Source organism: Gorilla gorilla, chromosome 18 (genome assembly GCF_029281585.2).
Source record: "Gorilla gorilla gorilla isolate KB3781 chromosome 18, NHGRI_mGorGor1-v2.1_pri, whole genome shotgun sequence".
NCBI lineage: Eukaryota > Metazoa > Chordata > Mammalia > Primates > Hominidae > Gorilla > Gorilla gorilla.
In genome coordinates, this window is record NC_073242.2 from 97,936,107 (window position 1) to 98,411,336 (window position 475,230).

The 475,230-nt window shown below is 45.1% G+C and overlaps 8 protein-coding genes, 2 non-coding genes and 3 pseudogenes across 26 annotated transcripts; 7 read left to right on the forward strand and 6 right to left on the reverse strand.

Annotated features, from left to right (window-relative positions):
- Positions 1-25,576: 25,576 nt before the first annotated feature.
- On the forward strand, positions 25,577-123,590 carry CDH1 (cadherin 1). The gene is made up of 16 exons (XM_004057872.5): positions 25,577-25,768; positions 26,615-26,729; positions 89,765-89,988; positions 96,472-96,615; positions 96,741-96,896; positions 98,288-98,432; positions 99,778-99,953; positions 100,229-100,357; positions 101,414-101,596; positions 103,612-103,856; positions 107,365-107,510; positions 110,080-110,304; positions 111,476-111,703; positions 116,247-116,377; positions 117,726-117,869; positions 121,344-123,590. The coding sequence occupies exons 1-16, from the start codon at positions 25,721-25,723 to the stop codon at positions 121,551-121,553; spliced, it is 2,649 nt and encodes an 882-aa protein (XP_004057920.2). The 5' UTR covers positions 25,577-25,720; the 3' UTR covers positions 121,554-123,590.
- Positions 110,311-111,350, forward strand: LOC109023554 (ferritin light chain-like). The gene has a single exon (XM_055366266.2). It carries the CDS (start codon positions 110,867-110,869, stop codon positions 111,221-111,223), a length of 357 nt encoding a protein of 118 aa, XP_055222241.2. The 5' UTR covers positions 110,311-110,866; the 3' UTR covers positions 111,224-111,350.
- Positions 123,591-131,924: 8,334 nt separating the features above from the next.
- On the forward strand, positions 131,925-373,346 carry TANGO6 (transport and golgi organization 6 homolog). Of its 2 annotated transcripts, XM_019011975.4 has the most exons (18): positions 131,925-132,124; positions 148,283-148,923; positions 151,343-151,459; positions 155,174-155,315; positions 163,311-163,447; positions 166,275-166,437; positions 168,724-168,806; positions 188,674-188,786; positions 190,571-190,747; positions 195,688-195,820; positions 197,445-197,636; positions 206,542-206,676; positions 215,029-215,544; positions 217,712-217,769; positions 262,050-262,190; positions 311,285-311,436; positions 328,785-328,898; positions 371,644-373,346. In XM_019011975.4, exons 1-18 carry the CDS (start codon positions 132,028-132,030, stop codon positions 371,818-371,820), a joined length of 3,288 nt encoding a protein of 1,095 aa, XP_018867520.3. In that variant the 5' UTR covers positions 131,925-132,027; the 3' UTR covers positions 371,821-373,346. The 2 variants fall into 2 exon arrangements, with proteins under 2 accessions (XP_018867520.3, XP_063555746.1); XM_063699676.1 differs by lacking the exons at positions 311,285-311,436; positions 328,785-328,898; positions 371,644-373,346 and adding an exon at positions 267,923-268,093 and having other exon boundaries at positions 131,957-132,124.
- LOC115931119 (U7 small nuclear RNA) lies at positions 214,351-214,414 on the reverse strand. Its single transcript, XR_004067673.1, has one exon. It is a non-coding gene; the product is annotated as a U7 small nuclear RNA (small nuclear RNA).
- Positions 237,597-238,025, forward strand: LOC109023669 (small ribosomal subunit protein eS26-like). The gene has a single exon (XM_055366282.2). The coding sequence runs from the start codon at positions 237,612-237,614 to the stop codon at positions 237,885-237,887; it is 276 nt and encodes a 91-aa protein (XP_055222257.1). The 5' UTR covers positions 237,597-237,611; the 3' UTR covers positions 237,888-238,025.
- Positions 295,151-295,250, reverse strand: LOC115931197 (uncharacterized; annotated as a pseudogene).
- On the reverse strand, positions 314,323-322,246 carry LOC134757442 (deoxyuridine 5'-triphosphate nucleotidohydrolase-like; annotated as a pseudogene).
- On the forward strand, positions 322,076-323,270 carry LOC129527688 (small ribosomal subunit protein uS5-like; annotated as a pseudogene).
- HAS3 (hyaluronan synthase 3) lies at positions 372,372-412,864 on the forward strand. Of its 11 annotated transcripts, none has more exons than XM_055366274.2 (6): positions 372,372-372,490; positions 373,617-373,706; positions 393,861-393,963; positions 397,565-398,200; positions 401,695-401,796; positions 402,597-405,916. In XM_055366274.2, the coding sequence occupies exons 4-6, from the start codon at positions 397,565-397,567 to the stop codon at positions 403,518-403,520; spliced, it is 1,662 nt and encodes a 553-aa protein (XP_055222249.1). In that variant the 5' UTR covers positions 372,372-372,490; positions 373,617-373,706; positions 393,861-393,963; the 3' UTR covers positions 403,521-405,916. The 11 variants fall into 11 exon arrangements, with proteins under 11 accessions (XP_055222249.1, XP_063555748.1, XP_063555747.1 ...); XM_063699678.1 differs by having other exon boundaries at positions 372,391-372,490; positions 373,617-373,882; XM_063699677.1 differs by lacking the exon at positions 373,617-373,706 and having other exon boundaries at positions 372,465-372,490.
- On the reverse strand, positions 406,266-408,680 carry DERPC (DERPC proline and glycine rich nuclear protein). 2 transcript variants are annotated; one of them, XM_031002622.2, is made up of 2 exons: positions 408,359-408,680; positions 406,266-406,777 (listed from the first exon to the last, which is right to left on the reverse strand). In XM_031002622.2, the coding sequence occupies exons 1-2, from the start codon at positions 408,678-408,680 to the stop codon at positions 406,701-406,703; spliced, it is 399 nt and encodes a 132-aa protein (XP_030858482.1). In that variant the 3' UTR covers positions 406,266-406,700. The 2 variants fall into 2 exon arrangements, with proteins under 2 accessions (XP_030858482.1, XP_055222255.1); XM_055366280.1 differs by having other exon boundaries at positions 406,266-408,680.
- CHTF8 (chromosome transmission fidelity factor 8) lies at positions 406,266-420,797 on the reverse strand. Of its 2 annotated transcripts, none has more exons than XM_031002624.3 (4): positions 420,697-420,797; positions 409,689-409,746; positions 409,305-409,422; positions 406,266-408,901 (listed from the first exon to the last, which is right to left on the reverse strand). In XM_031002624.3, the coding sequence occupies exons 2-4, from the start codon at positions 409,709-409,711 to the stop codon at positions 408,677-408,679; spliced, it is 366 nt and encodes a 121-aa protein (XP_030858484.1). In that variant the 5' UTR covers positions 409,712-409,746; positions 420,697-420,797; the 3' UTR covers positions 406,266-408,676. The 2 variants fall into 2 exon arrangements, with proteins under 2 accessions (XP_030858484.1, XP_018867524.1); XM_019011979.4 differs by lacking the exon at positions 420,697-420,797 and adding an exon at positions 420,301-420,368.
- UTP4 (UTP4 small subunit processome component) lies at positions 420,747-457,485 on the forward strand. Of its 4 annotated transcripts, none has more exons than XM_019011981.3 (17): positions 420,747-420,902; positions 421,669-421,829; positions 424,890-425,081; positions 425,996-426,080; positions 427,987-428,076; positions 431,354-431,565; positions 439,011-439,182; positions 439,288-439,379; positions 442,050-442,146; positions 442,862-442,926; positions 444,306-444,428; positions 445,521-445,677; positions 448,784-448,890; positions 451,496-451,591; positions 453,785-453,970; positions 455,519-455,629; positions 457,285-457,485. In XM_019011981.3, exons 2-17 carry the CDS (start codon positions 421,671-421,673, stop codon positions 457,399-457,401), a joined length of 2,061 nt encoding a protein of 686 aa, XP_018867526.1. In that variant the 5' UTR covers positions 420,747-420,902; positions 421,669-421,670; the 3' UTR covers positions 457,402-457,485. The 4 variants fall into 4 exon arrangements, with proteins under 4 accessions (XP_018867526.1, XP_055222247.1, XP_018867527.1 ...); XM_019011982.4 differs by having other exon boundaries at positions 420,800-420,902; positions 421,723-421,829; XM_055366272.2 differs by lacking the exon at positions 427,987-428,076 and having other exon boundaries at positions 420,785-420,902.
- A 6,537-nt stretch (positions 457,486-464,022) lies between these two features.
- Positions 464,023-464,129, reverse strand: LOC115931178 (U6 spliceosomal RNA). Its single transcript, XR_004067720.1, has one exon. It is a non-coding gene; the product is annotated as a U6 spliceosomal RNA (small nuclear RNA).
- Between the last annotated feature and the right edge of the window lie 11,101 nt (positions 464,130-475,230).

Sequence of the window (475,230 nt, forward strand, 5' to 3'; positions counted from 1 at the left end):
AGCAGAGAGGGAGAGAGAGAGAAAGAGAAAAAAAGAAAGAAAAAGAAAGAAAAGAAAAGAAAGAAGAAAGAAAGAGAAAGAGCAGGTGTGAGGAGGGCAGTGCAGAGTTCTGGGCATTTTGAACACTTGGAGGCGGCTGGGGGACCTGTGAGTGAGGAAGTTCGGGTGCAGCAGGGCTACCCAAGGTTACACAGGTGAGGAACTGCACGCAGGGCTGGCTGCGCCCATGCCAGGGACTGTATGGTGCCGGTTTCCCACAGCCTCTGTTCTGCTTCCCACTAGAGAGGGGACGGGGAAGTGGCCAGCAGCTGGAGAGGAAGGGGAAAGGGGAAGTGGTGGTCCCGTGGGAACTTACATCCTTTATTTCATCTTCTTTGCCTCCCGCCTGGGGTGGTTTCCCAGGAAGAGAAGTAAAAGCTGAGGGGTGAGGCCTGAGTAGGGGGCACGAGGGCGAGGGCATGGGCACTGACTCACAGAGAGGAGCAGAGGAACCCTGCTTGTGTCGCCTTTCAGTATCGGACAGTGGAGTGGGAGGATAAGAGGAACAAGGCAGCCCTGTCTACTCTGGGTGCAGCCCAGGGATGGAGGAGCAGCCAGTGCTCCCAGGACAGCCCTAAGATGGAAGTTTTGAGAGTGCACCCTCCACCCTGCATGATCCTAGGAAGCTAGGAGTCCAGAGATGTTCCTTGTGTTTTGTTTGTTTCTTGGGTTTTTTTGTTTTCTTTTTTTTTTTGAGACAGACTCTCACGATGTCACCCAGGCTGAAGTGCAGTGGCACAATCATAGCTCACTGCAGCCTCAACCCCCCAGGCTCGAGCAATCCTCCCATTCAGCCTCCCGAGTAGCTGGCACTACAGGTGCATGTGACTATGCCTGGCTAATTTTTGTACTTTTTATAGAGATGAGGTTTCTCCATGTTATCCAGGCTGGTTTCCAACTCCTGGGCTCAAGCAATCCTCCCACCTTGACCTCCTAAAATTCTGGGATTACAGGCGTGAACCATCACACCTGGCCCAGAGAGGTTTCAACAAGAGCAGCTGGAGCTGGGAGTAAACAGTGGCCAAGCAGAATTTCAAAAGAAAATAATAATAAAGCTACGATAATAGCAATAATAATAATAATGGTCATAATAATTATAATAACCTCCTTGTCTTAAAAGCATTCTAAGAGCGGGTAGTCTATGGGTACATTTTCTCTTATCTGGCTCCAATCAGGTGGCCAGAGTGATCTGATCTTTCTAAGATGAAAATCCAATACCATAACATTGTGCAGATGGTGAAGATGTTATAATCCCCATTTGACAGATACGGGAGAACGGTGGGAGAACTTGGCTGAGATTTGAACTCGGGACCTCTCAATTCCCAGGTTCCTTTTTTTTGAGATGGCGACTCCCTCTGTCACCCAGGCTGGAGTGCAGTGGCTCGATCTTGGCTCACTGCAACCTCCGCCTCCCGGGTTCAAGCAATTATCCTGCCTCAGCCTCCCAAGTAGCTGGGATTACAGGCATGTGCCACCATGCCCAGCTAATTTTTGTATTTTTAGTAGAGTTGGGGTTTCACCATGTTGGCCAGGTTGGTCTCGAACTCCTGACCTCAGGTGATCCACCCGCCTCAGCCTCTCAAAGTGCTGGGATTAAAGGCATGAGCTACCGTGCCTGGTCAATTCCAAGGTTCTTAAGCAGCCCCCTCGCAGCCAGTGCAGCATCCTCCCTTTCTCCCCTCCTCCTGTGTCTGTCTCCCCTCCTCCTGTGATCTCCCCGCCCTCTGTCCCTCCTCTCCCCACTCTCTATGTCTCTATGGAAATGAAGTCAAGATTGTTTTTGGTTGACTACTCTTTATGACCCTTGAAAAACATTTTAAATGTTGATCTATCTCATACATTGTTTCCGTCAAGGAAAAACAATAAAATTAAGTCGCTTCACTTTTATATGTCTCCCTCTGTCTCTTTTGCCCCACTAATAATTCAGTTGACCCTCAATAAAGGGGGAAAAAGTTCCCTAATCCTAATCAACAAGCATATCGGGTTGCTCTTCTTCCTGCTGGCTGAGGCGGGAGCAAGTTTATTTTTCCAGGGATTTTAGACATCCCGACCCTGGAGCTGCCAGGGAATAGTGTCAAGGTGTTGATTTCAAGTGTTTCAGAGTCTGCTTACAAACCCTCCACCCCTCCTCTCGGTGCCCACCTCCCCTGACCTAGGCCAGACCCCCAGATTTCTTGTTGAGATGATTGCAGGAGCCTCCCAGCTGTGCTCCCTGCTTCCCAAGGACTCCTCCTCCAGCTATGCCAGAGTGACCTTTCCGGAACACAGATCCCATCACATCCCTTCTCTGCTTAAACACTTCCGTTCTGTTCCCATGACCTACTGGACAAGGGCCAAGCAGCATGTCATCGGACGCCCTTCAAATCCCAGCCTAGGTTGACCTTATAGCCCTAGCTCCTGCCCACTGTCCCGCTCCCCAGGTACAGACCACACAGCCACACTGGGCAATGCACCCTTCCTGGAATATAGGCCTTCCTGCTGCTTTACCTTTGCTTGTGCTGTTTCCCCTACCTGGGGTGCCTTTTCTTCTCACCCCATCCCTGCCCAAATCTAATCAATTTTTATTCTATTTATTATTATTATTATTATTATTATTATTTTGGAGACAGAGTTTCGCTCTGTCACCCAGGCTGGAGTGCAGTGGCTCGATCTCAGCTCACTGCAACCTCCGCCCCCTGGGTTCAAGCAATCCTCCTGCCTCAGCCTCCCAAGTAGTTGGGATTACAGGTACACACTACCATGCCCAGCTAATTTTTATATTTTTAGTAGAGACGGGGTTTCATTATGTTGGCCAGGCTGGTCTCGAACTCCTGACGTCAGGTGATCTGCCCACCCTGGCCTCCCAAAGTGGTGGGATTATAGGCGTGAGCCACCGCACCCAGCCCCCCAGTTAGATCTTAAGCTCACTGAGCACCTTTGCCTAATTATCTTCAGCCTTTACCCTCACCCCAGCACCGAGCACAGGACCTGGGACCCAGGCAGGTGCTGAGAAATCGGAATTGAAATCCAGGACTGAAAACCTATGAATTCCATCACCACATTCCCAGAAAAGGGAGTTAATGGCTGGTCTCTAGTCTCTCAACGACTTTGCCTCTGCCTTAGCCTACAAGCAGCTTAGTTCCTGCCAAAATGTCATTTTTTTCCCCAGGAAGCCTTCTGGATTTAGTATTCCTCCCCTAGAGTTTTCTTAGCATCTGTATGAATACACCCAGCACACAGAATTGTAATTGTCTCTTTACCTGTCCATTTCCCCAACCAGTCTGAGGGACTGTGATCTCGCCCACCGAAGGTCCCTGGTGATAGGTAATAGCTGTAGAGGACTTTCAGCTACCAAATGTATTCCGAGCACTTTATGTGCACTACCTCATTTAAGTATCAAGACAAGGCCGGGTTCAGTGGTTTGTCTGTAATCCCAGCGCTTTGGGAAGTGGAGGCAGGAGGATTGCTTGAAGCCAGGACTAGCCTGGGCAACATAGCAAGACTTCATCATTACAAAAATTTAAAAATTAGCCAGGCATGGTGGCCCGTGTCTGTAGTCCCAGCCACTTGGGAGGCTGAGGCAGGATCACTTGATCCCAGGAGTTTGAGGCTGGCAGTGAGCTATGATTGGGCCACTGCACTCCAGCCTGGGCGATAGAACAAGACCGTGTCTCAAAAAAATAAAAAGTATGAAGACAACCTCACAAGAGAGGTACTATTAGCCCCATTTTACGGAGGGGCAAACCAAAGTCAGAGAAGTTCTAAACTTGCCCAATGCCACACACCCAGGAAGTAGCAGAAAGGGAATTTGAGGCCGGGCGCCATGACTCACGCCTGTAATCCCAACACTTTGGAAGGCTGAGGTGAGCAGATCACTCGAAGCCAGGAGTTCGAGACCAGCCGTGCCAACACAGCAAAACCCCATCTCTACTAAAAATACAAAAAATTAGCCAGGCATAGTGGTGCAGCCCTGTAGTCCCAGCTACTCGGGAGGCTGAGGCAGGATAACTACTTGAACCTGGGAGACGGAGGTTGCAGTGAGCCAAGATGATGTCACTGCACTCCAGCCTGGGCGACAGAGCACGACTCTCAAAAAAAAAAAAAAAAAGAAAGAAAGAAAGAGAGGATTTGAATCCAGCTCTTGCCCACTCCACAGTAGTATTAATTGCATAACTGAGTGAGAGGAACTGGGGCGATGTTCAAGTAGCCCGGGCACACCCTGGAGTCCTGCTCATCTTCTCCCAGAGACATAGCCCCACTCCAGCCTGCAGGGAGTTGCCCAATAGCAAGGCCAAGGTCTGTACTCATAAAGCGTTCTTGGTGCACAGCATTTTAATAAAGACATGTTGTTCTTTGCCCTGAGAAGCTGCCCCACTTCCTGCTACCCCACAGGGAGGTCCTGGGAATGGTTAACATTGCTTTGCTGATGAATAGCCTCTGGAGTAGCGTAAGAAACAAAAGACCTCACAGTACCAGGCCTGCTGCCAGATCCCTGGACCACCCCTCTCCTTGCTGGTGGGCACAACATATGGTTCAAAAACCTGAAACAAGCACATGACCTTTGACCCAGTAACTCCACTTGGAGAGTTCATCTTAAAGACCTGCCCATACAATTTCTCACAGGTGTACAGATTAAGGATTTCCTCGCAACATTGCTTGTAAGACTAAGCATTGGCCAGGCACTGTGGCTCATGTCTGTAATCCCAACACTTTGGGAGGCTGAGGTGGGTGGATCACCTGAAATCAGGAATTTGAGACCTGCTTGACCAACATGGTGAAACCCCATCTCTACTAAAAATACAAAATTAGCTGGGTGTGATGGTGCATGTCTGTAATCCCAGCTACTTGGGAGGCTGAGGCAGGAGAATCACTTGAACCCGGGAGGTGGAGGTTGCAGTGAGAGAAAAAAAAAAAAAAAGACTAAGCACTGGAAAAAACCCAGGTTCTTCAAAAAGGGAATTGATTCAACAAATTGTAGGCATTGAAATCGCGGAAAATCATACTGACATTAAAGTGCTATTGAGGCAGCCAGGCACAGTGGCTCACTCCTGTAATCCCAGTACTTTGGGAAGCCAAAGTGGGAAGATTGCTTGAGCCCAGGAGCTCGAGACCAGGCTGGGCAACATATCGAGACCCTCATCTCTACAAAAGATTGAAAATCAGCCATGTGTGGTGGTTCTTGCCTGTAGTCCCGGATACTCCAGAGGCTGAGGTGGGAAATTTACTTGAGCCCAGGAGTTTGAGGTTACAATGAGCTATGACCATGCCACTGCACTCCAGCCTGGGCAACAGAATGAGACTCCGGCTCAAAAAAAAAAAAAAAAAAAGAAAAGAAAAAAACTGATAACAGTAGTTGCCTCTGGGGAGGGAAGGAGGGTAGCACGGGATGGTACAGTAAGACTTACTGTTTTGGTTTCTTTGTTTTGTTGGAGACAGGATCTCACTCTGTCTCTCAGGCTGGAGTGCCTTGGCGTGACCATAGCTCACTGCAGCCTCAACCTCCCAGGCTCAAGTGATCCTCCCGCCTCAGCCTCCCAAGTAACTACAGGGACTACAGGCACAAGCCACCATGCCCAGATTTTTTTCTTTTTTTTTTTTTTTTTTTTTTTAGGTAGAGACGGGGTCTCACTATGTTGTCCAGGCTACTCTCAAATTCCTGAGCTCAAGTGATCCTCCCACTTTGGCCTTCCAAAGTGCTGGGATTATAGGCATGAGCCAACAGGCCTGGCCAATAAAATACAATTATATGTTTTTGTCTGAAGAGACAAAGTTTGGATATAACTCAAAATGTCAATTGTGATTATCTCTAGAGTGACAGATGATTTATATTTTTCTTATTTTTGCTTATCTGCATTTAAAATTTTTTTCTGTTGCAGATCTTTATTACTTGTATAATTTTTCAAAGGAAAATATACAGTGCTCAATATTCATGATTAGGTAAATTAAAACGACAATAAGATACCACTACCTACCTATTAGAATGGCTAAAATTGAAAAGACTGGCAACATACCAAAGGCTAACAAGGATGTGGAGCAACTAGAAGTCTCATGCATTGCTGACGGCATTATAAAATGGTATGGCCACGGCTGTGGCCTAGATGTGTTTGTCCCCAACCAAACTCATGTTGAAATTTAGTTGTCAGTGTAACAGTGTTAGGAAGCAGTGCCTTAAAGTTGTGATTAGGTCAGGCCGAGTGCGGTGGCTCACGCTTGTAATTCCAGCACTTTGGGAGGCTGAGGCGGGCAGATCACTTGAGGTCAGGAATTCGAGACCAGCCTGGCCAACATGGTGAAACCCTGTCTCTACTAAAAGTACAAAAATTAGCCGGGCGTGGTGGCAGGCACCTGTAATCCCAGCTACTCAGGAGGCTGAGGCAGGAGAATCGCTTGAACCCAGGAGTTAGACGTTGCAGTGAGTTGAGATCGCGCCATTGCACTCCAGCCTGGGGGATAAGAGCGAGACTTCCTCTAAAGAAAAAAAAAAAAAAGAAAGATGTGATTAGGTCATTAAGATAGATTTATATCTTTCTCAGAGACTGGGTTATTGTGCCTGCTTCCACCTCCACTTTTCCCCATGAGTTAAAGCAGCACCAGGCCTTCACTATATAAGCTGCCCAGTCTTCGACTTCCCAGACTCCAGAATCATGAGCTAAATAAACTTTTTCTTTTTCCTTTTCTTTTCTTCTTTTTGAGACAGAGTCTCATTCTGTTGCCCAGGCTGGAGTTGCCCAGACTGGAATGCAATGGCACAATCATGGCTCACTGCAATCTCTGCCCCCAGGTTCAAGTGATCCTCCTACCTCAGCCTCCTGGGTAGCTAGGACTACAGGCACGTGCCACCCTGGCTAATTTTTGTATTTTTTCTAGAGATAGGTTTTGCCATGTTGCCCAGGCTGATCTCAAACTTCTGAGCTCAAGTGATCCTCCCACCTCAGCCTCCCAAAGTGCTGGGATTACAGGTGTGAGCCACCGAACTGGCTAAACTTTTTTTGTGTGTTAAATTACCCAGTGTCAGGAATTCTGTTATAGCAACGTAAAACAGACTAAGACAGCCACTTTGAAAAACAGTTTGGCTGGCTGGGTATGGTGGCTCATGCCTATAATCCCAGCACTTTGGGAGGCTGAGGCGGGTGGATCATCTGAGGTCAGGAGTTCAAAACCAGCCTGGCCAAGATGTCGAAAACCCATCTCTACTAAAAATACAAAAAAATTAGCCGGGTGTGGTGGCACATGCCTGTAATCCCAGCTACTCGGGAGGCTGAGACAACAAAATCGCTTGAACCCGGGAGGTGGAGGTTGCAGTGAGCCGAGATTGCTCCACTGCACTCCATCCTGGGCAACAGAATGAGACTCTGTCTCAAAAAAAAAAAAAAAAAAAAAAAAAGGAAAACAGTTTGGCAATCTCTTAGAAAGCATAAACATATGCTAACCATATGATTTAGTAACTCTGCTCCTAGGTATTTACCCAAGAAGAATGAAAACATATGTCCACACAAAGACACATACATGTTCCTAGAAGCTTTATTTATAATAGCCCCAAAGAGGAAATAGCCCAAGTGCTCATTAACTGGTAAATGGATACAACAATTAATTGTGGTGTAGCTATACAATAATGGAAGACTATTAAGAAAAAAAACGGGGCCGGGCGCGGTGGCTCACTCACGCCTGTAATCCCAGCACTTTGGGAGGCCAAGGCAGGTGGATCACCTGAGGTCAGGAGTTCGAGACCAGCCTAGCCAACATGGTGAAACCCCGTCTCTACTAAAAATACAAAATTAGCCGGGTGTGGTGGTGCACACCTGTAATCCCAGCTACTCGGGAGGCTGAGACAGGGAGAATTGCTTGAACCCAGGAGGTGGAGGTTGCAGTGAGTGGAGATTGCGCCATTGCACTCCAGCCTGGGCAAAAAAAAGCGAGACTCTGTCTCAAAAAAAAAAAAAAAGATAAAAAACGAACTATGAACTACAGACATACACAACAATATGCTCAAAAGCATTTTGCTAAGTGAAAGAAACATATACAACAGGTCACATACTGTATGATTCCATTTATATGACAATCTAGAAAAAGCAAAACTCTGGGGACAGAAAAGGGCCCAGTGGTTGTCGGGGACCAGGAATGAGGGGTGTGGTCATCTACAAGGGCACAGGGGGATTTTTTGGCATGATGGAACTGTTCTTTTTTTTTTTTTGAGAGGGAGTCTCGCTCTGTCACCCAGGCTGGAGTGCAGTGGCGCCATCTTGGCTCACTGCAACCTCTGCCTCCCGGGTTCAAGCAAAATTCTCCTGCCTCAGCCTCCCAAGTAGCTGGGACCTCAGGCACACACCAGCTAATTTTTGTATTTTTATTAGAGACAGGGTTTCACCATATTGGCCAGGCTGATCTCAAACTCCTGACCTCATGATCCGCCCATCTTGGCCTCCCAAAGTGCTGGGATTGCAGGCGTGAGCCACCACACCCAGAGATGGAACTGTACTACATCTTGATTATAGTGGTGGATATACAACTGCTTGTGTCTGTCAAAACTCACAGAACTTAGCCAGATGCAGTGGCTCATTCATGTAATCCCAACACTTTGGGAGGCCGAGGAGGGAGGATCCCTTGAGCCTAGGAGTTCAAGACCAGCCTGGGCAACATAGTGAAACCTCTTCTCTACAAAAAATGAACAAAATTAGCCAGGCATGGTGGCATGCCCACCTGTGGTCCCAGCTACTTGGGAGGCTGAGGTGGGAGGATCTCTTGAGCCCAGGAAGTCGAGGCTACAGTAAGCCATGATCACACCACTGCATACCAGCTTGGGTGACAGAGTGAAACCCTGTCTCAAGAAAAAACTCCAAACCAAAACAAAACAAAAAACCTCACAGAACTGAATGCCAAAAAGTGTGAATTTTACCATATGCAAACTAATTTTTTTTAACATGAGGGGAGGCTAAAAAAAAAAAAGAGAAAGAGAGAGAGCTTGAGATCTGTGAAATTCTGGGTAGGAAGGGAATTCCCCATGCATACCCTGAATCAGATCTTTGCAGAACCTCTTAAAATCTAAAGTTTGTCAAGCCCAGCCTGACAGCTGTGTCCGGGACTTGCTGGTGACCTTGGGCAAGTACCTTTGCCTCCCAGAAACATAGTTTCTTAGCCCAGAAAGGGAAGAGAGAGCTCTAAACATCTCTAACAAGGCACAAACATCTATTGAGCACTGAGTCACTGCCAGGCTACCCATACATGTGTTTTTTTCACATCAGAAGGGTAGGGCAAGACAATAGTGTTTTAAATGTTCTTTATTAAGTCTTTTTTTTTTTTTTTTTTTTGAGACGGAGTCTCGCTCTGTTGCCCAGGCCGGAATGCAGTGGCACAATCTCAGTTCACTGCAACATCTGCCTCCCAGGCTCAAGCGATTCTCCTGCCTCAGCCTCCCAAGCCCGAGTAGCTGGGATTACAGGAGCCTGCCACCATGCCGACTAATTTTTGTATTATTAGTAGAGATGGGTTTTACCATGTTAGCCAGGCTGGTCTCGAACTCTTGACCTCAAGTGATCCACCCTTCTCGGCCTCCCAAAGTGCTGGGATTACAGGCATGAGCCACCATGCCAGGCCTTTACTGAGCATTTAGATGTATTAAGCACTTTGCAGGTATTAGTTCATTTCATCCTTATACCACTCCTAGATGGTAGGAACTAGCACTACCTCTATTTTACCAATTGACAAGAACCTAGGTGCGCAGAGGTTTTATAAATTGTCAAGGTCAACATAGCCCAGTATCCCCAGTATTTGATCCAGCCCTCATTTCAGGCACCATGCTCCTAATCATCATACTAAATCATGTGACATTCCTGGAGACAAGCTGTGTGACATCCTCTCAGCATCTCAGTGTTCCTGGACCTTACCCTTTATGCAGTTTAGTCTTTTTTTTTTTTTTTTTTTTGAGATGGAGTCTCGCTGTTGTCGGCCTGGGCTGGAGCGCAGTAGCACGATCTCGGCTCACTGCAACCTCTGCCTCCCAGTTTCCAGCAATTCTCCTGCCTCAGCCTCCCGAGTTGCTGAGATTACAGGTGTCTGCCACCAGGTCTGGCTAATTTTTGTATTTTTAGTAGAGACGGGGTTTCACCATATTGGCCAGGCTGGTCTCGAACTCCTAACCTCAGATGATCAACCCGCCTTGGCCTCCCAAAGTGCTGGGATTAAAGGCGTGAGCCACCGCGCCCGGCCACAGTTCAGTCTTTTAACTGCGGGTACTCAGCAGTTAAGGATTACAGGTGTGAGCCACTATGCCCAGCCCCTTCCCTGCTCTTGGGTCTAACCTCCTGCCTCTCCCTTCTTGGCTAGACTAAGCTCTTCTCCCTTCTGGGCCTTTGGCCAGGTGGTGACTTCTGCCAGAAACACTGGTTAACTCAGCTTAAATGTCACTTTGCTCCCCATCATATTTCTGAAACTCCGTCTCAAAACAAAATAATAATACATAATTGTTAAGATCATCCTTGTTGGCCAGGCGTGGTGGCTCACGCCTGTAATTCTAGCACTTTGGGAGGCTAAGGCGGGCAGATCACTTGACGTCAGGAGTTCGAGACCAGCCTGACCAACATGGTGAAACCCTATCTCTACTAAAAATACAAAAGTTAGCTGGGTGTGTGGCGGGTGCCTGTAACTCCAGCTACTCAGGAGACTGAGGCAGGAGAATTGCTTGAACCTGGGAGGCAGAAGTTGCAGTGAGCCGAGATGGCACTACTGCACTCCAACCTGGGTGATAAGCAAGACTACCAACAACAAAAACAACAACAAAAGGATTATCCTTGCTTATTGCTCTGGGTTGTAAATCCCTGGGTTGTAAATCCCTGGCTCCCTTGTCTGTTTATTCCATCAGATCAAAAGCTTCTTCAGGATAGGGAGGGGCCCCTGTCACCAGCCAAGCATTTGTGCATGCTAGGTGCCAGTGAGTGTTTATTGAATGAATGAATGAATGAATGAACGAGTGAGTGAGTGAGTTAATGTGGCCTGAAAAGTTGGACAGTTACTCTGGAGAATTATAGATGCCTCGTCCTGTATCTGGACTCTGGAATTTTCTAGGCCTCATTGGAACCCTTGTCCTTTGCCCAGGTTTTATTGCTCTGCAGGTCTCCACCCTGGCAGGAAGCTCTTGCCACTGGCTACAGTCTGGGTCCAGCCTGGCCAGTTCCACCCTTCCCACCTACAACACCTGGCAAGACCAAGACACAGCCCTTCCACAAATACATGAGTACATGAGCACGTGGGGTGGACAATCCATCCAATCAGTCCTCACTGACTCTGGTAAGGGAACGAACTTCTCCCAGTTTACCTGGGATTTTCATGGTTTTAGCACTGAAAGTCTTACACCCCCAGAGACCCAGGATCCCAGACAAATAGGGGCAGTTGGTAGCACCGGGTTTGTTGGGTCATCTTTGTGGACAGTGGAGGGAGTGGGACCTTCAACACAGATTTATTTATTTATTTATTTTTTGAGATGGGTTTCGCTCTTGTTGCTCAGGCTGGAGTGGAATGGAATGGCGTGATCTCGGCTCACTGCAATCTCTGCCTCCCAGGTTCCAGGGATTCTCCTGCCTCAGCTCCCTGAGTAGCTGGGATTACAGGCACCCACCACCAGGCCCGGCTAATTTTTGTATTTTTAGTAGAGACACGGTTTCACCACGTTGGCCCAGCTGGCTTTGAAATCCTGACCTCAGGTGATCCGCTGCCTCTATTACTTTTTTTTTTTATCTTTTAGAGATAATATTTGACATATAAAGAGAATAAATGTATCACATATATAAATTATAAAGTATAATAATATAGCGAATAATTATGAACTCACCACTCAGCCCAATTCTCCTTCTCCAGAGAAGTACTTGTTAGAAGATGAGGAATTTAATGTCCTTCTCAAGCTTCCTGGCTTCCCTCCCAAGCAATTCCCAATTTTTAATAGTTATATATTATTCATAACATTTACATTTTGTTCTATAGCTATAATTAAATCTTCTGTACTTTGTCTGGAGGTTGAGTCTAAATACTGAAAAGCAATAAACAGCATCATGATTCCGTAAACACCCCTTGCTTGAGAACTCCTGGCCCCCAAAAGGAAAAAATGGGATCCTGTGCAGTGCCAGTTTTCAATCTCAAGAAGCTCAATGTCATGGTTCTTAGAGGCAGAAGAGATCTCAAGCCTCCTTCTAGCTAACTGAGTCATTTTACAGAAGATAAATTGAGAGTTAGAGAAGGAAATAAATTTTGCTTCAAGTCATAAGACTCGTCAATTCCTTACACTATGTTCTGGCCTCCTCCTGGGATTTTGTAAATAAATGAGGCCAGACACGGTGGCTCACGCCTGTAATCTCAGCACTTTGGGAGGCCAAGGTGGGTGGATCACTTGAGTTTGAGACCAGCCTGGCCAACATAGCAAAACTCTGTCTCTACTGAAAATACAAAAATTAGCCGGGTGTGGTGGCGCACACCTGTAATCCCAGTTACTTGGGAGGCTGAGGCAGGAGAATTGCTTGAACCTAGGAGGTGGAGGTTGCAGTGAGCCAAGATTGCGCCACTGCACTCCAGCCTGGGTGACAGAGCAAGACTCTGTCTCAAAAAAGTAAATAAAAATAAATAAATGATGTTAGCTGCAAAGTCCCTTTTTTGAAGGGAATTTAGACTATATAGACTTTACATCAAGGATTCAAGGACCTACAGCTGGGCACATTGGCTCACACCTGTAATCCCACCAGTTTGGGAGGCCAAGGAAGGAGGATCACTTGAGACCAGGAGTTCAAGACCAGCCTGGGCAACATAGTGAGCACCTGACTGTACAGAAAATAAAAAATTAAAAATTTAGCCAGACATGGTGGCACATACCTGTTAGTCTCAGCTACTCGGGAGGCTGACACAGGAGGATCACCTGGGCCCAGGAGTTCAAGGTTGCAGTCAGCTATGATCCCACCACTGCATTCCAGCCTGAGCGACAGAGGCGAGACCCTATTATTTAAAAAAAAAAAATGGTCTCGAGACCTGTCAATTCCCCACACTACGTTGTCTGGCCACCTCCTGGGATGTGATAAATGAATAAATAAATGGTGTTAGCCACAAAGTCCCTTTTTTTGAAAGGGAATTAATCTATATGGATGTCACATCAAGGATTCACGGGCATACACTAAGAAAATGAAATATTTTAATGACAGCAGGTAAAATCAGAGAGCCCTTTGTCTCCAAACATCTTTTGTGTGGGGCTAGGCTGAACTTGGCAGGGAGTGGTTTCATTGGCTGCCAAGCCTGGAGAGGGTTGGTTGGGGAAGGGTTTATCTCTCCGTCCCAAGTAGACAGAGTTCTGGCACCTGATTCCCTTGCTCTGAGAAGAGGGTGGGGCCTTCTTTGCTTGGAAGTGGGGGACAGGAAGCAACAGGTCCCTGGGCCTCCACAGTTATGAACTGCAGCACCTTATCTATTGTTCTTGAGATGCCAGGTCCAAAGGTATCTGAGCAGTGGGAGGACACCCAGTCAGCCACAGGGCTCCATGACAGCAGCCCCACTTTCCAGAGGGCTTAACTCGCTCCACTTAAGTTGGAGGGGCCTGCTGCCCATGGACTTGGTTCAGGAAAAATCTTGTCCCCTGAGTAACGTGGAATATGGAAATAATAGTTCACGTTGATTTGCACTCCTGTCTGCCATGTTTGGTTAGGTTATTTCACCTAATTCTTTTTTTTTTTTTTTTTTTTTTTTTTTCGAGACAGAGTCTCACTCTGTCACCCAGGCTGGAGTGCAGTGGCCCAATCTCGGCTCACTGCAAGCTCTGCCTCCAGGGTTCACGCCATTCTCCTGCCTCAGTCTCCAGAGTAGCTGGGACTACAGGTGCCCGCCACCACGCCCGGCTAATTTTTTGTATTTTTAGTAGAGACGGGGTTTCACCATGTTAGCCAGGATGGTCTCGATCTCCTGACCTTGTGATCCACCCGCCTCGGCCTCCCAAAGTGCAGGGATTACAGGCGTGAGCCACCGCGCCTGGCCCTTCACCTAATTCTTGAAATCACTCAACAAAGTAGGTTCCATTATTATTCTCAGTTGTACAGATAAGGAAATTAGAAGTCCAAAGAGTCTGTGGCTCTGACTCAAAGGCTTATTACTAGCAGGTAGAAAAGTAGGATTCAGGCCAGCATGGTGGCTCACACCTGTAATCCCAGCACTTTGGGAGGCTGAGGTGGGTGGATTGCTTGAGCCCAGGAGCTGGAGACCAGCCAGGGAAACATGGTGAAATACTGTCTCTACAAAAAATACCTAAATTAGCTGGGCATGGTGGGACATGCCTGTAGTCCCAGCTACTCAAGAGGCTGAGGTGGAAGGATCGCTTGAGCCCAGGAGGCAGACGGAGGTTGCAGTGAGCTGAGATTGCACCACTGCACTCCAGCCTGACGTTGTCTCAAAAAAAAGAAAAGAAAAAGAAAAAAGAAGAAGGGCAGAATTCAGAAGCAGGCAGTCAGGCACTGAAGTCTATGCTGGGAACCACTGTGCCAGGATGGTCTTAAGCCAGAACACCAGCCTCCCTGCCTCTGCCATGAAACTGGTCGTTTATTTCTCTAAGCCTCAGTCACCTCCTCTGGGAAATGGGGATGATTGTGTCTGCTCTATAGGCTGGCCAGAGGACCAAATGCCCCTCCGGTTCCAGCCCTGGTCACCTGCTCCCCTGACCTGTGGCTGTCATGGGAGCTCTTGCTGGGCTGGACAACAGGGAGCTCAGGCCATCCTCTTGCCTTCCTTCTCTTGGCTGCCCCGGAGTCTGGAATTTCAGGTCCCCGCAAAAGACTATTTCTTGCTAAATTAAGCAAGGTTTGCCACTCAGTTCAGATGGCACCCAGAAACAAAAGCCCACCCTGATCTTAGTGGAATAGCACAGAGATTAAGAGACTGTGGAGGGCAGTGGCCCAGGGTTCAAATTCCAGCTCTGTCATTTTTTTGGTTTTTTTTTTTTTTTTTTTTGAGACAGTCTCGCTCTGTCACCCAGGCTGGAGTGCAGTAGTGTGATCTTGGCTCACTGCAACCTCCGCCTCCCGGGTTCACGCCATTCTCCTGCCTCAGCCTCCCGAGTAGCTGGGACTACAGGCGCCCACCACCATGCCTGGCTAATTTTTTGGTATTTTTAGTAGAGACGGGGTATCACCAGGTTAGCCAGGATGGTCTCGATCTCCTGACCTTGTGATCTGCCTGCCTTGGTCTCCCAAAGTGCTGGGATTACAGGCATGAGCCACCGCGCCCGCCCCAGCTGTGTCATTTTTATTGTGTGTGATGGTGACTTTTAGGTGTCAACTTGACTGGATTAAGGGATACCCAGATAGCTCATAAAGCATTATTTCTGTGTATGTCTGGGAGGACATTTCCTGAAGAGACTGCTATTTGAATCAGTGGACTGAGTGAGGAAGAGAAACCCACACCCACGTGGGTGGGCACCATTCAGTCTACTGAGGGCCAGGATAGAACAAAAAGGCAGGCAGGAAAGGTGAATTCACTCACTTTCTCTCTCTCTCTTCTTCTAGAGCTGGGACACCTGCCTTCTGCCCTTAAACATCAGAACTCCAGGGTCTCTCGCCTTTTGACTCTGGGATTTGTACCAGCAGCCCCCCAGCGTTCTCAGGCCTTCAGCCCGGGACTGAAAGTCTTGGATTGGGCAATGCTACCAGCTTCCTGGTTCTCCAGCTTGTAGATGGCTTATCCTAGGACTTCTCAGCCTCCATAATCCCATGAGTCAGTTTCCCTAATAAGTCCGCTCTCATCTCTCTCTGTATATATCCTATTTGTTCTGTTCTTGGGAGAACCCTGACTAATACACTGTGTAACATCAGGCAAATCCCTTTACTTCTCTGTGAGTCTCTGCTTCCAAATCTGTAAAATGGTCACGCCTGTAGTCCTAGCACTTTGGGAGGCCAAGACGAGTGGATCACTTGAGGCCAGGGGTTCACAACTAGCCTAGGCAACATAATGAGTCCTCATCTCCAATAAAAAACAAACAGGGCTCGGTGCGGTGGCTCATGCCTGTAATCCCAGCACTTTCAGAAGCCAAGGTGGGTAGATCACCTGAGGTCAGGAGTTCTAGACCAGCCTAGCCAATATGGTGAAACCCCGTCTGTACTAAAAATAAAAAAATTAGCCGGGTGTGGTAGTGCATGCTTGTAATCCCAGCTACTAAGGAGACTGAGGCAGGAGAATCGCTTGAAATCGGAAGGCAGAGTTTGCAATGAGCCAAGATCACACCAATGCACTCCAGCCTGGGAGAAAGAGCAAAACTCCATCTCCAAAAACAACAACAACAAAACCCCAAAATCTGTACAATGTATGTATGTATTATAGCAAAGGGCTGTATGAAGACTGGTGAGACAATGCGTACTATGGTGCACTCCAATAAGTAGTAGCTATCACTTTTATCATACATTATAATGCAATTATTGGCATCCAGCACAAAGCCTGATACATAATTGGCTTTCAATAAATAATAAATAAAACGATAAGTGTTTACTTGTCTCCATCCCACAGTACCTTATGAGGTTTTTTGTTTGTTTGTTTGTTTGTTTTTTGAGACGGAGTCTTGCTCTGTCACCCAGGCTGGAGCGCAGTGGCACGATCTTGGCTCACTGCAAGCTCCGCCTCCCGGGTTCCTGCCATTCTCCTGCCTCAGCCTCCGGAGCAGCTGGGACTGCAGGCGCCCGCCACCACGCCCAGCTAATTTTTTGTATTTTTAGTAGAGAAGGGGTTTCACCGTGTTAGCCAGGATGGTCTTGATCTCCTGACCTCGTGATCTGCCCGCCTCGGCCTCCCAAAGTGCTGGGATTACAGGCGTGAGCCACCACGCCTGGCCTTGTATTTTCAATAGAGATGGGGTTTCACCAAGTTGGCCAGGCTGATCTCGAACTCCTGACCTCAAGTGATCTGCCTGCCTCAGCCTCCCAAAGTGATGGGATGACAGGCTTGAGCCACCACGCCCAGCCCCTTATGAGCTTCTTAAAGGCAGGGACCGTATTTTGTTTATCTCTTTGTTCCTAGTGTTAAACAGAATGCTTGGCACATGGGAGTGGTTAATGAATGTTTGCTGTCTGAGCTAATGGATGGGAGCAGCCATCATCCACGGTGCTAAAACCACAAGGTGAAGGGGCTGATGGAGAATTTGATAATGGAGAGATCTGCTGACACCTACAGAACCTTAGCATCCTGAAAGTGAATCAGCAAGAGAGCTTCTTGCTTCCTGATACAATGCTATGGGAGCGCCCGGCAACACTTATAAAATATTTTTGCCTAAAATTTTGATCTGAATCAAGGCAAGCCTGTATATTTCAGTAGTAGTTCATGTTACATGTGGGATTGAGGAACGTGTTTAAGGACACCTCAAAGATGCATTCAACCAAAAACAAAATGCAGGGCTGGGCACAGTGGCTCACACCTGTAATCCCAGCACTTTGGGAGGCTGAGGCAGGCAGATCACTTGAGGTCAGGAGTTCGAGACCAGCCTGGCCAACATGATGAAACCCTGTCTCTACTAAAAATACAAAAATTAGCTGGTCATGGTGGTGCTGGCCTGTAGTCCCAGCTACTGGGGAGGCTGACGCAGGAGAATTGCTTGAACCCGGGAGGCGGAGGTTGCAGTGAGCTGAGACTGCGCCATTGCATTCCAGCCTGGGCGAAAAAGTGAGACTCCGTCTCAAAAAAATATATATATGCCGGACATCCTACAGAACAAATGACCCTGTGTTTTTTGTTTTGTTTTGTTTTGTTTTTTAAAGAAGTCTGTAAATCTGGAATTACATCAAAATAGAAACAAACAAAGGATACATTCACTATCATAGTTGTGGTTTCACAGTGTATACAAATACCAAAACTCATCAAATTGTATACTTTAAACATATGTAGTCCATTATACCTCAAAAAAGATGAACAAAAAGGGATGGGGAAGCTTATAGGTAAAAAGAGTCTTAAGGGGCATAACAGACAAAAGTAAAATGTGGCTCTTGCTTGGATCTTGATTCAAACACATTTTTTTATTTGTCTGAGACAGAGTCTCCTCTCTTGCCCAGGCTGGAGTGCAGTGGCGTGATCTCGGCTCACTGCAACCTCGACCTCCTGGGCTCAAGTGACTCTCTTACCTCAGCCTCCCTAGTAGCTGGGACCACAGGTGTGCGCCACCACACCAGGCTATTTTTTTTTTAATTTTTTGTACAGATGGGGTCTCCCTATGCTGCTCAGGCTGGTCTTGAACTCCTGAGCTCAAGCAGTCCTCCTGCCTCGACCTCCTAAAGTGCTGGGACTACAGGTGTGAGCCATCACGCCCAACCCAAACTATTAATAATTGTTTGCCAGGTGCAGTAGCTCATGCCTGTAATCCCATCACTTTGGGAGGCCGAGGTGGGTGGATCTTGAGGTCAGGAGTTCGAGACCAGCCTGACCAAGATGGTGAAACCCCGTCTCTACTAAAAATACAAAAATTAGCTGGGCTTGGTGGTACGCGCCTGTAATCCCAGCTACTGAGGAGGCTGAGGCAGGAGGAACGCTTGCACCTGGGAGGCGGAGGTTGCAGTGAGCTGAGATCGTGCCACTGCACTCCAGCCTGGGCAACAGAGAGAGACTCCATCTAAAAAAAAAAAAAAGCCGGGCGCGGTGGCTCACGCCTGTAATCCCAGCACTTTGGGAGGCTGAGGCAGGCGGATCACTTGAGGTCGGGAGTTGGAGACCCGCCTGACCAACATGCAGAAACCCCGTCTCTACTAAAACTACAAAATTAGCCGGGCTTGGTGGTACATGCCTGTAATCCTAGCTACTCAGGAGGCTGAAGCGGGAGAATTGCTTGAACCCAGGAGACGGAAGTTGTGTTGAGCCGAGGTCATGTCATTGCACCCAGCCTGGGCAACAAGACTGAAACTCTGTCTCAAAAACAAACACAAACAAACAAAAAAAATTGTTTAAAAGACATTTTTTAAAATGTGGCTTAGCCATTCAATGATATTGAGGAATTACTATGAATTTTATTAAGTGCTTTACTAAATGGCATGGGATCATGTTTAAAAGATGTCTTTCTCAGATATGCAGACCGAGATATTTACAGAAGAAATGTTATCTGGGATTTGCTTTAAAATATTATTTGGGCCGGGTGTGGTGGCTCACACCTGTAATCCCAGCACTTTGGGAGGCCAAGGTGGGCGGATCACCTGAGGTCGGGAGGTCGAGACCAACCTGACCAACATGGAGAAACCCCATCTCTACTAAAAATACAGAATTAGCCAGGCGTGGTGGCGCACACCTGTAGTCCCAGCTACTGAGGAGGCTGAGGCAGGAGAATGGCTTGAATCCAAGAGGCCGAGGTTGCAGTGAGCCAAGATTGTACCATTGCACTCCACCCTGGACAACAAGAGGGAAACTCTGTCTCAAAAAATATATATATATATAAAATTATAAAAATATATATAATTATAAAATACATATATAATTATAAAAAATAATTACATATATATATTAGGGCCAGAGTTCAAGACCAGGATGACCAACATGGTGAAACCCTGTCTCTACTAAAAATAGAATAATTAGCCAGGTGTGGTGGCGCATGCCTGTAATCCCAGCTACTTGGGAGGCTGAGGCAGGAGAATGGTTTGAACCCAGGAGGCAGAGGTTGCAGTGAGCCGAGATCACGCCATTGCACTCCAGCACTCCAGCCTGGGCAACAAGAGTGAAACTCCGTCTCAAAAAAAAAAAAAAAAAAAAAAAAAAATATATATATATATATATATATATATACACACACACACACACACACATATATACACATATATATATACACACACACATATATATATACAATTTGGGCATGGTGGCTCATGTTTGTAATCCCAGCACTTTGGGAGGCCGAGGCAGGTGGATTGTTTGAGCTCAGGAGTTTGAGACCAGTCTGGGCAACAAGATGAAACCCCGTCTCTACAAAAAATACAAAAAGTAACCTGGTGTGGTGGCTCATGCCTGCCTTCTCAGCTACTTGGGAGGCTGAGGTGGGAGGACTGGCTTGAGCCCAGGAGGTCGTGGCTGCAGTGAGCCGAGATTGGGCCACTGTACTCCAGCCGGGGTGACAGAGTTAGATCCCGTCTCGAAAACAAACAAACAAAAAATTCTGCAAAGACAAAAATAAAATGCAAAGGTAGAAAGATGAAAGAAGATTTGGTACAATTACAAAGTTTACAAAAACTTTAAAAATTGCAAAAAACTACTGTTGGGGCTGGGTGATGAAAACCTGTGGTTTTATTATACTATATGTAGTGTGTGTTACACTATTTTCTTTACTTTGTGTTTGAAATAAAACTGTTTTTTTTTTTTTTCAGACTGGAAGGGCGGCACCCCTATCAGTTAGCACCGTTTCAACTGGAGGCGGTATAGCCAGTTCCCGCCCCTCCATGCTGGCAGGCAGCCCAGCCCAGCAGAGGTGTCAGAAGCCTCTAGGAGCAGCAGGAAGGGAGCCTCCTCTACCCTACCTAGCCAGGAGCCTGATCAGGCTGTAATCCCTAGCAATTCCAGTTTCTCTGGGGATTCCTTCCCAGTGGGCTGGCGGTTGGACTCTTCTCAGCAGAGGTCTGGAGAGGGGCACCTCCCACCCCAGTCTGAACCCTATGACTGCACCCCTTGCCAGGAGATGAAAGGGACAAGACTGCCTGAAGGATTAATCTTTAGCCTCCAGGCAGGCCAGTGGCCAAAACACCCAGGAAGTGAAAGTCTGTCCTCTGCCATAAGGAAACCTGGAGTCTGTGATCCCATCATGTGGGGTCTTTTATCTGCCAGGTGGCAGGGTCTCTTATCTACCTGCGGTGATCTGAAGGGCAAGGCCTCTGGCCAAACATTTCTTTTCCCCAGTGATGCCTGAAATTCCACTGTTAGCGCTGGATCTCAGCAAGATCTCAGAGAAAGCTCAACTCCTGGAGTTTGGGTTTTCCCCAGTTGAGATGTTAGGAAAGCAATGGGCCTTATCACCTGCACGGACAGGTTTGTGTACAGTCTCAGGGGATTCGACCCCACCAGAGCCCATCCACAGACACCAGGTTAAAAGCCCTGGACAGCATTTACAACTCCTTTGAAAGAGAAAAGTCTTTCTCTAGAGCCCTCTTTAAAGTGCAAATGGCCCTGGGAGGTTCGAAATGACGAGCTGGCCAGCATGAAAGAATTTTTTCCAGTAGATGCAAGAGATAACCCGAGGAGCTTTAGTGGCGGGGGTTGGGGAAGGAGAGCCTGGGGGAGGGGAGGCTCCAGGCAGCTCACAATTTTGCCTAGAACTGGGAAGGGAATGTATTGGGCCAAGAGGGCTAATCACTCACCTTTGCACAGTGTTTACAAGAACCTTATGAATTAAGTGCTATCAACATTCCCATTTTACAGATGAGGAAACCAAGATGGTGGAGATAAAATGACTTATGCTTCTCAACCAATGGCAGAGCCAGAAGTGAATCCAGGCTGGAGTGAAGTGGCGTGGTCATGGTTCACTGAAGCCTCAACCTCCTGTGCTCAAATGATCCTCCTACCTCAGCCTCCAGAGTAGCTGGGACTACAGGCATGCACTGCATGCCCAGCTAATTCAAAATAATATCTGTGGGGGAGATGGGGTTTCACCATGTTGCCCAGACTGGTCTCAAACTCCTGGGCTCAAGTAATCTTCTTACCTCCCAACTAGCCTCCCAAAGTGCTGCAATTGCAGTTGTGAACCACCAGGCCTGCTGAGGTATCCCTGTTTGATACAAGAGAAAACAGAGGGCGGGCACAGTGGCTCACGCCTGTAATCCCAGCACTTTGGGAGGCTGAGGTAGGTGGATCACTTGAGGTCAGGAGTTTGAGACCAGCCTGGCCAACATGGCGAAATCCCGTCTCTACTAAAATACAAAAATTAGCCAGGCGTGGTGACGTGTGTCTGTAATCTCAGCTACTCAGGAGGCTGAGGCACAAAAATCTCTTGAACCTGGGAGGCAGAGACTGCAGTGAGCCGAGATCGCGCCATTGCACTCCAGCCGGGGCAACAGAGCAAGACCTTGTCACTAAATAAATAAATAGGAAACAGAGAAGCAATTCAGTGTGTTGCGAAAGTCACACAGCACCTGTCTTCCACAAGGAGCCCCTCTGTGTTCCCGCCTCACCCTGGACACCTGATCTATTCTCTTTGGAGCTTGGAGAAGGACTTGCCGAGAAGTCTGAAGAATGCATCAGGCCTGACCTGACTTTGCTGCCCCTAATTGTTTTCTAAAATCCTTTTTATTGAATTATCAGAGTGTAATGGAAGAGTCGATGAGAGTCGCTGCAGAGTTACGAGGCCAAGGCTTGCTGGGTAGAAGAAAGTAAAGCCCTAAAGGCTCCCTGGGCCCAGCGATGGTATAAAATATGTATTTTTACATAACTGAGAGGAAAAAAATAAGCAGACAGTGCAGCCCCATGGGGGAAACGCCTCTTTCTGTATTTCCATTATCTTGTTCAAGGCACGATCCTAGTGGGAAAGGAAATACCAGAGCCTTCTCCCTCTGAGCCTCCTGGTGGGTTAAGAGCAGAGGGAGCCAAAATACAGACATCCAAAAGACCTGATTGGAAACTCATTAAAATTGAGGGGACAGGTTGTGGGGGGGGGTGGTGGTGCTGGGCTGCCCAGAAATCGTCTGCAGTTGAGAAATTACCCTTGATGGACTCAGAGGCACCTTTAGCTCTGGGTGAAATATTCCAAACATGGCTTTCCCCAGGAGGAAGCGAAATAGGGGGTGGGCCTTTTGAAAGAGTAACCCCTACTCCAAATATTTATTGAGCAGTTGCTATGATGAGCCAAGAACTCTGCTTAGCGATTGTTTTTGTATTAGCTCATGCCAATTCACTTACACAAAGGAGAACACTGACTTCCCCAAGGTCACAGGGCTAGTGAGTGGCTGACTCCACTTAATGCTGTGTAGTTCTGACCATGCTTGCAGGATAAAGGGAAAGGAGGTGCCCTTGTCGGGGTAGACAAGCCACCCAGACGTGGCTGGCCACAGGGAGTCAGACAGGGAAGTTGTCTAACCTAACATTTGCCTGTCTATTCTGTTTTTGTCTTTTGATGGAGGACGGCGGGTGCTGGAGGGCCACTGGCCCAGGACCTGAGACCTTTGGCCCCTATCTATTCTATTTTTGATCCTAAAATTATTTCACTGGGGACAGAATTCTATGGAGAAGGTGGTGGTGGCCATGGTGTGGCTGTGGCATTAAAAGCCCCACTCTGGGGGTCAGAAGATCCTGGGTTTTGGTCTTTGGCTTTGACATTGACCTGCCTATGTGACATTGAACAAGTTATTTGCAAATCATAGGTTTGGGTGAACTCTAAAGGTCTCTTCCAGGTCAACGTCAAAAAACAGACTGAAAACTGCAGCTCCAGCTGGAAGACGGACCACATGAGATGAAGCTGATTGTTAGAAGAAAGGCCCTGGAATCAGAGAGGTTGGTTCCAGTCCTGCGCCACTTCTCATTGGCCTCAATCTCTCTAAGCTTCAGTTGCCCATCTATCATATGGGAATAATAATACAGCTCTTGGGTTGTTTTGAAATGAGCTTAAATGAGCTGGTCAGTGGCTGGGCACGGTGGCTCATGCCTGTAATCCCAGCACTTTGGGAGGCTGAGGCAGGTGCATCATCTGAGGACAGGAGTTCAAGACCAGCCTGGCCAACATGATGAAACCCTGTCTCTACTAAAAATACAAAAATTAGCTAGTCATGGTGGCGCATGCCTGTAATCCCAGCTACTCAGGAGGCTGATAGAGGAGAACCGCTTGAACCCAAGAGGCGAAGGTTGCAGTGAGCCAAGAACACACCATTGCACTCCAGCCTGGGCGACAGAGCAGGACTCCGTCTCAAAAAAAAAGAGCTGGTCAGTGTCAAATGCTTAGCACAGAGACTGGCACAGTAATCTTCAATGTCCAGCACCTATTGTTACTATTTTTTTTTTTTTTTTTTGAGACAGAGTCTTGCTCTGTTGCCCAGGCTGGAGTACAGTGGCCCGATCTCGGCTCACTGCAAGCTCCATCTCCCAGGTTCATGCCATTCTCCTGCCTCAGCCTCCCGAGTAGCTGGGACTACAGGCGCCCACCACCACGCCTGGCTAATTTTTTGTATTTTTAGTAGAGACGGGGTTTCACTGTGTTAGCCAGGATGGTCTCAATCTCCTGACCTCGTGATCTGCCTGCCTCGGCCTCCCAAAGTGCTGGGATTACAGGCGTGAGCCACCATGCCTGGCCCTATTGTTACTATTTTTACCCCTCACTTCTGTGCAGAGCATTTATGGCTCAAGAAACATTTGTCATTTTAATTGTTTGGGAGTCCCACAACAGCATAGGGAGACATTTCTGATCATTATTCCCATTAGGAGGGTGGAGAAACTGAGGCTTTGGGAGGTGGTCCTGACCTAGGGAATCAATTTGCTGACTCACTAACCCATGAAGCTCTACAGTTAAAAAAGACTAGATTAAAAAATGAGAACTCAATAAGGGGGCTGAGGCAGGAGGATCGTCTGAGGTCAGAAATTTGAGATCAGCCTTGGCAACATAGTGAGATCCCCTCTCTAGAAAAATTTTTTAAAAAATTAGGCCGCTCGAGGCAGAGTGCAGTGGCTCACGCCTGTAATCCCAACACTTCAGGAGGCTGAAGAGGGTGGATCACCTGAGGTCAGGAGTTCCAGACCAGCCTGGCCAACATGGTGAAACCCCGTCTGTACTAAAAATACAAAATTAGCCGGTGTGGTGGCACATGCCTGTAGTCGCAGCTACTCAATAGGCTGAGACAGGAGAGTCTCTTGAACCCGGCAGGCGGAGGTTGCAGTGAGCCGAGATCGTGCCACTGCACTCCAGCCTGGGCAAGACAGAGCGAGACTCCGTCTCAAAAAATACAAACAAAACAAACAAACAAAAAATTAGGCTGCTAGCTCAGTGGCTCATGGCTCACACCTGTAATCCTAGCACTTTGGGAGGCCAAGGCAGGAGGATCGCTTCAGCCCAGGAGTTCGAGACCAGGCTGGGCAATACAGGGAGACACAGCGCCCCCACTGCCCCTGTCTGCCCCGACTCGTCTCTCTACAAAAAGACAAAAGAAAAAAAAAATTAGCCTGGCGTGGTGGTGTGCACCTGTACTCCCAGCTACTAGAGAGGCTGGGGCCAGAGGACCGCTTGAGCCCAGGAGTTCGAGGCTGCAGTGAGCTGTGATCGCACCACTGCACTCCAGCTTGGGTGAAAGAGTGAGACCCCATCTCCAAAACGAACAAACAAACAAAAAACCCCAAAAAACAAAAGAACTCAGCCAAGTGTAAAAGCCCTTTCTGATCCCAGGTCTTAGTGAGCCACCGGCGGGGCTGGGATTCGAACCCAGTGGAATCAGAACCGTGCAGGTCCCATAACCCACCTAGACCCTAGCAACTCCAGGCTAGAGGGTCACCGCGTGTATGCGAGGCCGGGTGGGCGGGCCGTCAGCTCCGCCCTGGGGAGGGGTCCGCGCTGCTGATTGGCTGTGGCCGGCAGGTGAACCCTCAGCCAATCAGCGGTACGGGGGGCGGTGCCTCCGGGGCTCACCTGGCGGCAGCCGCGCACCGCCTCTCAGTGGCGTCGGAACTGCAAAGCACCTGTGAGCTTGCGGAAGTCAGTTCAGACTCCAGCCCGCTCCAGCCCGGCCCGACCCGACCGCACCCGGCGCCTGCCCTCGCTCGGCGTCCCCTGCCAGCCATGGGCCCTTGGAGCCGCAGCCTCTCGGTGCTGCTGCTGCTGCTGCAGGTACCTCGGATCCCCTGACTTGCGAGGGACGCATTCGGGCCGCAAGCTCCGCGCCCCAGCCCCGTGCCCCAGCCCTGCGCCCCTTCCTCTCCCGTCGTCACCGCTTCCCTTCTTCCAAGAAAGTTCGGGTCCTGAGGAGCGGAGCGGTCTGGAAGCCTCGCGCGCTCCGGACCCCCCAGTGATGGGAGTGGGGCGTGGGTGGTGAGGGGCGAGCGCGGCTTTCCTGCCCCCTCCAGCGCAGACCGAGGCGGGGGCGTCTGGCCGCGGAGTCCGCGGGGTGGGCTCGCGCGGGCGGTGGGGGCGTGAAGCGGGGTGTAGGGGGTGGGGTGTGGAGAAGGGGTGCCCTGGTGCAAGTCGAGGGGGAGCCAGGAGTCGTGGGGACGATCCTCGAGGGAAGGAGAGGGGCATCCGTAGAAATAAAGGCACCTGCCATGCGCAGAAAGGTCGTAAATAGGAGTGAGGGTCCCAGGGATAAGAAAGTGGGGTCGGAGGAGGTGGGAGCGCCCCTCGCTCTGAGGAGTGGTGCATTCCCGGTCTAAGGAAAGTGGGGTCCTGGAGAATAAAGACATCTCCAATAAAATGAGAAAGGAGACTGAAAGGGAACGGTGGGCTAGGTCTCGAGGGGGTGACTCGGCGGCCCCCTCCCGGGAGTTCCTGAGGGCTCGGCGGCCGTAGGTTTCGGGGTGGGGGAGGGTGACGTCGCTGCCCGCCCGTCCCGGGGCTGCGGGCTGGGGTCCTCCCCCAGTCCCGACGCCGGGAGCGAGGGAGGGGCGGCGCTGTTGGTTTCGGTGAGCAGGAGGGAACCCTCCGAGTCACCCGGTTCCATCTACCTTTCCCCCACCCCAGGTTTCCTCTTGGCTCTGCCAGGAGCCGGAGCCCTGCCACCCTGGCTTTGACGCCGAGAGCTACACGTTCACGGTGCCCCGGCGCCACTTGGAGAGAGGCCGCGTCCTGGGCAGAGGTGAGGGCGCGCTGCCGGTGTCCCTGGGCGGAGTAGGGAGGGGTTGGAAAGGGGCCGAGAAATTGCACTCCCACACCCCTGGGTTGCAATGGGCAAGCTCCCTCCTTGGCTCAAACGACACCTCTTGGAATTTACGCAGATTTGGGGATCCAAACGTTTACGACTGAACACTGTGGTGGGAGGGGGTAACCCTGCCTGGTTGTTGACTATGTTTTAAAGAAGAGGAGGTTGAGGACACTTACTAGAAGCCTTCGTATTTCTCTTATTGCCCTCAGCACTGTAGAGACAGTCTCTCATTTCAGACTGCAAAAACCTGGTGGGTGGGAAGGCCTGGCAGGAGTATTCCCGTTTTACAGTTGAGCAAACCGAGGCTAAGAGAGTGACGTCCACTTGCTCAGGGTCAGCAGAGCAGATATCTGAACTGGGATCTGACTCCCAGGCCCCATTAAGCACCATCTCTGGGATGACGGAAGAGCAGCCCTCTCTTCGTTACTGGGCTGTGGCTTTTGTTTATAGATATAAAAGCTTTTTTTTTTTTTTTTTTTTTTTTTTTTTTTAAAGACAGGGTCTTGCTCTGTTGCCCAAGCTGGAGTGCAGTGGCACAATCATAGCTTACTGCAGCCTCCATCCTCTGGGCTCAAGTGATCCTTCCCATCTCAGCCTCCCTAGTAGCTGGTTATCATGGGCATGTGCCACCACACCTGGATAATTTTAACTTTTTTTTAGGCTGGGCGCAGTGGCTAACGCCTGTAATCCCAGCACTTTGGGAGGCCGAGGTGGGCGGATCACAAGGTCAGGAGTTCGAGACCAGCCTGGCCAACATGGTGAAACCCCATCTCTACTAAATAAAAATATAAAAATTAGCCGGGCTTGGTGGCGTGTGCCTGTAATCCTAGCTACCCAGGAGGCTGAGGCAGAAGAATTGCTTAAACCCAGGAGGCGGAGGTTGCAGTGAGCTGAGATAGTGCCACCGCACTCCAACCTGGGTGACAGAGCAAGACTCCGTCTCAAAAAATAAATAAAAAATAAATTTTTTTAAGAGACAGGAGTCTCTCCATGTTGCCCATGCTGGTGTCGAACTCTTGGGCTCAAAGGATCCTTCTGTCTCAGCCTCTCAAAGTGCTGGGATTGCAGGCCTGAGAGACTGTGCCTGGACCAAAACATCTTGATACAGGTACTGTTTCCCCCAAGGAATAATGTTTTTTGTTTTTTTTTTGAGGTGGAGTTTTACTCTTGTTGCCCAGGCTGGAGTGTAATGGTGTGATCTCAGCTCACTGCCACCTCTGGCTCCCAGGTTCAAGTGATTCTCCTGCCTCAGCCTCCTGAGTAGCTGGGATTACAGGTGCCACCACCATGCCCAGCTAATTTTTTGTAGTTTTAGCAGAGAAGGGGTTTCACCATGTTGGCCAGGCTGGTCTGGAACTCCTGACCTCAGGTGACCCACCTGCCTCAATCTCCCAAAGTGCTGGGATTACAGGCATGAGCCAGCACGCCTGGCCAGGAATAATGATCTTTTTTTAAAAAAAGCATGGTAGTTCTGACTCAGGATGAAAATGCATACACCCAATGTACTTCTAGGCCTTATCGTTGTGATAATCTAGAGTTTGCTTTGTTCCACTTGACTGTTGTCCAGGGAGCAAGGGAAGGGGCTAGTTTCTCTTCTGGTTTCACTGAATCCCAAGTGCTTCCTTTATATCAAACCACTTTCTCCTCTCTCATGATTTTAGTTGATTGGGTATCACAATAAGAGGCATTTTTTTTTTTTTTTAAGAGAAATCACCCACAATTCCCCTGAGGGAACACCTCCACTGTGTCATTCTTCCAGTCTTTGACCACATGAATCTTTAGCAATCATGCTGTTGTCTTTACATTTTTTTTTTGAACTTTGGAAGTCGTTCGAAGTTTTTTACAGAGAAACTACAGCTCGACTGATGAAGTATATTTGCTCTGTGTGCTCTAGAGCTTTCTATTGGATCAGAAGTTATCTCTAACTCCTGGGCTCAAGTGATTCACCCGCCTTGGCCTCCCAGAGTGCTGGGGATTGGATATTTTGATGTCAGTGGGCATTGAGGAGTGGCTTCTCGGGGGAGGCAAACTTGATCCAGTCTTGGAGAGCAAGGCAGGGGCTAGAAACAAGCTTGTATCTGAGCATGCGTCTGGGGTGTCCCAGTGCTAAGGCTGGTGACTTTGTTTTCCTGCACCAAGATATTTGGTAGCACCAAGGGTGGGTTGGTCTGGTTTTTATTTCTCCCTTCTAAGCTCCTGTGTCTGACCAATAATATTATTACATATTAACACTAATATGTTAATAATTAATAGTGACACGTATTCACTTTTGCCTCAGACTCCGGGGCAAGTGCTTCACATATTTTACCTCATTTAGTCTTCACTAGAACATTAGGAGGGTGGGCACTGTTATTCTTCCTACTTTGCAAGTGAGGAAACTGAGGCATAAAGCAATTCTGTAATCTGAAGTATCCGCAGTTGGTCTTTTCTCTTCCTTTTTCTCCTTGTTTTTCACCTCAATAACCTGAAAAAACAAAAACAAAGAAAAAAGGTGTTTGGGGAATTAGTGTCCAACGTGAAGTAAGCTGAGAATGGAGGTGTTGATAGGGTGGGACCTCCGAGAGGGGGTGGTGATGATGGAGATGGGTCAGACCCAGGGGAGGTGGCGGGGGACCCTGGGGCTGGTGATTTAGTGGGAAGAGGCAGCCTTCACACAGAATCCGCAGGCCTCTGGTGTGGTTGGTTTCAGTTCCCTTTATGTTCACAGACCCCCACCCCCACACAACAGATTTCCTGACATTTAATATTTGTTTTGGCTTTTTTGGACTGTGGGGTCTCCTTGTACCAGTCCAATGTGGAATCGCCCCAGGATGGAAGTGCCCTTCTGGTAAAATCACACGTTCGATCTGAGGAACTGGTTTGTGATTTTAAAAGGCCGCTAGGACTTGGGATGTGGCCTGACTCTTTGGACAGTGCACGGAAGTGAAGGGATGGATGTAACATTGGCACCAGGTTTAGACATTGGCTTCATGGAGAATTTACTCCATGGGAATTTTGAAACTTGAAACCTGTCACTTTTTGTGCACAGGCAGCTGTAGGGTCTTAACTCAGGGGACTTTGGAGTGTTTGCTAGGGTCATTCCTCTGCCCCATGCTGTGGCTGACCCCATGATCTCAACCTTGTATTTATTCCATTGGTTTCTCTCCAGCTTCTAGAATGAAGACCTTTAAAAAAAAACAAACAAACAAACTTAACTGTAATAAACCAGTTTTTGTTTTGAGACGGAGTTTTGCTCTTGCCGCCCAGCCTGGAATGCAGAGGTGCGATCTCGGCTCACTGCAACCTCTGCCTCCGCAGTTCAAGCGATTCTCCTGTCTCAGCCTCCTGAGCAGCTGGGATTACAGGCACATGCCACCATGCCTTTGTATTTTTAGTAGAGACAGGATTTCATCATATTGGTCAGGCTGGTCTCGAACTCCTGACCTCAGGTGATCCGCCTGCCTCGGCCTCCCAAAGTGTTGGGATTACTTGTGTGAGCCACCATGCCTTGCTAATAAACCAGTCCTTTAGAGTTGCTGCTTATTTTCCTTCTTCATAGCACACACCGGTTTGAGAAACCCAGGCTATTAGACAGTTTGGGATCTCTGAAGTATTAGCCTAGTAACCACAGCTGTAAGTTGACTCAGGCGTGGAAAAAAGAAAAGCTGGCAGGCTTTCCCAGTGATTGTTTTCTTCCTTTGCTTGCTCTGCAATCTGGCCTTGGAAACACAGGGCCTATATTTCAGTGTTGAGGTTTGGCTGCTTGAGGGGTTTGACCTAGTTCACAGGCACCCAAACTTTGTGGATTAAATACACCCATTTCCCCTCCTTTTTTTTTTTGAGACGGAGTCTCGCTCCGTTGCCCAGACTGGAGTGCAGTGACGTGATCTCGGCTCACTGCAACCTCTGCCTCCCAGGTTCCAGTGATTCTCCTGCCTCAGCCTCCCGAGTAGCTGGGACTACAGGTGTGTGCCTCCATGCCTGGCTAATTTTTGTATTTTTAGTAGAGACAGGGTTTCACCATGTTGGTTAGGCTGGTCTACAATCTGGAGTTTTGCTCTTGTTGCCCAGGCTGGCAAACTCCTGGCCTCAGGTGATCCGCCCACCTTGGCCTCCCAAAGTGCTGGGATTACAGGCATGAGCCACTGTGCCCGGCCATTTCCCCTCCTTTCTGAAGGATGTGCTGAACGTTTCAGAAAACAGTATGCAGCCTCCCTAATACAATTAGACTTTTAAAAAGCAAACCCAGAAACCAGCTTTGGGATCACCTTACATCATCAGATCCCCACCCCCTACCCCTCAAACTCGTAAAAGTCACTTCCCCAATTACTCATGTCTGTGACAAAGGTTGATCTGAGCTTACTGGGAAAGAAGACCAGTGGGCCGCCCTCCTGGCCTTGCCTTTGTGTCTCTGGAGGTGCGGAGGTGGAAAGTCTTGGGCCCGGCAAGGCCATGTAAGGAAGGCAGGCTGCTGCTTCCTCCCAGTGGGGCCCTGCCTGCCCCTCTCTGCCAGGTGGTTATGGAAATCCCTGTTTGCTCTCCAGGGCTTTTTATTGGGTGAGGCTTTTCTTCCAAAATGCTCACCTTGTGTCTGTTACACATTCCCTTCCAAGGTAGCCCCAGATATGCCAGAGGCTGAAGCTCTCATATCTCCCAGAAGCTGCCCAAACCCTAAAATCCCTGAGAGGCACCTGTCCCAATCCAATCCGTGCTGGGTTTCTTTCTTTCTTTCTTTCTTTTGAGATGGAGTGTCACTCTGTCACTCAGGCTGGAGTGTAGAGAGGTAGGATCTCAGCTCACTGCAACCCCCGCCTCCCATGTTCAAGTGATTCTCCAGCCTCAGCCTCCTGAGTAGCTGGGATTATAGGCACGCAGAAGCACGCCCAGCTAATTTTTGTATTTTTAGTAGATTCGGGGTTTCACCATGATGTCAGGCTGGTCTTGAACTCCTGAGCTCAAAGTGGTCTACCTGCCTCAGCCTCCCTAAGTGCTGGGATTACAGGCGTGAGCCACCGAGCCGGGCCCCTTCCTGGGTTTCTATCCTGCCTCAGCTCTATCTCCTTTGAGGGCACAAGGCTTTCAAAAAGGAGAATGAAATCGTTCAGCAGTGGCTGTTTAGGATCCTTCAGCGAGGAAGTACAGGAAACTAGGTTTGAATTTTAGCCACTAGCTATTTGACTTTGAATAAGTCACTTTACTTCTATGAGCCTCAGTTTCCCCACCTGTAAAATGGGGCGGTAATACTTATTGATCTATTATAAGAATTAAGTATGTACATTCATTTAGTTCACAAAAGTGAGTGCCTGTTGTGTGTTAGCACCGGGCTAGACCCTGAGGTTACGGCAGATTGGACGGAACATACATGCCAATGGGCAGGAATGTAAAGAGATAAAGTAGAGAGAATATTTTCAACAGTAGTTGATATTTCTTAGGGACACAGTAAACTCTCAATGTTATTTTGAGCAAATGAATGAACACATGAATAAATCACTATCTTGGCCAATATTTTTCCCTCTCAAACTCTATATGGACTTGGTCCAGCCCTTAAGGTTGCTTGTAAATGGGCAGGGAAGAATTTGGTCGGTTAGAACCTTCCATTATGCTCTGTGTGTGCTGGGGATACTGTGTTCATAGCTTCCCTCTGAACAGCTGTGGAGGGCAGGCAGGGAGATCTCAAACCTGAGTCTGGAAATGGGAGGGCATATAGCCATTTTTAAGTGTTTTCCACCTTTGGTCAAATAAAAAGAAATCTGTGGTGCATGCTCACTCTTTCTCTCTCTATCCCCGTCTCTAGCCATCTCTCTCTCTTTCTCTCTTCCTCTTTGTTAATGTAAGTTTCCCTAGGCCAGGGATCTCAGTGTCCCAGCTTGTTCTTGTTACTCTTGGGGGACTGGGGTTTAGGCCTCCTCCCTTTCTGCACTTTTCATCTTCCTCCTTCCTTCCTCTTACCTGCCTCCAATCCTCCACTTCTGCCCAAGATTTGGGTGGCATCTTCCCCAAATTCAGAAGGTTCTTGAATCAGACTGCCTAGATTTCAATCCAGACAATGTCCCTTCCCAGCCTAGGGATGTCAGCCAAGGACTTAGTTTCCCTCTCTGTGAAATGAGCATAATAGCACGGAGACATCATAGGATGGTATGTCAAGCGTTCAGTGAATATGAAATATTAGAGCCCCAGGAGGACTTGGTGCTGTCTGTTTGAAAGTCTCCCATGTTTTACGTTTGGTTCAAAAGATCCCCTGCGCTCCCTCTCACCCAGCAAACCAGCCAAACCAGTTTCTTCACCCTGCCTGCTTCTGTGTTAAGCAAACAGTGCACTGCAAACAGTGACTAAGCCTAGTGCCTTGTTAGGAAGAAACTGGCGTTTTTTTGCTTGCCACTGTGCAGGGTGCTCAGGGTGGACTGGAACAGGTTTGTTGTGGCTTAGGAAAGGGGACCTGCTCGTGGAGGTTGTGTAGAACTGGGGTGGGAGGAGTGGGGCAAGGCGCAGCTAGGGCCGGGGGAGTCGGAATGATCTTGAACTTGTCAGCTTCTGCTTGGCTTTTTAAAGTTTTTCAGGCCAGATAGATGCTGTGGCTCACACCTGTAATCCCAGTGCTTTGGGAGGCCAAGGCCGCAGGATTACTTGAGCCCAGGAGTTTGAGACCAGCCTGGGCAACATGGCGAGACCCCCATCTCTACAAAGATTAAAAAAAAATTTAGCCAGGTATGGTGGCGTGCACCTGTGGTCCTAGCGTCAAAAAAATGCAAAAATTTGCTGGGCGTGGTGGCATGTGCATGTAGTCCCAACTACTCAGGAGGCTGAGGTGGGGGGATTGCGTGAAGCCCGGGAGGTCGAGGCTGCAGTAAGCCATGACTGCACCACGGCACTCCAGCTGATAGAGATCCTGTCTCAAAAAAAAAAAAAAATTATATATATGTATATATATATATATTTCATGATGCACATGCCTAAGAATACCTGTCTGTTCTCCTGCTGCCAAAAACACTCTGTCCCAGCCCCTGAGATCCTTGTGGCTAAAAATCAAATCACCTGGGGCACTTCATGCAGACTTGCCCTCTTGCAGATTCACTGAGAGCCAATCTCCGAGGGTGGAGATCTGAACTTGACATTTACTTACTTATTTATTTTTTGGGATGAAGTCTTGCTCTGTCACCCAGGCTGGAGCGCAATGACACGATCTCAGTTCACTGCAACTTCCGCCTCCTGGCTTCAAGCAATTCTCATGCCTCAGCCTCCCAAGTAGCTGGGATTACAGGCATGCACCACTACGCCTGGCAATTTTTTTTGTATTTTTGTAGAGACAGGGTTTCACCATGTTGGCCAGTCTGGTCTCAAGCTCCTGACCTCAGGTGATCTGCCTGCCTCAACCTCCCAAAGTGCTGGGATCCCACGCGTGAGCCACCACACCCAGCCTTGAATTTGATGTTTTTAAAAGCTCCTCAGGCCGGGTGCGGTGGCTTACGCCTGTAATCTGCACTTTGGGAGGCTGAGGCGGGCAGATCATGAGGTCAGGAGTTTGAGACTAGCTTGACCAACGTGGTGAAACCCCATCTCTACTAAAAATTCAAAAATTCAGCTGGGCGTGGTGGCATGCGCCTGTAATCCCTGCTACTTGGGAGGCTGAGGCAGAAGAATTGCTTGAACACGGGAGGTGGAGGATGCAGTGAGCCGAGATTGTGCCACTGCACCCTAGCCTGGGCAACAGAGCGAGACTCCATCTCTAAATAAATTAAATAAATAAGCAAGCTCCTCAGATATCTGCTGCCACTCAATGCATTTCCCTGGACAATCCCAGGGGCTAGATGTTCGATGAGTAAATACCCCAGCCAGGATGTGGGCACCTGGTTGTCCAGCCCAAGGCCAGGGATCCCAGGGCACACCCTTGATCAGGGAGGGATAGGCTGGTGCTTCTGCCATGCCAGGATTGAGAACTCTATGGATGCAAAGAGGGGTGGATGGGAGGCTGGGTGCAGTGGCTCATGCCTGTAATCCCAGCACTTTGGGAGGCTAAGGTGGGAGGATCACTTGAGGTCAGGAGTTTAAAACCATCCTGGCCAATATGGTGAAACCCCATTTCTGCTAAATATAAAAAAAGCTAGCCGGGCGTGGTGGTGCATGCCTGTAATCCCAGCTACTTGGGAGGCTGAGGCAGGAGAATCACTTGAATCTGGGAGGCGGAGGTTGCAATGAGCGGAGATTGTGCCATTGCACTCTAGCCTGGGCAACAGAGCGATACTCCATCTCAACAAACAAACAAACAAACAAACACACCAGAGTGGGGTGGATGGGTGTGGGAGTGGGGGACCCAGAGAAGTATCCAGTGCACCCAGGCCTAAGACTCACCCCCCACACTCAGGGAGATTCCAGAAAAGCTCCAAGAGAGACCTCTCAGCAGGTAATTCCAGTAGGCTCCAAGAATGCCACTGGAGTGAGAATGTGTTCAGGGGATGCCAGGAGTGGTCAGCTTCACCTGCTGGGCCTTGATGAGTAAGAGGGCGTCTTCCATGCAAGGAAAGGGAAAGGGCACTCCAGGAGGAGGAAGTGGGGTGCCCAAAGGTGTGGCAGGGTCATGGAGGCAGAAGACTGGAGCCGTGCCTTCCTGGACACAGAAGGAGGAGGGAGGAGAGGGTCCCAGGATGAGGCTGCAGAGGCAGCTGGGCCAGGGTACCTCTGGGCCTTGGGCCGTGGGTCATGGAGGGTTTTCTCTTTCTGGGCTTTTCATAGGCAAATTATTCACCCGGTTAAAAAATAAGTTTAAATATACATCTACATATATATATGAAAAAGCTTGTATATATGTCTGTATGGCAGACAGTGAAGTCTCCTTCCCACCCCAATCCACGCTTCACCCAGTTCTTCCCCGGGGCACAGGGAACCGTTTTCATTAGTCTCTTGTGTATCCTTTTCAGTGATCCTTATGGAAATACAAGCATAGTCTTCTTTCTTTATGCCAGTGTAAATTCCTAACATATGATCCTTTTACACAAAGCATAGCATATGATAGCACTGCTCTGTACCTTGTTTTTCTCCCAACAATGTATCTGTATCTGCTCTCTCTCTCTCTCCACACATATCTTCCTTAGACCGAATCTTGCTCTATTGTCCAGGCTGGAGTGCAGAGGCGCAGTCTCAGCTTGCTGCAGTCTCCGCCTCCCTGGTTCAAGTGATTCTCATACCTCAGTCTCCCGAGTAGCTGAGACTACAGACACATGCCAACACACCCGGCTAATTTTTGTATTTTTAGTAGAGACAGGGTTTCACCATGTTGGCCAGGCTGGTCTCAAACTCCTGGGCTCAAGCAATCCACCTGCCTCGGCCTCCCAAAGTGCTGGGATTACAGGCGTGAGCCACCGTGCCTGGCCCATTTTTATTTTTTTTAATTTTTAAAAAAATTTAAAAAAATTATTTACTTTTTTTTTTTTTTTTTTTTTTGAGACAGAGTTTCGCTCTCATTGCCCAGGCTGGAGTGCAATGGCATGATCTCGGCTCACCGCAACCTCCGCCTCCCAGGTTCAAGTGATTATCCTGCTTCAGCCTCCAGAGTAGCTAGGATTACAGGCATGCTACACCACACTTGGCTAACTTTGTTTCTTTGGTAGAGACAGGGTTTCTCCATGTTCATCAGGTTGATCTCCCGACCTCAGGTGATCTGCCCGCCTCAACCTCCCAAAGTGCTGGGATTAGAGGCGTGAGCCACCATGTCCGGCCGTTTTAAAAATGTTTAATTTTAATTTCTGTGGGTACAAAGTCGGTGTGTATATTTATGGGGTACGTTCTTTTATTTTCTTTTTATAGCTATGTGGTATGGATGCACCATAGGTTATTTAGCCAGTCCCTGATAGACAGACACTGGGTAGTGTCCTATCTTTTAGGAGACAGTATTTCAGACAGTAACCTGGGATATACATTTTTTTCCTACACATTCTGGTGTATCTGGAAGATGAATTTCCATGGGTGAGCCTGCTGGGTCCAGGTATGTGCATTTGTAATTTTGGCAGATATTGCCTTCCACAAAGACTATGATCCATTTGCACATCAGCGTTTAGAGACAGTCGGTTCCCACTGTCCTAGTGGAGGTTTTGAGCAAGAGGTTGGGAGAGGTGTTATGTGCCTGCCTGTCTGAAGATAAAACAGTTTGTTTTTGTTTTTGTTTTTGTTTTGAGACGGAGTCTCGCTCTTGTCGCCCAGGCTGGAGTGCAACGGTGCAATTTTGGCTCACTGCAACCTCTGCCTCCTGGGTTCAAGCGATTCTCCTGCCTCACCCTCCTGAGTAGCTGAGTACAGGTGCCTGCAACCATGACTGGCTAATTTTTGTGCTTTTAATAGAGACGGGATTTCATCAGTTGGCCAGGCTGGTCTTGAACTCCTGACCTCAGGTGATCCACCTGCCTTGGCCTCCCAGAGTGCTGGGATTACAGGCATGAGCCACCGTGCCCTACCAATAGACAGTTTTGATTTGGGGGAAGGTTACCAGCAACTAAGTGGTTCTAAACAAGAAGTAATGCCAGCAGCTTCCAGAATGTTCCTTTGGACCAACACTGGAAACAGAGGAGAAATAGGAACAATTCAGGGCAGGAAAATTAGTTTTTGGTGAGGAATATGTTGAGTTTGAGTGTCTGAAGGACCCAGAGGTAGAGTTTTCAAAGGGGTATTTGGGAATGTCAGCTCTGTGCTTGGAATAATGTGAAGTACCAGTTTAAAGAAGGATTTGTATAGGATAGTGGTCTTTTTTCCTTAATCTTGTGTCAATAGATACAGAGAGTTTTCAGAGACCTCACACGCTGGAGGATTAAATCATAGAAGGTGTTTGTTTGGAGAGTGTTTACTTGAAGGTGGCCAGCAGATGAAAGACAGCTATTTGTGTCCATTTGCACAGGGTTAGAGAGTGGGTCCTGCCAGTGACCTTGCACACTTGACAGTTAATCCTCCCTGTAGTCCAAGGTGGGAATTTTCATCATCCCCTACTGTGGAAGAGGAATCAGGCTCAGAGGTTGCACTGCTTGCCACCAAGTCACCCCGCCAGGTGATGGCAGTGCTGGGGCTGCAGGCCAGGCCTTTCTCCTTCCAAAACCAGGTCTCTCATCCTGTTCGCCCTACTACACTGTTGCCAAACTCAGCATCTCCAGTGGGACCTGATTCACCTTTCTAAAGGAAACACCAAACTCAGCATCTCCAGTGGGACTTGATTCACCTTTCTAAAGGAAACGAATTCCCTTCTTCCCTTCGGAGAAGCTGTCATTGTACCTTTTTCATCTCACTTATTTTATTTATTTTATGATTTTTTTTTTTTTTAAGGAACAGAGTCTTGCTCTGCTGCCCAGGCTAGAGTGCAGTGGTTTGAACTCCTGGGCTCAAGCAATCCTCCCATCTTGGCCTCTCGAAGTGCTGGGATTACAGGTGTGAGCCACCAGGCCTGGCCTGCCTCTCACTAATTTTGATTGTGATGCTAGAATTCAGCTTTTTTTTTTTTTTTTTTTTTTGCCTTTGGAAGGCCTCTTTTGTCTTTTGCTTATGGGCAGTTTCAGCCGGTTTCCCTCTTGACCTTCACTTCCAAATAAATGCTAGCTGAACAGCGCTTCTCTTCCTTTCGGTCTCTTTCAACTCTCTGGGTCGCAGAAATTCACTTATATTGGCCTTCAAGACTTGGGAGTGTAGGGACAGGGAAACCGCCTTAAAGAAACTCTTGTTCCAAATGAGACCTACTCAAGCTGCTTGGCCAGGCAGGCATCTGGGGCATGGCTCTTGCTGCTGAAAGAGGGAAAGTTACTACTGGGACCTAATGGGGCCTGCCTAGAAGGGTTGAACCTGTTCCACATGAGCAAGATCATAAACGGTGGCCAGCTCAGGACCCCGTGGGATAATTGGCCAAGTTCTAGATAATAATTAGCTGGCTTTGTAATTAGGAGAGCTTGTAACAAGCCAAAAGCCTTTCAAATTTATTTGACCTGGGCAAGTTCAAGAAGAAGAAGAGCACCTGATTCTGTGGTTTGGCATTCAGGCACGCCTGTACACCTTGTTTCTCCTTGGTTTTTTTTTTTTTTTTTTAAGACAGGGTCTCTCTCTGTAGCTCAGGCTGGAGTACAGTGAAGCCATCTTGGCTCACTTCAGCCTCGACCTCCTGGGCTCAAGCGATCCTCCCACCTCAGCCTCCCAAGTAGCTGGGATACAGACACAAGCCACCATGCCCGGCTAATTTTTAAAATTTTCTTTGGAAAAGGGATCTCGCTATATTGCCCAGATTGGTCTGGAACTCCTGGGCTCAAGGGATCTTCCCACCTTGGCCTCCCAAAGTGCTGGATTTACAGGCATGACGCCCAGCTGTTTCTCTATTCCCAAAAGAGAAGTTTCAGCATGTCTTCACCTTCATTGTCGCAGCAGCTTCCTTCCTGGTCTCCCCACTTATTCCTTCCCCTTCCTCCAAGCCAGTCTTTTCTCCATCCATCAGTCAGAGTTGATGGTTATTAAAATTAAGTTAGAAAATATCATGCCTGCTCCAAATTACCCATGGATCCCCATTTCAAACAAAATAAGCACCTAAGTCCTTTCTATGACTTCTGAGGCTTCACTGATCTGTCCTTTGACTCATGTACCTGGGGTCCTCATCTCTTCCCACTCTTCTGCATGCTCACTTTGCCCAACAACTTTGTTTGCTGGTTATAGTTAGAACACACTACACACTCTTCTACCTCAGGGCCTTTGCACTGGCTGTGACCATTCCCATAATATCTGCACAGCTCACTCTTTTCTGTCCTGAAAAGACTGCAAGCCTTTGCTTAAATGTCACTCTCGCCCTCAGGGAGGACTTTCTTGAACTCCTTATTTATTTATTTATTTATTTATTTATTTATTTAGAGACGGAGTCTTACTCTGTCATCCAGTCTGCAGTGCAGTGGCGCAATCTCGGCTCACTGCAACCTCTGCCTCCTGGGTTCAAGCAGTTCTCCTGCCTTAGCCTCCTGAGTAGCTGGGGTTAGAGGCATGGGCCACCACGCCCGGCTAATTTTTGTATTTTTAGTAGAGACAGGGTTTTACCATGTTGGCCAGACTGGTCTCAAACTCCTAACCTCAGGTGATCCACCTGCCTCGGCCTCCCAAAGTGCTGGGATTATAGGGATGAGCCACCGTGCCTGGCCCAATTTATTTATTTTTTGAGACAGAGTCTTGCTCTGTCACCCAGGCTGGAGTGCAGTGGTTTGACCTCGGCTCACTGCAACCTCAGCCTCCAGAGTAGCTGGGATTATAGGTGCCTGCCCTCACACCTGGCTAATTTTTGTATTTTTGTATTTTTTTTTTTTTTTTTTTTTTTGAGATGGAGTCTCAACTCTGTCACCCAGGCTGGAGTGCAGTGGCTTGATCTCGGCTTACTGCAACCTCCGCCTCCCGGGTTCAAGCAATTCTCCTGTCTCAGCCTCCCAAGTAGCTGGGATTACAGGCATGTACCACCACGCCTGGCTAATTTTTGTATCTTTAGTAAAGACTGGGTTTCACCATGTTGGCCAGGTTGGTCTTGAACTCCTGACCTCAGGTGATCCACCCGCCTTGGCCTCCCAAAGTGCTGTGATTACAGGCGTGAGCCACCACACCCAATCTGGACCCCCTATTTATGATAGTAAACCCTGCCCTCAGCCCTCCCCACCTCTTTTACTTAATTTTCTTCTAGTACTTTTCACTGTCTAACATGCTATGTATTTCACTTATTTCTCCTGTTCACTGCCTGTCTCCTCCCACTAGAACAGAAGCCTCAGGAGGCCAGGGATTTTTAATGTCGTTTGTTTTGTACTTGGGCTGAATTGCAGCTAGAATAGTGCTTGGTACATAATAAGGGCTCAGTAAGTATCCGAAGGAATGAATGAATGAGAGGTTTCAGAGTGTATTTAATACAGACAGGACTAAACAAACCTCTCTTTCTAGAGGATATTTCACTGTAGTTGTTTTTTTCTTTTTTTAAAGACAGGGCTTTATGTATTAGCCACAGAGAAGGGAGGAGGGGTGTTCTCAGGGCGTGTGCCTCTGGTTGGCACTCCCCAGTTTCTCTGAGCTCTGCACACCCCTGATGTAACCTTACCTAATTGTCTTGTCACAAAACAGCTTGCAGTCTGGAGTCTAAAGGTCAGATGAGCCATTTCTACCCCACACTTCTGAGTGTAAGGAAGCACCAGATCAAAATCTAGGCAGATATCTGAGCCCGCCAGAGCCATCTGTTTGGTTTCCTATTGTGTGGGTAACACCTTCCTTGAGCAAGGCTCTCAGATACACCCAACACCTGCCCCCTGGGTATCTCAGCATCCTTCAGACCCATGAATTGTTCAAGAACCGGTGTCTGTTCTTCCAGTTTTTGTCAGTGCAGAGGAGCCTGGAAAGAGCTTGATGAGAGATGCAAAAAGCTCAAAGACAAAAATGCAAGGCCGGCCAGGCGTGGTGGCTCACGCCTGTAATCCCAGCACTTTGGGAGGCCGAGGCACAAAAATCTCTTGAACCTGGGAGGTGGAGGTTCCAGTAAGCTGAGATCGCGCCACTGCACTCCAGCCTGGGCAACAAAGCGAGACTCAGTCTCAAAAAAAAGCAAGGCCTGCTTAATCAGATCTCGGCCAAGATAAAAATCTCGTGGCTTCAAAATCCATCTGATCAATAAATATTCATGAGAGAGTACTGTAGGGCAACATCTTGTAAATCTTTTTTTTTTCTTATTTTCTTGAGAGGGAGTCTCCCTCTGTCAGCCAGGCTGGAGTGCAGTGGTGCGATCTTGGCTCACTGCAACCTCTGCCTCCCAGGTTCAAGCGATTCTCCTGCCTCAGCCTCCTGAGTAGCTAATTTTTAGCCACCATGCCCGGCTAATTTTTGTATTTTTAGTAGACACGGGGTTTCACCGTGTTACCCAGGATGGTCTCAATATCCTGACCTCGTGATCTGCCCTCCTCGGCCTCCCAAAGTGCTGGGATTACAGGCGTGAGCCACCGTGCCCTGCACATCTTACAAATCTTTATGTAACCTAGACTGCCCTGCCTTCAGCAGGGTAATGGTTTAATGGGTAGTGTGGCTAGATTTAGCAAATAACAATACAGGACTATCAGTTACATTTGACTTTCAGATAAACGATGGCTAATATTTAGTATAAGTATGTCCCATGCAATATTTGAGACATACTTAAAAAAAATTATTTGGCAGGGGCAGGGCACGGTGGCTGACTGTAATCCCAGTACTTTGGGAGGCTGAGGCAGGCGGATCATGAGGTCAGCAGATCGAGACCATCCTGGCTAACATGGTGAAACCCCATCTCTACTAAAAATACAAAAAAAAATTAGCCAGGCGTAGTGGCAGGCGCCTATAGTCCCAGCTACTTGGGAGGCTGAGGCAGGAGAATGGCTTGAACCCGGGAAGTGGAGCTTGCAGTGAGCCAAGTGAGCCATTGTACTCCAGCCTGGGTGACAGAGCGAGATTCTGTCTCAAAAAAAAAAAAAAAAAATTATTCGGCAGGGCACAGTGGCTCATGCCTGTAATCCCAGCACTTTGGAATGTTGAGGTGGGAGGATCCCTTGAGACCAGCCTGGGCAACATAGGGAGACCCTGTCTCTACAAAGATGTTTAAAAATTAGCCAGGCCTGGTGGCATGAGCTGGCAGTCCCAGCTACCTGGGAGGCTAAGGTGGGAGGATCACCTGAGACCACAGAGGTCAAGGCTGCAGTGAGCTGTGATTGCCTCCCTGCACTCCAGCCTGGGCGACAGAGTGAGACACTGTCTCAAGAAAAAAGAAAAGTATTTGTTGTTGTACTCTGTATTGTGATCATAAGCAACAGTGTATTGAGCGGTGCTTTCTGTAGGTTGAACTCTTCCCGTATGCCATCTCCTGTAACCCTTATGCACACAGGTGTGTCATGCACACAGGAAGTGGGAGAGCCTGGCCGTATGTCTGGTGGCTGTTGGACTCCAAAGTCTGTGCTCTTTATAGCAGGAAAAGGCAACTCACAGAACAGTCTGTGAGCAGCCAGGTGAAAGGGATGGATCATTCCTTCTCTGAAGGTCTCAGGTGACAGAGGTATTTGCCTGTCCATTCACTTAATGAATTTGTGCTGAGCACCTGCCAAGCCCTCTGCTAGGCATTGGGGATGCAGCGGGGCCCAAACAGAGAAAAAGCCCTGTCCTCATGGAGTTTCTCTTCTAATTGGAGGGGACAGGTAGATGGTGATGTATGGAAGAAAGAATAAAACTCAGCAGGAAGGGTGATAAAAACTACGCATTGGGGTGGAGAAATTTAGGGGCAGTCATCACTAAGAAGGATGGCATTTGTGTAAAGAAGAAGAAGTGAGGTGCTCAACAGATGTTAGAACTGGACTGTGTCAGCTGGGTGTGATGGTTTATGACTATAATCCCAAGCCAAGGCAGGTAGATCTCTTGAGCCCAAAAGTTCAAGACCAGCCTGGGCATGATAGAACCCCGCCTCTACAAAAAATCCAAAAATTAGCCAGGTGTAGTGGCATATGCTTGTAGTCCCAGCTACTTGGGAGCTGGGGTGAGAGGATCACTTGAGCCTGGGAGGTTGAAGCTGCCTGGGAGGTTTAGCCATGATCGTACCACTGCACTCCAGCCTGGGTGACAGGGCAAGACTCTGTCTCAAAAAAAAAAAAAAAAAAATAGAATTGGACTGTATCTTGAGGGGACTGGACTTCTACATTCAAGTCTATATTCATGTCATTGAAAAAGACTGTTCTCTAGTCAGGCATTTTTCTTTTAATTTTTAAATTTTTTGTTAAAATAAAAAGAGAGGGTCTTGTTACATTGCCCAGGCTAGTCTCGAACTCCTGAGCTTAAGCAATACTCCCGCCTTGGCCTCCCAAAGTGCTAGGATTACAGGTCTGAGCCACCATGCCCGGCCAGGCCAGGCATTTTCTAGAGAAGGAATCCTGAGGGCTCATTTTCACATCTCCTTCATTTTTTATTTATTTTTCTCTTTTGACCTGCCACTTTAGGAACATCTCCTTTAAAGGGTATCAGATTCAAACCAGGAAGTAATGCTCATTCCAAGCCACTCCCCACCCCTCAGCATGTTGCCCAAGAGGAATATTGCTCCAGCAGAGTTTTCTAAATTTTTTTTTTTTTTTTTTTGAGACAGAGTTGCTCTTGTTGCCCAGGCTAGAGTGCAGTGGCCTGATCTCGGCTCATTGCAACCTCTGCCTCCCGGGTTCAAGCGATTCTCCCACCTCAGCCTCCGGTGTAGCTGGGATTACAGGCATGTGCCACCACACCTGGCTACTTTTTGTATTTTTAGTAGAGACGGGGTTTCACCATGTTGGCCAGGCTGGTCTCCAACTCCTGACCTTAGGTGATAAGCCCTCCTCGGCCTCCCAAAGTGCTGGGATTACAGGCATGAATGAGCCACTGTGCCTAGCCGAGTTTTCTAAAGATTCTTCCTGCAGAGGGATGAGATTTTCTAAACAGGCATCGTTTAGGGCAGATTTTTTTTTTTTTTTTTTTTTTTTTTGTGCATGTATACGAGTGTTCCTAGGACCTGGTACTTACTTTGGAATCTCACCTTCAGTACGAGGCTTCCTCCCCAACAAATTCTTCACCACAACTATGTGGGAGTGTTTGAAAAAGGGAACAAGATGACCAACTTGTTGGTGGGGAGAGTTGTGGCTTTCCTATTGGAAAACATCATCCCTTGAATAAGCAGTGAGGCAAACACCTGGGCACTTACTTTATGAACAGGTGGGGTGGGGCCCTGAGTCACCGACATTGAGAGGCCTCTCCTGGTAAGGTTTTTCAATATCAGGTTGAATCAGCGGTGACATCACCCTCTATAGTGACAGGTACTCTAGGTGCCGGCTCTTACTCATAAGTCCCAGGAGATACTAGCCCTAGATCTCGTCTCTGTTAGCTTCGTGCTAAGAGGTTTTGGAGAAATAACAGCTGCTTGGTGACGTTCATGTGGCTGGTTTCATTACCACCTAACTCCCAGGCTTGTAATCATGACTAAATTTTCTGGAGAAAATAGAATTTGTGGTTGTATTTCTTGTAACTTTTGCCTTCTTGTCTCAAGTCTGCATTTAAAAAGAGGCCGGGTGCGGTAGCTCATGCCTGTAATCCAGCACTTCGGGAGGCCAAAGTGGGAGGATTGCTGGAGCCCAGAAGTTGGAGACCAGATTGGGCAACAAAGTGAAACCCTGTCTCTACATACAAAAACAATTACCCAGGCATGGTGGCGTGTGCCTGTGATCCCAGCTTCATGGGAGGCTGAGGCAGGCAGATCCCTTGAGTCCAGGAGGTTAAGGCTGCAGTGAGCTGCGTTTTGCACCACTGCACTCCAGCTTGGGTGACAGAGCGAGACGCTCTCTCAAAAACAAAAAACAAAACAAAACAAAGCCCTCTTCTACTCCTTGAGGTTTTTGGATGTTTCAGAGCTGTATTTTGAGTCTCTGATTTTTGTTTTGTTTTGTTTTGAGACAGAGTCTTGCTCTGTCACCCAGGCTGGAGCGCAGTGTTGGAGTCTCAGCTCACTGCAACCTCCACCTCCCAGGTTCAAGCTATTCTCCTTCCTCAGCCTCCCGAGTAGCTGGGATTATAGGCCAGCGCCACCATGCCCAGCTAATTTTTGTATTTTTAGTAGAGACAGGGTTTCACCATGTTGGCCAGGCTGGTCCTGACCTCAAGTGATCCGCCCACCTTGGCCTCCCAAAGTGCTGGGATTACAGGTGTGAGCCATGGCACCCAGCTGAGTTTTTGATTTTGAAACTTCCTGTAAGTTGTACTTATTTTTCTTTGGGCTTTGTAATTTGGTTATGACTTTTCATTCTTCTTTCTGCTAATCCTCTCACTTCCACCATGGGAGTGTTTAAATACCTGGGAAGCTGTTGAACCTAGGAAACCACATTTTACTTGCCAGATGTGAGGTTTCATTTCTGGTTTCGACAGAGATTTGACTCTTCAGCATTTATTTCTCTTTTAGCCTATGAGCTTCTCTTAGAGAAGATGAACTGGGAGGGTGGAATGCAGCAGGATTGCCTGGATTCCAATCCCAACTGGACCCTTACTTTTCCTGTGATTTTGGGCAAGTTTCTTTCTCTTTCTTTCTTTCTCTCTCTTTCTTTCTCTCTCTCCTTCCTTCCTTCCTTTCTTTCTTTTTTTTGAGACAGGGCCTTGCTCTGTCACCCAGGCTGGAGTGGAGTGGTACAATTTTGGCTCACTGCAACCTCTGCCTCCTGGGCTCAAGTCATCCCCATCCTCCCACCTCAGCCTCCCAAGTAGCTGGGACTACAGGTGCATGCCACCACTCCAGGCTAATCATTTTTTTTTTTTTTTGTATTTTTTGTAGAGACGAGGTTTTGCCATGTTGCCCAGGCTGGTTTTGAACTCCTGAGCTCAAGCCATCTGCCCGCCTCAGCCTCCCGAAGTGCTGGGGTTACGGGTGTGAGTTGCTGCACTGGCCTGCAAGTTTCTTTCTTTTTTTTCAAAATTTTTTGCATCCCTCCCCTCTATCCCAACCCCACCCCATTTTGCCTAGGGCAGGCTTCTTTTTATTTCTTTTTTTTTTTTTTTTTTTTTTGAGAGAGAGAGAGAGAGAGAGAGACCCAAACCCAAATGGGAATTCCCTAGGGCCAGTTTCTTAATCTTTCTGTGCCTCAGTCCCCTCACCTGTACAAAGGGGATAAACATAGCCCCTACCACAAAGGATTGCAATGAGGATTCAATGAGTTAGCATGTGCGAAGTGCTTCCAGTGCCTGGTACCTAGCAACCACTCTTCATTTAGTTTTTATTGGCTGGGCTCCGTGGTACACATCTGTAGTCCTAGCTACTTGGGAGGTTGAGGCAGGAGGATCACTTGAGCCTGGGAGTTTCGAGGCTGCAGTGCATGCTGATTGTGCCCGTGAATAGTTACTGCTCTCCAACCTGGTCAATGTCTCAAGAATCGATCTCTAAAAAAACAAATTAGTTTTTCTCATTAGATGTTTCTGCTTTAGACTTGTGTCAAGGGAGTGAAAAAGCATGGGGTGGGGGGCGGGTAGTGTAAGTGTCAAAGGAGCCACAGAGGATTGAGTATGAGGAAGAGTGACACCCCTTTATCACTTTGCTCTTGACCTCCTAAAGGATAAGACGCTCCTTTGACCCAACATCCATTTGAGTGCAATTTTTTTTTTTTTTGAGACAGAGTCTTGCTCTGTTGCCCAGACTGGTGCCATCTCGGCTCACTGCAACTTCCGCCTCCCGGGTTCAAGCAATTCTCCTGCCTCAGCCTTCTGAGTAGCTGGGATTATAGGCGTCTGCCACCATGCCTGGCTAATTTTTTCTATTTTTAGAGAGATGGGGTTTCACCATGTTGGTCAGGCTGGTCTCAAACTCCTGACCTCAGATGATCTGCCCCTCTAGCCCTCTCAAAGTGTTGGGATTATAGGTGTGAGCCACCGTGCCCAGCTAATTACATTTAATTAATTTATTTTGAAAAATACAAGGTCTCACTGTGTTGCCCAGGTTGGTCTCAAACTCCTCGGCTCGGGCAATCCTCCTGCCTCAGCCTCCAACAAGTGGTGGGATTACAGGGGGCACAGTGGTTCATGCCTGTTATCCCAACACTTTGGGAGGCCAAGGCAGGAGAATCGCTTGAGCCCAAGAGTTCGAGACCAGCCTGGGCAACATAGCAAGACCCCCATCTCTACCAATAATAATAGTATTGTTATACAATGACCACAATAGTCATTGCATTCATTTATTGATTGAGTACTCAACTGTTCATGTGTGATCTTGTTTTTTTAATCCTTCCATCAACTTTAGAGTTAGGTACTATGGCAATTCCATTTTCTTTTTTTTTTTTTGGTTGAGATGGAATCTTGCTCTGTTGCCTGGGCTGGAGTGCAATGGTGCGATCTTGGCTCACTGCAACCTCCGCCTCCCGAGTTCAAGCAATTCTCCTGCCTCAGCCTCCCAAGTAGCTGGGATTACAGGCGCGTACCACCATGCCCAGATAATTTTTGTATTTTTTAGTGGAGACAGGGTTTCACCATTTTGGCCAGGCTGGTGTCAAACTCCTCACCTCAGGTGATCTGCCTTGGCCTCCCAAAGTGCTAGGATTATAGATTATAGGCGTGAGCCACCACGCCAGGCCTGACAATTCCATTTCCAAATCATAAACAGAAGCTTCTAGAGGCCGTTCACTTACCTAGAGTTCTACAGCTAGGGGAGCTGGGAAGGAAAAGTGTGTGTCCCGCCCTGGCTGGCTTTTATCCTTCCTGTGCTCAGTGGCTCTATTTCTAAGAATGTTTCCATTCTAGATCCATCACTTTGGCCTAGAAAGGAGCCTCATGCCAAGGTCCACCCATGCAGCCCCTAAAATCCCCTTTACCACCGTGCCCGGCTGGGTTTTTAAAATTCTAGTTTTCCACAGATGGAAATGTGAATTGTCTTGTAAAGTATTCCATATATATATATATTTTTTTTTTGAGATGAAGTCTTGCTCTTGTCCCCCAGGCTGGAGTGCAATGGTGCGCTCTCAGCTCACTGCAAGATCTGCCTCCCGGGTTCATGCCATTCTCCTGCCTCAGCCTCCTGAGTAGCTGGGACTATAGGTGCCCACCACCACGCCCAGCTAATTTTTTTTTTTTTTTTTTTTTTTGCATTTTTAGTAGAGACGGGGTTTCACCGTGTTAGCCAGGATGGTCTCAATCTCCTGACCCCATGATCCTCCCCCTCTCAGCGTCCCAAAGTGCTGGGATTACAGGCATGAGCCACCACACCCAGCCCTTGTAAAGTATTTTAAATTCTAGTTTTCCAAAGATGGGAATGTGAATTGTCTTGTAAAGTATAACCGTCTCCTGCCCCTCCTTTATAACAGGCCTTGGAGAATTTTGCCCCTCCTTTATAACAGGCCTTGGAGAATGTTTCTCCCCCATTCTTTCTCTTTAATCTGGGCAAGGTGTCTTTATTAATAATATCACAGACCACCACACACACCTTGAGGTTTAGTTCTCTTCCGCACAGTGTGTGAGTGCCTTCTGTGTGCTCTGTGTCAGTTACCAGCCTTGTTTCCAGGAGTTTGGAGCTGACCCAGGGGTGATAGAAAACACTGGGATGCCAAGTTGTCAGACAATGGGCTCATTTAGAATTCAGGTGGGGTGGGACTGTGTGGGCTGGGTCAGCTGGTGGAGCTTCCCCAGGGTGGGGAGGCCAGGGGGAGTCTGGGATGTGGGGTGGTATGTGAACAGGAATACGGGGAGACTCTCAGCCTCTGTTGTTGGCTGAGAGGGGGATGCCCCAAGCCTAGAGAGGTGGGGGCGGGACCTGCTGTGCAGAGACTGGGAGACAGGAATATGACAGATGGTATATTTGGATGGTGACTCAGATAGGTCAAGTGAAACTGAACTTCCGATCCTCGAGTCACACAGGAGGGTAGGGGCTGTGAGAAAACTCCCTCGTTGGTTCTTCCTACAGGGCCTTTGAGGCAGACAGGGCCCAACAGAGCCTGGCAGGACTGCAGAAGGACAATAGTGTGGCTGGTTGGGTGGGGCCCTTTTGGCCTGAAGGCTAGCAAGCTGGGAGAACTTGGAGAACCCGGGCAGCAGGTCCTCTGCCCTCTCGCTGCCTGGGGCAGCCCTTGGAGAGGCCTGAGTGGTCTAGGCTGATACATCAGGCTTGGGGCAGCCCTGCTGGGCTATCCCATACCCTCTCCCCTGCCCCCACATGTTTATCCCAAATCCCCTTCTCCTCAAGCTTGCTTCTAGGTGCCCATCTCACCCATCCTACCCATCCATGTGTCCATCCTCCATTCGTTTGTTCAGTAATGATGGAGGGGCTGTTATGTGCCAAGCACTGTTCTGAATGGCGGACACAGAGACCCAGACACATATGAATGTCCCCCATCATGGAATTTGTATTCTCAGGTATTGCAGGGAGCAGGCAATAAACATAATCAATGTGCAAAATATTTAGAGCGCTGAGTGGAGACAGGTGTGTAGGAAAGATGAATCGGAATGGAGCATTGCTGGGAAGTACTAGGGTGATCTGAGAAGGCCTCACTGAAGGTGGACATTTGAGCAAAGACCCAAGAGAGGTGAAGGATCAGGCCATGTGACTAGATAGGGAAGGGTGTTCTAGACAGAGGGGAGGGCGTTCTAGATGGAGGGAACAGCAAAGACACACCCCTGACACTGAGCAGAAGGGCAAGGTCAGTGATCAAGGGGCAGGGGCTGGCAGAAGGGCAGAGGGGGTGGCAGCATGTGGAGGGCCTTGTACCCATCACCAGGACTTTGTCTTTCACTTGGGACTCCTCTGGTCCTTTAGCCCAGATCCACCGGCTGCCTCCTCCTGCTAGTTCTGCCTCCCCTCTCCATTCTGGGCAGTGGAGCCTGGTGGTTAGTAGCATGGGCACTGGCCTGCCTGCTCAGGTTCTGAGCTGAGCACAGAGGTCTGGGCCTCCCCTGGGCTTCTGCTCCACTTGGCCCAGGGTGGGGCCATGGACTCCCATTTCCAATGGCGCTGCTGGCTCTGGCATATTCTGACCCCTCCACTGGGGACACCTCCCAGTGTTCCTTGCCTGGCTCATTTCTCTCTCAGGGCCATCTTCGTTGTTGCTACCTCTAGGAAGCCTTCTCTGATCCTCATCCCCAAGGCCTGTGTCAGGATACGTCCTACTCCTTCCCTTTGCCAGTTGGGATCCCCTGGGTTCCTTTATGCTCCCCCACCAGGCTGGGTACTTGGGAAGTATTCACAGCCCCCAGCGTTAAGCCTGGCATGTAGTTGCCACTCAGTGAGTAGTTTGATGAGGGGCTCTTTGCTGTGGGAGGATTAGGCTGCAGGGTTACCCCACAACCCCCAGTGGAGGTGACTTATGTCCATCTTTTGGGGACTTTTGCAGTGAGGGAGTGCATTATAATGGAGAGGAGGAAGCCAGATTCCTAAAACTTTCAATCACATTTTGCTCCTCTCAGAAACAAAAACAAAACAAAACAAAAACACAGGCCGGGCATGGTGGATCACGCCTGTATTCTCAGCACTTTGGGAGGCCAAGGCCAGAGGATCACCTGAGGTCAGGAGTTTGAGACCAGCCTGGCCGACATGGTGAAACCCAGTCTGTACTAAAAACATAAAAATTATCCGGGCGTGTTGGTGGGCGCCTATAATCCCAGCTACTTGGGAGGCTGAGGCAGGAGAATCGCTTGAACCCCTGGGAGGCAGAGGTTGGAGTGAGCCAAGAGTGAGCACCACTGCACTCCAGCCTCGGCAACACAGCAAGACTCCGTCTCAAAAAAAAAAAAAAAAGCCCCAAACCAGCTGAGCTTAGATGGATCTCTCTGGCCATCTTTTTAAACAGTAAGGGACCTTTAAAAAGTTTGATTCCTCTCTTCCCCTCAGCAAGGCTGTTTGCTTCCTGAAGATAAATCAATTGTAAAAAGTAGCTTAATTTAAAGCGTTCGGTTCCCCTGCTTTTTACATTGAGGAGAAATTATGGTGACAGCTATTCCTGTTTTGCGTGCTTAGTACCAGCCAGGCACTGAGTCCAAAACTCCAACTCACTCTTGGCTGTTGAACCAACCCTGTGCCAGAAGAAAATCCCCACTCCCTACAATGTGTGGAATTCACATTATAGTTGGAGACAGAAGGGGAGAAACAAACACAGCCTGCCAATCCTGGAGAATGCCTGGTGGGGGTGCTGGGGGAAGAAGTCCAATTTCAGCTGGGAAAATGGGACAGGAGCCTTGGGAGTGGGTTTACACCTCAAATTCCCTTATGGCCACAGTCCATTGGCCCCTAGCCTCCTCCCCACTTTACAGATGAAGAGACTGAGGTTTAGAGAGAGGAACAGCCGGCTTGGCAGAGGCAACTGCTGAGGCAGTTGAGGAAAGGTGAGGACCTCCCAGAGTGAGAGGGACAAGGGAACTGGAAGTCAACTGTGGAACCTGGAAGTAGGGGAGGGAAGAATAAATCTGCTGAGGGGTCTCCTTCCCTCGGCCCTCCTCCCCCACTTCTGGGAAAGTGGTTACCGTTATCAGCTCCATGATTTGAAATGCTGATTAGTTCATTAGCAGTTGTTTACAGGCCTTTGGCCTGTCTGACATTTTAACCCTGTGAAGTCCAAGGAAACAGTTCTCTGTCTTAAATATGCTTCAAAACCTCCTGCAAAACTAACTACAAGTGCAGACTGCACCCCTAGAGATTCTGATGTTTAAGTCTGGGGTGAGTCCAGGAATCTGCATTTTAAAATAAGCCCATCCTGTGCTGGAACTGGTGGTCCCTGGATCCCACTGCAAGGACAACCTGGGCGAGAGCAGGTTTCCAAACCTGGGTCAGAGCTGGTTGGGGGGATGGCGGACACATGGAAAGCTTTAAAGTGGAGACTTTAAGGGGCTTTCCCTCCCAGAGGTTTTGAGTCAAGAGATTTGAGATTTGATGTTTTTTTTTTTGTTTACTTGTTAAAAAAGATGATTATTGGTTGGGTTTGGTGGGGGATGGGCTATGAAGCTACCCGAAGTTGTAGACAAAGGGGTGTGTGTGTGTGTGTGTGTATGTGTGTGTGTGTGATCAGTTCACAGATGTGGATCATGTCCACATCTTTCATCAGATTTCTCTGAGGAGTCATCCCAGATGACATTTAGGGCTAACTCTGAGTGGAATTACCAGTCTAAAATGGGAGCTGGCCAGGCATGGTGGCTCACGCCTGTAATCCCAGCACTTTGGGAGGCCAAGGCGGGTGGATCACCTGAGGTCAGGAGTTTGAGACCAGCCTGGTCAACATGGCGAATCCCCATCTCTACTAAAAATACAAAAATTAGCCAGGTATGGTGCTGTGCACCTGTAGTCCAAGCTACTTGGGAGGCTGAGACAGGAGAATCGCTTGAACTGGGAGGCAGAGGCTGCAGCGAACTGAGATCACGCCACTGCACTCCAGCCTGGGCGATAGAGTGAGACTCCATCTCAAAATAAAATAAAATAACATAGAGCCAATCTCAGGGTCTATCAAGACAGGTGAAGGGAAATGAAGTTAAGGCCTGCAAACTCCCTGTGTGTTCTTGGAGAAGGAAAGCAAGCAAAATATGCAAGGTGTGTAACAAGCACCAGCAACTCAGTGGTGGAGGAGGGATTCCAGCGTATTTGGAGAGGAGACCTTAGGTGGCCAGGGGGCCCCTTCCTTCTGTCTGTCTGTTCATCTGTTCACCCATCATTCACTCTTCCATTCAGGTAGTCCTTGGCCACCTGCTGTATCCAAGATCTCTGGCTCCTAGTGCGGTGAGGGTAGACTGGATAATGCAGACTAGTGGATGATTTGACAAGTTAACTTACATGGTTTTGGAAAGAGGCATCACTTTTATGACTCTGCAAACCCAACTCCCTTATTTCTACTTGCCCAGCCCAATATTAAAATGCATCACCAAACCCTCCTGCTGTCTGCGGAGAAGCCAGCATGAAACTCAAGCTGAGCAGAAAACAGATCCAGCATGGAGATAAGGCAGCTGCAGTTTCACTTTTAGGTTGGGCCAACTGAGAATTTTGGGGACTTTCCTTGCTGTGAATGTGGAATTAAATTGCTTTTTTATTTTTATTTTTTATTTTTCGAGATGGAGTCTCGCTCTGTCGCCAGGTACAGTGGCGTGATCTTGGCTCACTGCAACCTCTGCCTCCTGGGTTCAAGCGATTTGCCTGCCTCAGCCTCCTGAGTAGCTGGGACTACAGGCAACTGCCACCACACCTGGCTAATTTTTGTATTTTTGGTAGAGACAGGGTTTCTCCATGTTGGCCAGGATGGTCTCGATCTCCTGACCTCATGATCCGTCTGCCTCGGCCTCCCAAAGTGCTGGGATTACAGGCGTGAGCCACTGCGCCTGGCTGCTTTTTAATTTTTTTGGAAAGGTGGGGGGGATTTGGTCTATGATTAATCCATCTGGAGTTTGGTAACGGATCCACCAGGTATGTAAGGCATTTTAGTTATTTGATTCTAAATGAAATCCCAAAATTGTAGGGCAATTAATCATGAACCTGAGGGCTCCTGAGTTGTCTTTGCTTGTTTGCCTCAAGACAGGTGACCTGTCTCCTTTTTTTTTTTTCTTTAAGTATTTCTAGACATGTCATGATTTTCAGATATTTAACACTTTTTAAAAGATTTGTTTTCCTCTCATGGGAAATTTCCCTGTCACAGTTGAATCTAGTTTCTCTTTCTATCTTGTGCCTGGTTTTTAGTTAATCTTCTCCTATGTGTCAAATAATCGAAGACCCTTCAGTTATTTATTGATTGAGAACCCTTCACTTACTGGTATGCATTTAGTTTTACATACGTGAGGTCGTTTAGTGTTTCACACCGACCCTACTATAATTTTATATTGGCCAGGCACGGTGGCTCATGTCTGTAATCCCAGCACTTTGGGAGGCCAAGGCAGGTGAATCATGAGGTCAGGAGTTTGAGACCAGCCTGGCCAACATGGTGAAACCCCTTCTCTACTAAAAATACAGAAAATTAGCCGGGTGTGGTGGTGCACGCCTGTAGTCCCAGCTACTTGGGAGGCTGAAGCAGGAGAATCGCTTAAACCTGGGAGGCAGAGGTTGCAGTGAGCTGAGATCACGCCACTGTGCTCCAGCCTGGGCGACAGAGTGAGATTCTGTTTACAAAAAAAAAAAAAAAAATTATATTATCCCATTTTATGGATGAAGACACTGTGGCTCTGAGACATCCCCTTGACTATTTCGTGGCAGGGCAAAGATTCACAACTTGTACCTAACTGCCGGATGCACCGCTTCCCTTCCTTGAGAAAACTGGCCCAGGCTCTCCCAAAATCCAGGGGACCAGTAGCAGGATTTCTTTCAAGGGCATCTTGTCTTCTGGTCAATGTTTTCCCTCTGTAAAATGGCATTAGTAGAACCTACTTCATAAGGTTTTGGGGGAGATTAAATGAGATGAACAATATAGAATGTCATGTGTGCACTCAGAATTACAATTAATTATTACTGATAATGGGTAAACATAATTGCTATTATTATTAACACTGACATAGCCTTACTATATGTGGGGCATTGCCCTGAGCATTTGTATAGTAACATATAATTCTCCCAGTTATTTTGTGGGAGTAGTAAGTTCTAGACCCCCCCTTTTTTTTTTGAAACAGTCTCACTCTGTTGCCCAGGCTGGAGTGCAGTGGTGTGATCTCGGCTCACTACAACTTCTGCCTCCTGGGTTCAAGCAATCCTCCTGCCTCAGCCTCCCGAGTAGCTGGAATTACAGGCGCCCACCATCACGCCCGGCTGATTTTGTATTTTTAGTAGAGAAGGTTTCACCACGTTGGCCAGGCTAATCTTGAACTCCTGACCTCAAGTGATCTGCCTGTCTCGGCCTCCCAAATTGCTGGGATTACAGGTGTGAGCCACTGCGCCCCGCCTAGACCCCATTTTTGGATGAGGAAGCTGAGACCCAGAGAAGTTCATTTAGCTGTGGTCTACTGTGACAGGGAGATCTGCCACTTAGAAAGTTTTAGGGTTGTTTTATTTTCATAATAGAACACGATGAACCAGACCATCCCTGCTCCATTTTAGACCATTAAGTTTCTTTTTTTTTTTTTCTGAGACAGAGTCTTGCTCTGTTGGCCAGGCTAGAGTGCAGTGGCACGATCTCAACTCACTGCAACCTCTACCTCCCGGGCTCAAGCAATTCTCCTGCCTCAGCCTCCCGAGTAGCTGGGATTACAGGGGTGTGCCACCATGCCCGGCTAATTTTTTTGTATTTTTAGTGAAGACGGGGTTTCACCATGTTGGCCAGGCTGGTCTTGAACTCCTGACCTCAGGTAATTCAGCCTCCTCAGCCTCCCAAAGTGCTGGGATTCATAGGCCTGAGCCACCGTGCCCGGCCTAGACCATTAAGTTTCAATAATGAGAAAGTTGGGATTCCCCAGAGATGGGGATTCTCTTTCTCATAGTAACAAGACTTCCCAAAACAACATTTCTTTTTCAAGACTTCATTAAGAATCTCTTGTCTGTATCTTGGTCTTTTGTTGTTATTGTTGTTTGTTTGTTTTTTTTATTTACTTTGTTCATTCCTACCTCTCCAACAAAGAATTTTGAGGTTTGGGGCACCCAGATGCATAATTGCATAATAGCTATATGTATTTCTCAGATAGGGTTAAGGAAATGGGCAAAGGAGAAATAAGAATAAAAGATAAGAGGAGAGCCGGGTGTGGTAGTGTGCACTTGTATTGCCAGTTACTTGGGAGGCTGAAGCAGGAGGATCACTTGAGCCTAAGTGTTCCAGACCAGCTGGGGCAACATAGAGAGACCCCCATCTCTAAAAATATGTTATAAAATATTTTAATTACTTTTTTTTTTTTTTTTGAGACGGAGCTTTGCTCTTGTTGCCCAGGCTGGAGTGCAATGGCACACTTTTGGCTCACTGCAACCTCCGCCTCCTGGGTTCAAGTGCCCCAGACTCCCAAGTAGCTGGGATTACAGGCATGCATCACCACACCGAGCTAATTTTGTATTTTTAGTAGAGACGAGGTTTCTCCACGTTGATCAGGCTGGTCTCGAACTCCTGACCTCAGGTGATCTGTCCGCCTTGGCCTCCCGAAGTGCTGGGATTACAGGCGTGAGCCACTGCGCCCGGCTTAATTACGATTTAAGAAAAAAGATGAGTATAGGAAGAAGGTTGGATAGTGATGTGTTTGCCACAGACCTAGATCCCTGCTAAAAGACCACAGATTTGACTCTGAGCAAAGAGGAAAACAAGATCAGTTGCATAATTAGGTTTCTATGAGTTAAGCATAAATCTGTGCCTTAGAGAGGATCCAGTTTCTCCACAGAGCTCTTACCTTCATGTGATTTTGGCAACAGCTCTTAATACCTTGGACTTTCTATTGATATTTGTCATTTTGCAGCTAATACATGTTAGTTGTGGGGAAAACTTTGGAAAATATAGATAGCTAAAAGAAAAAAGCTGGGTGCAGTGGTATGTGCCTATAGTCCCAGGTGTTCTGGAGGCTGAGGTGAGAGGATCAGTTGAGCCCAAGTGTTGAAGTCCAGCCTCCATAGGGAGATACCATCTCTTAATAAAAAGAACAAAAATATTTAAATTGTGTGTAAAGTCACTATCTAGATATCACCACCGAGGAACATTTTTGTATACATCCTCCTAGAAGTAAGGTCTCTATTATTATCTTATATGTTGTAATATAAATGCAAGTATAAGTAATGGCATTTTACTAAAGTAAATCGTTATCCAACACTCTCCTGCCTCAGGGCCATGGTGCCTGCTGTTCCGGGTGCCCAGAGCACCCTTCCCCCAGGCATCCTCATGCCACTCTTGCTTATCTCTTTCCAGTCTCTGCTCAAACTGCCCCAGTTCTCAGCAGAGTCTGTCTTGGATAATAGCTCACATCTATACCCTTGTCACTGTACCGCCTACCCTGCCTTTTTTCCATGGCACTGATTACTATTCAGTTTCATGATCTGCTTGTCTCCCTCTCTTTGAATATGAGCTCCTTGAGGGTGGGTCTGTTTTGTTCATTGCTGTACTTCTAGGGCTTGGGCTCAGAATTCTGCCCAGCATAGAGGAGGTCCTCAGATATTTGAATGACTCCACACAGCTATTTCTGTATTCATTACAAATACATCTATATCAATAACTACTGAAATATGCCTACAGAAATGTTTCATACAGTTAGATTTATGTGTATACGTTTTTTCAAAATCATGCTCTTGCTCTTCCTACTTCAATGTCTGTTGGCTGCTTTCTGATTCCTTTGAGGAAGCACATGGTAAGATGCCTCTAAATTGTACCATGGCCTATCAGGTGTTCATAGAAAACCTTCTGCAAATGGAATTTCTTTTTTTCTTTTTTTTTTTTCCTCTTTTTAATTGAGACAGGGTCTCACTATGTTGCCCAGGCTGGTCTTGAGCTCCTGGGATCAAGAGATCCTCCCGCTTCAGTCTCCCAAAGTGCGGGGATTATAAGCATGAGCCACTGTGCCCAACCTGCAAATGTAATTTCATAATTAAAATATTTTATCCATGGCTGGGAGTGGTGGTTCACACCTATAATCCCAGCACTTTGGGAGGCCAAGGTGGGAGTATCGCTGGAGTCCAGGAGTTCAAGACCAGCCCGGGCAACATAGGGAGACCCCATCTCTACAAAAGATAAAAACATTAGCTGGGGCCTGGCGCGGTGGCTCATGCTGGGGACTACAGGTGTATGCCATCATGCCTGGCTAATTTTTTTGTATTCTTAGTAGAGACGGGGTTTCACCATGTTAGCCAGGATGGTCTCAATCTCCTGACCTCATCATGATCTGCCCACCTTGGCCTCCCAAAGTGCTGGGATTACAGGTGTGAGCCACCGCAGCTGGCTTTTTTTTTTTTTTTTTTTTTTTTAAAGAAAATGGTAGCCTCTGATGGCTGCTGTCATGCCCCCGGTTGTTTTCAGGTCCAAGTCTATCTGGAGACCTTTCCTCCCTGTCAATTAGGGGTCCTTTCTTGGCTACTATTATGTTGCTTTCTTCACCTTTGCCTCAGAATCATAAAGTTGGAAGGGCTTTTGGGGCCACCTGGCCTAGCCCTCTCTGCCACCACCAGGTGTGTGCTCCGGGGAGCTCTGCCTCCTGTCCTAAAACTGTCACCTTCCTGACTGGGCCTGTCTTCCGCAAGACACCGCCTGGCTAGACCCCCTCTGACTACATCTTTTCCTGTGCCTGGAAGGACCTCAGAGGTAAGTATTTGGGTCTCTTGTGTCCCATCCCCACTCCCGGAGCCCAAAGCTCAGTCCCCAGCACATAGAGGGCCCTTAGGGGATGTTCATGGACAGATGAATGACTCCGCCTCTGCCTTCAGGTGGGTACCAGCCAGTTGACATCCAGATCCATTCAGAGCCTGCTGTGGGCCAGGCACCAGCCTTGCACCTTCAGGGAACGTGGCAATAAATAAGGATTTCAGAGGGCAGCACATTCTAGAAGGATGTAAAGCAGTGAAACGGGGTAGGGAGTGCCTGGGGTAGTGGTGCAGGGCCCCTTTAGCTGAGGAGTGGATCAGGCAGGAGGATGTTTGTGTGGTACCTAGTGGTAGAAAGGAGGACACCATGAAGAGAGCAGTAGGAAGAGAATTCCAAGCAGAGGAACAGCAAGGGCTGAGAGCCTGAGACAGGAAGGAGCGCAGTGTGTGGAGTGGGCAAGAGGCCCAGTGTGGCAGGGCCTGGTGGGTAGATGGGCTCACAGGCGGGAGATAAGCTGGGAGGGGAAGGCAGAGGCTAGAGCTGGTCTCTAGTTTTTTAGACCTTATCTTTTGAAGGACAGATAAGTGCCTCTGCCTCCATCAGCTTCCACCGAGACGAAGTGATGCAAACCAGACCGTGCAGCCAACTCCTGCGTCAGGTTCCATAGGAATCCTTTCCCCGCCAGCGGAGGAGGCTCTTCCGTCTTTTGGAAATGATGTGCAGGAGACAGAGCTGATTCTCATTTCTTCCATGGACATGGCTAAGCGCGGGCTGGTGTGTGAGAAAGGGTTCGGGGCGCGTGGTTGGTGGAAGTTAGCTCCTGGCTGTTCTGCCTTGCAGTCCCAGGCAACTCAGACCTTCCCTGGCTGCTACTCACACCTACGCTTTCCTACGCAGGCTCTGATCTTCTTTTTCAGCCCTAGAATCCCAGAATAGCAGCTAATGTGTATTGAGCCCTTTTTTCTTTTTCTTTTTAAGACAGGGTCTCACTTTGTCACCCAAGCTGGAGTGCAGTGCAGATCACAGCTCGCTGTAGTCTCGAACTCCTAGTCTCAAGCAATCCTCCCATCTGAGCCTCCTGAGTAGCTGGGACCATAGGCACGTGCCACCATACCTGGCTAATTTAAAAAATTTTTTTGTAGCCGGGCGCGGTGGCTCACGCCTGTAATCCCAGCACTTTGGGAGGTGGAGGCGGGTGGATCACAAGGTCAAGAGATCGAGACCATCCTGGCCAACATGGTGAAACCCCATCTCTATTAAAAATACAAAAATTAGCTGGGTGTGGTGGCGCATGCCTGTAGTCCCAGCTACTAGGGAGGCTGAGGCAGGAGAATCGCTTGAACCCAGGAGGCAGAGGTTGCAGTGAGCCGAGATCGCGCCACTGCACTCCAGCCTGGCGACAGAGCGAGACTCCCTCTCAAAAAAAGAAAATTTTTTTTTTGTAAAGAGATCTCACTATGTTGCCCAGGCTGGTCTCAAATACCTGGCCTCTTGCCTCTGCCTCCTAAAGTGCTGGGATTACAGGCGCGAGCCACCGTGCCTAGCCCATTGAGCTTTTATTCTGTGTCTGACAGTGCTAAAGGGCTTTACATGGATTAACTTGTTGAATCATCCCATCCCCTTAGGAAATAGAGACCATCACTATTTCTGTTTTGCATATGAGGAAATCGAGGCAGGCAGGAGAGGTGAAATCACATGCCCAAGGTGGCATAGTTGATAAGTGGATCTGGGGCTTGAACTTGGGTCATCTGACCTCTGACCTGGGGCTCTCAACCACTTAATGCTACACTGGGACCCTGACTTAAGGACTCAGGGTCTAGGCTCCTTATCTCAAAATTGGCCCCGTGTTGCCACACAACGGCCAATCGCATATGTCCTTGCCTTGCTTACCACCTAATCGGGCAGGCCTAGCAGACAGGGACACTGCCTTTCTTATCCTCTTCGTGCCATGCATGGAAGGGCGGGGCTCCGTTAGAACTTGGAAGCTTCCTCTCTAATTTATGGTTTGTCCCTCTCCAACATATGGGAGAGATAGATAAGTCTCTTTAATTAGTTCACTAAGATTAATAAGCCATAGACCCATCAAGGAAAATTCAATAAATGTTCACTGGGCATCTTTTATGCACCAGGCTCTGTCTACATTCAGAGCGAGAGAACAGTCACAGCTGACATCTATGGACCACTTACAACTGGCCTGGTTCTGGGCTAACCCCCACTGTATACAGATCTTATATATACTTCACTCCATACCCTGTGATGTAGGTCTTCCTAAAAATCACCACACTATGTCAAATCGCCCATTAAAAACACCAGACTTAGGCTGGGCACGGTGGCTCAAGCCTGTAATCCCAGTACTTTGGGAGGCCGAGGAAGGTGGATCGCTTGCGCCCAGGAGTTCAGGACCAGCCTGGGCAACAGAGTGAGACCCCATCCTAACAAAAAATACAAAAAGTACAAAAAAATTACCTGGTGGCCCCAGCTACCCAGAAGGCTGAGGTGGGAGGATCGCTTGAGCCTGGGAGGTCAATGCTGCAGTGAGCCATGATTGTGCCACTGGATTCCAGCCTGGGCAACAGAGTGACACCCAGTCTCAAAAAACAAAAACAAAAACCAAAACCACCAGGCTTATGGGAAAGTGGGTTTAGGAACTCAGCACTCAAGAACTTCATCGTAATACATTAGACAAAAAGAATTTTGCTTGTGGAAATGGGTCTCTAAAGGGTTGTGGCTTGTTATAAGTGGTGGAAGGAGAATTGTCTGAAATGAGATGGAAGTTGTAACACCAGGTGTGGATGGGTGAGGTTTGTAACATGTGAACTGAGGCAGCTGGAGAAGGTGGGTGTTTTGTGCATTCCCGTGCTTCAGCTGGATAGAGTCTTCTGCATTCACCTAGTGTTGGTTGGAGACAAAATTGCACATGTGAGCAACCTTGACATTGAGTTATACTCAAGTTATTTTCCTTTTTTTTTTTGTTGAGATGGAGTCTTGCTCTGTCACCCAGGCTGGAATGCAGTGGCACAATCTTGGCTCACTGCAACTTCTGCCTCCCAGGTTCAAGTGATTCTCCTGCCTCAGCCTCCCCAGTAGCTGGGATTACAGGTGTGCACCACCACTCCCAGCTAATTTTTTTGTATTTTTAGTACAGAGGGGGTTTCGCCATGTTGGCCAGGCTGGTCTCGAACTCCTGACCTCAGGTGATCTGCCCACCCTGGCCTCCCAAAGTGCTGGGATTACAGGCGTGAGCCAGTGCACCCAGCCTGCTCAAGTTATTTCCTAATACATCATTCACATTGAAACACATTTGCATTTTCAAAACAAGGATTATTGAAGAACTGACTGTATTATCTCCAATTTGCAGTAAAGTAAACTGAGGCTCTGAGAGGTAAAGTGACTAGTCCAGGGTCCCACAGATGGGAGGTGGCACAGCCAAGATTTAAACTCAGCTTGAGCACTTAACCTGTGTGCCACAGGGCTCTTCCTGTTCATATCCATGAGAAACAAGTTATGTGGACAAAGATGGCCAAGAGGAGAGATTGGTGGAGTATGGCCAGTAGTTAAGAATATGCAAGAATAATGTTTTATTTATTTATTTTTAAGACAGGGCCATGTTCTGTCACCTAGGCTAGAGTGCAGTGGTGCAGTTCACTGCAGCTCAACTTCCCAGCCTCAAGCGATCTTCCCACCTCAGCCTCCCAAGTAGCTGGCAGTACAGGCACATGCCACCACATCTGGCTAATTTTAAATTTTTTGTAGAGACAGGGTCTTGCTATGTTGCCCAGGCTGGTCTTGAATTCCTGGCCTCAAGCAATCCTCCTGCTTCAGCCTCCTAAAGTACTGGAATTACAGGCATGAGCCACCGTGAATGGCCATAAGCACAGTTTTAAAATGTTTGTTGATGGCTGGGTGCGGTCGCTCATGCCTGTAATCCTAGCACTTTGGGAGGCCGAGTCGGGCAGATTACTTGAGGTCAGGAGTTTGAGCCTGGCCAACATGGTGAAACCCCATCTCTACTAATAAGACAAAAATTAGCTGGGTGTGGCGATGGGCACCTTTAATCCCAGCTGCTCAGGAGGCCGAGATAGGATAATTGTTTGAACCCGGGAGGCAGAGCTTGCAGTGAGCCAAGATTGCACCACTGCATTCCAGCCTGGGCAACACAGCAAGACCCTGTCTCAAATAAATAAATAAGTTTGATGATGACCAGTACAGCCTGGACCCTTTGCATTCAACGTGGTGCACTCCATCCTGGGTGACAGAGCAATACCCTGTCATAATTAAAATAAGTAAAATTTGATGACCAGTACAGCCTGGACCCTTTGCAATGAAAGCGGATGCCTGGTGTTCAGTGCTCAAGCAGTGCTGGGGCCCTGGGCAGCAGCTGGAGGGTGGGCACTGGGGAGGACCCCAGGAGGCTCAGAGCAAAGGCTACTCACCAACTGATGGGACTTTTCAATATTTCAACCATTGGTGTGGTTGTTGTCAGTCCATACTGGGTGAATCTCAGTCCTGAATTTATCTGAAATAAATCCACGTGGTTAGTTTGGTTAGTTCTCATTATAGAAGCCCCTCCCCATCCCCAAAACTTCTAATTATGGAAACTTAAATACATAAAAGTTGAGAAATAGTACAATGAAGCCAAGCATGGTGGTGCGCACCTGTGGTCCCAGCTACTCAGAAGGCTGAGGTGGGAGGAATGCTTGAGCCTGGGAGGTCCAGGGTGCAATGAGCTATGATTGCACCATTGCACTCCAGCCTGGGTGATAGGGCAAGGCCCTGTCTCAAAAAAAAAAAAAAAAAAAAAAAAAGAACACCCTTATTTTACAATTAACATTGTCATATTTGCCTGCTCTCTGTGTGCCTCTTAAGTGTGTGTGTCCGAGCATGCACTTCATGAGCCATTTGAAAGTATGCTGCAGGCATGTTTCACCCCTAAATACTTTAGTCTGCATCTCCTGAACCACAATGCCATTATCACAACTAAGAAAACATATAATGTCATCTAACATCCAACTCTGATGGCAAATATCCCCAACCATCGCAAGAATGTCTTGTGTTTATTACAAACTCTCACATGCAAGTCATTTCAAACATCGCCTCCCGAGATCCTTGTGTACCCAGAAGGGAACATGAGAAGAGAAGGTGGTGTTCTTGCCTTTGGTTTGCCTAAGGCCCCCTTTTTGTTCTCCCACTTTGGATTCGGTTGGATTCTAGGAGCAGTTACACATTTCTGTTTTTGTGTTTAAAAGCATGTAGGTTTCATGTAAGCTATATGCATGCACACACTAGCCACACATGGGACTCAAGTTTGTAATTTAAAAAGACATTTCCTTCCCCTATAATAAAGCATAGCTGGCATTTCTACATCTGAAGCGTCTAAGATAAAGCTGATGGTATCAGCATGTTGCTCTCCAAAGAAACAAAAGGTTATGATTTGATAGACCCTGAAATTAGACATCAAGGTCAAGAAAGTGTAAACTTAGGTGTGATCGTTTTCCAAAGCTGTCACTCAGATGTTTAGCAAAATGTCCCCCTTTACATTTCCACTGTCTTCCACAGGTCTCCCCCATCCACCCAAAAGGAGGAAAGTTAGGAGGGAAGATTGTCAAAAGTCCTCAAATATGGCTATTTTAGGTTTCTTTCTTTCTTTTTTTCTTTAGGTGAGACAGTCTCACTTTATCACCCAGACTGGAGTGCAGTGGTGCAATCTTGGCTTACTGCAACCTCTACCTCCCACCCCAGGTTCAGGCTACTCTTGTGCCTCAGCCTCCCAAGTAGCTAGCTGGGACTGTAGGCACACACCACCATGCCTGACTTAAGTTTTGTATTTTTAGTAGAGATGGGGTTTCACCATCTTGACCAGGCTGGTCTCAAACTCCTGACTTCAAGTGATCCACCCACCTTGGCCTCCCAAAGTGTTGGGATTACGGGTGGGAGCCACCGCACCAGGCCTATTTTAGATTTCTTTTGATGTAGTAGCAGGTAACAAGCATAGTTCATATACTTTTACTATTTTTAATAATGACCAACGTTTCCTGAACATGAATAGTGGATTAAAGTGCTGAGTGGCACGCCTGGTGCACAGCAGGAGTCCAATATTAGCTATGGACAGTACCTGACATTCAGCGGATTTGAATCATTCAGACTTGAAACTGCACTATAATATTTTACTTAGTAAAATCTCATTAAAAATTTTTTTTTAAATAGTATGTTTTGTAGAGACAGGGGTCTCACTATATTGCCCAGGCTAGTCTTGAGTTCCTGGGCTCAAGCTATCCTCCTACCTTGGCTTTTTCAAAGTGCTGGGATTATAGGCATGAGTTCCTGCACCTGGCATAAAGTCCCATTTTATATTGCAGCTTTTAAAGAATGGGAGTGCATCACATCTACTTTTAAAGGAAAGCTGAGCATGTTTTGAGTTATGCACAGTTTTCAGCAAAACAGCCCATGCATGAAATCCAACAGGCTTGTCAGATTAGGCTGGTCACTTTACATTATATACTTTCTCATGTAGTTCTCACGACAGTCCTGTTATTTAGAGATTGCCATTCGGCCCATCTTATACAGAGGAAACTAAGGCTTAGAGAGGGTAAGTGACTTAACCTCAAGTGTGTCTGAGTGGTGGAGCTGAAACCTCAATCTTGGTGTGGCTGACTTTAGACTTGTTACTTGTAACCACCGTGCGGTCCCAAGCTTGTGTTTGTTGCTGTTCCAAATGCAACATTGGTGCCTCTAAGCCTCATATCATGAACTGGTTCAGAGAGAGAAAGCCACAGTCCCCCCAGGTTCATTTAGTGTGTGTTCAGGTGTGTTGGCATGGTGCTTCCTTCAGTCTTTCTCAAGCCTCATAGGCAGAAAACCCTTCATGAAAGCATAGTGGTCAAGAGCCACGGGCTCTGGGGCCAGACGGCCTGTGCTTGCTCGAATTCCAGGTTCACACCAGTAACTTGTAAGTTATGTGACCTTGGGCAAGTTACTCAACCCCCATATGCCTCAGTTTTCTCATCTGTCAAATGGAGACAATAATAGTACCTAATTCATACTATTATTATGAAAATAAATGACTAATATAAGCCTGGCATGCAGTGTGCTATAGAGCATTAGCTGCTAATATTATCTCTGCCACCAAAGGCTTTAGCCAAGACTGCCTTCAAAAGCAGTGTTTGTGGGGTGGTAGTGTTCTAGAAAAGGTAATGTTTCCTTTTTTTTTTTTTTTTTTTTTTTTGAGAAGAGGGTCTGATTCTGTCACCCAAGCTGGAGTGCAGTGGTGGTGCAACCACGGCTTATTGCAGCCTCGACCTCCCAGGCTCAAGCCATCCTCCCATCTCAGCCTCCTGAGTGGCTTGACTACAGGCATGTGCCACCACACCTGGCTAATTTTTGTATTTTTAAATTTTTTATTTTTATTATTATTTTTGAGATGGGGTCTCACTCTGTTGCCCAGGCTGGAGTGCAGTGGCACAATTTCAGCTCACTGCAACATTTGCCTCCCAGGTTCAAGCGATTCTCCTGCCTCAGCCTCCCAAGTAGCAGGGACTACAGGCACAACACCACCACGCCCAGCTAATTTTTGTATTTTTAGTAGAGATGGGGTTTTGCCATGTTGGCCAGACTGGTCTCAAACTCCTGACCTCAGGTGATCCACCTGCCTTGGCCTTCCAAAGTGCTAGGATTACAGGCATAAGCCACCATGCCTGGCCAGAAATTGGACACTTTATTTATTTATTTATTTATTTTTGAGACGGAGTCTCGCTCTGTTGCCCAGGCTGGAGTGCAGTGGTGCAATGTCAGCTCCCTGCAACCTCTACCTCCCGGGTTCAAGCAATTCTCCTGCCTTAGCTTCCCAAGTAGTTGGGGCTACAGGCACCTGCCGCCATGTCCAGCTAATTTTTGTATTTTTAGTACACACGGGGTTTCACCATATTGGCCAGGCTGGTCTCGAATTCCTGACCTTGTGATCCGCCTGCCTTGGCCTCCCAAAATGCTGGGATTACGGGTGTAAGCCACCGTGCCCAACCAATTGTACACTTTAAATTGGTGAATTTTGTGTTGTGTTAATGATATCTCAATGTTTTTTGAAATGCCAACAGGGAACAAATCATCATTAGTGAAACAGCTCTTGTTCAGATTAGTAAGTAGAGCTCCAGTCCTGAGCTTTTAGTAAACAATTGTGAGCCCCAGTGATTCCACGTGGTTCTGCCCTATGTGTAGAGCCTTGGTTTGCGACTTCCCAGAAACAGAAATGCTTCTGGGAAACCACAGCTCCCTACCTGCTGAAGGAAATGGACACCTGAGATAAGCTGGATATATTGTGTGTGTAATCAAAAGGCAGGCAGACAGGCAGGTTTTCCAGATGAGCCTAAGCTAATGGCTTAAAAGGGTGTTTAAAAGAAAAAGCAGTAGCCTGACTGGTCTGAACTCCTGCCCTGTCAGCAGAAACGGTGCAGTCACAATGAGAAGGGAAAGAGTATTTAACGCTGGTATGAACGGCAAGCCTCTGCTTCCTGATTTAGTTAATAAGCAGTTTTCCTATGGAATTGATTGAGGGGGAGAGAGGTTTTTCTCTTCCTGGCTCCCTTGGTGTGTGCCCTCTCATGTCAGAAGGCAGGAAGTTCTCTGGGAATTCACACCAGAGGTTTTGCCATTATTTAAGCAAATTAAGGCCTTTGGGAACAGCCAGGTGGCCTTTCAGGTTTTGCCAGGGCCAAACAGCCCTATCACCTGCCAAGGTGTTGAGTCAACTTATTTACAGCGCTCAGAGCCAGTTCCTGTGCTGCTGAAATCCCCGAAGGCCTGCTCTAAATGGGCCTGGTCAGACATCAACACCGCCTGCCTCATCAGCACTTTTAGCCTTCCACCTGCAGTGCGGGCTTGACTGAGATGCCCCAGTGGCTTGTCCCGGGAAAACTGCTCCCATCTGTAAGCCGCCACCCTCCTTTGGTGACTTTGCCTCTCTCTGCCTCTTTACTCCCTGCACAGAGGGGCAAAGAGGCACATCCTCCAGGGAGGCAGGGCTAGGTGGAAGTTAAGGTGATGGGCTTTGGGGTCCGGCAGGCCTGAGTTCAATTCCCAGCTCTGCTGTGTGCTGTTATAGCTACGTGGCCTTGGGCAAATCCCTTACCACTGTGAGTATTGCTTTATTCACCTGTGAAATGGGAGTAACACAGTACCTACCTTCTAGGCTGTTGTGAAGATTAACTGCAATTCTGCATGGTGCTTCTGATAGGGTCAATAACTGAGGGGTTGGCTGGGCGCGATGGCTCACACCTGTAATCCCAGCACTTTGGGAGGCCGAGGCAGGCAGGAGGATCACAAAGTCAAGAGATTGAGACCATCCTGGCCAACATGGCGAAACCTTGTCTCTACTAAAAATACAAAAATTAATTGGGCATGGTGGCGCATGCCTGTAGTCCCAGCTACTCGGGAGGCTGAGAAGAATTGCTTGAACCTGGGAGGTGGAGTTTGCAGTGAGCCAAGATCACACCACTGCACTCCAGCCTGGCAACAGATGAGTGCTGGGGGTGTCGGAGGGAGGCTGGAGAATGAAAGGGAGGCAACTGAGGCCACAGTGTCGGGCTGTTTCCAATCCCCCCATCCCCAACTCAAACCCTCTCATCTGCAGATAACTCCAAGACACTCCTTACTTCTCCCAGATTAAAAGCCCGGCTCTCTACAATGAGGCTCCAGCTATGTCTGACTTTGTCACTGACTACCCTTGTGTCACTTGCTCTACTCAGCCACCACCCTTTATTGGCTTCCAACCAAGTTGTGTTTGCTTTTCCCTCTGCCTGAAATGTCCTTCCAAAGGGGACCGTGTGGCTCCCTTCCTCCCTCCTTCCCTCCCTTCCAGCAAGTCTTAGGTCTCAGCTAAAACTGCCTTTGCTCTAAGTCACCTTCATTGCCTTTGACATGGCAAACCACTGTCTCCAGCACTCCCTCCTTATCTTTCCTCCCTGTTTATTTTATTTTATTCTTTTTTATTTATTTATTTTGAGACAGAGTCTCCCTTTGTCACCCAGGCTGGAGTGCAGTGGCATGATTTTGGCTCACTGCAACCTGCACCTCCTGGGTTCAAGTGATTCTCCTGCCTCAGCCTCCAAAGTAGCTGGGATTACAGGTGTGCACCACCACGCCTGGCTAATTTTTGTATTTTTAGTAGAGATAGGGTTTCGCCATGTTGGCCAGGCTGATTTCAAGTGATCTACCCATCTCGACCTTCCAAAGTGCTTGGGATTACAGGCATGAGCCACCATGCCCAGCACCTGTTTTATTGTTTTCTCTACAGCGTTTACTACCTTATTGTATGTTTTTGGCTAAAGGACCTTGGAGTCAACCCCAGGAGAACAGTGCTGATGAACCAGGAGTGGCGCTCCCATAACTTCATGTGTCTTCAAAGCTGGCTAGGACTGCACCTCATTCTTGTGATTTCATGCCCACAGTTACCTCCAGGGTGTTGGCTGAGCAGAGCAAGTGACATGAGGGTAGTTGGTGACAAAGTCAGAAGTAGCTGAGGCCTCACTGTAGAGAGCTGGGCTTTTATTCTGGGAGAAGTGAGTCTCTGGAGGGCTCTGCATAGAGCAGAGGCTTGTCATGGCCTGACCGAGGTTGTAGCAAGCTCAATGGGGCTACTGTGTAGAGAAGACACCGTAGCAACCTGGGCCAGAATTGGGAAGATTAAGGAGCTACTGCAATGGTCCAGGAGTCCAGAGATGAATTGGGTCTGTGGGGAAAAAAGTGTTGGCTGACAAGCCGTTCTGTCTCCATGTTCTCCTCTCAACTTTTGACCACCCTGTCCCCACTCCTCAGCTGTGCTTCGTATTTTGTAATTCGCAGCACTCAAAGCACTCACACAGGAGGCCTGACATTATTTATCTGCAGGTCAGAGGGTCTGAGTTGGGGGTGGGGGTATTGGAAACAATTAGGCATTGTGGCCTCAGTTGCCTCCGCTTCATTCTCCACCCTCCTCCGCACACCCACAGCACTCATTTTAACCCCTCAGTATGTCTTTTACTTTTTCCTTCCTTTTTAGAGTTAGGGTCTCACTCTGTCATCCAGGCCGGTGTGCAATGGTGTGATCACGGCTAGTTGCAGCCTTGACCTCCTGGGCTCAAGCAATTAACCCCACCTCAGCCTGCCCAGTAATTGGGACTACAGGAGCATGCCACTACACCTGGCTAATTTTTTCTTTTTTTAGAGATGGGGTCTTGCCACGTTGCCCAGGTTGGTGTCGAACTCCTGAACTCAAGCGATCCATCCCCCTTGGCCTCCCAAAGTACGGGGATAACAGGCATGCACCACCATGCCCAGCCAATTTTTTAATTTTTTGTAGAGAAGGGGTCTCACTATGTTGCCCAGGCTGATCTCAAACTCCTGGACTCAAGTGATCTTCCTGCCTTAGCCTCCCAAACTGCTGGGATTACAGGCCTGAGCAATCATGCCCGGCCCGCTCAGTATATCTTTAATCCCTTTGGGATCTGAGACCCTTTGAGAGACTGTTGAAGGCCACGGAGCCTCCCACAGGTGCCCATATCTTAACCCACAGTTCCAGGGGGCCCACGCCTTCCTTGATGCCCTTCACTAGCCCAAACCTTGGCTCAAGTCCCAGGCGCTCACTGTTAAGGCCTCAAGGAGGGGGTCAGAAAAACAGAACAGCAGCCCAGGAAACTCCTTTCATGGCCACAGAGATGTTTCCAGATGGCCTGAGAAGGGAGTGGTTGGTATGGGCAGCTGCTGTTCCCCATGGTACCAACTCTTTGATCAAGAGGGGTGGAGAAGGATTGACTTTCTCAAGTTCAGGGCTTCCTTCTGGCTCCACAGGCACCCCCCACAGGCAAGGGACCACCACACCCAAAGGCAGGAGTGGCCAATCCTGAGGGCGTGGACGGGGGCCACAGGGAGGCAGTCCACACCCTCAGGATTTGACCCTACAGGGAAGGCCCTGGGGATGTTGCCCTGTCCCAGGAACCTGCACACCCACCTTGGGGGCACTGCCTCTCCTTAGGGTGACCTCAGAGGCAGTTGCAGAAGTTTCCAGTTCTGCAAAAGCCATCTGTGGCAGAACAGGAGCGGCAGCTTACCACATACAAACTCTTCAAATGTTCCCACCAACTGTGACAGGTGGGGGCTACTCTGTAGTTGAAGGGGAAACTAAGACTCAAGCGTTTAACTTTCCTGAAGTTAACACAGCTAGTCAGAGGCACAGTTTGCATTCAAGTCCACATCTATCTAGACTCCAGGCCTAAGCGCTGACCGTTAGTGCTCTATGAGGCAGCATCTGGTAAAGCCACTTGTGCTTTGAGGGGGCGTTCAGGAGGCTACAGCCTAGTTCTGTGTAGGGTCAGATTATCTTGTTCTTTCTTCTCTCCGCTGGCCCACATCTTACCCTCTGGTGCCATTGTGACCGATCCTTCGCAAAGGAGTCAGCCCTAGAATTGTTGACAATGAGCCCGTTTCCTGCCCCTCACCCCACACAGGGTTCCTTCCCATCCTTGCCCCTCCGCCCCTGGACCAGCTCCATGGGTCAGTGTTCCTCTTAGAGCATGACTCTTGGAAAAAACAGCACTTATCATTGAGGTCATTAGATTGCAACCCTGAGAATGTACTTATCAAACCACAAATAGAATCAGAGAAGGACTATATAGTCTCCCATATCCTGAGTGTCTCATTTCTGAAAACGCAACTGAAATCTGGTTTTGGAAGCCACATCACATGTTGCCTATTGAGATTAAGGTCAACTGAACACCCATCCCTCCTTTGGTTCAACCCTCTCATTAAAGAAAAGAAAAAGGGCCGGGAGTGGTGGCTCACTCCTGTAATCCTGGCACTTTGGGAGGCCAAGGCAGGCAGATATCCTGAGCTCAGGAGTTCGAGACCAGCCTGAGTAACATGGCGAAACCCCGTCTCTACTAAAAATACAAAAATTAGCCAGGCATGGTGGCTCACGCCTGTAATCGCAGCTACTCAGGAGGCTGAGGCATGAGAATCGCTTGAACCCAGGAGGTGGAGGTTGCAGTGAGCTGAGATCACGCCTCTGCACTACAGCCTAGGCGACAGAGTATCTCAAAAAAAAAAAAAAAGAAAAAAAAAAAAGTTTGTTTATGTGAACATAGGAAAACAAACACAAGCCAATTTAAATGGTGCCTAAGAGCCTAAAAGTGTCTGCCTGTCAGCAGTTCATCTGAGACAAGCAGTGTTACTGATTTCTTGTTTCCTTCTGAAGATACTCTAAGCCTATTCCCTATCCCATTTAGCTGTGTGCTCTTTAAAGACAGATTCTTCCCATATTATTACATATACACTTACTTGATTCTTTTTTAAACAGCTCCCTCATTCTTTTTATTTTATTTACTTTTTTTGAGATAGAGTCTCGCTCTGTCACCCAGGCTGGAGTGTAGTGGCATGATCTGGACTCACTGCAAACCCCACCTCCCGGGTTCAAGCAATTCTCAAGCCTCAGCCTCCCTTGTAGCTGGGACTACAGGCACCTACCACCACACCTGGCTAATTTTTGTATTTTTAGTAGAGATGGGGTTTCACCATGTTGGCCAGGCTGGTCCTGAACTCCTGACCTCAAGCAATCTACCCACCTCGGCCTCCCAAAGTGCTGGGATTTAGGCATGAGCCACCGTGCCCAGCCCTCCATGATTTTTAATTTTTGCGTCATTTTCCATTGAGTGGATGCCTATCATTGATTTATCCAGCCCTCTGTCAATGATGTCTATCTTTTGCCACCATAAACAAGCTTGTAGTGGCCCTCCGTATATCTGTCTTCATGCAATGTGTGAGTCCCTCTGTGAGATGAAGTCCTAAAAGTGGGCTTTGCTGAAAGAAAGGATTTATGCATGTAAAATCTATAAACATGATCAGAATGTTCTCTTAAAAAGCCATACTGGTTCCTGCTTGCCATGATGTCCAAGGCCTTTGAGCCCCACATCTTTGCTGGTACAGTTCTGCCTCTGTGCATTACAGATGATGAAACGAACCCAGAAAAAATGCAGGGGGCTTGCCTGACACTCTCCAGAGAGAATCTGGTCATCTGACTCTGGTCAACTGACATCCAGCATTTTTTTTTTGCTAGACCAGCTGACCAGCATCCGCTGGCAGCACCCCCTTCCCTCTCCCATCATGTGTGGGTCATCATCCTTTCCACCGCCCACATGGACCCCTCCCTCTGGTCTCCTGCATCCTGCATGGTGTTGGTTACGTGAACAAGTTCTTTAGTGGTGATTTCTGAGATTTTGGTGCACCCATGATTGGAGTAGTGTACACTGTACCTGTGTACACTGTATAGTCTTTTATCCCTCACCCCCTTCCCACCCTTTCCCCCAAAGTCCATTGTATCTTTTTATGCCTTTGGATCCTCATAGCTTAGCTCCCACTTATGAGTGAGAACATACAATATTTGGTTTTCCATTCCTGAGTTACTTCACTTAGAATACTAATCTCCAGTTCCATTCTTTTTTTTTTTTTTAACAGCTTATAAGTTCCTAGGTCCAGTGTTTCCTGTCTCTAATCCCAGTTTCTCAGGAGGGTGAGGCGGGAGCAGGCCCCTCCTACCCTCCTGTTCGGTCATTTTAGCAGATGACTTTCACCCTCATGCCTTGTGCACTGTGATTGCAAGAAGGGATTATTTTTAACCTTATGAATAGGTCATATGTTCACATGGACACCATTGAAAAAAAATCAAATAATCTAAAAAGTATACAATGAAAAGTTCTACTCCCACCCTGTCTCCCTTTGTTCTAATAAGGTGCCTCCCCCATACCTAAAATCTCACTTGTTAGTGTCTTTTAAAGTTCTGTATGTAACTATAAACAAATATGAACATATATTCTTTGAGACAGAGTCTTGTTCTTTTTTTCTTTGAGATGGAGTCTTGCCCTGTTGCCCAGGCTGGAGTACAGTGGCGCGATCTCGGCTCACTGCAACTTCTGCCTCCCAGAATCAAGCGATTCTCCTGCCTCAGCCTCCCAAGAAGCTGAGACTACAGGCACGCACTACCATGCCCGGCTAAGTTTTGTATTTTTAGTAGAGACGCGGTTTTACCATGTTGGCCAGGCTGGTCACCAACTCCTGACCTCAAGCGATCCACCCACCTCAGCTTCCCAAAGTGCTAGGATTATAGGCGTGAGCCACTATGCCTGACCAAGACAGAGTCTTGTTCTGTGGCCCAGGCTGGAGTGCTGTTGTGCAGTCATGGCTCACTGCAGACTCAAACTCCTGGGTTTAAGTGATCCTCCTGCCTCAGCCTCCCAAAATGCTGGGATTACAGGGATAAACTTATTTCTTATCCCCTTCTTTTTAGTTACACAAAAGATAGCACTGCTTTGCACTTGCTTTTATCAGCAAACAATAATGTGTCTTGACGATCATTCCCCTGCAGAGCATAAAGAGCTTTTTTTTTTTTTATAGGTTCATAGTATTTCATTGTAAGGAAATTCCATAATTGATTTAACTAATCCTCTATTGATGGCTATTTGGGCTGTTGCCCATGTTTTGCTAGCACAAACAATGCCTTAGTGAATAACCTTTTACATACGTCATTTTTGTGTGCAAGCTTTCCAGTTTCACATTGGAAAATGGGAACAGTCCAGGTAAATGGCCCATGGAGCATTTCTGCAAGAGCACCAACCAGGAAAATAAAAGGCTGGAGAACCACTGCTGGAACAGGTGCCCCATCTCCTTGTGGTGGTAGCAACAGTACCACAGCATCTTGTGAGTGACCTGTGGCTGTTCTCCAGTGTATGCCAGAGTCAGATTCTGGCACCTGTGGGTCACTCTTCTTCATGCTCTTTTCTTTTCTTATTATTTTTGCCTACTTGGAATTCTTTTTTTTTTCTTCAAATTTGAGACAGAGTCTTGCTCTGTCGCCCAGGCCGGAGTGCAGTGATGCGATATTGGCTCACTGCAACCTCTGCATCCTGGGTTCAAGCGATTCTCCTGCCTCAGCCTCCCAAGTAGCTGGGATTACAGGTGCCCGCCACCATGCCCGGCTTGTTTTTGTATTTTTAGTAGAGACAGGGTTTCATCATGATGGTCAGGCTGGTCTCGAACCCCTGACCTTTGGCGATCCACATGCCTTGGCCTCCCAAAGTGCGGGGGTTACAGGGTTGAGCCTGCACCTGACCCTACTTGGAATTCTTGAAGTGAGCCCCCCAGTCTGAGATATTTCTGCTTTCTTTTTTTTTTTTTTTTTGGTATTCAGGAGGATGCAGCATGGGTTGTAGGCTTCATTTCTCAGGAGCCTGAGCCAAGGCACACATATAGTCTGAGCAGTTACCTTTCCAGGCAGCCAGAGTAGATTCAGCAAATGCTCTTGGAAGCAGCTGCCTTTCCCATCAATGCTTATTTGTTCTTGATAATGAAAAATGATGCTAGCATCCATTAAAAGAGAAAAGGCATCCTCTTGTGAGCTCTGTTGGACAAGTGAGCACTTGTTGTACAGTCATCTGCAAGTGCATGTGACCTGGAGACTGTGGGAAATGCCTCACTTCGCAGTGTTGGCTCCCAGCTGTTCTCTTGGGCTGTTTGAGTTTTGTTCCAAAGGTCAGAGGCAGAGGGTCCAAGCTTTTCCAGCACAGCCCACATTTGAAAGTAGTGCAAGCCTCACATTCATTCTTTGTAGAAGGTTTCCAGATCTTGTTCTTGAGTTATTGAATGATTCAAAGGTTCTGAATTCCACAACGGCTTTCCTGTGTTTTCGCAGCTAGATTCAGCACATTTTGGTGTCAGCCAGTGCTTGGAAAATGTGGCCCTAGATTGATGCGTGTTTATATCTGGGTTGTGTTTTTTATAGAGAATAAATCTGTGGTTACTTTTACCCATCCCACATTGCTGTTAACTGCCCCTGGAATTTCTCTCCCTCCGCAAGCCTAGTGCTGAAGAACAGAAGCTTTGGTGCTGGCTGGTTCTGGGGCGAATGTTCCTTCAGAGGCTGACCTGCTCTGTGACCTTGACAAGGCCCTGACCTTGAGCAAATGACTTAAGCGTTTCGCCTCAGTTGCTCATCAGCATTAAGGGGGTTAAAAACCCCTACCTGCCTCACAGCAACATAGGAGTCAATGTAAAGTTCACAGTGCCCACATGTAATGACTGTCATAGTGAATATTTACTCTCAAAAAGATTTTTTGTTTTCAGTTTTTAGTTGTTGATTTTTTTTTTTTTTTAAATAGAGATGGGATCCTACTATGTTGCCCAGGCTGGTCTCAATCTCCTGGCCTCAAGCGATCCTCCCACCTGAGCCTCCCAAAGTGCTGGGATTACAGGTGTGAACCACCATGCCCAGCCTATAACTATTGTTTTGTTTTGTTTTGTTTTGTTTTGTTTTGTTTTTTGGAGATAGAGTCTTGCTTTATCATCCAGGCTGGAGTGCAATGGTGCAATCTCAGCTCACTGCAACCTCTGCCTCCCAGGTTCAAGCAGTTCTCCCACTTCAGCCTCCCAAGTAGCTGGGATTATAGACACCCACCACCACTCCTGGCTACTTTTTTTTTTTTTTTTTGTGACAGTTTCGCTCTTGTTGCCCAGGCTGGAGTACAATGGCGTGATCTTAGCTCACCGCAACCTCTGCCTCCTGGGTTCAAGCAATTCTCCTGCCTCAGCCTCCTGAATAGCTGGGATTATAGGCATTTGCCACCACGCCTGGCTAATTTTTGTATTTTTAGTAGAGACGAGGTTTCACCATGTTGGCCAGGCCTGTCTTAAACTCCTGACCTCAAGTGATTTGCCCTCCTTGGCCTCCCAAAGTGCTGGGATTACAGGTGTGAGCCACTGCACCCAGCCTACTGTTAATTAAGAATTGTTTATGGCTTCTCTTCTCTGCACTTTTTCATAACCTTGGCATTTTTGGGTGCCTGGATTCTTTCATTTTTGAACCATAGGACTTTGACTCATGGGGTATTCCTCAAGAGACCCTAATAGCTATATATTTCTTACTGGTTCATTGAGATTTAATTTACATACCACACAATTTACCCACTGTAAGTGTACAGTTAGATAATTTTTATAAATGTACACAGCTGTTCAGCTGTCATCACAATCCAGTTTTAGAATACTTCCACCACCTCCCAAGTTCCCTTGGGCCTATTGGTAGTCAAGCCTAACTCAGCTCCAGACAACCCTTGATCTGCTTTTTGTCTCTAGTTTTCTAGATTTTTCATATGAACTGTGCACTTTGGTGAACAGCTTCTTTCACTCGGTGTAATGCTTTTAAGGTTCATCTATGCTACTGCATTTTGTGATGTTTGATCCTTTTTATTGCTGAGTAGCTATACCATATTTTACCCATCCTAATTACTTTATGGGTTGACTATATATAAGCCACATTTACACATTTTTTTAAATGGGTAAATTTGAAATAAGAAGAAAGTTGGGGCTGGGCATGGTGGCTCACGCCTGTAATCTCAACACTTTTGGAGGCCGAGACGGGTGGATCACAAGATCAGGAGTTCAAGACCAGCCTGACCAACATGGAGAAACCCCATCTCTACTAAAAAAAAAAAAAAAAACAAAACAAAATTAGCCGGGTATGGTGGCGGGCACCTGTAATCCCAGCTGCTTGGGAGGCTGAGGCAGGAGAGTCACTTGAATGCAGGAGGCGGAGGTTGCGGTGAGCTGAGGTCATGCCACTGCACTCCAGCCTGGGTGACAGAGCAAGACTCTGTCTCAAAAAATGAATGAATGAATAAAAGAAAGTTGGACAGGAAGATCCGTTCTCACTGTGTCACCCAAGCTGGAGTGCAGTGGCCCAAACATGATTCTCTGCAGCCTCGACGTCCCCAGCTCAAGTGATCCTCCTACCTCAGCCCTCCCAAGTAATGGGGACTACAGGTGCATGCCACCATGCCCAGCTAATTTTTTTTTGTATTTTTTGTAGAGACGGGCTCTCCCCGTGTTGCCCAGGCTGGTCTTGACAGGACTTGGACTCAAGTGACCCGCCCACTTCAGCCTCCCCAAAGTGCTGGGATTATAGGTGTGAGCCACTGCACCTGGCCAGGTGTTTAAAAATAGAATAATGTCCAGAACCTAATTTTGGAGAACAGGATGTAAAGGGATGCAGGACAAGGGAGTAAATGAATTAGGAAAGGGATATAGACCAGGATCTGAAGGACACATATCAGGTGTTAGCAGTGGTCTCTCTGCAAGGATGGGCTTGTGAATACTTTGTGCGATTGGCTCATCTTTTTTTTTTTTGTAACAGCTTTATTGAAACATAATCCACATAGCATATATTACACCATTTAAAGTGTAGAATTTAACAGTTTCCCTTATAGTCACAGACTTAAGCAAGCGTCACCACAATCAATTTCATAACATTTTCATCACCCCCAGAAGAAATCCCTCACTCCTTAGTTGCTACTGCCCCAGCCCTGGACATCTGGATTCAGTTAGTCTGAGGCAGGGGCCCTGGCTGAGTATTTTTAAAAAGTGCCCCAGGAGGCTGGGCCCGGTGGCTCATGCCTGTAATCCCAGCACTTTGGGAGGCTGAGGCGGGCGGATCACATGATGTTGGGAGTTCGAGACCTGCCCGACCAACATGGAAAAACCCCATCTCTACAAATACAAAATTAGCCAGGCATGGTGGTGTATGCCTGTAATCCCATCTACTTGGGAGCCTGAGGCAGGAGAATCACTTGAACCCGGGAGGCAGAGGTTGCCGTGAGCCAAGATCACACCATTGCACTCCAGCCTGGGCAACAAGAGCAAAACTCCATCTCAAAAAAAAAAAAAAAAAACCCAGGAAAGTCTCTGTGCAGCACGTTAGACCCTGGATGGAAATGATGTTAGAAGGCATTTTGATGCATGCTTTATTTCACCAGTGGGAATGTAAACCTTACCAATGCCTATGAGGGCCCAGGACTTGTTCTCCCACATCTCAGGCCTGTCAGCTGCCCTTTCCTGCACGGGGCATCGGGGGAGAGGGGAGGAGGGATTTAGTAGCTTTGGAATTCAGTACATGGGGTCTCCCTAACCTCGGGGAATCCAACAGAAAGAAAAAGGAGGAAGAAAATGTGATGATTTTCTTTTTAATCAGTAAGCAAATATTTCCTAGAGTTGCCCAACCTGACCACAGGAATGTTTCCTGGGTTGCAGTCCATGAAAATGACCAGTTACGTCCTCTGTTTCGGCAGACAGGCTGTGTTGTTACGCATGCAGCCACAGCTGGGACAAGAAAGCCCCTCCAATTTGCTGTGGAACCCAAAGGGCCTCCCCATTCTCCTTACTCTTTTTGAGAAAATCAAACGCATTTCCCTCCCTAAGACAGGTGGGGAAGCAGTCCCCCTCCAGCCTCTGCCTCTGCAGGAGGCCTAATGTCGCTGCCAACTCCTTGCTAGAATGGAGATGAGTTGTTTTTCTCCCCTCTTCTTTAAAACAAATTGAGATGAGATTCCTTGCCAGTTGGTGTTGACTCTGGAAAATTGAAACCAAGCAGTTGGTTTTGACTTGAACAGAGAAGCAACCCAAGCTTCTCCAGTCAAGGCAGCAGATACCAATCCAGGCAGGAATATTGAGATGAAACTGAGTGAGGCTGTTAATCAATGGGCACACTGGCTGTTTCTGTCCTCTCTGGGAGAGGCCTGGAAAGAAAAATGATTTAAAACTAAGTTCCCTTCTGGCCTTGTTGTCAAGAAGGGTATGGGGTATGGGGAGGCAATGAGGCAATCTGGCCCGCAGGAGCAAGAGCTAACCTTTCTCATAGGCCTGTGCTAAAATCACGTTAATTCCACTTGAATGTTGGCCCCCGGGTGGGCAGGAGTGGTTATCTGTTGTGACTGTGGCTGGATCTTCAGTACTAGAACAGGCTGCCCCCCATGCAGGAGGTATGCACACAGTAGGTGTGCAGGCTTTGAATAGACCTTGGAACTGTTCCCCCGCACTGCCGCCTGCTCTCTCCCTTACTTCAGCACACAGCTCCAAGCTGGGGCAGTCTCTTTCACTTCCCTTTATTCCCTAATATGCCCTAATATTCCCTAATGTCCTTTATTTAGTGAGTTGTCCTGCCTGTCACATAAAGCCCTTGGAAATTCCTTACCTGCTTATATTTCTCTATTACACTTTTCATTCCTGATACTTTTTTTCGTTTTCTTTCTTTTCTTTTTTTTTTTTTTGGAGATAGCATCTCAATCGGTCGCCCAGGCTGGAGTCCAGTGGCACAGTTACAGCTCACTGCAGCCTCGACCTCCTGTGCTCAGGTGATCCTCCTGCCTCAGCCTCCTAAATAGCTGGGACTATAGACACGCGCACCACACCCAGCTAATTTTTAATTTTTTGTAGAGTTGGGGTCTTGCCATGTTGCTCAGGCTAGTCTTGAATTCCTGGGCCCAAGTGATCCTCTCACCTCGGCCTCCCAAAGTGCTGGGATTACAGGCATGAGCCACCATGATTACTTATTGATTTACTTGTTAATTATCTCTTTGACATTGAAATGAAAGCCCCATGAGGTCAGAGACTTTGCTTTGTCCATTGCTGTATTTCTCAGGCCTTAGGATGATGCTTGACAAAGAGAGTAAGGGCTCACTAAAGATTTACTGGAGGAAGAATCCTTGAAGCAATCCCTCAAAGGAGGTGGGGACGTCTGCCTATGTATTTTGTTTGTTTATTTTTTTGAGATGGAGTCTCTCTCTCTTGCCTAGGCTGGAGTGCAGTGGCGTGATCTCAGCTCACTGCAACCTCCACCTCCCAGGTTCAAGCAATTCTCCTGCCTCAGTCTCCCAAGTGGCTGAGATTACAGGCGCCCACCACCATGCCCAGCTTAAGTTTTGAATTTTTGTAGAGATTGGGTTTCACCATGTTGGTCAGGCTGGTCTCAAACTCCTGACCTCAGGTGATCCATCTGCCTCAGCCCCCCAAAGTGCTGTGATTACAGGCATGAGCCACCACACCCGGCCTAAACACTGACTTTTTTTTTTTTTTTTTTTTTTTGAGATGGAGTCTTGCTCTGTCGCCCAGGCTGGAGGGCAGTGGCGCAATCTCGACTCACTGCAACCTCCACCTCCCAGGTTCAAGCAATTCTGCCTCAGCCTCCCGAGTAGCTGAGATTACAGTCATGCCCCACCACGCCTGGCTAATTTTTGTATTTTTGGTAGAGACAGAGTTTCACCATGTGGACCAGGCTGGGCTTGAACTCCTGACCTCAAGTGTTCCACCCACCTCAGCCTCCCAAAGTGCTGGGATTATAGGCGTGAGCCAGCACGCCCTGCGACACTGACTTTTAATCAATTCCAGAAGCGCCATTCATGACCCTTCCCCCCGGGCTGGTTCTGATCAACACCCATGGCGTTTGCCGTCAGAGAAGGAAACAGCATTTGTCCAAGCAGAACCATGGTTGGGAAAGCAAAAAGACAACCTTTGCCAGTGTGACCAAGTCGCTTGAGTAATCTTAAACAAAGGGAAAAAGTCAAGGGCGATGGCTTACACCTTTAGCCTTGTTTCTCCCACTTCAGAAAGTAAAGGGTAAAGGGTCCTGGGCTAATTTTTCCTTAATCTTCAATGTCACTGTTTTCTCTCTCCACCCCCGTCTGCTTTGATGGGGACAGAAGCCAAGGGGACTTTGCTCCCTGCTTCCCATCCAGGCAGCGTTCATTGTTGACATCTGTTTTCAGGGTGTAGCTCAGTGAAGACAGAGACGATACATAATTTGTTCTGGGCACATATGTTTGGGGGACGTTAGAAGGAACTTGATAAGCTTCATGCAAATAAACTTCCAGTCCCTGGGAACCCATGGGGGTCGCCTGTCAACAGGGGTGCAGGAGCCGCAGCTGCCGCCCTGGGAGCACATTGCATGGATGTTGTGGGCACGTTAAGAGTCATGCTTGTGCAACGTGATACTCCAACCTGCTTATCTTCCCTGGAAAAATGTTGCGGTTGACGCTGGCAGTTTAGAGGAACTTTGACTTATTTCAGCTTATGCAAAGTGGTAACATACAGCGAGACTTTTTTGAAACTGGAGTATAGCACTTCCTCCTCTGTGTGGCTGTTGGAATATCCTTAGGTTTCTCTGAGGCCTGGAACTGGATTTCCAAGGCTCAATTTTCATCCAAGAAGAGAGGGAATGTGTATAATGATGCTTTTGCCGTTATTCTCATTCAAGTTACTCTCCAACTGTCCTATTCTTTTGTGAGAACTAACTTCTCAGATCCATTCAGCTAGCAGGCTTGTGAATGGCTCATCAGTACTAACAGACAGGCTGCCTGGTGAGTCCTGGCGGCTAAGTAGCATCAGACTACAGCTTCCATCACTTCATAGCTATGGAACTTGGTTAAGTTCCTTCTCTGTTTCCCCATTTATAGGAAAGGGATGCTGGCCAGGCGCAGTGGCTCATACCTGTAATCCCAGCACTTGGGGAGGCCAAGGCGGATGGATCACCTGAGGCCAGGAGTTTAGGACCAGCCTGACCAAGAGGTGAAACCTCGTCTCTAGTGAAAAAATACAAAATTAGCTGGGCATGGTGGCGCATGCCTGTAATCCCAGCTACTTGGGAGGCTGAGGCAGCAGAATCCCTTGAACCCGGGAGGCAGAAGTTGCAGTGAACTGAGATTGCACCATTGCACTCGTGTGGGCAACAGAGCAAGACTCTGTCCCAAAAAAAAAAAAAAAAAAAAAAAAAAAGAGGGGGAGGGTGCTAAAATCCCTACCACACAGGACTGCTTTATCTAATAAGGACATAGACTGTTGTTGTTGTCCATAGTTTTGTTTTTGTTTTTGTTTTTTGATACAAGGTCTCACTCTGTTGCCCAGGCTGACTGCAGTGGTGCCATCACAGCTCACCGCAGCCTCGACCTCCTGGGCTCAAGCAAACCTCTTGTCTCAGCCTCCTGAGTAGCTGGGACTACAGGCACACACCACTGCTCCCGGCAATTTTTGACTTTTTGAGTTTTTTATAGAGACACGGTCTTGCTATATTGCCTAGGGTGGTCTCAAACTCCTGGACACAAGCAGTCCTCTTGCCTCTGCCTCCCAAAGTGTTGGGTTACAGGCATGAGCCACCATACCCGGCCGTGTCCATTAGCTCTTAGTAGCAAATGGACACACAACATTAGAGACTTATCATCAAGTGAGAGTCAGTGTTCCTGGTGGAACTTGAATGTCCTTTTCAACATGCCCTAAGTGTGGACAAACTGGAGGCCTAATTGTTCTTTCCTTTGCATTTTTATTTTTAAAAATTTGTTATTTTAATTTTTATTACTATAATTTTAGAGATGGGGTCTTGCTTTGTTACCTAGGGTGGAGTGTGGTGGTACAGTCGTAGCACACTGCAGCCTCCAACTCCTGGGCTCAAGTGACCCTTCTGCCTCAGCCTCCCTAATATCTAGGACTACAGGTGCACCAACATGCCGGGCTAACTTTTTTTTTTTTTTTTTTTTTGAGATGGAGTCTCGCTCAGTCGCCCAGGCTGGAGTGCAGTGGCACGATCTTGGCTCACTGCAAGCTCCGCCTCCCAGGTTCACACCATTCTCCTGCCTCAGCCTCCCGAGTAGCTGGGACTACAGGCGCCCACCACCATGCCCAGCTATTTTTTTTTGTATTTTTAGTAGAGACGGGGTTTCACCATGTTAGCCAGGATGGTCTCGATCTCCTGACCTTGTGATCCACCTGTCTCGGCCTCCCATAGTGCTGGGATTACAGGCATGAGCCACTGCACCCGGCCAACCGGGCTAACTTTTTAGATTTTCTTTTTCTGGTAGAAAGTGAGGTTTCACTATGTTGCTCAGGCTAGTCTTGCATTTGTAAACATAAAATTACATTTTCTGCTGAGTATGAATGCTCAATAAACCTGTAATGTTACTGATTTCATGAATACTCATTAAAAGAACACATGCCAGAATCCCCAGTGTCATCTAAGAAAATAGCCTGGAAGGAGATCTTATAGGCAGCAGTATCTGTGGAGATGGAATTAGAAACACTGTCCCTAACCAGCAAAAAGAAAAATGCCTAACTAGCTGAATGAGGCTGTCTCCCCAGGATTCCTTTCATCCATCAAGTTAGATTTCTTTTTTTTTTTTTATTTTAAGAGATGGGGTCTTACTATGTTGCCCAGGCTAGTCTCAAACTCCTGGGCTTAAATGATCCTCCTGCTTTGGCTTCGCAAAATGGTGAGATTACAGGTATGAGCCACCATGCCCAGCCAGTTCTCTGATCTTGTCCTCCAGTTTTTATGCGTAACTGAGGCTGAGCTCTCAAGTTCAAATGGTCTTTGAATAAAGCTAAATGCAGGCCAGGTGCGGTGGCTTATGCCTCTAATCCCAGCACTTTGGGCGGCCAAGGCAGGCGGATCACAAGGTCAGGAGTTCGAGGTTATCCTGGCCAACATAGTGAAACCCCGTCTCTACTAAAAATACAAAAGATTAGCCAGGTGTGGTGGCAGGCACCTGTAATCCCAGCTACTCGAGAGGCTGGGGCAGGAGAATGGCTTGAACCCGGGAGGTGGAGGTTGCAGTGAGTTGAGATCCTGCCATTGCACTCCAGCCCAGGTGACAGTGCGAGACTCTGTCTTTAAAAAAAAAAAAAAAAAGAATTGCTAAATGCAGTATTCTTTGGTGTTCGCTGTGGGAAATGTGTTCTGATGAGAGGGAGGCAATCCATAATGTGCCCCTTTGTGTGCAGGATGGGCAAAACACTGCTTCCAACTAGTTACGTCTAAGACACTAGGTTATCCCACTGGTTACCAAACAACTCAACTATGGTTTGCTGCCTTCAATAGCTGGCCCCATCCTTAAATCCCAACATCTTCTGAAAATAATATAGAAGCTTTTGAGACTGTCTTGTTTCTACCCACTCACATTCCAGTTATGGGACCAGGCGGGCGTGGGAGAAGAAACGGGATCGTCAAAGTGGGACTGTTCCGTGTGGCATGATGGCAATTTCAAGCAAGGAATGTTGCTGAATGCTCAGAGCCTGCCCTGGGACCACAAGCTTTTCATGAACTTGGGTTTCATTTGTATTTGAACATCAGTCATCTCTCTTGCAGTCCTCTCTTGAAAGCTACTTTTGCTCAATAGGCTAGAAAGTGGGGCACTGTAGGTTTAATAGCAGCATGCAGGGATGACAGAGTGTTAAAAACACTTTTTAAAAGTCATTCTTACTAGTTTTTGTCATAAAAAAAAAAAAGAATTCATTCTAATTGTAACAGGCAAAGTAATACAAGGATATATAAGGAAAATATGTTGTTGTTGTTTTCAGACTGCCTCCTGGCCAGGCACAATACTTGTATCTGTAATCCCAGCACTTTGGGAGGCTGAGATTGGTGGATCGCTTGAGGCCAGGAGTTCAAGACCAGCCTGGGCAACATGGCAAAACCCCATCTAGTCCTGTAAACATAAAATTACATTTTTTGCTGAAATACAAAAAATACAAAAATTAGCTGGGTGTGGCAGCACATGCTTAAAATAGAGCATGGCACATTAATATTCTACACGTTTAAAATACTAATAAAATAGGCCAAGCATGGTGGCTCATGCCTGTAATCCCAGAACTTTGGGAGGCTGAGGCAGGTGGATCACCTGAGGTCAGAAGTTCATGACCAGGCTTGGCATCATAGCGAGACCCTGTCCCTACAAACAATAATTAAAAATTAGCTGCGGTGGAGTATACCTGTAGTCTCAGCTACTCTGGAGGATGAGATGGGAGGATGGTTTGAGCCCAGGAAGCTGAGGCTGTGGTGAGCCAGCGTTTGTGCCACTGCACTTTAGCCTGGGTGACAGAGTAAAACCCTTTCTCAAAAAATTAAAATGAGGCTGGGCGCAGTGATTCACTTCTGTAATCCCAGCACTTTGGGAGGCCAAAGCGGGAAGATTGCTTGAGCCCAGGAGTTTGAGACCAGCCTGGGCAACGTAGTCAGACCCCATCTCTACAAAAAATAAAATTAGCCAGGCATGGTGGCATGTACCTGTAGCCCCAGCTACTCAGGAGGCTGAAGCAGGAGGATTGCTTGAGCCCCCAAAAGCCAAGGCTGCAGTGAGCAGTGTTTGCACCACTGCATTCCACCCTAGGTGACAGAGACCTGTCTCAAAAAGCACACAAATAAAATTAAATAAAATCTGAATAAAATAGTTCACAAAAGCTAGCTGAAGCTTAGTTGAGGCTGCAGTTTCTGATGATGGTGATGATATTGTAGTGAAAAGACTTTCCCAGCTGGGCACAGTGGCTCCCACCTATAATCCCAGCAGTTTGGGAGGCAGAGGCGGGCAGATCACTTGAGATCAGGAGTTCGAGACCAGCCTGGCCAACATGGTGAAACCTTGCCTCTACTAAAAATACAAAAATTAGCTGGGCGTAGTGGTGTGCACCTGTAATCCTGGCTATTCAGGAGGCTGAAGCAGGAGAATTGCTTGAATCTGGGAGGCAGAGGTTGCAGTGAGCCCAGATTGCACCATTGCACTCCAGCCTGGGTGACAGAGTGACACTCTGTCTCAAAAAAAAAAAAAAAAAAAAGGCTTTCCCACATAGAGATGGCCAGTAGTGGGGAGTAGGGTCTTAGCTTCTTTTGTTGGGATTTGGTTTTTACACCAAGTCACCAAATAAGTTTATGAAAGGTGGGCATGCTGGGTTAAAGAACACTTAGACCCTTGTTAGCTTTATTTTTGTTAGCTTTTTTTATGGGCATGTCGAAATATACCCAGTCCCCGTATTCTGATCCTCTAGTTTCAACATTTTGCCATTCTTCTTTCCTCCCACTTGCTGGGCTCAGAGACAACCCAGCCCTTGCCAGCGTGACGATGAGCTTCCCAGAGCCTTCCTGGAGCTGGAGAACCTTTCAATCTTTCCTACAATTTCCTGTAATCAGCCCAGGGGATCAGGTTGCATGGGGAGATAATGAGTCTTATGAGCACCTGGAATTCAGGTTGGGGCTCCTCGTCATACTGTCACTTCTCAAAGGGTAGGGCTTAACCACCATTAAGATGAGGTGCCCCAAAGCAGGTTAAGTGCCTTGGATCAAGTTATTTGCAAAACCATTTTCATTTTTTCAGGCCACCACCCTTGGCAAGTCCAATCATGCTTGTCTCAACTTTCACTGCCTAAATTTGGGAAGGCTGGAGACAGGAATTCAGTGCAGCCTTCATTCCCTGTTTACATGACAAGCCCCTAAAGATGACCTAGTTGCCCCATTACTTCTGCTGGGGGTGGGGGAGGACTCTTTGAAGAGCATCTGGTTTTGCTAGTTTGAAAAGAAATTCTTATTTTAGACTTAAAAGGGTGGTATCTGCCCATCCTTTAAGGACTTGGCATTTCTTCTTGATTCTTTCATCATCTTATGGCTCAGCTGTTCAGTTAACAAACACTTGTGTACCCAAATACACAGAAATAATAGTCATCTCTTCTACTTTCATTGCTTTTTAACTTAGAAAACGTCATCCCATTCACTGTCTTGGTCTTCACAAAACCCTAAAGAGGTAGACTCAAACAGTGGTGATAACCTTTATGTTATAGTAGAGAAGGCCAAGGCCCATAGAGGTTTAGCAATTTGCTAAGGCCACCCAGCAAGAACATGGCAGAATCTGGGTTTATAATCCAGTCGCAGACCCTGGGTCCAGCCCCTTTTCCTTGTCTCTGTCTTCCCATCATTTATTACGGCTCCCCCTGCTCACCCCATCCTTTCCTTCAAGTTGCGGAAGTGAGTTGTAGACCCAGTCTAAGGGCTGAGAAGGTAAGGGTGGGGACATGGTGGTGATTTTTTTTTTTTTTTTTTTTTTAACAAACTGGGAGGGAGGGTCAGGTGGGCAACTCTTTGAATGACACAGCTCCCTTCCTATGAACGAGCTCTTCCTGGTTTCGTTGCTCAGTTTATTTGCCAGGTAGCAGACTCCTAGCTATTGCATGGGGTAGCCTCTGATCTCAGTCTTAGAGATCAAGACTGGAGCTGGAGAACCTTTCAATCTTTCCTATAATTTCCTATAATCAGCCCAGGGGATCAGGTTGCGTGAGGAGATAATGAGTCTTTTTTTTTTTTTTTTTTTGAGACGGAGTCTCGCTCTGTCGCCCAGGCTGGAGTGCAGTGGCGCGATCTCGGCTCACTGCAAGCTCCGCCTCCCGGGTTCACGCCATTCTCCTGCCTCAGCCTCCCGCGTAGCTGGGACTACAGGCGCCCGCCACCACGCCCGGCTAATTTTTTGTATTTTTTAGTAGCGACGGGGTTTCACTGTGTTAGCCAGGATGGTCTCGATCTCCTGACCTCGTGATCCGCCCGCCTCAGCCTCCCAAAGTGCTGGGATTACAGGCGTGAGCCACCGCGCCCGGCCCGATAATGAGTCTTATGAGCACCTGGAATTCAGGTTGGGGCTCCCTCTCATACTGTCACTTCTCAAAGGGTAGGGCTTTGAATAGATAGATTATAGATATAATCTATCTATAAACTAATATAATCTTCCTTTTAAAAATAACCAAGGTTGGGGCCGGGTGTGGTGGCTCATTCATGTAATCCCAGCACTTTGGGAGGCGAGGTGGGCGGATCACCTGAGGTCAGGAGTTTGAGACCAGCCTGGACAACATGGTGAAACCCTGTCTCTACTAAAATTACATAAATTATTCAGGTGTGGTGGCACATGCCCGTAATCCCAGCTACTCGGGAGGCTGAGGCAGAATTGCTTGAACCCAGGAGGCGGAGGTTTCAGTGAGCTGAGATCGTGCCACTGCACTCCAGCCTGGGCAACAGAGCGAGACTCTGTCTCAAAAAAAATTAATAATAATAATAATTAAAAAAAAAACCAAAAACCAAGGTTGGCTGGGCACACTGGCTCACGCCTGTCATCCTAGCACTTTGGGAGGCCGAGGCAGGAAGACTGGTTGAGTCCAGGAGTTCAAGACCAGCCTGGGCAACATAACAAGATCCCATCTCTATGAAAAATATTATTTAAAAAAAAAAAAGAAAACCAAGGCCTTAATAGGGTCTCTCCAGAGAGAGGAAGAGCCAACCATGAGACTAACCCATGTCAAAGGGCTGTCTCAGCTCTGCCATTTAATAGTTACAGGATGTCAGGTAAATTTCTTAACCTCTGTGAGCCTCAGTTTCATCTTCAAAATGGAGAAAATCTGGTACTTCCCCTCTCACCCCCAAATGTGGTCTTATTTTTCTCTGGCAAGGGCAGGGCTGTTGGCTTCAGAAATGTTTGCAAGGGTGGCCCCTGATGGAAGAAATGAAAACTGCTGCCTAGGCGCCAGGGATGGCTTCAAGGGCTTTCTGGCAGAAACCTGATCCTCATGTCTAGCCTTGTAAGATAGGACGGCAGGAATTTTTATAAAACAGCACTTGGATGAAATAGAAATTCCATCGGACAATTATTTGAAAGGGAGGAAAACAGGCGAAGCTGAGAGTTTCCTCGAATGAATGGTCTTATCGACTGTTCCCCTCTGCCTGGAAGCTTCTTTGAGCCAGGCTTCTGCAAGGCTGGCTCCTTCAGGTCCCAGCTCAGATGGGCCTACCTCAGAAAGGCCTGCCCTCACCATGCAATAGATGTTACGTCTTCAGCAAACTCCCTTCTCCTCTGCCACTCTTATATCACCCTCTTTTATTTTAATTTTTCTACCTATTACTTACCACTGCCTGAAATTTTAAGTTTCTGTCTTTGTCCATCTCTTCCTCAGTAGTGTAAACTCAATGAGAGCAGAAACCTTAAGTATCTCCGTCACGATTTTGTCCTCACAGTCCAACACAGTGTCTGGCATATAGCTTGATGGTTACCTATTTGAATGAGTCCTTTGAGATTCTAATGTATTGTGTAGATGCTTCAACCACAGCTTCTCCAGTTTTAGAGTATTAATACTTTTTAAAGTTTTAGTTACTTTTATTTATTTATTTTTTGAGATGGAGTCTCGCTCTGTTGCCCAGGCTGGAGTGCAGTGGCGCAATCTCAGCTCACTGCAACCTCCACCTTACAGGTTCAAGAGATTCTCCTGCCTCAGCCTCCCAAGTGGCTGGAATTACAGGCGCCTGCCACTAAACCTGGCTAATTTTTTTTGTATTTTTAGTAGAGACAGGGTTTCGTCATGTTGGCCAGGCTGGTCTCAAACTCCTGACCTCAAGTGATCTGCCCACCTTGGCCTCCCAGAATGCTGGGGTTACAGGCATGAGCCACTGTGCCCAGTCGAGAAGTTACTTTCTAGACAAGATAATATTTTCAATTGACAAGAAGATGAGAAAGAAATCAGAGCACAAGGAAGTCATCCTGTAATTGTGAAGAACATTATGGTGATAGCTTTGTTGTTCTGTCACCAGATTATGGTTTGTTTTGGTTGTGTTTGGTTTTGTGGGAGTCTTCCCACAAGTTCGCTCTTTGGAGAAGGAATGCTCTTTTCTTTAATCTGTCCAATTTCCTAATCTCTGTGATTTCTGCCCTGCAGTGAATTTTGAAGATTGCACCGGTCGACAAAGGACAGCCTATTTTTCCCTCGACACCCGATTCAAAGTGGGCACAGATGGTGTGATTACAGTCAAGAGGCCTCTACGGTTTCATAACCCACAGATCCATTTCTTGGTCTATGCCTGGGACTCCACCTACAGAAAGTTTTCCACCAAAGTCACGCTGAATACAGTGGGGCACCACCACCGCCCCCCGCCCCATCAGGTATGTTGGCATTTTTCTGAGAAGTTCGCTGTTGTTTTAGTGCGCTGTCTAATCCAGGTTTCTCAGCCTTGGTACCATTGACATTTTGGGCTGGATGATTTTGTGTTGTAGGGGTTGTCCTGTGCACTATGTAGGATGTTTAGCAAGCATCCCTGGCCTTAACTGGTTAGACACCAGTAGCACTTCCACCAGTTATGACAACCCAAAGTATCTCCACATGTTGCCCATGGCCCCTGGGGGGACAAATCAGCCCGAGTGGAGGGCTCTTGGCCTAACTGAATAATTCTTGCAGGAGTTTTTGGGGTGTGGGGATCGGGTGGTGTAGAAGAGTGGTAAAGGCCTGAACACTGTCTGGGACTGAATCTCAGCCGTGCTATTTACTACTTGGGTAAAATTGGAGGAATTACGTCACCTGTCTATGCTTGAGCTTCCTTATCTGTAAAATGGAGATAATAGTGAGGATGGAATTAATTAATACATGTGAAATGCTAAAAATACGCAAGGCATACTTAGTCATTGTTAGCTGTCTTTACCACTCCCCTCCTGGGGGAAGAAGAATGAATGAGAGCTGGATTCTTCTCTCTCTCTCTCTCTTTTTTTTAAGACATAGTCTCACTCTGTGGCCCAGGCTGGAGTGCAGTGGTGTGACTCACAGCAACCTCCACCTCCCCAGTTCAAGTGATTCTCCTGCCTCGACCTCCTGAGTAGCTGGGATTACAGGCGCCCGCCACCATACCCGGCTAATTTTTGTATTTTTAGTAGAGGCAGGGTTTCACCGTGTTGGCCAGGCTGGTCTCGAATTCCTGACCTCAAATGATCTGCCTGCCTCAGCCTCCCAAAGTGCTGGAATTACAGGAGTGAGCTACTGTGCCTGGCCAAGAACTGGATTCTCTGATCATTTTGCTTTTTGTGCTTCCAGTAAGAAGAGCCTTGGCGAAGAAGGAGAAGAACCAGTGGGCAGCTCTTACTACATTAGACTATAACCTCCACAAGACCCTTTCCCATTGTATTTGCAGTGCCTGGCCTTAGGTCTGGCCCATACCAGGAACAGACAAACAGATGAATTGGCCATGAATGGAAGGATGGATGGATGTCTGCCTAGGTTCTTGGCAGGAATGTTTCTAGGGGTTGTTATTTGAAGCCAGTTTCTCAAGTGCTCCCGTGGTGCTTCCTACCAAAATGTCTCTCTGGGGGATATTCTGGTTGTGTCCTGCTTACTGCTTTGGACGTGTGGAATGTGTTGTAAATGCCAGGGCCAGTAAGATTGGCATCTTCTTTTCTCCCTGAAGACTCTTGATATTCTTGGAACTTAATGGTCCTCCCGATCTGATTTTTCTCCCTGGTGTAATTAGACCAGAAAAATGAGGAATCTAATACTATAGGACCATATTAACTTAGCTCCTTGACTCAAAGTCTCCAAGGGACCCCATCATTCATGTGAAAAAAACTCAGCACAGTGAGTCCTTGCCAGGCAGCTGTGTGTGGAAGCCTCTTATGATCCAGAGACAGTTTTATTTTTTTAGAGACAGATTCTTGCTCTGTCTCCCAGGCTGGAGGGCAGTGGTGCAATTTCGGCTCACGGCAACTTCTGCCTCCTGGGTTCAAACAATTCTTCTGCCTCCGCCTCTCAAGTAGCTGGGAATACAGGAGCCCATCACCATGCCTGGCTGATTTTTGGATTTTAGTAGAGATGGGTTTCATCATGTTGGCCAGGCTGGTCTCGAACTCCTGACCTCAAGTGATCTGCCCACCTCAGCCTCCCAAAGTGCTGGGATTATAGGTTTGAGCCACTGAGCCCGGCTGCAGGGACAGTTTTGAGCTTGGGTCTTCAACTTTTCTTCCACATCTCTTGAACTTTGTTTCTGCCTCCATGTCTGCTGTATCATGATTGGGTTCAAGTGCATGTTATATAAATCTCCAATTTTCGTGGTTTATGTCGTGGTTTATTCCTCAAGTTAAGGAAGCCCTAGGGTAAGCTGTGCCCAGTATGGAGACTTGACAGTCATCAAGAGCCCAGGTTCCCCCTTTCCTTTTTGCTCCGCCATCCTCAGCACATGACCTCATCCTCAAGGAGACCTCATGATCGCAGATGGCGGCTGGAGCTCCAGTCATCATGTCTTTTTTTATTTTTTTAATCATGTCTTTATTCTAAGCAATAAGAAGGAGAAAGGAGAAGCATAAAAATTCATTACTTAGTTATCTGTCTGCCTTTTTTTTTTTTTTGAGACGGAGTCTTGCTCTGTCACCCAGGCTGGAGTGCAGTGGCGCGATCTCAGCTCACTGCAAGCTCCACCTCCCGGGTTCACGCCATTCTCCTGCCTCAGCCTCCTGAGTAGCTGGGACTACAGGCGCCCGCCACCACACCTGGCTTATTTTTTGTATTTTTAGTGGAGACGGGGTTTCGCCATGTTAGCCAGGTTGGTATCGATCTCCTGACCTTGTGATCCGCCTGCCTCGGCCTCCTAAAGTGCTGGGATTACAGGTGTGAGCCACCGCACCCGGCCCTGTCTGCCTTTTAAGAAACCTTTGTGGAATTCTCCACAAGCAACACTTGAGAAACACTGGCCAAAATTTAGCCTCATGACCACATCTAGCTGCACATGCAGTGGAGGGAATGTAGTCTTTCATATGAATACATTTCTGGAATGTATATTCCAGAATTACAAACTTGAGATATATATTGGAGAGATAGGTTTTTATTTTGTTTTTAATCAGAAACAAAGAGTGGATATTGGGTGGTAGGTAGCAGATTATGCCTCAGCTGGTTTGAGATTCACCTTGGTTTGTCTCTATAGTTCAAAGGATCCTTCTGGAACCAGGTGGTACTGTAATTAGATGGCAGTCTTACCTCGCTTTCATTATATATTTATTAATTTTTAACTTTTTTAAAAAACAACATATCCAGGTAACAAAATCTTTTTTTTTTTTTTTTTTTGGAGGCAGAGTCTTGCTCTGTCACCCAGGCTGGAGTGCAGTGGCGGGAACACAGCTCACTGCAGCCTTGACCTCCCGGGCTCAAGCAATCCTCCTGCCTCTATCTTCCATGTAGCTGGGACCACAGGGTGCACCACCATGCCCAGCTAATTTTTTTTTTTTTTTTTTTTTTTTTTGTAGAGATAGGGTCTCACTTTGTTGCGCAGGCTCAAAATCTCTAAATTTGTGTAAGAATAGATCTTAGTCTCTAGTCCTTTCATCTTATTTGGGTGAGTTTTCTCAGTCTGGCATCCTTCCTTTCTTTTCTTTTTACTTTTCTTTTCTTCTTCTTCCATTTCCCTTCCTTTTGTGTTTTTAGTACAGATGGGGTTTTACCATGTTGGCCAGGCTGGTCTTGAACTCCTGACCTCAAGCAATCCACCTGCCTTGGCCTCCCAAAGTGCTGGGATTATAGGCGTGAGCCACTGCGCCCCACCTGGTATCCTATTTTTCTGAGGGATCAGTTCCACATGCAGTGTTTTCAGGCATGACTCCCTTTCATTTAACGCATGAAAATGTTAGTGTGATGTTTTGCCAGCACAGTGTTCATCATTATTCATTCTCTGAAAATATTCTACAGTTCTGGTGTCAGCAAGGCATGCATGTTCCTTTCCTTTCAATGTGATAACTGGGTTTGCATTCATCCATCAGTGCCCATGTGCTCACCATGGCTGTGCAAGGTGGCCAGTTTTTGTTGTTTTGTTTGTTTTTGTTTTTTTTTTTTTGAGACGGAGTTTCACTCTTGTCACCCAGGCTAGAGTGCAATGGCACAATCTCAGCTCACTGCAACCTCCATCTCCTGGGTTCAAGCAATTCTTCTGCCTCAGCCTCCCGAGTAGCTGGGATTACAGGTGTGCACCACCACACCCAGCTAATTTTTGTATTATTAGTAGAGACAGGATTTCACCACGTTGGCCAGGCTGGTCTCGAGCTCACCTCAGGTGATCCACCCGCATCGGCCTCCCAAAGGAAAAAGCCTGCTGGGATTACAGGCATGAGCCACCAGGCCTGGCCAAGGTGGCTGTTTTAAGGCTTAGGATACCGTGGTTTTTCTGGGATTGGTTTTTGTTTTTGTTTTTGAGACAGAGTCTCGCTCTGTTTCCCAGGTTGGAGTGCAGTGACACAATCTCGGCTCACTACAACTTCCACCTCCCAGATTCAAGCTATTTTCTTGCCTCAACCTCCTGAGTAGCTTGAATTACAGGCACATGCCACCATGCCTGGCTAATTTTTGTGTATTTATTTATTTATTTTTGAGACAGAATCTCTCTCTGTCATCCAGGCTGGAGTGCAGTGGCATGATCTCAGCTCACTGCAACCTCTGCCTCCCAGGTTCAAGCAATTCTCACGCCTCAGCCTCCCAAGTAGTTGGGACCCCGTGTGTGCCACCATGCCCGGCTAATTTTTGTATTTTTAGGAGAGGCGGGGTTTTGGCACATTGGCCAAGCTGATCCCAAACTCCTGACCTCAAGTGATCTGCCTGCCTTAGCCTCCCAAAGTACTGGGATTACAGGTGTGAGCCACCACGCCTGGCCCAGGATACAGTGATGATGGTCAGTTTTTTATTTTGTTCATGTGCTGGGGTCAAATCTCAATAAAACCATAACTCAGTGTTTTCCAGCCAGTCCAACCATCATCTCCATCATTACCTTTATTGAGCACTTACTATGTTTCAGGCACTATTCACAGTGCTTTAAATGTGCAATACCAGCATCTCATTTAATCCTTCCAAGAATTATATGAGATAGGTTCTAATATTATCCCCATTTCAGACATTAGGAAGCTGTAATACAGAGAAATTAAGTAATATCTGCCTGGGGCAAGGAGGTACCGTCATGAGGATTCAAAGCCAGGCAGTCTAGCTCCAGAGCCTGCCCTTGGCGCAGGCTGGGCTGCCTCTCTAGGAGACAAACACAGGATGTAGAGGGCAGAGAGCACAGGTGTATGCGCATATGTGCACGTGTGGCCAGTGTGCAGCATTGGGGAAGGGCTCTGGACCAGATATGATACCTGGTCATATCTCACATGTATCTGATGCATCTTCAATCTTAAAGCCAGAAAATAGAGCTGAACTCAAACTTCACAAGCAGTGATCAGTGACTGTGAGTTTTTATGTGGAGGGTGAGAGATGGAATTTTCCCCTGGAAACTTTACTGTGTTACCAGTAATCACCTTAAAACACTTAAACAATTTGGCAAATATTTTCCTTCCATTTTCAACTCTCTTATTTTCCTGCATGTGCATAAAGTTATCTTTATTGCATATGAAAACTGTTCAATACAAGTCTCAAAGGGTGTTTTTGGCTTCCATCCCAACAGCTTCTGTTAGAACAAATGGAAACCATATAGATATAATGATACAGTGAGATGAAGAGATTTATATTGATCACAAAGTAGTTCTTAGTACAAGTTCTCAAAATCTATTTGTTTTGGGATAACTCCACTTTGAGGACCTATGTCCCCAAGAAAAACACAAAAGAAGCTGGGTGCGGTGACTCACACCTGTAATCCCAGCAAATTGGGAAGCCAAAGCAGGAGAATCGCTTGAGCCCGGGAGTTCGAGACCAGTCTGGGCAAGATGGCAAGACCCTGCCTCTACAAAAATTAAAAAAATTTAAAAATTAGGTGCACGTGGTGGTGCATGGTGGTGCATGCCTGTAGTTCCAGCTACTTGGTAGGCTGAGGTCAGAGGCTCGCCTGAGCTCAGGAGTTCAAGGCTGCAGTGAGCTTTGATCACTTCACTGCACTCCAGCCTGGGTGACAGAGCAAGACCCTGTCTCTATTTAAAAAAAGAAAAGAAAAGAAATCGAAAACCCAAATATTCAGTTGTTGAGTAAGCTCTGATATTAAATCATCAGAGTATAATGTTGCTGTTAAAAATTATATTATGGGCTGGGTGTGGTGGCTCATGCCTGTAATCCCAGCATTTTGGGAGGCCACATTGCTTAAGCTTACAAGTTTGAGACCAGCCTGGGTAACATGGCAAAACCCTATGTCTACTAAAAATACAAAAATTAGCCATGGTGGTGCACACCTGTAGTCCCAGCTACTCAGGAGGCTGAGATGGGAGGGATGGCTTGAGCCTGGGAGGCAGAGGTTCCAGTGAGACAAGATCTTGCCGCTGTACCCCAGCCTCAGTGATAGAGCCAGATCTTGTCTCAAAAAAATAAAAATGAGATTATGTAGGCTTGAAACAGCTTGTAAATTATAATATCAAACCCTGAATCCAATACTTGTGTATGCATGATGATTATTTGAGCTCTGGACACTAAGAAGGATAAAAAGAGAATGCAGTCTTTACGATATAGCAAAGGGGCTCATTGGTTTTTGTTTTGATTGGTCATTTTGGTGGATATATATAATTTGTCATTGATAAGAGAATGTGTCATTAAATTCAAACTGTACACTGCCCGCAGAAGGCTGGGGACGCTGTCTGGCTAGGTTGGACTGTTAGACCTGAAGTATCCGTCTTGAATTGTCTTATCTTGTTCCTCATCTTCTTTCCTTTTAGGCCTCTGTTTCTGGAATCCAAGCAGAATTGCTCACATTTCCCAACTCCTCTCCTGGCCTCAGAAGACAGAAGAGAGACTGGGTTATTCCTCCCATCAGCTGCCCAGAAAATGAAAAAGGCCCATTTCCTAAAAACCTCGTTCAGGTAGAGAAAGAAGTTCTCTGTTTCTCTGGGAGGGATTTGGCAGAGAAGTACCAAGGAGAGAAAGGGAAAAGACCCAATGTTGGGATCCTTCTTTACTAATTCTTTTTCTTTCATTTTGTCTTCAGATCAAATCCAACAAAGACAAAGAAGGCAAGGTTTTCTACAGCATCACTGGCCAAGGAGCTGACACACCCCCTGTTGGTGTCTTTATTATTGAAAGAGAAACAGGATGGCTGAAGGTGACAGAGCCTCTGGATAGAGAACGCATTGCCACATACACTGTAAGTATCTCTTAGAAGCTTGTTGACACTGGGGTAACATCCACCCAGGATTTTTTGGTCAACCCATGCTGGATCCGCAGATCAGAGGCTCTGAACACATGAGGAGCTTAACTTGACACCTCTTGACCTGTTGCTAAGGAGAAATGATGGGAGAACGTGGGACAGTTTGGGGTTGTTAATTTTTCTCCTTGTCAGGAAGAAAGGAAGGAGAATCCCCATGCATCCTCATACAACCAGGACAAATTTAGACCCAAGATGTCAACCTGTTCTTGGGGCTGGAAGTCCCTGACCTAAAGGAACAGGACAGTGATGATATAAGGGAGCAAAACCCATTTCTTGGGCTTGGCAGCAGCAAGAGCTTAGGAAAACCAAGAGGTCTTTTTTTTTTTTTTTTTTTTTTTTTGAGATAGGGTTTCACTCTGTCACCCAGGCTGGAATGCAATGATGTGATCTCAGCTTACCACAACCTCCACTTCCCGGGTTCAAGTGATTCTCCTGCTTCAACCTCCCGAGTAGCTGGATTATAGGCAGCTGCAATCACGCCCAGCTAATTTTTTGTGTTTGTATTAGAGATGAGGTTTTACCATGTTGGCCAGAGTGGTCTCAAACTCCTGAACTCAGGCGATTCACCCTACTTGGCCTCCCAAAGTGCTGGGATTACAGGAGTGAGCCACTGCGCCCGGCCTCCAAGAGGTCATTTTTTTTTTGTTTTGGTTTTGGTTTTGGATTTTTGTTTTTTTGAGACGGGGTCTACCTATGTCACTCAGGCTGGAGTGCGGTGGTACAATCATAGCTCACTGCAGCCTGGACCTTCTGGGCCCAAGCGACACTCCCACCTCATCTTCCTGAGTAGCTGAGACTAAGGCGCAGGCCACCACACCCAGTTAATTTTTGTATTTTTTGTAGAAACAAGATCTTGCTATGTTGCCCAGGCTGGTCTTGAAATCTTGAGCTCAAGCAATCTGCCCACCTCGGCCTCCCAAAGTGCTGAGATTACATGAACCACTATGCCTGGCCAGGAAGTCATTTATTGATGCCAAATTCAGAAATATCTGGGGGAAATGCTAGACTAAAAGGACCAGAGCAAGTTTCACCCGGCATGGAATAAGAGTTTTTCAGGCCCCCATCTTTATCTCTAGGCCTGATGCCCTGGTCCTCGTGTGGGAAATGGGAGGTCTGAGCCGTGGGGGTGTTCTCCAGCCCATGGCTCTTACCTTGTTATGATCTCACTGAAGCAGCAGCAGCACATGTGTGAGAAAAGTCACCCACTGGGGGTCTCAGAGTGTGGGAAGGTGTGGCAGCCAGGGGGGCGCACTCTGCTCTGGCTGGGCCCCTTCTCCCATGTTTTCTTCCTCATCAGAGCTCAAGTCACCCTCACTTGGTTCTTTCAGCTCTTCTCTCATGCTGTGTCATCCAACGGGAATGCGGTTGAGGATCCAATGGAGATTTTGATCACGGTGACCGATCAGAATGACAACAAGCCCGAATTCACCCAGGAGGTCTTTAAGGGGTCTGTCATGGAAGGTGCTCTTCCAGGTATATCCACTAATGAGAATCTGAATACCCAGAAAGACTCTTAGGTTCTTTGGACCCCAAAGTGTTGTCCAACCCCAAAGGTTGTGTAACTAAAGCTGATCCTTCCTACGGACAGAACTTCTTGGCAAGCCATTGTTGTGTTATATGCATGTGTATAACAGTCTACCTGTGGAAACATATAAAATAGGGAGAGTTTAAGAACAATCTTCCCTTTTTTTATTAAATTTTTTTTTTTTAGGCTGGGCATGGTGGCTCCTGCCTATAATCCTAGCACTTTGGGAGGCCAAGGTGGGTGGGTCACCTGTGGTCAGGAGTTCAAGACCAGCCTGACCAACATGGTGAAACCTCGTCTCTATTAAAAATACAAAAAAATTAGCCAGGTGTGGTGGCGGGTGCCTGTAATCCCAGCTACTTGGGAGGCTGAGGCAGGAGAATTGCTTGAACCCGGGAGGCGGAGGTTGCAGTGAGCTGAGATCACGCCACTGCACTACAGCCTGGGTGACAGATCCAGACTCCGTCTCAAAAAAAAAAAAAAAAATTTTTTTTAGAGACAGGGTCTTGCTTTGTTGTCCAGGCTACTTTCAAACTCCTGGGCCCAAGCAATCCTCCCACCTCAGCCCCACAAGCTGCTAAGATTATAGGCATGAGCTACTGTACCTGGCTAAGGGCAACCTTCCTAATTAAGGAACAGATCTTTACCAGTACCTTAAAGCCCTAAACAATCCCCCTTGGTCACATTCTTTTCTCTCCTCCATAAAGATAACCACACCCTAGGCTGGGTGTGGTGGTTCACACCTATAACCCCAGCACTTTGGGAGGCCAAGGTGGGCAAATCACTTGAGGTCAGGAGTTTGAGACCAGCCTGACCAACATGGAGAAACCCTGTCTCTACTAAAAATAGAAAATTAGCTGGGCGTGGCGACGCATGCCTATAATTCCAGATACTTGGAAGGCTGAGGCAGGAGAATCACTTGAACCCAGGAGGCAGAGATTGCGGTGAGCCGAGTTCGCACCATTGCATTCCAGCCTGGGCAACAGGAGCAAAACTCCGTCTCAAAAAAAAAAAAAAAAAAAAAAAAGATAACCACACCCTGACTTTTGTGGTAATCATTGCCTTTCTTTTCTTTATTACCATTTGTGTATTTATACCTGGATAATAAGTTGATAGTTTGAGCTTTCTTCCTCCCCTAGCACTTTGGTAAGAATTCTAGGAATTAGGGAACTCTGACATGGTACCACCCCCATGTCCCCTCCTTTATCCCTCAGGGCAGAATTGGATTAAGCAGTATTGACCCAGTCCCAAAGTGCAGCTTGTCTAAACCTTCCTCTCCTTGAACTCTTCCAGGAACCTCTGTGATGGAGGTCACAGCCACAGACGCGGACGATGATGTGAACACCTACAATGCCGCCATCGCTTACACCATCCTCAGCCAAGATCCTGAGCTGCCTGACAAAAATATGTTCACCATTAACAGGAACACAGGAGTCATCAGTGTGGTCACCACTGGGCTGGACCGAGAGGTCAGGGGTCAGGAGGATCCAGAGGGTGTGGAGGACAAATGTGTATTAGCTCAATCCCGTGGACAAAGCAAAATCCTGCTAGGCCATCTGTCAGTTAATACAGTGATGGTCTGAGCTTTGCATCTAAGCTTCTGCCCAGAGGGTCCATGCCTAGAAGACAGGCAGGCTGGCATGAAGCACATGGTTAAATATTCTGGTTCCATGTGTTGGGCTGGGCTAGGCCAAATGTGGCTAGTGTTCCTGGTCCTGACTTGGTTGTGTCGATCTCTCTGCAGAGTTTCCCTACGTATACCCTGGTGGTTCAAGCTGCTGACCTTCAAGGTGAGGGGTTAAGCACAACAGCAACAGCTGTGATCACAGTCACTGACACCAACGATAACCCTCCGATCTTCAATCCCACCACGGTAATTCTATAACTCCTTAGAGGGTTTCCAAAGAAAGGTCTTTTGTTGTTCGTGAACTAAGTGTCACCACTGCTCATGGACGAAGTCTTTGAAAACTCTCTCCAGACTAGAGAATGTTAACTTTAAACTTAAAAGCAAGCATCTTGAGATGGCAGTTGTCTTTTAGTATCTTTTTTCCACCCTTGGCCTGGGGCCAATTGGTGCAAGATTGTGAAGTTGCAAAAAGCACCTACTGATTTCATAGTCTCATATGGTACATTTTTATAGCAAATATTACCTGGTTTCATTTCTTTATTGAACAGATATTTCCTAAGTTTATATTAGGCGCTGTGTTAGACACTGGAGAGACCATCACACACAAAGACAAAGATTCCATTCTCATGGTGTTTCTGGTATAGCTAGGAAGACATCTTATGAGAATTATTGTATGCCAAGGATATTACATGCATTCAAGGAGAAGGTATTGAGAACCAAGTAGGGTAAGTTTAAATCATCCTGTATAATGGCCAGGCGTGGTGGCTCACACCTGTAATCTAGCAAGTTGGGAGGCCAAGGCTGGTGGATCCCTTGAGGATGGAGTTTGAGACCAGCCTGGCCAATGTGGCGAAACCCCATCTCCACTAAAAATACAAAAATTAGCCAGGCATGGTGGTGCATGCTTGTAATCCCAGCTACTCGGGATCTGAGGCATGAGAGTTGCTTGAACCCAGGAGGCGGAGGCTGCAGTGAGCCGAGATTGTACCATTGCACCCCAGTGCGCCCATTGCCTGGCCTCTCCTTGTCACATCTTCTCCTTGAAGCTTGCTTTCAGTTAGCCAGGTGTGGTGGTGCATGCCTGTGGTCCCAGCTACTCTGGAGGCTGAGGTGGGAGGATTGCTTGAGCCCAGGAGGTTGAGGCTACAGTGAGCCATGATCGCTCAAATACACTCCAGCCTGGTGACAGTGAGATCCTGTCTCAAAAAAACAACAAAAAAAGAGGAATCCTTTAGCCCCCTGAGACTCAGCTCTGCTAGCAGTCTTGGTACTTTGTAAATGACACATCTCTTTGCTCTGCAGTACAAGGGTCAGGTGCCTGAGAACGAGGCTAACGTCGTAATCACCACACTGAAAGTGACTGATGCTGATGCCCCCAATACCCCAGCGTGGGAGGCTGTATACACCATATTGAATGATGATGGTGGACAATTTGTCGTCACCACAAATCCAGTGAACAACGATGGCATTTTGAAAACAGCAAAGGTTTGTATGGTACCTGGCAAGATGCAGAAACTGGCATCCTCACAGCTGTTCATGCACTTGTCCCCTGGTATCTTCTTAGAAGTAGATTCGCTTTGGCAGGGGGACAGGGTGACTTTCCCAGATTCTAGTGGACCATGTGGGGTTTGCAGTGGCTCTTCCTGCTCATGTAAGAAATCAAGAAACTGGGCTGCGTGTGGTGGCTCACGCCTATAATCCCAGCACTTAGGGACGCTGAGGCAGGCAGATCACGAGGTCAGGAGTTTGAGTCTCTGCTAAAAATACAAAAATTAGCCAGGCATGGTGGCACGTGCCTGTAATCTCAGCTACTAGGGAGGCTGAGACAGGAGAATTGCTTGAACCTGGGAGGTGGAGGTTGCAGTGAGCCAAGATCGTGCCATTGCACTCCAGCTCTGGGTGACAGAGCAAGACTCAGTCTCCAGGGGTGGGCAGGGAAAAGGAGGCCGGGCGTGGTGGCTCACGCCTGTAATCATAGCACTTTGGGAGGCCAAGGCGGGCAGATCACAAGGTCAAGAGATCGAGATCATCCTGACCAACATGGTGAAACCCCATCTCTACTAAAAATACAAAAATTAGCTGGGCATGGTGGTGTGCACCTATAGTCCCAGCTACTAGGGAGGCTGAGGCAGGAGAATCGCTTGAACCTGGGAGAGGGAGGTTGCAGTGAGCCAGGATCGTGCCACTGCACTCCAGCCCAGCAACAGAGTGAGACTTCGTCTCAAAAAGAAGAAATCAAGAAGCTAAGGCTTCTTGGTGGCTCATGGTGGCTCATGCCTGCAATCCCAGCACTTTGGGAGGCCGAGGCGGGCAGATCACCTGAGGTCAGGAGTTTGGGACCAGCCTGGCCAACATGGTGAAAACGTGTCTCTACCAAAAATACAAAAATTAACTGGGCGTGATGGTGCACACTTGTAATCCCGGCTGCTTGGGAGGCTGAAGCAGGAGAATCGCTTGAGCCTGCAAGACAGAGGTTGTAGTGAGCCAAGATCGTGCTACTGCACCCTGGCCTGGGCAACAGAGTGAGACTCTGTCTGAAAAAAAAAAGAAATCAAGCTCTTACACAGGATCCTGAAATTGAAAAAGAAGTACTATCTGCTTTAATAGGCTCTTTCCCAGAAACATTCTCCTTCCCTTAGCTCTTTCCATTTTGCAGTGACAGGGAAAGTGATTTACTGGTCTCTGCTTTTGTGCTGGTTTATTTTAGAAGTGGGGCAGATATGGTTGTTTTTGAAAAATGTCCTAGAAACTTGAAAACTAGCCAAGCGCAGTAGTGTATGGCGGTGGGCCCAACTACTTGGGAGGCTGAGGTGGGAGAATCACTTGAGCCCAGGGGGTTGAAGCTGCACTCAGCTATGATCATGCCACTGTACTCCAACCTGGGCAATAGAATGAGACTCCATCTCTTAAAAAAAAAAAAAAAAGGTGGCCGGGTGCAGTTGCTCATGTCTGTAATCCCAACACTTTGGGAGGCCAAGGCGGGTGGATCACCTGAGGTCAGGAGTTCGAGACCAGCCTGGCCAACATGGTGAAACGTCGTCTCTACTAAAAATACAAAAAATTAGCCAGGTGTGGTGGCGGGCTCCTGTAATCCCAGCTACTAGGGAGGCTGAGGCAGGAGAATTGCTTGAACCCAGGAGGCGGAGGTTGCAGTGAGCCATTGCATTCCAGCCTGGGTGACAAGAGCAAAAATTCCGTCTCAGAAAAAAATAAAATAAGGAAAGAAACTTGAAAACTAAGAATTTGAGTGAATTGCTTGTTGAAGTGACTGGATCCCTAGAATAGCCCCAGACCTTTGACTTCCTCTTGAGTAGGTGAGCAGATTTGAGAAGCCATGGTAAGTAATTGTGGTTTCTGCCATTGAAAGTCATGGCAGAAACCACAGTTACTTTTGCACCAACCTAATATATTACCAAAAGCAACAGTTAAGGATTTAATTTTATTTTTACTAACACAAAATGTTTCATTTTGTTTTTAACTTCATTGTTTCTGCTCCCTAGGGCTTGGATTTTGAGGCCAAGCAGCAGTACATTCTACACGTAGCAGTGACGAATGTGGTGCCTTTTGAGGTCTCTCTCACCACCTCCACAGCCACCGTCACCGTGGATGTGCTGGATGTGAATGAAGCCCCCATCTTTGTGCCTCCTGAAAAGAGAGTGGAAGTGTCCGAGGACTTTGGCGTGGGCCAGGAAATCACATCCTACACTGCCCAGGAGCCAGACACATTTATGGAACAGAAAATAACGTAAGTATGAGGATTTTTCAACTGACTTGCAGCAACTGGTTAATTTATATCATTTTGTATATAAATCAATAATATGTACTTCATGGCATTTTGTCATTTGTCTGTACAAGACCATTCTCTTAATTTATTTTTTATTCCCTTTATCTGTGCTCCTTTCTCCTGTTCCCTTCCCTTTACAGACAGCCATTCTTGGTCTGATGTGCTGCCTCTCTTTGAGCTCTTGTAGTATGGTAGAAATGCAGTTTTACTTTGCATACATACTATTGTGTTTTTTTGAGTTTGGAGTCTCACTTTGTCGCCCAGGCTAGCGTGCAGTGGCATGATCTCTGCCTACTGCAGCCTCTGTCTCTTGGGTTCAAGCAATTTTCATGCCTCAGCCTTCCATGTAGCCAGGATTACAGGTGCCTGCCACCACGCCTGGCTAATTTTTGTATTTTTAGTAGAGACAAGGCTTCACCACATTGGCCAGGCTGGTCTCGAACTTCTGACCTCAAGTGATCTGCCTGCCTCCTAAAGTGCTGAGATTACAGGCGTGAGCCCCCACACCCAGCCCATAGTATTGTGTTCTAAGTAGCTTACTATCAGTATTTCTCCTTTCAAACTTGAAGGTACCTCTATAATGTAAATCCACACAGATGCTGAGAACTGAGAACCCACATGCCAACCAACCAACTACAACACTTGCTTTAAAATACTCTCATTTTGGGCTGGGCACAGCAGCTTATGCCTGTAATCCCAAAACTTTGGGAGGCCTAGGCAGGTGGATCACTTTGAGGCCAGGTGTTGAAGACCAGTCTGGCCAACATGGTGAAACGCCTGCCTCCACTAAAAACACAAGAAATTAGCCGGGCATGGTGGTACACACCTGTAATCCCAGCTACTCGGGAGGCTGAGGCACGAGAATCACTTGAACCCAAAAAGCTGAGGTTGCAGTGAGCTGAGATCGAGTCACTGCACTCCAGCCTGGGTGACAGAGCGAGACTCCATCTCAAGAAAAAAAAAAAAACTCTCATTTTCTATATGTAGCCAATGGACTCCTCAAAATGTAGCGATATTTCTACATGCTCCAAACTGTAAGGCCTGGCAAGATGGGTTTTAATCGAAGTTTAAAAGAATGGTGAAAAGTCAAAGACAATAATGTAGGATTTGGTTCAGTGATGAAACTCTGGATTGTACAGTTTCCAGGCTGGGTTGAAAGCTTGCAGTAGTGAAATAGATAGTTCAAAGCATCTCCTGGGGCAGATTCAGGGACCAGGTCTTTAGTGTCTGTTTCCAGAGGCCCTTACGCCTGGAACAATGACCACTTGATGTAATTCATTGCTTTGCACTTCCAAAGAAGTGAGGCCAAGCCCACAGGTTCTTAGAGCCCTTTCCTCCTTTGATTTCTTAGTTTCCCTTTCAGAGCCTTTCCATGACCCTAGTAAATAACTGAGCAGTAGATCTCTGTTAGCCTCCCTGTGCCTCCCATTAAATGTCAATAGTGCAGTCCACCCACAGGTCAACAGGGCAACCTGCATCTCCAGATGTTCATGACAGGAGAGGAGGTGGCATGTTGCCACCATTTAGGAACTACTGTATTGTTTGGGGGAGCTGGTCTGCAGGAGTCTGCTTTTAAAAATAAATAAGGATTATAGTAATCATTGCTTCAGCAAGAATCATCCATAGATGCCAAATCCATCGGGTGAAAATTAGTTGCTGAACAAGATATTCTCAAATTATCTACCTGCAGATTATAGGTTAATCATGCAGTGAAAAAAGGCACCTTTGCTGTGAAGAAATCTGGTGGCCTTTCCCTTATCCAAGTGATCAAAGTTATCAATAGAAGCACAGACAGACATCATGTTCCTCCCAGTGTCCTGCACAAGGGAGGCCACAGCATCACCTCTGTCCTGTTCTTGTCCCCACCACCGACCCCTGAAATGGATTACCTGAATCTAAATTTTGAGGAATAATCAGACAAACCCAAGTTAAGGGGCATTCTACAAAACAACTGGCCAGCACATTTCAAAAATGTCAGTGACAGAAAAGAAAGACCTAAGGAAGAGCCATGCCAACAAAAGGCCATATTGGATCCTGAATCCAGAAGGGTGCAAGGTTGCTATAAAGGACATTTTTGGAAAATCTGACAATTCGAATATGCACCATATATTCGACAATAGTATTCTATCAAAGTTTTGTTTCCTAAAATTGAAAATCAAGACTGGGCGTGGTGGCTCACACCTGTAATCCCAATGCTTTGGGAGGCTGAGATGGGTGGATCATCTGAGGTCAGGAGATCAAGACCATCCTGGCTAACATGGTGAAACCTCGTCTCTACTAAAAATACAAAAAATTAGCCGGGCGTGGTGGCGGGTGCCTGTAGACCCAGCTATTCAGGAGGCTGAGGCAGGAGAATGGCATGAACCTGGGAGGCGGAGCTTGCAGTGAGCTGAGATCACGCCACTGTACTCCAGCCTGGGCGACAGAGCGAGACTCTGTCTCAAAAAAAAAAAAAAAAGAAAAAAAAAATCAAATTGGGGTTATATAACAGAATGCCTTTGTTCTTAGGAGATAACACATTGACATATTTATAAGTAAAGGAACATGACTTCTGCAATTTATTTGCAGATGGTTCAGCACAACAAGAAATTATGTAGGCGCGTGTCAATATAGACAGAGCCGATGTGGCAAAGTATTAACAATGAGTAAACTCAGGTGAAGAGTCCATGGATGGTCATCATACTATTATAGTAACTTGTCTGTTGTATTGTTGGTTTTCTTGGTTTTCTTTCTTTTTTTTTTTTAAAGACGGAGTTTCGGCCGGGCGCGGTGGCTCACGCCTGTAATCCCAGCACTTTGGGAGGCCGAGACGAGCGGATCACGAGGTCAGGAGATCGAGACCATCCTGGCTAAAATGGTGTAAACCTCGTCTCAACTAACAATACAAAAAAATTAGCCGGGCGTGATGGCGGGCGCCTCTAGTCCCAGCTACTCCGGAGGCTGAGGCAGAAGAATGGTGTGAACCCAGGAGGTGGAGCTTGCAGTGAGCCGACGTCGCGCCACTGCACTCCAGCTTGGGCTACAGAGCAAGACTCCGTCTCAAAAAAAAAAAAAAAAAAAAAAAGAAAGGGTTTCACTTTTGTTGCCCAGGCTGGAGTGCAATGGTGCAATCTCGGCTCACTGCAACCTCCACCTCCCAGGTTCAAACGATTCTCCTGCCTCACCCTCCCCAGTAGCTGGGATTACAGGCGTGTGCCACCACACCCAGCTAATTTTTGTATTTTTAATAGAGACAGGGTTTCACCATGTTGACCAGGCTGGTCTCAAACTCCTGACCTCAGGTGATCTGCCTGCCTCGGCCTCCCAAAGTGTTGGGATTACAGGCATGAGCCACCGCGACCGGCCTATTGTTGGTTTTCAAAATAAAAACATTGGAAGTAACCATATAACTGAAGAAGCGCTTAAGCCGTTTTCAGCTACATGTTGTTTGCTGGTCCTACTCTAAAAGCCAGAGCTTGTCCCCGTTCAGATATCGGATTTGGAGAGACACTGCCAACTGGCTGGAGATTAATCCGGACACTGGTGCCATTTCCACTCGGGCTGAGCTGGACAGGGAGGATTTTGAGCACGTGAAGAACAGCACGTACACAGCCCTAATCATAGCTACAGACAATGGTAAGGGGGCCTCATCTGGGCCTTTGCTGCCTCGACCTCCTAGCTAGTTCACTTCCTTGCCCCTCCCTTCTTTTGGAGGGAAGAGTTCATTCTTTTTCTTTTATCCTTTTTGTTTGTTGGATTGATTTGTATAGATGTATGGAGTACAAGGGTAATTTTGTTACATGCATAGATGTGTAGTGGTAAAGTCAGGGCTTTTAGGGTATCCATCACCCAAATAACATGCATTGTACCCATTAAGTAATTGTTCATCATCTACCCCCTCCCACCCCTTGGACCCTTCCCAGCTGCCATTGTCTATCATTCCACAATCTACATCCATGTGTACACATTATCGAACTCCGACTTCTAAGTGAGAACATGCAGTATTTCTCCTTATATGTCTGATTCGTTTCACTTGAGACAATGGCCTCCAGTTTCATCCATGTTGCTGCAAAAGATTTCTCTTTTATTCTTAAACAAAGGCATTCTTATTATCAAAAATTCAAGTGGGCTGGGCACGGTGACTCACACCTGTAATCCCAGCACTTTGAGAGGCTGAGGTGGGAGGATCACTTGAGCCCAGGAGTTCGAGACCAGCCTGGGTAACATGGCAAAACCCTGTCTCTACAAAAAGTACATAAATTAGCTGGGTGTGTTGGTGAGCACCTGTAGTCCCAGCTACTCAGAAGGCTGAAGTGGTAGGATTGCTTGAGTCTGAGAGGTGGAGGCTGCAGTGAGCCAAGATTGCGCCACTGCTCTCCATCCTGGGCAACAGAGCAAGACTCCGTCTCCAAAAAAAGAAATTTTTTTTCAAGTAATTTTGGTCAAACAGAACTTACTTTTCACTACTCTTTATTCCTTCCCTAAGGGAACCAGGTAATGATGGTTTACAATCCATTTCCAAAGCTTAATACTTGTGTGACCTTGGATTTGCTGTTTAATTTTTTTTTTTTTTTTTTTTGAGACAGAGTCTTGCTCTGTCACCCAGGCTGGAGTGCAGTGGTGCAGTCTTGGCTCACTGCAACTTCTGCCTCCCAGGTTCAAGCAATTCTCCTGCCTCAGCCTCCCAAGTAGCTGGGATTACAGGTGTGCACCACCACGCCCAGCTAATTTTTTGTATTTTTAGTAGAGACGGGGTTTCACCATATTGGCCAACCAAGCTGGTCTTGAACTCCTGACCTTGTGATCTGCCCGCCTTGGCCTCCCAAAGTGCTGGGATTACAGGTGTGAGCCACCGTGCCTGGCCTGCTGTTTAATTTTTATGTCCCTCAATTCCTTTACCTGAAAAATGTTAATACCCATGTGGGTGAAATTAGGTGTTAAATCAGTTAGGTGTGGGTCCTTCCAGACTGCTTCTGTGTACTTAAATACATTTATAGGCTGGGTGCTAGGCTCACACCTGTAATCCCAACACTTTGGGGGTCTGAGGTGGGAGATGGCTTGAGGCCAGGAGTTCAAGACTAGCCTGGGCAACATACTGCCCATAATCTCAAAATGCTGGGATTATAGGCATGAGTTACCATGCTTGGCCTCCTTGAGTTAATTTTAAATGACGTGTGCTCATTGTTAAAAAATAAAATTTACATGAGAAAAAAGTTTTAAAAATTTACAGTCATGCCATCTAGACATATCTATTTATAGGTTTAAGATGGATTCTTCTGTTGTTTTGTATCCGTATCGTATACTAATATTGATGATAGTTCCCTGGGTACCAATTTTTCCTACTACCATATGCTCGGTGTTGTGTCAAGATGTAAAAGAAATGCAAACAGAAGTGTGGATGGGCTGGGCGCAGTGGCTCACGCCTATAATCCCAACACTTTCAGAGGCTAAGATGCGAGGATCACTTGAGCTCAAGAGTTCAAGACCAGCCTGGGCAACATGATAAGACCCCCTCTCTACAAAAAAAATTTAAAAACTAGCCAAGCATGGTGGCATGCGCCTGTAGTCTCAGCTACTAGGGAGGCAGAGGTGGGAGATTAAGCCCAGGAGGTAGAGGCTGCAGTGAACTGTGTTCATGCCACTGCATTCCAGCCTGGGTGACAGAGTGAGACTCTGCCTCAAAAAAAAAAGTGTATGTGAACTCCCCAATCTATTTTGAAAACCAATTTGCAGAGACTTCAAAAGACCCAACTCATCCCCTTTGATTTTAAGCTTTTAGTCAGGCTTAAAATTAAAATAAATAAAAAGACTCAATGCTTTGTTAATGACCTCAAATGGCAGGAAAGTGCAGAAAAAGGAGAACTAGGGAAACAACAGGCAGGCAATAGGACTTCTTGGAGTAGTTAAAATTCAGTGAATGAATAACGATATGTGAAGAAGGAGGAGTGTGTTCTTGGTGTGAGGAATAACTTGAATAATTGTTATCAAGGTGGGAATAAGTTGTCTGTGTAAAACAGCCAGAGACCTGCTCACCTGGGAGTGGAGGTCCTTTGGGATTGGTGGGACAGGAGGTTCTGCGGGTGGAGTGGGGCCTGGTGAGGGACCACTGAAGAGCCAGGACAAGATCTAGACTTGGTCTGGTGGAAGGCAATGGGGATTCATTACTGTTGCCAAGCTGCCACATTTCCTGTGTATTTTCTCTTAGGTTCTCCAGTTGCTACTGGAACAGGGACACTTTTGCTGATCCTGTCTGATGTGAATGACAACGCCCCCATACCAGAACCTCGAACTATATTCTTCTGTGAGAGGAATCCAAAGCCTCAGGTCATAAACATCATTGATGCAGACCTTCCTCCCAATACATCTCCCTTCACAGCAGAACTAACACACGGGGCGAGTGCCAACTGGACCATTCAGTACAACGACCCAAGTGGGTACCTGAGTTTTATTTTGGCAACTTTGCTCCAACTGCCATGCTTCCCTTCCCCCAGATCCCCACCTTTCAATTTCCCTTCTCAACTTCTAGATGTCACCCCTTCCATTGATACTTGCTTCCTTGTCCCTTCTGTCTTTGAGGCCTTGCTCCAAAGGTCTTTTTCCTTTCCTGGTATCTAACTTTGTAGCATGCTACCCAGTAATCTAAAACCCAAGCAGGGCTCCCTCTCCCAGCCTCTAGCCACCCTCCACTCCCCTCTCCACTTGCAACCAGGACCATCTTCTCTGCTACCTCCTGCTCCTGGGACCAAACAACACCATTTTTGTGGTTAGCTCCTTCTTGCCAACCAATCGTGAGCTCCCAGATTCATCAGAACTATTCTACCGAGGTGGAGGCAGCTGTCAACTGCCTGGTCAATTTGCATATATGGGCTTCCTACACCTAATTCTCTCTGGGCTTCTATTTCCACCATGACGATGTGGATCTGGAAGGTGTGCACCACTTCTTCCACAAATTGGCCAAGGAGAAGCACAAGGGCGCTGAGTGTCCCTTGAAAATGCAAAACCAGTGTGGCGGCCGCACTGTCTTCCTGGACATCCAGAAGCCATGTAAAGATGAATGGGGTAAAACCCTGGGTGCGATGGAAGTCACTCTGGCCCTGGAGAAGAACCTGAACTGGGCCCTTTTGGATCTTCATGCCTTGGGTTCCACCTGCACAGACCCCCATATCTGTGACTTCCTGGAGAGCCACTTCCTAGATGAAAAAGTAAAACTCATCAAGAAGATAGGTGACCACCTGACCAACCTTCACAGGCCGGCCGGCCTCCAGGCCGGGCTGGGCAAAAAGGTTCACCCTCAGGCACACAGGAGCCTACCGAACCCAGTGACATCTGAAGAGCCCCGCTCTGCCTAAGCCTCTCCCTCCAGCCACTAGGCAGCTTTTTTAAACCAACTCTAGAGCCCTCTCCCAAGCCTTAGACCAAATGGAAATAAAGCTTTTTACAGCAAAAAAAAAAAAAAAAGTACATACCTAAATAAAACCCAAGCAGCTCTGCTCTCTTCACTCGGCTTGCGGGTGTCTTTAGTTCACTAGCAATTTTATTCTGGAATGAGCTTTTTATTTTCCTCCCCTGGTCTCATCATTTCTTTTTATTGCTTTCTCCAGCCCAAGAATCTATCATTTTGAAGCCAAAGATGGCCTTAGAGGTGGGTGACTACAAAATCAATCTCAAGCTCATGGATAACCAGAATAAAGACCAAGTGACCACCTTAGAGGTCAGCGTGTGTGACTGTGAAGGGGCCGCCGGCGTCTGTAGGAAGGCACAGCCTGTCGAAGCAGGATTGCAAATTCCTGCCATTCTGGGGATTCTTGGAGGAATTCTTGCTTTGCTAAGTAAGTCCAGCTGGCAAGTGACTCAGCCTTTGACTTAAAAAAATGGAGGAGGTTTATTTCCTGGAAATGATTTTTGTTCTTATATTAATAAGGATATAGGTTAGCTGATGTAGGAAAGAGACTCCCAAGTTATGCTAGCTTCCATAAAATAGAAGTTTGTCTCTTACTGAACATTTCAGAGGTAAATGGTCTAAGATGGGAAGGCCATGAAGTCAACAGGGGACCCAGGTTTCTTCTACCTTGTCTCTTTTCATTCTTCAAGACAGTGCATCCCAAGCTTGAGAGCATACAAATCATCTGGGCCTCTTTTTGAACTGGGAAATCTGATCCAGGAGGTCTGGCATAGGGCCACAGATTCTGCATTTCTTTTTTTTTTTTTTTTTTTTTTGAGACGGAGTTTCGCTCTTGTTGCCGAGGCTGGAGTGCAATGGTGTGATCTCAGCTCACTGCACCCTCCGCTTAACAGGTTCAAGCGATTCTCCCGCCTCAGCCTCCTGAGTAGCTGGGACTATGGGCATGTGCCACCACGCCCAGCTAATTTTGTATTTTCAGTAGAGACGGTGTTTCTCCATTTTGGTTAGGCTGGTCTCAGACTCCCGACCTCAGGTGATCCACCCGCCTCAGCCTCCCAAAGTGCTAGGATTACAGGCTTGAGCCACCGCACCCGGCCAGATTCTACATTTCTAACCAGCTCCCAGGGGGTACTGATGTTGCAGTTCCTTAGACCATAGGCAGAGTAGCAAGACCTTGGGGGCTGCCCTCATCAGCGTGGTCTAAGCTAGCCAGCTCACCACCACCACCTCTACATTCCATCCTAGATTGGGGAAGGGGATAACAGAGGAAGTGGAGGCCAAACGACTGGAAGTTGCATATATCACCTCCACTTATATACCATTGGCCCAAACACAGCCACATCTAGCTGCAAGGGAACCTGGAAGCTTCTACTTACAATTGAAAATTGACATGGAGTAGGGGTGGAGTGTAGGGTGAGCAGTGAGTGTCAATGACTAAAAGGATAAAGGAGAAAAAGGATGCTGAGGAAAATTGGCAGTTTCTGCCATAGTCCTTAAACCTGTTTCCATTGGAGCCCACCTGGAGTGAGCCCTAGGGGTAACACAGGAGCTGTTATGGTCAAGGTAAATACTTTTATCATTTACACACAGGGAGAAAGTACTGAATCTATTAAAGGAATAAATTAGCGATGAAAACAGACTATGTGCATCAAAAGACAAAGTATCCATATGGAGGAGTGCACTGCATCAGAACTCTGGTAGGGCTTTAAACATGTGAATGATGGAAGAGCAAGCAAATGATTATCAAAGCAAATGAGAGCAAGTCAATTAGAAACCTTTGACCTGGTATGGTGGCTCACTCTTTGGGAGACCAGGGTGGGAGGATTGCTTGAAGCCAGGAGTTTGACACCAGCCTGGGCAACAAAGCAAGACTGTCTCTACAAAATAAAAATAAAAAATGCATTTTTTTATTAAAAAAATTTTTTTTAAAGAAATGTTTAAAGATCATATATAATTAGTGACTGCAAGGGGTGGTCCAACTCATGAATGCCTTTGTAGTCAGGGTAGTCAGAAAAGGCTGTTAATTGAGTCTCAAGGACAGTTTTGTGGAAGATGTAAGTGGTTAGGCCACAGGGGCTGGTAGAATTCCAACAGGCAGATGGGTATTTAGGAAGGTTCCCCTCCTAGCAAAGCACAGCAGAGGCTTGAGGAGACTCCTAGAAGGGCAGAGACCAGGCCAAGCTGGTGGGAATGGAAAAAGAATTTTGGAGGGAGCAGTGGGACCAAATCTAGGGTTTTCGATTTAGATTGAGCATGGGTGCCATTGATCCTGCTGCTGCTGTCTCAGTGGACTCCAGGAGAGGGTGCCTTTCAACCTTCCAGAAATGTCTGCTGGGCATCCCATTTGCTTCTGCCCCCTCCTGGTGTCCTCCCAAAGTTGAAGAAAAGGATAGTGCTGTTGAGAATTGAGCAAGCCTTCTGGACTTTCATCCTGCCAGGCTTTACATGGCTTTATTGTGCCATGAGATTAGGTTAATTCATCATTGCCTTGGGCAGGGTAACACAGGCCCTGCCTGCCCACTTCCTAGTCAAATTCCATTTCAGTGGCCTGGTCTGCTTTTGGTATAGTGGTTACTGACTAGTACATTCATTCTAAAGGGAATCTTTTTTTTTTTTTTTTTTTTTTTTTAAGGCAAGTTCTCATTCTGTGGGCCCGGCTGGAGTGCAGTGGAGTGATCTCAGATCTCAGGTCACTGCAGCCTTGACTTCCGGGGCTCGGGCAATCCTCCCACCTCAGACCCCTGGGAGGCTGGGACCACAGGCATGAGCCACCACACCCAGCTAATTTTTTAATATTTTTTTGTAGAAACAGTGTTTCCTTATGTTGCCCAGGCTGGTCTCAAACTCCTGGTCTCAACCAGTCCTCCCGCCTTGGCCTTCCAAAGTGTTGGGATTATAGGCATGAGCCACTGTGCCCAGCCAAGGAATCTTAAAGATTGTAGTTATACTTGAAATATTTTTTTTTTAAATAGGATTACCTAAATTTGCTATGGGTATGTATTTTTTTAGACACTGGGGGTGGGGATTCCCATGTAGAGCAACATTTAAAACAGAGGCAATGCCAGAGTTCAGATGTTCAATTTCTTGTATTTTTAACTTCTATGATTATTTTTTCTTTGTTTATTAGAGATGGGTTCTCACTATGTTACTCACATTGGTCTCAAACTCTTGAGCTCAAGTGATCCTCCCACCTTGGCCTCCCAAAGTGCTGGGATTACAGGTGTGAGCCACTCCTCTGGCCAATTTCTTGTTTCTTAAGGGCACAAATGTGCTAGAGGCTGGGCGCAGTGGCTCACGTCTATAATCTCAACACTTTGGGAGGCGGAGGTGGCAGGATTGCTTGAACCTAGGTTTCAAGATCAGCCTAGGCAACATAGCAAGACCCCATCTCTATTAAAAAAAAAATTACTAGAGAGACACCAGGAGATCTGAAGCTTTTCATGTTTTCCGCCAATGTTTGATTGCTTACTCTGTGCCAGGCTTTTTCTCAGAGCCTGCGGATACTGGGCTTCTGGCACAGCTGATAAGAGGGGTCATTTTGGAAACGGTAAACTGCCTCTTGCTTTACATGGATGGGGACTGTGTAGCTCCTATAGTCTTGTTCAGTGCTGTCTCCCTGTGCAGCCAATTCAGTGTTCTTGTTGATGAATCATGGACAAGGGAGTTATGCTGTTTATCTGGATAAGGTTTCTGGCATTTTTCTGATTTTAGAAATAGGTAGTTGAGGTACATCTGAGAAATCTTTTCCTCAAGTTTATGCAACCTCCTGTTTAAAGATTATGCTTCGGCCGGGCGTGGTGGCTCACGCCTGTAATCTCAGCACTTTGGGAGGCCCAGGTGGGTGGATCACTTGAGGTCAGGAGTTTGAGACCAGCCTGGGCAACATAGTGAAACCCTGTCTCTACTAAAAATACAAAAATTAGCTGGGCATGATGGCAGGCGCTTGTAGTCCTACCTACTTGGGAGGCTGAGGCAGGAGAATCACTTGAACCCAGGAGGTGTTGGTTGCAGTGAGCTGAGATTGCGCCACTACACTCCAGCCTGGGCAACAGAGTGAGACTCTGTCTCAAAATAATAATAATAATAAATAAATAAAGATTATGCTTCATAGGGTACAGTATATAGGTACTTGGGCACCCATGGATAGAAAACACATGGAATCTTTTTTTTTCATTCACAGTGAATAATATATATATATATATTTTAAGTTAAGTGGTTTCTTTCTGGCTGCTTTAGAGAATTTTTTTTAAAGTTAAATGTTAATTGTGTATATCCTAGAAATAATCCCAAGATCAAATGTAACCCTTGTGTTAAGCCTTGGAAGTTAAATAGATTTTAAAGCTTGCTTACATGATTATATCCTAAGAGAAAATAAGAACATACCAGGCAATTTTATAGTCTCTGTCCCACTCCCCATAGCTGGTTATGTATCAATCACATTTGGGCTAACCTAGGAGCCCTGCTCACAAACCTTCAATGGCTCCAACTCAGAATCAAAGCCAAAGTCCTCACAGTGGCCCATATGTCCCTCCTGCGCTGCTTGCCCCTCTGAGCTCTTCTCCATGTCTCTTCCCCTCATGCACCCTGCTACAGCCATGCTGGCCTCCTCACCTTCCCTCCATCACACCAAACATGCTCCTCCTGCCTCAGGACCTCTGTCCTTACTGTTTCCTCTGCCTGGAACACTTTCCCCCAGATTTGGGAAAATGACAGTGATTGAGTTTAAAACCCATCTGAAAGTTAAGGACCATGCTTGAATTCACATATCACTGTCTACTATGTTGTACTGTACATACCAACTTCAGGGATGTGAGTATCACGTGGATTGACATCTTCAAGTGTATTGAAGGCAGCTAGTGGCTGTCTAACTGCCCCCTGTCTGGTATGAGGGGTGCTCTGTGATAGCTGCTGCTTCTGGCCTTCTTTATCTTTGGCTCTCAACACTTGCTCTCTCTCCCCCACCATCCCAGTTCTGATTCTGCTGCTCTTGCTGTTTCTTCGGAGGAGAGCGGTGGTCAAAGAGCCCTTACTGCCCCCAGAGGATGACACCCGGGACAACGTTTATTACTATGATGAAGAAGGAGGCGGAGAAGAGGACCAGGTGGGTTTTTAAAACCTTGGTAGCTCAGTGGTGATCTCTTTATTCAGAAGAAGCAATGATTAGTAAGAGGTAGACATTTGAAACAGCTCTGAATCACTTTGGATATTATCTTTTTAAGGCCTTACCCAAGAAAGTGGACATTGTCATTGACCATCATCATCATCACATCATCACCAACACAGCTAACATTTATTGATCGCATACTGTTCTGCACCTCAGTGAGCGAGCTGAGGCACAGAGAAGCTCAGTAACTTTGCTAAGGTCACACAGCTAGGAAGCGACAGGGCCAAATGGTCTGTCTCAGAGCCTGCCTTCCTCATTGCCATTCTCTGGACATGAACTTCAGCCAGATACTCTTTGACATAGAACAACTGGTCTGCTTTGTTTCTCTTGAGTTTTTAGCTAGACCAAACTCCTTTTTGTCATTGTTATACCTTTAGTCCCTCTGTATTTCCTGATTTTGGAGATGATCTTAACATCTTACCCTGGAGTTGTCCAGGGAACTGTTCAGTGTCTTGGAGAGTCTACTTATTATAGAAAGGGATCCATGGGGGTCTATTACAGAGTCCTGCTTTTGACTGAGGCCACAGAGTGAGGCACAATTTACTGAGCTCCATACAACATAGGGAGGTGGGTGTACAGAGAAAAATATTGTTCTAGATTTCAGGGACTTGTAAGTCTAGTTTGGGGATACCACGTATATTGTATCAGTGAGCAATAGAACAACCAATCCCGGAATCTCAGCGGCACACAACATGCGTGTCTTTCTCATGTACTGTGGGGTAGCTGGGGCAACTGCTGGTCTCATCTAAGCTCATGAGAATCTGTAGGATGGCTGGGGCTCAGCAGATTTAGGCAGAGTTTAGCTGAATGACTCTAACCTGTGAATTGTGTCCAGGTCTGTTCCATGCAAGTCTCATCTTTGTACCAGAAGCTGGTGCCTTTCAGACCTTTGCCTGTGTCATATGTTACTGTCCCATTGGCTAAGCAAGTCACACAACAAAGCCCCAGATCGATGGATGTATACTTTTCTCACAAGCTGGGGTTGGGAGGGAGTGAATATTTGCCAAACAGTGATCTAATCATCATGTCCTATGAAAATTAGTAAGGCACACAGCCTATATCTGGATCCACACATGCTACTCACAATCCTTTGGGCTATGTTTTTTTCCAGTGCTATTTGGGAGACTTTTAGCTTGAAAACTGTCATTTTGCATTAAACTGGTAAAGATCATACAGTTGGCAATGAAGGCATCATCCAGCCATAATCTATAAACTGAACATAGCCCTGTGTGTATGACTATTTCTTTCCTACTCTTCATTGTACTTCAACCTTTTTTCTCCAAAGGACTTTGACTTGAGCCAGTTGCACAGGGGGCTGGACGCTCGGCCTGAAGTGACTCGTAACGACGTTGCGCCAACCCTCATGAGTGTCCCCCGATACCTTCCCCGCCCTGCCAATCCCGATGAAATTGGAAATTTTATTGATGAAGTAAGTAATCCACGTGGAAAGCCAAAGCATGGCTCGTCTCTAAGCTCAGGAGGAGTTGTGTCAAAAATGAGAAAAAGAGTCTTTAGATTCTTTCCTTTACTATGTTTTCAGCTTGCCTGAGCCCTGGAGCCCTGTTTTCCTTTTTCTTTCTTTTTCTTTTGAGACGAAGTTTCACTCTTGTTGCCCAGGCTGGAGTGCAATGGCGCAATCTTTGCTCACCACAACCTCTGCCTGGGTTCAAGCGATTCTCCTGCCTCAGCCTCCCAAGTAGCTGGGATTACAGGCATGTGCCACCACACTCGGCTAATTTTGTATTTTTAATAGAGGCAGGGTTTCTCCATGTTGGTCAGGCTGGTCTCTAACTCCTGACTCAGGTGATCCACCTGCCTCGGCCTCCCAAAGTGCTGGGATTACAGGTGTGAGCCACCGCACCTGGCAGCCTGTTTTTCTTAATCTGTGTCTCATCTGAATTTTGGATCTAATCGTGCTTCAAATTGCAAAGTCCATGTGGCAAAACCAACAATTGCCTGAAAGGATTTAGTAGATCTAGAAATGAAACTAGGAAGATTCTAAGTAAATTTCATTTTAGTTTCACTAATGGAATTTACTTCCCTTGCCTCCCACTGCTGGTTGGGATATAATGATAAATGTACATGACAAGCCTACCTGAGGATTAGAAAACTAGAATCTGTATTGTATATGTCAGAAATGCATTCAGCTCTAAATACAAGATGCTGAAACAGATGGGAGTAGATTTACCTTATACAAATAGAAAGTTGGGGTGAGCAATCTAGGCCAGTGCATCAGGCTGTTCCATGTTTCTGCTCCATCATCTTAGCACGTAGACCCTTCTTCTCAGGCTTGTTGTCTCATGATCACAAGATGGCTGCCACACTTCCAGATCTTAAGTCTGTATTCCAGTCAGGAAAAAGTATGAAGAACAAAGCAGAGGGCAAAAGTCTTTCTTCTAGCAAGCTGTCTTCTTATTCAACAAGGGAGTTGTCCAACCAGTTATTGGCCAGAACTATCAGAAGGTTGTGCCTTTCTGCAAGGGAGAATAACAAGGCGTTAAATTAATTAGCTTAGGATAAGATGAGAAAGAACCCAATAAAGAAACGGTCCAGCAGGATCTGTTTCCTTAAGTTATGTTCTCTAGTAACTTGCTTGGTTACTGGAATGATTTTCTGGGCTTGTCTGATGGTCCAGTGGCCCTCGGTGAGTCTTCATGGTGAGGTCTGTGTTTGCTTTAGCTTTCTTTTTTTTTTTTTTTTTTTTTTGAGACAGAGTCTTGCTCTGTGGCCCCGGCTGGAGTGCAGTGGTGCAATCTCAGCTCACTGCAAGCTCCACCTCCCAGGTTCACACCATTCTCCTGCCTCAGCCTCCCGAGTAGCTGTGACTACAGGCACCTGCCATCAAGCCTGGCTATTTTTTTTTTTTTAATTTTATTTTTAGTAGAGACAGGGTTTCACCATGTTAACCAGATGGTCTTGATCTCCTGACCTCAGGTGATCTGCCTGCTTTGGCCTCCCGAAGTGCTGGGATTATAGGCGTGAGCCACCGCGCCCGGACTGCTTTAGCTTTCTATGGGAGCTGTCACTGAGGACTGTGAGGCACTGCAGTGTTAGAAGTGACCAAGCCACATTCATTTTAGCCACTGGAAAAAACAAGAAACAGAAAGAAACCAGTTTAACCATGCCTTTTATTTATTTTTTTATTTTTATTTTTATTTTCATTTTTTGAGGCAGTTTCACTCTTGTCACCCAGGCTGGAGTGCAGTGGCGTGATCTTGGCTCACTGCAACCTCTGCCTCCTAGATTCAAGCGATTCTCCTGCCTCAGCCTCCCAAGTAGCTGGGATTACAGGCGCCGCTACCACGCCCAGCTACTTTTTGTATTTTTAGTACAGATGGGGTTTCATCATATTGGCCAGTCTGGTCTCAAACTCCTGACCTCAGGTGATCTCCCTGCCTCGGCCTCCCAAAGTACTGGGATTATGGGTGTGAGCCACCGCTCCTGGCTACAGACCCCTTTTAGATACATCTGGATTCAGGCTTTTCCTCCATTCATACTCATTTGCAAGTCATCACTTGTATTTGCAGTTTTTATTTAAACTATAAAAATAGTATGCTAAAACAGAACAAGATCATGTCTTTTGAGGGAGCAAGATCATGGGTGGAGCTGGAGGCCATTATCCTTAGCAAACTAATGCAGGAACAGAAAACCAAATACCACGTGTTCTCACTTATATGTGGGAGCTGAATGATGAGAACTCATGGACACAAAGAAGAGAACAACAGACACTGGGGTTCGCTTGAGGGAGGAGGAAGGGAGGAGGGAGAGGAGCAGAAAAGATAACTACTGGGTACTGGGCATAATACCTGGGTGATGAAATAATCTGTACAACAAATCCCCATGACATGAGTTTACAATCTGTTACCTATATAACAAACCTTCACATGTACTCCCAAACCTAAAAGTGTTTTTTTTTAAGTATGCTTGCTATTTTAAAAATATAAATTATGGTGTGGGGGTACACACCTGTAATCCCAGCTACTCGGGAGGCTGAGGCCGGAGAATCGCTTGAACCCAGGAGGCGGAGGATGCAGTGAGCCGAGATCATGCCATTGCACTCTAGCCTTGGTGACAGAGCAAGACTCTGAGACTCCATCTCAAAATAAATAAATATACTTTATTTATTTCATAAAATGAAAATATATAAAGAAAAGGCCGGGTGCAGTGGCTCACGCCTGTAATCCCAGCACTTTGGGAGGCCGAGGCGGGTGGATCACCTGAGATCAGGAGTTGGAGACCAGCCTGGCCAACATGGTGAAACCCCGTTTTTACTAAAAATATAAAAATTAGCCGGGCATGGTGGCGCATGCCTGTAGACCCAGCTACTTGGGAGGCTGAGGCAGGAGAATCGCTTGAACCTGGGAGGCAGATGTTTCAGTGAGCCAAAATCACACCATTGCACTCCAGCCTGGGTGACAAGAGTGAAACCCTGTCTCCAAAAAAAAGAAAAAGAAAAAAAATACAAGTCCTTCCTTAGTTCCCACACCCCCACTCCCCAGATTTAACTGTTAAGCATTTGGCATTCATCCTTCCAGGCCTTTCTGGGTGGAAAGGCAGCCTTCATGCACCAGTATGCAAAGTTTCTAGCTCTGCCCATCCCAGCTGGTGGTGTGGCAGCCCCACTCTGATCTATGGGGACTCCATCCTGACTGGTTGGTGCTTGCATCTCTCCTGCCTACATATAACTCACCATTTCACTTTCTCTTTCCATCAACAACATATCCTGTGCTTCTGCATCTTTCCATGACAGTGCGTATAAATGTACGTTGTTGGTGTTCACTGCTCCGTGGTATGCCACAGTCTGGGTGCATGGTCATACCTTACATATTGCTAGACTTCTTGCCCCAGATGACAGGTGTGCCCTTCTTTTCACTAAAAGATGCTTTTGTCCCTTCTTCTTTAGAATCTGAAAGCGGCTGATACTGACCCCACAGCCCCGCCTTATGATTCTCTTCTCGTGTTTGACTATGAAGGAAGCGGTTCCGAAGCTGCTAGTCTGAGCTCCCTGAACTCCTCAGAGTCAGACAAAGACCAGGACTATGACTACTTGAACGAATGGGGCAATCGCTTCAAGAAGCTGGCCGACATGTACGGAGGCGGCGAGGACGACTAGGGGACTCGAGAGAGGCGGGCCCTAGACCCGTGTGCTGGGAAATGCAGAAATCATGTTGCTGGTGGTTTTTCAGCTCCCTTCCCTTGAGATGAGTTTCTGGGGAAAAAAAGAGACTGGTTAGTGATGCAGTTAGTATAGCTTCATACGCTCTCCACTTTATAGCTCTAATAAGTGTGTGTTAGAAAAGTTTTGACTTATTTCTTGAAGCTTTTTTTTTTTTCCCATCACTCTTTACATGGTGGTGATGTCCAAAAGATACCCAAATTTTAATATTCCAGAAGAACAACTTTAGCATCAGAAGGTTCACCCAGCACCTTGCAGATTTTCTTAAGGAATTTTGTCTCACTTTTAAAAAGAAGGGGAGAAGTCAGCTACTCTAGTTCTATTGTTTTGTGTATATAATTTTTTTCAAAAAATTTGTGTGCTCCTGCTCATTGCTACACTGGTGTGTCCCTCTGCCTTTTTTTTTTTTTTTTTTTTTTTAAGACAGGGTCTCATTCTATCGACCAGGCTGGAGTGCAGTGGTGCAATCACAGCTCACTGCAACCTTGTCCTCCCAGGCTCAAGCTATTCTTGCACCTCAGCCTCCCAAGTAGCTGGGACCACAGGCATGCACCACTACGCACGACTAATTTTTTAAATATTTGAGACAGGGTCTCCCTGTGTTACCCAGGCTGGTCTCAAACTCCTGGGCTCAAGTGATCCTCCCATCTTGGCCTCCCAGAGTATTGGGATTACAGACATGAGCCACTGCACCTGCCCAGCTCCCCAACTCCCTGCCATTTTTTAAGAGACAGTTTTGCTCCATTGCCCAGGCCTGGGATGCAGTGATGTGATCATAGCTCACTGTAACCTCAAACTCTGGGGCTCAAGCAATTCTCCCATGAGCCTCCTTTTTATTTTTTTGTACAGATGGGGTCTTGCTATGTTGCCCATGCTGGTCTTAAACTCCTGTCCTCAAGCAATCCTCCTGCCTTGGCCCCCCAAAGTGCTGGGATTGCGGGCATGAGCTGCTGTGCCCAGCCTCCGTGTTTTAATATCAACTCTCACTCCTGAATTCAGTTGCTTTGCCCAAGATAGGAGTTCTCCGATGCAGAAATTATTGGGCTCTTTTAGGGTAAGAAGCTCGTGTCTTCGTCTGGCCACATCTTGACTAGGTATTGTCTACTCTGAAGACCTTTAATGGCTTCCCTCTTTCATCTCCTGAGTATGTAACTTGCAATGGGCATCTATCCAGTGACTTGTTCTGAGTAAGTGTGTTCGTTAATGTTTATTTAGCTCTGAAGCAAGAGTGATATACTCCAGGACTTAGAATAGTGCCTAAAGTGCTGCAGCCAAAGACAGAGCGGAACTATGAAAAGTGGGCAGGAGAGCTTGTCATTGAGCCTGGCAATTTAGCAAACTGATGCTGAGGATGATTGAGGTGGGTCTACCTCATCTCTGAAAATTCTGGAAGGAATGGAGGAGTCTCAACATGTGTTTCTGACACAAGATCCGTGGTTTGTACTCAAAGCCCAGAATCCCCAAGTGCCTGCTTTTGATGATGTCTACAGAAAATGCTGGCTGAGCTGAACACATTTGCCCAATTCCAGATGTGCATAGAAAACCGAGAATATTCAAAATTCCAAATTTTTTTCTTAGGAGCAAGAAGAAAATGTGGCCCTAAAGGGGGTTAGTTGAGGGGTAGGGGGTAGTGAGGATCTTGATTTGGATCTCTTTTTATTTAAATGTGAATTTCAACTTTTGACAATCAAAGAAAAGACTTATGTTGAAATAGCTTTACTGTTTCTCAAGTGTTTTGGAGAAAAAAATCAACCCTGCAATCACTTTTTGGAATTGTCTTGATTTTTCGGCAGTTCAAGCTATATCGAATATAGTTCTGTGTAGAGAATGTCACTGTAGTTTTGAGTGTATACATGTGTGGGTGCTGATAATGTGTATTTTCTTTGGGGGTGGAAAAGGAAAACAATTCAAGCTGAGAAAAGTATTCTTAAAGATGCATTTTTATAAATTTTATTAAAGAATTTTGTTAAACCATTGTCGATTTTGTTTTATTTGATTCCACCACATTTCCAGTCAAGAGAAAAGATGCATGGAGATGGCCTCAGTCAAAACGTGGAGAAAGAGGCCGGGCGCGGTGGCTCATGCCTGTAATCTCAGCACTTCGGGAGGCCGAGGCAGGTAGATCACTTGAGCTCAGGAGTTTGAGACCAGCCTGGGCAACGTAGTGAAACCCTGTCTCCACAAAAACACAAAAATTAGCTGGGCGTGGTGGCGTGCGCCTGTAGTCCCAGCTACTCGAGAGGCTGAGACATGAGACTCACTTGAACTCAGGAGGCAGAGGTTGCAGTGAGCTGAGGTTGCGCCACTGCACTTCAGCCTAGGTGACAGAGGAGACTCCATCTCAAAAAAATAAAAAAAATTTTAAAAAACTTCATGCTGAAGTGACTTCTCCAGAAGTTTCTATCATTCTACTGGACACGACATGGGAGAAACTACATTCACACGGTAACTTTATTTGAACAGTATCCATCCATGTGGCATGTGATGAAACCAATAAAATTCCCATGTCCACGGGAGACTGTGTGGGCCGAGCTGAAGGATGGGACAGAGCAAAGTTTCAAACGACGTTCTCGGGGTCAGCAAGTGAGTACAGGCCAGTGGTTCTCTGCTGGGGAAGAATGTAGCCCCCTCCTCCATGTGACATTTTGCAATTTCTGGAGTACCTGGGGAGGTGGTCCTGTCATCACATCAAGGCCAGGGATGCTGCTAAACATCCCTGCACAGGACAGTTCCTCACAACAAAGAATTATCCATCACAAAATGTCAGCCACTGTTAAGAAACCCTGGTGTAAACCTAAAACTTTTCTCTGTTGAAAGGGTATGACTTTTTTCTTTGGGTAATTTTTTATTGTGGTAAAATACAACATAAAATTTATGATTTTAGCCCTTTTGTTAAATTTTGAGACAAGGTCTCACTCTGTCACCCAGGCTGGAGTGCAGTGGCACAATCACGGCTCACTGCAGCCTCAATCTCCCAGTCACAAATGATCCTCCTCTCTCAGCCTCCCTAGTAGCTGGGACTACAGGTGTTGCACCACTACACCCAGCTAATTTTTAAAATTGTTTTGTAGAGACAGGGATCTTGCTATGATGCACAGGCTGGTCTTGAACTCCTGGGCTCAAGTGATCTGCCCTCCTTGGCCTCCCAAAGTACTGGGATTACAGGAGTGAGCCACCACGTTGGCCTCATTGTAGCCATTTTTAAGTATACAGTTCAATGACATTAAGTATATTCAAATTGTGTTGCAACCATCACCACTATCTTCAGAAATTTTTCATCATCCCAGACAAACTGTACCCATTTATTTTCAACTGTTTTTAAGTGTACAATTCAGTGGTATTAAGTACATTCAAAATATTGTATAACCATCAGCTCTGGTGTTAGAACTTTTTCATCATTCCAAATAAATTTTGTATCTAGTGGGCAATAACTCTCCATTCCTGCCTCTACCCATCCCCTCCTAATCTCTATTCTACTTTCCATGTATGTAGACTCCTTTAATCATCCTTTTTTGCATCTGGCTTTTTTTTTTTTTTTTTTTTTTTGAGACGGAGTCTTGCTCTGTCGCCCAGGCTGGAATGCAGTGGCGCGATCTCCGCTCCCTGCAAGCTCCGCCTCCTGGGTTCACGCCATTTTCCTGCCTCAGCCTCCCGAGTAGCTGGGACTATAGGCGCCCGCCACCACGCCCGGCTTATTTGTTTGTTTGTTTGCTTATTTATTTATTTATGGTATTTTTAGTAGAGACGGGTTTCACCGTGTTAGCCAGGATGGTCTCCATCTCCTGACCTCGTGAGCCGCCTGCCTCGGCCTCCCAAAGTGCTGGGATTGCAGGCGTGATCCACCGCACCCGGCCTTATTTTTTATTTTATTTTATTTTTTGAGACAAGTTTCTGCTCTGTTACCCAGGCTAAAGTGCAGTGGCACAATCTTGGCTCACTGCAACCTCCACTTACCAGGTTCAAGCAATTCTCCTGCCTCAGCCTCCCGAGTAGCTGGGATTACAGGTGCTCACCGCTATGCCCGGCAAATTTTTGTATTTTTAGTACAGACAGGGTTTCACCATGTTGCCCAGGCTGGTCTCTAACTCCTGACCTCAAGTGATCCACCCACCTTGGCCTCCCAAATTGCTGGGATTACAAGCATGAGCTGCCGCGCCTGGCCTGCAGTGAAAAAAAGATATTTTGGGGCCGGGCTTGGTGGCTCACGCCTGTAATCCAGCACTTTGGGAGGCCGAGGCGGGTGGGTCACGAGGTCAGGAGATGGAGACCATCCTGGCTAACACGGTGAAACCCCGTCTCTACTAAAATACAAAAAATTAGCGGAGCGTGGTGGCGGGTGCCTGTAGTCCCAGCAACTCAGGAGGCTGAGGCAGGAGAATGGCGTGAACCCGGAAGGCAGAGCTTGCAGTGAGCAGAGATTGTGCCACTGCACTCAAGCCTGGGCAACAGAGCGAGACTCTGTCTCAAAAATAAATATATATAATATAAAATATATAAATATATAAAAATATGTATTTTATACACATATATGGATCCTTTTATCCGTTTTTGAATTGGGTTGTTTGCTGTTGAGTTTTAAAAATATATATTCTGGAAATTAATCCCTTATCAGATACCTGATTTCTTCACATCCTCCCCAGCACTTGTTCACTTGTTTTGTTTTTTTCTATGTATTTTATAATATTTTTAATTTTTTTAATTTATTTTGAGATGGGGTCTTGCTCTGTCGCCCAAGCTGGAATGCAGTGGTGCCACCTCGGCTTACTGCAACCTCCGCCTCCCGGATTCAAGTGATTCTCCTGCCTCAGCCTCCCAGGTAGCTGGGATTACAGGTATGCGCCACCATGCCCAGCTAATTTTTTTGAATTTTTGTAGAGATGGGGTTTCACCATGTTGCCCAGGCTGGTCTCGAACTTCTGACCTCAAGTGATCCACCCTCCTTGGCCTCCCAAAGTGCTGGAATTACAGAACGTGAGGCGGGCACCTGTAATCCTAGCTACTCAGGAGGCTGAGGGGGGAGAATCGCTTGAACCCTGGAGGCTGAGGTTGCAGTGAGCAGAGATCACGCCACTGCACTCCAGCCTGGTTACAGAGTGAGACTCCATCTCCAAAATAAAACAAAACAAAAATTAAATGGTTTACAGAGCACTTACTATGTGCGAGGGTCTGTACCAGCAAGGAAATTTTGGTTTTTTTGGAACACGGTCTCCCTCTGTCACCCAAGCTGGACTGCAGCCTCGACCTCACGGGTTCAAGCAGCCCTCCCACCCTGCCTCCCAAGAAGCTGGGACAACAGGCATGTGCCACCATGTCCAGCTAAGTTTTATATTTTTTACGGAGATGGAGTTTCACCATGTTGCCCAGGCTGGAAATTTTAACCTCTGAAAAAGTCCATGGTGAAGGCAGTTGCCCCCAGCAAGGGTCTGGAAGCACAGGAGAACTGGGGAACAGCTCCTCTGTTCTTTTGCTGGTTCATTAGATGCCAAGACACTAGAGTTGTGCTGTCTGAGTTCAAATCCTGATTCTGTCCTTTCCAGCTATGAGCTTAGATAAGTGACCTGACCTTTCTATGCCTCAGTGTCTTCATCTCTAAAATGAGGGTAATTGGGCCAGGTGCGGTGGCTCACACCTGTAATCCCAGCACTTTGGGAGGCCGAGGTGGGCAGATCACCTGAGGTCAGGAGTTCGAGACCAGCCTGGCTGACTTAGTGAAACCTTATCTATACTAAAAATACAAAAATTAGCTGGGCGTGTTGGCGCGGCCTGTAGTCCCGGCTACTTGGGAGGCTGAAGCAGGAGAATCGCTTGAACCTGGGAGGCGGAGGTTGCAGTGAGCCAAGATCGCATCACTGCACTCCAGCCTGGGCGACAGAGAGAGACTCTGTCTCAAAAAAAAAGAGGGTAATTGTATTTGCTTTATAGTGTTTTGAGCACTAAATGAGTTGATATGTACAAAGCATTTAGAGTGCAGTGGCACGATCTCAGTTCACTGCAACCTCCGCCTCCTGGGGTCACGCAATTCTCCTGCCTCAGCCTCCTGAGTAGCTGGAATTACAGGTGTGCCCCACCACACCAGGCTAATTTTTATATTTTTAGTAGAGACAAGATTTAACCTTGTAAGTTATGCTGGTCTTGAACTCCTGACCTCAGGTGATCTGCCCACCTAAGCCTTCCAAAGTGCTGGGATAACAGGTGTGAGCCACCACGCCCAGCTGTACTTCTGTGTTTTAACAAAGCTGCCAAGAGCAAACCAAGGAAGGGGCTACCAGAATTCAAGTCCTATAAACTAAAATTCCATAAGCTTAAATACAAAATTCTACAGAAACAGGGTACTTAAAGCACATCTGAATAATTTGAGGCTGGGAGAAGCCTGAGCGTATTTCTTCTTCTTTAGACAAGGGCCAATTTACGCTACAGCCTCGTGGACCCAGGCACTCCTCCAACATCCTATCACACATATTAAAATACACCCAGTGTTCCACATGGGATATATTACTTTGCTGCAAGAATTTTTATGGGATCTTATGACATTGCTTTTGAAATTATGCATGACAATTTGTGTTGGCTCAGCCCACAGAGCCTAAGAGATAAAAACAGAAGAGATGTCTAGGTCTTGTAATACTTTGGGATAAAGGATTCTCAGCTCTGAATATCCTGTAATAATCTTTTGTAAATCCCACACCAGTACTGCCCTTAGACTTAGGCCTGGTAGTCTCCTGGCCCTGGGCTCATGCTTGAGAAGCTCCATCTGGCCACCTCCACCATGCCCCCAACCCTGGGCAAGAAATCTGCCAGCCTGGGGGACTTGCCCATCCAAATCTCCAAATCCTCACCCTCCTCCAAGACCACACCCCATGTTCTTTTTTTGTTTGTTTTTTGAGACAGAGTCTCGCTCTGTCGCCCAGGCTGGAGTGCTGTGGCGCAATCTTGGCTCACTCCTGGGTTCAAGCGATTCTCCTGCCTCAGCCTCCTGAGCAGCTAGGATTACAGGTGTGCACCACCATGCCTGGCTAATTTTTGTATCTTTAGTAGAGATGGGGTTTCACCATGTTGGTCAGGCTGGTCTCGAACTCCTGACCTGGCTAATTTTTGTATTTATTTTATAGAGACAGGATCTCCCTATGTTGCCCAGCCTGGTGTCAAACTCCTGGGCAAAAGAAATCCTCCCACCTCAGTCTCCCAAAGTGCTGGGATGACAGGCATAAACCACCACACCCGGCCCACACTCTGGATTCTGAGGCCCTGGAATTCCCTGCCCAACCATCCCAGGCCTTCTTCTAGGGCTTTGCAGGACTCTTCCCTGGGTCTGCCCTCTGGATGGTGCACTGTGCTCCCCGTCTGAAGTTTTGTTTTGTTTTTTATTTTTTTGAGACAAAGTCTCCCTTTGTCACCAGGCTGGAGTGTAGTGACGTGACCTCGGTTCACTGCAACCTCCGCCTCCCAGGTTCAAGAGATTCTCCTGCCTCAGCCTCCCGAGTAGCTGGGACTATAGGCATACCCCACTATGCCCAGTGAATTTTTGTATTTTTAGTACAGATGGGGTTTCACCATGTCGGCCAGGATGGTCTCAATCTCTTGACCTTGTGATCTACCCACCTCGGCCTCCCAAAGTGCTGGGATTATAGGTGTGAGCCACCGCGCCCGGCCCCCATCTGCAGTTCTAGACCCAGAGGGGCCAAATGGTAGCTGCTCTGTGGAAGGGATGGGGTGTGGGGCGTGGACAGAACCTGAATGTGCAGGGCTGTGGGTGCCCACACGTCTAAGTGCCCAGCCTTCATGGTGCAGGATGGAGATGCTGGTGAGAAGAAAAATGGGTCAGACCAGAGGTCTCCATTGTGGAGCTCTGAGACAGTCTGAGAATTTTGAATTCAAACTTGATAGAATTTTCAAGGTAGGAGGATAGAAAATATTTTATTTAACAGTCTCTTTGCTTGATTTCTAACACTGAAATATTTAGACTGACGGCGTGAGGGCCTCTACTTGTATTTTTTTTTTTTTTTTTTTTTTTGAGATGGAGTCTTGCTTTGTCGCCCAGGCTGGAGTGCAGTGGCGCGATCTCGGCTCACTGCAAGCTCCACCTCCCGGGTTCACGCCATTCTCCTGCCTCAGCCTCCCGAGTAGCTGGGACTACAGGCGCCCACTACCACGCCCGGCTAATTTTTTGTATTTTTAGTAGAGACGGGGTTTCACCGTGTTAGCCAGGATGGTCTCGATCTCCTGACCTCGTGATCCGCCCGCCTCGGCCTCCCAAAGTGCTGGGATTACAGGCGTGAGCCACCGCGCCCGGCCCTCTACTTGTATTTTTGCACCAAACCCCTCAAGCCTTTCCCACACAATGCTTTACCCCCGTCTCACTAAATGTTTAACATCTCAAAATACTCTTAAAATTTTTTATTTCCCAAATGAACCTGTGCCCATACACAATGGAGAAAACATTGTCTAATGACAAAACCTGGAAAGGAATACACAAAATAAGAAGAGCACGGTGACAATTTTGTAGGTCATTTATTTCCCATTCAAAAATATTTTTAAGGCCAGACTCAGTGGCTCACGCCTGTAATTTCAGTATTTTGGAAGGTCGAAGTGGGCAAACTGCTTGAGCCCAGGAGTTTGAGACCAGCCTGGGTGACGTGGTGAAACGCCACCTCTACAAAAATTAGCCGGGTGTGGTGGCAAGCATCTGTAGTCCCAGCTACTTGGGAGGCTGAGGCGGGAGGATCACTTGAGCAGGGGAGGCAGAAGTTGGAGTGAGCCAAGATCACACCACTGCACTTCAGCCCGGGTGACAGTGAGATTCTGTCTCACACACACACGCACAAGATTTTATTCGGAAGGCTGAGGCAGGAGGATCATTTGAGGCCAGGAGTTTGAGACAAGTCTGGGCAACATAGAGACTCCATCTCTAAAAAAAATTTTTAGCATTTTTCCCTCTCAGGTTCTGCATTCCAAAATGACAAAGAAAAGAAGAAACAAGAGTCATGCCAAAAAGGGTAATAGCTATGCGCAGCTTATTCTCGCCCAAGGACCGGACCATTAACAAGTTTGTCCTTTGGGCCGGGCACGGTGGCTCACGCCTGTAATCCCAGCACTTTGGGAGGCCCAGGTGGGCAGGTCACTTGAGGTGAGGAGCTCAAGACCAGCCTAGCCAAGAGGGCGAAACCTTGTCTCCACAAAAAATACAAAAATTAGCCGGGCATGCTGGGGCACTCCAGTAATCCCAGCCACTCCGGGGGCTGAGGCCAGATAATTGTTTGAGCCTGGGAGGCAGAGGTTGCAGTGAGCCGAGATCACGCCACTGAACTCCAGCCTAGGCGACAGAGCGAGACCCCATCTCAAAAAATAAAATAAAAATAAAGGTCCTGCCCTCAAAAACATTGTCCTGTGTCTGCAGCATGACTTTCAGACAACATGGTTTTTCAACGTCCCACCAGGATTTATGTAGGTGAAAACCTGTTTTTCGATTATCTGAATCTCAAATCCATTCTGTTTTACATATAAAAACAGTTTGGCGGAGGGCATGGTTTTGATAGACACTGAATTTTCAAGGAATGCATCAACCATGAAAACGGAACAAAGATCGAACTTTTACTGGGAACTTTACTAAGTTCACTAAAAAAAAAAAAAAAAAAAAATCATATTACCCATAGCAACATTTGTAGCTTTACATTCACGATGGATATATATGCGTGTGTACGTCTGTACTTAGGTTTTGTTTGTTTGTTTGTTTTGAGATGGAGTCTCGCTCTGTCGCCCAGGCTGGAGTGCAGTGGTGTGATCTCGGCTCACTGCAACCTCCGTCTCCCAGCTTCGAGCGATTCTCCTGCCTCAGCCTCCCGGGTAGCTGGGACTACAGGCGCCCGCCACCACGCCTGGCTAATTTTTGTATGTTTAGTAGAGACGGGGTTTCACCATATCGGACAGGTTGGTCTCAAACTCCTGACCTTGTGATCTGCCCGCCTCGGCCTCCCAAGGTGCTGGGATTACAGGTGTGAGCCACCGCGCCCAGCCTGAATATTGTTTTTCTTATCCATACTTCACTGTAAGCAGATGGAAGCATCTGTCTGCTTCATTATATCTGCCAGTGTTGAGTACCTGAGTATTTTCATATTGAAATATAGATTTAATGATACATTACTTCTCTCTTCCTTCTTTACATAGCGGTTAATCATATTGAGCTTCTGAAATTGTGCGCGTGGGCAGATTAGCCATTTTTGGGTTCCCTCTTACCCCCCGGACTAAGCCAGGACGGAAAAAAATGGGAAGGGGGCGTTCCCGACCGATTTGGCCCCGCCCCACCCTGCAGGCCCCTCCCCATAGTGTGCCCAGCGCCTTCTGCCACACTTAACATGGCGGCGGCGGCGCCCTGCCGAGGCGCCTGAGCGGGTCGCGAGCGTGGTGTTACACTCCAGTCATGGCGGCCCCAGGACAGGCCGTGGGCAGCGGGGCTCAGGAGACATGCGGTCTGGATCGGATTTTGGAGGCATTGAAGCTGCTGCTGAGCCCGGGAGGTGAGAGGACGCATCTCGGCGCCGGGCTGGACCCGGGACTCTCAGGGCCGCCCGGCTTCCGGGGCTGCCCTGCCTTCCGCAGCGTGCACCCCTTAGGCCCGCCTCGGGACCCTCCGCCCGCTGCTAGGGGCTTTGAGCATTGTCTATGCCCGTCCTCATTACGTTCTTGAGGAAACTGAGGCTCAAGGAGGGCGCGGGATCTGTTGACTGCTGATATTAGCCAACATCTCTTGAGCATTTGCCTTGTGCTGGGCTCTGTCAGGCGGGGCCGTTATTTCATTCAGTGCTTACTGCAGCGCTCTTGGGAAGGGGATATGGACCCAGCTCCAGAGAGGGTAGGGCGCCCGCGACGTAGAAATGTGAGGTCCTAGCCGCGTGAGGGCGCAGGGACCAGCATGGACCCTTGAGATTTGTACGAAATGCCAAGAAGTCCAGACATCGGAAGCAGTGACGTTTGAAATGGGTTTGGGGAGAGTATTTAGGGGTTTCCAGGCGCTTTTAATCTTTGTGGTGCGTGGACAGTTTCTTCCCAATCTAAAATCTGAAGGGACATTGGGAGTGGTTGAAGCTGCTACTCCTTTTGCGACTGAGGACACCCAAGGCTCACTGAAGAAATTAAGTAACCCGTCCAAGATCACGTGGTCAAATTAGGGGCAGAACACGGACCTAGGCCCGAGATCTACTGAACCCCCTTCTCAGAATCAGACAAATTATTCAGTATAGGGGCTCTGATGTTATCTGGAGCTTTTGGAAAGGACGTAGAAGATAGAGCTCTACTTATCACTGGGGTGTGTATTTGGGGGAAGGGATGGGAAGGGATCTGTAGAATTAGCAAGGGCACATGAAAGGCCAAAGGGGATCACCTCCCAGTCTCAGATTTTATACTCAAAACTGCAAAAACTTCTGCAAACATTACACCACACCAGCGGGAAGTGGACACAAGTTACTAATATTAGTAAATGAGTGCCTACTAAGTATCAGTCCCCATAGTAGGCTGTTTACATACACATCATTTAATCCTCATTACGATCCCCTGGGATCGGTACTACTTGTATTCAATTTTTTACGGATGAAGGACCAAGATTCAGGTACATTGGAAATTGCCCAATGTCAGACTAGCAAGTGGCAGAATTTGAATTTAGGTTATTTCCACTAAAAGTATGGTAAATATGCTACATTGTCTCAATTAAGAGTCAGACTGCAAAATAGAATTCTAAGTTGCTAATCGAGAGGTCACTTGTCTTGTAACGGCAACTCTTTTTTTTTTTTTTTTTTTTTGAGATGAGGTCTCACTCTGTTGCGCAGGCTGGAGTGCAGTGGCACAATCTCGGCTCACTGCAACCTCTGCCTCCCAGGTTCAAGCGATTCTCCTGCTTCAGCCTACCGAGTAGCTGGGATTACAGGTGCGCACCACCATGCCCAGCTAATTTTTGTCTTTTTAGTAGAGACGGAGTTTTGCCATGTTGGCCAGGCTGGTCTTGAACTCCTGACCTCAAGTGATCTGCCTGCCTTGGCCTCCCAAAGTGCTGGAATTACAGGCCTGAGCCACTACACCTGGCCTGCAACTCTCTATTGTATGACTGAGAACACGTTTAAATAAGCAAAAATCCTGAAAGTAATCATCTGTTATGAAACATGTATATTATGCTTCATTTATAGAAGACTCTCTAATCTCTATGAGTATGTGGTGGAGTACACATATATGTACTCATTTAATTTACAGAAATTCAAGCATTCCTATTTGAAGAGGAATTAGTTCGTGAAATTATATTATTTTGTACATGTAGTCTGTTATATATTATATGAATCTGTCTACTATTTTATCATATTAGCTGCTTAGGGAATTTAAAAATATTTGTAGTGGCTGGGCGAGGTGGGCCATATGGTAATCCCAGCACTTTGGGAGGCTGAGGCAGGATCCCAGGAGTTTGAGACCAGACTGGGCAACATAGTGATACTCTGTGTCTACAAAAAATTAAAAAATTGGCCAGGCATGATACTACACACCTGTGGTCCCAGCTACTGGGGAGGCTGAGATGGGAGGATTGCTTGAGCCTGAGAGGTCCAAGTCTAGGCTGTGGTGAACCATGATTACACTAGTGCGCTCCAGCCTTGGGTGACAGAGTAAGACCCTATTTTTTTTGTTGTTTTTTGTTTTTTTTTTTTGAGACAGAGTTTCACTCCATCACCCGGGCTGGAGTGCAGTGGCATGATCTTGACTCACTGGAACCCCCACCTACCGGGTTCGAGCAATTCTCATGCCTCAGCCTCCCTTGTAGCTGGGACTACAGGCACCCACCACCATGCCTGGCTAATTTTTGTACTTTTATTATTTTTTGAGATGGAATTTCGCTCTTGTTGCCCAGGCTGGAGTGCAGTGGTGCAATCTCAGCTCACTGCAACCTCCACCTCCCAGGTTCAAGTGATTCTCCTACCTCAGCCTCCCGAGTAGCTGGGATTACAGGCATGCGCCACCATGCCCGGCTAATTTTTTGCACTTTTAATAGAGATGGCGTTTCACCATGTTGGCCAGGCTGGTCTCGAACTCCTGACCTCAGGTGATCTGCCTGCCTTGACCTCCCAGAGTACTAGGATTAGGATTACAGGCGTGAGCCACCATGCCCAACCTCAAGAAGTCAGCTGGATTTTCATATCTGCTTCTCCAGTCTGTCATGATAGGTTGTTTTGACTGAAGTACATGAAGAAAACCTAGACTCACATAGATATGTAACTGGAAAAGGGAAGAGAGTTCAATCACCTTTTCAAATAATTATGTATGTTCTTTTATACAATTCTTTCTTTTTTTTTTTTAGACGGAGTCTTGCTCTGTCGCCCAAGCTGGAGTGCAGTGGTGCGATCTCGGCTCACTGCAACCTCCGCCTCCTGGGTTCAAGCAATTCTCCTGCCTCAGCCTCCTGAGTAATTGGGACAACAGGCACATGCCACTGTGCCTGGCTAATTTTCTTTTTTTTTTTTTTAGTAGAGACAGATTTTCACCATATTGTCCAGGCTGGTCTGGAACTCATGACTTCGTAATCCTCCCGCCTCGGCCTAACAAAGTGCTGGGATTACAGATGTGAGCCACCACGTCCGGCCTTCTTTTATACAATTCTAAAGCTCAACAAGATAATCTCTGCATGAATTGTGTGGGGAAAAAAGTAGCGAGAAACTCAACAAGAGGTAATACCTTTTTTTTTTTTTTGTGGCGGAGTTTCGCTCTTGTTGCCCAGGATGGAATGCAGTGGCATGATCTCGGCTCATTGCCACCTCCGCCTCCCGGATTCAAGCGATTCTCCTGCCTCAGCCTCCCAAGTAGCTGGGATAACAGACATGCGCCACCACGCCCTGCTAATTTTGTATTTTTAGTAGAGATGGGGTTTCTCTATGTTGGTCAGGCTGGTCTCGAACTCCTGATTTCAAGTGATCTGCCCACCTCAGCCTCCCAAAGTGCTGGGATTACAGGCGTGAGCCACCGCGCCCGGCCAAAGAGGTAATATCTTAAAGATTTGTTGCAATATGAAATCAGAACTCATATCAATAAGCTTTTCATAGTACATTCTTGAGAATATAAAAGGCACATCATGACCTAGTATTATTATGAAATGGTTTTGACCTTGCAGACCCCCTGAGAGGGTCTTGGGAACCCCCGGCAAGCCAGGTCCCCATAGCATACTAGGAACTGCTACTTTATGGAAATGCCTCCAATTTATTTCCAAGTAGATGTTATTTTCATCACCAGTAGAGGGCAGAGAAGACTACTTCATTAAAGGGGCTCTGGAAAAACTTCAGTAAGAGCTTTTGTTTTAAATCACTTTCTTTGTGTTCCATGTTTGGGTTCGAAGATCTTATGTCACAGGAAGTCATTTAGAGGTTGGTTAGTGATCTTAATGGTTAGTGGCAACAAGAGGAAATAACACTCATTTCCATTTGAGGTATACATTAGCCAAAGGAACCAGATATTCATGCCAGTGGGTCAGAACACTTGCCCTGGAAAGTCCTAGAAGAATATTGCAGGCTGAGCGCGGTAGCTCACACCTGTAATCCTAGCACTTTGGGAGGCCGTGGCGGGTGGATCTCCTGAGGTCAGGAGTTCGAGACCAGCCTGGCCAACATGGCGAAACCCCGTCTCTACTAAAAATACAAAAATCAGCTGGGCGTAGTGGCATGCGCCGGTAGTCCCAGCTACTCGGGAGGCTGAGGCAGGAGAATCGCTTGAACCCAGGAGGCAGAGGTTGCAGTAAGCTGAGATCGTACCACTACACTCCAGCGTGGGTGACAGAGTGAGACTCCATCACAAAAAAAAAAACAAACAAAAAAAACTATTGCAAATTTCTTACACTTCTGTTCTCATTATTTTTGAAGGATGTTATTGTTTCTCTCTCTCTCTGTTTCTCTCTCTCTCTTTTAAATAGAGACAGGGTCTCCCTGTGTTGCCCAGCCTGGAGTACAGTGACTATTCACAGATGTGATCATAGTACACTGCAGCCTCAAACTTCTGGGCTCGGGTGATGCTTCTACCTCAGCCTCCCAGCTAGCTGGGACTACAGGGATGTCACTGTGACAGCTTTCCTTTTATTCCTTTTTAAAAATAGAAGTAATGTTTTTACTTCTATAAAAAATATTATAGCAAAGATTTTTTAAATATAGAGAAACCAAAAAGAAGAAAATTAAAATTACCTTAATCTCACTACCCAGAGGGTACCACTATTAGCAATTCAGAGAATATTATTTTTCCTTTGTACAAAAATGATCTCATATGCCACATACTGTTTTATAACCCTAAAATAACTTCTAGTGCAGAGACAATACATATTTATTGTAAAAAAAAATTAAAACTATAATTAGGTAAGAAGAAAAATCCTACCTCTAACCCTATCACCCAGAGATCACCACTATTAAAACCTCAAGGTATTAAAACTTTGAGACCCTTTTCTGTGCGTATAAACATGAATATATTTTAATATAGTTAGAATCATTCTGTTCCTTTATTGACCAATTTTCAGAATAATAAATTAGTGTCTTAGCAACCTCCAAAGGTAACCAGTGAAGTGATCTTTTTTGTTGTTTTATGAATCATAGATTTTATGTATTTGATGTTTCAATTATTGTATTCCTTGTTCTTAATCAAATTTCCCATTTTTGGCCTCTGGGAACCATTTACGATTGGCTCTTGGGATTTTTCACATGACCATGATAGTCTTTGATCGACTCCTTGCTCTCAAGCAGAAGATATCCCAGGCTCATCTGAGGTATTTCCTGCCCCATTTTTGAAAACAGCTCTCTCTAAGGAGAAGTGGTATTTAGCAACCGCAATGTGGACACAGGATATTCATTGCTATTGAAATTATGGGCCGAGTGCAGTGGCTAACGCCTATAATCCCAGCACTTTGGGAGGCCGAGGTGGGTGGATTACTTGAGATCAGGAGTTCGAGACCAGCTCGACCAACATGGCGAAACCCTGTCTCTACTAAAAATACAAAAATTAGCCGAGTGCTATGGTGGGCTCCTGTAATCCTAGCTACTTGGAGGCTGAGGCAGGAGAACTGCTTGAGGTGGCAGTGAGCCGAGACTGTGCAACTACACTCCAACCTGGGCGACAAAGTGAGACCCTGTCTCAAAAAAAAAGAAATTATCATTGGCTGGATGTGGTGGCTCATACCTGTAATTGCAGCATTTTGGGAGGCTGAAGTGGGCAGATTGCTTGAGCCCAGGAGTTCAAGACCACCCTGGGCTACATAGTAAAACACTGTCTCTACAAAAAATACAGAAATTAAAAAAAACAAAATACAGAAATTAGCTGGGCATGATGGCAGATGCCTGTGGTCCCCGCTGCTTTGGAGGCTAAGATAGGAGGATCAGCTGAGCCCAGGAGTTTGAGGGTGCAATGGACTATGATTATACCACTGCACTCCAGCCTGGGTGACAGAGTGAGACCCTGTCTCAAAAAAAAGAAAAATGAAAAGGAAAAAGAAATTATCATTGCTTTCAGACTTTTTGAAGGCTTAGAGCTAGGAAATATGTGGGTTTTTAGAAAATGAAAATAAATCTTGAGTTCTTACCAGTATTTCCAATTGAAATGAAATAGAATGGATTTTTTTATTTTATAAATTTTTTCTAACATTTCATTATGAAAATTTGAAATTATGAAGCTGACAGAAAAGTTGAAGAACTTTTACAGTGAAGATACCATGACCTTCATTCTATAGTTACAGTTTTACTGTAGTTGCTTGATTACATATTTGTCTTTCTAGCGGTTCTTTTTTTTTTTTTTTTTTTTTGAGACGGAATCTTGCTCTATTGTCCAGGCTGGAGTGCAGTGGCTCAATCTCCGCTCACCACAGCCTCCGCCTCCCAGGTTCAATCGATTATCCTGCCTCAGCCTCCCAAGTAGCTGGGACTACAGGCATGTGTCACCAAGCCCAGCTAATTTTTGTATTTTTGGTAGAGATGGGGTTTCACTATGTTGACCAGTCTGGTCTTGAACTCCTGACCTCGTGATCCGCCCACGTCAGCCTCCCAAAGTGCTGGGATTACAGGTGTGAGCCACTGCGTCCGGCCTCTAGCTGTTCTTTTATCCTATATTTTATATTTTTATATTTGTATTTCTTTTATCTGAGAATATTGGTTCCTAATGAAATTAATGTATTTTATATATATATATATGTGCATGTATACATACCCATACATATATAAATATATAATCACACATTATATAAAATGTGTAATCACACAATACATACTCATCCAGGTCTATAATCTTTTCAAAGAACAAATCCAACATTACCACTACAAACCCACTGTTTAAGGGGTTTTTGTTTGGTTTTTGTTCTCAGGATATACAAAATTCTTTATTTCAAGTCTCTTAAAATAATTTTCTGTGTGGTTATGCTGCTAACTTAATATAGAGTAGGAGTTAGTAAACTTTTTCTCTGAAGGACCAGATAGTAAATATTTTGAGCTTTGCAGCCCATATGGTCTCTGTTGTAACTACTCAACTCTGTCACTGTATCTCAAAAGCAGCCATAGACTATATGTAAATGGGCATAACTGTGTTCCAGTAAAACCTTATTCATGAAAACAGTTGGTGGGCCAGATTTGGACTGCAGATCATAGTTTGGTGACCTTTGACATAGAGCACAGAATTTGGTTCATTGGTTCATTTGTTTGTTTTTCATTTTTAGGAATTGTTTTGCATTTTCTTTTTGATTTAATTTTTTTAACTATGAAAAACATCTGTTGTGCTCTAAAACTAATAAAATTAGATACAGTTATCCATGTTTCCTCCTCTGCTCTCTCCCTCTTTCTGTAGATGACTTATTTTAATTAGCTTTAAATTTATTCTTAAATTGCTTCTTTTTTGAAAAGACATGCAAATAATCTATGATTTCTTATTCATTCCCATTTTTACACAAAAGGTAGCATACTATATATATTTTTTTCTGCGTCTTTTAATTTTAATTTTATTTTTATTTTTGAGATGGAGTCTCGCTCTGTCGCCCAGGCTGGAGTGCAGTGGCGCAATCTCGGCTCACTGCAACCTCCGTCTCCCAGGTTCAAGCGATTCTCCTGCCTCAGCCTCCTGAGTAACTGGGATTACAGGTGCCTGCCACCACACCTGACTAATTTTTTTATTTTTAGTAGAGACAGGGTTTCACCGTGTTGGTCAGGCTGGCCTCGAACTCCTGACCTTGTTATCCGCCCACCTCAGCCTCCCAAAGTGCTGGGATTACAGGCATGAGCCACCACGCCTGGCCTGCATCTTACTTTTTAAACTTAGTGTCTTAGCGATCGCTACATGATGGTACATATAAATCTTCCATTTTCTGTTTTACAGCTGCATAGTTTATTCAACCAGTTCTCTACTAGTGGACATTTGGGTTGTTTTCAAGTCTTTTGCTAATTTAAGAAGTACTGCAATGAATAGTCTTGTAAATACGTAATTTTGCATTGTTTGCCTGTGTATCTATAGGATAGATTCCTAAAAGTGGGATTGCTGGGCCAAAGGGAAATGCCTATGTAATTTTGCTAGATATTGCCAAATTTCTGTCCTTGGGGATGTACCATTTTAGTTCCTACCAACAATGTATGAGAGTGTGTGTTTCCTCACAGACTTGCTACAGAATGTGTTATAAAACTTTTGGATTTTAGCCAGTTCGATAGATGGAAAGTGATATTTCAGTATCACTTTAATTTACTTTTCTCTTATTATGAGCAAGATTGATCATATGTTCATGTTTAAGGGCTATTTGCATTTCTTTTCCTATAAACTGTCTGTATCTTTTGCTCATGTAATGTTTTATACTCTTTGTTCACATTCGAATATATTATGAACATATCATTAAATAATGTTCAGCATTTAATGGCTACAAAATATTCCATTGTTTATTCATTCAGCAACAATTTATTAAACAGCTTTTACTTGTCAGGCTTTGTTCCAGGCAAAGAGAATACAGCAGTGAACAAAACAAATCAATACCCTTGTTTTCTAGGTGCTTTGATTCTAGTTGGTAGAAAGACAATAAACAATAAACAAAATAAGTACTTTACATACATATAGTATGTTAGATAGAATTAGACCATAATTTATTCAACAAACACCTGTTATGGGACATGCATTTCTAATTTTACACTATTATAAATCATGCAGTATTGGACATAGTTATTATCAATTACATTTTGATTCCTTCTAATTTGTTTCTTAGAAGGTATATTAGCTTTAGTTTTGAGGTCTGTTGCTTGTATTTATATTTTCAAAAAAAAAAATTTAGTTTATTTGACCTGGCTGATGTCCATATATATTTTCAAAATTTTGTTACGGTTTTCTAAACAAATAGAAAAGCTCGTGGCCAGGTGCAGTAGCTCATGCCTGTAATCCCAACACTTTGGGGAGGCTGAGGCGGGAGGATTGCTTGAGCCCAGGAGGTCAAGACCAGCCTGGGCAACATAGTGAGACCCCCACATCTCTACAAAAGATGAAAAAATTAGTCAAGTGGGGTGGTATGCAGCTGTGGTCCCAGCTACTGGAGAGGCTGAGATGGGAGGACTGCTTGAGCCCAAGAATCAAAGGTATAGTGAATTGTGATTGCATCACTGCACCCCAGCCTGGGTGACAGAGCGAGACCCCCGTCTCAAAAAGAAAAAGAAAAAAAGAAAAGTTGAAAGAATTATATGGCGAACACCCTTATACATATCATTTAGATTCCACAATTCACATTTTATTATATTTGCTTGATCACATTTCTATCCATTTATCCATACATCAACTCATGTTTTCTCTTTTTTTGATGCATTCAAAGTAAGTTGCAGATATCAGTATATTTTAGCCATAAACACTTCAGCATTATAACATTAACTAGAGTTTAATATTTATTTGGGTTTTTTGTAGTTCATTTGTTTTAGGTAAAATTTATATACAATGAAATGCACAAATAATACATACATCATTCAGTGAGTTTTAAAAATGCATGTACTTGGCTGAGGCATGAGAATCACTTGAACCCAGGAGACAGGGTTTGCAGTGATCTGAGATCGCACCACTGCACTCCAGCCTGGGTGACAGAGTGAGACTCTGTCTAAAAAAAAAAAAAAGCATATACTTTTGTCATTGAAACCCCTGTCAAGATACACATTGTTACTTCCAGGTGAGAAAAGGAAAAAAAAAAGAAACCTAAAGAAAAAACAGATATGCATCATTACTGTTATCCCAGAAAGTTCCCTTCTGCCCTTTCACAATCATTTCCCACTCCTGCTCCCCTAGAGATAACTGGTTCTAGGTTTTTTAACCCGTAGATTAGTTTTGCCTATTCTAGAATTTAATATAAACAAGTAACATCTTGTTGGCTATATGGGCTGTTTCCAGTTTTGGGGTATTATGAATAGTGCTGCTATGAACATTCTTGTACAAGTCTTTGTTATGAAAATGTATATTGTGTATTAATTTTTCTTGGACAAGTATGTTAGAGTGGAATTGCTGGATTATAGGGTAGGTATATGTTTGGTTTTCTAAGAAACTGCCAGACCAACTGAGCTTTGATCATGTCATACTTCTGCCAACAATGTATGAGAGTTCCAGTTGCTTCACGACATTTGGTAGTGTCAATCTTTGTAAATTTTAACCATTCCAGTGTATGTAGTGGTATCTCATTGTGGTTTTAATTTTCATTTCTCTAATAATTAATGATATTGAGCATCTTTTCATATGCAGTTGGTCATTTGAATAACTTCTTTTCTGAAGTATCTGAATAATTGTCCATTTTTTTTTAAATAGTTTGTTTTATTGAGCTGTAAAGCATTCTTCATATATTCAGGATCAATGCGTTTGTCATATATATGTACTGCAAACATTTTCTCCCTATCTGTGGCTTGCCTTTTCATTTTTAGAACTGTATATTTTGAAAATAAGTTTTAAATTTTGATGAAGTCCAGTTTTTTTCCTTTTGGCTCATGCTTTTTATGTTTTAAGAATTCTGTCTGGGCACAGTGGCTCACACCTATAATCCCAGCACTTTAAGAGGCAGAGGCGGGAGGATTGCTTAAGCATAGGAGTTCAAGACCAGCCTGGGCAACATAGTGAGACCTCATCTCTATAAATAATTGGTCAAGCATGGTGGCACACAATTGTAATCCTAGCTACTAGGGAGCTGAGACAGGAGGATCACTTGAACCTGGGAGATTAAGGCTGCAGTGAGCTGGAATCAGGCCACTGCACTCCAGCCTGGGTGACAGAGCAAGACCCTGTTGCAAAAAAAGAAAAGAAACAAACCAAAATAAAACAAAAAACAAGAAATTGTTGTCTACTCTAGGATCATAAAAGACTTTCTTCCGTGTTTTCTTCCAGAAGTTTTATAGTTTAGATTTTGTATTTATGATCTATTTTGGGTTAATTTTGGTGTGTGGTGTGAATTAAAGGTCAAAGTTTTTTTTTTTTTTCCCCCATGTGGATATCCAGTTGTTCCAACCTCATTTGGTAAAGGAATTTTCTTTCCCTGTTGTATTGATTTCATATCTTTGTTGAAGATCAAATAGCCATATAAGTGTGGGACTGTTTCTGGGTTCCCAATTCTGTTTTATCAATCTACCTAACAGTCCTTATGCCAGTACCACATTGTCTTTAATTTCTGTAGTTCTATAGTAAGCTGGGTACTATAAGTTCTCTAACATTGTTCTTGACTGTTCTGGGTCTTATAGGTTTCTATATAAATTTTTTAATCAGTTTGTCAATTTCTGCAAAAAGGTCTGATGAGATTCTTATTGTAATTGCGTTGACTTTATAGATCAATTTGTGGACAATTGACATCTTTTTTCTTTTTTTTTTTCCAAGACAGAGTCTTGCTCTGTCACCCAGGTTGGAGTCCAATGGCGTGATCTCAGCTTACTGCAGCTACCCAGCTACCCGGGAGGCTGAGGCAGGAGAATCGCTTGAACCTGGGAAGTGGAGGTTGCAGTGAGCTGAGATCCGCCATTGCGCTCCAGCCTGGGTGACAAGAATGAAGCTCTGTCTCAAAAAAAAATAAAACATAAAAAATTTCTCAGCAAGTTTTCAGTGTAGAGAGTTTGTATATTTTGTGCTAAATTTATCCTAAATTAAAGTTTTAGGCCAGGCGTGGTGGCTCACACCTGTAATGCCAGCACTTTGGGAGGCCAAGGCAGACAGATCACCTGAGCTCAGGAGTTTGAGACCAGCCTGGGCAACATGCTGAAACCCCATCTCTACTAAAATACAAGAGATCACCCGGGTGTGGTGGCATGCGCCTGTAGTCCCAGCTACTGGGGAGGCTGAGGCACAAGAATTGCTTGAACCCAGGAGGCAAAGGTTGCAGTGAGCCAAGATTGCACCACTGCACTCCAGCCTGGGAGACAAAACAAAACTGTCTCAAAAAAAAAAAAAGTTTTAAATTTCAGCCGGGCGTGGTGGTGAATGCCTGTAATCCCAGCACTTTGGGAGGCTGAGGCAGGTGGATCACCTGAGGTCAGGAGTTTGAGACCAGCCTGGCCAACATGGCGGAACCCGATCTCTACTAAAAATACAAAAAAATTAGCCACGCGTGATTGCGGGTGCCTGTAATCCCAGCTATTCAGGAGGCTGAGGCAGGAGAATCTCTTGAACCTGGGAGGTGGAGGTTGCAGTGAGTCGAGATTGTGCCACCGCACTCCAGCCTTGACAGAGCAAGACTCAGTCTCAAAAAAAAAAAAAATTAAATTTCATTTTCTCATTTTTGCTGCAAATATAAAATGTCTTTTTTTGTTTTTTAATTTTTGTTTTATTGCTTGTATTCTGTGAACTTGCTAAATTAATTTATTAGTTCTAGTAGTTGTTTTATAGAGTCCTTAGGGCTTTTTACATAAACAATGATTCCATCTGTGAATATAAACAATTTTGCTTCTTCCTTTCTGCTCTTGTATGTCTTTTATTGCTGCTTTTGACCTATTTCAGTGACAAAGATTTTCAGTAATATGTTGAATAGAAGTGAGAATAGACATCCTGTGTTTATTTTACTTCACCACTAAGTATGATGGTAACTGTAGGTTTGTCCATGGATACCCTTTATCAGATCGTAGAAGTTCCCTTTTATTCTTAATTTGTGTCATGAACGGGTGTTGAATTTTGTCAAATGCTTTTTCTGCATTTGTTGAAATGATCACGTGGGTTTTCTCCTTATACTGTTAATAAGATGAATCACACTGATTGAGTGTCAAGTGTTAAGCCAACTATGTATTCCTGGCATAAACCACACTTGGTAATGAAGTATTATTCTTTTCTATATCACTGCGTTTGATTTGCTAATATTTAAGCATTTTTAAAAGTTATTAATAGATTCCGTTTTTTAGAACAGCTTTTGGTTTATAGAAAATTTGAGCAGAAAGTGCAGAGTTCCCATATACTCCCTTCCCTACCCTAAACCTAGTTTCCCCATTAACATCTTGCATTAGTGTAGTACATTTGTTACAACTGATAAACCAATGTTGATACATTGTTATTAACTGAAGTCATAGTTTATATTAGGGTTCACTGTTTGTGTTATATAATGTTATGAGTTTTGACAAATGCATAATATCATATATCCATCATTATAGTCTCGTACAGTATAGTTTCACCTCCCTAAAATACCATGCTTCCTTGGCCAGGCGCGGTGGCTCATGCCTGTAATCCCAGCACTTTGGGAGGCTGAGGTGGGCGGATCACGAGGTCAGGAGATCGAGACTGTCCTGGCTAACACGGTGAAACCCCATCTCTACTAAAAATACAAAAAATTAGCCGGGCACAGTGGCGTGCCCCTGTAGTCCCAGCTACTCGGGAGGCTGAGGCCAGAGAATGGCCTGAACCCAGGAGGCGGAGCTTGCAGTGAGCCAAGATCGCGCCGCTGCACTCCAGCCTGGGCGACAGAGCGAGACTGTCTCAAATAAAAAACAAAAACAAAAACCATGCTCCACATATTCTTTCCTGCCCCATCCCTGATCTCTTGGCTACTCCTGATCTTTTTACTGTCTCTATAGTTTTGCCTCCTCCAGAATGTCATGTAGTTGGAATTATACAGAATACAGCTCTTCAGACTGGCTTCTTTCACTTAGAATTATGCATTTAAGGGTCCTCCATGTCTTTTGTGGCTTGATAGCTTATTTCTTTTTATCACTGATTAATATTCCATTGTCTGAGTGTAGCACAGTTTATCCATTCTTTTTTTTTTTCTTTCTAAGAAAAAATCCTTTTACCCTTTGAAGATCATCTTGGTTGCTCCCAGTTTTTTGGTAATTATAAATAAAGCTACTGTAAACATACATATGCAGTTTTTTTGTGTGTGGACATAAGTTTTCAACTCATTTGGATAAATACCCAGGAGCACAATTGCTGGATCCTATGTTTAACTTTGTAAGAAACTGCCGAACTGTCTTCCAAAGTGGCTGTACTATTTTGCATTCCCACCAGCAATGAATGAGAGTTCCTGTTGCTCCACATCCTTGTCAGCATTTAATGTTGTCAGTGTCCTGGATTTTGGCCATTCTAATAGGTATATAATGGTATCTGGCTGTTGTTTTAATTTGCATTTCCCTAATGACATATATATTGGGCATCTTTTCATATGCTTGTTTGCCATGTGTACTATTTTATAAGTTTAGGTTTTTAAGTAAGGATTATTAAGTTTAGGGATATTGATCAGTAATTTTCTTTTTTGTGATTTTATCAGGGTCAGGTTTTGGGATGAGTGTTCTAATGACCTCTCAAAATAAATTGAACAATATTCCTTCTTTATTTTCTGAAAGAGTTTGGGTAACCTTGATGTTATTTCTTCCTTAAATGATTCATCAGTGAAACCATCTAGGCCTGAAATTTTATCTCTCGGAAGATTTTTTTTTTTTTTGAAACAGAGTCTCACTCTGTCACCCAGGCTGGAGTGCAGTGGCACGATCTTTGCTCACTGCAACCTCTGCCTCCTGGGTTCAAGCAATTCTCCTGCCTCAGCCTCCTGAGTAGCTGGAATTACAGGCACCTGCCACCATGCCCGATTAATTTTTGTATTTTTGGTAGAGATGGGGTTTCACCATGTTGGCCAGGCTGGTCTCCACCTCCTGACCTCAAGTGATCCTCCCACCTCAGCCTCCCAAAGTGCTGGGATTATAGGCGTGAGCCACCGCGCCCAGCGGAAGATTTTTAGGTAACAAATTTAACTATCTAATACATATAGGGTTATTTAGGGTTTTTATTTTGTCTTGTGACAGTTTTGATAAGTTGTACTTTTCAAGGAATATTTTCATTTCATGTATATTGTTTGGTTTTTGGCATAATGTTCATTAATTTCTCAGTTATGCTTTAAACCTTCTTTCTTTTCTTTCACTGCAGCCTCTATGTCCCAGGCTTAAGCAGTCCCTCTACCTCAGCCCCCTGAGTAGCTGGGACTACAGGTGTGCACCACCACACTTGGCTAATTTTTTTTTAATGTTTTTAGAGACGGGGTCTCCCTGCGTTGCCCAGGCTGATCTCAAACTCCTGGGCTCAAGCGATCCTCCTGCCTTGGCCTCCCAAAGTACTGAGACTACAGATGTGAGCCACTGTGCCTGGTCCTTTTTACTTTTCTGATATAAGCTTTACAGCTATAAATGTCTCTATAAGCATTACTTTAGTTATATCCAACAAGTATTGATGTTTTTCGTTAGCATTCAGTTGGAAATCTTGTAATTTCTTTTTTGACCGTAGATTATTTTAGAAGTACATTGTTTAGCTTCCAAACATTTAAGGCTTTTTGGATGTTTTGTTGTTAATACTTTCTGTCTTAATGCCATTGTAGTCAGAGAACATACTTGATATGAAATAGATATCTGTTGAAAATACATATTCTGGGGGGAAACGATGTGGTTAAATTAATGTTTGAGCCCTGTGTCCATATTTTGTGATCTTCCTCACTAGAATGTAAGTTCCATGAGGAAGAGCCTTTGTTCTGTTTTTTTGTTGTTATTGTTTTTTGTTTTTGAGACTGGGTCTTGCTCTGTCACCCAAGCTAGAGTGCGGTGGTGCAGTCTCATCTCACTGCAGCCTTGACTTCCTGGGCTCCAGCGATCCTCCCACCTCAGCCTCCTGAGTAGCTGGGACTACAGGCACGCACCACCATAGCCAGCTGATTCTTTTAGTTGTTTTAGAAATGGGGTCTCACTGTGTCGCCCAGGCTGGTCTTGAACTCCTAGGCTCATGCAACCATCCCACTTTGGCCTCCCAAAGTGCTAGGATTACAGGCATGAGCTGCTGCACCTGGCCAGAGCCTTTGTTCTGTTCAGTGCTTTATCCCCAGCACCTAGAACAGCTGGACTGAGTGCATGTTCTATGGTAAATGTTCAGCTTTTAAATTTCTGTTCTGGCTACAATTTAAGCCCAGTAAGATGATTAAGACCTGGTCTCTGCCCTAAAAACATGTGGGGAATAGAAACAAACTAGATGAACTGTAACGTTAGGACACTACTCCAATTACATGCAAAGTGCTGTGGGAAGGCAGAAAATGTGGTCTTAAATTCTTCATAGGCTGGGTTGGTACCCCTGGGGGAGGCTTTCCAAAGCCAGTGACAGTGGTGCCTGGCCTGCGAGGATGAACTGGAGTAGGCAGGGCATTCCACAGGGGGAAGTGCAGTTTGTTTTCTATGTGTATAATCTCTCCTTTTTTTCTTCTTCAAAAGGCTCGGGCTCAAGTTCACTACAGGTCACAAAACATGATGTCTTGTTGGCTACTTTAAAATCTAACCTGTCTGCTTTGGAGGACAAGTTTCTGAAGGATCCTCAGTGGAAGAATCTGAAACTCCTAAGAGATGAAATTGCTGATAAGGCAGAATGGCCACAAAACTCTGTGGATGTCACTTGGAGTTTTACCTCTCAAACCTTGTTGTTGCTTTTGTGCTTGAAGGAAACCATGATCCGCCTTGCAGCTAATTTCAATCCAGGTAAACCCAACCCTAGGACTCCGGAGGTTGCTCCTGCCCTGAGCCCCGATGCACTTAGTATCTCACAACAGAAGACTGTCCAGTTCGTTTTGCAGTTTGTAGTTACCTTGGGTATCTGCCCCTATCTCATGCCTGGTGTTGGAGTCCCTTTGAGATATAGAACTGAGTTTGGTGCCGTTGTTCAAGACGTGGTGTGTTTTGATGCTGCCCCCGATGCAACTCGAAGACTGTACACCAGCTGCAAGGCCCTTCTGAATGTTGCTCAGCACACATCTCTGGGGAGCTTGATCTTCTGCCACCACTTTGGGGATATCGCAGCAGGTCTGTGCCAACTGGGATTCTGCCCAACCAAAAGAAAACTGCTAACACCTGCAGAAGAGGTAAATATACATTGAGAAAGAGAGAGGGAGAGATTGTGTGTGTATGAATGTGTGTATATATTTGTGGATAGTTGTTATAAAAGGCAACTCTTAGTTCTTCAGAACTGGATATGCCAAAGCATATCCAATGGATAAATGAATCTTTTGGGGGTGGGCGCAGGTTTCATTTATTGGGTGCTCGTCCTTTGCACACCTGTAGAGTCCATTTCACCTGTCCCTTGTCATTTTGGGAAACAGCTATAGCAGGCTGTTTTTCTTTGAGCCTCTGTTTCTTCTTCTATAAAATGTGTATCATAATACCTGCCTCGGAAGTTGCTCGTGAGGATTAAGGATAATGTGTGTCAAGTATCTGGCCCAATCTCTAGTAGTGATAATTCCTACTGATATTAGTATCATGGCTCCCTCATTAAATGCTTGGGAGGGTTAAATGAAATAACACATATAGAGCACCTGGTACACTGCAGAACTCTGTCAATGTTCATTTTTATTATTAGGTGTTAGGGGTATATGCCCATTTTTGCTGTCACTCAGTCCAGTAAGCAGTTGAGCATCCAGACTACAGAAGTTGCTGTGGAGATCATAGACACATAAGACATGGTTCTTTTCTTCAAATAACTCACATGCTGACTGGGGAGATAAGACTTACAGGGACGACGCAGCAGGAAGCACTACCCCCGCCATGAGAGGACCACTGGCATCAGCATAGGCACCGGCCAGCAGAAGCCGTTAAGATGTAAATATCTCAAGGGTCAGTGTGGCCCCCAGGCGCAGTGATTCCCCAGCCTCCACAGCCAGGTTTCACAGTGTTCTCGTTTCTCTGTCACCTGCCTGTGTCATCCTTGTCCTTGTTCCTTTTCTCTTCTCTCTCCTGCCTACATTCATAAACATTTGCCTAAAAGCCACTATCATCCAAGTGTTGGCATGAAATTCTGAGCTCCCTGGGGCCTTTATGTGATAGGAGCAGAGTGCGTCCTCCTTCCGGCAGGGTTATGCATATTGACACTTCTAGCAGTACCTCCTGCCTGCACTTCCCTGAGGTAGTGTGACCCAGGTTGACAGGTCTTATTACTGTTACTGAGGCTAAACTGTGCCCAGGGATCTCAGGCAGGAGAGAGAAATGAAAAGGGAAACACAGAGAAAGAATTAAGTAGGACGGCAAGAGAAGGAGTTGACAGAGGGGAAACATGCTGGGTGTACATTATGAAGCTGGACAAAGTCCCACCAATAGCTGTGTTCTAAGTAGCACCCATACCTCAGTATGTGAAACGGTAATGGGCAGGACCCTGACTGTTTGACCCTGAGCAGTAATCACGAAGGAGAACTGTACTGTTATGGCTCAAGGGTACCCCAAAATTGTACCCCCTCTTTGCTGCCCAAGTTCCAAATGAATTAAAAGAGAGTTAAGAAGAGTAAGAGAGATAAACAATGTTACCTCTGTTGCTCATAAAGGCAAAGTTGGAGGATATAGCTTATAGATGGAGACATCTATTTTTTTTATTTTTTATTTATTTTTATTATTATTATTTTTTGAGATGGAGCCTTGCTCTGTCACCTAGGCTGGAGTTCAGTGGCACAATCTTGGCTCACTGCAACCTCCGCCTCCTGGGTTCAAAAGATTCTCCTGCCTCAGCCTCCCGAGTAGCTGGGATTACAGGCATGTGCCACCACATCCAGGTTGCTTACTTACTTATGTATTTATTATTTTTGAGATGGAGGCTTGCTCTGTTGCCCAGGCTGGAGTGCAGTGGTGCAATCTTGACTCACTGTAACCTCCGCCTCCCGGGTTCAGCTTCCTTAGTAGCTGGGATTACAGGCACACACCACCACGCCTGACTAATTTTTGTATTTTTAGTAGAGGCGGGGTTTTGCCATGTTGGCCAGGCTGGTCTCGAACTCCTGACCTCAGGTGATCCGCCCCCCTCGGCCTCCCAAAGTGCTGGGATTACAGGCGTGAGCCACCACGCCTGGCAGGAGACAAAACAGTGCTCTTCAGAATTAGGCGCTACTCACTACTCACCCATTTTAAGGCGCACTGGAAAACTGCAGCACCTTCTGCAGGGGATATGCCTCTGAAAAATACCCAGCAAGAAAGAGCAGAAGAAAATGTGCAGTCACTGTCAAAAGACAGAAGAGGAATGAGCTGAGAGATGCTTGCCAAAACCAGCCAGTAAGTGAGTTTACTCCACCCTCAGCCATAAGATCAGTCTCATAACCTGCCCAGAAGTGGAGTGAGCGAGATGGAGAGAGGACCAGGAATGTTTTAGTAGTACAGCTTCCCCCATGTGGAAGGAAATCAAGAGAGGATAGAAGCCTTCCTTCCGCTCGTCTCACAAGTATCTCTGTACAGTGTTGTAAAACTTTACCTTCTATTGTCTGCCTGGTTTGAATTCCACTAAAGCCAAGTGCATATTTCTTTTAGGTTCTAACTGAAGAGGAGAGAACCCTATCCAGGGGGGCCTTGAGAGACATGCTGGATCAAGTCTATCAGCCCTTAGCAGTCCGGGAACTGCTTATCCTCCAGGGAGGACCACCCCAGGTACTCAGGGCTAGGGACTCTTGGGGGTGACTCATTAATGATAATGTGTGGTTTGCTGTCTTCTTCTGGAAAATTAAATAACTTTAGTTCCCTGTTTAATGATCTAGTTGAGCCTTTTTTCATCTTTTAGATCATAAAATGATATTTATAAAACTAGATGATGCTGACCCTTAGGATAATTTAAAAGACCTTTTCTCTAATGAAATGATGGACACTTTTCCCAAGAATATTATGATCACTTTTTTTAAGACTTATGGCAATTTTGGCTAGGCACGGTGGCTCACGCCTGTAATCCCAGCACTTTGGGAGGCCGAGGTGGGCGGATCACCTGAGGTCGTGAGTTCGAGACCAGCCTCAACATGGAGAAACCCTGTCTCTACTAAAAATACAAAAAAAAAATTAGCTGGGTGTGGTGGTGCATGCCTGCAATCCCAGCTACTTGGGAGGCTGAGGCAGGAGAATTGCTTGAACCTGGGAGGTGGAGGTTGCGGTGAGCCGAGATCGTGCCATTGCACTCCAGTCTGGGCAACAAGAGTGAAACTCAGTCTCAAAAAAAGACTTATGGCAATTTTATGTGAGATATATTTTATTCATTCTGAAACTAGATCTTCTCTTTTTTTAACTAAAATTTGCTGTTTGACAAAACATTCTTTTAGCACAACTATCTGGACACTAATTGTTTGAATGGATAATGTATTTGAAGTCAAGAAATTAAAACTAGATATATTATTGGTTCTATTCTTAGTTCCTTTGTTTCAAACATGTAGTAGTATATATTCTGCTAGGGATAAGATAGTTTCTTTGTTTTCTTAAAAATAATGTTTATCTGAGGCCGGGCATGGTGGCTCACGCCTGTAATCCCAGCACTTTGGGAGGCCAAGGTGGGTGGATCACCTGAGGCCGGGAGTTCGAGACCAGCTTGACCAACATGGAGAAACCCTGTCTCTACGAAAAATACAAAATTAGCCGGGCATGGTGACGCATGCCTGTAATCCCAGCTACTGGGGAGGCTGAGGCGGGAGAATCGCTTGAACACAAGAGGCAGAGGTTGCAGCGAGCTGAGATCGCGCCATTGCACTCCAGCCTGGGCAACAAGAGCAAAACTCCGTCTCAAAAAAAAAAAAAAAGTTTATCTGAAATGATTTAATTTGATGATATAGATGGAATTGTCTGTTTGCTTTTAGTACCTACATTTTCGTTATGAATCTAGGTGTGTAAAGAGTGAGGAGCCAGCCAGGCACTGTGGCTCACACTTGTAAACCCAGCACTTTGGCAGGCTGAGGCAGGAGGATCACTTGAGGTCAGGAGTTTGAGGCCAACGTGGGCAACATAGCAAGACCCCTGTCTCTACAAAAGATAAAAAATAAAAAACTAGCCAAGTGTGGTAGCATGCACCTGTAGTTCCAGCTACTCTGGAAGCTGAGGTGGGAGGATTCCTCAGGCCCAGAAAGTTGAGACTGCAGTGAGCTGTGATCGGGCCACTGCACTTTAGCCTGGGCAACAGAGTGAGATCTTGTCTTTAAAAAAAAAAAAAAAAAAGAAAAAGAGTGAGAAGCCAAAGGAATTAGCTGTAGGTCAGGAGCAAGTACCAGCTGAAGCTGGCTACAGAGATATCTCCTAATTGAGTAATTTTCATCTCATCCTTAGAATCTTACTGTAAGCCTTCCAGCAGGCCTCTCTGGCATTCAACCCCCGTGTGCAGGTGTTTGAATTTGTAAACCTTTCCATTCTTCAGATTTCTTACCCATAAGATAGGGATAATTACAATGCCTTCCTTGTAAGTCCCTTTTGAGATTATATGGGAGTTACTTATGATGTGCCTGGCACACCATAATCCCTCAGTAAATGGTAATAATTCAGTAAAAGAGAGAGGACAGGAGAGTTAGGATGAAATATTTCTGTTACTAATTTTGAGGCTTACATACTTAAGTGCAGTGGTGCCGGGCGCGGTGGCTCACGCCTGTAATCCCAGCACTTTGGGAGGCCGAGGCGGGTGGATCACGAGGTCAGGAGTTCAAGACCAGCCTGGCCAAGATGGTGAAACCCTGTCTCTACTAAAAATACAAAAAATTAGCCGGGCTTGGTGGCGTGAGCCTGTAATCCCAGCTACTCTGGAGGTTGAGGCAGATAATTGCTTGAACCTGGGAGGCGGAGGTTGCAGTGAGCCCAGGTCATGCCACTGCACTCCAGCCTGGGCTACTGAGCGAGACTCCGTCTCAAAAAAAAAAAAAAATGCAGTGGTTGACAGCAACATGATCAATGTTCTAGCCCAAAATAAGGGCTAGAACATTCAAACTGCAGCACCTTCTGCAGGGGATAGGCCTCTGAAAAGTACGCAACAAGAAAAAGCAGAACAAAATATGCACTCACTCTCAAAAGATAGAAGAGGAACTGAGATAGAAGAGCTGAGAGGTGTATGCCAAAACCAGCTAATAAGTGAGTTTACTCCACCCTCAGCCATAAGGGACACCAAGTCTGTTTATTCAAGTGGCTCCACAGAACTCCCAGAAAGGAGCCCTTGAAGAAATCCACCTCTTTCTTGCAGATCATACTGGGGCAGGAAAGAAATACAAAAGAAATCCGGCCGGGCGCGGTGGCGCACTTTGGGAGGCTGAGGTGGGCGGATCACAAGGTCAGGAGATCGAGACCATCCTGGCTAACACAGTGAAACTCCGTCTCTACTAAAAATACAAAAAAAAAAAAATTAGCCGGGCATGGTGGCAGGTGCCTGTAGTCCCAGCTACTCAGGAGGCTGAGGCAGGAGAATGGCGTGAACCCAGGAGGCGGAGGTTGCAGCGAGCCGAGATCATGCCACTGCACTCCAGCCTGGGCAACAGAGCGAGACTCCGTCTCAAAAAAAAAAAAAGAAATCCAACTCTTTCTTTGAACTGTGTCACAGGAATCAGAGTTGCTAATGCCACAGAGGCAAGGGCTGGAATGCTCCCTCCCTGTTGTGAACTACCCTCTTAGTGGCAAATAACGTTCATAAGAATCTTCCTTGGAAGCTGGATTTGATTGTCAGAGCTACATTCAGAGATTGTTTGCATTAACTTTGTGTTCCGAAGATCTACATTTTAATTGCTGATGCGTTTGTCTGTTTCTGAGTTTGAAATTTCATTGATTTTTCACTTTCACTGTTTTTTACTTTCTTAAAAGTAATGCAGAAGAAGGTTTTGTAAAGTTTTTTTTTTTTAAGGAAAAAATGTTGCTCTTTTGAAGTCTGTATAGCATACTGTTAATTGTCAGTATGACTCAGGACTTTTAAAAAATAATGTCTAGCTGGGCACGGTGGCTCACGCCTGTAATCCCAGAACTTTGGGACGCTGAGGTGGGTGGATCACCTGAGGTCCAGGAGTTCGAGACCAGCCTGGCTAACATGGTGAAACCCCATCTCTACTAAAAATACAAAAATACATCTCTACTAAAAATACCCAGGCATAGTGGCGCGTGCCTGTAATTTCAGTGACTCAGGAGGCTGAAGCAGGAGAATCACTTGAACCCGGGAGGTGGAGGTTGCAGTGAGCCGAGATTTTGCCACTGCACTCCAGCCTGGGTGAAGAGTGAAACTCCATCTCTAAATAAATAAATAAGTCTGCATATCATAGCTATTTCTCCTTTTTTTTTTTTTTTTTTTTTAACAGGCATGAGCCACTGCGCCCGGCCATCATATCTATTTCAGTGACATTCAGAATTCACACTTCTTCTTTTTCTCAGTCCTGCACAGATGTGAAGACACAGATGAGGTGTCGGGCCCCAGCTTGGCTTCGGCGTCTATGTGGACAGCTGCTCTCTGAAAGGTTAATGAGACCTAATGGTGTTCAGGCAGTAGTCCGGGGCATTTTGGAAGGAGCAGGTGGTAAGAAATAAAATGTTTCTGTGACTTTGGTATCTGTTTTCCTTTGGGTCAGAGTCTGAGGTGAATTATTGGTCTTTAGTATTTACCTTTAAAACCTGACTGAAACTAAACTCCGTCCTTGCAGGGATTGAACAGGTTAAACTTAGAGGCCCTTAATGAGCTTCTTTTCCAAAGAAACTAATTCTCTTGCTCTTTTCCTAAAACACTTGTGATACACTGCCTATTTTATTGAACAATATTGTAAGCCATTTCAAATAATTTATACTATATGGGGAAAACATTACACAGAAAGTTGAAGTAAAAACCCTAAAGTAAATGTTAAATAAAGCTAGGTGTGGGCCGGGCACGGTGGCTCACGCCTGTAATCCCAACACTTTGGGAGGCCAAAGTGGGTGGATCACTTGAAGTCAGGAGTTCAAACCAGCCTGGCCAACATGGTGAATCCCCGTCTCTACTAAAATACAAAAATTAACCTGGCATGGCAGTGGGCACCTAACCCCAGCTACTTGGGAGGCTGAGGCAGGAGAATCACTTGAACTTTGGAGGTGGAGGTTGCAGTGAGCCAAGATTGTGCCACTGCACCCCAGCCTAGGTGACAGAATGAGACTTTGTCTCAGTAATAATAATAATAATAAAGCCAGGTGAGGTGGCTCACACCTGTAATCCCAGCAGTTTGGGAGGCTGAGGCAGAAGGACTGTCTGAGGCCAGGAGTTCAAGACCAGCCTGGGCCACATAGCAAGACTCTGTTTCTACAAAAAATAAAAAAAAATAGCCAGGTATGGTGGTGCCCGCCTATGGTCCCAGCTACTTGGGAGGCTAAGGCAGGAGGATCACTTGAGCCCAGGAGTTCGAGGCTATAGTGAGCCATGATCATGGCACTGCATTCCAGCCTGGACAAAAAAAGCAAGACCTTGTCTCAAAAAAAAAAAAAAAAAGTTAAATGTAAAATAATTTTCTTGTCCAGAAATACCTTTGAGATGCAAACTTTGGGATGAAGTTTTAGAGTCATTTCCCTAATTATATTATCTAAGTTCTCATTAATAGGAAAAAAGTTAATGCTAAGCATGGTAGTAGTTTTTAATTTATGTTTTTTATTTTTTAGAGAAAATTAGACATCTACATCATTTAAAGTCAAATAGTTCTATGAGACTTATAGTGAAAAATAGCAGTCCTCGGCACCATTCCAATCCATTTACCATTTCTAGAAGCAACCACTTTGAACTCTTTCAGTGAGTTTTTTCTGGTATTTACCTCTATATTTCTTTTTTTTTTTTTTTTTTTTTTTTGAGACAGAGTCTCGCTCTTTCACCCAGGCTAGAGCGCAGTGGCGTGATCTTGGCTCACTGCAACCTCCACCTCCCGGGTTCACTCATTCTTCTGCCTCAGCCTCCTGAGTAGCTGGGACTAAAGGCGCCTGCCACCACGCCCAGCTAGTTTTTTGTATTTTTAGTACAGACGGGGTTTCACTGTGTTAGTCAGGATGGTCTCGATATTCTGACCTTGTGATCCACCCACCTCGGCCTCCCAAAGTGATGGGATTACAGGCATGATCCTGGCCATTTACCTCTATATTTCTAACTAATATATGGGAATTCATAATTTTTTCAGTTTCAGGCATCATGTATCTACCTCTCACCATGTGTGGAAGAGGATCTTGTTCTCTTTCATAACACTGCCATCATTCCCCCAAGTACATTTTTATTTTCACATCTCCGTAATATATTTATATCTCAGTTTTGGTTAGATCAATATTCAGTGTTTATATTAGTGTAACTCTGTAATTATTATTTACAGCTGATCTATATTGTATATTATGATTACTTTCTTTTTTTACATAATCTTTTGTACTTCCTGGAGTTAATCTTTTTTTTGTACATCTGATTAGTTTTCTATGTGCTTATCACTAATCTGTTCTCAAGCTGTCCCTCTTTTGTTTAAATCTCCTTTTAATACATTCAAAAACATCAAATAGGCTGGGCATGGTGGCTCATGCCTATAATCCCAACACTTTGGGAGGCCAAGGCAGGTGGATTGTTTGAGCTCAGGAGACCAGCCTGGGCAACATGGGGAAACCCCATCTCTACCAAAAATACAATTAGCTGGGTGTGGTGGTGTGCACCTATGGTCCCAGCTACTCAGGTGGCTGAGGCAGGAGGATTGCTGGAGCCCTGGAATTTGTGGCTTTAGTGAGCCATGATCACACCACTGCACTCCAGCCTGGGTGGGAGAGCGATATCCTTTCTCAAACAAACAAACAAACAAAAACCCACCAGATATTCTATCAGTTTTATCTTCTTGGAAACATCTTTCTCTGGGTCTTCTGACTTGCTTTACTCAATCCTGGTTACCTTCTACTCAGCTGCCATCCAAGGATCCCCTTCACTTTTATCCTGGTGAACACTTTGCCTTTTTTGTGTGTTCAGTCTCTTATCTCCCTTATCCCGTGCCTGTTAGTTTCCTATTGTTACTGCAACAACTTACCACAAACTTAGTGGCTTTTTTTATGGAAATGGCATTTAAACTGAGCCCTGAAGGCTGAGTTGTAATTAACTAGCTGAAGAGAGAGGGAAGATAGTTATAGGCAGAGAGAGTAGCATGTATGAGGAACTGAAGTAGAAATGAGCATAGTGCTTCTGAGGAAATCTCCACGTGGGTAGAGTAGTGAGGGCAGAGTGCAGGTAGAGTGGTGCGCAGTGAGCGGGGATGGTGGCTGGGGGCCACCTCAGGGAGGCCTGATAGGCTGAGTTCAGGATGTTGAACTTTATTCTGAGGGAAATGCGAAACGATTAACAGTTTTAAGAAAGAGAGAACATGATCAAATCTGCAGTTTAGAAATATCTGTCTGGAAGTATTGTGAAGAATGGATTGGGTAAGAGCAGAAGCAGGGAGATCAGTTAAAAGGCAGACATCTGAGGAATCACGGAGGCTTGGATTAATGCAGTGGCCATGGAAATGGAGAGAAATGAATGGGTTTGAGAGATATTTAAGGAGGAGAGTTGCCAAAACTTAATGAAGGGCTGGATATGTGGGGAAGAAGGAAGAGAGCTAGAAGAATAAATCTTGACTTCATTTCTGGCATAATGTACCTTGGTCCCATCAGACAGAAGTGAGGTCAGTGTGGTTGGCAGACGTTGGTAGATTTGGTCTAGAGTGGCTATAATATTGCCTCCCCTCAGTTCTCCCCACAGTGGCTTCTAGGGCCAATGAAATAACAAATGATCAGTTACCCATAAGAAGTTGTCCCCTACAAACAGGTCTTTGCATCTTCCTTTTCCAAGAAGGGTTAGACCTCACTTAAGGGCATGCAGATTTGAGAGCTACTATAAGAAAATCAGAACCCTCTTTTTCCTATGAGTTCCCCCAACTTGTGCATGTATGTATTTGTTGTTATCTATTCATACCTTGTTTCTTTCCCAAAATGGTTTGAGGCAGGTTTATATTGACCTGCATATTTGCCATTTCTGGTGGTCTTTATTTCTTTATGTAGATCAAAATTTCAGTGCAAATTTCCTTCTGCCTGAACTTTAGTTACCATTTCTTTTAGTGTAGGTCTACTGGCAATGAATTTTTTTTTTTTTTTTTTTTTTTTGAGACAGAATTTCGCTCTTGTTGCCCACGATCTCGGCTCACTGCAACCTCTGCCTCCTGGGTTCAAGCGATTATCCTGCTGTAGCCTCCCAAGTAGCTGGGATTACAGGTGCCAGCCACCACGCCCGGCTAATTTTTTTTATTGTTTTTATTTTTAGTAGAGACAGGGTTTCACTGCGTTGGCCAGGCTGGTCTTGAACTCCTGACCTCAGGTGATCCACCTGCCTCGGCCTCCCAAAGTGCTGGGATTACAGGTGTGAGCCACTGCACCCGGCCTGGCAATTAATTTTCTAGCTTTTGTTTGTCTGAAGAAGTCTACTTCATCTTCCTTTTTGAAAGATATTTTTTATTGGGCATAGAATTCTAGGTTGACATTTATTTTTTCTTTTAGTACTTTAAAGATATTCTGTTGTCTTCTGGCTTGTGTCATTTCTGATGAGAAGTCTGCTATCATTCTTATCTTTGTTCCTCTATAAATGATATACCATTTTTCCCTCTGGCTGCTTTTAAGATTTTTCTCTTATGGCTGGTTTTTAGAAATTTGATTATGATGTACCTTGGTGTGGTGTTGGTTTCTTTATGGTTTTTTTTCTGCTTTTTGGAGCTGTGGGTTTATAGTGTTTGCCATATTTGGAAATTGCTCAGACATTATCTTCAAATATTTTTTTCTGTACTCCCCTCAGATCTCTCTTTCTGAGATTTGAATGACACCAAATATGTTTAATGTTGTCCTGCCAATTACTAGTGCTCTTTTTGTGTGTGTGTCTTTTTTTCTCTATGTCTTTTTTATTTTTCTCTGTCTTTAAAATTTTTTTTTCCCCAGAGACAGGGTCTTGCTCTGTCTCCCAGGCTGGAGTGCAGTGGCATGATCTTGGTTCACTGCAACTTCCGCCTCCCAGGTTGAAGCAATTCTGGTGCCTCAGCCTTCTGAGCAGCTGGGATTACAGGCATGCGCCACCACACCCAGCTAATTTTTGTATTTTTAGTAGGGACAGGGTTTCGACATATTGCCCAGGCAGGTCTTGGACTCCTGGTCTCAAGTGATCCACCCACCTTGGCCTCCCAAAGTGCTGAGTTTACAGGCGTGAACCACTGTGCCTGGCCAAGAGCAAATTTTTAATAGTTGTCTTAATGGGCCAGGCGCAGTGGCTCAAGCCTGAAATTCCAGCACTTTAGGAGGCCAACGTGGGCAGATCACGAGGTCAGGAGTTTGAGACCAGCCTGGCCAACATGGTGAAACCCTGCCTCTGCTAAAAATACAAAAAATTAGTGGTGCATGCCTGTAGTCCCAGCTACTCAGGAGGCAGAGGCAGAAGAATCGCTTGAACCTGGGAGGTGGAGGTTTCAGTGAGCCGAGATCTCGCCACTGCACTCCAGCCTGGGCGACAGGGTGAGACTCTTGTCTCAAAAAAAAAAAGAAGTTGTCTTAATGGTCTTGTCTTCTAATTCCGTTATCTCTGTTTTTTGGGGTCTGTTCTACTGATTTTTTTTTTTTTTTTTTTTTTGAGACAGAGTCTTGCTCTGTCACCCAGGCTGGAGTGCAATGGCACGATCTTTGCTCACTGCAACCTCTGCCTCCCAGGTTCAACAGATTCTCCTGCCTCAGCCTCCCAAGTAGCTGGGACTACAGGTGTGCATCCTCATGCCCAGCTAATTTTTGTATTTTTAGTAGAGACAGGGTTTCACCATGTTGGCCAGGCTGGTCTTGAACTCCTGACCTCAGGTGATCTGCCCGCCTTGGACTCCCAAAGTGCTGGGATTACAGACATGAGCCACCGCCCACAGCCTGTTCTGTTGATTTTTTTATTCTAATTATAAGCCATATTGTTGTTTTCCTTCTTTGCATGCCTGGTAATTTTTTTTTTTTTTAGATGTTATTCACATACCATAGAAATCACTTTTTTTTTTTTTTTTTTTTTTTTGAGATGGAGTCTCACTCTGTCGCCCAAGCTCGAGTGCAGTGGCGCGATCTCAGCTCACTGCAACCTCCCAGGCTGGAATGCAGTGGCGCGATCTCGGCTCATTACAACTTGCGCCTCCCATGTTCAAGAGATTCTCTTGCCTCAGCTTCCCGAGTAGCTGGGACTACAGGTTCGTGCCACCACACCCAGCTAATATATTTTTTTTAATTTTTAGTAGAGATGGGGTTTCACCATGTTGGCCCGGCCGGTCTCAAACTCCTGACCTCAGGTGATCCACCTGCCTCGGCCTCCCAAAGTGCTGGGATTACAGGAGTAAGCCACCGCACCTGGCCAGAAGTCACTTTTTTTTTTTAAAGAGTACAGTTTGGTGGTGTTTAGTATATTCACAGAGCTGTGCAATCATCACCAATATCTATTTCCAGAATATTTTCCTCAACCCTCCCCCCGTGTCCCCCCAAAGAAGCCCTCATACTCACTAGCAATCACCACTCCTCATTCTCCCCTCCTCTCAGATTCTGGTAAGTACTACTTCACCTCCTGGTCTCTTTGGATTTACCTGTATTGGCATTTCATACAATACATGGTCTTTGTGTCTGGCTTCCTTTACTTGGCATAATGTTTTTGAGATTTATTCATGTTTTTTGTTTGTTTGTTTGTTTTTGAGACAGAGTTTTGCTCTTGTCACCCAGGCTGGAGTGCAATGGCATGATCTCAGCTTACTGCAACCTCCTTCTGCCAGGTTCAAGCGATTGTCCTGCCTCAACCTCCCAAGTAGCTGGGATTACAGGCGCCCACTACCACACCTGGCTAATTTTTGTATTTTTAGTAGAGACGGGGTTTCACCATGTAGGCCAGGCTGGTCTCAAATGCCTGACCTCAGGTGATCCACCTGCCTTGGCTTCCCAAAGTGCTGGGATTACAGGTGTGAGCCACCGTGCCCAGCCGAGGTTTAGTCATATTATAACATGAATGAATCAATCCTCCATAAAAATTATTCCTTTTTATGACTGAATAATAATTCCTCATGTGGATATGCCTGGTAATTTTTGACTGGATGCTGAACATTTTTATTCTACATTGCTGAGTGCCAGATTTTTATATTCCTTAGTTGGACTTTGTTCTGGAATGCAGTTAAGTTACTTGGAATTAGTTTAGTCCCTTTGATCCTGGCTTTTCAGCTCTGTTAGTGTGGTTCTACAGCAACCTTTAAGGTAATTTAACCCCTTATTGTATTATACTAAGTGTATTGTACTAAATGTAACAATACAGATTGTACTAAGATAATACACTTCTGAGAATTCTAGTTGTTGCCCTGTGTATTAGGAGATCCTCCCAGGCTGGCTAGTGGGAACACAACTCTTCCCAGCCTTTATGAACCATGGGGGTTGTTCCCCCCTACTCCTTTCTGGTGTTTATTGCCCCAGGCTTTGGTATTTTCCTCAAACATACGTGTATCATACTCTACCAAAGACCTGAGAGAGGACCCTTCTGCAGATCTTTGGAACTCTCTCTACGTGTAACTTCCTCTCTTCTGGTATTTTGCCCTGAAAATTCCAGCTGCTTTGGCCTCCCTGAACTCTGAACTATGTTTCTTCCACTGAACAAGATGCCAGGCTTCATTTGGGCTGCTATTGTTATCGCCTGAAAACTCTCTCCAGTCAGTGAACGAGGGCAGTCGTCAAGCTCAGTTTGTTTGCTTCCCTTCTCTCAGGGATCAGTGTCCTGGGCTGCCTGTTGTCCATTGTGTGGAAACCATTGTTTATATATTTTGTCCAATTTTATAATTGCTTAAGACGGTAAAATAATTCTGGTCCCTGTCACTCTACGGCTGTGGCTTAAGACAGTTTAAATGAAATGATACATACAAGGAGACAGAATAATAATAGTAATAAACATGGTGAAGCTAGTATTCCAGTTATATGAATAATATCATTATAGTGACTAAGTGCTAGTTTTTCTCTGAATTTCCCAGAAACTAGCATCAAAAGGAACGTATAGGCCAGGCGCGGTGGCTCATGCCTGTAATCACAGCACTTTGGAGGCTGAGGCGGGCAGATCACCTGAGGTCAGAAGTTCGCGACCAGCCTGGCCAACATGGCAAAACCCTGTCTCTACTAAAAATAGAAAGGAATTACCTGGGCATGGTGGTGTATTCCTGTAATCCCAGCTACTCGGGAGGTTGAGGCAAGAGAATCGCTTGAACCTGGGAGGAGGAGGTTGCAGTGAGCTGAGATCATGCCACTACATTCCACCCTGGGTGACAGAACAAGACTCCGTCTCAAAAAATAATAATAATAAATAAATAAGAAATAAAAAACATAAAAAGGAAAGTATAGAAGGGTAGATTATCTTATAGAAAAAAATAAACTATTTTCAATAGAAAAGATAAATGCATTTTACCTTAAATTTTAACACAAATTTGTTACATGGGACCTTCTGTGGGGAATTGCTGTGAGCTGCTGACATCTCTCTCCATTGTGCCAGCGGGAGCAGCTGGTGGAAGTGATGCTGAGGTGGCGGCTGCTGACTGGAAGAAGTGTGACCTGATCGCAAAGATTTTGGCCTCTTGTCCCCAGCAGTCTCTTTCACCAGAGAATTACTACAGGGACATCTGCCCCCAGGTAAATCTTTTTGTTTCTGTTGATCATTTGAGGATTATCTGCTTATTTACAGAAAGAGGACTTTTAATGTTCCTCTAGTATTGAGATAAAAGCAGTATAATATTTAAGTTTATTGTTTAGTGAGGAGCCTTCTTAATAAATGAATAAAAACTGGTGGAAGAGACTGACCTAATTGTTCAGTTTAAGAATGGCGAGGCCAGGCGCAGTGGCTCACGCCTGTAATCCCAGCACTTTGGGAGGCCGAGGCAGGCAGATCACCTGAGGTTGGGAGTTCGAGATTAGCCTGACCAACGTGGAGAAACCCCGTCTCCACTAAAAAAAATACAAAATTAGCTGGGTGTGGTGGCGCATGCCTGTAATCCCAGCTACTTGGGAGGCTGAGGCAGGAGAACGGATTGAACCCGGGAGGCGGAGGTTGCCGTGAGCCGAGATTGAGCCATTACACTCCAGCCTGGGCAGCAAGAGTGAAACTCCGTCTCAAAAAAAAAAAAAAAGAATGCCTCACCACTACTGAATGATTTGCCCAGCTTGCTCTCAGAGCTAGAATACGAAACTCAAGTTTCATCTTGTTCATTATCTTTTCTCTCCATATGTTTTTAATTAGTTTTTAAAGGCAGATATTAAATAAACAAGGTAAATTAACATGGCAAACAATTTAAAAAGCATAAAAGAGTAAACCGAAAACTAAGTCTCCCTCCCATTCCTGTTCTCCAGTCCCTCAGAGGTAGTCACTGCTATGAATTTCTTTCCAGAGATATTCTGTGTATTATGCATATACCATCATATGTGCATATGTTAATGTATGTGTATATTAACATGTATGTGCATACACACATACATTAACATATACACATGATGGTAAAATTAATGCTAATTTTTTTTTTTTTGAGACAGAGTTTCGCTCTTGTTGCCCAGGCTGGAGTACAATGGTGCGATCTTGGCTCACCACAACCTCCACCTCCCGGGTTCAAGCGATTCTCCTGCCTCAGCCTCCCGAGTAGCTGGGATTACAGGCATGCGCCACCACACCCGGCTAATTTTGTATTTTTGGTAGAGACAGGGTTTCTCCACGTTGGTCAGGCTGGTCTCGAACTCCTGACCTCAGGTGATCCGCCTGCCTCGGCCTCCCAAAGTGCTGAGATTATAGACGTGAGCCACCACGCCAGGCCAGTGCTAATTTTTATCTAAATGATAGCATGCAGCATGCCCTCTTTCATTTTGCTTTTTTTCATTGATAGTGTACTTTGGCCAGGCACAGTGGCTCACTCCTGTAATCCCAGCAGTTTGGGAGGCTGAGGTGGGCAGATTACTTGGGGTCAGGAGTTCGAGACCAGCCTGGCCAACATGGAGAAACCCCAACTCTACTGAAAATACAAAATTGGCCAGGCGTGGTGGTGCACACCTGTAGTCCTAGCTACTCAGGAAGCTGAGGATAGAGACTCTCTTGAACCTGGGAGGCAGACGTTGCAGTGAGCTGAGTTTGCACCAGTGCACTCCAGCCCGGGTGACAGAGTGAGACTCTATCTGAAAAAAAAAAAAAAAAAAAAAAAAACAGTGTACCTTGGAGATCATTTCATTCATTTTCATGGGTACATGGTATTTCATCATATTAATGTACTGTAATTTATTTAACCAGCCTGCTGTTGATGCACCTTTGAGTTGTTTCCATTCTTTTTCTATTACAAATTACGCTACTGTTAATATCCATAAGTCTTTGTACATAACTACCAGTATTACCATAGGAAAAATTCCTAGAATTGAAATTATTGGTTCAAAGGTTTTATGCATTTAAATTTTTGATCGATATGCTTTATGTACCTATTTTCCCACATTTTTACCCACACAATGTGTTACAAAGTTTTTTGATCTTTGCAAATCTGATACATGAAAAATGTGGGGCTGGGCACGGTGGCTCACGCCTGTAATCCCAGCACTTTGGGAGGCTGAGGCGGGCGGATCACGAGGTCAAGAGTTTGAGACCAGCCTGATTAACATAGTGAAACCCCGTCTCTACTAAAAATGCAAAAATTAGCTGGGAGTAGTGGCGCATGCCTGTGATCCCAGCTACTTGGGAGGCTGGGGCAGGAGAATTGCTTGAACCCGGGAGGCGGAGGTTGCAGTGAGCCGAGATTGCACCACCGTATTCCAGCCTGGGTGGCAGGGCGAGACTCCATCTCAAAAAAAAAAAAAAAAAGAAAAAAGAAAAATATGGAGGGAGTTTTCTTAATATTCCCTATGCATATGCCTAAAATGAGCCTGTATTTTATAAATTTGATAAAATTATTTAATAAAAACACTGCAAGTATGAGAGGTGGGCAAAAAAAAATTTTTTTTTTGAGATGGAGTCTCGCTCTGTTGCCCAGGCTGGAGTGCAGTGGCGCGATCTCCACTCACTGCAAGCTCTGCTTCCCAGGTTCACACCATTCTCCTGCCTCAGCCTCCTGAGTAGCTGGGACTACAGGCGCCCGCCACCACACTCGGCTAAGATTTTTGTATTTTTAGTAGAGACAGGGTTTCACTGTGTTAGCCAGGATGGTCTCGATCTCCTGACCTCGTGATCCTCCCGACTCGGCCTCCCAAAGTGTTGGGATTCAGGCATGAGCCACCACACCCGGCCAAAAAAATTTTTTAATTAAAAATAAAAACACTGCCTGTTCAGCTCTCTTACCCTTTGATACTGGGTATGTTAAATTAAAAGAATTCTGTTGAATCAGTGTTATTGAGGTGAATTTATTTTTTGTCTTAAAGAAATTCATGCTTTTTGTTTTTAGTTACTGTCATATTCCTTGCAAAAAACTGGTATTTACTTCTTGTAGTTTTTTTGTAGGTTCTGGATTTATTTCACTTTCAAGATAAATTGACAGCACGACAATTTCAGAGAGTTGCCACCACTACCTTTATAACTTTGTCAAGAGAACGCCCACATTTGGCAGCAAAGTATTTGCTCCAGCCAGTGTTAGCTCCTCTTCATCGATGTTTGAATACAGCAGGTAAAGGAGGAAGTGTGGTGGCTGGGTGTGCCTCTAAAGGACCTTCTTCAGTATTTCACGTTTAAATGATTTAAATCAGTGTTATATCAGTGTCTGTAGTTTTCCTTCCCCTCCCCCCAACTTTTTATTTTGACAAATTCACTTACAAGTTTCAAGAAGAGTATATTGAACTACCCATATACAGATCACCTAGACTGAATAACTTTACATTTTGGCCACATTTATTTTATCTTTCTCTCTTTCTATACATGTAAACATGTCTTTTCTGAAGCATTTGAGACTTAGTTGCAGACATCACAACACTTCACCCCTAAATACTTCAGTATGCATCCCCAAAGGAAAATGTCAGTCTCCTACATAACCACAAGGCGATTACCACACTCAGGAAATTTAACATTTATACAATATGCTTTGATATAATATACAAATTCCATTCAAACTTCTCTAATTGTTTCAATAATTTGTTTTACAGCTATTTTTTTTAAAATCCAGAATTCAATCAAGAATCATGGCTGGGCGTGGTGGCTCATGCTTGTAATCTCAGCACTTTGGGAAGCTTAGGCGGGCAGATTGCTTGAGCCCAGGAGTTCGAGACCACAGGGGCAACATGGCAAAACCCCGTCTTAACCAAAAAACAATATAAAAATTAGCCAGGCATGGTGGCAAGCACCTGTAGCCCCAGCTAGTTGGGAGGCTGATGTGGGAGGATCGCTTGAGCCTGGGAGGTTGAGGCTGCAGTGAGCCATAATCACACCTCTGCACTTTAGCCTGGGCAACAGAGTGCGACCCTTGCTCAAAATAATAATAATAATATATGATAAAACTATGTCTAAATAAATAGAAAGACTTATTATAAAACTTTAAAAACTTTTTTTTTAATTTTTATTTTTTATAGAGATGGGGTCTTCCTATATTGTCCAGGCTGGTCTGGAACTCCTGGGTTCAAGCGATCTTCCTGCTTCAGCATCCCAAAGTGCTGGGATTGGTGAGGCGGGAGGATCGCTTGAGCCCAGGAGTTTGCAACCAGGCTGGGTAACATAATGAGACCCTGTCTTTAGAAAAAATTTTAAAAATTAGCTGGGCGTGGTGGTGCATGCCTGTGTTCCCAGCTGCTCGGGAAGCTGAGGTGGGAGCATTACTTGAGCCCAGGAGGTTGAGGTTGCAGTGAGCCATGATCACACAGTTCCACACCAGAGCCTGGGTTACAGAGCAAGACCCTGTCTCAAATAAATAAAAATAAAATATAACTATTTTAAAACTTTTTGGAGGGAATTTTTTAAACACATATTATAGAGATTATATAATGAACTCCTATGTACCTGTCACCTAGATACAACTATTAACTCTGCCATTTTCTTTCTTTTTTTTTTTTGAGACAGAGTCTCACTCTGTCACCCAGGCTGGAGTGCAGTGGCATGATCTCAGCTCACTGCAAGCTCTGCCTCCCAGGTTCATGCCATTCTCCTGCCTCAGCCTCCTGAGTAGCTGGGATTACAGGTGCCCGTCACCACGCCCAGCTAATTTTTTGTATTTTTAGTAGAGACGGGGTTTTACTGTGTTAGCCAGGATGGTTTCAATCTCCTGACCTTGTGATCCGCCTGCCTCGGCCTCCTAAAGTGCTGGGATTACAGGCATGAGCCACCGCACCTGGCCAACTCTGCCATTTTCATTTCATCCAATCCCCAATTTTTATTCAATTAAGTTTAAAGTGAAATTTTTTTTTTTTTTGAGACAGAGTCTCACTCTGTTGCCCAGGCTTGAGTGCAGTGGCACAATCTCGGCTCACTGCAACCTCCACCTCCCGGGTTCAAGCGATTCTCCTGCCTCAGCCTCCTGAGTAGCTGGGACTACAGGCCTGCCCCACCACACCCGGCTAACTTCTTATATTTTTAGTAGAGACGGGGTTTCACCATATTGGCCAGGTTGATTTCAAACTCGTGACTTTGTGATCCGCCTGCCTTGGCCTCCCAAAATACTGGGATTACAGGCGTGAGCCACCACGCCTGGCCTAAAATGAAAATTCTAAGTGATAATGTGCTATAGGTTAATTGGCAACGTTGGTGTTTTTTCTTAGTGATACATAAAATAACAATGCATGTTTATAATCAGTGGCATTATATATTCCATGAAATGTGTATGAATGGTATATTGTTCAATGATAACCATTTTCTGATCTTAGGTGTTGCTTACTGAGCCATCTTTCTAGTAAAACTTCCTTCCTTAGCTTTAGTATGTCCTATTCAGTGAGGCACTAAATATGGGTAATTTTGTGTGTTTATTTTCTAGAGCTGTCAGAGAGTGACATGGTACCAGGAACTATTTTGGTGACAGAAGAAGAACTTAGTAGATGCATTGAGGATGTGTTTAAGGTTGGTAATCTGAGTCACTAATGTTTTTATTTACTTCTTATTTAAAATTTTTTTTTATTTTTTCTTTTTTTGTAGAGATGGTGGGGTCTCACCACGTTGCCCAGTCTGGTCTTGAACTCCTGGCCTCAAGCGATCCTCCTTCCTTAGCCTCCCAAAGTGCTGGGATTACAGGTGTGAGCTGCTGCTCCCAGCCTTTTAAAATAATTTTACCTTTTAATTAGCACTTGAACCGTTGGAATGACTAATCTAAAGCTCCAAGCTGTCAGAATCTTTTCACTTTGAAAACCAGAAACTGTAAGCTGACGTTTTTTGTCTTTTGTTGTTGTTGCTTTTCCTTTTTGTGGAGAATGAGGTCTCACTATATTGCCCAGGCAGGTCTCGAACTCCTGGGCTCAAGCTATCCTCTTGCCTCTGCCTCCCTAAGAGCTGGGATTACAGGCACGAGCCACTGCGCCTGGCAAGCTGACCTTTTTAAGTGAAAAAACTGATATATTTTTGAAACCATGTTAATTACATCATTTATTCTAAATGTTGAAATAGTTTAGTTTCTCTAACTGGCAAATGCCACTGATGAAAGCATGTCTATTGAAGAAGTTGACATGGAGCCGGGCATGGTGGCTCACGCCTGTCATCCCAGCACTTTGAGAGGCCGAGGAGAGCGGATCACCTGAGGCCCGGAGTTCAAGACCAGCCTGGCCAATATGGCGAAACCCTATCTCTACTAAAAATACAAAAATTAGCCGGGCGTGGTGGCACACACCTGTAATCCCAGCTACTTAGGAGGCTGAGACAGGAGAATTGCTTGAACCCAGGAGGTGGAGGTTGCAGTGTGCCGATATCATGCCACTGCACTCCAGCCTGGGGGATAGAGCGAGACTCTGTCTCCAAACAAACAAACAAAAAAAGAAATTGACAGGGGCATTTTCAATACTATAGTCTTCCTAAAAGTGTATGATAATTGAATCTACTTTATAACTTTTGATAGTAATTACTGTCATAACAAATTAAGTCTGAATAAATGATTCCTGCAAATGACTACATAAATATATACCAAGAATGAAAACTTGCTTTTCTATTCATAGAAAAAAAGTGAATGAAAACTAAGAATCTAAATGTTATGTTCTTTATTATCACAGTCTTATAAATATATGTGGTATATGCTTTTGGAAAGCAAATGAAATTCATTGTGTTATGGCTAGATGGAAGTAGGATAAATATTCTTTAAAGTTTATTTTAGGCCCAGTGTGGTGGCTTATGCCTATAATTCCAGCACTTTGGGAGGCCAAGGCAGGAGGATTACTTGAGGCCAGGAGTTCAAGACCAACCTGGTGAATATAGTGAGACCCGAGCTCTATAAAAAATAAAAATAATAAGTAAAGTTTATTTTAATAAATTTATAATAATTTACTGCTCAACACTTTTACATTAGAAAACAGCTTTCAAAACTGTATTTCATATAAAAAGGTACAGCTGCTTTGGAAAATAGTTTGACATTTCCTCAAAAAGTTAAACCTGGAGTTATCATATGGGCCCAGCAATTCCACTACTAGGTATATACCCAAGAGAAATGAAAACTTGTTCATATACGCCGGGCACAGTGGCTCACACCTGTAATCCCAGCACTATGGGAGGCCGAGGCGGGCAGATCACGAGGTCAGGAGATTGAGACCATCCTGGCTAACATGGTGAAACCCCGTCTCTACTAAAAATATAAAAAAATTAGCCGGGCATGGTGGCAGGCACCTGTAGTCCCAGCTACTCGTGAGGCTGAAACAGGAGAATGGTGTGAACCTGGAAGGCAGAGCTTGCAGTGAGCCGAGATTGCACCACTGCACTCCAGCCCGGGTGACAGAGCGAGACTCCGTCTCAAAAAAAAAAAAAAGAAAACGTGTTCATAGAAAAACCTGTATGTGAATTTAGTAGGTAGGACAGGGAGCAATTACAAATGGCACAAGGGATCTTTTGATGAAGGAAAGGTTCTAAAATTGTATTGTAATGGTTTTGCAAATCTGTAAATTTACTAAAATTCACTGAAGTGTATATTTTAAATAAATGATTTTATGGTTTTTAAGGTATACTTCAATAAACCAGTTTTATTAAAAAAAAAATACTTGGCACCATGGCTCATGCCTGTAATCCCAACACTTTGGGAAGCCAAGGTGGGCGGATCATGAGGTCAGTAGATCAAGACCATCCTGACTAACATGGTGAAACCCTGTCTCTACTAAAAATACAAAAAATTAGCCGGACGTTGTGGTACGCACATGTAGTCTGAGCTACTCAGGAGGCTGAGGCAGGAGAATCACTTGAACCCGGGAGGCGGAGGTTGCAGTGAGCCAAGATTGTGCCACTGTACTCCAGCTTGGAAAACAGAGCGAGACTCTGTCTCAAAATAAATAAATAAATAAAAATACAAAGATTAGCTGGATGTGGTGGCATGTGCCTGTAATCCCAGTTACTCTGGATGCTGAGGCAGAAGTATCACTTGAACCTGGGAGATGGAGGCTGCAGTGAGCTGAGATCACACCACTGCATTCCAGCCTGGGCAACAGAGCAAGACTCTGCCTCAAAAAAAGAAAAGATAAAAAATAAAAATAAAGTGTACAGGCACGCCTGTCATCCCAGCACTTTGGGAGGCCAAGATGAGTGGATTACCTGAGGTAAGGAGTTCAAGACCAGCCTGGCCAACATGGCAAAACCGTATCTCTACTAAGAATACAAAAATTTCTCTCTCTCAAGATTTGCCTATTGTGTACCTTTCATATAAATGGAATTGTACAATATGTGTTTTTTTTGTGATTGGCTTTTTTCACTTTGCATGATATTATAACATGGAGCCATACTTCATTTCTTTTCATTGCCAAATGGTATTCTGTTGTATTAACATGCCTCATTTTGTTTATCTATTCATCAGTAAATGGACATTTAGGTTGTTTCCACAATAGCCATAATAACATTTTGGCTGTTATTAATAATGCTGCTATGGACATTCATGTAAACATTATTGTGTATATTTATGTTTTCATTTCTCTTTGGTATATTCCTAGGAATAGAATTGCTGGATCATGTAGTAACTCTATGTTTTACTGTTTGAGGCACTTCTGGACTGTTGTCCAAGGTGACCGCACCATTTTACATTCCCATCGGCAGTATATGAGGGTATAAAGTGAATCACATTCTTTCAGATAAGAAGGCAGATGCTTTTGTTTTGCTTTAAGCTTTCTGCATGATACTAGTAGATTCATAGATAGAAAATGCAAACTCATTCTCCATAGCATTCACTTTATTTCTTTTTTTTTTTTTTTTTTGAGACGGAGTCTCCCTCTGTTACCCAGGGTGGAGTGCAGTGAGATGACCTTGGCTGACTGCAACTTACACCTCCCAGGTTCAAGCTATTCTCCTGCTTCAGCCTCCCCAGTAGCTGAAATTACAGGCACCCACCACCACGCTGAGCTAATTTTTGTATTTTTTGTAGAGACAGGGTTTCACCATGTTTGCCAAGCTGGTCTCAAACTCCTGACCTCAAGCAATCCCCCTGCCTTGTCTTTCCAAAGTGCTGGGATTACAGGCATAAGCCACCGTGCCCGGCCTCACTCACTTTATTTGTAAAGTGAAATGTTTACTAGCCTTTTATTTAATTTCACTATTTTTGAAAATGGAGTCTACCCTTTGAGGATTGACCTGGCACACAAATATGGAATCAGATTGCTCAGAGATTGAAAGATGACATGGTGACTATGTGAATATAATGCTGTTTTTATTTTTTAATGTCTCATGGATAGACTTCTGAAAAGAGGGGTCTTCTATCCTGTTCTGAATATTAGTAGACTTTTCAGATTATGGAGAGATAAGAAATTATTAGAGCAGTCTAGAAAGCAGATGTTCTAAATTAGAGAACAGTGGCCTACTAACTTTCAGAAAGACCATGTCCCATCTAAGAAATAGCATGATGAAAAACTGCCAAGTGGTTGGGTTTGGAATGTTGGAAAGACTTGAAAGTACTGTCAGGATAGGGGTAAGACTAATTGTGACTAAATTTTGGTGCAAACCCTTTATGGTATGCCTTGGAAGTCAGTAAACTTGGAGAAAAAAAAAGCAAATAGATAATTTCTTTCTAGCAAGGGAGTTATCCTCTAAAAAACAGAGAGAGATCTGGAAATAATGAATCCTGCCATTTCTCCTATTCTTGGTCCCCAAAAAAGAGGGAGGAAACCTTTATAGTTTGGTCAACAGTTTGGCGAATTTAAAGCCCCCTGGAGAGGCAAGCAAACCATTAGTTTTCTGTAGACACTTGATTATGCACCAAGGATTGGCACTGTTGTGAAACTAAGAGGGGTGGAAGGATAATTATTCTCTCTGCAAGGTTTTGGCAGCCAGCTGCAGTGGGAAAACAGGAAATGTGTATGTTGGAGGAAAATGGTAAACACCGGGTAAAATTTAACAACAAAGGATGTGTTGTGTCTATTAACTTTCTGCTAATACTAAATTATAGAGTACAGCTCAAAGGCAGGAAATAAGGAAAATATCGGGGATGGGTAAATTGATCCAGCTGCTCACTAGGTAACATGGAGGATAACAAAAGAGTGTTTAATTTTAGAAAAGCATTTGGGAACATTTCCAGCTCTTTTTTTCTCTCTCTCTTTTTATTCTTGTTAACAGATTTATTAAGACAAAAATTCACGTAACATACAGTCCACTCATTTCAAGTGTACAGCTCAGTGTTTTTTAGTATGTTCATAGGGTTTTGCAACCATCGTCAGTCTAATTTTAGAATATTTTTGTTCCCCTTAAAAGATACCCGTATCCATTAGCTGTCATTCTCCATTCTCCCCACTCTGCTCATAGCCTTAGGCAACCACTTTTCTATTTTCTGTCTCTATAGATTTGCCTATTCTGGACATTTCATATCAATGGAATCATAGAATTTATGGTCTTTTGTGATGGGCTTCTTTCAAGTCTAGTCAAGTGAAGCAGTTGGAGCGGAAAGGGGTCAAAGAAATCTGTAACTGGTTGTGATTAATTAGTTGTAAACACCACTGCACTGGAGCATGATGTTTTTAAGGTTCATTTGTATTGCAGCATGAAGCAGTACTTCAGTCCTTCTTATTGCCAAAAAGTATGCCATTATATGGATATACCACATTTTACTTATCTTTTCATCTGTTGATGGATATTTGGGTCGTTTTCACCATTTGGCTCTTATGAATAATGCTGCTATAAACATTGGTGTATGCTATTAGTTTTTGTGTGAACCTATGTTATCGTTTCTTTTGCCTGTATTCCTTGGAGTGGAATGCTGGATCATATTGTAACTGTATGTTTAACTTTTTGAGGACCTGCCAAACTTTTCCGAAGCAGCTACACCATTTTACGTTCCCACCAGCAATATATGAGGGCTCTAATTTCTCTACATCTGGCCAAAATTTTTTACCTGTCTTGCCTTTTTTATTATAGTCCTCCTAGTGGGAGTAAAGTAGTATCTCATTGTCATTTTGATTTATGTTTCCTAATGGCTAATGATATTGAACAGCTTTTCATGTGCTTATTGGCCATTTTCATGTCTTCTTTGGAGAAATGTCTATTAAGGCCCTTTGTCCATTTTTTTTTTTCTGAGACAGAGTCTTGCTCTGTCTCCCAGGCTGGAGTGCAGTGGCATAATCTCAGCTCGCTGCAACAACCTCTGCCTCCCAGGTTCAAGCAATCCTACTACCTCAGCCTCCCATGTAGCTCGGATTACAGGCATGCACCACCACACCTGGCTAATTTTTTGTCCATTTTTAAATTGGGTTATTGCCTTTTCATTATTGATGAGTTGAGGGATGGGCTCCTGGCTTAACAAACAGCTCACTCCAGAGAAATCCTCCTCACTGATCTCATCTCAGTCTCTCCATACTTTTTTTTTTGAGACAGAGTTTTGCTCTTGTTGCCCAGGCTGGAGTGCAATGGCATGATCTCAGCTCACTGCAACCCCCGCCTCTTGGGTTCAAGCAATTCTCCTGCCTCAGCCTCCCCAGTAGCTGGGATTACAGGTGCCTGGCACCACGCCCAGTTAATTTTTTGTATATTTTAGTAGAGATGGGGTTTCACCATGTTGACCAGGCTGGTCTTGAACTCCTGACCTCAGGTGATCCACCTGCCTCAGCCTCCCAAAGTGCTGGGATTACAGGCATGAGCCATTGCACCTGGCCCATACTTTTTTTTTTTGAGATTGAGTCTCGCTCTGTCACGCAGGCTGGAGTGCAGTTGTGCGATCTCAGCTTACTGCAACCTCTGCCTCCCAGGTTCAAGCGATTCTCTTGCCTCAGCCTCCCAAGAAGCTGGGATTACAGGCGCCAGCCACCACACCCAGCTAATTTTTGTATTTTTAGTATAGATGGGGTTTTACTATGTTATCTAGGCTGGTCTCAAACTCCTGACCTCAGGTGATCCACCTGCCTCAGCCTCCCATAGTGCTGGGATTACAGGCATGAGCCACCATGCTCGGCCCTTCCATACTTTTGATCCTTCTCTCCCCTCTTTCTGGAAGAGCAGTTTTTATAATCCCCAACCTGTTCCCATCTTAGTCTGCTGTCTTTCTTTGGAGTGTGGGTCTATTTTATCTTGGTGCCTCACTTGGCATTTCCACCTTGACATCCCCTGTCATGTGCACCATTGCCACCACCCACCCAGTGGCCACCCCAGAGGCTGTGCACTAGCTGCAGAGCAGCCCGTGTCACCTTTATACACTATCCTGATCAGACTGCAGGTTATCTGGTTTTTCAGACCATAGGAGAATTCAAAGTTAAAAAATAGAAGTTAGACTAAATAAGGCACAATGACAAGAGAATGCCAGCAGAGAGGAACAAGAAAGAACACCAAAAAACTACTCAAAAAGGGCATAAGAATTTGAAAAGCAAAGTTTGTTGGGGCTGGTATGTCCAATATACTTTGTTTAAAAAGGGAAGGATTGCATATTAGAAATATTTCCTTCTAGGGCGAGGCACAGTGGCTCATGCCTATAATCCCAGCGCTTTGGGAGGCCAAGGCGGGCAAATCACTTGAGGTCAGGAGGTCGAGACCAGCCTGGCCAGCATGGTGAAACCCTGTTTCTACTAAAAATACAAAAAAATTAGCCGGGCGTGGTGGCTCGTGCCTGTAATCCTACCTACTTGGGAGGCTGAGGCAGGAGAATCGCTTGAACCCGGGAGGCAGAGGTTGCAGTGAGCCGAGATCATGCCACTGCACTCCAGCCTGGGCAACAGAGAGAGACTCTGTCTAAAAAACAGCAACAACAACAACAACAAAAAAAGAGTAAACCCTCAATGCTCTGAATGAAAATTTTATGATGGGAAAAATTGTAGGGGAAGGGCTTTTTACTCTTGCGTCCTTCACTCCAGCAGGGAGTAGAGCAGGTGGTTCTGATGGCTCTGGGGGGCCAGGAGGAAAGTTCTCCACATGTAGGTGCATTCATAGGTGCTAGGTGAATTGAATTGAAAACCTAGCATAGCCACGTGTACTTTATCTGCATAAATGATTCTCACTTCTATGTATGTACCTTCTATCTGGTAAAATTACCTGAGACATAAAGGGGATACACAGCTCAAAACACTTTTAGTCCAGTGGTTCTCCATTCTCTCCTTCTGCTCTGAATGCCTGGGGCCCAATCCCTAGAATGCTTAAATTCTTTGCCCTCCCTGGTATGAGAAGGATTAATAGTGTATTCTTTGCCTAGAGAGGTGAAGGGAGGCCTAGGTTGCACAGAGATTGGTTCTGGGTAGGACAATGTAAGAGAGTTATAATTCCTTTTTATTTGGACATTTTTTGCTCGTAAGAGGATTGGCTAGATTCTGAAATGGGGAAAACGTTTCCTTTTAGTATACTTCACAGTACTTGCCTGACACTCTTCCTAAAAGCAGAAGAAATGTTAGGGTAGGAAAAACTAGGAGGCATTTAAGTAGTTTGTTTCCTCCATTCTCATTTCCATTTTATCTCTCTGTTTCCAGATTCAGGGAATCTTGCCTTTATCCAAGTCTTTTCTCCATCTAATCTTAATGAATTTCTAATTACAGCTGTTCTGTCAGATTGGATATTTGACTCCTCTTTCTGAATTTTTAATTAGATTTGCAGAGTAAATTAGAATAATAGAATCTTAGAACTGGAAGGAACTTCAGAAATAATTTAGTGTAACCTCTCACTTTTTAAATAGACTTTATTTATTATTATTATTTTTTGAGCTGGAGTTTCGCTCTGTCGCCCAGGCTGGAGTGCAGTGGTGCAATCTCAGCTTATTGCAGCCTCCGCCTCCTAGGTTCAAGTGGTTCTCCTGCCTCAACCTCCAAGTAGCTGGGATTACACCTGGGATTACAGGCATGTGCCACCATGCCCGGCTAATTTTTGTATTTTTAGCAGAAGTAGGTCTTCGCTATGTTGGTTGGGTTTTTCTCGAACTCCTGACCTCAAGTGATCCACCCACCTCAGCCTCCCAAAGTGCTGGGATTATAGGCGTGAGCCACCACACCCACCAATAGACTTTATTTTTTAAGAGCAGTTTTAGGTTCACAGAAAAATTAAGTGGAAAGTACAGGGAGTTCCCATATATCTATCTCCAGACAGCCTGGTATATTTGTTACAATTGATGAGCCCACCTTAATGCCTCAGTATCATCCAAAGTCCATAGTTTACATTGGGGTTCACTGTTGGAGTTGTATAGTCTATGAGTTTTGACAGATTAACCACTCATTTTGTAGTAAAGAAAATAAAATCCAAAAGATTTTGTGAAGTGACTTGTTCCAAATCATACAGCTGGGGAGTGGCAGAGCAAGTCCAGGAACCAATCTTTCCTTCCCTTTCACTCTCCCTTTCTGTGTTTAGAAAAGATCATATTTGCACATGGTACAAATTTAAGGACAAAAAACTTTATAGTGAAAAGTTAAGTCTCTTTCTAACCTTGGTTCCCTGCACTGGCAATAATTCTTTCTGGAAACATCCATGTGTAATTGAACTGTGACCTTGAATTACAAGCAAAAGACCGAAAGAAGTATCTTCAAGGCTGTGGGAATTGCAAATGTTAGCTTTTCTAAATGCTTTGGTTCAGACTCTCTGGTATGGTGTAGCACCTTTGAGCCAGACAGACCTAGGTTGGAATCTGGCTCCAAAGTTGACTGTCCATGCAACTTTAGGTAACTTATTTAACACTTGATTTGTGAGGAAGAAATAAGGTAACTTGGTGGGTTCGTGGCATATTGTAGCACATAAGTGCTCAAAAAACTGTCAGTTCTCTTTTGGTTCAGGGAAACTTGTTTTTTAAAAAGACGATCTTATGCAATATGTTCTGAAAGCATGCACAGTGCAAAATACTTGCTATATTAGGTAACTTGCCTTGTTCTTTTTTCCTCTCACAAGTCTTAATTACACTCAGCAAGTGCATTAGAAGTTCTGGAACACTACTATCAGAAAGATCACTGTAATGTTTTAGAAGGCTGTATTTGACTAGTTTAATCTTTAGGAGGTGTAAAATCAAGTTCCAGCCTGTACTGAATTTCAGTGTTAGGATTCAGTCAGCTTGATTCCGAATAGGCCCCTCATGTTTGTATTCCCACACATGTACATCCCTGTAAAAGAGAAGCCCATAAATTAAGAAAATATTTCCATTCACAATAGCATCAAACATATAAAACATTTAGGAAGAAATCTAACATTTGTATGGGGTATATATTTCACAAAATCTTTTAACATGAATTATCTTAATTGGTCCTTATGCCAAAAGCTTGATGCCTACATTATAAATGAGAAAATGGAGACTGAGAGCGACTTAAATGTCTTATCCATGTTCACTCATTTAACGTGTAATTTGGGGCAGTCACAAAGGTGACAGAAACAAAATTCATATCCAAGTTTCCTGACTACTGACTTCCCTGTGCTCTTTCAGCTACTCTGCAGTAGTCTCTAAGGGACATGCTTAGCAATGTCATGGAAGTCTATGAAATGAGAAATGGGGCACGTGGCCGGGTGTGGTGTCTCACGCCTATAATCCCAGCACTCTTTGGGAGGCCAAGGTGGGCGGATCGCTTGAGGTCAGGAGTTCAAGACCAGCCTGGCCAATATGGTGAAACCCTGTCTTTACTAAAAATGCAAAAATTAGGCCAGGCATGGTGGCTCATGTCTATAATCCCAGCACTTTGGGAGGCCAAGGCAGTTGGATCACCTGAGGTCAGGAGTTCAAAAACAGCCTGGCCAACATGGCGAAACCCCATCTCTACTACCAAAAAAATAAAAAATTAGCTGGATGTGGTGGTGGGTGCCTCTAATCCCAGCTATTCAGGAGGCTGAGGCAGGAGAATTCCTTGAACCTGGGAGGCAGAGGTTGCAGGGAGCCAAGATTGCACCAGTGCACTCCAACCAGGGCAACAGAGCGAGACTCCATCTCAGAAAAAAAAGACTTTGGGAGGCCGAGGTGGGTGGATCGCTTGAGGTCAGGAGTTCAAGATCAGCCTGGCCAACATGGTGAAACCCCATCTCTACTAAAAATACAAAAATTAGCCGGGTGTGGTGGCTCATACCTATAATCCCACCTACTCAGGAGGCTGAGGCAGAAGAATTGCTTGTGCCTGGGAGGTGGAGGTTGCAGTAGGCCGATATCGCACCATTGCACTCCAGCCTAGGTGACAAGAGCAAAACTCCATCTTAAAAAAAAAAAAAAGAAATTAGCTGGGCATAATGGGCATCTGTAATCCCAGCTACTCGGGTGGGTGAGGCAGGAGAATCACCTGAACCGGGGAGGCGGAGGTTGCAGTGAGCCGAGATTGCACCACTTCTTTCCAGCCTGGGTGACAGAGCAAGGCTCCCTCTCAAGAATTCAAAAAAAAGAAAGAAAGAAATGGAGCATGTGAGAACTGCTTTCTATTTTGTTTTATTTTGTTTGCTTTGAAACAGAAACACGTTTATTCTTAATGTTTTTGACCATTTTGATTCCACCCACTTTTTTCTTTCTCTTTTAAATTTCTAGCCATTCCTTCCAGAAAAATTCCATCCTCCAGATATTGAAGTTAGATGCTGTACAAGCCAATGTACAGTCCAACTTTGCTCAGTCTGCTCTCCCTTCCATGGCTGAAGTTCTATGATTCTGCTCTGTTAGTTAGCACTGATGGAATCACCTGTAGCTACAGCTTAAGGAAGGAAGGAAGAAAGGAAAGAAGGAAGGGAAGGAGGGAGGGGAGGAGGGAGGGAAAGGGAAAGAAAAGGAAAGGGGGAGGGAGGGAGGGAAAGGAAAGAGGGAGGGAAGGAGGGAGGGAGAGAGGAAGGAAGAAAGGCAGGGAGGAGGGAGGGAGGGAAAGAGAAAGGAAATGCATAGGGCGTTGTAACTTCCCCACAAAAATAGAGCTTTTGAGAAAATAGCAGCCTACTTTGTTCATTTATTCTTTGATTCAATCAGTCACAGAAACATTTATCAGGTATTTACTGAAAGCCAGACACTTTGCCAGGTTCACAAATACAGAAATGATTAAGAACCAACTGCTGCCTTCAAGGCGTTCCTAGTCAAGTAGACAAAGAGTTACAGTAGTGTGTGGGCCATAGCTAAGATCATCCTATTGCTTATTGCAGAGCAGCCCTCTAAGCTTAGATGAAGGATTGTAAGGCTTAACCACAGACGCCTCATATCATAGCTGGCTGGATCTGCGAAAGAAAGCCGAGGTGCAATTAGGAAGAAATGTGGAAATCCCCAGACTGCTACTGGGGTTGTTGGTAGCAGTCTGTATCCTTGCCTAATCTGTTTTCACTGATCCACATTGGCCTCTGACTTTGCCCCTCACCTCTTGCTACATGTTTGTATTTGAAAAGCCACAGGTAAGTGGAGGTTCAGTCTTTCTTTTTTTTTTTTTTTTTTTTTTTTGAGACGGAGTCTCTGTCTGTCGCCCAGGCTGGAGTGCAGTGGTGTGGCATGATCTCGGCTCACTGCAACCTCCGCCTCCTGGGTTCAAGGGATTCTCCTGCCTGAGCCTCCCGAGTAACTGGGATTATAGGCACCCACCACCACACCCAGCTAATTTTTTGTATTTTTAGTAGAGACAGGGTTTCACCATGTTGCCAGGCTGGTCTTGAGCTCCTTACCTCAGGCAATCTGCCCGCCTTGGCCTCCCAAAGTGCTGGGATTACAGACGTGAGCCACCGCGCCCAGGCCAGGTTCAGCCTTTCTTCCAGGCATCCTTTCACTTAACCCCAGAGAGGCTTTTATCACACCACGCAATTGAAAAGCTACCTTAAGGTCTCTCCCTTCACTTCTTCAGCTTTCCCATATCTTGGTATTTTGTTTGGGGATCCCTAGTTGTGGAAATACCTAGAGTAACCAGAAAACCTTTCAACTGAACATGATTTCATCTTTAAAGGACTAACTTCAGGACTGATAGCATAACAGAAAGCATATGAGGAAGAGTTAGAAACTTGTTACATCTGGTCACATTGAAACTTCAGTTGTTTTGCATTTTTTGTTGGAGGGGTGGTTAAGTTTTTTCAACTATACTCACATCTTAATGATTGAGGTACCAAAAGGGAATGAAGGAAATGAGCAAACTTGCAGTCAAGTCAGAGAATCATAGATGAGATACGAAAGAGGCCTTACAGCACCATTCATCCAACCTTGTTTCACACATAAGGAAACAGACTCAGAGAAGTCCACTGATTTGTGTTAAGTCACACAACTGGTCAGTGGAAATATTCATAAATAACTCTGTGTAAGACATACCCAACCATTATACCATTAAAAAAGGGAACTTTCAGTGATATGCTTCTTAGGAACATTTTTATCGTAGGTAGAAATCATACATGAAGTGGCCAGGCACGGTGGTTCACGCCTGTAATCCCAGCACTTTACGAGGTGGGGCTGGCGGACCACTTGAGATCAGGAGTTGAGACCAGCCTGGCCAACATGGTGAAACCGTGTCTACTAAAAATACAAAAATTAGCTGGGTGTAGTGGCACGCACCTGTAATCCCACCTACTTGGGAGGCTGAGTCACGAGAATCAGTTGAACCCAAGAGGCGGAGGTTGCAGTAAGCCAAGATCACGCCGGTGCATTCCTGCCTGGGCGACAGAGTGAAACTGTGTCTCAAAAAAAACAAAAAAAACAAAACAAACAAAAAAAAAGGAAAAGAAGAATAATACGTGAAGTATTGTATTGTGTTTCAGAACTTGAATTCCCATCCCACTTTGCCTCCACGTGATCAGGGAAGACCTGCCCCCCCGCCCCACCCCAACTAGAAAGAGACTGAACATAAGCACAGTCCAAGGAAATCACACAACACCCAGATGTTGGGGCACAGAGGTGGAGCAGTCAGGCCCTGCCCTCCGTGGGGCAGGAACAGCTTGTCTGTTGTGCCTTCGCTGCTTCCTCAGTCCATACTGTCACCAGTCCAATGTGGAGGAGGCTGGAAGGAACTACCCCAACCATTTCTTCCATGTGTAGTATGATTTCATGGGAAGGATTATTCCTTTTTAGTGCATTGTTTGGCTATTGTAAGTGCTGGCTGAGTTCGAAATGCAGCATTGGCTGAATCAGTCCAGCCTCTCATTTCCCTGAATAGGTTACCAAACTCCAAATATAAGCCAATGATCAGGGAACGATAAGAGGGAAGTGACCAGATTCTACTTTGGGAGTGTAAATAGGGTAAATAGGGAGTGTAAATGTTGGATGTCAGGTGCAGACTGAACTTTAACCTGCATAGGAGTTCAGTACTAGACGAGATTGGAAGAAGGGGGCTGTCCTTGGAAGCAGCTGGCCAGAGTATACCCCTGGAGATCTACTGGAAAACTTGGTATTAATAGAAGGGAGCTGTATAAGTAGGAGGAAGGGGAGGTGTTACAGAAGCCGCTGTCCATGGTGCCACACGAACACTTCAGCTCCAGCTTGCAGAGCTTGCAGGACTAGGGTTATTAAAAGCCTGACATGCTGGCATACTGACTCTGAGGGTGGGGACAGCTGGGATAAAATTGGTATAGGCTAGGAACTGAAGCAATGAAAATCTCATTATGCACAGGGGAAGGAGGTAAGTATTGAGAGGCCAGGGGTATGTGTTTGGGGATTTTTAATATTGTGGTAAATACATACGAGATTTACCATTTTAACCATTTGAAATGGTATAATTTAGTGGCATTAAGTTTATTCACGATGTTGCTCAACCATCACCACTATCTAGTTCCAGAACTTTTTCATCACTCTACGTGGAACTCCCATATCCATGAAGCAATCAGTCCCCATTCTAACCTCCTCCGAGTCCCTGGCAACCACTAATCTGCTTTCCCTCTATGTGGATTGTGAATGGATTTTGTCTCAGACAGATCTGGGTTTATCCTGGTTCTGCCATTTGCTAACAATGTGTCTTTGCTCAACTGACTGACTGCTTCTTTGAGCCTCAGTTTTCTGCATTTTTAGAATAGGAACAAAAATGCTTCACCTGCAGGACTCCTCTTATGAAGACTTTCTGTATGTTAAATGTTTGGCTGAATACCTGGCTCACTCTTGAGTGGAATGCAGTACATGGTAGTTATTGTTTGCTTCATAAAAGCAGTAACAATTAGCCAGGTATGGTGGGATGTGCCAGTAGTCTCAGCTACTCGGGAGGCTGAGGCACGAGAATTGCTTGAACCCGGGAGGTGTAGGTTGCACTGAGCCGAGATCATGCCACTGCACTCCAGCCTGGACCACAGAGCGAGACTTTGTCTCAAAAAATAAAAATATAAAATAAAAAAATAAAAGCAGTAACAGTGGGCTTCCTTTAAATTGTGTACTACTGTATTCACTGCCTATTCACCAAAAATTCAGGTAACACTACTTCATAATCTACTCTGATAGGTGCTGAAGAAGGGAGCTTGACTTTTGCCTTCCAGGCTAGTTCAGGGGTTGGGAGATAACTATGTACTATATTCCTGGACCAATTATATGTCACAGGCTCTAAAGTGCAATTGCAATTTAAAGAAGAAAAATCATTTCATAGTGGTTAGGTGCTCAATATTTGAATGAATGAGTGAATGAATGAACAGTTGAAGAGTAAATATATGGCAGGCTTATGGAGGAGGCAGAACTTGTGCTGGATCAATTTAATAAGTACCATTGCATATCTTTCATCTCCAAAATCAATCTGGTCATTAGGATGCATAGCAGTGCTTAAGGCAGATAAAAGAAACTGTATTTTTAAAAATTATGTATTTTTATTATTTTAAAATTTTAATTGACACATAATTATACATAGTTATGTGAAACTGATTTTGATTATTGTTTTTAGATGACTAGTCCAAAACTTTTTAATTTTAATTTTATTTAATTTTATTTTATTTTTTGAGACAGTGTCTCACTCTGTCACCCAGGCTGGAGTGTCTCACTCTGTCACCCAGGCTGGAGTGTCTCACTCCGTCACCCAGGCTGGAGTGTCTCACTCTGTCACCCAGGCTGGAGTGTCTCACTCTGTCACCCAGGCTGGAGTGTCTCACTCTGTCACCCAGGCTGGAGTGCAGTAGCCATTATCTTGGCTCACTGCAACTTCTATCTCCTGGGTTCAAGCAATGATTCTCGTGCCTCAGCCTCTTGAGTAGCTGGAATTACAGGCCCACCCTACCACACCTGGCTAGTTTTTGCATTTTTAGTAGAGACAGGGTTTCGTCATGTTGGCCAGGCTGGTCTCAAACTCCTGGACTCAAGTGATCTTCCCTCCTGAGCCTCCCAAAGTGCTGGGGTTACAGATGTGAGCCACCACACCCAGCTCAAAACTTTTATTTTTTATTTTAATTAATTTTTTAGAGACGGAATCTTGTTCTGTTGCTTGGGCTGGAGTGCAATGGCTCACTGCAGCCTTAAGCCCCCTGGGCTCAAGAGATCCTCTTGCCTTAGCCTCCTGTGTAGCTGGAAGTACAGACATGCACCACCATGCCCAGCTAATTTTTATTTTTTGTAGAGATGGGGTCATGCTATGTTGCCCAGGCTGGTCTTGAACTCCTGGGCACAAGTGATTTTCCCACCTCAGCCTCAAAGTGCTGGGATTATAGGCATGAGCCACTGCATCCAGCCCAAAACTTGTAAAGGATACATGTACTTCCATCAAGGAAGTTTAAAGGGAGGTAGATTTGAGCTCAGTACAGAAGAAATTTACTATTAGTGTTGGAAGGGAGGTGGCAATTGTGTATAGATCAAGGAGAGGCCATTGACATTCTTTAAGATACTGTAGAAAGCATTTATTTATCAGACTGAACCAGAAGAAAACCTTAATTCTAAATCTTTTCACTTAAAAAAAAGTCCTATTTCTCTGTTTCTATCTGTGAACTTGATAGATACTAGTTGGTAAATTGGTAAGGGTTATTCTTTTTTATTTTTTTATTTTTTTGAGACAGAGTCTTGCTCTATTGCCCAGGCTGGAGTGCAATGGCATGATCTCGGCTCACTGCAACCTCCACCTCCTGGGTTCAAGCGATTCTCCTGCCTCAGCCTCCCGAGCAGCTGGGATTACAGGTGCGCACCACTACGTCCAGCTAACTTTTGTATTTTTAGTAGAGACGGGTTTCACCATGTTGGCCAGGCTGGTCTCGAACTCCTGACCTCGTGATCCACCCGCCTCTGCCTCCCAAAGTGCTGGGATTACAGGTGTCGTGAACCGCTGTGCCCAGCCGATAAGGGCTATTCTTAATTTTTCTTTCTCTTTCTGCATGCACTTCCCCTCATCACTATCCATTTAACCTGCTTTATTTTTCTTCCTAGCACTCGTCACTACCTGGTATTATATAGTTGTTGTTTCTTGCCTGCCTCCTCTACTAGAATGTTAGCTCCTTGAAGCAGATACTTTGTTCAGCACCGTATCTGCAGGGCTGCAAGTGTGCTAGCACAAAAGTGGCACTCAATAAACATTTGTTGAATCTTTATATAAAAATAAATAATATATATGTATAAATAGCTGTACATTATTTCCTAAATTTTAGGCACAAGTAGTACTTGTTCATTACAAGAAGATATAGAAAAGTATAAGGAAGAAACAAACAAAAAATTAGCGGATTTTTTTTTTTTTTTTGAGACGGTGTTTTAGTCTTGTTGCCCAGGTTGGAGTACAGTGGCACGATCTCGGCTCACTGCAACTTCCGCCTCCTGGGTTCAAGCGATTCTCCTGCCTCAGCTTCCCAAGTAGCTGGGATTACAGGCATGTGCTGCCATGCACTGCTAACTTTGTATTTTTAGTAGAAATGGGGTTTCACCATGTTGGTCAGGCTGGTGTCGAACTCCCGACCTCAGGTGATCCACCCGCCTCAGCCTCCCAAAGTGCTGGGATTATAGGTGTGAGCCACTGCACCTGGCCAAATTAGAGGAATTTATCAGCAACAACATATACCCCTGAGGAATGTGCTCAGTTGAGTTCTTGTTAAAGTTTGGGGTGCTTTGGCCCTATCAAGCCAGTAAATAATGAAGACTTAACTCCATTTGTTTTTTGTTTTCTTTGTTGTTCTTGTTTGGGGGCTTATTATTTTTTGTACAAAAAATCCTGGTAAGGAAGGATGGCTCCACAGGGATTACCTCTGAGAACACAGGATCCAAAGCCGAACAATAGGTCTTTACGTTATCTGGAAGAATCTCTTCTTTTGCCTCCTGTAATTGGTGATATCATCATTAGGCCTGTACATGACTTCTGAACACTGCTGTACACAGCACTTCATTTAGCTGGGCTTATGGAGATTAGATCATGCACAGGAAGCTGGCTCCTTGGCTAACAGGCTCCAGAGAGGAGTCAGGAGGCTTAAGGGATGTGAAAAATTAGGGCTGGTTTTTAAGAGACAGCATTCACTGGAAAAGCACAGAGATTCTTCCAGCTCATGAAAGTGCCTCCATGATCTTTAGTTTCATGAACAACATTGATTCCTACTTCAAAACTGTTTCTATAAATAAGGGCCTGTTTGAGCTTCCCTTCCCTTCCTTTTATTGTGTTGTATTGTATTTTATTTTTTATAGTGATGGGGTCTCACCATGTTGCCAAGGCTGTTCTCAAACTCCTGGGCTCAAGTGATCCTCCCTCCTTGGCCTCCCTAAGTGCTGGGATTACAGGTGTGAGCCATCACACTGGGCCGCTTTCACCCGCAAAATAGGGCTGCTAGTAGTGACTTTGTGAGATTGTTATAATTTTAACAAGCTAGCTCTTTAAAGAATCTAGCATAGTACTTGGAAGATAAAAACCTATTATGATTCCCAGAACACACACCATGAGCATAATCATTGTCAGCTCATTTTCTTTCTCTTTTTACCATTATCACTGTCCGTACTATCAGGTTTTAATTAACTTCTTATAACAGAATTACATTTTGAAATCCTATTGTGTTTAATTGGAGTTTTGAATAACATTTTTGTACTTCTTAAGATACTTGGAATTATCTGCCTTATTATTATTATTATTATTATTATTATTATTATTATTATTGGTTTACTTGGCTGGGTGCAGTGGCTCATACCTGTAATTCCAGCACTTAGGGAGGACGAGACAGGAGGATTGCTTGGGCCCAGGAGTTCGAGACCAGCCTGAGCAACATGGCAAAACCCCATCTCTACTGAAAATACAAAACATTAGCCATGCATGCTGGTGTGTGCCTCTGGTTCTGGCTACCTGTGAGGCTGAGATGGGAATATCACTCGAGCTTGGAGATTGAGGCTGCAGTGAGCTGTGATTACACCACTGCATTCCAGCCTGGGTGAGAGAGACCATATCTCAAATATAATAATAATAGGTTTACTTTTTTTATTCTTCCCATATATCACAAGCAATATGAAGGATTATGACCCTTACTGATTTTTATATTCACTACAGTACCTAAAACAGTGCTTTGAGCCCAGTGAGTGTTCAGTAAAAGTTTGTTGAATTGAATGCATTTGTGCTAGCCTTATTGAAAGGTACAACTAAAACATGCAGCATTACGATTATTAATAAAAGTCACCATCCTCACACACTTTTTTTTTTTTTAATTTTTTTCATGGGCAGTAGTCAACATCCTCACACACTTAACCATGTAGAGCCAGTACAGATCTAGGTGAACAATGCAATTACTTTTCTTTTTTTTTGAGACGGGGTCTTACTCTGTCACCCAGGCTGGAGGGCAGTAGCATGATCATAGCTTATTGCAGCTTTGAATTCCTGGGCTCAAGTGATCCTCCTGCCTCAGCCTACCACGTAGTTAGGACTGTAGGTGTGCACTATCAAGCCTGGCTAATTTTTAAATTTTTTTGTAGAGATGGGGTCTTACTATGTTGCCCAGCTAGGCTTGAATCCTGGCCTTAAACAATCCTCCCTCCATGACCCCCAAAAATTCTGGGATTACAGACATGAGCCACTGTGCCCAGCCCTACAGTATAATTTCTTTGAACATTTATAGAATTAGGGAGAATAGGACATGTCCATGTGGTGGTCACATCTTAAGAGTGATGAAACTGGAGTAAGCAGTGTTTTGGGTTTGGTTTGATTTTCCAAATCCAATTTTAAGTTTTTCCCTTTGGTAGTAATTACTTGTTCCTAATAGCAGGGCCTTCAGCAGTAGGACAGTTATCATATAGTTACACAATAGGTAGATTAGGAAACTCAGACATAGCCAAAAGTAGGAAAGGAAGAGGTCAGAAAGCGGGGTAGTTGACCTATTCTGGGCAGTTCTAGGGACTGCACACATGAAATGGTGCTGCTCCAGTTCACTGTCTTGTTTCAGCCTGTCTGCCTAACTCAAATTGTTTCATTGCCATATCCGAGCACATCTTTGGAGCTAAAATGGTGTGTTTCGGATGAGATATTGCTTAAGACGCTGAGCCCTGCTAGGTGTTTGGTGTGTGATTCCCGTTGCTCTGGCCAGGCAGTCATGGGATTATTCTTCACCATTTCCTTTTTTCTAGGTGTACGTGGTTGGGAATGAACCTTTAACAGTTTTGATGGATTCCGTGCTTCCAGTCCTGGGAGTGCTTTTTCTTCTCTACTGTTTTACTAAGCAGAGTGTGTCTCACATAAGGTAAACAATCAAGGGACCCTTATTTTTTTATAAATTGTGACGTCTTTTTTGCATGTTGTTTTTGTTCTTATTTTGAATTTATATTTGCCACTTTGAAATTATCATTTCCTTTAAAAGTCAGGAAAACACTGGGATCTTCCTATTTTGCTCATCTAGAAGAGAACAAGAATTTTGCAGATCACAGGACATTGGATACAGTTTTTAGAATGACTTTCCTCAGCCTCTGTCCTAAATCTCAAAGACAAAATCTCTGTTTACATGTGTAAACATGCCACTTTTCGATCAGTGAGAAATACTGCAATTACATGTCTAGGAAGAAGGAAATAGGGGATGGATCATAATGACCTTGTGGGGAGTTAGAAAACACATTTGGGAAATCTAGATCTGAATGTGGCACTTTGTAATTTAGCCTGGGATTTGGTGTTGGTGATGCAGTGTGTTGTTTAGATAGAAGGGATTTCTTAGTCATCCAGAAAATACTCCTTTGTCGTGGAATTTAAGTAGGATTCATTTTGTATCAGCTCTATTTTCATAGTAATTTATGTTGTTTCTTCCTCCAGGTAAGAGTTATCTTATCTCAAGTCCTATAGAATTATGATTTTTGGTGTTTGGAGATCCTCACATGTAATCCAATATGCAATAATAGTACCTTCTTCACAGAGTTATTGTGAAGACTAAATATGCATTAATGTGTTTAGTACAGTCCCCGGCAAATAGTAAGCTCAATAAATGGTAGCTGTCATTATCACCATCACTAAGTGGTGAAGGAAAACACCATCTTTTGTACTATTCAAAGCTTACGTAGTTCCCCTGGCTCTTCAGCTTGAGTCAGCACATCCTTGTATCCCACAGCTGCAATGACAACGACAAGAGAGAATACACTGGAAGAGGGAGGCTGTACATCTGTGAACTTGGTTTCAAGGGACAGTCCACAAAATAACTCATGTTTTTGTTTTTTTTTTGAGACGGAGTCTCGCTCTGTTGCCCAGACTGGGGTGCAGTGGTGCGATCTCGGCTCACTGCAACCTCTGCCTCCTGAGTTCAGGCGATTCTCCTGCCTCAGCCTCCCGGGTAGCTGGGCTTGTAGGCACCTTCCACCATGCCCGGCTAATTTTTGTAGTTTTAGTAGAGACAGTGTTTCACCATGTGGCCAGGCTGGTCTCGAACTCCTGACCTCAGGTGATCCACCCACCTCAGCCTCACAAAATGCTGGGATTACAGGCGTGAGCCACCGCACCTGGCCTCTTGTTTTTGTTTTAAAACTCAAGTCCTCACAGCACTGTCATGTCCTCATCAGAGACTGACAAGGAACATGTGAACAATGATTTAGTTCCTCTTCTCGTTGATTGGCACAGATGAAAGGGGTTGAGGAATCAGCAATATTTTGTTGGTATGCTGTTTCTTGGTCTCCAGCTGTTGGTCCTGCTGAGAGTAGATGATTTTTATCCTTGTATACTTTCTTTGACAGTGCCTGATGCAAAGGCAGTAGTACACTTGGAATTACCAAAAAAAAAAAAAAAAAAAAATCACGTGGGGCTCATGTGGCAAATCAGGGTTGCTGCCAGAGCCAAGGATTAGTCAGTCACTCATTGAATTTCAGGATATTTGCATTCTGAAATTCACAAGAAGCATACTTTCCACTCCTGCATTTCAGTAGTACTAGGAGATCGTGCCAGCATTTAAAATGCAGTGGAACCTGACAGCCTTTCTTTCTTTTTTTATGTTAGCTTGTTAGATGCATGGAGTAAGATGACAAGCTCATTCATAACTGCTTTTTCTGCCAGGTCACTTTGCCAAGAAATCTTATTATGGATTCTGGGGAAGCTGGAAAGGAAGAAGGCAATTGCCAGCCTGAAAGGATTTGCAGGGTTGGACAAAGCTGTGCCCTCTCTCCATTCTCTGTGTCAGTTTAGAGCTGCCACTCAAGGTGGCATTATGATTACCATCAAAGAGGCCATTAGGTGAGTCCACCCATCCGTTACTGTCTCTTCAGATTTAGTTCCGCCCAAAAGGCCATTCAGTGATTCAACCACTAAGGGGCGCTGATAGAAAAGAAACCAGAAACTCAAGTGGCTCAGGTGCCTGCTATTTATATTCTCTAAATGAAACGTGAGCCTTAAATAATCCTCCAGGTTTTTTCCTAAGATGCCTGCTAATAGTCGGTGCAATTTACTGGAGCCTCACAGCTCTGCATCACAACAAGCCCACTTACTCCACCATCTTTGCCAGTTAATCAGAGTAAAGGGCAGACACATGTTCACCCTTAACACCATAATAATCCAATTATCTTTCTGACTCTCAAAATGGTATATGTGTGTGTTTATAGTCAGACTTACTCCTGAGGGAAATTGTCCGATAGCTATCTTTTATGGTAATTTTATGATGGAAATTTGTTTCTCATAGGGATTGATTAGAAAGTGCTTAATAAATATTAGTGGAATGGATCATTTATTTCTCCAACATCTCACACTTGCATATTTTAAATTATTTCCACTTTCTGGATGATCTAATGTTATTACCTCAGAACGTAAATTCCTGTTGGTCATAGTCCATGTAATATTCATGGGTGACTGCTATCCTGTTTGGATTTCACATCACATTCAAAGTGCTGCTGTTTGTTGAAGTGTTGAAATATAATTATATATTCATGGTTAACTTGGTAAAGTTTTAAAACACCCCTTCAGTTTGATGGACTTGAGGAAAATAGAAAAACACATAGATTGCAAACAGAATTATCAGTACAAACGCAAGCTGCTATTCTGCCCAGCAACAGTTATCAAGATGTTTTTGGCCAGGCACGGTGGCTCACACCTGTAATCCCAGCACTTTAGGAGGCTGAGGCGGGTGGATCACCTGAGGTTAGGAGTTTGAGACCAGCCTGGCCAACATGGTGAAACCCTATCTCTATTAAAAATACAAAAATTAGCCAGGCATGGTAGTGCATGCCTGTAGACCTAGCTACTTGTGAGGCTGAGGCACAAGAATTGCTTGAATCAGGAGGTGGAAGTTACAGTGAGCTGGGATCGTATCACTGCACTCCAGCCTGGGCAACAGGGCGAGACCATCTCAAAAAAAAAAAAAAAAAAAAAAAGAAGGACCAGGCGTGGTGGCTCACACCTGTAATCCCAGCACTTTGGGAGGCCAAGGTGGGTAGATCACTTGAGGTCAGGAGTTCAAGACCAGCCTGGCCAACATGGTGAAACCCATCTCTACTAAAAATACAAAAATTAGCCGGTTGTGGTGGCTGGCACCTGTAGTCACAGCTACTCGGGAGGCTGAGGCAGGACTGTCACTCGAACCCAGGAGATGAAGGTTGCAGTAAGCCGAGATTGCGCCACTGCACTCCAGCCTAGGAGACAGAGTGAGACTCTGTCTCAAAAAAAAAAAAAAGAAGTTTATTTAAAGAAACTCTGTAAGAGCAGCTTGGATTTTATGATCTTTAGATCCAGAGTTTTTACTTTTCTGGAATTAAATATAATTGTTTGGAATTTACTCTTTATCGTTGAATTTTTAAGAGTGACTAAAGTAGTGCTTCTTAAGATAATTGTCATGTGTTTTTGTTTTGTTTTGTTTTGTTTTTTGGTGCTGAGTGTTGCTCTATCGCTCAGACTGGAGTGCAATGGCATGATCTTGGCTCACTGCAACCTCTGCCTCCTGGGTTCAAGCAATTCTCTTGTCTCAGCCTGCCGAGTAGCTGGGCTACAGGTGCGCGCCACCATGCCAGGCTAACGTCATGTTGTTTTAGGAGTATTTGAATACAGTACTTCATTTTCACAATCAAAATGGCTCACAGAAGCTTAGAAGTGACGTTTATCCATTTTGGCTTTTCCTTTAACGTAGAATGTTGTGGAGAAAACATGACTGATCTGAAGGACTCTGGAAGATTCTGGGATAATACAGGAAATATTCTAAGCTAAATATGTAGGTTATTCATTCTATTAGAGGAATATGAAGTCCATGTTCTTAGTGAACTGGCACATTGAGACATACTGCCTGATGAGATGGTCTGCCAAATTAATAATTGTACTTTTCAATGAGATGAAGAAACATCTATCATTTTTTTTCTCAATTTAGTCTGAAAAAATTTTATGTCATTGGTCACTGAAATAACACATATTCTTTGTACAATACAAAAGACACATAAAGAGGAAAACAAAAGTCAACTAGTATCTTATTTTCTGTTCACATTATTTTAGTGTTTTGCTTTTTAGTGCATCTTCAATGCCTTTGTATTTGTTTATATGATAATATGGTATAATAATATAGTATCTTGAGCTGGGTATGGTGGTTCATACTGGTAATCCCAGCACTTTGGAAGGCCAAGGTGTGAGGATTGCTGGAGGCCAGGAGTTCAAGACCAGCCTGGGCAACATAGCGAGACCCCATTTCTTAAAAAAGGCCAGGCGCAGTGGCTCATGCCTGTAATCCCAGCATTTTGGGAGGCTGAGACGGGCGGATCACCTGAGGTCAAGAGTTTGAGACCAGCCTGACCAACATGGAGAAACCCTGTCTCTACTAAAAATACAAAATTAGCCAGGCGTGGTGGCATGGTGGTGCATGCCTGTATTCCCAGCTACTTGGGAGGCTGAGGCAGGAGAATCGCTTGAACCTGGGAGGCAGAGGTTGCGGTGGGCCGAGATTGCGCCATTGCACTCCAGTCTGGGCAACAAGAGTGGAACTGTGTCTCAAAAAAAAATAAAATAAAATTGGGGCTGGGCGCAGTGGCTCACGCCTGTAATCACAGCACTTTGGAAGAGGCTGAGGTGGGCGGATCACGAGGTCAGGAGTTTGAGACCAGCCTGGCCAACATGGTGAAACCCTGTCTCTACTAAAAATACAAAAATTAGCCAGGCGTGGTGGCGGGCACCTGTAATCCCAGCTACTCAGGAGGCTGAGGCAGGAGAATCACTTGAACCCAGGAGGTGGAGGTTGTAGTGAGCCGAGATTGTGCCATTGCACTCCAGCCTAGGTGACGAGCGAAACTCCGTCTCAAAAAAAAAAAAAAAAATTAAAAAAATAGTAAGTACACACACAGGTGTATATATATGTGTACATAGTATCTTTATCTCTTGTCAGAAGAATTAAAAACTAAAAGCCATAGTGCCTCATGAGAAAGTACAAAAATTTCTTGCCCAGCCTGGGCAATGTGGCAAAACCCGGTTTCTACAAAAAAATACAAAAATTAGTTGGTTGTGATGGTGCCCCTCTGTAGTCCCAGCTACTTAGGAGGCTGAAGTGGGAGGATTGCCTCAGACTGGGAGGTTGAGGCTGCAGTGAGCCATGATAGCACCACTGCACTCCAGCCTAGGCAATGAGTGAGACCCTGTCTCAAAAATTAAAAAAGAAAAAAACAAAAAATGGCAGAGCACAGTGGCTCACCTGTAATGCCAGCACTTTGGGAGGCCGAGGTGGGCAGATCCCGAGGTCAGAAGTTTGAGACCAGCCTGGCCAACATAGTGAAACCCTGTCTCTACTAAAAATACAAAAAATTAGCTGGGCGTGGTGGTGGGCGCCTGTAATCCCAGCTACTCAGGAGGCTGAGGCAGGAGAATCGCTTGAACCCAGGAGGCGGAGGTTGCAGTGAGCCAAGATCGCGCCATTGCATTCCAGCCTGGGCAACAAGAGCGAGATTCTATCTCAAATAAATAAATAAATAAATAATTATAGAAATTTTCGCAGTAATCATAGCACCGATTTAGCCAGATTTTATAACTTGATAATCATGTTCAACCTACTCATTTTTCTGAACCTTTATGCATTTTGTTATCTCAGCTAATTGGTTCCTTTCAGTTGAGACTGCATGTCCTCCCATGATGATCACATCTTTTTCTGCTGCCCATAACCCTTCAGTGGCTCATCAGAAAAAAGTCAAAGTTCCTTTGAATGACATCCAAGGCCTTCTGTGATCTAGCCTTACTTTGCAGCCTTCTCTTTCTTTGTTTTTCCTCAGGACCCAGAATATCTGCGTATGACTTGTACTTTAATTCCTCCTTGCTTTTGCAGAAGTAATAGTAATTCTCCAACATCCATCTTTTTTTTTTTATAGAAATGAGATCTTGCCATGTTGTCTATGTTACTTGAGTTCAGTGGCTATTCATAGTTGTGACCATAATGTACTACAACCTCAAACTCCTGGGCTCAAGCAGTCTCCCTGCCTCAGCCTCCTAGTGCACTACAGGTGTGCACCACTGTGCCCAGCTAATATCCATCTTCATGACCATGCAGGACATAACCGCCTAGTTTCTTTTCTTTTTTTTTTTTTTGAGACAGAATTTCACTCTTGTTACCCAGGCTGGAGTGCAATGGCACAATCTCGGCTCACTGCACCCTCCACCTCCTGGGTTCAAGCGATTCTCCTGCCTTAGCCTCCCAAGTAGCTGGGATTATAGGCATGAGCCACTACGCCCAGCTAATTTTTGTATTTTTTAGTAGAGACGGGGTTTCACCATGTTGGCCAGGCTAGTCTCAAACTCCTGACCTCAGGTGATCCACCCACCTCGGCTTCCCAAAGTGCTGGGATTACAGGTGTGAGCCACCTCACCCAGACCTTGATTTTTATTTTATTTTATTTTATTTTTTTTATTTTTAGTAGCGATAGGGCTTCATTGTGTTAGCCAGGATGGTTTTTATCTCCTGACCTCATTATCCTCCCGCCTTGGCCTCCCAAAGTGCTGCGATTACAGGCGTGAGCCACCGCGCCTGGCCCATAATAGCCTAGTTTCCGATAATCAATACTTTTTTCAGAATGGAGAAATAATAAAATAAGTTAAATAAATTTGGGGGATCTTTTTAATGGTTAACTGTTTGGACATAACATGTTACTTTAGAAGATTGTTATGGGGTTTAAAATTATGTGTATCTCTGGTGACACTGCCAAGATAAATTTTACCCTGCATTGCAGTGATGAAGATGAAGATGAAGCCCTGTACCAGAAGGTATCCTCTGAGCAGGGCCGGGTGGAGCATCTCGGGGACTTGCTGTCCCACTGCCAGGAATGCGGTTTGGCAGGAGACTTCTTCATCTTCTGTTTGAAAGTAAGAACTACCTGTAGTTCCTGGTCAGTGTTGTTCAGGGGAGTTCCAGGAAACCCTTTGAATTTTCAAAGCATTTATAATTTTAGGTCCTAAAATGTAGGCCCTAATTTAAGGAAAATGGTCAGAGGACATAAAGGAATTTATTTTTAGTAGCCTTTGGATTGGTAAAAGGAAGAAACTTCTCTTCACTGGTACTCATGTTATCTACTACTTCTCCAAGTAATCGGCACTGACAGTTTAGAGATGAACAAAGCAAAACCCTCCATCCATGAAAGGGTTAATCTTTGCTCTGTGTTGACAGTAAGAACTCTTTTGAAGTTAATAGCAGGTTTTACAGCTATAGAGTAATCCCTTATCCTTTCTGACTGTTGTTTTGTCAGGTATTTGCAAAGGAGATTTAGCAATTCTGCCTCCTTCATTTCATTTTGCAGGCACTTGAAGCCTTTTCCGGGTTTGTTTCTTAGTGCCAGTGGTTGTGCTTTGCTTGCTTTTCTTCTGTTCTCTGAGAGTAACTTGTACCCCATAATGTTACTCCTTGTTGCACTGTATGACATCATAAGCCAGTGACCTCCAGCTCTGCTTTCTCAACTTCTTCCCCTAAATAGTCTACTCTAAAAGAACTCTAAGAGAGTTTAAGGTTTCTGTGGGTATGGGAGAATTCAAGGAGGGAATCAGGGCTAACATTTCGAGAACTTGAAATAGGGGACACCACTTTTTGATGCTTTCTTACCTCCCATGTTCACACCCATCCCCGTGCCCAGCAATACTGTTTCTAAATCACGTTCCAAGGGGATGTGCTCTTAATTGTATACTTAAAAAAAGGTGGCTCACGCCTGTAATCCCAGCACTTTGGGAGGCTGAGCCAGGTGGATCACCTGAGCTCAGGCATTTGAGACCAGCCTGGGCAACATGGCGAAACCCCGTCTCTACCAAAAATACAAAAAAAAATCAGCCTGGCGTGGTGGCTTGTGCCTGTAGTCCCAGCTACTTGGGAGGCTAAGGTGAGAGGATCACTTGAGCCCAGGAGGCAGAGGTTTCAGTGAGCCAAAAAGGGTAGGTGAATAGCCTACAAAACCCACAGTAATACATGATTTCTTAGAAGTTAGTTCTAAGTATCTTAGAGGAAAAGAGCTCTAGTGCTGGAGGCATCTCATGGTCTCCAAAAGGGGTTTGAGAATGTGAGGTGGTCTGAGGTCTCAGTTCAAGGAAGGCTACTAGTAGAAATCATAAAAATACCCACAAAGCAGAAAGCTTGTCAAACCATTTCTTTGTGTGTGTGTGTTTTATTATGAGATTTTAGATTTTTATATACATGGTATCATACCGTACATATTATTCGGCAACGTAGAATTTTCACTCAGTAGTGTTTTTGAGATCAATATTGATACCCATATAAATCTAATTCATTTATTTTAACTGCTGTGATACAATAAATACATCATAATTTTTTCTTATTGCTGGACATTTAGCTTGTCTCCAAGTTTTGGCTATTATAAATAATGTTGCAACAAACACAGACTATTTATTTAAACATGCAGTTCAAACAGAGTTTTCTACTTATGTTTGAGAAGGCCTTAGTTGTACTGGCTTTATCTTCACTTTTTCTTTCCTGCCATGCTTGTAGGAGTTGACTCATGTGGCCTCGGAAAATGAAACAGAGTTAAAAACTGAGCCCTTCTCCAGCAAGAGCCTCTTGGAATTAGAGCAACATCAGACTCTTCTTGTGGAAGGCCAAGAGCGGAAGCTGCTTGTCCTGCAGCTGATGGCTGTTCTGTGCGAGAGAATGTCTGAGCAGATATTCACAAACATCACTCAGGTCAGTAGTTGCCACATTCTGGACCCCAGCCTTTTTTTCTTTCCAAAAAATAAAGTTTAAAAATGTTGCTGTGTGATTTGATGACACCTGGATCATGAGGTGTTTCCTGGAATGCTGGTTAAATATGGAAACTACACAGCCCACACCAGGCCACTGAATCCAAAACGTTTCAGTGTCCTGAGACTCCACACGTTTAACAAGCTCCCGAGGTGATTCTCATGCAAGTAAAATTTTGTCTTAAATGTTTATATGTTATGTTATAGTAGTTTTCAACTTTGGGTGCAAAAAAAGTTATCTGGGATCTTTTTCAATATATTGATAGCCAGCCCACGTTTAGAGATTCTGATTCAGCATGTCTGCATTAGAGCCCAGGCATCTTCGTCCTACTCAAGCTCCATGGATGATCTAAGGTGTATCAAAACTTGAAAATGATTATACACTCAACTTGAAGAAATCACTAATAATAATGAGATCACCTTGAATTTTATTATGGGTCCTCTAACTCACAGCTTATCTCCACAACATTCTCTTAAGTTTTAAGATGTTTTAAAAAATGCTTTTAGAGGAGTATCACTATGCGAGTCAGTGCCTGAATTGTATTGGCTCAGACATTATTTTTCCCACCTTTAAAAAAGATAGGAAATAAAAGTAATAAAGCAAAGGCAGTACAGTTGCCAGATTTTACCACTTAACCAGAATTAGTTGTAGCTTGGTTGGTCAATAGGCAGTTGTAAGATGGCATGATTGTCACGCTTAAATCTGATTCTCCAGCTCTTTGTATGGTCGTCATTGTCATCTGCCTTCGGGTGTTGCTAAGCAGCATTTCACTATAGCTCCTGCTGAGAAAATTTGCAGCTGCCTGTCAGCTCTGACTTACCGTGCCTGTTTAATGAGAATTATGCTCATGATTTCTTTCCTGGCCTCTTATTCTTTCAGTTCACTGACCCGGTGTTACTCAGTAGGGTGATTTGTTTCTCCTGTGTTTATATCCATTCTCTGGAGACTTTTTCATCCAGACCTTATGTTTTTGTCTCAGGATGCTAGTTGGAAGGGGAAATGGTCTAAAAATTGATATGACTTGAGCTTTTGCACTTAGCTCCCTTTACTCCTAATTAAGGAACAATGGTGTCAGGCTGGTAGAAAAATGATTTGTCCCATTAAATTATCCTTCAGCTAAGGTTAAAATGTATCAGGGCAAAAAGAACCACAAGGAAATATTAAATTGCATTTGGTAATGTCACTGCTCGTGATAATATTGGTATATTGTTTTGTTTTATTATTATTTTTTGAGACGGAGTCTGTCTCTGTCGCCCAGGCTGGAGTGCAGTGGTGCAGTCTCGGCTCACTGCAACCTCCGCCTCCTGGGTTCAAGCAATTCTCCTGCCTCGGCCTCCCAAGGAGCTGGGATTACAGGTGTGCACCATTGTGCCCAGCTAATTTTTGTATTTTTAGTAGAGATGGGGTTTCACCACGTTGGCCAGGCTGATCTTGAACTCCTGACCTCAGGTGATCCACCCACCTTGGCCTCCCATAGTGCTGGGATTACAGGCGTGAGCTACCGTGCCCAGCCATTATTGGTATATTATTTTGAAACACACACATATAGATAAAGAAAATAAGTTAATGTAATTTTGTGAATATTATTAGGCATCAAGATTTTTAGCATAAAAAAGAGGTAGGTATAAAGTAAAGAACCAGAGTAAAGACCCTATAATTTATTTTATTTTATTTTAAGAGACAGAGTCTCACTATGTTGCCCAGGCTGGACTTGAATTCCTGGGCTCAAGTGATTCTCCCACCTCAGCCTCCCAAGTAGCTGAGACAACAGGTGCACACCACCGTGCCCAGCTTAAAACCCTGTAATATTGAATTTCAGTTGGAAATATTAGTATGAACTCACAATTTATTTTTCTCTTTTTAAAAAATAGATATTTCCAGCTCAGTCCATTGTCAATCCCAAGAAGCAATGACAACCCAGTAGCAATAAGCATTCTTAGTGACAATTTATAGTTTCTTTTTTTTTTTTTTTTTTTGAGACCGAATGTGACTCTGTCGGCCCAGGCTGGAGTGCAGTGGTGCGATCTCGGCTCACTGCAACCTCCACCTCCCGGGTTCAAGTGATTCTCCTGCCTCAGCCTCCCAAGTAGCTGGGATTACAGGCACATGCCACCACGCCTGGCTAATTTTTCTATTTTTAGTAGAGACGGGGTTTCGCCCTGTTGGCCAGGTTGGTCTTGAACTCCTGACCTCAAGCAATCCTCCTGTCTCGGCCCAAAGTGCTGGGATTACAGGCATGAGCCACTGTGCCCAGCCCAATTTATAGTTTCTAAATACCATTTTCTACTAAAAGAATTCTAAGCTCTATATGGAATAAGGTTGATTCGAAGTCTGAGGCAGGCAGGAATCATACATTTATAAGCCTCAAGGCATCTTGTTGTGCTTAAATACAAGGAAGAGACCTGAGATGAATGGGATCATATCTGTAGCACACTGGAGCCAACTTGAAGGGACTCCCATTGCCATAGATAGGACAATTAGATCATTAAAAGGAATAATGCCTGCAATGGTTGAAGTACATCAAAGATATAAAAATCTGAGTCAAAGAAAAAAACCCTCATAGGACGTCTTTGGGATTGCCAGGGCATCAACTCATTATTTTGTACCTTGTTAAGTAAAGGGAAAGAATAAAGCATTTGTCTTGTGTTTCCTGTAAGAATTGTATGTCAGGGTAACCAAATGGTATATGAAGGAAAGTCTTTCTTTATAGGAGAATCATAGCTAAAAATTCAAAAAGAAAACTAGAAAATTACATCTTGGCAGGGTGCTATGGCTCACACCTGTAATCTTAGCACTTTGGGAGTCTGAAGCAGGAGGATTGCCTGAGCCCACGAGTTCGAGACCAGCCTGGGCAACATGGCAAAACCTCACCTCTACTGAAAATACAAAAACTAGACCGGGAGCAGTGGCTCACGCCTGGAATCCCAGCACTTTGGGAGGCTGAGGTGGGCAGATCACTTGAGGCCAGGAGTTTGAGACCAGCCTGGCCAACATGGTGAAATCCCATCTCTACTAAAAATACAAAAAATTAGCCAGGCATTGTGGCACATGCCTATTATCCCAACTACTGGGAGGCTGAAGCAGGAGAATTGCGTGAACTTGGGAGGCGGAGGTTGCAGTGAGCCGAGATCGCACCACTGCACTGCGCTTCAGGCTGGGTGTCAAGAGCAAAACTCCGTCTCAAAAAACAAAAAACATTTAAACAACAGGGAAGTTCATAATGTAAAAAATAGAGACTTCTGGTGAAAGACAGTGTACTGAACACGTTTATCTGCTCCCTCTGGAAGCCACAGGGAACAACAGAGCAGGAGAGAAGAGACCTAAAAGGTAATAGCCGACCAGGTGTGGTGGCTCACGCCTGTAATCCCAGCACCTTGGGAGGCCGAGGTGAGCGGAGCATTTGAGCCCAGGTGTTCGAGACCAGCCTGATCAACATAGCAAGACCCCATCTCTCAAAAAAAAAAAAAAAAATTAGCAGGGTGTGGTGGCAAGCGCCTGTAATCCCAGCTATTCGGAAGGCTGAGGCATGAAAAACACTTGAACCCGGGAGGCGGAGGTTGCACTGAGCCGAGATTGCGCCGCTGCACTCCAGCCTGAGTGACAGAGTGAGACTCAAAAAAAAAAAAAAAGGGTAATAACAAAGTTGCAAAGTTCAGTGGCGAGATCATAGCTCACTGCAGCCTTCCACCCACTGGGTTCAAGCAATCCTCCCACCTTAGCCTCTCAAATAGCTGGGACTACAGGCATGCACCACCATGCCCAACTAATTGTTTTTTTTGTTTTTGTTTTTGTTTTTGTTTTTTTTGTAGAGATGGGGTCTCACTGTATTGCCCAGGCCAGTCTGGGCCCTAGTAGCTGATCTAGCAACTTGAGAAATTGGAAATCTAGATGTCTGCATGTGGAGAAGCCAAGAAGCACACTACTATACCTCAATAAAATTATTAACTTTTTTTTTTTTTTTTTTTTTTTGAGACAGAGTCTCACTCTGTCGCCCAGGCTGGAGTGCAGCAGCGCAATCTCGGCTTACTGCAACCTCTGCCTCCCGGGTTCAAGCGATTCTTGTGCCTCAGCCTCCCGAGTAGCTAGGATTATAGGCACCTGACACCATGCCTGGCTAATTTTTGTATTTTTAGTAGAGACGGGGTTTCTCCATGCTGGTCAGGCTGGTCTCAAACTCCCAACCTCAGGTGATCTGCCTTCCTTGGCCTCCCAAAGTGCTGGGATTACAGGCATGAGCCACCGCGCCTGGACTTAATGTTATTAACAAACTAAACAGTTTATTATTAAACCAAACTAAAAGTGGTTGCTTCTGTAGAGCCTGAATCAGATGGGAAGAAATGATGTAGGGCACTGCTATTTTTCACTATAAGCTTTCAGGAATATTTGGCTTTTAAAATTATGTACATTTATAAGAAGTTTTAAGTAAAAAGTAAAGGTCTGTCCCTACTCTCCACAACATATATAAATTTTAGAGCAGGCTTCAGTCACACACCTATTCTTGTGGCTGGAAGCCCCACCAAAATCACAGGAAATGTATAGTAGGGGGAGGAGCTGCTGTCCAAATGGGTAAGGGGTTTTGGGGTTAACACAAAGAATTTTTGGCAGAAAGGCTACTTCATAGATGGCAATGATTGTTGGCTATCTCTTTACAGTTAACAGTTCCCTGGGTTTTTTTTTTTTAAACATACATACAAACATAGAAAGTGTCTATTTTAGTAATAGGATCATACTACTTGTTTTGATATCTACACACACACACACACACACACACACACACATAGATAGTGGAGGATGGGCGCAGTGGCTTATGCTTGTTATCCCAGCACTTTGGGAGGCTACTCGGGAGGCTGAGGCAGGAGAATTGCTTGAACCCGGGAGGTGGAGGTCACAGTGAGCCAAGATCACGCCACCGCACTCCAGCCTGGGCGACAGAGCTAAACTCTGTCTCAAAAAAAAAAAAAAAAAGTGGAGAGGAATTTAGAAAAAGTTGGAAGGCTAAATAGTCCTAGTTGAGTAATTTAGGAATGCTTTATATATTTTTTGTTATTGTTGTTAGAGACAGGGTCTCACTCTTTGTTGCCCAGGCTGGAGTGCAGTGGCTAAATCACAGCTCACTGCAAACTTGAACTCCTTGGCTCATGCAATCCTCCCACCTCAGCTTCCTGGGTAGCCAGGACTACAGATGTGTGCCACTGTGCCTGGCTAATTTTTTAATTTTTTGTAGAGACAGGGTCTCACTTTGTTGCCAGGCTAGTCTTGAACTCCTGGCCTAAAGTGATCTCCTGCCTTGGCCTCCCAAAGTATTAGGTTACAGGCGTTAGCCACTGTGCCCAGCTAAGGAGTGCTTTAGAAAACTCCCTGGAGGCAACATAGTTGGCCCAAGATAGTAGAAACAGTTTCTACCTAGTTTCTCTAGAAAGCGCTAGTGTCCTTATCTTCTAGTATGAATAAAATCTTAGGGATGGAGGAGGTGGTGAAAACTGCCTTAAACAGCATTGTTCATTTCAGTAAGTGGAACTTTTAATAACCTTTCTAGTTTCCTGCGTTGCTTCAGAAGACAAGTGTTAACAAGCCATTCTTCTGACTTTAAGCTTGCAATAAAGATTCTAGCACAGCATGTGATTTGTCCAGAGAATTAAACATGCAAGCTTGCATGTTATTTGGAGGCTTATTATGACCTTCTCAGCCTTTCCATTTCTAAAATGATTTCTCTCTTTTGAGTCATTAATCCTAAGTATGCATGTGTGTGTGCATGCATGTGTATTTGTGTGCTGTCATTTATTCAAAGGTGTTTTTACTTAAGGTGATTAATCCAAATGCATTGAAAATGATGCTGACCAAATTAATTCCATTTAAAGCTTAGTTGTTAGCCAAATGCTATATAAAATCTTGTCTAGGAACAGTCTTAATACTTTCGAATATTTAATACTTAAAAAAAGACTCTAGATCAGGGGTCTCCAACCCCCAGGCCACGGACTGGTACTGTTCTGTGGCCTGTTAGGAACCAGGCCGCATATCTGGAGGTGAGCAGCGCGCAAGTGAGCTTTACCACCTGAGCGCCGCCTCCTGTCAGATCAGCAGCAGCATTAGATTCTCATAGGAGCACGAACCCTGTTGTGAACCGTGCATGCGAGGGATCTAGGTTGCACAGTCCTTATGAGAATCTAACTAACACCTGATGATCTGAGGTGGAACAGTTTCATCCTGAAACCATTCCCCACCCCTCTCCCCCTCCTGCCCCTGCCAACCCCAGTGTGTGGAAAAATTGTCTTCCGTGAAACCGGTCCCTGGTGCCAAAAGGGTTGGGGATAACTACTGTCGATCATTTGCACAGATGGTTCGAAGACACTGGCTTCTAGATGAAACTGAACACTACCCCTCCATTCTTTACTTACTAGAATTAGACTGTCAAAATGTCGGGAGTGAGTCAGGGCAGGAATCCCTGAGGAGGAAACCTCCTTTTGAGAAGCAGATCCAGGACCCTCTGACATAGTCAGAAAGTAACAGGTCATTTTTTATAAAGAGTTTTTTTTAGAGCAGTTTTAGATTCACAACAAAATTGAACAGAAGAGACAGAGATTTCCCTTACACTCCCTGCACTCACACAACATAGCCTCCTCCATTGTCACCATCTCCCACCAGAGTGATGCATTTTTTGCAGCTGATCAGTCTACATTGACACATCACCACCCAACGTCCATAGTTTACACTAGGGCTCACTCTTGGTGTTGTACAGCCTATGGATTTGGACAAATTTGCAATGCCCTGTATCTACCATGATGGTATCATACAGAATAGTTTCACCACCCTAAAAATCCTCTATGCTCCACCTGTTCTGTTCTCCCTCTCTCCTCACCCCGGCAACCCTTGATCTTTTTACTGTCTCCATAGTTTTGCCTTTTCCAAAATGTAATATGGTTGAAATCATACAGCATGTAGCCTTTTCAGCTTGGCTTCTTTCCCTTAGTAATATGCATTCGAGTTTCCTCCATGTCTTTTCATAGCTTGATTGCCCATTTTTTGGTGCTGTTTTTCCATTGTTTGGATGTATCACAGTTTATTGATGCATTCACCTACTGAAGGACATCTTGGTTACTTCCAAGTTTTAACAATTATGACTAGAGCTGCTATAAATAACCATGTGCAGGTTTTTGTAAGTTTTCAACTCATTTGGATAAATATCAAGGCAAGCAATGGCTAGATTGTATGGTGAAAGTATGTTTAGTTTTGTAAGAAACTGCCAAACTGTCTGCCTAAGTGGCTGTACCATTTTGCATTCCCAGCAGCAATGAATGAATGAGAGCTCCTGTTGATCTCCATCCTCACCAGCATTCCTGGTGAAATCAGTTCTCTGGATTTTGGCCATTCTATTAGGTGTGTAACAGTATATCACCAGTGCTTTCATTTCCAGTTCTCCAGTGACATAGGATGTGGAGCATCTTTTCATATGCTTTTTTGCCATCTGTATATTTTCTTTGGTGAGATGTCAGTTCAGGACTTTTGCTCATTTTTAATTGGGCTCTTTTCTTTTCAAGATAGGATCTCTCTCTGTCACACAGGCTGGAGTGCAGTGACACCATCATGGCTTACTGCAGCCTTGACTTCCTGGGCTCAAGCAGTCCTCCCACCTCAGTCTCCTGAGTAGCTGGGACTATAGACACTTGCCACTATGCCTGGCTAATTTTTTTTTTTTTTTGAGATAGGGTCTCACTCTGTTGCCCAGGCTGGAGTGTAGTGGTGCTATCTCAGCTCACTGCAACCTCATTTCCTGGTTCAAGTGATTCTTCCACCTCAGCCTCCCGAGTAGCTGAGACCACAGGTGTGCCACCATGCCCAGATAATTTTTTGGTAGAGACAGGATTCACCATGTTGGCCAGGCTGGTCTCGACTCCTAACCTCAAGTGATCTACCCACCTCGGCCTCCCAAAGTGCTGGGATTACAGGCGTGAGCCACCGTGCTCAACCCAGGTTTTCTTATTATTGAGCTTTAAGAGTTCTCTGTAAATTTTGGAAAACAGTCTCTTGTCAGACTATTTTGGATGAATATTTTCTGCCAGTCTGTGGCTTCTCTTTGTATTCTCTTGACAGTGTCTTTCGCAGAGCAGGAATTTTTAACTTCAGTAAAGTCCAGTTTATCATTACTTTCTTTCACGGATTGTGCCTTTGGTGTTGTATCTGAAAAGTCATCACCATACCCAAGATCATCTAGATTTTTCATGTTATCTTCTAGGAGTTTATAATTTTGTATTTTGCATTGCAGTCTGTGATCCATTTTGAGTTAATTTACAAGTCATTTTGCTTTTTAATTTTCAGGCAAAATTCATGAAAAGTTAAGGAAGTTGGAGTAGCATATTAAAACATTTGGAAAAGTATGAATAGGCTTTCTCATTTATTAAGTGTATGGCCTTAAACAAACAACCTTTTAAAGTCTCAGATTCTTCATTTCACAATGAGGATAATAGTACTGACCTCATAGAGTTGATATGAGAACTGAATGAGATTGTACATGTGGAACACTTGGGAGCTTCCCGCTTGCTGAACATGTGGAGATGCTGGGAGTGGGGCTAGCCCAGAGAGGGCGTGGAAGCTACACCCCCACCCGCTTGTCCTATCCATCTGTCTGTTCATCTGTGTCCTTTGTAATAACCTTTATAATAAACCGGTAAATGTTTAAAAAAAAAAAAAACACTGAACATCACATCTGCATGGTAAGTAGCAGTTGTTCTGGATGGTTCTTGCTATCATGATGTAGATGAAGAAGATGAGGATGTAGACATAAGATGTAAGGAGAATTTTGATTTTTTTTTTTTTCATTCCTCATTGATTCTCAATTCCCTTTTTTGGGTAGGTGGTGGACTTTGTAGCAGCAACATTGCAGAGAGCCTGTGCAAGCCTGGCCCATCAGGCAGAGAGCACCGTGGAATCACAGACGCTGAGCATGTCCATGGGGCTGGTGGCTGTCATGCTAGGAGGAGCTGTTCAGGTGAGTTGTAGACATGAGGCAAGCTTGAATGGAGGGAAGGGAGAAGTGAAATACCAGTTGTTTTCCTTCCATATCCTTGTGAGAAATAAGAATGGATATTGTACATAGGAGAACCTGGATAAAGAAGTTAGTTTGTTAATGAGAATTCTCTCCAAAGTAGAGAACAAGAAAGTTGCACCATTTCTACTCTGTCACCTGCATAGACTTCACTATCAGAAGGGCAGGGTCCTTTCTACCTGTTACAATCTTAATTTGGGAACATCTAGCCTGGTGTTTTGCATCTGAGGTGAATACTAGATTTTCTGGCTCTCACTCTCCAAAGCTCAGCCCTTGTTTCTGCTACTGTTGTTGGGGAAAGTCCTTAGTAACCTGCCGGTTGCATAGGATCCATCTATTTTGAATGCTCCATTTTAGCACAGGATTCATTCTTCATCCCATATCAGGTAGCATGTTAAAGTTTTGCTTCCAGCCACTTTTAAGTGTGTACGTCTTTTACATACCTAATTTATAATTTTTAAATTTATTTTTTTAAATACTACATATTGGCTGGGTGCGGTGGCTCACTGAGCCTGTAACCCCAGCACTTTGGGAGGCCGAGTTTGGTGGATCACCTGAGGTCAGGAGTTTGAGACCAGCCTGGCCAACATGGCAAAACCCCGTCTCTACTAAAAATATTTTTAAAAAATTAGCTGGGCGTGGTGGCGGGTGCCTGTAATCCCAGCTACTCGGGAGGCTGAGGCAGGAAAATTGCTTGAACCCAGGAGCCAGAGGTTGCAGTGAGCCGAAATCGTGTCATTGCACTCCAGCCTGGGTGACAAGAGCGAAACTCCATCTCAGAAAAAATTAAACAAACAAACAAACAAAACCTACATATTGCATACTTGTGTGTCACACATACTAAGCTAGGGTGCTGGGAATACAGCAGGGGATAGGGCAGACCGTCATGAAACTTGCAGTCCAGTAAGGAAGTCAGACGCTAAATGACTGTTCAGAAATGTACTTAGAATTGAATGAAGGGTCTCAAAAGAGAAGTGGCGGGTACCAAGAGCACATAACATCTAACCTAGGCTGGGAAGATTTCCACTGAGGAAGTGTAAGTGTAAGCTAAGATTTGAAGGAAACTCTTCCAAGTAAGGAAAACATCACGTACAAAGGCTTAGAAGCAGCAAAGAGCTTGGTATACTTGAGACACTGATAGAAGGCTGGTGTTGGTGAATTGTAGAGACCAAGGGGAAGAGCATGCCTGCAAGGACAAAAGATAGTCAAGGGCTAGACCATGCATGTGTGTGTGACTGGCTGATTACATACCGAGTTAGGTGAGGAGTCTGCAGGAAAGCAGAATAGGCTTAGTGTGAGTCTTATGAAATCTACCCTGCAGCCAGCCTGCTCATAACCCTTAGCAATGAGTAGGATACCCTCTGGGAATGGATTTTTGAGCTTCAGGATTCAAATCTGATTCTGATTCTCGATGTATTAGAATATACCTTTCACTAGCCTGTCTAAAAGGAAAGGGAATTTTGTCTGGGCCTGTTATTAGTGTGAAGCCCATTTCTTGTAGATTTACTTAGCACTTCTAATTATATATTTTCCATATTGTTTTAAAAAAAAAGCCTTTGGTTCAGTTTCTAGAGCCATAGTATACCCTTGCTGTTAGAACTATCAAGGTTTGGGAGGCCGAGGTGGGCGGATCAGGAGGTCAGGAGATCGAGACCATCCTGGCTAACACAGTGAAACTCCGTCTCTACTAAAAATACAAAAAAAAGGTGGCGGATGCCTGTAGTCCCAGCTACTTGGGAGGCTGAGGCAGGAGAATGGCGTGAACCTGGGAGGCGGAGGTTGCAGTGGGCGGAGGTTGCAGTGAGCCGAGATCGCGCCACTGCACTCCGGCCTGGGCAACAGAGCGAGACTCCGTCTCAAAAAAAAAAAAAAAAAAGAACTATCAAGGAAAGTTTCACCAATGGAATCGTTTTTCTTTTTTCTTTTCTTTTTTTTTTCAGACAGAGTCTTACTTTGTCATCCAGACTGGAATGCAGTGGCACAATCTCGGCTCACTGCAGCCTCCGCCTCCTCGGTTCAAGCAATTCTCCTGCCTCAGCCTCCCAAGTAGCTGGGATTACAGGCATGCGCCACCACGCCCAGCTAATTTTTTGTATTTATAGTAGAGACAGGGTTTTGCCATGTTGGCCAGGCTGGTCTCGAACCCCTGACCTCAGGTGATCCACCCGCCTCGGCCTTCCAAAGCGTTAGGATTACAGGCATGAGCCACCACGCTCAGCCGGAATCATTTTTCTTAAGTTGTATTCTTATTGGATTTAGTTGGCCAAATAGATTTTTGTTTTTTTTTTTTTTTTTTTGGTTGAATATTGATTTGAATAGTCTTTTTCCACAAGGTGAGAGTGTGCTTTTTTTTTTTTTTTTGGCTTCTCTTTACTTCACACTTATCATTTCAAACCACATCCCAATGTAAGATAGATCACAAAAATCTCCATTTCCCTTTCTAGAAGCCCATTGTTGGAGGGCTGGCTGTGCACATTAGTTGTGTTCTAAGACAGACTCACCTGACTGATATCAAGGTTATACCTTGCAGGCCCCTGCCTTTCTGTGAGCCATCCTGACTCACTGATTACATCCGGCATTCCTCTGACTTTGCAGTTAGTTAAGTGAACATAAGCACGTCACCGCCTATACCTTTGCCCTAGATCTACTACTTTTTTTCTGTTTGAATCATGGATTTGTAAATGGCTTCTATAGTAATGCTGGATTTTCTTTCTTTGTATTAGAAAAACCAATGTCATGGTTCTGAATTGTGTTTTCAGTTAATCATTGTCAGGCTAACAGTATACTGTTTTTTCCTATTTCTTACTAGGATTCGTTGTTTTGGCTAATTAAAAAAGAATCTAACATCATCTGAACCTTTTTTGTTTCTAATTTATGTAATCAAAGTGATTATTAGAACATTGTGTCTGGGAAGAGGAGTTAATTTGGAAAAAGCATGTATTTAAGACTGCTGACAACAACAGCAACAAATAAATTAAAAAAAAAAAAAAAAGGCCGGGCGCAGTGGCTCATGCCTGTAATCCTAGCACTTCGGGAGGCCAAGTCGGGCGGATCACGAGGTCAGGAGTTCAAGACCAGCCTGGCAAACGTGGTGAAACCCCATCTCTACTAAAAATACAAAAATCAGCCAGGCTTGGTGGCGCATGCCTATAATCCCAGCTACTTGGGAGGCTGAGGCAGGAGAATCGCTTGAACCCAGGAGGGGGAGGTTACGGTGAGCAGAGACCACGCCACTGCACTCCAGCCTGGCAACAGAGCAAGACTCCATCTCAAAACAAACAAACAAAAATTTATAATTAAAAAAAAAAAGACTGCTGACAAGATAACTGTAATTCCAGGCTCATTTTCTAAATTTCAGAGTTAGTCACCACTAAAAGTATTATACATTTGTTACTCCTCCCTGTCCCCTCAAGAAGCAGTTTCTGCATAATGTTGTATTGTCCATTGGTCTCTAAAGCACGAGGCTGAGCAGACCATTCTAGACCTTCTTTAGGAAAAACCAAAACCATGTTGTTCCAGGGAGGCAGCAGAGCTTCTGGTTAAAAGCTGGGCTCCAAATCTTTAAATCTAGATTCTACTGGGGTGGGGGCCCATTATTGGGAGAGAAAAGGTGCATCTCTTCTCTAAAGGGGAAGGGGTCTTTAGCTTGGTCTTACTCTACACTGCTTAGGTCATGTTTTGTTTTGTTTTGTTTTGTTTTGAGATGGAGTTTTGCTCTTGTTGCCCAGGCTGGAGTGCAATGGCGTGATCTCGGCTCACCGCAACCTCCGCCTGCTGGGTTCAAGCGATTCTCCTGCCTCAGCCTCCCAAGTAGCTGGGGTTACAGTCATGCACCACAACGCCCGGCTCATTTTGTATTTTTTTTTTGTAGTAGAGACGGGGTTTCTCCATGTCGGTCAGGCTAGTCCCGAACTCCCGACCTCAGGTGATCTGCCCACTTCCGCCTCCCAAAGCGCCGGGATTACAGGCGTGAGCCACCGCGCCTGGCCTGCTTAGGTCATGTTTTTGATCAAAGACCATTGCTCAGACTCTTTGGCAGAAAGGTTACCAGGAGCATGGACTGTGTTTTAGGTGCTGTTGACTTACATATTACAATCATTGCAAATGATTAGAGGCTGGGGTAGAAGTAGTGGTAAGCAAGCTAGAGGTCTATTGCAGAATGGAGGAAGGGGAGAGAGGGACGAGCCGCTGAAATCTGTTGCATGCTGGTGAGGCGAATTGGTTGAGTCAGTTCCTGTGCTACAATGCTGTCCTTTCTCTTCTTCACCGAGCCCAATTTGGGTGCTCTATAGAACTGCTTGGGAAAATTCCCATTATTTCAAGCTGTTATATAGAACTCCAAAGAGCAGACAATCCTTCTTAATTGCTGTTGCTTTCAAGCAGCCTCATTTAGAGATGTCTTACTTTCTGCCATATTTAATAAACCTGCCACAGTAGGTACTTAATTAACAGTTTTTGAATGGATGGATAAATGGAAGGAAGAAAGAATAAAAGGAAGAAAGGAAAGATGATGTCTAATGAAGGAGGCATGATTTGTTTTGTTTTGTTTTGTTTTGTTTTTTCAAAAGGGCATGGGCTCAAAAAGTTGAAAAACACTGCCCTCACCCATAGGGAGCAACCTCCAGATCTGGGCACACCCATGGGAGTGTTGTGAATGTTAGTCATGTGTTATCAGGGGCAAAGGAGAGCCATGCTTCTTGTTTTCACAGGCTTTCACTTGATTATCCTCTAGGTAATCCAGTCTTTTATCAGAATTTCCCTAGAGTGGAGAGGCATCCTTCAACTGCTTGTATGCAGGTGATCAAACTGGCTAAAAAAGCCCTTACTTGCAAACCACAGTGCCTCCAATTTTACAACTTAAAAAGAAAATGACTTTCCAGTTAACTCAGCTGACTAGTTCTCTCTAATTCTTTTTGCTTTTGAGATTAAACCATCTATTTCTGGAATTGTCTTCATTGTGCTCATTTATACACATCGTTAAAGATTTTCAGAGCTTTGGCCAGGTGCCAGTGGCTCACGCCTATAATCCCAGTGCTTTGGGAGGCCGAGGCGGGAGGATCACCTGAGGTCAGGAGTTCCAGACCAGCCCAGCTACTCGGGAGGCTGAGGCAGGAGAATTGCTTGAACCCAAGAGGCAGAAGTTGCAGTGAGCTGAGATCACACCATTGCACTCCAGCCTGGGCAACAAGAGTGAAACTCCCTCTCAAAAAAAAAAAGTCTCCTCAGCTGGGCACGGTGGCTCATGCCTGTAATCCCAGCACTTTGGGAGGCTGAGGTGGGAAGATCACCTGAGGTCAGGAGTTCGAGACCAGCCTGGCCAAAATGGCAAAACCCCATCTCTACTAAAAATATAAAAAAATTAGCCGGGTATGATGGCGGGCACCTGTCATCCCAGCTACTTGAAAGGCTGAGGCAGGAGGATCGCTTGAACGTGGGAGGCGGAGGATGCAGTGAGCTGAGATCAGGCCATTGCACTCCAGCCTGGGTGACAAGAGCGAAATTCCGTCTCAAAAAAAAAAAAACAAAAACAAACTCCTCAGATAGCTGCTGCCACCCAGTGCATTTCCCTGGACAACCCCGGGGGCTAGATGTTCAATGAGTAAATACCCCCATACAGGTTGTGGGCACCTGGTTGTCCAGCCCCGAGGCCAGGGATCCCAGGTCACACCCTTGATCAGGGAGGGATCAAGGTGCTTCTGCCATGCCCAGGATTGAGAACTCTGTGGATGCAAAGAGGGGTGGGTGGGAAGCCGGGTGTGGTGGCTTACGCCTGTAATCCCAGCATTTTGGGAGGCTGAGGTGGGCGGATCACATGAGGTCAGGAGTTTGAGGCCAGCCCCGGCAACATGGCAAAACCCTGACTCTACTAAAAATACAAAAATTAGCCAGGCATGGTGGCCGCACCTGGAGTCCCAGCTACTCAGGAGGCTGAGGTGGAGGAATCGCTTGAACCTGGGAGGTGGAGGTTGCAGTGAGCCAAGATTGTGCCATTGCACTCCAGCCTGAGCAATAGAGCAAGACTCTATCTCAAAAAAAAGAAAAAATTGCAATTCCCTAATGACTTATGACATTGAGTATGTCTTCCTATGCTTATTTGCCATCTGTATGTCTTCTTTGATAGGGTATTCTTCTTTGGTAGACCTATCTGTTAAGGTCTTTTGCCCATTTTTAAGTCAGGTTGTTCATTTTCTTATTGAGTTTTAAGAGTTCTTTGTATATTTTGGATATTAGTCCTTTTTCAGATATGTCTTTTACAAATATTTTCTCTCATTCTGTAGTTTGTCTTCTCATTCTCTTGACAGTTTCTTTTGCAGAGCAGACATTCTTAATTTTAATAAGGTCCAGGTTTTTAACTATTTCTTTCATAGATCATGCCTTTGCTGTTGTATTTAAAAGGTCATTGCTTTTAAGAGGTCATCTCAATTTTCTACTATGTTAACTTGTAGGAGTTTTATAGTTTTGTATTTGACAGTTAGGTTTATGATCCATTTCAAGTTAATTTTTGTGCAAGGTGCAAGGTCTGTGTCTAGATTAATTTTTTCACATGTGTATGCCAGTTGTTCCAGCACCATTTGTTGAAAAAACTGTCTTTCTTTTCTACTGACACTTGTTCCAATTAAAAAAAAAAGAAAAAAATACTGTATTTTTTTTTTTCCATTTAAAGCCTTTGCTCCTTTGTCAAAGTTCAGTTGACTCTATTTATCTGGGTCTATTTCTGGCCTTTCTATTCTGTCCCATTGATCTATTTGTCTTGGCTGGTTTTTTTTTTTTTTTAGAAGAAATTGTTATATAGAAGAGAAATGAAAAAGAGGCCAAATAGACTGTAGATAAATTATTCTCATTTTAGATGCTTTAAAAAAGTCCACGATACAACAGACGCACTGAATGAAGTTTAGCATAACGATAATACTAATATAATTATTTGAAAATGTCTCGGCCGGGCACGGTGGCTCATGCCTGTAATTCCAGCACTTTGGAAGGCCAAGGTGGGCGGATCACCTGAGGTCCGGAGTTTAAGACCAGCCTGGCCAACATGGTGAAACCCCGTTTCTACTAAACTATAAAAAATTAGCCAGGCATGGTGGCGTGTGCCTGTAGTCCCAGCTACTCGGGAGACTGAGGCAGGAGAATGGCATGAACCCGGGAGGTGGAGGTTGCAGTGAGCCGAGATTACGCCATTGCACTCCAGCCTAGGCAGCAGAGCAAGACTCCGTTTCCAAAAAGAAAAGAAAAAAATAAAAATAAAAAGGATTTTTTTTTCTTTTTTTTGAGTCAGAGTCTCGCTCTGTTGCCCAAGCTGGAGGGCAGTGGCGTGATCTCAGCTCACTGCAACCTCTGCCTCCCGGGTTTAAGCGATTCTCCTGCCTCAGCCTCCCGAGTAGCTGGGACTACAGGCACATGCCACCATGCCCAGCTGATTTTTGTATTTTTAGTAGAGATGGGGTTTCGCCACGTTGGCCAATAAAAAGGACTTAAGATCCTTAAGGTATTCAAATTTTCAGGGCCTCCCGAAGACTCATCTGATAATTTCTCCAGTGTTTTCAAACAGAAAAGTATTACCATTGATTCTTACTTTTCATTGATCATACATACACCTTTTGGGTGGCAGTGGGTGGGGGGGGTGCTTTCCAGTGAAGACCAGAAAACCTGCTAGACAAATTCTAAAAGAGCTGTAACACTCATGCACCTTTCTTAGTAGTAAGGCATATGACATTATTCAGACAAAGCTTCCATGGAGAATAAAATGTTATATAATTTTCACTTCCACTTTCCAGAAGAAATCCCTTTCTTCCCATTTTCTCCGTGATCCCTTCCAGATCTATGGTGCACTTGCATACTGACTGGCCACTTTAGATCATGTAGTTAAGAACAGCCTTATCTTTTCAAGGGAGACTGTGTAGGGTATTGGGTGAGAGTGTGGGCTCTGATCCCAGTTTCTTGAGTTCACATCTTACTATCTTCCAGTTTGTGACCTTGGGCATGTTACTTAACCGTTCTGTTTCCACCTGTTTAAAATGTAGATAATAATAGTCGTTATATCACAAGGATATGAATGTGTGTGTGTGTGTGTGTTTTATCTTAGAAAAGAACCTGTATATGATAAGTGTTCAATAAATGTTAGGTATGATTATTCAACAAATGGTATTCAGTGCTGGACCCAGGCAATACACTGATTACACCATGAGCAAGATTTGATCCCTGCCCTTTTTTCTCAGAATATGTTTCCTGGTGCTCAGGTCATATTGAAATTTGCTATGTTAATTTGGGTTTGACATTTTTTATTTCATTTTGTAGTTGAAGTCAAGTGATTTTGCTGTTCTGAAGCAGTTGCTGCCTCTGTTGGAGAAGGTATCCAACACATACCCTGATCCGGTCATCCAAGAACTCGCTGTTGATCTCCGCATCACCATCTCTACCCATGGAGCCTTTGCCACTGAGGCCGTCAGCATGGCTGCCCAAAGTACACTGAACAGAAAAGATCTGGAAGGGAAAATAGAAGAGCAGCAACAAACCAGTCATGAAAGACCCACTGATGTAGCTCATAGCCACCTTGAACAACAGCAGAGCCATGAGACAGCCCCCCAGACAGGCCTGCAGTCAAATGCTCCAATCATTCCTCAAGGAGTCAATGAGCCCAGCACTACTACAAGTCAGAAATCTGGAAGCGTAACCACAGAACAGCTCCAAGAGGTTCTTTTGTCAGCTTATGACCCTCAAATTCCAACACGGGCTGCTGCCCTGCGTACTCTTTCCTGCTGGATAGAGCAGAGAGAAGCAAAAGCCCTTGAGATGCAAGAGAAGCTTCTCAAGGTGAGTAGAACACACTGTAAAGACACATGGGCACAGGGTTGGGCAGCCGTCCAGGAGCATTCATTCAACTCAAGTATTTTTGGAGCCTGGACTATGTGTCAAGTGCTGTTCTGGACCACCCTCCAGAAATTTGTGAATTCTGTGAGGAGGCAACACTTAGACACAGGAAAGATTTATTTAGACACAGGAAAGACTTAAACTCCTCAATTGAATATGAACTGAGTGCCAATTTTTTTTTTTTTTTTTTTTTTGAGATGGAATCTCGCTCTGTCCCCCAGGCTGGAGTGCAGTGGTGCAATCTTGGCTCACTGCAAGCTCCGCCTTCTGGGTTCACGCCATTCTCCTGCTTCAGCCTCCCGAGTAGCTGGGACTACAGGTGTCTGCCACCACGCCCGGCTAATTTTTTGTATTTTTAGTAGAGACGGGCACCATGTTAGCCAGGATGGTCTCGATCTCCTGACCTCGTGATCCACCTGCCTCGGCCTCCCAAAGTGCTGGGATTACAGGCATGAGCCACCACACCTGTCCTTCAAAATTTTTGCATGCAAGAAATGCTGTGGGCAGTCAGGAAAAAGAGAAAATGGAAATCTTCTGGAGGATGTAGGCCTTAATATGGCCATAACAAACTGGTAAAGTTTGAGCAGATGAAAGAGGGGTGGGATAGCATGAACAAATTCCCAGAGATGGGAAAGTACCTTTTGTGATAAATAGGTCTGCTTCAACACTGTGACCCAGCCCAGATAAGCCACCTGTTTTCTCTGGGCATCTTTAGTGGGGCATTGGGCAAAACTGGGTCTCCTCCCCTCTTCTCTCCCTTCATCGTGGTGAAATAGCTGTTTTTTGTTTTGTTTTGTTTTGTTTTTTTGAGACAGGGTCTCGCTCCGTCGCCCAGGCTGGAGTGCAGTGGTGCGATCTCAGCTCACTGCAATTTCCACCTCCTGGGTTCAAGTGATTCTTCTGCCTCAGCCTCCCAAGTAGCTGGGATTACAGGTGCCCACCAACACACCCAGCTAATTTTTGTACATTTAGTTGAGATGAGGTTTCACCATGTTAGCCAAGCTGGTGCTGAACTCCTCACATCAAGTGATTCACCCACCTCGGCCTCCCAAAGTGCTGGGATTACAGGCATGAGCCACCACGCCTGGCCTTAAATATCCTTTTATACACCTATTTGAAGGTGAATTTAATGAACATCTTGGAATTTTTGTTTAGCTTAATTAAACCTTCTTCTGCTGTACATAATTGGTCACCAAGTCCTGTCAATTCTTTTTTCAAAGAAGTCTTTCAAATGTATCTTATCCTCTTTATTTCCATGGCCATTACCCTAAATTAAGCTTCCCTTGCTTACTCCATAAAAGATTCCCTACCTTCAAAACTGGCCGTCTTCCTAACTGGGGTAATTTTAGGCTCTCCATACATACTTCACATGTAGAGACCAGCAGCATCAAGTTGATGTCAAGAATTACTGTGCCAGCGAAGAACACAGCATTATATATGGAGCAGACACTTCCATCTTCCTTTCTCTGGCTCTCATGTTGGGGCCTAAACCTAACATATCATGTAATATCTTCCAGATAAGCTGTACTCACTGTAGTTGATACCCCTGATAGGTTCCTAAATTGTAAGATATTTTGAGAGTAATTTGTTACTAATATCAATTAAAGTGCTGAAATTTACAAGATTTTCAAAAATAAATTAGAACAGATTCAAAGTTATCTCAATAATAACATCTCTATCTCACTTGCACTTCCATATGCTTTGTGAGTGCAAGAGAAGAGGATCAAATTGCAGCAAATGTGCCATCCATTGCACATAACCCTAAACCTTGTCTCTTGTGTGTCACACCCCATAGTCTGTCATGCCATATGTGAGAATGTTATTCACCATGGCTGTCATGGAAAAATGTTGAGGATTGTTCTTCCATCGGTTTCCAGGACTACTGCTGGAAGAATACAAGTATCTCCCCCAGTTTCTATACTTTTTTAATGGTTATAAAAATGAGACTTAAGCATATATGCCATTTCCCCCACAAAACTCTGTCAGACCAGTTTCTAGCTAAGAAAAACAAGAAGTGAAGCATTTACTCCTTTGAGCTGCTGATAAGGGAGCCTCTTAAATCTTCCTCGTTCTTTGTAAATCTTATCACTGCTGTATTTTGTGGTTCCAGATATTCTTGGAAAACTTGGAACATGAAGACACTTTTGTATATCTATCTGCAATACAGGGTAAGTCAGTTCTGGTTAAAGGACTTTAAGTATGTGGACCAGAGACTGTATCATGTTTATTTGCACAAAATCTCTAAAGTCCTAGGGCCAGGAGACTACTGGTCATTTTGTCCATCTTCCTGCCTCCTAGCTAGGACACTTTAAGTCATAATAATAATATTCCTGAAGGGTTTCCAAAGAGTCCCTAAAGAGTTTCAGTGTCTCATAATGATGAGGAAGTTTTTATTAATGTTTACATATTCTATAGATTAAATCGTATTTTCTCTAATTCAAGGAGGTAAAGAATGACTCACACATGAACTCTTATCACATTAACCTTTTATGTTAGTCAGCTACTGTCTTTTTTTTTTTTTTTTTTTTTTTGAGACAGAGTCTTGCTCTGTCACCCAGGCTGGAGTGCGGTGGTGTGATCTCGGCTCACTGCAACCTCTGCCTCCCAGGTTCAAGTGATTCTCCTGCCTTAGCCTCCCAAGTAGCTGGGATTACAGGTACCCGCCACCACGCCCAGCTCATTTTTTATATTTTTAGTAGAGACAAGGTTTCACCATGTTAGTCAGGCTGGACTCGAACTTCTGACCTCTAGTGATCCACCCACCTTGGCCTTCCAAAGTGCTGGGATTACAGGCATGAGCCACCACGCCCAGCCTCAACTACTGTCTATATGCACCTTTGCTCTCTCGTTAAGCTAAAAGAACTCAGGGTATTAAATATTTTCTTATCAAAAAATTGTTTGCAGTAACTTTATTTCTCTTTTTATGGTTCTTTGTTGTTCTCCACATCCCCTTTAACTTGTGGGCTCCAAATCTAGAGAGGATGTAGAGAATAAGGCACCCTTCCCAAAAGGTCCAGAAGCAGACATGATGAGGTCAGAGTTAACTCAGTTTCCGTTGGCTCCATCAGTGAGGTACAGTCAACAGACCACCTGGGTTGGCCATCCCATTACCATGCGTTGGCAAATTACTTAATCCCTGTGGGCTTCAATTTTTTGTTATCTGTGAAAAGGGGACTAAATAGGAATGTGAAATGGTACTGCCACTTTGGAAAACAGTCTGGCAGTTCCTCAAAAAGATAAACATAGAGTTACTACTTGGCCCAGCAATTCCACTCCCAGGAATATACCCGATAAATGAAAACATATGTCTGCACAAAACCTTGTGTGTGAATGTTCACAGCAGTATTATTCACAATAGCCAAGAGGTGGAAATAGCTCAAACAACCATCAGTTGATGAATGGATAAACTAAATGTGATATATATATGCAATGGAATATTATTGGCTATAAAAATGAAGGACTGATACATGCCACAATATGGATGAACCATGAAAACATGGTAAGTGAAAGAAACTGGCCACAAAATACTATATTTTATATGATTCCAGTTACATGAAATGTCCAGAATAGGCAATTTTTTAGAGACAGAAAATAGATTAGTGCTTTCCTAGGGCTGGGGTAAAGGAGAAATAGTTGAGGGTGATAGGTAAAGGATACAAGACTTCTTTTTGGGGTGATGAAAATGTTCCCAGATTCTTGTGGTGACAGTTGCACAGCTCTGTGAGTATGCTAGGAAACCATTGAGTTATGCACTTTTTTTTTTAAGATGGAGTCTCACTCTGTCGCCCAGGCTGGAGTGCAGTGGCGCAATCTTGGCTCACTGCAACTTCCGCCTCCCGGGTTCAAGCGATTCGTGTCTCAGCCTCCTGAGTACAGGCATCAGCCACCACGCCCAGCCGAGTTACGAACTTTAAATGGGTGAATTGTGTGGTATGTGAGTTATATAGCTCAATAAAACTATTATCAAAAAAATACAATAAAAAAATTTTTTTTTTTTTTTTTGAGACGGAGTTTCACTCTTGTTGCCCACACTGGAGTGCAATGGCGCGATCTCAGCTCACTGCAACCTCCGCCTCCCGGGTTCAAGTGATTCTCCTGCCTCAGCCTCCCGAGTAGCTGGGATTACAGGCATGTGCCACCACACCTGGCTAATTTTGTATTTTTAGTAGAGACGGGGGTTTCTCCATGTTGGTCAGGCTGGTCTCGATCGAACTCCTGACCTCAGGTGATCCGCCCGCCTCGGCCTCCCAAAGTCCTAAGATTATAGGCGTGAGCCATCGCACCTGGCCAAAATAAAATTTAATAAAAGGGGAGAGGGCTACAATTGTCAGAGCCTAAGGAAATATGATGACTAAATGTAATGTGATAGATGGGATTCTGAAATAGAAAAAGAACATTAGGGCCAGGAGCAGTGGCTCATGCCTGTAATCCCAAGCACTTTGGGAGGCCGAAGCAAGCAGATCACTTGAGGTCAGGAGTTTGTGACCAGCCTGGCCAACATGGTGAAACCTCATTTCTACAAAAAAACACCAAAAAAAGTTAGCCAGGTGTGGTGGCGGGCACCTGTAATCCCGGCTACTTGGGAGACTGAGACACGAGAATTGTCTGAACCCAGGAGGTTCAGCCTTGGCTGAACCCAGGAGGCCAAGGTTGCAGTGAGCCGAGATCGCACCACTGCACTCCAGCCTGGGCAACAGAGTGAGACTCCGTCTCAGAAAAAAAGAAAAAAAAAAGGACATTAGGGGAAAACTAAGGAAATTTGAATAAATTATAAACTTCAGTTGATAATAAAGTGTCAATATTAGTTTACTATTCTATCATAAAATGTTTATTAATAAAAAGGGGGCTTAATTTTAGGATTAAATGAGTTAATTCCTTGCAACTGCTTAGCACACAGTGTTCAATATGTGTTAGCTATTAATATTTTAGTGTTGTTATCATCATCAGAATCTTCACTATTATGTCTACTGTTGGATGACTAGGTAATAATGTGGTGATCTCTGTAACTTCTCAGATCTGAAGCCTAAGTAGGCCGATTCTGTCAGTTATTGATATTTAACAAACTACTCTGTGGCTCACGCCTATCATCCCAGCACTTTGGGAGGCCGAGGTGGGTGGATCACCTGAGGTCAGGAGTTCGAGACCAGCCTGATCAACATGGCGAAACCCTGTCCCTACTAAAAATACAAAAATTAGCCGGGCATGGTGGTGTGTGCCTGTAGTCCCGGTTACTTGGGAGGCTGAAACAGGAGAATTGCTTGAACCCAGGAGACGGGGGTTCCAGTGAGCCGAGATGGCACCACTGCACTCCATCCTGGGCAGCAGAGCAAGACTCCTTCTCAGAAAACAGCAACAACAACAAACTACCCTGACACTCAGTAACCCGAAACACCAATCATTTATTATCACTCACGCATCTGTAAACCCACTGAAGGTTCAGCGGGGCTTGGCTGGGCAGCTGGCCCCTCCCAGCAGGTCTCAGGCCAGCTGTGGTAGCTGTGCTTCATGTGTTCCTGATCATCCCTGAACCAGTGGCCTACCAGGGCTTGTTCTGCTCATGGTGAGAACCATGAAGTGTCAAAGAGAAACCATAAATTCCTCCTCAGGCCTGACTCGGAGCAGACATCCTATCATTCTGCCTTATTCTGTTGGCTAAAGCAAGTCATGAGGCCCAACCCAAAAGTCAAGGGATAGAGAAATATATGCTGTCCCTTTAGTGGGACACACTACCAAGTCACATAGCAAAGGGCATTGATGCAGTAATGCCATTCTTCACGTTGATGTGTTCTGTTTACCTCCCAGAGGCAAGGTTGTCAGTGAGCACAAAGGTAAGTGCAGGTCTTACTGGCTAGTTCTTTCAGGGTTTAATGTGGATATGCTCTATACAGACTTAGTACTTGAAGCTTAAGAGAGCATGCAGAGGGGAAATCGTATAGCAAAGAAGGCCTGAGCCTTGGAATTCTGGAATTTTTTTTTTTTTTTTTTTAGAGACAGAGTCTTGCTCTGTCACTCAGGGTAGAGTATAGTGGCATGATCATGGTTCATTGTTACCTCTAACTCCTGGGCTCAAGCAGTCCTACCACCTCTGCCTCCCGAGTAGCTGGGACTACAGATGCATGCCAACACACATCAGGCTAATTTTTTAAAAAACATTTTGTAGGGATGGGGGTCTCACTATGTTGCCCAGGCTCAAACTCCTAGACTTAAGCAATCCTCTTACTTCAGCCTCCCAAAGTGCTGGGATTGCAGGCATGAGCCACTGTGCCCAGCCAAATTCTTTCTTTATTCAACAAAAATTTTGTATATCTCCTATATACAAAACACTTTAGATTAACCGAAAGTTGTAATTAGGTTCAAAAGCAAAAAGAGAATTCTTCAAAGAGACAAAATGACCACCCAAAGTGGTAAAGGACAACTAGGTGAGAACGAAAGCTCTAAGAGTAACGGGTTTCAAGAGGGAAAGTAATTACCTGCAGCTGAGAGGCCAAAGAGGGCAGGAATTGAGATAGGCCTGGGGCAGGGGGGGGGGGGGGGGGGGGGGGTGGGCCAGGAGGCCACGTGACCATAAGTTGTGCTTATGGAAGTCAGATAAATCAAAGAAGCAAGAACCTAAAGTGCTTATAATTCAGAAGTCTCAGAACACAAGTCATCCTGTACTTTCCCCAAGAAACTGTACTACTGTGAAGGAGATGTTTTTCATTGATTTATTTTTTTTAAGACTGGATTTTTGGGAATGGGTGGCATGTCATTCTAATGTGACCACCTTGCTGTTTGGAATAAGCGTCTTAGTTGATTAACCCACTGAGCTCATTAGCCTCTAGGGCCTGCTATCAAAATCGCAGCTGTTGGTGTTGTGTTTGTTTTTAGTAATTTTCATTGGTGTGCAAATCAGTTACTAGCTAATTTGGTGATGAAGAACATGAGGGGTAGAGGCGTAATTTCTGTTCTCAGCTCCCCAAAATGATGGACAAGTTTGAACTAATTGATGTTTTTGGTGTTTGTAATATGCACTTAAAAGCCAAGGCTTCAGGTGAGTTTCCCATTAAAGAAAATAGCTGAATTTTCCCACCTGCATTGCCAGTGTAGTTTGCCTGGGCCTAAAGCACTACAGGAACAAAGCCATTCCGGGCTCCCAGTCAGACAAGACCAGCCCACTTGTCCTGTAGTACAGGATGGGGAGTGCCTGGTTGTGGTTTGAGTAGCATTCAGTTGTGGGGACTGTGTATTTTTAAAGTTTTCCTTTTCTGAGCTGCCCAAATGGCTCCATGTGGAAGTTACAGTGTACTTTTTGCTTAATTTATTGATGTTTTATATTTCTTTTATAAAGTCTTACCAACTTTGCAGTCTAGGTGGAGAGCAGAAGAGAATAAAATACAGCAGTTCATTCAACGGCTATATATTGATGCCTGACTTAGAAATTTCTGATGTCTATATTATCTATCACAGCAATCTGAGAACTCAATACCCTAGGAGTTAAATTTAATTTTAGGAAAAACTGTGTGTATCTCTGTTTATTCTTACTGAGAAGCAGTGGTTGACTTAGTCATTCTAGCAGCTTCTCCCAGGTACTCAATAACAGCTTCTTCAGGCAGAGAATTATGTATAAAGTCACTGAGTTCCGGTTACCCTATAGAGTTTACAGATAGAGAACTTAATCTTACACAAAGATAAATGTCTCCCCTTTTGTATTCCTTGTATATTCTTTCTTCACTGTTTTTATCATCATCATTATCATACAAGTAATACATTCTCAATGTTTTTAAAAAATTTCAACAAGAATGAAGTATATAAGGTAAAAGGCAGAAGCCCTTCTCTTTTCCAAAATGGGAGTTAGAATATGTCCTTGAAGGCTGGGCTCAGTGACTCATGCCTGTAATCCCAACACTTTGGGAGGCTGAGGTGGGAGGATTGCTTGAGCCCAAGAATTCAAGACCAGCCTAGGCAACATAGTGAGACCTTGTCTCCACACACACAAAAATAAAAATTAGCTAGGTGTGCTGGTGTGCACCTGTAGTCCCAACTATTTAGGAGGCTTAGGTGCGAGGATCACTTGAGCCCAGGAGGTTGAGGCTGCAGAGAGTCATGATTGCACCACTGCACTCCATCCTAGGTGACAGAGTGACACCTTATCTCAAAAAGAAAATAAAAAAAAAAGGATACATCTTTGAGATTCCCATAGTGTACATTAGATATTTGGACATTTTTTCACATTTTAGTTTTGAAATAGATGTTCAATAATGAGTATGATAAATAAGTTATATTCTTCAATAAGACATAGTCAGATTATTTCTTTTTTTCTTTTTTTGAGACAGAGTTTCTTTCTTGTTACCCAGGCTGGAGTGCAATGGGCTCGGCTCACTGCAACTTCCACCTCCCGGGTTCAAGCAATTCTCCTGCCCCAGCCTCCCAAGTAGCTGGGACTACAGTTGCCCACCACCATGCCCGGCTAATTTTTTTGAATTTTTAGTAGACACAGGGTTTCACCATGTTGGCCAGGTTGGTCTCAAACTTCTGACCTCAGGTGATCCACCCGCCTCAGACTCCTGAAGTACTGGGATTACAGGCATGAGCCACCGCACCCTGCCTATAGCCAGATTATTTCTATACTGTAGATCTGTTCATATGTCCTCTCAGTCACTTTCAGTTATTTAAAGGGTATTTTGAAAGCAACAGATGCATTTCGGGGATCCAAGTGGTCCCTCTCAGTGTCAAAAGGATCTTTGGATAAAACTACCAGCCTTCTTTTAAAAGAGAAAAAAAAAAAAAAAAAAAAAAACCACCTGGGCTCTGGGCCAACCATGGGAGGTGAAAGCATGCCAGTGTGTAGAGTGAAGAGATCTAGCCATCTTGACATGCCCAAACAAATCACACTAGCTCTTCCACCCTCTTCCTTTCAGAGAAGAGCTTTCATTTCTGGCAAAAGAGCTGAGTGGAGGGAAGGCAAAAGCCCGGAAGGGGGAAGGTAGATACAAGATGAAATTGTTTTCACAGAGTTTCAAATTGAGCAGGATTACAAGTCTTAACTTGTCAGGGACTGAATCTCTATCTCATTCTCAGATTTCTACCTCAAATAAAATAAGTTGAGAAACCATTAACTGAAAATAATTCTATCCCTTGAAGGATCATCTAATTGGACCTGGCATGGAAATTTGGAATGCAGTCCTGCGAAGTTTATCATCTCCATTTATGTCCTGGAAAAGGGAAGATTTCTTTTACATCCTGACCTGGTTTCTGTACCACTTACTTAACAAATAAGCATTTAGAGAATGTCTCTCATATATGGTCTCTCGGTAAATTCTCTAAGTAGTTCTGGGAAGTAGACATTATCTCCATTTTTAAAACTTCTTATTTGAGATGTAATTTACATACCTAAAATTCACCCAATTAAAACATGCAAGTCAGTGGTTTCTAGTGTCTTTAAAGAGTTGTGCAACCATCACCACTATCTAATTTTAAAACATTTTTATCATTTCATACCCATCAAAAGTCACTTCCCCTTGCTCACTCCCCCAACCCCTGGCAACCACTGATCTACTTTTTAATCTCTATGGATTTGCCTATGCTGGACATTTCATATAAATGGAATTATACAATATGCAGTCTTTTTTGTCTGGCTCCTTTCACTTTAGCATAATGTTTTTGAGGTTTGAGGTTTCCTTTTTATGACTTCATTCCTTTTTATGACTGAATAATATTCCATGGTATTGCTTAGCCATGTTTTATTTATCCAGCTCATTAATTGGTGGACAACTGGGTTGTTTCCACTTTTTGGCTATTATGACGAGATCAGGTGCGTTTGGGGTGGTATCCCCGTAGACTGGGCTATTATGAATAGTGTTGTTAGGAACATTTGTGTACAAGTTTTGTGTGAACGTATGTTTTCATTTCCCCTGGGTATATACATATACCTAGGAGTGGAATTGCTGGGTCGTATACTAAGTCTATGTTTAGCCTTTTGAGGAACTGCTGGACTATTTTCCAAAGCAGATATACCATTTTACATCCTTACCAGCAATGTATGAGTGTTCCAATTTTTCCACAGCTTTGCCAATACTTGTTATTGTCTGTCTTTTTATCAAAGCTGTCAAGGTAAAATAAAGTATAAAGGTGAATCTCTATATTTAAAACATCTTATTTGAGAAGCAAGAATTGTAATTTGGTGCATACATGCAGACCTAATGGTCTTCCATATGTCTGAAGAACAATGAGAAGGTTGGAGGTTTTGTAAACAGGAGAAATGTTACATTTTGTTCTGGAGAAAGATCATTAGGACTAGTAAAGTTTTGGAGATCTGGCAAGCTCTGATTAATGAGTGACAGCAGTGGGTAAAATGAGTCTTAGAGTCACAGTAGGTTTGTTTCAGTAGCTGTTAGATAAAACTGGCTTTAGGCTACAACAGGCAGTTTCAAAAGCCAGGCTTGTAGGGAATTATATTTTTGGAGCAATGTTATGTGCCTTGTTTTTTTTTTCCCTGGTCTCTCAACTCCATTTTAGTTGGATATGAGAGGCATGACCCAATTAATATGATCCACTTTCACATTTTCCCCTTTTGATTAAGATCTTTTTTTGAAAGCATTGCCAATTAACTACTTATAAGTTAGCTTAATTGTCCCTCAGAGCTAGGATGGACCTGTTCTGGTTGTCTTTGTCCCACATCAGCAGGGAAGTATGGGGGCTTATGTCAGTGACCTGGGCCATATTTGAGTAGCAGATTCCAGAAGGAAAAGTGTTCCTAGGGTACATTGTTCTAGAGTCAATTATCAAGTTCTCTCTTAACAGTTCTATAAGCATTAGCAATCATCTCGAAGGATTGGGTTAACATTACTTTGTTGGGAGAGCTGGCATTATAAAGATTAAACAAGCAGTAAGAACAAAGCTGGCCAGTCATGGTGGCTCACACCTGTAACCCCAACACTTTGGGAGGCTGAGGCAGGAGGGTCTTTTGAGCCCAGGAGGTCAAGGCTGCAGTGAGTTATGATCACACCACTGCACTCCAGCCTGGGTGACAGAGTGAGACCCTGTCCCAAAAAAAAAAAAAAAAAAAAAAGCAAACAACAATAACAACAACAAAAAAAACCTTAAAAGTTATAATATAAAAAATAACAACAATATAATAAATTTAGTTTGTAAAATGCTTTTGAACTAAGAGCCCAAGACTAAGGGCAACAAACTAAACAAATTAAAAGACCATGGTGGTTAGCCAGGTGTGGTGGCAGGCGCCTGTAATCCCAGCTACTCGGGAGGCTGAGGTAGGAGAATCACTTGAACCCAGGAGGCGGAGGTTGCAGTGAGCCAAGATCGCGCCATTGCACTTCAGCCTGGGGAACAAGAGTGAGACTTTGTCTCAAAAACAAAAACAAAAACCATAGTGGAAACTGGGTGAGACCTGTAGTTGTCATTAAGTAGTGTTTTATGACTTGCTTGCATTAAACAGAAAATTGCCGACTTTAGAAAGGGGACCACCAGTACAATTTGAACAGTAAGTTGTGTTAGGGATATTGTCTAAGCTGTTCACTAGGTGTACTAAAAGGATTTTTTTTTTTTTTTTTTTTTTTTTTGCCATAAAGCATGGATATTTTATTCTAGGAAACGGAAAAAACAAAACAAAACAGGGAACACATCTTTCCACATACCATTCCAATTTAACTGACATTAATTCAGAAAAGCTAGAGCAGATATGCATGTGCATATGTATAAATATGTATATGTATATACACACATATTTTCAGATTTTAATCTCATTGGTGTTCATATCTTGATTACATGATTTTTAAAATAATTATTTGCAACTTCACACATCTCATAGTTGTCTATGCAGTCTCTTTTTGCAGTCTGCTTCAGTTTCTAGTGTGCTGTACATATCTACATCTTCTGGGTGGGACTGCCTGTGATTCATGAGCTTGGGGTCAGGCATAAACTGTGTAGCACCTGAGCTGGATTCTGATTTGGTCTGACTACAAGGATTTTTTAAAAAATATGATTAATTTCCTTCCCTCCCTCCCTTCCTTCCTTCCTTCATTTCCTTTCTTTCCCTTCTTTCCTTTCTCTCTCTCTCCTTCCTTCCTTCTTTTCCTTCTTTCTTTTCTTTCTTTCCTTTCTTTTTCTTTTGTTTTTCCTTCCTTCCTTCCTTCCTTCCTTCCTTCCTTCCTTCCTTCCATCCTTCCTTCCTTCTTTTCTTTCTTTCTTTCTCTCTTTTCTTTTCGTTTCTTTTTTCTTTTCTTTTCTTGACAGGGTCTCGCTGTGTCACCAAGGCTGGTCTCAAACTCCTGGGCTCAAACTACCCTCTGCCTCGGCCTCTCAAAGTGTTGGGATTTACAGACATGAGCCACCAAGCCTAGTCCTAAAAGGATTTTTTAGGTCAGATTTTGTCAGGTTATCAATAACAGTTGTTGACTGTGAAATTTTAATTACAGCATCTTATCAAATGAAAAGAGGAGCATTAAGGGAAGTAAGGGTCTCATGATATGTGGAGTCTTGTTTTGACATCTTAGGAAAAGCTGTTTGCAGCCTGGACAATGTCCACTTCTCATCCTGGTTTGTAGTCTGAATGTCACTGGTTAGGGCATTGGACAGTTTGGTGAACTTTCTATGTGGCCTATACATCAGGCCGACAGGCACAAAACTTGTTTATAAAAATTTCTGAGGTTTTAGCTTATAGGGCTTTAGGAACAGAGCAATTCCCGTTTTAGTAATTTTATGAAAGAAACTTGGATTGTAGGAACTTGGGAGATTTTAGGACCTAGACTACTCAAAAATAGATAACAATAACTTGAAAACAGTGTACAGAGTTATATTCTAATAACAGGTATATTATAGCTTTCTTTTGGGAACATAATTTATTTTTTACATTGAAAAATAAAATATTTCCTATTGAAATATAGGAATCTCACATTTAAACAGTCTTGCGGCTGGGAAGCCAAACCAAGGCAGACTTTACATTTATTTATAGTCTTAAAGTTTCTGGGCCTGCCAGAAAGTGACAGTTTTATTTACTTACTATAAGGCTGGGAACCCTTGAAGTCAGGCATTTTATGTGTATTTTTAAATATGACATTTTAGTCAAAGCCTTGGTAATATAACTAACATTTAAGAGCAGAATTTTATTGGGTTTATGTAAATAACCATATTGTCCTAAGAATATTTAGAAATAGTTTTTGAATTTTGGAGGGATTAAGTAAGGAAAAGAAAAAACATGTTTTTATCTTTGTTTACAAAAGTACACTTTATCAACTTGTCGGAAATGATACATAGCTTAAGAGAAATTTTTTTTAAATTGGGGAGACAAAGTATTTGCATAAAGTAACAATGTTTTAAATAAAAGTCATAAAACGTTAGTTATTTAATCTCATAATTAACTCCTATTTGATCTCTATTAGTAGTTTTATGAATCTATTAGGTTTTTTTTTATTAGAGTCTTGTAAATTTGTATTGAGTCTGTTGATTTTAAAGTTATCAGAACTGGGCATGGTGGCTCATACCTGTAATCCCAGCACTTTGGGAGGACGAGGTGGGTGGATCACTTGAGGACAGGAGTTCGAGACCAGCCTGGCCAATATGGTGAAAACCCCATCTCTACCAAAAAATACAAAAATTAGCCAGGCACAGTGGTGCATTCCTGTAGTCCCAACTACTCGGGAGGCTGAGGTGGGAGAATCACTTGAACCTGGGAGGTGGAAGCTTCAGTGAGCCAAGATTGCACCACTGCACTCCAGCCTGGGTGACAGAGAAAGACTGTCTCTGAGGGAAAAAAAAAGACAACTTAGGTTTAATTTTGGGGAAGTTTCTCAAAGATATTAAAAGGCTGAAAATATTTGATGAAAACAGAATTACAGTTGGGCATAGTGGCATGTGCCTGTAGTTGCAGCCACTTGGGAGGCTGAAGTGGGAGGATTTCTTGAGCCCAGGAGTTTGGGGCCAACCTGGGCAACATAGGAAGACCCCCCGTCTCTTAGAAAGGGGGAAAAAAACAGAATTACAGGTTACTGTAAAATTATAGCCATTTATTTAACCAGTGTGATAATCAAAAGACTTTAAAAGTAATGCAGAGCCAGGCACAGTGGCTCACACCTGTAATCCCAGCACTTTGAGAGGCCGAGGCAGGTGGATCACCTGAGGTAAGGATTTCAAGACCAGCCTGGCCAACATGGCGAAACACCATCTCTACTAAAACTACAAGTTAGCCGGACGTGGTGGCAGGTAATCCCGGCTACTTGGGAAGCTGAGGCAGGAGAATCTCTTGAACCCGGGAGGCAGAGGTTGCATTGAGCCGAGATCATGCCACTGCGCTCCAGCCTGGGCGACAAGAGCAAAACTCCATCTCAAAAAAAAAAAAAAAGTTACATGGATGTTAAAACCTTAATCCTTTTAAAGCTCAGTTTTTTAAAAGTGATCAAAAACATAAGGCAATGCAGAAAATTATCATGGTAAAAGGTAAAGAAAAACCTCTTACAGTGTGATTGTTTTTTCTAAAGGGAATCTCATTTAGATAACATGGAAGTCAAACCTGATGAAAAGATTGTTTGAATTTAATCTGACATAGGAAGAATGGGTCTAGGTTTTAAGAGTAACAATTTAGATACATCAAGGAAAGTGAGGAATACAGAATCAAATTATATTGGAGGAAAACATTGCTTTTTTAGGCCATTAAGATAAACGTTTTCGTGTCAGGCCATAATGGCAGAATTAGAACTGGAGAAAAAGTTCAGGAGCTGATGACAAAGTTGAAGGAGAGAGTTATCATCTCAGGCCTTTTTAAGGGGAGAAAATGCTAAATGCAGTGATGTATGACCTATAAATCACAGGTAGCAAGATACTGCAAAAGTCGAGCCTCTGAAATATGAATCTGAGAAATTTTATTTCATTTATTTAATTTTTAATTTTTTTTTTTTTTTTTTTTTTGAGACAGGGTCTGACTCTGTCACCCAGGCTGAAGTGCAGTGGCACAATGTCAGCTCACTGGAACCTCCACCTCCTGGAGTTCAAGCAGTCCTCCCACCTTAGCCTCCCGAGTAGCTGGGACTACGGGCATATGCCACCACACCCAGCTAATTTTTGTGTTTTTTGTAGAGACAGGACTGTGCCATGTTGCCCAGACTGGTTTCAAACTCCTGGGCTCAAGCAATCAGCCTGCCTCAGTCTCCCAAAGTGCTGGGGTTACAGGTGTAAGCCACTATGCCTGGCCTTATTTATATTTATATTCTTATTTTTATTTTTTATTTCTCTTTTTTTCTTTTTTTTCTTTATTTTATTTTATTATTTTTATTTTTTGAGACAGGGTCTTACCTTGTCACCCAGGCTGGAATGCAGTGGCATGATTAAAGCTCACTGCAACCTGAATCTGAGAAATTTTTTTTTTTTTTGAGATAGAGTCTCGCTCTGTCACCCAGGCTGGAGTGCAGTAGCGCAGTCTCGGCTCACTGCAAGCTCCGCCTCCTGGGTTCACACCATTCTCCTGCCTCAGCCTCCCGAGTAGCTGGGACTACAGGTGCCTGCCACCACGCCTGGCTAATTTTTTGTGTTTTTTAGTAGAGATGGGGTTTCACCATGTCAGCCAGGATGGTCTCAATCTCCTTACCTCGTGATCTGCCCTCCTTGGCCTCCCAAAGTGCTGGGATTACAGGCGTGAGCCACCGCGCCCGGCCAAGAGATTTTTTTTTAAACAGTGTCTGTAAAGTATTGTCTTGGTCTCAATTTTTTGCCCTTTAAGATAAGAATCTCCTCATTCCTTTTAGTATGGGAAGGGGGTCTTTTATATGAGAATTTTATTTTTTGCTTTTAAGAAACAGCACGAAGGTCAAAATAATATTTTTTTAAATATCTGCTAGTTTTTACATGTTTTTTACTTAAATTGTCAGCATGCCAGCCTAGCTGAGGAGTTTTGGAAAAAGAGAGTTAGCTTAGAGCAAGAGAGTAAGAAGGAATTCTAAGAAGGGGAGGGGCAAGCTCCAAAGAGGAGAGTCTCAACCAACTTTGAGATAGTATTTTATAGCTAGTCAGTCTTTGAGTCCGGGTTGGGTTTGGTTTTTTTAGCCTCAAGATATCCCTTGAGATATGAGTCTTATTTGGAATGTATGATTTTATTGCCATGGTCTTTTAGTTTCGTTTTAAGAACAACAGACTGCATGATCCCTATAATGTTTGAACATGTTACCAGCTGGAATCTCAAAATATATCTTGGCATGTCTTTGAACTTTGAGAGCCCATTTGTAATTAAACTTATCTAGGTGACTCGGTTTAATGTTGAATATACAAAAGCCAATTAAATGCAAGTGTTGAATATGCAAAAGCCAAATAAACACAAGTGCTGATGGAAAATAAAGTATGTACTTACCAAGAGGACGATCAGCTGCCTTTCCCAACTGAAGGGAAAAGGAAAAATTCTTTCACCCAGGCCTCAGCCTGGAGGAAAAATATCTCTTCACTCAAACCTCACAGCTGAGGTCTGCCAGGAGGAAAAGAGTCCTCCCCAACAGATGATCTCCCAACCAGAGAGACCCCCCTCCAAACAAGAGGAGGAAAGACCTTCTCTAAGCAAATCCCAAACAAAACAGAACTTTACCCAAAGCAGGAGTGCCATCCAGGAGACTCACCAGGGAACACCTAGCTGACTCGTGGGAGAGAGGGTGCTCAAAGGCCCTCAATGTGAGTACCTTATGTCATAGTTCCAAGGGCCGATGATTTTTCCCAAGGTGAGTCAGGTTTGGAATCCCACTTCTGACACCACATATGTCAAAATCAAATAAAATATAAGGACAAATCTCTAAATTTAAAACATTTTTGCAGAAGCAAGAATTGCAATTCAGGGCATACACAGGGTGGTCTTCCACATGTCTGAAGAACAAAGATAAGTTTAGAGGTTTGGCCGGGCACGGTGGCTCACGCCTGAGGCAGGCAGATCACTTGAGGTCAGGAGTTCGAGACCAGCCTGGCCAACATGGTGAAACCCCATGTCTACTAAAAATACAAAAATTAGCCAGGTGTGGTTGTGCACACCTGTAATCTCAGCTACTCTGGAGGCAGGAGAATCACTTGAACCCAGGAGGTAGAGGTTGCAGTGAGCTGAGATCAGGCCACTGCACTCCAGCCTGGGTGACAGGGCGAGACTGTGTCTCAAAAACAAAAAAGAAGAAGAAGAGGAAGAAGTTTGGAGATTTTATAAAAAGGAGAAATGTTACATACTGTTCCAGAAAGAAAGTTCATTGGCACTGTAAAGTTCTGAGCAGCTGACAAGCTCTGAGGAGTGACAGTGGTGGGTAAAACTAGTCTTAGAGTTGCAGCAAGTTTGTTTCAGTAGCTAAGATAAAACTGGTTTTAGGTTACTTTTTTAAATTTCTTTTTTATTTTATTTTTTAAAAATTTCTTGGTTTTAGGTCACAATAGGGAGTTTCAGCAGCTGGGCTTGTAGGGAATTATACTTTTGGGGCAATATTATGTGCACTGCGTGCTTTGTTTCCCTGGCCTCTCAACTCTTAGTTGGGTATGACAAGAATGACCAAATTTGTTTGATCAGCTTTCACATAGCCACCCTAATGGGTGTGAAGGGGTATCTCATTGTGATTTGATTTGCACTTCACTCATGACTAGGGATGTTGAAGATCTTTTTATGAGTTCATTGCCCATTAGTAAATCTTCATTAGAGAAGTGTCTATTCAGATTCTTTGCCTTTTTTTTTTTTTTGAGATGGAGTCTCACTCTGCTGCCCAGGCTGGAGTGCAGTGGCATGATCTTGGCTCACTGCAACCTCCACCTCCCAGGTTCAAGTGATTCTCCTGCCCCAGCCTTCTGAGTAGCTGCGATTACAGATGCCTATCACCACACCCAGTTAATTTTTGTATTTTTAGTAGAGACAGGGTTTAGCCATGTTGGCCAGGCTGGTCTCGAACTCCTGACCTCAGATGATCCCCCGCCTTGGCCTCCCAAAATGCTAGGATTATAGGCGTGAGCCACTGCGCCCAGCCTCTTTGCCCATTTTTAAATTTTTTTTTCCTTCCTATCATTGAGTTATAACAGTTCTTTATACATTCTGGAGAAAAGTCCTTTATCAGATGCATGATTTGCAGATATTTTCTGCCATCCTGTGGATTGTCTTTTCTCTTACATAATGGTGTCATTTGAAACACAGAAGTTTTTACTTTCAATGAAGTCTAATTTCTGTTTCTTCTTCTTCTTTTTTTTTTTTTTTGACACTGAGTCTTGCTTTGTCGCCCAGGCTGGAGTGCAGTGGCACGATCTCGGCTCACTGCAAGCTCCGTCTCCTGGGTTCACGCCATTCTCCTGCCTCAGCCTCCCGAGTAGCTGGGACTACAGGCTCCCACCACAATGCCCGGCTAATTTTTTTGTATTTTTTAAGTAGAGACAGGGTTTCACTGTGTTAGCCAGGATGGTCTTGATCTCTTGACCTCGTGATCCGCCCACCTCGGCCTCCCAAAGTGGGGGGATTACGGGCGTGAGCCACCGCGCCCGGCCTTTTCTTTTCTTTTAAGACAGGGTCTTACTCTCACCCAAGTTGGTGTGTAGTGGTGCGATCTTGGCTCACTGTGGCCTTGATATCCCCAGGCTTACTACAGCCTTGGCCTCCCACCTCAGCCTCCCAAGTAGCAAGTAGCCAGGACTACAGGTGCACACCACCATGCCCAGCTAATTTTTGTATTTCTTGTAGAGACAAGATTTTGCCATGTTGCCCAGGCTGGTCTCAAACTCCTGGGGTCAAGTAATCTGCCTGTATCAGCCTCCCAAAATGCTGAGATTACAGGTGTAAGCCACTGTACCCCACCTAATTTCTCTTTCATTGCTTGCACTTTTGATATCATTTCTAACAAATTGTTGCCTAGCCCAAGATAATGAAGATTTATTTCTGTGTTTACTTCCAATAGTCATACAGATTTCACTCTTACATTTAGGTCTGTGATCCACTTCGAGCTAATTTTTGGATGTGATGTGAGATATCCCCATTTTATAGGTGAAAATTCTGAGGCCTGAGTGAGTTAAGTTCCTTTTTCAAGATTACACAGCAAATAATTTGAACCATGTTCTTGGCCTCTTAATCTTAATCTTAATCTTATTTTTCCCCCAGTATACTAGGTTACTTCTCTAGAGCTTTCAAATGATGATAGAAATTGGCCATGTTGTTCTATCTTTAAAATTTAAAGGCTGGGCGCAGTGGCTCACGCCTGTAATCCCAGCACTTTGGGAGGCCGAGGCAGGCGGATCACGAGGTCAGGAAATCAAGACCATCCTGGCCAACATGGTGAAACCATCTCTACTAAAATTACAAAAATTAGCCAGGCATGGTGGCGTGTGCCTACAATCCCAGCTACTCAGGAGGCTGAAGCAAGAGAATCGCTTGAACCAGGGAGTCGAAGGTTGCGGTGAGCCAAGATTGTGCCACTGTACTCCAGCCTGGCGACAGAGTAAGACTCCATCTCAAAAAAAAAAAGATGTATTATGATTGTCAATAATATTTATTAAAATTAAATAATGCTTAATTATGTAGAAAGCTTTGATTCTGTCAACAAGCCTGAAATATAATAAGACTAGATATTAAAACCCATCTTTTTTTTTTTTTTTTTTTTTTTTTGAGACAGAGTCTCACTCTGTCGCCCAGGCTGGAGTGCAGTGGCATGATCACAGCTCACTGCACGCTCTGCCTCCTGGGTTCAAGAAATTCTTCTGCCTCAGCCTCCCAAGTAGCTGGGACTACAGGCACACACCAACATGCCCAGCTAATTTTTGTATTTTTAGTAGAGATGGGGTTTCACCATGTTGGCCAGACTGGTCTGAAACTCCTGACCTCAGGTGATCCGCCTGCCCCGGCCTCCCAAAGTGCTGGGATTACAGGTGTGAGCCATCACTCCCAGACTACAACCCATCTTTTATAACTGAAGAATTGACTTGCCTACAGTCACAAAAGTTGGGAGAGTGATGGAGCTGGGATCAAGCCATTTTACAGGGATTCCCAGTCTCTTGTACCTTATCTTACTACAGTGCAGCTGATATATATATATGATGCCTTCTTTCCCTCTCCCAAGCCAGAGATTGCATTTCAAAGCCCACAACACTTGAGTTTTACACTAGCTTCATTTTTTGAATATCTGTCCAGTGGTTTCTTCTATCAATCAAAGATTGATACATTCAAATTTGCATCAGAATATTTAACAATTTAGTACTTACATGTAAGTAAAAGATGATCCGGCTACTTCACTGTTAGCTATTTTCACTTTCCAAGATTGCCTTGGATGTAAAGAGAAATGACAGTAAGTAACTATTGTCATTTATTATGACAAGTTAGCATTTATTGAGTATCTCTGTGCTAGTCACAGCAACCCTGCAAGTTAGGAATTATTCTCCCCATTTTACAGATGAGGGAACTGAGGCTTAAGGATGTTAAGTAACTGGCCCACAGTGACTCAGATACCTCATGACAACATCAGGATTTGGATTTGTGCCTCTGGCTCTGAAGTCTACATTTTTGCCACAGGGAAAAATAATCAGTCATAGTGCCCTCATTCTTTCTGTTCTCAAGATGCAAGGGCTGAGTTTCCTAGTGGTCTTAAGTATAGGAGAACCAGGCCTACCTTTGGAAAATTGTTTCACTATATATCAACCCTGTTTATAACTTAATAGTATGCTGACTTCATGCTTGATTTTTGTTTTATTTTTGCTAACTTGGCAATGTGTCAAGTGTTAATTTTTAAGTAATCTCTGTGTGTATCTTTGAAACTCATCTTTCACATGGACTGTGAGTATGTATTACCTCACACACTGCCCACCCTTCTTCCTGCAGACAATCATTAGTGTTTCAGCATTGAAAGTATCAGCATTGTTTTAGGAGCATTAAGAAAGAGGCTTCAGAAATCAGTCCTGGGTGGCCGGGTGCGGTGGCTCACGCCTGTAATCCCAGCACTTTGGGAGGCCAAGGTGGGCGGATCACCTGAGGTCGGGAGTTCGAGACCAGCCTGACCAACATGGAGAAACCCTGTCTCTACTACAAATACAAAATTAGCTGAGCGTGGTGGTGCATGCCTCTAATCCCAGCTACTTGGGAGGCTGAGGCAGGAGAAACGCTTGAACCTGGGAGGGGCAGGTTGCGGTAAGCCGAGATCGCGCCATTGCACTCTGCCTGGGCAACAATAGTGAAACTCCGTCTCAAAAAGAAAGAAAGAAAGAAATCAATCAATCCTGGGATTTATCCAGTTTACTGAGAGCGTGAGTTAAGTAAGCACGTAGCTTTCTGTATAGAACTTTTGAGATCTGTTGTATTTCTGGTGCCAATAAATGACATTTAAAAATAGCTTACCTTGGCCAGGCATGAGGGCTCACACCTGTAATCCCAGCACTTTGGGAGGCCGAGGCAGGCAGATCACTAGAGGTCAGGAGTTTCAGACCAGCCTGGCCAAAATGGTGAAACTTTGTCTCCACTAAAAAGACAAAAATTAGCCGGGCATGATTGTCGGTGCCTGTAATCCCAGCTACTTGGGAGACTGAGGCAGGAGAATCGCTTGAACCCGGGAAGCAGAGGTTGCAGTGAGCCGAGATTGCACCATTGCACTTTAGCTTGGGAGACGAGCGAAACTGTCTCAAATAAAAAAAAAAAAAGCTTACTTTAAAATAATACAAATTATGAGGATGTGAAGAAATGTTGCCGGTAGAAATGTAAAATGGTACAGTTGCTTTGAAAAATAGTCTGGCCATTTTCAAAAGGTTAAACATGGTTAACATGTGACCTATCAGTTCCACTCCTAGGTATATACCCATGAGCAATGAAAACATATGTCCACACAAAAGTTTATATTTATAGATATATATATATATAGGCATTATTTATAATAGCTGAAAAATGGAAACAACATACATATTAATATCTACCGCCTGATGAATGGATTCATAACATCTGATATATGTACACAGTGGAATATTATTTGGCAATAAAAAGGAATGAACTATTGATTCATACTGCAACGTGAATGAATTTGAAAATATGGTAAGGGCTCTCTCCAGTCCGTGCCTCCAAGATGACAAAGAAGAGAAGGAACAATGGTTGTGCCAAAAGGGGCCGCGGCCACGTGCAGCCTGTTCGCTGCGCTAACTGTGCCCGATGCGTGCCCAAGGACAAGGCCATTAAGAAATTCGTCATTCGAAACATAGTGGAGGCTGCAGCAGTCAGGGACATTTCTGAAGCGAGCGTCTTCGATGCCTATGTGCTTCCCAAGCTGTATGTGAAGCTACATTACTGTGTGAGTTGTGCAATTCACAGCAAAGTAGTCAGGAATCGATCTCGTGAAGCCTGAAAGGACCGAACACCCCCACCCCGATTTAGACCTGCGGGTGCTGCCCCACGTCCCCCGCCAAAGCCCATGTAAGGAGCTGAGTTCTTAAAGACTGAAGACAGGCTATTCTCTGGAGAAAAATAACATGGAAACTGTACTTAAAAAAAAAAAAAAAAAAATATGGTAAGGAAAAGAAGCCAGACACAAAAGGCCATGTGTTGTATGATTCCTATATGAATGAAATGTCCAAAACAGACAAATGTATAAATTCAGAAAGTAGAGTAATAGTTGTCAGAGGATGCGGGGGATGGAGGAGTGAGGAGTGACTGATAATGGATATGAGGTTTCTTTGTGAGGAGATGAAAATGTTTTGGAATTAGATAGTGGGGATTATTGCACAGCCTGGTAAATATACCAAAACTAACTGAATTGTACACTTAAAAAAATTAAAGGCTACACCTGGTGGCTCATGCCTGTAATCCCAGCACTTTGGGAGGCCGGGGCAAGCAGATCACCTGAGGTCAGGAGTTTGAAACCAGCCTGGTCCTACATGGGGAAACCCCATCTCTACTAAAAATACGAAATTAGCTGGACATAGTATGGGTTCCTATAATCCCAGCTACTCTGGAGGCTGAGGCAGGAGAATTGCTTGAACCTGGGAGGCGGAGGTTGCAGTGAGCCGAGATTGAGCCACTGTATTCCAGCCTGGGCGACAGAGTGAGAGTCTGTCTTAAAAAAAAATTTAGGATGGGCGCGGTGGCTCACACCTGTAGTCCCAGCACTTTGGGAGGCTGAGGTGGGTCGATCATGAGTTCAGGAGTTCGAGACCAGCTTGGCCAACATGGTGAAACCCCATCTCTACTAAAAATACTAAAATTAGCCAGGTGTGGTGGCGGGCACCTGTGAGCTGCTCAGGAGGCTGAGGCAGGAGAATCGCTTGAGCCTGGGAGGCGGAGGTTGCAGTGAGCTGATGTGGCACCGTTGCACTCCAGCCTGGGCAATAGAGCAAGACTCTGTCTCCAAAAAAAAAGTAAATTTAAAAAATTTAAAAATAACGTTAAAAACTCAGAACAGTACTATTGTTTTTTGTGGAGCTCTCAGGACTATGAAGGATGGGTGGGCAGGATTTAGACACTCAAATGAGTGTGAGGGGATTGAAGCTGAGGGAAAAGCAAAGGTAGGAAGATGTTCAAGAGTGGGGCCAGACCAGGTGCTGTGGCTGCTGCCTGTAATCCCAGCACTTTGGGAGGTCGATGTGGACGATCACTTGAGCCCAGTAGTTTAAGACCAGCCTGGACAACGTGGCAAAATCCTGTCTCTATAAAAATTTTAAAAATTAGCTGGGTGTGGTGGTGCATGCCTGTAGTCCCAGCTACTCTGGAGGCTGAAGTGGGAGAATCACTTGAGCCCAAGAGGTCAAGACTGCAGCAAGCTGTGATCATACAACTGCACTCCAGCCTGGGTGACAGAGACCCTGTCTCAAAAAAAAAAGGCGGGGTGGGGGGCAAATATCAAGTATAACGGAAGGGAAGCAGTTCAGATTGTTAGTGGAGCAAAATGGGCATGAAGGCAAGGTATAGGAGTCAGTATCTTCATCTCCCATTTTTCAGACAAAGAAACCAGGGCTAAGAGGTTACTGCTTGGCCAACCAGTATGTAATAGAGGCTGGATTCAACTCCAAAGCCAAGGCCCTTATTTATGCCTCTGTACTTCCTTCCTTTTTCCATTGCATTTTCTCACCTTTGTCAAAACACCATGGCCTCTGTTCTTTTTTTTTTTTTTTTTTGAGACGGAGTCTCGCTCTATCGCCTAAGCTAGAGTGCAGTGACGTGATCTCAGCTCACTGCAAACTCTGCCTTCCGGGTTCACACCATTCTCCTGCCTCAGCCTCCTGAGTAGCTGGGACTACAGGCACCTGCCACTACGCCCAGCTAATTTTTTGTATTTTTAGTAGAGACGGGGTTTCACCGTGTTAGCTAGGATGGTCTCGATCTCCTGACCTTGTGATCCACCCGCCTCGGCCTCCCAAAGTGCTGAGATTACAGGCGTGAGCCACCACACCTGGCCGGCCTCTGCTCTTACGGATGGTAAAATTAAACCATGGAACCATGGATCATGACATTTGTAGTGAAGCAATTAAATACTTCTTAATTTCATGGCTTCTGGGGCTCCTTTAAAGTCCCTCACCTCCTATTCATATAGACTAGCTGTCACAAAGGCAGGATTCATGACCAAGAAGGCAACATGAGATACCTCCAGGTAAAGAGTCAGTTGCTTAAATGTCCACTTTACAAGCTATTAAGGAGGTCTAAGTACCTTCCCTGCAGAACAGCGATTTAAATTTTGCCCTGGAGCCACCCTTTCTCTAGTAAAGTTGGAATTTGAAGGCAAGTTAAGGAGGATAGAGTAGTGAGAGAGCTTGTAAGTAAAACAGCAAGTCCCTCTTCAGACTTCCCCTTAAGTACAGCATCCCACACTCTAAGTAATCCATGGTTTTTACTGGAGATTTATTGCAGTATCAGCTAGAGGTGCACCTTGCTTTTGTGTTTCCCTCCCCAACTAAAGAGCAAGCAGCCTATGTCACCCTTCATCTCAAATACAAATTAAAATTCCTAATCTCACCAGATGTGATTAAGATGATACTTGAAGCTGTTCACACACTTAGTAAGCCCAATTATATTTTTTATTAACACTGACATAGTTCCTTTTGTTGGTGAATCATAACTTTACAATTTTTAACTGAATGAAGCATCAATTACCCCCTCTCAGGTCACGTTGAGAACTTGGCAGTGGTGGAAGGTAAACTTAAATGGTGTCTGTACAGTTTGGGCAACACATTTTTAGATTTTTACATTAGTCTTTTGTGCTTCCTGACCTTGTGGTATCTCTGCTGCCCCAGAGGAGGATTGAAGGTTGGGAATGAATTGAGCCTCAGGGAATGAATCACAACCCCTTGAGCTGCCAAAGACCTCATTAGGTCATCTCTCTGTCCACCTGCTGGGACATGATTGCTAAGGTGTTTCTTAGGAGAAAGCTGTTTTAGAATCACTTTTGTACTTTGTGTTCAACTTTTGTTTTCCACTATTGATAACCTTTAAATAGGGACAAAAAGAGAATTGTAAAATATTATCTTTGGTAATTAGGGTTTTCTTTTTGTTGTTGTTGTTAATGGCTTAAAATGTTTATTCATTCACTCAGCAGGTATTTTTTATTATTATTATTATTATTATTATTATTATTATTATTATTATTATTTTGTGTGTGTGAGACGGAGTCTTGCTCTGTCTCCCAAGCTGGAGTGCAGTGGCACAATCTTGGCTCACTGCAACCTCTGCCTCCCAGGTTCGAGCGATTCTCCTGCCTCGGCTTCCTGAGTAACTGGGATTACAGGCACGCACCACCACACCCGGCTAGTTTTTTGTATTTAGCAGAGACAGGGTTTCGCCATGTTGGCCAGGCTGGTCTCGAATTCCTGACCTCAGGTGATACACCTGCCTCGGCCTCCCAAAGTGCTGGGATTATAGGCATGAGCCACTGCACCCGCCTCAACAGATATTTATTGAGCACTGCTATGTTTGAGGGTGCTGTGCAAGGTACAACACTGAGAAAAACAGTCATGTCCTGCCTTCATGGAGTTTACAGTTGGAGAAGAGCAAATGATACAAAATCACACAAATGTAAAACATGGTTTTGACACAGGTGCTCTAAAAAAAAGGTACATGGTGTTCTCTCACTAACTCCATCCTCCTTAACTTGCCTTCAGATTCCAACTTTACTAGATAAAGGGTGGCTCCAGGGCAAAATTTAAATAGCTGTTCTGCAGGGAAGATACTTACACCTCCTTAATAGCTTGTAAAGTAGACATTTAAGCAACTGACTCTACCTGGAGGTATCTCATACTGTCTTCTTTGTCGTGAAACCCGCCTTTGTGACAGCTAGTCTATATGAGTAGGAGGAGAAGGACTTGAAATGAGCCCCAGAAACCATGAAATTAAGATGTATTTAATTGCTTCACTAAACATGTTTTAGGGACATTTTCCCTGACAGCGAGGGAACCAGTCAGTAACCCATCAGTGAAGATCTGTGGGTAGTTAGGAATTAACCTAGTAAAGAAGGGAAGGAGACCAGGCACAGTGGCTCAATGCCTGTAATCCCAGCACTTTGGGAGGCCGAGGTGGGTGGATCACTTGAGGTCAGGAGTTCGAGACCAGCCTGGCCAACATGGTGAAACCTCGTCTCTACTAAAAATACAAAAAAAAAAAAAGTTAGCTGGGTGTGGTGGTGCGTGCCTGTAATCCCAGCCACTTGGGAGGCTGAGGCAGGAGAATTGCTTCAACCCAGGAAGCAGAGGTTGCAGTGAGCTGAGATCGTGCCACTACACTCCAGCCTGAGCAACAGAGCAAGACTCCATCTCAAAAAAAAAAAAAAAAAAAAAGGAAGGAGGAAAGAGTGTCGTAGGATGCGAAACAGCAAAGCAGCAGGACTACAGCAGGGAGGAGCAGGAGGCAAGAACTGCATGAACGCCTGTGCCCTCCAGACCCTTAGGATCAGTAAGGAGGGGCATGGGTGAGTGGGTTTGGAGCACCAGGCAACCCACTCTAACCAGATGGCTCTCCTTTTCTCTCTTTCATCAAGCCCTCGCTTAAGATTTCATGGAAAAACAAAGTTCTGCTGCTCAAAAGAAAAAAAAAGTTTTGAGAACTCACTGTCAGGCTATGTACGTGCCTAGCGAGAAAGTTTTATACCACATTTCATGTGTCATGCCACACACACACCCTTCCTCACCTCTTCACCACTGATGGAGAATTCAGTCTCTCCTTAAGCCTACTTTCATAAAATGCAGTGAGAATGTTTGGATATCTGTACAAATTTCTGAGCTTGGTTGTCCAACACACAGCCCTTAACCATTATGAAAAACGTCCTAATTGCAGATTAAAAAGGTAAAAAACCATATGGCATTATTTTAGGCCAGTGGGTTTTAAGTAATTTTTTAGCAGTGGAATCCATTTTCAAATGAGATCTAACATGAAGGCATCAAAAACTCAGGTGATTTTTATTTTCTTCTTTGTGTCTTTTATATTTTTCATGTTTTCTAATATGAACATGTATTGCTTTTATAATAAGAAGAGAATGTTTTTTAAATTACATGACTGTTTAGGGAAACTGAATTGTTTCATGATAACAAGGTTCAGGGACTAGTACAGATTGAAACAGATGGCTTCCCTCGGTGTAGTACCCCCCGATGACCTTTTCACAACTAGGGATTACTAAAGCACAGAGTGACCATGGCTTTTTCACTGTGAAATTATATGACAGCAGAAACCTAACTGACAAACAGATGTTTTTCCCAAGTGGAGCTTTTCTTAATGAAATCGTTGCTTGGAAACCAGACCATAATAATAACTTCTCTATATTTAGTTTGTAAAGTGATTCAGTTTGCAAAATTATTAAGTCAGAGTATACTAATTAGATAAAATTGAATGTATCTATTATTTGTCTTGCAATTCAGCAACCAAATGGTTAAGCTAGGAGCAGAATTTCATCCGGGATATATCTATCCAGATGCCATTCATAACAGGGGACATACAAGGAAAATGACAGCTCATAGAACAACGCTGCTCTGCTCCTCACTGTGACTGCATTGGCACAGTGGTGTTTGATCTTTCACTCATACTTATTAGAAGCTGTTACTTGCAGCACTTATTAAGATGCTGAGACGATCAGTTGGGTCACTGGGTCAAAAATTGTACGTGAAAATGTGAAAATAAATTCAATTTATATTACTCAGTGAGACAACAGTATAAAGGAGAAAGATTCAGGAGTGAATATACTTGTTTAGATGATAGAATTTATCAGTGGAAAGTCTGATATACTATTAGTAATACAAAGAAACCTTAACATGCAGCATATTTGTCAGGTAGATTAAAACATTAAATCTTAAATTCAAACTATACATATTCTATAAAAAAATAGATATCTGCCTTCCACTTCCAGTAATAATGAGATAACTCAGCTAAAAATAACTATTATATAAGCCAGGCATGGTGGCTCACACCTGTAATCCCAACACTTTGGGAGGCCCGAGGCTGGAGGATTACCTGAGGTCAGGAGATCAAGACCAGCCTGGCCAACATGGTGAAACCCCATCTCTACTAAAAATACAAAAATTAGCTGGGCATGGTGGTGGGCACCTGTAATCCCAGCTACTCGGGAGGGTGAGGCAGGAGAATTGCTTGAACTCAGGAGGTGGAGGTTGCAGTGGGCTGAGATTGCACCACTGCACTCCAGCCTGCGCAATGGGGTGAGACTCTGTCTCAAAAAAACAAAACAAAAAATAAAAACAACTATTACATAGGGTAACATATTTAAAACACTTTAAAAGCATTAAAGAGCTCATAAGAAAACAGGGAATAACCAAGCCAGCATCTAAAGAGAAAACCAGAACTCTATGAGGTGAACTGAACATAAGAACCTGCATTTACTATGAGGGCATTTGCTTGAAATTAAGCTGTGGGTTTCATGGCTTTGAAGGGCAATGTTGCAGAAATGAAAGCCCAGACCAAATTTGAAGTAGGAGTCTAACAGAAAGCCCTCCAACATTAAGCTTAGACCCTCTAAGGAATACGCCTCCAGGTGTACCTTCAAGTACCTTCACCTGTTCCCAAGGGTCTGGGAGTAGACTTGTCTTGGCACTAAGCAGAGCAGGAGGGAATAAGGCAAGAAAACCTCTATCTGAGGCCAGGCACAGTGGCTCATGTCTGTAATCTGAGCACTTTGGGAGGCCGAGGCAGTTGGATCACCTGAGGTCAGGAGTTTGAGACTAGCCTGGCCAATATGGTAAAACCCTGACTCTACTAAAAATACAAAAATTAGCCAGTCGTGGTGGCAGGCACCTGTAATCCCAGCCACTCGAGAGGCTGAGGCAGGAGAATCACTTGAACTCAGGAGGCAGAGGTTACAGTGAGCCGAGATTGCGCCACTGCACTCCAGCCTGGGCGACGGAGTAAGTCTCTGTCTCAAAAGAAAAAAAAGGAAAAGAAAAAGAAAACCTGTATTTGAGAGGTTATGATCACGGAATGGACCTCTTCTGCTGACTTGCTTTATTGGGATTCAGGAAATCTCAAGCAGGGAATTAGAATTTAAAATGTTTCTACAGCTGTAGTGTCTATAAGAGTCTTACAGAAATGAAAGCATATCTCCTGTGGAAGAAGGCCCCTTCATCCTAGACCTCGAAGAATCCTTATTGTCATTTTTTATTTTTACTTTAAGTTTTAAATTTTTTAATAATTAAAAAATATTTTATTGCGGTTTTATGTGTGTGTGTGCATGCACGTGTGTATAGCAACATAAAGTTGGCCATTTTAATTATTTAAAAATCTACAATTCAGTGTCATTAGTTGTATTGATAATGTAGTCATTATCACTATTTCTAAAACTTTCTCATCAGCCCACACAGAAACTCTATAACATTAGGCAATAATTCCCCATTTCTTCCTTCTCCCATATAATTATTTAAGGCTAATAATTAGTACATAGTCACAAAATAACCAAGCATAACACTATTTTTTTTTTTTTTTGAGACAGTGTCTGGCTCTGTCACCCAGCCTGGAGTGCAGTGGTGCGATTTTGGCTCACCGCAGCCTCCACCTCCCTGGTTCAAGCAGTTCTCGTGCCTCGGCCTCCTGAATAGCTGGGATTACAAGCGCCCAGCACCATGCTTGGCTAATTTTTGGATTTTTTAGTAGAGACTGGGTTTCACCATGTTGGCCAGGCTGGTCTCGAACTCCCAACCTCAAATCATCTGCCCACGTTGGCCTCCCAAAATTCTGGGATTACAGGCGTGAGTCACCATGCCCAGCAAGCATAAGACTTTAGATGTTGGAATTGTCACATACAAATTATGAAGTAACCATACTTATTATATTTAGAGAAATACAAGATAAGTTTGAAAATATCTTCAGGGAATAGGAAACAACAATTATCTGATAGATTTGAAAAATGAAATGCAATGTCTTAAAGTAAAAAGTAGAATAACTAAAATTAAAAATTCAGGCCACTTGCAGTGGCTCACACCTATAATCCCAACACTTTGATAGGCTGAGGAGGGTAGATCATTTAAGGTCAGGAGTTCGAGACAAGCCTGGCCAACATGGTGAAACCCCGTTTCTACTAAAAATACAAAAATTAGCCGGGTGCAGTGGCAGTCCCCTGTAATCCCACCTACTTGGGAGGCTGAGGCAGGAGAATCACTTGAACCGGGAGGCAAAGGTTGTAGTGAGCCAAGACTGTGCCATTGCACTGCAGCCTGGGAAAGAAGAGGGAAACTCCATCTCAAAAAAAAAAAAATCAAATTAAATTAAAAATTCAGTGTATGAGCTGGGTGCAGTCACTCACGCCTGTAATCCCAGCACTTTGAGAGGGTGAGGTGGGCAGATCACCTGAGGTCAGGAGTTCGAGACCAGCCTCAACATGGAGAAACCCTGTCTCTACTAAAACCACAAAATTAGCCGGGCGTGGTGGTGCATGCCTGTAATCTCAGCTACTCAGGAGGCTGAGGCAGGAGAATTGCTTGAACCTGGGAGGCGGAGGTTGCAGTGAGCTGAGATTGCGCCACTGCACTCCAGCCTGGGCAGCAAGAGCGAAACTCCGTCTCAAAAAAAAAAAAAAAAAAAAAAAGAGAGAGGAAGGAAGGAAGCAGGGGAGCGAGAGAGAGAGGGAGGGAGGAAGGAAAGAAAAGAAAGGAAAAGAAAAAGAAAAAAACTTCTTTTAATTGCAGAAACAGATTTTTAAGAGGCTTTCCCTCTATTTACAGATGTCCAGGATGAGCACAATGGCTTATACCTGTGATCCCAGCACTGTGGGAGACTGAGATGGGGGAGGATTACTTGAGACCAGGAGTTCAAGACCAGCCTAGGCAGCATAGCAAGGTCCTGTCTCTACGAAGCATTTTTTAATATTTTAGCAGGGTGTGGTGGTGCTTGCCTGTGGTCCCAGCTACTCAGGAGCCTGAGGCAGGAGGATCATCTGAGGCCAGGAGTTCAAGGTTGCAGTGAGCCATGATCATGCCACTGCACTCCAGTCTGGTTATCAGAGTAAGACCCTGTCTCTAAATTTAAAAAAACGAGTGTCCTGTTATATCTCACTAAACACAGGATTTTAACCTGAGGGGTTAATGTCAAGTTAACCCCTGTGTAGAACCCTACAGGGTGCCTGATTAGGTTGGATAACTCCCTGAAATTATAGGCAGAGTGTTTATGTGTGTATTTTCATATTTTAGGAAAGAATTCTTTGGAAGAGTTTTACAGTAGTTCTGTTTGGTTTCCATGTGACACTACAGTTTTAAGTCCTGCATGTCATGTTTGCTCATTTCACAATGATTGCTTTTTCCAAGCCACTGATAGCCTGGAGCACCTATCACAAAGACTTGCCTAATCATGTCATCAAGACATCTGTTAGGGTTAAATAAGGGAAAAATGGGCTGGGTGCGGTGGCTCACGACTGTAATCCCAGCACTTTGGGAGGCCAAGGCGGGTGGATCACGAGGTCAGGAGTTCGAGACCAGCCTGACCAACATGGTGAAACCCTGTCTCTACTAAAAATATAAAAGTTAGCTGGGTGTGGTGGTGTGCACCTATAATCCCAGCTACTCAGGAGGCTGAGGCAGGAGAATTGCTTGAACCTGGGGGGTGGAGGTTGCAGTGAGCCAAGATCACGCCACTGCACTCCAGCCTGGATTACAGAGCAAGACTCCATCTCAAAATAAAATAAAATAAAAATAAAAATAAATAAGGAAAAAATGGAGAACTGAGGAAGAGTTTCTACCTTGCCTCTGTCACTGGCTGGTGCCCCAGACACAGAGCACATCTCCTAGCCCACCAAGCTTTTCTCAGGACACTTGGAGGATGTGAAAGATCAGCCCTGTCTTGCCAGAACTTTAGGCCAGGTGGCAACTCTCCGTGGAAGCCTTTGGCTTTTTCTAAACTAGTGAGAACCTGACAAGTCAGTCAGCTCTGCTGATTCTGCAGCTTTTCTTTGCATAGGCTTGAGGTGAAATGTCAGTAGAAAACTTAGGGGAAAAATAAACCTGAAGTTCAGGTGGTTCTCCTCCTACCTGGACCACCCATCTCAGGGTTTTTAGGAGGTGTGAGGAATGTTTTTGTTTTCTTACCTAAATTTGGCTGACAGAGAAGTACCCATTATTTTCTTGGATATCCGAAGCCCGTCTTTTCTTTTTACTGGTAACTGTTTCTTTTGATAGCATAAAGAGAATATTTATGTGCTTTTTCACTCTTTGAAAGCTACATAAAGAAAATTAAATGAATGACGCCTGGCTTCTTTATTTCTTACCCGTGATCAGCTGAATTATAAGTTTCACTGAATGCTTAGGGCAGTGATTACTTTCAATGCAGCAGTAATTGCCGTTTTCTTTCCCTTCCTTCTTTATGCCTTCAGTCAGTATTAGGGCAGCTTTTTTTTTTTTTCTGTACGTACTCCAGAACCCTGATCATCATGGTGTTCTTAAGGCACAGCTTTCCTGACTTCTGCTCTCTCGCTCCTTCCCCTCTGGGATTCATTCACAGGTATTTGATAGAGGCAGCCCAGCACAGCTGACTGTAAGCTTTCCAGTGCTGTTTTTTAAATTATTTTTTATTTAATTAATTATTATTTTTATTTATTTATTTTATTTGAGACAGAGTCTCGCTCTGTCACCCAGGCTGGAGTGCAGTGACACAGTCTTGGCTCACTGCAACCTCTTCCTCCCGGGGTTTAAGCAATTCTGCCTCAGTCTCCCAGGAAACTGGGATTGCAAGCGTACGCCACCATGCCTGGCTAATTTTTGTATTTTTAGTAGAAATGGGGTTTCACCATGTTGGCCAGGCTGGTCAAACTCCTGGCTTCAAGTGATCCACCCACCTCAACCTCCCATAGTGCTGGGATTACAGGTATGAGCCACTGTGTCTCCAGCTGTGTTTTTGGATTTGTTTTATTTTATTTGTTTGAGTGTAGTAGAACAAGAGATTTAGGGGGCTTGCAGTAGCCTATAAAGATGTTGTGGAGTGGAGGTGTTTGAGAATCACTGGTTAAAAAACTGAAACTCATTAAAATCCAAGTTCTTCATTTTCTTTCATATGGCTTTTCCGTTATCCCTAATGTTGGCAGCACCTCAAGTTAGAATCATTCGTGAATTTCATTAACATCACTACCTCCCTTTTCCACATACTAAACAAAGATATCAACTAGGAACAAAGCAGTCCCTGTGAAGCCCAGCTAGCCGCAGTGGGGGATGCTGGCTGTGCATGTGGGATGCAGAGTTCCTCTCCTTATGCTGACCTTGGAGTCCATGAGAAAGATTTTTTTTGGAGTGAGGCTGACCTTATATACTTGAAACTGTGAAGTTTGCTATCTTGAGGGTTAGGATTTGCAAAGCTAGTATGATTCTGGTAGTTATTTTCTCCGAGGCACTGCTGCCAGGTGCGCTGTCATGTAGCAGAGTGATTGAGCATGCGGGTTTGCAGTCCTGCCCCGCCACATGGCAGCTCTGTCATCTTGGGCCATATTTTCACCTCCTTTCCTCAACTCTTTGTGCCTCAGCTTCTCTCTCAAGGAATTACAGTGGTATCCACTTCAAATGATTGTTGGGAACATTAATGGATGAATGCATGTAAAGTGCTTAGGCATATTGTAAAGTGTACATGGCATATTGAAAACCTTCAGTATTAGTGTCTTTGCTGTTATGTTTGTATTTATTAATAATATTTCATCATCCAAATGGCTTCCACTAAATATGGCTGTCAGTAAATATAGATTATTCACGTGTTTTTACTTTTTTCCCTCCAAAATGGGAATTAGAAAACACTTTAAGGAAATACATTGGCATCATCTTAGTATTCAGATATATTATTTAGGCCCTGATTTAAAGAGATAGACACTGGGTATGGTTCTTACAAATTTTCAAGAAAACAGTCAATGATGGTTAAGAGAAGTGGTCAGGCACAAATAAATTTTCCTGCTGATTAAGATAATCACCAATCTGTAATTGTCCTCTCTTGCAGCTCTAAGTCACAAAGATAATAAAGAATTCTGAAGAGAAGAAAATATCACCCTTTAGCAGGATGCTTCGGTAGCTCTTTAGTCTAACCCTGTTTTTTCCTCAGGCCTAAGTAACATTCACTTATCCTGAATCTTTAAAAATTTGTTGGGGCATGTTCACAGTTAACAAAACTTTGGAGCTTTAGAGAAGCTAAATATCAAATTGGCATGCTAGACGTAATCATTTACTCTAATTACAAAGACAGCCCAGCTATTCAGTTGAGTTCCCCATACTTCCTTTATTTAATAACCAACTTCCCCAGTTTGTGCAACTTCCTGAATTCTTAGAGCTGAAATTATTGTTAGCTTCCATCATAATAAAAGGTCTCACATGCGTAACAACTGAAGTATCCTGCTAAAGGGTGGTATTTCCTTCTCTTTAGAGTTCTTTATTATCTTTGTGACTTAGATCTGCAAGAGAGGACAATCAGACTGGTGATTCTCTTTTCTTAATCAGGAGGAAAACTTTATTGTGCCTTCCCACTTCTGTTAACCATCATTTGTTATTCTCTTTAATTAGAGCTTCCACTAGAGATTAATATACATTTTCATATCTTCTTTCTAGTTTTTTAAATGAACTTATTTTTATTGATTACTTTGAACATAGTCTTTAAAGAGTCAAAAAAGAGGGCCGATCACCTGAGGTCGGGAATTCAAGACCTGACCAACATGGAGAAACCTTTTCTTTACTAAAAATACAAAATTAGCCAGGCGTGGTGGTGCATGCCTATAATCCCAGCTACTCAGGAGGCTGAGGCAGGAGAATTGCTTGAACCTGGGAGGCGGAGGTTGTGGTGAGTCAAGATTGTGCCGTTGCACTCCAGCCTGGGCAACAAGAGCAAAACTCTGTCTCAAAAAAATAATAATAATAAAATAAAGAGTCAAAAAAGCGGCCGGGCGCGGTGGCTCATGCCTGTAATCCCAGCACTTTGGGAGGTCGAGGCGGGTGGATCACGAGGTCAGGAGATCGAGACCATCCTGGCTAACATGGTGAAACCCTGTCTCTATTCAAAATACGAAAAAAAAAAAAATTAGCCTGGCATGGTGGCGGGCGCCCGTAGTCCCAGCTACTCGGGAGGCTGAGGCAGGAGAATGCCATGAACCCGGGAGGCAGAGCTTGCAGTGAGCCGAGATCGCGCCACTGCACTCCAGCCTGGGTGACAGAGCAAGACTCCGTCTGAAAAAAAAAAAAAAAAAAAAAGCTTGTCCTTGTGCTTTTTTTTTTTTTTTTGAAACAGAGTCTCACTCTGTCACCTCACCCAGGATACAGTGCAGTGATGCAATCTCAGCTCACTGCAACCTCCACCTCTCAGGTTCAAGCGATCCTCCCACCTCAGCCTCCATAGTAGCTGGGATTACAGATGTATGCTACCACGCCTGGCTAATTTTTGTATGTTTGGTAGGATTTCACCATATTAGCCAGGCTGGTCTTGAACTCCTGACCCTAAAGTGATCCACCCACCTCGGCCTCCCAAAGTGCTGGGATTACAGGTGTGAACCACCATGCCCAGCCCCTTGCCCTACTTTTTACACCCTAGTTCCAATCCCCAGAGATTGCCATCTTCATACCCCTCCTTTTTAAAGTAGTTTCTTCTAGTAATTATTTCTCTGTTTATAAATAAAATGCTTACACAGACCTCTCTTGATTTAAAAAATTTTGGACATGACCTACTCACTTTCTACATGTTAGATGTGGACCTAGTGCACACACATAGGTGCACACGCATAGGTACACACGTGCTCAAACAACTTCTGCCATTTCCCATCACAACTTTTGGCTAAATCATTGGGCACTGTTTACTGCTGACCATGTGGATGTTATTCAGTGCTGAGCCTAGTGCAGTCGTCAGCCTTCCCTGCACATTTGCTTCCTTTTCTGTGTACTTACTGATATATTTTCCAAAGATCCAGCAACTCTATCATGCACATATCATAATTTTGCTCTAGTTTTGTTCTATTTACCCAGACTTCAGCCTTTGACACCTATCCCATTGTCTTTTTCCTTGGTTGTGGATTCATACCTTTTTTACACCTTGTCACTTTAGTGAGATTTCAGGAGAAAGAGGATGCAAATGTTTGTGGTCATTCTGCTATGTTAGTTGCAAATTCTTTTTACTCTCAAAGTAGAACAGCTGACTAGCTGTTCTACTTTGAAAGACAAAATTTGTTAAAATGTTTTAAACATAAATTTTAAAATTTATCACAGATTTTTTTTAAAATTTTATTTATTTATATCATTCAAAATTCAAAATATGCCCAACACAGAGAAATGGTAAACATTTGAGTGATGAATATGCTAGTTACCCTGATCTGATCGCTATATTATATCTATTGAAACATCACCATGTACCCTATGAATATGTACAATTATTATTTGCCAATTAAAAAATTAAAAGTAAAAAAAATTTTAAACTTACTAAAAGATACAAAAATAAAGTCTCTCTCTCTCACATTTATCCCCTTGTCACCCAGTTTCCCTCCCCAGAAATAATCAATATTATTAGTTTCTTGAGTATCCTTCCAGAATTATTCAATGAGTGTATATTTCCCCTTTGTACACAAATAGTTGAATTCAATAGAGACGATTTTGCATCTTGCTTTTTACTTAACAATAGCTCTTAGAATTCATTTCATGACAGTTATTTAAAAACATATTAATTTTTTTTTTTTTTTTTTTTTTTTTTTTGAGACAGAGTCTTGCTCTGTCGCCTAGGCTGGAGTGCAGTGACGCGATCTTGGCTCACTGCAACCTCTGCCTCCTAGGTTCAGGTGATTCTCCTGCCTCAGCCTCCTGAGTAGCTGGGATTCTAGGGATGCATCACCGTGCACAGCTAATTTTTTTTTTTCAGTAGAGACGGGATTTCGCTATGTTGGCCTGGCCAGTCTTGAATTCCTGGCCTCAAGTGATTCTTTCACCCACCTCAGCTTCGCAAATGCTGGAATTACAGGCGTGAGCCACTGCACCTGGCCTTATTCATTTTTTAAATGGATGCCTTATATTCCACTGTATGAATGACCATCACTTAATCAATTTTCTGTTGATGCAAATTTGTTTCCAGTCTTGTCTATTATGAATAGTGCTACAGTGATGATTTTGTACATAAAGTGATTTCCTGCTGTGTTAATATACCTATTAAGATAGATTTCTAGAGTAGAATTTCTGGCTTACCACAGAATTTAGACTTTTAAATGTAATACACCATTGTCTTATGAATGCAAGACATTCTATGAAGTGCAAAATACTTGATTTTCTTTTTTTGTTTGTTTGTTTTTTTATTTTTTGAGATGGAGTCTCGCTCTGTCACCCAGGCTGGAGTGCAGTGGCACGATCTCAGCTCACTACAACCTCCATCTCCCTGGTTCAAGCAATTCCCCTGCCTCAGCCTCCTGAGTAGCTGGGATTATAGGTACACACCACCATGCCTGGCTAATTTTGATTTTCTTTTTTAATCAAGTAACGGATTACAATTCATTTTCCCCCTCTTTCTACTCTCACCCTGCAGGGGCAACCAAAACAGATTCAGATACAAAAGGAAGCTGATATTCTGCTCTTGGCAGTGGATTTCCCTTTATATTTAAGATATGCTATATTATTTTCTTCCTTTCTCTTCTATTTTAAAAACCTGCCAGGCGTGGTAGCTCACGCCTGTAATCCCAGCACTTTGGGATGCCAAGGCAGGCAGGTAACTTGAGCTCAGGAGTTCAAGACCAGCCTGGCTAACATGGTGAAACCCCGTCTCTACTAAAAATACAAAATTAGCCAGGTGTGGTGGCATGCACCTGTAATCCCAGCTACTCCGGAGGCTGAGGCAGGAGGATTGCTTGAATCTGGGAGTTGGAGGTTGCAGTGAGCTGAGATTGTACCACTGCACTCCAGCCTGAGACAGAGCAAGACTCTGTCTCAAAATAACAATAATAATAATAAAATTTTTAAAATAAGAAATAAAAACCTAAAAGGGCAGATATGAAACATTTTCTTATAGTTTCTTAATAACAACTTTTTGAGATATAAGTCACATACCATACCATTGATCCACTTAAAGTGAACAATTCAGACCAGGTGTAGTGGCTCACGCCTGTAATCCCAATATTTTGGGAGGCTGGGGAGGGGGGATCACTTGAGTCCAGGTGTTTGAGACCAGCTTAGGTAACATAGTAAGACCTCATCTCCACAAAAAATAAACAAAATTAGCCATGTGTGGTGGCACACACCTATGGTCCCAGCTATACTGAAGTGAGAGGATAACTTGAGCCTGGGAAGTTGAAGCTGCAGTGAGCTGTGATTATACCAAAGCACTCCAGCCTGGGCGACAGAACAAGACTCTGTCTTAAAAAATAAAAAATGAGGCCGGCGGTAATCCCAGCACTTTGGGAGGCCAAGGCAGGTGGATTGCCCAGCCAGACCAACATGGTGAAACCCCATCTCTACTAAAATACAAAAAATTAGCCGAGTGTGGTGGTGCGTGCCTATAGTCCCAGCCACTTGGGAGGCTGAGACAGGAGAATCATTTGAATCCAGGAGGCAGAGGTTGCAGCGAGCTCAGATTACACCACTGCACGCCAGCCTGGGCAACAGAGTGAGACTCCATCTCAAAAAAAAAAAATAAATAAATAATGAAATAAACAATGCACTGGTTTTTAGTATATTTTCAGAGTGTGTAACCATCGCCACAGTCAACTTTAGAAGTTTTTAAAATTTTGAGACAGGGTCTCCCTTTGTCACAAAGGCTTGAGTGTGGTGGTGTTGTGCTAGCTCACTAAACCTTGAATTACTGGGCTCAAGTGACCAACTTGCCTCAGCCTCTCAAGTAGTTAGGACTAGAGGCATGCACCACCATGTCTGGCTAATTTTTTTTTTTTTTTGAGACAGTCTCGCTCTGTCACTCAGGCTGGAGTGCAGTGGCACGATCTCAGCTCACTGTAACATCTGCCCTCTGGGTTCAAGCAATTTTCTTGCCTCAGCCTCCCAAGTAGCTGGGAGTACACGTATGCACCACCATGCCCTGCTAATTTTTGTATTTTTAATAGAGACGGGGTTTTGCCATGTTGGCCAGGCTGGTCTCAAACCCCTGACTGCAAGTGATCCACCTACTTCAGCCTCCCGAAGTGCTGGGATTACAGGTGTGAGCCGCTGTGCCCAGCCTATCTGGCTAATTTTTTAAATTTTTGTAGAGATGGGGTCTGGCTGTGTTGCCCAGGCTGGAATTTTAGAACAATGGCCCCCAACCTTTTGGGCACCAGGGACTGGTTTCATGGAAGACAATATTTCCATGGACGGGACGGTGTTGGGAGGGCGGGGATGGTTTCAGGATGAAACTGTTCCACCTCAGATCATCAGACTTTCCATTCTCATAAGGAGCACACAACCTAGATCCCTTGCATGTGCAATTCACAATAGGGTTCACACTCCTGGGAGTATCCGTTGCCTCCAATGATCTGACAGAAGGCAGAGCTCAGGCAATAATGCTCCCTTGCTGCTCACCTCCTGCTGTGTGGTCCTGTTCCTAACAGGCCATGCCCAGTACCAGTCTGCAACCTGGGGGTTGGGGACCCCTGTTTTGGAATGTTGTTATCACCCCAGAAAGAAACTTCATAACTATTAGCAGTCACTCCCTACTTTCTCAAACTACCACAGCCCTAGGTAACCACTAAATCTACTTTTCCTATGTAGAGATTTGCCTATTCTGGACATTTCATTTCAATGGAATTATACAATGTGTGGGTTTTTGTGTTTCTTGTAGTTTTGTTGGCAGAAATATCTGTGAGTTTCAAGTGAGTAGGTGGTTTTCCGGGTTGCTGTGGGTATTTTGGGAAGTTGTTATCTGCCCAGGAGAAATGAGGCAGGTTAGTTTTGAAGTAGGAATGGCTTAGCAGTTCCCTGGGATAGAGCCAGTTAGCAAAGACATTTTAGAATTAGACTGACTTTCCTGTTAATGCAAGAGTACTAAGTAAAAGTACATGACACCCAAACTCCTTTTGCTACTCAGAATCACTGAGTAACACGCTGTGGGATCATCTTGAAGTCAACACTGTTTTGATCAAAATATGTGTGTGGCTTTCAGGGAAGTCTTGGGGGAAGAAAAAAAAACAGTTATTTTACAAAGTTGACAGTCTGTTTTGTTACATGTAGTTATCGTAATAACATTTTTGTTTTTGAGACAGAGTCTCACTCTGTCGCCCAGGCTGAAGTGCAGTGGCGCCATCTTGGTTCAATGCAACCTCCACCTCCTGGATTCGAGAGATTCTCCTGCCTCAGCCTCCCGAGTAGCTGGGACTACAGGCGCACGCCACCATGCCCAGCTAATTTTTGTATTTTTAGTAGAGACAGGGTTTCACCATATTGGCCAGGCTGGTCTCAAATTCCTGACTTCGTGATCCACCCACCTCAGCTTCCCAAAGTGCTGGGATTACAGGTGTCAGCTACTGCACCTGGCCCTTTTTTTTTTCTTTTTTTTTTTGAGATGGAGTTTTCACTCTTGTTGCCCAGGTTGGAGTGCAATGGTGCAATCTTGGCTTACTGAAACCTCCACCTCCCGGGTTCAAGTGATTCTCCTGTCTCAGCCTCCCAAGTAGCTGGGATTACAGGCACCTGCTACCACGCCCAGCTAATTTTTTGTATTTAGTAGAGAGGGGGGTTTCACCATGTTGGTCAGGCTGGTCTCGAACTCCTGACCTCAGGTGGTCCACCCGCCTCGGCCTCTCAAAGTGCTGGGATTACAGGCGTGAGCCACTGCACCCAGCCTAGCATTTTTTTTTTTTTTTTTTTGAGACGGAGTCTTGCTCTGTCGCCCAGGCTGGAGTGCAGTGGCACGATCTCGGCTCACTGCAAGCTCCACCTCCCAGGTTCATGCCATTCTCCTGCCTCAGCCTCCCGAGTAGCTGGGACTACAGGCACCCACTACCACGCCCAGCTAATTTTTTGTATTTTTAGTAGAAACGGGGTTTCACTGGGTTAGCCAGGATGGTCTCGATCTCCTGACCTTGTGATCCGCCCGCCTTGGCCTCCCAAAGTGCTGGGATTACAGGCATGAGCCACGGCGCCTGGCCACCTAACATTTTTTTAGTTACGTTAATTCACCAATATTCTATGCACTGCCTCCAAAAAAAGTTCAGAATGCGTCTGTGAACTCTTCCCAGTTTGGATTCACTTTTACCTTCTCTGTATCTCATCTGTTGCACCACATCCTAAAATGCATAGCTAGTTTCCTACGATCAGAGCAGAAAGAGGTCTCTCTCACACAATCCTTTGGGTCTCATTGCCAAAGGGATTGATGTGTGATGTTTTCTTGAATCTTGTGCTGACCCAGAAATTACCCCATTTTCAAGTCACAAAGGAATTATCAAGTGTGATGGGCCCGTGGTCATGTGAAGGTTATGGCCGTGCTTCCACAGAGTGTCTAAGTACAGAAAGTTTTTTCGAAATAAATAAAAACAAGCACACAAAATCTCATCCCTTTCATTTTTATACAGTCTTAACCATCATGTATGACTCTCTTCACTGCTTGGTGGGTAAAGGGGGAACTGCTCTTATTCTCCAGGGATTTATAAACTCATAGGTGGCACCTGTATCCTAGAAGGTAAAACTCAAACAGCCAGCCATTTGGCAGCCGTCTGTGGAACAGGCCAGCAGGAAGATAAACAATTGCTATTAGATCTGGGACTGTGGGAAGCAAGGAAACTGGGCTTTGCTTTGGCAACCTTTTTATGGAAGACTGGGAGAACTAAAAGCTCCCTAATGAGTTTAAAGTTTAGCATTATAGGAAAAGCAAAAAAAAAAAAAATCTGAAAAATCATTGTTAACCTGAAAAAGGGTGTGTTAGGATTATTTTAATTGAAAAACAGTCCAACTGGCATGAGCATTAGAGGGTGTTTATTGGCTTTTCTATCCAGAAAGTCGAGTGGGTGGAGTACACCTGGGTCCCGGAGCTGAAAAGATGCCATCGGGTCTCTTCCTCTTCTCCCTCCCTCTCAGGCTGGCTCTCTGTCTGTGTTGGTGTCATTCTTGGGTGGGCTTTTTCCACATGGTGGCCACTGGCAGCTCCAGGTTAGTCTCTTCGATGGGTGGTGGGGAGGGGAATTTATCTTTCCCAGTAGTGTCAATGTGGGTTTCAGGATCGAATCTCATTCCCTGTTCCTGAACCAGTCATGGTGGTGGGGATGGAATGGAAGATCCTAACTGGCCAGCCTGGGATACAAGTTCACACCTGGAGGGGGAGAAAGTGGGTAAAGTTAGCCCACTCAAACCACACAGACTGAGAGTAAGAAAGGGATATTTCTGCAAAAGAACACCATGGTGGTGTTGTTACCAGAAGAGAGAGTAGATGCTAGGTGTAATCACATGTCTGCCCACTACAGAGAGGAAGTCCAGAGCTCATTTGGCCAGGATAGTATGTTCACAGAAGTAAATGACTGTTCTCTGCTAAAGACTAATGAGAGAAAATAGGAATAAACAACAGTAAGGGCCCGGCACGGTGGCTCATGCCTTTAATCCCAGCACTTTGGGAGGCCAAGGCAGGTGGATCACCTGAGGTCGGGAGTTTGAGACCAGCCTGACCAACATGGAGAAACCCTGTCTCTACTAAAAATATAAACTTAGCCGGGCATGGTGGCACATGTCTGTAATCCCAGCTACTCAGGAGGCTGAGGCAGGAGAATCACTTGAACCCGGGAGATGGAGTTTGCAGTGAGCTGAGATCACGCCATTGTACTCCAGCCTGGGCAACAAGAGCAAAACTTCATCTCAAAAAAAAAAAAAAAAGACTATGTTAAACAACAGTAGGAGGGACTTTAGTAATAGGTTTCAGAAAAGCTAGAAATAGATCAAAGTTTTATAAAGCAAATCCCATTTTTCCACTGTTTTCCATTGCAAAGTCATGACTACATTCCTAAAAGGAAACATCCACCAGATTTTCTGAGTTGAGAACTTCTGATTTTAGAAAGTAGCTATGGGCCGGGCGCAGTGGCTCACGCCTGTAATCCCAACACTTTGGGAGGCTGAGGAGGGCGGATCACCTCAGGAGTTCGAGATCAGCCTGGCCAACACGGTGAAACCCCGTCTCTACCAAAAATACAAAAATTAGCCAGGCATGGTGGCGGGCACCTGTAATCCCAGCTACTTGGGAGGCCGAGGCAGGAGAATTGCTTGAACCGGGAGGTGGAAGTTGCAGTGAGCCGAGATCAAGCCATTGCACTCCAGTTGGGTGACAGAGCGAGACTCCATCTCAAAAAAAAAAAGTTATGATAGCTGCAAATCTGTAATATATACCAGGCCTTGTAATATATCAGTGATATAACACCTGCCAGAATTGCAGTTGTGGAGGTCTTTTAGAAGTTGGAGGCTATTTCTGTTTTTCTTTTTTTGAGACCTCACTCTGTCACCCAGCTGGAGTGCAATGCTGCAATCATAGCTTACTGCGGCCTAGAACTTGTGGGCTCAAGCAATCCTCCTGCCTCGGCCTCTGAGTAGCTAGGACTACAGGCACACATCACCACACCTGGCTAATTTTTTAAAAATTATTTTTATAGAGATGGGGTCTCCCTGTGTTGCCCAGACTGGTCTCAAACTCCTGGCCTCAAGTGATCCTCCCACCTCAGCCTCCCAAAGTGCTGGGATTACAGGTGTGAGCCACTGCACCTAGCCCCCTCTTCTTTCTCTTAGCAAACAATTCATTTACCCTTAGGCCTCAGACATTTTTTTCTTTTTTTCTTTTTTTTGAGACAGAGTTTCGCTATTGTTGCCTAGGCTGGAGTGCAGTGGTGTGATCTCGGCTCACTGCAGCCTATTCCTCTGGGGTTCAAGCGATTCTCCTGCCTCAGCCTCCTGAGTAACTGGGATTACAGGTGCCCGATACCACGCCCAGCTAACTTTTTGTATTTTTAGTAGAGACGGGGTTTCACCATGTTGGTCAGACTGATCTTGAACTCCTGACCTCAAGTGATCCGCCCACCTCGGCCTCCCAAAATGTTGGGATTACACGCGTGAGCCACCGCGCCCAGCCGATGCAGACATTTTTTTCTATGCTACAATATTCTATAACTCCATGTTGAACCTCCAAGGACTTCTTCATCATTTTATATAATAGGGTGAACTACAACTACAGTGTCACATTTTGGCAACAGTGTTGTGCCACAGCCTGAATCTCTCTTAAGAGCAGAGCTTCTGCTTGCATAAGATTAGAGCCCATCTTAGGACTGAAGTCCTAAGATGGACTCTGGATTGGAGGTGTGGTTTAGGACCACATGCAGAGGTGCAGGCTTAGGACCACATGCAGAGACTTCCCAGGCTCTTTGGAAGCAAGAAAAGATGGGGGTGGGGAGGGCAGAAAGGAGGATGGGCAGACAGGTGCAGCCCTCAGCAGGTGCTCCGCCTTCACAGCTCAGCAGATGCGGCGGATAAGGCCAGTGAAGAGTGTGGATGTGATTTAGAAGAGAATGGAATCACAACCTATAACATAAAAAACTGCACGTAGACTTTGCCTGCAAGGCTGTCAGTTTAAACACGAGAATGGTAAACTTAGATGAAAAATAAGTATAGATTTCTCAAGCATTTATATTACTTCTTCCCCAACCTCTCTTTCTTAATTCCTGAAATTTATATCAGGACTGTATATTTGAATCCTTTTTACTCATCCATCCATTCATCCATTCATTCATTTCGCAGGTAGTTACTGAGCACCTGACATGTGCTAGGACTCTTCTAGGCATTGGGGATACAGCAGGGAACAAAAGAAAATCCTTGACTTTATTATAGAGTTCACATTCCAAGGAGGAGAGCAGACAATAAGGAAATACACAACCTGTCAGGTGATATTAAGTGCTAAGACAAATGAAGCAGGGTGAGAGGAGTAAAGAGTGGCAGGGGAAGGAGGGTGCCGTTTTATATGTGACAAATGTGATCTGTGAGCAGAGACATGATAGGGTTTGGGAGCAAGCTGTGAGGCCACCAGGAGGAGCAGCAGCGGATGCAGAGGGGAAGTGAGGCCGACTCCTCCGGGCCAGGATCACTTGGCCTACTGGAGAATAGCAAGGAGGCCAGGAAGCAAGGGAGAGTGTTAAAAGATGAGATCAGAGAGAGAACAAAGGAAGGCAGGGGATGGGGACTGCTCATATTCAGGGAAGAAGGGAAACCACTGAGGGGTATGGGCAGAAGCATGAAGGGGCCAGACTTACGATTCAAACCAAATAGCTCCATCTGCAATGGATGAAAAAGGTAGAAGCAGGAAGACCAATGAGGGGATTATTGGAGAAACCCAAAGCAGAGTTGATGGGCCAGGGTGCTTGGGGTAGAAGTGGGTTCTCATCCTGGAACCCCTATTTCTACTTATTCCTTCTTTACTTTTTTTCTTTTTCGTCACTGTTCTTTATAGTGTGTAATCTTTTTCCTGTTCTCTGCTAAAGACTAATGAGAGAAAATAGGAATAAACAACAGTATAGACATGAATCGTAAAATTTGTAGTTATATAGTTTTGAGGCCAACCAGGGGTTTTGTTCTGGATCTGTCTGGTCATCTCTCACCTCCCTGCCACCCCTAAAAAGGTTGCTGAGTATGGGGCTGGGCTCAGATTATGATAACAGTGTTCCAGGCTACACATTTAGAAGGCGCTGCTGTGGATGGGAGAGAGGATCAGCAAGTCCTACAAAGGGGGGACTCAGGGTCAGGGTCTTCCCTATTTCTGTTGATTAGGAAACTCAGCCATGAGCTTAGATCTAATATTGATCATGTCCAGGATGCTCTGAAAATGTTTCCTTGTGGAAATTGCTCCCATCACTGGCAGTTCCACAGAGGGAAATTACACAGGAATGGAGAACTGCAGCAAAGGCAGGAGGCATTGCCTGGATCATAGAACATCAGTGCTGGGAGTGACCTTAGAGATCGTATCAGGCTGGGACTAGACAAACGCAGGAGTCTCAACTACCAGACCCATCTTCGTTCCACTCACTATGCTGACTCTCCAAACAATAGGCAGCCCTTGCTGGGAGAGCTTTAGAGATGGTTTTCAGCATCTCTGTGTTCATCCCATCACAGGGTGACTGGTCTATTTGCCTTTCGATCCTAAACAGTAATGAATCCTTTCTTTTTGTTTTCAACCCCAGGGGTTGCCCTGCTCTCAGACATCTATCCTGAGAAAATCTTGCCGGACTTGTTGGCTCAATATGACAGCAGCAAAGACAAGCACACACCAGAGACCAGAATGAAAGTCGGGGAAGTCCTTATGCGAATCGTCAGGGCATTAGGTGAGTTTTCTTGTTCCATCCACCTGGAAAAGGGTGGAGGATCAGTGTGACTTTGAAACCAAAATGTGTGTACCTAGGGGCTTGTTACACTAGTGTGGTAAGGGTAGTTTGAGGGCTGGGATGAACTAGTACCCATTTAGGAATTTAGGAAATATTCCGATGTCTACTATGAGACTGAAAGCAACAATGTCCTTTTTCTTAAACCTGCTTAGTCTCTTGCCAGGTGCGGTGGCTCCTGCCTGTAATCCCAGCACTTTGGGAGGCCGAGGCAGGTGGATCACCTGAGGTCAGGAGTTCAAGACCAGCCTGGTCCACATGGTGAAACCCTGTCTCTACTAAAAATACAAAAATTAGCTGGGCGTGGTGGTGTACGCCTGTAATCCCACTACTCGGGAGGTTAAGTCAGGAGAATCGCTTGAACCTGGGAGGCAGAGGTTGTGGTGAGTCGAGATCGCGCCACTGCGCTCCAGCCTGGGCAACAAAATGAGATTCCATCTCAAAAATAACAACAACAAAAAAAACTGCTTAGTCTCCTTCCCCGGGAGCTGTGTTGAGCCCTGATTTTCAATGGAGCTGGAATTAGAAGTCTCACACTTGAGCAGCAGCAAGCACAAAAAGAAGAGGAATGTCAGCTGGGCACCATGGCTCACACCTGTAATCTCAGCGCTTTGGGAGGATCACTTTAGGCCTGGCAGGAGTTCGAGACCAGCCTGGGTAACATGGCAAAACCCCATCTCTACCAAAAATTAGCCAGGATTGTTGGCACACACCTGTAGTCCCAGCTACTCAGGAGGCTGAGGTGGGAGGATTACCTGAGCCTGGGAGGTCGAGGCTGCAGTGAGCAATGATTGTACCACTGCACTCCAGCCTGGGCAACAGAGCGAGACTCAGAAATAAAGAATAGGAATGTCAAGCAGGGAAGGAAGAATGCTGACTCTTGCTGAATGTCTACTGCATGCCAGGTTGTTCATATATATAATCTCATCTAATTCCCCAACAAATCTTGTAAACAGGCTGTTACTAAACCTGTTTTACAGATGAAGAAACTGTAGCTCAAACATTTTCAGCAATTTGTCCAAGACTCATTCAGCTGGTAAGTGATAGTACTGAGAACTGAACCACCAACTTGAAGAAAGTTACTCTAGGCTGTATAAGCTGACAATAGTAGTTAAGGGATAGGCTCTAGACTTACACTGCCTCACTTCAAATCCTGAACTGCTGCTGCTTTTTTTTTTTCTTGGTAGAGTTGGGGTCTCACTATGTTTTCAGGCTAGTCTCAAACTCGTGGACTCAAGCAATCCTCCCACCTCAGCCTCCCACAGTGCTGGGATTATAATCATGAGCCATTCTGCATCTTATTGGCTGTGTGATCAGGGAAATGTTTCTTTCTTTTCTTTTTTTTTGTTTTTTTCAAGACAGGGTCTTACTCAGTCACCCAGGCTGGAGAGCAGTGGTGCATTCATGGCTTACTGCAGCCTGAACCTCCTGGACTCAAGTTATCCTCCCTCCTCAGCCTCCCACATAGCTGGGACTACAGGCATATGCCACCATGCCCAGTTAATTTTCTATTTTTTGTAGAGGCAAGGTCTCACTATGTTGCCCAGGCTGGTCTCAAACTCCTGGGCTCAAGCAATCCTCCTGTCTCTGCCTCCCAAAGTGCTGGGATTACAGGCGTGAGCCATCGCGCCCAACTGAGGGGAATGTTTCTTAACCTTGGGTGCCTGAGTGTTCTAATGTGTAAAATGATGATATTATGGGTTTGGTTTTTGTTGTTGTTGTTGTTGTTGTTATTTTTGCAACAGTGTCTCCCTCTGTTGCCCACATTGGAGTTCATTGGCACGGTCATGGCTCACTGCAGCCTTGACCTCTTACGCTCAAGGTATCCTTCTACTTCAGCCTCTTGAATAGCTGGGACTAGAGGTACATGCCACCACACCTGGCTAATTTTTGTATTTTTGTAGAGATGGGGTTTTACCATGTTGCCCAGCCTGGTCTTGAACTCCTGGCCTCAAGCAGTCTTCCCACCTTGGCTTCACAAAGTGCTGAGATTACAGGCATGAGCTGCTGCACCCAGCCAGAATGAGGATATTAATAACACTTAACTCATAGGGCTGTTGTAAAGATTAAATAAGGTAATTCTTACAGTGGTATTTGGCATACAATAAGGGCTCAGTAAAATTTTATTTTTGCCTACGCAAAAAAGATTTAAACATTTTTTAAAGATTAAAAATGAAGGAAAACAAATATTTTTTGCTGTTTATTGAGTGCTCATATGAAGCTAGGAGGTGGGACCCTAGGGAACAAGGACAAAGAAAACAATAGTTCATTCTGAAGAGAGAGGTTAAATTAAGATGAATTTCTCCATAAGCCAGCAAGTACACTTTGAATATTTTTATACTGGGCTATATAACAGAATTGAGAGAAGATTCATTTATTTAACCTGTGCTCCATAGACTTAACCATTAGCTGTCACACTGAATATCACTAGAAGCCTTAAAATAAGGCAAATCAATCATACAGGTGAAAGCCAGTGGTGTACAGTATCCATTTGAGCCAGCTAGCGGCCATATTGAATTTTGAGAATGAGGTTCCGTTTTAGGGCTGTGTTCTTGTCATGCATGGCCTATATCAGATTGTGTTATAAAGTATAGCTGTTGGTGGTTAATATTTGGCTTAATAACAGTGCCACACTTCTTTTATTCTTTAAGTTATATCAGCACTTCTTAGGTACTGCTGTATTTGTCCTTGGCTTTTTAGTAATTCCATTATATACTCACTAGCCTATTATCTAAGGCAGAAAAAGAAGATATAATCTCAACTTCAGCTTGGGCAATTTGTCTGTGAGCTATAGTAAAACTTGTAAATTTTACTCTTTATCTGGTAGGGGAAGATTTTGGAGAACAAAGTGGAGGTGGGGTAGCTTTTTGCCACTTGCATCAGGAGATCACACTGAATTCCTCCTTCATCAGCACTTCAGAGGATTTATAGAAATTCCATATAGCCATGCACTGTTTGTATGGACATAGCCCTTAATTTTCCTAATTTCTAGGTGACTGTTCTGGCTAAGGATGATAGAACCTAGGTCTCCAACCACTTAAATCCTTTTATCAGTGAAAGGAGAATTACTTGAGAGTGAAATTTATTTTGTTTTTGTTTTTGTTTTTTTCTGACCAATGGATTCATGTCACAGAGAGTGAAATTTATTTATTTATTTATTTATTTATTTATTTAATTTTTTTTTTTGTTTTTTTGAGATGGAGTCTTAGCCAGGCGTGGTGGCTCACGCCTGTAATCCCAGCACTTTGGGAGGCCAAGGCGGGCAGATCACGAGACCGAGACTACGATCAAGAGATCGAGACCATCCTGGCCAACATGGTGAAACCCCGTCTCTACTAAAAATACAAAATTAGCTGGGCGTGGTGGCACGTGCTTGTAGTCCCAGCTACTCAGGAGGCTGAGGCGGGAGAATCTCTTGAACCCGGGAGGCAGAGGTTGCAGTGAGCTGGGATTTCACCACTGCAACTCCAGCCTGGCAACAGAGCCAGACTCCGTCTCAAAAAAGAAAAAAAGAGATGTCTGTCACCCAGACTGGAGTGCAGTGGCGCCATCTTGGCTCACTGCAGCCTCTGCTTCCTGGGTTCAAGCGATTCTCCTGCCTCAGCCTCCCGAGTAGCTGGGACCACAGGCCCACACCACCACGCCCAGCTAATTTTTGTATTTTTAGTAGAGACAGGGTTTCACCATGTCGGACAGGCCGGTCTCGAACTCCTGACCTCAGGTGATCCGCCTGCCTTGGCCTCCCACAGTGCTTGAATTACAGGTGTGAGCCACTGCACCCAGCTGAGAGTGAAATTTAAAAATACATTTTTTTCTAAGAAGAAAGATGAACTTTCTATATTTGCCTTAGTTCTGAATTTGGATCTAAAACATGCCAGACAAGTACACCATTATAATAAATCATTTTCTCATAGTAGGTGTGAAGGGTGTACCACTGGGATTATCAGAGCTGAGAAGAATATAAACCATACATAGACAACATCAACGTAACATGTATTTTCTCTGGTAGACCTCTACCTTTGGGATGATAAACACTAAAAGTACATATTTCAGAGTCCCCATTGGCCAGTGCAAATCATTTCCTGGGGTGAAAGTGGAGATGGGGATGAAAGGCTGGATAGAGTTGAGGTGAGGCCTTACTCCTCCTTACATAGTCTTATAATTAGCCCAATTTCCAAAACAGCCTTCTGGCATTTCAAAGCAAATTCCACTAATTCTCAAAGTTCCCTTCTTTCTGTAGCCTACTTTTCAGAGTGTCCAACTGTAAACATAGCCTTAGCTTTAACTGCTAGTTTCTGTTTCACATCATCAGCTTGTCCTGGTGCATAGATGAAGTGGTGTATTGAAATCCTTTGAATAACATTAAAGCCCAATTTGACAACATAGCCAATATTCTTTGTTTTCTAGTGTTGTGGAAATGCTGTGAACAGCCACTTGGTAAAGCTTCTCTAATAAGTCCCCTAGTTCCATCAGCCTAGGCCTTGCTCTCTCCCCACCCCTACCTCTTCTCTGCAGTGGTGGGAGTTGGTGGGAGAATGCGGCCCACCCGTGGGAGCAGGGTGCAGTACACTATGTTACCTCTCTGCATCATGCTAGTTCCCTAGCCACACCTACTTGTCTTCCTGCCACTAGATCATAGTGCAAAATCAGCAGGAGCTTTTTTTCTTTCCATTAAAAAAAATTGAGGTAATACACATATACAGTAAAGTATATAAAGTATATGAAATTTTTTTTTTTTTTTTTTTTGAGACAGGGTCTCGTTCTGTTGCCCGGGCTGGAATGCAGTGGTGCGATCATGGCTCACTGCATCCTTGACCTGTCAGTCTGATCTGCCTCCCTCAGCTTCCCAAGTAGCTAGGACCACAGGTGTGCACCACCATACCTGGCTATTTATTAAATTTTTTATAGAGATGGGGTCTCGCTGTGTTCCCCAGGCTGATCCCGACCCCCTGGGCTTAAGCGATCCTCCTACCTCCACCTCCCAGTGTGCTGAGATTAAGGTGTAAACCACAGCACCCAGCCTGAAGTATATGAATTTTTTTTTTTTCTTGAGACGGAGTCTTGCTCTGTTATCCAGGCCGGAGTGCAGTGGTGTGATCTTGGCTCACTGCAACCTCCACTTCCCAGGTTCAACGGATTCTCCAGCCTCAGCCTCCCGAGTAGCTGGGACTACAGGCGCGTGCCACTGCGTCCAACTAATTTTTGTATTTTTAGTAGAGATGGGGTTTCATCATGTTGGCCAGGCTGGTCGCAAGCTCCTGACCTCAGGTGATCCACCCACCTCAGCCTCCCAAAGTGCTGGGATTACAGGCGTGAGCCACTGCGCCAGGCCCAGGAATATTTTTGAAGATATTTGTTGCTAAAATGTCTTCCAGAGAAGTTGTGCCAGTTTATATTATCAGTGTTTGTCTGTACCCTCAAAAGTATGATATATTCTATGTATTATCATTTTTAAAAATCTTTATCAAGAAGATATATAAAGGAATGCTATCTTGTTTTTATTTCCATTTATTCAATTGATAAGGTTAAATATTTTCCATATATTGACTAGTTAAGATTCTGTGTATATGGAGGGTGTGCATGTGTGTGTGAGAATTACATATTCTAGTCTGTTGTTTTTTTATTAGGGTATCGATTTTGTTTTTTGACTTTTTTTTTTTTTTTTTTTTTTGTAGTGGAGTCTCGCTCTGTCACCCAGGCTGGAGTGCAGTGGCTCAATCTCAGCTCACTGCAACGTCCGGCTGCCAGGTTCAAACAATTCTCCTGCCTCAGCCTCCTGAGTAGCTGGGACTACAGACGTGTGCCACCATGCCCGGCTAATTTTTTTTGGTATTTTTAGTAGAGACGGGGTTTCACCATGCTGGCCAGGCTGGTCTTGAACTCCTGACCTCGTGATCTGCCCGCCTCGGCCTCCCAAAGTGCTGGGATTACAGGCGTGAGCCACCACGCCCTGCCCTTGTTTTTTGATTTTTAAGTTTTATGTATTTAAAGATCTTGAACCATTGACATTTAAATCATAAATATTTTCTTTTAGTTTTATTCATATTTTCTTTTTCATTTTGTTTTTGACACACAGAAGTTTTTAATGTCAGTGAAGGTAAATCTGTCTTTTCCCTTATGATTTTTCTCTTATATAGAAAACAGCTTTCCCAAACCAGGATTACATAAGTATGAATCTATCTGTCTGTCATCTCTCTCTCTCTCTCTCTCTGTCTCTCTCTCTCTCTCTCTCTCTCTATATATATATATATATATATATATTTTTTTTTTTTTGAGATAGGGTCTTGCTGTGTTGCCGAGGCTGGACTTGAACTCCTGGGCTCAAGCAGTCCTCCTGCCTTAGCCCCATGATTAGCTGATATTATGCACACGAGCCACTGCACCCATAGTTCCAGCTACTCAGGACTCCGAGGTAGGAGGATCTCTTGAGCCCAGGGGTTTGAGGTTGTTATGAGTAACTGGAACTTTAGGTGCGTGCCACCACACCCAGCAAGGCTTTATATATTTTTATGTCTACTTTTCAATGTAGAAAATATTGTGGAAGGAGGCTGGGCAAGGTGGCTCACGCCTATAATCCCAGCACTTTGGGAGGCCAAGGTGGGCGGATCACAAGATCAGGAGATCCAGACCATCCTGTCTAACATGGTGAAACCCCGTCTCTGCTAAAAATACAAAATTAGCCGGGCATGGTGGCGGGCGCCTGTAGTGCCAGCTACTCGGGAAGCTGACACAGGAGAATCTCTTGAATCTGGAGGCGGAGGTTGCAATGAGCCGAGATCACGCCACTGCACTCCAGCCTGGGCAACAGAGTGAGACTCCATCTCAAAAAAAAAAAGAATTGTGGAAAGATTTTGGTTCAGTCTCTTTTAAGGAACAATTTAGGAGTTTTTGTACTCCTAGAAATTTAATCTTAACACGTTGTTAAATTACCAATCATTCCAAATGTTTTTCCATCTGTTTCCTCTTATGTGGTCCAATGTCAATGTTGACAATAACTTGTGGATTGTTACATGTCATTGCATTTCTTTTTTCTTTTCCTTTTTTTTTTTTTTTTTTTTTGAGACGGAGTCTTGCTCTGTTGCCCAGGCTGGAGTATAGTGGTGTGGTCTCAGCTCACTGCAACTTCTGCCTTCCGGGTTCAAGCAATTCTCCTGCCTCAGCCTCCTGAGTAGCTGGGATTACAGGCATGCACCACGACACCTGGCTAATTTTTGTATTTTTAGTAGAGACGGATTTTTGCCATGTTGGCCAGGCTGGTCTTGACCTCCTGACCACCTGCCTCGGCCTCCAAAAATGCTGGAATTACAGGCGTGAGCCACTGTACCCAGCCCATTGCATTTCTTAAAACTTCTCTTAAAATATAACATATTTTCTGTTTAGTAATATGTTCCTGATATTACTATTACTGTGCCCAAGATAATGAATTGGTCATTGGGATGTTACTTGGCAAATTGAATTAAATCAAAAGGGATTATTAAATGCATCTTTGTGGGTATTTCCTTTTGCGATTGCCTAGAGAATTAATCTGATCTGTTGTAGACCACACTCCTTTCTCACATATGCCTGATGCCTGATTTGGAATGCTCCAGAATTCAAAACGTTTTGAGCACTGACATGACACACTCAAAGGAAATGCTCATTGGAGCATTTTAGATTTTAGGATTAGGGATGCTCAACCAGTATATATTCTGCAAATACTCCAAACTCCAAAAAAATTCAAAATCTGAAAAACCCCAAAGCGTTTCTGTCCCAAGTGTTTCAGGTAAGAGATACTCAGCCTATGTCTTCTCTTTCTTTGGCAATGTCTGGAGACACTTTTGGTTGTTAGAACTGGCTGGGGAGGGGATTATTATGGCATGTAGTAGACGCCCAGGTTACTGCCAGGCATCATAAAATGCACGGGATGGCCACCTACAGCAAAGAAGATGTGACTCAAAATGGCAATAAGGCCCTTGATGAAACACCTTGTTCTAGAACCCACGTGGGCCATTCTGTTTCTCTCAAATGTGTTAAATCCAGGGCTGCCACATATAATTATGTAGTTTGTTCACTGCTGTATAAACTCCTAGGGGCCTCATTATATGAATGGCATGCCCTGGAGTTGTATAATATACAACCTATGTAGTCATCCTGCTGGCCCTAACTAAATTCTAGCCTATCTCATACCTTTTTTTTTAGACAGAGTCTCACTTTGTCGCCCAGGCTGGAGTGCAGTGGTGCAATCTTGGCTCACTGCAACCTCTGCCTCCTGGGTTCAAGCGATTCTCCTGCTTCAGTCTCCCGAGTAGCTGGGATTACAGGTGCCTGCCACCACGCCCCGCCAATTTTTGTATTTTTAGTAAAGACAGGGTTTCACCATGTTGGCCAGGCTGGTCTCGAACTCCTCACATCAGGTGATCTACCCACCTTGGCCTCCCAAAGTGCTGGGATTACAGGCATGAGCCACCATGCCCTGGCCTTTTTTTTTTTTTTTTTTTGTAGAGATAGGGTCGATTACAGGTGTGAGCCACCACGCCCAGCTTTTTTTTTTTTTTGTAGAGACAGGGTCTCACTATGTTGCCCAGGCTGGTCTCGAACTCCAGGGCTCAAGCAATCCTCCCACCTCGGCCTCCCAAAGTGTTGGGATTACAGGCATGAGCCACGGTGCCCAGTCCTCTATTTCACCTCTATTAGAACCTTTGTATATATGCCTCTTACCCTTTATTCCCTTCCTTTTAATAGACCGTAAAATGAAGTATATTTTTAAATTATCCTTTGTATTTAGATAGTATTTCATGTTCCTTGCTAATATTTATTTCTCCTCCAAAGGGATCAGAAGAGAAAATGAAGTTTTTTTTTTAAATGCTTTGTTGCTCCTGCATCACTTCAGGATGCCTCAGATTTGAAGGTCTTGTTATTTCTTTTTTTTATTTTGATTTTTTTTGGAGACCAGTACCCAGGCTGGTCTCAAACTCCTGGCCTCAAATGATCCTCCTGCCTTGGCTGCTCAAAGTACTAGAACTACAGGCGTGAGCCACTGCACTGGGCTGAAGTTACATCTTATTTGTATGTGGCTCTCATTTGGATCCCCAGTTTGGGTCGGAAATGCTTGGTGGAAAAACAATTTATGTCCACCTCTGCCCATAGTAACACCCAAATACTCTCTGAATTCTAATTTAGTTTCCTGTTTTTGTCAATTTCTAAGTCATATAAATTCCTGGGTTATTTGGTTGCTCTTTCTAATGCTCAAAATTCTTTATCTTGAAAACACTTATTTTTTTTTTTTTTCTTAATCCTGGGGATGGGACATTAATGTAGTCCAGTTCAGAAACATTAATTGAGTAGCCACTGAGTGGTTGGGTTCTGTGACTGTAGCTGGAAACAGGAGCATGAAAAAGCAATGGTCTCTTCCTGCAAGGAGCTTATCATTTAGAGGGAGAGGTCAACTCACACACAAATTGCATTGGTAAGAAGCCCGGCCCATGGAGGGAGAGGCCTGTATGGAGTATTGTGAGGCACAGAAGAAATGGTCATGTCTGTCCTTTTTCTTCTCCAAACCCTGCAGTTGAGTGTGGCAGTGTGCTACAAGGCTACATCAGTTCCTCATCATCATCACAGCACAACAGGTCCATTTTTGAAAAATAGCTTTTGTAGGGCCGGGCACGGTGGCTCATGCCTGTAATCCCAGCACTTTGGGAGGCCGAGGCGGGCGGATCATGAGGTCTGGAGATCAAGACCATCCTGGCTAACACGGTGAAACCCCATCTCTAATAAAAATACAAAAAATTAGCCAGTCGTGTTGGCGGGCGCCTGTTGTCCCAGCTACTCGGGAGGCTGAGACAGGAGAATGGTGTGAACCTGGGAGGCGGAGGTTGCGGTGAGCCGAGATCACGCCACTGCTCTCCAGCCTGGGCGACAGAGCAAGACTCCGTCTCAAAAAGAAAAAAAAAAAAAAAGAAAAATAGCTTTTGTGTGATAGTTTTCAGAGATTTCCATTTCACAGCACAGTCTTAAATTCAGGTGAAAAGGGAGGTCGGAAGTGTGAATAATTGGATACCAGTCTGGGATTTTAGCATTCATGGATTTCGGCAGCAATAAATAGCAGTCAAGTGTTAGAGCTCACATATTTTTAAAGAAGAAATTTTCATCAAAACTCAGGATCAAATGAAATGCTCCCTGCTGAGTCTGCCTAGGCTGGCATCAGTGTAGTTCAATTCAACAAACATTTATATTAATATAAATGGAAATACTAATATGGCCAGAATTGAAGGTTGAAATCCAGACTAAGTAACTATTTTTCCTTTCCCATTTCTCTTTTTTTTTCTCACATCAATTTTTTGATGGCTATAACTTATTACTGATATAATAAGGGGAAGGGAAAAGTCTGTAGATTGAACTATACTTCCTATTATATTAGACAGTCTGGATTTTTTTTTTCAAGCTAGGATCTTGCTCTGTTGCCCAGGCTAGAGTGCAGTGGTGCCATCACTGGCTCACTAGAGCTTCCACCTCCTGGCCTCAAGCCATCATCCCACCTCAGCCTCCCGAGTAGCTAGGACTGTAGGCATGCATCACCATGCCCAGCTAATTTTTTTATTTTTTGTAGATGTGGGGTCTCACTATGTTGCCCAGGCTGTTCTCAAACTCCTGAGCTCAAGTGATCTGCCTGTGTCAGCCTCTCAAAGTGTTGGGATCACAGATGTGAACCACCACACCTGGCCCAGAAAAATATTTAAAAGTATGAAAAAGAAAATAATCACCTATAATTTCACTTTGGAGTAACCACTCTTTGTTTACATTTTGATGTATTTTCTTCAAGCTTTTTTTTTCTTTCTCAGAATTGTAATTACACTGTATGTATATATACTGCTTTTTTTTTTCTTGGTTAACATTATTTGTAAGTACTTTCCTATGTCATTAAATATTTCTTTGTTCTTGTTAGTTTTTTTTAAATAGAAATGGTGTCTCACTATGTTGCCCAGGCTGGTCTCCAACACCTGGACTCAAGTGATCCTCCTGCTTCGGCCTCCCAAAGTGTTAGGATTACAGGCGTGAACTACCATGCCTGGCCTATTTCTTGAAAATATAATATTGACTGTGTTATAATCTAATTATATAACTACCTGAATTTATTATACTTTTATTTAATTATCTCTGGGAATATATTGTTTAATTAGGTTGTTTCCAGTTTATTACTGATTATGACAAGTGTGCTGTTGATTATTCTTACATATAACTCCTTTTGGTGATTCTTTGGTTCTTTCCTTGGGATTGGTTTCTACAAGGGAAGTTATTAGGTCAACATATACTTCTTGATATTTAGCACCGGCGGGTGCAGTGACTCATGCCTGTAATCCTAGCACGTCGAGAGGCTGAGGCAGGCAGATCGCTTGAGCCCAGGAGTTCAAGACCAGCCTGGGCAACATGACGAAACCCCATCTCTACACAAAAATACAAAAATTAGCTGGGGGTGTGGTGGCAGGCACCTATGGTCCTAGCTACTCAGGAGGCTGAGGTGGGAAGATCACCTGAGCCCGGGAGGTCAAGGCTGCAGTGAGCCATGATTGTGCCACTGTACTCCAGCCTAGGTGACAGAGTGAGACCCTGTCTCAAAAAACACATTTTTTAAATGTAATTTTAAAAGATATTTAGTGCCAAGCTGTCCTCCAGAAATATACAGTCTTTTCAGCAGTGAATTAAACTGCTAATATCTCATAGAGAAAAACTATTTCATGGCTTCAGACTAAATATTTTTCGGGTTTTGTTTTGCCTTTTTTCTTTCTCTTCTGACACCTTTGGTATAAACTAAATGTTTAACCCTGACCAGCCATCTCCAAAATGTGCAGCTTTGCTCCCAGAATCAAGGAACCTGTCAGAGGAAGTGGGTGGGTGGAAGAGGGGAGAGAGGGACTGAGGGATACATGACTCAGTGTGAACCCTTTGCTTCCCTGGAAGAGCAACTCAGAGCTGGTGGTGTCATCATGACGTACAAAGAACAGTACTTCTTAATTATTTTTAGAGGCAGAATGTAGCCTTGTAATCAGCAAGCTAAGACAAGTTCCAGTTTACTCTAGGCCAGAGACTTCTAAAAGTCAGAAGAAAAATAGCTAGATTCGTGTTGCTCCATCTGAAGAGTTTGCTTTTAGGAGAGATCAGGAATTCATATTTTGAATGAGGACTGAGGGCTGAGAATTAAATCTCTGATCTCTTCTGTTGTATGCCACGGTAAGTAGAGTGACCCCCAGGAATCCTGAGGCAAAGCAGCTCCTCAGATTACTCTATATTCTAGGAAAAGGGTGAGTCCTAGGCTTTATGGGGTGTTTCCGGCTGTAAAACACCCTGATTCGATGTGCTTTGTCAACTCTTTTCCATGTCACCTGCTTGATTTTTGTGTTTTAGTTTAGCAATCACTTTACCCCTTCAGTTCATCCAAGTGATGAGTATCACATGGCCCCAGGTCTCTAATGGTTCATGCAGCTCCAGAATGAAGCCATAATCCAGTTTTAGAAAACGTATCATCTGGGCCGGGCGCAGTGGCTCACACCTGTAATCCCAGCACTTTGGGAGGCCCAGGTGGCAGATCACTTGAGGTCAGGAGTTCAAGACCTGCCTGGCCAATGTGGTGAAACCCAGTCTCTACTAGAAATACAAAAATTAGCCAAGCGTGATGGCACACACCTGTAATCCCAGCTACTCAGGAGGCTGAGGCAGGAGAATTGCTTGAACCTGGGAGGCAGAGGGTGCAGTGAGCCAGGATTGCGCCACTGCACTCCAGCCTGGGGATAGAGTGAGACCCCTATCATCTGTCTAGAGTGGAGAAAATTCAGCCCCAAATTCTGCTCTGACAGATACCTTCTTCCAGCCAGTTGGAGAAAACAAAGGAAAATTGAATAATTGGATTTATCTAGCAGGCTACGGTGAGTTCCAATTGGCTTCACCTGGTAATTAAGATGAGGGAGAAAGTTTTAAACAGCTGCATATTTTATAGGCTGGCCATACCACAATTGACATCATTTATTCAACCATTTTTCTGTGGATGGGTATCCATTTTTTTCTATTTTTTTCCTATGATATACAGCTCTGCAATATAAATTCTCATCTATGTGTGCTAATAAAAATATATTTTTATATGTGTATATCTTGTATACATGTACATGTTAAAGTGCTAGAACCTTTATTTCTTTTGGGTTGATATTCACCAACGTGGAATTACTGGGTCATAGGCTATTTAAATTTTAAATTTTGTTGCTGTTGTTGTTGTTGTTTGGGGTTTTTGAGACAGTCTTGGTCTGTCACCCAGGCTGGCATGCAGTAGCATGATCTCAGCTCACTGCAGCCTCTGCCTCCTGGATTCAAGCAATTCTCATGCCTCAGCCTTCCGAGTAGCTGGGACTACAGGCATGTGCCACCATGCCCGGCCAACTTTTGCATTTTTAGTAGAGACAGTGTTTTGCGCTGTTGCCCAGGCTGGTCTCGAACTCCTGGGCTCAAGCGATCTGCCTACCTTGGCTGAATTATAGTGCTGGAATTATAGTCATGAGCCACTGCACCCAGCCTTTAAATTGTTTATATACTAACAGATCTTTTCCTAAAATTTTAAGTGGCATGGGGCTTTTTAAGCCATCTGCTATGTCTTTTGTCAAATAAAGAAAAATATCTTTTGAAAACTGTGTTTGTTCAAAGTGAATGGATGAAGAAAGTCCTTTGATATTATTTTGTTGTTTGTCCTGATTGCATTGTGGGAAAAGAATTTGTTTTTGTGGGTTTCATTTGTATTTTCCTGGTGACTAATTATACTGAGCAACTTTTCATATGCTTATTCTCTATTCATGTATCTCTTTTGTGAAGTAACTGTTGAGATCTTTTTGCATTTTTTAATTGGGCTAGTTATCTTCTTATTACTGAGTTGCGAGGGTTCTTTATATGTAGTGGAACCTCTCTTGACCCCACATCTCCTTCTAACTGTCACCCTAGTTATCTGGTCTCCTCCAGAGTAAAATTCTTGGGAAAGCTGTCTGCCTTGCTGCCTCCACTTTCTCCCTCCCCATTCTCTTCCCAGGACACTCTAATGGGTCTTTCATCCCCAACATTCCTTTATCCGCCTAAATATTGACAAGCCAGTGATCAGTTATTCCTCCTCATATGACTCGACTTTCCAGTAGCACTTGATATGTTTGACCACCCCTGCTTTTTGAAACGCCTTCTTCTCCAGGCCTTCCTGACGATTGACTTGCCTTTTTCTCCTGCCACCTCAGAGCTGCTTTTCCTCAGTTTTCTTTGCTGGCTCCTCCCCCACTAACAGATCTCTCAAGTTTGGAGTCCCCCAGGGCTCTGCCCTTGGTCCTCTTCTCTCTTCCATGCACATAGTGCTACTCAAGACATTAACTTTTATGAAGCCCATTTTATAAGTGTTTTTAATAGAAAAAAATCCTAAGAAATTTTTGTTTACCCATTTTCTCCCATTTTTTCTTCTAGAATGTTAATGATCTTAGCTTTTATGTTTCAGTCTATGACCTGTTTCAATTTTTCAATTTAATTTTTGTGTTTAGTGAATAGTTAGAGTTTAAGTTCTCTCTCTCTTTTTTTTTTTTTTTTTTTGAGACAGGGTCTCATTTGCTCTGTCTCCCAGGCTGAAGTACAGTGTTACGATCACAGCTCACTGCAGCCTGAAACTCCAGGGCTCAAGTGGTCCTCCCACCCAGTCTCCCAAGTAGCTAGGACTACAGGTGTGTGCCACCACGTACAGCTAATTTGTTTTTTGGTTGTGGGGGGACAGGATGTCACTCTGTCTTCCAGGCTAGAGTGCAAAGCCATGATCACAGCTCACTGCACCTCGACCTCGCAGCCTCAGGTGATCCTCCCTCTTCAGTTTCCCAAGTAGCTGGGACTACAGGTGCATGCCAGCATACCTGGCTAATTTTTGTATATTTTGTGGGAATGGGTTTTCACCATGTTGCCCAGCTGGTCTTGAACTCCTGGGCACAAGTGATCTGCCCACCTTGGCCTCCCAAAGTGCTAGGATTACAGGCATGAGCCACCACGCCCAGCCCATGATTCTTAATCTCCATTTTTGGCTTAATAGCTCTACTTCTGTTTAATTTTTTAATTTTCATTCTAGGACTTTACACATATATTAGATTTTTTTGTTCTTGTTCTACAAGAACAGGCTCTGTTCAATTTTTTTTTTTCAATCTTTTTCTCTCTCTTTTTCAGATTTAATAGTTTCAACTGATCTATCTTTAGGTACATGGACTCTTTCCTCTGTCATTGCCATTTCACTGTTTAACTCATCCAGTGAATATTTTATTTTCGATATTGTATTTTGCATTTCTAGAATTTGTAGTTGGTCCCTTTCTCTTTTTTTGTTGAGATTTCCTCTCTTTTTGTTCATTAGAAGTGTATTTTCCTTTATTTCATTAAGCATAGTTATAATAGCTGCTTTAAAATCCTTATCTGATAACTAAAATATCTGGGTCATTTCAGTGTTGGCCACTGTTGATTGTCTTTTTCCTTGAAAATGGTTTATATTTTCACATAATTAGAAGTTTTGGATTCTGTACTAGACATTATGAATATTATGTTGCAGAAACTGTGGTTTCTGATATAATACCCTGAACAGTGTTAAATTTTTGTTTCAACAGGCAATTAACGTAGGCTGAAATGGCAAACTTTGTCATGCCTGTGGTGGGCAGCAGCTCAAATCTCAGTTCAGTTCTTTTAGCCTTAGCTGCTGATTTGAGTCTACTCTATGCATGGTGAATTTTAGCACATTTTTCTGAGATCCAAGAGATAAAATAGGGGACTGTATTCACCCACCTGAATCTTTATCTTATTCATGATCTTCGTCCTGCTTGTTTTCTGCTTTGGAGTACATAAAATTAAAAGAGATGAAATCTTATTCTCTCTCTTTTTCTCTCTTTCTCGCTCTGTGTGTGTGTGACTCTTGCTCTGTCACTCAGGCTGGAGTGCAGTGGTGCGATCACAGCTCAATGCAGCCTCAAACTCCTGGCTCAAGTGATCCTCCCATTCAGCCTCTTGAGTAGCTGAGATCACAGGCATGCACCATCACACCTGGCGTATTAGTCTGTTCTCACGCTGTTAATAAAGACATACCCAAGACTGGGTAATTTATAAAGAAAAAGAGGTTTAATGGACTGACAGTTCCACATTGCTGGGGAGGCCTCACAATTATGGCAGAAGGCAAGGAGGAGCAAAGCCACATCTTGCCACATGGTGGCAGGTAAAGAGAGAATGAGAACCAAGCGACAGGGGTTTCCCTTTATCAGATCTCATGAGACTTACTTACTACCACGAGAACAGTATGGGGGAAACCGCCCCCATGATTCAGTTATCTCCCACCAGCTCCCTCCCACAACAATTGGGAATTATGGGAGCTACAATTCAAGATGAGATTTGGTTGGGGACACAGCCAAACCATATTACCTGGCTAATTTGTTTGTATATTTCGTAGAGACAGGGTCTCACTATGTTGCCCAGGCTGATCTCAAACCCCTGGACTCAAGTGATCCTCCCACCTCAGCTTCCCAAAGTGCTGAGTTTATAGGCATGAGCCACCATGCCTGGCTACCATTCTCATTCATCACTGAACTCAGACTAGGTTCCATGGCCTGGCTTAGCTCAGGGAGTCAAGATCATGAAAGGATACATATGCTGTGTTAATGGATTTGGAGTTTATGTTGATTTTATAAAATGGGAGCCATTGAAAGACTTTAAGGAGGAAAGAAGTAATAATAATTTTATTCTGGCAAAATTACTTCGGTCACTCTGTGAAGGATGACTTAGAATGGGACAAGACTTGAAGCAGAGAGACCTATTAGGATGTTGTTGGGGCAAGAGATGATGGTAGATCTCGAACAAAGGCTTACACGTGATAAAGACAGAAAAAAGATGTCCCCAGATAGGAAAGAAAGCATAAGAACAAAACAGAAGTGGGATGTATATGGTGAGAATGAAGAACTGAGACTTAACCTGTCCCTCTGTTGAGGCTGTGTTGGGTACCTTGGAGAAGAAAGGCTAGATAGACAGGGTAGAGCCATACCACAGACAGCTCTGAGAGCTGAGCAGAGGAGTCTAGATTTGCCATGATGGCCATTTGGGAATCACTGTAGATTCTTAAAGGAAACAGCATGATGATAAATGTATAGGTATGTGGTTGGCAGGGACATGAAGGATGCTGAAGAAAGGAGAGCCTGGGCTGGGCATGATGGCTCATGCCTGTAATACCAGCACTTAGGGAGGCTGAGGTGGGTGGATCACTTGAGGTCAGGAGTTCGAGACCAGCCTGGCCAACATGGTGAAACCCTGCCTCTACTAAAAATAGAAAAAGCTACTAAAAATAGAAAAAGAAAAATTAGCCAGGTGTGGTGGTGCACTCCTCTAATCCTAACTACTCGGGAGGCTGAGGTGGGAGGATTGCTTAAACCTAGGAGGGAGAGGTTGCAGTGAGCCAAGATCACACCACTGTACACTCCAGCCTAGGCAACAGAGTGAGATTTCATCAGTAAATAAATAAAAATACAAAAATTAGATGGGCATAGTGGCATGCATCTGTAATCCCAGCTACTCGGGAGGCTGAGGCAGAAGAATCACTTGAACCCGATTAAAGGGAGGCAGAGGTTGCAGTGAGCCAAGATCGTGCCACTGCACTCCAGCCCGGGTGACAGAGCAAGACTGTCTCGCAAAATAAAAATACAAAAGAAAGGAGAGCCTGGAGCCGGAGAGAAAGCTGGGAGGTGGTTGTGGTATTCCTTGACACAAAGAGATGAGGATTTTGGTTAGAGGAATGGCTGTGAAAATGGTGAGAAAATGTGAATACTATAGGCAATTCAGAGGAATAAATGAGAGACCATCATCCTTTTTTTTTTAAACATTTAGTGAAAACGGGGTTATAATCCACCCAGCAACTATTCTCACAGAACTATTGAGAGGCTCAAATAAAGTAATATATATGAAATCTCTTATAAATATATGAGTATCATCACAGAGATCTTTTTATCACTATATTTAGTCTTCTAGTAGGGTTGCCAGATATCAAAGTGGGGAGGTGGGACCATCTACAGTGGCAGCCACTGGGCAGGTAAATAAGAATTCGACATATGGACTTAACTTTGGAATGCATTTTAGTTTTCTTTCACAGAAGTACTATCTGTGACCCTGGAGTCATAACTAACTGGGTTTTGATCTCGACTCTAACCTTTAGTAGCATGGACAAGTTATATAACTTCTTTGTTCCTTATCTGTAAAGTGGGGATAATTCTATTAAATACCTGATAGGATGGTAATGAAATTAAATAAGATAATTTATGTTAAGTGTTCAGAACCAGTGTCTTTCATGGTAAGGGGTGAATAAATGTTGGTTGCTATTTTTTTGTTGTTATTTTTGAATGAATACCTCATATTGCTGCATTATGCCAAGGCAAAAGCCAACCCTAGTAAGTAGCCCTTCAGTTGAGTAAAATGTGTGATCATCCTGTTCTACTCCAGAGAAAAATCCAAGTACATGTATTTGTTTCTGTGACAGCCGTTCCTTGTTTGCTTTTCAACAGAGATTCTTTGGAAATTACTCATCTTTCCAAGTCATTCTTATGTCCTTTTTCCCTCTCAAATCAAGCTTTGTATTCTATGTTAAAAAAGCAGAAATCTGGCCGGGCACGGTGGCTCACGCCTGTAATCTCAGCACTTTAGGAGGCCAAGGCAGGTGGACCACCTGAGGTCAGGAGTTCAAGACCAGTTTGACCCATATAGTGAAACCCCGTCTCTACTAGAAATACAAAAATTAGCTGGGCGTGGTGGCTCGCGCCTGTGGTCCCAACTACTCTGGAGGCTGAGGCAGGAGAATCGCTTGAATCCGGAAGGCGTAGGTTGCAGTGAGCCAAGATGCACCATTGCACTCCAGCCTGGGTGACAGAGGGAGACTCTGTCTCAAAAAAAAAAAAAAAAAAGAGAAAAGAAAAATCTTATCTTTTATAATTAGATCTCTTTAAATAGATTCAAGTGGATATTGCAGTTCTTTTCTAAAAATCACCAGCTGCAGGAATCACTGGCTTAGGAGACACAAGATGTCATTGGCAAGTGGTTCTTTCTTTAAAGATAACAACATAATTATGCTTAGATGTTTCAGCATTTTATTCTGCTGTTATTTTTATTTTCAGTGTCTTCATACTTTTGTCTTCTCATCTCACTATTCTAATTCAGAATAAATTAAAGCATTCATTTGGATTCTAATTCAATATATGTATGCGAAAGAACATAGAATAATGAAGCACCTGATTTTCTCTCTTCTTTGCAAGTTTTGAAATAGATTTTTGCATTCATTTTGACTTACGGACTTGCAAGAGAGTAAACCAACAGTGTAACTGAAGTACAGTATTCCTTGTAGGAAGACAATGTTACTTAATTTTCCTCTCCATGGCTTGATATAGTAGGAATTGATTCATAGCACTTGAGGGATGGATGATCTGTTAATAATTTAAACATGAAGTTATAGTCTCAATCCACAGGCTTCCTGATTTGTGTTTGTCAATATTATGAGGCTAACCAACTCTTGGGCATGCTTTAATGAGTTTGAACTTTTATATATCTAATTAAATTAATTAAATCACTGGAATAGTTTTAATACTTTCATGATTACAGAATTGTAAAGAGAGTCTCCTTCATTTAAAATATCTAGGATTTTTTTCTTCTTTCAGTTTTTAAAATAAGTTACCACAAACCTAGAATTTTTCCTTCCTGATTATTACATTTCTGGACTTTGTTATAATTTCACCCTTCAAGGAAGTTTCTGGAGGCACTTACTGTCTGGAGCACACTTTTCAGGAGAACCAATCTGTTTGTCTTGTTAGTAACACACTAGGGTAGAGTCCGTTATTGTAGATTTTCCTCATAGGGTAACTTTGTGTAAACTGAAAGCTTATGCACTGATTAAGCCAATCTTGGAGTTCAATGAGCTGTTGAGATGGAATGAGTAATCTAGTTAATACGTAACTATAGAAGTCCTGGCATCTCCTGTTTCAAATTGTCTATGTTTCTGTGTTATTTTAGTTCATTGAGTTGCCAAAAATCCAGTAATACAAAGCATTTCCTGTACATTGTTTTACTCTGAAAGATATTTATTTATGGATTTTATTTGCACATCACTCTGTTTTCTGAAGAAACAGAAAGAAAACATCCTTTTGCAAGTCTAAGTGTAAAGTAGGGCCTCTGTGTCTTTTTTCAGTGCCCCTCACTTACCTCTTTTTTTCTTCCCCTCTCCCATTTAAAACTTCCCTCTACAGGTCCTTACCCAGGTTTGACCATCTCTAGAAAGTAATCAAATTTCAAACATTGCCCTACCTTCAAATCTTTCTCTTACTCTTTCCCAGCCTATAAGAAGCAGGTAGCAGATATACTAATATTTGCTAAGAGGTGATGGCAGCCTCCTATTGTGTGGCCATTCCTGGGATTTTTTTTTTTTTTTTAAAGACTGGTTCTTGCTCTGTTACCCAGGCTGGAGTGCAGTGGCACTATCATGGCTCACTGCAGTCTCTACCTCCTGGGCTCAAACAGTCCTCCCACTTGAGCCTCCCAAGTAGCTGGGACCATAGGCGCACACCACCACGTCCAGCTAATTAAAAAAAAAAAAATTTTTTTTTGTAGAGATGGGGTTTCACCATGTTGCCCACGCTGATCTCAAACTCCTGGGCTCAAGTAGTTCTCCCGCCTCAGCCTCCCAAAATGTTGGGATTACAGGAATAAGCCACGGCACCCAGCTTATTTTGTATTTTCAATAAGGAGACTATTTAATGCAAAGGAATAAAGTTTGAATGATTAAATATAATCTGAGGCAATACAATTTGCTAATAGAAGAAGAATTTGAAGATAAGAAGATCTCTCTGTCTCTTTAAAACATTCTTGGTAGGTTACTTACACCAACAATAGTTCCACTATCAAGTTTCTTTTTGTTTAATAACTTGTCCCACAGGGATCTTCTCATGGTCCCAATCTAAGCCTGTCAAAGTCTATTTACATATAATTTGCATCTAAATCATTCCTACTTGTGTGGTCTGTGTGTGACTGGAAAGGGAAAGCTTAAGAGCCCCTGAAATCTTTGCTAACCCACTCCTAGTTCAGGGTCACCTCTTGGTTATATTACCTTACAGAGGAAATGAATGAAGAAAGCAGCAGATCAACAATTAGCCTTAGGGAGAAAAATGGGTCCTGACATGTAGACACCAGTAGGGGGAAATCTATCCAGGGACTACCCAGCATTTTTGCCCAGTGACTATTGTGACCTGTGTGCCTGGCAAGCCCCATCAAGACCAGAAGATGGCTTTGGCTCCAACACTCTGCAGTGCTCTAATATGTGCATCCATATAGGGCTTTAACAGCTTTCACAAGGCCAGTATCAGTCATCCTTTATGGTTAGGAAATCAGAAGTGTTCCATTCTTTCCACTTTTGAAAGTGGGAAAGAAGAGGGGAATTTTTTCTCCTCTCCAGACTAGAATGAATAGGATTCCAGCCCTTAACCAAGACTACTCAGTGCCAATTCTGGTGTTTGCCCATGCTGGAACTTATTTCCATTGTACCCTGTTATTTATGCACCATTTTAAGACTAAGTCACTGGCTTCTCTTCTACCCATGCCTTACGAAGTTAAACAAAGAAAGATGAAAATTGCAAGGACCTTGAAATGTCAGAGATGTGGGACAATCAGTTGGCTGCATTTTAGTCCTTTGTTTTAGGACTTAAAAGGGATGAGCCCCTTCTAAATTTTACTTTCTTATTTGTGATACAGGGTTAATAATATTTTGTTCTACCTATCTCAGATTCTTGTGAGGTTCAAACAAGATAATAGACATGTAAGTATTTTGCAGATAAAGAGGCTTACAAATGCACACAGCATTGTTTTATCCCACAGCATTTTGTGTCTGGGCTGCACTGTAGCTGCATACATTATATTGACTAAGATCCCTCTTCTGTTCATAAAGGGCTATGTGAGGAGGGAAACTGAAGTCAGAACAGAGATGATTTCCCCAGAGCTGCAGGGAAAATTCAAGGCTGAAAAGTAACTGTTGTTAATAGATCAAAATTTACCTACGAATTTTTTAATGATGAATTTCATCAAAAATTAATTGCATTTAAATTATTTAATTCTCTAAATGGCTTTTGGAGAGGAAATCCTGCCTGTCAGGATCTGCCATGTCAATCTAATTTCCTTTGGACCTTGACAGAAATTGTAAACTGTGTTGACTCTGGCTCACATGTGGCAATAAATTGTATTCATGAAATGTTACAAGAAACCAGTGATTCTTCTATTGTATTTCTTAACAGTAGTGAGGTAGAGTTCTAGGCCCTGAAATGCAGGGAAAAAAGAGTAGATGTTAGCGAGCACAAAAAAGGGGCACATGAACAGAGTCAGATCTATATTTTGTCTCCTGTTTCCTCATTGACTGGATCAACAAGATGTTTCTGCTGAGGGCATGTGGCTCTCCAGGGTGTCATCCCTAGAGATCCATACACTTTAGTACCCAAGTAAATGGCATCCAAGACAGGAGGAAAAGTAGTTTTTCTGGATCCCTTTTTTCAGTAACTGATTTAAGGAGGTCAAATATGTATTGCATCCTTTGACCATTTTATGCTTTTACCTTTTTTCTCCCCAAAATATTTAATATCAAACCGAAAGTACACAGAGTACAGTCCTGGAGAAAGGAAGAGCATACTTCAACTAGTTAGATTACAGGGAGGATTTAAACACTCTAATTGAGATCCTGGAGCCTGGAAAGAAGATTAAAATTCAAAGATACACAGAAAAAGACTCCAGTTCTTCATCTCTACTTCAACCTGGTCCATAGAGGAAATGAAATAAAGAACAAAAGAGATTTGGACTGGGCGAAACAAAAAGGTTGGAGCACAAAGGTTTTTAACTTCTGGCATAAGATCTTAACATCTGTGGGTTAATGTTTGTCAAATGTGATTTGATGCAGCTATACATGGAAACTGTGGAATATTGGACCAAGTGGCCCACTGTGTTTAAGTGTCACAGGGTGAATCCCAAAATTGGGGTTCAGCCTAGGCGGCCATGAGGGTTCTTGGCTTCACTGAGGAAGGAATTCAAGAGTGAGCCAACAGAGTAAAGTGAGATCAAATTTATTAAGAAAAGTAAAGGAATAAAAGGATGGCTACTCCATAGGCAGAGCAGCAGCACAGACTACTTGACTGACTATACTTACGGTTATTTCTTGATTGTATTCTGAACAGGGATGGATTATTCATGAGTTTTCCAGGAAAGGATTGGGGAGTTCTGGAACTGAGGATTCCTCTCCTTTTTAGACCACATAGGGTAATGTCTGGACATTGCTATGGCATTTATAGACTGTCATGGTACTGGTGGGAGTTTCTTTTAGCATGCTAATGCATTATAATCAGTGTATAATGAGCAGTGAGGATGTCCAGAGGTCACTTTCGTTACCATTTTCTTTTTGGTGGGTTTTAGCCGGCTTCTTTACCACATCTCATTTTATCAGTGGGGTCTTTGTGACCTGTATCTTGTGAAACCAGTCCCACTGACCTCTTATCTCATCCTGTGACTAAGAATGCCTAACCTCCTGGGAATGCAGCCCAGCAGGTCTCATCCTCATCTTATCTAGCACCTATTCAAGATGGAGTCACTCTGGTTAGAACACCTCTGACATATTTCCTCCCTCCCTTTTACAAGGGCACCCTTAATCCTAAGGGTTGTAAAGGGATGAAGATCCATCTTCTGTAACTTCTTCAGGCTGAACAGGGGCAATGATATTCTTACCTAATTATTAGGGTCTCTTGTATTGAAGGTAGAGAGGAGCTCAATGAGAAAGTGTTGGTATGGTGAGGGCCATTCATAACTGAGTCTCAACAGAAGGTATAATCTGGAAGATTCCTAAGTGTTCAATTTAAGAAAATGTTGAGTAGGCTTATCCTGCATTCCTACACAAAGGGTACAATGACAATATATTCCACAGTAGTAAAGCAAAATAAGTGAAATTATCTCAAGTAAACTAAATAAGAAGGCTTTTCATGAACTGGGCAGTTGTAACCAAGCTGATATGAGGTCATGCCCAGAATTAGAATACTCATCCAGATTTTCACATTACCCATCCCTATTGTTTCTTCTGAGCAGCAGCCAGAGATCACTGGTTGGTTCACAGGAGTAAGCAGGATCAGTCTAAATTGCAGAAAAAATTCAAAAACAATGGATGCGATTAGAACCTAATAACAGGTATACCATAGTTTTTGAATCATAATTTTTCTCTCTCCAGTCTCCATTTTTACTAAAGACAAATCATGGTAGAACCAGTTTGTTTGCAGGCCAGGCACGGTGGCTCATGCCTGTAATCCCTGCACTGCAGGAGGCCGAGGCGGGTAGATCACAAGGTGAGGAGTTCGAGACCAGCCTGGCCAACATAGTGAAACCCTGTCTCTACTAAAAATACAAGACATTAGCCAGACGTGGTGGTGGACACCTGTAATCCCAGCTACTTGGGAGGCTGAGGCAGGAGAATTGCTTGAACCTGGAAGGCGGAGGTTGCAGTGGGCCAAGATTGTGCCACTGCGCTCCAGCCTGGGTGACAGAGTGAGACTCCATCTCAAAAAAAAAAAACCAGTTTGTTTGCAAAATAAGTTTTAGTCTTATTAAACTTGGCCTGATCATGTATATAAAGTGCAGCAAGAATAATTATTTGCCATAGAAACTCCTTTTTAAATTGTCTTTGATGAAACATTGTTCCATAGGAATCCCAGACTTTATTGATTGATTGAGACAAGTCTCACTCTGTCACCCAGGCTGGAGTGCAGTGGCACAGTCTTGGCTCACTGCAGCCTCAACATCCCAGGTTCAGGCAGTTCTCCCACCTCAGCCTCTTGAGTAGCTGGGACTACAGGTGTGCACCACCACACCTGGCTAATTTTTGTATTTTTTAGTAAAGACAGGGTTTTGCCATGTTGCCCAGGCTGATCTTGAACTCCTGAGCTCAGGTGATCTCCCACCTCGGCTTCCCAATGTGCTAGGATTACAGGCATGAGCTACCATGCCCAGCCTTCTCAGACTTGTATAAGCCTCGAGTCCAGCCATGAATTCATCTGTGCCTGTAGATACTTGTATGAGTTGGGTAAATTCCTCTTTTCTTGAGATCCCAAGATAACCTGTATCTCCTGGGCCTGTCAGAAAGTGACATTTTTTACTTACTGCAGGTCAGGAACTCTGTACAGGGACTGTGTAGTTAAGGTATGAGGTCAGTTTTCCTAAGGGGCTTTTATTGGCTCTATAAGTCAACTTTGATCCCTTAAACAGTCTGTTTGTATTTGAAAGCATGCCATTCCAGTCAAAACCTTGGTAAAATAACCAGTGTCTCTAGTTGTGTCCCATTACAAAAGAAAACAGATTCTTATTACACTTATTCAAATAACAACATTGCCATAAGTTAACAATACTCACAAATAATTTCCAAATTCTGGAGAAATCAGATAGAGAGAAAGAAACATGCTCTATATTTTGTTTTTGGACGAAAACTTTGTTTTATACTCCTTATAGGAGTATACTTTACTGAATTGTTGAAAGCTATAAATAGCTCAAAAGATTTTCTGACTCTGAAAAACAAAACAGAAAGGATCAGCAGTGTTTTAAGCAAAAAATCATAAAAAGATTATTTTAGTATTTTATTAGTTCAATCTATGCAATTAATTCCTGTTTTGCTCAATATCTATAAACACATTAGCTTTCCAAGAGAGTCTTGAAAGTTTTTTTCTCTGTTTTAGTGGCACACTTTCCAAAGTTATCAGAGATGTATATTGAAGAGTGCTTGTCAGAGTCCTGTAGCTGATTACAAACCATCTTTTGTAGTGGATCAAAACAAGACAATTGTCTGTGGATGACAAAAAGTCTTAGGGCAGCCACAGTCAAAGAGGCGATTCGGAAGGAAATTTGTTTACCTCTGTGGCAGAAAATAATTTAGCATAACAATTATAATTATTACTGATAATGTACACTAAGTCATATCAGAATTATAGAAGTTTCACATAATTTTGGAACACATACCAGTAACACATTTATACAAATACAGCCCAAAGAAACTCAAATACCATTGTATATTTAACAGTGCTTCCTGTATGCTTTTAATATACCAAATATGTCATTTTTGGACTTTAGGGGACCTAATATCTAAAAGAAATAATTGGGTCAGAAAAAGACTTAATTTAGAATTTGATTTTGGGAACTTGTCAAATATCAAAGGCTTAAAACACTTGTTATTATAAAATAGAATCACTGGTCATTTATTTAGCTAAAATAACTCAAAGATTTCAAAAAGACAAAAACTTTCATTCATTGATAAAGGGAAGACTTAGCTTTCCAGACAAGATCCAATAAAAACAAAATGAGGCCAACTGAATCTCTTTTCTCTCCCCTTTTTTTCCTATAGTTTATTTTAAAGGCAAACAAAAATCTTTCTTTTTTTTTTCTTTTTTTTGAGACAGGCTGTCACTCTGTCATCCAGGCTGGAGTGCAGTGGCATAATCTCAGCTCACTGCAACCTCTGCCTCCCACGTTCAGGCAATACTCCTGCCTCAGCCTCCTGAGTAGCTGGGATTACAAGTGCATGCCACCACACCTGGCTACTTTTTTGTATTTTTAGTAGAGACGGGGCTTCACCATGTGGCCAGGCTGGTCTTGAAATCCTGACCTCAAGTGATCTGCCCACCTTGGCCTCCCAAAGTGCTGGGATTACAGGCATGAGCCACCAAGCCTGACCAATATCCTTTTAATTTTAGTCAACTTGCTCCCACACAGTTCTTTACAAGGTTAAATTTTCACAAACCGTCTACAACTTGTTTAAGCCTTTAGTTTTATCCTATATTTTTAAATTTAAAATGATTCTTACACCCTCTAAATTAGACAAAATTACTTTATTTTTTGAAGAAAAAACACATTCTCATGCCTTTTTACCAAAAACATGTAATTTTAATTTCTTTAGTGTAAGAAATTTTAATTACATACCAGGTGCAGAGCCTAGGATACAGGACAGAATGGCCTATAAAGTCTGACTCTTTCCAGCACAGTTAGGGGGAAATGGCTCACCCTCTATGTTCCCAGGCCTTATCCTGAATTAAATGGCTCTAACGCAGGTAAGTTGAACAATTACCAAAAGTCATAGAAATAGTTTATGACCTTAAAGCATTTAGCAAACCAAATTTTGAAGACATTTTTATTTTATTTTACCAGTAATCTTTAAACTCCCTTTATTTTTAAAAGATTATTAGTCATGCACACTAAAAGGCACTAAAGTTTTTATTTTTCTAACAAAGTATTTAAGTCTTATTTTTCTTTGTGCCTATTATTTAGAGCTCTTTTATATAAACATCACACATACAACACATATAAATACACAGACAGACAGAAGATTCAGTAGTTGTAGGATTTCTCATTTGCCAGTTTTTAAGTTTCTCATTAAAGTCTGCATTTCTAGGGCCAAATAAGCAGGCACAGTTAGAAAGCAAAACAGATCCCCAAAAATCAAGGATCCCATTTTTACACTAGATTCTAGATTCCTAAAAAGAAAGGAACACCATGGGACCAGACAATGCAATGCTTTTACCATGCATTTGACTGCAAAGACGTTCCCCCGAAGCTGGTGGCCAACCCAAAGCCAATCTGCCCATTCCACATTTCATATCTTTTAGGTACCCAAGAGCACACTTTTTTCATTTAAATATGAGAAGAAAGAAGTATTGGCCTGTAGTAATAACCAGTCACTGTAAGCAACTGCCATCAGCTATTCCTAAAAGTATATGTCCTACCTAGCTGTTATACACCAAGGCTAAAAGTTCTCTCATAATGCAAAATAATTTCTGATACCCCCAAAAGTAAAAAAAAGATAAAGTAATGTGATGCAAAACAGAGCAGAGCCTTAGATTTTGAGAGGGGCCTGTCTACTTACAATTATTGGAGTTCCATGAGGAAAACAGCTTTTTCTTCCAAAACAGGATCTGTGACATCTTCTATTTTTCTCCCAAGGAGTCCCAGGCTGTCAGAAATTACCATAGGTCCTCTCATGTGAGCATCAGGGGTAGCAAGAAAACGGACTGGAGAAATAATTCAGTTGACTGAGAAGAAAAACAAACCAAAAAAATAAGATCCAAGAAAAGGCATAAAGCCCTTTAATTTATATATATATATATAAAATTTGGGTGATATGGTTTGGCTCTGTGCCCCCACCCAAATCTCATCTTGAATTGTAATCCCCATAATCCCCATGTATCAAGGAAAGGACCAGGTAGGAGGTGACTGGATCATAGGGATGTTTTCCCCCATGCTGTTGTCAGGATAGTGAGTGAGTTAAGTGAGTGAGTTCTCTTAAGATCTGATGGTTTTATAAGACAGTTTTCCCTGCTCTTGCTTGCTCTCTCTTTGCCTGCTGTCATGTAAGACATGCCTCTTCCCCTTCCACCATGATTGTAAGTTTCCTGGGGCCTCCCCAGCCTGCAGAGCTGTGAGTCAGTTAAACCTCTTTTCTTTATAAATTACCCAGTCTCGGCTGTGTAAAATGGACTAATACATTGGGTATCTGTTTTTAATTAAGCTGACTTTTAACCATAGAGCACTTTAAAAAAAAAGTCCTTTTGGGTCAGGTGCGGTGGCTCACGCCTGTAATCCCAGCACTTTGGGAGGCTGAGGCGGGCAGATCACCTGAGGTCAGAAGTTCGGGACCAGCCTGGCCAACATGGTAAAACCCTTTGTCTACTAAAAATACAAAAATTAGCTGGGTCTGGTGGCACACACCTATAGTCCCAGCTACTCAGGAGGCTGAGGCACCAGAATCACTTGAACCCGGGAGGTAGAGGTTGCAGTGAGCTGAGATGGTGCCACTACACTCCAGCCTGGGTGACAGAGCAAGACTCCATCTCAAAAAAAAAAAAAAAAAAAGTTTTTAAATCTTTTATCATTAAACTTTAGCCAGGACAAGCAGCTGACACCTCTGGCTTTTAAGCCCTTTTTTCCCCACTCAAAGGTATTTTTCCAAGTAAAACAAAAAAAGCCTTAACGAAGGTTATGATTTAACCATGGATACACAAGGTGTCTCCAAAGAGATGGCAAGCAGTTTTTATAAGATCTAGAATCACGCCTAAGGTAGCTCAGAGAAAAGAAAATTCAAGTCAGGAAATCAGAAGCTGCCCATAGAGGGAAAAAGAATAAATAAATGGCAAAAGTCCCACAACTGTCAAATCAAAAGGAATTCATTCCCTAAGCCAGGAATTTAACCCAGGCCACCATCACAAAAGAGCAAAGCCTTAGCTACTGAGCTACAGCAGAAGGTAAGCACCATATTGTTTTTCCCAGGAGTCTAGAGCAGCCATTTTTGAGCTTGTGAAGAACATACCTTTTCAAGGGAAAAGAAAATAGATTTTAGAATTAAAAGCCAGTATTTCTTTCAGTCTTACTGAAAGCAAACCAATACTTTAAAAAACATGTTTTAACATAGGGGACCAAAATTTAGATAGACTGTTATAAATTAATTTTCTTTCATTGTGGTTTATTTAATTATATAAAAAAGTTTAATAAGTTATCTTTTATGAACTTTATCATGACTTACATAGACCACCTATGACATGCTTGGACCTTTTGACTTGTCCTATACTTTCTTCTTTCCTAAATAATCAGTCGTTCTACTTTAGGACAAGAATTTACCATACAAGATCCTTTCTCACATAAAATGTCTTTTCTTTATAGCCTTCCTTATCAAAAATACATCTTCATATCCATAACTTTCTACTCATCTCTTTCCCCTACTTACTGTTTTTTTTCTTTCTGTCTTGTTTCTATTTTCCTAAATCCACATTTTAAACCCCACTTTAACATCTGAATTGGCAAAAAAAAATTTTTTTTCAATAACAGCATATCTTCTTTGGCACATTTTACATACAGAATTATATATGAATTTTTAGTAATCCTAAATTTTAATGAGTTTAAATTAAATGAACTTGAAAAATGCTTGGACTTATTTACTTAATTTATGAGTGCTCTTTTACTTATAAGTCAATTTGTTACCCTGTAGACAATATATAACATAATAAATGTAAATACACATAAACACAGCTAGACATGTATGCACACACATAAAGATCCAATAGCTTTTATCTTGAAACTCTAGTCATGAGATAGTAATACAAACTCACCGTTTCATAAAAGATAGCTAGATCCAAATTATTTCTTTTCTTTTTTTTTTTTTTGTTTTTGAGATGGAGTCTCACTCTGTCATCCAGGCTGGAGTGCAATGGTACAATCTCTGCTCACTGCAAGCTCTGCCTCCCGGGTTCAAGCAATCCTCCTGCCTCAGCCTCCTGATTAGCTAGGGTTATAGACGCTTGCCACCACGCCTGGCTAATTTTTGTATTTTTAGTAGAGATGGGGTTTCAGCATGTTCATCAGGCTGGTCTCAAACTCCTGACCTCGTGATCCGCCCGCCTCGACCTCCCTAAGTGCTAGGATTACAGGCAAGAACCACTGCGCCCAGCCCCAAATTATTTCTCTGACAAAATCGGGACTTGTCCACATGGCTAAACTTTGTTTGCTAATTTGAATTTGCTCCAGTTGCTTAAAAGGCATCTTAGTAGCAAGTCCTTCAGGACTATTGTCCCCATGTCTAACAAGGATCTTTACTAGACATAGAAACTTTTTCTATCTGTCTTTCTATCCAGTTATCTCCCCCTGCAAATTCTCACATCCTATATCGAAACATTAAATCAAGTGACAGGACAAGAAAATGCTGTTAACAGAAAATGATAACTTTAGGGTAGAAAACAAGAAAAAGCAAGACCGGGATTCCCCTAGGGTGGGACTCTAACCCACAATTCTAGAGGGAATGCCAATTCCGAACACCCCAGAGCATCTGGCATGGATGACAAACAGTAACAAATGCTGAAAACCCCAGAGCATCTTGGGAGTGTCCAACAGTGAACCCCAAAGGCATGAGACCTAACACAGTTGGGGGCCACAGTACAACATGACTCTGGCATCCCAGGATCAACACAGTGGGGGACCACTCACAACCAAGTGTCTTGCTTTAACCAATTGCTCAACTATCCAAAGCAAAAACTACAAACGTGACAAAGAAAAAAGGATAAGCATGCAATTTGACAGTAAGAGCAGAAAAGTAAAATGGCCAATTGTTAGAAACTAAAGAGAAAATGTCAGAGAGAAGGGGTGACAGGGTGGGCTACTAAGGAAGTGGCCTTCCAGGTGTGCTCCCATCTGGGGCACCCAGACAATGGGAGGCTGCAGTCAGGCTCCCAAGCCAGAGGTCTTATGGCCACTTTCCCATCTACCCAAAATAAAGGACAGAGAATCCAAAATCGAAATTTAACAAAAGGTAGTGGCCAGGCACTGTGGCTCATGCCTGTAATCTCAGGAGGCCAATCCCAGGAGGCCAAGGCAGGTGTATCACCTGAGGTCAGAAGTTCGAGACCAGCCTGGCCAACGTGGTGAAACCCCCGTCTCTACTAAAAATACCAAAAATTAGCCAGGCACCTGTAATCCCAGCTACTCGGGAGGCTGAGGGAGGAGAATCACTTGAACCCGGGAAGCAGAGGTTGCAGTGAGCTGAGATTGTGCCATTGTACTCCAGCCTAGGCAACAACAATGAAACTTCGTCTCAAAAAAAAAGGTAGCAAGTTGAATCCTCATTTTACCCAGCCCCTATTCAAGGTGGAGTCACTCTGGTTTGAATGCCTTTGACATAAGGACCTCCAAGAGTCTGAATCTGCAGTGTTTTTCTTGCCTCTGTTAAGAAACTTTTAAATAATACTAATATTTTTTCAAAAACAGAAACAATGAAAATTTAGAAGGCTTTTACAAATGTTACTCATTAAATGGCCGGCTCTGAAGCAGTAAAAACTGAAATTATATTGTCACCATCGTTTACTGACAAATAAGGAAAGGAAGAGCTGGCAGAAGCGATGCCAGTCAGAAAGCAGTGGGAAAGCCCTGGGTTCTGCTTGGCTGGTGGTGCAGGCAGGACTCAGTTCCTGTAGTGGGCAGATCACCGAAGAATCCAGATCTCCTGCCTCCTCTGTTTGAGGGGAGCAAGGATTGTGAATTGTCTGTGAGATTAGTCCCAAGCCTTTGGTCTCTGAGTTTTTGGGAGGCAGGGATGTGTTTCTTATCAGATTGTGCTTACACACATAGACTGCTTCTTTTCTAGTATGTGAATATTTTTATATGTTGCTTCTGTTTTTCCAGCTTCACTGAAAAATAGATTCTCCAGTCCTCGTTCTGACCCTTTCATTCGCAAAATTTCATTTTTTAAAAAACAGACTTTTGGCTGGGTGCGGTGGCTCATGCCTGTAATCCTAGCACTTTGGGAGGCCAAGGAAAGTGGATCACCTGAGGTCAGGAGTTCGAGACCAGCCTGACCAACATGGCAAAACTCCATCTCTACTTAAAAAAAAAAATTAGCTGGGCATGGTGGCACGCGCCTGTAATCCCATCTACTCTGGAGGCTGAGGCAGGAGAATCCCTTGAACCTGGAAGGCGGAGGTTTCAGTGAACTGAGATCGCACCACTGCACTCCAGCCTGGGTAACAGAGCGAGACTCTGTCTCAAAAAAAAAACAAAAACAAAAACAAACTTATTGAAATAGAATTCATATACCATATAATTCAACCATTTACAGTGTACACCTCAGTGTTGTTGTTATATGCTCACAGGGTTGTATGCTCACCATTACAATCAATTTAGGACATTTTCATCACCCCAAAAGCAACCTTGTACCCATTCCCAGTCGAGCAGTCACTACTGTACTTGCTGCTGTAAGGGTTTACTTAGAGTTGGACATTTCATATAAACGAAATACACCATGTGGGCTTCTTTCACTTAGCATAATGTTTTCTTTTTCTTTTATTTTGAACATGGAACATTTCATGAATTTGCCTGTAATCCTTGCACAGGAGCCATGCTAATCTCTGTATCATTCCAATTTTGGTATATTTGCTGCTGAGGCAACCACAGTGTTTTCAAAGTTCATCTGTGTTGTAGCGTGTATTGGTAATTCATTTCTTTTTATTGCTGAATAATATTCCGTTGTATTTATATGCCACATTTTTTTTTCTTTTTTCTTTTCTTTTTTTTTTTTTTTTTTCGAGACTGAGTTTCGCTCTGTCACCCAGGCTGGAGTGCAGTGGCACGATCTCGGCTCACTGCAACCTCTGCCTCCTGGGTTCAAGCAATTCTCCTGCCTCAGCCACCCCAATAGCTGGGACTACAGGCATGTGCCACCACACCTTGCTGATTTTTTGTATTTTTAGTAGAGACGGGTTTCACTGTGTTAGCCAGTATGATCTTGATCTGACCTCGTGATCCATCCGCCTCGGTCTCCCAAAGTGCTGGGATTACAGGAGTGAGCCACTGTGCCCGGCCTGGATATGCCACATTTTTAATCCATTCATCAGTTGATGGATATGTGAATTTTGGGCTATTATGAATAAAACTGCTATGTATATTTGTGTACAAGTTTTTATGTGGAATGTGTTTTCAGTTCTCTCGAGTCATATGGTAACTCTATGTTTAACTTTTTGAGGAACTGCCAAACTGTTTTCCAAAGTTTTCCATTTTACATTTTCACCAGCAGTGTAGAAGGGTTCCAGTTTCTCCTCACCAGGGCTTATTATTGTCTGCCCTTTTGATTACAGCCCTCCCAGTGGATATGAAATGATATCTCATTATGGTTTTGATTTGTACTTCCCCAGTGATTAATGATGTTGAGCACCTTTTCCTGTGCTTCTTGGACGTTCATATATCTTCTTTGGAGAAATGTTTTTTCAGATCTTTTTTAATTGAGTTGTCTTTCTTTTTTGTGTTGTAAGAGTTCTTTATAGATTCAAGAGACAAGTCCCTTACACTTATATGATTTGCAAATATTTTCTTCCATTTTGTGGGTTGTCTTTTCACTTTTTTTAAAAAAAAGAATAGGCTTTTTCTTTCAGAAAAAATAGACTTTTTTTTTTAGAGCAGTTATAGGTTCACATAAAAATTGAGCAGAAAATCGAGAGTTTCCATATGCTCCCTCCCCACCACACAGCCTCCTTCACTATCAAAATTCTTTTCACTTTCTTGATGGTGACATTTGAAGCACAAAGGTTTTTAATTTTGATGAAGTCCAACGTATGCATTTTTTCTTTTGTCACTTTTGCTTTTGGCATCATATGTAAGAAGGCTTTGTCTAACTTAAAGTCACAAAGATTTACTCCTGTTTTCTTGTTTTTTGTACAGCCGAGATCTTGCTATGTTGATCAAAGCCATCACTCCCAGGCTGGTCTTGAACTCCGGGCCTCAAGCAATCCTCCCACTTAAGCCTCCCAAAGGGCTGAGATTACAGGCGTAAGCCACTGTACCTGGCCTTGTATGTTTTAAGAGTTTTACAATTTTATCTCGTATGCATAAATCTGTGATCCATTTGAAGTTAATTTTTGTTTTGTTTTGTTTGTTTGGTTTTTTTTTTGGAGATGGAGTCTCACTCTGTTCCCCAGGCTGGAGTACAGTGTACAGTGGCACGATCTCAGCTGACCACAACCTCTGCCTCCCAGGCTCAACCAATTTTTGTGCCTCAGCCTCCAATGTAGCTGGGATTACAGGCACCTGCCACCATGCCTGACTAATTCTTGTATATTTAATAGAGATGGGGCTTTGCCATGTTGATAAGGCTGGTCTCAAAATCCTGACCTCAGGTGACCTGCCCATCTCAGCCTCCCAAATGCCGGGATTACAGGTGTGAGCCACGGAGCCCGGCTGAAGTTAATTTTGTACGTGTGTGAAGAAGGGGTTTTCATGTGGCTATCAAGTTGTTCCAGCCTCATTCTTTCTCCATTGTTTTGGCATTCTTGTTAAAAACCAACTGAACATAAACAGGAGAGTTTATTTCTTTTTTTTTTTTTTTTTTTTTTTTTTTTGAGACGGAGTCTTGCTCTGTATGCCCAGGCTGGAGTGCAGTGGCGTGATCTCGGCTCACTGAAATCTCCGCCTCGCAGGTTCAAGCGATTCTCCTGTCTCAGCCTCCCAAATAGCTGGGATTACAGGCACACGCCACCATGCCCAGCTAATTTTGTATCTTTAGTAGAGACGGGGTTTCTCCATGTTGATAAGGCTGGTCTCGAACTCCTGATCTCAGGTGATCCACCCACTTCGGCCTCCCAAAGTGCTGGGATTACAGGCATGAGCCACTGCGCCTGGCCCGAGAGTTTATTTCTTGACCCTCAGTTCTATTCTATTGATTTACCTATTATTAGGCCAGTATATACTATCTTGATTATTGTAGATTTGTAGTAAGTTTTAAAATCAGAAGCGTGAGTCCTCCAGCTTTTTCACTGTTGTGGATCCCTTCCATTCTTATATGAATTTTAGGATCAGGTCACCAATTTCTGCAACAACAACAACAACAAAAGCAGCTGGCATTTTGATAGGGATTGTGTTGAATCTGTAGGTCAACTTTGGATATTGCCATTGTGATGTTGTCCTTCAATTCATGAGCATGGGATGTCTTTCCATTTATTTGTCTTCTTTAATTTCTTTCAATAATGTTTTCAGAGTATATGTTGCACTTCTTTTGTTAAATTTATTCCTATTTTATTCTTTTCAATGCAATTGCAAATGGAATTATTTTCTTATTCAGAATATTCATTGCTAACCTGAATACTTACTTTTGGCATTTGGTGGCAGGAACTCAAGGGCATATTAGGATACATCAGTTGCTTGCAGTGAATTAAATTATTTCATGCATGTACTAAGAGCGAAATGGGTGTCAGTGCTGCTAAGCTGGTGAGGCCACCCCCAAATGACTATGCTATTGATGACCTGATTCCTCTATGACTGTTATAGAGAAAGACTTTCTCTTGCCAAAGTATCTAGAAAGTTTTCAATTATTCTGTGTATCTTATCATTCTATTTGCTACCATCACTAAATGGAGCAGTCCCAGTACTGTTTGTGCCATCATTCATTTGGAAGAGAGATTTGATTCCCAAAAGATTATCATACTCTTCAACTGTAGTGAGATTACAGTGACTTTGCACCAGAGTAATGTTATGCTAAAGGCATTGCAGTAGAATGATCCACTGGAGATTAAAAACCTCATTCTGTATTATAAAACAAAGACCTCCATCTTCAGTGAACACATTATCTAAATTCTAATCCACCAAGAATGTATCTCTAGTTAAGCTATTTCCTTGCCCAAAAAAGCATTATCAGCTCTGCATTGTTTACATCTTTAATTTCACACCCTCCATGATTTGACACTGCCTATTTCTGATCATGTTCACCTCTCATTGTGCCCTTCGTTGCAGTTACCTGGTACAGTTGCTGTTTTCTAAATATACCATATATTTTGTCTCTCTACTCCTGCCACCACCTTGCCTCTGCTGTCACAGCTCCGTCTACCTGAAGCAATCTTCCTCTTGTCTGCCCCTATGAGAATCCTTACCATTCTTCAAGATTAGGTTTAAGTGCTCCCTCCTCCATGAAATCTTCCCCAAGAAGAATAGATATCACCCATCCTGTTGCTCTCATCCTGCTTAGTACCTCTAACTTCCTAGAAGTAAGGACAAAATCTCCATCATCTCTCAATCTCCAGTGCCGTATGGCTTCCCTTGCATATAGTATGTATACATTCAATGTTTTCATTGAATTGGTTAGATGGAAAGATATTTCTTAAACTGCAGTTTGGAAATTAAATTCTGTTATATTTTCAGGACTATGTGTATTCTCTAAAATAATTTTTAAAATATTGTGTTTTCATTTTAATAATAATTCTGAATCACCAGGATCCACGTTATAATCAAGTTGCATTGCACAATTTTAATGCCCATATGTGTGTTTGAGAAACATTGGAGTAAAACATTATTCAGAATGTGTGTAAAGTTCTGATTACAGTGGAGTGCTGGCGGTAAGTAATCATTCGATTTTTGGAAAATATAATTCGTTTTAGCTAGCAGTACCTTAATCTGCAGGATAAGATATTCTTTAGTTACTTCTTCTTGGTAGAAAATGAAGAGAGCAGTTAGGAATGGTTTTGTCTGTGTTCACATGTGTGTCTTAAAAAAAAAGGGGGGGGCAGGAGGAGAAAGAGGAGAGCCCCCATACATTAATAATAGAGTTTTAAAAGAATGGTGTAAGAATTTGGCAGAGTGGAATTCTTTTTCTTACTTGATTTTTCTCAGTTTCGCTTTTATGACCTGTTTTAGTGAATTAGGGGAATGATTGAGCCCTTGAAATTAGCAGGTCCTCTGACTCCAAAAGTTTAGTGTGTTCTTTTTTTTTTTTTTGGAAAAAGGGTCTTGCTGTGTCACGCAGGCTGGAGTGCAGTGGCACAATCATAGCTTACTGCAGTCCTCGAACATCTGAGCTCAAGTCCTCCTCCCACCTCAGCCTCCCTAGTAGCTGGGACTACAGGCGCGTGCTACCATACCCAGCTAATTTTTAAAATAACTTTTTTAGAGACAAGCTTTCGCCATATTGCCCAAGCTGGTGTTGAACTCCTGGCCTCAAGCCATCCTCCCACCTCAGCCGCCCAAATCTTGTTAATTCAGATTTGACAGCACCCCTCTGCTATGTAAGCATCTCTTGTTGCAAGTCATTTCAGATCCTTTCTGGAAAAAGATGGGATCTGATATGCATAAATGAATCGATCACTCTAGACTTCAGAGTACCATTGAAAAGCTTAATGAAAAATCTTCCAAATTCTAATTTGTTAAACGAATCTTTTCACAATGCCAGAATTGATATAGGCAAGTCATAGGCAGGTTAAAATTTTTTCAGCTCTCTCACTTGATTGTTCACCTTCCAAAGCAACTCATTTTTATCAAGTTTGTTCAAACAAATCTAGATCCTTCACTGGCTTTCTTGAACACACAGCTGTTTGCTTCTCAATAAGGTTGATTGGTGCTGACTTCCTGAGAATAGGGAGTTGCAAATAGCCAGGTGTTGTCATTACAAAGTAGAAGCCATTAGAACTAAGCTAAGATAAACCCCACTCATTAGAATCTACTGGAGTAAGTTTCTAAAAGTGGGCTTGGATTTACTGTGTTCATTTCTCTGAAGCTTTTTAGAAATACCTGAGGAGGCTGGGCACGGTGGCTCACGCCTGTAATCCCAGCATTTTGGGAGGCCGAGGTGGTCGGATCACCTGAGGTTGGGAGTTCGAGACCAGCCTGACCAACATGGAGAAACCCCATCTCTACTAAAAATACAAAATTAGCCGGGCATGGTGGCGCATGCCTGTAATCCCAGCTACTCAAGAGGCTGAGACAGGAGAATCATTTGAAACCAGGAGGTGGAGTTTGCAGGAAGCCAAGATCGTGCCATTGCACTCCAGCCTGGGCAACAAGAGCGAAACTCTGTCTCAAAAAAAAAAAAAAAAAAAAAAAAAAAAAGAAAGAAATACCTGAGGAAAAGAAGATTGTCTCTTTAACTTCAGTTTCATGAGTGCCTCTTCATCTAAATATTGTAGTCTGTAATGAATGCTTTCTGAAAATGGTGTGGGGGAATTTGGAAATCAGTATTTTTTGTAAAAGTCATTTAATGCATATCTTTAAGGAGACAGAGAAATAGTAATGAATGTTTGCCCTTGTCAGGGGACAAATGTGTGCTGTCTTTCATTAAAATGATGATGAATTAGGATCTCGGAGCCTTACGGTTCAAATAAGTTTCAACTGAGTCAATAGGAACATCTCATCTGGATAAAGAAAAGTACAAACAACAAGAAACAACAACCAAAACCAAAGAACCCCTCCTGGATGGGATAATAGTGGTTTTGTTGCCAATCAGAAACTAGGAAATAATATGGGTATCCCAGAACCCTAGATTTTAATTCATACTCAAATAGGTTAGCCAATAGTTGTGAAATACACTCAGCATGTAACCCCTTCTTGCAAGCACTACTGTAAGTAGTTACACACCTTTTTTTTAATAGGTTAGCACATATACTAAGATGATTCAGCTCTTTGGGAAAGTTATATGTATATATGCTGATATTATAGGAGTCATGCTGTATACCAGGTTGTTGTCTCAATTAAAATTGTAATTAGAGGAAAGAAAATTATTTGGTTTAATTTTTTCTTTTGTTATACTTTGGTTATAAAATTGACTTTTGAGCCATTTTAAAAATATGTACACAGTGGCTCACACCTGTAATCCAGCACTTTGGGAGGCCGAAGCTGAGGTGGGAGGATCACTTGAGCTCAGGAGTTTGAGACAAGACTGGGCAACATGGCAAAACCCCTTCTCTACAAAAATATACAAAAATCAGCTGGGCGTGGTGGCATGCACCTGTGGTCCCAGCTACTCAGGAGGCTAAGGTAAAAGAATCACTTGAACCTGGGAGGTCAAGGCTGCAATAAGCCGTGATTACACCACTGCACTCCAACCTGGGCGACAGAACAAGACCCTGTCTCCAAAAAAAAAAAAAGGCGGGGCTGCCTTAAGTTCCTTTATTTATTTATTTATTTTTTCCAAGACCAGGTCTCACTCTGTCACACAGGCCAGAGTGCAGTGGCACAATCTTGGCTCACTGCAACCTCCACCTCCTGGGCTCAAGCAATTCTCGTGCCTCAGCCTCCCGAGTAGCTACGACTACAGGCATGTGCCACCATGCCTAGCTAATTTTTTATATTTTTAGTAAATACAGAGTTTCGCTGTGTTGGCCAGGCTGCTCTTGAACTCCTGAGCTCAGGCAATCTGCCTGCCTTGGCCTCCCCAAGTGCTAGGATTACAGACATGAGCCACCGTGCCTGGCCCCCAAGTTCCTTAGTTTTGACAAATCTAACTTTTTTGATGTTTCATATTGATAGACATAGGATTGACACTAAGGTATTCTACAACTTTATATATGAAGAGCATTCCAGTTTTCATATATCAGGATGCTTTTGGCTGCAGGTAACAGAAATTCCCAATTCAAGTGGCTTAACAAAGAATGAATTATCACACATAACAAAAATTCCAGGATTGCTAATTCTCTAGCTCAGTGACATCATTGAAGACCCATATTCTTTTCATCTTTCTCTGTCAACCACAGCTTATGGGCCTTATCCTTTAGTTCCTCATGGTTTCAAGTTGGTTGCAGCAACTCTAAGGCAACCCTAATTCATATATCCTTATGATAGCCAAAGGCAAAAAGTTTTCTGAGAGTCTTCTAGCAGACTTTCCTTCACAACTCATTGTCCGGAACTGGGTCACATGCCCATGCCTAAACCAATTAAAGCAGAGGGAGATGTCCACCATGATTCACTTAGACCAGTGGAAACTGTAGCCTGAATCACATGGGGAGGGGTGGCGACAGGTGGATACTTGAACAAAATTAATGTACTGTTTGTAAGGAAAATTGGGAAAATGCCAGTGAGATGTATACAAAATTTGACATAGAGGAATCCCTAAAGCTCAAATTAACCCCTGGGCTGGGCACAGTGGCTCACACTTATAATCTCAGCACTTTGGGAGTCTAAGGCAGGAGGATCACTTGAGCCCAGGAGTTCGAGACCAGCCTGGGCAACATAGCAAGGCCCAATCTCTATAAAAAAAATTGTAACCAGCTGGACATGGTGTTGTGCATCTATAGTCCCACCCTACTCAGGAGGCTAAAGCAAGAGGATCTCTTGAGCCCAGGAGTTTGATTCTGCAGTGAGTTATGATTGCACCACTGCACTCTAGCCTGGGTGACAGAACAAGACCTTGTCTCAAAAAAAAAATAAAAAGAAAAAGAAAAGACAAAGAACCTCTTATGTAGGATCTTAAAATTCAATGCCTATGCCAAATTGCAGCCCTGGAAGATTCTTTGACTATGTGCATTCATTTTGTTCTCCATAGAAACCAGTTCAAGCCAACTCCCACCTGGAGACTAGGGTACAATGCAGTCCTGAGACCCCTATCACAAGATCAGAAGAGAGGGAAGATTAGTCAGAGGGTAGCAGAGCCCCAAGAAATGAAGGCAAGGTCATAAATCTCCAAAGAAGACCAGGTTTGAGCCAAGTATGTGACAGATCTAGGCTATGTATGTGAGGCCTAAGAGAGGTCCAGTCTCGGAGAACGTGGAGGCAGAGGCCCTTTGAGAAATGCAGAGTGGATGCAGTGAGTGTTCCAGTTCTTCCAGTCCAACACTTGGAAAACAAGGTAGCAAGTGAGCCCAGAGCCAGCTGACCAGGTACAGCAGGGTCTGAGATGCTGACACTCCCACTGGCTTCTTGGATTCTCAGATGCAGCTGGGATGGGTTGATGGAGCATGTAGTTTAACAGATGCTCATTTTATTTCATTTATTTATTTATTTATTTATTTATTTATTTATTTATTTATTTATTTATTTTAAACAGAGTCTTGCTCTGTCGCCCAGGCTGGAGTGCTCTGGCATGATCTCAGCTAACTGTAAGCTCCACCTCCTGGGTTCACGCCATTCTCCTGCCTCAGCTTCCCGAGTAGCTGGGACTACAGGCGCCCGCCACCACGCCCAGATAATTTTTTGTATTTTTAATAGAGACCGGGTTTCACCATGTTAGCCAGGATGGTCTCAATCTCCTGACCTCGTGATCCGCCCCCTCTGCCTCCCAAAGTGCTGGGATTACAGGCGTGAGCCACCGCACCTGGCCAATGGATGCTCATTTTCAAAGGAGTGCTGGAGCTCAGTTAGGGCAGGAATTTACATAAATGGAACGTTAAGTTGCAGTTTTGTTAATATAGTGATATGCTCTTGACTTATATGGCCAGTCGGTATAAGAAACAGCTGTATGATTTCTGCATTGAATATAAAGCTTCTATTGCCCACTCTCTTCTTCACTTTTCCACCAGGCCCTCACATGCCTTGTTCCTTGAGGTCTTCTCCTCTGAGAGCTCTTCCCTGAGCCCTCACCCACATTGTCAACTCCCCCGCTCCTTATTTTTTTTCATAGCCTTCATTGCTGCTGGAAATTTTATTATTTATTGTCTTTCTTCCCCGCTAGAAGTAGGCTTCATGAAGATGGGAGCTTTGATTTCTTGTTCATGCCATATTGTCCTCAGTACTGAGAACATTGGCACATTGGAGTACTGTGGGCACTCAATTAAGATTTGCTGGATGAATTAGCCAGGCGTGGTGGCACATGCCTGTAATCCCAGCTACTTGGGAGGCTGAGGCAGGAGAATTACTTGAACCTGGGAGAGGAAGGTTGCGGTGAGCCGAGATTGCGCCGTTGCATTCCAGCCTGCGCAACAAGAGCGAAACTCCATCTCAAAAAAAAAAAAAAGATTTGCCGGATGAATGAATGAGATACCTCTTAGTGTCCTTCCTGAAGTTTCTCTCTCTTCATGATGTTCCTTCTTTTATTGGATAATGAGAGCTGTGTTTTCTAATTCCTTTTTTGCCTTAGCTACCAAGAATTGTAAAATTAAACTACTAAACTCTTGGTTTATTTGCAGTAGCCATTCTTAGCTTGGGATGTCTGCACTTCTCTCACTTACTGTAGAGGTTTTAAAATATTTATTTTATTTTATGTATTTTATTTTATTTATTATTATTATTATTTTGAGATGGAGTCTCTACCCAGGCTTGAGTGCAATGGTGCGATCTCAGCTCACTGCAACCTCCGCCTCCTGGGTTAAAGCTATTCTTCTGCCTCAGCCTCCTGAGTAGCTGGGACCACAGGCAGGCACCACCACACCTGGCTAAATTTTTTGTATTTTTAGTGGAGATGGGTTTCACCATGTTGGCCAGGATGGTCTCAAACTCCTGACCTCAGGTGATTCGCCCACCTCAGCCTCCCAAAGTGCTGGGATTACAGGTGTAAGCCATCATACCCAGCCTAAAATGTTTATTTTAATGACACATGGTTTCAACGTTATTTACTGTAAGTTGCTTCAGATCCTGTGTGGAAGTAAATGAAGACGGAATAATAATAAGTGAACTAATTGAAGGGTAACAGGGAGTAGTGAAAAAAAAAAATGAACACGCTTTAGAGTCTGAGCAAATAAGATAATACTGGAGCTGTTGTTAATAGAATAGAAACCAGATCAAACATTACTCATAAAAGTCCCTCTCTGTCACCATTTTGGCACATCTCACTCCATTGTTATTGCTTGGTCAGTATTTTTCCTCTTCCCCATTAGGTTTTGCCATGAGGGTAAGGACTGTGTCTTTCTTGCTTATGATTAGCCCCCCAGGGCCTAGCACAGTGCCAGACACATAGTACACACTTAATCATTATTTGATAAGTTAATATGCCTTTTCTTTATCATTTATTTTTAACTATAAGACACTATATTAGTAAACATTAAAATGTTTCTCCTGTGTTCTTACCCTTTTCAACCTGCAATTTCCCCTGCTTGTAGATTCCGAACTTCCTTCATTTTTTATGTGCCTTCCTTCCTGACAAGGAACCTTCTTCCTTTAACCACAACAGCCTCCCACTCCAGGGCTCATGAATGTGTGCCTTTTCTTCCTTCCCCAGTCTCCTAAATCTCATTTTCCTAATGACTAAACTGAAAGTGACCCACCAACTCACACACTTAGAAGTGGAAGGGGCCTGAGAGGTCATTTTGTTTCACTGGCTCATCTCCACTTCCAGGGAAGCGAAGTGAATTGCCCAGGGGTCACTCTGCTGGTTGGCAGCAGGGCCAACCCTAGAACACAGATCTCTAACTCTGGATCCTCATCTCCCACTGCAGAGTGAGCAAGCCCCCTTCCTAACTCCAGAAAGAGAAAGCACTGCAACAAAAGTAGAAAAGTATATTTTAGTCTTAGTTGGAAATCTTTTTTTTTTTTTTTGAGAGACAGAGTCTCACCCTTGTTGCCCAAGCTGGAGTTCAATGGCGTGATCTCGGCTCACTGCAACCTCATCATCCCAGGTTCAAGCAATTCTCCTGCCTCAGCCTCCCAAGTAGCTGGGATTACAGGAGCCCATCACCACGCCTGGCTAATTTTTGTATTTTTAGTAGAGACGGGGTTTTACCATGGTGAGCCACGGTGCCCAGCCATTGGAAATCTCTTTTTTTTTTTTTTTTTTTTTTTTTTTGAGACAGAGTCTCTCTCTGTCACCCAGGCTGGAGTGCAGTGGTGTGATCTCGGCCCACTGCAGGCTCCGCCTCCCAGGTTCACGCCATTCTTCTGCCTCAGCCACCCGAGTAGCTGGGACTACAGGCGCCCGCCACCATGCCCGGCTAATTTTCTTTTTAATATTTTTAGTAGAGACGGGGTTTCACCGTGTTAGCCAGGATGGTCTCGATCTCCTGACCTCGTGATCTGCCCGCCTCGGCCTCCCAAAGTGCTGGGATTACAGGTGTGAGCCACCGCACCTGGCCGGAAATCTCTTAAATGCAATATATCATAGGAGTTACTCATAGGTAACTCATAGGAATTAAGTATCAGACCATTTAAGTTTGATCCCAGCTCTATTTACTTTTCAAACAAGTTAACTCCTTTGTCTTAGTGTATGTCCTTTCTCTTTTTTCCTATGCATTTGAATATTTAATATACATATTTAAATCTGTATGTTTGCCGGGCACGGTGGCTCACGCCTGTAATCCCAGCACTTTGGGAGGCCGAGGCGGGCGGATCACGAGGTCAGGAGATCGAGACCATCCTGGCTAACATGGTGAAACCCTGTCTCTACTAAAAATATTAAAAAGAAAATTAGCCGGGCGTGGTGGCGGGTGCCTGTAGTCCCAGCTACTCAGGACGTTGAGGCCCCGGAGGCAGAGCTTGCAGTGAGCCAAGATCACGCCACTGCACTCCAGCCTGGGTGACAGAGTGAGACTCCGTCTCAAAAAATAAATAAATAAATAAATAAATAAATAAATAAATAAATCTGTATGTTTGATTTGTTAATAGTAGGAAAAGTTGTGTGTGTGCATATTTGCATACATAAATGGGAATACTGGTTCTGGTAGTTTCTTTCACTTTAACAATGTCTTGAGGAGAGCTTTTCATGTCAGTGTATATAATTCTGTCATGTTCCTTTTAATCACTGCATAGTAATCCGTAATATGGGTATACCATGGTTATTTAACCTTTCCTATATGAATTTTTTAGTTTATTTCTTCTCATTTTTCACCATTACAATTCACTAAATTCTTGATGCAGATGTCCTTGTGCAGATATGTAACTACCTCTCTAGGATAGATAATTAGAAATGCAAAGACTGGGTCAAAGAGTCTGAGATGACAGTTCAAATCTCCTCTTTTCTATTCTGAAAATAGGTTATGTCTAGGTCATCAATGATTTAGTTTTGGCAGCATACGTTGATGTTAACAGGACGGAGGTGAGTCTTATTACTGCATGTAGTATGTTAGGAATTGGGAGCATTTTGGAGAAAGTACTCCTTTATCTTTTTCTTATACTGTATGGAAGGTACATTGTGCTTTGGACCTTGAGGGGAAAACAAAAACCAAAACAAAAAAAAACAAACTTCTTCGTCCTCTTCCTTCCAAGGGACTGAGACTAGCAAAGTCATGCTTTCGAGCAACCTCTGCTTGACTCTGTGACAGCATTTGCAACACAGTTCTATAATTGTCAGTACTTATCTGTTTATATGTACTCCTTAAACTTTGGGCATCTTCTTTTCTCCTTATTTTATTTCATTTTAGTTTTGTAGAGACAAACTATCCCTATGTTGCCCAGGCTGGTCTCGAACTCCTGGGCTCAAGCAATCCTCCCGCCTCAGCCTCCCAAAGTGCTGGGATTCTAGGCATGAGCCACCGTGCCCAGCCTACTTTGAGCTTCTTAAAGGGTAAAAATAATATTTCATCAGTTCTTGTATTCCTAGAATATTAGCATGATACCTAGTACATAATTATGTTTTGTTGAATAAATGAATGAATTCAATTCAATATTACCATTTTCTGTACCTAGTACAGTCATGTGTTGCTTAACAATGGGAATACATTCTGAGAAATGTGTAGTTAGGTGATTTTGTCATTGTACAAACATCACAGAATGTGCCTACACAAACCTAGATGATATTGTATTTATATATATTTTTTATACAGAAAATCAAATGTCCCAGTGTCCCAGCACCATTACTGAATACTAATTATTTCCCCAACTTGATCTAATACTAATTATTTCCCCAACTTGATCCCCAACTTGATCAGGTTTCTAAATGTGTGCTGCCCTACAATCTGATAGGACCAGTGTTGTATATGCAGTCCGTGATTGACCAAAGCATTGTTATGCAGCTCATGACTGTATATGCAAAGACTGCTAAGACCTGATGGGATCAGAGATGAAGGAGTCAAAGTTCTACCCTCAAGGAATTTATAGTCTTATGGAAGAAACAGATACAGGCTTAAAACATTTAGGAACCAAGGCATGAGTGACAAATGTGATTTAAGTCAAAGCGACTTAAGCACAAAGTATTGTGAAACTTTCAAGGAGGGCTAATTGAAGCTGACTGAGGGGAAGAGGCAGGTTCCACAAAGAAAGTGGCATTTGAACTGGGCCTGGTAGGACAGGTCAGTGATTTATCAATATAGGTCATCATTTGGTGATTAAAAATAGGTGACTTTACGCTTGTAATCCTAACACTTTGGGAGGTAGAGGCAGGAGGATCACTTGAGTTTAGAAGTTCAAGACCAGCCTGGGCAACATAGTGAGACCCTGTTTCTACAAAAAAATCAAAAAATTAGTCGGGCGCGATGGCATACACCTGTCTTCCCAGCTACTCTGGAGGCTGAGGTGAGAGGATCACTTGAGCCCAGGAGATTGAGGCTGCAGTGAGCTGTGATCACTCCAGCCTGGGTAACAGAGCAAGACCCACCCCCCCTTTATGTATGTATGTATGTATGTGTGTGTGTGTGTGTGTGTGTGTGTGTGTGTGTGTGTGTGTGTGTGTGTATATGCGGAATCTTCTTATCACCACCTCTACTGTTCAAGTCGCTGTTGTCTTTCCAGCCACTTATTGTAGTAGGTTTCTACCTTGGACCCTTGTTCCACCCTGGACACACATGGTACCCAACAATGTGTTCTCAGCACTGCAGCCAGTGTGATCTTTTTGCACTCCTTTGCTCAGAGTCCTCCAAAGGCCTCTCATTGTACACTGAGAAAAAGTTCAAGTCCTTGCAGTGTCCTGCAAGGCCCTTCATGATCTACCCCACTTTCCCATCCCTGCCCTTACTTCTCTAGCCTCATCTAGGGCTTCCTTGGTGTTCTCAGACATGCCAGGCGTGCTCCTCTACAGGTTTTTACACTGGCTGTTCTCTCTTCCTGGTATGCTCTTCTCCCAGAAATGCACATGACTGATACGCTCACCTTCCAGTCTTTGTTTAAATGTCACCTTCTCAATGAAGCCTACCTTTACCACCTTTTTAAAACCTGAAGTCGGCCACCATTCCCATTATTCCTTATTTCCCTTACCTGTTTTACTTTTTTTGCCCCTATAGTATGTATTACCTTCTAACATTCTATCTAATTTACACTAGAATATAAGCCACAGAAGGGCAGGAATCATGGTCTCTTGTTTCGCAGCATATGCCAAGCATCTGGAACAATGCTTAGCACATACTAGGCCTCTCATTAAATATTTGTCTAATAATCATAGTTCTCTTTCTCCAGGACCCAAATGCCTTGATTGTTTTTCACTCAATTTGCTTATCCAAGCAGACAGCAGGATAAGACAGGGAAAAGTAGGCTGATGATTGGGGTCTAGGGTCTAGCCTGGGGGCCACACTTGTTGTTTGTGTGACCATGGGCTAATTATAGTTGGGCTGGGTTTGTGAAAGTTTATTAAGCTATATACTTAATGATATATACATTTTTTGTGTGTATATGTAAATTTTTTTTTCTTTTTTTTTTTTTTTGAGACAGAATCTCGCTCTGTTGCCCAGGCTAGAGTGCAGTGGCGCAATCTCGGCTCACTTCAAGCTCCGCCTCCCGGGTTCAGGCCATTCTCCTACCTCAGCCTCCCATGTAGCTGGGACTACAGGCGCCCGCCACCATGCCCGGCTAATTTTTTGTATTTTTAGTAGAGACGGGGGTTTCACCGTGTTAGCCAGGATGGTCTAGATCTCCTGACCTCGTGATCCGCCCGCCTCGGCCTCCCAAAGTGCTGGGATTACAGGCGTGAGCCACTGCGCCTGGCCGTGTATGTAAATTTTTTAAGTTTTCTGTAATAAGACTCTGAAAATAACTGCTAGTAACACTATGGGGAATATCTTCACATATTTTATCTCTATGTGTAGACTTTTGAGAATAAAATTGAGATTCTACATGCTTTTTCACAAAACCATACATCATGAATATTTTTCATAACATGAAATATTCTTCTGGAGCATGATTTTTAATGGTTATGCAAGTACTTTGAAAAGAATAAGACATTGGTCATGTACGGTGACTCACTCCTGTAATCCCAGCACTTTGGGAGGCCAAGGCAGATGGATAGCTTGAGCCCGGGAGTTCAAGACCAGCCTGGGCAACATGGCAAAACCCCATTTCCACAAAAAATACAAAAATTAGCCGGGGCCGGGCGCGGTGGCTCACGCCTGTAATCCCAGCACTTTCGGAGGCCGAGGCGGGCGGATCACGAGGTCAGGAGATCGAGACCATCCTGGCTAACACGGTGAAACCCCGTCTCTACTAAAAATACAAAAATTAGCCGGGCGTGGTGGCGGGCGCCTGTAGTCCCAGCTACTCAGGAGGCTGAGGCAGGAGAATGGCGTGAACCCGAGAGGCAGAGCTTGCAGTGAGCCAAGATCGCGCCACTGCACTCCAGCCTGGGCGACAGTGAGACTCCGTCCCAAAAAAAAAAAAAAAAAAAAAAAATTAGCCGGGCATGGTGGCATGCACCTGTAGTCCCAGCTACTTGGGAGACTGAGGTGGGAGAATCACCAGAGCCTGGGAGGTCAAGGCTGCAGTGAGCTGTGATTGTGCCACTGCACTCCAGTCTGGGCAACACAGCAAGACCCTGTCTCAAAAAAAAATAAAAACAAAAATAAAAAGAATAAGACATCATGCAGTGAACTATGGAAATATAATTCTTCCTTTTTTAAGAAGTTGAAATTTTGTTTTAAGAGGTTTTGATTTCTTCCTTTTTCCTATAGGAGACATGGTCTCAAAGTACCGAGAACCTTTGATCCACACCTTCCTGAGGGGAGTGAGAGATCCGGATGGTGCTCACAGGGCCAGCAGCTTGGCCAACCTTGGGGAGCTGTGCCAGAGGCTGGACTTTCTGCTGGGCTCCGTGGTCCATGAGGTACTGTATTTTGATTCCTTTCTCTAAAGCGTGTTTTCACTTGGACCTACGATGCATCTTGAGATTGGGAGTCAGGAGACCTGGGCTCTTTTTGCAGATCCGCCACTGCCTCCCTGTGAGACAGGGCAAGTGAGCCATTGAACTTCCCAAGGCTTCATCTGTCTCACATGTATATTGAAAGTTATGTTAGTAAGGGCCGGGCATGGTGGCTTGCACCTGTAATCCCAGCACTTTGGGAGGGCGAGGCGGGTAGATTGCTTGCAGCCAGGAGTCTGAAACCAGCCTGGTCAACATGGCGTAACCCTATCTCTACTAAAAATACAAAAATCAGCTGGGCATGGTGGTACATGCGTATAATCCCGGCTACTCAGGAGGCTGAGGCAGGAGAATCACTTGAACCTGGGAGGCATAGGTTGCAGTAAGCCAAGATCACGCCACTGCACTCCAGCGTGGGCAACACAGCGAGATTCTGTCTCAAAAAAAACAAAAACAAAAAATTATGTTAGTAAGAATTTCATAGTTGCAGCTGAGAGGAAGTCATCTTAACCTACCTTAAGCAATAAAAGATGATTTATCATAGAGTCTGATGTAACTAACAGAATTGGAGAAACCTTTAGGAAAAGTAGATAGAGCTTTACCCTGAGTCTCTGGGCCATCTGTGAGTCTTATCTCCTCCACTCACAGAAAAATCTCAGGCAAATACTCTATCTTTGGCCGAGGCACCCTGTATTCAGGGGGATGGTGTTGTTTACCAAAAAAAAACACTTAAGTTCCATATTTTGCTCAGCATTTCATACCCAGTGCCTGGTATGTAGTAGGTAATCAGTAAATTATTGAAAAGATGAATGGTGAACCATCAAAATGATAGCCATACAACGTGTTGGGGCCAGAAGCTTTTCTGGCTTTAGAGTTTATTATTATTATTATTATTATTATTTGAAACAGAGTTTCGCTCTGTCACCCAGGCTGGAGTGCAGTGGCGCAATCGTGGCTCACTGCAACCTCCGCCTCCTGGGTTCAAGCAGTTCACCTGCCTCAGCCTCCCATGTAGCTGGGACCATGTGTCACCACACCTGGACAATTTTTGTATTTTTAGTATAGACAGAGTTTCACCATGTTGGCCAGGTTGGTCTCGAACTCCTGACCTCAGGTGATCCACCTGCCTCGGCCTCCCAAAGTGTTAGGATTACAGGCGTGAGCCACCACACCTGAACTCAGAGTTTATTAATTAATGAAATGTGCGTCTTGCCCCGGCCTCTATGAGTGTCTTTCTCTAGCCCCCTTTTTTTTTTTTTTTTTTTTTTTTTTTGAGACAGAGTCTAGCTCTGTAGCCCAGGCTGGAGTGCAGTGGCACGATCTCAGCTTACTGTAACCTCCGCCTCCCGGGTCCTAGTTCAAGCAGTTCTCCTCAGCCTCCCGAGTAGCTGGGATTACAGGTGCATGCCACTATGCCCAGCTAATTTTTGTGTTCTTAGTAGAGACGGGGTTTCACCATGTTGGCCAGACTGGTCTTGAACTCCTGCCTTTGTGATCTGCTCGCCTCGGCCTCCCAAAGTGCTGGGATTACAGGCATGAGCCACCCCTCCTGGCCCCTCTAGCCTCTTAAATTGTACCTTTGCCTTGTATTTATGTACTCATCAATATATCAATGTATATCTTGAGTATCTGCTGTGTGCACCTACTCTGCTATTTACAGATGATGATAGACAGAAAAAGACTGGTTAACATGTGGCCAGGAGTCTTTACTACCAATGTACATGACCATCTTAAGTTTTTTTTTGGAAGAAGATGCCTTATAAATTATAAATAAGTAAGTGAAATACAGTTTAAATTACCTTTTTTTTTATTCAAATGGAGTCTCTAACTCTGTCGCCCAGGCTGGAGTGCGGTGGTGCAGTCTCGGCACACTGCAACCTCCACCTTCCAGGTTCAAGCGATTCTCCCACATTAGCCTCTTGAGTAGCTAGGATTACAGGCGTGTGCCACCACGCCTGGTTAAGTTTTGTATTTTTAGTAGAGACAGTGTTTCATCATGTTGGCCAGGCTGGTCTTGAATTCCCAGACTCAAGTGATCCTCCTGCCTCGGCCTCCCAAAGTGCTGGTGATGTTGGATTTTTCTTCTCAGTCACTTTGCAAGCCAGGGACCTCTGGCTGGGAGTGCCCGACCCTGGCCTCACTTGGCCATGCTGGCGTGCCCCAGCTTACCTGTTGTTATGGCTTGTACCACATTCAGCAGTTCCCAAGCTCTTATACCACACCCAAGATAAATGAGGATACACTGGACATTGAAGGGTGAGGAGGGCAGAGAATAATTTTATTGAGCAATGAAACGGCTCTCAGCAGAGAAGGGAGCTGGAGAGAGGACATGAAGGGCAAGGTGTCTTCCTCAAACTCAGGTTGTCTCTTCCCTGAAGTCAACCCATTTCCCCCTCTACTGACTGAGTCTGGGGTCTTCATAGGCACAAGTTGCATGCTGATTGGTTTGTGAGTATGCAAAAAAGGTTAAAACAAGGCACCACTCAAAGGTGGGCCCCACAGTATAGAAAACCAATTAGGAAATGGTAGGCATATGTAAAATAGGTGAAGGGTGGGGACCAATCAGAGGAAAGTGTGCCAAACAGGAAGACAAGTTTTCAATCCAGTCTGAGAATTTAACTTGTAGCTTAGCTTTCAGGCTTTAAACTGCCTTCAGCTTGGAGGTAAGGTTGCACTGGGTACCTGCCCCTATCTGCCTAGGCATTTAGCTGCCTCCTGTAGATATCACTGGGATTATAGGCATCAGCCATTGCACCTGGCCTTTTTTTTTTTTTTTTTTCCACTTTAAGCAAAAACTCTTTATTTTTAAGACAAGGTATGATTTCTAATTTTCTATTCTTGGCATAAATTTTAATTCTTTCTAGTGGAACCAAAGCCTCCTGAACCCCTTTCAGTGTCATCCAAATCTTAAACTTCTTCTATTTCTGGTTAAAAAAAAATGTAGTTCACAAATGAGCTATGCAATTTGATCACCTTTCTTGACTTCAAACTTTTTCTTTTTTTTTTTTTTTCTTGAGACAGAGTTTCACTCTGTTGCCCTGGCTGGAGTACAGTGGCACGATCTCAGCTCACTGCAACCTCCGCCTCCCGGGTTCAAGTAATCCTCTTGCCTCAGCCTCCCAAGTAGCTGGGACTACAGGCGCCCATCACCACACCCGGCTAATTTTTGTATTTTTAGTAGAGACAGGGTTTCACCATGTTGGCCAGGCTGGTCTCAAACTCCTAACCTCAAGTGATCCGCGCACCTCAGCCTCCCAAAGTGCTGGGATTACAGGCATGAGCCACCACGCCCCACTGACTTCAAACTTTTTTTTGCCAAAATTAAACATTATACCATCAACATTTACGCTATAATCTTTCTCTCTGACACGAGTTCGTACATCTAGAAAGTGTTTTGCAGCCAAACCAGACCATGGAGCCACTCTTCCATAACATCCAGAAGGAAGGGCTATCTGAGTGTCCATTTTCACAAGAGCTTTCTCTGTAGGTGGTATTGTATCATCATAGGCACTGTACAGGTGATAGCTCGCAGCCTGCATGAACCCCTGGGGTTGAGGCCATGGGATGTTCAGAGAGCCAGGCAAAGCGAGCTGCATGATGCCCTCCTCTGTAGGCCAGGCCTGCTAGCTGGGGGAAATGGCAGGTGTCTTATCAAAGCAGGGCATGGCAGAGTGAGAAGGTGAGTAGAGGAGAGGATCAAATCTGTTTGTTTGTTTGTTTGTTTGTTTGTTTGTTTGTGGTGGAGTCTTGCTCTATCACCTAGGCTGGAGTGCAGTGGCATGATCTTGACTCACTGCAGCCTCCACATCCCAGGTTCCAAGGATGAGAGGATCAAATATGAAGAATGACCTACTGAGGGGGAATTTTCCCTTCTTTTTTTTTTTTTTGAGATGGAGTGTCGCTTTGTTCCCTATGCTGTAGTGCAGTGGTGCAATCTCAGCTCACTGCAACCTCCACCTCCTGGGTTCAAGTGATTCCCCTGTCTTAGCCTCCTGAGTAGCTGGGATTACAGGTATGAGCCACCATGCCCAGCTAATTTTTGTATTTTTAGTAGAGATGGCATTTCGCCATGTTGGCCAGCTGGCCTCAAACTCCTGACCTCAAGTGATCTGTGTGCCTCGGCCTCCCGAAGTGCTGGGATTACAGGCATGAGCCACTGCGCCCGGGCCTGAGAGGGAATTTTTTTCAATGTTTGGCAGTTGTGTCATATCAATAAGCAGAGAAGCACACTCACAGATGTATGCATACACTTGAATTTATGGTATTTCCTGATTCTTGAGCTTCATATATTTTGCTTTATTTGGTTATAAGGGCTACTCTTTTCATTAAATTTCAACCTAGGATTTTCAGGAAAGTTACATATATATCAGTTATTTCCTTCCCTTTAACTGTTCTCTGAGGGATCACCAGGGACAACCTGTTCCTCAGTTTTTGTACCTTCTTTTTTTTTTAATAACTTAGAAACAATAACTTTAAGTACCTACTTAAAACCCAAGTGTTCTAATATATGTGAACCGTTAGGCATCTCATCCTGTTTTAGATGGACTTAGCAAATCTCTTGTTCTTTAGTATTATTAAATTGTAACACTTAAGAGAAGGCTTTTATGGGTCTATTTGGTTATATTGTCTGAAGATTTCAGACTAGTGTAACTTTTTTGGGTCAGATACTGAAATGATTCCCACATTTTTTTTTCTCTATTTTCTTGGTCTCTTCACATAACCCAAACCAAACTGAACTGTAAACTGTGTACTAAAACAAGTTGCTGGTCCATGATCTGAACCAAACCCAATTTTTTTTTTTTTTGAGACGAATTCTTGCTCTGTCGCCCAGACTGGAGTACAATGGCATGATCTCGGATCACTGCAACCTCCGCCTCCCGGGTTCGAGCAATTATCCTGCTACAGCCTCCCAGGTAGCTGGGATTACAGGCGCCTGCCACCACACCCGACTAATATTTGTAACTTTTTTTCTTTTTTTGTTTTTTGAGACAGAGTCTCACTGTCGCCCAGGCTGGAGTGCAGTGGCACTATCTCTGCTCACTGCAACCTCCACCCCCCGGGTTCAAGTGATTCTCCTGCCTCAGCCTCCCCAGTAGCTGGGATTACAGGCATCTGCCACCATGCCTGGGTAATTTTTGTGTTTTTAGTAGAGACGGGGTTTCACCATCTTGGCTAGGCTGGTCTTGAACTCTTGACCTCAGGTGATCCACCCGCTTCGGGCCTCCCAAAGTGCTGGGATTATAGGCGTGAGCCACTGCTCCTGGCCCTCCAAATATTATTATTTTTAAATGGCTTTACTGAGATACACCTCACACACTATACAATTCACCCATTTAAAGTGCACAATTCAGGCCAGGTGCAGAGGCCCACGCCTATAATCTCAGCACTTTGGGAGGCCAAGGCAGGCAGATCACCTGAGGTCGGGAGTTCAAGACCAACCTGGCCAACATGGTGAAACCCCCCTCTACCAAAAATACAAAATAAATTAGCCAGGCGTGGTGGCACATGCCTGTAATCCCAGCTACTTAGGAGACTGTGGCAGGAGAATTGCTTGAACACGGGAGGCGGAGTTTGCAGTGAGCTAAAACTGCGCCACTACACTCTAGTCTGGGTGACAGAGCGAGACTTTGTCTCAAAAAAAACCTAAAAATTAAAAAAAATAAAGTGTACAACTCAATGGTTTTTAGTATATAAAGAGTTATTGGTACAATCACACACACTTTTTTTTTTAATTTTTAGAGATGGGGTCTTGCTGTGTTGTCCAGGCTGGTCTCGAACTCCTGGGCTGAAGTGATCCACCTGCCTCAGCCTTCTGAGTAGCTGGGACTATAGGCACATACCACCATGACCAGTTTACCAAAAAAAAAAAAAAAAAAAGAAAAACTACATAGCCATGCATTTCAGAAAAATTTTCCCCAGATCTCCAAGTGGACCAGCTGAGACTTGATGGGATCTATATGTTTTCTAAAACTAATGAACCTGAACAATACCTGAATGTCATGACCTCTGAACTCAAACATTGAGACTATATTTATTTTTGAATCCCTAGACTGTTCTTTTTCTCTCTCCTAAGGAAATTGTAGCATGCTAGCAGCATATGATTTACTATCCAAAGTGTTAAGAGAAATTTCTTGGTTTTGGTTGATTAGGAAGATTGAGCTAAAGCAGATTTTGTAACATTCAAGAAGCATCATCTGTCAGGACCCACCCAACCTGTTGAAAGATAACAAAACTGCCAGGTACACTTGGGAATGGGAATGAATGAGAGCCCAGCTATACCATCTGTTTACTTGCATTCACTTGAGCAAATGACTTTGAGCTCAGTTTCTTGATCTAGAAAATGAGATTAAAATACCTGCAATCAAGATTGTTACAAGACGTATATGTTTGATACAATGATTTATTCAACAGTTTTTATTGAGTGCCTACTACATGCCAAGCAGTATTCAGGACATCTAAGACATATCACTCTTCAAAATACACAGTGATTTCCATCTTCATTCCATTCTAGAGAGAGTAGACAGATAATAAATGTTATATATAATCAATAAGTAAAGTATCTAGTATATTAGACAATGATAAGTGCTATGGAAAAAAAGAAAAAGTAGAGGAAGGGAAACTGATCAGGATTATAGTCTTAGGCGGTGGGGCCGTTGCAGTGCTAAACAGGGTATCAGGTGAGTCTCACTGAGAAGGTGACATTCTAGTAAAGACATTTTATTTTTCTATATTAAGATTTTTCTTAAGGAACATCTTGGTCATTTAAGGGGGCTGGTGATGACAGTGATGAGGATGAGCATCAAGGAAATAAGAAGAACAGGCCGGGTGTGGTGGCTCACACCTGTAATCCCAGCACTTTGGGAGGCCAAGGCGGGTGGATCACCTAAGGTCAGGAGATCGAGACCAGCCTGGCCAACATTGTTAAACCCCATCTCTACTAAAATTATAAAAATTAGCTGAGAGTAGTAACAGGCACCTGTAGTCCCAGCTACTCAGGAGGCTGAGGCAGGAGAATTGCATGAACCTAGGAGGCAGAGGCTGCAGTGAGCCAAGATCATGCCGCTGCACCCCAGCCTGGGCGACAGAGCGAGACTCCAACTCAAAAAAAAAAGGAAATAAGAAGAATAGAGTGATCAGTGTCCTTCAGCTGTCCCCAGCCATATGTTTTCAAAACAACTGCAGTGTTAGGGGCTGAGGATACAAAACCCTGTCAGATACCACCTTGCCTTCTGGGCATGGGTAATCTGGTGGACACAGACATCAGTGATTACAATTACAGTCCACTGGGATGGGTGCTATGGGAGCACCTTTGAGGAGTCCCTTGGTCAAGTTCGGGTATTGGCAAAGATGTCCTGGAGGAAGAAATCCCTGGAGCTGAATCCAGAGAACAAGTAGAAATTAAGCAGGTAAAAAAAGGCAGAGGTGAGCATTTCAGCAGAGGGAGCAGCTGTGCAAAGGGCGTGAGATGGCCTGACGTGTTTAGGAAGGTTCCAAATGCTGGAGTGAAGGGGTGGGGGGTTAGTGGTGGCAGAAGCTAAGGCAAGAAAGTGCAGGTAGGGGCCACATCATGAAAGGCCATGTTACTTTATAGCTTCCTGGCTCACAGCAAGAATCGAGCATTGCTTATTTAGCCTTTGGAAATGAAGTGCAAATAGGTAGTAGGTTTTTTGCCTACCATGGGTTTTGACACAAAGAAAAGCACCGTTTGTGACCCTAGGACGTCCTTTATGTTTCAACCTTAAAACAGGTGAGGGCCAGGCGCGGTGGCTCACGCCTGTAATCCCAGCACTTTAGGAGGCGGAGGTGGGCAGATCACGAGGTCAAGAGATCGAGACCATCCTGGCCAACATGGTGAAACCCCGTCTCTACTAAAAAAAAAAATACAAAAATTAGCTGGGCATGGTGGTGCACGCCTGTAGTCCCAGCTACTCAGGAAGCTGAGGCAGGAGAATTGCTTGAACCCCAGAGGTGGAGGTTGTAGTGAACCAATATCGCACCACTACACTCCAGCCTGGCAACAGAGCAAGACTCGATCTCAAAAAATAAAATTAAATTAAATTTTAAAAATTAAAAAAATTTTTTTTAAAAAACTGGGATGACGAGCTGCTGCTTTGGGACACCTTCCTGGCAAACCTCTTGTCCAGTGATCCTGCCCCACTTCTAGAGACCTGGACTGTTTCTACAGAATCAATCCCAGGAATGTTCATGGTCATTAGCAAATTGTGAGCACAACAAGGGCAGAACCCATCTTGATTCATCTTGTCATACCCCCAGTACCTATCACAGTGCTTGGCACATAGTGGATGCTAGGTGTTGGCTGATTAATACAATATTGAGTGAAGAGCAGAGAAGGATGGTTGGGAAGGCTAGTTCCTATGTGTTTCAATAATAGTCATAGCAAGGCTGGGCACGGTGGCTCAGACCTGTAATCTCAACACTTTGGGAGGCCGAGGTGAACAGATGACTTGAGGAAAGGAGTTCAAGACCAGCCTGGGCAACATGGTTAAATCCCATCTCTACCAAAAAGTACAAAAATTAGCCAGGTGTGGTGGCACATGCTACTCGGGATAAATTTAGTAAGATAAGGGGCCCAAAGGGAGTTTGCTGTTGTCTCAGATGGATGGGAGAAGCTTTCCTGACTAGTGACTTTTTTTTTTTGATACAGAGTTTTGCTCTGTCGCCCAGGCTGGAGTGCAGTGGTGCGATCTCAGCTCACTGCAACCTCCACCTCCCGGGTTCAAGCAATTCTCTTGCCTCAGCCTCCCAAGTAGCTGGGACTACAGGTGTGTGCCACCACACCCAGCTAATTTTTTTTGTATAGTTTTAGTAGAGATGGGGTTTCACCATGTTGCCCAGGCTGGTCTCAAACTCCTGAGCTCATGCAACCTGCCCGCCTCAGCCTGCCAAAGTGCTGGGATTACAGGAATGAGTCACTGTGCCCGGCTGACAAGTGATCTTTGAGCAAAGATGTAAGGAAGCAAGGGGTTGATCCAGAAACCTAGGGAGGGAGCATTCCAGGTGGAGGGAGATGTGAGTGCAGAGGCCCTGCGACAGGTGGAGGCTTCACGTGCTGGAGAACAGTAAGGCCAGTGTGGCTTCAGAGAAGAGCAGGAGTTGGCACCAGAAAGGCAGTGGCCACTCCCAGTGGAGCCTTGTGTGGACTTTGGCTTTCCCTGTGAGTGAGATGGGAAGCCAGGGTGGAAGAATGAAATGATCTAACTTCATTCGTTCATTCATTCATTCATTCGTTCATTCATTCATTCATTCGTTCATTCATTCATTTATGGAGACAGAGCCTCGGGCTGTCGCCCAGGCTGTAGTACAGTGGCACAATCTCAACTCACTGCAACCTCTGCTTCCTGGGTTCAAGCAATTCTCTTGCCTCAGCCTCTCAAGTAGCTGGGACTACAGGCATGTGCCACCATGCCCCGCTAATTTTTTTCTATTTTTAGTGGAGGCAGGATTTCACCATGTTGCTCAGGCTGGTCTCAAACTCCTGAGTTCAGGCAACCCACCCGCCTCAGCCTCCCAAAGTGCTAGGATTACAGGTATGAGCCACAATGTCCAGCCGATCTAACTTCTTTTAAAAAGTTACTGTTGGCCGGGCATGGTGGCTCACACCTGTAATCCCAGCCCTTTGGGAGGCCAAGGCGGGTGGATCACGAAGTCAGGAGTTCAAGACCAGCCTAGCCAAGATGGTGAAACCCAGTCTCTACTAAAAATACAAAAAATTAGTTGGGCATGGTGGCAGGCGCCTGTAATCCCAGCTACTGGGGAGGCTGAGGCAGAGAACTGCTTGAACCCGGAGGCTGAGGTTGCAGTGGGCCAAGATCACACCACTGTACTCCAGCCTGGGCAACAGAACAAGACTCCATCTCAAAAAAAAAAAAAAAAAAAGTTACTGTTGCCAGGCGTGGTGGCTCATGCCTGTAATCTCACCACTTTGGGAGGCCAAGGCAGGCAGATCACCTGAGGTCAGGAGTTCAAGACCAGCCTGGTCAACATGGTAAAACCCCATCTCCACTAAAAATACAAAAATTAGCCCCGTGTGGTGGCAGGCACCTGTAATCCCAGCTACTCGGGAGGCTGAGGTAGGAGAATCACTTGAACCCAGGAGGCGGAGGTTGCAGTGAGCTGAGATCACACCACTGTACTCTAGCCTGGGCAACAGAGAGAGACTCTGTCTCAAAAATAAGTAAATAAAATAAAAAGTTACTGTGGCTTCTCCTAGGACAGTTCTTTCAGTGTACCATGAAAGCTCTTGAAGTCTCGGAATTGTTTAGTTCCAGGGTGTGCTGGTGGAGAAGGAACTTGAGCTTTGGGAAACTTGTCTTTGCGAACAGAAGGAATTCTCCTTCGTGAGCATCTGTTATCTGGCAAGTATGCTAGAAGACACAAATAAAGGACCCAATCTCTTCCCTTAAGGAAGTCTCAGTAACTTGTGTGAAACGCAGAGGAGTAAATCAACAGTGGATAGGAGTGACACGATAGAGCCAGCACCAAGCCCTGGGGGACCCAGAGCTGGGACCCTGGGTTAACTTGTCAGGGCATCAAGAAGGTTATGTTGATCAAGTGTAAGCCAGGCAGAGGAAGAGAAGAAGCATAATCTATTTTGAGATAACATTGAACAGCTTCCTTTCTGAGAAATCACCAAACTGGAGAATAACGCCAATGTGGCGGGAGGTCCTGGAGGCCCTGGGGACCCTAAATGGAAAACTGCCATGGCTTCCTCAGAGGCTTTGGTAGCAGCATGCAGGACTGGGCTCGCAGCCATGGTCAAGGCTAGAGCTGAGGCTATGGAACTCACAGAGGCATGACTGAGGACAAGGAGTGGATACCCATCACCAAGCTGGGCCCTCTGGTCAAGGATATGAAGATCAAGTCCCTGGAGACCTATCTCTTCTCCCTGCCCATCGAGGAGTGTGATATCTTAGCTTTTTTCAGGGGGCATCTCTCATGGGTGAGGTTTTAAAGATTATGCTTGTGTAGAAACAGACCCACACTGGCCACCGCACCAGATTCAAGGCATTTGTTACTGTTAGGGACTATGATGGCCACATCAGTCTAAGTGTTAAGTGCTTCAAGGAGGTTACTACTGCCATCCAAGGGACCATCACCCTGGCCAAGCTTTCCATTGTCCCTGTGCAGAGAGGTTACTGGGGGAACAAGATCGGCAAGTCCTACACCACCCCCTGTATGGTTACAGGCTGCTGTAGCTCTGGGCTAGTACACCTTATCCCTGCCCCCAGGAACAATGGCATCATCTCGACTCCTGTGCCCAAGATGCTGCTGCTGATGGCCGGTATTGACAACTGCTACACCTCAGCCAGGGGCTGCACTGCCACCCTGGACAACTTCACCAAGGCCACCTTCAATGCCATCTCCAGGACCTATAGCTGCCTGACCCCCAGCCTCTGGAAAGAGACTATTCACCAAGCCTCCCTGTGGAATGCACTGACCATCTCATCAAGACCCACACCAGAGCCTCCATGCAGAGGACCCAGGCTCCAGCTGTGGTTACAGCATAAGCTTTCATACAAGAATAATAAAGTGAATTACACCTGTTAAAAATAATAAGCAGAAGAAAATGAAATTGAACAAACCAGCCACCGTAGTCCCTTCTAACGCGATGTGGTGTGGGGGCATCAGTGCCCTTCCTCTCTGGCTATAGCTCTTCGGCATCTGAAGAAAGTTATCCTAACTATTGGGTGATCCACATTTGGGCACTGTCTGCTATGATGATGCCAGCTGGTCGGGAAGGAATATAAAGTATAGGCTCAACCCTTCCACAGTCACTGTACTGGGAATTCAGGCTTTTCCTCTCTGTTGATGTCAAGAATTAACCTGTAGATAACATTCTTTTTTTTTTTCTTTTTTTTTTCAATTTTTCCTTGTTCTTGTCAAAGGCTGTGTCGCTTAAAACCAAATCTTGATAGGTTCTTCATCTTTATCACTCTCTATGAGAAGTAAATATGATTTAAGTGAACCACAGTGAGAGGCCTGTCCTCACTACAGCAAATAAGATGTGTCCCAGGTGACAAGTCCAGTCTCCTTTTAACATGGTGCCCAGAATTCCACATGCCTGAGCTTTGGGGGCTGATACAAAGCCACTGCCTCTGATCCCACGGAATGACCTGAATTTATTATCAGTTTTGCCACAATCAGTGCAGTTTGAGGATACGTAGACCCCTGAGATGAGGCCTGAGATAGATGTTCTGGGAAACCCCAAGGAAGCTAAAGTATCTGCCATGGTTTCTTTCATGGCAGGTTGAGTAAGCCAAGCTCCTGAGAATGATTGGTCACATTGTCTTTGCTGTTAAGGTTTCTTGGTTTACAGATAGTAAAGTTGCAGACAAGTTAGCAAACCAACTGAATTTTAATAAAGGAAGCTTTAGGAAAATGGATGAAGATGCAGTTGGAAAATTAAAGTCATGCTTCCTTGATACATACCTCAATTCTGGCAACTTCTCACTTGGAATTTTCCAAAGTCAGTTTTTGGTAATCTTGCCATTTGTATTATCTTTATTTATATAGTTCTGGTTATGCTTGGTGTGTGCCAGCTGTTTTGGGAGTGATGTTTTTCCTTATTTCTCTTGGCTCCTGTTAAGTGTTAAATTGCTGAAACTGACCTTTAATGCTTCCAAAGCAATCAGCATCTTTCTCTCTGGATGGCTTTTAGAAGTGGACACAGTTTACTGATTTAGCCAGTGAAGAGAAAGCTTTCCATAGTGTGGTTTACTCAGAGCAGGTGACAAAAGGATGAATTTCTGGCTGGGCACAGTGGCTCACGCCTATAATCCCAGCACTTTAGGAGGCCAAGGTGGGCAATCATTTGAGATCAGGAGTTTGAGACCAGCCTGGCCAACATGGCAAAACCCTATCTCTACTAAAAATACAAAAATTAACCAGGTGTGGTGACAGGCACATGTAGCTACTCAGGAGGCTGAGACAAGAATCACTTGAACCCGGGAGGCAAAGGTTGCAGTAAGCTGCGAGCATGCCACTGTACTCCAGCCTGGGCTACAGAGCAAGACTCTGCCTCAAAAAAAAAAAAAAAAAAAGAATGGATTTCTGCCCTCTGAGAGGACTTAGAGTATAGAAATAATACACCAGTTCATCATCTATCTATCTCACCAAGGTTTTTAGAGGTAGAACTCAGTGTTCATTATGTCGTTGGGGTTGGAGGTGAGAGACTAGCCATGAAGTGACTTTTCCAGCCTGGATACATAGAAGAGAGTGGCCTACATCCTCCCCACTTCTAGTGTTGGACAAGGGGTCTGTCCCATTGGTCTGCTGGAGAGCAGCATTACAAGCTGGTTATGGGTGATTGACCTGAACTGAAGGCTGTTCTTATCTTTAGATGATATCCGTAAGACCATATTAAAATTCTGATGCTCAGAAAGCATTTTGCGTGACAGACCATTATACATTTCCCATGATTTGGTCCTGGTGACAGAGGGGTTGAGGAAGTTTCCCAAATGCTCTTCTGTTCTCAGGCCTCTTCCTGATTGTCCTGGATGGCTGACTGCAGATGGGTTTGGTGGAGTCTGGCGCATAAGTCACTAACAGCCCGTAGCAAGCAGGAGGCTATTTCAGCTGATCTCAGCAAGGCTTGTCATAACTAGCTCCTCTCTCAGTCATACCTTCAAGGTGGCACAGGGATTCAGGAATTGGCCTTGACCGGGGTGCAGTGGTTCATGCCTGGAATCCCAGCACTTTGGGAAGCCGAGGCAGGCGAATCCCTTGAGTCCAGGAGTTTGAGACCAGCCTGGGCAACATGGCAAAACTCCATCTCTACAAAAACTACACAAATTAGCTATGCGTAGTGGTACACGCCTGTAGTCCCAGCTACTCCGGAGGCCGAGGTGGGAGGAGTGCCAGAGCCTGGGAGGTGAAGGCTGCAGTGAGCTGAGATCATGCCACTGCATTCCAGCCTGGGTGACACAGTGAGACTTTGTCTCAAAAAAAAAAAAAAAAGAAAAAGAAGAAGGCTGGGCATGGTGGTGCATGCCTATAGTCCCAGCTACTAGCGAGGCTGAGGTGTGAGGATTGCTTGAGCCCTGGAAGCAGAGGTTGCTGTGAGCTGAGATCGTGCTACTGCACTCCAGCCTGGGCAACAGAGTGAGATTCCATCTCAAAAAAAAAAAAAAAAAAAAAAGAATTGCCCTTGAAGGGAAAGCCCTTTTCCAGGCAGGATGCTTCTGCCTGGACATCCCAAATGTGGGATTAATGCACAAATGCCCAACTGTGAGAGCCAGCCTTACACTGAGAGCTGAGGTGGAAGCATGACCCGCTCAGCAAAGAGAGGCAGGACAGAGATGACAAAGGCAGACACCAACATGGTTCTAGGCCAGGGAGCCTTGGTCTGCCAAATGTGGAAGCAGGGGCCCAAAGCTAAACGTAGAGGGGAGCAAACATAATGCCTAAGACCCTCTGCTCGGTCCATGGCCTTGGGCTGGCTTCCGTAATTTAGCCATCAGACCAAATAAATTTTACTTCCCTGTGTCAAGAGGGACTCAGACCTATCTCTAACTTGTTTCTCTGGTTTCAGCTCTTACCTTGTAAATACTAAGCCTGAAAGTGGAGGTAGCTATTATATTGTTGCCTGTTTGGAGGTTGCCCAAGGAATTCCTCTTAGGACTGAATTGCTTCTACTGTTAATGCCACAGGCATGGAAGCCACTGCTGGCCTTAGGGTGGGGGGCCCCAGGTCAAAGGCAGAGCAGCTTGCTGGGTCTTACTGAAAACAGCCCCCAAAGGGTTGGACTCCTCTGGGATTTTCCTTCACTTGCAAGCTGCATGTTTGTCTGATAGCTGCACAAGTTGATTAAATGCCAGCGCATCACAGACGCAATTATGCTTAAGAACGAGCTAGTTCTTCTAATCTCTCTGCCATCACTGATTAATTAGATACTTTGAACTATGCCCAACTGTTTGAAAGCTGTGAAAAATACAACCTGTATAGTTAAAATTTCTGCACAAGCCTATTTCCTCACTTGTTCTCATATTCACCATTCTTTAAACATGATTTGTATTTGTACATGTTTCTAAACACAGTCTGGCTATTTTCCTATCATAATTAGATATCCTTCCACTACTGGCCAAGAAATATACTCACACAGTAAGTCCAATAACAAAAGTATGTGAGAGGCCAGGTGCGGTGGCTCATGTCTGTAATCCCAGCACTTTGGGAGGCCAAGGCAGGCAGATCACCTGGGTCAGGAGTTCGAGACTAGCCTGGCCAACACGGTGAAACCCTGCCTCTACCAAAAAATACAAAAAATTAACTGGGCATGGTGACACGTGCCTGTAGTCCTACCCGCTCAGGAGACTGAGGCACCAGAATCACTTGAACCCAGGAGGCAGAGGTTGCAGTGAGCCAAGATTGTACCACTGCACTCCAGCCTGGATGACAGAGCGAGATCCTGTTTCAAAAAAAAAAAAAAAAGTATATGAGAGACCAGTTGAATAAGTTAGACATACCTTCAGATTGTTGCTGTCATTGGTCACACTTTCAAAATTTTTTTTTCTCTTTTTAAAGCTTACATGAATGCCTCAGAAAGGTTTGTTGTCATTCTCGTTAATTGTATCTCTTCATTGAGATTTTAAAACATTTTTCTGCCTACCAGGAGCCAGGCCGGGGTACAGTGGCTGTTACATTCAACTGTTTGATTTTATGACATAATTAACTATATATCAGTTTTGCAAGTAATTTCCAGTCTTTCTTTCCTGTGATAGTATGGTCTTTAAAGTAATTGAGCGCTGGCCAGGCACAGTAACTCATGCCTGTAATCCCAGCACTTTGGGAGGCGGACGCGGGCAGATCACCTGAAGTCAGGAGTTTGAGACCAACCTGGCCAACATAGCGAAACTCCATCTCTACTAAAAATACAAAAATTTAGGTGGGCCAGGCTCAGTGGCTCACACCTATAATCCCAGCACTTTGGGAGGCCGAGGTGGGCAGATCACGATGTCAGGAGATTGAGACCATCCTGGCTAACACGGTGAAACCCCTTCTCTACTAAAAATACAAAAAATTAGCCAGGTGTGGTGGTGGGTGCCTGTAGTCCCAGCAACTCGGGAGGTTGAGGCAGGAGAATGGCGTGAACCCAGGAAGCGGAGCTTGCTGTGAGCCGAGATCGCGCCACTGCACTCCAGCCTGGGCAACAGAGTGAGACTCCATCTCAAAAAAAAAAAAAATTAGGCATGGTTGTGTGCACCTGTAGTCCCAGCTACTCAGGAGAATCACTTGAACCTAGGAGGCAGAGGTTGCAGTGAGCTGACATTGCACCACTGCACTCCAGCCTGGGCAACAGAGCGAGACTCCGTCTCAAAAAAAAAAAAAAAAAAGTGAGCACAGGCTGGACACGGTGGCTCATACCTGTAATCCTAGCACCTTGGGAGGCCAAGGCAGGAGGATTGCATAAGCCCAGGGGTTCAAGACCAGCTGGGCAACATGGTAAAACCCTCATCTCTACAAAAAATAATCAAATTAGCCAGGCATGGTGGTGCACACCTGTAGTCCTAGCTACTTGGGAGGCTGAGGTGGGAGGGTCACATGTGCCCAGGAGGTCAAGGCTGCAGTGAGCCCTGATTGCACCACTGCACTCCAGCCTGGGTGACAGAGTGAGACCCTGTCTCAAACAAAACAAAACAAAACAGAAAAAATACGTAAAGTAATTGAGCACAGAAAGTCCTATTCCATATTCAGGAAGTCTCTGAAAGTGACCCCTGCTGACTCACATCCGGTGTACACTACATTTGTAGGACTGGAATATCTGGACATGCTGAAGAAGATCAGTTAGAATATTTCTGTAATTCTGTATTCCCTAGGCTGAAACTTTCATCAATGGTACATTCACATTCATGCCAGGCTGTGAACTCTGAAGTCTCCTTAGCTAAATCCCCATGATCCTCAGTCTCTAGAAGCAGCTATGGTTGGGACCATCTTTTTTCCTTTGATTTGATGTTCTTAAAGGGGGACAATTAACAGTTCTCACTTTTGTGGAAATATTAGCATTTGACCTTACCTTTTACAAAATACGTATAATATACAGTACACATATTCCTTCCCACTCTCTAATCTCGTTCTTGAATTCCAAACCAGATTTTGCCCTCTACCAGAAAAGTCAGACTGCATCAAGATCTCTCCCACTAGATCTCACCCTCTTTGTTGAGGATTAAGCAGCTATCCAGCCCTCTCTAAGCCAGATTGCTCTTGATGAATATGTAGTAAGTGGAACACAGTTGAAAGGTTATAGGTAATTGTGCAACTCTGATTCTTATCAACTTCATCTTCCTTCATCCTCCTAGGTAACAGCTTGCCTGATTGCTGTGGCCAAAACAGATGGTGAAGTTCAAGTACGCAGAGCTGCCATACATGTGGTTGTGCTGCTGCTTCGGGGACTCAGCCAGAAAGCTACTGAGGTCAGTCCGTCTCTCGCCCTTTGCAATTTCTCCACCTCTTTTATTTGTCTATTTCTCAATCTTCCTTTTACCAGGGAAGGCCTCAAACCTCTTTCCTCGATGGATTCATCCAAATGAATCCATCAACAGGGATTTTGTAGCAGGAAAATGACCTTATTTGTATCTTCAGTGTATGTCTCTATTACCTCAGTAACATATTGGCCAAACTATATACTAAGAAAAACCAGAGCACAAGGTTGTAGATTGAGGCCCTGAATCCTGGCATTGTCCTCATTGTTCCAAGGTGAGCTAGCTACAACACATTCACCCTGCCTCTGCAGCCTGAACTTCAGTGACTTGCCTTTCTGACTCATTTAATTGTTCATGCTGAATTACTAAAGGGCCTCATTGAAGATGTTTCCTTTCTAGCTGAGTTCAATCTATGACATGTTAGGTGCTGCATAAATTAAATTTTCTTCCTCCTTCAAGTGGGTTTGGCTGGATTTCTCCCCAGCGTATGGCCAATACAGGAAGAAAGTATATATTTACATATATATAATATATATATATAACCATATGTGTGCTGAGAATGAGCGACCTCTAAATTAATTTTCTTCTTGATTTTAATGGAAACACATTCCCAGTTGACTTCCTATGGAAAATTTGCATTAATAATTCACCACCCAGTATCCACAATGCTCATCTGTGGCTAACACATCAGTATTTAACCAAGTGTCAGTGAAGCCATTATAAAAGTGACTGTTTTAGGCCAGGCTCGGTGGCTCATGCCTGTAATCCCAGCACTTTGGGAGGCTGAGGCAGGCGGATCACCTGAGGTCAGAAGTTCGAGACCAGCCTGACCAACATGGAGAAACCCCATCTCTACTAAAAATACAAAATTAGCCGGGTGTGGTGGCGCATGCCTGTAATCCCATCTACTCAGGAGGCTGAGACAGGAGAATTGCTTGAACCCGGGAGGCAGAGTTTGCAGTGAGCCGAGATCTCGCCATTACACTCCAGCCTGGGCAACAAGAGTGAAATTCTGTCTCAAAAAAAAAAAAAAAGTGATTGTTTTATCACACACACACATACATGGGCTTTATTCATCCTAGAATGTTACCATATGGAGTTTCTGATGCCATTTTTGTACAGGCAGGGACTCAGTAGTTATCCCATTCCTTTCCTACACAGCCACCTTTTCTCTTTACGTAGCGACTTGCTGTTGTTGCAGCTCACTAGCGAGGCCATTGGATTTCCCAGTGCTTTGGGAATAGTGCTTTACCCTCAGCTGCATTTCTCCCACTTCTCCTCCACCTTGTGTAGGCTGAGGTTTGGATTGAATGAACTTATCTGCTATGAGCATGTTCAACTACAAATTAGAAAAACTTCAACTACGATGTCCTAAACAAGTAAGGATTTTTCTCACATCACAAGAAATATGTAAGTAGGTGGTGTCTGTTTAGCAGCTCAGTATCAACAGGACCAACATTTCTATAATCTTTGTGGCCTTTGCCTCATGGCTACAAGATAGCTGCTGCAGCTCTGGCCATTGTGAATGATTTAAATGAGAAAGAAAGAAGATAAGAGAAGGACAGCCCTAGGTGCTTTTTGTTTCTTATTTTGGGGAACTAGGACAGTTTCCCAGAACCCCCCAGGAGAATTCCTATTTCATTGGCCAGAACTGTGTCACACAATTGTTTCTAGCTGCAAAGGAGCTTGACAATGTGTTTAGTTGGCACATTGCTACTCTGAATGAAATTGAATTTTAGTCAGCAAGGAAGATGGCAGGAAATGGATATTAGGGTGGCAACTAATAGTGACACAAAGGAATATGGGGAAGATCTGGCTGACTCATAAAAACTTCTGTAGCCGGGCGCGGTGGCTCACACCTGTAATCCCAGCACTTTGGGAGGCTGAGGCGGGTGGATCACCTGAGGTCAGGAATTCGAGATCAGCCTGGCCAACATGGTGAAACCCCGTCTCTACTAAAAATACAAAAATTAGCCAGGCGTGGTGGCAGGCACCTGTAATCCAGGCTACTCGGGAGACTGAAGCAGGAGAATCACTTGAACCTGGAAGGCAGAGGTTGTAGTGAGCCAGGATTGCACCACTGCACTCCAGCCTAGGTGACAGAGTGAGTCTCCTTCTCAAAAAACAAACAAACAAAAAACTTCTGTAGGCACAGACTTGCTCATTAACTTGGAGCACTCACCTGGAAGGATGGAGGCTCCAGGGTTTTACTTAGGACCTTGATGGGGATGGGGGACATATAGATCATAGCTCAGTAATTTGTATAATTAAATAAATTGCTATAGGGACAGTAACACACATTGCTCTTATTGAGAATCCACTGTATGAGAGGGAGTTAAGAAGAATCAGTGTTTTTCATCCATTGTTAAGATCTACAAAACTCTTGGCAAAGATGTTGTTAAGTAAGTTGTTAACAGTAGGGGAATGGAGGGGTATACAGGGACTTTGTACTATCTTTGCAACTTTTGTGTAAATCTAAAATTATTTCAAAGCAAAAATGTGTTTGAAAATACAAGTTGGTCGGGTGCAGTGGCTCACCGCCTGTAATCCCAGCACTTTGGGAGGCTGAGGTGTGTGGATCACTTGAGCCCAAGATTTCGAGAGAAGCCTGGCCTACCTGGCAAAACTCTGTTTCTACTAAAAATACAAAAAAGTAGCCAGGTGTGGTGGCATCTGCCTGTAATCCCAGCTAGTCGGGAGTCTGAGGCAGGAGAATCACTTGAACCGGGGAGGCGGAGGTTGCAGTGAGCCAAGATCGCGCCACTGCACTTCAGTCTGGGCGACAGAGAGAGACTCTGTAAGTGCACACACCCTTACTGAGTGACAGAATGAAAGTGAGAGCGAGCGAGAGACAGAGCGAGTGTGTGTGTGTGTGTGTGTAGCAGAGGAAAATGTCTGGTTAGCAAAGTCAGAGAAGAAATAGAAACTCTATCCAGATTTCTCACATCTGTGCATAGCCAATGAAACCAACACCGCTTGTCTCACCAGTACTAAAATAATTTGTGGCCATGGAAGATTTTTGTCACTTTCAAAACCCATGTGAATGAAAAACCTCCGCCTGTTCTCCAAACTGTCTCTAGTCTGCACTCACTGAAACTTATAAGTTGTGCTTAGTGAATAAAGAAAAGGAAATGGGAAGGGATGAACAGATGATTCCTCTTCCTGGTACATCCTTGAGACCAGGTGTGTTAAATCTTGTAATCGTAGGTGTGATTATAATCAGGGGCACTTTAATGAGAAGCGGAGATAACCACAAAGCTTTCAATCTGGAATTTCTCTTTATGGCTCTGTTTTGCCCCCAGGAACAGCTGAAGTGAAAATGCCACACTGTTGATGAAGTTCTGTATTTTTCCCCCTTCTAATCACCATCTCCCAAGCTATAGAGTGCCAAAAGATAATACCAGGTTTCAGTGAATTCTCTGTTGCTTGTGGATGCGTCAGCCAAGGGCCTCTGTGGTTGTGGCAGCTGGAAAAGGAGGTAGGGGTTCAGGAGATAGCATGGGATCAGAGAGGGGAAACATCAACGCCCCTAACTCATGAGGCAGTTTTTACCTCTTTCCCATTTGAATGTAGCCAGAGTTTTGTGCAGCCAACACAATATCCACATTGGAGGGAAATACTGCATTCACTTTCTTTTTTGAGACAGAGTCTCACTCTGGTGCCCAGGCTGGAGTGCAGTGGCATGATCTCGGCTCACTGCAACCTCCACCTCCCGGGTTCAAGCAATTCTCATGCTTCGGCCTCCCGAGTAGCTGGGATTACAGATTTGCACCATCACGCTCAGCTAATTTTTGTATTTTTAGTAGAGACAGGGTTTCACAATATTGGCCAAGTTGGTCTCGAACTCGTGACCTCAACTGAGCCACTGTGCCTGGCCCTACATTCACTTTGTTATTGAAAAACTTATTTTTGCCGGGTGCGGTGACTCACGCCTGTAATCCCAGCACTTTGGTGGGCTACCTGAAATCCCTGGAGAGGGATTAGAAGCAGGCCAGTTCTGATGGGGAGTTCATGCTTAGAGGAGAGGTGATGCACACGATAAGTTCCATTTGCTTGTTTTAACCTAGGGACAAGTATACTTGGCAAGGCATGCGATATAGTAGGGGCACTGGCAGAGAGATCACAGCTTTTCTGGCCTGAGGAACCAGGAGATTGAGTGTGGGGAAACCACAGAAGAGAGGCAATTTGGAAGGGAAAGATCCAAAGAGAAGATTCCCCAGTTCTCTCTGCCTACTTTTTAGCCTAACCCCTGAACCAAGCAAGGTAGTTGCCTGCTTCAAAAGCAAAAACAAAGCAGGGTGTGTTGGCACATGCCTGTAGTCTCAGCTACTTAAGAGGCTGAGGCACAAGATTGCTTGAGCTCAGGAGTTCAAGACCAGCCAGGGCTACGTAAGCAAGACCTCATCTGAAAAAGAAAAAAAATTTTAAAAGGCTGGGCGCAGTGCCTCACGCCTATAATCCCAGCACTTTGTTTGGGAGGCCAAGGTGGGCAAATCACCTGAGGTCAGGAGTTCGAGACCAGCCTGACCAACATAGTGAAACCCTGTCTTTACTAAAAATACAAAAGAATTAGGTGGATTTGGTGGCACACTTGTAATCCCAGTTCGGGAGGCCAAGACAGGAGAATTGTTTGAACCGGGGAGGCAGAGGTTACAGTGAGCTGAGATTGTGCCACTGCACTCCAGCCTGGGCGATAGAGGGAGACTCTTGTCTCAAAAAAAAAAAAAAAAAAAAAAAAAAAAGCTGGGCGCAGCGACTCACGCCTATAATCCCAGCACTTTGGGAGGCCGAGGCAGGCGGATCATGAGGTCAGAAGATAGAGACCATCCTGGCTAACACAGTGAAACCCCGTCTCTACTAAAATTAGCCGGGTGTGGTGGCGGGTGCCTGTAGTCCTAGCTACTCGGGAGGCTGAGGCAGGAGAATGGCGTGAACCTGGGAGGCAGAGCTTGTTGCAGTGAGCCAAGATCGAGCCACTGCACTCCAGCCTGGGTGACTGAGCGAGACTCCATCTCAAAAAAAAAAAAAAAAAAATTGGCTGGGTGCAGTGACTTATGCCTGTAATCCCAGCACTTTGGAAGGCCAAGGTGGGCGGATCACGAGTTCAGGAGTTTGAGACCAACCTGGCCAACATAGTGAAACCCCCTCTCTACTAAAAATACAAAAACTTAGCTGGGCATGGTGGCAGGCGCCTGTAATCCCAGCTACTCAGAAGGCTGAGGCAGGAGAATCGCTTGAACCTGGGAGGCAGAGGTTGCAGTGAGCTGAGACTGTGCCACTGCACTCCAGCCTGGACAACAGAGCAAGACTCCATCTCAAAAGAAAAATAAACATAAAAATAAATAAAAAATTAAATTAGGCCGGGCGTGGTGGCTCATGCTTGTAATCCCAGCACTTTGGGAGGCTGAGGCGGGTGGATCACGAGGTCAGGAATTCAAGACCAGCCTGGCCAACATAGTGAAACCCCATCTCTACTAAAAATACAAAAATTAGCCGGGCGTGGTGTCACGCACCTGTAATCCCAGCTACTCAGGAGGCTGAGGCAGGAGAATTGCTTGAACCTAAGAGGCAGAGGTTACAGTGAGCCGAGATCATGCCACTGCACTCCAGCCTGGGTGATAGAGCGAGACTCCAACTCAAAAAAAAAAAAAAAAAAAAAAAATTAAAGAAAAAACCAATAGACCACTCATTGGAGAACAGGATTCAGAGTCAAAATAACTTAACATTCATAATGTCCAGGATACAACTCATGTATACAACCCAATATAAATACAACCCAATATAAGTTACTCAATATATGAAAAACCAGGAAAATGGAACATGTTCCCCAGAGAGAAGAAAATCAACTAAGACGAACCTCAAGGTAATCCTGATGTTAGAATTATCAGAAAAGGATGGTTTTTTTTTTTTGAGATGGAGTTTTACTCTTGTTGCCCAGGCTGGAGTGCAGTGGTGCGATCTCGGCTCACTGCAACATCTGCCTCCCTGTTCAAGCAATTCTTCCACCTTAGCCTCCCTAGTAGCTGGGATTACAGGTATGTGCCACCACACGTGGCTAATTTTGTGTTTTTAGTAGACAGGTTTTCACCATGTTGGTCAGGCTTGTCTCAAACTCCTGACCTTAGGTGATCTGCCCGCCTCAGCCCCCTTGCCAAAGTGCTGGGATTACAGGCATGAGCCACCGCACCTGGCCAGAAAAGGATTTTAAAGCAAATATTATAATTATCCTCAATGAAATAGAGGAGAAATATTTCTGCAAAGATGGGAAATCTCAGAAAAGAAATAGAAATGATTTTAAAAGGGCCAAATGGAAGTCCTAGAACTAAAAACTACAGTGACTTAAAAAAAAATCACTAAATGGAATTAACCAAGAAAAGAATAAGTGAATTGAAAGATGGAGCACTAGAAATTATATAATGTGAAGAACAGAGAGGAAAAAGAAAAAGATTTTAAAAATGAGTGATTTTAGGCCAGGCATGGTGGCTTACACCTGTAATCCCAGCACTTTGTTTGGGAGGCTGAGATGGGTAGATCACCTGAGGTCGGGAGTTCGAGACCAGCCTGACCAACATGGTGAAACCCTGTCTCTACTAAAAATACAAAGATTAGCTGGGCGTGGTGGTCCGTGCCTATAATCCCAGCTTCTCAAGAGGCTGAGGTAGGAGAATCACTTGAACCCAGGAGGTGGAGGCTGCAGTGAGCCGAGATTGTGCGACTGCACTCCAGCCTGGGCAACAGAGTGAGACTCTGTCTCAACAACAACAAAAAAAGAGTGATTTTAGGCTTGGCGCAGTGGCTCACAACTATAATCCCAGCACTTTGTTTGGGAGGCCAAGGTGGACAGATCACCTGAGGTCAGGAGTTCAAGACCAGCCTGGCCAACATGGCGAAACCCTATCTCTACTAAAAATACAAAAATTAGCGAGGCATGGTGGTGGTTGCCTGTAGTCCTAGCTCCTCGGGAGTCTGAGGCTGGAGAATCACTTGAACCTGGGAGGCAGAGGTTGCAGTGAGCCAAGATCGCACCATTTCACTCCAGCTTGGGTCCATCTCAAAGGAAAAAAAAAAAAAGGTGAGTGATTTGGTGTGACCAGAGGCTCTCAGGACCCTAATCTTACATTTCCCCTAGGAGCAGTGGTTCAATATCTGCTAATGCAGCACTCACAGCAACGTTATAAAACATAACTACCACAAATAACGAGAATTGAATATATATACAATTGGGAAAAAAGTTGATCTTAAAAAAATGAGTGATTGGGGGTTGATTTATCAAGGTAACTACTGCTGCAGCCCTCTACATAGTTTACTGAAAGTTAACTTCTTAGAAGGACTATAAAATATTTGAGAACTTTGCACATGGATTTATAGTGGCTAATATAATATATAGCCACAATATAAAATGGCAGCATTTTATATTGAAACTCTTTCCCTTGCTTTTTAGTATTAAAAGATAATTCCCAGAGCAGCTTTTCTTCCTTGTAATCCCTAACTTTAGATGACAAAAGAATAATCTATTCTCTGTCTGTCTTGTGGGAGATCAGTGTTCAGCTTTAGAATTAATTCCTTCAAAATGATAAAAAGTCTTAACATCAGGTTGTTTTTTCAAAAACAAGCCAAGCCTGGAAGCATCTTTAGGGGAAGAGTTTGGGAGGTTTTTTTTCTTTTCTTTTCTTTTTATGAGACAGAGTCTTGCTCTGTCACCCACGCTGGAGCACAGTGGCGCAATATCAGCTCACTGCTGCCTCTGCCTCCTGAGTTCAAGTGATTCTTGTGCCTCAGCCTCTTGACTAGCTGGGATTACAGGTGCACGCCACCATGCGCAGCTAATTTTTTGTATTTTTTTTTTTTTTTTGTAGAGATGGGGTTTCGCCATGTTGGCCAGGCTGGTCTCAAACTCCTGACCTCAAGCAATTTGCCCACCTCTGCCTTTCAAAGTGCCAAGATTACAGGCGTGAACCACTGTGCCCTGCCAGGATTAATTTTTTTTTAAGAGGTGGATGTCTTGTTCTGTTGCCCAGGCTAGAGTGCAGTAGTGTGATCAGAGCTCACTGCAGCCTGAAACTCCTAAGCTCAAGCAATCCTCCTGCCTTAGCCTCCCAGGGATTATTAATTGATGGCTGTTTTAAGTTCTGAGGCAAACTCAGGCCTCCACGCAGGAATGATTTTTAATCACGTGAGCTCAGTATTGGACTCTGATGGCTGAAGCCTCTTCCTAATAAGGTTATTTATGAATGGTGGGTTCACCACTAATACTGGAGATTACTCTCCTACTTCTCTGTGAGAGAGAAGGCAAACCCTGGCTAAAGAAAATAAATGGTTTGTATATGATGCTCTGCTTTTTTAATTACAAGAGTTACTCCTAGAGATTTCAGGGGCTTACTTGTCCCAGGATTTGAGTCAGGGTCCTGAGAGAGCAGGGCCAAAAGGGTGTTGGAAAAGGAGCAGTACTAGGCTGGGGACAGACCCAAGCTGAGGGAAGTTGATGAACAGCAGAAAGTCAAAGCCAGGCCCAGGCAGATGGGGCCGGCCTTCTGCAAGGCTGCTGCTGCTGACCCGAAGGAGGTAAAATGAGTGTGCTCCCTTCGTCAATAGCACCAGAGCCCCCTCTTCCCCTTACCTTGTATTTCTTGTCACTGTTTCTTAAATTGAGACATAATTTATATAGTATAAAATTCACCCTTTCAAAGTATATAATTCTGCAGTTTTAGCATATTCATAAAGTGGTGCAACGCTCATCAATATCTAATTCCACAACATTTTCATTGCCCCCCAAAAGAAACTCCATACTCCACTCCCCAATTCTCCTCTTCCCCGTTCTCCTCTCCCCCAAGCCCCTAGCAATCACTAATCTGCTTTCTCACTATGGATTTGCCTATTCTAGACATTTCATATAAATGAGTCATACAATATGTGGCCTTCTGTGTCTGCCTCCTTCCATTCATTTAGTATCATGTGGTTAAGGCTCATCCATGTTTTCTTTCTTTAAAAATTTTTTTTCTTTCTTTTTTTTTTTGGAGATGAAGTTTCGCTCTTGTCCCCCAAGCTGGTGTACAATGGCGTGATCTCGTCTCACTGCAACCTCTGCCTCCCAGGTTCAAGCAATTCTCCTGCCTCAGCCTCCCGAATAGCTGGGATTACAGGCACTTGCCACCATGCCTGGCTAATTTTTGTATTTTTAGTAGAGACAGGGTTTCACCATGTTGGCCAGGCTGGTCTCGAACTCCTGACTTAAAGTGATCCACCACCCCCACCCCCCGCAGCCGCCCAAAGTGCTAGGATTACAGGCATGAGCCACCATGTCCGGCTTTTTTTTCTTTTTTATAAAGATGGGGTCTCACTATGTTGCCCAGGCTGGTCTTGAACTCCTAAGCTCATGTGATCCTTCTGCCTCTGCCTCCCAAAGTGCTGAGATTACAGGTGTGAGCCACCACACCCTGCCTGGCTCATCCATGGTGTAGCGTATATCAGAGCTTAATGTTTGCAGCTGAATAAGATTCCATCGTATAGGTATGCCACATTTGTTTATCCATTTATCAGTTGATGGACATATAGGATGTTTCTACTTTTTGGCTATTTTAAACAATGCTGCTATGAACATTTGTGTAGAAGTTTTTGTGTAAATATATATTTTCATTTCTCTTGGGTATATACCTAGAAGTGGAATTGTTGGGTCATATGGTAATTCTGTGTTTAACTTTTGAGGAACTGCCAGACTGTTTTCAAAGTGACTGCATGAGTTTACATTCCCACCAGCAATGCATGAGGTTTCCAAATTCTCCATATCCTCACGAACACTTGTTATTGTCCATCATACATTCTAGCATGTATCAAATATGAAGTGATAAGGTTTAGATTTTGCATCTCCCTCATGGCTAAAGATGTTGAGCTTGTTAGGTTTTTGTTTTTGTTTTTTCTGAAACGGGGTCTCATGGTCATCCTGGCTGGAGTGGTGTGGCACGATCATGGCTCGGTGCAGCCTCAAACTCCTAGGCTCAAGCAATCCTTCCACCTCAGCCTCCTAAACTACGCCACCATGCCCGGCTAATTTTTTTTTTTTTTTTTTGAGACGGAGTCTTGCTCTGTCACCCAGGCTGGAATGCAGTGGTGCGATCTCAGCTCACTGCAACCTCCGCCTCCCGGGTTCAAGCAATTCTCCTGCCTCAGCCTCTTGAGTAGCTGGGATTTCAGGCATGTACCACCATGCCCGGCTAATTTTTGTATTTTTAGTAGAGACAGGGTTTCACCATGTTGGTCAGGCTGGTCTTGAACTCCTGACCTCATGATCCACACACCTCGGCCTCCCAAAGTGCTGGGATTACAGGCATGAGCCACCGTGCCTGGCCCTAATTTTTTTATTTTTTTTAGAGATGGTGTCTCACTATGTTGCCCAGGCTGGTCTCAAACTCGTGGGCTCAAGTAATCTTCCTGCCTCAGCCTCCCAAAGTGCTGGGATTACAGGCGTGAGCCATTGCACTTAGCTATTTGTATATCATCTTTGGAGAAATGTCTATTCAATTTCTTTGCCCATTTTTTAATTGGGTTGTCTTTATTGTTGATTTATTTATTTTATAATTTAATTTTTATTCCCCCCAAATAAAAATATTATGTAATTAAATTACATATTAAATTGATTGCATAATTTAAAATATAATGTAATTACATATCATTTAAAATAAAAATAAAATTACATAAACATATGTATTTTTAAAACAATAGTTTTACAAAGCTTATTTCTCACTTAGTGTTCCTATTCCCCATCAGCAACCATTTTCCACTTGTTTTGTTGTTTTGTTTTGGTTTTTAAATTTACTTTCGGCTGAGCACGGTGGCTCATGCCTGTAATCCCAGCAGTTTGGGAGGCTGAGGTGGGTGGATCCTGACTTGAGGTCAGGAGTTCAAAACCAGCCTGGCCAACATGATGAAACCCCGTCTCTACTAAAAATACAAAAGGCTGGGCACAATGACTCACACCTGTAATCCCAGCATTTTGGGAGGCTGAGGTGGGCAGATCACCTGAGGTCAGGAGTTTGACAACACGGTGAAACATGGCCAACATGGTGAAACCCTGTCTCTACTAAAAATACAAAAATTAGCTGGGTGTGGTATTGGGTGCCTGTAATCCCAGCTACTCAGGAGGCTGAGGCAGGAGACTCATTTGAGCTCAGGAGGCAGAGGTTGCAGTGAGCTGAGATTGTGCCATCGCACTCCAGCCTAGTGGACAAGAGTGAAACTCCATCTCAAAAAACAAAAAATACAAAAATTAGCCAGGCATGCGCCTGTAATCCCAGCTACTCAGGAGGCTGAGGCTGGAGAATTGCTTGAACCCAGGAGATGGAGGCTGCAGTGAGCCAAGATCACGCCACTGCACTCCAGGCTGGGCAACAGAGCGAGACTGTCTCAAAAAATTAAAATATATATATATATTTTTTCCATATTTACAGATGGTATGCTTATACTGCTATTTCTTGATTTTCCTTTTTTTTTCTTTTCTTTCTTTTCTTTTTTTTTTTTTTTTTTTGAGACACAGTCTTGCTCTGTCGACCCAGGTGGGAGTGGTGCAGTGCCACCATCATGGCTCACTGCAGCCTTGACCTCCTGGGCTCAGACAATCCTCCCACCATAGCCTCTGAGTAGCTGGGACTACAGGTGTGTACCACCACACCTGGCTAATTTTTTAAATTTTTTGTAGAGATGGTGTCTCCCTATATTGCCCAGGCTAGTCGTCTCAAACTCCTAGGCTCAAGCAATCCTGCCACCTTGGCCTCCCAAAATGATGTTGGGATTGCAGGTGTGTGCCATTGCTCTCAGGCCTTGATTTTTCTTTTCTTTTTTTTTTTTTTTTTTGGAGACAGGCTCTTGCTCTGTCTCCCAAGCTGGAGTGTAGTGGCACAGTCTCAGTTCACTGCAACCTCAGCCTCCCAGGCTTAAGCAATCCTCCCACTTCAGCCTCCCGAGTAGCTGGGACTACAAGCACACACCACCACACCCAGCTAATTTTTGTATTTTTTGTGGAGACCGAGTTTTGCCATGTTGCCCAGACTGGTCAAGACCTGAGCTTGAGCCATCTGCCCACCTCGGCCTCCCAAAGTCATAGGATTACAGGTGTGAGCCACTGCACCCAACCTTGATTCTTCAGTTCACTTGACCTCCTAGTAGATCTGATGTATAAAAGTGGGCCCCCTCAGCTTCTGTTCCAAAGGTGGAAAAACTGGCCTATGTGGGAGGTACGAAGAAACAGTCCAGTGGCTTTGGCTTCAAGTATGGACTCTGGAGCTGGATGTCCAAGCTGAAATCCCAGCTTTGCAACTTGCTGGCAGTGAGACCCTGCACAAATTAGTTGACCTCTCTTCTCCTCAACTTCCTCATCTATAAAATGGAAATAATAATAATAGTGCCAGGCACGGTGGCTCATGCCTGTAATCCCAGCACTTTGGGAGGCCGAGGTGGGTGGATCACCTGAGGTCAGGAGTTCGAGACCAGCCTGGCCAACATGGAGAAACCTCATCTCTCATAAAAATACAAAATAAGCCGGGCATGGTGGCGCATGTCTATAATCCCAGCTACTCAGGAGGCTGAGGCAGGAGAATCGCTTGAATTCGGGAGGCAGAGGTTGCAATGAGCCGAGATCGTGCCACTGTACTCCAGCCTGGGCAACAAGAGCGAAACTCAGTCTCAAAAAATAAATAAATAAAAATAATAGTACCGCTTTATAGAGTTGTTATAAGAATTAATTGAGCTTATCCATGAAAAGCATTTAGAATGTATAGGTTCTAAAAGCTCAATATGTATTCATTATTATTATTATTATTAACATGCTCTCACAAATATATATATTCCCCCTCCCCATTCTCCCTATTTAGTTACGTTACAGTTTTTTAATATCAGCATTCAGTGTTTATATTATTATGACTGTAACTGTTATCTATTCTATGATCACATTTCCTTTCTTGTTTGAATTTTAGTTTTCTCTGAAGTTAATAAATGTTTCATGTTTACATCTGTTACTTTTCTATGAACCTATCATTAATTCATCCCCAATCATTGCTGAAAGTTTATAAATCTCATAAAAGGTTCAGACACATCAGGTAATCTAACAGCTTCATCTTCTTGGAGGCATGTCTCCTATAAGCCTTCATCCACTGCTCTTGTCTGGACTGGTTACTTCTAAGCCTACTGCAAGATTTAAGAACAGAGCACTCAAAAGCTGATGATACTCTGTGTACAGGTACTTATTTATGGACTAGAGGACTTTATAAGAGGGTGATGATCTGGCCAGGTGATTTCATTGGGAGACTCCGTACTGTGACTATGTTGAAGTCTTTCTTGGGGGGCTTGGCAGAAAAGAATCTTAGTCTCGGCCAGGCACGGTGGCTCACACCTGTAATCCTAGCACTTTGGGAGGCCAAGGCGGGTGGATCACCTGAGATCAGGAGTTCCAGACCAGCCTAGCCAACATGGCGAAACCTGTCTCTACTAAAAATACAAAAAAATTAGCCAGGTATGGTGGCAGGGGCCTGTAATCCCAGCTAATCAGGAGGCCGAGGTAGGAGAATCGCTAGAACCCCAGGGATGGAGGTTGCAGTAAGCTGAGATCACTCCATTGCACTCCAGCCTGGGCAACAGAGCGAGACTCTGTCTCAAAAAGAAAAAAAAAAGAATCTTGGTCTCCCATAGAGGATAGAAGCCTGGCTGGAGGGTTCCGGAAGATGAGTGGAAAGAGAAGGATGGAGGTCTCACCATTCAGTGTGTAGACTTTCACTTATCCTCCTGTTTTTACCATCGCACTCTCATCTGTGTCTGTATCTAATGTCTACCTATCCAGAGTCTCTCTGGTAGGACCCTCCAAAGGGTAAACACTCCAGGCTTCTGCTCGTTGGGGAGGGGCAGTTACCTGGATGCAGAGAGTAGTAGAAGAGGGCTCAGGGGACCTGATTGCTACTCAGACATACTCTCAACCAGGTCTTCTGTTCACCCTGATTTTAAGAGGCATGGTGCCATCAACTCCTGAAATTTTCTGAGATTCTGTGGTACATTAGGCCTGATTCTGGGACTCTTAGGCTTAATGAATCAATTTATCATCCAGACTGGGACACTTTTGAGGGTGAAAGAGGATACTATTAATAATTATTACCAGGGCATCAGGCATACAATATATTATCCTGGGCAAATCAGGACCATGACCCTAGGATTCATCCAACTACTTTCTAGTATCAAAACTTTTGTTGCTATTGTCTTGTTAGTTCTTTTTGTTCTGGTAACTTAAAGATGCCAATTTTTTTTTTTTATCCCTCTACATAATTTTAGTGGGGTTTCAAGAGAGAGCAGTGATGTGTGCATATGTTTAGTCCACCAGCTTTCAGGAGACAGGCTTCATTCTTCCCTCTTTATCAATGGAGGAAGTAGGTATGAAGGGGCTGTGTGACTATACTCAGAGTTATTTGGTTTTAAGTAAAAGAAACCTTATCTAAACAAGCTTAAGCAAAGGGAGCGTTTAGCCTGTTGCATCCAAAGAAGGGCTGAACAACCACGTTGTGGGAAAAGCAGAGATAGAGCTGGGGGGTCAGCGACTCAGAATCACAAACTGGAATACTCCATCTCCTGTCCATGCTTCCCTTTCATTTCACCTTCAGTCCCCTGCCCTGGAATCCGGCTTTCTTCCTGTGGCAGCAACATAACCACTGATGGTGGCCCAGTGTTATATCCAACACTCAGATTCCCTTTCTAGACCCAAATGCAAAATTCTAGAAACGAGTCTTAATGTTCCAACTAAGACTACATGTTCATCCCCAGATCAGCCAACTTGGCTGGGCCAGGTGTGGTGTGTGGGGTTGCTGGTTTGTGTAAAATCAGGTTCAGCCTCCACCATAGTCATTTGTGCAAAGTCAGGCTGGGGCCAGTGCCTAGGACTATTGCCTAGGACTAGGGAATAATCCCATAGATTTCCTCAACAGTAACTTGGCCAAATCCACGTGATGTTAGTGATGGGCTTGAAAAGTAAAGCTGAGCCAGGCGTGCTGGCTCACGCCTGTAATCCCAGCACTTTGAGAGGCCAAGGCAGGTGGATTGCCTGAGGTCAGGAGTTTGAGACCAGCCTGGCCAACATAGTGAAGCCCTGTCTCTACTGAAAATACCAAAAAATTAGCCGGGCGTGGTGGTGGGCGTCTGTAATCCCAGCTACTTGGGAGGCTGAGGCAGGAGAATTGCTTGAACCCAGGAGGCGGAGGTTGCAGTAAGCCGAGATCACGCCATTGCACTCCACCCTGGGTAACAAGAGCAAGACTCCATCTCAAAAAAAAAAAAAAAAAAGAAAAAAGAAAATTAAAGCTGAAAAGATGAGGACTCACTACCTTGCTGGGATTGCTAAGTTATAAATGTTCAACCTTTGCTAGTGATGACATAAGGGACAGTGTAGAAACTCTAACATTTAAAACTATTCCCTTTCTGCCTCTTCTGCAAAATCATTTACATAGATCTACATGTGTTAGAATTTGGTTTGTTTTCCTCTTCTGCATCAGATTTACAATATTTTATTTTCTGTAGGCTAGCTTTTGCTTTACTCTTCTGATTGTTATTTAAAATGGCCAAGAGTTTCTCATTTAAACATTTAATGTCACAGAATTTTAGGATGTTAGAAGTGGAAGAGGATTTAGAATATTTAATTTATATTTCACAGAAATGTCCCTGGCACACTAGCTTCATGAGCTGCTCCTTTGAAATAAGGTCTTCCTGGTCAAATAAGCTAAGAAAATGCTGTATACAACTAGACATTCTCCTCTTGGAGACTCAGTACATGTTAGCCTATTAAGAAGTCTGCGAAGTCCTGCAGCAAAAAAAAAAAAAAAAACCCACAATTTCCTAAATTCATTTACCAAGAACCCTTTTTTCATCATAAGCAGGCCAAGTTCCTTGGAAGATACTTTGGGAAATAATGCAACCGTCTTATTTTATGAATTAGGTAACTAAAGCTCATGAAGAGACAATAGTTTATAATTTTCCAAAGTTAATGCCAGGAAGAATTAGCACTCATTAGCAATGCAAGTTACCAGTTACAGTAACCCCGAGTATCTGGGGTTACAGGCGCCTGCCACCACGCCCAACTAATTTTTTTGTATTTTTTGTAGAGACGGGGTTTCACCGTGTTAGCCAGGATGGTCTCGATCTCCTGACCTCTTGATCCGCCCGCCCAGGCCTCCCAAAGTGCTGGGATTACAGGCATGAGCCACCGAGCCCAGCCTTGAATGGCCTGATTTTCTTTTTTTTTTTTTTTTTTTTTTGAGATGGAGTCTTGCTCTGTTGCCCAGGCTGGAGTGCAGAGGCATGATCTTGGCTCACTGCAAGCTCATGGGTTCACGTCCCGGGTTCACGTCATTCTCCTGCCTCAGCCTCCCGATTAGCTGGAACTATAGGTTCCCGTGAATGGCCTGATTTTCAAAAATGGTAAATTGCTCTTTGTAAAATCCCAAAGAAATAACAATATTCTCTCAGTTTATATGGTAGTTGTGTTTCTGAAAAATAGAGTATAAATTAAAACTACACAAAACACTTTTATTTAGGCATTTACTATATGACAGCACTTATATCTGTGTGCTTTACATTAATTAATTCACCAGATCCTTATAGTAACCCCATTTCAGTATGATTACTATCACTCTTTTTTCTTTTATTTACGGCCAGCTTCCTAAGCCAAATAGGCTCACAGAATTCTACTATCCCTATTTTAAACATGAGGAGACTAAGACGAAGAAGCTAAGTAACTTGTTCAACAACTATTAAATGGCAGGGCAGTAGATGAACCCAGGCAGTGCAGCTCCAGAGCTCACACACCATTTTCTATGTCCCTGTCACCTGAAGAACTCCAATTCTGAGTCACCTGGGCATTCCCTACACAGATCATGGCCAACAGAAGGCTGCTTCCAATCCCAGAAACCATGGAATCCAAAAGGAAAAGAGGCCAGACCACATCCCTTTGGCGTATTTACTGCTAGCACAGGAGAATGATGAGACAGTGATGGGAAAGTGTTCAGGCACCCGGGTTTCCTGACCTCCCACGACCTGCCAACAGGAGCTCTGTAAGAGAGCAAAAGCAGGAAACAACCTTGGCTTCTTTCTTTACCCTTCCTCATGCTCCCCTACCTCTTGCCAAAAGCACAGTCCAACCACAGACTACGCGATTCAGCAACTTCCCACAATGTACACAGAACTGAAAAAAGCATGGGGTAGAGAAAAACTGAAAGAGACCAGACACCTTCAGGGCTGCCAAGCTGGGGAGTCAGTCCTGGGACTTTTCCTCCTTGTCTACAATCTGATTCGGGGATTATTTCTTCCCAGAGAGTGATTATTCTGATAATCAGATGGGCCTACAGGTTGCAAAACCCGTTTATCTTTGCTCCATCCTCTGAAAGGGAGGAGTTCTGACTAAGTGTACCCTCCTTGGGGTGACGTGAAATGACAGCCTGGATTGATGCTCTGGGGTTTGTTCCAGCTCATTGCTCATCACCCCATGGATTGTTTGCTCATAGCAAATCTGCGCCAAATAAATTCCATGTCCTCCAAGGTTTGATACTTAATAGTAATATAACTAATCCTGATTAAGGGTTTATTGTATGCCAGGCAGAGTGCTAAATTCTTTACATTAGTATCTCACTGAGTTCCCCTAACAACCTTGTGAGAGACATATGCTTATTAACTCTATTTACAGATAAGAAAATTCAGGTCCAGAAGGTTTACATTCAGATGCCACACAGCCAGTAAGCAGGAGAACTGAATGCAAACCCAGGCTATCTTATTGCCAGCTTGGCTGTTCTGAGGGAACTAATTAGAACTGGCTTGAGATTATACTTGAGGAAGAGGTGAAGTATTACAAGTGTATTAGGACAAACCTGGGTTCCTGGGACTTCTGCTTCCTTAACCATTGGACTTTTCTCTTTTTTTTGAGATGGAGTCTCGCTCTGTCACCCAGGCTGGAGTGCAGTGGCGCGATCTCGGCTCACTGCAAGCTCTGCTTCCCGGGTTCACGCCATTCTCCTGCCTTAGCCTCTCCAGTAGCTGGGACTACAGGCGCCCACCACCACGCCCGGCTAATTTTTTTGTATTTTTAGTAGAGATAGGGTTTCACTGTGTTAGCCAGAATGGTCTTTAACCACTGGACTTTTCTACTCTTTTTTTTTTTTTTTTTTTGAGACATAGTTTTGCTCTTGTCACCCAGGCTGGAATACAATGCTGCGATCTCGGCTCACTGCAACCTCTGCCTCCCAGGTCTAAGTGATTCTCCTTCCTCAGCCTCCTAAGTAGGTGGGATTACAGGCACCCATTACCATGCCCAGCTAATTTCTTTTTTTTTTTTTTTTTTGAGACGGAGTCTCGCTCTGTTGCCCAGGCTGGATTGCATTGGCGCTATCTTGGCTCACTACAAACTCTGCCTCCTGGGTTCAAGCAATTATCCCACCTCAGCCTCACAATTATCTGGGAGGTGTACGCCACCACGCCTGGCTAATTTTTTGTATTTTTAGTAGAGACGGGGTTCTCACCATATTGGCCAGGCTGGTCTCGAACTCCTGACCTCAAGTGATCCGCCTGCCTTGGCCTCCCAAAGTGCTGGGACTACAGGCGTGAGCCACCATGCCCAGAAATTTTTGCATTTTTAGTAGAGGGGGTTTCACCATGTTGGCCAGGCTGGTCTCGAACTCCTGACCTTAGGTGTTCCGCCCGCCTCGGCCTCCCAAAGTGCTGGGATTAAAGGCGTGAGCCACCGTGCCTGGCCACTTTTTTTTCTTTTTTCTCTTTTTTTTTTTCAGACGGAGTCTTGCTCTGTCACCAGGCTGGAGTGTAATGGCATAATCTCTGCTCACTGCAACCTCTGCCTCCCGGGTTCAAATGATTCTCCTGCCTCAGCCTCCCGAGTAGCTGGGACTACAGGTGCACAACAACCACGCCCAGCTAATTTTTGTATTTTTAGTAGAGATGAGGTTTCACCATGTTGGCCTGGCCACTTTTCTACTCTTTAATTCTCCTGGGTCAACAGGTACTTAGTTACCCAGGGATGGTAAGGGAACTATAGCCAGAGAGATCTTTCTGAGATGCAAATCTGCTAAGTCTGGTCCCGACTAATAATTTTTCAGTGGTTTCTTGTGGTCTGTCAGATGAAGATCAGACTCCTTTGCATGACATACAAGGCCCTTTGTAATCTGGACACACCTGCCTTCTATGACTTTCTGTCCCATGCTTGCCTTCTTATGCCCAGAGAAGCTCATGGCAGCCCCAGAATAATCTGCCATCCTGATTCCTGCCTCCACATCTTGGTCACATCTTGGTCCATACTGTTTCTTATGCCTCGAATGCCTTCCTTCCCCCAGCTATCCATCTGATGAGTTTGTATTAATCCTGTAGGACTCCACTACATGTTATACTCTTTATGAAAAGGCTTTTTTTTTTCTTTAAGTTTAATTAAAGTGTAATAGAGATGAGGTTTTACCATGTTGCCCAGGTTGCTCTTGAACTCTTGGGCTCAAGTGATCCGCCCATCTCAGCCTCCCAGAGTTCTAGGACTACAGGTGTGAGCCACTGCCCCCAGCCTCCATTCACTTTTATATTCCCAAAAGCTAGCACTTTGCCCTGTTTATGAGTGAATGAAATCATTTCTGTAAGAGGCATGGCCAGCCTGGGCAACATAGCGAGGCCTCATCTCTACTAAAATAAAAAATTTAGCTTAGTATAATGGTGCATGCCTGTAGTCCCAGCTACTTTGGAAACTGAGGCAAGAAGATCACATGAGCCGGGGAGTTGAAGGCTACGGTGAATTATCATTGTGCCACTGCACTCCACCCCAGGCAACAGAGAAGACTCTGTCTCTTAAAAAAAAAAGAAAAAGAAAAAAAAAAGAGGCATAGAACATTGCTCTTAAATTTCTTCGTACCCACCTTTGCAATAAATGACTTTTTAGATCTTGATCTTAAACTGGGAATTCTAAGCCGGGCGTGGTGGCTCACACCTGTAATCCCAGCACTTTGGGAGGCCGAGGCGGGAGGATTACAAGGTCACGAGATCGAGACCATCCTGGCCAACATGGTGAAACCCCATCTCTACTAAAAATACAAAAATTAGCTGGGCGTGGTGGCGCACGCCTGTAGTCCCAACTACTCGGGAGGCTGAGGCAGGTGAATCGCTTGAACCCGGGAGGCAGAGGTTACAGTGAGCCAAGATAGCGCCACTGCACTCCAGCCTGGTGACAGAGGGAGACTCCGTCTAAAAAAAAAAAAAAAAAAAAGACTGGGAATTCTGGGACTTCCACAATCTAGTGTTCAGGTTTCCCAAGAGCAAAAGTTGCCTGAACAAGTTTTCTTAAGATCTCTTAAGGAGGGAATTTTGCCTCCTTACTTGGAAACACCTACAGGGTTTTTTTGTTGTTGCAGTTGGGTTATGGACCTGCTATCACCAAATCAGCTGAGTGAAGGAGTCCTGAGGCAGAGTGACAGAATGAATACTGATGTTCGGCTAGAATCACTCTGCTTTTCAAAATTTGGCTTCTGGCTGGACGCAGTGGCTCATGCCTGTAATCCCAGCACTTTGGGAGGGCGAGGCAGGTGGATCACTTGAGGGTCAGGAGTTTGAGACCAGCCTGGCCAACATAGTGAAACCATCTCTACTAAAAATACAAAAATTAGCGGGGTGTGGTGGCATGCACCTGTAGTCCCAGCTACACAGGAGGCTGAAAGCAGGACCTGGGAGGCAGAGGTTGCAGTAAGCCGAGATTGCGCCACCGCACTCCAGCCTAGGCGACAGAGTGAGACTCTGTCTCAAAAACAAAAAAGTCATCTTCCCATTATATTTATATTTATTTATTTAGCTGTCAAAATTTTAGCCTATGTATTTCCTTTAGTTCGTCCCCTCTGGGCAGAGGTTTTTGCCATAATGCTTGCTCCCAGCCAAGGAGGAAACTGCATTTATCTTATCTTTTCATCTTCCTACAGAATGCATTTCCGGCCAGGCGCGGTGGCTCACGCCTGTAATCCCAGCACTTTGGGAGGCCGAGGCGGGTGGATCACAAGGTCAGGAGATCGAGACAATCCTGGCTAAGACGGTGAAACCCCATCTCTACTAAAAATACAAAAAATTAGCCGGGCATGGTGGTGGGCGCCTATAGTCCCAGCTAGTCAGGAGGCTGAGGCAGGATAATGGCGTGAACCCAGGAGGCGGAGGTTGCAGTGAGCCGAGATCGCACCACTGGCACTCCAGCCTTGGCGACAGAGTGAGACTCCATCTCAAAAAAGAAAAAAAAAGAATGCATTTCGGTAGCCTGTGACTTTATCTTCAGACTTATACTTCACATACATATGTTTAAGAACAAATTTTTAAAAATATTTGTGGGGAAAAGATGCAATTTTAATTTGTGGGTCAAAACTTATTCTGACCGCCTGCCTTCTGGAAAATAAAATCATTGTTGATAATTCAGAAAATTCCAAGAAGTGCAATAAGTTATGTCCAAATCACTTTGCCTGTACCTGAGGCTTGGACTTTTCATAGGAAAAGTCTATAAAAAAGTGACCTCTCCTTTTGAAACCATGGTATCTCTCTTGCAGTCTCCTAGCCAGTGTTTTTTCCTACCATCCTGCATCCTTATTATTAGATTATTAGTTTCCTGGGGAGCATCTTATTATTATTAGATTGTAAGAGTTACCTGGGGAGCATAAAAGGAAATTTAATTTTAATTTTTATTTATTTATTTTTTTTGAGACGGAGTCTCACACTGTCACCCAGGCTGGAGTGCAGTGGCGTGATCTCGGCTGACTGCAACCTCTGCCTCCTGGGTTCAAGCGATTCTCCTGCCTCAGCCTCCTGAGTAGCTGGGATTACAGGCACCCGCCACTGTGCCTGGCTAATTTTTGTATTTTTAGTAGTGACAGGGTTTCACCATGTGGGCCAGGCTGGTCTGGAACCACTGACCTCACGTGATCCACCCACCTCGGCCTCCCAAAGTTCTGGGATTACAGGCATGAGCCACCGCACCCGGCCCATAAAAAGAAATTAAAAAAAAAAAAAAAAAGAATCAGCCAGGCGCAGTGCCTCATGCCTGTAATCCTAGCACTTTGGGAAGCCAAGGTGGTGAATCACGAGGTCAGGAGTTAGAGACCAGCATGGCCAACATGGTGAAACCCTGTCTGTATTAAAAATACAAAAACTTGGCTGGGCGCAGTGGCTCACGCCTATAATCCCAGAACTTTGGGAGGCCGAAACAGGTGAATTGTTTGAGGTCAAGAGTTCGAGACCAACCTGGCCAACATGGTGAAACCCCGTCTCTACTAAAAATACAAAAATTAGCCAGACATAATGGTGCGTGCCTGTAGTCCCAGCTACTTGGGAAGCGGAGGCAGGAGAATCGCTTGAACCCAGAAGGCGGAGGTTGAGCCAAGATCGCGCCATTACACTCCAGCCCGGGTGACAGAGCCAGACTTCGTCTGAAAAAAAAAAAAAACACTGGGGCCGGGCGCGGTGGCTCACGCCTGTAATCCCAGCACATTGGGAGGCCAAGGCGGGCGGATCACGAGGTCAGGAGATCAAGACCATTCTGGCTAACACAGTGAAACCCCGTCTCTACTAAAAATACAAAAAAATTAGCCGGGCGTGATGGCGGACGCCTGTAGTCTCAGCTAGTCAGGAGGCTGAGGCAGGAGAATGGCGTGAACCCCGGGGGCGGAGCTTGCAGTGAGCCGAGATCGCGCCACCGCACTCCAGCCTGCAGGACAAAGCGAGACCCCGTCTCAAAAAAAAAAAATTAGTCAGTGTGGTGGCGGGCACCTGTAATCCCAGCTACTCGAGAAGCTGAGGCTGGAGAATCGCTTGAACCCGGGAGGCAAAGGCTGCGGTGAGCCGAGATCACGACACTGAACTCCAGCCTGGGAAACTGAGTGAGACTCCATCTCCAAAAAAAAAAAAAAAAAAGTTCTTTGGGGGATTTTAATGAGTAGTGAGGATGGAGAATCATTAACTAGAATGATGGTATCATTCAGAGGCAATGGTATTCACTCTGGGCAGCGTAGCCATACTTTTATTTATTTATTATTATTATTATTATTATATTATTTTGTTTTGAGATGGAGCCTCTGTCGCCCAGACTGGAGTGCAATGGCACGATCTCAACTAACTGCAAACTCCGCCTCCCAGATTCAAGCAATTCCCCTCCCTCAGCCTCCTGAGTAGCTGGGATTACAGGCATGTGCCACCACGCGTGGCTAATTTTTGTATTTTTAGCAGAGACGGGGTTTCACGTTGTTGGCCAGGCTGGTCTCAAACTCCTGTCCTCAAATGATCTGCCCGCCTCGGCCTCCCAAAGTGCTGGATTACAGCACCACGCCCAGCTCTATAGCTATACTTTTCTGGTGTGGGTGGGAAGTTGTTTTTTCCAGTCTGGTCCATGCCATGCGTATATTAGCACATAATACAAACCCTTACCAGAGCCTCTGATGTGTCAGGGACTCTGGGTTTTTTGGCCTTTGATCCTACTGTAGCACCTTATGTTCCTGAAGCATCTTGCACAGAGCATTGAATTCCAGTGAGCAAATGCCCTAAGGATTGCAGTCTGCACTTCCCCTATCCACAGAGGCATGACCTGAGGCTGTGTGATCAGGGCAAGCCTGAGGTGATTCAGGGTGCCCTAAAGCAAACTGGCATCCTAAAGGAAGCCTAAACCATGGAGTCAGCCACCAGCCTATCTGCTGCTCCCTATCTTCTCTCACCAGCCAGGCACCATCCAAATAAACAACTTTTGATGATGCAGGAGGAAGATCAAATTCTCTGCGTGGTGTCCTCATGCATATTGGATTTCCTAGTAATGCACATATGAAAAACAAGGTTTGTGAACTTAGATCTGACAGATGCAGATTTGAATTCTAGCTATTTGTCCTTGAGCAAATCTCTAAACCTCCCTAACCTCCTGTGCCCTAATTCATAAACTGGGGCTAATAATACCTGCCTCATAGGGTTAAATGAGATAATGTGTGTCCAGGGCTTAGCACAATGACTGAAATGTAGTAGACACTCAATCAGCAGTAGTAGTGAGCCTTTTTCAGATGCTGTCTAATCCCACGTGGGAGGCTTTCCATGCAGAAAGGAAATAGAACTGTGGTGCCCTCAGCGGGATGTCTGCATGGAGATCTTGAAGGACTGGAAACAATGAAGCCTGTTCCCCCATATGTGATCACTGAGTACAGTTTGAAAGCTGGGGTTGTACTCACCTTCTCAGGACAACACTCCCAATCTCTTTTCTCGTAAGCAGTAGCCTGCTGCCTTTGCACACACTTCGACCATTTTCCCTGCTGCCTTGTGCTATTTCAGGGCTTGTGGGGGTGTAGGAAAGCTGCCGCCTTCCTCAGGTTGCTATTTAAAGACATTCTGAAACATTTTGCCACCGCTGCTCCTGCCACCACAACTGCCACTCCTGTCCCAGCTGCAGGGAGCTGCATGGTCACTGACCATTCCAGCCCTTGGGCAGCATGCCTCAGCATAAGCCAGCCGGGGAGCACACACAGTTAGGTGTTGGGAGTTCTGACCGCCTATTTTTTGTTTAGGACCCCTGAGCTATCATCCCTCCCAAGGGTTAACTGCTACCCACCATCTTGGTCTTTGTCCCTAAACAACCTAAACTGTCCATGTCCCTGTAGCATTTTTGGCACTTGACCAGTTAAATATTTCTCCCTTTTTCTCAGGAAAAACCACACATGATACCCGCCTCATCCCCTTTCCACCCCATCTCCAATTTGCACTTTAGATGCTCTCCCCATTTAGCAGCCAGAAAGGGTAAAAGTGCCATTTATCTCTAGGTCTAGCAGAGAAAAATACTCTTAAAATAAAAGGTTTTTGAAAAGCTCAGTAACCTCCAGTTAATAATAATGCCACTGTGAACTTCAGTGTGTTTGAGATTTTCTATCTGTCAGGCATGGGTAGAAATCTCTTAGACATTAGTAATCCTGCCTTTCTTTACTGACCGTCCCGACGCTTTCAGTGAAGTGTCTCAAAAGCCTGGTCTTTCAGGTTTGAATTGGCCCTAATTTCTTTTTCATAGACCCATCAAAGTGAAAGTTTGGGTTTTATCAGGAAAGCATTATTCTTCTTCAGTCCAGAGCTCCTGAATGAGGTCCAGATTGTCTGTGTCCATTCTGCTTCCCCAATTTATTTGTTTCCTGCCCATTATCTTAGAGAGGCCACTCGCCTCGAAGACCTTGGAGTCTGGCCCCTTTCTGCTTCCCCGGCATAATTCTTCCTGATGTTTTCCATTCTGCAGCATAGCTTGATCAGAGCTTCCAGTGTGCCAGCTACCAACATCATCTGACCTGCGCTGGCCTGATACTGTGTTCAGACTACATTAAATTCATTTCCCCACATCTACGCCACCTCCCTCTTCCTCTCACTCGCCTTCATTTATTCATCTGCCCAGCCACTCTGCCTTTGGCTTCTCCTCTCTAGTCTTTGTTTTCAGAGCTGTGCCTTTCCCCCTCCTATTCATTCATTCATTCGTTTATTTATTTATTTATTTTGAGATGGCGTCTCGCTCTGTTGCCCAGGATGGAGTGCAATGGTGTGATCTTGGCTCGCTGCAACCTCCGCCTCCCGGGTTCAAGCAGTTCTCTGGCCTCAGCTTCCCAAGTAGCTGGGATTACAGGCACACACCACAATGCCCGGCTAGTTTTTTTGTATTTTTAGTAGAGACAGGGTTTCACCATGTTGGCCAGGCTGGTCTTGAACTCCTGACCTCAAGTGATCCACCCACCTTGGCCTCCCAAAGTGCTGGGATTACAGGCATAAGCCACCGCGCCCGGACTTCCCCTCCTATTCTTATTCCTTGGTGGTAAACCCGATTTTCTTAATGTGGTGGTAATAATAACAATACTTTGAATTATTTATCACTTTGCTGATGATAGTGAAATACTCTCACATACATTATCTTTTTTGATCCCCACAATATACTCGTAAGGTAGGTGGTTATATGTGCCTCATGCCTCCCACTCCACAGTAGTGAAAATAATAACCACTTTGAGAGGCTGAGGCGGGGGGATTGCTTGAGGCCAGGAGTTTAAGACCAGCCTCGGCAAAATATCAAGACCCCGTCTCTACAAAAAATTTGTTTTTGTTTTTGAGATAGGGTCTTTCTTGCTTGTTACCCTGGCTGGAATGCAGTGGTGCAATCACGGCTCAGTATAGCCTCAACCACCCAGGCTCAAGTGATCTTCCCTCCTCAGCTTCCCAAGTAGCTGGGACCACAAATGCGTGACACCATGCCTGACTAATTCTATTATTTCTTGTAGACAAAGGGTCTTGCTGTGTTGCTTAGGCTGGCCTCAAACTCCTGGGCTCAAGCAATCCTCTCACCTTTACCTCCCAAAGTGCCGGGATCATAGGTATGAGCTACTGTGCCTGGCCTACAAAAAAATTTTTTTTTAATTAGCTGAGGCTGGGCACGGTGGCTCATGCCTGTAATCCCAGCACTTTGGGAGGCCAAGACGGGTGGATCACCTGAGGTCAGGCATTCGAGACCATCCTGGCCAACATGGTGAAACCCCATCTCTACTAAAAATACAAAAAATTAGCCAGGCATGTTGGCGGGTGCCTGTAATCCCAGCTACTCAGGAGGCTGAGGCAGGAGAATCGCTTGAACCTGGAGACCTGGGAGGTGAAGGTTGCAGTGAGCCAAGATCGCGCCACTGAACTCCAGCCTGGGCAACAAGAGCGAAACTCCATCTCAAAAAAAAAAAAAAAAAAAAACACTGGGCGCCGTGGCACACGCCTATAATCCCAGTACTTTGGGAGGCCAAGGTGGGCGGATCACAAGGTCAGGAGTTGGAGACCAGCCTGGGCAACATGGTGAAACCCTGTCTCTACTGGCCGGGCACAGTGGCTCGTGCCTCTAATCCCAGCACTTTGGGAGGCCGAGGCGGGCGGATCACCTGAAGTCGGGAGTTCAAGACCAGCCTGGCCAACATGGAGAAACCCTGTCTCTACTAAAAATACAAAATTAGCTGGGTGTGGTGGCACATGACTGTAATCCCAGCTACTCGGGAGGCTGAGGCAGGAGAATCGCTTGAACCCAGGAGGCGGAGGTTGTGGTGAGCCAAGATTGCACCATTGCACTCCAGCCTGGACAACAAGAGTGAAACTCTGTCTCAAAAAAAAAGAAAAAGAAAAGAAACCCCGTCTCTACTAAAAATACAAAAATTAGCCAGGCATGGTGGCGCATGCCTGTAGTCCCAGCTACTCGGGAGGCTGAGGCAGAAGAATTGCTTGAACCTGGGAGGCAGAGGTTGCGGTGAGCCAAGATCACACCACTGCACTCTAGCCTGGGCAACAGAGCAAGACTCTTGTCTTGAAAAAAAAAAAAAAATTACCTGAGCATGGTGATGCACACCTATAGTCCCAACTGCTTGGGAGCCTGAGGCAGGAGGATCACCTGAGCTTCAATGCTGCATGCAGTGAGCTATGATCGTGCCACTGTACACCAGCCTGGGTACAGAGAGACTCTGTCTCAATAATAATAATAGTCATAATAATAACTGCTTTGAGAGACGGTACAGTATAGTGATTAATAAAGAACACTACTCTGGAGTCAGGCTACCAGGGTTTGAATCCTGGATCTACCCATTACTAGCTGTGTGAACCTGGGCAAATTGGAAATGATAATTGTGTTGTGGGGATTGAGTTAATGTAGACAAAATGCCTGGAATCATACCTGGCATATACTAAGTACTATGTAAGGATTAGCTACCGTTGCCATTCATTCATTCTTCAAAGATTTACTGCATGTTAGGCTCTCTTCCAGGCCTCAGTGATGTAAGAGTTACAGGATGGACATGGTCCTGGCCCTCACAGAGGTCACAGTCTTCACTGACAAACCATCACTTCTTTAGCACCCACCATTTGCAAGTCCTTGTGCTTGGATCTTTGTATTTGTTGTTGTTGTTTTGAGATGGAGTCTCGCTCTTGTCGCCCAGGCTGGAGTGTGGTGACGCCATCTTGGCTCACTACAACCTCCGCCTCCCAGATTCAAGCACTTCTTCTGCCTCAGCCTCCCGTGTAGCTGGGATTACAGGTGCCCGCCACCACGCTCAGGTAATTTTTTTCCTATTTTTAGTAGAGAAGGGGTTTTGCCATGTTGGCCAGGCTGGTCTCGAACTCCTGACCTCAGGTGATCCACCTGCCTCAGCCTCCCACAGTGCTGGGATTACAGGCATGAGCCACCGTACCCAGCCATGTTCTTGGATCTTTAGATACATTAATTCTTACTGCAACCTTCAGGAGGCAAACTTATTCCCATTTTACAGATGAGATCACTGGGGTTCCTAGAAGTGAAGTAGTTTGTTCAAGATTCCCTAGCTAATAATTGGGAGCTCTAGGGTCCACTTCACTCAGTTTGCCTGCCTCCTGACCATTAGGCTTAATTCTGTGTGTCTGCCTCCCCAACAGGGTGTGAGCTCCTGGGTGTGGGAGCCATTCAGCAGAATACTTAGCCTAGTCTCCTGCACACAATGTGGGAAATTTTGCTGAGTTGTTCTCTACTGACGATTCTTGACTCTCTGCCCCGTAATAGTCTCATCTGTTCCCTCTCACATCTCTTAGCCACAAAATCACATCTTGGGCAAGATGAAGGTGCTTAGAAGTTGGACTGTTGCTTTCTGACAGATTCATACCACACCTAATGCTTATTCCAACATGTTTTTAAACAGAACTAGTCGGATTCTGGAGTCTTCTCTTCTGGACCTCAATCTAGAGAATCTTTTTTTCTGCCAGGACAATCTCCAGCCACCAGCTCCAGTTCACCACTTTCCCCCGTCTTCACCTGTCTTATTATTTCTGTGTATAACTTGCGTGTTATTCCTCTGTTTTTGTCTTTGTGCCTCTTATTTATTTCTCAACCACAAAGGGAGTCACAATTGGTGGTTGATAGGATTGTGTGGAATGTAGCCTTCTTTCTTTTTGATCTTTGTTCGCTTCATCTCTTGTTTCTATAGAATATTGAATTTCTAAATACAACTGTTACAAGGAAAGGGGTCTCCATCCAGACCCCAAGAAAGGGATCTTGGATCTCGCGCAAGAAAGAATTCAGGGCGAGTCCACATTGCAAAGTAAAAGCAAGTTTATTAAGAAAATAAAGTAGTGGGCCGGGCACGGTGGCTCATGCCTGTAATCCCAGCACTTTGGGAGGCCGAGGCGGGCAGATCACATGAGGTCAGGAGTTCAAGACCAGCCTGACCAACATTGCAAAACCCTGTCTGTACTAAAAAAAAAAAAAAAAAAAAGCTAGGTGTGGCATGTGCCTGTAATCCCAGCTACTCGGGAGGCTGAGGCAAGAGAATCACTTGAACCCAGGAAGCGGAGGTTGCAGTGAGTCGAGATCATGCCACTGCACTCCAGCCTCGGCGATAGAGCGAGACTCCTTCTCAAAAAAAAAAAAGAAAAGAAAAGAAAGTAGTGAAAGAACAGCTACTCCATAGACAGAGTAGGGCATTCCTGAAAGTAAGAGGAGGAACACGTCCACCCTAGGTACAATGCTTATATATATAAGATAGAAAAAGATCTTGGGGCCAGGCGCAGTGGCTCACGCCTGTAATCCCAGCACTTTGGGAGGCCGAAGCAGGGGGATCACCTGAGGTCAGAAGTTTAAGACCAGCCTGGCCAACATGGTGAAACCCCGTCCCTACTAAAAATACAAAAATTAGCCAGGCATGGAAGCGCTTGTCCGTAATCCCAGCTACTTAAGAGGCTGAGGCAGGAGAATCACTTGAATCTGGGAGGCAGAGGTTGCAGTGAGCCAAGATCACACCACTACACTCCAGCCCGGGTGACAGAGGGAGACTCCACCTCAAAAAAAAAAAAAAAAAAACACACAAAAGATCTTGGGGAGATGTGCTCTGCTACAAGGGTTTGTGATAAAGGATTAATTTTCTTAATTGCTGTAGTTTGCAAGAATCAATATTATTATTATTATTATTATTATTATTATTATTTTCTGAGACGGAATTTCGCTCTGGTTGCCCATGCTGGAATGTAATGGGGTGGTCTTGGCTCACTGCAACCTCTGTCTCCCAGATTCAGGCAATTCTCCTGCCTCAGCCTCCCAAGTAACTGGGATTACAGGTGCCCACCACCATGCCCAGCTAATTTTTGTACTCTTAGTAGAGACGGAGTTTCACCATGTTAGCCAGGCTGGCCTCAAACTCCTGACCTCAGGTGATCCACCCACCTCTGGCCTCCCAAAGTGTGATTACAGGTGTGAGCCACCATAAAATTAGGAATGCCTTTGTTAAAGCAAAATTTAGGAATGCCTTTGTTCCCAGATACTGGGATATCTGGACACTTCCAAGTCTGGGTCTGTTTGGTAAACATTATCAATCTATTCCCTTAACCATAAACACCTAGAAGTTGGGAATGCCTAACTTTCTGGGAATGCAGCCCAGCAAGTCTCAGCCTCATTTTCCAGCCTTCACTCAAAATGCAGTCACTCTGGTTTTAACGCCTGTGACACAATGAGTGTATGCTAGCATTTAACGTTTTTGTCCTTTTATATTTAGCAACTCATTTTCCTATTAAGAAGTTATAGATGGAAAAACCTCTGCTAGATCACCGTGTCCAGAGTTCTTGTTCTGTAAATGTCTTATTTTTGACCATTCGTGTTGTGTTTTGTTGATCTCACACAATAAGAACAGAATAGCCATTTCATTCACCAAGTTCCAGTAGTAAAAAACATCTTGAAATGTAAATGACCTTTAAAATATTAAAATAATTTTTAAGTGTAAATGAATCTACTCATTACTGTCTTTACTCATGGAGCTTGTGTTAGAGAGGTAGACTAACTAGAGCCTTTTTTCTTCCTCTATTTTCATATATTCTGGATTGTGGTAATATGGCTTTTATAATCAAACAAATCAATTTAGGAAGTAAAGAGAAGAAAGATATTTGCCATTTATTTCTTCTTTTGATCTTAAAGATACAACCACTCGGCAAATGTTCCAGGTCAAGCTCATTGAAAGAGTCAAACACTGTCTTCCTGCTTTTCCATTGAAAGTGCACCTGTGTGCCCAAGGCAGTCTTTTACTCACACCTTCCCTTTTCAGTTTGCCAAGCCTCTTCTGGTCCTCTCTGAGCCACGTCTAACCCTAAAGACTGCCCTTGTCCCTGAAGCTTCAGCTTTGTGTGTTTCAGGCCAACTGGCGCCTGGAAAGAGGGAGGGTGAAGAGAGAGGGAGACCGTGTGTGTGTGTGTGTGTGTGTGTGTGTGTGTGTGTGTGTGTGTGTGTGTGTGTCACATGCGCTCTCTAAATTCTTTTGATAAAGAATCTGAACGCCACCCCCTTCCAAAGAGTTTTCAGACCAGGAGTCTGGGTACTTCTTTAAGATATCCTTGGCCTAAGCTTCTCAGATGGTGAAAGTGTTTGTTTCAACCACTGAGTGCAAGCAGCTAAACTAGCTTTCCTGTGAATGAGACGCACCCAGCCTACTCACAGCCATACCCACTCCACCTTGCCCTGGAGTCCTTGGGCCTGATACAGTCGGGGGATGAACAGCAGGTGTGCTGAACTCATAATGAGAGGTTTCCGCTGTGGGATTGCCTATATCCTGCCCCCCACAGAGGCTCCTGTAACTTTACCTTTGAACTCTCCTTGTATTCAGCCCCTGATCCATGGGATTTGGTGACAATCCCTGGCTGGCAGGAAGCTTTGATCCTTGGGGAGTCCAGAGGAAGTCCTGTGATGTGTGGGATCCCTAGAGTCACAGGGATTGGGAAGAAGCTCTATACCAGGGTGGGTTGCTAAGATAGACCCATTAATTAAGCAGGAGCTTTGCTTAACACTCAGTTACTAAAAACAGAGATCCAGTAACTGATAACAGGGAGCTCAGCACCCCTCAAGTGTGGAGTGGGTTTTGCACAGGCAGTATTGTTATTTTAAGGACACAGCAGTGCCCAGGGGGAAATTCCTACCCACACGGAGAAAGAACAGAATACCTGTGAGTATCCCTTTTTAACAAGTAAAAGCTGACTTTACTTTGAATGTTAGGAGGCTCTAGCAAAAAAATCTCAAAAATATTTCTAAGTGAAAGATTCCTCTAAAAGGAAAAAAAAAAAAAGATGACCTTGTAACAAACACTGGAGGATGGGGCACAAGAAGCCAGGAGACCAGCCTGGGTGACAGAGTGAGACCTTCTTTAAAAAAAAAAAAAAAAAAGTGGAAGCTCTAGAATTTCTATATATAGAGATGCTTTGGGCTATAATCCATTGGAGAGAGTGTTGGGAGATTTGTCTTTAGGCTGTACCTGCATAGCAAGCATGCTGGTTTTGCTTGGAAACTGCCTTCTTTTTGTGGTGGCTTGGGAGCTGGAAGACTTACTAAAGTTCCCCCAAGCCATTTCCTTGGTGCCACCCATTGGCTGGGAATAAATGTCAGAGTGAAGGCACTTTCACAGAGCAGGTACAGGTTCCTCTTCCTCCACCCACCTCCAAAGGCGGAAATGACTTCCTTTGCTTCTACAGAATTGCCTGTGTTTCTCTCTTAGAACGGAGATCACTCCATGTGGGGTGTGTGTACTACCTCCCCACAGGGCTGTAGCTGCCACCTGGGAGGGTTCGTGCCTTATTCATCTTTTTTATCGCCAGCACAGTGCCTGGGCATGACAGAGGCCCACAGTACTGATTATTGAGTGAGTGAGTAATCGTGAGGCAATAGCGGTGGAGAGTCATCCTCTGCCGGGAATTCGCTCATTTTCATGTGGCCAGCCTCAGGAAAAATAAGACTTCCTTGCCCAAAGACAGGTTAGAAATGGCACTCGAAGCCAGGCCTGGTGGCTCATGCCTGTAATCCCAGCACTTTGGGAGGCTGAGGCCGGCAGATCACAAGGTCAGGTGTTTGAGACCAGCCTGGCCAATATGGTGAAACTCCGTCTCTACTAAAAATACAAAAATTAGCTCAGCGTGGTGGTGGGCGCCTGTAATCCCAGCAATATGGGAGGCTGAGGCAGGAGAATCGCTTGAACCCAGGAGGTGGAGGTTGCAGTGAGCCGAGATCATGCCATTCACTGCTCTCCAGCCTGGGGGGCACAGAGCAAGACTCCATCTTAAAAAAAAAAAAAAAAAAGGCACTCGGGTGAGGCCACAGAGTCAGGCCCCTGACCTAGGAGACCTGACTGTGGCTCAGAAGCTCCCTAAGAAAGCCCAGGAGGTAACTGCCCAGCAGGGACCAGGCAGCATCTTCCTGAGGTTTGCTCACAGGACTCAGGTGCTTCACGTGGTGACACTGGGCTAGGAGCATTGAGGGTTGTTTGCAGGCTGACCGTATAATATGTGGGTCCCAGTGCAGATTAAAATGTAGGGCTCCTTGCTAGGGAAAACAAATAACAACAAGAAGAAAGTACCATTAGTGCTGTGTGTGTGTGTGTGTGTGTGTGTGTGTGTGTGTGTGTGTGTGTATTACAGAAAAGGGGTCCCGATCCAGACCCCAAAAGAGGCTTCTTGGATCTTGTGCAAGAGGGAATTCAGGGCGAGTCTGCAGTGGAAAGTAAAAGCAAATTTATTAAGAGAGTAAAGTAGTGAAAGAACAGCTGCTCCATAGACAGAGTAGGACGTTCCCGAAAGAGAAGGAACGTGTCCACCCTAGATACAATACTCGTATATATGGGGCGATGTGCTCTGCTACAAGGACTTGTGATAAAGGATTAATTTTCTTAATTACTATACTTTACAAGAATCAAATTATCATCTTTAAAGCAAAATTAGGAATGTCTTTGTTCTCCAGATATCGGGATATCTGGACACTCCTAAGTCTGAGTCTGTTTGGTAAACATTACTAATTCATTCCCTTAACCATAAACATCTAGAGGTTAGGAATACCTAACTTGCTGGGAATGCAGCCCAGCAAGTCTCAGCCTCATTTTCCAGCTCTCACTCAAAATGGAGTCACTCTGGTTCGAATGCCTGTGTGTGTGTGTGTGTGTGTGTGTGTGTGTGTGTGTGTATAATTATTATTATTATTATTATTTTTGGAGGCAGAATCTCGCCCTATTGCCCAGGCTAGTGTGCGGTAGCGCCATTCTTGGCTCACTGCAACCTCCGCCTCCCAGGTTCAAGCAATTCTCCTGCCTCAGCCTCCCGAGTATCTGGGATTACAGGCATGCGCCACTACGCCTGGCTAATTTTTTAGTAGAGACGGGGTTTCGCCATGTTGCTCAGGCTGGTCTCGAACTCCTGAGCTCAGTTGATCCACCCACCTTGGCCTTCCAAAAGTGCACAGATCACAGGTATGAGCCACTGTGCCTGGCCTGAAATATAATTTTTTTCCTTCCAAAGTCTGCTTTTTTTTTTTTTTAAGAGATGGGGTCTAAGTCTCTCTCTCAACTTGTCATGATGTTTATTATTTGCTGGAGAAAAATTAAAATGTTAAATTATTAGCATGAATTTTACTGTTCATCTTTACATTGTGCAATGCCAATTCTAAATGCAAATATAAGAGCATTAGCTCCTACACAGAATCACTGAAATTACACAATTTGTATTTCATATGTATTTCCTTCTTAGCAGAACAGTAGAAACTCTACACAACACGAATTCAACTTTTTTTTTTTTTTTTTTTGAGACAGGGTCTCACTCTGTCACCCAGGCCAGAGTGCAGTGGCAAGATCATGGCCCACTGCAGCCTCAACCTCCTGGGTTCAAGCAACCCCCTCACCTCAGCCTCCCGAGTAGCTGGGACTACAGGCACACCCCACCACACCTGGCTAATTTTTGTACTTTTTGTAGAGATGGGGTTTCACCATGTTGTTCAGGCTGCTCTTGAACTCCTGGGGTCAGGCAATCCTCCTGCCTTGGCCTCCCAAAGTGCCGGGATTACAGGCACAAGCCATTGCACCAGCTGAATTCAACTTTTTTTTTTTTTCTTTTGAGACAGAGTCTCACTCTGTGTTACCCGGACTGGAGTACAGTGGCTCAGTCTCAGCTCACTCTGCCTCCTGTTTCAGCCTCCCAAGTAGCTGGGACTACAGGCGCGCACCACCGTGCCCAGCTAATTTTTTGTATTTTAGTAGAGACGGGGTTTCACCATGTTGGCCAGGATGGTCTCAATCTCCTGACCTTGTGATCTTCCCACCTTGCCCTCCCAAAGTGTTGGGATTACAGGCATGAGCCACCGCGACTGGCCTGAATTCAACATTTTTATTTCATTTCTTTTTTTTTTTTTTTTTTTTTTTTTGAGATGGAGTCTTGCTCTGTCTCCCAGGCTGGAATGCAGTGGCACGATCTAGGCTCACTGCAACCTCCACCTCCCAGGTTTAAGTGATTCTCGTGCCTCAGCCTTCCGAGTAGCTGGAATTACAGGCACCCACCACCACGCCTGGCTAATTTTTGTATTTTTAGTAGAGACAGGGTTTCACCATGTTGGCCAGGCTGGTCTCGAACTCCTGACCTCAGGCGATCTGCCTGCCTTGGCCTCCCAAAATGCTAGGATTACATGTGTGAGCTACCGTGCCCAGCCTCATTTCTTGATACATTTACATTCAACCAACACTGTCTGCCTTTGATTTACTGATAAGAAAGGACTGAAAGGAACAAGAACAATGGGTTGCCCTGCTGTGCCATTATTTTCAGTGTAAATGACTGGCTAAAACAAGGAAGTGAATGAGTAAGAAAGATGCAGTCGGGTTCCATGGTCCTCTGTGTTTTTTAGAAAGCCGTTGCCTTCTTTCTGTGTTCGAAACAACGCATGGAAAGTGCATGAAAAGTGTCACCTCTCCAAGCTGTTGGGGCTTCCATTTGCCCACTCTTACATGTAACAGCCATGCCTGCCTTGTACTTGCTTCTAGCCTTGTTGTCCTCCCCCATATGGTGAGTCCACCAGAATCCTGTGCTTATGGGGCACAGTGAACTCCAGATGCAAATGCTCTGGCAAAGAGGAGTGAACACAATCTTACCTCCTCCACTGACATTCATGCTCCCTGTCCCATTGGAGTTCATTTACAAAACACAGGTTCACAGGAGGCTGAGGCAGGAGAATCGCTTGAACACAGGAGGCGGAGGTTGTAGTAAGCCAAGATCGCACCATTGAACTCCAGCCTGGGCGACAGAGCACGACTCTGTCTCAAAAAAAACAAAACAAAACAAAACACACATAAGTTGAAAAATAAGATTATTATGATTTTTTTTTTTTGAGACAGGGTCTCACTCTGTCTCCCAGGATAGAGTGCAGTGGCACGATCACAGTTCACTGCAGTCACAAACTCCTGAGCTCTAGGGATCTTCCAGCCCTAGCCTCCAAGCCCTAGAGTGCAGGCGTGTGCCACCATGCCTGGCTAATTTTTTTTTTTTTTTTTTTTTTTTTTTTTTTAGTAGAGATGAGGTCTTGCTATGTTACCCAGGCTGGAAGAATTTTAGGATGGCAACAGCAGATCATTAGACCAAGCAAACCTGGCCCTCTTGAGCATGGGACCTTGTGTGACTGCAGGTCACAACCGTAGTTGTCTGGCAGTGTTTCAGTCGACATTCTTAGGAGTTTCTGCTTTTACCTGCTTTTAGCCAGGAGTGGCACGCATGAATGCCTTTATTCACTCATACTTTTTTTTTAGGTATGAGCAATGTACCAGTCACTTTCTGAGGCATTGGGGCTATACCAGAGTGAAAAAGGCAAGGCTGCCAGGCGTGGTGGCTCACGCCTGTAATCCCACCCAGCACTTTGGGAGGCTGAGATGGGTGGATCACTTCAGGTCAGGAGTTCAAGACCAGCCTGGCCAACATGGTGAAACCCTGTCTCTACTAAAAATACAAAAATTAGCCGGGCGTGGTGGCACGTGCCTGTAATCCCAGCACTTTGGGAGGCCAAGGTGGGCGGATCACTTGAGGTCAGGAGTTCAAGACCAGCCTGGCCAACATGGTGAAACCCTGTCTCTACTAAAAATACAAAAATTAGCTGGGCGTGGTGGCACGTGCCTGTAATCCCAGCTACTCGGGAGGCTGAGGCACAAGAATCGCTTGAACCCCGGAGGCGGAGGTTGGCAGTGAGCTGAGATAGAGCCACTGCACTCAAGCCTGGGCAACAGAGCGAGACTCTTTCTCAAAAAAGAAAAAAGAAAAAAAAGGCAAAACATGGCCTCAGTGTCAATAGTACTTATCATCTAGAGAGGAAAACCTTTTTTAAAGTACACAATAAATATTTATTTTATTTTTTATTTGTTTATTTTTTACACCACCAGCCTGCCCCACAATAAATATTTACATTACAGTCCTGATAGGGGCTACAAACAGAATTCCAGGAAGGGCAGGAAGACTTACCTAGGTGGGGGGGTTAGGGAAAGAATCCCGGAGGCCAAGGGTATAAGAGTCCTAGGAAGAGGAAGCAAAATATTAATAGCCTCCCAGGCTGAGGGACTAGCATATGCAAAGGCCTTGAGAGGAGCTTTGTTCAGGCAAGAAAAGAAAGAAACCGGCACAGCTGGAGCACAGGCGGCCAGAGGGAGGCCCGCTGTGGGGAAGGGTCGGCCTGGGGAGCTTGTTCTATGTAGCCCTTTCCCCTGACTTCCTGCCTCCACTCCCCAGTGTCCATGCTGATCAGGAATATCAAAAGATGGAAAGGCTCTTGCTCTCTTCTTATAGCAAGTCCAAGACACGTGGTGCTAGACACAGTCTACTTGGTGGAATGCTCAGGGGACCCTGGGCCCAGACCATGTGCTTGTTACCCGCTGAATTAACTATTTCCCATCATTTCCATTCGCCATCTCCAGTGCACTTTCCTATTCCTAAAATGTGGCCTCTCTTTTCTCTGATGTCTCATCACTCTCTCTCTGCTCCCTGTGACCTTTACCATGTTCTATTCTGTATTGTCTGTCTTTACGTGAATATCTTCTTATTCATCCCCACTAGACCAGAAGCCTTTTAAAGGCAAGATCTAGATGTTTCCATTGTTAAATGGCCTTACAAAATCTTTGCGTAGAGTTGACTAAGTTAAATATACATTTCTATATTTTATTTTATTTTTATTTTTATTTTTATTTTTATTTTTTGAGACAGAGTCTTGCTCTGTCACGCATGCTGGAGTGCAGTGGTGCAATCTTGGCTCACTGCAACCTCCAGCTCCTTGGTTCCAGTGATTCTCCCATCTCAGCCTCCTATCTCAGCCTGGCATTACAGGCATGCACCACCACGCCCAGCTAATTTGTATATTTTTAGTAGAGACAGGGTTTTGCCATGTTCGCCAGGCTGGTCTCGAACTCCTGAGCTCAGGTGATCTGCCCGTCTCGGCTACTGCACTCCAGCCTGGGAGACTTGGTCTCAAAAATAAAATATAGGCCGGGTGCAGTGGCTCATGCCTGTAATCCCAGCACTTTGGGAGGCCAAGGTGGGCGGATCACCTGAGGTCAGGATTGCAAAACCAGCCTGACCAACATGGCAAAACCCTGTCTCTATTTTTTAAAAAATTCAAAATTAGCCAGGCATGGTGGCGCATGCCTGTAATCCCACCTACTCCAGAGGCTGAGGCAAGAGAATCGCTTGAACCCGGGAGGCGGAGGTTGCAGTGAGCCGAGATCGTGCATTGCACTCCAGCCTGGGCAACAAGAGCAAAACTGTCTCAAAAATCAACCAATAAATAAATAAATATAAAAGAAAATAAAGAAACCGCATAGTATAATGGCTAAAATTATAGGCCCTATTTCTTTTAAGCAAAATACAAAATCCAGAAACCACAAAGGAAAACATTTGATAAATTTAACTACATCAAAAATGGAAATTTCTTCACCAGAATAAAAAATTTCACAAAGAAAAAATGCCAACTGGGAGAAAAATATTTGCAACTCATATGACAGATAATGGACTTAAAAAAAAAATGGAGTTTTTACGAATCATTAAGGAGAAGCTGAATTATACATACCAGAAAAAAATACAAATTTATGTTTATATATTTGTTAGAAGTATGCAAATTCATAACAGCAAAATGCTATTTTTTTCTACTGGATTAACAAAAATAAGGAGTTTACAACACATGGCACTGATAAGAATATGGGGAAACAGGAATTTTCATAGTGTTTGAGGAAAATGTAAATTATTGGAACCTCTCTGGCCGTATCTATCAAAATTGTAATGCGCATTACCCTTTGAGCCAGAAATTCCATTTCTAGATATTTGTCCTACAGATATACTTGTACATGTCTGTAATGACTTAAGTATCAGAATGCATATTGCACTGGGCACAGTGGCTTATGCCTCTAATCTTGACTACTCAGGAGGCTGAGGTGGGAGAATCACTTGAGGCCAGGAGTTCAAGACCAGCCTGCGCAATATAGCAGGACCCCATCTTCAAAAAAATGTTTATTGCAGCAATATTTGCAATAGCAAAAGATAAAAAGAATTTAAATTACTTTCATTGGAAAGATGGGTAAATAAACTGCATTACATTCATCCTCTGCAGCTATAAAAAATAAGTTATTTCCATATGTGCCAATTATACAAAAGATCTACAAAACATGTTAAATGGGGGGAAAAATCATGGTACACAACAGAGCGTAGAATATAATTTTGTACTTTAAAAAGGTAAGGGAAGGCTGGGCTTGGTGGCTCATGCCTGTAATCCCTACCTCTGAGGTGGGAGGATTGCTTGAGCCCAGGATTTCAAGACCAGCCTGGGCAACATAGCAAAAAAATAAAAATGCCAAGCATGGTGGTGTATGCCTGTAGTCCCAGCTACTTGGGAGGCTGAGATGGAGGATTGCTGGAGCCCAGGAGATTGAGGCTGCAGTGAGCTATGATTGCACTACTGTACTTTAGCCTGGACAACAGAGTGAGACCCTGTCTAAAAAAACTGGGGGAGAGGGGACAAGAAACAGAAATATACACATGTGTGCTTGTAAACACTGAGAAAATGTCTTCATATGAATGATGTCCTCTGAGAAGGGAAACAGCTAGGAGTCTGGAGTAGAAGAGAGCCTTACCTTTTAATATGTACTCTTTTGTACTGTATTATCTTTTCAATAAAAATAAAAAATAAGAACACAGGCTCTGGATGTTGGAAACCTGGCTCCATCATTTTTTTAGCTGAGTAACCTCAACCCTCTAACCCTCAGTTTCTGCAAATATAAGATGGGGCTAATAACCTTCCTCTAGGCCGGGCGAAGTGGCTCACGCCTATAATCCCAGCACTTTGGGAGGCCGAGGCGGGCAGATCATGAGGTCAGGAGATCGAGACCATCCTGGCTAACACGGTGAAACCCTGTCTCTACTAAAAATACAAAAAATTAGCCGGTCGTGGTGGTGGGCGCCTGTAGTCCCAGCTACTCGGGAGGCTAAGGCAGGAGAATGGTGTGAACCCAGGAGGCGGAGCTTGCAGTGAGCCAAGAGTGCGCCACTGCACTCCAGCCTGGGCGACAGAGCACAATTCCGTCCCAAAAATAAATAAATAAATAAAAATAACCTTCCTCTGTAGGACTGGCAGAAAAATTAGATCATATATAGAAAGTACCTAAAATAGTACCTGACCCAAAAAGTAGTAGTATTTGAGGCAAAAAGCCCTGGACCAGAAGTAACTTTACAAGTAGCTGCAGACAAGTCACATGACCCCCTGTGGCCCAATTGCCTCCTGTACCTAGTTGGACGAGTTGGTCCCTAAATCTCCTTACTTTTTTTTTTTAATTTTATTTTTTGGGTGAGTCTCACTCTGTTGCCCAGGCTGGAGTGCAGTGGCATGATCTTGGCTCACTGCAACCTCCGCCTCCCCAGTAGCTGGGATTACAGGTGCGTGCTACCACACCTGCTAATTTTTATTTTTAGTAGAGATGGGGTTTCACCTTGTTGGCCAGGCTGGACTCAAACTCCTGACCTCAAATGATCCACCTACCTTGGCCTCCCAAGTGCTGGGATTTCAGGCCTGAGCCACCACACCCGGCCTCAGTTCCCTTATTTTTGTTTCCCTGTTCCTTTGAAACCTGTTTCTTGCTAGAAGTTCTAGCTCCCAAGCTGGGAGGATTTTTTAGGGAAGTAGGAGCTCCTGTGAGTAGGTACTTTTGACACCCTCCCAATTCCATATCAGACCATAAAATCGGAGCATTGGTCATGAAAAATGGAAACTGTAGTAGCAGACTTTTTTTTTTTTTTGAGACAGAGTCTCACTCACTCTGTTGCCCAGGCTGGAGTGCAGTGGCTCGATCTTGGCTCGCTGCAACCTCCGCCTCCTGGGTTCAAGTGATTCTCCTGCCTCGCCCTCTGAGTAGCTGAGATTATAGGCGTGTGCCACTTTTTTAAGATGGAGTCTAGCTCTGTCACCCAGGCTGGAGTTCAGTGGTGCCATCTCGGCTCACTGGGCTCACTGCAACCTCCGCCTCCTGGGTTCAAGTGATTCTCCTGCTTCATCCTCCGAAGTAGCTGGGATTACAGGTGCCTGCCACCACGCCCAGCTAATTTTTTATATTTTTAGCAGAAACAAGGTTTCACTGTGTTGGCCAGGCTGGTCTTAAACTATCCTGACCTCGTGATCTGCCCGCCTCGGCCTTCCAAAGTGCTGGGACTACAAATGGCAAATTTTTGTATTTTTGGTAGAGACACGGTTTCACCATGTTGGCCAGGCTGGTCACTAACTCCTGATCTCAAGTAATCTGCCCATTTTGGCCTCTCAAAGTGCTGGGATTACAGGCATGTGCCACCGCACCGGCCTGGTGACAGATTTTTAAAGTAGGGGCAAGGAAAGGCATGATTGCTCAAGAAATAGCCTCCTAGGCCAGGCGGGGTGGCTCATGCCTGTAATAGCAATACTTTGGGAGGCCGAGGCAGGCAGATCACAAGGTCAAGAGATTGAGACCATCATGGCCAACATGGTGAAACCCTGTCTCTACTAAAAATACAAAAATTAGCTGGGCGTGGTGGTGCGCACCTGTAGTCCCAGCTACTCAGGAGGCTGAAGCAGGAGAATTGCTTGAACCCTGGAGGCAGAGGTTACAGTGAGCCGAGATCGTGCAACCGCACTCCAGCCTGGCAACAGAGTGAGACTCCGTCTCAAAAAAAAAAAAAAAAAGCCTCCTGGGTTTCATAAGATAGTTGCCCGTTCTGTGGGTGCCAGCAGAGGGCTTTATGGGGAGCTGGGGAGGAAAATGCTGGTAATCATTTGCTCTGGGAGCAACCGTATCTGGGCAGTCTTGCCTGTCTGTGGTCCTGAGGTCTCTGCCATGCTTTGGGACTGAATAAAGGAGTCTGGGAACTATGATTGGGCCTGGGAGTAAAGGGGAGCAGAAGCCCCAAGGCTATGTAGCTAGGCATGGGGTGAGTGAGAAACACAATGGGAAACCTATCTCAGTACGAGGGCTAGCGCCACCCCTGCCTCCTTCTCCAACCCAAGATGGCCATGCATTATCTTCTTTTTTTTTTTTTTTTTTTCGCACCGTCATGGCTCACTACAGCCTTGACCTCCCAGGCTCAGATGATCCTCCCAACCCCAGCCTCCTCAGTAGCTGGGACTACAGGCATGTGCCACCACACCTGGCTGATTTTTGTATATTTTGTAGAGATGGGGTTTTGCCACGTTGCCCACGCTGGTCTCAAACTCCTGGACTCAAGTGATTTGCCTGCCTTGGCCTCCCAAAGTGCGGATTACAGGCATGAGCCACTGCACCCAGCCACATTATCTTCAGGAAGTTTGTGGATGTCCTCACAGATCTCCTCAGGCAGGAGGAGAGGGCAGTTCAGTCGTACTGAGAAATGCCGGCACAGTAGACAGGCGGTCATGGCTGTCTCTCTCATGCAGGTGCTGAGCGCCGTCCTCAAGGATCTCTACCACCTGCTGAAGCACGTAGTGTGTCTGGAGCCCGATGACGTGGCCAAGCTCCATGCCCAGTTGGCCCTAGAAGAGCTGGATGACATCATGAAAAACTTCCTGTTCCCTCCACAGAAGCTGGAGAAGAAGATCATGGTCCTGCCGTAGACCTGGCTTCAAGGACATGGAGGAGGCAGGCAGGGCCAGGCACCCAGAGCCGTGCCCAGGTCTTCCAGCAGGTGGCCCTGCTGCCTCTTGAGTGCTGGCAGCATGGCTGACCCTCAGGGTGGTTTTATGGTGCAGGTCACTTGGGTCTTCAGGGTCCCTTCCGAAGGCATCTGTTTAGCACTCCCGCATTCAGCCTGAGGGGTGTGCAGTTAAGAGAAAACAGTTACAGATCTCATTAATCTACATTTTTCACTGTCCTCTAGCATTGAAAGAAGGATGTCTACCTGGTGAAAGTATATTTTAACATGACTGATGGAATTTCACTAATTGCCCACTCTCTTGGAACTTGAGGAGAAGCGGTTGGCCACCCATATGTCACCTAGCTCTATATTCTTTCAGGCTGAGATTCTTCTTCCTCAGGAAAATGGGGAGCAGAACTGGCCACCCTTGGCTGCTCAAGAGGCATTTCAGAGTAGGAGATGCAGTTGGAGGTGGGGAGGGGAAGGAAATAGTTATCAAATAATGCAAAATGGAACAAAATTATCTTGGATGGAAAGAACAACAGGGCTAAATCTGGTCCTCTGGTGTCGAGATGGAAAACTGTGGAGTTGAAGAGGCTCTGATGCCCAGAAAGGACAATCAAGCTGGTTGACTCTTCCAGAGAAGAAGGGTAAGCCCTCTATTTATCCTCCCAGGCCATTCTTCTTCACTCTTGCTGCTGTTTGCAGAGAGTTGCCCTGATTATCAGGAGAAAAGAACCACGAGCATCCAGAGAGTTTACATCCTGCCTTCTGTCCTCTGCTCCTTCAGAAAGATGAATGCCTAGACAATGGGTTCACACTGAATGCAGGCTGGAAAGAATGCATGCTGGTGGCCTAATGCCAGGGCTGTTGAAACAATTTCAGATATAGCACTGTGGTCTCCACTTTATTTCTTTATATATTTTGGCCGCTGCATTTTGATTGCAGCTAAAAGAGATAACAGAAAGGAGATACTGGCTGGCTGCTTCATATTAGCCCTCTCTGTTGTCAACACCTTGATGAGGCCAACACAGAGATGCTTGATCAGTCCTCAGCTTTGCAGGGCTAGATACAGAATTTTATCACAGGATTTTATCACGCTCTCTGGGGTGACCAGACCCACAGGAACCAAAACGCAGTTTCCAAAAGCTGAGTGACTGAAGGATCTATACACAAACATGGCTATTTGCTAGTTAACAACAGGATATTTCTCTCTGGCCAGATCACAGACATGGTTCTGAGTCAGATCTTCCTTGGTGGCATCCCTTTAAAGAGGCCATCTTATGAACAGGATCACAAGTGAGCTTAGTGAGCAGAGAATTAGAACAAATCTAGCTAGGTGTGTTTAAGGAATATTTCCATTCAGCTAGTGTAGCTGTATTAATTTCTATTCTCCAAATCAAGGATGTCTAGAAAATGGGCATTGTGGCTTTCAAATCTAAGAAGAATCTCCTTTGGGCCAGCTGGATGTACAATAAAAATGCTTGTTTCTTGGCCTTCCTTTAACTAGACTCCACGCAACCCACTTCAGACCAGCAGACCGAATGTGTTGCACAATCCATTTCACTTACAACTTCATTTGCATTAACCGCATTCCAGTTCTGAGGACAGATCCTGATTGACCACCTTGATTAGTCTAAGACACTATCTAGTCCAAAATCCTCAAGTGCCTCATGAAGCACCCTAGTACCTTTATCTCTATTTATAGATCACCTCTTAATTTGAACTATTTGGCAAGTGGCTGAAAACATCTGTTCTTTATTGATTTTTTTTGAGGTGGGGTCTCACTACATTGCCCAGGCTATTCTCGACTTCTGGACTCAAGCAGTCCTCCCCCCTCAGCCTCCTGAGTACCTGGGATTACAGGTATGTGCCATTATGCCTAGCTCTGTATTGATCTATTTCCTCTTTCTTTCTTTTTTTTTTTTGAGACAGAGTCTCACTGTGTCACCCAGGCAGGAGTGCATTGGCACAACCTTGGCTCACTGCAACCTCCAACTCCTGGGCTCAAGCATCAGCCTCCCAAGTAGCTGGAACCACAGGTGCGCACCACCATGCCTGGCTAATTTTTGTGTTTTTAGTAGAGACAGGGTTTCTCCATATTGGCCAGGCTGATCTTGAACTACTGGCCTCAGGTGATCTGCCCACTTTGGCCTCCCAAAGTGCTGGGATTACAGGCATGAGCCACCGTGCCTGACCTTTATTTTAAGACAGTTTTGCTCTGTTGCCCAAGCTGGTATGGAGTAGTGCAGTCATGGCTCACTGCAGCCTTGACCTCCTGGGCTCAAGGAATTCTCCCACCTCAGCACCCCCGAGTAGCTGGGATCACAGGTGTGCACCACCATGCCTGGCTAATTTTTAAAATTTTAGCAGAGATGAGGTCTCGCTATGTTGCCCAGGCTTGTCTCAAACTCCTAGGCTCAAGCAATCCTCCTTACTCGGTTTCCTAAAGTGTTGGGATTACAGGCATGAGCTACCATGCCTGGCCTATTTTTTTTTCTTTTTAACAGACAGGGTCTCACTTTGTCACCCAGGCTGGAGTGAAGTGGCATAATCATACCTCACTGCAGCCTTGACCTCCTGGGCTCAAGCAATCCATCCACCTTAACATCCCAAGTAGCTGGGACCACAGGTGTGCATTATTGCACCTGGCTAATTTTTTTTTTGTAGAGACAGGGTCTTGCTATGTTGCCCAGGCTGGTCTTGAACTGCTGGCCTCAAGCAGTCCTCCCACGTTAGCCTTCCAAAGCACTGGGTTTATAGGTGTGAGCCACCACACTGGGCTCTAATGTAATCCTCTTAAACATGAGCAAATTATTAAAAATTTTCAGATTTTCTATATTGTGTGTGTGTGTGTGTGTGTGTGTGTGTGTGTGTGTGTGTGTGTGTGTGTATGAATGATAGTCCTTGGGAAAGAATGTTAAAACTTTAGGATAATAAAAGCACAAAAACGGCCAGGCACAGTGGCTTACGCCTGTAATCCCAACACTTTGGGAGGCCGAAGTGGGCAGATCACCTGAGGTCGGGAGTTCGAGACCAGCCTGACCAACATGGAGAAACCCCGTCTCTACTAAAAATACAAAATTAGCCGGGTGTGGTGGCGCATGCCTGTAATCCCAGCTACTCAGGAGGCTGAGGCGGGAGAATCGCTTGAACCTGGGAAGCAGAGATTGCGGTGAGCCGAAATTGCGCCATTGCACTCCAGCCTGGGCAACAAGAGCGAAACTCTGTCCCAGAAGATAAATAAAAGCACAAAAACTTAAACGAAATACACGGGAACAAAAGTGACACTTCCCTACATGGACCCTGTGAGGTGTGTCTTGCCTCCCATCCCCACCCTGCTCTTCTCCCTCAGAGACCACCTTCCCACCTCCCACTGCCCCTTCTGCTGCCGCCTCCACCCGGCTCGCTGAGGCTCTGCTGGCCCCTCACCTTCAGCGTCCTCCACCACCCAGCAGCCTTTCTCCTAGACTCCTCTGTGGCACTCACTCAGCCTTGTGCTTGGTCCCGTGCTGCCTCCTCTCCTTTTTCCCCTCCTAGGCTCTTCCTCCTCTTCCCAGGCCCGCCATCCACCACCCCCTTGCTCTACAGGGGATGGCTCAGCCACAGGAGACATGCAGAGGCCCCACTTGTGGCTACAGCCAAACCCCAGGCTTCTGCCCAAGCTTCAACTGCTTTTTCAGGTTAGACTTCCTGAACATTCTGGAGAGTTTCCCCTCTCTGCTTTGTTTTTCTTCCTCCTTGGCACAAACTTGCCCTTCTCCAAGTTCTCTGTTATTTAATCAGAAATCTCTTAACTTTTGCTTTGCTCCTTATCATCTCTCCACACTCATAATTTCCCAATCTCCTCTTCCATGTCCCTTGCTTTGTTGTTGCTTTTTTTTTTTTTCTTTTTGTATTTTTAGTAGAGACAGGGTTTCACCTTCTTGGCCAGGCTGGTCTTGAACTCCTGACCTCATGATCCACCTGCCTTGGCCTCCCAAAGTGCTGGGATGACAGGCATGAGCCACCGCACCCGGCTTTTTTTTTTTTTTTTTTTGAGACAGAGTTTTGCTCTGTTGCCCTGGCTGGAGTGCAATGGTGCGATCTTGGCTCACTGCAGCATCCGCCTCCTGGGTTCAAGCAATTCTCCTGCCTTAGCCTCCCAAGTAGCTGGGATTACAGGCATCTGCCACCACGCCCAACTATTTTTTTTTTATTTTTAGTAGAGACAGGGTTTCGCCATGTTGGCCAGGCTGGTCTCCAACTCCTGACCTCAGGTGGTCTGCCCGCCTCGGCCTCCCAAAGTGCTGGGATTACAGGCATGAGCTACTGCACCTGGCCCTTGCTTCGTTTGTTCACCCCTCTCCTCCACTTCTTTGCTTTCCTATGGCTCTGCCTGCTCATCCACATGTAACAGCCAGTGTGCCAGGGACTGGGGTGTAGGAAAGCAAACCACAAGCAATGACAACAATTTATCGAGCACCTATTACGTACCAGATGCTGCACTGGGCCCTGAGAACACAACAGTGAACAAAACAGAACTCTTACCCTCGGGGAGAGTTTATGAGGCAGTGGAGGGAGACAGATAACAAATAAGATAAACAATGTCAAGTGGGGCCGGGCACGGTGGCTCACACCTGTAATCCCAGCAATTTGGGAGGCCGAGGCAGGCGGATCACCTGAGGTCAGGAGTTTGAGACCAGCCTGGCCAACATGGCGAAACCCTGTCTCTACTAAAAATACAAAAATTAGGCAGGTGTGGTTGGGCGCGCCTGTAATCCCAGCTGCTCAGGAGGCTGAGGCGGGAGAATCGCTTAAACCCAGGAGGCAGAGGTTGCAGTGAATGAGATTGTGCCACTGCACTCCAGCCTGGATGAAGAGCAAGACTCCATCTCAAAAAAAAAAAAGAAAAGAAAAGAAAGTAAAGTGGTGAGAGATGCTATGGAGAAAATAAAGTCAGGAGGGAGGAGCGTGGGAACAGTAAGTTGAGATTTGTTGTTCAGAGGTAGCCTCGCTGAGAAGTTGCTATTTGAATAACGATCAGGAGGTGAATTAATGAGCACTAAAATAATGGGGAAAGAGTGTTCCAGGTAATGGGAACAGCAAGTGCCAAGGCCCAGAGGTAAGAGCAGGTCTCAGGAGGAAGGGGTGCTGAAGTAAGAGGATCGCTTGTGTCCAGGAGTTTGAGGCAGCAGTGAGCTGTGACTGCACCTCTGCACTCCAGCCTGGGCAGCAGAGTGAGAGCCTGTCCCCAAAATGGAAAAAATAAAAGAAATGCATATAACCATACCCAGCCAGTTTTTTCCCCTCCATAAAAAGGAAGCAGTGATCCCCAGCCCTTTTCATGCCACCCCCCAACTTGGCCTCGGTGGCTCTGTTGTTTCAGCTCCTCTTCTCTGGTAGCAGCAGTTTCTCCTCTTTGGCTCAAAAAGGAGAGCAAGCGTGTTGATTTACCCTGGGTCCATCCACCTGTTTTGTCTCTTTGTCTGCGAGGGTGACTGAATGAAGTGCTGCCTGCCACCTGACTGTGCCTCTCACCCAACTGTTTGCCGCATTGGAGGGCTGGCTACAACATGTGAAAGTGGATCAATTGATAAGTCGAGAGATGAGTCATCTGACCTGTGCAAAACCAGATAAGCTTCTGCAGTCTTTGCACAGAAATCTAAAATCTCGGCCAGAATTTCTGTGGCAAAGGGAGAGAGAGTCAGAAACCGGAGCTGTGAGAGGTGCCACATTTCCCTGACCATGAGGGGTCTTCTTCCCCAATACGCCCCTTCCCCCAGCAGCAGCTTTGACCTCAGAGAGCCTGGCTGTGTCCTCAGCAAGCTCTGCAGCCACAGACATGCTGCAGTCACATGCAGCAGCCACACTGCAGTGCGCGGCACCTCTGCCTGCCATGCTCCACTCTGTTGGAACTGAATCACTGCTTGGGGGTTGGGAACCTGTGTTGCTCCTTACAATACCCGGTGCTGCCTCTTTCCTGCAGGCAGAGCTCAGGGCTGTGCTCAGCGCCCTCTGCACAGGCTGGCAAGGTGAGGGGGCAATGCAGACCCCACCTTCGGCCCTGGAAAGCTGAAACATCATTAGGGAGGTCATCCCCTGTTGTCCTCCCCAGTTCTTCATAGGGAGTCCGTAGCTCCACGCTACCAGGCCTCAGTTTTTGTGGCCCTCCTCCAGAGTGCCCTCTGCGGTTCTTTGTAACACAGTGTTGCAAGATCAGTGTTTGCATTTCCTTTATTTTGGAAAGTCATTTTCCATCCATAAGCTTGTCTGATTCTCACAACAATCTTGAAGAACAGGGAGGCAGGCTCTTGACATCCTCCCTTGGTGGGATTTGGCTCCAAGTCTGCTGGGTCGCAGCCAGGAGCCTGTTTACTACATCGGAAGACCCTCCATGAAATGTTTTGAACATCTGTTGAATACAATGGAGCTTCTTCCCCACAAAGTGAGTACAGAAGTAAAAGCCTTTCAAGCAGAGTAGAGTTTGAGATGCAAACTCAGGTGCTCACATATACACATGAACCCCAACACGTGGGGCCCACCAAGAAGGCGTTTGCGCTCCACTGACACATGGTCGGCGCTGCCTACCACCTCCCCCGTGCTGGCCCTCTGCCCTCCAGTCTGAGGAGTGGTACAGCCCGCAGGTACAATGCCTGGCTGCTGTGCGTATTTGTGTACATTTTCAGACGATACGTGATGTGACTTAGAACAAGTTTAATGTATCTGTAGTTTGTAATATGTGCACTTGGCACTTTTTTTTTGGAGACAGTCTCTCTCTGTCACCCAGGCTGGAGTGCAGTGGCACAATCACAGCTCGCTGAAATCTCTATTTCTCAGGCTCAGGTGATCCTCCCACCTCAGCCTCCTGAGTAGCTGGAACTACAGACGTGCACCACCACACTCAGCTAATTTTTTTTTTTTAGACAGAGTCTTGCTCTGTTGTCCAGGCTGGAGTGCAGTGGTGCAATCTCGGTTCACAGCAACCTCTGCCTCCCGGGTTCAAGCAATTCTCCTGCCTCAGCCTCCCGAGTAGCTGGGACTACAGGGGCGTGCTACCATGCCTAGCTAATTTTCGTATTTTTTAAAAAGTAGAGACAGGGTTTCACCATGTTGCCCAGTCTGGTCTCAAACTCCTGGGCTCAAAAGATCCACCTGCCTCGGCCTCCCAAAGTGCTGGGATTACAGGCTTGAACCACTGTGCCCAGCACGATACATATTAATTCCCTTGACCCTCACACTCTGAGATAGGTCTTACTATGACTACAGATGGGAAAACTGAGGCACACAAGAGGCAAATTACTTGCCCAGATTACATGACCAGTAAGGAGTAGCCAAACCAGTATTTGGACCCAGGTAGTCTTTCTCCAAAGGCTGTGCTTTTTACCCTGTGCATTGCTGCTACCCAAGAGATACCGTATTTCCAAAGAAAGAAAAATTCCCACGATCTCACCTCAACTCCTGCCCAAGATTACCACTGACAACTGGTGCAAAATCCCTCTAGATCTTTATTTATTACCATATTTTATTACCCCAAATAGTGCCCCGCATCATTTTTTCTGAGTCATATACCTTGGAGACACTCATATCAGTACTCACAGATCTCTTCCTTTGTGATGATGGCATGGCTTCCATTGTTTGGGTAAACTGCAGCTTACGCATTTGTTTATTGATGGTTCTGTTGACTTGTTTCTAATTTCCAATGGTTTTTCAATGATTCTCAGACATAACTTTGCATACCGAAATGTTTCTATGCAATAGGTCTTAAAAGGTTGGAGTGCCAGATCAAAAGTGTATAACCATTTCAAATGTTAGTACCAAATGTCCCCCCAAAAGTTTGTACCAATCTACATTCCCCCACCCTCAGCTGACTTTGCTTTAACACCCATGAAATGCAAGTTCAGTCTCAAAGCAGTGTTGATACCATTCTCTAAATAATTCAGGACTAGGAAGTCTTCAGGGCTGGAGTTTTCTGTGTACCAAAACCAACAACAGGGACACGCTAATATGCTTTGCAAGTTACACCCACCAGCAGCCGTGTCCCAGGTGCAAATACTAATTAGTGGCTTATAATTACTAGTTCGTGGCTTATAAATAGTCATCCGGGAGAGAAATCTTGAGCCCCTGCAGGTCTATTTAAAAGAGGTTTCTCATCTCTGAGACTCTGCCCTTGGTGTATAGGGTATGCCTTCTCATGGGGTTTGGAATGTCCCTAGAATAATGACTATATTTCCCAAACCAGATTCAGGACATAAGGTCTGATGGCCCCTTAAAGTACGGGTTCATCTGGAAAGCCCGGGTTGAATGGTTGTACCTCTGCATCACTGTATGTCAAGATCACAATTACAGTTAACACTCTAAAAAGCTTATTATGCCCTTCTGTGCACTTGACACATATTAATCCCGTTAGCCCTCACACTGGGCCTGTGAGATAGGTCTTACTATGACCCTGTTCTGCAGATAGGAAAACTGAGGCACACACGAGGCTAATTGACTCAGATTACATAGCCAGTAAGAAGCAGCCAAACCAGTACTGGACCCAAGCAGTCTGGCTCCAAAGGCTGTGCTTTTTCCCACCGTGCTTGCTGCTACCAATACATAGATACTGTATTTCTAAATTGTTAAAATCTGTTCTTAGTATAAGTGTGGATAAAGAAAGTGGTTCCCACGTGGTGGTCACACCTGTAATCCCAGCATTTTGGGAGGCCAAGGCAGGTGGATCTCTTGAGATCTGGAGTTCAAGACCAGCCTGGCCAACATAGTGAAACACCGTCTCTACTAAAAATGTAAAAATTAGCAAGGTGTGGTGGTGTGCATCAGTAGCCCCAGCTACTCGGGAGGCTGAGGCAGGAGAATCACTAGCCCAGGAGGCGGAGGTTGCAGTGAGCCAAGATCGTGCCACTGCACTCCAGCCTGGGTGACAGAGTGCAACTCCATCTCAAAAAAAGAAAAAAAAAAAAAAAGTGATTCCCTGCTTGTTTAAATGGAACACCTATGTCAACTTAAGCTTTAACCCAAACAGCCTCAAAAAAGTGTCCTAGTACATCAAAACCCAACCTCAAGCCAGGCACGGTGGTTTGTAATCCTAGCTACTCAGGAGGTCTTGGCAGAAGGATCATTTGAGCCCAGGAGTTTGAGGCTAGCCTGGGCAACATAGCAAAATAATCTCTGGGAAAACAACCACAGAAACAACCTCAGACACCAAAATTTGTTATACCTCTTGAGTTTGACCTTGTAGTTTGCCCAGAAGCTGGAAGGAGGTGTGTGAAAGCTCCGCAGCCCACCTGCTCCTGCACTTTGGCAGCTTTGGTAAATTGCTTATGGAAAGGCTTCTTTTGTAGAGTGGCCAAGATAGTAAACATCTAAGACTGCCTTCCTGGGAGCAGAGGAGGCAGAAAGCCATGTGGCAAATGTGCAACATAGAAAATGTAGCAAGTCTTCCCATCAACTCCAGAAATGTCTTCTTTGAAGATTGTTGCTTTCCCATCCATTTCCTATAAGCAGGGCTTCAATTTTCAGATACCATTCTCAGAACAACATTGTATCATTTTTGTTTGTTTTTTGTTTTGTTTTTTGAGACAGGGTCTCTGTTACTCAGGCTGGAGTGCAGTGGCGCAATCTCGGCTCACCTGCAATCTCCACCTCCCGAGTTCAAGCGATTCTCCTGCCTCAGCCTCCTGAGTAGCTGGGATTACAGGCGCATGCCACCACACACAGCTACTTTTTGTATTTTTTAGTAGAGATGGGGTTTCACCATGTTGGCCAGGCTGGTCTTGAACTTCCGACCTCAAGAGATCAGTTCACCTTGACCTCCCAAAGTACTGGGATTATAGGCATGAGCCACTGAGCCCAGCCTACAGTGTATCTTTTTTTTTTTTTTTTTCTTTTTTGAGACGGAGTTCCACTCTTGTTGTCCAGGCTGGAGTGCAATGACATGATCTTGGCTCACCACAACCTCCACCTCCCGGGTTCAAGCATTTCTCCTGCCTCTGCCTCCCGAGTAGCTGGGATTACAGGCATGTGCCACCACACCCGGCTAATTTTGTATTTTTAGTAGAGACGGGGTTTCTCCATGTTGGTCAGGCTGGTCTCGAACTCCCGACCTCAGGTGATCCGCCCACCTCAGCCTCCCAAAGTGCTAGGATTACAGGCATAAGCCACTGCGCCCGGCCTACAGTGTATCATTTTTAACAGTTATTCCTTGCAAGAAGCTCAAAGCATAAATACATTAATAGCTCTATTCCCATACCATTCCTTGAGAGAGGAAAAAGAAGCTGGGTTAATGGCCCTCTTTGGAGAAGGGAAAAATAAGGTCCAGAGAGGTCAATTATTGCAAATAAAAAATCAGTCAGTTGGCCAGCCCCTAACTCCAGCACAGAGCTGCAGGAGGCTGAGGGCAGGAGCTGTTGATTTCAGGAGAGAGTGGTTTGCAGAGTGGGTGTGGTGTCGGAGCACAGGAGCACCTCTTCTGGGGAACTAGGAAAGCTACTGGGCCTTTAAGTGGTTTATTAAATGATGTCAGATTTCATCTTTACTGTCTACCTTAAGAGCAGGAGGCAGCTCAGAAGAGCTCCTGGGTGGGGTTTTTCTAATGTATTATCACACACACAGGTAGCCACCTGGCGCTGGGGAGAACAAAGCAGCCTGCTCTGCACTCCCAGAGTCTCTAGAGCCACCCCCACCACACACACACACCTTCATTGGACCACACACCACCTTCAAAACTTCAAAACTTGGCGACCATGTTAATCCTAGAGAAAGGCCAGCCTGAAAATAGGCTGTCTATGAAGAGAAGAGAATGGGAATGCTAATGTTTCAAAGACTGGAGGTTTTTGCTGTTCCGAGATTTCAAAGGGCAGGTGCTAAGTTGTGGGTCTTTCTCTGTGGACAAGACCAGGGCGGTGTGATAGACAGAGTAATGGGGACTCCATTCCCCAAAAGAGAGCAGCTCAGACCCCTCATGAGTCTCTAGAGACTATCCTTCCCCATCCTTTGGGTGGGGAAAGCCCCACAGTGCAGAAGTTCTGTCCTTTAAAAAACAAAGTGAATCCAAGTTGTTTTGACAGTTCTGTCCTCCTACAGACAAGGGCTGGCTGGGTTTTTCCCAGTTCTGGAAAAAGGCAGACAGCAAACTGAGTGAACAAAATGGTTGTTGAAATCTAATTCCAGGTGTATCGGAGAGACCTAGGGACTCATCTCGTCCATCTGATCCTGTTCCTCTGTTTCTCCCCGGCTGTCCTTCCTAATTTCCAGCTCAAATCCACATCCTTCCTTCTTTTATTTTGTTCTTTCTGGCTTGACAGCTCACTAGTCCATTGTTAACTTTTTTTTTTTTTTTTTTTTTTTTTTTGAGACAGTGTTCGCTCTGTCACCCAGGCTGGAGTGCAGTAACACAATCTCAGCTCACTGCAACCTCTGCCTCCCAGGTTCAAGGGATTCTTGTGCCTCAGCCTCCCAAGTAGTTGGGATTACAGGCACGCGTCACCACACCTGGCTAATTTTTTTTGTATTTTTAGTAGAGAGAGGGTTTCGCCATGTTGGCCAGGCTGGTCTCGAACTCCTGGCCTCAAGTGATCCACTAGCCTCAATCCCTCAAAGTGCTGGGATTACAGGCATAAACCACTGCGCCCAGCCCATTGTGAAGTTTTTAAGGTTAGTAAATTAAACAGGTGCCAACACCGTGGGAGGCCTGGTGCTGGAGGAAAATGGACAGACACTCTTCTTACGTGCTCTAGAGCTCACCGCCTAACTGGCTGGCTCTTGACTGGCCTCTCGGTGCCAGAAATGCACTGAAGTCTCAGCTGAGGAGAACCCTCGGGCTGTGTTCTCAACCCTGGATGCAGAATAGAATTGCCTGGGGAATTTTTTTTTTTTTTAATTCAAGCCTGGGGTCCACCCCCAGTGATTCTGATTAAACTGATCTGGGATGGGTTCCAGGCATTCATGATTTTTAAAAGCTCTACAGGTTTTCAAAGTCTACTGTGCAACACCCTGCCAGACATGGGAATCACTACATTGGCTTATCTGATGAGAAAAGAAAGTCGGGGAGTGGGGGTCTTAGCCAAAAAAAAAAATTAACTGCTGCAAGTAGGACATATTTTAGCAGGGGGTCCCCTCCAACAAAGGCACTGATGGGAATGGCCCCTACCCTCAGCTTCGCTCTAACTGCTTTTATAAAGGGTCTAACTTTGGACCTCCTGTGTGACAGTGACTAATGATGTCTTTCATCAAGAAAGAAGACAAAGCAGAAGTGCCAGCACAATTAAGAATTGTGGGGCCATGGCTGGGCGCGGTGGCTTACGCCTGTAATCCCAGCACTTTGGAGGCTGAGGCAGGTGGATCACTTGAGGTCAGGAGTTTGAGACCAGCCTGACCAACATGGTGAAATCTCATCTCTACTAAAAATACAAAAAATTAGCCGGGCACACTGGTGCGTGCCTGCAATCCCAGCTACTCAGGAGGCTGAGGCAGGAGAATCGCTTGAACCTAAGAGGCCGAGACTGCAGTGAGCAGAGATCATGCCACTGCACTCCAGCCTGGGCGACGGAGTGAGACTCCGTCTCAAAAAAAAAAAAAAAAAAAAAGAATTGTGGGGACATGGCTGGGCACAGTGGCTCACGCCTGAAATCCCAGCACTTTGGAGGTGAGGCAGGTGAATCACTTGAGGTCAGGAGTTTGAGACCAGTCTGGCCAATGTGGTGAAACCCTGTCTCTACTAAAAATATTTTCTGACAATTAGCCAGGTGTGGTGGCGCATGCCTCTAATCCCAGCTACTTGGGAGGCTGAGGCAGGAGAATTGCTTGAACCCGGGAGGCGGAGGTTGCCGTGAGCAAAGATCACACCATGCATTCCAGTCTGGATGACAGAGGGAGACTCTGTCTCAAAAAAAAAAAAAAAAAAAGAATTGTTGGGCCAGGCTTGGTGGCTCACACCTGTAATCCCAACACCAATTTTTTTTTTTTTTTTGGAGACGGAGCGTCGCTCTGTCACCCAGGTTAGAGTGCAGTGGCGCCATGTCGGCTCACTCCAACCTCCGCCTCCAGGGTTCAAGTGATTCTTCTGCCTCAGCCTCCCGAGTAACTGAGACTACAGGCGAGCACCACCACGCCCAGCTGATTTTTTGTATTTTTAGTAAAGATGGGGTTTTATCATGTTAGCCAGGATGGGCTCAATCTCCTGACCTCGTGATCCGCCCGCCTCAGCCTCCCAAAGTGCTGGGATTACAGGTGTGAGCCACCGTGCCCGGCCTAATCTGAGGTGGGAAGATCGCTTGATCCCAGGAGTTCGAGACCAGCCTGGGCAACGTGGTGAAACCCCATCTCTACAAAAAAATACAAAAAGTAGCCAGGCATGGTGGCACGTGGTCCCAGCTATTCAGGGAGGCTAAGGTGGGAGGATCCCTTGAGCCCGAGAAGTTGAGGCTGCAGTGAGCCGTGATTGCACCACTGCACTCCAGCCTGGGCAACAGAGCAAGACTGAGAAAAAAAAAAGAATTATGGTTGATTTTATTGTAACAAGAGCCAAACAAGCTGGGTGTGGTGGCTCATGCCTGTAATCCTAGCACTTTGGGAGGCCGAGGCAGGTGGATCACAAGGTCAGGAGTTCAAGACCTGCCTGGCCAAGATGGTGAAACCCTGTCTCTACTAAAAATACAAAAGTTAGCCAGGGATGGTGGCAGGTGCCTGTAATCCTAGCTACTCGGTAGGCTGAGGCAGAGAATTGCTTGAACCCAGGAGGGAGAGGTTGCAGTGAGCCAAGATCAGGCCACCGCACTCCAGCCTGGGTGACAGAGCAAGACTCTTTCTCCAAAAAAAAAAAAAAAAAGAGAGCCAAACAAATTCGGAACAAGCTTACCTTAAGTGTAGATGGGGATTGTGTTCCACCACTCTGGGAAGGAGTGTGCACTTGTGTGTCCATTTTGTGTCACGTAACTACATGTGTGTGGTGCAGACACTTGCGTGGGAGTAGGCTTACAATGCGCACAGGAGAGAACCTCTCCCTGGGACTTCCCTGGGTGGGAGGACATTGCTGCTGACATCACCAGGCTTGGAAATCCTTTCTTCAGGGAAAAGCCTCCTTCTAGGGGAATCCTAGAGCCGTATTTAGCATGTGCCTCCCCCTCTTGCCCAGGACCACTGTGGTCCTCGATGAGGAGGTGAGTGTGGACTGCCCCAGCTGGGGTGTGCCAGCCAAGCCATGTGCCTTTTTATAATTCCCTCAAAGGTGCCCAAAGAGCTGGCATAGCTCTGCAGACTCCGCCTTTCCCTGCTACATTCTCTCAAAGGAACAGTGGGAGGAATTTACATAAAGGAAATCACTCTGGTTTTGGCTACCACTAATCCTAAATCCTGGCCCTCCCACTTTATTTACTGCTTTCATTGTAAACTGAGGTTGTGAAACCTTTTTCACATGAATCCATGTATATGATAGAGACTGCACCCCACCCTGCCCCGGCTTATAAGGAAATCCTGCCAGGCGCGGTGGCTCATGCCTGTAATCCCAGCACTTTGGGAGGCCGAGGCGGGAGGATCACGAGGTCAGGAGATCGAGACCACAGTGAAACCCCGTCTCTACTAAAAATACAAAAAATTAGCTGGGCGTGGTGGCGGGCACCTGTAGTCCAAGCTACTCAGGAGGCTGAGGCAGGAGAATGGCGTGAACCCGGGAGGCAGAGTTTGCAGTGAGCCAAGATGGCGCCACTGCACTCCAGCCTGGGTGACAGAGCAAGACTCCGTCTCAAAAAAAAAAAAAAAAAAAAGGAAATCCTGTGAACTCAGAATTTACTTCATTTTTTCTTTTACAACATGGGGTCTCTCTGTGTTGTCCGGGCTGGTCTCAAACTCCTGGACTCAGGCAATCCTCCCACTTCAGCCTCCTGAGTAGCTGGGATGACATGCACATGGCACTGTGCCTGGCCTTAAAATACCTTTTTATTACAAAATTGTTTTACTTATTAATAGAAATTTCAGAGAAAAAAAATCCATTGTTCTACCACTTGATTTTAATATCAAACCTATTAATCTATTATCAAACCTGATTTTTTTTTTTTTTTTTTTTTTTTTTAGTTTCACTCTTGTTGCCCAGACTGGAGTGCAGTGGCACAATCTCGGCTCACCACAACCTCCGCCTCCCAGGTTCAAGCGATTCTCCTGCCTCAGCCTCCCAAGTAGCTGGGATTACAGGCCTGCGCCACCATGCCCAGCTAATTTTTTATTTTTAGTAGAGACAGGGTTTCTCCATGTTGGTCAGGCTGGTCTCGAACTTCTGACCTCAGGTGATCTGCCTGCCTCTGCCTCCCAAAGTGGGATTACAGGTGTGAGCCACTGCACCCAGCCTGAACCTGATCTTTTTTTTTCTTTTCTTTTTAAGACAGAGTCTCACCCTGTCGCCCAGGCTGGAGTGCAGTGGCGCGATCTCGGCTCACTGCAAGCTCCGCCTCCCGGGTTCACGCCATTCTCCTGCCTCAGCCTCCCGAGTAGCTGGGAATACAGGCTAATAAAAAATTAGCCCGGCTAATTTTTTGTATTTTTAGTAGAGACGGGGTTTCACCGTGTTAGCCAGGATGGTCTCGATCTCCTGACCTCGTGATCTACCCGCCTCGGCCTCCCAAAGTGCTGGGATTACAGGCGTGAGCCACCGCGCCCGGCCAAACCTGATCTTAATGATCAAACCTGATCTTGATATTTGGGTGAACTTCTCACCTGCCTTTAATTCATTTTTTTTTAAGACGGTGTCTTGCTCTGTCGCCAGGTTGGAGTGCAGTGGTGCGATCTCGGCTCACTGCAACCTCTGCCTCCCGGGTTCAAGCGATTCTACTGCCTCAGCCTCCCGAGTAGCTGGGACTACAGGTGCACACCACCATGCCCAGCTAATTTTTGTATTTTTAATAGAGGTGGGGTTTCACCATGTTGACCAGGATGATTTCGATCTCCTGACCTCATCATCCACCCACCTCAGCCTCCCAAAGGGCTGGGATTACAGGCGTGAGCCACCGCGCCCAGCCTAATTCATACGATTTTAAAGAACACAACAACATAAATGCAGGTATGCATACATAACGATTGTGTCTCCTGTTCATTACTTAACACTGCATCGTAGGTGTCTGGAGTATTCCTCCATTGTCCTCATGAACGTGTTTTTTTAGTAGCTACACAATATTCCACTAAAAAGATAAGTGTTGAAAATTGCCTTCTGGGTTTTTTTTTTTTCTACACTCACCTAGGGGAGGGAGAGAAAAGAAAGATGGCTGGGAAGAGCTTTTTCTGTTTAGGATTCTGAGAAAAGCATCTCCAGGTCTGATTTGATATTCGGTTATCGGTCTAGTGTGCCCCTCCTAATCCTGACCTTCAAGCCAGCATAAAAGAACCTGGCCCCTTAGCAGGGGCTGACCGCTTTGCCTCCAGCAGAGCAGAGGCCCCTTAATTTGAAATGAAACGATTCTTCCATCAAAGGAGAGAGAGACTGGAGTTAAAATCGAACCATTCTAACGGCAGCACAGGAAAGTCCTTAAGCCTGCTTCTTCAAACATAGCACCTGGAAATGGTCCTGATTACATAGTGCTTGTCAGTAAGAGGGGAAAGTTATGAAAGAATAACTTTGTTTGGTGGTAGCTGCCTTGCTGTAGTCAAGGCACACAGTTTCCACTTTGAATTATGTATTAACTAGCATTGCAGCTGAAGCCGCCTTGAAGAGAAAGCCCTGTTTGGGCAGCTGCAGGAACATAACCTGCTACTATTCAGGAGCCATTTTCAGTTCGCCCTCCTTAGCTTCAAGAGGTTTTCATGGTGGTCAGCCCAGGGAAAGTGGATGGGGATGAAACTTGGAGGGTTGGAGGCAGCCTGGGTAGCTTGGCTGCCATCCTCCATTCTGTTTTGCTTTGCTGGAAGTGATGGGCTGGATGCCAGGGAGGAGCAGTGAAGCGTAAGGGCAGAGGGTGAGGGGGCAGCCTATAGAGCTTGGATGCCCCTCCTCCCGCCTCCCCTGCTCAAGCCACTCACTAGGAGACAGTGGAGCAGAACCGTGGGACGATGGAGCACCTGGGTCCTGGCAAGGTTGCTCTGCAGCTTCCGGCACTGGTGATGACAGAGAGGTTACGGGTGCAGGATATTTGAGCATTTCGTGAGTTTGGATTTGAAATTTCATTGAAAGGTGAAATCTTTGTGGAACTGTCAGCTTCAGTTACCTCCAACCTGCTAAAGCTTTGAGAAAGGCCCCTTGAACTCTCTGCACTGTCGAGTACTTTTCTCTTGGTTATGCCTCCAGTGTTGGAGGATTATTCCTGGCGTGCAAGGCACTCATTTAGGATTATTCCTTGTCACTGCCTGCGCTCACCTCCACCTCCAGAAGGCAGCACCCACACTTCTCATCGCGGCTTCTCCTCAGCCTTTTATTGTTGCATCTGCCTCCTAACAGATTTCCCATACCCCATTCCTAGTCCTTAACCCCAAAATGCTGCCAGCCCAACCTTCCCCAAACAGTACTTGCAATCTACTCCTATCTTGCTCAGACATGTTCGGTAATTCCCCGTAACCTACTGGATACAATTCAAACTCCTTATTTGGTCACTCCAGGTCCTCCACTCCGGTCCTAGCATCCTCCTCCTCACAGCAGCTAGAGGGTAACAGGCACTTCCTACACAGCAGGCCCGGCTGGAACAGGCCCTGCTGGAAGCTCCTTTATTTTTATTTTTTATTTTGAGGCAAAGTCTTACTCTGTCACCCAGGCTGGAGTGCAGTGGTATGATCTCGGCTCACTGCAACCTCCGCCTCCCGGGTTCAAGGGATTCTCGTGCCTTAGCCTCTTGAGTAGCTGGGATTACAGGCATGTGCCACCACACTTGGCTAATTTTTGTGTTTCTAGTAGAGACGGGTTTCACCATGTTGGTCAGGCTGGTGGAACTTTAGTGTAGATTTCTTCTTCCACCCTGGCCTCTCTTGGCTGTCCTCTAAACACACGTCCCCCATTCCTACACCTGGTCTTGTACTTAAGCTATCCTTCCTACCTAAAGTGTTCTTCCCTTTCTATGTAGCAGCTCAGGTTCCCCATGAAACTCTGCCCAGCCTGTTCCAGCTCACAGAGACCTTTCCTGAAATCCTCAAACTCCTCACGTTGGATTCTCTCATCAATATTTAATTATAAACTGCCTTGTACAGTTTATACTTGTACTCTTTTTTTTTTTTTTTTTTGAGACGGGGTCTCGCCCTGTCGCCTAGGCTCGAGTGCAGTGGCACGATCTTGGCTCACTGCAACCTCCACCTCCCGGGTTCAAACGATTCTCCTGCCTCAGCCTCCCAAGTAGCTGGGATTACAGGCACACGCTGCCACACCTGGCTAATTTTTTGTATCTTTAGTGGAGACGGGGTTTCACCATGTTGGCCAGGCTGGTCTTAAACTCCTGACCTCGTGATCCACCTGCCTCGGCCTCCCAAAGTGTTGGAATTACAGGCGTGAGCCGCTGTGCCCGGCCTATACTTGTACTCTCAAGCACATTTGTCTTCAAAATGGGTTAACGTTCTAGATGGCAGGGACCAGCCCGAGATCTCCAGGTGCCAAAGCAGTGTTCTCTACTCAGAGCAGGGCTTCAGCGTTTGTTAAATGAGTGTTGTAAGTGCAGCGTGAATCTTCTACTACTGAGCCAAATAGGAAGGCTTATTTATCCTCTGGAACCTGTGGAAAAGCCAATTCAGCAACATCTGAATTCATGTTTTTAAGTGATTGGGTGTGGAATTAGCCCTATTTCTAAATCCCCAGTGGTAAGCAGAGATAAACTCGAGCTTGATTGTAGCAGCCCCTTAAAGAAACCCCTCCCCACCTCCCCGTGAAGGGATGAATGCAAATAGGACACCACAAACTGGATGCTAATTACAGGCAAATCCTCCCTGGCATAGACTGCCATAAAGGTAAAGACTCTCTTATCTGCCTGATAACACCAGGTCCCTGGCCCTGCAGATCAGAAAAAAAGAGAGTGCTCCCTAGGGCAGGCCATTTAGGGGGCGAAGCCAATTAATTGGTACAGGCAGGGTGTTTGTTGTCCTCATGAGGTTCTATCTGGACCCACTGTTGGTTAAGGAGGTTTTCATGGACTCGTGAGGTTGTGCTGAACCAGCCCCACCACCTGGAAAACTCCGTGGAGCTGGTGGCGTGAGAAGGGCAATAAGTCTTGGGACACAGTTGGAGTCTAAGAAACTAACTAGGCATGAGATGGTCCTGGCCCAGCCCCAGGGAGACAAACTTGCACCCAGAGAAGTCATGTTGCTGCTGAGTGAGGACAGAAGGGATCCTTCCAAACTGGCTTCTCCATTCATTGGGCTTCTAAACAGGTCACTTACAAGCAGCCAGTTGGCTGGATATGACTCAGACACATTATGTCTGGCCTGCGGAGTGTGCGTGTGTGCGTGTGTGTGTGTGTTTGTGTGTGTGTGTGTTTCCTTCAACATTTGAATTACCAATGCTTAAAAAAATTAGGAGATTTCACATACAAAATCTGGATTTCTGGCTTCTCTTGACAACAGAGCACCTGGCCACATGAGGCCCTCCCTCCACAGGGAGATGAGCCTCTAAACGGAGCGTTTGCTCTCCACCAGGCTGATGCACTCATTTTTGCCCTTGCCAAGCCCCTGCTTATTTTCTCTGATGTTGCAGATTGCAAATCTGGGAAGGAGGAAGGATCAGAGATATCCTCGTCTGCAGCAACTCCAGGGGTCTGTGATGCCTCTGGGTGTGCAGGAGGTAGCCCAGGGCTCCGGGGTTCATAATGCAAGAGAGACAAGACATTTTTCTTTCTTTCTTTCTTTTGAGATGGAGTTGCCTTCTTGCTGCCTAGGCTGGAATGCAGTGGCACGATCTCGGCTCACTGCAACCTCTGCTTCCTGGGTTCAAGTGATTCTCCTGCCTCAGCCTCCTGGGTAGCTGGGATTACAGGCGCCTGCCACCACGCCCGGATAATTTTTTGTATTTTTAGTAGAGATGGGGTTTCACCATGTTGGCCAGGCTGGTCTCAAACTCCCGAACTCAGGTGATCCACCCGCCTCAGCCTCCCAAAGTGCTGGGATTACAGGTGTGAGCCACCATACCCGGCCAGGCAGTTTTCTTTTATTCAAACACTGATCCTTGAACTTGCTGTCACTGAGTGCTCTAGAGGGATGGCCATGTAGAACCCATGGCATGGGCAAAGGATGCTGCTGTCTGGTTAACTAACACTTGCTGAGCGCTTACCCTCAGCCAATCTCTTCAAACTTCCTATCAGTCCGCCTAGCAATCCCATCTCTGGGATGAAGACACTGGGGCTTACTGGCAGACTCTAGAGCCCTCCCCTCCACCAACCTAAGGCTTCTTCTCCATCTTTGTGTAAGTAGGAATGGCTCTGGTAGGGCCCCTCAGGCCATCTGAAGTTCAAAACACATTGGCAGCTGGGCTGGATAGCATGCCTATAGGACTAGCTCCTAGGGAGGCTGAGGCGGAAGGGCTGCTGGAGTCCAGGAATTTGTTTTTGAGACAGAGTCTTGTTCTGTTATCCAGGCTGGAGTGTAGTGGTTCGATCATAGCTCACTGTTGCCTTGACATCCTGGGCTCAAGCAATTCTCCTGCCTCAGCCTCCCTAGTAGCTGGGACTACAGGCGCACTCCACCATGCCTGGCTAATGTTTTTTTTTTTTTTTCTTTTTCTTTTGTTTTATTTTTATTTTTTGAGATGGAGTCTCACTCTGTCGCCCAGGCTGGAGTACAGTGGCACAATCTTGGCCCACTGCAACCTCCGTCTCCTGGGTTTAAGCGATTCTTCTGCCTCAACCTTCCCAGTGGCTGGGACTACAGGCATGTGCCACCATGCCTGGCTAATTTTTGTATTTTTTAGTAGAGATAGGGTTTCACCATATTAGCCAGGCTGATCTCTAACTTCTGACCTCGTGATCCGCCCACCTCGGCCTCCCAGAGTGTTGGGATTACAGGCGTGAGCCTGCACCCGGCCCTGGCTAATTTTTTAATTTTAATTTTTGTGGAGACGGGGGAAGTCTTGCTTTGTTGCCCAGACTGGTCTTGAACTCCTGGCCTCAAGCGATCCTCCATCTTCAGCCTCCCAAAGTGCTGGGACTACAGGTGTGAGCCACTGTGCCTGGCCAATAATGTAAGATGGGATTGTGTGGAGTAGGTGTGCCTGGGGTCTTCGCTTGCCTGCGGGGACTGAGGTGTGAGGTCTGTGGCCCGGACTGAGCAATGGTGGGCAGGCAAGTCCCTGAGCCCCTAAAACTTCCGAGAGGAGAAGTTTATAGACTGCAGCTCAGGTGCCTATAAATTTGTTGCAGCTTGGGAAGAAGTGATAGAAATTATATCAGGTGTATTTGGAAAACAGGTAAACTCTGTTTTTTTTTTTTTTTTTTTTTTTTTGGAGACGGAGTCTCGCTCTGCTGCCCAAGCTGGAGTGCAGTGGTGCGATTTCAGCTCACTGCAACCTCCACCTGCGGGGTTCAAGCGATTCTCCTGCCTCAGCCTCCGGAGTAGCTGGGATTACGGGCATGGAGCCCGTAACGCCGAAAGTGCTGAGATTACAGGCTTGAGCCACGGCGCCCGGCCACTCATTTTTTAAAAACTAGTTATTAATTATAATTTCTCTTCAAGTTTTCCTGAGATGTAAAAACTCATCGCCTTCAGCTGGTTCTAAACTTCTTGTCTCTGCTAACAACTCTCACCCCTCCTCGATCCCACCCCACCCCAGCGCACCCCAACTCACTTCATCTCACTTTACTCGAGTCTAGCACCATCTTTTAGGGACCCGAAAACTACTGTCGATAAGGTCAGTTGGGAATTTAGGAGGTCATGGATGTCGGAAATAAAGGTGTGAAAAAGAAGAGGAGGAATTGTTTTGGCTTTAAGACACCGGAACCTCCAAGGTTCCTACAAAACCATTTGCAGCTTTTGCAAACCGCCTTAAAGTCATCAGCGCCCCACTGCGGAATTCAAAGCTAAGCTGTCACAATTGTTAACACCTTCTTTGACCAGCCTTTTTACATTTGACAATTCTCTTCAGCGCCTCTTTCTTGCCAGCAGGAAGGTTTTGCTGCCTTGGCTTTCGGGAGCCCCCTAGACAGCGAACTGCCCCTTCGCGTGCAGAAGTCGGGGAAGAGTGCTCTCAGCTCGCCTTCCTTGCAGGGTGAGTAGGTTTTGCGGGTTAGAGAGCGGGGCGTGGGGGCGGGGAGGGAGAGTAACAATTTTGGAAGTCCCTGCGTGGTATCTTGAAAGTTAACGACGCTTCAGGTTCTAGGTTGAGCCCAATGACCGTCTCGCCTTGGCAGCTGGTCCCAGGGCGATTGCAGAGCCGCGTGGCCTTCGGCCCCACTCGGGGGACCCAGCTTCGGAGAGGGCGCAGGGGCTGCGAGTCTTGCGAGCCGGAGCCGCGTCCACCCGGGACTAGGCGTCCCCGCCGAGCGCTGGCTTGTGGCGCTCCCTGGGACCGCGCGGGGTCCGGGGTGCGCCCTCGGAGGCCCTCCCACTCTGGTCAACTTTCCCGGCCCCAGGGCCGGGGGAGGCGCCTCTCCTGGCGGGCACGCGCCGGGTACTTAAGGGCGGCTCGGCTGGGCAGGCGGCAGTCGGAGCGCGCGGCGGCGCGGAGCGGAGCGGGAGGAGGGGCATGGAGCCGCCGCGGGCCTGCTGAGCTCCGGAGCGCCGCAGCCGGCGGCACGGTGAGCGCGGGCCGGCCGGCACCCAGGAGGGGCGGGCCGCGCCGAGGCCGGGGCGCGCCGGGCGGCAGGGGTGCCTCTCGCCAAGCCTCCCGCACCCGGCCAGCTCCCAGCCCTGCGGGCGCCGCGTCCGGCGCGGGGAGGCGGGGTGGGGACGGCGGCAGCCCCGGGCTTCCAGGCGGCCGTTCCTGCAGCCCCCTCCCCACTGACCCCTCCTCCCTTTCTTCCTGCATCCTCTCCTCTTCCAGCCTCGCCTCCCTCCTCCCCGGCGGCTCCTGTTTTGTGAATGAATTAGGAGGCGGACGCCGGTGCGGGGCTCCAGGCTGGCTGGGGTACCCCTCCCCCGCACCTTCTACGACCTCCCGGGGGTTTGCACCTGTCCGGGCACCAAGGTACCAGGCGCCCACGTTCCTGCGGGTTAGCCGGGCCGCGGCAGCACGTGTCCGGGGCAGTGGGGTCCCCTCCTCTGGCCGGCCTGGAGGGGCCCGGAGGGCGGCCGGGCACAAGAGGAGGAGCCCCGCTGGGCGCACAAGTTTCCATGCCGCCGCGTGTGGCCCTGCCGCGGGGCGCACCTGTCAGCGGGAGAGACGCTGCACACCAGCAGCCCCTCAAAGTTTCGGAGGCTTGATGGAGAAGCGTGCGTCCTTGACTGGGGGTTCTCCTTCCGTAGTCCTGGGAGCCGGACTTGAGAGCGCCCCCAACCTTGTGCCCTTGAAAGCCGAGTGCGCGTTAGTTTGCCTGGGCTGGGCTCCCGTGGATGAGCGAAGGGCATGAGGAGGCGGCGGTCCAGGCTGTAGGATCACCCCACAGCCTCTGCCGGCTTGGGGTGACACAGCCCCCCGCCCCAGGTCTGGGCAGGAGAACCTCGACCACAGCCTGCACCAGCGCCTGATTGCACGTGGAGTATCTGGTTGAGGGACATTTTGGGGGCCTCTATTTGGGGGTGGGGTAGTAACCTGGGTAATGCCTCTAATTCCTGCGGGGGAGGGGTCCCGCCCAGGGAAGGAGAGGGCCGGCGACACCGGGGATGCGCCTTTGTCTACAGGCACACTTTGCCAAGGTAGCTGGGGTACCAGGAAGAGCAGGGCCTGGTCCGACTGGGATTCCTTGGGTTTTCCGTTCCTTCCCGGTTGGGTCGTGGGAAACCGGCACGTGGGTGTGGCCGGCGCCGCCTTTGCCAAGAGGCGAGGCTCGAGCGGGGATGAGAAGCGTGGCGAGTGCGTTCGCGGCTGCTTTGACCTGGTGGGCGCCGCCTCCGGCACTGCACCGAGGCGGGGCGCCAGCGCCCAGGTTGCTGGGCTGGCCTTGGCGCCCCCTTCCCCTACCCAGAGCGCAGGCAGGCAGGGGGGTCCCGCCGCGCCCCTTCAGCATGTAAGCTCCGGAGGGGAATGGGGGCGCTCCTGGGCTGCGGATGCAGGCCTGGGGACTCCTGGGCCGCAGGCGCGAGCAGTAGGGTGGCAATAGGGAGGGCTGGGAGTCCTGTGAAGGAAGCACACGGCGGGCTCCCCGGGACGGTGGGGCAGAGCGCCCGGAGGCCGCGCTTCCCGGAGAGGCTAGGCTGCCAGCAGCTCTTTTCTGGCCAACGCTGCTGGAAGGCTGCTAGTGCCGGAGTCTCAGGTCGATTTAGGCAGTGACTGCGTGCTCTTCGTCCCTTCTATGTGAGAGGCGTCCCGACAGGAAAGTGTGTTTGTTTTGGGGGCTCCGTTTCCTGAGACCTAAGAGTTGGAGCAAGCTTGGAAGCGAGGCATCATTGTCTGTAGACCTCAGTGAACATGGGGTTCTCTAGATCAGGCAGGTGGCAGAGAGGAGATAGTGTGGGTCAGAATGGGAAGGCCAGCAGCCATCCTTGTCACCTTTTCTTTCCTCTCCCTCACATCCCCCTCCCCACCTGCTCTGGAGGAAACCACAGTCACCCTCACCACTAGGGTAGCTCTTTGGGGCCGGAAGTGTTTCCATTTTTAGGGAAATGACTTACCTGAGACATGAGGCAGGAATCCATTAGAACTCCCATTGTGCTATGGGGAGACCAAGTCTCAGAGAACTGGGGCAAGGTCAGGCAGCCAGGAGGCAGAAGTGCTGTCTTAAACCCAATTCTCTAGTGCCAAGTCCTGGGCTGTTATAAAATACAGCTGTTTCCAACCGGGGAGATGTTAGGAGCCCTGACTTAGTTGCAAATGGAAACCGGGCATTGTTTCCAGGAGTGGCTGGGCAGGGGGACACGCACAGAGACGCATGCTGCACGGGCACTAGGACCAAGCGGATGGGATGCCCAGGCAGCCACTGTGGAGGCTGCTGCAGTGGTGGCTGCAGTTCCCTGTGCTTTCTTCAGCCCTGGGCTCTAGGAGGCTGTCCACTCCCCAGCTTGCATTTCCTGGTCTGCCTCTCCCCCTGCTTTCCCTTTCTTTCCTGCCTCTCAAGTAAAAGGTGAGAAAGTGGAGGACACAGGGAAAGTTTCTCTAATAACTGTCTTGAGAAAGGGAAGCTGCTGCTTTTTCCCAATGCCCCTTTGTTTGCTGTTTCTTTTGCTCCTGCACTTTCTTCTTGGGTCTTACTGGTGGCTGCGCTTTACTGGTGAATATCCCCTCCAGGAGTGGGTGCAGGGTAGGGGGAAGCTCTTAGGCCACTGGCTGCCTCCCTGGCCCTCAGGTGCCCAGAGCTGCCTCAGGCTCACCCCCTTGAAGCTTACCTCTTCAGCGCTTTGGGCCAGGTAGAGCCCAGTTCTGCCACCCACCAGCCAGATGTCACGTGACCCTCTGGGCCTTGGCTTGTCTACCCCAGTGCTACACTAAGGGCTTTGTATGTGTCGCCCATTTAACCCTCAAAGATGCCTTGAGGTTAGTCCTGCAACCCACATTTTACAGATTACGTGAGTAAGGGGGCACAGACATCAAGTGGCAGAGCTGGGATCTGAACCCCAGTAGTCTGGCTTCTGAGTCTACCAAGTCTTATGCTCAGTAAGCAGTAACGGTTTTGATCAGTGGGTCATGTCCACTAGTAACAGAGAACGCCCATGCTCCCATGGACTGGAAATGCTGCCTCCTGCCTGACCCTTCATCTCCTGCCTTCTCTCGCCAGATGCCGGTGCAGCTGACGACAGCCCTGCGTGTGGTGGGCACCAGCCTGTTTGCCCTGGCAGTGCTGGGTGGCATCCTGGCAGCCTATGTGACAGGCTACCAGTTCATCCACACGGAAAAGCACTACCTGTCCTTCGGCCTGTACGGCGCCATCCTGGGCCTGCACCTGCTCATTCAGAGCCTGTTTGCCTTCCTGGAGCACCGGCGCATGCGACGTGCCGGCCAGGCCCTGAAGCTGCCCTCCCCGCGGCGGGGCTCGGTGGCACTGTGCATTGCCGCATACCAGGAGGACCCTGACTACTTGCGCAAGTGCCTACGCTCGGCCCAGCGCATCTCCTTCCCTGACCTCAAGGTGGTCATGGTGGTGGATGGCAACCGCCAGGAGGACGCCTACATGCTGGACATCTTCCATGAGGTGCTGGGCGGCACCGAGCAGGCCGGCTTCTTTGTGTGGCGCAGCAACTTCCATGAGGCAGGCGAGGGTGAGACGGAGGCCAGCCTGCAGGAGGGCATGGACCGTGTGCGGGACGTGGTGCGGGCCAGCACCTTCTCGTGCATCATGCAGAAGTGGGGAGGCAAGCGCGAGGTCATGTACACGGCCTTCAAGGCCCTCGGCGATTCGGTGGACTACATCCAGGTAAGGGCGCCTCCCTAGGAGCGTGTGTACATGGGGATAAGTCTGGACAGCCTGGCAAACTCTCCGCCAACAATCTGAGGTCTGGTCTAGGTCCCTTGGGTTGTGCACACACCTCTGCACTTAAGAAGGCAACAAGGTGGCCGGGTGCGGTGGCTCACGCCTGTAATCCCAGCACTTTGGGAGGCCAAGGCGGGTGGATCACGAGGTCAGGAGATCGAGACCATCCTGGCTAACACGGTGAAACCCCATCTCTACTAAAAATACTAAAAATTAGCCGGGCGTGGTGGCGGGCGCCTGTAGTCCCAGCTACTCGGGAGGCTGAGGCAGGAGAATGGCTCCCGGGGAATAAGGCATGAGCCACCACACCCAGCCTTATTATTATTATTTTTTAAAGACAAAGGGTCTCACTATGTTGCCCAGGCTGGAGTGCAATGGCTATTTAAAGGCATGATCAATATGTACTATAGCCTCGAACTCCTGGCCTTGGGCAGTCCTCCCACCTCATCCTCCCTAGTAACCGCAATTACAGGCACATACACCACCGCGCCCAGCTCCATGTTAGCCCTTTTAATCCTCTTAACACTCCCAGGGAGAAGTACTATTATCTCCATTCATAGAAGGTGAAAGCAAAGCACAGAGAAGCTAAGTAACTTGCCTAATGTCACATTGCTAGTAGGGTGCAGAGCCAGGATTTGTGCCCAGGCCGTCTGTCTCAAGTCTTCTCTTACCTGTGATGCAGCACTGCCTCAGCAATGGCAACGTGGGGCTGAACCTCTTCATAAGAAAGCGTGGTGAAGAGCAAAAGAAACCATCCTCAAAAACACTCAAAATATTCTAGTTATGGCCAAAAAGTCCCATTCTTCCTAGTGTCAAAGTCATGTCTGGGCGGTGAGAGACAGGTGCGAATGACTAGCTTCATTTTGTAGGAGCATCGGCAGGGGCGGGACCCTGATTAAACCCTGCCCAGCTTTGGTCAAAGCAATCACTGACATAAGCCTGGAAATTGTATTAGGTTGATATGGTTTCCATCTTCAAATAAAAAAAAACTCAAGAGTTGAAAAGATTAAAGACCACATCTTTCAGTACAAAGTAGAAACCCTAGGACCCTGGATTTCTAGGCCAGGATTTTTTTTTTTTTTTTTGAGACAGAGTTTCACTCTGTTGCCCAGGCTGGAGTGCAGTGGCACAATCTCGGCTCACTGCAACCTCTGCCTCCCAAGTTTAAGTGATTCTCCTGCCTCAGCCTCCTGAGTAGAGTAGCTGGGATTACAGGTGTGCACCACAACACCCAGCTACTTTTTGTAGTTTTAGTTAGGGACAGGGTTTCTCCATGTTGGTCAGGCTGGTCTTGAACTCCTGACCTCAGCTGACCCACCCACCTTGGCCTCCCAAAGTGCTAGGATTACAGGCGTGAGCCACCGCGCCTGGCCTAGGCCAGGATTCTTGATGGCATCCATGCTGCCTCTCTTCCTGACTCTGTTCTCTGACCTCCACGCCTGCCAGAGCAGGGTGCTGCCCATCACTTGATCAGTGCTTGAAGGTGCAGTGGCTGTCCTGCCAGCCCACCTGTGTACCAACTCAGTCTGCTGACAGCATTTTGAGTCCCCTAATACGATTTAAGTTTTCTCTGGTGTACCCACCTAAAATTAGCTCACTCAGATTGCGTGTCTGGCTTTTTTGACAGTTGTCTCTGCATGAGGGTTGATATGTTTATCTTTTTCTGGCTTCCTAGGCCCAGGACCTCCTCAGTCATGGAGGGAGTGAGGAGAACTTAGCAGGCTGTTTGACTGCAGTTCACTTGGGGTCGTGGGACCTTGTGAAACTTTCCTGGGGACCCAAATGCTTAGGGAAAAGCCCTTGAGCCCTGGCACAGGCTCAAGCCACAGTGACTTTGTCATCTATTCCCTTCAAGCATAGGATCTCACCCCCACCCCACCCTGCCATCTCCCTTTCCTGGCCATCTGGGTTCTGGTGGATCAGCAAACAGGCTCACACACCTGAGCTGTCTCTTTACACCCTGGGATCACTGCATGAGGTCGCCCTGGGCCAGAGCCAGTGAGCGCTTGCTGGATCTCAGCCTGTCTTCTAACCGCCTGCTGCGGAGGTATCTCTCCCTCCTAGGCAGAACTCTGCCCCAGCCAGTGGGGAAACCCAGGCAGCACGAGAGCTCTTCTTCCCCTAACCTTGCTCAGTTAGAAAGACATCCCTGGACTGAAGGAAGCAAAGCAGCATATAAAGAATGGGCTAGGGCAGGGGCAGGGAGGAGCAGTGAGACCAGCAGAACAGCAGCAGTGCTGGGAGTCTTGGCCTGTAAGTGGAGGAGGCTCTGCTAGTCTGGCCTGAGGCTTCCTGGGCCCTTCCCAGGCATGGACCAGGATGTAAGGATATGCCTGGTGGGGAGGTGGGAAGAAGCACATATGAGGGACTCAGCCTGGTGCTGATGCTGTTCTGATTCCCCCTTAGCCTTCTACTGCTTATCTGTGGCCACCCTGTCTTCCAACATAGAGAAAGCTGGGTGGGGTTGTGGTGTCAGAGGCAGCCTCCTTTCCTGCAGGAATCTTACTCAGCAACTTTAATACAAGGATCTTAGGCTTCTACAGAACAGGGTTTTGGTTTATCTGTGGATCTCTTCGTTGCTCTCCTAACAGTGACCACAGAGTAAATCAGGTCTGTAAACCAGTTCTCCTGGCCAATGCTTACTGGATTCTTTGTACCACTTCACTAATTTTTTAGAAAACAGAAAAGGAGTCAGCCACTAGGGCAACTAGTGGCCTGGGTTCAACTCATAATGAGACCACCTGTTAGAATCAGGCCATAAGCCTCCCAAGAGCTGGGCAGAGTTGGCCCTGGGGTCTGCCCGGAGGCAGCTGCTGCAGCTTCCATGCCTATTCAGAGCAGCCTCCAGGGGGAGCCCTCAGCCATACCGTGCCCTGGTCCGAGAGGCTCGGCCAAGGGAGTCTGTTGAGGGTGCAGAGGCCAGCAGCCTTATTACTGGTCTCATAGAGGTGCCTGCAAGTAGGTAGTCTGGTAACCACCAGTGGGCTGCAGGTTGTCCAAGGGGTCAGAGGCTGACGCGGGGACCCCTGTGGTTAACTCTGGGGGGTCACTTAAGGCCATATGTAGCCTGTTAGTCCTGGGCTACCCTACTGTGCCTGCCATCTGATTTCAGTGACGTTTCCCTTCTGCCGAAGGACCCCAGAGCAATTTTTTGCGTCCAGTGCTAAGCACGTCTCTCTCCACGCCTGGCACCTACTGTCTTCAGGGTTTCTCCCTCTCAGCCTAGTGGCTGTCAAGTCTGGTAGCTGAACACTTTTACTAACTTTCATTTTTCCTCTGGCACCTTCTGGTAGCGCAGATCTCTTAGCTAGAGGCTGGAAGTGAGTCATGTGTGAAGGGGTCATGTCTCTCAGGCAGTGAGCAGCCTGGCAGTGGGGTGGGGGACAGGGTGTGCAGGTCTGAGGTCAGAATGGGCTGACGACGCACTCCCTCTGCAGGTGTGCGACTCTGACACTGTGCTGGATCCAGCCTGCACCATCGAGATGCTTCGAGTCCTGGAGGAGGATCCCCAAGTAGGGGGAGTCGGGGGAGATGTCCAAGTAAGATGAGACCAGGGATATCTGTGGGGAGGGGTCTGGACTCTTTTTCCTAATCCAATTGGATATGCCTGGGAAATGGGTGTCTTGACTTCCTAGTATTGGGGGGAGGTTCCTCGCTGGCAGTTTTCACTGACATCAAAGAGCTCGCCCCCCTCACTGCCCAACCCCTTTCTTGCTCTTCTTCCACATGAGGGGAAGTCACTTAAACAGGTATGGAGCAGAGTCTATACTGCAGGAGGGGCACAGTATTTTGAGGCCATACATCCTAGAAGGTACTTCCTTTTTGGCCGGTGGTACAGCAAGTAGCTCCAAAGTCAGATCCTTGAGCAGCCCTTGCTCTTAGGAGATGGGCTGAAGAGCTCTGGTCAATACGGTAAGAATAAGGGCCCCAATCTGCCAGAGATACTGAAGCAGCATCCCAGGTCCCCTACAACTTTCCAACCACAGAAATCTCAGGACAGGTGGTTGTGGTGGTGTTTTGCATTCTTCCCAAGCCCCCTTCTCTGCCACCACCACAGGCTGCCTCCTGAGACCGAAGGTGGCTTTGACTGCTAGAGCTACTTAGTGGGGAAAATCTCTGCAGATAAGATGACACAGTAGGGAGGTAGAGCTGGTGCTGGGGACAGGGATTGTGTGTGGTTGGCTCCTCTGAGCCTCAGGTTTCCCAGCTCCAAAGGAACCGATGGCCAGGAATCTAAGCAGCGGGCCACAGAAGCCATGGTAAGGAGGCCTCGTGGTCTCTGATGTCTGTCCTCCGGACGTGCAACCTTAGGAGGCCCAGCATCTCTATTCCCTTGCAGATCCTCAACAAGTACGACTCATGGATTTCCTTCCTGAGCAGCGTGCGGTACTGGATGGCCTTCAACGTGGAGCGGGCCTGCCAGTCCTACTTTGGCTGTGTGCAGTGTATTAGTGGGCCCTTGGGCATGTACCGCAACAGCCTCCTCCAGCAGTTCCTGGAGGACTGGTACCATCAGAAGTTCCTAGGCAGCAAGTGCAGCTTCGGGGATGACCGGCACCTCACCAACCGAGTCCTGAGCCTTGGCTACCGAACTAAGTATACCGCGCGCTCCAAGTGCCTCACAGAGACCCCCACTAAGTACCTCCGGTGGCTCAACCAGCAAACCCGCTGGAGCAAGTCTTACTTCCGGGAGTGGCTCTACAACTCTCTGTGGTTCCATAAGCACCACCTCTGGATGACCTACGAGTCAGTGGTCACGGGTTTCTTCCCCTTCTTCCTCATTGCCACAGTTATACAGCTTTTCTACCGGGGCCGCATCTGGAACATTCTCCTCTTCCTGCTGACGGTGCAGCTGGTGGGCATTATCAAGGCCACCTATGCCTGCTTCCTTCGGGGCAATGCAGAGATGATCTTCATGTCCCTCTACTCCCTCCTCTATATGTCCAGCCTTCTGCCGGCCAAGATCTTTGCCATTGCTACCATCAACAAATCTGGCTGGGGCACCTCTGGCCGAAAAACCATTGTGGTGAACTTCATTGGCCTCATTCCTGTGTCCATCTGGGTGGCAGTTCTCCTGGGAGGGCTGGCCTACACAGCTTATTGCCAGGACCTGTTCAGTGAGACGGAGCTAGCCTTCCTTGTCTCTGGGGCTATATTGTATGGCTGCTACTGGGTGGCCCTCCTCATGCTGTATCTGGCCATCATTGCCCGGCGATGTGGGAAGAAGCCGGAGCAGTACAGCTTGGCTTTTGCTGAGGTGTGACATGGCCCCCAAGCAGCGCGGGTAAAGTGCAATGGGTAAGGGAGGGAAGGGGAATGGAAGAGAAAAGACGGGGTGGGAGGGAGGAGGGAGTGCTGTGTTTTAGTCTCTTAATGGTCCAAAGGACAAATCTAAAATGCAAAGAACGGTGATGTAGTATGGCCTGACAGCTCTGTTTAGAGGAGGCAACACTGATCCCCCAGATGCAGGGCTGCAGGGGATTCTGTGTTTTCAGACTGCCTGTCTGCTTGCATCTGCACATAGGCAGTAGCCTCCTCCTGGGCTGCAGAGAGCACTCAGAAGTGTGTTAAACCAAGTTAAGTCCCATTCAGTGGCAACTTGTGATAGGTACCTGAGTGACGGCAACCTGCGGAAGGAGGTTCTCCCAGCCCATCTGAACACAACCAGAGGTGGCAGGAGAATTTCTACTGAGCGAGCTGGGCCGGTTAGTGTATGTCACCCCCACCCCACCCCTAAGTAGTCATCAATGCAATAAGATTGCGCCTGAGATACAAGGCCCAGAAGCCTGATCTTTGGGCATCAGAAAACAGGGTCCAGGAATGGTGCTTTATGTGAGATACCCCACTCCATATCAACATTCCAGGAATGAGCCAAACCAGCAGGGAGTTAGCACTGAACTGCTTTTAAAAGTGCACATTAAAAAGGAAAGTTTGCCAGGAGGAACAAAGAGATTGTGGTGGTGCTAAAGGAGGCCATAAGCTACACAGAGGCCTTGGGTGTTCCACCTGGAAACTGCTCAGACGTCTAGATGGGTTCTTAGCTTGTCTGTGATCTCTGCTGGGGAGATAAAAAGATTAAGCCCCAACATGTTCAGAAAAGAAGTGAAGTCTTGGGTATTTTAACCTGTATACTCTTGAATTCCTCTCAAATTCAGCTCTGATCTGAGGCTAAGACACACTCCTCACTTCACTTTCTTCAAAGCCACATTTTTTGAGGTATCACTGCAGTCACCTCTTCTACCCTCATCATCATGGGTAAGGTTTTCAAGGTGGCAATTGGGGCGGAGCCCCGGCTCTTATAGAAGCTTCAGCAGGAGGCAAGCGTGTTCTCAGCACATATGGGAACTATGAGGAGCCTCTGATCAAATTGGCTACAATCTTGGAGCTGCTTGGACGGATTCCTTGGCAGCCGGGTTAGCATGTGTGACTTTCAGGCTACTGTTCTTGACAATCATCTCCAATGGAAAGCTTTTCAGTGTTCCCAAAGTGAACTCTCAAATCCAAAATGGTTATCTTTGAGACCATCCATTCTCCTCAGTGGCTTCTCCAGGGAATTCTTACAGCCAAGTTGTGACAGTCACTGCATTTGCCTGCTTCTTTCCAGAAACCAAACTAGGAGATGAAACTGGTTCCTACATCCTAAGGTTCTTGCTTTCTCTCTCATGCCTCCTGAGGCTGTTTTTGGCTGTTTTCCCTCTGCTGCTTTTGGGGAATGAGGGGAAGCCATTTTCCAGTGACTTGCAATCCAGGCTGTTCTCAGCATTTTGAGTTTAAAACCTGGGATCCTGACTAAGCCTTTGACTTACGGGTTGCTTGCTTGCCCTCCAAATGTCCTTTCTCAGAGGGGCCAGCTAACCCGTGCAGAACCAGCACTAAGGTGGACAGCAGACAAGAGGGCAAGCCTCTAGTGTACCAAGTGCTTCCTACAAAGACGCAAGGTGTGCTCTGAGCCACAGATGGGCAAACCCTGGTGCTTTCCTTCATCTCCCATGAACTCAAGGGTTTTCCAGGTGTAGCTAACAGTTGCCACATCACACAGACCTCGAGTTTCTGGTAAGACTGCTGGTTGACATCAGACCCAACCCATGAAGGCTGGAAGGCAGCAGGCATTTGCTGAGGCAGCTGATCCAGGCAATCGTTCTGCTGGCCAAGAAGTTAAACTATTTTGAGCATTAGAATGGAGGAAATCCGGTCAGCCAAGTGCAGAGTTCAGACTTCGCTAAGGGCTTGTTTTTCTTCAGCATTTACTTGAAGATTAATGTAGGATGACAGGCTCTCCTGGCTGTCCTACCATCAGCTCTGCCTTGCACTGTGGTCGTCAACTTTCCTCAAATCAAAAACAGGCAGGTACAGGTAGTGGGCTCACAACGTTTGACCTCGACTGGTTTTTCTAAGTTATTTTGTACATTTTTCAGCAGCAAAACCAAACTGGGTCTTCAGCTTTATCCCCGTTTCTTGCAAGGGAAGAGCCTTTATACAATTGGACGCATTTTGGTTTTTCCTCATTGAGAATTCGAATCCTCTTTTGTATTGTTTCTACAATAATTTGTAAACATATTTATTTTTACCTGCTTTTTTTTTTTAATTTTCAGGTCAAGTTTTTTATACTGCACTTATTTGTCAAAATAAAGACTCTCACATATGCCGGTTATCTCGGAACTACTACTTTGTATTTAATGAAAGCTAGCTCTTTATTCCAGTTTCCAAAGAGGGACTTAAAATAGAAAGTTTAGTCAGGTGGGACTCAAGACCTGGGCTATATGTCCATCCTGGTAACTGCACCCATGGGGGCTTAACTTTTAGTGTAGAGAGTCTTTCTTTGGTGAAATAACTAACTGGCAGATGAATGGGCCCTTGCTAAGACTAAAAACCAAAGCTTGCTTCCTCTTGGAGCAAAAGCATTTTAGCCGACATGATGTAAGAAAGACTATAGCCAAACTGAAACAATGAAAAGCAGAGGAAACTTCCTTCCCTATGAAACAGGTAACAAAACACAGTGACACCAGCAGCCCTCTCATCCCATTTATTAAAGAAACAGTAAGAAAAGATACAATGCAGGAAAACCACCAACCATCCTTGCACACCAGGCTGAACAAAGCACAGTGATTTCTTCCCTTCATCCCCCACCCCCACCCTAATTCCCATATTCCCATCCACATCAGTTTAAATTTTGAGGTTCTTTGATTGATTGGGAGTACCAGTGAAGAGGGAGTTGGATGAGTAGAGGGGCCTTAAATCTGGCCACCTCTAAGTCCCAGGAGAAGGGAGCTGCAGGCCTAGTCAGTCAAGCAGAAACTGCATTCGGTGGGTCTTTGAAGTGGTTGTCCATCTCCCTGTTCTGTGTTCAAGCCCCCAGGGAAAGGTATGGCAGTAGAGGATGACCAGGTCCAAGCTGCCCAGGTCAGAGCTACGGAAGCATGGTCCGTTCACCAACGCCACGTTTCTAGAGAGCAGTGAGCTGATTCTCCAATGGTGAGCAGGGGACTACATGTGAACTGGGACCTGCAGGCCAATGTATCCCTGAGGAAAAGTCCACAAGAACAATTCAAGAAACTAGTAAGAAACAATGGGCAGAAAGCTGTGGGACGAAAGCACAGCAGGCTTCTGGGAGGCTGGAGATCCTTTCTCTCAAGGGCAGGATTATTCCCACCTGCCACAGTTCACATGCCACAAATAACATCTCACCTTCAGTCAAGAAAAACGCAAAGGAAAAAGATGGCTCATTTGAACTTGAGCCCGAGCTATGTTCTTCAGACTGTAGCTCCACAACTACCCTTTTACCTAAGACAGCCCCTGCCAAGAACCACAGTGCCTAGAAACCAAGGTGGTCCTGGAGGGAAAACGGTGTTTAAGGGGGCAACATTCCATTTGGGTACATTGCAGCCATTGGACCCCCTGGTCTGGGGAAAGCAGCTGGGTTTGTGCCAGGGAGGCTCCCCACTCTAGGAAATGGGACGAAACTCTTGCCTGCAGGGCCATTCATCCTTGGAAAGGAAGCTGGGTTGAGACCCAGGGTCCCAGTTGGCCTTGTGAAAGGAGCTGGGTTGATACCCACAGGGCCAGCTGGAGAAGGGCCCAGATGCCCGGCAGCTGGCCTGGGGAAAGTAACTTGACCAGGGCCTAATGGGCCAGTAGACCTTGGGAAGGTAGTTGGACTTGGACCCTGCAGGCCAGCGGCCCTTGGGAAGTTAGCTGGGTTGGGGCCAAGTGGCCCAGAGGCTCTTGGGAAAATGGTTGGATTTGAGCCCTGGAGGCCAGCGGACCTTTGGAAGGTAGCTGGGTTTGATGCCAATGTGCCAGAAGACTGAGAGAAGGCAGATGAACCCGCTCCCCTGGGAAAGGGATTGGCATTTACCCCCATGGGGCCAACTGGCCTTGAGAAATGAGCTGAATTAGGGCCTATGGGGCCAGGAGCCCTTGACATGGGAGATGGATTTGGCCCTGGAAGGCCAATTCCCCGAGAGCTAGGACCCGAGTTTGGGCCCATGGGGCCAGGTACTCTTGCCATGGAGGATGGGCTTGTGCCCATGTTTCCAGAAGCCTGTGAGAAAGAAGCTGAATTTGCTCCTAAAAGACCTGCTGCTCTTAGAATGGGGGCAAGATCGAGGCCTTGAGGTCCCGCCATTCTTAAGTTAAGACCAGATCCTGTGCCCAAGAGGCCACCTGCTCTGGCATCTAGATTAGGGCCTGGGCCCAGGCCACTTGGTCTTGGGTTGGGCCCAAGGCCTGGGCCTGGAAACACACCTGACCTGGGGGCAGGGTTTGTCCCTAAAAAGCCTGATCTCAGATTGGGGTTTGGTCCTGGGCCCAGGCCAACTGGCCTAGGATTGGGAGGACCATTCCCAGAGGTTAACAGAACACCGGCTCTCAGGTTAGGTCCAGATCCAGGGCCCATGGGACCACCACCTCTGGGGTCAGGACCTGCTCCCAGGAGACCACCTGCCCTTGGGTTGGACATAGGACCTGGTCCTGGGAGACCCCCTAACCTGGGGTTAGACAGAGGCCCTGGGCCTGGCAGAGCCCCTGTCCTAGGGTTTAGGGTGGGGCCTGGGCCTGGGCCTGGCCCCAAGAGGCCACCAGGCCTTGGGAAAGAAACTGCACCTGTGCCAGTGGGATTCATCCCTCTTGGAAAAGAAGCCATACTTGGGTCACGAGCACCAGCCGGGAAAGGTGCTGGATTTGAAGCCAATGAGCCTGATGAAGCTGGAAAAGGAGATGGGTTCCTTGGAAATGGGGTCAGATTTCCACCAAGAGATCCGGCCGCCATAAGGAAGGGATCCGAGTTCACACCCAGTGGGTGGCCTGTGTTCAGAACATGACCCCCCTGTGGTCCCAGGGAACCGTCGAGCCGTCCTCGAGGTGGCAGCGGAGCACGAGTCCAAGGAGTTGGCCGCTCTCTAGGGAAAATCCGAGGTTCTTTCATACTTTCTTGGGGACGTTGGTGATAATGGGCTTGGGGCGGGTTTTGAAAAGGATCTTGTCTTTGATGAGTGCTGTCACCAGGTACCGGGTGCCAGTCTCGCGGCCAAGCTCATCACAGTCCTGATCCCCAGGAGTGTGTTTGACAAGGACTGCAAAAGGTTTCTCCAGGTGGATGATTTTCCCATACAGGATATGATGCCCCACGATCAGCACAGGGATTCCCTTTGGCAGAACAAGAACGAGATTCCTGAGGTTCCAGGGCAAGGCCATAACACTCAGGCGCCTCCTAAAGCTGCTCTTGGCAGGCTATGCTGGCACCTGCAATCCCTGGTCTGGCTCTGCCATTGTTGAGCAGCCACACTGGACCACCCACCCATGTGCCCTTTTTACTTTCTAGCCCCACATAGAAGAATTTCCACTTTCAGAAATGTGAGCTTTCCAGATTCCCCAAAATTAAATTTCCCTGCTACTGCAGAGGTAGGGGGAGAACAAGCAGAGAGCATCGCAGATTAGCTAGGCCTTGAATAACAAACCTGAGGCAGTCCTCACTCTGGGTCCTGGGAGCACCACCTTGGTGTAGCTTGCTTTTCTGAGGCATTGGGCAGGGAAAGAAAAGCCCCCTCACCTCAGTGGTGTAATGTAGGTCTCCCAGGAGGTTTCCAGCTAATCCAGTGCTGTAGCGAGCCTCGATCTCCCCCTGTAGCTCCATCAGCACCCATTCTGCCAGGCCTCCAGCCCTCGCACTGCAAGCAAAGGGCTGGCGGTTACAATATTTTTGAGGGGTGAAGGATGAATAGTGTCCTCACACCACCATTTGAGGCCCAAAGGACCTCTTTGTTGGATGTCAAGTTCTTGGGAAATTGGGCAGTGCTAGGCATGGAACTAGAGATCAGAATGCAAGGATTTGTACAAGATGCACCTAAGGACCCTGATTCTTCCAGACACATGGCACACCTCTATAGCCCTCATCATTTCAAAGCCAAATTTTAAAATCTCAAAATGTACTTACCTGGAAATAACAATTTGCACCATGAGCTTTCTGTCTTTAAAAAGCAAGTGAAAACAAGCTGTAGAGAAAAAAAAAGAGATTTAGGGTAATAACAACAACAACTAATAATGACAACTAATGCAACCTCCACCTCCCAGGTTCAATCGATTCTCCTGCCTCAGCCTCCCGAGTAGCTGGGAATACAGGCACCCACCACTATGGCCAGCTAACTTTTTGTATTTTTAGTAGAGATGGGTTTTTTTTTTTTTGAGACGGAGTCTCACTCTGTCACCCAGGTTGGAGTGCAATGGCACGATCTCAGCTCACTGCAAGCTCCGCCTCCAGGGTTCATGCCATTCTCCTGCCTCAGCCTCCCGAGTAGCTGGGACTACAGGCGCCCGCCACCACGCCCGGCTAATTTTTTTTGTATTTTTAGTAGAGATGGGGTTTCACCATGTTAGCCAGGATGGTCTCAATCTCCTGACCTCGTGATCCACCCACCTTGGCCTCCCATAGTGCTGGGATTACAGGTGTGAGCCACCGCGCCCGGCCCTAGAGATGGGGTTTCACCATGTTGGCCAGGCTGGTCTTGAACTCCTGACCTCGTGATTCACCCGCCTCAGCCTCCCAAAGTGCTGGGATTACAGGTGTGAGCCACCATGCCTGGCCGACAACTAATATTTATTACTTACTGTGTGCTAGGTACTTTTCTAAGTCCTTTAGACACATTTTATCTTGTTCCTCTAACAATGCCCTAAGTGGGAAGTGTTCTTTTACCAATATTGTACATATGAGATAGGGTTGCTTAAAATCACCAATGGTCAACTGTATGTGCAAAACTAATTAAGATCACATAGCTACTAAGGCAAAGATGATATGAACCGAAGACATACATTGCAAAGACCATACTCTTGCTCACTATGCTAATGTGCCTTTCTTAAAGATATTCTTTTTTTTTTTTCTTTTTCTTGAGACCAAGTTTCACTTTGTCACCAAATCTGGAGCGCAGTGGCGCCATCTCGCCTCACTGCAACCTCTGCTTCCCGAGTTCAAGCGATTCTCCTGCCTCAGCCTCCTGAGTAGCTGGGATTACAGGTGCATGTCACCATACCCAGCTAATTTTTTTTTTTTTTTTTTTTTTTGAGAGGGAGTCTCACTGTGTCACCCAGGCTGGAGTGCAGTGGCATGATCTCAGGTCACTGCAACCTTCGCCTTCCAGGTTCAAGTGATTCTCGTGCTTCAGCCTCCCGAGCAGCTGGGATTACAGGCGTACAACCACCATGCCTGGCTAATTTTTGTATTTTTAGTAGAGACGGGGTTTCATCATGTTGGCCAGGCTGGTCTCGAACTCCTGACTTCAGGTTGGCCACCCACTTTGGCCTCCCAAAGTGCTGGGATTACAGGCGTGAACCACCGCACCTGGCTTAATTTTTGTATTTTTAGTAGAGATGGGGTTTCACCATATTAGCCAGGCTGGTCTCAAACTCCTGACCTCAGGTGATCCACCCACCTCAGCCTCCCAAAGTGCTGGGATTACAGGCATTAGCCACCACACCCGGCCTTGATCTCTTGACCTCATGATCCACCCACCTTGGCCTCTCAAAGTGCTGGGATTATAGGCTTGAGCCACTGCACCCGGCCTCTTACTTTTTTCTTCTTTTGAGACAGGGTCTCACTCTGCTGCCCAAGATGGAGTGAGCAAAATCATAGTTCACTGAAGCCTTTACTGCCCGGGCTTAAGTGATCCTCCTACCTCAGCTTCTCAAAGTGTTGGGATTACAGATGTGAGCCACTGTGCCCAGCCTAGGGTAGTCTATTTCCTACTCTGCATGTTTCTTTAAAAAGCCTATGGAGTTTCTTAAGATTTTACTTTTTTCTTTGGTAATGATGTAAGCTTCAAGTCTACCTCCTTGGTTATCAAGGTTCAAAGGGTCTCCCTTTAAAAATAAAGCCAAGGGGGCCAGGCGCGGTGTCTCAGGCCTGTGTTCCCAGCACTTTGGGAGGCTGAGGCGGTGGGTCACTTGATGACAGGAGTTCGAGACCACCCTGGCCAACACGGTGAAACCCAGTCTCTACTAAAAATACAAAAATTAGCCGGGTGTGGTGGCAGGCACCCGTAATCCCAGCTATTCGGCAGGCTGAGGTAAGAGAATCACTTGAACCCTGGAGGCAAAGGTTACGGTGAGCCAAGATTGCTCCACCCTGGGCGACACAGTGAGACTGTCTCAAAAAATCAATCAATCAATCAACCAATCCAAGGGAACTGACAAAGTCCTCCAACATCTTTAGTGAATGGTAAGCTGACTTCTGATGTGATTCTTATCAAAAGCTTTCACCACCTTTCACTTAGATATGAAAATATCTTAGATAATTAGATAACAGACTTTGGCCGGGAGCAGTAGCTCACGCCTGCAATTCCAGCACTTTGGGAGACCAAAGTGGGTGGATCACCTGAGGTCAGGAGTTTGAGACCAGCCTGGCCAACATGATCAAACCCCATCTCTACTAAAAAAAAAAAAAAAAAAAAAAAAAATTAGCTGGGTGTGGTGGCGCATGCCTGCAGTTCCAGCTACTTGGGAGGCTGAGGCATGAGACTCAGTAGAACCTGGGAGATAAAGGTTGCAGTGAGCTGAGATCACACCATTGCACTCCAGTCTACACAGAAGAGCAAGACTCTGTCTCAAAGGAGGGAAAAAAAAAAAAGGATAATATGCTTTCATTTTATACAACAGCAGCACCACCTGGTGGCAAGTTTGGAGTACTTTGTAAGAACTGGACATTTTTGCCTAAAGACAATTGGCTTCACTTTCTGTGATGGATAGATTCATGGGGGGCTGATAGGATCGGGGATAAAACTACAGCTTCTGGCTAAGTACTGTCAATGTATATATGCAGTTTAGTGGAAGGTTATTAGTTCAATGTTTACCACCTGTAGTATGGAAAGTTAATAGGTATTATAACTGTGCTCAAGCTTAGCAAACACCCGATTAAAATGTTAAACAGACTTTTTTTTGTTTTTTTGAGATGGACTCTCACTCTGTTGCCCAGGCTGGAGTGCAGTGGCATGATCTTGGCTCACCACAACCTTCACCTTCCAGCTTCAAGTGATTCTCTTGCCTCAGCCTCCTGAGTAGCCGGGATTACAGGCGCCCGCCACCACGCCAGGCTGGTCTGGAACTTCTGACCTGAGGTGATCCACCCGCCTCAGCCTCCCAAAGTACTGCGATTACAGGAGTGAGCCACCACCCCCAGCCGATTTCTTTAAGAGACAGGTCTTACTATGTTGCCCAGGTTGGTTCCAAACTCCTGAGCTCCAGGGATCCTCCCACCTCAGCCTCCCAAAGTGGTGGGATTACAGGCGTGAGACACTGTGCAAGCTTGAGATTTCTTTACTGGTATGTTAATCTTCCTTTTGGGTCTGCAGCCTTATAGTATGACTCTACTCCTAGAGCACCAAACACTTTGGGAACATGAAATTGGTCAACTCACTAGACATTTTTTGAGACGGAGTTTCACTCCTGTTGCCCAGGCTGGAGTGCAATGGCGTGATCTCGGCTCACCGCAACCTCCACCTCCCGAGTTCAAGCAATTCTCATGCCTCAGCCTCCCAAGTAGCTAGGATTATAGGCATGTGCCACCATGCCCGGCTAATTTTGTATTTTTAATAGAGACGGGGCTTCTCCATGTTGGTCAGGCTGGTCTCGAACTCCCAACCTCAGGTGATACGCCTGCATTGCCCTCCAAAAGTACTGAGATTACAGGCTTGAGTCATTGCGCCCAGCCAACTTACTAGACTTTTTAAATTCAAATATAAGTAGCAGCTAACATGTTTTGAATTTTTACTGTGCATATATATTGGTGGTTTCTCATTCAACCATCATAACAAGTCTATGATATAGGTATTTATTCCTATTTTGCAGATCAGGCTACTGAGGCATACACAGATGAAGTCACTTGCTTGTATGTTGGACACACACAGCTGCTATGTGACAGAGTAGAAATCTGGGCCATCTGACTATCTACACTCATAATCACTACACAATTCTGCCTTCCCAAAGGAAAAAAAGTAATGAGAACGAAAAAGAATAAAGGCATCAGGCAGGCATGGAGTATATGCAATAGCTGGTCAGAAGGGCAATATGGAATCAAGAGAGCATCCTTGAATTGAGTCAGACCTTCTGCACCAGCACAGGTTGTGGGACCACTGGAAAAGGGGTAATACCCAAGCTCAGAACCCAAACATTTCCAAAAGAGGCCCCACCACTACTCTCAACAGAACTAAAAGCACTTTAAAAATCCTTTTATAAGGTTTCTTGAAGAAGGATAACAATTTAAAATCAGAAGGCCTAAATTTAGCTCTCCTGCCTGTAAGTGTGGACCTCTTTACTGTGTAGTCAAGAACAAGTCACTTTGTGACTATGACACCTAGATTATGTCCTATGAAACTACTGCAAAGACCAAATATAACATCTGCTGAGGTGCTTTAAAGACCCCAAGTTCTACTGAGATGAACTAAGTTTTTTGAGACAGTGAGATAAGAAAATCAGCATTCTGACCCATAATTTTGACAATTTAAGGAATGGTACATTTTAGCCACGAATCAAAAAAAGGCTCAATAATGCACACAGAGAAGGCGCTCTTGCAAATATGCTTTTGAAGATGATGTAGTATATTTTCCTGGATGGGTACAAGTGACAGTAAAATACAGGTGGTTTTAGAGAAGCAATAAGGTGTTCACATAGGTACACGGTATATTCTAGGAAGATCAAGGCAGGGAAGGAGACAGAGCCTACTTCCTGACAACCAAAATCAATCGTTAAGCACTGTGACCATGTGCTTGAGAAAAATGCCGAAATATTTTCAGTGCATTCTCCATTTCCTGGACAGTCTCCTGTTCTGAACAGGAATTCAGAACAATGGTGTCGAAAACACATTTGGTTGCTGGGATGGCACAGCTGTACTTGCATACCAATCCCCCATGCCTCAATAAGAATGCACACCTTTACACACTGATGCAGGAGGCTCTGCCTGTGTACATCTATGGCATTACCAGACATCTAGCAATGCTCCTGCAAACAGTTCTGTGGCCCACAGGCCTCAGCATCTTACCACCATACTCAGTCAGGCTGGTAAAAACGTCTTATCCTAGAACTATTGGGATGCTGCAGACGTATGTAGAAATGAAGTTCGAGCCCAGCTTCTAAGAGTTTAGTTCACAGGAACTTACAGACTGCTCTGGCTACAGTTAGGTAATTTATACACACGTGGGTGTATTTACTACTAGTCAGGAACGTAGAGGAGGGCATCCTTTAGTGAATTTTAAAATTCTACTTTAGCACCTTAAAATATCCTGTAACACCTGAATTCTGTTATTTCTTTTCTTGCTCCTTGAGATTCTACTCCACACAACTGTTTGTAGGGCACAGTAGGTAGGGATCCCTGAGTACTCCCCTGAGGACACACCTGATGGAGGTGGCAGGGAGTATATATTTCATTCAGTGTAGAATTGATTAAAAAGTGTATGAGGCTGGGCGCGGTGGCTCATGCCTGTAATCTCAGCACTTTGGGAGGCCAAGGTGGGCGGATCACCTGAAGTCAGGAGTTTGAGGCCAACATAGTGAAACCCCATCTCTACCAAAAATACAAAAATTAGCCGCGCATGGTGGCGCGTGCCTGTAATCCCAGCTACTCGGGAGGCTGAGACAGGAGAATTGCTTGAACCTGGGAGGCAGAGGCTGCAGTGAGCCGAGATCGCGCCACCGCACTCCAGCCTGGGCAACAAAGAGCAAAACTCCGTCTCAAAAAAAAAAAAAAAAAGCATATGAGAACACGCAACCCAATGTGCCTCCATCCCCTTGAGAGTAGACAGAGTGAGTAGAAAAAAGAGGTGGGGAAGAAGTATAATACAAATAAATCCCTATTAGAAATAACAAGCATAACAACGGAAATTATCTGTATAAGAATATGTCTAAGTCTTCAGTCTCAATTCATTCCAGCAACACTGAAAGACGACTAGAGCAATTTCTAGTTGTTTGTTCTAAGATGGGGCTTGTTTAGAAATTGCAGCTCTATCAAGAGCATCTGAAGGCATGATTTGATGAATACACTATACATGAAGTCAAGAAACTAAAAGAGAGTCAGTGGAAGAGCTCTCCTGGCTTTTTTTTTTTTTTTTTTTTTTTTTGTGAGACAGTCTCCCTCCGTTGCCCAGGCTGGAGTGCAGTGGCTCGATCTCAGCTCATTGCAACCTCTGTCTCCCAGGTTCAAGTGATTCTCCTGCCTCAGCCTCCCAAGTAGCTGGGATTACAGGCGCCCGCCACCACACCCGGCTACTTTTTGTATTTTTAGTAGAGACAGGGTTTCACCATCTTGGCCAGGCTAGTCTCGAACTCCTGACCTCAAGTGATCTGCCCACCTTGGCCTTCCAAAGTGTTGGGATTACAGGTGTGAACCACCGTGCCCGGCCAACTTTCTTTCTTTTTTTGAGACAGAGTCTCACTCTGTCACTCAGGCTGGAGTGCAGTGGCGTAATCTCGGCTTACTGCAACCTCCGCTGCCCAGGATCAGGGGATTCTCCTGCCTCAGCCTCCCGAGTAACTGGAATTACAGGCACCTGCCACCGCGCCCTGCTGATTTTTGTATTTTTAGTAGAGATGGGGTTTCACCCTATTAGTCAGGCTGGTCTTGAACTCCTGACCTCATGATCCACCCGCCTCGGCCTCCCAAAGTGCTAGGATTACAGGCGTGAACCACAGCGCCCGGCTAACTATCTCTTAAGAGCAGAGTTCAACCCCAGATTTGGCTAGGACTAACATGTCTTTCGTTAGGAACAATAATTCCAGGTTGACAAGGTTAACTGCAGAGCCAGGAAGAGACTTCTGTGATGTAACTTTTCAAAAAGATTTAAATTCATTATATTACAGTGTGGTATCAGACTCACAGGCCACAACTCGTGTAGCCTTGGAAAAATAAGAAGGTATAAAGAAAACCAAACCTTTCCCTGCAATAAATTATGTATCCTGTCCCCAATCTCATGAGGAGGGAAAAAAGTTTTCTACTTGATCTTTATGGGCCTTCACGCAGCTAAATGAACTAAACAATACATAAATTCTGTATTCCTAAGTTAGTCAAACGACTTTATCTCAGTAAAGGAAACTTTTTTCCCCTCAAAAAGGCACCAGCATTCAAAGAATCAATCCTGACCCACAATGGGAACCCTACCCAAAACTAAAAAGCTTTGGCTGTAATCAAACCACTCTAGAATATACCTTATTTAACCAGCATTTGGCTTCTCTCTCTCTTTTGAAATTAGTAACTATTATTATAAAAAACCCGCCAGGCACGGTGGCTCACGTCTATAATCCCAGCACTTTGGGAGTCCGAGGCGGGTAGATCATGAAGTCATGAGTTCGAAATCAGCCTGACCAACATGGTGAAACCCCGTTTCTATGAAAAATACCAAAATTAGCCAGGCACGGTGGCGCTCACCTGTAATCCCAGCTACTCAGGAGGCTGAGGCAGGAGAATCGCTTGATCCTGGGAGGCGGTAGTTACAGTGAGCCTAGACTGTGCCAGTGCACTCTAGCCTGGGTGACAGAGCAAGATTCCATCTCAAAAAACAGACAAACTGAAACACAAAAAAAAACTGGCAAATCAAAGCACCACCATGATTTCTTAAGAAAAGCCCAGGCAGAGGCCGGGTGCGGTGGCTCACACCTGTAATCCCAGCACTTTGGGAGGCTGAGGCGGGCAGATCACAAGGTCAGGAGATCGAGACCATCCTGGCTAACACAGTGAAACCCCGTCTCCAGTAAAAATACAAAAAATTAGCCGGGCGTGGTGGCAGGTGCCTGTAGTCCTAGCTACTCAGGAGGCTGAGGCAGGAGAATGGTGTGAACCCAGGAGGCAGAGGTTGCAGTGAGCCGAGATCACGCCACTGCACTCCAGCCTAGGCAACAGAGCGAGACTCCGTCACAAAAAAAAAAAAAAAAAAAAGGAAGAAAAGTAAAGTCCAGGCAGAACATTATTTTTATAATACAAAAGGCTTCATTTCTCACACAGCTAGCCTTGTTCACTTATCTGTATCCTCTTATTTCACCCTGACACCCTACGATTTTAGCAAGAACTTCTCACTCCCATTTCACAAATGAGGAAACAGGCTTAGAGGAGCTAAATGTTAACTGGTCACACAGCTACTTAAGTGGAGAGCTGGGATATGAACCCTAACCCCTCCACAATCTGGCCCCTCTTGCAGTTCTTCTCACACAGCCCCCTCCTGTAAAGCACCTCTGTATGATAACTTCCCTTGCTTTACAAATATTAGCCTCGTTCTCACAGCATCTCTTACAAAATGGCAAAGTAACCTATGGAAAGACCTTGTAACTTGCCACCAAAGTATTATATCTGTGGGGTAGGCAGCTAAAAACAAAGAAGCAGCTTGCTTTTTATCATACCCAATTGAGATGTTTTCAGTTTTTGAAACTTTTAGAAAAATCTACTCAATGCCACCTCTAGGACGCAAAGCTTTACCCTCTGCTCCTGAGTGTGAAAGTCAAGAGAACAGAGGACATTCTTTGTCAAGTATTCATTTTAATCTTCCACAGAATTTAATTCTTACCCTCTGGTCTCTGAATTGTTAAATATTAAATTGTTAAAAGATTACTGTCTTACAGAGAACAGAACAGCCTGAGCAATGATCCTCATAATCCTTCAAAATAAAATGTGGCAGAAGAAAGTGTGATATGTATCCAATTAAACTGAACATATGGCTTATAGCAAAAAAAGAGGCTTTGACTCAATGGTTTAACCTCAATACAAATAACTAAATTTTAATAACAACGTTTTAGAAATTTTGTGTTTTTTTCAGACAGGAAACCAAGCCTTTAAATTCTCAACCCTTAAACATTCTTTTCTAAACTGGGGTGAAATCACTTAATTATTTCAGAGTGTAAATATTCACAATTTTCTATTTTTTGCTAGGCCAACAGTTGGCATTTACTGAGCTTTTGTTTTTTGATCCCAGAGTGGATACTTTGTTTACGAATATAGTGAAGCACTCACTTGTCATACAGACGTGGATTCTGTGATTTTGCCACCTATCCCATATGTGACAGTGGGTAGTTTAACCTCACGTGTTTTCCTAACAATACACTGGGCATAAACACCTATTTTGAAAGGCTGTTGCAAGAAGGAGTAATGAATATAAAGCTTTTAGCACATTGTCTGACACATGGTAAGCCTTCAGGGTCAAGCTATCGATTTCCCAGAGAAAGGTGGCATTTTCTTAGTATTCATCAAATAGAATGTCTTAATACTACACTGTGGTAGCATATTAATGTTTATAACGGACTAAAGCATTCTACGAAAGCAGCAGGTCATCAGAATAAAATCAAGTTTTCATAATAGTAGAATTCAAACATGGCAGTTGTGGTTCACCAAACTGCTTCAGGGATTAAGTTCTGGAAGGTAATTTCTCTAAATATGATGACTATGTCTCTATGTGCCTTTCTACCAAGTGAACAACTCAGAACGTTTTACATACAACTGAATACAGATTATTTTTATTTGTAGTGTTATCGTGGTTTTGTAACTGAAGGGGACAGGTCTATACTTTTGAAGGGGATCTTGTCTCTTGAAAGGCTTATGTTACTAAGTCTAAAATCCTGTTTCCAAATGAGAATCTTGCTCCCCTCCAAAAAGGGGCTTATGGAGGGTTGGTGGAATTGAATGCTTCCAAACTTTACATTAGTGAAGTGTGTTCAAAAACGTGTGTGGATGCTATGCATACACGTGATACTTCCCATCACATTTTAGGATTCCCACGTTGGAGGGAATCAATTACTGGTATTTGTAGCAATGGGTGGAAAAGATGGCTTCAGTCGATCTGAGTTACTGCAGTTTTCTCCATCTTCTGCTACTCTGCAGCCCCATCTTAGCCTGTCCTCCTCTTAATGGTACGGCCCCCTGTACTCCCCCAAACCCTCTTCTTTCTAGTCCGGCGTAGAGTCTCCCTCTGTGGTCTTCCTCCCACCCACCCCCATCTTCTCCACCCACTCCCTCTCGGCCCCCTCCCACCCTTTCTGCTAGAGCTACAAACACTTCCTATTTCTAGTCCCACCCACTTTCTGGGTCTTCTCAATCCGCTTCCCCCCTCTTCTCCACCCCCCTCCAAATTACAAGCTGTTTTAACCCCTTTTCCTGCCTCCCAGGGAAACTATTCTTTAAACCGCCTTCCTCCACACCACCCACTGGAGTGGTCTTCCAAACCGTTCACCCTCTTCCCAAAGATTACTCTTTAAACGTCCTTTCTCTACCACCCTCGTTCTCCAAATTGTTCCCGGTTCTTAAGTACTCCGCTCCTCCAGGACTCCACCCCACTCGTCTCTCGGCTTCCCTCCCACAAAAGAACCTGGAATGACTCTCCAACCACCCTTCCAATTACCTCTCCCAGAAGCCTCCCCCCTCCACGATTACAAATGTTCCCTGGAACAAAACCTCACGGTCCTAACCCCCACCCCGAACTCCCCTTTCTGCTCTTCCCGCTACTTCCTAGGTTCCAGTTCTACTCCGCTCCCGCAAGCATAGCGGGCTGGGCTCCCTCCCAACCCCGGGAAGAGCCCCTTCCCGCACGTACCTCGAGATTCCGGCCCTCGCCGCCCCCTTCTCCGTCCTCCGCCCGCGCTCGGCCACCCTTTCCGCCCTTCTCCCGCTCCGCCCCGCTCGCTCCCTTCCTCCCCTCCGCCTTCCGTCTCCACACCGCTCCCTTCCCCCACACTCCCGGCCCTCCCACCCCGGAGGCCCCTCCGGGCTCGCCCCCACCTCCGCGCCGCCCTCCCGCCACCCTCCCCCTTCCCGGCCACCCCTCCCCCGCCCGCGCTCCCCGCCCCTCGGCTCGCCATTCTTCTCTCCGAGCCGCGCGCCCCGCCCGGCCCCGGCTCCCTAGCTTCCCGCTCCCTCGCGCCCTCACCCCCATCCCCGGCTCGGCCCTCGCTCCCCGCGGCCTCCCGTGCCCCCCCGCCCGCGGCCTGACCTGCAATGGCGGCCGCCGAGCGCGGCGCCGCGCGGCCAACGGGCGACAACCGAACCTCCCGCCGCCGTCGCCGCCGCCGCGAGCACTGCCTGCGCACTTCCGACTATGCGCCAGGAGCACTTCCGGGGCAGAGCCTGAGAGCGCGCGCGCACGTGCGGCCGGGGCGGAGAGAGGCGAGCAGCGGGAAGGGGAGCGTGGGGCCGCTGGTGAGTTGGGGAAGGGGCGTGGGAAGCGGCTGCGAGAGCTGGGGGGTCTTACAAGGTGGCCGGCCCAGGGTCGGCGTCCGGCTGAGCTCCTTGTCCCGAGGGTCTCCTTGTCCCGAGGCTGGGTGGGGGCTACTCTGTAGACTCGGGGAGAGGGAAGAGGAGGCGAAGACCGCGCGCGCCTCAGACGCCCCGGCCCGACCGAACGCGCTTGCTCTTGTCTGCGGGTTCCTAACCTTGAAGCTAGACGAGTGAGGGGCGAACAAGACCCGGTCTCTACCCTCGGCCAGTATATATGTTGGCGGGCGTCGGGGGGACGGGGTAGGGCAAGTGACAGACGTCAGACCAGGCAGTCAGAGTAAGTCAAACCCTGTCGTTTCTTCCTCAAGAGGAGCTCGGTTCTGCCTGCCCCATCAGCCTCACTGTCACTACCTCAGTTTAGGTCTGTTGTTTGCAAACTTAGCAATAGAGTTGAGAGATGCTTGCTAAAATGCGGATTCCTAGGCGCCCCGAGATAGGAACTCTGGAGCTATGGAGTAGGACCCTTTTTGATTTTTTTGCTGAAGCCTCCTTATTATTCAAGCTATTCTGAGCTTTTGAAGATTGAGTAATTCTTGTGGGGGGCATTGTTAGCAGCCATTTGGAAATGAACTTCAGGGAGATGTTGTTGGAGCCTTCCAGCCAGAACAGTGATATTAAGGAACTGAATACTATATGTGACATACTGCCGTTAACATATAGCAATAATGACTCTCTTTTCGCCCCCTAGGAATGGGTGAATTTAAGGTCCATCGAGTACGTTTCTTTAATTATGTTCCATCAGGAATCCGCTGTGTGGCTTACAATAACCAGTCAAACAGATTGGCTGTTTCACGAACAGATGGCACTGTGGAAATTTATAACTTGTCAGCAAACTACTTTCAGGAGAAAGTAAGTCATTTGGGAGTCTGATATGGTGTTTTGATGTTAATTTCTTCTGAAGTTCAAGAAACTTGTATGTCTTTTATAATCAAACTGATGGAGTGACTTCCTAGCCCCTCTGAAGTTGCTTAGAACTACCAAACTTCTGAGATCTCCTAACTGATGAGAGAAGCTCAGTTTCAATCTGTGTAATGTTGATTAGAAGGGTCCTACCTAGAAATGTGACATCTCACTGCCTGTCATTGGAAACTGAGGTTTGCTGGATCTTTTGGACACAGGAAGGGAAATTGTTGGTATATCAGTCTCAACACCATTGCAGCTTTGGTAAGCAAAATTTCCTGCAGGGAGTATCAGTACTGTTTCATTGTCAATTCAGAAAAAATGATAACACGTTTTAATATCAGAAACTTTTTGGTGATGTGATGGCAGGAAGATGGATTCCAAAGTTCATCTGTCTGAGAGAATGTAGACCTACATGTCTACATTTGGGAGTAAAGGAGATTTAAAATTAGGTAAAATGTCCTTTGGGTGTATGCAGAGGTCTATTAGTCCTTTTTCTTCTCCCCTCCAAGGGCACTGACTAGTGATTTTCTTCGGGTGCAACATCTTAGTTCATGTTGAATGACTGTTATGTACTGGGTGCTGTGATATAAATGACTAGATGAGCAAATGAGTGAATTCAGTGCCCAGCAGCCTGGTACCTGGAATTTAGGCATTCTGTAAATGTTTCTCGGTGAATGAGTGGCAAATACTGGGCACTAAGACAAATGTCAGAGGCCCTAACTTTACGGAGCTCAAAGACCGGTGGGAGAAAGATAAGTGTACACTTTCCAACCTGTAAAATAAATATGATAAACCGAAACACAGGCATAGAACCTTCATAGAGAATTGCCTTCCCTGAGAGGTGGGTTTAGGAAATGTGGAAAGGGATGATTTACTGAGCTCACCCCTGAAGAACTAATCAAAAGGTGAAAACTACAGGACCACCACAAATGGGTTACATTCTGTGGTATGAAGAACATGCGCTGGCGTGTGCTTATTGCAACCTGTGATTTTCTTTCTTTTTCTTTTTCTTTTTTTTTTTTGGAGACGGAGTCTTGCTCTGTCACCCAGGCTGGAGTGCAGTGGCGTGATCTTGGCTCACTGCAACCTCTGCCTCCCTCTCCTGCCTCAGCCTTCCAAGTCGCTGGGATTACAGGTGTGCACCACCATGCCTAGCTAATTTTTTTATTTTCATAGAGACGAGGTTTCACCATGTTGGCCAGCCTGGTCTCGAACTCCTCACCTCAAGTGATCTGCCCACTTCAGCCTCCCAAAGTGCTGGGATTACAGGTGTGAGCCCTCATACCAGATTGATTATCTTTTTCTTGGTCTTGTTCTTCTTCTTTTTTTTTTTTTAACAGTCATGGCCATATTATGATTTTTCTGTTTGTCATTTGTAACAGTTATAACTATATAATTTGTGTGTTTGTTTAATGTCTTTCTTCCATGCTGAACTTCCAATTTTAAGAGGATAGGAACCATGTCAGTGATACTCACATCTGCATTCCCACCATTTATCAAGCGTCTCCTCGTACAAAGCCACTGCTTAGTTAATGTTTCTTGAATGGATAAGTCAACCATTCCTTACCTAGTGTTCCTTATTTTCTTTTCTCCTTCATCTGTTTTCTTTATTCTTCAACAATTAATTAACTCAGGCTGGTTTCCTGCTTTCCCTATATTCCCTTTCCTACTAGATACGATTGCTTAGCTCTGTCAGTGACTCTCAGAGCAAGAAAAAATTAGTACGTTAAAGTGAAAAGAGGCAGGGCAGAGTGGCTCACACCTGTAACCCCAGCACTTTGGGAAGCCAGGGCAGGTGGATCACTTGAGCCCAGGAGTGTAAGACCACCCTGGGCAACATAGTGAGACCCCATCCCTAAAAAAATAAATAAATAAATTAGATAGGTATGGTGTTGTATGCCCATAGTTCCAGCTACTTGGAGGGTTGAGGCAGAAGGATCGCTTGAGCTCAGGAGGTTGAGGCTACATTGAGCCAAGATCGTGCCACTGCACTCCAGTCTGGGTGACAAAATGAGACCCTGTGTCAAAAATAAATAAATAAATAAAAGTGGGCCTGATGCGGTGGCTCACTCATGGCTGTAATCCCAGCACTTTGGGAGGCCAAGGTGGGCAGATCACCTGAGGTCGGGAATTCGAGACCAGCCTGAACAACATGGAGAAACCCCATCTCTACTTAAAATACAAAAAAAAACAGCGGGACGTGGTGGCACATGCCTGTAATCCCAGCTACTCAGGATGCTAAGGCAGGGGAATCGCTTGAACCTGGGAGTCGGAGGTTGCAGTGAGCTGAGATGGCGCCATTGCACTGCAGCCTGGGCAATAAGAGCGAAACTCCGTCTCCAAAAAACAAAAAAGTGAAAGAATATGAGCATATGAGCTAGGAGTAAGGAGACCTTCATTCGCCTCATGCAATTGACTTTGGCACTTTTGGCAACCTACTTAACCCATGTATATCTTGGCCTTTTCAAGTTGAAATAGGAAAAATTATACCTACTTAGTTCCTTTTTTGTCAAGCAGGTCTAAGCATAAAATGCCTTGATAGCTACGAAAACTTTTGGGTTGGGTGCAGTGGCTCACGCCTATAATCCCAGGACTTTGGGAGGCCAAGGCTTACTGCAGCCTCCGCCTCCCAGGCTCAAACAATCCTCCCCCGTCAGCCTCTGTAGTAGCTGGGACTATAAGTGTGTGCCACCACACCCGGCTACTTTTTATATTTTTTGTAGAGACAGTGTCTCGCTCTGTCATCCAAGCTGGAGTGCAGTTTAAACCTTTTCTGCTGAAAATGTTTTGCCGAACTAGTCCTAGTAAAAGAAACAAATTTAACTATATAAAAGTAATTAGAATTTGAGCTGAAAAAATGAAAATGTCATTAGGCATGATCTGATAGCACAAAACCCCACACTAGTTATTTATGGGGAAGTTGTTTTTACCATGTTGCCTGTGACCACTCAGTACCGGTACCTGATGAATTTGTGGTAATGTTGAGAAGTTATGGTGTTTCTGCAGTTTTTCCCAGGTCATGAGTCTCGGGCTACAGAAGCTTTGTGCTGGGCAGAAGGACAGCGACTCTTTAGTGCTGGGCTCAATGGCGAGATTATGGAGTATGATTTACAGGCGTTAAACATCAAGTATGCTATGGATGCCTTTGGAGGACCTATTTGGAGCATGGCTGCCAGCCCCAGTGGCTCTCAACTTTTGGTTAGTAAGCAACTATTGGTAATTCAAACCAAAATTTCTCTCGTGCCTGCTCAGACTTTCTTCCCTGTGCTCATAGGAGAGTAACGATGTATTATGGCATGTGGCAACCCCAACTATAAGATTGGAATTGATAGTGAAGATTTTAAAAATCCCCAGCATTCTTTTTGCTGCTAGTCTGGACCTTGTTGATTCATTTATGAAATGAGAGGATTACATCAGTTCAACATTTCCCAAACTGTGTTCTGTGGAATTTGGAGATGTAGAGGTTTTTTTGTTTTGGTTTGTTTTGTGTTTTATACTAAATTTCATTTCAGAAATACAGCATATTTAATCCTGCTGTAAATTCACAATGCACATCAGTACATGAAGAGTTCTGAGAGTCCCTTCAGCAAGTTAACCTGTGCACTTGTGTTTCAGCCCAGTGTTTCTCAAAAATATGACCACACACTGAGCCCCCCTTCCCATAATTACCATTAGAGTGGGTGCTTCCAGATCTTTAATTCTGTGATGAGTCTGATTATTTTTGATCTGCACTAATTTGCATAATATCTTAAGGTGTTTCCATTTAGGTTATAATGTTAGTAGGTCTTTTATTTAGGCCAAGGGTCTCTAGCAGAAGTATTCTGTGAAATCCTACTTCTAATCCATGTCATATACAGGAATGGGGCCACTAATTAGAACTCTTAATATCAGTCTGTTTTCTGTCTAGGATATGAAGGCTACTGAGAATACACTATTAGTTTCTTGATAACTAGTACTTTCTCTCACAAATGATTTTTCTTTTTCACGGCAACTGATAGCTTTAAGGAGGAAGAGAGAATAGAGAGAGTGTGTGTTTTGTGTGTGTGTGTGTGTTTAGTCCTATAAAATGTTTACTATTGATCTTTTCTGTTTATTATCTCTTACTCAAATAGGTTGGTTGTGAAGATGGATCTGTGAAACTATTTCAAATTACCCCAGACAAAATCCAGTTTGAAAGAAATTTTGATCGGCAGAAAAGTAAGCGTCATTTTTCATGGGGCGGTAAATAGCCTTAACAAGAAATTAAGTTTCTGTGCCACTGGGGATGGGATATTTTCCCATGAATCCAGGTAATATTTTATCTCTACTGGGTACAGGGAGGGTATGTGCTAGAAGCCATTCCCAGCCCAGGCTTTACCCATTGTATAGCATAGTTGTGACTGCTTGGTTAAGTAATAATATAGAAAACCAGAAATCCAAAATTGGAAAGCTAGTGTTTCTGTGGAAGTCAATTTGTTAGTTATCACTTACTTTTGTGATGTTTTAACAAGTGTACATGAAGTCTTGAACTACAATTTTGTCATTAGGAACTATGGTTCTTTTCTTTCTTTTTTTTTTTTTTTTTTCTGGAGGCAGAGTGTCACTCTGTCACCCATGCTGGCAGTGGCAGTGGCATGATCTCGGCTCACTGTAATCTCCGCCTCCCGGCTTCAAGTGATTATGGTGCCTCAGCCTCCCAAGTGACTGGGATTCCAGGCACATGCCATCATGCCCTGCTAATTTTCGTATTTTTAGTAGAGACAGGATTTCACCATGTTGGCCAGGCTGCTCTCGAACTCTTGGTCTCACTCAAGTGATCCACCCGCGTTGGCCTCAAGTGCTGGGATTACAGGCCTGAGCCACTTGCCCTGGCCAAGGAACTGTGGTTCTTAATCCTTCTAGTGCATTCAAGTTGAATGAGGGAGTTTATAAACAATTGCCCATCCTTGGGCTCCACCTGGGCTGAATTGGCATTGACCCTTTAGAACAGGGGTTGGCAGACTGTTTCTGTAAAGGACCAGATAGTAAACATTTTAGGCTTTGCCAAACCTACATTGTCTGCCAACTCTGTCAGTGTAGTGCAAAAGCAGCCATAGGCGATACTGAAACTAATGGGCAGGCTGTGCTCCAGTAAAAACTTTATTTACAAAAACAAGCAGTGGGCCTGATTTGGCCTGTGGGCCACAGTTTGGTGACCCATCTTCTAGAATAGCAAATGTCCTCTGTGTCCATTAGTAATACTTATATTCTGCTAATCAGATTCTTGCTTCGTTTTTAATATATCTTGGGTGCTCTTTTTTTTTTTTTTTTTTCCTGAGATGGAGTCTTGCTTTGTCGCCCAGGCTGGAGTGCTGTGGCGTGATCTTGGCTCAATGTAACCTCTGCCTCCTGGGTTCAAGCAATTCTCCTGCCTCAGGCTCCCTAGTAGCTGGGACTACAGGTGCGTGCCACCATGCCCGGCTAGTTTTTGTGTTTTTAGTAGAGACGGGGTTTCACCATGTTGGCCAGGCTGGTCTTGACCTCCTGACCTCGTGATCCACCCACCTCGGCCTCCTGAAGTGGTGGGATTACAGACATGAGCGACTGCACCCGGCCTGGGTGTTCTTTCTCAATTACAAAGGTAATACAATGCTTTTTAAAAATCTCATACATTTTGTCAAGTATGAAATAGAAAATAGGTGTCTCAGCTGGGCATGATGGCTTACACCTGTAATCCCAACACTTTGGGAGGCCGAGGCAGGTGGATCACTTAAGGTCAGGAGTTCGAAACCAGCGTGGCCAACATGGTGAAACCCCATCTCCACTAAAAATACAAAAATTAGCCAGACATGGTGGCAGGTGCCTGTAATCTCAGCTACTAGGGAGGCTGAGGCAGGAGAATCACTTGAACCTGGGAGGCGGAGGTTGCAGTGAGCCGAGATCGCACTGCTGCACTCCAGCCTGGGTGACAGAGGAGACTCCGTCTCAAAAAAAATAAATAAATAAAATGGTGCTTCAAGGAGTACTATACATGAGAGAGCTAAGATTGTAGAACACTCTAGAGATAGTTGTGGGAAGAGAGCTCAGTTACTCTTCTTATATTTATGTGTATGTCACTTTCTTTTTTTGTTGTACAACTCCCAAGGTCGCATCCTGAGTCTCAGCTGGCATCCCTCTGGTACCCACATTGCAGCTGGTTCCATAGACTACATTAGTGTGTTTGATGTCAAATCAGGTGATTGTTTTTTTTCAGTTTTTTTGGGGTGTGGGTTTTGTCAGATTCACATTTCTGAGTTTTCAAAAGCTTGAGCCTTTGTCATGGTTTCATGACCTTTATGGCCTAACATGTCATTAATCTTCTGAGATGTACACAATTAATTTTACTCCTTTCTCGGATTACTACCACTGCTTTTAGGGGAATCTTGGATCTTTAGTAAGATATAGTATTTTTCATTCATCATAAGAAGAATTCACAATAAAATACTCTGAACTAGTACATTTGTGTACTATAAACAGTAGAATTACCTATTTATAGATCCCAGTCCTTGGTAAAAATGGGCTTTTGTCATTGAGGAACATAAGATTTTTGTAGCATAATTGGTGAAACATGAGATCAGAAAAGCAGAGAACCACGATATTTTTTGTTCTTGGCCTGGAAAATTGGCTTCATAGAATCCTTCATTGATAGGGTTGATCTCAACTTGTTAGGTGGACATGTCTGTATTTCCGTCTGAGATGCAGAGATAAAACAGGTTGGTTGGGCGCGGTGGCTCATGCCTGTAATCCCAGCACTTTGGGAGGCCGAGGTGGGTGGATCACCTGAGGTCGGGAGTTCAAGACCAGCCTGACCAACATGGAGAAACCCTGTCTCTACTAAAAATACAAAATTAGCCGGGTTGGTGGTGCATGCCTGTATTCCCATCAACTCAGGAAGCTGAGGCAGGAGAATCGCCCCATTGCACTCCAGCCTGACAACAAGAGTGAAACTGTGTCTCAAAAAAAAAAAAAAAAAAAATCCCTTAAGCTTATTACAAAAGAGAGGGAGTCCTTCTATATCTCTCTCATTCTCCTCGAGGCAACCACTTGTGACCCTTAGCTGATTCTTTTGGTATCTATCACTGCAGAACCTAGCATGCTTTTTATGCTACATTTTGATTTTTCAGCTTTAGACCATTTTTTACTGACTTCTGCAACTTGCCCCTCTTTTTCTACCATCTGCCACAGGCATCCACACTTTCTCCTGATCCTCCCAGTATGGTTATATTATAACTTTGTTCAAATTAGTAATTGTTGTTTTCATTATTATGACTATGTATATACTACTCACATAGTAAATTTTCTTTCTTTTCCTGTATACTTATTGTTTAATAGTGCCTCTGTCTCTCTGTCTTACTGATAGATTCCCACATTTTTCCAGTTGCATAAATTAGGTTCAAGTCCATCTGATTTTCTTTCTCCACTTTTATCTTTGTGAATAAGTCCCTCCCGGTGCCTTCTGACCCACTCCCATCTGGCTTAGCCACTCTGGGCCTGCTGCACAACTGTGAGACCTGAAACTCTGATTGATTTTTCCATTGTTCTCGGGATCTCCTTTGCTTCTCTATCGGATAGGATCTCCCATTTCTGTGTTATTCACTTTCTTGGTTTACCCTTTGGTGGATCCTGAGTAAGAGTGCATAAGAAAGAATTCTAGGTTGGAAATTCTTTTCCCTTAGAATTCTGAAGCGCTGGCTCCACTGTCTTCCAGCTCCTCGTATTATTAGCAAGTAAGCTGCCATTCTGAGAGTTATCCCTTTGTGTAGGACCTGTTTTATTTTTTTTTCCCCCAGGAGCTTTTAGGATGTTTTATCCTTACTGTTATGAAATGTAATAATTAGGTTTCTTGGTATGTGGATCAATTAATTGTTCTGGACACCTGGTAGGTTCTTCTAATCCAATACCCACGTCCTTCAGTTCTGGGGGGAAATTCTTTTACTCTTATTTTTCATTTCTTTGTCTTTTTACTATGCTTTCTGGGAGAGTTTGTCTTTTTTATCTTTGAATCCTCTATTGAGTTTTTCATTTTTGACATTTCCAGAGTTCTTTTTTTTCGTGAATCTTCTTTTTTACAGCATTCTCTTTATGTTTCATTATACAGAAACTCTTGTTTCTTTTTTTATTTTATTTTATTTTATTTTATTTTATTATACTTTAAGTTTTAGGATACATGTGCACAATGTGCAGGTTAGTTACATATGTATACATGTGCCATGCTGGTGTGCTGCACCCATTAACTCGTCATTTAGCGTTAGGTATATCCTAATGCTATCCCTCCCCCCTCCCCTCACCCTGAAACTCTTCTCTTTCTAAGGCTATTAATAATTGTCAAGTGTTTTTCACTCCACCTGTTTCTTCCCTGTTATTCATTTATTTGTTTCTGTTAGTCCGTTTGGCCTCAGCCTTTCATATTAAAGGCTTTCCTCGTGTCTGGTGATCATCTCATCACTGCATCATGTGGCTTACTGAGCTTGGGTTTCACTGAAGAATGATCTGGCTGGACTGCTTATTTGGGGTAGCCCTGAAGCCAGAATCTTCAGATCTTTTCTTTTGTGTCAGTTATGTTCCTCAGAAATGGTTTTTCATTCTCCTGCCTGGTGAGTATTGGCCTGGCTATCAGCATTCTAAGGGGAAAAAAAAAGAATGGTGTTCTCAACATTCAGTGAGAAATGTTCACTTAATCCTGGTTTTCATATACTGCTTCTGCCTGATAGCCCTCCTCAGACAATGTCTCCAGTATTCTGCTGGCGTGCATTTTGGGAGCTTCCCACCTTCTTAGTCAGGGCATAGCTATCTGAGGGGTTTACCAGCTGTTAACGGATCCCTCTTTGAAGCCCCACTTACTCCTTTTCTAGAATATCTGGGGTCCCCAATTCCTGAGTCCAAGGATTCCATAGTATAAATCAGGTGGCTTCTTGGCTTTCCTCTCTGCTGACCTGGGACTTAGTTTCAGGGCTCTGCTAAGTCAGTGCCACTACTTGTCTGCTTTCCAGTTCCCCAGATTTTGTCACTGGTCTCTCCCTTTCCTGTGGGATTTTGGAAAACAGCAGAGTGTAGTGTGTGTGTGCAGTTGACCAGCTTTAAGTGAATGTCCCAAATGTCTCTTTCCATTTCACCCCCCCAAAGGGGTTTCTGTTAGCATTCTCTTCCCTCCCTTCCTCCCTCCCTTGCACCTTCTAGCCCTTTCCTGTTAGGCTCTCCCAACACCTCTTCTCTTCAGGTAACCATTTTGGAGTTCCGAGATCAGGTTCACCAGAACTACCATTTATAGGCTGACTGTTCAGTCAGCTCACCTACCATATCATGCTTATCGCAGGCGGGTTTGTTATGTTGTTTCGTAGAGATGAGGTCTCACTTTGTTGCCTAGGCTGGCCTTAAACTCCAGGGCTCAAGCAGTCCTTCCACTTTGGCCGCAGGCAGATTTTGAAGACAGAGAAATAAGTACCATTTGAAGGTGTGCTTTTCTGATTTTTCAGGCAGCGCTGTTCATAAGATGATTGTGGACAGGCAGTATATGGGCGTGTCTAAGCGGAAGTGCATCGTGTGGGGTGTCGCCTTCTTGTCCGATGGCACTGTCATAAGTGTGGACTCTGCTGGGAAGGTGCAGTTCTGGGACTCAGCCACTGGGACGCTTGTGAAGAGCCATCTCATCGCTAATGCTGACGTGCAGTCCATTGCTGTAGCTGACGTGAGTACAGTTCCTGTTTAGAGTGGTTGATGTACACCCTTGGGGGGTGAGTACAGAAAGCAGCCTTAGTGACGTGCCATGAACACTGGTTCCTGATCCTGATGTTGTACTGGAGGAAGATGAGTTTAGGAAAATGCATCTGAAAGCCCACATTGTTTCCATAGTACCTAACAATTGGTTAGAGAATACAGGATACTCCAAGAGATTAGTTAGCAGGGAGATTTTCTTTAGACACTGCTCACTTCCAGTTCGTCTTGTTTGATTGTAGATAGGGCGCAGCAGCCTAGAAGAATCTGGAGAAGCGCTATATTTATACCTTTGTATTTATGCATTTATTTTTAATTTAATTAAAAAAAAATAGAGATGGGGTCTCCCTATGTTGCCCAAGGTGGTCTTAAATTCCTGGGCTGGGGGATCCTCCCATCTCAGCCTCCCAAAGTGCTGGGATTATAGGCAGGAACCACGGCACCTGGCCAAAATGTCTTATTTAGTAGTAGTTCTTTTTTTTTCTTTTTTTGAGACGGAATTTCACTCTTGTCGCCCAGGCTGTAGTGCAGTGGCGCGATCTAGGCTCACTGCAACCTCTGCCTCCCAGGTTCAAGCAATTCTTCTGCCTCAGCCTCCCCAGTAGGTCGGATTACAGGCCCCTGTCACCACAACCAGCTAATTTTTATATTTTTAGTAGAGATGGGGTTTCACCATGTTGGGCAGGCTAGTCTCGAACCCCTGACCTCAGGTGATCCACCCACCTCGGCCTTCCAAAGTGCTGGGATTACAGGTGTGAGCCACTGTGCCTGGCCTATTTTCTCTCTTTTTTTTTTTTTTCTTTTTTTGAGATGGAGTCTAGCTCTGTCACCCAGGCTGGAGTGCAGTGGCACAATCTTGGCTCACTGCAACCTCTGCCTCCAGGGAGCAATTTCTCCTGCCTCAGCCTCTGAAGTAGGTGAGATTACAGGCGCCCGCCCCTGTGCCCAGCTAATTTTTATATGTTTAGGCTTTCACCATGATGGCCAGGGTGGTCTGACTCCTGACCTCAAGTGATCTGCCTGCCTTGGCCTCCCAAAGTGCTGAGATTACAGGCGTGAGCCACCACACCCAGCCTATTATTTTCTATGACATAAATATTGTAGAGGAATGGTAACGTGAATTCTCATTCAGAAACCTTTGAGTATTTTAGCAGTGAGACATGGAAAGTGACTTTGTTTGTTGACCAGCTCCTTTATTCTTTATCTCCTTAGTTTGAGAATGATGTGCTATCCCACGTGCCGACATCCATATTCTAGTGTAGTGTTCCTATTCCATATCACAGGTTTTTTTAGTACAGTTTGATGTATGTTAAGGCCCTGAAAAGCATAGATGTCACATGTAAGTGATAATAGTGGTATAAGTGGAAATGAGTATGAGTGGGATAAATTCCCCTTTAAAAATAGAGTTTTAATCCACAGCAGTTGTAATTATTATACTTGAGTTAATTATTGGCCGAGCGTGGTGACTCACGCCTGTAGTCCCAGCACTTTGGGAGGCCAAGGCGGGCGGATCACCTGAGGTCAGGAGTTCAAGACCAGCCTGGTCAACATGGTGAAACCCTGTCTCTACTAAAAATACAAAAATTAGCCAGGCATGGTGGCGGGTGCCTGTAATCCCAGCTACTCGGGAGGCTGAGGCAGGAGAATCACTTGAAACCGGAAGGTGGAGGTTGCAGTGAGCCAAGATCATGCCATTGCACTCCAGCCTGGGCGACAAAAGCAGGACTCCATCTCAAATAACAATAATAATAATAATAATAATAATAATAATAATGATTTCACCTAAGAGAAAGAGAATACAGAGTAAAGGAGAAGTCCTTGCCTTCCAATTCTCTCTCTGGATGGGACTTTGAGAAAACTACTCTTTAAAAAATTTTTTTGAGACAGTCTCTCACTCTGTCTCCCAGGCTGGAGTGCAGTGGTGCAATCTCGGCTCACTACAACCTCTGTCTCCTGGGTTCAAGCGATTCTCCTGACTCAGCCTCCCAAGTAGTTAGTATTACAGGTGCATGCAAGCATGCCAGGCTAATTTTTGTAATTTTAGTAGAGACTGGGTTTTACCATGGCTGGTTTTGAACTCCTGACTTCAGGTGATCCACCAGCCTCGGCCTCCCAAAGTGCTGAAAATACAGGCATGAGACACCGCCCCTGGCTTTTTCTTTTTCTTTTTCTTTTTTTTTTTTTGTAAATTAAGTAAACTGTGTAGTTGGAGGTTGGGGAGTGTTTGAGTTCCTAAGCTGCTGGGTATGTCCACTTTTGTCTTAGGCTAATGGTTTTCAAGTAGTGTCTTTAGAGAAGAGGGAGAGGCTCCTCAGGGCCACCTTATGTGCTGTCCTTGGAAAATGCTTTCCTTTCTGGTACACAGTCATGACCCTGCAAGAGAGTTGGCATAAGGTTAAGGCAGTGTGGTGTTCCCAGAGCACAGGCTTTGGGGCCAGATGGCCGTGTTTGTCATCGCTTTAAACCCTTTGGAGCTCTGGTTTCTTTATCTGTGAAAAAGGTTACTAAATGATGATTAGGCAGAAAAAAGTTATAATCATGATTCATACAAGTATGAAATGGAAATAAGTCAGATTTTCTGTAATTCCTTAATGAGGGAACCGGTAAAATATTTCAAGCAGTTCAACCCGGGAGGCAGAGGTTGCAGTGAGCCGAGATTGTGCCGTTGTGTTCCAGCCTGGGCAACAGAGACTCTGTCTCAAAAAAAAAAAAAAAAAAAGATATTCCAAACTTCAGTCTTTTTACCATTAGTTTTGTAATTCTCCCCACATTATTGACTTTTAAACTATTTTAAAAGTGTACATTTCAGTGGAATAAAGTTCATTCACGTTGTTGTACAGCTATCACCACTATCCATTTTCAGAATTTTTTCATCACCACAAACAGAAACCTGTACTCATTAAACACTACCTCCTCATTCCTCCCTTCTCTCAGCCTCTGGTCACCTCTATTCTACTTTCTGTTCTATGAATTTGCTTATAACATTTGTTATTTTGTATCTGGCTTATTTTACTTAGCATATTGTTCTCAAGGTTCATCCATCTTGCAGCATTATCAGTATTTCATTCCTTACTAAGACTGCATAATATTTGTGTGTGTGTTTTGTTTATCCATTCGTCTATTAGTCGACGTTTGGGTTGTTTCCATCTTTCGGCTGTTGTAAATAATGCTGCTCTAGGCCAGGTGTGGTGGCTCATGCCTGTAATCCCAGCACTTTGGGAGACCAAGGCGGGTGGATCAGTTGAGGTCAGGAGTTCGAGACCAGCCTGGCCAGTATGATGAAACCCTGTCTCTACTAAAAATACAAAAATTAAGCCGGGCGTGGTGGCTCACGCCTGTAATCCTAGCACTTTGGGAGGCCGAGGCGGGTGGATCACGAGGTCAGGAGATCGAGACCATCCTGGCTAACATGGTGAAACCCCATCTCTACTAAAAAAAAAATACAAAAAATTAGCCGGGTGTGGTGGTGGGCACCTGTAGTCCCAGCTACTCGTGAGGCTGAGGCAGGAGAATGGCGTGAACCAGGGAGGCGGAGCTTGCAGTGAGCGCAGTCGCGCCACTGCACTCCAGCCTGGGCGACAGAGCGAGACTCTGCCTCAAAAAAAAAAAAAAAATACAAAAATTAGCCTGCATGGTGCTGCATGCCTGTAATCCCAGCTACTTGGGAGGCTGAGGCGGGAGAATTGCTTGAACCCGGGAGATAGAGGTTGCAGTGAGCTGAGATCGTGCCATTGCACTCCAGCCTGGTCAACAGAGTGCAACTCCAGCTCAATAATAATAATAATAATAATAATAATAAGCCGGGCGTGGTGACTCATGCCTGTAAACCTAGCACTTTGGGAGGCCGATGTGGGTGGATTGGCTGAGCTCAGGAGTTCCAGACCAGCCTGGGCAACATGGTGAAACTCTGTCTCTACTAAAATACAAAAAAATTAGCTGGGCATGGCGGTATGCGCCTGTAGTCCCAGCTACTCGGGAGGCTGAGGAAGGAGAATCGCTTGAACCAGGGAGGCGGAGGTTGCAGTGATCTGAGATCGCCCCACTGCACTCCAGCCTGGGCGACAGAGCAAGACTCTGTCTCCAAACAAACAAACAAACCAAAAATAATAATGCTGCTCTGAACATTGAGGTACAAGTACAGGTTGAGTGTCTCTGATCTGGTTCTGCGTGGAACCGGAAGTGTTTCAGATTTTGGATTTTTTTTGGATTTTGGAATATTTGCATATACATAATGAGATATCTTGGGGATGGGACCCCAGCCTATACAAGAAATGCATTTATGTTTCATACGTCCCTGATACACATAGCCTGACGGTAATTTTGTGCAATATTTTATTCATTTTGTGCATGAAACACAGTTTTGACTGTGATCCAGCAGATGAGGTCAGATGTGAAGTTTTCTACTTGTGGTGTCATGTTAGCACTCAAAAAGTTTAGGATTTTGGATTAGGAATCCTTTTTTTTTTTTTAGCTGGGACTACATGCTCATGCCACCACGCCTAATTTTTGTTTTGTTGTTTTGTTTGTTTTTTTTTGTTTTTTGAGACAGAGTCTCGTTCTGTCGCCTAGGCTGGAGTGCAGTGGCGTGATCTCCGCTCAGTGCAAGCTCCGCCTCCCTGGTTCACGCCATTCTCCTGCCTCAGCTTCCCAAGTAGCTGGGACTACAGGCGCCCGCCACCACACCTGGCTAATTTTTTGTATTTTTTTTTTCAGTAGAGATGGGTTTTCACCGTGTTAGCCAGGATGGTCTTGATCTCCTGATCTTGTGATCTGCCCGCCTCGGCCTCCCAAAGTGCTGGAATTACAGGCGTGAGCTACCGTGCCCAGCCTAATTTTTGTATTTTTAATAGAGACGGGGTTTCATTATGTTGGCCAGGCTGGTGTCTAACCCCTGACCTCAAGTGATCCGCCCGCCTCGGCCTCCCAAAGTGCTGGAATTACAGATGTGAGCCACTGTGCCCAGCCTAATTTTTGTATTTTTAATAGAGACGGGGTTTTATCATGTTGGCCAGGCTCGTCTCTAACCCCGACCTCAAGTGATCCGCCCGCCTCAGCCTCCCAAGGTGCTGTGATTACAGGCCTGAGCCACCACGCCTGGCCCTGGATTAGGAATCTTCAATCTGTATTAGTATAGCTGTTTGAGTTCCTGCCTTCAATTCTTTTGGATGTATATCTTCATTACTTTTTTTTTTTTTTTTTTTGAGACACGGTCTTGCTCTGTCACCCAGGTGGAGTGCAGTGGTGTAATCCTGGCTCACTGCAGCCTCTGCCTCCCAGGCTCAAGCAATCCTCCTACCTCAGCCTCCCAAGTGGCTGGGACTACAGGCATGCACCACCAGGCTAAGTTTTTAACGTTTTTTGTAGAGATGCAGTCTCACTATGTTGCCCAGGTTGGTCTCAAATTCCTGGGTTGAAGTGATTCTCCTGCCTTCCAAAGTGCGGGATTACAGATGTGAGCCATCACATCTAGCCACATTACTACTCTTGTTTGGGTTTTTTGTGTTGTGAGTTGTGTTTTTTTGTTTTGTTTGGTTTTTTCTTGTTTATTTCTTTCATTCTTTTTAAAGATGAGACTTTGGGAGGCTGAGGCGGGCGGATCACCTGAGGTCAGGAATTTGAGACCAGCCTGGCAAACGTGGTAAAACCCTGTCTCTACTGAAAAATAAATACAAGCCCGGGCGCGGTGACTCACGCCTGTAATCCCAGCACTTTGGGAGGCCGCGGAGAGTGGATCCCCTAGGTCAGGAGTTTGAGACCGGCCTGGACAACATGGTGAAACCCCATCTCTACTAATAATACAAAAATTAACCAGGCATGGTGGCGCACGCCTGTAATCCCAGCTACTCAGGAGGCTGAGGCAGAAGAATGGCTTGAACCAAGGAGGCAGGGGTTGTGGTGAGCTGAGATTGCGCCATTGCACTCCAGCCTGGGCGACAAGAGTGAAATGAAACTCTGTCTCAAAAAAAACAAAAACAAAAATTAGCCGGGTGTGCTGGTGTGTGCCTGTAATCCCAGCTACTTGGGAGCCTGAGGTGGGAGAATCTCTTGAACCTGGGACGGCAGAGGTTGCAGTGAGCCGAGATCGTGCCACTGCACTCCAGCCTGGGTGACAGAGCGAGACTCCGTCTCTAAAAATGCAAACAAACAAAAAAAGATGAGGTCTCACTATGTTGTGCAGACTGGTCTCCAACTTCTGGGCTCAAGTGATCCTCCTACCCAGTCTCCTGAGTAGCTGGGACCACAGGTTTGTGCTGCTCTGCCCACCTTGTTTATTTAAGAAACTCTTTTTTATTGGTGTTTCTTGCATTTTTTTTTCTTTTTTTAAGCCAGAGTCTCGCTCTGTTGCCTAGGCTGGAGTGCAGTGGTGCGATCTTGGCATACTGCAACCTCTGCCTCCCAGGTTCAAGTGATTCTCGTGCCTCAGCCGTCCAAATAGTTGGGATTACAGGCATGCGCCACCACGCCCAGCTAATTTTTGTATTTTTAGTAGCGACGGGGTTCACCATGTTGGCCAGGCTGGTCTCAAACTCCTGGCCTCAAGTGATCCACCCAGCTCAGCTTCCCAAAGTGCTGGGATTATAGGAGTGAGCCACCATGACTGGCTGATGTTTCTTGGATATTTTTAATGAAATAAACGTTATTAAGAAACACCTGTTGGGTTGAATGGATTAAGGGCGGTGTAAGATGTGCTTTGTTAAACAGATGCTTGAAGGCAGCATGCTCGTTAAGAGCCATCACCACTCCCTAATCTCAAGTACCCAGGGACACAAACACTGCGGAAGGCCGCAGGGTCCTCTGCCTAGGAAAACCAGAGAACTTTGTTCACTTGTTTATCTGCTGACCTTCCCTCCACTATTGTCCTGTAACCCTGCCAAAACACCCAAGAATGATCAATAAAAAATTTAAAAAAAAAAAAAGAAAAAGAAAAAAGAAAGAAAAAAAAAAAAGAAACACCTGTTCTAGTTCCAAATAAAGGATTTTCAGTATTTTTATTGGTTTAATACATTTCTTTAGTGATAATAGCTTGATCATGTTAAATATTTGTATTAAATAACATGGTATGAATTTCTTTGTTAGGTTTTCTCTTATGTTCTTTCGAAGGATTTAAATTTCTCAAGTAGGTCCTAGGTATTTTCTCTCTCTCAATGCTATTCTAAGGAGATCTATGTTGGGTATATGAAGCGTTGCTGTACTGTAGACGTTGTTAATTTTGTCAGTAGGGGGCGCATTGTTACCAGTGTCTGAGCTTGCTCCTTTGATGGAATCCTTAGCTTCTGGAAGGAAAAGACCCTTGTAACTTTCCTACTGATTCTGGGCATAGGTTTACCCCTAAGCTGCCGAGACAGAAAGCCTCAGAATATTTTTCTAACCAGACCTTGTTTTGCTTACGTGTACCTCTCTCATGATTTAATTCCTCAGCAAGAAGACAGTTTCGTGGTGGGCACAGCCGAGGGAACAGTCTTCCATTTTCAGCTCGTCCCTGTGACATCTAACAGCAATGAGAAGCAGTGGGTGCGGACAAAACCGTTCCAGCATCACACTCATGACGTGCGCACTGTGGCCCACAGCCCAACAGCGCTGATATCTGGAGGTGGGTTCCCCCTCTGGTGAGGCTGCTGCTTTACCCTGCCCAGTTCTGGCTGTTCTCGTGCAGGACGACTTCTAATTCTGTACACCTTCTCCCCTGCTTTCCCAGGCACTGACACCCACTTAGTCATTCGTCCTCTCATGGAGAAGGTGGAGGTAAAGAATTACGATGCCGCTCTCCGAAAAATCACCTTTCCCCATGTAAGTGTCCATTCCAAGCCCCTGCTAACCCCTCATCTCCCCATCCCTGTGTCCCCCTGTCCCACAAGCTCTGAACACAGCTCACGCTCAGCAAATTTGTAGGACTTTTTTTTTTTTTTTGAGACAGAGTTTGCTCTTGTTGCCTAGGCTGGAGTGCAATGGCGCGATCTCGGCTCACCACAACCTCCACCTCCCGGGTTCAAGGAATTCTCCTGCCTCAGCCTCCCGAGTAGCTGGGATTACAGGCATGCGCCACCGCGCTCGGCTAATTTTATATCTTTAGTAGAGACTGGGTTTTTCCATGTTGGTCAGGCTGATCTCGGAACTCCCAACCTCAGGTGATCTGCCCGCCTCAGCCTCCCAAAGTGCTGGGATTACAAGTGTGAGCAACCACGCTCAGCCTTGTGGTCCTTTTTTTTTTTTTTTTTTTTTTTTTTTTTGAGACTGAGTCTCACTCTGTCGCCAAGGCTGGAGAGCAGTGGTGCGACTCCACTCACTGCAAGCTCCGCCTTCCAGGTTCACGCCATTCTCCTGCCTCAGCCTTCCGAGTGGCTGGGACTACAGGTGCCCACCACCACGCCCGGCTAATTTTTTGTATTTTTAGTAGAGGTGGGGTTTCACTGTGTTAACCAGGATGGTCTTGATCTCCTGACTTCATGATACGCCCGCCTTGGCCTCCCAAAGTGCTGGGCTTATAGGCGTGAGCCACCGCACCCAGCCTCCCCCCCTTTTTTTTTTAACCATCTGGGACATGGAGATATTATAGGACTTTCTGTAGCTACCTTCTTCATTCCTTCTGTTTTTGAGGCAAGCCACTGCAAAGACATTTATGGGGGTAGGAGATACGCAGCAGCACACCTAGTTCAGTTTCTGGGGAAATTTTTCCCTTTTCCAAATAGTTGTGGGTTATGGGAATTTTGTTAGTTTGTCTTTCAGGGTAGGCTCTATTCTGGGTGGGAGCAGGAAAACCCAGGCTTCCAGTGTTCTAGGTAAATGGTACCATCTTCCCAAGCTAGAAAACTTGCTCCCCACACCTGCTGCCCCATTCATTCAAGCAGTAAACCTCATTGAGTCTACTCATTAGTATCTTTATACATATGTTATAGATATAGATAGATAGATAGATCAACAGCTCTATTGAGGCATACTTGATATATTAAAAATCATACATATTTAATGCATATGGTTTGATGAGGTTGAACATAGTCCTCATAATCTCTTGAATTGAGTCATTCATTTCTCTTTGTCTACGCTGGCATCATCCTAGTTTGGATCAGTGTCTTTTCTCATCTGGGTTCCTTTACAGTAGCTTCTTAATCATGTCCTTTTATTTCCATTTGTGTCATTCTAGCCTATTCTTCATTGATCTTATTTTATTTTATTTGTTTTTGTTTTTTTGAGACAAGGTCTTGCTCCGTCACCCAGGCTGGACTGCAGTGGTGTAATCTTGGCTCACTGTAACCTCTGCTTCTTGAGCTCAAGCAATCCTCCCACCTCAGCCTCCCTAGTCGCTGGAGCCGCAGGCATGCGCCACCAGGCTCAGCTAATTTCTGTTTTTCTTTCTTTTTTTTTTTGAGACGGAGCTTTGCTCTTGTTGCCCAGGCTGGAGTGTAGTGGTGAAATCTCGGCTCACTGCAACCTCAGTCTCCTGGGTTCAAGCGATTCTCCTGCCTCAGCCTCCCTAGTAGCTGGGATTACAGGCACCCGCCACCACGCCTAGGTAATTTTTTTTGTATTTTTAGTAGAGACAGGGTTTCACCATGTTGGCCAGGCTGGTCTTGAACTCCTGACCTCAGGTGATCCACCTGCCTTGGCCTCCCAAAGTGCTGGGATTACAGGCATGAGCCACTGTCCCCGGCCTCGGCTAATTTTTTTATTTTTAATTTTTTTTAATAGAGACAAGATCTCACTATCTTGCCCAGGCCAGTCTCAAACTCCTGGTCTCAAGCAATCCTTGCACCTCAGCCTCTCGAGTGCTGGGATTACAGGCATGAGCCACTGCACCAGGCCCATTTATCTGTTTTAAAGCACCTTTGTTCATCACTCCATGCTTCAAAGCCTCTGGTTATCCCTGTTGGCTTCAGCATAAAGACAGTTTCCTTAGTGTGTCTTATAGAACCTGTCTCCATCCAGGCCTGGCCCTTCAGCTTCTTTTTGCACCTCTCGTGCTTGTAGCACCCCCACCCAGGCTAGCCATTCTCAAGGTCTTTTTGTTCCCTCAAATACTCTTACCTTTGAGCTATGTCACATGCCATCGCCCTCCTCAGAATGTTCTTCCCTGCCTCCTTCGCCTGACTGGTCTTTCCCAGTGAACCTCATCTGGGCTTCTGTATTTACCACCACACAGCTAGGTTAGATGTCCTCTCTCCTTATTTTTCAGTACATACTGTGTTTAGCCGTGTTAAAATTCTTGGCACACTGAAGTCTAATTGCTGATTTAATTCTGTGTCACCCCTTTAGAAGCATGTTGAGAGCAGTAGCTATGTTTTAATTCATCATCGTGTTCATACATCCCAGGGCAGTGCCTGGCATATGGGAGTACTTAGGAAATATTTATCAAGGAAATGGATTTCAGCAGTAAAAAATGTGCTAAGGTGGTGCTACTGTATCTGGTACTGAGGCAGTAGATGACCCTGACTTATTTTTTAACTTCTTGATTCTTGGATATAGCGATGTCTCATTTCCTGTTCTAAAAAGAGGCAGCTTCTCCTCTTCCAGTTTGCTCATCACTTAGAACTTTGGCGACTGGGATCCACAGTTGCAACAGGTAAGATGGGAGCACGTTTTTTTCAATAAGAAAACTGGAAAGAGAAGCCAGAAATCAGAATTGCGGTTGGAATTCTGCTTATAGAAAAACTGAAGTAGACGTTTGTGTCCATTTTAACTAATGGTTTTCCCACCCATTAGATAAAGCAAATAAGCTGTTTAGAGTATTAGAATCTTTAGCAGGATATTGGATCGTCTTTTAAAAGTTTATGGCTCTAGGTGGTGCGCTGCAGGGTGTAGTCAAGGTGAGGGTTGAAGAATCGTAGTTTGCGCTAGCTTAACTGAGGTGAAAACAGGCTGTTGAAAAACAACAAGATTTAATGATGGGTAATAATAATCCTGTATGAAAAAGAAGATCACATGGATCTTATTGGAGTGACAGCCTAGTGGCCTTTTTGACTTATTAAGGAAATGTTTGAGTCCTCTCATTTGCAGTGGATTAAAATTGAGGCCACACAAACTCCACCTGTGTGCCTGGCTATGGACTAGAGCTTCAGGGAATTAGTGATGTATCAGAGGATAGAAGCAAAGGAAGTACTCACTGCTTTCCTCTTCATATACCCCTCAAAAATTGTGAGCTTACTCAGTGAGCTTGCATTTTTCTGATTTCCCACTGATAGAGATTCCATTCTTCCAAGGAGTGACTTTTTAGAAGAAAAAATGTACAAATACTCTTTCTTTCATAAGAAAAATCTCAGGGAAATTTCTTGTTTCAGGCAAGAATGGGGATACTCTTCCACTCTCTAAAAATGCAGATCATTTACTGCACCTAAAGACAAAGGTAAGGAAGTTTGTTTAGGCTCTGAATTCTAGAACATTTTTCCCATTCTGAATTTTGAGGTTACTTAGTTTGCATCATAAATTGTATAAATTCTAAAACTATTTGAATGAAGGACTGTGTCAGCAGGACTGGGTTTCCTGTGATTATAAGTAGGACGTTGAGGATTTATTAGATGGATGTATACAGGAAATAGGTTTCTCTTCTTTTGATATTATTATGAAAATAATGTGCTTTTATTTATTTATTTTTGAGATGGAGTTTCACTCTTGTTGCCCAGGCTGGAGTGCAGTGGCACCACCTCGACTCACCGAAACCTCCGCCTCCTGGGTTCAAGCGATTCTCCTGCTTTAGCCCCCCAAGTAGCTGGGATTACATGCATGCGCCACCACGCCCGGCTAATTTTTTGTATTTTTAGTAGAGATGGGGTTGGTCAGGCTGGTCTTGAACTCCCGACCTCAGGTGATCCGCCCGCCTTGGCCTCCCAAAGTGCTGGGATTATAGGCGTGAGCCACCGCGCCCAGCCATGTGCATATTTTTAAAAACTCAAATAGTACAAAAGGGTATACAATGAAAAAAAAATCATTTTGTTTTGTGAGTTTTTAAAAACTACATAAATGTTACATTCAACTTTTCCTTATTCTCCAGATTCTTTTTTGTTTGGTTAGTTGGTTGGTTTTTTTGTTTCTTTGCTTACTTTTTTTAGGCAGGGTCTCATTGTGTTATCCAGGCTGGAGAGCAGTGGCACGGTCACAGCTCACTGCAGCCTCAACCTCCCAGGCTCAGGTGATCCTCCCACTTCACCCTCCCAGGTAGCTGGGACTACAGGTGTGCGCCACCATGCCCGGCTAATTTTTTGTAGAGTCAGGGTTTCACCATGTTGTCCAGACAGGTCTTGAACTCCTGGGCTCAAGCAATCCTCCACCTCAGCCTTCCAAAGTGCTGGGATTACAGGCATGACCCACTGTACCTGGCCTTCAAATGTTCTTCATTTGCTATTTCTTAGAAGTCTTTAAAGCAGAACGTCGTAGACAAAACAGAAAATAAGTACTTCAAACCACCTATCCTCCCAAGCTTTCCTTCAGTAAATGCCTCCCTGCTCAGGTTTCTGAAGTTGGGGTCTAGTATGAGGCTATCTATGAAGTATTCAAAAGGCCAAAATAAGAATAGACCTCCATTCTTGGATTTGGAAATCAAAGCCATGCCTTTTAGGTGCTCTGCCTCTGAAATAATCATATTAATGCAGACCACACGAGGATCGAGATTATGTGTAGATATCTGTGGATATGTCCAGAGTGGCAAGAGCTTGAGGCGTCATGTCCCAGTGCACCTTGTTATGTGAAGTTTAATTGCACATTCATCTTGATTCCTGATATTGCCAGGGTCCTGAGAACATTATCTGTAGCTGTATCTCCCCATGTGGAAGTTGGATAGCCTATTCTACAGTTTCTCGGTTTTTTCTCTATCGGCTGAATTATGAACATGACAACATAAGCCTCAAAAGGGTAAGTGATAGTCCAATGTCTGGTCACATAAGAGGAAACTTCCTAAATATGTCATTTTTGTGTGAAGTGGAAATCAACTGGATGTGAATCCTTGCTCAGTTAAAAACTATTTGGAGATTTGGAGAGGGCTGTTACGAAACAGTGTTTTATTTGTTTGTTGTTTTTTTTTTTTTTTTTTTTTGAGACGGAGTTTTGCTCTTGTCACCCAGGCTGTAGTGCAGTGGCACAGTCTTGGCCCACTGCAACCTCCGCCTCTTGGGTTCAAGCGATTCCTGTGCTTCAGTCTCCCGAGTACCTGGGATTACAAGCGCCCACCACCACGCCTGGCTGATTTTTGTATTTTTAGTAGAGATGGAGTTTCACCACCCGTTGGCCATGCTGGTCCTGAACTCCTGACCTCAAGTGATTCACCCTCCTCAGCCTCCCAAAGTGCTGGGTGCTGGCATTACAGGCGTGAGCCACCGCGCCCAGCCTTTTTTTTTTTTTTGACCGAGTTTCGCTCTTGTCACCCAGGCTGGAGTGCAATGGCACCACCTCAGCTCACCGCAATCTCTGCCTCTCGGGTTCAAGCCATTCTCCTGCCTCAGCCTCCCGAGTAGCTGGGATTACAGGTGCCCACCACCAGGCCTGGCTACTTTTTGTATTTTTAGTAGAGATGGAGTTTCACCATGTTGGCCAGGCTGTCCTGAACTCCTGACCTTAGGTGATCCACCCCCTCAGCCTCCCAAAGTGCTGGGATTACAGGCATGAGACACTGCGCCCGGCCCACACCCAGCCTTTATTTCCATTTTGAAATTTTGAGGTATGTTCTTAGAGGGATAGGGTAATGCCCTACAGGCAATAAAATTAAAGCTTTTCTGTTTAGTGGTTTCGCGTGCGACTTAGTTATTTCCTTGATAGAGAAGTGAATATTTACTAAAGAGATGAAAGGGGGATGTATAGATTACTGGAGAGAAACCAGTGTTCTGTGCCGAGTCAGTTGGCTTACTTAGAGACAGGAGCATTAATGTACCTTAAGCTTAGCTGTGATTGTTTCTGATGGGCTGTAGGTCTCCCTTCTCTCACTGGCTTTTATTATTGGTTCACCCAAAGGTTTCCAAAATGCCAGCATTCCTTCGCTCTGCCCTTCAGATTTTGTTTTCTGAAGATTCAACAAAGCTCTTTGTAGCATCAAATCAAGGAGCTCTGCATATTGTTCAGCTGTCAGGAGGAAGCTTCAAGCACCTGCATGCTTTCCAGCCTCAGTCAGGTGGGAATCTGGTAACTGGCCATGGGGAGACTTGTCGTGTCTAAGATGTAACTTTTTTGCTTTTAAGCCTCCATGTCGGGGGTTCCCTCATGTTCCTCCTACCCTGCAGATACACTCACTCACATGTTTGCTGTTTCAAGTAGGAGATAGCTGGCAGATGAAGACTCTCGATGAGATCTGCAATGTTCTTCACACCTACTCTTTTCTCACTGGGTTTTTGATTCCTTATTTGGGGCCAGAGAAGTTTCATCATCCTTAGTTTGTTAGCAGAAGAAGAAGAAAGTTAAAGTCATTTGCAATCCTGATACCCAGAAATAGCTACCATTAATATTTTGGTATTTTCTAATATGTATTTGTATATAAGTATTTTGTGGGCATGTTGCCTTTTTTGGTTGTTTGTTCATAAAAAGGTACAATCATAGATCGCTGCCACCTCGACCTCTTGGGCTCAAGTTATCTTCCCATCTCAGCATCCTGAGTAGCTGGGACTATAGACGCTCACCACTATGCCCAGCTAATTTTTCATTTTTTTTGTAGAGACGGGGTCTCATTATGTTGACAAAGTTGGTCTTGAACTCCTGGGGTCAAGTGATCCTCCCATCCTGCCCTCCCAGCTGAGATTATAGGCATGAGCCACTGTGCCTGGCCCAAAAGTATTCTTATACATACAGTTTAATTACCTGTGTTCATACAATGTTCCTGAGAATTTTTGTTTTCCTTGAGAATGTGAGTATTAATGAACGAGTGTGGCTATGTAGCTAGCTATGGCTAACTGTTAAGGACTTGGACTCAGTTTCCAGATTAATTAAGCTGGTAGTTGTTTTGATACTTCCTATGGGCCTTTCCCCTCTCCCTTGTCCTGGATTTTAGCTGCTGCTTCACTGTCATTTACACTCCCATCAGCCTGGAAAGTCAACTCTTTTTTTTTTTTTTTTTTTGAGATGGCCTCACTCTGTTGCCGAGGCTGGAGTGCAGTGGTGCGATCATGGCTCACTGCAGCCTCACCCTCCCCAGGCTCAGATAATCCTTCCACCTCAGCCTCCCAAGTACACAGGAGCATACCACCACACCCAGCTAAGTTTTGTATTTTTGTAGAGACAGGGTTTCACCATGTTGCCCATCCTGGTCTTAAACTCCTGGGCTGAAGCAATCCTCCTGTCTCAGCCTCCCAAAGTGCTAGGATTACAGGTGTGAGTCATCATGCCTAGTGCAAGTCAACTCTTTTATCTTGAACTCTCACTGTTCATAAGCTGATCCAGAAACCTACAGGAGAAGAAACCCAAAAGTTAGGGGTCAGATAAATCAAACTATTTATTATCTATATATGTTTTTATTACAAAACTTAGGCTGTTTATCTTATATCTAGCTCTCCTTGAGATTCGACTCTGCATTATGTATATGACTTTATTTTTTCCACTTCTCTCGTCTCACTTCCCCTTGTAGTCAAGCTGGTTTCTTCACAGCTCTCAAACCTGCATATTCTACTCCTCGTCACTTAGCTTGCACTGTTCCCCATCCTTTTTTCCTCATCCCCACCCATCCTTTGGCAGCTGGGTTATGCTTGTTATAAAGCCATGTTATCGTTTGGGGGCGTTACATGCAGCACGCATTTTGGCATAGAGCATCACTGTCCAATTTTTATCCCACACTAGTTGTCATGTTGCCAGATTGGTTTAAAGTCTCTAGATGACAAAGATGGCTCAGACGTGCCCATCCTCCCTTAGTGCTAAATATACAGCAGGCATCCAATAAATTAAAGATATGCTTCAAGTCTATTGAACTTGCTGTTTGTCCGTAACTTTTTTTTTTATTATTAATTTATTTATTTTTGAGACAGAATTTCAAAAGACAGAGTTTCTTGTTGCCCAGGCTGGAGTGCATTGGTGCCATCTCGGCTCACTACAACCTTTGCCTCCCAGGTTCAAGTGATTCTCCTGCCTCAGCCTCCCTAGTAGCTGGGATTACAGGCACCCACAACCACGCCCAGCTATTTTTTTTTTTTGTACTCTTAGTAGAGATGGAGTTTCACCATCTTGGCCAGGCTGGTCTTGAACTCCTGACCTCAGGTAATCCACCTACCTCTGCCTCCCAAAGTGCTGGGATTACAGGTGTGAGCTACCACGCCTGGCCTGTCCATAATTTTGGTTTAAAAAAAATCTGGGGGCCGGGCACAGTGGCTGACACCTGTAATCCCAGCACTTTGGGAGGCCAAGGTGGGCAGATCATAAGGTCAAGAGATCAAGACCATGCTGGCCAAAATGGTGAAACCCCATCTCTACTAAATATACAAAAATTAGCTGGGTGTGGTGGTGCACGCCTGTAGTCCCAGCTACTTGGGAGGCTGAGGCAGGAGAATGGCTTGAACCCGAGATGCAGAGGTTGCAGTGAGCCGAGATTGCACCACTGCACTCCAGCCTGACAACAGAGTGAGACTCCGTCTAAAAAAAGAAAAAAGAAAGAGGCCAGGCGCGGTGGCTCACGCCTGTAATCCCAGCACTTTGGGAGGCCAAGGTGGGCGGATCATCTGAGGTCAGGAGTTCAAGACCAGCCCAGCCAACATGGTGAAACCCCGTCTCTACTAAAAATACAAAAATTAGCCAGGCATGGTGGTGGGTGCCTGTAATCCCAGCTAGTCAGGAGGCTGAGGCGGGTGAATCACTTGAATTTGGGAGTTGGAGGTTGGAGTGAGCGGATCCGCCACTGCACTCCAGCCCGAGTGACAGAGCTAGACTCCATCTCAAAACAAAAAACAAAACAGAAAAAAAACCATTTGGTAGGAAAGGAGTTTGAAACAATTAAAGTATATATTTTAGTGGCAGATGCTGCCGTCATTCTCTATTCCTGTAGTAAGCAGTGTCTTAGGCCTGAGGAAGTAATAACTTCTGTTTTATCTCTCTGGACCTTCTTTATAGGCAGGATGGCTAAATAAGTAGATGCAAAAAGTAGAAACATTAACATCTAGAAGTAATTTGCACAGTGATCAGCAAATTATCCTGGCAGTGATTTAAAACTCTAAGGGTCTCCTTGGCTTTTGCCATCATCTCCAGGGCAGGGCTGGCTGTGGACACTGTGTGAATTCAGAGATGTAACTGTTTTGTCCTCACAGGAACAGTGGAGGCCATGTGTCTTTTGGCAGTCAGTCCAGATGGGAATTGGCTAGCTGCATCAGGTACCAGTGCTGGAGTCCATGTCTACAATGTAAAACAGCTAAAGGTGAGCATAGGATTTCATGGCAGCAGTTTGAATCATTGTACAGGAGCCAGTTCACCCTGCAGTTACAAGATTCAAGGCAGATTGGCATGACCTGGAAATTTATTAGACTTTTTTCTTTTTCTTTTCTTTTTTTTTTTTTTTTGAGACAAAGTCTTACTCTGTCACCCAGGCTAGAGTGCAGTGGCGCAATCTCGGCTCACTGCAACCTCAGCCTCCCGGGTTCAAATGATTCTCCTGTCTCAGCCTCCTGAGTAGCTGGGATTACAGGCGTGTGCCTCCACACCCAGCTAATTTTTGTATTTTAATAGAGACGGGGTTTCACCATGTTGCTCAGGCTGACCTTGAACTCCTGAGCTCAGGCAGTCTGCCCACCTCGGCGTCCCAAAGTGCTAGGATTACAGGCATGAGCCACCGCGCCTGGCCAGACTTTTTTTTTTAACTAATAAATTTTCCAGGTTTGGAATCCTGTTTTATTTTTATGGAACCTGGAAGCTATACTGTGTAACATTAAAAGCAGCTAATGGAAACAGTGAAACCCATTCATACCTGGAAATTTGAAATTAATGATCTGTGGGTGATGTAAACACATCCAGGTTCTTTCTGTGTTTTCGGGAGGAAAATTCTGATATACACAGACAAATAGTTGCAGATAATAAGAGTTCCTTTCATGGCTTGCCTTGTAATCTCAAGGTAAACATAATCAAAACTTCGAAAAAGGAATACTGGGAAAACATTCTTCACTAATCAGTAATGATGCTGTCAGTCATAAATTGAGTCATTAGTGATCCCTTACAAGTCCTCATCTTCATTATAAGAATCAGATTCGAACTACCCAAAACTTGCAATAAGCATTAAAAGTGTATAGAATAACATCAGACTGCAACACTTAATGGGTTTACCTGTTAACTGCATAGTGTAACCTTTGTTGCATTATGGTAGGAGCATGTACTGAGCACTTGTCTTTGAGCCTTGCCTGGCATTTAAAGAGTGTTTGTGTGTAGCGTGCACATGCTTTGCAATTGTACATAAAAATCCATGCCTAGGCATTTATTTATTTTAAACCTGGTGTAGAGCTGTAGACTCCCTATTCAATGACACATTTATAAGCAGTTTGTACAGATGGATTTACTCAGGGAAAGGCTTTACTCTCAGTTCTCCACAAACGCTGTTAGTTTTGTAAGCGGTTAAATAAGCTTTTTATTTTTTTGAGACAGGGTTTCACTCTGTTACCTAGACTGAGTGCTGTGGCGCAGTCACAGCTCACTGCAGCCTTGACCTCTCTGCTCAAGCGATCCTTCCACCTCAGTATCCTGAGTAGCTGGGACTACAGGCGAGTCCCACCACACCTAGCTAATCTTTTTTATTTATTTTTTTTTTTTTGTAGAGATGAGGTCTTGCTGTGTTGCCCAGGCTGGTCTTGAACTCCTGGACTCAAGCGTTCCTCCCGTCCTGGCCCTTCCGAAGTGCTGTAGTTATAGGTGTGAGCCACTGCGCCCAGCCAATAGGCCTTTTGTTTTTTTTTTAAGATCGAGTCTTGCACTGTTGCCCAGGCTGGAGTGTGGTGGTGCAGTCTCTGCTTACTGCAACCTCCGCCTCCTAGGTTCAAGTGATTCTCCTGCCTCACCCTCCTGAGTAGCTGGGATTACAGGCGCACGCCACCACGCCCAGCTATTTTTTTTAATTTTTGGTAGAGATGGGGTTTCACCATGTTGGCCAGGGTGGTCTCAAACTCCTGACCTCGTGATCCGCCTGCCTTGGCCTCCCAAAGTGCTGGGATTATAGGCATGAGCTACTGCGCCCGGCCAACCAATAGGTATTTTTTTAAGAAAATGAGGACTGGTGCGGTGGCTTACGCCTGTAATCCCAGCACTTTGGGAGGCCGAGGTGGGTGGATCATGAGGTCAGGAGTTCAAAACCAGCCTGGCCAACATAGTGAGATCCCGTTTCTATTAAAAATACAAAAATTAAGCCAGGTGCAGTGGTTCACGCCTGTAATCCCAACACTTTGGGAGACCGAGGTGGGTGGATCACCTGAGGTCAGGAGTTTGAGACCAGCCTGGCCAACATGGTGAAACCCCGTCTCTACTAAAAATACAAAAATTAGCCAGGCATGGTGGTGGGTGCCTGTAATCCCAGCTACTCGGGAGGCTGAGGCAGGAGAATCACTTGAAACCGGAAGGTGGAGGTTGCAGTGAGCCAAGATCATGCCATTGCACTCCAGCCTGGGAGAAAGAGTGAAACTCCATCTCAAAAAAAAAAAAAAGAAAAACAAAAAATTAGCCGGGTGTGGTGGTAGGCGCCTGTAATCCCAGCTACTTGGGAGGCTGAGGCAGGAGAATCACTTGAACCCGGGAGGCAGAGGTTGCAGTGAGCTGATGATCACGCCACTGCACTCCAGCCTGGGTGACAAGAGCGAAACTCCATCTCAAAAAAAAAAAGAAATGAAAGTTCATTGGTTGGGGAAATGCCTGAAATTTTTGGAACTTCCCTAGAACCCTTTTGAATTATGAGGAGCAGTATTTAAACCCCTGACCTAGACCATTCAATCTTTGCTGAGGAAAAGTGTCACTTTGAGTTGCCACTTGTGTCTGTTATTTGTTCCCAGCTTCACTGCACGGTGCCTGCTTACAATTTCCCAGTGACTGCTATGGCTATTGCCCCCAATACCAACAACCTTGTCATCGCTCATTCGGACCAGCAGGTAAGGGAGATTCCAGTGCTTTCTAATCCCTTCCTGCTGGATAGTAACCTAGAAGCTGGAATATTGGGCAGTTGCGGGGAGCTTTTTTTTGAAGGTGTTGGAGGATATAAGGTAGTTTTCTCCTGTGTGAAGTAAAGCTTCCTTGCCGGTCTGGGCTCATCATAGGCCAGCAGTATGCATTGGTTTGATGGGATGCAATTTAAATGGAGAAGCACTAAGATTCTAGAGTAAAGAGTCACAAGAGGGAGGAGGAATTTTGAAGTACTCATTTTCCTGATTGTTTTAGAGGAGAGATGACATGGGCTTGGGTATTAAACTGGATATGGGATGGAATAAGATTTTGAGAGTTGAAAGTGACTGAAAGATTGTATCATTCACCTTTACGCTTGCCGATGAGGAAATCAAGCCCTAATAAGATCAGGTACCTAATCTCAGCCAAAATTAGAACCTAATCTACTTTTTTCTATACCAGTTTGTAAGGAGATTGTGATTATAAGGAGATCTTTAAAAAAAAAAAAACCTGGGCTGTGGAATATATTAGGAAGTTATCAATAATTATATTAGGAAGTTATCAATAATTCATCTGTAAAATTGGAGATGTTAATATCTACCTCACTGAGCTGTTGGGAAGATTAAATGTAATCCAGGAAACACATTTAAGTAGACTGCTAGGCAAATGATGCTTACTGCTTTGATGGTCAGTTTTTTTTTTTTTTTTTTTTTTTTGAGACAGAGTCTCGCTCTGTCACCCAGGCTGGAGTGCAGTGGCGCGATCTCCGATCACTGCAAGCTCCGCTTTCCGGGTTCATGTCATCCTCCTGCCTCAGCCTCCCGAGTAGCTGGGACTACAGGTGCCCGCCACCACGCCCGGCTAATTTTTTGTATTTTTAGTAGAGATGGGGTTTCACCATGTTAGCCAGGATGGTCTCGATCTCCTGACCTTGTGATCCGCCCACCTCGGCCTCCCAAAGTGCTGGGATTACAGGCTTGAGCCACCACCTGATGGTGGCTGATGGTCAGTTTTTACACTCACACATGCACACACGCACTGTCCAAAAAGTGAAATCTCTCAGTTTTATAGATTTGAGTCCTTGACCAAAGACTGAAAGAGTAGTGAAGCCACACATCTTTGCCTTTGTCACACATAATGATAATTTCCCCCATGACACCTTTTACTGGCACTTAATCCCTTAAGTGCTTCTGAAAGTAAAACTGATGGGAAGTTTTTTATATCTGTTAGATTAGGAAAGATCAAAGACTTGATAATATACAGTGTTCTGAAGGTTTAGGGAAACAGTACTCTCACACATTGTGTAAACTATCCTAACCCTTTTGGAGGACATTTTGGCAATACCTTAAAAATTTTAAAGTCCACATGGTCTTTGACTTAGAAATTTCAGTTCTAATCATTCTTTTTATATATATATATCTATATATAGATCTATATATAGATACGTATCTATATATAGATCTATATATAGATATATATGCTTCTAGCTGTGCAAAAAGACATTTATACAGAGACAGTTCATTGCAGCTTTGTTTGTAGTAGACAAAGATATGAAACAAGCTAATGTCCATTAAGCAGAGTGGATAAGTAAATCATGATACATGGATAAAATGAGTGGACTATTCTGTGTTTCAGAATGGGCATGACCGATATATATGTGTGTTAATGTGGGTCAGTCTCCATGATATAACACTGAGCAAGAAAAGCAAGATACAGGACACTACATATTATGTGCATAAAATAGCTCTGAAAAGATGGGCAGGGCGCGGTGGCTCACGCCTGTAATCCCAGCACTTTGGGAGGCTGAGGCGGGCAGATCACGGGTCAGGAGATCAAGACCATCCTGGCTAACACGGTGAAACCCCGTCTCTACTAAAAATACAAAAAATTAGCCGGGCGTACTCATGGGCGCCTATAGTCCCAGCTATTTGGGAGGCTGAGGCAGGAGAATGGCTTGAACCGGGGAGGCGGAGCTTGCAGTGAGCGGAGATCACGCCACTACACTCCAGCCTGTGCGGCAGAGTGAGACTCCATCTCAAAAAAAAAAAAAAGTGTTGGGAGAGCATAGAATGAATATAATACAGTTGAAGCTTTGTATAGATACTTTCTGGTTAGGAATGAGAATGCCCTTCTGGTCTTTCTGAGTACCAGCCTGCATTTCTCTATGTCATGTCCTCCCTCAGATATTTGAGTACAGCATCCCAGACAAACAGTATACAGATTGGAGCCGGACTGTCCAGAAGCAGGGCTTTCACCACCTTTGGCTCCAAAGGGATACTCCTATCACACACATCAGTTTTCATCCCAAGAGACCGATGCACATCCTTCTCCATGATGCCTACATGTTCTGCATCATTGACAAGTCATTGGTGAGTTCTTCACTGCTACCTCCCAAATCTTCTTCTGAATCTTAAAGTTCTAAAAGCAACAAGTACAATAAGGTAAGAGGACGGAGACTCAGAATAAAGGTAGCTAGTAAATCAGAATAAAGGTAGCTAGTACATTTCTTGGAGGAGAGGGGCTTTTGTTTTACAGATTCCCTGGTTTGTGTTCCCACAGTTCTTCGGGAGGCTCTCAGGGAAGGGGCTGGCCTTTGTGTACTGGCTTTTGCTGATTTGACCATTTGTCTACTTTGCGAGTAAGCACATAAATCTTACACAGAAAAGTGATTAGGCCAGTATTCAGAAGGTGACCCTCATCCGGAAGTATCATTGATTTGGCTAACTTGCTTTCAACTTTGAACTCTGGGGTATCTGAATAACCTGGTTTCATTAAAGGAGGTACAGGCTGAGGTTTTGACCTCTGTGCCCCTTGGCTAAAGCTACTAAAACGCTGTCTGCAGGCTTGAGGAATTGGTCTTAACATCTTCGAAAAACCCAGCTAGGAAAATTCTTCATGGCTGTGATTTACATGGGATACGAGCATTTTCTTCAGTTTTAGATTCCGTCCTCTTTGCCAGCTGCTGTTTTGATTCACCCTGAATTTATATGGCTTTTCTGGGCAGGTGCTTTGTTTCCTAGGAGCATTGTGGCCGTGCCTGTCCTGCACTTTGGGCTTAGATTACAACCATCACACGGTGTTTTGGTGTATTTGTGAAGGTGGGGGTGGAAGGAACATGGGGGAAAGCAGCAGATGGCTCTAAAGGAGGTGTGCACGGGGATGTGTCACTGGAATCATCTCGTGGGCCCTGCGACCTCTGGGTGTGGGAAGCAGAGCTGGCTGACAAGTGCCTTCTGCCAGATGAGTGATACAGGAAGGTCTCCTCCCACTCTCTTGCCTCTTTGTAATTGAGCCCAGATCATTTTTTCCAAAGCATTGGCTTTAAGTTCATCGCTTCCTTATAGTAGGCATAGCTATTTCCCAGGAAGTCAGAGACAAAATATCATTTCTTTGGCCAGAGGCCACCTCGAGGTGTCAGTGACATCAGCAGGGGTGGTTTGTGTTGAGGTTTTGCCTGGGGAGAACTTCAGTCACTTGTCCAGTCTGTGATCTGGTTGGGGGAGAGTCTAGAAAGCACAGACCCTGTGTGGGCTGAGCTCCTGCACTTGCCAGTTTGTTCCTTTCTGACAAAGTGATACTGATGAGACAGGCCAGAAGCCCCAGAAGGGCCCTTTGATCTTGCTGCATGGAGTTAACAAGCTCTCTTTGCCTCATACTCCCACCCTCTGCAGTGTGGCTGCAAGAGTAGCTTCAGCTCTTTCTCCCTCTCTCTCCTTTTCTTCTTTTCTTCCCCTCTAGTTTTTCTGAATAGAGGTATCATGGCTACAGCTGTTTTCCTGAATTAACGAATGTCAGGGAGGTACTGAATATATATGATGGTTAGAAGATGATGTTGGGCTCAAAATGCACTACAGATCTTTGGTCTGCAGAAGCCCAATAAAAGTAACCATTTAAACAATGTGTCTTTGTTTTTTTAGCCCCTTCCAAATGACAAAACCTTACTCTACAATCCATTTCCTCCCACGAATGAATCAGATGTCGTCCGGAGGCGCACAGCTCATGCTTTTAAAATTTCTAAGATATATAAGGTAAAACATCTTGTGTTTTTATTCTGGATAGTTGGTTCCTTTGTGATACCAAAATGTAATAAACTCCACAGTCGGAAGATAAGAGCACCTTCAGTTTCCATGCAGAGAACCTGGCTTGTGGGAGACAAGTCACCTTTTTGAGGCTGGCTGTCCCTTATATATGTTTTATTGTTCTTGCCTTAGTAGGTTAGAGGCAGGCACATCATACTTAACCAAAATGAAATGCGTAAGTAGTGAGAAATGTTGGTGCTGAGGGTAGAGTCTTTGTTGGCATGAGAGCTGGCTTTAAATTTTACTTGTTGGAGTGTTCCATAGGATAAATGTCAAGCAAGCTGGGCTTGGTAGCTCATACCTGTAATCCCAGCACTTTGGGAGGCCAAGGCAGGTGGATCTCCTCAGCCCAGGAATTCAAGACCAGCCTGGGCACCATGGTGAAACCCCATCACTATTAACAAAAAAAAAAAAAAGGAGAGTTCTGTAAATTACTCATTACTCAAATGACTCAAATGTGATTAGCTTCTTGATGCATTTGTAGCTTGCCAGTTGTCAGTTGCCTTAGACTGGGTATGGTGATTCACGCCTGTAATCTCAGTACTTTAGGAGGTTGAGGCTGGAGTTCAGGACCAGTCTGGGCAACATAGTGAGACCCTGTCTCTACCAAAAAAAAAAAAAAAATACAAAAATTAGCTAGGTGTGGTGGAGCATGCCTGTAGTCCCAGCTGCTCAAGAGGCTGAGATGGGAGGATAGCTTGTGCTCAGGAGTTCAAGGCTGCAGTGAGTATGATTGCACCACTGCACTCCAGGCTGGGTAACATCGAGATTCTGTCTTAGAAAAAAAAGAACTTAGGCTTTAAAGTCCTTGCTTAACATTGATTCTTGAGATATAAGAAGCATAGATTTTCTATCCAGAGAAATGTAAAAAAATCCTGCTGAGACCTTTTATGAGTGAACTTAGTTAAAAGCTCCCAATCTTGGCCGGGCACAGTGGCTCACGCCTGTAATCCCAGCACTTTGGGAGGCCAAGGTGGGCGGATCACAAGTTCAGGAGATCGAGACCATCCTGGCTAACACGGTGAAACCCCATCTCTACTAAAAATACAAAAAATTAGCCAGGCGTAGTGGTGGGTGCCTGTAGTCCCAGCTACCCGGAAGGCTGAGGCAGGAGAATGGCGTGAACCCGGGAGGCGGAGCTTGCAGTGAGCCGAGATTGCGCCGCTGCACTCCAGCCTGGGCGGCAGAGCGAGACTCAGTCTCAAAAAAAAAAAAAAAAAAAAAAAAAAAAAATGGCTCCCAATCTTGAGCCAGGCGCAGCCGTGCACACCTACCTGTTGTCCCAGCTACTCAGGAGACTGAGGCAGGATGATTGCCCAGGAGTTCAGGGCTTCAGTGCATGTTGATCATGTCTATGAATGACCACTGCTCTCCTGCCTAGGCAACATAGCAAGACCCCCATCTCTAAAAAATTTAAAAAAAAAGCTTTTAGGCATTCCAACTATTTTGAGTCCCAGGGCAGGAAAGATTGTCAAGAAATTTAAATCATTTGAGCCTTGAACTAGGCTAACCTTTTAGCTTAGATGGTGTCTACCTACAGTCAGTTCTTTCAGGACTAGCCCTGGATCCTAAGTCCTGGTAGAATAATTATCATCCCTCTGCAGCCTCTACTCTTCATGGATCTTTTGGATGAAAGAACACTCGTGGCAGTAGAACGGCCTCTGGATGACATCATTGCTCAGCTCCCACCACCCATTAAAAAGAAGAAATTTGGAACCTAAAACAGGGCACTGTCTGTGTCCTTCCTTGAACTGTCTACCCTGTTGCTTTTCACAAATCATGGTAATAAAACAAGTTATTCTTGAGGACTAGTCATTATAAATGTTTTCTTCCAAAATAATGGACAGTCATTTCCCTTCATTGAATGAAAATGAATGGAAATTCCAAATGAGGTATTTGTATTGGGGATAGTGTGCTCAGTAGCTACAAACTCATCTAATGTTGATTGAGTCCTGCTTATTCTGTAGGCCGCAATCTCAGAAGAAAAGATATTTGTGTTCTGTTCCCTATTACATGCCTAAGGCTTCAGAGAGCTGATAGCCTTCACTTCCTGCCAGCCCCCAGCCCATGCAACTGCGTAGGAATCTGCCCATCCTCGCCCTGGAGGGCAGAGGATCGTAATTACTTACCCAGGATAGCCTGACCACTAATAACCATAATCAGCCTTAGAGTTCAAGGAAGAATTTCAACTCCAGCATTATAAGGGAGTGCTCCATCTAAAAAATAGATGCCTTTGACCTTTGACAGCCGTTAATTTTATTTAAAAGTAAAAAAAGCTTGGGTTATCCGTCCCATTAACTGCCTTTTTACCTGTTATATGCTGGTTTCAAAAGGTATGGAAGGGCCAGGCATGGTGGCTCATGCCTGTAATCCCAGCATTTTAGGAGGCCGAGGTGGGAGCATCACTTGAGTCCAGAGACCAACCTGGGCAACATAGGGAGACCCTATCCCTAAAGAAATACAATATGAAAAAAAGATATAGGAGCTGGGCACACATCAGTAGTCCCAGCTACTCGGGAGGCTCACTGGAGCCCAGGAGCTTGAGACCATAGTGTGCTATGATCATACTGGTGAGTAGCCACTGCACTCCAGCCTGGGCAACATAGTGTGAGACCCTGTCTCTTTTAAAAAAAAAAAAGGTAAGGAAACACTGGGCAGGAATTTTGTTAGGGATTAAGAGTAGAGATGGGGACCCGAGAGCCCACCATGTATTTCACATTTTTCATTCTCCTACCTGCTCTGACATTGTTATTCCCACGTGTGTTATCAACTGGCCAGTTTTAATGTGATCTTTAAATTAGAAAGTGAAGAACTCTAGTTAACTAAACTGAGCAGATAGATTTCTTTCCCTTCTCGGGATGTATTCTGTTGCATGCCTGCGTAAACCCAGTTTGTGTGGTTTTCGTTTGTTTGTTTTGGGGATGGAGGGCTGAAGTGTGGGCAGAGAAGTGTGTGGGTTCTGATGACATCATGAATGAAGGGTTGGTGAAAGACATTTTGCTATGATTAGCCCCACCCTCTATTCTGGAAAGGGAAAATAAATGAGGATTTAAGGTAGATGTTTGGGGGGAGAATTAACAGAGAGAGAGAGGTTATAAGAGAGATAAACAGAGCCCAATAATTTATCACATAAAGGACAGCCTATTTTAGGTTTGATAAGAAAGAACAAATATGATAAGATTTATAATGGATGTCTTTGCCTCTGCCCCACCTGTTAGGTTTTACAGTGATAGGAGTAATTTAAACAAATACCTGCTGGGCGCCATGGCTGTAATCCCAGCACTTTGGGAGGCTGAGACTGGCAAATAGCTTGAACCAAGGACTTTGAGACCAGCCTGGGCAACATGATGAAACTCCATCCCTACAAAACATACAAAAATTAGCCAGGCGTGGTGGCAAGCACCTGTAGTCCCAGCTTCTCAGGAGGCTGAGGTGGGAGGATTGCTTGAGCCCAGGAGGAAGAGGCTGCAGTGATCCCTGAGCACGCCGCTGCACTCTAGCCTAGATTTTTTTGAGACCCTCTCTCAAAGAAAACAAAATACCTGCAACTTTTTAGATCACCTGTGTAAAAAAAAAACTTGCCTCTTGTTGAATAAATTTTTTTCTGTAAGGTATATTTTCCAGTCTGGATTAGACTGGACTATTAGGGACCTTTTTAGTTTACTGAAGATTCTGTCCTTTCTAAGAAATGTTTTAAGTGGTTGAAATGACAAGTTCAAGTTGCTGGTCTACACTGAATACTTGTGAACAGATGGAGGCTAGGATGCCTTAAATAGTAACTCACTTGTGGCCCGGTGCAGTGGCTCACACCTGTAATCCCAGCACTTCGGGAGGCCAAGGCAGACAGATCACTTGAGGTTCAGGAGTTCAAGCCAGCCTGGCCAACATGGCAAAACCCCATCTCTACTAAAAATACAAAACTTAGCCAGGCATGGTGGCACACGCCTGTAATCCCAACTACTTGGGAGGCTGAGGCAGGAGAACTGCTTGAACCTGGGAGGCAGAGATTGCAGTGAGCCAAGATCGCACAGAGCGAGACTCCATCTCAAAATAAAATAATAAATTAACTCACTTGCTTTTCACTCGTAAAGCTGTAAATTCAGAGAATCCTTGTCAACTGGAATCTAGTTTATGGCTTGACTTACTTAAATTCTAAAATCTTGTGGGTTGTGGAGGATGTAATTCTCACAGAGAGAGCCCACAGATCATCTGAATGAGGAACTAAAAGTTCTGAAAGTAGAAAGCATTCCTTTTCAACTTTTCCAGCCAGTGATTTGTACTTCCTTAAATGGTATGGGAAGTAAGTGCTTTGGGCCTTGAAATTCTTCCGAAGTAGAAAACTTGGAATACAAATGAAGCAGAAACTGACTAGGGCAAGTTAGAGAAATTGAGGGAAGGGAAGGGAGGGGAAAGGAGGGGAGGGAATGTGAGGGGAAGGGACTGTGGGAGAGGGGAGAGGAGGTGAGGGGATGTGAGGGGAAGGGAAGGGAAGGAAAACCAGTATTAAAAAAGGGGACCGCTTTAGTGCATGGGTTTCAGGGTGTTTTTACTTTGGGGGTTTGTGTAACCTAGACATTTAAAATGTTTCCCTCTTGGTGTTATGTTTCTGTTTTGGCCATTTTGCATACCTCTGCTCATTCTTGGGTTCTACAGAAAAATTCTGATTTGAAACCAGCCCAGGAAAGGTCTTTTTTGCCAATCTGACTCAAATGCTTTAAAAATTCACTGTTCTCATGTACTGGTTAGTAAACTAATCTCTGAATGGATAATTCACATGTACTGTGGAGAGTATAGCAAATTCAACTAAGAAGAACTAAAATCTTGGAATATTGGAACATAGAGACCATCAAATTTGGGGGTTTTTAGGCTTTCTTTTGAGCATCAACCTTTCTTTAAATGGTACTTAATACCGAACCACAATGTATGCTGTAGATAAAAATGAAGTTATTCCTACTGGGTGGAGATGAAGCAGGAGTTTGTAAAAGAAACGTGACTCTCAGTCTCATTTTTTTTCCTTTTTTTTTCTTTCTTTTTTTTTTTTTTTTTTTTGAGACAGTCTTGCTCTGTCACCAGGCTGGAGTGCAGTGGTGTGATCTCGGCTCACTGCAACATTCGCCTTTTAGATTCAAGCGATTCCCCTGCCTCAGTCCCGAGTAGCTGGGACTGCAGGTGCCCACCACCATGCCCAGCTAATTTTTTGTATTTTAGTAGAGACGGGGTTTCAGCATGTTGGCCAGGATGGTCTCAATCCCCTGACCTAGTGATCTGCCCACCTCGGCCTCCCAAGGTGCTGGGATTTCATGTGTAAGCCACCGCACCCGGCCAGTCTCATTTTTACAGTCGTGGAAATGGGAGATCAAGAAGGGAAGAGGTAATTTTTCCCATAGTCACACATTGATTTGTTAGAGGCCAAGGTGGCATTCTTCAGCTTATTCCCCCACTATCTCAGTTATAGGAACCTAATCATAAATATGATTGTCAGAAGCATTTGAACCAAAGCAAATGTATCTTGAATAGGAGCTAGGTAAAATGAGGCTGAGACCTACTGGGCTGCATTCCCAGACAGTTAAGCCATTATAAGTCACTGAATGAGATAGGAGGTCGGCACAAGATACAGGTCATAAAGACCTTGCTGATAAAACAGGTTGCAGTAAAGAAGCCAGCTAAAACCCACCAAAACGAAGACGGCAACAAGAGTGACCTCCGGTCGTCCTCACTGCTACACTCCCACCAGCGCCATGACAGTTTACACATGCCATGGCAACGTCAGGAAGTTACCGTATATGGTCTAAAAAGGGAAGGCATGAATAATCCACTCCTTGCTTAGCATATCATCAAGAAATAACCATAAAAGGCTGGGTGCGGTGGCTCATGCCTGTAATATCAGCACTCTGGAAGGCTGTGGTGGGCGGATCACCTGAGGTCAGGAGTTCCAGACCAACCTGGCCAACTTGGTGAAACCCCGTCTCTACTAAAAAAAAAAAACAAAAATTAGCTGGGCATGGTGGCACACACCTATAGTCCCAGCTACTAGGGAGGCTGAGGCAGGAGAATCACTTGAACTGGGCAGGCAGAGGTTGCAGTGAGCCGAGATCGCACCACTACACTCCAGCCTGGCGGCAGAGTGAGGCTGTGTCTCCAAAAAAAAAAAGAAAAGAACCATAAAAATGGGCAACCAGCCTTGGGGCTGCTCTGGCTTTCCTTCACTTTCTTAATAAACTTGCTTTCACTTTACCAACTCGCCCTGAATTCTTTCTTGCGTAAGATCCAAGAACCCTCTCTTGGGGTCTGGATTGGGACCCCTTTCCTGTAACATGATGATTAGCAGGCATGATACACAAAGTATTTTCCGTTTCGTGGGCTACAGGGAAGGTGTTGGAGCACTTGATCTAGCTGTAATATTGAGTTATGTGGGCAGTCTTTTGTGTTAGTCATATAGAGTGTAGTAATGTACAATCTAGGACATTGTCTCCTGCTCATGTCTGGGTGTTTCTTGGGCCAATTCCTGGGTGTGGCTCATAACTGTGTCCATTTTCTTTCACTTTTATTTGGCCTTCGTACTGGCTGTTTTCCCATCAGCAGTGTTTGAAAGTATTTGTTTCCTTATTCCTTACCAATGTATTGGCAGACTAATTTTAGCCTATCCAATGGGTGAAAAATGCTATCTCATTTTACTCTGCATTTCCCTGTTTACTAATGAGGTTGCTCACTTTATGTGTTTGGCTGTTTGGCCAATTGCATGAATTACATATTCATAACCCTTTCTCCTTTTTTTTCCCCTAATGTGTTGTCTTTTTCTTTCTTTCTGGTTTTTTTTTTGAGACAGTCTCACTCTGTCACCCAGGCTGGAGTGCAGTGGCGCGGTCTTGGCTCACTGCCAGCTCCGCCTCCCGGGTTCAAGGCATTCTCCTGCCTCAGCCTCCTGAGTAGCTGGGACTACAGGCGCCTGCCACCATGCCTGGCTAATTTTTTGTATTTTTAGTAGAGACGGGGTTTCACCGTGTTAGCCAGGATGGTGTCGAGCTCCTGACTTCGTGATCCGCCCACCTTGGCCTCCCGAAGTGCTGGGATTACAGGCGTGAACCACCGTGCCCAGCCGTGTTGTCTTTTTCTTTTAGTATTTCAAGGTATTTTATGACGTAGATCAGCACTGTCCAATAAACTTTCTGTGATGATAGAAAAGTAGGCCAAGCGTGGTGGCTCATGCTTGTAATCGCAGCACTTTGGGAGACCAAGCCGGATGAATCACCTGAGCTCAGGAGTTTGAGACCAGCCTGGGCACCATGAAACCCCGTCTCTACTAAAAATACAAAAATTAGCTGGGTGTAGTGGCGCATGCCTATAATCTCAGCTACTTGGGAGGCTGAGGTGGGAGAATTGCTTGAGCCTGGGAGGTGGAAGTTGTAGTGAGCAGAGATCATGCCACTGCACTCCAACCTGGGTGACAGAGTGAGACCCCTGTATCAAAAATAAATAAGTAAGGCTGGGCACGGTGGCTCACACCTGTAATCCCAGCATTTTGGGAGGCCGAGGCGGGTGGATCATGAGGTCAGGAGTTCGAAGCCAGCATAAGGTGACTCATGCCTGTAATCCCAAGTGCCTTGGGAGGCTGAGGTGGGCGGATCACGAGGTCAGGAGTTGAAGACCAGCCTGACCAACTTGGTGAAACTCTGCCTCTACTAAAAATACAAAAATTAGCCAGGCATGGTGGTGTGCGCCTGTAATCCCAGCTACTCAGGAGGCTGAAGCAGGAGAATCGCTTGAACCTGGGAGGCAGAGGTTGCAGTGAGCCGAAATCGCACCACTGCACTCCTGCCTGGGTAACAGAGCAAGACTCCGTCTCAAAAAAAAAAAATTCTGTTCTTAGTCACACTAGCAACATTGCAAGTGCTCAGTAGTCACATGTGCCTAGTAACTATCTTACGGCATAGCACAAATAGAAAACATTTCTGTTTTATTTATTTATTTATTTTTTGAGACGGAGTCTCACTCTGTCGCCCAGGCTGGAGTGCAGTGGCACCATCTTGGCTCACTGCAACCTCCACCTCCTGGCTTCAAGCGATTCTCCTGCCTCAGCCTCCCAAGTAGCTGGGATTACAGGCATGCGCCACCATGCCCGGCTAATTTATATATATATATATATACACATACATATATATGTGTGTGTGTGTGTGTATATATATATATATTTTTTTTAACTCTGAACTTTTTATTGGCCTCCTGCTCCTCAAAGGGTACCCTGCTTCTGCTGGCTTAATGCCTCAGAACTTTGGTGTCGTTGGTCTCAGACACCACTTTGCCATCCACTGTCCGGCGGGTGGTGGTCTTTTGGATGGTTTGCAAAAAATATGGAACGCTTCACGAATTTGCGTGTCATCCTTGCTCAGGGGCCACGTTAATCTTCTCTGTATCGTTCCAATTTTAGTATATGTGCTGCTGAAGTGAGCACAATTTTTATATTTTTTGTAGAGACAAGGTTTCACCATGTTGGCCAGGCTGGAACTCCTAACCTCAGGTGATCTGCCTGCCTCAGCCTCCCAAAGTGTTGGGATTACAGGTGTGAGCCACCATGCCTGGCCAGAATTTTTAATTTTAATTTAAATAGCTACATGTGCTAATAGCTTTCATATTGACCAGCACAGATCTAGATGTTCAGGCTTAGCTTTGTGTCAGTTCATTGTCTTTAGGAAGTTATAGAATTTAGTAACAGTTATACATTTATTGAGTGGCTACTATATGCAACTCACCAAAAACAGAAGAAAAATACAGCCTCAGCCCTCAAGAACTATACCGCCTAGAAGGGGAGAGAAGCAAGTAGATCAGTCATGCTACATGAGGTCAGGCACAGTGGCTCATGCCTGTAACCCCAGCACTTTGGGAGACCAAGGCAGGAGGATTCCTTGAACTTGAGACCAGCCTGGGCAACACAGTGAGACCCTATCTCTACGAAAACATTTTTTAAAAATTAGCCAGATGTGGTGGCACATGCCTGTGTTTCCTAGCTACTCGAGAGGCTGAGGTGGGAGACTTACTTGAGCCTGGGAGGTTGAGGCTGCAGTGACCTGGGACCACACCATTGCATTCCAGCCTGAGAACAGAGCAAGACCCTGACACACAGACACACACACACACCACACACACAATAGAGTGGTTTCCACAGAAGGAAGCTAAGCAGTTTAGGAAAGTATGTGGAAAAGACAAGTTGTTTTGGATACAGAGTCCTTCAGCCAACATGTAGTGAGAAATAAGACCAGTTGGGGTGGGCCTTCCAGTCTGTGGTCCAGAATTTTCATTCAGTGGAAAACACAGCTGTGAGTCACTCACACATTCAACGGAATGACAGTAAAAATGCCCATTTGTGTAAGGGGCAGAAGAGACTGGAAGTTAGGGAGGCAAAAAACAGGCTGTTGTGTAGGTGACGTGGGGTCTGTGTTAGGGCTGCCATAACAAAGCACTATTGGGATGGCTTCAACAACATAACTTCTTTTTTTTTTTTTTGGAGACAGGGTCTGGCTCTGTTGCCCAGGCTGGATTGCAGTTGCTCAATCTTGACTCATTGCAGCTGTAACCCCTGGGCTCAAGCAATCCTCCGGCCTCAGCATCCTGAGTAGCTAGAACTACAGGTGTGCGCCACTACACCTGGCTAATTTTTTTTTTAATAGCCCAAACTGTCATTTTTTCTTTTTCTTTCTTTTTTTTTTTTTTGGAATAGAGTCTCACTCTGATGCCCAGGCTGGAGTGCAGTGGCACGATCTCAGCTCACTGCAGCCTCTGCCTCTAGGGTTCAAGCACTTCTCCTGCCTCAGCCTCCCAAGTAGCTGGGGTAATAAGTGTGTGCTACCACACCCAGCTAATTTTTGTATTTTTAGTAGAGACGGGGTTTCACCATGTTGGTCAGGCTGGTCTCAAACTCCTGATCTCAAGTGATCCACCCGTCTCGGCCTCCCAAAGTGTTGGGATTACAGGCACGAGCCACCGCACCTGGCCTTTTTCTTTTTTGTTTTTTTAATCAAGGATCTATTTTTTTGTAGAGATGGGGTCTCACTATGTTGCCCAGGCTGGTCTAGAACTCCTGAACTCAAGCAATCCACCTGCCTTGGCCTCCCAAAGTGCTGGGATAATAGGCGTGAGCCACTGTGCCAGACCAGAACTTTATTTTCTCATAGTTCTGGAGGCTAAAGGTCTGAGATTGAGATCAAGGTGTCAGCAGGATTTTTCGTTTGTTTTTTTGTTTTTGGTGGTGGTGGTTGTTTTGAGACAGAGTCTCACTCTGTTGCCGAGGCTGGAGTGCAGTGGAGCGATCTTGGATCACTGCAACCTCCACCTTCCAGGTTCAAGTGATTCTCCTACCTCAGCCTCCTGAGTAGCTGGGATTACAACCATGCAACACCATGCCCAGCTAATTTTTGTATTTTTAGTAGAGATGGAGTTTTACCATGTTGGCCAGGCTGGTCTTGAATTCTTGACCTCAAGTGATCTGCCAGCCTCAGCCTCCCAAAGTGCTGAGATTACAGACGTGAGCCATCGTGCCTGGCCTTGTTTTTTAGCTTTTTGTTTTTTTGTAGAGACGAGGTCTTGCTATATTGCCCAGGCTGGTGTCAAACTCCTGGACTCAAGTGATCCTCCTGCCTCCTGATGTGCTGTGGTTACAGGCATGAGCCACCACGCCAGGCTGGATTGGTTTCTTCTGAGGCCTCTCTCCTTGCCTTGTAAATGACCATCTTCTCCCTTCATCTTCCCATGGTCTTCCCTCCATGCATGTATCTCTGCCCTCATCTCCTCTTATAAGGAAAACAGTCAAACTGGATTAGGGCCCACCCCAGTGACCTCATTTTAACTCAGTTACCTCTTTAAAGATTCTATCTCCAGGCTGGGTGTGGTGGCTCACACCTGTAATCCCAGCACTGTGGGAAGCCAAGGCAGCCGTATCGCCTGAGGTCAGGAATTCGAGACCAGCCTGGCCAACATGGTAAAACCCCGTCTCTACTAAAAATACAAAAATTAGCTGGGCATGATGGCAGGCATTTGTAATCTCAGCTACTCGGGAGGCTAAGGCAGGAGAATTGCTTGAACCCAGGAAGCGGAGGTTGCAGTGAGCCGAGATGGTGCCATTGCACTCCAGTCTGGGCAACTAGAGGGAGACTTCATCTCAAAAAAAAAAAAAAAAAAAAAAGAGCCCGGGCATGGTAGTTCACGCCTGTAATCCCAGCACTTTGGGAGGCCAAGGCGGGCGCATCACGAGGTCAGGAGATCGAGACCATCCTGGCTAACACGATGAAACCCCGTCTCTACTAAAAATAAAATAGCCGGGCGTGGTGGCAGGTGCCTGTAGTCCCAGCTACTCGGGAGGCTGAGACAGGAGAATGGCATGAACCCAGGAGGCGGAGCTTGCAGTGAGCTGAGATCAGGCCGCTGCACTCCAGCCTGGGCGACAGAGCGAGACTCCATCTCAAAAAAAAAAAAAAAAAAAAGAACTGGTGAAGGGGGAAAGTAGACTTTTAATTTAATTTTTTTTTTTTATTTTTTTTGAGACAGTCTTGCTTTGTCACCCAGGCTTGAGTGCAGTGGCACGATCATGGCCCACTGCAACCTCCGCCTCCCGGGTTCAAGCGATTCTCCTGCCTCAGCTTCCCAAGTAGCTGGGATTACAGGCGCCTGCCACCATGCCTGGCTAATTTTTGTATTTTTAGTGGAGACAGGGTTTCACCACGTTGACCAGGCTGGTCTCGAACCCCTGACCTCAAATGATCCACCCACCTTGGCCTCCCAAAGTGCTAGGATTACAGGCGTGAGCCACCGTGCTGGGCTGACTTTTATTTTTAGATATTATTTGAATTTCATGACAAATTACGTAATTTCCATGATTGTCAATAAAAAAAAGAAAAAAAACACTGGTGATTTTCCGTAACTAAGTGGATTCGATGAAACTAAACTTCTATTTAGTGTGTCCTTGCTAATATTTTCCTTTAAAAAGTCTCAGTGCTACAAAACTGTCACCAGCTGCTGCTTATTAGGAATGTGGTTAGCAGATGTGGGTTTTCATAGTCATGCTGTATGAGATCGTTAATCCATTTTTGCGGGTTTCAGATGGTTAGTGATTTATCTTGGTGGGATGAATTAAAAATGTGCTTGCATCAGCTAAAGGACATATGCACCTTTCTCTCTTTTGTGACATGTTTGTGCTGGAGTGAAAATATATTGCAGGATATTTCTACTGGAAGGTAAAGTAGTACTATTCATTGAAAAGGATAACTGATCCTGCTGTCTTCTAAGTGGGGAAGAGTTATGCATAGATAATTTTTCAAAGCTGGATGTTGGATCAGTTATTTTATAAGCTTATTTCTCCCTTTGGCTTCTTCCTTAGTAGTAATTGAGTGGCTCCTGCTTTTATTCCTCTGGCATCAGGCCACCTTTGTGGCAGTGACCTTCAGGCTTGCTAAGGGCTGCAGTTTTGCTTGAGGCCCTCCTTCCTTATGAAATTACACAATACTCAAACGTTGGAACCAGCCCCAGATCCACTAATTCTTTTCCTTTGACGGACTCTTGGCAATCTATACTGTCTTTCAGCCAAAGTGTAGCTTTATACAAGATGTTTGTCACCGAAATTAATTTGGCCATTTGCCCTTTAAGCATGGCATCAAATGGTGTTATGGCATACTCATTCCTAGATAAAGTATAGACTAGCAGCTGGAGAGTTTTTTTTTTTTCTTCCTTCCTTCCTTCCTCTTTCTTCTTTTCCCTCCCTTCTTTCTTTCCTTCCTTCCCTCCCTCCTTTCTTCCTGTCTCTTCTCTTCCCTCCCTCCCTCCCTGCCTGCCTGTCTCCCTTCCTCTCTCTTCCCTCCCTCCCTCCTTCCCTCCCTTCCTTCCTTCCTTCCTTCTTTTTGAGACAGGGTCTCACTGTGTCACCCAGGCTGGAGTGCAGTGGTCTGATCACAGCCCACTACAGCCTTGAACTCCTGGGCTCAAGTGATCCTCCCACCTTAGGCTCCCTAGTAGCTAGGACTACAGGTGCCCACCACCACACCCAGTTAGTTTTTGTATTTTTTATAGAGATGGAGTTTTGCCACATTGCCCAGTCTGGGCTCAAGTGATCCTCCTGCCTCGGCCTCCCAAAATGCTAGGATTATAGGCTTGAGCCACTGTGCCCAGCCAAGAGTTTCTATCAAAGGTTTTATTGTTGGTGCTGCTGAAAGTCAGCTGGTAATAACAGCAATGGGTACTCATTTATTTATTTATTTGAGATGGAGTCTTGCTCTGTCGCCCAGGCTGGAGTGCAGTAGCACGATCTCGGCTCACTGCAACCTCCACCTCCCAGGTTCAAGCAATTCTCCTGCCTAAGCCTTCTGAGTAGCTGGGACTACAGGTGCATGCTACCAAGCCCGGCTAATTTTTTTGTGTGTTTTTAGTAGAAACGGGGTTTTTGTATTTTTAGTAGAGATGGGGTTTCACCGTGTTAGCCAGGATAGTCTCGATCTCCTGACCTCATGATCAGCCCGCCTCAGCCTCCCAAAGTACTGGGATTGCAGGTGTGAACCACTGTGTCCAGCCTTTATTTTTTATTTATTTTTATTTTTATTTTGTTATTTACTTTTTGAGATGGAGTCTCACTCTTTCGCCAGGCTGGAGTGCAGTGGCGCAATCTCGGCTCACTGCAACCTCTAACTCCCTGGTTCAAGCGATTCTCCTGCCTCAGTCTCCCAAGTAGCTGGGATTATAGGCACGCACCACCACGCCCAGCTAATTTTTGTATTTTTAGTAGAAACGGGGTTTCACCATGTTGGCCAGGATGGTCTCGATCTCCTGACCTTGTGATCCACCCGCCTTGGCCTCTCAAAGTGCTGGGATTACAGGCATGAGCCACCGTGCCCTTTCATTTATTTTTTGAGACAGAGTCTCACTCTGTTGCCCAGGCTGGAGTGCAATGGCGTGATCTCGGCTCACTATAACCTCTGCCTCCTCAGTTCAAGCGATTCTCGTCCCTCAGCCTCCTGAGTAGCTGGGATTATAGGCATGCACCCCTACACCAGGCTAATTTTTGTATTTTTAGTAGAGACAAGGTTTCATCATGTTGGCCAGGCTGGTCACAAACTCCTGGCCTCAAGCGATCTGCCCGCCTCGGCCTCCCAAAGTGCTGGGATTACAGGTGTGAGCCACTGTGCCCGGCCGCCATTTCCTTTTTTCAGAGGTAAAGTAACATGACTCTTCAAAGAGTGATCATAGCTTGTCTCACTGTCCTTAAGAAACTGTGGAAACAGATGTGCTCTCTTTTTATTTCAGATTTCATTATCCACAGTAAGTAGATTTCCACTGACTCCTTGAGATTTCCTAGATGGTAATTTTCACTCTGCAAGGAACCAATAACCTTCAGAGGAATTATTTGAAAGGACTGTAGCGCAGAAGGCACTGAATTTCAATCAATCATATGTTTAATGAGTTCCTTCTCTGCAAGGTAATCTTTTTCGAATAGTGGGGAATAAATATAAGTTGATGGGTGGTCCCTGCTCTCCTGTAGTTTATAATCTACTTGGCCAAACAAGCCAGGAACAGAATTAAATTGTTCAAAGGAAAATTCCCAATGAACTGAGTAGTCAGGCAAAGCTGAAATGAAAGCTTGCTAGGTGGTAAGGGAATTCGGCCGGAGGAGGCAGGAGGTATCTGGAAAGAAGGACTTAGACAACGTGCAAGACATCATTGGGAGACATTGACTGAATGAGTTGGGCTCATCTGAAGGTAGTGATGAAAGGCAATGTTGAAAAGTTCATTTCGGTTCTGATGGAAGGCCTTGCAGATACAGCTTCACAGTTGGGGGATTTTTTTTTATGGACATATTTAAAAATAATCTTTTTTTTTTTTTTGAGATGGAGTCTTGCTCTGTCGCCCAGGCTGGAGTGCAGTGGCACTATCTTGGCTCACTGCAACCTCCACCTTCTGGGTTCAAGTGATTCTCCTGCCTCAGCCTCCTGAGTAGCTGGGACTACAAGTGCATGCCACCACGCCCAGCTAATTTTTGTATTTTTAGTAGAGATGGGGTTTCACCATGTTGCCCAGGATGGTCTGGATCTCCTGACCTCGTGATCCCCCCACCTCGGCCTCCCAAAGCTCTGGGATTACAGGCGTGAGCCATCGTGTCCAGCCTGAAAATAATCTTTAAAGGAAAAATTATCAAGTAATCCCAATACCAATCTATCTCCATTAGCTACTTCCAGGGTTAAATATTTTGTTATATAACTTGCTGTCTTATGTAAGTGCCCTCACTATTTGTTAGCATATCTGTGACTTACTCCAGCTCTATTGGCAAAAAGGTCTTGATAGTCTTGCAGAGAATTCCCAGCACTTCCCTTCTGCTAATAAAGGTGTCCTCAAGTGCCCAACTCCTGGGTGATTACAAATGCAAAAGTGTTAAAAATAGCACTCATACTCTAAGGAATCAGCTGCCAAACACTCTCTAATAAGCAGAAATTTCACATAACTCAGGCCTCTGGGGGCTCACGCCTCAGCTGGAGCAGAGCCAGAATGTCTGTGACCGCAGGTGCACTTGGGCACATTGGGACCTGCTGGAACAGCAAGCTGGCCTCTGCAGTTGATTTAGGAGAGGGCTGGAGGGTTGAGGTTTTGCTGACATTTGCAGCTTGGAAAATCCGACTCCACTAATCGCAAAGAGGATTCTGCTGTAATGATTTTTTTTTTGGTAAGATACTTTTCTCATTTTGAATTCTTTCTTCATTTGGGCTCTGGACACTTCCCAGCCTCTACATTTATTATTTTAACTTCTTTTACAGGAGGCTCTTCAGAAGTTTCTGCCTGCACATGAACATGCATTCACAGAGTGGTGCACGGCCACGGTTTACGAGCCTCAACGTGCACTTCATGAGCAAGCAAGTTTACAGCCCCTTTTACAGGAATTGGTGCACATTCCCTCTGCTTGCCCCTGTCCCTGCTTACATGAAAACACAGGGATTTTTTGCTACTACTGCTGAAGAAAAGTTAGAGGACACCTTGACCTCATGATTTTGCTGAGCACTTGCTTTCTTAACAGTGTGCTTTCTGGACCCTTAGTTTATTTTTTATTTTTTAAATTTTTGTTTGTTTGTTTGAGACAAACTCTTGCTCTGTCGCCCAGGCTGTAGTGCAGTGGTGCGATCTCGGCTCACTGCAACCTTTGCCTCCTGGGTTCAAGAGATTCTTGTGCCTCATCCTCCTGAGTAGCTGAGATAGGGGTGTGTACCACCACACCTGGCTAATTTTTTTTTTTTTTTTTTGTATTTTTAGTAGAGATGGGGTTTCACCATGTTGGTCAGGCTGGTCTTGAACTCCTGACCTCAAATGATCTGCTTGCCTCACCCTCCCAAAGTTTTGGGATTATAGGCATGAGCCACTGTGCCCAGCTTGGACCCTTATTTTTGAGGTCTGAAGGGTACTGTATAGTGAAAATAGCCCTGGATCCAGAGGCTGGTAGTCCTGAGTTGTCTCTGCCTCCTTCCTATGGACTTTGGGCCATGGTCTTTGGTCTTTGGCTCTCTGGCCCTCAGTTTTCTTAGCTCTTCTAGTCCATGAAGCTGGAGGAGGTGGGTGGGTTGTATCATTCATGTCTGGATAAAAGCCACTGCAGGCTCTGCAATGTGCACAGCAGTGGCTCATGGCCTTTGGTCAGGGAAACTTCCTGCCAATTGGATGAATCACAGGCTTCAAAAAAATACCTTAGAGACCAAATTTTGCATACAATTTTTGGGAATGCCCATGTACACTTGCCCCAACAAAAGGCCATGGCCTCCAGGCTAAGAAAGTCAGATCTGCGGCCAGGCACGGTGGCTCACGCCTGTAATCCCAGCACTTTGGGAGGCCGAGGCGGGCGGATCATGAGGTCAGGAGTTCAAGAACAGCCTGACCAACATGGTGAAACCCCACCTCTACTAAAATACAAAAATTAGCTGGTGTGATGGCACGCGCCTGTAATCCCAGCTACTCGGGAGGCTGAGGCAGGAGAATTGCTTGAAACTAGGAGGTGGAGGTTGCAGTGAGCTGAGATCAAGCCACTGCACTCCAGCCTGGGTGACAGAATGAGACTCCATCTCAAAAAAAAAAAAAAAAGAAAAGAAAGAAAGATCTATAAAGTCAAGTTCAAACTCTTCGATACTTTGTTATGCTTTTCGGCTGGGCGTGGTGGCTCATGCCTGTAATCCCAGCACTTTGGGAGGCCGAGGCGTGCGGATCACCTGAGGTCGGGAGTTCGAGACCAGCCTGGCCAACATGGAGAAACCTTGTCTCTACTAAAAAATACAAAATTAGCCAGGTGTGGTGGCACATGCCTGTAATCCCAGCTACTCGGGAGTCTGAGGCAGGAGAATTGCTTGAACCCAGGAGGCAGAGGTTGCAGTGAGCCGAGATCGTGCCATTGCACTCCAGCCTGGGCAAAAAGAGTGAAACTCTTGTCTCAGAAAAAAAAAAAAGATGCTTTTCACACTCATATCCTCCCATTTCCACTGACCCTATGCTCTGTTCATATTGGAATTCTGGCATCTTCCTAAGTAACCATCTATGATGTTAATTTTGTGTCAACTTGACTGGGCTAAGGGCTCCCCAGGTAACTAGTAAAACATAACCTCTGGGTATACCTGTGTGGGTGTTTCAGGAAGAGATTAGCATTTCCACGGTAGACTCTAAAGAAGATCACCCTCACCAATGTGGGCAGGCAGCATCCAGTCAGTTGAGGGCCTGAGCAAAACAAAGGGCAGAGGTAGGGGGAATTCACTCTCTGCCTGAGCTGGGACATCCATCTTCTCCTGCCCTCAGACTTTGGTGAACCTGGCTCTTGGGCCTTGGCAGTGGGATGGGGACTTACATCATTGTCCCCCCACCCCAACTCCCACCCTCACCCCCTTCTCAGACTTTCTGTTTTGAGACAGGGTCTCGCTTTGTCACCCGGGCTGGAGTACACTGGTGCGATCTCAGCTCACCGCAACCTCCACCTCCTGGGTTCAAGCAATTCTGCCTCAGCCTCCCAAGTAGCTGGAATTATAAGGGCCCACCACCATGCCTGGCTAATGTTTGTATTTTTAGTAGAGACGGGGGTTTCACCATATTGGCCAGGCTGGACTCGAACTCCTGACCTCAAGTGATCTGCCTGCCTCGGTCTCCCAAAGTGCTGGGATTACAAGCGTGAGTCACCGTGTGTGGCCCCCTTCTCAGACTTTTTTTTTTTTTCTGGAGATGGAGTTTTGCTCTTGTTGCCCAGGCTGGAGTGCAGTGGTGCAATCTTGGCTCACTGCAACCTCTGCCTCCCAGATTCAAGCAATTCTCCTGCCTCAGCCTCCTGAGTAGCTGGGATTGCAGGCACCTGCCACCACACCTGGCTAATTTTTTGTATTTTTAGTAGAGATGGGGTTTCACCATGTTGGCCAGACTGGTCTATAACTCTTGACCCCAGGTGAGCCACCGCCTCGGCCTCCCAAAGTGCTGGGATTACAGGTGTAAGCCACTGCACCCGGCCCAGACTTTCTTTTTTTTTCTTTCTTTCTTTTTCTTTTTTTTTTTTTTTTTTTTTTCGAGGCAGAGTTTTACTCTTGTTGCCCAGGCTGGAGTGCAATGGTGCCATCTCAGCTCACCGCAATTTCTGCCTCCCAGGTTCAACCAATTCTCCTGCCTCAGCCTCCCAAGTAGCTGGGATTACAGGCATGTGCCACCACGCCCGGCTAATTTTTTGTATTTTTAGTAGAGATGGGGTTTCTCCATGTTGGTCAGGCTTGTCTCGAACTCGTGACCTCAGGTGATCCGCCCACCTCAGCCTCTCAAAGTGCTGGGATTAAAGGCTTGAGCCACCGCGCCCGGCCCAGACTTTCAATCTCAGGTTTATACCACTGATTCTGGGTCTCAGGCCTTTGGGCTTGGATTGGAAGTGCACCACCAACTTTCCTGGGTCTCCAGTTTGCAGATGGCAGATCGTGGGACTTCTCAGCATCCATAATCTCGTGGCCAGTCCCTTGTAATAATAATAAATTTATATATCTCTATATATCCTATTGGTTGGTTTCTCTGAAGAACCCTAAGACACCATCATTCTGCAAATATCCTTGAGGCCTGCCAATTGTGGCTTCAGGGTTTAAGAAGACATGGTTCCCTCTTGAATTACAGGCAAGTAAACGAGATTACAAAACATTGACAAAGGCTTGGATCATGCTGTTGGACCTTTGCTTGAGCTGTTCACCGTCCGTTGTTACCTCTGTGAAGCTGACCCCAGGCCTAACCAAATGTTCCTTTTATGCTGTTCTGGGGACGTTTTCTGCATGTCACTTAACCACATAGTATCACACCTAGTTGGTTGGTTCTGCATTTTCCTTCCCCACTAGACCGCAAACTCTCAGCTGTTGTTGGTACTATTGAGCTTAAGTACAAGGCCTCAAAAGGAGCCGGAGTACAGGGCTAATCGCTCAGTACACAGGGTACGAACCAATCAATGCAAGAATGAACGTGCCACCGGGTCTTGCAGGCTTGCAAAGTGTTTCTCCAAGCTGATTTTGCTTTCCGTGCCCGGGCAGCTCCCGTGAATTGCACGG

What these genes read in the sequence shown, in the direction of transcription:
- TANGO6 (XM_019011975.4), top strand. Translation starts at nt 132,028, where the DNA reads ATGGCGGCCCCAGGACAGGCCGTGGGCAGCGGGGCTCAGGAGACATGC. An exon ending in TCGATGTTTGAATACAGCAG is followed by an intron (nt 166,438 to 168,723) that starts GTAAAGGAGGAA and finishes TTTATTTTCTAG; the next exon opens with AGCTGTCAGAGAGTGACATG. An exon ending in GCGAATCGTCAGGGCATTAG is followed by an intron (nt 262,191 to 311,284) that starts GTGAGTTTTCTT and finishes TTTTTCCTATAG; the next exon opens with GAGACATGGTCTCAAAGTAC.
- CDH1 (XM_004057872.5), top strand. Translation starts at nt 25,721, where the DNA reads ATGGGCCCTTGGAGCCGCAGCCTCTCGGTGCTGCTGCTGCTGCTGCAG. An exon ending in TGCTGCTGCTGCTGCTGCAG is followed by an intron (nt 25,769 to 26,614) that starts GTACCTCGGATC and finishes CCCCCACCCCAG; the next exon opens with GTTTCCTCTTGGCTCTGCCA. An exon ending in CCACTGGGCTGGACCGAGAG is followed by an intron (nt 99,954 to 100,228) that starts GTCAGGGGTCAG and finishes ATCTCTCTGCAG; the next exon opens with AGTTTCCCTACGTATACCCT.
- DERPC (XM_055366280.1), bottom strand. Translation starts at nt 408,680, where the DNA reads ATGAAAGAACCTCGGATTTTCCCTAGAGAGCGGCCAACTCCTTGGACT.
- UTP4 (XM_019011981.3), top strand. Translation starts at nt 421,671, where the DNA reads ATGGGTGAATTTAAGGTCCATCGAGTACGTTTCTTTAATTATGTTCCA. An exon ending in AAATTTTGATCGGCAGAAAA is followed by an intron (nt 426,081 to 427,986) that starts GTAAGCGTCATT and finishes ACAACTCCCAAG; the next exon opens with GTCGCATCCTGAGTCTCAGC. An exon ending in AGTCCATTGCTGTAGCTGAC is followed by an intron (nt 431,566 to 439,010) that starts GTGAGTACAGTT and finishes TTAATTCCTCAG; the next exon opens with CAAGAAGACAGTTTCGTGGT.
- CHTF8 (XM_031002624.3), bottom strand. Translation starts at nt 409,711, where the DNA reads ATGGTGCAAATTGTTATTTCCAG. An exon ending in GTGCAAATTGTTATTTCCAG is followed by an intron (nt 409,423 to 409,688) that starts GTAAGTACATTT and finishes CTTTGCTTGCAG; the next exon opens with TGCGAGGGCTGGAGGCCTGG. An exon ending in ACCTACATTACACCACTGAG is followed by an intron (nt 408,902 to 409,304) that starts GTGAGGGGGCTT and finishes GTTCTGCCAAAG; the next exon opens with GGAATCCCTGTGCTGATCGT.
- HAS3 (XM_019011976.4), top strand. Translation starts at nt 397,508, where the DNA reads ATGGACTGGAAATGCTGCCTCCTGCCTGACCCTTCATCTCCTGCCTTC. An exon ending in ATTCGGTGGACTACATCCAG is followed by an intron (nt 398,201 to 401,694) that starts GTAAGGGCGCCT and finishes CTCCCTCTGCAG; the next exon opens with GTGTGCGACTCTGACACTGT. An exon ending in GAGTCGGGGGAGATGTCCAA is followed by an intron (nt 401,797 to 402,596) that starts GTAAGATGAGAC and finishes ATTCCCTTGCAG; the next exon opens with ATCCTCAACAAGTACGACTC.
- LOC109023554 (XM_055366266.2), top strand. Translation starts at nt 110,867, where the DNA reads ATGCAAAACCAGTGTGGCGGCCGCACTGTCTTCCTGGACATCCAGAAG.
- LOC109023669 (XM_055366282.2), top strand. Translation starts at nt 237,612, where the DNA reads ATGACAAAGAAGAGAAGGAACAATGGTTGTGCCAAAAGGGGCCGCGGC.